Source organism: Elgaria multicarinata, chromosome 15 (assembly GCF_023053635.1).
Source record: "Elgaria multicarinata webbii isolate HBS135686 ecotype San Diego chromosome 15, rElgMul1.1.pri, whole genome shotgun sequence".
Lineage (NCBI taxonomy): Eukaryota > Metazoa > Chordata > Lepidosauria > Squamata > Anguidae > Elgaria > Elgaria multicarinata.
The window spans coordinates 2,635,148-3,211,863 of NC_086185.1; the positions used below are offsets into that span (position 1 = coordinate 2,635,148).

The 576,716-nt window shown below is 43.3% G+C and overlaps 3 protein-coding genes across 9 annotated transcripts; 1 reads left to right on the forward strand and 2 right to left on the reverse strand.

Moving 5' to 3' along the window:
- Nucleotides 1-12,060: 12,060 nt before the first annotated feature.
- On the reverse strand, nucleotides 12,061-404,520 carry AFF2 (ALF transcription elongation factor 2). Its single transcript, XM_063141604.1, has 21 exons — nucleotides 404,462-404,520; nucleotides 290,221-290,341; nucleotides 275,335-276,225; nucleotides 173,685-173,729; nucleotides 155,562-155,654; nucleotides 153,947-153,983; nucleotides 153,635-153,686; nucleotides 110,707-110,758; nucleotides 96,465-96,502; nucleotides 53,189-53,351; nucleotides 48,161-49,189; nucleotides 45,068-45,192; nucleotides 40,297-40,516; nucleotides 38,889-39,025; nucleotides 35,713-35,776; nucleotides 32,181-32,317; nucleotides 26,217-26,288; nucleotides 25,035-25,128; nucleotides 23,545-23,594; nucleotides 17,331-17,545; nucleotides 12,061-13,105 (listed from the first exon to the last, which is right to left on the reverse strand). The coding sequence occupies exons 1-21, from the start codon at nucleotides 404,506-404,508 to the stop codon at nucleotides 12,984-12,986; spliced, it is 3,804 nt and encodes a 1,267-aa protein (XP_062997674.1). The 5' UTR covers nucleotides 404,509-404,520; the 3' UTR covers nucleotides 12,061-12,983.
- A 14,072-nt stretch (nucleotides 404,521-418,592) lies between these two features.
- LOC134409335 (uncharacterized) lies at nucleotides 418,593-419,363 on the forward strand. Its single transcript, XM_063142045.1, has one exon. The coding sequence runs from the start codon at nucleotides 418,593-418,595 to the stop codon at nucleotides 419,361-419,363; it is 771 nt and encodes a 256-aa protein (XP_062998115.1).
- A 120,193-nt stretch (nucleotides 419,364-539,556) lies between these two features.
- Nucleotides 539,557-557,653, reverse strand: FMR1 (fragile X messenger ribonucleoprotein 1). Of its 7 annotated transcripts, none has more exons than XM_063141975.1 (16): nucleotides 557,545-557,653; nucleotides 553,758-553,810; nucleotides 552,940-553,033; nucleotides 551,221-551,292; nucleotides 550,797-550,945; nucleotides 550,122-550,215; nucleotides 549,919-550,035; nucleotides 549,019-549,189; nucleotides 548,839-548,917; nucleotides 547,833-547,942; nucleotides 545,723-545,785; nucleotides 544,977-545,063; nucleotides 544,063-544,258; nucleotides 543,007-543,150; nucleotides 542,149-542,231; nucleotides 539,557-541,438 (listed from the first exon to the last, which is right to left on the reverse strand). In XM_063141975.1, exons 1-16 carry the CDS (start codon nucleotides 557,596-557,598, stop codon nucleotides 541,328-541,330), a joined length of 1,677 nt encoding a protein of 558 aa, XP_062998045.1. In that variant the 5' UTR covers nucleotides 557,599-557,653; the 3' UTR covers nucleotides 539,557-541,327. The 7 variants fall into 7 exon arrangements, with proteins under 7 accessions (XP_062998045.1, XP_062998043.1, XP_062998042.1 ...); XM_063141973.1 differs by having other exon boundaries at nucleotides 539,557-541,489; XM_063141972.1 differs by having other exon boundaries at nucleotides 539,557-541,489; nucleotides 543,007-543,186.
- Between the last annotated feature and the right edge of the window lie 19,063 nt (nucleotides 557,654-576,716).

A 576,716-nucleotide genomic window follows, 5' to 3' on the forward strand; every position in this document is an offset into this window, starting at 1 on the left:
ATTGCATGGTTACCCCAGCCAATTAAATCAATAAATCTTGACTGTCAGGGAGGTTGGCCCCATGCCAGGAAGAAATGAAATGCACAGAATCGGTAAATAAAAGGTTTCTGACAACTCATTCCAGGAATTATTTAGCAGCAGAGTCCTTAAGTTGTTGATCTTTATTTTTCCTCCTTTTTTGCACCCCCCCACTTTTCCCTTACAAAAAGAAAAGAAAACGCACATTGCTGCTGTCTGCAGCATTTATTGACATTCTTTCAGAGGAGTGATTATGTTAACCAACACAGAGGAACTCATTAAAAAAGGGGAAAAGAATAGGGGAAAGCAGGAATTTTTCTAGCTGATACATTACTCACCTATGAACCTAGGATAACAGGGACTTTGATGGGTTGCTCTCTGCTTGTCTTGGGATCTGGAGGCAGTAAGCCCTTGGTCCAGACTCTAGAGATGGCGTGGAAGGCAGCAAAGATATTAATGTCAGGTCCATCACAGGGCCCAAATATATCCTTTCAGAATTGACGATTAGAAGGGTTCTAGTCAGGGCTAGCCAAGGCCATGAATCTAGACTGAGAATGCGTGTTCTCCAGGCCAAGATCCCTGAGAGCAGCTGTTGAGGCAGGGCCAGCCCTCTCAGTAGACAGAGTGAGGTGACTGCCTTAGGCAGCAGATGCTGTGGGGCAGCAGTGCTAGTCTACTGGCTGTTCCCTCTGAACTCCCTGGCTGTTTCCTTCTGTTGGAGGAAGAGCTGTGTAGGCCACACAACCTCTCCTGGCCTGGGATAGAATCCCTGTAGGATTCTATTCCATCCCCTTTCAGCTGCCAGTCCAGCTAGCTTCTGTATGTGGGATGAAAAGAGGGCACCATCTTGTCCACATGAGGTGAAAATATGACTTGGGCTGGTTCTGTTTGAGGCAAAAGCCAGACTTCAGAAGACACTCGTCTGTTGAACAGTCAAGGTCAGAAGAACAACTCCCTCAGTCCGCTGCAGCTCTGCTCCCATAAGAACATCAGAAGAGCCCTGATGCTGGATCAGACCGAGGGTCCATCTAGTCCAGCACTCTGTTCACACGGTGGTCGACCAGCTGTTGACCAGGGACCCACAAGCAGGAGATGATCCAAAAAGGTTGCCTGCCCCTAAGTGACAGGATCTCAAGTGGCAGGGCTGGGGAGCACCCTTTTCTGCTGGAAGTACTGCCAGAACCAGCCAGGTTGGACAATCATGGACTAGATGGCTCAATGGACTGGCTCAGTACCAAGGCAGTTCCTGGCCTGGAGATTCATTGATGGCTGAACCATCACATGGACGTTGCTGCCAAAGCAAGTTGGGAGGTAGCAAAAACAAAAGAAAATACATGGAGGAAAAAATGGGTTGTGGGCCCCTCCTTGCTCTTGGACATTAAACATCACAGTGCAATTGGCAAGGGCAGCCCTCAGCTCCCTCAGCAGCAGGCATGCAGCTCACCCAGAGGACCGCAAGCCTGGATTTTTCCACCCTCGTTCCACTGATTTGCATCCCTGGCTAAACCCATTCAGCTTTTATAACATTTGTTGGCAACTTCCACTGCAGATAGTTCCCTGTCAGCCCATCAAGAACACACGGGGTGATTACTGTGAAATTAATGGGTTGAAGCTCAGTAAGAGCCTTTTTATTGAGTTCTTGCTTGACAGGCAGGGAAGGCAACACTGCCAGCAAGGGGGGGCAGAATCTCCCCTCCGTTACAAATCCGCATGGCCCACAGCAATGGATTCTGCCAGAACCAAGGGTGTGGCGGGCCGGCCATTACTCCTTCAAGCGAGCATAGAACATCTCTTGTCAAAACAGCATTGGTTCATGCATTGGGTTTCATGGCTTAAAAAGTTAATTGGGCAGCAGGTTTATTATTTATTTTCCAATACTTGCAACTCTGTACCTAGGGAGTAAACCCCATTAAACTTCGTGGGGAATCACTTCTGAGTAGACATGCATAGGATCACATAATTAGTTATCTAGACAATTATATAATTTCAGTACCCCTACAAAACTTGCAGTTGGCAATAGCAACACCATTTTAATCCATCTAGATAACATTGCTTATTGGGTGGATCAAAATATAATAAATAAATAAGTAACATAAGCCCACAATCTTTGGCCCCATGCAAGAAAGGATGACTCTTTTAAGGTGGTGGCAGTAGAGAGACACCATGACCAGCATTAAAAAAGGAAAAGAAAAGAAGGAAGGTTGCCGTTGTTTTCAGATTGATTGGTTTTACTCAGATACAAATGTAGGCAAATGGACAATGCAATCTCAAGTTGGTGATTGGGGAGGTCCATGGTGGAGGAGCTGCCCTTTCTTCATGCCATGCCTCCTCTGGAGCACCTCTCTTTAGAGAATGACTCAGAGTCCTTCAAGACAAACATTGTGGTGGAGCTCCATGTATTTCCCTGATAAAATAGCTTTTCTTCGGAACTCCCAGTGTTTCGTCTTCTTGTGGACCTCTATCACGTCTCCCCTTACCCTTTTGCCAAGCTAAACAATCCCAGCTGTTGTAACCTTCCCTCCTAGGGGAGATGCTCCAGCTCCTTGATCATTTTACTTGATCTTCTCTGGAGTTTTTCCAGCTCTACAATATCTTTTTTAAGGTGTGGTGACCAGAACTGTACACAGTATTCCACAGCAGGTTCCCAGCTGCCACTTGGCTCCTCTTCTCTCAGAATTGCCTCCATCAGCAGCCATTCAGCCTGGTGCATCAGAGAGAGAGAGAGAGAGAGAGAGAGAGAGAGAGAGAGAGAGAGAGAGAGAGAGAGAGAGAGAGAGAGGAGGTCCCCTCCATCAGCTCCATGGCCATTTGGTTGCTTCCACACTTCCTAGAACTGTCTAGGGCAATGGCTGGGGCTTCTAACTTTGCTTATTTTTCTCTTCCTTCCAGTGTCATGTCTATTAAGCTGCAAGCCATTATTTTCATGTGTGAGCTGCCTTCAGAAAGCTATCAGAGAGGTGGGTATTAAAGGCGGTAAACAAACAAACAAATTGTCCACCTCCATTTGAGCAAGAAAACACGAGAACCAAGTGAAAAGCAGACTTACAATGCAATCTGATTCACAACTTCTCAGATGTACACCCTAATGAGTACAACAAGACTTACTCCAAGGATTATGCTGGTTGGGGTTGATGGGAGTTATAGTCCAACACACCTGTCAGCCCCAGGTTAGAGAAGGCCAGAGGACTGCAGCCAAAAGAGATCAGTAATTGTTCCAAGGGGTGGCTAACTATAATATAAATTCAGGACTACAAACTAGATACATTTTCATAAAAATTTTATTTTCCTTTTTTTTTTAAATAATTCAATGCGCTGGCAGTATAATTAATCCCTCTATGAGAGACACAAATGTACCAGTTCGACCAATATTATTTTATACAGAGACGATTGTGTTTAAAAACAACAAACAACATTGAAAATGTTTGTACAGAAAAGTCTTACATTTTTTTTAAAAAAAGGAAAAGAAAGAAGATGTAAACATAAATGCATAATTGTGCAAACACATTGGAAATACAAAGAAAACAAGCAGGATACATTTTTTAAAAACTTTACATAGAAAAAAGAAGAAAAGAAAGCAAAACTTTAGAACTATACAGCATTTCAGTAATTGCTGGACATGTTAACAGTTACTGTACCTTGATCTGTACAAAAAACATCTTAACTTATACTTAAAACTTTACAGGAATAACATGCTTGTTCCAAACAAAGACACCTTGTGGAATTTTAGAGATGATATAACTGATGGTTTCCACACACAAAAAGGGCTATTTTGGGTGGAATGCAAGCTAAACCAGGGGTCGGGGGGGGGGAGTGGTTCTCCCCACAGTCAATTATAATCTAATTTAAGTGGTTAGATAATTAAAAGTGGAAAACAAGTCTGACTTTGGTTCTTTGGAGGACCATGAGCTCATCACATCGCTTTTCTTTCCAGTAACCAGAACGTAGCACGTACAATTGATCCAGGTGGCTGAAGTTACTTCTACAGACATATCCGCACAAAATCAAAATAACCCTTCATCCAAAATGTGAGCCTTTTTGTTTGGGTTTTTTTGGCAGTCATAGGAAACAGGTGCAAGAGTCTCACATTTAGCCAGACAAATCCCAACACCTCTCGAGGAAAAACAGAACCACTCCAAAGAGGAAGCTTCCCTTTGGTTTGCCCATAATTGCTTTTCCTGTGCCTTTATATTTCAAGCCTAGTGAGGTTCCAGGCTCTGTGTCATTCAAACAGAACTGACCCCTGCTCCTAAAGTCAGCCAAGGGTGACATGCCCTCACTCTGGGCCTGCATAAATTCGGATGATTTCAACGTGAGCTGAATAAAATACATGTGGTACAGCCCTCTTACGTGATTATACCTCCTTTGAATTCACATTACAAACTTACACGAAGAAAACATGCCATTTTGTAGACCATTGTTTTGTGTGGCAATGCTTTCAAACAAGTCACCCCTGGCCTTTGTCATGTATTTTGAGGCCATACATGCTCTGTTAGGGAGTTCATTCAGGTACGTGTGTGTGTGTGTGTGTGTGCGTGAGAGAGAGAGAGAGAGAGAGAGAGAGAGAGGATTACACCCATTGGTCCAACTCCTAGACACCATGTCTTCAGGGGTCCTGTACATGGAGGATAGGGAGTGTGGTCAGCAAACATGATCCTATCACCCCCCCCCCCACCTTCACTTGCACCTGATTGAGTAGTTGAACCAAACTACACTAGCAAGAGAGGACTATACCATCAATATCAGTATTAACTCTAGGCTCTCTACATAAATAGATCATTACATGTTGAAGCAGTACCTGGACTATATAACTTCAGGCTACTGGGTAGAGAATCACGATTGTGTGTGTTTTACCATATGTATGCATGTCTGTGAATAAATTTGATGTCACTGAGAAGGGCTCTAACCTTGCCTTTACAGGATTTGTCCCCCCACCCACCCCATTGGGAAAGCAATCAATCACACAGTCTTACCCACCTGCCTGAAGTCTAAGTGGTACAGTCCAGTAACAATTCTGCCACGTGTCACCATGTTTCCTTAGAGAGCCTCTAACTAAATAAAAGATGGAAATGCAGGAGCACAGAGCCTGCATCTTTATTGCAGACTACAAATTATGGGCTTTGAGAATACACCTCCCACCTTGGTGGTCTTTCCAAACCAGAGCAAGGACTTGGATTGTAATGGGAGAACGTTTACAACAGATTGGAAATAATTTTGCCACTTTTCAATGCAATGCGATTCCCACGCTTAGAGCTGGCTGATGTTTGAAACACAAGGCAATCAAAGGTCAGGGGTCTTTTTTAGCTACTCAGAAACAAGCCAAGTGCACAGATAGACATTTCACCATGGTTCCTTTTAGCAGAGGTCACATGTGAATCTCTGAAGCATTAAGAGGCAGCTTGGGCCATTTCATCTAGAACAAGTCCAGGGTCAAGAAATCAAGGGTTTAAAATTCACAGAGAAACAAATAGCACTTACCAGGGATGGCCCCCCAAATTCTGGTTTATTTACAACTTCTAAAAATCTTTAGATTTGTAACTGGAATCATCAAATTCTTAATGTGTTTATTTTCCTGTGATATCAAGGGACCTAACTAGGAGATCACACCTGGAAACAGAAATTTGTAATGTTGTGTTAACATTCTGTTTGGTCATTTGCTTTGCCTATAGCATAATTGTCGGCTTCACTCAATTGTTGGAATATCGGTTTGCAAACCAAAGCAAAGCAGCCTTTGTCTCTACATCTGGATCGACCTCACACAAGCCCCAGGGAAATGAATGAAATTTGCATAGTAGCAGAAGCGGTGCCAAAGCGAAGTCACAGTGGGCTTCAGGGATGGTGAGGCTGAAATGCTAAGATTGCTTATTTGGAAGTAAGCCCCCTTGAAATGAATGGGGTTTACTTCTAAGTATTACAATTGAGCTTGTTTGGCTGCTTGCACCACTGGGGAAGCTTAAAGCTGTGCTTGCTATTCAAACAGTCTGTACGGTATTGACAGAAAATAACGGTGGGTTCGCACATGCGTGTTCACCATTTTGTTGACTAGGACATCAAGTACTGACCTGCATGTGAGAATCAAGGTACACATGGTATGGAAGCTCCATGTAGGGAATGCCTGATAAATTTTTCTTTCTCAAAAACAAAAACAAAACACCTGCAAGGACATCTGGGAAGGAAGGGCCGTATGTTGGTTTTTTAAAAGCTCTTTGCCCCATACAAATTCCCCAACTTGAATTGCCCCCTGAAGCAGTTCTTAGGGAAAACCCTACATGCTTCAGGATTTGGATTGGGGCTGTGGTATGAAAGCAAAGGATTAATCCCCTGCCCCCCATGCTGTGGCCCCATTCCAAATTGCCCTCCCCCAAGCAACTGTTTATGTGAAAGAAAAGGACACTGTGAGCTCTAAACATAAGAAGAGCCCACAGAAAGAGCTTTTATATCCCCTCAACCCCCCACTTCCCTCCTATGGAGGCAGCTGCTACATTCAGTTGGGAATTGCCAAGGGCTCAAGTCAATGTCATGATGAGACCTTGAGCAATGTGAATGCAGCAGTGAATCACTCCTGGAGATACCAGCTGGTCAGGTCAGACCTTTGGTTTGGACCTGCTTCTGTTTCTATATGCAGCAATATAGGCAAGCTTTTGCATTGCACACACAGACTTCTTCATTAAGCAAAAGCAGACTGAACAGTTCTGATGAATAATAGTCCTGTGCAAATTCCAAAGCTTGCAGACATATGTGCACCAACCAAAGCTGGCCTTAAAAAGATACTGTATTACACGTCCATCTCAGCTCACATCTTGAAGTCGTCATCATCCTATTCCAATTTTTCTAATGCTCCTTTCCAAAACCGTAAGGCTGAATGTAACTTTACACAGTACTTTGATGTCATTTTTTTGCCTGCACAGATTACTTCCTTACGAGGCCTCCCCAATTTCATTGACATGGTCTATAGGTAAACATTTTGCACACTAATAAAGCTTTGGACATTTACCATCAGTGAGACAGAGTTGGCAAGAAACGGAAACTGTGCAATTCTGGGCTGTTTTTCTCCCCCCCGAGGCATATATTGGCAGAGCTTCAGAGCAAGACCTATATACTGTGACTGATTTACACTTCCACAATTGACAGAAACTGCCATTCATTCAAAGAAAAAGGTATGGGGGTGAAATCCACTTGGTTTAATGGGCAATAATTCAAAGTTGTAACCTTGGTCAATATTCCCAATGAGGTTTGCAGTAAGGTGAATAGGAACTTTCACTGGAGTCAGGCTGGGTTACAAGGTTGCCAACTTTCTTTTTTTAATGGTCTCTTCTCTTCTCCAGGGTGCTCATTCTCCAGGGTGGTCGTGGAGAGGAGTTCAAAAGCTTTCAATTCTGATTTCAATTAACTGCAGTTTATCTTGCATTTGAACCTTAAACTGTGGTTAAGCTTAACTGTGATTTAGAGAAGCAAGCCAATTTAAAAAATGTTGGCTTGAGATTGGTTTATTTCAATAAGCCATAGTTTAACCAAAGTTTCTCCAGGTTAATGATAAACTGCAATTAGTTAAAAATGGAAGTCAAAGCTTCTGATCTCTTCTTCACAACCATAGAGGAGGAAGAGAGGTGACATTGAAGTGGCTGAATCCATGGCTTGCAATGCTAAACCATCATTTTAACATTACGTCTGAATGAGGCCAAAGATTCAGCTCAGACATCACACTGAACCATGGTTTAGAACCAAAACCTTGGTTCAGTCTCCCAAATCATGCAAGCCATGGTTTAGAGCTACTGGTCTGCTTTTGTTTCCCTTCTGCAACTCAGACATACTGCCAAATCATAGTCAGCACAACCCACAGTTGGCAAATGCAGTTCAAACCATGCTTTGTGTTTGTGGTTTGCCAAACAACTGCAAAGCAGGATTTGTCAATTCTGACATTGTGCCAAACCACAGTTAGGCTTCCTCAACTACAGGTTGTGTGCACGCGTGTGCACATGCACATATTGGCCTGCTGTTAAAGACACAGAAGGGCTGTAAATAAAGATGACATCCCCAGTGAATGTACACTGCCAGAGTCTCACTTGGTGACAACCACTGAAGATGCAACTCTCTTGGGACAAACAAGACGAGCAACTAAGTCCCAGTCAAGGCCTCCACCCACACAACTGGTGCCTCCAGGCAACCTCCTCATAGCCTGACACTGACAGCTCTTCCAAGGATCAGAGTAGAGGGAGATTCCAGTCTCTGAACATCACACCTTGTGGGATGTCATGGCTTTTGCCAGAAGAATGTGTCATTGTAGTTGCAGTTCTGAGCTGCAATAATGCACCAGTAGGCATCGTCTTGGCCACCATCACAGCTGATATGTGCAGCACTGGAAGCCCCCTCCCCCTTTCCAAAGAAGCAGAAAGACGGCTCAAAGGGCCAGGAAGCCCCGTTCACTATTGCTTTCCCAAACGCTCTGCCCCATCGCTGCTCCTGACCCTTAATTTACTCATACAGCACTCTTGACGTCCTTGAAGACACCTGGGGTTTATGGCCGGAAGAAAAGAGATTGACTTATAAACATGGTATCTAAACAAATCACACCTGACAGACGTCCCCTCCCCCTCGCTGGTGTTTATCAATGAAATGTATGGAAGCTTTTGGAGCATTGGTTTATGTAAAAGAAAGAGAAGAACGAGCCAAACCAGGGCAGCCTGTCCTTTTCTTGCTAACTCCTCGTTTCCCCTTGCAACGTTAAGGAACTGTGAGCACCACCATGGAGAAGAGACTCACCAGAAGTGAGGCTAGTGACTAGCAGACTATGGACACTGCACAGTGGGAATTGGTGGAATGCCAGGCGTCTGTCTAAGTTCCCTCTCAGGGCAATGGATGACCCTGAAATCTGGAAGTAAAAGGTGCTGAGGATTTGGAAGCAGGATCCTGGGGTGGCTTTCAGCTTCCTCAACTCTGGGAAAGGGTCTACGAAACCCCCTATTTTGTGCTGGGCCTCAAACCGATTGCTGGGTGTACACATGGGTCGACAACGGCAACATCACGTGGTCACCTCTTTCTATGAATGCCATTGTGGATGTAACACCTCAGGAAGAATGTTCCTATCACCTCAGAAAAATGTTTCTTCTTCCATTGAGTCACTTCACACCTTCAGCTGCCTGTCATCGGAAGGCTCTTCACACCTTACCTTGAATGGGAGTATAAGGGCAGCAGGTTGGTGGTTCTGCCTCTCCTCCACGTGTGTTCATCATCACCTGGGAAAGAGGTTATGCTCTTTCCAAAGTCAACATGCGTAGGCTGTGTGAGCACAACTCAGGGTCCTTGAATAGGCAGGGTCACCAAGAACATGTACAAAGCCTCTGCATGTATGCTTTGTATGGGCCTAAGTGCATTCCCAGGTCACAACGAATTCATGCAGGGCCGAAGCAGGTATGATCTGACCATGCCCACACATTCCATGGAACATGTGAAGTGTCCTCAGGTGTAGAGTAATCAAGTGTAGACCTATCAAGAGATGTATGTGCATGTGTGAAGCATCCTTAAGAAACTGGCTATTGAAAAATTAGATAAGACTCCACTAATCTACCTTGGTAACAGATACGTGAAAACGGCTAAATTTAGAGAGAGGCATCCATTTACTACACATTACTGGCAAGAAAACCAACACTCCGATGTCATGGAATGTTTACAGATAACCCTTTAAAAAATGTCTTCTCTTACGATAGTATTTCAAGTCGTAAGTATCCTTTGTCGAGTACACAGAGGTCTAGGATTTCCACTCATATTAAACCAACAAGGAAGAACAACACACTTAATTGGACCAAACAGGTCAGTCAAAGTCAATTGGCAAAGGTCTAACAAAGAGGATAGAAAATTCTGGTTACTTTGACCCCTTCGTATTACTTTATATATAACAGCAACAACAACAACAACAACGACAATGTCTGTGTCTTCAGAAAATAATGATCTCCCTTATCGGTACAAATCGTTCTTGTGATCAGCTAAATCTGTGATTCCAAGTCAAGATTACTGACCATCATAAAGAACAAACAAAGATATGCTGGCTAGTATATGCCATACTGGGATGACTTGGTCCCAATCCAGAGATACATGGCAATTCTTGCAAAGCCCCAGATGATCAGCAAGAAAGGGGAAGCGGCTTCCTATACCAACGTCAACCTCCAATATGGGGATAGAGGGAGGGAGGGAGGCACAAGCAAAGCAGCAGATCTCTGGATCAGGGCCAGAAACACACAAGGGACTGTGGCTCCCAGATGCACAGATTCCTCTGTCCCCCCCCCCCCCCATTACAGCCTGAGCATACAGTTGTCGGGAATCTAGTTGTGAAACCTCTTTCTGTACGCACAATCTCCCTCTTGGGATGCTGGTGTTCTGGCATCATAGACCAGGCTAATATTATGCAGCACACTTCCCATTTTTGGCTACAGTTCTACAACCTTGTGGAGTGAAATGTTCTAGGATGTGGTTTTTTTTAAAAAAACAACAACCCACCTCTTATTAACAGACGTCAATATAACTTAAAAAAAAAATGCAAGAGGACATTTACCTTTAAAATGGGATCTGGGATCACTGTTTTTTTTTTAAAAAAAGTTGTCACACAGATGCAAGGCTTCTTTCAAACCCTAGCAGTGTGAGCCTTTGATATGCTAGCTACCAAGCATAAGAGGATATAGGATTATATAACAGAATGTAGCTACAATTAACTCTCCTCTTAATTATCTAATACATATGGAATATTATTCCAGAGAAATGTGACACACATGATATTTACATTGTCGTGGGATCAGTGTTTTTCCTGTCCCCACCACCCTCAGGTGAAATTTACAGTTAAAATTGTTGAGTCGCGAGGACACTGCAGTGGAATGTTATAAAGTTTATTAGTATAACAAATTAGTTTTGTTTTCAGGACCTGTGCTTTGCAAAACAATAAATAAAAACTGATGTTCATTGAATTAAAAAATAAAATAAAGAAAATGAATTAATGTGGGATGGTTAATAGCACAATCCTATACATTCCTACTCAGAAGTAAGTCCCATTGGGTTCCATGGAAGTTTCTCCCAGGTTATCATGTACAGGATTGCAGCCTAAGTTACTCACTTTTGTTCTGAACTGTTATGGAATATTTTGGTCCAAATTTATGAGACTCTTGATCCTTGTTTACTTCCTAGAAAAAGATATTTCAGTGCTCAAATTTTGTCTGGGAACATTACTGTCTGGTCTTCAAGCCCTTACCCATAACGTGTAGGGATTCTAATGTGGGGACTCTAAGTTTTTAGTGGTAAAAGAAATGCACTCTGTACCTGCTCAGGGATACTTTCAATGCTTCTTACTTCCTATGTTCCAGGGTACAACTCTGAAATTAAAAACAGATGTCGGGGCAGAGCGCTGGTGAATCCTGGCACATATTAAGTCTTGCTTATGAACCATGGATAGAAATATTAATGACGGTAGCATCCAGCCAGGCAGGCCTATTTGCCGCGCTGTGGGTGGAAAGAGGTGGTGTTGGAGAGTCCCCTAATCTCACAGCCCTCCATCTGTCACGGCCAGCAGTAGGGTCTCTACGCAGGAACCTCTTGCTGCTGAAAATGCAGGACGGCAGCCTAAATTATTCACAAATTTATGAAACCTATGATCTGTGCTTCCTTTCTAGGAAAACATATTTCAGAGCTCAAGACCTGTCTGGAAACACCATCCTCGCCATGTTCTAAAGTATCCCTTTAAAAGCTTTTGTAGATGGAGGTATCCTAGGCGCTCCAGCTCACAAAGCAGGAAGTGAAACACCAATTCCCACAGCAGCAGTGAGCACAGGTACACAGCTGTGTCGGCTGCACTGAGAACGGGATGGAGTGTTTACCACATTCATGCCAGTGTATGCTGCTGGGTTGTGCGGAGCGCGTGAGGGGGGGAGTTACAGGCTGGACCTGCACACTAGCCTTAGAGACCAGCGTGGGACAGAAGCCACGATACGTTCCGTTCATGCTCGCCTTTAAAAGACCAGCATGTAGGTGCAGCATAGTGGAGTCTCCACTTCCCAGTGGCCTCTTTTCCATTACTGTTTTCCAGTAGCCCCATTAGTCGATGCACCTATACTGATCCTTGTCCACTATGTGGATGGATGGAGACCAATTTGGACAGAAATTCCCCACCAATCTAGAATGGATACCATACCACCAGCTCTTCCCTGACCTCTTGGGATTAGAGGCATTCAGAGGAATCCTAAAGCACAGGCAGCTGGATGCTCTTCTACTAAAAATATGATTGCACAGACTAGAAGGGAGCTGGAAGGGGCTTAAAAACAGCATCGCGCTGGTCATGTTAAATGCACGACATAGAATGAAATGGCAAAACACTGTTGCTTAGGCAACTACGTAAGAATCTCCCCAAATCTCCCAAGTGATCTCACACTATATGGCTGTGTGTGTGTCTGTAATTGCATAAATGATGTTCAGTGTCCAAAATTGTGACCTCTGTTGGGAAATGGATCCAGAGCGACGCTGTGTGAACCACATGGTTTTAATCCAATGCTGAGTTGGATGGATTGAACTTCGACACGTTGGTTTCCAGGGAAGGGGTTTTCTCAGACGCGTCCTCAAAGATTTAAGACATTTTCCCAAGAGTTGATATCTTCAACAAAGTGCAATACTGCAGGGAATCTACCATTCCATAAAGCACGTTATGGATGGCGAGCGTGGCGGGATCCGGGGAAAGCAAGGCAAAGAAGAGGATCCAGAATGATTCAACGGTATGAACACACGCCCTGCTCCGGGGCCGTGTTTTCCTCCCCCATTGATGGCGAGTTCCACTTCTAACAGATAAGATATTTTTGTTTTGTTTTAAAGAGGAAAAAGAAGGCAATAAAATTAAACTCTATGAATACAGTCCTGGAAAAGAGTGGCTTTCCATCAGTGATCACCTGTGCGCCGGCGGAGGTAAGAGGATGGAGTTGTGATAAACAGGATGGCCGTCACTACAACAAGTGCGCTTCAACGCGAAGCCAGTGGAGTCCTTGCCGAACATAATGGACTAGATTGGTCATACTGCTGTGTTGTGTTAATGGACCCATCACCAAGTCGAGGTCTACAAAGAACTCTGCAAAATAGGAAGTGGGGTTATTTTCCACCTTTTTCGAGGACCTCGGTGTACAAAGGCATTCACAAGGTATACTAATTTGCTTTAGCTTACTAATTTTCTAATTAGCTGCTTAACTATTTTTTTAAACTATAGCTCCAACTGGCTTACAACATTTCTTCTTCTTCTTCTTCTTCTTCTTCTTCTACTACTACTACTACTACTACTACTACTACTTCTACTACTACTACTACTACTACTACTAGACATCCAATAACATTATTAAAATCTCCACACACCATTTCCCTAGCTTGAGCAAGGAAATAAAGTGATGCAACATAATCCTATGCATATTGACTCAGAAGTTAGTCTTAGTTGGTTTAATAAGAGTTACTTTCAAGTAAGTATCCATAGGTTTGCTCTTCAGAAATGTAAAAATAGATATAAAAAATTATCCGTATTAAGATTATTGATAATCATTGTTTCCTAAAGCCTAAGGAACTAGTTTTATAGGTGAATAATAAATACTACTACTGTTACTACTACTGCTGTTACTAATTGAATATTTATTATTATTATTATTATTATTATTATTATTATTATTATTTATTTATATAGCACCATCAATGTACATGGTGCTGTACAGATAACACAGTAAATAGCAAGACCCTGCCGCGTATGGGCTTTGTCATTTTCTCTGAACCTTATGAAGTGACAGACTAACTCTGCAAAGTTTTTCCTTCATCAGCTGAGCCCTCCCCCCCCCCCCCCATTTTACAAATGTGCAATTGTGTTTTTTTGGGAATGGGAACTGGTAGGAGATGGCTGCCTTGTGGTTGGGGCGCTGTGTAAGGGTGAACCCCCTTTGCTGGGGGACCAAAACTGCCTTAAAATGGGGCAAAGATTTTCAAAGGGGTTTCTGAACGTTCCTGTTTGGAGATCATCCTTGTTACTGACAAAGGCAACTGTCAATAGGAAACGTAGTAAAATTTAAATTGTACAGTCTAAAGGTACATCTGTATTTGGCAACTAATGAAGGTTGAAAGAACGTTTGAAACAGAACGTTACTTCCAAAACATCCACATCTATTTCAAATATCAGTTGTGATTTGCAGAACTGGGTGGGTTGTACCCTTAAGGACTCACTAAGTAATTGGTTCCATAGAGCAGTACAACAATGGAACCAGTGACCTAGGGAGGTTGTGGGCTCTCGCACACTAGAGGCCTTCAAGAGGCAGCTGGACAAGCATCTGTCAGGGATGCTTTGAGGTGGATTCCTGCATTGAGCAGGGGGTTGGACTCGATGGCCTTGTAGGACCCTTCCAACTTGGCTATTCTATGATTCCATGACTCCTGAGACTAGGCTTATTTGAGCAACAAAAGAGACTATAATACTTTGCCAAAGAGAGAGAGAGAGGGAGAGAGAGGGAGGGAGGGAGAGAAATGCAAATGGGAATTTCAGCAGCTGATTCTCTCTGCACTTAGCTTTAGGAATAATAATAGCTGGGTTTGTTTTCTTTCTGCTGGTTGAGCACCTGAGCTACTTTGACTCAATTCCAGGCAGAACATTTAACAAATCCACAATCCACAGAACTAATCACAAGATTATCTCTGTATTTAGCCAAATGGCATCCATTTGTTTGTTTTGTTAAGAATGGATCACATGTCATGTAACCTCCTGTAAAATATGCGTTTTACTGGTCTAACTAATAGCTCTCTTCTATTATTCTTTTTCTCCTTTATTGTTTCTAATGAAAAAAACAAAACCTAGTTCATCAATGATATGAAATCTTATGCATTTAGAACTACTGCCATCTCTGATTTTTTGGGACATGAAATCTTATTCATGCTGTTTATCAAATAAACATGAAGAATTAAAGGAAGATGATCTCCATATTGTTTTCTGGCCAGACTGGCAGGGGTGAGATGTCCAAATACTTGAAAAATAGAATGCATTAATGGTGGGTGGGTGGGAGGAGAAATAAGGATACGTAAAGGTATGTTTTCTATCCTAGGTACCCATGCTGGGGAGCTTGGCCAATTGTAACCTGTGTAACATTTTAAAACTGATCCATCAAAAGCATGACGTTGCCGCTGCATGGCCTCCGTTTTTGGCCTTTGAACCATCTTGGATGTTTGTAGGTTTCAATTGGGATGGGGGTGGGGAATTGCTCTGGTGGGATTGAATAAGAACATTTTCATGAAGGTGACATGCAATCCTTATATTAGTAACGTTGAATGCAGCCTGATACCTAATACCTAGTCAGACCAGTGGCTCATCAAACTCAGCATTGTCTACCTTAGGCCCAGGGGGCAAATGCAGCCCTCAGGAGCCCCCCAGAGATCCATGACCCCTTCTTCTGACACTCCCCCCCAATCATTTGATGCATTCCTGTCTTTTGTGCAGTTCTTCCCCATTCTAAAAAGCCGAATGCTTAGTTTCTAGCTGTTAAAAGCTTTAAGCTATATTATGCTGGTATTTGTTTGTATTTTAGCTCCACCCACTTGCCATTGGCCCTGCCCACCACTGGGGCTGGCTCCCCAAGCGCTTCCATGGAATTGAATGTGGCCCTCGGGCTACAGAGGCTTCCGAAGCTTGGCCTACACTGATTAGCAGTGGCTCCTCAGGATTTCAGATAGGGGTCATTCCCAGCCCTAGCTGGAGATGCCAGGAATTGAACCTTTGACCTTCTGTATGAAAGAAAAAGGCTCTACCACTGAGCAATGGATACTCTTAATCCTAAATCAGAGCCATCTAGCTCTGTATTGTCTACACTGACCGGCAGCACCTCTGAAGTTTAAGAAAGCCCTATGATGGGATTGGACCTGTGCTCTTTTGCATGTACAGCATGTGCTGTACCACTGTGCTATGATCCCTCCCCTCAGAATTAAGGAAGAGTCCAGTCCTGAATGAAGGGCTGATTTAAATAGGAGCACACAAAGTTGACTTATGTTGTCTGACCATTGGTCTACCCAACCAGTAATGTCAAGACTGATTGGCAGCAGCTTTCCATGGTCTCAGACAGGAGTCTTCTCCAGTCCTACCTGGAGATGTCAGGGACTAATCCTGGGACCTCCTGTGCTCCATCACTGAGCTACAGTTATGCAACTGCTTTCAAAGAAGTATCATAAGAACATCAGAAGAGCCCTGAGGCTGGATCAGATCAAGGGTCCATTTAGTCCAGCATTCTGTTCACACACGTGTTTTTGATGGTTTTTAAATTTTGTATATTTTTAATGTTTACTGTTTTTAGCTTTTGTGAACCACCCAGAGAGCTTCGGCTGTGGGGCGGTATATAAGTGTAATTAATTAAATAAATAAATAATACAGTGGCCAACCAGCTGCCCATGGGAAACCCACAAGCAGGACACGGGTGCCACAGCGCCTATGTTTTGTTCACCTACATGTATCAGCATCAACAGTGCTGAAGAGTCAGCTTTGAACTGAAACCACGAGATGAGTCACAGACGTGAGTGCTTGCTTGCTTGCCATCTACATGTGGCAAACAGAAGGCCAGGATTTTCAACAGATTTGTAGTAAGTAACATCTCAACGTGAATGCCTGGATGATTGTAGATGTATTCCCCCCCACCCTCAGCTAACTTTTTAAAAAGTCAACTTTTATTGCAGCTGTTGAGTGAAAAAGCCCAAAGCTGGGATGTCACTCAGAGGCTAAAATGTGGGCCTCTTTTGTTCCACTCCCACCCTATGGTCCTCGTAACCCAGCTTAATTTTGTTTCTAAGACTCCTTTGTACACTGTTTTTTCCCAACTTGCTGCCTACGATTAAACACACATCACACGACTGTTTATGACTTCTAGGGCTGCAGCATTCGGTTGATTAGATCAATAGATTAAAAATGTTAGGAAGCAGATTTAATTTTTGTTTTTTTAGAAGTACTTGAGAGAAGCACTTAGAAAATCTCCAGATGGAAAGCATCATATAAGAAGCGGCATGCCTCCCTGTCTGAGATCAGAAACAGGAATGCCTCTTCTCAGTTTATATCTGCTGTCATCTAAAGGAAACTGACTTTCTGTGACTCCTGTTTCCGTGGGATCATGACTCGCACATTGAGAAAGAATGTAGAAACCAACAACCAATCAAGATGTACATCAATCAATCAATCAATCTATCAATCAGCATGTACTCTTTGCCTGCAAAGATTAGACTTCATGTCTGGCCATAACCGGACAGAGAGCAATTGAAATTCTCAGTCTTTAGAGCAGAGAAAGCATAAAAAAGGGTACCTTTGTTCTCTTTTGTCAGCTTGTCAGCCATATCCCAGTGCTCATAGCTTCGCAGAACGTTGTTGGTGATGTTGACGTGGCTGGCGGCCATGTGGTGAATGCGCTGGGGAATGGTTATGGTCCCTGCTGAGGAGGACCCTGCAGTGCCTGTGGTATTCCCAACTGAACTGATGGGTGATGGGCTCAGAGACATGGGGGATGGCGTTTCTGTGCTCCTGGGAAAAGGGGAAGAAGTTGAAGTTCCATATTGGGAGAACATGCTAATTGTTCATTCAGACATTGCACAGCTTGCGGTTGTAAAGCCTGGCATGACTTACAGCAGAGTTGCTTTATATAGAGAAAGTGCGGCAACACAGCATTTAGTATTGGAGGAAAGAAATGTGGATCATTCTAGGCACCACTACCAAACTACAATTCCCAGGATTTTTTTGGGAGAAGCCACACCAGTGAAATTGGGATACAAATCCTTGTAAGCATATAGTGTAGATATGCCCTTTGTTTCTCTGGACCTCTTTCAATGTAGCAAGGTCTATATAAGAACATAAGAAGAGCCGTGCTGGATCAGACCGAGGGTCCATCTAGTCCAGCGTTCTGTTCTCACAGTGGCCAACCAGCTGTCAGCCAGGGACCCACAAGCAGGATGTGTTGCAGTCTACGTTCTAAAATAGTCATTTTCACACCTGAATGAATGTCAGTTGTGCACATAGGAATGTATGGATCTGCCTTAGACTAATTAGGTCCACCTAGCTCAGTACTGTCTGTCAGTGGGGGCCAATGGCTAAAGGAGAGTTCTGAGTGGTTTTGACTGAAACCTGGATTCACGGCCCCACTGACATTAGAGCCAACAGCCTCCACTGGTGTCTACATAGGGTTTCAGGCAAAGTTCCAGAGAAAGAACAACCACCTGTCAGGGATGCTTTAAGGTGGATTCCTGCACTGAGCAGGGGGTTGGACTTGATGGCCTTGTAGGCCCCTTCCAGCTCTACGATTCTATGAACTTTGGTAACTGAGAATGACTGAAACTAATAATTAAAAAAAAAAACATTTTAATTTCCCCCTTCACACTGTGAACATTATTTTCAGACAACTAAATTAAAAAACACACAGCTATGCAATATATTCTCAGCTTCCAAGATTCCCAATGGAAACCCATCATGAGCCCCTAAGGCTGTGACTAATTTGCATATTTTATTAGCATCATTCCAGTGCTTGACAATTAATCTGCTGGATAATCCGTCAGCTATTTTCCCCACTCCAAATTGAGTAATTAGTGTTTCTACTGCTTGTGTTCAAAAATAATGAGCCTCCCCAAAGAAGCAGTCTACCCCTCAAGGTTGTTGTGAAACCTAATAGGATTAAAGCTATATTATTAATACATTCATTAATTGTTGAGCCTCGTGTGGCGCAGAGCGGTAAAGCAGCAGTTTCTGCAGCTGAAACTCTCCCCACGGCCTGAGTTCGATCCCAGCGGAAGCTGGGTCGACGACTCAGCCTACCATCCTCCCGAGGTCGGTAAAATGAGTACCCACTTAGCTGGGGGAAAGGTAATAACGGCCGGGGAAGGCAACGGCAAACCACCCAGCTATAAGGCCTGCCAAGAAAACATCAGCGAAAGCAGACGTTCCTCTAGGAGTCAGCAATGACTCAAGTGCTTTGCACGAGAGGTTCCTTTCCTTCCCCCCCCCCATTAATTTTTACACTAAGGGTCAAACTGCAAGTTACAATAGATATGTTGGGCACAGCTCCATATGTGTTGCTTGCTTACTCAGAAGTAAGCATGGGACTCCTGGTATGGATTGGGACTGCAACACAAAGGTTGAATGGGTTCCTTTTCCTATCATGACTCCCTGAATCTCCCCTGCGTAACAGTTAGAGATACCCCAAAAATCAAGCTTCCATTCATGCCAAAGGGAGGTGATTTTTTTGTTTTACTGTCTCTAACTGTTGTTTCTTGGAACTTGGAATTGTTGTAGATCGCAAGCTGAATATGAGCCAACAGTGCGATATGGCTGCAAGAAAGGCCAATGCTATTTTGGGCTGCATTAATAGAAGTATAGCTTCCAAATCACGTGAGGTACTGGTTCCTCTCTATTCGGCCCTGGTTAGGCCTCATCTAGAGTATTGCGTCCAGTTCTGGGCTCCACAATTCAAGAAGGACGCAGACAAGCTGGAGCGTGTTCAGAAGAGGGCAGCCAGGATGATCAGGGGTCTGGAAACAAAGCCCTATGAAGAGAGACTGAAAGAACTGGGCATGTTTAGCCTGGAGAAGAGAAGATGGAGGGCAGACATGATAGCACTCTTCAAATGCTTAAAAGGTTGTCACACAGAGGAGGGCTAGGATCTCTTCTCGATCCTCCCAGAGTGCAGGACACGGAATAATGGGCTCAAGTTAAAGGAAGCCGGATTCCAGCTGGACATCAGGAAAAACTTCCTGACTGTTAGAGCAGTACGACAATGGAATCAGTTACCTAGGGAGGTTGTGGGCTCTTCCACACTAGAGGCCTTCAAGAGGCAGCTGGACAGCCATCTGTCAGGGATGCTTTAGGGTGGATTCCTGCCTTGAGCAGGGGGTTGGACTCGATGGCCTTGTAGGCCCCTTCCAACTCTGCTATTCTATGATTCTATGTGTATGTGTGTTATGGCTGGGGAGGGAAGGGTTAAATCTCCACTCCCCATAGGCTATGGTCCCAACCTGAATCAGCCCCATACTGACCCCTAAGTAAAGCACACATACCCAGGGAGCTGTATGCAATGGTATTAAAAATAACATTTATTTATTTATTTATTTATTTATTATAGCACTTTTATCCTGCCCTTTAGCCAAAAAGGCTCTCAAGGCGGCTTACAAAAATATTTCTTAAGACAGTTCCTGCCTACAGGCTTACAATCTAAAAAAACATGACACAAAAGGAAAGGCGGTTGGGAGGGAGGAGGAAAACATGCAGCTGGACCTTAAGGCTGCAATGCAGCGCGCATAGCTTCCTGGGAGTAAGCCCTCTTGAATATAACAGACTCACTTCAGAGTAAATATGCATTAGAGCGCACTAGCCAAATCTATAACAATGGTGTAAGTGAAGGGCTCTGTAGTTGTTATTTACACACAATGGCAAATATTAATTGTTTCATTTCCGCAGGGACACGGAATAATGGGCTGAAGTTACAGGAAGCCGGATTCCAGCTGGACATCAGGAAAAACTTCCTGACTGTTAGAGCAGTACAACAATGGAACCAGTTACCTAGGGAGGTTGTGGGCTCTCCCACACTGGAGGCCTTCAAGAGGCAGCTGGACAACCATCTGTCAGGGATGCTTTAGGGTGGATTCCTGCATTGAGCAGGGGGTTGGACTCGATGGCCTTGTAGGCCCCTTCCAGCTCTGCTATTCTATGATTCTATGACCTGGCCAGTTATATATTCAGTTGAATCCAAAACAAGGAATGGACTTGCCTTTAGTTAAAGGGTGGAATTTGCAACCACAAGATGACATGCTTTGAAAAGGGAATTAGATGAATTTATGGAGGACAAGGGTTATCGATAAGTCTATCAGGAAGGATAAGGTTACATAATCATGATGGCTTTATACGATCAGCAGCAGGCCTACTGAATACCAGTTGCTTACAAACCACAGTGGGAGAGGTTGTATTATCTATTATCTTCTATCTGTCATCTATCTATCTATATCAATCAGCCATTTTGCAAGGGAACAATAGAAATAAATGCGTCTCATAGCTATAATGATTTTCCAACTAGCTGGGACGGAACACTCAGTGTGCATTATTGGCTTGCCTTTGGTGGAAAGAGCAATCACAACTTGCTCCCCAATCCAGCCCACCGCCCCTTATAAACGGTGCACTGCTCTTGAAGGCTCCCTGTGGGTTGATAGCGCACACAGGGGAGGATTATGAATACTCCTATAGAAGTCTTTAAGAACAGCCATTCAGGCTTGTTTCTATCTGGATCTAGTTCATCCAGGCAGTATTTGATAAGAAGCTGTTCTTTAAGTTACCTACTTAGCGCTGTGCTAATGCTCTCGTATGGATTTTCTTTTAATTCTAACACCAGCAATTATAAAACATCTGCTGGCTGAGAGCAGTTGCTGCAGAGCTGCCCATTGCTGTGTAATGCCTGGAAGGAGAAGTCGGGCAAATTCCAGTTTCTGGTAACATGATTAACTCCCTTGGCTAAAATACTGGGGGCTGATAGAGAATCACAAACATCAGTGTCATACTGACTTGAATTCAGCCATCCCGACCCTGTTATCGGTCAGATAGGCAGCTTTCTGGTACCGCTTCCTCCCAAAGAATCCTGGGAAGTGGAATTTGGTGTCAGGGTACTGAGATGTTTTGGTTAGAGATTTAACACTCCCAGCTATACACCCCAAGTTTCCCCAGGAAGAGGGAATCAGGGTTAAAAACGGAACTGAACTGTTAAACTGCAGAGAACCAGGGTTACAATGGGCATGTGCCCCCCTTTTTTTTATAGAGGACAGTCCTCTGTTTAAGGGTGATCTGGTGAAAAACAAAGCAGATCCACAAATCCGTGATCTAGCAGGTAGGGGTTTCCATCTACACTGGGAGGCCATTTTTGGCGACATTCTGTGGGCAAAACAAACAGTTTGTCTAGCTTTTATTTGCAGCTGCAGCCAGGTTCAGGCAGGTCACTATAATTGTGTGACTCATTGAGAAATTGTGTATCGAGGCTTGGAGTTGTGCAAACTCCACTATTTGTGCAAACTACAACTTTGCTGCACCTGGAGAAATCTCCAACAGCCGAGGAGAGCTGGGACATGGTGAGTTGGGACCTGGATGTGTTTTGAGGTATTCTTCTGGGATAGTTCAAGGCAGGCAATCCATTCATAAATTATGATGAACAGGATGGCTTCTGATATGGGAACAGTAGTTGCATGAATTGCGTGGCAATCAGAAGCATTATTTCTGACCTCCGGGGGAGAATCCAATGGAGTACTTATGCCCTGCCAATTCTGTTCCACCGCTTGCACAATGGCAATTTAGCACTTCTGGGACAGCCCCAAACTAGTGCAAACACTCATTTCTGGAAGGAGGCAGATCAGTGGAGCTCCCATAACGGATCTCCACTGAGCTGCCTCTTTGCAGAAACAAGCATTTCTGCTCATTTTGGTAATTCCCTTAGGAAGCAATAAATGGTGTGTCTCGCTCATGCAGTGGAACTGGCTGGACCCACCACTTGTGGAAGGGAACTGGTGGAGCACAAGGGAATCGGCAGGGCGTAAGACTCTGCCCCTGGAAATCCAGACACGCTGGGGCTTTAGCATTTGTAGCTTCACTGATGGACCCAAGAGTTGATCAAGACTAGTGTAAGACCGTTGACACTAATGAAATGCTCATGAGATCCCTGACATCTGAGTTGCACCACAATCCCTACAGTACAGTAGAAAAGGCAGAGTGACTTGCAAAGCCCTCCACATCAAGTTTAATGATGGAGGGCTTGACGTTAGATGGCCGAAGGGCCATCTTTGCCTTGCTCTATCCTGAAAAGTCGGGCTAAATCCCCGACTTTTAAGATGAGGGGTCTTCTCCGGAAAGCCCCGCGATGGTTTCAAGGCGGCTGCTGCATCGTATAATCGAAGCAGTTCCACCTCGGGGCTTCCAGAGCGTATGGGCCGCTGCCTGTTCAGCTTGGTAGATCCCAAGGTGTGCAGGGCTGGTCCACAGTTCACATGTGTGGAACATGCAGGAAGCTCTAGTAGGAAGCTAGGCATGATTGACACTCTGCTGTAGTTTTAGATTTGAGACAGTGCTGTTTTAGCATTGATATAAGGGCTCAGATAATTGGTTGACTAAGTGCCTTCATGTATTCACCACTATTACGCCTCCAGTTTTATTAAACAGCACTTACCATATATCAATGAAATATTCATTGGCCTTTCATTACTGAACAAATCATTGTGAAAAAAAATCATTGCCCAGGAGATTAACTTTACTTTGGCATCCTGGAACGACCCAGTCCTTTCTATCCAATTAACCACTGTTTTTATGGTCCTCGTTTGGCTTTGAGAATCAAACCGATGAAGAATTTGGGATCAATCAATCCACATGAGCCTTTTTTCTTGTTCTGCTTGTCAGACTGTAACTCATGGAACATTTAACCATAATATAACAACTTATCTTCATCAACAAAGAAGCCCTGCTCCCACCTCCCATTTAACTGCTCATTTCCATGGACAAGGAATACTTACTTTCCGTTGCCTCCCCAAGGGGATGGGGCCTGTGAAACTTTGGATGAATTCTGTAAGAAGAACCAAGATTGGGAATAAAGAGATCGCCCTTTGTTCACTCAGCAGCAGACACAAAGGAAGATTTAAATTGCATTAATATTGATCACTGCAAGACAAGGCATTTCCTATTTAAGTGGCAAAGCAGAACATTATATATAGAACCATGCCAGCATAATAATCCCTAAACTAAAAGGAGAAAAAAGAAACACAGGTTGGATAATTAGCGGGCTCTAACCAGGAGTATAAAAGTCAATGAAAGACGCAATATACCAGAACTCCAGAATAAATCAGGCACCTTTCATGAAGAAGTGGTTTAATTATCCTTATCTAAAATTCCTTCTGCAAAAGGTGCTTTTCACCGTGTGGGAGAATCAGCAAACTTTTCATCAGGACACAAAACCTGAGGATGATAACTTGAAATGAGGGGAAATTGCTCCTCATCATTGAAAATACTTGCACATTTGTACTGAAGGTTGTAGTGCATTTTGCTTATATTGGAAAAGCCTGGCTTTCTCAGTTTAAGATGCAAATGTCTGTGTTTGTGTATGTAGAGGTTACAGTGAATATCCAAGCCATAGATAATTTTAAAAATCTAGATGAAACTGATGCTCCAGGGGATTCAAGATATACTATGAGTATCGACAGTGGTTGCATCAGAACCAGACAGAATTCGCACCTTGGACAGCTCTTTTAGAATTCTGACTGGTTCTGATTGAAACCTGGATTCAGAGCCACCAGCCTCCACTGTACTGAGACACTGGATTTCTGCAATCAGGCTGGAAGTGGAATTAAAACGGCAGTTCTGCATGGCATAATATAGAACCATATTCCCCATAAAAACCTGCCAATGTTGTGCCCTTAGAAAAGATCGTACTATAATGATTATTCAGAAGGAAGTCTCATTCAGCCAAGGTCTCACAATTAACTAAAGAGGCAGAAGCCAAACATTTTAAAAGAAAGCAGCTGGGAGGGGCATCAATATTATTCGGTAGTCCAGACAAGATAGGCCAGTGAGGCAACTGAGTTTTCAGCAAAGGGCTTGGGGCCCACGGCAACTCAGGTGTGAAAAACCCCATCAAGGACGACATGGAAAATACTAGAATAAAAGGACTTGACAATGACAGCAGCCCATTTTGAATGTAACACTAAACCATACTTGAGCACTACATGGATTAGCACAAGTGACCTGCTGGCTTGCATTCCCTCTTCCTCTCTCTTCCTCTTCCACAGCCATGAGGGTGAAATCAGAACTATTGTGCTCTAAACTAACCTGAGTTTATTGTTACATTCCAACTGGGAGAGAATCCTTGTCAGCCTAAATTTTAGACTATAGTTTGTTGAAACAAGCCAAGATGAAATGGTGGTTTACGATTCAGGGGTGTTGTCTGGGTGGCATGTGGAGGAGGAGAATGCACATCATTCTACAGAGAAAAACATTCAAATGGTGGTACCTTAAAGTATTCCATCAGAGATCTGGAGTACTTCATAGCGTGGTCCTTCTTTAGTTTAAACATTCTCAGGTAGAGAAGGGATAAGCATCGGTAGCTATCATTCGGAGAAAAAGAACCACGTTACTTCTGCTTAATGAGATGGCAAACTGCTGGCACAATCCAGTCAACGTTAAGCACCATTTTCAATTGGCGGAGACCTAAAGTTCAGTGCTGTTTGTAAGCCATGATCAACTCCCCACAGAGATAGAAGTGCGCTGTGGAATCATGAGCTACTTTTCCATGGTCCTTCCCTTTCTGCAGCAAACTGCCAGCTACCTTTACCATGGCTGGCCAGTGCCTCAGCACAGACATTACCACGGCTCCCACTTAATCGTTGCAACCGGCTTCAAAATCATGGTTGAGAAGGCCTGAAAAGCCCTATGTGCACCAGCCTCATGGCCCATTGATTTCTGTGGGAAAGACTTAAGCACATGCTTAACTCTTTGAGTTAAATAAATGGCAATTAAAAACACATGACTTTGGCTGGATCATGTGCACTGCTTATTTCTTACGTTGCTAATATTTTTATATTTATTATAGAATTTATAAACTGCGCCACTCTGAGAGTTGTTTTGGAGGGGTGTACACTAGACTAAAACACAACATACACCGTGTTACAGTGAAGGCCTTGGAAGAGTCCTCCGGCTTTTATCTTCACAGCCACCTTGTTAGGTAGGTTAGGATGAGGGAGAGTAATTGGGTCACCCAGGGAGCTTCACAGCTAAATTCCAGTGTCCGATGATGCTGACCCCTGGATTATTTCTTCTTCTTCTTCTTCTTCTTCTTCTTCTTCTTCTTCTTCTTCTTATTAGCATTTATATACCGCCCCATAGCTGAAGCTCTCTGGGCGGTTTACAAAGATTAAAAGACTGGACATTAAAAACCAATATACAAAATTTAAAGCCATAAAAAATATAAGAACAGCTATCATTTAAAACAATTTTTAAACTCTCAGCCAGGCCAAAGACATGTGCTGTTAAATGCCTGGGAGCAAAGAAAAGTCTTGACCTAGCACTGAAAAGATAACAGTGCTGGCGCTAGGTGGGCCTTATCGGGGAGATCATTCCACAAGTGGGGGGCCACCACAGAGAAGGCCCTCTCCCTTGTTGCTTAAACCCTTTAGAATTGGGGAAGGCAACTCACCATAAAACTGCCAGTTTCTTGTCTCGTTCTGTGGCTGAAGAGCCGGTGAAGTTCTTGAGTCTCATTGCATACCTTCGGAGAGAGATGTAAAGGCAGAGGTGGAGAGAGGGAAAGATGGGCGTTAACAATGGCGTTTGAAGGAAAATTGGTAACATTTAAATATCACTGTGTCTTAACACATATACGATGGAATGAATTATCCTATTGTACTGTCTTTTATCCTTATGCAGTAGGCTGCTCTGAATACAATAGTAAAAATGTGGTACATAAAACAATGATTTAACAACAACGACAAACCTTGGGCAAAATGGCTTCCTTAGCGGTGCAATCGACAATTACAAACCGGGCAAATGCCACTGGGAATTATTTTTATATAAACATATTTATTTTATTATTTTAATTTTATTTGCAGCATTTGTATCCTGCCTTGCAGCATTTGGCTCCCAACGAAGTAAAAAGAAAACTAAAACAATTGATAAAATGTAATATCACATAAGACAAATAACAATAATGCCATCAACATTACGATAAAATTCTTAAAAGGTATCAGGGGCCGGTTCTAGGTTGTTATGGCTGTTTTCTCAAATCCTGGGCTGTTTCTTCTTTGGCATTATGCTGCATTTTGTTCTCTCAAGTACTTGTATTGTTCTTTTGTAACTGTTGGTAATCTGCCCAGAGGACATCAGTTATTGGGTGGATTAGAATGTAATAAATAAAATAATAGAATGAATAAAATAAATTGGACAGCACAGCCCTTCAAATAGAGGACATCTCCAACCAGAGCGTGGTCTGCTAGCAATCTTTCAAATAGCGGAGTGGCCTCTACAAAAGAGGACACCTGGCCAGCCTATGTGACCCTCCTTTGGTGACGAATATCTATTCATTTACGAAGCTTTATGAATACCCGAACCTGCCTTATATTGAGCCAGACAAAAGGACATAAGAGCCGTGCCGAAACGTCTGTCTAGTCCAGCATCCCGTTCCCACAGTGGCCAAGCACAGGCTCACGGGAAACCCACACGCAGGCCAGGAGCGCCGCTGCCACTGAGACGGGAGGTAGCACAGCGTCCGTCTTGCCCAGCCTTTTCTGCTGTGACCAGCGGTGGCTCTTTAGGGCCTCAGCAAAGACGTCTCCGAGACTTTCTCCCTGAGATCTTTTCAGTGGGAGGTGTTGGGGGCTGTGCCTGCAAACCTCTAGGCCCTAGGCATGTGTGTTCTCAAGCTTCTCCGGGCCATGCATGACCTCTGCCACTGTGCTACAGGCCTCTTTCTGTGCCAGCCTTCCTCTCCCTTCTGGATGATAAAAGAGTAGGACAATTCCCTTCCTTCTCTCCCCTCCATCGGCACTTCTCCGAGGAATGCGGCACCTCCCCGCCTCCACCTTCCACACATTTAGCCTTCTGAAAATCAAATCATTATATAAAAACCATTGTTCTGCACCTTAATACAATTTCACAGGTACTTGTGTTAGAATAAGTAATAGAGTTCAGTGTTGCGTAAGAAAGTTTTAAGGTATCCGGGCAACCTCATTTACAAGGGAGTAATGAAGTGCGGGAGGACTGCATTGCTCTTGCTACATCAGGGCATCGCCGCCCCTGTAATCATTGGCATTATGCGCTTTATATATGGGACCCTCTTAGTTCAGCGCCTCCCTCCTTCCCTCCCTTTCCCTCTCTCTCCCTCTCTCTCTCTCAAGCACTTGATGATTGCTCCTGTCATACTTGGTGGCTCAGGCCAAACAACAAAGATTTGTATCCGTCGAGGATGTGGAGTCTTAAAGGGAAGGGATTTAAAGATACAATTAGTCTAAACAGCGCTGGCAGCCATATTTCTGGCATCCTGAGTCACTGCGAGGCATCGCTCATTCTCACAAATCAATGTCATTTGCGTGCATCCAAGCTTCTGAAGAGCTATAATTAGCAAAACGGATAAAAACAAAGGCCTGCTAGAAGCGTGCACAACGAAAGGAGATAAGGGACACCACTCACTTGGGCGGCCTGGGCCAGCTCTGGGATAAACACAACATACAGAGCATGAGCCAGACAAAGAGTGAAATTAGCTGTGAAGGCAACTGGCCCCCATCTCCCTCTAAAACAGGGATGGGGAACCTCCAGGCCCCGGGCCGGATACGGGCTGCTTGAGGTCCCCACCCAGCTTGCTAGCTTCTTGGTTGGCTTGTCTCCAGTCAGATTCCCCTGACTCCTTCCCCTGCTGCAATGAGGCATGGTGAGCCTTTTCTGGGTGTAGGTGTGTCACTGCTGGGAGGGAAGGTTCAATGCTGTGCCCTTCCCCCATTGCATCAAGGCTTTTAAGAAGCCTCCATTGGTACCAATGGTTGTTTAAAATGTGGGCTGCCCCAATCATGCATAAAGTTGAGAAAGGGAAAAGAAGAAAACAGGGCCCTGGTTTCTAACCAAACATTCGCTTAAGAGAATGCCTGGCTTGAAATCTTAAGGGAACATTTGGTTCCCCCTTAATTTAAAGAAATGTGCCTGCCACTATCGTGGCTAGTTTGGCTCATTGTTAAGCAGATTTTAAATCCCATAGATGGGGGAGTGTAAGGGAACGCTCACATTTCTCCAGCAGGGATCAATGGGACAAAGGTGGTTACCCTCACCTGGACTGTGTACATTTTCTCAAAGGTACGGGACAGTCCGGAACCACGTTTCTCAAAAGATATCCACTGCATAACAGGCCCACATGAGGCATCGCTATTTTTCATGGCTGCCTCTGAATAGTAGCTAATGTGAGAGGAAGGTTTGTATACTCAGAGATCACCACTGCTGAACTGTCCCCTATACCTGAACTCCCTCCTACAGCATCCTCCTAGAACACCTACATTGTTCCTTGTGAGAGCCTAGCTCAAATCCTGCTTTTTCCATGAAGTGTCTGGCTTAACTCCTTTCATCCTAACCACCCTAAATAAAATGCAAGGGCAATAAAAGGAAGCAATTCAGATCTTTCATTACCCTCCCTGTGGTTTCCTCCAACTGGGTCTAAATTTATACTGCAAGCTGCATGGAGCAGAGACCTTGTCTTTTGCTTACGGCACTCTGTAAAGGCAGATGCACACTTAGGGTACTATAAAAATGATAAATTGCAACACCGTATAAGCAACAGTGTTAGAATTTAGGGCCACCAGAGTAAAGGGAAGGCTCCATGGTGCCATCAGATCTTGGCCTCATCCAACTGATAGGTCTGGTTTAGTTCTGCTTTAACGTTACATATGATTGTTCTGCTGCACGGCAACCATCCTTTGTAGTCTCTCCTTTCTGTTTAAACCAGAGCTGCATGCAAATACACATTCTGAAATATTTACAAGGCATATTATTTCCCCAAAGATAACAGCTTCTTTTCAAATCCGGTACATTTCTGCTATGTAAACAAATACTCATTCATAATGCAAAGCGTGTACTATTTCTTTATTGATGCATCTTGGTAGACTCCTGCACTGCATTCTTTCATGTTAAAAATCTATGTCGCTAAGGTAACATCCTGAACATTGTAGCAGTGGGTTCACACGGGGCGTGCTCCTTGCTCCATTTTGTAGATTTGTGCTGACACATGCATTTGATGGCTACAACATCAAGTCATAGCTTGCATGTGTGAATGGCCATCACAGGTATAATACCGTAAATAGAACTTCCTTACCAAGTCAAAGGTAATACTTCACAATGGGACCAGTTTTTGTATTCAGATGCCAGCAAGCAGGTAAAGAAATGGATCAGAGGGTTAAGAAACAACTCTGAACCCTCAGCGCTTTGCATGGCTAAAACATGCAGAGGGGACACATGATCCCTACTACCCTGGTTTGAGATGCAAAGGACTCATACATTCCCTATTACCCTGGTTTGTTGTTACTTCCAGATAGGTCAAATGATGGTACTGTGATGAAACCAACAAATGATGGTTTCCAAACTAGAACTGGAAATTCAGTTTATAGTCCTTTGCAAAGAGTCCACTTAAAATGTGGTGGCCCAGATAAATGGATTTCTAACCAAGCAATCAGTGTGTTCCTCCCTCTAGTGGTTTACCAGTGCACCCCTGGTAAGGTCCACCTGTTCTTAAAGGTCAGTGATGGGAAACCTACGGCCCTCCAGATGTTACTATGCTACACTATCCTATGAGCCCCAGCCAGTATCGCCAATGATCAGGGAAGAAAAGAGTTGTAGATAGCAACGTTTGGAGAGCCAAAAGTATCTCGGTACAGGTGAAGGGAGGGGAATTGGAGAGCTGGCAGCAGAAGCTCCTGCTTGACCATTCGTACTAGTGGTTATATTTTTTATATAGCTTATCATATATAACGGTTTCTAAATTATATTGTGAGCTGCCTTGAATGTTATAGAAAGGCGGGCTAGCAATATTTGAAATCAATCAATAGGTACATTAGTAAATGGATGACAAAGGCTTTATACCTTTCATGTTTCAGCTTTTATTAAGAAAGGTTGCGCATATGACATGAGTTCCGTTCCAGCAAAGCAAATTAAACTGAAAATGGCTCTAGGGCAGCGCCTATTAATAACTCCAGCAACGTCATGAATCTCTCATATTTACCAATCCTTAAATAGAGCTGGGAATAATGATCAATAGAACTATTTTTATCCGTCAAGTTTGAATTTAGACAAAGACTGTGGTTTCCATCCATTGGGAGAAAGGATTCTGCAAACTCTTCTTAAAATAAGGATATTTCTCTACAAGGTCTAGGATTCTGAATTTTGGCACGTGCCTGTGCAGATGGGCACACGCATGCACACACACACACACACACACACACACACACACAATCAAAACACTGTTTCCTAAAAAATCCTGAAAATAGGGCATTTTGAAAGTTTAGCTCAAAATGGAGAAAAGAACTGATCACTGTGAAGCAAGCAGAACCAGACATAAAAGCAAATACTAGGCTCTAGGAGTTTAGTTAATAGCCACATGTTCAAATGACCATCAGGTGATTTCTAGTAATGCTGAGCCAAAATGGTGGACTTATTATATAAATATTCCTTCCTCCACACCCAAATTTGTTCCTAATTATGCATGACTAGAGTAGTTCCACACACATTTTGCACTGCAGGCAATGTAACTACCAGTGCAACGTGTCAGGATAGGGAGCACGGACCTGTTTCTTTGGGCAACAGGGGTATTTTTTTCTTTTACCTCATTTGCTTTGTTTGTTACTGTGTCGATTACGATTGGCTACATGATGCTGTGGCGCCATCCCATTCACTATGTGATCCCTGATTGACTAGAAACATCAACACTGATTGCCTGGAATCACATGCTGAAGAAGCCCTTTCAAATAAGAAAAAGGCACCAAAAATGTACAAAAGAGTAGAAAGCCTCCCCTCCCAACCATTTTTCCTTCCATGAAACAGCAACTGTAAAAACTGAAACCTGTAGCAGCTAGAAAATACATAAATGTGGTAAGTAAACAGATGTGAGCCTAATGCTTGTAGAATGCAAGCTGAATTTACTTGTTTGTATTTTGTGGATATATATATGCAAAAATGGGTGCTCACAAGCTACAAATGTATGTGCCAAATTTCATCCTGGAACAATTTTTTACAGCCACACTATAAAGCTCTGGAAAACAGGATTTATAACTGAGATCTCAATGGAAAGATAAAACTATCCCTTTTAAAAGACAAGCGTCGTTGCCAAATGGCGAAATTACTATGCTTTACTTCCACCCACTACATTTCAATTTTAATTTTATGAATATTGCAAATTATATAACACACACATTATAACCTCTAACAGGGCTAATTTATAAGAGCAGTGTCCATCAATTATAAATTTTCTGTGACATTAAAAAAATGGCAAGAAGAACTAATTATGATGACTTCTGAGATGAAGATGCCTTGGACTGATCATTAATGAGGTCGAAATGATACTTTTAAAAAACGTAGCAAGTTCTAATTATGAGTGAAATGAGATTACAAAAATGATCACAGAAAAGACATTAACCTGATGAGTTCCACAGTCTCGGAGTACATGGTGTATGGAGATTTTGCTTCTAATGGATCGCGCTCCATAGCGTTCCCACACTCAATGAAGGAAAGGGCAGCATCAGCATAATTCACGGCTTTGCCAAACTTTTCCAGCTGAAGAAATAAAGAAGGAACAAATTCAAGATAATGCTCCAGTTTTGACTTAAAGATCAGTATACAGTCAAAGGGCCATTAATACTAGACCAATAAAACATTATAAAAGTACTAAGCTCGGCTGTTGTCAGGAGGTGCCCTTTTCCTGCATGTAACTCCTTTGCTGAGGGAACTGCACCGGCTGGCTATTAACTACCGAGGCAGGTTTAAAGTTCTAGTACTAGTGTACGAAGTCCTAAATATCATAGGACCAGGATATCTGAGAGAGCGCCTTTTCCCTGACCCTCCTGCTTGATCACTGAAGTCATTGGAGGGCCTGCTCCTGGTGGTTCCACATCGACCTATGGCCCGTTTGGAATCCACCAGGTGAAGAGCCTTTAGCGTGGTGGCCCCTTTTCTTTGGCATTCTCTGCCCCTGGAGTTCAGGCAGGTGCCAACACTGTGCTGCTTCTGGCACCTCCCGAAAACAGTCCTGTTCCAGGAAGCATTGCTTAACTGACCAACCATCACTGTTATTGATATTTTGTTTTAAAGTGAACTATTCTAATATGTTGTTTTAATCTTTTAATCTTCTTACTTTTTTATTTTTATGTTCACTGCTCCAGAATCTATTTTAGATACAGAGCAGTATACAAAAATAAATGTATAAAGCCAAGGACTGCCAGCTCTTGCAGTCTTACAATCCAATCCAGCAAAGGTTAACCATGTGTGCAGCTGATGTGGATCTACCTAGATGAACATCTGTATCCTCCCTATGCTAAGGACGACTTAAAAAAGCGGCTAAAATATGCTGGTATGTTTGGTAATTTGGCTCCTGCTCCTTTGCCTTTTAGCTCCACCTCTTTTGTCCCTGGCCCCGCCTACCACTGGAACGTGACCCCTGGGAGCTTCTCTGAAATGGAATTTAGCCCTGAGGCTAAAAAGGCTTGACACCCCTCACTTCAAATGTCTTTAAAGGGCAGCTTGTTGCTCCCTGAGCCCAGAACAAAAAAGTGCCTTTGAACCTCATCCGTGCGCCTGCCTCCTTCTCTGGTGCATCTTGGTACTAAGGGCCAAACCAGACAGGATGTAAAATGTGCCTTTGCATCTAAGATGTAGATTTTTTTCTCTTAAAACAACCAAAAACTAAGTTGTGGGATTTCCAGCCAACACAAATAGCAATGTCAGAAGAGCAGGGGAGAAAAAGGATCAATTTCAGCCCCTGATCCAATACTGTCAATTACCAGTCCCTTATTCCACCCACCAAAGCAATTTGTGCTGAAGAAAAGAATCCGTGCAGGTGCAAAGATGCACTGAACAAGCCATCTAGTTTGGCAGCGTGTGAGAAAAATGGCTGGGCAAACCCCCTTCTCTGCAAGGTCCTATAGCAGATGTAAGATAACAGGGGCAGGATCTACACCACTGCTTCAAAACGGTTCATAATGGTAGTGACAACTGTTGGGGCCCAGGACACGCGTCACGTACAGTTTTCAAACCATGTTCAAAGTGTCACATCCTGCTTAGTGTAGATCTGGCCAAAGTGTAGGCAAATCCAGGAGAAAGTGAGAGCACGTGACAAGGAATAATCCTGTGCAGGAATAATCAGAGATGGTGTAAAAACAGGGCCAAAATTAGGGATGTCCCTTGTAAAGAAGGATACAGAGGTGATCTGTTGCGGTCATACAATGCTGCGTCACATTGTCAAACAGCACCTGCCTCGGCCTTCTAGGAGAAGCACAGGGGGCATCAAACAACACGTGACAGGAAAAGCCTGCCTGCAGGCAGCGATGCGACGCGTGGTGCCTTTCTGCGTTAGTGCTGCCTGAGAAGCACCCTGAATTCTTCCAGGCACAGAAAAAGGTAACGAGATGGAAGACTCGTTGACATGTCAAGTGAATCAGGCAGTGGCGGGAGGAAGGGACGCGGGGTGGGTGGGGTGGGGAGACACGGCATGTGCCGCCAGCCGTGAGCCGGTGCCTGTAAATATTTGCCAGCAGAGAGTAGGCAGCGGAGCAGTGCCTTTATGATGTGCACATTCCTTTAAAGGTCAATCAGCCATGGGAGGTGTTGACAGCCTGCTTCTGCAAGCCGTCTCGATGGATAGCATCCGTAATGAGCGTGAGCTCTCCTGAGCCAGGCGTCCGCAATCAGCTCATGCCTCCATCTTGGATCAGGCACGTTAAGAGGGACGACTCCTAGTTCAGGGAGGGACGATCGCTCAGTGGTGGAGCACCTGCCCTGCATGCAGAAGGGCCCACGTTCAGTCCCTGGCACTTCTGGGTAAGACTCCCGCCTGGAGCCCTGGGGAGTGGCTGCCAGTCAAGTGTCAATGGTATTGGGCTAGAATGACAAAGTACTCTGGCCTGGAAGAAGGCAGTGTCCTCACTCATAAATGTAGGGATGTAGGAAGCTGCCTTATACAGAGTCAGACCATTGGTCCATCTGACTCAGTATTGCTGGCACTGACTGGCAGTGGCTCTCTAGGGTTTCGAAGACCTACCTGGAGATGCCAGGGATTGAAATTGGAGCCTTCAGCACGCAATGCAGACTCCCTGGAACCTGTAACTAGGGATAGTTTAATTTGTTTTTAGCTGTGTATATTTACCGTTTTATACTGTATGCTTTTATCTGTACGCTGCCCTGAGATCTGTTTGATATAGGGCGGGATATAAATGTTTTAAATAAATAAATAAATGAATAAATGTTGGAGAAATCCGCCAATGGATCAAATTTCAGATTTCTATGCATTTGACCCAAAGATTCTGCAGCAGAGTGGTGACTTTTCCTGAGTCACACAGACTGCTTGGACTTGCAGGCCATTTTTTTAAAACTTTCTGGAATTGTACGCAAATTTAGTTGTAGAAAAATAAGTAAAATTTAAAAACACCAAAAATTCACATTTCCCCCATAGCCTAAAGCATAACAATGCACATTTTTTGGGTGTGTGTTTACACATTTGGGGGAAGTTTGTGCATTTTCACAAGTCTGAATTTGCATTTAGTTACCTGTACCGAGTGCTGCTGGTCAGGCTAAATAGGCTATGATCCATGGCATGAAACCTGCCTTACCAAGCTCACGGGGTTGCAGGGGTCTAGGGGCCGTTTCTCCATTCTGCCTGTCCCAACAAATCAACATTTTGCTGGCTTGTGGGTAAATCCAACTTGGAACTTTCTGACTGTTGTCCCTTGGCCAGAAGACATATCTGGGAACACTCTGCATTACTGCAAACGATGTGCAGATCCTGCTAATTAATGGCGCTGCATGCCAATAATTAGTGTAATTAATTGCACACTTTAATAAGGCATGCAAATTAGAAGCGGCCCTCTGGCTTATCCTGATACCTTCTTGCAAGCTGCACCGCAGCGCTGAATAAACTGACCAAGCCAGGCACAGGAAAATGCAGCTTGGACACCTACCAGGGCATCTGCTTTGTGCTTTAGCTTTTTGGCCTCTTGCATGTAGTAATCTGCGTTGTGAAGCCTAAAGAAACAAGAGCAAGAACAATAAGAAGAAAGCAGGAGCGGCAACTGATGAGATTTTAGTTTCCTCATAACGCTTACCTTGGCTCGTTGCCTTCTTAGCCGTCGCTCCAGAAACCATTTTTTAACTTCCAGACCTTCTTCCAAGGAGCTCAGGCTAGTGTATATGGCTTTCCTCTCCTACTTTCTTCCCCAACAATGTGTGAGGTAGGTTAGGCTGGGGGCGGGTGACTGGCCAAAGATTACACAGCAAGGTTCATAGCTTTTTAGGGACTTAAACCTGGGTTTCCCTTATCCAAGTGTGATACTCTAACCACTACACCACACTGGTTCTTGATTAAGAATCCAAACGTACAGTGAAACCATGGTTTGGTGTCTTGAAGTAGGTCCTATCTCTCAGAGGGTTCATATGGGGAGACATCGATGGGACCCTGAGACATCAGAGAGACTCAAGACGTGATCGAATTCCAATTACCATAGCTTGCTCAGTGCAGATGTAAAGCTTAACCATGGTTAACACAAACTATGGTTTAGTCAATGATTCCCCTTTGTGGTTTGCCGCCAATTCTTAATCATGGTTCAGGTATTTAGGTGTAATGCTTAACCAATGCTAAGGAAGATAAACCATGGTTAATAATTATGTCTGCAAAGAGCCATGGTTTGTGAAATATCTGATTAAAAGCACTGAATGGATTCCAAGACAAACGACACCCATTTATTTGTGTTTTTTTGCTTCTTTCAGACTTATCAGTGCAAAGCTGCTGGCTGAAAAATGGCTCATGGTAGAATCCGGAAGCCCAAAGGGAACCTATCAAACTTTGCTGAGCCAGAGGAAAACAGAAGCAATTCAAAGTGCTTAACCAGAACAAGGACCCATTAGAAAACCTAAAATGTAAAATTATGCATCTATATATCTATATCTAGAAAAGAGAAACAGCCAGCAATGTTCATCTGAACACAACAGTCATCAACCAAATAAACCTGCTTGATTACCAATGATGAGAGAAAGAGAAAAAGGCCTGCCCAGTCCAAGATTAGGGCCAAGCTAAAACCTTAAATGCATGCATAACGGAGGGGAAAGGCCACGGCTCAGTGGCAGGGCCTGCATTTTAGGAAGCAGGCTGCTGCTTCCGTTAAAACAGGCGTGATGGACTTTTTCCTGTCCGAGGGCTGGACTGCATGTTGAAAAAGCTGTGATCGCTGTGGTGGGCGGGGCCAAAGGCAGGGCCCAAATGCCCCAAAGCTCTTCAGAGAGGCATCTCAGTCTTTTAGAATAAGGCAAAAACTGCACAGACGTTGGGAACCACATAAACACAGGCAGTCAGGGAAAAGGGGGTGGGGCCTTCGGGGAACTCCCTCTCCAGAGGCCGGATCTGGACCCCAGGTGGGGCACATTTGGTCTCCTGGCCTGAGATCGTGCAGCCCTTCATTAAAAGGTTCTCAAGTTGCTGGGCTGGGGAAGACCCCCGACCAAGGGACAGAGGAATTGCATGAATGCGATTAGCGAGTCTCAGTCTTCCAGCTGCTAGGAAAGGGGGGAAGGAGTTGGACCCTGGCACATGGGGAAGGGGTTTAACCTCTGCCCCCCCCCCCCAATGCTGTAGCCCTGATGAGAATGATTCCTTCCTGAAGCTGCTATTAACCCATGGAGGGAAGTTCTACTCACCCCAATTGGGGTGTTCCTCCGGGGGGATTTTCACTGGAATCTCAGAATGGGGGACGGGGCGGGAAGGATTAACCCTGTCCACTGCAGTCCTGATCTTATTTGCAACCCTAAAAACTCCCTTTGCAACTGTACAAACTCGGGCACCCTAAATACATTCTTGCAATTTGCACCATGCCTAGTTTGGCCTTGAGCCACCGTGGAGCCGCTGCCAGGCAGAAGAGACAACGCTGAGCGAGACGGACCAACCGAGGGGGCTCCACACGCTACGCGGCAGATGCGGCTTCCTGCAGTGCGGTTTCCTGCAGTAAAACTCCCCGTGACTGTAAGGTAGGTAGACACCCCTGGGGGGGCATGTGGCTGTTTAGAGAGGAATCTCTGCTTCAACTCGTGCAAAATGCAGCGGCCAGATTGATTTCGGGAACCAGAAGGTTTGACCATATAACACCTGCTCTGGTCCGCTTGCACTGGCTGCCTGTATGTTTCGAAGCCCAATTCAAGGTGCTGGTTTTGACCTATAAAGCCTTACACGGCTTGGGACCACAATACCTGACGGAACGCCTCTCCCAACGTGAATACACCCGGTCACTACGTTCAACATCTAAGGTCCTCCTCCGGGTGCCTACTCCGAGAGAGGCTCGGAGTGTGGCAATGAGGGACAGGGCCTTTTCGGTGGTGGCCCCCAGACTATGGAATGATCTCCCTGACAACGCTCACCTGGCACCAACGCTGCTATCTTTCTGGCGCCAGGTTAAGACTTTCCTCTTTGCCTAGGCATATGGCGGCATATCTTAATCACCCTCATGTTTAGTTTTTTTAAACGGTTTTTAATGCTTTATGTGTGTATGCTCTGTGTTTTAGAATTTTAAATTTTGTATACTCATTTTTATCTTAATTTTAGAATTTCTGTAAACCGCCCAGAGAGCCCTGGCTATGGGAGCGGTATAGAAGTGCAATCAATCAATCAATCAATCAATCAATCTGAGTCTGTGCTATGAAGTGTGGAGTGGCCTTGGATCTGACTCTGCCTAAGACAGCATTTCATTACCACTGGATTGGGCCAGAGATGGTTTGTGCAAGGCACTCTCAATGGCCCCCTCCTTAGCGAGTCTATTTTCTCTCCACCATTATCATAAGCGCCTGTTCCTCCCCCTCCTCCTCACTACCACAGTGAGCACGGAGGCAGAGGAGTCGCCTCTTCCTCCCCCTCCTCCTCTTCGGTGGGCCACAATAAATACATAGACCAGTAAACACGCAGGCTGCAAGGTTAGAGAGGTGCGGCATCTCCAAGAGACTCTTGTCCGTGGGCTGCTGTTGGCAGGTGTCCAGCCGAGCCCACCTTTGATGCCAGCCCTGAAAGCCCTTCTAATGAAATCCAGACAGCCACGGGGCCTCGGCAATTTAAAGCCTGAAGAGGAAACGGCCGTGTGTGTTTGGTCTTGCTACCTACATGTCATCAAACGTTATTTTCGGTCTCCTTGGCTCAGGATTCCCATTGGCGAAGGCAGGGGCGGTGGGCCAGATGTCGCTGTCGAGATGGCTGGTGTCGAGCAGTGAGTTCGGGGGGCGGCTGCGGGCTTCTTCCTCCTGCGGAAAGTGATTTTAATTAGCAGCTTCAGCTTTCAGGCTAATAATACCTTCATATGTCACATAAGGCAAGTCTGTGTGTCTTGAAATTAAAACCCAGGCACATATTTTGCATCTTGCGGACTTCATGTCATAAGTCAAGCTCAGCAGATTAATTAAGCACAAGCAGCTACATATTACCCACGCGCACGGCATCATTAACACCCACTTCCCCAAAGGTGTAATGTCAGCATGGGTGTCTTGTGGCATGGCTTGCTTATTAAAATAAAAATGTAAGACGGTGAACGGCAAGTGAAAATTCTCAGTTTCTGAAGATGAGGGCTGGCGCTGGGGGTGAATAGTGGGGCTGCCACCGAAACATAAATAGTGACCCCCCCCACCCCCACTTACACATACACACACACACACACACACACACACACATTAAATCATATCTGTGAAATCACTGATTAATTCTATTAAACTCTTAGTAGAATGTTACATGAAAGAAGTCATTAAGATCAAGTTGTTAATTAAAATACAGGGATCGTGGTATTTCAGGAAAGGGAATAATGGCTGTGTTTATCTTTCTGCAAGCCGCAATGACAGGGGAGGGGCTGCAGCTCAGTGGCGGAGCACCTGCTTTGCATTCCAAAGGTCTCAGGTTCAATCTCCAGCATGTGGGAAGACTGATCTCTCCCGGCAGGCCTACCCAGTCCAATTTTAAGATATTGGACTGTTATTTTAATATTGTATTAGTTTTATATGCTTTAATCAACTTTCCTCTTGCCATTTTTCCTGAAACCCCCCACCTTGGGGTGGGGATGTTAAGGAAAGGAAAATATCTCCATTGGCATCAACGGAGGATTGAAAAACACGTGGTGGGTTAGAAATTTGGGGAGAGGTGGTGGTGCTGGGGAAAGACTTAATTCAAATCAGTGCTACATCCACTTATACTAGAGCAAATAAAAAGTTAACCTTCCATTCCACACTACTGAGCAAGGGGAACAAAATCCTTGTTCATCTCCAAGAAAAACCACATTCCGTCAATGAGCAGGTGAAAGATGCCTGACCCTCCGCAATACACAAATGGAGTGGACGGAACAAAATCTGTACATCTCTCTGTGTAGTGTGGCTCTAACTATGCCTAGGCACTGGGCAGTGTTTAGCAGGCCTGGAGCAGAGAGTTCCAAGCCATGGCAGGTGAACGCCCTGCCCCCGTGCAAGGCTGCCAGAATTTGCTCTTTCGCTTTGTCTTGTTCACTTTCAGCAACCCCATTTGAGTGACTTACACAGATCCCCTTGGAGTTGGAAGAGGATTTGCTCTCGTTTTTCCGGTGCTTGGAGCAGGTGTTGGCCTGCAAGGGGTTCAGCAGGACGTTCTCTGGGCCGAAGGAGCTGTTCTCGCTGCTGCTGTTCCGCCGGGGTGCCGTCTCATCTAGCAGAGGAGATAATGGTGGTGGAAACAGCTTCTCTTCTCTTTTCTTCATCACCTTTTTAACAGGATTGTTGCTGCCGAGGACAGAAGAAGAGATCAGTTGTTATAACCAGAGCTGGCTCGACACCCATGTGAGCAAATCCAGGCCAGATTTGTGGACTCTGTCAGGCCTCCAGTTAAGTCTCAAGGGCTGATGCTTGGTGAGTACAGGTCCATCGGTTTCCCAAAAGGCCTGCACTGTGAGTGAGAAGGTGCATTTCTACCTGGCTCTCCAAGGTCAGTGGTCAGCGCTTTCTGGATGTGCATGCTCTATACAATCTAGTCACACCAGCAGCTTCCCCCAACCTGGTGCCCTCCAGATGTTTTGGACTACAATTCTCAGCACTACTGACTATTGGCCATGATCCTTTGGAGGGTAGCAGGTGCTGCTCTCTATCACAACTCCTTCAGCAATGGGCAAAGCAGTGTTCGAAATTGCCAGGATTCTCTGAACATTGCCTCACTGTGCCTGATTCTCGTTCTCATCCACGTTTGCAATCACTGCTCTCTCTGCAGAAGCAGGAAACTTACACAAATCAAGTCACAATCAAATGGGAGATTGGTGCAAATCTCCCCAAATTTGGGCTTATTTTCTCCATAGACTAAAGTGGGGCTGACTCATACTGAGAAAATCTGCACAAATTAGGAAATTTGCACAAATTCAACTGAGAATCAGGAACGAGATGAACACGAACAAGCACTCACCAATTTGCAAATATTTTTTGGTGGACACATGCTCTTGCTCACATGCGTCTTTGCATTTGGAGCTTTGAACTGGGGCCCCCTGCATGTTTTGAGAGCAAAAATGAAATCCTCACGCCTCCCTAGCTACATTGCCTGAGGATCCTTCGGCTGCTGGGATCCTCCATCTACTGCATGAACCTCTGTAGCTTCCACACAGTACTGGACCTTCCTTTGTTTAGGAAAAGAACAGGCAGCACAACTTGGTGCCTTGCAGGTGTTTTGGATTTCAGTTTCCATCAGCTCAAGGCAGGAATGCTGAAGTTGTAGTCCCAAACATCTGGAGGGTACCAGCATGGAGAAGGCTGATGTAGTAAATGTGACCCTGAGAAGGAAACGGTCACTGCACCAAAAACGCTCTCTCCTTCAGGGTGCTGCCCTTGAGTAACCTACTGCTAAGGTGGATGTCTTGGAAAACGTATTCCCCCTATCCCCCCAGAAACAGTGACTGCAGTGCAAATCTTTGGCTGTTGGGAAAAAAAACACTAAATAGACCCAGCTGACTTCTTAACATGTTAATTTGACCATGGATTTTTTTTAAAAAATATTTTAGTTACTGTCCTAGTGCAGTCAATGGAGATTACTTGAATTTTAATCTTTCCTTAGACAACTCATATTGCATTCCACAGCCATTTACTTTTCATGATTATTGACTCAAATTTTCAATAGCAAATTAAGTCAACAAGAATTTATGTCTCCCTCTTAGTCAATTTAAGTCAGTGTCAGGCATTTATAGATTTACAATACCTCAAAGCAACAAATCAAAGAGGAACAAGCAAAGCAAAGCAGTGTGATTTCTTGATCCGGGGGAGGGGGGAATTCAATAGCCTCACCTGGCGGTACGTTGCATCACTTCACCGGTTCTAATGAGAGCAGCATCTATTCCAGTTATTTCCTAATTGTGTCCGTTAGCAAATAAAAACCATTGCTGTCAAAATGGGGATTCCATTGCCATTCTCACTAATGCTATATCTATCGAGAACTTAGCGAAGGAGACAGACTCAAGATCATCAAGTGTGGAGCTTAGAGGGGCAGAAGGGGCTGTAGCCGGGCACAGGCTTCCTACGCACGAAGTCCCAAAGTCAGTCTCCAGCCTCTCCACCAACAGTTGGGAAAGACCCCTGACAGAAGCTCCGGATGATGACCGACTCACATTTTCAATAGCAAAGTAAGTCAACAACGGTAGAGATGGATGGATCAGGCGATTCCCAGTCCGTCCCATTTTTGCACGTCTTAATTCAGAAGCCCAGTTCCGCCCCTTTTCTGCATCAACATGCATTATTTTAAAATGCATTTCCCTACAAAATATGCATTTTGTACGCCTTTTAACCTAAAATATACATTTTTCTGGACATTTTAACTTAAGACACCTATTTTTATATGTGTTTTAAGTTAAAATGCATCCGTTTTTGAATACATTGGAAGATCCACCTATTAGTCCAGGAAGTGCAAATCAGACTGGTTCAGTATAAATGCAGACTGTATGAAATCCCTGGTCAGCAATGACAATACTGAACTAGATGGACCAATGGTCTGACTTGACTAGCTTACATATGATTTATTGTAAGTTAAGCACACCGCACCCCTTTAGATTTGAGTGGTGAACACATGGTAATACTCTGTTCTGCTAGGGTGTGTGTGTGTGTGTGTGGATTGCAAATCACTCCCACCTTCTGCCCCAGGCCAGGATGAGCCTGGGAAAACTTTGAATTAGGCAGTTCTTTGGGCAATAGTTTCTTCCTACCCCTTATCCCAATAGGATTCCTCTGTTGTTGCTGCTTTTAATTAACAGTTCTTCTTGCTCTGAAATTGCTATTTACAGCTCAAAAACCAAAGTGGAAGAATACTCAGTGCAGCCCTATTCATAATAACCCTTTCTGAAATCCCCTTTGCTTCCAGTCATTATCTACATCCTTTGGATCTGTGGCTTGTGTTTTTGACTCCCTGTTTTGCCCTTTCTAAGAAACTTACATTTCTGCCTTCTTCGGGTTTTATCTGAGTTATCAGAATGGATAGGGTTAAGTATGAACTGGGAGGATATTATTATTATTATTATTATTATTATTATTATTATAAAAACACACCCTGCAATGTGATCATGATCTCAATTAAACATAACAGATAAGAAAGCCTTCTTCTTCATTTTTTGCTTGGCAACCAGAAGCTTCTGGGACCAGGGGAATGGAGGGCTATCATAAGGGAAATAACTATTGATGAACACAATTATATTTTAACAGAGGATACCAATGGTTGCAGAGCTATAAGGAATCAAATTAATGACCTAGAAAACAAGCTCAAATTAAGAAACATCAGGTTGGGGGTTGGTCCCTAGGGCTTCATGTAGGCAGAATATATATATGTGATGTAAGTGTTGGAAAAAGATAAACGTCTGTTTGAAGGATTCACACAAAGGCAATTTGCATCATTCTTAAATGCATCTAACCCTACGCAAACTGTCTATGCATACTTTTTTAGACTTGAGAAATGGAGGGTAAATCTAGATAAATTTGTTTGCATTAAGGGGAGTTAGTAATTACGGAGGTATAAGAGGGATTAGGAACAGGATGGTTTTAGCTCACAATGGGTTTAAAAGCCATGGATTACACGTTAATTGCTGGATTACTTAATAAACATAAATATCACTGATCTGCTACAATATGGTGACTCTGAAGAACAGCAGTCAAAAGTAAATCCTTTAAAATTGAGAAAGTTAGAACTGGGGGCAAAACCCTGGTTCCTCCTGTATGATGACTGTAGAAATAATTATTATCAATATTGAGAATTTCCCAGATGAAGAAAGTTAGGGGTAATGGAATCTAAAGACCTCAAAACCACTTTTTTTTGGCCTGCTAGCTAGGGTTGGACAAATTGGTCTATTTCATTTTCTGTCTTTTACTTTTTTGAAGCACAATTTCATTCCACCCCATCTCCACATCAGTTTACGAATTTTGGTTAAAATGTCTACACGCAAATTCATACACATTTTTGTATGCATTTTCCCCCAATATATGCATTTTCCCTAGGCAATTTCCCCTTAATAGATGCATTTTTATTCACAGGTTTCCAATAATGTATGGGTTTTTTTTGGTATGCATTGTTTGATCAGAGAACTGGATCACAAAATTTGGAGCAGTGTCAAACCTGAAGGATCATCATGGTCCAGGTTTTGCATTAGTTTGGGAAGTGTGAATGAGGTCAGTTCATTTTAAAATTAGAGCGAAATGAACTTTGCTCCCATCCTTACTACTGTCCTTGGCTCACTAGTTGTAGACCCGAGAAGGATATCCTAAACAAAACATTAAAAGGATTTTCTGCCCCGTCTTTCCTACTGAAAATCGGGAGTTTGCTGAGACTCAAAATTGCCAAAGGTAGCATGTTCTGAAGCTAAATGTGGGCCCTTTGAGTCTCTGGAGCAGTTTGCCACCAAATTTCAGGAGCAAACTGCCTATTTTCTTTCATTGCTGTGGGCAGCAGGAATGTGCTCCTGGGGACTCCCTGAAGTTGTCTACTTTTGCCACACAAACTGTAACCCAATCCACAGGGATATTATTTCTATGAAATCTATACAGTCCTTTCCTTAGCATTCCAGGCAGAAAGACAAGTTCTGCTTGCACGAACAAAAGCACTTGTTACCTGTAAAGTATGCTAATTGCTTTCCATTAATGCAAAAGAGACTTCAGTCTCTCATGGCTGCAAAGAGATGATGTAATTCATAAAAGGGCCACAGTGTCCCTCTGAATAAAGGGAACTATTGATTGCACAGAGAGAGAGAGAGAGCGTCCTCATGACATTTGGCCTGAAAATCGTATTGCAAAGGATGATTTTAATACCAAGAAAAAACTTACTCTTTAGCACTGCTTATTCTGTGGTTGGGTATTGGAGAGATGCAGGGTGGAAGCAAGCATGTAGCTGAAGGCTCCTCCAAGCGCTGTTTCTTGTTTTCACCAAAGGTGTCCAGATTTTCAGATTGCTTCAATCACAACAACAGAAATCAAGGATTATGGCTTCATGAGCGCTACATCTCACCACACTAACTTTTACCAACCCTTGTAGAACACAGGAGATTGTAGTGTGTGTCCTTCCAAGGAATTGTAAGTAGGGTTGAGCCAAAACCATTGAGATACTTTTGGTTACTCTGAAAAAAAAGTCTGGTTTTGATACAATTTCTCCCCACAAGAAAATTCCCAATCAGTTTGTAAACTCAACGCACATTAAGCACAATGCTGAAAGAGTCCTGAGCGATGGCACATCAAATGTGTCTTTAAAGCCACAATCTGGGTCTGCAACAAGCTACTTGCATGATTACTTGGTCACAAGTTAGCATCTATGCAGCATTATGGCCCTGTGGTCTTGCGATACCCTGGATGAGATGCTCAGGGACTCGGGCTGCTTTCAAGTGACTTCCATGAGGCTCAAGGCAGTAAATAGCTGAGTCCAAATTTGAGTAGAACTGCACTCTATTTCTTTCTCTAGTTCACAAGGAGTGCAGCCCATCCTTGCTCACGCAGAGGCAGCCACAGCGATTGTGCATAACCAAATGGCAACTTTATATTAACTTCAAGAGGCTTACAGATGCAAAACTCTGCACCCAACTGGCTTTGGGCACCACTTGAACTGGAAACCTTAGTGCCTGTGAGCTGTTATGGCAAGTACACTGTAGCAGGGGAGAGGGTCCCTTTTCTGCTGAGGGCCACGTTCCCTTGGACTAACCTGTCAGAGGCTGTATGGTAGTGGTGAGTAGGGTTGGAGTCAAAAGTGGGCTCTCTTCTCCCCCTGACCCCTCCCCCCATTTTCTCTTGGTTTCTGCTACTTCTTTACACTCTTGTTTTTCTTATTCTGCCACCCCTTTCTGTCTCTGTTCCTGCTACCTCTTGTCTCTCCTGGGCCATAGCTAGCCCTAAGGATCGTCCAGGGGTCAAACCTGTTCATCTAGGTGACACACAGGGGATCTAGTGCTCAGGCAGGGGTGAACCCTGGATGATCCCAGGATAAACCTTAGGTCTAGCTGTGGCCCTGTTCTCTCTTTCTGCCACCCCTTTTTTCTCGGTTTCTGCTACGTCTTCTCTCTCATTCTCTCTCTTTCTCTCTGCCACCCTTCTTTCTCTCTTTCCCTCTTTCTGGCTAGACCCCCTTCTCTCTCTCTCTCTCTCTCTCTCTCTCTCTCTCTTTCTCTCTCTCTCTGCCACCCCCTTCCCTCTCTTTGCTTCCCCTCAGCTGCCCCTTCCTGTCCACCTCCCGCCTCTCCGCATTTCCCGTATCTAAATCAAGCTGCACAGATTGATTCAACCAGTAATGTCAGCACCACCATTTGATTCTGTGAAACAGGTCAGAGGCAGTTATTTGTAAACCTCCCACTCCTTCTCTGGCACAGGGATGAATGCAGGTCTCTTGTTTGCGTTCATTCTTTCCTTTCAGACAGCTCTGAAACTGGCATTTTTGGAAGGCAAACAGTTCTGATGGCTGATGTTGCATTTCTTGAGATTTACAATACCCTCCCCACCCCCATGCTTTTTTTTTAATGTCCTGAAACCATTTTTACTCTGTGAGACCAGAAGTAGAGCCATTTCAGGGAGGTTACAAAAAAAAGCCCCACTCAGCCAGCTGCAAATATTCATTTTTGATATAAACACCCATTTCCTTTCCAAGAAACACATTTCAGTTTGAAGCATGCTGTCATATCCCACATGATAGGATACCCATGGGCATAAATAACATAAAACACATGATAAAGCATTGTCTCTCAAGTCACAATAGATTCTGCTTTACAGGTAGTTGTTGCAAAGAAAGAGGACGGCTGCTTAAGTGAATGGCGTTTTGATAAATCACAGATGTTTATGTAACCAAATCCGTATTCTTCAATGTTCACTAAAGGCAGAACTCAGCAACCGCCGCAGCAAGTTGATTTTAATGGAGGCAAACCTATTTAAGTTGGAGCTAAATCTGGTCTTAAATGTTCCAGATATATCTATATCTATATATCTGTGACACAGATATCGTATCAGGCTATCATCTCCTTCTTCACACCTCCCTCATGTTAGGTTCCTCTGAGACATCCCAAAGTCTGTTAGAAAGGAGGAGGCACCCAGGTTTTCTAGACTTATGCTTTTGTGCACAGCTTGGAAGAATACTCCTAACACGGAGAAATACATTTCCTATCGGAATCATTATATCTTGTATAAGTCAAGTGGGGGAAGCTCCTTGCAGACGCCACTGGAGTCCAATTCCCCGCAAAGATGCTTTCAGCATTGGAGGACCCCTCCTCCTCCTCCATGGATGCTGAAAAGATTTTTGTTTGCTGGCCATGGGAGGCTGATCTTGGAGGAATGCACACTCCCTGGTGCACAACCTGCTCAGTGCCCCAAGGAATCCTTGGCCTTTTCTACACCTAACGATTATCCCAGGAAAATGGAGGGATCACCCCTGCCTGCTCCTGGGATCCCCTGTGTGTCATTTGGATGCACAAGGATGATCCTGGAATAAATGGCTGGTGTAGACATGCCCCTTGAACCTGCAAGTGCGAGAGGGCCTCCATTCATGGTTTAAAGATTACAGCAAGGGTGGAGTTAGCCTCGGAAGATGAACGTCGACCCAATTCCACCCTTGCCTGCATTGCCAATGAAATTTGCATAGGGTTTTCCTTGTTTTCTCAATGCACAATTCTTTAGCCAATCGCAGAGCATCATGGGTGGCGCCTCCATGAACCTTACATGGCTGCCACCATGCCCACATGGTCTTAGCCATGAAAGCAGCATGCACGTGTGAAGCTGAGTGAAATATTTTCCTCTACAGCGCGACTACATGCAAGGTTTATGGAGTCCATGTTTGTTACAGCGCCATTATGATGTTGAGTACCACGGACCCTCGGTCACCCCATGAAGCAAACTATTGGGAAACTATGAAAAGTGGCAAATAAATGGACCTCCAATAGAGGAATTTACCTTGTGCTTCCTTTTGGATTTCGTGGAGACCTTTTCAGCAGCTGGCGTCGGAGACTCTCGGGACTGCCGCCTGTGCTTCGCGTTGACCTCTCGGGGTTCTATTTTCCCCGGCATGCTCTCAAAAGCGTCTTGCCCGGGGACCCGAGAGAGCAAACTAAGGTCTATTTTCACCCAAAGGTATTTGAGCTCTTCAAACTCTTTCAGCGGGGAAAGGGGTTCATTCTGCACCATCGGGATGGGGGAGAAGAGCGGCTCCTCTAAGTCATTGCTGTTTTGGTCCAGAGAGGTGCTGCTGCTGCTGTTGCTCGTTAGGCTGCTGACGCTGAGGAGGCTCCCGCTGGAGTCCTTGGCTTTGAGGCCACTGTCAGGGCCACTGCAGGCCTGCAAAGTCTTGGCCTGCAGGCTTTCTTCCTGGTCCGTGTTTGAATCGGAGGTGGACGAATCCGTTTCCACGAACTCCCGAGACTTGGGGACGGTTTTGCTAGGGCCGCGGTACTTTTTCTTCTCGAGTGCCGGGCCCGTGGTCATTCTCGGCTCTTTCCGTGGAGCCGTCTTGCCAGCGGTTACCTTTGTGCGAACTTTGGGCTGCTCCGGGATTTCTTGCGTTTCCTTCTCTTTGGGTGTGCTGCTGGTGATATTTGGTTTGGGCCAATTGTAGTCTTCTGCACTGGAAGCCCTTTCTACCTTTTTGGGTTGCTTTTTCCCAGTAGTCCTTTGAGGGGTGGGCTCGTTGTGAGCTGGCGATTTCTGCTTAGAACTTTTTGCTTCCGCCGGGGCCTTCTGGGCGAGGCGGGGTTTGGCTTTCTCTCGGATGGGGCTACGGAGAGCCCTGTCTTTGGAATCGTTCGGGGGCAAGCTGCTGTTAAGCTTCCCTTTGTTTTGCCCTTCAATCTGTGAGGTGTTCTGAGACTGAGCGCCGTGATTCTCACCGTGATTCTCATGCTGGTTGATGATTATCGTCTTGTTGTGGGGATTGACTTTATTTAACCATTTATCCAACTGCCATTTGTTGGCTGAGGGGGGTTCAGGCTGAGAAGGCGAATGATGGAGAAGCAGTGGAAAAGGAAAAGTTTAGATGTAATTTATTTGCAAGTAAAGGGCCATTAACAAAACCCGGACAAAATGTGTAACAGGAATAAAACACTGGAGTAATTAAATGGATAAAAGGGAGCACAATGAACTAAAGTACATCTAGGCCTTTACACCAAAGAATCTTATTTATAGTTAACTGTGATGGCAGTTAGGGCATTAGCACTTTTTTTTTTGAGGCAGCTGAGGCAAAAAAGCTCAAGCTCATGGATCACTTGGCTATCTTGACCCAGCAGCAGGTAATATGCATTTCTTAAAACATGTTCAGCTTGAAACGCAGATATTTAACCATCAACGCAACTGCTTTTTGTTGGCTTCTATTCAGGCTGCAGAAGGACAAATGATGGAGAAGCAGTTAAAAGAAAAAGTTAAACAAATATCACATTTGCAACTCTGTCTTCTGTAAGACCTGTGCAAGGGGCAATGGGTTTACTTTTAACACTATTTGTTTAAACTTGTTTAATGTACTGTGGAATCATAGCATGGCATTTATTTATTTTTTGCCAATTTATTTTCTCACCAATCTGTACAAAAAGGAAAAGAAGAAATCTGAACACAAATCAAATCAACTTCCCAATAAAGAGAATGATTGTTACGGATGAATATCATCCTGGAAACAATACAGCTGAAGTCCTGGGTACTTGAGGATGAAACTTCTCTCATAATTTATTGGCAGCAAGCTCCTTCAGCGGGCAAACAGCAGCTTCTGGGGTGGAATTTTCAGTGGGGAAATAATGCAACGGAAAGGGTTAACCCCCTCCGCCACACTGCAGTCCTGATCTGGATCGGGCCCCCATGCCCAATCTGGATCAGGTATTGGTTTCTCTGGATCTAGTTAAGAAAAACGTGCCCTGCACTAAGCATGGCAGAAGAAACAAGCCGTTAGTGTAATATGCGGCTTGGCACATGACGAAACCAATATCAGCCTCATCAACCCTGACTCAAGAACATTAATGGGCTGGTTGAGATGATACCTTCAGGCTGATCCAGCCATTGACATGGAGTAGGGAGATGATGTGTTTGCCTTCCGCACCTTCACTGTAGTTGTTGGGATGGCAAATCCCAGGTCTGCCTATGCATGTAAAATCTTATGTGCATCAGCCTCAATGGCATAGTTGATTCCCCGGACAATATCCAGAAAACCAACCATGGGCTGCACACGTTAGCAGTTCTGTTGTGGTACAAGTGCAGATGCTCACCATGAAAGTCACCATGGACTCACCCCACAAGAAGAGTTCAAAAATTCAGGCAACTCTGTTGACCCATATCCACAAGCCAGTTCTAGCAGATTTGATTTCCACCAGGAGTAGGTCTTTTGTAATGCTAATGGATTTTAATTTCTCATTCAAGGCCAAACCACCAAAACAATTTGCATTACAACAAGGAGCAATGCATTGTGGGGGAGATAAATTTATCCCCTGCCCTTGGGTACTGGGAACATTATTATTATTATTATTATTATTATTATTTATTTATTTATTTATATAGCACCATCAATGTACATGGTGCTGTACAGAGTAAAACAGTAAATAGCAAGACCCTGCCGCATAGGCTTACATTCTAATAAAATCATAATAAAACAATAAGGAGGGGAAGAGAATGCAAACAGGCACAGGGTAGGGTAAAACTAACAGTATAAAGTCAGAACAAAATCAAGTTTTAAAAGCTATAGGAAAAAGAAAAGTTTTTAGCTGAGCTTTAAAAGCTGCGGTTGAACTTGTAGTTCTCAAATGTTTTGGAAGAGCGTTCCAGGCGTAAGGGGCAGCAGAAGAAAATGGACGAAGCTGAGCAAGGGAAGTAGAGACCCTTGGGCAGGCGAGAAACATGGCATCAGAGGAGCGAAGAGCATGAGCGGGGCAACAGTGTGAGATGAGAGAGGAGAGATAGGAAGGAGCTAGACAGTGAAAAGCTTTGTAGGTCAACAGGAGAAGTTTATATTGGATTCTGAAGTGAATTGGAAGCCAATGAAGAGATTTCAGCAGTGGAGTAACATGGTCAGAGCGGCGAGCCAAGAAGATGATCTTAGCAGCAGAGTGGTGAACAGAAACCAACGGACTGATGTGAGAAGAAGGAAGGCCAGTGAGAAGAAGGTTGCAGTAGTCCAACCGAGAAATAACCAATGCATGAACAAGAGTCTTGGCAGAAGAGACAGACAAAAATGATCGAATCCTGGCAATATTATACAGGAAAAAACGACAGGATTTAGCTACTGCCTCAATATGAGGAATAAAGGAGAGCGAGGAATCAAATATAAAGCCAAGACTACGAGCTTCCTTGACTGGAGTAAGTGTAACATCATTGACAGTAAGAGAGAATGAGAGATGAGGAGAAGGTTTAGGAGGAAAAACAAGCAATTCAGTCTTTGCCATATTAAGTTTCAAACGACGATGAAGCAACCAAGCTGAGATATCTGAAAGACATGCCGAGATACGATCGTGAACATCAGGAGAAAGATCCGGAGAAGAAAGATATAATTGTGTATCATCGGCATACAGATGATATTGGAGACCATGAGATTGAATAAGATTACCCAAGGGCAACATGTATAAAGAAAACAACAGCGGACTAAGCACCGAGCCTTGTGGAACCCCTACAGAAAGGGGAAAAGAAGAAGACGAGCTGCCATTAGCCAACACGCTGAAAGAGCGACCCGCTAGGTAGGAGGCAAACAGAGCCACAAAATCCAAGGTCATGAAGGGAATCTAAAAGAAGATCATGATCAACCGTGTCAAAGGCTGCAGTTAGATCAAGGAGAATAAGAACGGAATAATGGCCTTTAGACTTGGCAGTAAGAAGATCATTGGTAATCTTAGTAAGGGCTGTTTCAGTGGAATGCAAAGGACGGAATCCAGATTGAAAAGGATACAGAGCAGAGTTACTAGAAGGAAAATCAAGACAACGAGAGTAGACCACACGCTCCAGGATCTTTGAACATTGTAGCTAAACTCACAGACAATGGAGAACCCTGAGCAGGGCGGCAGATGATATCAACATCCCTGCTAATCCAAAAATGCTAGAGTTGCATCCCTGTGATCTGTGGCGACACCACACCACGGCACATTGGATATTATCAACATAGGCTTTGAATGTGCCATCTCCATATTTGTGGCCTTAACAGGAGTGATGTGCTAGGTGGGTGAGGAGGACAGACATGGCTTCACTCTGCTCCACACAATGGGGCAGGTTGACCCAAATATATTGTCTGAATGACTCCATTGTCTTGCCTTACAGTTGTTGGAAATTAATGAGTGGTTTGTGGATTCCTCAGACATCTTCTAAAAATGCTCCATAATGCAGACATTTTGAGATCATAACGTTGGATAAATGCTTGGGTCTGTGACTCCTAAATATCTTTTGTATGCATTTTAAGTCTATTTATGAGATGAACAGAAAAGGTATTAAATGTAGAGGGCCATCATGAGCAGACAGTGAAATTATTTTGCCAGAGATGAAATACTACCACCGTGATTATGAGCCATGAGATGTCATCTTTTATATATATATATAATATTGAAAATACTTTCACAAATAATGAACATTTAAGTGGATCTGGGGCATCCCTTCCTTTTTTCTCTTGAAGGAAAAAAATTAGGGTACCTGGGCAAAGTCCTCTGAGTAAAGGGCTAGAATTGGGGAATGACGTCCTGTTGCTTTGGACAGAGCACAGTGGAAAAACTATTTCTCTAAGATGTACAGTGAAAATAAATGCTTGCGGTGGGTTGGGAAAGTTTCTCTAGCAGCTGGGCTGAACAACAACACAGCCAGGTTGTTTTCCCTCCTCTCGTCGATGGACAACCGTAAATGTTGTTGCTGTTGTTATTAATCCAAAAGTATGGAGGTGTTACAGATACAAAGGGATGGGAATACTGATCTACAGAGGTCATTTCTAATCAGACGAATACATTTTGGAGAGTAAAGGTGTGAGACCGTAGCTTTTACCTCTGGAGTGCCGCTGCGTGACTCCTCGTTGCATTCGCTGTCACTGGAGCTGGTTTCACTGTCTGAATCGGACTCAGAGCTGCTCTCAGATTCACTGGAGCTCCCAGAGCCTCCACTGGAATGTATTAAGACTGTGTTGTGTGTTGTCGGCAATGCAAGGCCACTGCAAAGGGAGTGAGAACAGGAGAGAGAGAGAGAGAAAGAGAGAGATCTGGGTGTTTATTTCCAAAGATCCATCAGTTTATCCATACTTCCATTTTGTCTGATTTAACAAAAGAGAAAAACCTTCCATTGACTCCACAATGCGTGTGCATATTTGGGAAGGTTTATCCTGTCCCCATTCCTGGAGCACTATGGTCCCCATCCAAATTGTAGCCACACCTGCTTACACAAAAGTAAAGAAAACTATTATGCATAGTTACATGCTACAAGATTAGCATAACATATTGTTTGGCCTTTAGATGGCTTTAAAGGGGGATGAGAGAAATACAGGTGATTGGGCCACATTATCTCATTTCATCCCATTTGATTTCTTCTTTTTGGAGCAGAAAGGGCACATCGATGGCGAAGGCACAACTTGAGGAGGCCCATTTGAGTAGAAAGAGGGTTCCCAATTCCCAATTAACTGGGAATTCCTAATTCCCAATTCACCGAGTTCCCAACTCCCAATTCACTGGGATGAAGAGCTGCACTCTCTCATTTTTGAAGTGGTCTCTGAGGTTTTTAAAACTAAGCAGGATGCAAGGATTATGGTCAAATATCCCAATAAGATGTAATTTATTGTCACACATCCAAACCTGTTTGAATGTGGCTTGTGCAAACAAATAGCCCATCGTTTAAATAATTTACCGATTGAAATGTGCCGCTTCTTCTTTTTGTTTTTGGGTCAACACATTTATAATTTATACTCAAACGAAGGACATTAGGCAGCGCTAATATTTGGATGTAAACATTTTAAAAATTAATTTTAACGAATGCAACGGGTTATTCCTCCCCCCACTAACCCATAACTGTATACAAAGAGCTTTAGGCATGTTACGATTCTCTAGAGATGCCCTAGGGATTCTTTATTTGAAGCTAGTTTTTTCACTCATGCTTTTGCTAACGCAATACTAAAATAAAAACCCACGTGCAATAAAACGAACATTTCTACGATATCCAAACACAGTCCTTGTCCTGCCCCCATTCCACTACAGGTTATAGATAAAGGGCAAAGTCTAAATATTTGCATTTCTAGTGAAATAGACAAATCTTTCTGCACTGGCTCCCTGCTGACTCCCAGACAAGTTGCTGACACTGACTCTGAGGTAAAAATATCTATGTACCAAGTCAGGAGGAGTTTTCTGTCATGAGCCCCAGCCCTCAGCCCTCCCAGTGAGCAACAGAGGATTCAGATGATGATGAGCACAGGCTATTTACTCGAGGGAAGGACAATCAGTCCCATTCAGAGAACACAGATCTGCCGTTGTCCTATGGCTCAGTCCATGAGTCCCCAGCAGAAACTCCATCTCCCAAGCCTGCAGGAGTCTTAGCCTACAAAATAAGTTGAGGGCCCTTTAACAATCCAGTCATCTCTTCTAGGAGAAGTAGCGCTAACTGCATTACAGGACTTCTCAGACTGCATAAGCCTTCAGTTGGCTTTAGCTCACTGCTAAGACAACATGCACTTATTGTTCTAGTAGGCGAGGGTTCCAGCCAACAGGACCCACTTAGAGCTATCCAAGGTCCCATTTTCTTCCCCTGCTGATCTAACTGTCACCAGATTCCACCAGATAGCACACCAGCCTCCTTTGTGACTATCAAGGAACCACAGAATGGGACATTCTCTTCCTTTGGAAATTTGCCAAAGCTGGAACTTGTGTATCTTTTGAAAGCAGTGTAAGCCTGTGTGCACCAGTTGCTAGGGAACATGGGTGGGAGGGTGCTGTTGCACCATGTCCTGCTTTGTTGGTCCTTGGTCAACAGCTGGTGGGCCACTGTGTGAACAGAGGCCTGGATTAGATGGACCCTTGGTCTGATTCAGCAGGGCTCCTCTTATGTTCTTAATTTCATTCACACTGGCCTTTGGTGTCCAGTGATGGGAAGGGATAGAGTTGAACTATTAGAATATTGTTACCTGACCTAGTTACCTGATTAGAATATCGTTGCCTAGTGTGGGAAGGGGATGGAGTTCAAGTACATGATTGATTGATAAACAAGCAAGGCCTTGTTTCATTAAGTACTAGCAAAATGTTCATCGTTTAAAAGGAAGGGGCATGTCTGGAGGGACACACCCTTCACTACTGTAATGATTAGGGGTTTCTGCTTGCTCTGCCCTCCACCACTCAGTCTTCAGCCTTATAAGGATGTGCAAAGAAAGGTGCTCAGATTTTTGTCATTCACTTTCTGTATTCATTCACCTGAGGGAGGGGAGAGACAGGGAAAGGGAGAGTGCCTGATGACTGATTTTTAATTGATTTTTAATTTCGGAAGCTGACATGGCAAACTATTCTGTTAAAAGTGGGGCCTGCAGTGTGGAATGTTTCTGTTTCCAGGATATGCCTATTCACCACATTGACGTAATTTGTGCAAATTATGCCTGCAATTTGTGCAAATGGCTTTTAAAGCACTAACCCCCTCAAAACCAGATTTCAGGGAGAAGCCCCCAGCTCAGCTACCAAATGCAACCTGAGTTGGGGGAGCCATGGAACTGAAGCGAGCTCAAAAAGGGGCGGATGACTGGGTGATGGACACCCTTAATTCCATATCAACAAAGTAGCTCTTGCCACTTCCGTCTCCACTGGGAGGAGCTCATTTTTAAAGCTAATGGGTCTTTATTGCTCACTCCAGACCTTGCTAATCAAAAAGTCTTGTTGCTTTGGGCCTGCAAGCTCTGGCTCCACTTCAAGGACGGTCTTGGCCCGTTCCTGGATGAGTGTGGAAACAACAGCCAAGGCCTCAGCAACCCTGCTAGCGAAGGTGAGCGTAAAGAGAGCCACACCTTTAATTGCTTGACAAAGACAAGACCAAATAATAGAAATAGATCCGGCACGGCTTTCATTCCCTTCCTGGCAAACAGCAATGCAAAGACTATCTCCAGAAGCTATAATATAACATATACAACATACTGAAAAATCTACTTCTGAAGGATTGCTGGCTGGCTTGAAATGATGCTTTTTTGGTCCGTATGAAATATGATGAGGTCATGCTTGCCTTTCATCTTGGATAACAAAATTATGACTCTTGCTACATCTTGCAATTTCAGGCTGAAGGACTCACTGCCACCAACCAACATCCTTCTAAAACAGAGATATTTCCTTTTGGTCTCTTAGCTGCAGCATACAAGTAGCCCTGCAGTATAATCAGCCACAATGAGAAATTCTTTTCCTCAGAATTGTGCAAAAGGAAAAGGAAAGGGCACCGGGCACATGGGAAGGCTGATTCCAGAAAAAGGGAAAATGCACCGAATGAGGAGGAATGGGGAGTGGGAATCCTCAGGTTGAAAGAGACGGTCAGTTGAGAGAGATTGCAAGAGGGGTGTGAGTGTGTGTTTGCAGGTGGTGGGGGAAACTCCATCACAGTCAAAGCAAAGTACAAGTGGGGCGGAATCTTGGGGGTTAACTTTTGGCCATATTAAGTTCATTGGGACTTACTTCCAGGTGAGTGTGTATGGGATTGCAGGCAAAGCAATCTGCTTCCATGTCCAAGTCTCCACTGTTTGCTTCAAGCATTTCCTTAAGTCAGAGATTCATTTTCCAAGCATCCCTTAAATGATTACAGCGCGGTCATGTGCATGGCGTAGTTTTCTGCACCATCACTGAAGAGCGAATGTGCAATTTATGCATTACTTGTTTCTCTGTGCTCACCGCCAAGGCGGTTATTACATTATTTTCAACACATCATTTACTCTTAATATTTTAATAAACCACTTTAAAGGTGAAATGGAGTAGTTACAAATATCATGCATAGCTCTGACAATTATTAATCTCCAGAATGAACACAGTCCAAATGCTGCGTCGTAAATACATTTAGTAATCAAAGTCACTTGACACTGGGGCTACCATCCGGGTAAAGAGTTTTTTAGTTGATTTATTGGGTAAAAGGCAGATAATTAATCAAATAATCAAAGTATTAAATGTAAATATATTTGCATATTACTACAGCCTTGGTAATGTAGTACCTTTCTGAGATACTGGAGGAAGGGTAAGATAATTATAATTTAATAATAAAAAGCGAAACTAAAAAAGGCCAACTAAATTAATATGTCATTTTCATTCTCTATTATTCTGACACACCAGAACAAACAAAACAGCTTGCACAAATGAATCAAAAACTTAAGCTACAATCTTAAATGCTTTCTTTAAGAGTAAAGTTTCAATCCTGTACCAATTTACCCCAAGCAAGTCCAATTAACACAGTGGTGCTTACTTGTAAGTAGACATGTGTAGGGTTGCATTCTCCTGTTGAAGCAACAGGACTTCTTTCTCAGTAAAACTATTTTTAGGGTGACCATATGAAAAGGAGGACAGGGCTCCTGTATCTTTAACAGTTGCATAGAAAAGGGAATTTCAGCAGGTTTGTATGCATGTTGCACCTGGTGAAATTTCCTCTTCATCACAACAGTTAAAGCTGCAGGAGCTATACTGCAGCTATACTGTGACCAGATTTATAAGAGGGCAGGGCACCTGCAGCTTCAACTGGTGTGATGAAGAGGAAATTTCACCAGGTTCTCCACACATCCAAAGACACCTGCTGTAATTCCCTTTTCAATACAACTGTTAAAGATACAGGAAGTCTGTCCTCCTTTTCGTATGGTCACCCTAACATGCTTACAGTTGTGCTGTTAGTTGACCAATCTACTAATTAAATCAATCAAACTTTGAACAGCTGCTTGATAATAAAGTGATGAATCTTCAGCTGCCCAACTTAAACCAATCATTAAAATAAGGCCAAGAGTAGAATCTATAAAACAGACAGAACAGGACATTTTGCTCTTATCTTTTAGGTATTACATTTATATCCTGCCTTCTTTTGCTTCACAACAATCCTGTGAGGTAGGTTAAAGCAAACAAACAATCACATAAATAAAGTAACAATAATGCCCAAAGTCCCCCCCCCCCACCACAAAAAACCTTTGTTGAACAGGAAAACTTTGCCTTTTTGTCAAATGCAAGTGGAGAAAACAAACCTACAAATGGAAAAGCCTTTTAATTTAACCCGGCATTTGGATATTGGCTTCTGTTCACAATTTATTTCTGAGGTGCAAGAAGCTAACTTTCCAAGGGTGCAAGAAGCTGCCTAATTAGCAAACGATGGCATTTAATCTATTTTGGATTAAACCCAGTCTTGAAGGACTTGATGTTAGACAGAGCGACATCTCTCTCCCCCTTCCACCTCCACTCTGAATATCTGGTTAATTATGACATTCATAAAGCATTAAAAAAACAAGAGGGTGTTTCTGCTGAAAATAAATGGATTTGAAAATCCTTCTAAGCATTCTCTATAAATCAAAAAAGAACTACTAATAAACAGTTGTGGTGGGTGGAGAGGAAATGACAGCGATTACAAGAATCTGTGGCCGTGCTTTGTCTAATGTTATCTATGTCATGTTTAAAGCTGACATCTTAAATCTTCAGCATGAAAACCCTGGAAGCCAAAAAGCCTCCGTTCTCTTTAAAACAGAACTTCCAATGCTTGTTATTGTGAATGACAGTATAAGAAATAGCACAAATCCTCTACATCTATCTGACAGACAACCTTGCCTTCAGGCCCATCTCCCAATTTAGGGGAAGCACCGAGTGCTTTGCAGCTCATAGGTGCTGAGAAAGCCCCAATCGGCCGGTTCACACTAACATGCTGTGTCTATTTTCGTCCCTCAGAATGAGTGCTGTAAAAAAACAAAACAAAACCACCCTCTTTCTAAGCATGCCAAAAACAATTTATGGCTTTTAGAATTCTATTTTTGGTTTACGTTGGGCAGTTATGGCAGAAGAAATTAAATATTATATATCTATTTTCATTGGACGCATCAATTCCTGAGGAGCAGTGAGCTTCTCAAGGTTTCCATCTGCCATAACAAAGGAAGGACATAACTGGACCTCCAGTCTTTCAGGTCCGCAAGGAGGCCTCCTGCTCTTTTAATTGGACTTGCGGCCCTTTTCTTCCTCACCAATACATCTGGAATAGGGATGCAGGAGGACTTTGTTTGGTTCACGTTTTAATAAGGTGAACTTACCTAATTCCATACTTTTGAATGAATACACGAACCAAAACCATTATCCTTAGAAATTTGCACTTCTCCAAATTGTGCAATGGAGTTTTCCGATAATAAAAAAATGCACACAAAATGCACATGTGAGGGAAAATAATGTACAAAATGCAGAAGTTTAGTAAAATTGCTTGAAAAAAAGGTGTAGATTTGGCAAAAGGGAATACAACAACGAATGCACTGGGAGAAGTGCGTACAAAAAGGCATATGAATTTTCATGCCAAGTTTTAAAAAAAAAATTCTTAGGCTCTGGGATGAATGGAACATAAAACTGAAATTCCCAAATTCTCAAAGTTCAGGATAAACTGGACTTAAGACTGGAAAAAGTAGAAATTGAGAGAAATCAACACTGACAGATTCATCCACCCCCAAATATTCTGGAATTTCATTCCAGAACTCCTACAACACTCTCTCTTCCTGTTCAAACTTTTCTTCAAGACCTATTTAGGGGTGTAGCAGAGGGGAAATGCAGGTGATCGCTGCTCCCAAATGACTTTCCTAGCAGGAGCTGGGTGGCTGTAAAGCAGCCTTTGTCAACTGGGACCTTTCAAAACGTTTTGGATGACAATTCCCAACCTTTACCATTGGCCATGCTGATTGGGGCTGATTGAAGTTGAAGTCCAAAACACCTGGAGGGCATCAGGGTGGGGAAAACTGGCACAGAATACCCAAGGAGATCAGACCAGCCTCAAAGAAATCTTGTATTTCATGTCTTGCCTCTTCCAGGTTAAGGGGCCCACTGCTGTACTGTGCTCCAAAGTCCATTCATGGAAGATAAGGTTATCAATGGCTATGTGTCTTGACAGCGATAGGCAATCTCCAATACCAGAGGCTGTATGCCTACATACACCAATTGTTAGGGAACATGGGTGGGAAAGTGCTGTTACACTCAGGTCTGTTTGTGGTTTTCCATGGGCCACTGGTTGGCCACTATGTGAACAGAATGCTGGACTAGGTGGACCCGTGTGTTTTTATGACCCCCATCCCAAGTCTTGGAGCCAACTTGGGTCCCCCCCCCCCCCCGTAAGTCCTGGGGTGGGGCCAATGGGTTTCTGATGGGTCAGTGAGATGGAATCCAAAGTAAATATTGCCTATTCAATAAGGGTATTCAATAAGCCTTCTTTTTAAACCCAACAGGAAAACAGCCACATCCTCTTTGATTTTTGTGTGAGCTGCCCCCCCCCCCCCGCCTCCCTGGTTGATTCGTAGGCAGTGTTACTTCCAGGGGTACTTTTATTTCCACTTTTATAGCTGTTTTCATGCTGTATTGTAACCTGCTGTCAAGAACTCTTTGCAAAAGTGCACAGTGCGTGACTCATCTAAATCCTCCCTATGACTCATTATATGGGACAGAGCTCCTGAGGAGTTTTAACATTAAATAAAAAAGAAAGAAAGAAAGAAAAGGAAATTAAACACTGGCTCTGCAGGATAATGTTCTTCCAATGGCACGAATAATTATCAGGGTCATATAGAATTAACGTGGAAATTCAAAGGGATTTTCAGCACGTTTTGCTACAACATAACTATGTTTACAACTGATAAATAGCAAGTTGCCTCTATCCTTTGCTATGGAACTCACTGCCTCCCCATTACGGATTCCAAGCATTCCCCATCAGGAGAATAAGCAGCACGGGAAAAGGTAGTTATTTGGGAGAAAAACTTCCCACCAACTTAGGAAAACAGACCCCTCTGTTCCTTTGTGCACTTCAATTCAATGCATATTTATTTGGATGAAAGTGGCACTGAGTTTGCCCACCCCTAAGCAACCTCAAGGTTGCAATCTTGAGAACACTTACTTGGAAGTAAATCCCAGGGACGTCTGTAGGACTTACTTATGCATAAACCTTCTGTCAGGTATGCTTTAGGGTGGATTCCTGCATTTAGCGGGTGGCCTGGACTCGATGGCCTTATAGGCCCCTTCCAACTCTACTATTCTATGATTCTATGATTCTATGTATTGGCTAACACTGCATGCTACAGTCCTATACACACTTACTTGCCCCACTATAATAAATATTTATTATTTATGATTATATTCTATGTTCTGCCTTTTAGCATAAAAACCTCCTAAAGTAGCTTGCAAGGTAAAATAATTTTTTTAAAAAACCATTAAGGTAAAAATCTACAACCCCCAAGCCCCAAAACTAAAATACAGAAGTTAGCAGCATTTACTCTCTGGTAAGCATATATAGGATTGCAGGCTAAAAGAGTATAAAACTCTATTACCAAAAGCACTATGAAATAAATGTGTTTTCAGCTCATGTCTAAAAACTGGAAGATAGAATGAAGGACTTTGGGGAGGGAATTCTACATTCGGTGAGCCACCACTGAGGAGACCCCATCTTCAGTTCCTTCCAACCTGATCTTCACTAATAGCTAGGGTGACCCTATGGAAAGGAGGACAGGGCTCCTGTATCTTTAACAGTTGAATAGAGAAGGGAATTTCTGCCATTTCTCTACCCTGTAACATAGGAAGCCACCTTACACTGAGTCAGACCATTGGTCCATCTAGCCCAGTATTGTCGACACTGACTGGCAGCAGCGGCTCTCCAGGGTTTCAGAAAGGACTTTTTCCAGCCCTACCTGGAGACGCTGCTGGAGATTGAACCTGGACCTTCTGCATGCAACTCAGGGGCTCTATCACACTGAGCCACGGCCTCTCCCCAAAACCGCCTTCTGTGAAGTAGGACACACGGCCATCCTAGTCCCAATGCAGGTTGCAACAGAGTTAAGAATGAGTGCTTTTCAAATATTCAACAAACTTCCTTGGAAATGAGTCATTTGCCTCGAGCCTAGTCCAAATCAGCCTCGCGAGGCAAAGTGGTGGCGATGGCAAAGAACCACCACACACAAACTTTTGTTTGGTGATGTGATTAGGGTGATTTTTTATTATTATTTACAACCCCCCACCTGCTGCAACCAGTGTATTCATTGTGGCTTATTAATTTGTTGGTCCGGTGGTTTTTATAAGCTCTAATTCAGCACAGGCCTCCCTCCAGTATCATATTTTATACTGATACGGGAAATGAAATGGAAGGGATGATACAATTATTGCTTCATGATATGCAAGGAAATATGGTAAATACACCAACGGCCTAAAAGCTGCTTAGCAAAATGATTTTAATATACTAGGCAGTGTGAAAATGTAAAAAAGAATCCGTAATGACAACAAAGATTAGCCATTTGCTCTCTAACCTTATTTACAGAAGCAATCAGAGGTATTCAGGTCGAGTTAATGACCCTGTCTCCAATTAATTCAATTGTCTATACACAACATTGATGCAATGGCTATATCAGAGACAATTGCAGAGGGAATACGCACTACTCCATTAAAAGTGACAGTAATAATGCATTTATTACCAGAAAAAAACACGATTGTATCATAAATTCCGGATGTTAAATTATACTCCATGCCTTAACAGAAATTCAATTAGTGAAATAATAGTAACTACGGTGAAGGCCAGAGAGAGAAAGAGAGAGAGAGAGAGAGAGAGAGATGCAGGGAGAGGACTGGCTGTGTCCAAAATCCTCAAATTAAAATTTTGGCTGCTTAGTTACCACCAGTTGGCTGGTTCTGCCGTTTCTCCAGTGCAAAGTCTTTATTTTGAATCCATGCCAGATTCTCCCTCCCGCCCCGCACATTTTATGAACAAGTTGCAAAATGAAATCTGAAGCTTTTGAATCCAATTATGAAAGGCAGATTGGAATCCATCATTGGTTTAAAAAGCGCCTTTCTCGCCACTGCGTTCGGATTTGTATAGTAATTGAGGTAAGCACAGGTGCCGTTCATTATGGGCCATTGTGTACCATCTGAATTCTGGGAATGGCAGAATTAAGATGGTTGTTAAAAACTCTGTGTGAATAACAAATGAGCGTGATTTGGAGGTTGTTTGTACGATCCCGGACACAGCTCATCTGGGGCTCCTAAGACACCTGCTTTACCCTTTTGGAAACCAAAACACTCACGCTTGGTGTTCAGACTGTTTTCCCCGATGATAATTTTGCAGGAACTCTGCATTTCCTCCCTCCCCTCAGGCTGTAAGCGGCAGCAGAGCTACTGACAAAAAGCAAAACAAGGATATAACAATTATCCAATGTAACGGGAAGCTCTGAAAGCTTTAAAGCTGTACTCTTTGCTTGAGAGGATTGAGGCGCTGGCCGACGTATGAGCAAAGTCAGAAAATTGCTTCTCACTCGGGTTGTTATTTCTATCTTGGAATCGGCTCTGGAGGAGGACCATTGTGTAAAAGAGCTTATTTCTTCCCCCGCCACTTTCCTTGACCTTTGCATCGACGCCTCACATATACAGAACTAAATCCCACTTGTCGCGCTAAAAATCAGCAGGGATATGCAACTCTGTGAGCCAGGCTTGGAGGAACTCCTGTCTATGGAACAATTCCGTCACCTTGTCCCATCTTGCCTGGACGTTTTAAAGCCTCCCAACAGTCCCATTTAATTTGCTCACAGCCTGACCAGGTCCACCCCAGGTCTGGGCTTACTTGGGTGGGGTGGATGGGAAGGAGAAACAATCCTAAGAGATCAGCCCAAAGTAAGCATGGAGCAGGGCTGGCATCAAGGGCAAGCATATCACGGGACCTTCTGAGGGCCCACACACCAATGGGGGGGCACAGTTGTCAAGGCCTAGAACTGGCGTTCCTCAGAGGTTGAAGCCTACAGTGATGGTGATTCTGGGGAGGCATCAAAACCAGTTGCTGGCCCTTCTGAAGTGGGACAAGGGCCTCAGACCCCATGTCTTGTTCATGTAACCCCCAGGAGGTACCACTACCCTCTGACTCCAAGGAGTGGATTTTGAACTCCCCTGGGGAGCAGTCCCCAACTGGCTTCCTCCATCTCCAGCCTTATTTTCCTTGGAAAAGTCAGTGCTTGCAGGAAAAGGCTGCTGGGCCTTTTAACAGCCCGAAGCAGTACATGAAAAGGGTGTGTGTGTGTCAAGAGAGACTCTCCTGGCTTGACTATAAAAGCCTGCCATTTGCTCTCAGAGTCTGTTGGAATAGCTTGTCATTTCAATAGCTCCAAGGTTGCTGACCAAGGTCCTGAAACCTCACCATAGTTCCAGGTATGGCCCAGCCATCTTGACCACACCAAGCCTCCTTGCCTGAGTTGTGGCCCAGGACAGATCCCCTGAGGTGCTCCATCAGTACTGCGGTCCTGAGCTGTATAAGGCTTTATAGGTCAAAACTGCACTTTGAATTGGGCTCAGAAACATCTAGCTTTTCAACATGTCCTGATCAGTTCACGTTAATGTCAACAGGAATATTTCTGTATCTATCTATGGCTCAATGCTCTTCAGAACACACGTTGTGGCACAGCGGTGGCTGAATTTCACTGGGACTTGTGCTGGAAACTATCCAGATGATTTGGGCCAAAGAAAAGCATTTAATTATTGCTATTTCAATGAGAAGGTATTGTCCAACTGGACACATTCTAATGGAGAAGTCTACTGGTAAGCCTAATTATTACAGGCACTTCTACACCATGTAAAACAGAGAGTTACCCAACATGACAACTGCTAATGAAGCCAATAAAAACGGAAAATGGTCAAAGTTAAGTTCCTGTATGTCATGCATTAAATAAAACTAATGTTGTTTGACAGGGCTCCATGGAAGTGCATTGGACTCTCACTTTTTCCACATCATTATCATAGTAAGGGAAAGGTAAAACATGGCAGGAATATAAATAAATTGCAAAGGCTCGTAGACAATATTCTACTGTGGGCCTCATTTGCACTTTAAAAAAGATGCCCTACAGACCTTATGTACTTTTAAGATTCATCTGAAAGATACATGAAGAAGTCTTCCAGTCAAAAAATGTACATATTTAATGGAATTAGATATCTAGGCTAGAAAAATGTCAGAAGAAAAGGAGAAATATTAAAGTGAACGCAGGGCACACCTTTCTAGTGCTTCCTTGCTTTGATAAATATCTTTTGGGATGTCATTTGCTAGAAAGTCATGATTTAATGAAAAAAAAATAACACAACACAGCCTGCAGTATATAATGCGCTCGGCTTATCTCCAAAGTGAGTTGATGTTTTCATATTTGGCACCAGTCTTCTTTTGCCAGCCGGAGCTCCTAATATTTGCCTTTTTATACTGCCACCTCCCCAATCAACTCTAAATTATTCAAGTAAATTATGCTGATGGTAGAAATATTCCAGATTTGGGCAGAGGAACTGGACAGACATTGGTGTGGTGGAACCAGGAGTTTCTGATTATACACAGTGGTGTAGTGGAGTCAGGGCAAGGACCCTGATGTCATCTGCCATCTCAGAACATCAGAAGTGCCCTGATGCAGGATCAGACCAAGGGTCCATCTAGTCCAGCACTCTGTTCACACAGGGGCCAACCAGCTGTTGACCAGGGACCAACAAAGCAGGACATAGTGCAACAGCACCCTCCTACCCATGTTCCCCAGCAACTGCTGCACACAGGCTTACTGCCTCGAATACTGGAGATATCTGGTTGAGCTTTTATATTGTATTTTATGGTTTTATACTGTTGTTTTATATTTTGAATGTTTTTATTTTTTGTGAACCGCCCAGAGAGCTCCGGCTATTGGGTGGTATAGAAATATAATTAACTAATAATAAATATAAATAAATAGATAGCACACAACCATCAGGTCTAGTAGCCACTGATAGCCTTTGCCTCCAGGAATTTATCCAACCCCCTTTTAAAGCCATCCAAATTGGTGGCCATCAGTATATCCTGTGGTAGTGAGTTCCATAGTTTAACTCTGTGCTGTGTGAAGAAGTCCTTCCTTTTATTTGTCCTGAGTCTCCCACCAATCAGCTTCATGGGATGACCCCACTGGGTTCTAGTATTTTGAGAGAGGGAGAAAAATGTCTCGCTCTCCACAGTCTCCACAACATAGATTCCTATGTTGGGGACAGATTCCTTACAGCTATCCCCTCTTCTAGTCCTTCCCCAACCGGATAGTTCCTCGCGGCCATATCAGCTTGCTCCCGGGTCTGGTGCTGCTGCTGCTGAACGCCAGGTCAGTCCAGAATAAAATCTCCCTCATCCATGATCTGATTGTGGATGAGGGGGCTGACCTGGTATGCATCACTGAGACCTGGGTGGGTGAACTGGGGTGGGTTGCTCTCACCCAGCTCTGCCCTCCTGGGTACTCGGTGCAGCACCAGCACAGACTCGAAGGCCGGGGAGGGGGGGTTGCCGTGGTCTATAGGAATACAATCTCCCTCTCTAGGCTTCCTGTTCAGTCGAGTGCTGGTCTGGAGTGTCTGTACTGTGTGTTGGGTACTCGAGACAGATTAGGGATTCTGCTGGTGTACCGTCCACCCCGCTGCCCCACAGTCTCCCTGCCTGAGCTGACAGAGGTTGTCTCGGACCTGGTGTTGAGGACCCCCAGGATGGTGGTTCTGGGGGATCTCAACTTCCATGCCGAGGCTGCTGTATCCGGAGCGGCTCAGGACTTCATGGCTGCCATGACAACCATGGGGCTGTCTCAACATGTCATCGGCCCAACACACACAAAGGGACACACGCTTGATCTGGTTTTCTCGACTGGGCAGGAGGATGGTGATCTGGAAGTGGGGGAACTAACATCTACCCCCTTGTCATGGTTGGATCACTTCCTACTGAGGTTTAGACTCTCGGCGGCCTTTCCCCTCTGCAAGGGTGGGGGGCCTATTAAAATGGTCCGCCCCCGGAGGCTAATGGACTCCGTTGGATTCCAGAGGGCTCTGGGGGATTTTCCTGCTGATATGGCCGGTGCTCCTGTCGAAGCCCAGGTTGCTCTGTGGAATGCAGAGATGACTTGGGCGGTTGACACGATCGCGCCCAAGCGTCCTCTCCCTCTGAACAGAGCCTGGTCAGCTCCTTGGTATACACCTGAGCTGAGGGCAATGAAGCAAGAGGGGAGACGGCTAGAACGCAGGTGGAGGAAAACTCGTGCTGGGTCTGATCGAACACGGGCTAGAGCTCACTATCGAGCCTACTCTGTGGCGGTGAGGGTGGCAAAGAGGCAGTTCTTTTCCACCAGCCTTGCGTCTTCTCAGTGTCGTCCGGCGGAGCTTTTCCGGGTGGTTCGCGGCCTGTTACACTCTGGGCCAGGGTGAGAGATGGTGGAACCCTCGGTAGCACACTGTGACGAGTTTGCACGGCACTTTGAAGATAAAGTCGCTCAGATTCGTCATGAATTGGACACCACACTTAATGCAGCTCCACTAGTAGAGGCGTTCAGAGCGCCGTCCGGCTCAGTTTTATTGGATGAGTTTCAGTTATTGAGGCCCGAGGATGTGGACAAGGTGCTTGGCCAAGTCCGGTCGACCACCTGTGTGCTTGACCCTTGCCCTTCGTGGCTCATTACATCAAATAAGGAGGGGATCGCTGGCTGGGTCCAGGAGGTTGTAAATGCCTCCTTGAGAGAGGGAGTGGTGCCGGCCTCTTTAAAAGAGGCGGTAATTAGACCACTCCTGAAGAAGCCTAATCTGGACCCGGAGGACGTTAACAACTACAGGCCGGTGGCTAATATCCCTTTCCTGGGCAAGGTGCTTGAGCGGGTGGTTGCAGGACAACTCCAGGCACTCTTGAATGAAACGGATTATCTAGATCCATTTCAATCGGGTTTCAGGCCTGGTTTTGGAACAGAAACTGCCTTGGTTGCCCTGTGGGATGACCTCTGTCGGGAGAGAGACAGGGGGAGTGCGACCCTGTTGGTTTTCCTGGACTTCTGGATAGGTTGTCTGAGCTGGGAGTTGGAGGTACTGCGTTGCAGTGGTTCCGCTCCTACTTGGATGGCCGATTCCAGAAGGTGGTGCTGGGGGATAATTGCTCTGTGCCGTGGCTCCTAAGCCATGGGGTTCCGCAGGGCTCTATTTTATCCCCTATGCTGTTTAACATATACGTGAAGCCGCTGGGGGAGGTTATCCGGAGATGTGGACTGAGGTGTCATCAATATGCGGATGATACCCAGCTCTACCTTTCCTTTTCATCAAACCCAGGTGAGGCAGTGACAGTTCTGAACCAGTGCCTGGACACGGTAATGGACAGGATGAGGGCTAACAAACTGAGACTCAATCCAGACAAGACGGAGGTACTGTTAGCGGGTGGTTCATTTGTCCGCCGAGGTGATGTTTGCCCTGTCCTGGACGGGGTTGCACTCTCCCTAAACGATCGGGTCCGTAGTTTGGGGGTGCTCTTCGATCCAGAACTGTCACTTGAGGCACAGCTGAACTCAGTGGCAAAGAGCACCTTTTATCAGCTTAGGTTGATATACCAACTGCGCCCTTATCTGGACAGTGATAGCCTAGCTACAGTTATCCATGCTCTGATAACCTCTCGTTTGGATTACTGCAATGCGTTATACGTGGGGCTGCCTTTGAAAACGGTCCGGAAGCTTCAGCTGGTACAAAACAGGGCAGCCCGTTTACTAACAGGGACTGGCTGGCGAGATCACATCACGCCAATCCTTTTACAACTTCATTGGCTGCCAGTCCAGGTCCGGGCCCGATTCAAAGTGCTGGTATTGACATTTAAAGCCCTAAACGGTTTGGGGCCAGGTTATTTGAAGGAACGCCTCCTCCCATATGTACCTGCCCGGACCTTAAGATCATCTACAGGGGCCCTTCTCCGTGAGCCCCTGCCAAAGGAAGTGAGGCAGGTGGCTACTAGGAGGAGGGCTTTCTCCGCTGTGGCACCCCGGTTGTGGAATGAGCTCCCCAGAGAGGTCCGCCTGGCGCTACACTGTACTCCTTTCGTAGCCAGCTGAAGACCTTTTTATTCACTCAGTATTTTAACATTTAATTTTAACTTAAATTTAAATTATACTGTTTTAACTCTGTATTTTAACCTTATATCAATTTTGCTGCGTGGTTTTATCCTGGTTGTGCTTTTTATACTGTATTTTGTATTTGTGTTTTTAACTTGTTGGTTGTTTTATGATGGTTTTAATTTTTGTGAACCGCCCAGAGAGCTTCGGCTATTGGGCGGTATAAAAATGTAATAAATAAATAAATAAATAAATAAACAAACATACATAATTTTGTACACCTCTATCCAGCCCCTTAATCATTTTAGTTGCCATTTTCTGCACTTTTTCCAGCTGTAAGATATTCTTTTTTAAGGTGTGATGACCAGAACTCCTTTTCAGAATTCCCCTGTCCCTCTGAACTTATTTGCAATCCTTACAGTAGCTGGGGTGTGGTATGGGACCACAATACCTGACAGAACGCCTCTCCCGACGTGAATACACCCGGTCACTACGTTCAACATCTAAGGTCCTCCTCCAGGTGCCTACTCCGAGAGAGGCTCGGAGTGTGGCAATGAGGGACAGGGCCTTTTCGGTGGTGGCCCCCAGACTATGGAACGATCTCCTTGACGAGGCTCGCCTGGCACTAACGCTGCTATCTTTCCAGTGCCAGGTTAAGACTTTCCTCTTTGCCCAGGCATATGGCAGCACATCTTAATCACCCACATGTTTAGTTTTTTAACGGTTTTTAATGCTTTATGTTTGTATGTTCTGTGTTTTAGAATTTTAAATTTTGTATACTCGTTTTTATCTTAATTTTAGAATTTCTGTAAACCGCCCAGAGAGCCCTGGCTATGGGGGCGGTATATAAGTGTAATAAATAAATAAACAAATAAATAAATAAATAAAAGTTGGGGGGGGGGAGAATGGATTTCCCCCCAAACAACATATAATTCCCCGTTGTAATGCAAAGTCTTTTGGGGGTGTCTGGGGGCCTAATCTTGAAAAGGTAATTAAGTCCCATTTACTTCAGGGAAGATCTATTCCTAATGGAGATGGACACTGCTAGGACTCATTTCTGGATGTGGAACAATGAAGCTGCCTTCAGCCATTCAGAGGATACATACTTAGGTCCCCGAATCCAAAACTTGCTGCTAGCTGTATAGTTCCAGCCATCAAGTCACATTTTATATCTTTGAATTAGAAAGCAAAGCACCAGATTGCAATTTGCTTCCATCAGGTTATTCTCTAACATCCTCGGCACTTGGGAAAAAAAGAGTGAATTCATACAGTGATACTCCCCAGTGGGTCACAGGGTATTTGCTCTCTGCTTCCTCCCTCCATAACACATTGTGGCAGCGCCTTTCCCATGGCGCAAGTACTTTGGCGTTGCAAAAGGGCAAAGCCACGTCACGTCTGCAGCCACAACCTTAAAAGAATTCCGCAATATTGGTTCTCCTAATGGCATTAAAGCTGGCCATATTACTTTCATCTGTCCACAGACAACTGATTGAGTGTAGCACAGCCAGAATTTCATAGCTGAGATCTTTATGAAAGCAATGCCGTTCTTTGAAGAGAAACAGGAGGAGAAGAGAAACCAGATACACTGTTTTTATTACCTGCATTAAAACAACTAACTAAAAATAAAAACCCAGGGAGACAGACTTCCTAAGATCCCCAAATCAACTGTGGAGCATAAAGAATTGACTCAAAGGATTCCAGGATGCAAACCGGCAACCAGTTCTCATGGTGGCTTGATATGTTACGGAGAAGCAGATGTGGAAGTTTCAGCCATGATAGGTCAGTGGAACCTCCAGGAGCAGAAGCAGTATATCCTTGACGAATACTACTTGCTAGGACAAACAGCAGGGAAGGGGAATTCCCTTCATGCCTGTAGTGCCCAGAGGCATTTGTCTGGCCACATTGCTGCCATGCTAGATGGAGGTTGGCTCAGACTTGCAAGACAGTTCTTATATTCAGATATTGACCCTGTAATGCAGGGCTAGCAAAGTAAAATGGGGCACGGCTGGAAGGGAAGGCACTCCGTTTGGGGAGGGGAGGGGGCGAGGCCAGTGGAGGGAGCCCGAGGACCCATGAATGATGAAATGGGGATCCTCTACAGCAGCCTTCCTCAACCTGGGGCGCTCCAGATGTGTTGGACTACAACTTCCAGAATGCTGCAGTCCAACACATCTGGAGCGCCCCAGGTTGAGGAAGCCTGCTCTACAGGTTGCAGGTTCCCTGCCCATGTGGTGAGTGCGCTGCATGAACTCCAGGTCCTGGTACATCCCAGGCATCTCATAACAGGGAGACAAGGAAATTCTCTGCTCAGACATTACACCAAAACTGTGCATTTCCTGCTTCTCCATAATGTCTGTGGCTCAGTGATAGAGAACCTGTTTTGCATGCAGAAGGACCCAGGTTCAATATCCAGTGTCTCCAGATAAGGCTGGGAAGTTTCCTGCCTGGAACCCCGGAGAGCAGCTGCTGCCTGTCAGTGTTGACAAGACTGGGCTAGATGGACCAATGGATCTGGCTCAAAGGCTGCCTTCTGTGTTCCTATCTGAAGCTCTGCTGAGAGCTGTTCTATGTATTCAGAATGCAAAACAGTTCATTTAGGGGACTTTACTATTTCAACACGCTGGTGAAGGGTTACCTATCTGAAGGTTCTACTGTTTTAAAAAGGGAAAAAAATAACAAAACCCTGCATGTAGAAAACTAATACATAAGGAGAAAGCTAGCACCTTTCTCCTTGATGCACTAACTATCGAAGGACAGTTTTTGCATGGGAGGGGGGAAGTTTTGGACTTTAGACTCAGAAGATCTGAGTTCAAATCCCTGCTCAGTCATGAAGCTCAGTGGGTATCCCTGGATCAGTCACTCAGGGACTCCATTCATTTTATCTATTTTTTTTTTAAACTCGATATTTATAGGTTGCTTTTCAGGGATTAACCCTCCCAAATTGGCTCAAAATGTATTCAAAATGAAATGCATTTACAAGGTAAATTACAAGCTATAAAACCACAGCCTATAAAACATCTAAATATCTTATAATGGCAGCATTAAAATACTATCAGCAGAAAAAACTATAAATATAAAAACAAGCAGCAAAATATAAAGACCTTAAAAACAGCAGCAGTTAAATACAAAACAACTAAAATATCATTCATTTCTTTATTTACAGTCAACAGACCAATATAAAACAAGAAGATACACCGTTATATAAAGCAATACATAGTGGGGATAAGGAAAGACGAGGGAGTGTTACAAAACCACTAAAGATACTAGATCATTATTTTATGTTTTTGAGAAGGGAACAGAATTGGGTTACTAGGGCCTAGGATAGTGAAAAAAAGGAGGGATGTATAGAGAATAAAATTGCTAATCTGTGGATTTAAGCACAATCAGACATCCATAAGCGATCTGGTGCAGATGGCCAAATTCAGGAATTTGGCCACCTGCTCAGTGGTAGATTTACTGGAGCCCTGAAGTAAACTAATCAGAAGTGACTAGGGGGAGCATCCAGGGAAACGTTGCATAATAGGACATAATAGGTCTTTCCTTGCCTGTTGGTAAAAATTGCAATGGAAGAGCACATGTAGAATGGATTCCACCTCGATGTTATTTGGGCAGTATCTGTTTTTAGATGGAATTTTCTTATATCTGCCCTCCAGCAGCTTAGAAGGGAGGACGTTAAATCTTGCTAGAGTGAATGCCTTCCTGTATTTGGGAATGGTTAACCAACCCAGGTATGGCATTCTGCCTTTGCAAGAAGGGACTGGGAGACGCAATGATTGGGGGGAACATGGTCCCCAACCAGTTCCCCGAAGCTCCTGATGGTCTATATCCAGTAGCCTCTGTTTGGTGATCTGTTTAGCGCTAGAGATAGCAGGAAAAAAGGGGATAGCCCTATTGAGGTTACTTTTTGCACCACTGCCCTAGACCAGTGAGATTCGGAGGGTTCTAACAGGACTTTGGTAACCAAGGAGTTGGAAGTGAGCGTTAGGTGGCAGCGGAGCCAGTAATGTATGGTGAACATCCAAGCTTGGCATTTTAATGTACTTAGTCCAGCCTCCAAGTTGAGGGCAGCACCAGAAACACATCTAGGGACTCTGAATATAAGCCTGAGGTAGAGATATTGCACTCCTTCAAGAGAACTCTTGAAGTGTGGAAACCATATTGGAGCTCCAAACAGAGTTTGAGACACTATTTTGGCTTTATAAACCCGGATGGCTGCCGGTAGATATTTCCCACCTTTCGCAAAGAAGAATTGGGATAACGCACCAATAGTTTGTTCAGCTTTGGTCTTGGTGTGTTTGCTATGTGCCCTCCAGTTTTGAGCTTCGTGAAACCATACGCCCAGGTAATTGTATGCGTCAAGTTGGTTGATTCTGTTTCCCCTCATGGACCAGGGGAATTTTACCTTCCTCCTGGGAAAAACTACCACTTTGGTTTTTGAATAGTTGATTGTCAACATTTTTTTCTCACAATATTTGGCAAAACCATTTAGTAGTCTCTTGAGGCCCAGTCAGGTCTGGGAGATCAAAATGGCATCGTCAGCATAGAGAAGAACGAAAACTTTTGTTGAACTGATCTTGGATGCATGCGATGGTAACAACGCCAACCAGGCAGGGAGGTCTGCCAGATAAAGGTTGAACAAAATGGGGGGGAGAACACATCCTTGTCTGACACCAAGTGAAGTGACAATCTCATTTGTGAGACGTCCTTGTCTACTGCAATGAGACTGAGCAAATGTTTTATGACACAGAGAATGAATCAGGAACAGAAGCCTGCTTTCAAGAGAAAGCTGTTCCAGTTTGCTCCAGAGATGGGCTTGGCATATTTAACTGAAAGCAGGTTTGAGGTCAATAAAGGCGGTGAATAATTTGCCTCCACTGGGTGTAGAATATTTATGAACCAGGTGGGCCAGTACCAGGCAATGGTCAAGAGTAGAGTGGCCTGCTTTGAAGCTGATCTGTTCTTCTCCCAAGATATCGTTATCATGGATCCACGCTTTTAGTTTCAAGGCCAAGAAACTGGCATAGACCTTACCGATTACAGATAAAAGGCTAATAGGCCGGTAGTTGGATGGGTCATCTTTGGGGCCTTTTTTATATATTGGGATGACAATTGCGGGAATTAACCCGGTTTTATTTATTAAGGAGAAAAGAGGCGCTAACAGGGCAGTCCACCAGCTGATGTTTCAGCATCTCAGAGGGGATACCATCTGGTCCAGGAGCCTTACCTGACTTTGACTGTAGTATTAAGTCCTCTACTGTGCTGTTATCGACATTGGGCCAGTGGGGGGAGTCAGGTGGAACAGCCTCGGATCGGGATTTGATATGTGGCTGTCACTAAAGGCAATATGGAGGTGATTCTCCCGGGGTTAAGCCAGTATATGGCATTCCGTGCTGCCATTGCTGTTACCTAGGGCACCTGATACTATCTGCCAAAAGGTTTTACAGTTGTTGGAAATGGAGGCCCCTTTCAGTAATTGCCAAGTTTCCCTGGCCGCCTCGTTTTTTTTATGCTGCAGGACCTTCTTGTAATTTTTCTTTAGCTCGTAGTATGTGCGTGGTAGTTGGTGTTCATTGTTCTCATGGTAGGAGTGGTATGTAAAATATCAAGGAAAAGGTTGACATGGAAATCAGAGTCCTCATCAGGAGGGTTCCTCACCATGAAAAAAACCCTCAATTTTCATTAATTGCTCCAAATGCTCTTTCCTACCAAAACTGAAGGAAGGAACAGATTAACCGAAGCACCCTTTCCCAACTTGATACCCTACAGAGGTGTTGGACTACAACTCGCACCATTCCATGACCATGCTGGCTGGGACTGATGGGAGTTGAAATCCAAGACCTCTGCAGGGCAAGCACTGGTTGCAAAATTAACACAATCAACTCAAGCGGAGCTCAAACAAATTTAGGTAAACAATTTAAACCAATAACCCTAGTGGATCTGTGCAGATGTCCAGATAGTGTTCAAAAGCACTCTTAAAAGTTGTTAAAACTGCAGACATCCAATAATCTGAGTGTCACTCACGTTCCCACAATGCAAGTGGCTTAAAATCAGATGACGGTGTACAATTCACACCGCTGTGAACATCACAAATGTCACAAATTAGAAAACAAGCTAATGGACTGGAGCCTTGCATCTTCACTCATAAAAATAGTCCAGCCAATATTGCTAAGAATTCACTAAACAATTCTCCGATTACTGCTAACTAATACTGTTGGCCCTGCACCTTTCTGTTGGGTAATAAATGACCCTGTGAAGTACTAATTGTTTTGGAGGTACTTCTATTGACTTCCAATAGGTGCCATTTTCTTCTGCTGCCCTGACAATAGTGATCACTTGCTAGTTGAGGAATGTGAGATGGCAGAAGTTGCTGCCTTTAACAAGTTTTAAATCCCGGCAGAATTGTCGGCAGCAGCCATAACCACAAATTGGTTTGCAATTTTCCTCTCTCTCCCCCTTTGCGGCAAGTCCTGGATGGTTACATGATGAACACTGCATCAAACAAACCGCTTCTGACTTTTATGATCCTTTTGTGATCTAAATGGCTATCTCGTAAGTTATTCCATTGTAGCTTCTTTTTTCACCCAGTTGCTCTGGCTGTGAAATAGAATTCTGAAGATTTCTGGGGACCATTTCACATGCTTACAGAATTGATTTACTGAATCTGGTGAGAGATTTCTGCTTAATATACTTCCAGCTATAGGGAGAAGGTGAAGTAGTTCTTCTTCTTCTTCTTCTTCTTCTTCTTCTTCTTCTTCTTCTTCTTCTTCTTCTTCTTCTTCTTCTTCTTCTTCTTCTTCTTCTTCTTTATCCTTCAGATGCACTACTTCCAGAAGTCCTCTGGAGTTGGTTAATGTTTAACACACAGTAGAGTAATGGCAGATGTCTGGTCCAGGTCCAGTTTAAAGATAAAGAACAAAGCCCTATGAGGAGAGACTGAAAGAACTGGGCAAGTTTAGCCTGGAGAAGAGAAGATTGAGGGAAGACATGATAGCACTCTTCAAATACTTGGAAGGCTGTCACACAGAGGAGGGCCAGGATCTCTTCTTGATCCTCCCAGAGTGTAGGACATGGGATAATGGGCTCAAGTTACAGGAAAGAAAATTCCAGCTGGACATCAGGAAAAATGTCCTGACTGTTAGAGCAGTACGACAATGGAACCAATTCCTGAGGGAGATGGTGTGCTCTCCCACACTAGAGGTCTTCAAGAGGCAGCTGGACAACCATCTGTCAGGGATGCTTTAGGGTGGATTCCTGCATTGTGCAGGGGGTTGGACTTGATGGCCTTAGAGCCCCCTTCCAACTCTACTATTCTATGATTCTATGAACTGTATGGAGGGCCTTGGATCTGCCAATCAATGGTTAACAGCACTTGGACAGTGCACTGAGCAGGCATATTGCACAGGACACCTGGTCACAGTCTTCTCCACTATTGTGTGATGGGTTCTATTTCTGTCAATCACAGCCGTTATTTATAAATCTGCATATATACATATAAATTAGTACATGCAAATTGCATGCAATATCTGTCCCCTCTTTTGTTCTCTGTTTTGGGGAGGTGCAAATGGCCGCCCTGTATAAAACTCTGGCCCTCCTATGGTCTGCACAAGAGAGAAGGGGGGAGGAATAACAGCGTGGAAGCCAAGGTGCAACTTCCTTCCTCCCCTGCAGCCCATGAGGGCATCTGTACCCTTCGACTGCAGAGACCTGGTTCCTACAGAGACGTCTGCAGATCCAGCAGTCCAATTTCCTTCCTCCCACTGAAATGTGTAAAAGAAAGTTGACCAAATGAGCTGCTCAAACACACACAGGCCTCCATATTCATCTCCATTATCCCCGTGAATGAGAATGAGATGGCAATCGGCAAACGGCCCACTGCATGCGGAACGGCGGCAGTTCTGCGTTCAGCCATGCAAAAATGAGTGTGAAATTGCCTCCCTTTCCCCTGAACTGCCTGGCGGTCACATCTCTCCTCTCTAATCCCGACAAGATGCCAAGATCATCTCTCTCAGCTCTTGATCTGATAACGTCACTTCACCTCCAGTCGTTCCCATTTCAGTGACTCCAAGTCCAAGTTCTATGTTGCTGCAGTGACAACCGCCACATGGAGCCTTCCTCTCCTTGCAGGAGGCGGTTGCCTCGGGCTCACGAGGGCAAAGCGATGGGATAAAGCGCCTCTTAAGCTGGAGTCTTGGTTCATCTCGATTCGTGCAAACATCCCCCTGTTCCCAAGAGAAACATTGCCTGTATGCTCCCTGCTTCCTCCACCGAACTTGTAAAGGCACAGATCCTCCGAACTTGTAAAGGCACAGATCCTCCAAACTGCCGTGGCGCTTTTTGTTAATGATCGATAGCTGAGTGAGCATCGCATTAACGCATGCCGCATGCACACAATGATGTAAAGACAAATAAACTATTTTGTGTTTTCTCAGGATAGTTTGCAAACACTAGGGGTAAAATAAAGAAAGAGAGCGAGAGTGAGCGAGCACTTTTCCTTGAAGTATGCTTTAAAGGGGGGGTGTGCGTGTGTGCAGCACCTGAGGCCCACAGATCTCAGGTGCCGCACCTGGTCACCTGGTTTCTCCCAGCTGCCAATCGTTAGATGGTTTCCCAGTGCTTGCACATTCCTCTGCCCCCATTCTAAATGCCTTCCCTAAGGTTTAGTTACTGGCAGTAACAGCTTTAAGGAAAAATATGCTGCTGTGTTTGTGATTTGGGCCCCTTCCCTTTCACCTTTGTTCCCCCCCCCTAATTTTGCCTTTGGCCTCACCCACCGCTGCAATGTGGGGCCTGAGGGTTTCTCCAATTCTGAATTGAGCCCATGGGCTGAAAGACATTCAATGCCCCTCCATGCTTTAAAGGAACCCATGGAACACCTCTCTTAGAAGCGGAGTACAGACGTTTCAATCCCATGTGCGATGAACACATGGAAAGCGGAGGGGAAGCATGGTGGCCGGTCCCATCTTTGACTTCCAGGCCTTCAGGGGACTTTGTGCGCAGAGCTTCTGTGTGCACCCAAATAGACACACAGTCCTGGAGGCACAATTCTGGACCTGGGAAATGAAGGATCCAGCATTGTACATAGGCTCTGCACAAGCGACCTTAGATCTGTTGCCGTGATCCTGTCCCCCCCCCCCCCCCCAGACGCTTCCATCATACTTCGACTTCAAATGTTTGCACAGGGCTAGTATTTTGCATCTATGTCGCTCCCAACCTCTGTCCCATTCTTAGCCTACTACCTTCATATGCTCCATCTCTACATGCCTCATCCCTGCATGCCACACGCAGTTTAGAACACAGAGCCCAATAGGCTTTTCAGGATATGCTCTGTAAATAAAATAAGTAAATAAATAAATGCGTAAAGTTGAGTACTTCAAGGTTCCATCACAGACCTCAAGCATTCAAATGACATGTTTTCAGGTTGCTTTGGCCCTGCAAGGTCTTGCCTTTCTCCCTCTCCACTCTCTCTGAGTGGATCTACACAGCGTCGTGAAGGCGCTTGCATGCACCTCCAGTGCGCCCCGAAACTCATTGTGTAGATCCTGCCCTACATGGCCAGAAGAGGCGGAGGAGGAGGAGGCGGCCCCGCATCACCCCTCACGGGGACGGGGCGAAAAGTTTCCGGGCTCGGCGGCTTCGCTGGGGAGTCCTTGCCGCCGCCACCGCCCACCTCCCCACCGGCCTCCTGCTGCCGGCGAAAGAGCCACCCGGGTCGGAGAGCTCGGCGGACGAGGGCAGGGCGGCGGCTTCTTCCGCCAAGCTCTCTGACCTGGGTGGCTCTTTCGCCGGCAGCAGGAGGCCAGCGGGGAGGTGGGTGGCGGCGGCGGCGGCGGCAAGGACTCCCCAGCGAAGCCGCTGAGCCCGGAAACTTTTCGCCCCGTCCCCAGGTAGGGACGGATCTACACAATGAGTTTCGGGGTGCACTGGAGGCGCACGCAAGCGCCTTCATGACGCTGTGTAGATCTCCCCTCTGTCTCTGGCCCTTTCAACACCCCAAAGGGTTATCCCAGGCAAATGGAGGGGTCGTCCCTGCCTGCTCCTAGGATCCCCTGTGTGTCATTTGGATGCAGAGGAAAGGTCCAGGGATGATCCAGGGGAAAAAGGCAGGTGTAGAAATGGTCTCTATTTCTCTCTGTCGGACTGGACAATGAAACAGAGTTATTACTGGCCAAGAAAGGAGGGGAAACCCTTGTAAGATCCTTGATGAGAGGCCAGGAGTGAAAATCTGTGAATTGCAAAGTATTAAACATTTTTTAGTCATTTGATACTTTAGGAGTCAACTAAGGCCATGGCTAGACCAGGCCTATCTCCCGGGATCGTCCTGGGATCATCCCTGTACATCCAAATGACACACAGGGGATCCCAGGAGCAGGCAGGGACGACCCCTCCATTTGCCTGGGATAATCCTTAGGTCTAGCTACGGCCTCAGCTGCTATTCTCTGCGTATATGTGTGTGTTATTATATGGACTTGCTGAATTTAGTTATATGTGGGTGGGTTTTAGACCATCTGTGAGGATGCTGATGTGATTGTATATGACTGTTGAGTGAAGTCTAGACAAATTGCTTGTTGATATTAAATAAATGAAGAAATTCCTCCAGCCATATCTGGTCTTAGGGACAGACATGAAGTCACATCTGACCACAGACACACCTATTTTACCCACTCACTGTTACAAAAACATTGCCACCACTTTGGTTTTTGTTCAATATGTTTGCTTTTTGGTAGTTAATTTTAGCTTTTCATGAGTGCCCTCTCTTCTGATAATTACAGAAAGAGTGGGATAGATATTCCAGTTTTTTACTCAACAGGGGGTTGTGGTCCAAAAGGAACAAATCAACTATTCACAGTATGTATTTGGGAATGTTACTGATATGGTGTTGGCACATTGGCGCATGTGGGATGCAGGCTTGTATGTGTGAAAGCGAGCACCCACTAGCCTGCCATTAGTGCAAAGCAATTTAATGAGAATAAAGAAAACTAGTCCTTATGCACTTTGCTGGTCATAATCTTTAAATCAAGCTTCAGCAACAAGCATCCCCGTGTCTCAGATGTGGCCCTCCTGGCTGCTTTTGCAGCTCGCTTAGCCTCATTGCTGCTGAAAGGAGAATGATTCTGTTTCTAAGCAAGGTATGGGCTCCCTGCAAGCCTTGTTTTGTTGAAAAATTGGGTGGTTTTTTTTGCCTTAGCTCGTACGTTTTGGCAACATCACTAGTAAGCACAAGAGACACGTCTAACCAATAAGACTGTTTTTTTAAAGAGGAACAGGCACAGGATGCTGCAAATTTCAGTGGTAGGCTTGCAGCTGGCGAAGGAGATGTTTCACCCTTTTTTCTTTGGGCCATTTTTCAAAGTTACCCCCTTATTTTTTCCCCTGTGGGAGAAAAGATCTAAGAGCCACTTCACTTCAACAGTAGATCTGCATCACAGGGAGTCCGGTTATTTTCTGACCCAAGTGGGATCCTTGCTCTTAGCTCATTCTTTCATTAATGAAGTCTCCTTGCCAGTTTAAAAATCAGAAAGCGGCCCCCACAACAAGAAAGGGTCCCCCTGCCCTGGTTTAGGCAAATATAGTAGTGGCAGACCAGGCGATCCAAAATATATAAACCCTTTTTTGTGTGTGGCTATTCTGGATAAACTTGAAGCACACAAGGAAACCTACTTTTTAAATGCCGGTCTCAATATCAAAAGCCTGAAATATTTGAAAAAGCTTTTGGACCATCTGCACCTTCAATCAAGGCTTGACTTCTGCAATGCGCTCTACATAGGGCTACCATTGTACCTAGTTTGGAAATTTCAACTAGTTCAAAATATGGCAGCCAGGTTGGTCACCGGTACACCTAGGGGTGACCACATTACACCAACATTAAAATCACTCCACTGGCTGCCAATTAGTTTCCGGGCAAAGTACAAAGTGTTGGTCATCACCTTTAAAGCCCTAAATGGTTTGGGTCCAGGTTACCTGAGGGATCGCCTTCTCCCATATAATCCGCCCCGCACACTCAGGTCCTCTGGGGTGAACTTACTTCAGTCAGCTAAAACTAGGCTGACATCAGTTTCCCAGAGGACCTTTTCTTCTGTCGCCCCCAGATTGTGGAATGGCCTGCCGGAGGAGATTCGTAAAATTAACTCTCTGTGTGATTTTAAGGCAGCTTTAAAGACTAGCCTTTTCCGGCAGGCCTATCCAGATCAATGTTAAATCATGATTTTTTAAGATGTATTAATTCCTGTTCTAATGTTGTTCCCCGCCTCGATCCAAAGGGAGAGGCGGGTAAGAAATAAATTTTTTATTATTATTATTATTATTATTATTATTATTATTATTATTATTATTAATATTATGCAATCGACTGCCAAATTCCAAACTGCGGTTCCTTCCTTTCTAATTCCACATTTTCATGATAGATTAATGGACACCTTTCCTCCAGAATAAATAAATGTGCAGCGCCAACTCCCCCTTTTCCCTCTGAGTCCATTCCTGAGATTTCCAACTTACGAGTGAGCACATTAATTCAGGAATGAGTTCAGCGGCAATCCCATTTGATGAAGAAGGTCTGTCTGGATATGCAATTTTCTCCTTCATACTAAAAGCCCTCGAAATTGTTTTTTTCTGAAGTGAGAGAATTCTAAAGTGCAAACAGCCTATATAAATCTTAAAAGCTTAAAGGGCTTTTCTGCACCTCCCTTGATTTATACGTAACCTGCGTGGGGAAATGCATATTGATATTTTATCCATCCCAGTCATTCGTCACGGCATGTATTCATCTGCTTATTTCCTTGGAGAGTAGCTTTAGGTGCATATTGAGATTATTCACCTTGCTAATTTATGCCAGCTGACGTTTAAATTACAGGCTTTGAACAGGAGCTGAAGAAGCTAGTGTTTACACAGTGCTTGGAGCACAAATGTTGAATGTAAGTAGTCAGATTTTGCCACTTCCTCCTATGTACGCATCCGAGCAGTTCAGAATTATATAGACAAGGTAATGATGATAAGGAGGAGGAAGATGGAAAAACAAATATTTTGGCAGAAGGGATATGACTTTTCCTAGTTGTGCATTTCAGGCTTAGAATCAAGGACCGCAGGGCTCAGAGGGGTAGTCCGGCATCAGAGGCTGCTTCTCGCTCTGCTCTCTGTGCCATCAAGACTTGTGGCCAGAAAAGGGACTGCAGGTGTATCATACTGGGGCAATCCTCATGGGCCAGAAAATCATGTGACACCAGAAGGCCAATCCCATGCTGCTGAATGACAACATTTCCAGATCAACTCCCAGAGAGTGAACAAAAGAGAAAAGGAAAAGACATGAAGGAAAGGAAGAATACAAGTATCATCTGTGATTGGAATCTTTAGAGCCTCTTCCTATGCATGTTTTTACTCAATAGAAAGTCTTCCAGATTTCAGTGGAGCTTACTCTTTATACCACTATTGGGCGGTATAAAAATGTAATAAATAAATAAATAAATGTATGATTGAGCCCTATTCAGTCTCTAGGGCAAGAAGAGGGGTTCCAGATGAAGAAGAAATCCCACAGAAATATTTTGTTAAAAACAGCAGAGAAAACAAAGTTAAAATTTGCCAATGCTAGTTAATCCAAGATTTTATACTGAAAAGTATTTTGACATCTTTGAGCCAACACGTTTATAGTTGCTGCAATGAAATTTTTAATTTTGTGCTCTAATGAACACAAATCGATCCGTACTCCGTGTTGGCAAAACTTATGATGGCTGCATAATTGAGAGAACTCAGTTGCATTAAAAAACAAAGAAAGAAAAACACACCCCACAAAATGTAGCAAACTGCCAAGACATGAAAGTGTAGGATGGACAGCCAATGCGATGGAACTGCGTCCACTGCCACGCTTGGTTAAGAGGAGGCTTTGAAAATTCTCATGTACAAGCTTGCTGTCATTCTTTTCCCCAGTCTGGGTAATTGCAGGATTACAGATGGTTAATGGTTGTGAAGAGGGCTTCATCTTCTGTTTAGAAAAACACCCCCCCAAACACCAATATTTAAAATATTATAGAAGCTGCTGCAGTTTGTGTGGAGGGAAAAAAGTATGTATCTCTTTCTGGTCTGTCTTCTCATACAAGTAATTGTATCTGTTCCAACTTTCCCCATTCTGTCACCCTCCAGGCATGCTGACTACAATTCCTTTCCCTTAGTGCATCCGGGAAATGGCTTTGATTTCCACCCATCTCCAGGCTCACCTGTCTGAATCACCACTGTCAGAAGCTTCCTCAGGACCTGCTGCTCCATCATTAGGGATGGGAGACCTAGAGATGCTTGAGTCTCTCCAAACTCCACTTTGTAGCTCAGTTCATCGCACTCCTGTTCTCATATGTGTCCTGTTTTCCTTTTCATTCGAATGTGCATTTTCATTGGACACTTTCACCCCATTGATTAAAGCATGGAAATGTGTATTTTGTTAAAAAGAATGTACATTTTAAGGTGCACACTTTTCAAAATACAAATTTTTCAAATGTAATTGCAAGTTCTGGAATTTGCAAACTTTGTTGTTGTTTTGTTTGAAAAACACACACTCTCATTTGTATTTGGGATTGTGAGCAGGGAAAGTTTGAATAATTTGTGAACTGAACTGAAATTCTTGTACATCCCTATACATGGTGAGCAAAGTCAGAGATGCAGGAGGTACACACCATGTCTATTTTCTACCCAGCTGGAGGCAAAAGGAACTCTGTTTATAATGTGCTTACTTTCCTCTTGACATGGACCACTGGTAATCTACTTATTATTATTTTTTATTATTATTATTATTTATTTATATAGCACCATCAGGTCCCTTGGTTAATGCCCAGTGCTGTCAAGATAGCCAACTCCTGTAATTAAAAAGTTCACCAGCTGGATGAGACCTGATGGATGAGCCAATACCTGATAAGAATTACATTGGTAAGGTGAGAATTACATGACTCAACAAGACTTTGATGTGTGATGGGGAGTGGAGGCAGAGAGTGAAACAACAACAAGAAGAAAAGTGTCAAATTTCTCCACTCCTAATGCTTTCTTTTTCTTCTTCCTTGGCTCGTGCCAGTCATCTTGTTGAACTGTGGGTTATTGTGTTGTTTGACTGCAGCATGTTTTCTGCAGGGTGGATTGTTAACCATGCAGTGTGGCTTATTTTTCTTGAACAAGCCCATGGTTAGTTGTTGGGTTGTTCAGAGTGGTTACCAAGCCATACTGCATGGTTAACAAGCTATCCTGTGGGAAATGCACTATGTTCAGACAACACGATAACCTATGGTTCAACTACCGCCCACAGTTCAACAACAGACCCCACTCAGCCATTGTGGGTTCATGTGATGTGTGAACCCAGCCAATTAGTGCTGTGGGACTCCCCAGATCTGTGCTTCTTTGTCCCTTGCGGTGTGCTGCTCAAGATAAAGATCCCCAATTTTTCAGGGCAATGAAGTTCTTCCAAGCACCAGGATGACTCCACCTATCCAAGGAACACGTTAGTTTTTCCTGACCTGACAGTTACAAAAGCTTCCAGGTTATGGCTTTACCTGGGCAACAGGTGGTCTTGAGTGGTGGTGTAGTGGTGGATTTTGAGTGCAGGTGCTCATCATGACAGTCCCTCAAGGAAAGCCCTCCCCCAAATCAGGCAGCTGTGTTGATGCATATCAACATACCAGTTCTAGCACTTTGCTTCTCCACCCATTCAAGACCAAGACACCCCCAAGTACTTTGCATTACAATAGGGAATGATATATCGTTGCTGGGAAAATCTAGTCTTCCCCATCAATTGTGAGGATTATAACAGAGCTCAGGGGGAGGTTCGAATTTTTGGCAGCTGACCTCAGCATCAACAATTATGTTTATCAGCTCCTCACATTTGTATCTGCCTGTCCTCCAAGAAGCCCAGATGCATGAGGGAGAGTTCACTGGATCCTCACCACATCCCTGAGATGAAAGAGCTAGGCTGAGAAATTTGACTTGCAGACATGAGATGATATAAACACAGCTCTCTTTGGGTGCCTCCAAAGCTCTACCCATTTTGCCACACTGCTGATTGGTCCAAACTCCCAGGTGAAAATAAAATGTGCCCTTATACTTTCACTATTCATAGGACACAAAATGTAAACACTCTAGTCTGGAAGCTGACTTTGATCACTGAACTCTTATCTGAGAAGTTGGGGGTGGTGGTGGAATACAAACAATTCAGAAGCAAATGTTCCAAATATGGCTATTCTTCTACCCCACCAGAAGGGTTGCTAATGAATTTGTTGCATGAATGCACAGACAGATTGGGAACTAGAGGAATGCTGGCCAGCCCAACATATTCCTGGCACCAAAAAGCCTATTTGTACCCATACAACGTTTCCTCTAGAGTATGATTCTCATCCAGAGGTGATTTTCCAATAAAATCAGCCTCAATTATTGCTAGCACAGGAGCAACCCTGGAGGGAGGATAAGAGGCAATTCAATCGCTGGAAATGCTACACGAAGCAAAATTAACCTTGCCGTGCTATTATCCTATGAAACGTTTTGCTAGTTTCTCCTCTTTCTTTGATATTAATTGGCCCTAAATGGAGGAGGGGAGGAGGGAAATCTCCATACATGCCTAACTCCGTTTATAAAATAAAATAAAATAAAATAAAAGTTGTTTAATGTATAGATGCACACACAAAAAAGGGAGAAAGGCAGAGGAAATGAAACGGGCTAATCTTTTAAATACTCTGTTGTTAGTCTTTCTATTTTATATAGGAGAACAATATTGCCATTTCAGATGTGTTTCAATGTGCTCATAAAAAAGGGACAGAACTGAGGCACGGGGTAATGCTGTTTTCAATGTGAACTTGGTGTCTGCTTACCAAAACAGCAGCCACCTGTCTAGAATCATAGAATCATAGAATAGCAGAGCTGGAAGGGGCCTACAAGGCCATTGAGTCCAACCCCCTGCTCAATGCAGGAATCCACCCTAAAGCATCCCTGACAGATAGTTGTCCAGCTGCCTCTTGAAGGCCTCTAGTGTGGGAGAGCCCACAACCCCACTAGGTAACTAGTTCCATTGTCGTACTGCTCTAACTGTCAGGAAGTTTTTAGTTCCTAGTTCCTCTCACCAAAACATCTAGTAGAACTTACTCATAACCAGTATATCAGAGATGGGGAATGTGCGACGTTCATCTCCAACTTCCGTTGACCCTGAAAATTGGACATGTGGGCTGGGACTGAGGGGATGCTGTTGATCAACCACATCGGTAGGACGACAGGTTGCCCAGAGCAGCATTAGAGTGTGGGAAAGGGAGTGAAAAATATAAACATGGTGCACATAACCTTGGCCTTAATTCCCCTCCCACCTTCCAGGGTACTAAAGTGCTTAGATCAGGAAGTGCAGCAGCCTGGGAGGTTGAAGAGCAATGGAGAGATATGTACTAGAAAGAATCACACACAATGCCCTCAGCCAGCTCGCAGCAATCAAGGAAGCTCGAAAACACCACAAAAATAAATCATACCCTGAGAATGAGGCAGAACAATGGAAGCCTCTTTCATGGGGGAAGAAAACTTTTGAGAGAATTGGAGGTCAGATTTAGGCACAACACTAGCTCCACCTCTTTCCTGTAGGTAGACACAACACTGCCCCCACTCACACCTACACTGTGGTGGATACAAACTGGCAACACGGTTGATGCTTTTGCTATTTGCAGCGGCAACACAAAAACAAAACAAAAAGAAAAGCCCTTACAAGAAAAGGAAGCTGTGCTACACCTCCTGCCCATGGTCAGCCTTCCCTGTGAGCACCTGTTGAGAGGATTTCTCCTCCCCCTGGAGAACTTCAATGAAGACACCTCCCCCCACCCCACGCTGCCAATTTCTGGAGAACTGGAGAACTTCAATGAAGACACCTCCCCCCACCCCATGCTGCCAATTTCTCTGCCCACAAACAGGGTGGAGAATTTTGAGAGGCCCTTTGAACTCGGCTCTAGTTCAGACCCTACCAACAGTGACTGCTTTCCAAAGGTATGAGAAGAGGTTTACCATGGTTATCTTCCAGACTGATAAAAATGTACCTAGCAAAATATGCCAAGAGAATAATGCCCCCCTCCCAAATAAAGGCAAAGGAAGAAAAGAGGGAAGAAGAAGAAGAAGAAGAAGAAGAAGAAGAAGAAGAGAAATAGTTATTATCTTGTGCCTAAAGTAGTACATTTTTAAGTAGCTGTGATGGCCGTGGACTAAATCAGAAAGGAGCTGCAAGGAAGGGGGAAAGATCTAAAGAGACAATCAAGCTCAAATAAAGCCACATGCGGATGGCTGAATGGTAGGAGCTTTGCAAAAGTCAGAATTTACATTAAAAACTCCCCCCCCCCGGTATTGGGGAATTAGCGTGATATAATCAAAAGGGATTTAATATGTTTCTTGGCAAACAGTTTAAGAAACTGGTGTCTGGTAATTCCTTCCCAACACCAACCTTTACCTTGTCAGAGCAATTTTCAGCATTTGCCAGAGACAACAAAAAGAATGGAACGCAAGGTAACATACAGTACATGGGGCTCCGATGTGATCTCCCTGCCAGGCAATGACAACGCTCAGGCCTGCTTTGCTTCCTGAGACAGTGGTGAATCTATTATGTTGTGGGTACGCTGCAGTGAAGTCTCTGTGATGATATTAGTATGCACTCGTATGGAAAAGTTCTAATTTCAGGTACAGAACTGCAGTTATAAGTGGGGATGGACACATCTGTCATTTTTAGTATCTCCCACATTCTTTTTTTTTTTTAAAAAAAATCTCAAATACATCCTCTCCAAAACACAAAGAATTATGTGATTTTTAGCAGGGCTGTGCTCCGCTTCACATCGGAGCATAGGAGCAATAGCGAGGCGGCTTGATTCGCCTCCGACAAAGGCGGAGACGAAGTGGGTCAGGGGTGCTGCGGATTGAGGCGAAGAGGATCGAGACCAAGCGGATGCTTGGCCTCGATCCGGAGCTCCAAAAAAAAGGTAAGTGGGGGCTTACCTGGCGCTGCCGCAGTCCGTGCAGTGCCGGTGGCAGAGCCAGGTATGGGGTCAGAGGGAGGGGGGCTTACCTGCCTCTGTCGTAGTCTGGCGGCAGCTTCAACTGAGGCTGAGACTCAAACCGAAAGACCAGGCTGCAACCATGGCCTGCCCTTCTGCTTTGAGCCTCGGCCTCAGGTGAAGCTGCTGCCAGAACGCGACAGACACAGGTAAGGGGGGAGGAGGCCTTACCTGGTGCTGGCGCTACCACTGCAGTCTGTGTGGCGATGGCGGTGGAGCCAGGTAAGGGGACAGGGTCTTACCTGAGTCCATCATGTTCTGGCAGCTGCTTCACCTGAGCCTCAAACCTGAAGACCAGGCCGCAACCGTGGCCTGGTCTTCCTGTTTGAGTCCTCGGCCTCAGGTGAAGCTGCTGCCGGAACACGACGGACTCAGGTAAGGGGGGAGGAGGGAGGGGGCCTTACCTGGCGCCGCCGCTGCGGAGCTCCAATTCGCGGATCAGAGTGTGGAGCGGAGCGGGGCGGGGGTCTGTGCACAGCCCTAATTTTTAGTCAGTTCTTATCAGAAACTGAACTGAACTGAACTTCTCACCCATCTGTACCAGTCAAACTCAACTGATGCCATTCCCAGCATGGAGAAGACCATGTTGTATCTGCCTGCCATATTTTATTTATTTATTTATTTATTGCACTTATATACCGCTCCCATAGCTGTTAAAGTTGAGGTGCCTGTCATAAAAAAAGGCATAGCAACCCTAAATTAGGGTGAACACGGTTGAATACACAGGGATTCAAACCCAGACTTAAGAACTAAGCACTGAAAACACTGGACCTGGATTGATGAAACTCCAAGTATAGGTTCCTCCCACATTCTATGTTGCTGTGGGGTAGGATGAGGGATTTCAGTACAGGGCTGCCAGCTTGGGGAATAACCCTAACCCTAAACCTATTTTTTTTTGTAAAGTGTTTTTTCTCTCTTGGAATTTTACAGCCTCATCCCCCTCCTCCTCATAGAATCATAGAATAGCAGAGCTGGAAGGGCCTACAAGGCCATCGAGTCCAACCCCCTGCTCAATTCAGGAATCCACCCTAAAGCATCCCTGACAGATGGCTGTCCAGCTGCCTCTTGAAGGCCTCTAGGGTGGGAAAGCCCACAACCTCACCAGGCAACTGATTCCATTGTCATACTGCTCAAACAGTCAGGAAGTTTTTCCTGATGTCCAACTGGAATCTGGCTTCCTTTAACTTGAGCCCGTTATTCCGTGTACTGCACTCTGGGAGGATCGAGAAGAGATCCTGGCCCTCTTCTGTGTGACAACCTTTTAAGTATTTGAAGAGTGCTATCATGTCTCCCCTCCATCTTCTCTTCTCCAGGCTAAACATGCCCAGTTCTTTCAGTCTCTCTTCATAGGGCTTTGTTTCCAGACCCCTGATCATCCTGGTTGCCCTCCTCTGAACACGCTCCAGCTTGTCTGTGTCCTTGAACTGTGGAGCCCAGAACTGGACGCAATACTCTAGATGAGGCCTAACCAGGGCCGAATAGAGAGGAACCAGGACCTCACGTGATTTGGAAGCTATACTTCTATTAATGCAGCCCAAAATAGCATTGGCCTATCGCACTGTTGGCTCATATTCAACTTGCGATCTACAACAATTCTAAGATCCTTCTCGTTGGAATTGTTAGAGATTGCAAGTTGAATATGAGCCAACTCCTCCTCCTCCTCCTCCTCCTCCTCCTTCTCCTCCCATTGCTTAGCTCTCTTTAAATCCGTGAAGTACCATGAGCGCTGATGGTGCTGTAAAATTTATTTTAAAAGATTTAATGTAAATCAATTAATGACCAATGAACTGAATAAAAAACCACACAAATTATTATGGAGAATCACAGGCGTGTCGTCCTCTGAGGATGAGGCAGGAATGGGGAGGGGGACAAAGCTCAACTGATAAACTCTTATCGCCAGTTGCAATTTCCAATGCAAAAATGACTGTAGCTCCATGGCTGTGCATGTGCTTGGCGTAGAGCAGGTCTCAGGCTCAATCCCCGGCATCTCCAGGTAGGACTGAAGAAGTTACCTGAAAACCTGGAGAGCCACTGCCAGCCAGTGCCAACAATACTGGGCTAGATGGACCTAGGCCTGACTCAGTATTAGGCAGCTTCCTATATTCCTAATTCTTGTACTTCTGCTTATGAAGCTTATTAATGTCCTTCCTACAGTTGTGGAAATGTATGAAAATATGTTTTCCTTTAAAAAAAATACAGGAGAGATGTGGAACAGGAGGCACAAAGCTGCTGTCTTCTTCTTCTTCTTCTTCTTCTTCTTCTTCTTCTTCTTCATCATCATCATCATCAACAACAACATCATCATCATTTTTCTGACTTCAGTTCCAGCATAAAGGAGAAGATTATTTTTTACTCTTAACCTTCATTACCGTGACACAACGAAATGGAGAAAGGATATCTGTGAGTGCACTAAGTGCTCCCTGTCTGGCTAAAGTAGACAGAAGATGTTGCCTGTTCACCTCTCTTGGTTCCGTAGGGATATGAAGACCTATTTATATTTAACAGGAGATTTGAAATAGAAACATGTATTATACGAATTGCTCTGCTTGCCTGCCCTTTGGGCCACTGAATCATTGGGGGGGGGGATATCACCTTTTCTTAGTCCCCCTAAGACATCACACTTTCCATGGAAGGATCCAGCAAGGCTGAGCCACACGTGGGTTTACTTCTGCCTGGGCAAGTGATTTGTGAGTGGATCTCATTACAAGATCCGTGCTGGTTTATTGTATGCAATATTCAGTGACTGAAGCAAGTTAATGGCAATTTAAGGGGTTATTCCAGGATAGCTGGCTATGCCATCAAGGCTCATGTGTACTTTCCTGGTTGCGAAAATGAAAACATTTCTTTCTTTGCTTGAATGTTAAAGTGCAATTCAGTTCTGCAATGGAACCTGAAAGACAGCTTGAAATACTCATTAAAAATAGCCTACATACAAAAACAAATGGTAGAATCAATCAATCAAAACATAAAAACAGCAGAAACTTTAGACAACAGCACTAAGGGAAAAAATGTCCACCTGAAATTTACCATCCTATCCTGAGGTGGTGAAGTTGTTTGCGTGTGCGTAAGAGAGAGAGAAGTGGGGGCCTTCTCCAAGAGTTGGGTTTTTTTTAAAAAGAAATCTGTCTTCTGAGAAATTTTGGTTCAGTTAGTGCTGAATGAGACTCTGTTGCTAGTTCATACTGGGGGAGAAAGGAAGTGATTGGCTATGAAAGAAGCATCGCCCGGTCCAATCCTTCACTAGATAGAAAGGTATTGGAATGTGGGTTGATCCACAGTTATGACTGAAATTCTCCATTCTATTCACAGGCAATGAAATTGGAAGGGACATTTTGCCAACTGTTCTTTGGGGAAGGGATTCTTGAACAGTTATGGGGCAGGCTGAAAAAGGAAATCCCAACTTTTGCTCAGTTCTAAAATAATAATAATAGTAAGAATTAGACTTAATTAGTTTTAATGTGGGTTGAGGGTTTTAATGGAATTGTTTTATATGTTATTGTAAAGCGCCTCGATGCCAGAAATGGTGAGGCGGCGCTATAAAAATGCTTTAAATAAATAAATAATAAATAACTAGAAAGAGCAACCGTAGCATTCATGGGAACAATGAATTACCAAACCAATGACTGGAAAGCAAACCTAAACAAAAGTTGTTCTCAGTTAAAGGCATAGCAAGGAAGGGCCAACTGAACCTCTCGCGGTGCCAGTCCACTCTCCGCCACTTCTAAAAAGGGTCCATCTGGTGGTGGGACACAGAGCAGTCTTGTTCCCCTGACAAGGTCAAAGTGTGTGGGCAGGTGGGCAGGTTAAAAAATCAGCCTCATAAGGAAGTCAGAGAAGAGTACAGTTTTCAAGTCAATTCTTATTCCACGCTTTCAAAAAACTCCCTACATATACCTGGGGCTCTTCCACACGTCGTACTCAGGCCGCTTCCATGCGCCCCCAGTGCACCCCGAAAACGATCGTGTAGCTTGCCTGTAAAAGAGACGAGGAAGAGGCGTCCTTGCCGCCACCGCCACCCACCTCCCTCCTCGCCGGACAGTTCGGAGAGCGAGCTGTCCGTCCCGGCCGGCAAGGAGGGAGGTGGGTGGCAGTGGCGGCAAGGACGCCTCTTCCTCGTCTCTTTTACAGGCAAGCTACACGATCGTTTTCGGGGTGCACTGGGGGCGCATGGAAGCGGCCTGAGTACGACGTGTGGAAGAGCCCCTGGAAAGCATCCTACGTGCAAGATCAGAACTTCAAACCTAGTGTTAAACAATTCCGTAACACGGACTGAAATCTGATTCCAGCAGAGAGCCACAATGTCAGCAAAGTGCAAGAGTAGAGAATATTTTTACACTAATGACAACTGAGAACCTTTCTTTCATTCTCCCCCTTTTCATATTGTAACAGATGTCAACTGTAGTTAGGTTCAATTCAACTTATTAGCACGTGGCTTTCAGCCAACAGCCATTCACATTTGCAGAAGTATACTATCACATATGTCTTAATAAGAGAACCGTGTTTTTAAAAATGTATGTGATAAGTCACATATGCTATGAGGAATATGTGCATCTTTCACTTGGGATGACAATGGAAGCTACTAAACTTTGCTGAGTGCAGCTGAAGAACATTAACATTCAAGAGGAATTTCTGATGACATTTGAACACACAACAAAACTGACAGCATTAGCAAAAAAGCAAAAGCAAAACAAACTGAACTGTCATTTCTTTGCCATGTAAAACCGTCTTTTTAGTTTGTTTGTACAAAAAGATGTCTTCTACCACCACAGTTTTCTACCCACTTCCTGAAGCTTCAGGAAAACTATTCCGCAACATCTCATCTAAAGTGGAACCCCAGAGAATTCTGGGGCAAGCTCTAGATAGCAGTATTAGTTCTTTGAGGGCATTGTGTAGGCCTATTGGGACTCGTTGCCCGTGAGACCTGAGAGTGTGACTAAGAACAGGGTTGGGGAACCTCCAGTCTTGGGGCCTATTTCAAGGCAACACTAGTTTAAATCAAACAACTGGAAGTCAGAAATCCTTGCAGAGCTACTGAAAATCCCCCACAGATTTACCAGAAGATCTTAATTTGCCATCTGATCCTCTCTTCTTCAAGAAGTATTGGGTGGTAGGATCTCAAATCTTATTCTAATGAGCTACACAGTATCAGGAAAATTCCCCTTAGGTATAAAACAAGGCAAGGATGGTCAACTCAAAAAATGGTCCTCTTTTAGTTCCAAGGTCAGGTAAAACCATACAGTCCCACCAACTTTTTAGGCAAGCAAAACTAATTACCGTATTTCTTCGATTCTAAGATGCACTTCCCCCCCATATAAACATCTCTAAAACAGGGTGCGTCTTAGAATTGCAGGTGCGATTATTATTCTTAGAATCAAAGTTTTTTTTTGTTGGTGGTACTGAAATTAGTGTGTGTTTTACAATTGATGGTGTCTTACAATCAAAGAAATACAGTAATAAAAATACATGGCATAATACCCTGGGAAGCTCTCCTATGCAAGTCCTGTTGAAGCCAATGGGAGCAGTGTAAAAGTACTGTACTAGGCCGGCCCTACCATGAGGCAGAGTGAGCAACTGCCTCAGGCGGAAGATACGAGGGGGCAGTGGCCCAGTGACCATTCCTCCCAACCACTCCCTTGGAGGACAGAGCAGTGGGTGCAACATGTCCTGTCCTGCACCCCTAAAACTAGCCTGCTGCCTTCTGGTGTGGGGGTGGAGGCTATGCCATCGCTAGTGTATGATTATGATTTAAGTGCTATTCCTATCAGCTTCTATATGTGGAATGGACTGGGCACTTTCTTGTCTTTAGGAGGCAAAATGTTCTGAATCAGCCCTGTAAAGTCATTGCACAGGAGGATTTCCCTGTGGAGTATGCCCCCTGGACACCTGGGAACTGTCCCAGTACCAGTTCCATTGTCACAAGAAGTAAAGGAGCCCAGTGAAGAGTTACACACAAACGGGGCTAAGGAGAGAGGGGGGGGGAGAGAGAGAGAGAGATGCTTGTACCTCCTGCTGAAATGGCCTCATTATAAGAAGGCTTCGCTTCCACTCTAATAACTGTGGGCTTTAAGGGGAAAACCGTAACTTTGCACAGGTGGGTAAACTAATAAAATGTATCAAAAATGCCAAGCAGAATGTAATTAATATGCCTAATTTACTCCCATGGGAACTAATTGAAGCAAAATCCATGAGCACATTCAAAAAGCACTCAAACAGAAAGGCCACAGAGTATAAATTATACATGGAGTCTGGAGATCTAGTCTGGCTGGTTGGCTGGATGTCAGAGTAATCTTTCTTTCTGTCTGTCTCAGGCCTCATATACGTAGTCATAGCTTAACTGCAGGTACAACAGTAACCTGTTGGGTGCATTCACATGCTCAAGCTCATGGAGGTGAAGGCTATCCATGGCTACTAGTCCTGATGGCTCTATGCTACTTCTAGTACCAGAGGTAGCATGCCCATGTATGCCAGTTGCAGGGGAACATGGGTGGGGTGGGGGTTTAGATGCACTCATGTCCCACTTGTGGGTTTCCTGTGGGCAGCTGGTTGTGTGAACGGAATGCTAGACAAGATGGACCTGGTCTGATCCAGCAGGGCTCTTAAGCACAGCAGCAGTGGGGGGATGAATGCATCTATCCGCTTTGCCTTCCTTCAAATTTGATTTAAAAACAACAACAACAACAAAAACAACAACAACAAAACCCGCAAGTTCTTCCCATCCCATATAACTGTAATAATTCTTATCTGAAATGAACTGAAACCAATTCACATCCATCTGCACTTGCCAAATTCTGTAGGTACAGTTACTCCCATCATAGAGAAGACCATGTTTTACCTGCCTGCCCGCCATAAAGCTGTTAAAGACGAGGAGCCTGTCAGAAAAAGAGAGTTGGCAACTCCAATCCAGCACCAGAAACATGCTGAATAGACAGAGATTCAAACCCAAACTTTAGAGAGTCAGCAGAGGTTGGTGGCTCTGATTTTGGTGGGGCTGTGAATCCATTCTGGGTTTCAATAAGAACCTGCCAGAACTCCGAAGGAGCAATCCAAGGTGCTGAACCTATTTTGGAGATAAAGCTCAGCACCCCCGATAGCTCCTTTAGAGTTCTGGCTGGTTCTAAATGAAAACCAGAATCGATTTACAACTTTACTGAACTCGGGGTCATGAGCTCAAAGTCCTGGGCCTGGTTGGGTGAATGTTACTCTTGGGCCTTAGCTAGATCTAAGGTTTATCCCGGGATCATCCCGGGGTCATCCCTGTTCATGTAAATGACACACAGGATATCCCGGGAGCAGGCAGGGACGACCCCGGGATGATCTCGGGATAAACCTTAGGTCTAGCTAAGGCCTTGGTTTCTCCCACAGTTGATTTTCATCTGGATGGCAGCATATGGAGAAGTGGTTAGCTTTTCTACTCTGCATGCCATGGTCCTAGTCCTGAGAAGGCCTCCCTGTGGCTAATATGTTAAAACAATAGCAGATGTGTTAAATGTTGTCACACATTTAATGTAACACGTAGTTTGGCTGTTAGACTGTAAGCATTTTGAGGCAAAGACCTATCCTGGTTGCTTAATGTCACTCTGAGAAGTACCATGTCCTTTGAGGTTTGAGAGTCATCATCACCATCCAACCACCACCACCACCACCTATGACATCACAGAAAGCAGTTTAAAAAAATAAAGAGAACAACGTGAAATGCCTTTGAAAACTGGAGCCTGGCAGATTGCTTAACTTTTCTTGTAGAGCTCTTTTAAAACACGTGGAAATATTTTCCATATCTGCAAGCAGATTTCTGCAACAGGCTGGGAAGACCCTGGCACATTGGTGTAAAATACCATTCCTAGGCATCGAACATACCCTGCGTTATTTCCCCTCTGTCAGACCTTCCCAGAGATTGCAATTAAAAAACATAATCTTTTTAGCATGGGTGCTCTCCCCCTCAAGGCTTGGAGATCGCTGCACTGAATGTGATTATAATATCATTTAGCAGCTATTCATAGATGGCACATATTAATTTATGTAAACCAGAGACAACTTGGGGCATACAGTCATCAGGGAGCTATGAAAAAATCGAACGCCTATCCTTGCGGATCAGGGACTTAAAAAAAAAGAAAATGATATATCTACGGAGTAACCTGAGTCACAATTACTGTTTTTCTTGCCTTGGTGCGGACTTTTATTTGTGTTCATTTGCTTGTAATTCATTCAACTTGAATTTCCCCCACAATGGATACTAAAAAACAAACAAAAAACTTACTTTACAGGAATGTTTCGAGGCTTTGTCTTCTCTGCAGTCTATAAATAAAAAAAGAAAGCAAAAGAGCTGTTAGCTAACCCTTAGCAAGCATGACCTTTTAGAGAGGGGGGGGGGGGAGAACAACCCAAATGTGTTTTTTTTAAAAAAAAGGACGGCATATTTCTGAGAACTGAAAATGAACACAACTATGGAAGTTTCCATAATTAAGCAGGAAGCATCACAGGAGACACAACTCTTTTATCAATTTGGCCGGCGAGACCACATCACGCCAGCCCTTCATTGGCTGCCAGTCCAGGTCTGGGCCCGATTCAAAGTGGTGGTACTAACATTCAAAGTCCTAAACAGTTTGGGGCCAGGTTATTTGAAGGAATGCCTCCCCCCGTATGTGCCTACCTGGACCTTAAGATCCACAGGGGTCCTTCTCCGTGAGCCCTGCCAAAGGAAGTGAGGCAGGTGGCTACCAGGAGGAGGGCCTTCTCTGCTGTGGCACCCTGGCTGTGGAACGAGCTCCCCAGAGAGGTCCGCCTGGCGCCTACACTGTACTCTTTCCGTCGCCAGCTGAAGACCTTTTTATTTTCTCAGTATTTTAACATCTAAATTTAACTTAAATTTAAACCTTGTTTTAATTCCAAATTTTAACCTATATCAATTTCTGCTGTGTGGTTTTATCCTGGTTGTGCTTTTTATATTGTATTTTGTATTTGTGTTTTTAGATTGTTGGTTGTTTTTATGCTCTTTATGATTTTAATTTTTGTGAACTGCCCAGAGAGCTTCGGCTATTGGGCGGTATAAAAATGTAATAAATAAATAAATGTTAATGGCTTAGGGCTGACGTTTGTGAGGGGGGGGGAATGCAATACAACAGAACCTCAGAGATGCAGATGGTAAAGGCGTAATGCTGCCAAATTGGGGGGGGGCGGGGCTTCATAAGTTCACCATGGGCTCACTTTGTAGGTGCACCCAGCAGCAGGGAGCTGCATCTCTGGGGTGCAATCTCATGCTGCAGAGGAGTGTGCCTGAACAGCATGGCCACATGGATTTGAGGCCTCCCTCTAGGGGAGGGAATTCAGTGAAAGAGACGCTCATGGCTGTGCCCAGGCAGATGGCCGTGCTATTCAATGTAGTTCAAGGAACCATGTCATGCAGCTCCATGTAGGGACACCAGAGAAATCCATTTGGGGGTGAAGTTCAAGGAATTTTCGTAGACTCAGCTCCCCTGACTGCGGCACCTGACTTGACCTGCAGTAAGTTGGGCCACTTCATGGATTTTCCAGGAATTTTGTGCATCTTGTTGTTGTTGTTGTTGTCCTTTGGAAAGTTCTGCAAATTGCATGAATTTCTGAGCAATTAGCAAAATTAAGGCCGAATTTGCACAAATTATAGGCAAATTTGCATAATTTGTGCAAATTCAGGGTAATAATTTGCACAAACTTGGCTGTAATTTGCACAAATTGCCCAGAAATTTTTTGCAGATCCCCCCCCCCACATAATGCACAAAACATTCCCGCAGTTCAGCAGGGCTTGCAGCCGCAAAGCAAGTCGTATACAAGCAGAAAAAGAACTGGATTTTCCAGCGACGGCCGTCCTTAGTTCCATGCAGTTTGATGTGCTTGTGAAAGGGGCCAATCCCAAGCACTGAGCTAATTTGTGTCTACTAGACCAATCTCCAAGTCACGTTACATGCATGTTTTAATAAAAAGCTGTTGCAAGGCACACGGAGTTGAGTTTCTGGAGACCCATTTTTACAAATTTCCCAACTGAACAACATGTGGTATGTAGGACTGCATAATTCTGAGCCCAATTCAAGGTGCTGGTTTTAACCTATAAAGCCTTACACGACTTGGGACCACAATACCTGATGGAACGCCTCTCCTGACATGAACCTACCCATACACTGCGCTCAACATCTAAGGTCCTCCTCTGGGTGCCTATGCCAAGGGAAGCTCAGAGAGCGGCAACCAGGGAGAGGGCCTTTTCAGTGGTGGCCCCTCAATTATAGAATTATCTTCCTGACAAGGCTTGCCTGGCACCAACGTTGTTATCTTTTCGGTGCCAAGTCAAGACTTTTCTCTTCTCCCAGGCATTTAACAGCATTTAACAGCATTCGCTGAGTTTTTTAACCGACCCCAGAATAGTTGTTTTTAAATGGATATTGTCTGTTTTTGTTTGTATTTTATGCTTTTTATGGTTTTAAATTTTGTATATTTCTTTTTAATGTTCACTGTTTTTAACTTTTGTAAACCGCCCAGAGAGCTTCGGCTGTGGGGCGGTATATCATGTAATAATAATAATAATAATAATAATAATAATAATAATAATAATAGTGCTCTACCTACTGCCAGTGCCTTCACACACTCAGATAGGTAAATTCCTATGTGCCTATGCCTGAGAATGTGTTTAGATATTATGTTAAATTCACTGAAAAGAGGTGGGCCAGGTTCAGCTGCCCTGCTGTGCATTAATGGGTCTTGCTTGCAAGGGGTAGATGAAGAAGTGTGGTCAGTCTGTAGAATGGGGGAAAGTCAAAGTCATGACACTTCAGGGGGCTACTTGCTTTTATAACTTCAGAAATCAAGGTGATTATTGAGCGTTTGATGGGGACGAGTGTCAGCCTATGATTTCCGTCTGGCACTGACATGGGGATGGGCCTTCTCAGCAGTGACCCTATGGAATGAACTCCCCTCTGAAGTACATCAGGTCTCAACACTGGCATGTTTTAGGCATTTATTGAAAACATATCTGTGTACGTTGGCTCATCACCAGCCATGAGTTATCTTTGTACCAGCTTCATGGTACTGGTGTGCGCATGTGTGTGTGTGTGTGTGTGTGTGTGTGTGTGTGTTTTATTCTTCAGGGTTTGTTTCAAATGAAAAGTAGTATATGAATATTGTAAACCAATAAATAAGTAAAAATCACCCCAAATTAACAACCTTCCTTGAGTTGGTTTACATGCCCTAAAATTAGTACTCCACCATGTGAAGAATCAAGCATCATGGACCCACTTCTCCATTTGCCTTTGCTGAGTGTCTTATGTATGTGTGTGCATTTGTGTGTGTGTATGTGAGTGTGCACATGCATGTGTGTGAAAGATTGTGGTGATGAATGTCATGTATGTTCAAAAACAAGATGGTGGTGCATATTCTGAGTGTAATTCCGTGCTGGATAGATCATGTGGGAACGAGTTGAGTAAAACTCGTGCAAAATGCAGTGTCCAGATTGATTTCGGGAACCAGAAGGTTCGACCATATAACACCTGCTCTGGTCCGCTTGCACTTGCTGCCTGTAAGTTTCCGAGCCCAATTCAAGGTGCTGGTTTTGACCTATAAAGCCTTACACGGCTTGGGACCACAATACCTGACGGAACGCCTCTCCCGACGTGAATATACCCAGTCACTACGTTCAACATCTAAGGTCCTCCTCCAGGTGCCTACTCCGAGAGAGGCTCAGAGTGTGGCAATGAGGGACAGGGCCTTTTTGGTGGTGGCCCCCAGACTATGGAACGATCACCCTGATGAGGCTCACCTGGCACCAATGCTGCTATCTTTCCGGTGCCAGGTTAAGACTTTCCTCTTTGCCCAGGCATATGGCGGCACAACTTAATCACCCAGATGTTTAGTTTTTTAACGGTTTTTAATGCTTTATGCGTGTATGTTCTGTGTTTTAAAATTTTAAATTTTGTATGCTCATTTTTATCATAATTTTAGAATTTCTGTAAACCGCCCAGAGAACCCTGGCTATGGGGGCGGTATATAAGTGTAATAAATAAATACTAAAGATCACATCTGACACAAAAGTTTTAAAGAAATCCATCATCAGGGCTTAATTTGCTCTCTCTCTCTCTCTCTGTGTGTCTGTCTGTGCTTTGGAAATTCAGATAAACACATAGTTTTAGCATCTTAATGTCTCGAGGTACACTGTAATCCCATGCACAGTTACCTGGGAGAAAGCCTCATTGAACTCAGTGGCCTAGTTCAGACAACACGCTAAACCATGCTGCTTAACCACAAAATGGTTAAGGGAATGTATTAACCTTAATGCATCCCATTAATCATTTTGTGGTTAAGCAGCATGGTTTAGCGTGTTGTCTGAACCAGGCCACTGGGATTTACTTCCAAAGTAGATATGCACAGAATTTTATTTATTTATTTATTTATTTATTTATTTATTTATTTATTTATACATTTTGGTAAGCTCAAGGCAAACAAATTCATCAAGAAGGATTGCTGCAGCACTGAGAAATTAATGTTAACTTAACTATTGTCAGTCGTAAACAACAAGATGAGGGAAATGATATGTATCACGGCAGGGAGCGGACTCGTTCTCCAAAGAGCCATTTTTATTAGCCAACAACAGAAAAGGGCAAGGGATGACCAAATGTGCAGATCAATTTCCTCCTGTTAAACCTTTGAGAAAAACATTCCAAATCCTCTAAATGAGTAACTATCCAGGCCTCACAGCCCTGCACCACCTCAGATACAGAACCTGGTTCCAGTTTATTGCTGAATCCATTGATCTGTACACAGTCCATTTATCATTCATGAAAAGAGCTGGTGATCTTCACAGTATATTAGAAGAAACAACTCAGATCATCTGTCAACGGCCCTCTTATTTCTGTTTCCCGCTCCGCGGGGATTTCATCTCCTTCCATTCTTCTTGAATTAAAATGTTGCTAGGCAACACCGCTGGGGGCACGGATGGCAGAATGGCGAGAGTCTATCAAGCTGTTTAAGCGGCTGTAGATTTTCGTTGTGATGCTTTCATACACACACATACACACACACAGACACACACACACTTTGAAGGCATAATCTGCAGCAAACACATGCTGCTTCTAAATTTTCTACCTATATAATGTTCCACATGTCTCTCTCAGTGTCTTCTCCTGATCAACTGCTTTGTCAGCACAGATGGCAGGGAGACCATCAAGCAAACTGGCAGGGTGGCTGGCGAGGGTGGGAGGAAGGAAATAGCATGTTTTTTTGACACCTGTGACCTTTGGCGGAGAAATTGCCCCCTCCACCAAGACTATGTCTGTGACAACAGCAGCCAGTCCACAAATCCCTTCCCTCCGCCAAAGCATATCTGCATGATTACAGAACCCTTTACTTCTGACCAGGCCAGATCTACATCAAGCAGGATATGACACTTTGAAAATAGTATCTGTAATTTGTCCTGGGCCCGAACTGTTGTTAAAACTGTAATAAACCATTATAAAGCACTAATGTACCTCCTGCCCTGTAAAACTGGAACATAGGAAGGACATCAAAGAGGCAGCAGGCATCGGTTAGGAAGCCAAGGGGAGGGGGGGGGAGAGATGGAGAAAGTGGACATCGTTTTCGTGGGAAGCTGAGTTTGGAACTCACAATTTTACTAGTAAATACAAAACTTTTTCTCTTCAGCTGTCCCAATCTTGGAGCATTTACAAAAAATACCAATAAATACCTACATAAATACATATCTGACTGTCACAAAAGAAATGCTCCAATCAAAGCAGTGCTACATAAGAATCCATGTTATGCTTTGATGCAAAAATGCATTCTATGAAAACATGCTGTATGCAGCAGTTCTGTCAATTAGAGCTAATTATTATTCTCAGATCAGGAAGAGTACATTATTTCTTAGTCTCTTTCTCTTTTTGTAGCTAGGGATTCTTTGAAATATACATCTTTGCTATAACTTCATTATGAGAAAATACTATCTCCAAATTACACCCCCCCCCCCAGTTCTCTTCCCTGAGATGGTTAGCTATTGACTCAAATTGTCTGCATTGAGTAGTTCGCTCTGCTTTGATAATTAACTTTTGATCATTACTGACTTTAATGGCTCTAGTCTAATATTGTCATAGTCATCCTCCTCAATTACTTTAGCACTCATCACCTTTAATCTTTGAACAAAATGATCTCACTGAACCTCCATCAGCCTGACTACAGAATTAGTAATTTCTGTTTCTCATCTTCGTGGCTAAGTTTGATTTGTTTGAGACGTGATGTGAACTTTTGATTATTAATTTAAAAGATTTCAGATGGATTCCTCTCTTTCTCTTCCTCTCTGTCTTTTTAAAATGAGATATTTGTGCAACCCAGGCAAATGTAGGCTCTACAAGGATTTTTCTTTCTTTTTTTGGTTAAATTCATAATGATATGTGCCTCATTAGGGAGTTTAAATGATGCAGTAAAAAGTTCACCTGAATATTGTAGCATGTTTAAAGGCACAGATGGGCAAATCTGTCCAATTTGTTTTCTCTCATTTTTTCCCATTTTAAGTTTGGTTTATTCCATTTCCACATCACTTTGAAATTTATATATTCTTTTTTTTAGATTCATGCAGAAATACATACTGATCATTTTTGTTCACATTTCTCCAAATACACACCTTTTTGCATGAAATTTGGCCCAATATACTTTTTTTTTAAACAAACAATTTCATCTACTATAGCGCATTTCAAACATTATTTTCACTTATATGCATTTTTGGGCAGAATTTTCTGTAATATATGCATTTCTGATTGCATTTTAGAGGGCTTGGAGAACTCCATCCAAAATCTGGAGAAGTGTGAATTAACTGAATTTCTGCCTTTGAGTATATATTAGAAAGTGAAAATGCCAGTGACACAAATTTCTGCCGCATCTCTACTTAAAAGCCCACCTCCCACCAAGGTGGTAGAGCTGTGTGAGGGCTACACCACTCCAGCCTGCAGTTGGGGAATGGCAGGACTGGATACCGAACACTGGGAGGACAGAGTAAAAGCCTTCTCTGTTGCAGCTGTGTTTCCCTGTGGTGGGAATGGATTTGGTGCAGTCATGGGAGTGCCTGTCCCTAGACTGAAGTGGTGCAGCTCAGGGCCAGCATAACCACCTCAGAATGAGAACACAGCCTGGCTGGGAGATCATCCTGTGAAGGACAGCAATGGGATCGAACGCGCCCCAAGTGGCCTCTTGGGGCATTAAGAGGGTTACATCATGAGGCTGTTGCTAATTTTGAGTCTGAAAATGTACATTCAGATAATTAAAGGTAATTGGAAAATGGAGAGCAGATTGAGGCAGACAATTTTGCCACTCCACTTTACAATTTCCTTATGATTTTCTTTATGGCTATATCTCTGGAATACGCTGCGTGATTGAATTGTCACATGTATCAGCACATTAGATAGAACTTGCTGTGATTGTGAGACCTTTTGGCAATGTGGAATGTGCCCCTTGGAGATATATAGTCTTGCCCTTCCTACAAGGAGCTCAGGACAGCAAACATAGACCTCCTCCCCCTGCAACCCTGTGAGGTAGACTAAGCTGAGAGATGGCGATTAGCCTCTGGTCACCTGTCAAGTTTCATAGCAGAATGAAGGTTTGAACCTGGGTCCCCCTGATCCTAGTCTGACACTCTAGTCCTTTCACCCCACTGGCTCTCAACCTTCAACTTACTTAGCAACCTTGAGGGAGGCTGTGGTGCAACTCTTACTAAAGAAACCAAGGTTAGATTTGTTGGGATTAGACAACTACCAACCAATCTCAAGCCCTCCCTTTCAGGGCGAGGTGTCAGAGAAAGAGGTGGCCTTGCATGTTCAGGTTGTTTTGGGAGGAAACTGATTCATTTGTTCCATTTGAGATTCCAGCTTGGGTTTGGGCTGGGAATTGTATTGGGTGCTTTATTGGATGTCTGGCGCTGAGGACTAAATGGTAGGAGTGCAACCATCTTGCTTCTTCTGGACTTCTCAGTAGCATTCGACACCATTGATCCTGGGCCCAGGAGGCACAGCATTCTGAGGGTTATGGCCCTTTTTCAATAATCAGTTCCAGAATGAAGGGTTAGGTGATTTCTGTTCTGCACCATGGCCTTTCACTTGTGTGTGGACCACATGGCTGCATCTTATCCCCCATCTCCTTCAACATCTACATAAAGCCTCTTGGAGAAATCAGCTGGATTTCAGGCTTCAGTGTCACCAACATGCCAGTGGCATGCAGCTCTACTTCTCTTTTCCACCTACGAATCCAAAAGAGATGTGGGAACTCTTGAAAAAAATGTTTGGATGCAATACTTGGATGGATAAAAGAGAACATACTAAAACCTACTTGAGGAAAGACAGAGGTTATGTGGGTTGGGAAGTTGGCAGGTCTGTGAAGTTTGATGAAATTGGGGACTGCACTCCCCAGAAAGGACCAGGTGAAGAATTTGTAGATGCTGGACTTGGCATTGTTGGTGAGTCACAGGTAACAGTTGTGGGGCCTGGTATGGTTTCTACAAGCTCTGGCTTGTACACCCACTGGGCTCCTATCTGGAGAGGTCAGATGTGGCCTCTGCTACTCACGTACTGGGTAATGTCAAACCAGAGTACTGTGATGTGGCCTGGCAACATGTTGAGCCCTTAGGGTTTAGGGTGGGGACAGTTGATGGGTTCTTGGTCCACTGTCCACCGGGATGCTGCTCGGTTCCCTGTGGGCTTATCTCCTCCGTTCTGGCCTTCCCAACACTCTTTCCCCCTGTTCTTCCCTCTCATTCCCCTCCTTGCTCCCCTTCTTCTTGCAGCACCTCCATCATCACTTCCCTTCTTCTCTGCCTCATCATTCTCCTTCCTTCTGCCTTCTCTGGTTCTCCCCTTCTCAGGATGTCCATCTCTGCTTGCTGCTTGGTTCATCCTGGGCCTGTCTTCCACTGTTGGGTGTCCATGTATGACATCTCTTCCAGATGCTGACAGACGTAGCTATTCCTGATGGTGCAAGTGCTGGGTGGGGGGAATTTCAGCCTGTGGCTCCCAGCTGCACCAGTTCAACCAACCAATTCTTCTTGTTTTTCATCAAAAGATAATTGTAAATCACAGTTCAGCACTCACTTATGATGATCACCACACCTGCTTTGTGCCCTTCCTCAGTAAGAACATCAGAAGAGCCCTGAGGCTGGATCAGACCAAGAGTCCATCTAATCCAATATTCTGTTCACACAGTGGCTGACCAGCTGTTGACCAAAGCAGCAGGATATGGTTCAACAGCACCCTCCCACCCATGTTCCCCAGCAACTGGTGTACATAGGAGAGGCTATAGCTCAGTGTGATAGAGCACGTGCTTTGCATGCAGAAGGTCCAAGGTTCGATCCCTGGCTTCTTCAGGTAGCGCGAGGAAAGGAATCCTGCATGAAACCCTGGTGAGCTGCTGCCAGTCAGTGTTGACAATACTGGACTAGATGGACCAATGATCTGACTCAGTATAGGCAGCTTCCTATGTTCCTATAGGCTTTCTGCCTCTGATACTGGAGGTATCAATGAAGTTCAAGGTGGTATACACGGGCATTGTTACATTTGATCTTCACTGAAAGTGACTCGATAAGCTTCACAGGTGAGCAGAACATGAACGCAGGTCTGCCTAAGCCTAGTCCAGCACTCCTACCAATGTGCCACACTAGCATCACTGGCTTTGCTAACCTTTACAGGAACTCCACCAGGCAGTTTGCAGTTGAAACAAGGATAAACTGACCCTCGCGCCCTTTGACGTAGAGGGAAACTGGTCTAGCGCTATGACTGCACGTTGCTCCTGCAAGATGGGCCCCTCCAGCTCTGCGTGCTGTCTCCCGAGGAGCACTGCCAGGAGAATCTCAGCTTTCCCCCTAATTTCCTATGACACAAAGCTGGCAACTTTGCATTTGGGAGTCTGAGTGCCATGGTTTAGGTCAGCCTTACCCGGAGGGCGGTGCAAAGGCTGTTTATCAAAAGGCCACATCTGCAATGATGGCTCTCCTCTCCTGATGACATACCATGTCTCATATATTCTGCACTCATGCGAAGCCTATGTCTTTCTTCCAGAAGCTCTAATAGCGATGCATTTTTCTCTAGAAAAATGCACACAGGGTGAGCTTTGAATCTGTGGCTGAGCAGCTATCATCTGATTTATTCAACCACTGACTTGCCGTTCATCATTAGACTATAAAAACTGCCTTACTGGATCTCGCCAACGCCCATTTATTCCAGCATTCTCTCCAATAAGGAGCCTCTCTGTTCTTCTCAAAAAAGGCATGATGGCTTTCCCTTGTGGTTGGTCCACCGCATCCTGTATATGATCTCTGAACAATGTACGGAGGTGTGATTCAGCAAAACCTGAGCTCGTTAATATTCTCTGAATTCCACCTTGACACTCATTACGACTCGTGTCCATATCAGGTTGCAAGCTTGTTTTTTAAAAAAACAAACAAAAAGTGCACAAAAAGAAATCATGCATATTTTTTCTAATTGTACATACCAATTGTGCACATTTTTAAAATGACTACCCTTTTTTCTCCCACTGATTACCATAAGCTGTCTCATGTCCCCATTTTGCTCTCTGGTTCAGCTTTCCAAGATTGACATTTTGAGATCTCTTCTTTGCTAGGGTTTGGCCATTTTGTGGGGGAGGCATCCCAAGGTGAAGTAGAATCCATGTTGCAAATCATCTGTGGGGTTTAATACTGAATCCTTCCAGATAAGCAGCAGATCAGCCGGGCAACCTTCAGCAAGTCTCTTCAAATACAAAGCGACATCCCAGAGGGAATCTTCATACTCTTGTTGCTTGCTGTACTGGCTCCGGTTTGTATTGCTGTTACGATTGTGTGGAGGCAGATCCCCATATGGGTTAAAATCCCCTTTGCTTCAGCAAGAGACGTATCAGAAAAGACCTGCTCCTGGCCTCTCTTTACTTGCAGCTGTTGCCCTTAGATTCTCCTTTAAGATGAAGGTCTTCTTTATCGCGGTCCTCAGGGAATCTGTAGCAGCCCCATCTCTCTCCTTCTCTCAATCAATGAATAACTCTCCAGCGAGGAAAGGGCAAAAGCAAAGGATAACAGCAGAGGCAGCGCTGGGAGACAGGGATTCGAGGTCTTGCTGCCATTGTCATGCAGGGCTCAGTGATGGAGTTCATATGCAGGGTTGAGGAGTGTAAAAAGCAATTACATATTTATAATCCATTATAAGGAATTACTGAGGGATGGGGTGTAGATCTACTGGCCACTGATGTTTCTCTCTGATTTGTTAAGGCAGATTTCAGACGTACTTCACCCCAGTACAAAGTAAAAGAGAAGGTTTGCATGGACTCTATTAATGTATTAATCGTAAGGGTGCAACAGGCTTATTGTTTCGATAAGTAAACTTTTCAGTGAGAGTTCAGTTTTAACTGGTACTTTTGAGAGTTCACGTTTGTTTATTTTAGCCATTTTCCTTCTAGCCTTTAATCACAGCAGCGAATGAAAAAAAGAAATACTTAAAGATGGCCTTTCCCTTTAAAGATACATTTTGTGCCCACTTTCCCTCTTCTGGCTATCACCTATTCAAACCTAGACCACAGGAATTTAAATTTGCTTTAAGATCATCCTTGTTTTCAGTAGGGACCTGATGTACCACCACATTTAGCCTATACCCAAATTTGTTGGTCCCTACTTTGGTAAAATATCCAAAGAATTTTGAGGGATGGAAGGTGAATTTTTTGTAAGACCAGCAAAATTTCTCAGGCTAGTTCTAAAGATCTTGGCTGAATGCAGTTAAAGGGCTGTTATTAAAGGGGGCAAAAACATCCATATTTTCCTTTGAAATGCTGTAAGAAATTGTTCTTTTATTTGTCCTAGTAGCATCATTCTGCCTACGACATCAATGAAACTCAAAGCCAGGTAAACTGTTTACATTAAAACAACTCTAGCAGAGTTGTTTGTAGCTTGTGTCATCCTAATCCAGTGGTTCCCCCCTCCCATACCTTTGACAAGATGACCTTTGCTCTGCATGTGTGTTCAGTATTGGTGTCATTACGGAGAAATGGCGCCTCAGATTTTCTGCTGATAACAAAATAAATAGAAATGTGGGGGGTTTCTCTGGGAGGTGAACAACTTTTTCAGGGCCTATCTAAAAATGAGGGAGGGTCTATGCAGGATAGTGAAAGACTCGCAGCATTTATATCTCTTTGAAACAGCACTGGCTCTATCTTCTGAAGAGCAAAGTTTTAAGCAGGGTTAAAAGACAGAGAGACTGTCGATTACCAATGTTCCAGACTTTCAACATCTGTTGAAGGAAGGGAAAGCTCAGCCTAAGTTTTCAAGAGCTTCTGGGTAACCAAGTAATTCATTTTGTATGCAGTTAATTAATCTAAACACAGCAATGAAAGAAACAATAAATAAAACATTGCAGCAAGACCAGGAACGAGGATGAAGTAAGAGGTGGTTGTCCAATGTAGGGCTGTCTGAGATCTACACATGGAAAAGTTAATCACTTAAGCAAAATGGGAAGGAAGGGAGAATGGGAAGACAAAAACTCTACTGCAGTCATGCTGGCTGGGGAATGCTGGGAGTTGTAGGAGTTTCTGCTGTCTAAACAGGCATAGGACTGCACCTTTCTTGCCTGTAAATCTTACCGGGCAGCCCAATTTTGGACAGAATGGTACAGCAGCTGACTGCACTGGAAATTGAAACTTACTTCAACACTGGCAATGGGATAAAGCCCTCCACCACAATGGAGGCAGCAACCTGGTTTAAGGGACCCAGGACTGGTTTTGTCACATGCGCAGCTCTATCCTCTAACAGGGAAACAGCTTGAGAGTCCATGAGGATCATTGTCTGTCACTTGAGGCAGTCTCTCTTTCTAATGGTAGGGCCGGCCCTCAAATCTGAAATAAAGTTATGACCAACTTATAATTCCAGACTGGTGTCTGTCTGCTTCTTACTGACCAAAGCTGATCCCACTGCACTCCTATTCCCTGAGTCAGATCTTCATAAAGAAGCATGCGCAACGGATGCATTGCACCCTTCTGGGCCTTACAGAACTCTCTGTCTGTGGCTGGGATGCACATACCCATCAAAGCCATGACTTAGTGCCTGTAAGTAGTTGCACATTACTAGAGCTGGACTGTTCCCAATATCCTCACAAGTAGCATCCTAAGTGAGCTACAGTCTTCTAATAATACATCGGAAGGTCAACGTTGTGATTTGGCCATGAGAATGCTGTTTCTACACCACAGACAATTCAGTGATACATTTCCCCAGATTCCACACAGCCAGAGAACTGTAACATTTTAAAAAGCAGACATTACTTAAGCTCAGTTTAATGATACTACTTAATAAAACATTAAGCAGATGTTTACCTGCTGTTAAGAATTTGTGCCTTGTAGGCTGGCCAGCATGCATATATATATATATATATATATATATATATATATATATATATATCAATCATAGGAATGAGACCATATTGGTGGATAACTTCAAACAATTTGACAACACTTTTATAAAGCCATCAATGGAATTTTCTTTACTTAAAAAAAGCATTTGATACTGATTATGCAGCTCATAGTGAAAGAGAAACACAAGGTCTGTATCTTTAGATCTTTTAGTTAACTGAGAGCACAGCATCAATAACAGCTCCACAGCTGTAAATGAAAATTGATTCCAGGTCTAAGTCCTCATTTTCCATCTTCCTTTGCACCCAAAGAACTAACAACAAATGCAGAGCACACACCGGCCATGCAAGGTATGTCAAGGTGTCTCTGTGATTGAGACTCCACTCTCCACCTCTTCCAAAGAATTCTGACACAGTCAGCTGAGCAGAGTGAGGGCAACTTTTTCAATGGGAGCCATAACTGGCACTGCCTCAGTAATGGAAACCAACCTGCTTCCTTTGGTAAGATAGAAAGGGAGGAAAATCTTTGTATTCAACCAAAGGCTGGGGGGATGTTTGGGATTAGGAAAGGGCAGAAAGAAGTCTAGGGATGGGCGAACATGTAATGTCCAAATTAATTGAGTTTCTCCAAATTCTTTTTCAAAGCTAGTTTTGCTTTATTTGTGTTCCTGAACGTAAGCATCTTTTTTTCTGATTTTTCCTGACCAAAATTTTCCCCTGTAGGCGAAAGTATGAAAATGCGAATTTGTTGTGGGTGGGTCTGGACATGTCTACTCATGTGCAAATCTGCATAAATGGAGGTGCACATTTGCACAAATGAATGCAAGTTTGGGGAATTGTATTCCTGCTCATAATCACACTGGGGTTTGATTAAATTCTTGTAAATCTCTAGGAAAAACCAAGAAACTTTGAATACTTGCATCAGTATAAAATAGGCTCTGGAGCACCTGGGATGAAGGACAACACAAAAGTAATTGCAAAAATTATTAGGCTGCAGCTTGTTAGCTACCATAGTGGAAATCGCACCCAAGATCCTGGATGGGCACAGGCAAGGCGTTGTAAACATAACCAAACCTCACAATAGCTATATTTGTCATGAGAAAAAACATGTCTGGATGTCAAAAATGTTACCTGCTCATTGTCATCTTCATCACTGCTGAGTTTCAGATCATCTTCAAGCATTCTTTAGGGAAAAAGAGAGAGAGAGAATGCAAAATTATGTATGATGGACTCCTCGTGAGACCCTGTGGTTAATGGTTAAATCCTCAGGTCAATGGCTAAGTTTTCCACGTGTCCCAAACCACACCTGGATTAGGACCGCTAAGAGGGGAATTCTAGTGGATACATTCTACAGGATCTTACTAAAATTTTCCATATTATATCCTATTGCAGATATTGGTTCTTTTTTGGGGGGGATAACTTTTGGATGTCCTTAATATGCACATTGAAGTTAAATGCAGAACATTAAAAGAGGCAGTGGTAAGCAACTTTACATGACCTTGAACCTCATGTGATAGCTACAACTATTAAATGATAGCTGAGTTTTGTGAAACAACTGTTATGGGTAAGCTATCAAAGGCACAGCTTCTTCTTCTTCTTCTTCTTCTTCTTCTTCTTCTTCTTCTTCTTCTTCTTCTTCTTCTTCTTCTTTCTCCTCCTCCTCCTCCTCCATCTCAACACATGATTTGATCGCTTGATAACTGTTTCAAGTAATGGTTTCAAAGCTAGTATTTATTCAGGCTAATGGTCAGAATCCTATCAACACATTCAAATTTTCTTAGAATCATAGAATCACAGAATAGTAGAGTTGGAAGGGGCCTATAAGGAGTCTGTGTAAGACTGTAAGACTTATAGTCATATAACTTACACATGACTGTAAGAATTATGATGGGTATATTTAGGGGCTTTTCAGTGGTGGAACCAAAATTTCAGAACATCCTCCCTAAATAAGTGTGTCTTGGTCCTTTAGGAACCTCAGTAAAAACATGCTGTTCCAAAGGGCATTTGGGCTTCTTACTTGAAACTGTTGTTTGGGCCCTCAAAAACCTAGAGCCAGCACTGAGAAAAAAACCCCCCTTAATTCATCATCTCACTCCCCCCCCCTCTCATTCTCTCTTGGCATTATTAGAGAGTTGTGGGATTGGACCATGGAGTAGCAGCTCCCACATCCTTCCAATAATGGATGTCCAGGACTGGGTGTTGAAGTTGAATTACGTATAAACAATGCCGGTACCAGGATTTTGAGGGCCTTCTCAAGCAAGACACCCTCAGTGCCCCCCCTCTCAGTGAGTCTGCCTTCTCATTGCCATTACCACCAGCTGCTATTGCTCCTCTTCCTCTTCCTCATCATGGCTACTGCTTCCTTGCTTGGCAGGTGGAGAGGCAGTGAGCAGGTAGGCAGGCACATCTGCTCCTCCTCCTCCTCCTCACCCCCACCATGGTCTGGGCCAGGCTGACAGAGGCAGGGGAGCAAGCTGATTGCAATGGTAAGGAGGAGGAGCTCTTGTCAGAGGGGTTCTTGTCAGAGGGCCCATGGCAGGATGTGGGCCCCAGCAGGTGCCTATCATGAGGACCCTTGACACCAGCCATGATTGGAGAGAAAGAAAGAACACCAGTATCAAGAAGGGAGTCCATGCAGTGTCTTGATCTCATGATTCAAAGGATGGCAGGTGGGAACTTTGTCTGTGTGGTCAAACAAGGGAACTGCAGGCAGACCAAGGAAGCCTCCAATTGTTGAGAGTGGGTTGGCCGACATTTTGTATCTGTGATATTGGCAGCTTTATTTTTGATTCTATTTCTATTGATCCTCAACACGGAATTTGCCATTTTCACAGCCGCTGCACGCTGGTTTGATTTGCCATTGGTCTGCCCACCACAACCCCAAGATCCCTTTCTTTGTCAGGTCACTGTCAGCTCAGATCCCATCAGCGAATCTGTCAAGCTTTTTGTTCCAATGTGCATCATTTTACACTTATCTATTTTCATTTATTTACAATATTTTTATACTGCTCCACATCCAAATATTTTGGAGCAGTGAACAGCAGAATAAAAACAGCCATATTAAAATAGTAATTAACAATTGCTCATGTTGAACTGCATTTGACATTTAATGCCCAACACCTCTCCAGTTTGGAGATAACCTTCTGGAGCTATTTGCACACCCCCTCTTTTAACCTCCCTAAAATAATTTGGTGCCATCACAAAGCATGGTCACTTCACTGCTCACCCCTAACTCTAGGTCATTTATGAACAAGTTAAAAAGCACTGGACCCAACGCAGATCCTTTGGGGGCTTTTCTGTTCCCCCTGTTTCTGTTCTTTACTTTAACCAACTATTAATCCATCAGACTGCCTCTCTTTTTATTTCATGAGTGTTAAATTTGCTGGGCCATGGTTTTTTAGGGACATAGGAAGCTACGTTATATTTTGTCAGACTACTGGTCCATCTGGCTCAGTATTGTCAACACTGACTGGCAGCCAGGACTCTCCAGGGTTTCAGGCTCCTTCTTAGCCCTACCTGGAGATGTCAGGCATTGAACCTGGGACCTTGTGCATACAAAGAAGGGGCTCTACCACTGCCCTTCTTACTGGTCTGAATAACAAAGGTTTCTGGTTTTGGTGTCCACAGACCGGCCTTCATTGTTCCTGACTCCCTGTGTCTGTCCCATTCTGTCTTAACTGCATATAAGCCAGGTTTGACCAATATATGGTAGGCAATTGCTTTCCTGTGTTGAGAAAACCATATATAAAATTCACCTCAGGAGAAACAGAGCCAGGGCCAGATTTACATCTTGTGTCAAATCATTACGAATGTGGTATAAAAAGCAGGCTCTAACACTATGAAAGCGGTATATGGAATGTGTCAATGGCCCCAACAGTTATCAGTGCACTTCAATACCACTACAAAGCAGCAGTGTAGATCTAATCCAAGGTTGTTAATGAATTCAACTGAGGTGACTTGAAGGCCAGCCATAAAATGCAATGAACAGTCTACAACATTCCTCATTTGCTTTTGACTATTGCCATTTAAAATAACAATAATAATAAAGACAATGATGATGATAATAATAAGTATTCTAGCTCCCCTACTTTAAAAACACTCTGCTTACTTTTAAAAACTGCAAGAAAGCACGTTAACTGGTTTGTAAGTCATCTGTCTTTCCCTGACCTCTGTTGTCGGGCGGCTCAGCTGTTACAAAATATCTAGACCTGAAACTACTGATCATTAACCTCTTAATCAATGACAGATGCCTCTGTCAAGTGTAAACCCATAAATGTGTGACCGAGATTGGAGATCTTTTTTCTCCTAAAACAAGAAACCCTCAGCAAATATTAATCTTGAACCATTTGGATTTTGGGGTGAAGAATGGGTGCTGCTACTTGTTTATCTAACTGCCATCTTTGTTTTTACAATGGTATTAGTTGCCTGTGATGTTCATGACAACGGATCATGGAAGCTCTGTTTACCCTTGATTTTTATCAGCCTGGTACGTTACACTCTCCTCAAAGGGCCTTTAAGATAAGGTTACAAAAACAGCAACCAACTATCAGGCTACATCGCAATGACTATCAACATTAGCTTAATCCTAAATCCTACCTTTAAAACTTACATCTCTTTTCAGTATGTAAAACCTCTGCCTTTTAAAAGGAAACCTTTAAGCAATCTGTTCTACGCTATTAAAAAATATAAAGATCTGAGGAAGAAAATGATTTTTTAAGAATTGGGCCTGAAGGATTTTCTTTCTTCATTCAGCACACATTTTATTTTTATTCTCTTACATGTTAAACATCCTTACTTGACACACTCTGGTAGAAATAAACAGAGAGGATAAAGGAAATTGGAGATCAGACAAATGGAAAGAAGAAAGGGGGGAAAAAGGGAGAGTAAAAGATGATAAAACTGAGTAGAGTGACTAAACTAAGCAGAGTCATAGCTGATGAAGAGCTTCTCTTAGACCACCCCTCAAAGCTCTGCAGACACAGTTCTAATGGCTCCAGTAAGCAAAAGACATGTTTACTGACAAGGAAAGAGATCACAAGTAAATAAAAGATGTTTAGCAAGAAGGACAACTGTTGGAACCACACCAACAAACTAAATGTGCAGGATTTATGTGGCAAAAGGCCTAATGGATGTTTATGAGAGAAAGAGAGGAGGGAAAATGAATTTGGTTTTTGTGATCTGCTTATAATTTAAAGCATATAAAGGACAAACTACATGATATGCTGGTGGCAGGTCCACTACCTCATCCAAGGCAGAAGGTGTGTGTGTATGTATGTGTGTGCTTTGCTTTTATACCTGTTCCATGCTAGCATGTCCTTACATACATTTCACTAAAAAAAGAATGTACACTCATGGTCCCAGGTTCATATGCTGGTATCTCCAAGGACCTGTAGCAGCAAAGATGGAAAAGATCTCTGCATGAAATCTACTGGAGTGCTCTTACTGTTGAGAGTAGACAATTCTTGTCTAGATGGACACATGGTCTGACACCCTGTTTTATGTTCAGCCAGTTAGAACAAAATAAATTTCAGCTGCAAAACATGGAGCCAAAAAAGCTCTGCATCACTAATCCTCATGAAAACTACCTGGATATGGTTTGAATAAGTTGCCAACATTTCTCCAGTGGGCGATAGGCCACCACAGTATTATTAAGCTTTGGATAACAATGTCCAAACTGAGGGTGGGGAACTTTTTGTTGTAGTTCCTTTTGTCAAGGCGCACTTCACAGGAACATAGGAAGCTGCCCGATACCGAGTCCATCTTTAGGTCCTTCCTAGCCCAGTAGTGTCAACACAGACTGGCAGCAGCTCTCCAGGGTTCCAGGAAGGTTTTTTTCAAGTCCTATCTGGAGATGCCAGGAATCAAACATGAACATAAGAGCCCCGATGCTGGAACAGACCAAGGGTCCATTTAGTCCAGTACTCTGTTCACACAGTGGCCAACCAGCTGTCAGCCAGGGGCCAACACAGCAGGTCATGGTGCAACATGGGGCCTTCTGCAGGCAAAGCAGGTGACCTACCACAGCCCCTTCCTCTCTGGGTACTCTGTCAGTAGCTCATGGTGGCGGAGGGCCCCCCCACACCCCAAGGTGGGTAGGGCCATTCCTTTTCTGTCTTTCTTGCTGCTACCCCATCTCTCTCTTTCTGCTACACCCTTTCCTCTCTCTCATGCTTTCTTCTATCCCTCTCTCTCCCTCCCTCCCTGCTGTGGGAAGGGACAGATTATTTTTGCCAGAGGTCTGAATTGAAATTAGGTTGCAGTCTGCTTGGGGCACTAAGGCTGCAGGTTGCCCACCTCTCTGCTAAATGATCTTGCAACTAATGTTTTTTGTCATGGCGTCAGCCCAGCCTTTCATAAAAGGCAATCAGTGGATATATTAAAGCAAAAGCAAATGCAGGCAGTGAGGCTAAATCAAAAAGAAAAACAGGCCGCCACACAGAGCGATCTCCAAGGATATTAGGAATTCACTTCATTTTCTATTCTTCTCTGACCTGGTTGACATTATTATTGAAAATACATGTACTTGTTTGTCTTTTCATCCATGGCTAATACACCAGATCACTTTAGGGAAACAAAGTGAGCTCAAGGAGGATTTTTGATCTCATTATTAGAGCAAAGCCATTTGCACCTGATAACGTATTCCTAGCCCGCTCCCTCCCACCTTTCCGAGTGAGGGTCGTCTGTCGATATAAGACAGTTTCTAAAATTCCTTTTGTCCTACTCAGAGCATGACAAAGAGACAGAATGCTAGAAGCTGACTGGTGAGTAATTCTAGGGGGCCAAAACAGGCATTACTTTACATGGGCATGTAGCAGCTAGGTCGTCTCTTCATTTTTACTCTAGAGTAGGCACAGCCCCCCCCCTCCCCATGGGAGTAAGTTCAGTGGAGCTTACTCCAAGGTCACTAGGTATAGGCTAACAGCCTAAAAAAAAAAACTGAATAAAAATGATCCCAGTAATTGGACAGTAGTTCTTTGATTATCATAGTTTTTAATACTAATAGAAACTGTGAGTGTTGAGCACCATCTTAAAAGAAGCATTTTTTTCGGGTGAAACAGAGAAGGGGATATTTATTTATTTATTACATTTATAGCCCACTGTTTTTCCTCCAAGAAACCCAAGGTAGTGTACATAATCCTCCTCCTCTGTATTTTAATCTCACACCAACAACCCTGTGAGGAAGGTTGGGCTGAGAGTCTGTGACTGGCCCAAAGTCACCCAGGGGGTTTCCATGGCCAAGTGGGGACTAGAACCCGGGTCTCCAGACTCCCAGTCCGACACTTTAGCCACTACGCCACACTGGCTCTTCTAAGATGGTACCTACTATGCCACATGTGTGCATCACGTAACAACAAAGAAATAATGCTTCTTGCTTTGGAATTATTGCTTTTAGCTACATGCAAATCTATGCAGATTTAATGGAATGGTTAATCAACTAAAATTGATATGATTAATTAACTTAGATCAATTTCATTGGGCAATAGCCCTGGATACCAAAACTAACACACTTTCTTTCATTACGAAACAACATTCGGTGGCAATTTAATTTAAGTTAACATAAAAAGGGTAGAAAATGGACTGCAGATGGGTTTTACAAAAACGTCAGACATGGTGAAGTCACATTTTAAAAGGATTTGTCAGATACAATTGTATGTGTTCGCATGTTCAGTGTAGGAAACCCTCCAACAACTGATTTCATAATACAGTTCTGGGGGAGGGCAAACTCCAGTCTTCGGAACTCAAAACAAATGGCAGAGCAATCTGGAGGAGAAAGAGGGGCCCTTTGTTTCAAAACATTCCCTCTATAAATATTGAAATTTGATAGTCACTCATTGGGCAAAATGTGCAAGTCATTTTTTAAACATTTCCTCTGAGATTTTCCAAGAGCTATGGTTAAAAAAAAATATCTCAGGAGAATAGAAAGAATTTACAAGCATCAATTTAGCTTGCTATTCAGGACCACTTATTTGGAGAGTATATACATATGCAACTGCATTTGATTACACTTCCATTTTTTTTAAAAAAAATGCTCCTCCTTTCCTTGTCTTACTTTGTTATTATTTCCCCCCAGGTTTAATTATCTTTCCATTTTGAGCCAGTCCGGTCCACATTTATTCAGCAAGGCCAATCTGCACACGGAGACAGGTTCCATGCATGAAAAGGGCCCCCGTGTATGCAATTCCAATTACAGGATTCAGCATGTTGGATTGCCCATGCATATTTAATTAATTAATTAATTAATCCATTTATTTAATTAATTAATCAATCTATTCGTTGGCCACCTTTCAAGACTGTAATCTTCCCAGGGTGGTTTGCAGCATAAAAGGAATACAATTCAACACCAAAAAGCACGCACAAAACAAAACAAAACAAAAACTCAGAAAATCACATTAAATATAAAAAGAGCTTTAATTATGATTTTATTAGAATGTAAGCCTATGCGGCAGGGTCTTGCTATTTACTGTTTTACTCTGTACAGCACCATGTACATTGATGGTGCTATATAAATAAATAAATAAATAATAATAATAAATAAGCCATTTATAATCAAATGCAATTTCAAACCACTCATCCCCAGCAGACAGCACAAAAACTTTCCAGTAAAAGATAAGTTTTTAGAACCCTCTCAAAAGAAGCCACAGATGGGGCTAGTGATAGATACATCTCTCAGGAGGGCATTTCTTAAGGTAGGGGCCCTCACAGAGAAGCCCGTCTCTAATGCCCACTAGCTTAAGGGCCTTGCTAGACGGAGGTGTAGCCCAGTGCTTGCCTCGGGCTCGCCCCTGTGTGTCTAGATGACGCACAGGGGATCCCGGGGTCAGGCAGGGGTGAAACCTCCCTGGACACGGGGTAAGTGAAACCCCATTTAGCCCGGCTCAGCCCAAGACTGCAGGTGTGTAATCCATTCCGTTGCTGTTCCCAACTACCGCACTTACACACGAATAGCCGGGAACAGCGGCGGACAGGCTGCAGCGCTCCCGCCACCGCTGATGTCCCCCGGCCTGGGGGACATAAGCGGCAGCCATCGCAGTCCGGGGGACATCGGCGGCGGGGGGAAATGGAGGCTAGGGATATGGGGGGACGTGATCAGCGGCCAGCGACATGGGGGGCAGGAAACGGCGGCCGGCGACATGGGGGGGGGCGGGAATTGGTGGCCAGGGGGGAATGGGAGATTGCGGGGGGATTTGCGGCCAGGGTGGGGAACTTGGGGGCAGCCCCCCCCGGAAACTCCATTTTTAAAAAACCCTTTACCTTTCCGGTGGTGTGCTCCTGCGCACGCAGCCCCTTTAACAACAACAACAACAACAACAACAAAAAAAAAATGGCAGATGCGACGGGGCTTCGTCGCGTCTGACGTGTAGATAGGCACGATGGCCCATGCTAATTGTAGCGCGGCCTCGCCGCGCCTGAAGCACTGATTTTCAGGTAGGCCTAGCAAGGCCCTTAGTGGGCCAATAAGCAAGGCCTCCAAACACTCTCTTAAAACATGAGCAGGTGCATACAGATATAGGTGGTACTACAAATAGCCTGGACCCAAACCATTTAGGGTTTTGAAAGTAAATGACAAAGATTTGCATTGCGCTTGGAAACATATCTGTAACCAATGCAGCGTATACAGGATTGGTGTAATATGTCGTGACTGTTTAGTCCCACCAAAGACTTGAGTGGCAGGATTCTGTACCAGTGAAAGTCTCTGGGTCATCTTGAAAGGCAGCCCTACAAGCAGCTCATTGCTCTAGTCCGGTTTAGGTGTAATGAGGGTGTACGTAAGTGAGACCAGGTCCACTTTCCCTAGTTTGGGACACAGCAGATGTACCCCAACTGAAGTTGATAAAAATGACTTCTAGCTACTGCTGCCACCTGTGTTCCTACAGACCGTGATGAGCCCAAGAAGTTCCTCATGCAGTGAACTTGGTCCTTCCTATGTAGTGCAACCATGTCTAATATCCTCTACCCGGATCAGAAGATCAGAACACCAAACTCACTTCCATCTTGTCTGGATTAAGCTTCCACTTGCCTGCCCTCATCCATTACAAAATCGCATCCAAGTGCCTCTTCAGAAGCTCGTCTGCCTCCTTGAGATTAGAAGCAGCTGAAGTTATAGTTATATGCACCTCTGGATGACTTCCCCCAGTGGTTTCAAACAGATGTAAAATACCATGGGAGACAAGGTGGTACCCCACAGGCTAAAAGCCAAAGGGCATAGTAGAAGGTCCTCAGCACCACCTTCTGAAACCAACCAGCTAGGTAGGATCAGAGCCAACATGACACTGTGCCCCGCCCCATAATTCCAACCCAGCTGGGTGATCCAGAAGGGTTCCATGTTCAACGGTATCGAACGTAACTAAAAGGTCCAGGAAAATTAACAGGGATGCAGGTGCCTTGGCCATTCTCTGGCATAAATCATCATCCAAGGCAATGAAGGTTGTTTCTGGCCCCAAAGTATTCCTGAACCCTGATTAGAATTGATCCAAACAATCAATATCTTCCAAGAATCCCTGCATTTGAAATGATACCACCCACTTCAGAACTTTGTTACAAATAGAAGATAAGCACACAAAGCAATAGTTATTACAGATTTTGGAGTCTACATTTGATTGTTTTTTCCCCAGGAGGTCCTTCCCTGGCTGACTTTAAACCAAAGGTTGGCAAGGACCTAGGAAACAGGTGGTAGACCTCAGTCCTGTAAGGCTGCAGTGAGCTTTCAAAGATTCTCTGCTGCCGACAGTGAAGGAGGCACCTCTCCATTTGAGATAGCACCGCTGGTCAGCACTTTGCAGACCCAATGATGGAGAAGTAAGACTTCTTCACTGCCAGTATCACCACAGAGAAGGCCGATATAATGGCTTTGAAGATGAAAACCAGCTCTTTGAATTGGGCCTAGAAACACACTGCCAACCAATGGTACATTTGGCCACTCTGACAGGCAGAGAAGGATATTTTCCCTCACCAGCTAGCTAACTGATGCTTTTAACTGCATCAGATCAGGGCCTTCTGTGTGCAGGCCCTGTGTTCTACCACTCAGGTAAGGTCCTTCCTGGGCTAAGGCTAAACACTGCTCTGATGAGTAGACCTTAATCATTAAGTAGGTGCACCGATGGAAGAAAAGCCATTTGCTTGCCCTTTAGTCTGAAAGATGGATTCTGAGCAAAGACACTCCAATCAAGTTTTAAGAAGTAGCAAAGAAATGAATGTTCTATACTGGGGAGGGTGCTCTGACACCTCCTAGCCTCGGGAAACTCATCCGCTGTCTTTTAAACTCCCCTTTCCTCAGTAAATTGATGTGGGGCGGGGGAAAGAGAAGATCTTGTGTTGCTAAGAAATACTCCATTTTGTGTTGTCACACTCAATCTGCCTTAGCACCATATCAGTAATTAGTGTAATTACAGCTGGAGAGAAGGAAAGTAACCCCTGTGGTTATCTATTAGGTAACTCACAATCAGAGAGTGCACTTCATTACTCATCTTTCCATATCATCTCCTAATTTCAAAAGGATTAAGCAAAATGAATTCTTTTAGCAGGAGAATGTCTTTATCTAGATGGCCATTAATCTCCACATGTAAAATGCTCTTCCAGGCAATCTCAAATATTATGTTGCTACTCTGTTCAGGGAAAGGGGTGAAATTAGTTTGGTTCACATTTTAATAAGAACTAGACTATTGAGCTGCTCCTGAATGAAAATGCGAACCGGAATGCAATTATTCTTCGGTTTTCACACTGCTCTGAATTTTGTACATAAGCTTAGTGCCTCCGATACTGAAGATAACATTTAGCCATCAGGACTAGTAGCCTTCGATACTAGGGCTGTGCTCCGCTTCTCTTCGGGTCAGAGAAGCAGAAGCGGATCGGGGTGCTTCGCCTCCCCTTAAGGTGGAGGCGAAGAGGATTGAGGGGGCAGCAGAGCATCATGGAGTGGATCGAGATGAAGGCAGATCCTTTGCCTCTATCTGGAGCTCCAAAAAAAAGGTAAGGGGGCCTTACCTGGCGCTGCCGCCATCTGTGCGGTGACGGTGGCAGAGCCAGGCAAGGGGGCAGAGGGGTCTCACCTGCTCTGTCGCGGCCCGTCACCAGCTTCACTTGAGCTCACGGCTCAACCCGGAAGTGTAGGCCCCCAAGTAGGGCCTACAGTTCCGGGTTGCGCCACAGGCTCAAGTGAAGCTGGCGACGGGCCACGACGGACCAGGTAAGTTGTGTGAGCGAGGGGGGGCTTACCTGGCCCCGCCGCCGCAGTTCGTGTGGCGATGGTGGCACAGCCAGGTAAGTCTATGGGTGGGTGGGTGAAACGGAGCTCCGATTCTGATCCGGAGCTCTGTAACAAAGCGGACCGGGCCACAGGCGGATTGTGGCAGGGCAGATTGTTCTGATCCGCAACTTCTGGATCGGGCCGCGAAGAGGATCAGGGGGTCTGTGCACAGCCCTACTCGATACCCTTCTCTTCCATGAAATTGTCTAACCCCCTTTTAAACCCATTCAAATTGGTTTAACTATGTGCTGTGTAAAGAAGTAAGTACTTCTTTTTATTTGTCCTGAACCTCCCACCAATCAGTGTCATTGGATGGTGAAATTCCTGGGATTATATTATTGGTGTTTTCAAACATGTTGGCTGTTCTTTAAAATTGTGGTGTGTGTGTGTGTGTGTGTGTTGTACCTGGACCCTGAATCCTTATCCTTAAACATCCTTTGAGGAGGCTCCAGAGTTAAGAGCTCAGGAAGAAGATTTAGTCACAAAAAGTCATCATGTGGTTTCCACCTCCCCAGGACATAGTTTCCCAGAATGATACTAGGGGTCAGAAGAGGTTGCCTTGCTGTCTTTGGACTCTGACAACCCTGTGGCCACTTTCATGCCACAGGGACTGCCATGTTGTGACAGCTAGTGTGGTGTAGTGGCTAAAGTGTCAGATTGGGAGCCAGGAGCTTCGGGTTCTAGTTCCCACTCAGCCATGGAAACCCACTGGGTGACTTTGGTCCAGTCACAGACTCAGCCCAACCCACCTCACAGGGTTGTTGTTGTGAGGATAGAATGGAGAGGAGGAGGATTATGTATGCAATAATAAATAAATAAATAAAAAATGTTGCCACAGCTTGAAAACAGGCCACCCCCCCCCACACACTTTAAGAGACAAAGCACTGTCTCCAGCCTTGGATCCAGGAATCCAAAATGTCCGATGGCTCTCTCCATTAGCATACGCATATTCTGTGCAAACTGGTGCCCCCCACCCCCACTTCTTTTTTGGGTGATGGATATTGTCTTTTTTGGTGATACTTAACTGTCCACCCAACATATTACTGATAATGCCAAAGAAAAAGGGCCCAAGTGGAGCACGCAGCACAGTCAACTAGAGAATAAGAAATAACTGCACGTAAAGCATCTCTCCCCATGTAATATGAAAAAAAAAGAAAGAAAATGAAAAAAAAAAAAGTTAAGTGAAAACATATTTGTTTCACTTCCAGGTTTTTGTGCTTGATTGTCATACTCGTTTCCCTTGGCAGGCTCCGTAAATGTAATATTGCTTGATAACCTGATTGAAAAATTTGATCCCATTGTTTTATAAGGGGCTCCAGTCTGTCTGTGCACATTTTACCCCTAAGAAACAGTACAAGGCTTGTATTTCCCTAGGCAGTTCAAATTTTCTTTTTCCTTTTTCTTTTTGGTTGTGGATATATTTGGCTGCAGCCCCATGATCGCGGAATCTAGGAGAATTTCCCTCAGCATGTTGAATTATGGCTCTGAAATAAATTCACAGTTCCTTCTGTGTAAGTTAACCATGTTTCATGATATATTTAGCTCTTGCAGAAAGTTTGTTTACCCCGCAAAATTATAGCACATGAGATCTGTTTTTTGTTCTTTGTTTTTTAAAAAAGAAAAATACCTCCACATTTTGGCTTAGGGTTTAGAATGGCAAATTATTTCCTATGTCTTTTCAAAGACTGTTTTCATAGACCTCTGAAGTCTATTTAGTTGTCTAGCTAAATACTTGGTTACCTGGAGAACACCGACGATGGAGAAACAGCAGTCGCTAATTAGAGAGGAATTCTAATGAAAGAAAACACTTCTGTGTAAAGGGGGAAAACCCCCTAAATGGATACTGCATCTTTTCTTCAAATAGCAACATGTAATTGTCAAGGAAGAAATCACATGGTGATCAGAAGAGACAAAACATAGACAATGCTCACACATCAGCACAGTACTTCCTAAAGCTTTCGATGGATCTGGTGCCCAACCATTTCTTATGCTGGTGTCAGCTAGTTTTTTTAGTTGCTAATATTGGTTCTTTCCTACCATGAAAAGAAAAATCTATACAAGTACTCTGTCAAACATTATCTCAGCCAGGTTGGCGCTCCTGCTCTTCTTTAATGATTATTTGGGGACCTCTTCCCTATTGTGGGCAAAATCAAATATAATATTCCTGCATTCTGTTTTCTTGCGATACAATCCTATGTATGTTAAAAATGACCTACAATTCCCAGCATTGAAAAGATAGAGTCTCCATTTAGATAAACCCCCCTATACATAGAAGTGTTTCCTTTTATTAGAATAGCAGGCTGGGGAATGCTGGGAGTTGTAGGACATTCTCTGAATAAACGTGCATAGGACTGTGCCTTTAAAATGCCTTCACCGACCAAAACAAAATGGCAGGTTATGCCCTACATGGACAGTGGAGCTGTGGTCAGTTTCCCAGCCAGTGGTGCAGCCAGGGCTGGAACGTAGGGCACAGGTCCAGGGGCTTGAGGTCCAGAGGGTCCCCAAAGGACCCCCTAAACTGGCAGCAGTGGCTCCACCCAGCTCAGCCCCAGTAGTGAAAAGAAGTGCCATGACAGCTAGCTGAGCCTGATAGAGAGGGTCCCTGGAGAAATATGTGACTCCGGTGATTTTCATCCCATTCACACAACCTTTTGGTCCCAAGCGGTTAAGCGTTGCTGTTTGCTGATCAGCAGTTACCTCCCTATAGTCCTCCGTAATCTTCAGGCCTAACCTTCAAATTCTTAGATAGGATGCAGTCTATAAGTGGCCAAGGCCATAAATTAAAAGCAAACCCAATGATTAAGCAGTTTCCTTGGTTGCGTTTTCGTTTCCTCTCTTACCGGAGCAAAGAGATCTCCATATGCTTGAACGTCGCATGCATTTCATTACACTTTATCATTTCCCCACCAAGGCAAAAAAGCCAAAACAAATAAATAAACCTCAGTCCCATTTCCACAAGTAAATAAATCATGCCATATTGATTGGGGCATATCTGGTTGCTCTTTCTACAAGCACGCTCAAACCACATTGGTTTCAGAGGGAGAATCTGCCCCCTCCACTTGTGGGGATTGCAAAGTAAATAGGTCCCCCACCCCACTCTGATTCCTCTTGCTTTTTGTTGTTTTTAATCGACCACCCATCAGGGCTGAATTGCCTTGTAACTGTCACCCCAGCATTCATTTGACAGAGATAGCTGCTATTGTTAACAGGAGCCTTCACTTCAGCCCATTTAACTTCCCTCTGGTTGACAGCTCCACAATAGCCACCTTCCCTCCATAGAAAACTGTGATTTAGTAGAAATGGGAATGTGGGACAATAGTCTCGTCCGTCACTCAGTCTCCTGTGAGTTCTCTGGCATCAAGTTCCCCCACAAAGCTGCGAGGATGAAATACGACATGAAAACAAGATGGCCGTTAACACGTGCATGGCGGCATACGCCAGGAGCATCTCAGAAGGGGAGTTGAAGAAACGCGTGTGAAAGAAAAGACAGGCCTTTCTGGTCAGTAAATTCTTCTTGATGGGGCAATGCAAAAAATGACAGTGATGGCCTTTTTGTGTTTCCATTTTCTTAAGAAGGCATATTGTCCCAAACCAAATAATTGGTTTTTATTTCTCTTAGTTATTCACTGCCTAATCGTTCCACAATTGACCTATCACAAGTCTGGGTGGAAGCTGTAAGTCATGAGTAATTAAGCCTTTAGGTGTGATACTCTTTCCTCATTTTCTATATGTGTTGACATGAAAATATATTGATAAATTAAGTATCTATATAACTTCCCTTGTGAACAATTAAAAGCTTCCAAATTACATTTGGCTAGGCATAAAACCTCACTACAAATCTCCCTGAGTGCTGTAGGTAAACTAGTGTGGATTTAAATGCTTTTAAATAAAAATGAGGACTTTTTCTTGTGAACATTCATCTATCATTAAGTTGGAGAAATCTAGGTAAATGAATCCATTCCATAGCGTAGCTGCCCAAGTCTTTTGATTTCAGCCAAGGTCTGTCCTGATTGTAAACATGGGAGGGACGATAACTCGGTGGCAGAGGCCCTGTTCTGCATGCAGAAAAACCCAGGTTTGATTCTCAACATCTCCAGGAAGGAGTATGAAATATTCCTGCCTGAAAACCTGAAGAGCTGCTGCCAGTCAGTGTTGACAATATTGGGTTAGATGGACCAGTCATCTGACTCAGTATAGGGCAGCTGCCTATGTTCACCTAGACAAAAACCTCACTATAGTTTCTATATTTATGAGCTTGTGGTGGCAACTGATGATCTTATTTCTGCTGAAGTCAATAGAACTAAAAGAGCTTCAACACGAAGTTGCTTCTATGCATGTGCTGGAACATTTCAGTCTCCTACGACCAACAACAGGCTTTCAGACTTCCCCAAAAGCAGCTCCTGAAGATTGGAGGCTCTACTCAGGCACCGCTTGACACAGCACAAGAGGCTGTAGCTAGAAATGAACATTAAGAACATACAAACATACATGGGAAGACTACAAGCAGGACATAACTCCCTCAGAACCCCCTTGCCCATGTTCCCCAGTACAGAGGCTCTGATACTGGACGTAGCATATAGCCATCAGGACTAGAAGCCATTGATAGACATCTTCCATGAAAAGCCATATGTATAAGCAGTTATACTCTAGGCCTTGGTCACAACCACCATCCAACTACTGGATACGTCTGTGGGAACCTATTGATTTCCCTGGGCTTCAGTGCAGTTAAACCTGTGTTGGATTGTGACCAGTCATTCAGATCACCTGACCCCACAGAGCCTCACATGCTTCAGACATGTCATGTGCTCGATGAAGCCTATGGTTCACGTGGTCAGTGTGCATTATGTACCCTCCTCCACCAAAGAGCTCAAAAGCTCCAGAAACTTTTTAATGTGTCTACTGAGGCAAGCTTTGGGAAGCTGGACTGGTTATGTTTGCTACAGGTAATTAAATGGGGCTGCCAGAAGGTGGCAGTGAAACAGATTTTGCTGCTGCTATTTTATTCTTTGCTATATGTAGTATGATTGCTAGATTGTTTATTATTGTTAAACTACCATTGTTAGATGATTTTATTATAAGCTGCCTTGAACAGTGTGCAGAGGCGGAATAAAAATATAGTGTGGAAACTTGTGGAGCTGTGAGCTGGCGTCTGAGGGATCCAAACTGGCGAAAGCCTGCCGAGCTCAATCTCCAAACCCAAATTCCGCCGACATCCCTTAGGCCTAACAGGAGCGAGAATGTTTGTTACCCATTGTTGTAGATGGAGGCCTTAGCTAGACCTAAGGTTTATCCCGGGATCATCCCGGGGTCATCTCTGTTCATGTAAATGACACACAGGGGATCCCGGGAGCAGGCAAGGACGACCCCGGGACGATCCCAGGTTAAACCTTAAGTCTAGCTAAGGCTGGATTACCATCCCAAAGTATCTCAGATGCATTTTTATAGAATCTTGGGCATTGCCTAATGGTGAAACTGAGATAGTATATTCATGAAAACGTTTAACATTGACTAATACCCGGACAGATGATTTTTCTGGACTGTTCTGTTTGGCTCTCCTCTCACATGCTACTTAATCCTTTTAACTGGGGATGCTGGGAATTGAACCGGGAAACGTCTGCATGCAACGAGCATGCTCTATCACTGGGATATAATATAATAAGGTTGGGCGATACTAAATGTGTTCATTGAAAAGTGGAGTATGTTTCTCTTTTCCCTGGAGTGACAGGGTCAGGATTCGGGTGAGGGGAAAGACCTGTGCCTGTAACTCTGGGCAGCTGCTGCCAGTCAAGGTAGACATGCTGGGTTATCTATTTATTTATTTTAGCATTTTTATCCTACCTTTTCACCAAAAAGCCTCTCAAGGCGGGTAACAAAAATATTTCTTAAGACAGTCCCTGCCTTACAATCTAAAAAAACCATGAAAGGGGTTTGAGAGGGAAGGGGGGGGGGGAGAAGCAAATTCAGGCACTAGATTCTTAGTTGGTACCTGGCTGCTGCTTCCTCCCCCACTGATGGTCTCTGCAGAGACCATTGGTCGCAGGAGGGAGGGGGCTCTCAGCTGGAGCTGGACCCAGGCATGATGGGTCAGACGGAGGAATAGTTTGACCTGATATAAGGCAGTTTCCTATGTAAAGAGTTCAATGCCCTTTCTCAAGAGGATGGCATTCAGAGCTCTGCTAAGAGCAATGAATGCACATGAGCACAATGTGCTGAGTTCATCCCAAAATGAGGCCAGGCAATTGGTAGACTCCAATCTACATGACATCTGATTTAGAGATTGTCTTGTGTGTCCTCGACTATTCATATGGATACTCTAGACTGGTAAATTCCAGAAAGTGCCATCATATCCATTATAAATGAGAAAGAAACTGGACAGGCCATGTTATAGTTAATAATGGCAAAACTCTCCTCCTCGCCATCTTTTTCTTAGAATGGTTTACATTAGAAATGACGATATTACATGAAAAGCTTCTATATTGTTTATATGGGGGGGGGGAACCTTTCACTCTCGAAGTAGCTAACACAAAGCTTTATCTGATTTATTCAGCAATCTATATAAATCTGCTTTTATGTTTTATTTGATTCCACCCATTAGCCTGTGCTAGGAAGTAATTCTAAAATATACATCATATCAGCAATTCAGCATACAATACCACATTACTCTACATAAATCTATACCTGTTTGCAGGGCCCTGTTTCGGGGGCTAACCCTCACAGCACAGAAAAGAGAGGGAGAGAGGGAGAGGGAGAGGGAGAGAGATTACAGTAATTCTGCTTGTGGGTTTTCTAGGAAAGTCGAGGTTTTTCCTTAGCCGTTGGCAGGAATACAAATGTTCTCAGCTTAAAAAAATGTTATGTTTAAATTAACTGCATCATCATTAACATGGTTTTATGTTTTCAATTTCAGAACGAGAAATTGCATATTACGGCTAGTATTTCCTCTGTATGATTGATTTTCAAGTTAGAGACTTGGAACGGGAAATCATTTGGAACAGAATACACAATTTAGAAACTGTGCTCCTTACAAAAGCTTAAGTCCCTCGTATTAACCAAAATAAAAAATAAAAAAATGGGGAAAAGTTAATTCCACTCTGAAAAGCTGAAGGAGACCAGCTGTCAATGTTGAAGCTTTGCTTTTTAAGAATAATTCTTTTGGGGTTTACAGTTACATTTGGAAATCAGTGCCAAAACTTTGCTCAGATTCTGTAACCAGATAATCCTATTTCTATTAATGGAATACACTACACAAATCGATGCAATACAGTTATTTATGTATTTATTTATTTACTTCATTAGTTATTTTTACTATGGAATCTGCTGTGTTAAGAACTACTTCTTAGCCTTTAGAAAGTGTGTCAAGAAGCATCTTTTCCATTTAGCCTTTTAAAAGATGTAGCTTCTAATGTTTTAATAGTTTTTACTGTTTTTAATGTTCTGGTTTTTATTGTTGAAAGGTTCTATTGTTTATATTATTGAACACTGCTTTGATGGCTTTTTTAGCAGATAAGATATATAAACGTTAATAATAAATAATAAAATAAACAAGAGAGTCCCTTCTGAAGTTTAGAATCTATAACACCCTAACTGGCCCAGTTCATAGATTTTTTAAAACACCACCTTCTCTCACACGAATCCTGAGGTAAGTTTCTGAGGCCAATACTCCGTGTGGCCCCCAACCTCTGAGGTTAAACTTGTGGCTACTGTGGAAAGGGTCTTTTCTATGGTGGCACAGAAACTGTGAAGCTTTCATAAGAATGGAAGCTCATAACATGAGCCCTACTGGATCAGAGCAAAGCGCTATCCATGCCAGTAACCTGTTCCACACAGTGGCCAACCAGATGCCTCTGGGAAACCCCAAAGGAGGATGTGAGGGCACAACCCTTACACGTAGGTGAAGAAACCCTTTCCACTTTCCCTCTCTCCCTCATGGCCTCCAGCATTTATGACTGACATGGATTGCTTTTCCTTGTGTGCCGTTAAAGCTTTCTTCCCACAGAGGTAGGATAAAAGATACACTGATAGCAGGAGCAGGCTTGGCCTGCTGTGAGAAATGTCTGTACTTATCATTACTTGTGATGACAGGCAATAACCTGGGAAACTTTCCTTACCTGCCTTGGATTCCAAGGTAGGTGGGGGCATTGGAGAAAAAGGGGCGCGGATGCTTCTGGGGCGGTTTACTGGCATTTTTTATAGTGCTGTTGCATTGAAAAGGCCTCTGTCATTATTTTCCGGGTGATATTTCAACTTCAGGTCACCAAGGTTCAGAGAACAGTCAATTAATCAACTGGTTACTAGGAGCATAAAGAACTCCTGGTAGCCCAGCCATTTCCTATTCAGCGTAACTGGTTAAAAGGGAAGGAGGGCATTGCTGACAGAAAGCTTGGATAGGTGTCTGGCCATTCCTCAGGAATCCTTCATTAGCTGCATTTAATTTGTGTAATTATGTCGTTTGTACCAATGCACTCAAGGCAGTTTGTAGTATAAAGTAATGGCCTGTGATTTAATAGACCTGAAAGGAAAGGGACAGTGAAGCAAAAGGAAACTAAGGACATTCAAATATCATGGGCACTGGAAACATGGCCACCTTGGGAGACATTTCTGGAAAGGGGATGGAGCCAAAGAGCAGTTAGTCTCAGCTAAGTCGACGGAGGAGGCCTTGCTGTCTCATGCTCTCACTCTTTGTCAGCCAGGTAGAATGGGGCAGATAGTGGCACTTCTAGGAAGGGAATAGCTGAACTAGACTTGGTCCACAACAGAGGAGACATTGTTCTCTGAGAACTCTTTCTGACACAGCCAAATAGACTGGCTGCAGATGGAGACTCATGCAACTTAATACTCAACTATTTCCTTTAATGAGCTACATCATGTACAAAACCACATGATGCATAAGGGGGTGCCATCTTTATTTGTCCACCTGTCAATGATAAGGAACAGAAGCTGCATGGGGATGCCATCCCACCTATGGAGCTCCCTGTTGAAGAGGAAAATTGGATCACTTTACTATCCTCTTTCTGGAAGCTACTAAAACCCACCACCCTCTTTAGGAGGGCTGTAACACAGCTTCTATTCTTTTTTTTTTGTAAGTGGGTTTTCTCGCACTGCCACTGCAAGTGACAACAACAGCAACTATGTTGGCAACCTGCCCCCCCATTTGCATTCTCCACAATACCCCATACTGAGCGTTGTTCTAGGGCATTGGGGGGGCGGTAAGGTGAAACTCACCAAAGGGTGATTGTGGCTACATCTTGGCCCAGTCTACACCTGCCATTTATTCTGGGTGGACTTGAGGTTGTCCCCATGCGTCCAATGACACACAGCTGATCCAGGGGTGAACCAGGAACGACCACTCAGTTCTCCCAGGACATCTGGGACTACTTTTGTCCTAGTTTTTTCTCTGGTCTCGGGACAATCCTGAGGTCTGCAGGCGGTATGGCCGTCCCTCCCAGGGACCTCCCTCTTCCCTGCAAATAGTGGGGCTCAAGAAATGGGCAAGGAGCTGTGTGGGGAGAGTCCGTGGGCAGCAGGGAAGAGGGAGAGAGCATTTTCGCCATGTTTATGATGGAGTTTGTTGGGTCATATCCTTATGCTGTTGCACAAATGTTTGTGCATCTAAAAAAGAAATGGCACCCCCAAACAGCCCTCCTTGACTTCCGGCGTGTGGCCCCTGAGGGATGATCCCGGAAGTGCAAAACCCCATAATCATCCCTCCCTGCTCCCAGAGGGCCTACAGGTGTAGATTAGGCCCTTGTGTCTAATGCAGGTGCAAAGAGATGATTGTGGAATGAAAGACAAGACACTCATGACACTCCTCAGGCACCTCATAAGTAATGTAATCACAGGAACCCAGAATCCAACCCATGAGAATTCCACTGAAAATTTATTCCACTTTGAATTTTTTTCAAAGGCCATTTATTTTCCATCAAATTGAATGAGAATGGTTGAAAAAAGATGTGGGAGAGACTTCCAGCACTTCTGGAAACACACAGAGCACGCTAGGAGCAAGTCTTTCCAACACTCCCTCACCCATACATGTCCTGTGTCAACCTACATATCAAGGTGGCATCCCAGTAACCCCAGTCCAAAAGGCTGCCCTGATTCAACCCAGAATCAGGGCGTTTGGGTTAGAGTAAGGGGGTTGCATTGCTAGGATAGGAAAAGAACAAAACTAAAACCCACCAGATTTCATAGAATCATAGAATCATAGAATAGCAGAGTTGGAAGGGGCCTACAAGGCCATCGAGTCCAACCCCCTGCTCAATGCAGGAATCCACCCTAAAGCATCCCTGACAGATGGTTGTCCAGCTGCCTCTTGAATGCCTCTAGTGTGGGAGAGCCCACAACCTCCCTAGGTAGCTGGGGAAGATCCCTAGGTAGATTGGAAGATTTACTTCCAATCACTGTAGATGAAAACTAACCATTAAAGAATAAGGGCTTTAAACACTGGGATTTTAAATTACACACACACACACACACACACACACACACACACCATTTGTCATAAAGAATAACTTGGTTAATATTAAATAATTTGAACAGTGCAGGCAACTGGCAAAGTAATCCATTAAGCCCTGGATCCTATAACATATTCGAATATGAATAAAAATCAAAGTATCTAAAAGAATTATAAAACATTTTCCATCACAGAGTATTATTAACACTATTCATTTGTAAATTAACATGGCTTAGTGGTCAGATTTGCACCATTGTTTAGGAAATATAGAAGAAAGATAACTGAAAAATAATTCAGAACGATGATTTAAAGAATTTAAATTGATGTAATGATTTAAATTGGCCTCCCTCCCACCCCTTGTTAGAAGCGTAGCAATCCACCGTGTTTCCAAGAAAACGTAGTTTGAACTGGGCTATTCGAAAGTTATAACGGAAATTGTCATAATATTCTCCAGGGTATAGTAAGCATTAATTTTATAGACAAATTCTTGGAACGGTGAGGGGACCAGTACATAAGATTAACCAACTGGTTTGTGATTTTCAGACCTGAGTCATTTTCTATGGAAAAAGGCTGCACCACCTGACTTTCAAAACCATCACACTTAGCAATTTCCTCTCCCCTGCCCCCCTCTGACATTGTACAAATGGGGATTGCAATTTGCTGTTAACAATTACAGCGGGGTCTAATAAAAGAAACACTTTATGCATCCATCTGCATTATTCAAATAGGTACAGTATGTTCTTATCTACCCAGAATATGGAGCTAGTATTAGAATTCTGTACCTCTTGTAGCCTGACTGCAGTGGGGGAGAGGACAATTCTAATGGGCTGTGCAATTAAACAGAACCTACAGTGTGAGGAACTGTGGCAAAGGCAAGCCAAATTTCTACTGTGGGAAGCCTGAACGTCACAGAGTTCGCACAATTTCAGAACACTGTCGATTGGCATGGAACTAACAGCCTAATGCTGTGGTGCTGCTTTTAAAGTCCATGGAACAAATGGGGCATTAAATCTCGGGTCCATGGGTCAAATTTGACCCTCCTCATGTCCCAATCGGGCCTTCCAGAGTTCCACAAATGTCCCCACCCCCTTTCCTCAACTGGTGATCATTTGGTGGTTTCCAAGCCTTTTCCTCCATTTTAAATGGTTGAAATGGTCAGTAAAGATGCTCCGTGTTCTCCCTTATGAAGCATCTAGCCTAACTGCTAGAAGAGGGCATTCAGTGTTTAATCCATTTTACCAGCTTTTGATTTAAGTGACAAACTGGCATGGCTCAACTCACAGGAGGATTCCTCTAGCAAAATAGTTGCCCCATGGGGTGTGTGCACTGAACCCATTATTATGGTTGGAGACAATTTTGGACCATGTGAATTGGCTTGAAAAGGTTCAACATCCCACTCGCAAATCAACGTGGATCCAATCCATGCACATGTGTTTTCAGCCTCTAGTGCTGGCTTTCAGAGTGAGACCAGTAGAACATTCAACAAGGCATGTAAATGCTTAGAAAAAGCCATGGTATTAATTGTTGGTAGCAGGAGTGGAAAAACCTGTTGGGTAAGGATTATAAACAGTCAACTACTCCGATTTACAGTAGTGTTTTTTTTAAATGCCTTTGGTTTTGATTGTGTCATAATTTTGTTTTAATTTCACCAGACTGTATCTCTTTAATACAGTTGCAAGGGGGAGAAAGGGGGCGGGATTATTGATCCAATAGATTGTAATAGCTCTTTGAGCTATTCATCAATCATTCAAATGCATATTCAATGAGTTTTAATCTGCAAATTTGTCACATTTGGAAGCCATTATGCTTTAATGGATTTATTGTGTTTGTTTTGTGGTTTTTTAAATATGATGCATGATCTCTGCTTTGCTCATGGCATGTTCAGTTATTTCTACTGATTTAAAAATCTGAGAATAAGGGGAAAATTACTGTTGGTAAACAAACAACTTGGTCTCTGGTGTGTTACAATTATTATTTTTCAAACGAGCAAGGATGTAATTCCATATTATTAAGGCATGATGTAAATAATTACAGCATATTGGGGGGAGGTGTTGAGTTGAATCTAATTTATAAGAATAACTTCAGATGTAGGCGGAACATGTGCTTAACCAGGGATCGAGAAACAAGCAAACAAACCAGGAATGCTGTTGATACTGACACGTGCATGTGTGTATGCTGGCAGTGAATTAACTCTCACATGGGTGCCATTTCCGCCAGCTAGTGCAGTGGTTCCCAAAGTGGGCAGTACTGCTCTCTTGGGGGCAGTGGGATTGCATAGGGGGGGTGTTAAGAGGCAAGGGGGCGCTAAGAGGCAAAGGGGCGGCAGGGGGGCACTCGAGGTGGTCTTTTCCGAGAAGCATCTCTCCAGAAGGTCTTAAAACCCAGGGATATTTTTATGGGAGAAGGTAGTTTTGTCCCAAGCCATATAGGGGAAGAATCCACACATGTATTAATACTGTTTAAGAAGAATCCTTTTAACGGTGAATTGAAATGTTTCAAAAGCACCAAAATGCTAATGAAGAGACATACCCTGCTTGGTGTGCCCTGCAAAATCACCACCCTAAACGTGGTGATTTAAGACTCATGTTAAGTGACTTTAAACCAGACATTGGGAAACTGGTATCACTTCATCAAGCCCATCGATCACATTAAGAATTTACAGAATAGTGAGATACTCTACCGCCGAGAGAGCTTTGGCTATGGGGCGGTATATAAATGCAATAAATCAAATCAAATCTACCCTAGTTACTAAATGTGATATCTAATATACTTGCTAAATGACTATCAGACTTTGAAAAGATATCATTGGATCAAGTTAATCAATTATGTTTAATTGAATAAACTAAAAAAATGTAATTGGATTTTGAATAAATATTCAATTAATTGTTACTGTTTTGAATTTTATTGTTATTATCTTCCTTAGTGGGTTGTTAAAAACCACTATTCTGAATAATGATTTTTATAGTGTAGGGTAGGGGGCACTGGGCTTGACTTTGTGGAACCAAGGGGGAGGTTACCTGAAAAAGTTTGGGAACCACTGAGCCAGTAGGTCTGGGGACTTCCTGACCTAATCAGGTTGTTGACAGTATCTAGCCTCTCCTTGGGAGGCCTTGACCCCCCCGTAGGTGCAACCCTTCTTCCATAAGTCAATTCAGGTAGGAATTCCCTTGTTGGGTGAATAGTGCTACCAATGGTTTCCAAGAGAGTCAGGCTGATGATCCAATGAGGCCTTCCTTTGAATCTTGACGTAAAACATTGCCAGCATGTAAGATGTCTGGGCTGTCTCATACCAGGATCCCCAGGAGCCTGGACACTAGTGCCTAACTTCTTGCCGTAGGTCTGGAATCAGTACCCCGCATTCTTGGACAGCTGTCTGGGCCTCAGCACCGCACAAGAGCCCACTGATTATGCCTTCTTTGCCCTTCTTTCAAAAAAGATTCCAGGCCAACATCAGAGTAGCACCAGTTGGCTGGGGCTACCAACATTTATATTTTCACACAAGGCATTATGGGAGATTTAAATTATAGGTAGAGCCAGTTGCCTGGCACAGCTTGGAGTGCTGCAGGTGCCTTATCAAAGGCCTACTCAAATGAGGAGACAGCACTGTCCTGCACTACCAGTGGGGTGTTCTACGACAAGACTTGGGGCCTGAGCCCAGTTCTGCGAGGTTGACAATTAACCTACACGAGGAGCCCTGAGACCAAAAATGAACCCCTATCCAGCTAGACCAGTGGTTGGCAATTTGTGTCCCTCCAGATGTTTTGGTCTACAACTCTCCATCAGCCCTAAGTGGTGGATGAGGAGAAGCTGTAGGCCAAAACATCTGGAGGGACACAAGTTGCCTGCAGCCCCTTGAACTACACAATATAAAGCCCCAGGAGAGGTCATTTTTAACAACGACGACATCATCAACAACAACAAAACAACAACAACAACAACAGCACCAGCAACCACTACCACACTGAATCAGCTTGTCAGATTTCTTGCTCTCTTCTACAGGCTCGGATTTTCACTTGAGTTTAGCCAATGCTTTCTCGGTTTTGCCAGGCCTGTTTTAGTGAGCTGTGAATTCTTCGTTAAATGCTACTATTTTCCACGGATAAAAAAAAGATTAGTCCCTTGGGCATAAAGTACAATAAGCTCTGACAAAAACAAATATTTTTAATGACACAGATCTCTTTTATGATTCCAGTTTCTTAACTCGGTGCTTATGGAGTTAGGGAAATGGCACCTTGGTGGTTTATCTTTCATAGTTCCTGCTATAATGTGTTTACAAAGTCACTGTTATGGCTATATACTTATATTTTTTGATAAACAGCACATGCCACAGAAGTGTTCCTTTGGAGAGTTCATACTTCTTCTTCTTCTTCTTTTTTAAAAAAGCCCTATTTGAATGGTTACTTAGCTTTCTTCCAGGCACAAAAACCCCTTCAAAGGCATCTACTCCTGAGGCTTGTAGGCAACAATTACAGCATTAAAGTCTAGGTGAGGGAAATGGTCACATTCAAACATGGCTAATTTTATTCTCTAGTAAATCTTAATGTGGGCTTTCTGTTCTTATCACATCATTTGCTGATGCTGCCTAGAGAAACGACCAACCTAAAACGAACTTGTTGCCACATGGCTATGCACGAATTGGCTCATGGTAACACAGGGCAATGCAGGAGCAGGGATGGTGTGTGGGCATCCAGCCGGCGCTCGAGGCCTGGTGAGAAATTGCTGACTTAGGGTTAGGGTTAGACGCCGGTCCACGGATTCCCGCGCATGCCTGACTCAGCACGTGCTGTGTCAGGCAAGTGCGTGGCCGCCCGATCCTTCGCTGAGCCACCACTTTGCATGAAAAGGGCAGTTTGGCCTTTTTTCCCCTTTTTGTAAAGGCCCATTTGCACAAATAGTGGCTGTAAAGGAGCCATTTCCTCAAGATTTCACTCACAAATGGCCTTGGGCCGGCTGGCCAGTGGGGCTCCAGCAAGTGTCACGTGACCCGGACTAGGGTGAGTTCATCCATCCCTATGCAGGAGCGCAGGAACTCAAATTCAAACGTGGCCCTCCAGGGTCCCCAGTCTGGCCCTCCCCAGTTCTCCAGATGTCCACCCCCCCTTTCCCTGGCCCCTCCCCACTTGCAGATCTTTTAGTGGCTTCCTGCTTCCTTGCAGTTTCCACCCTAAAAGACTGAAATGCCTGTCTTAGGGCTGAGTTTCCGGCAGTAAGAGCTTGATTTGGGTATTTTGCCACCACCGCTTTTGCTTATGGCCTTGTCGTTTTTTGCCTTTTGTACCACCCCATCACTGGAATGTGGCACTGGGGCACTTCCCCAAAACTGGATTTCGCCCTCGGGCCGAAAGGGTTTCCGCACCCCTGGACTGTGTCCTAAATGGCAGCCTGTCAATACCTGTATAAAAATGCCTATGGTGGTGCTAAATGAAGGTGTCCTTTTGAATAACACACACATACGAGGCTCAGTTTACTGTATGCACCGAATCTATGAGATTATATCCTGCCTTTCACTAACAAGTCTCAAGGTAGCTCTCAACAATAATATACTGTAATGTCAAAACCACATAATATTCTACTATAGTCTATGGTCTAAGCTTATGCCCTGCCCCACCCCAAAACATGAGAATTTTTTCTCTTTCTCCACAGTATTCTTCCTGTCCCGTGATAAACAAGATTAATCAAGAACAATCCAGTATAGAAAACATAGGAAAAGCAATTGTGAATAAGAACTCCCAGTCCCTTGAGGGTTAACATGTCTCTTAAACTCTTTCAGTTCCCCATTGCTCTCTTCTACCAAAGAACTCAGTATTTATTTATTTATTTTATTACATTTATATACCACCCCAAAGCCGAAGCAATCTGGGCGGTTTACAAAAGTAAGTTAAACCTGAAGTAAATATACATCTTGGCTTCAGGAGATGCTACAACACTCAAAGTCTCCTGTTTCTAATTCCTATTGATTTAAAATTGCTAGATACACAGATGGATGATTACCAACAATCCTATCTATTCAAAGCGGCTATATACTAGGATATGCCAAATAAAGACTTGCTAATAGGATAAAATGTGCACCAGGCATTGATCACCACTGGGGATGCTGAATGGGGTGGGAAATGCAGTTCTGGCTGAAACAGACAGCATGTCTGGGTAGCATACCCAGAATCCTTCTGGCTTGGAGAATCATGTGACTTCAAAAGGCCAATATGTGACACTGTGTGGAGTTTGAGAACTCTACCTTCCCTTCATCTGCACACCTCATCCACGAGTGAGGCTTCTAGGTCCTTCCACTGTGCTGTCTGCCTGACAGAGGCCTCATTCTTGCCCGCTTGCCCATAGTACTTGCCTCTTGTTTGGCCCGGGGTGTCCCCTGACACTAAGTTACTTCAACTTTTTCCCACAGTAGCACCAGAATTGTCTACTTGATCAGATCTTTGCAAATGTGGAAACAACTGTGGTGCACTAGAGCACAACTTTATCTTAAACAGTACTGAAAAACAAAGATAAATGAGATGAAGTCCTGTAAATGAGATAAAGTCCTGTAAAGTGGGATGTAGTGGTGATGGGGGACTTCAATTACCCTGATATCTGTTGGGAGACCATTACTGCCAAAAGCGGCCCTTCCAAGAAATTCCTGACATGTATGGGTGATAACTTTCTCCTACAGAAAGTGGTGGAAGGAACTAGAGGATCGGCAATCCTTGACTTGTTATTGACCAATAGGGATGACTTAGTGGATAAAGTGGCAGTTATGGGAACTCTGGGGGGAGAGTGACCACGTCATACTTGAATTCTTGATTATGAAGGAGACAAAAGTCGAGCGTAGCCATACACGTACTCTGGATTTTAGGAAAGCTGATTTTAATAAACTCAGAACTATAATAAGTAAGGTCCCGTGGCAAGGGAGCCTAATGAGAAAAGGAGTGCAGGATGGGTGGGAGTATTTAAAAAATGAAATTTTAAAGGCACAGTTACAAACAATTCCAACAAGGAGAAAAGATAGAAGACAACAGAGGAAACCAATGTGGCTCCACAAAAAGCTTAGAGATGACCTGAAAACAAAAAGGGATACATATAGGAAGTGGAAGGAAGGCCAGGCTACAAAAGAAGAGTACAGACAAGTGGCGCAGAAGTGCCGAAATGGCGTCAGGAAGGCTAAAGCTGTGAATGAGCTGAGATTAGCGAGGGATGCTTAAAGCAATAAAAAGGCTTTCTTCAGATACGTGAGTAGTAAAAGACAGAGGAAAGAAATGGTGGTTCAACTGCTTAATGAGGATGGCAAATTGATAACAGACGACAAAGAAAAGGCTGAAGTGCTCAATTCCTACTTTGCCTCGGTGTTCTCCCAAAAGCGGGTCTATGACCCCCCTGGAAAAAGTGAAGCAGAAGTTGAGGGGGTAGGATTGCAGTTTGAGATTGATAAACAAATGGTCAAGGAACACCTAATTTCCTTGAATGAGTTTAAATCTCCAGGGCCCGATGAACTGCATCCAAGAGTAATGAAGGAGCTAGCAGAAGAACTCTCAGAACTTTTGTCTATTATCTTTGCAAAATCATGGAAGACGGGTGAGGTGCCGGACGACTGGAGGAGGGCTAACGTTGTCCCTATCTTCAAAAAGGGCAAAAAGGAGGAACCTGGGAACTACAGACCAGTCAGTCTGACATCCATCCCTGGGAAAATTCTGGAGCAGATTATAAAGAAGTCAATCTGTAAACACCTTGAAATCAATGCAGTGATTACTAGAAGCCAACATGGATTTGTCAGGAACAAATCCTGTCAGACTAATTTGATCTCATTTTTTGATAGGATAACCTCCCTTGTGGACTGTGGGAATGCTGTGGACGTCATATATCTTGACTTCAGCAAAGCTTTTGACAAAGTACCACATGACATTCTGATTAACAAACTAGCTAAAAGTGGGCTAGATGGAACAACTATTAGGTGGATTCACAGTTGGCTACAGAATCGGACTCAAAGAGTACTTATCAATGGAACCTTCTCAAACTGGGGAGAGGCAACGAGTGGGGTGCCGCAGGGCTCAGTCCTGGGCCCAGTGCTCTTCAACATTTTTATTAATGATTTGGACAAGGAGGTGCAGGGAACGCTGATCAGATTTGCAGATGACACAAAATTGGGTGGGATAGCTAATACCCTGGAAGACAGAAACAAACTTCAAAGTGATCTTGATAGGCTGGAGTGCTGGGCTGAAAACAACAGAATTAAATTTAATAGGGATAAATGCCAAGTTCTACATTTAGGGAATAGAAACCAAATGCACAGTTACAAGATGGGGGACACTTGGCTCAGCAATACTACAAACGAGAAAGATCTTGGAATTGTTGTAGATCACAAGCTGAATATGAGCCAACAGTGCGATATGGCTGCAAGAAAGGCAAATGCTATTTTGGGCTGCATTAATAGAAATATAGCTTCCAAATCACGTGAGGTACTTGTTCCTCTCTATTCGGCCCTGGTTAGGCCTCATCTAGAGTATTGCGTCCAGTTCTGGGCTCCACAATTCAAGAAGGACGCAGACAAGCTGGAGCGTGTTCAGAGGAGGGCAACCAGGATGATCAGAGGTCTGGAAACAAAGCTCTATGAAGAGAGACTGAAAGAACTGGGCATGTTTAGCCTGGAGAAGAGAAGATTGAGGGGAGACATGATAGCACTCTTCAAATACTTGAAAGGTTGTCACACAGAGGAGGGCCAGGATCTCTTCTCGATCCTCCCAGAGTGCAGGACACGGAATAACGGGCTCAAGTTAAAGGAAGCCAGATTCCGGCTGGACATCAGGAAAAACTTCCTGACTGTTAGAGCAGTGCGACGGTGGAATCAGTTCCCTAGGGAGGTTGTGGGCTCTCCCACACTAGAGGCCTTCAAGAGGCTGCTGGACAACCATCTGTCAGGGATGCTTTAGGGTGGATTCCTGCATTGAGCAGGGGGTTGGACTCGATGGCCTTGTAGGCCCCTTCCAAGTCTGCTATTCTATGATTCTATGATTGTTTGTTGACTATTGATACCACTCAGAATCCCTGTAGCCAACAGTCTGCATAGTAGCTGCTGATGACACCTCTCTCTCTCTCTCTCTCTCTCTCTCTCTCTCTCTCTCTCCAATCCTTCGTTTTGAACATGAATGTGGATAATGTTGGGTCTCAATGAGCACTTTTGGCCACGAATCCGGTGGCACCCAATATTGGGCTAAAACAATTGAAATATATAATGGTGATCTTTGGGTTCAATATAGGCCCCCAATAATTGTAGGCTATAAGGGTGACCCAAACAATTGAAGGAAATGATGGCAAAACTTGCACATTATAATCTGACCTCAATCTCTCTAGTGAGGAATGTCTATGAATGTGCATACACACACTCAGACTACACATATATGGTAGCAATTGAAACGTTTTTCTTTAGAATTACTTACTTTTAGGATGCCTTCTCCCGTGGGCATTTTACAGACTACCTCTTTAAATTACAGAGACAACTCCTCCTCCTCCAGCTGATGACATCATAATAATCATAGAATCATAGACTAGCAGAGTTGGAAGGGGCCTATAAGGCCATCGAGTCTAACCCCCTGCTCAATGCAGGAATCCACCCTAAAGCATCCCTGACAGATGGTTGTCCAGCTGCCTCTTGAAGGCCTCCAGTGTGGGAGAGCCCACAACCTCCCTAGGTAACTGGTTCCATTGTCGTACTGCTCTAACAGTCAGGATGTTTTTCCTGATGTCCAGCTGGAATCTGACTTCCTGTAACTTGAGCCTGTTATTCCGTGTCCTGCACTCTGGGCGGATCGAGAAGAGATCCTGGCCCTCCTCTGTGTGACAATCTTTTAAGTATTTGAAGAAGTGTGACAAACTTTCAAGTATTTCTATCAGGATCTAATGTCAACAGCTGGCATTTTATAGAATGTCTACCTCTTGGTAGGTGGGTGATTTGTGGAGGGCTGTGTATACATCACAACCCTTAACGTCCCACACCCCTCAGATGGGCACGACCAACCCGTAAGTACCGTGGATAAAAATAGATGTGTTAATTGTGTGAGTGAATACAATTAACGTGCAGCTGCACTGAGACCATAGGAGTTGGGAAGAGGGAGTGTAAACTTTACCTCCTGCCATGGACCCCCAAATCACTCCCCCCCCCCCCGGAAGTCGCTAGTCGCATCAGGATGGAACCTGATTTGGAGACCAGTGTGTTAGACCTTTACAAATGTTAAGCCAAAATCCATCTTCACTGGCTGGTTGCCACCTCATCTAGTTCTCTTTACATCCCATAAATTGAGTGGAGGATGATTTGAATTTCATGCTGCAGAGAACTCTTTCTCTTGAATCACAACAGCTTTTTTCACTTAAAAATGAACCTTTCCAAGATATAATCTTTTGTTCTTCCATTTCTTTCTTTCTTCTTTTTAAGTAAGAAGGGAAAGCAGATTATTTCAATTAAGGACCTGTCTATGACAATTGTAAGCAACCTTTCTTCAGAGTTTAGAGCAGTACTTGCAGTTTTAAGTTTCTTTTAGGTATTTCTGTCAGGATCTAATTTTCAAGGCACTGTTGCCATGGTAGCCTCTTGGAATTTTAATCTAGTACTAAAGGTCAAAACAGGTCACCAGTTTCGGTTCCTCTTCAATATTAGAATAAAGACACACACACACACACACACACACACACACACACACACACACACACCAAGAAAACCTCAACCTTAAAGGAATCCGTAGGGGACTCCACAAGATTCTCAAATATATGATTCATATAAACCTTCAGATTTGTCAGGTGCTATGGAAATTGAAGCTAAATCAAATCTGGTGAATACTAGTTCATAGTCTCTGTCTCTCTCTCTCCCTCCCTCCTTGGGGAGACATTTCTCTTAAACCGAGTGAGGTTGGAGAACCCTTTTGGAAATACTACAGAAGTCGAACATATGTTCACGTCAGCTTACACATATTAGTTAGAGTGCACACCTAAATTAATATGTTCACCACCGAAGAAACAACTCCTTAAAAATTCAAAGGCAAGTTCAAATTTTATTTTATTGGTTTAAAGATGTGAATGAGAACTTAATAATATCATCTTTGCTGAATGACTTTTAAAGATTATTAACGTTTTCTCACTCTCCCACTGTTGAGTTCCAGTGTGTAGGCAGGAGGGAAAACATGAGTGCTGGCATTTATTCTGTCCGCCTCTCTTCCCCAACCTGGTGGCTTTCATGTTGCCTGGGGGAAGCTGGGAATTGTGCAACCTGGAGGGCCCCAGGTCCAGTGAAGCCAGTGACCTAGAGTTCTGAATACTAGGTATTCAGCAGGTATTGATAGTGCTTGTGTCTTGCCCAAGTATGGTAGCAGCAATATGCACTGTGGTCAGTGAGGACATGACCCACAGTTTCCTGCACCACTGGACTAGAGAGGCATAAGGACGCCACATACACCCACTCCCCTGGGACTCCTTCTGAGCTGGGTTTACAGCACCCTAGCTGTAGCACCCTATTCATGATCCTGTAGTGGCTCAATCATGGCCTGGGGCAGGAGCAGGCAACCTGGTGGCCTACATATGTTTTGGACTTCAGCTCCCATCAACCCCAGCCAGCATGGCCAATGTTCAGGGATTTTGGCAGCTGTAGCCAAAAACTTCTGGAGGCACTTTTAAAATTGCACATTTCAAAATATGCAAATTTTAAGAAATCCAGACTTTTAAAAATATAGACTTCAAAAATAATAATCCATATTTGGCTGCTTTAATGGAGGAAAAGTGTGCACTTTTGAAAAAAAATGCCCATTTCCCTCATTCAAAACATGCACTCCTCCCTTTGAAACAAACAAACAGGTTGCAAAAGGGAACGGGAGTGAGCTGAGCCATGCTTTGAAGTTTGGGTGTCATCATGTTCCCAGGCTCTGAGGTATCATGTCCCAAGCTCTGAGGCTCAGCAGCAAACAAGGAAGACTCAGAGTCCAATGAGTCTCCCACTTCAGGGATAACCCTCAGACCCCTCTCTGATACCTTCCAGGCCTGTGGAAGCAGCCTTCTTCAGACTCTGAAGAATCTCCCACATAGCTTCTCCTGGCCCTCAGCCATGTAGAAGCATATGGCTATGGAAATAGCAGTGGACTTTTTAAGGGCTACAGCTAGACTGCTGAAAGCTCCAGACCTGCCAGCCTTGTTAGGGCCTCAGTTGCCTGCAGCCTCTTGCTGCCATAACAACTCTCCCTGTGAGGAAACACACCAGTGAGCATCCCCTGAAGCGCACTGTCCAAGGTCCTGATGTTCTTCACTTTGCCGGGGACTCAGCTCTCCTTGACCTGACCTTGCTTAACTGGATGTGGCCTTGCTTACTGCACGTTACTTGCTTAATTGACTTGACCCCTCTCTACCTGACATGAAAGCAGCTGTGAGTGGGGTGTGCTATAATTTCTTCCCCTGGGCAGGAAGTAGCGTCCAGGCCAAAGCAGTCTCATTACAGTACTTTAGTTTCTGTGTTAACTAGGTGCCAAAATCAGTTTGCTCATCCAAAACAGGGAGCTAATGATCAGCTAAATTTCTGGACCCTTTCCCAATAGTATGTCATAGGCTCTGTGTCTGTCTATATCTTGGTTCTCTCTACCTGGCTGCCTGCTCCTGCCCCACTGAAAGCACAATTAGGCCTGAGATATGCATGTAAATAATTCAGCGCTGGATCATTAAAATATAACCAAATTAAATTCTTCTTGTCACGGAATCTTTTAAAGTAATTTATAAACATGTCGAGAGGAGACCATTTATTAGTCCAGGCTAGCAAATATTTTATTTTGACAGGGAGGTTAAAATGCATGTGAGCCATTTGAATAATGAAAACAAATTAAAAGACTCATTTGGAAATTATTTTGAAGAATGGCCTCATCTGCAGGGACACACTGATCTTAATTATTTGTCTGCATTAAATATCTAAATTGTTTATTATTAACATCACTGCACTGAATTCTTGCCTGTGAACATCTTCTCTGCAAAATGTATGCATCCAGGAGAGCCAAAATATTCACCCCTGTTCCGTCTACCTTTCCAAATGTTCATCTTTTTTCTCTCCACACATACAGGCAGCCCGGTCTTCTTTGTTAGCATCACTACCTCAGGCCAGTTTGATCATGGGCTTTTTAACCCCTTTCCTCCAGACATCTCTCTACTTTAAAATTTCCCTTCCCAAGTTGCTTTCTTACCTGCAAGAATGCCTTTGCACTGCGCCTCTACTTCTGATGCAGCCTCCCACCCCATAATTGGGAGGCTGTTTATGTACCTCCCACACGTTGTCTGGTTTGGCCCACAAATGCACTTCCACAAACACAATACTTTTCATCTTCAATCTGTGTTTATGATAATATTGGGCTCATGGTGCGGCATGACGGGTGCAAATTTGTAGCTGCGAATCAAGCGGTTTTAGGAAATGGCTTTACATCAGGTCAGACTACTTGTCCTTCTAGCTCAGTGTTGGATGTTCCAAGAAGGCAGTCGCTCTACTGGGCCACCTTCCCTAACATGGTATCCTCCAGATGTTCTTAGATTACAGCTCCAAGCATTCCTGACTAAGGCTGCTCCAGGATCTCAAGCAGAGAGGGGGCATTTACCTGCTGCCTTAAGCGGAGAAGCTGGGATTTGAATGTCTTCCACTCAAATTATTTGAATTAGAAAAGACGGACAGATTCCTCTTGGTTTAGCACCCTACAAATATAAGAAGTTTGCAAAAACTTTAGGGCTTGGTTGGGGTGGGATGTGTTGAAAGGGAATTCAAACACCACACTTGATAAATTGCATCGTTTAATGTTCCTTGTCAACTTTTAGACAACATGACTGCATTTTGATTTGAATGTTCTGAACGGCAATATTGATTGTTGTCACATTATCCAATATGAAAAGCTTGCCGTGAAAACCCTCTTGACGCCTGATTACTCTTCATAAGGGGCTCCTGTTGATTTGATTCAAAGAATGAATTACCTTTAATTCAAAGCATGAAGACGTTGCCATTTTTGTTTTGTTTTCTGTTCTCCCAGGTGGCTCCTTTTGACATGGCGGAGAGGTTCCAAAAAGTTAAGATGAAACACTCTTCAGCTAGATATCATGAAGCATGTTTCTGTTTTCAAAGAGACTTCCGACAAGTATACTCAAAGTCTTTGGGTTAGGAATCTAGTGTCAATTATCATTGAAAACTCTGCGTATAATGAGAGAACCTGCAACTCTAAACAAGCTCAGTAATAGGTCTTTGCTGATTTTTTTTTTTTTTTTAAAAAAAATGAGCTCTTTTAAGACGCCCTTTTGATTGGAATTTGTTAAAGTGTTGACACAGCTGAGCTGTGTTGAAGATTCTTGATGTGAGACCAAGGGGCTACTCAGGTGCAAAATGCAAGTGGCTTTATGCATTTCAGTACGCGCTGTCTGTCTATAATTCTACAAGTAGTATAAAAAGATCTTTGCGTATGTGGGCCCCGTGTTGCAGGTTGGAAGTCTCAGGTCTGGACTAATTGAAGACGCATGAACTAGACTAACAATGAATACAACCCAAACTCCTTCTCTTTTCCTGTTTGTATTGGACTTAGGGATGGACCTATATGCCAATTCCAATTTTGCTCAGTTTCTCATTTTCCCAACCCTACATTTATTCCATCCTGTTTCTGCATCAATTTATGAATTGAAAAAAAAATACCTCTTCATGAGAATTCATATACTTTTGTGCACATCCCTCCAAGTATACCCATTTCTGTATACACTTTCATAGATATATACATTTATGTGTGTGCATCTCTCCCCAATGTATGTATTTTTGTATGCATTTTTGATCAGAAGAACACTGGATTGCAAAATCTGGAAATGTATGAATATTCAAATGTAACTGCGTTTTGGTTTATGTATTGGCTCAGGAAGCATGGATGAGGTATGTTTGCATTAAAATGCAAACCAAACTAATTTCTCCTCCATCCCTAATCGAGCTACGTTGGACACCGCTGATTGCACCTCATCCAAAATCTTTATTATGCAACCAAAATAGGTTTTAGCCAACATCAACAACCTCATTATTATTCTAACACCTCATTATCATTGTCATACTCAGTGCATAGAGCTCCCCAGGGTGAGGTCTGTTCCTCTGTGTACGGCTTGCTGAGATCGGACCCTGGGAAGAGACCTCGCCTCCACCCTCGCCTTAAGAGCTTACGAACATCCGCTTCCTTTACTTGCAGTTCTCTCTTACCTGGCTTGGTGACCTGTCAATCTCACAATAAATTTCCCACAATGCATTTCTGCCAACCTCTGGACTTTTCATTGAACCATGGGATATTGTCAAGTCATTATCTGTAATGTGTGAACCTGTCTTAAAGAGGAACAGGTGAGCTCAATGAGAACCACCTGCTTTCAGTCAGATGGATGAATTTCTCTATTGCAAAGACACACGTCCACTGGTCAGGTTTGTCTTGACCCTTACATCTGCATTTTGCAACTGCTACTGAGCGCTTGAAACCATTAATTTTGTTTTTGTTTTGTTCTGTCTGGTTGTTAGCCCTTGGCCTGGATCCACCTGGAAGCCACCCAGGACCCTTTTAAACCAAGAACATCCTGTGCTGTTTGTCTCACTGCCGAGTACTCTTGAAGACTTCCCTTAAAAGCTCAGCTGAAATAAAAGAAGGATGTTAGAAGTCCTAATGGGATTCTTTCCTTGTCATCAAATAACTTTCTAAGTTTGCTCTATTAACACACTATTAAAAAGGTTATGCTCATGGGCTAAGGAAGCTACTGGAAATGATTGAGTACTTGGAACAGCAGTGTTTGAAGACTCAGGCCTAAAACTGGTTGCCTGTTCCTTCAAATGACGCCTCCCTTCCTCTGATCACTCTTTAGGCCTGGAACTACCTCCCAGAATGCCTCTGTGATTCCACCTCTCTTCAATTTACTTCTTAGGAGTCACCTTTTCTGCCAACCCTTTGGCATAGCACTTTAGTCCCCATTTCTGGATTCAGCTAAGCCTAAATTACATGTAACAACAAAGACCTCATATTCTTCCCCTGTTTTCTCCTTCCTTTGTTTCCTGCTCTGTGTCTCTTGTCTCCTTTGTATTTTTTTCTGGATTGGAAGCGGACTGGGGCACCGGCCTGACCTCTTAGTCTTTATAAAGCACCATGTTTGCGGATGATTCTATACTAATCACTCTTCTAAATACGTGAAGTGCCACGAGACATTTCCTTTCAGTGCATCTGATGCAACATTCCCTGGAAATGTTGTGAATGGCTGTATCTAAATACCACCCTGGAACATGTTTCTTCTTTTCTTTTCTTTTCTTTCCTTTCCTTTTCTTTTCTCCCTAATACAGGATTTCTGATGTCATTTTCTATTGCTAGAACTGAGTCAAGGCTAATCAACAAGAAAAACCACAGTTCACTTGGCTAAGTCTTTTAGACTGTAGGACAGCCTTCCTCAACCTGGGGCGCTCCAGATGTGTTGGACTGCATCTCCCAGAATGCCCCAGCCAGCAGAGCTGGGAGTTGTAGTCCAACACATATGGAGCGCCTTGAGGAAGGCTGCTGTAGGAGGAAGAATCTCATGTTTGAATGTTCTGTGCTCTCTCTCTCAGCGCACACGTGCATACACACACCTGTGAGCATAGAAAGCTAGCATATCAATGAGAAGGCTAGAACCTGTTTCCCTGACATGGTTGTTTTCTATGTGCAGGTTGTTTGTATCTTGTTTTTAATTTTGGGGAAGCGCTCTACATGTGGTGCCTGCTGACCGTGTAGCTCAAAATCATTATGACAATAGAAATCTGCCTATGATCACGTTCCATAAGAACACAAGCAGGGAAAAGTGAGGACATTTGAAAGGACCTTTCAGATGAATCCAGGTAGAATTTTGAGGCCAGTGGCTGCTGTGTAGTGATCATAGGGTGGGGAGGCTAACACCATGGAGCACTGGATAGTCTACCCCAGGGGTAGACAGAAGGTAGATCTCCAGATGTGTTGGACTTCAGCTCCCAGAAGCCCCTTCCAACATGGGCAATGATGAGGGATTCTGGGAGTTGAAATCTATAACATCAGGTGATCTACTTTCAGCCTACCCCTGGTCTGGGCTGCTGATGTCAACAAGGACACCTGTCCAGTCAACAACCACACACTTGTACCACACACTTGTATCCACATCTGCCTCCCAGTTATTAAAGGTAAGGGTGAGAATTTCCCCACTTCAGATACCACAAAGACCAGCAATGACTGGTCAACACTAAAGTGCATTCAGCCACAGTCAATACTTTCAGGGTGCGCCCTGCACCTGTTTGGACAGGGGGGGAAAGCACCCTACCACTCCCAGCATTCCCCAGCCAGGCATAGGATTGCACTCTACGACTCCAAGAAGAAGAAGAAGAAGAAGAAGAAGAAGAAGAAGAAGAAGAAGAAGAAGAAGAAGAAGCAGCAGCAGCAGCAGCAGCAGCAGCAGCAGCAGCAGTAGTGTGTACATACAACAGAGAAATAATTGGGAGAGATTAACACGTGGGATCACATCACCATACGGCAAGGAAGAGAAATCATCATCGGTCATATGAAGTAAGAGGAAAGTGCCATCCACAGACGGAGCTCCATCCCCCTCCCCATGGAAGCAATTTACATAGAGCAGAAAAATAGAACTTGACTCACTAACTATGTAGAATGCCTCCTAAGCCAAGGGTAGATAACCTTGTGCCCTCCAGACATTTAGGGCTTTAACACCCATTGTCCCCAGCCAGCATGGCCAATGGCCAGGGATTATGGAGTCTGTAGTCCAAAACACTGGGGGTGGTGGTACTGAGTTGCTACCCCCACCCTGTGCTATTGTTAACAAAATGCACCTAATCCCTCATGGGAGTTCTTGGAAGCTGCCTCGGCCGTGTATCTGTAGGGCAAAGGGGAAGCAATAGCAAAGGCTTAGCTGATCTTCATTTGGAAACTAAAAATAAAAGTAACTTTATATTGCGGCTTTGATCTGTCATGTGTAAAATCCATCACCTTCCCTAAGACGGCAGCTCATTCCTCCCAGGATCCTGATTGATAGTGCTGGAACCTTAGATCAAGCTGCAGAACACAGAGAGGCTGCTTCATAAAACGTACACTCCGTGTCTCTGGGTTTTATATCAGGGCTTCCCAGAGCGAGCTTTGGTCCCATTAAATGCACTATATACCACTGAGCTCAGAAGCATCCTCTTTTGCCACTCCAAAAGCCGGTGTATAACTATACGCCGTGAGTGACATGTCTATTACTCTTTGTAGCAAACTACTGGAACGCTGCCTTTTGTGATAAACCCATCTAAACTATTTTCCAAACCTGAGTCCTGACACATCTGCTTAAAGGAGCAAAACCCACATTTTTAACGGTGAAGATTTATTTATTTATTATTTATTTATTACATCTTTATCCTGCCCCGTAGCTGAAGCTCTCTGGGCGGCTTAGAATAGAAGATGCCAGTTACTTTATTGTAGAGACTCTACAAATTGGTGGAGGCTTTAAATAGCTCAGACTCATATATACACCAAACACCTTGTGCTTTCGATGCGCTGACCTCATCCCACAAAAGTAGGAAGTAGAGAGCGGCATGCGATCTGATCCCGGCTGAATAACTGCCGAGTGTCCTCCCCCACCCCAGCCCTCCAAAACAACTCCAACCCTCCCCCACCCCAGAAAATCACCGCTGTTTTGCAAACTACCCAAAAATAAAATGACAGGAGCCGTTTTGCTACTCTCCTATCAAAAGGCATTAACAAAGATGGACTGAGCATATCTGTTCAGGCCCAGAGTCCCTAAACATCCTATTGCCAGAAGCTAGAAATGATTGACACTGCAAGTCCAAGCTTCTGTTTCTCCCTGCTGACAAGCTGGAGAATTCTCCAGTACAATGCGGTTTAAGTTTTACCTGCTAAATAAAAGCTAACAGACAACTGCATAGGATGGGGGGGGGAGAGGGAGGAGGGATGCTGACCCCCAGGCAGTCCCAGCAGGCAAAATGCCTCGACAGCCTCCGAAACGGAGAAGAGGAGGAGGGGCTGGTGCTCATCTGCCCTGCAAGTGGATTCTTGACTTGGCCTCTTGCTTCAGGGTTTTGTTCCTCCTTGGCTAATCTTTTGCATCCTGCTGTGCCCAGTGTTCTCCAGTGCCTCACTGGTTTTCCCAGAGAGGCCTTTGTATGTCTGTAGTGTACCCAAGAGGGGTGCCAACAGTCCCGTACCCACCTATCCCCACCCATTCCTAGCTGGGGCAGATGTCTGGTTTACTCCAGTATATTAACTGTTGGAAGTCTCCAAATAATGTACCACCTTCTTCTCCCAGCACCTGCTCCATTCAGCCCAACCAATCAGCCACACTTTCAGTTTCCAAACCACATACTACCTTCTTCTCACAGCAGCTGCTCTGTTCAGCCCAAACAATTAGCCACCTTTTTAAGCCTCTGGGGGCTCCCTTCTCTGCTCACCTCCCCACTTTACAGAGAAACAATGTTATTAATTCAGGACAATCTGAATAAGTAATAGCATAACTGCATCTGTTAATCAAATGAGTTTCTCATACATGCCCCTCTCTCTCTCTCTCTCCCCCCAGTAGTGCTTAAGTTAATTAATTAACTAAGAGTAAATCATCTAAAACTCATTTATAGTATTAGAAACCATAGCACCAATCTATGATCTGTAACCACTGGTTTGCAGATTAAAACAGCCCTGCAGGCAACTTCCTGCTGTAATATAGCCAAGAGGAACAGTTATCCCTGTTCTGCTAACCAGAAAGCTCTAGTCCCTCCTTCATCCATTTGTCATCCAGCAAAAAGCAATGCTTACCAGTGGTGGCCAGTGAAATGGTTTACAGCTAACATCCCCATGACATTCTTGCAAGGCAATGGAAGCGGGAGGAAATTTCTCTCCTCAACATAAACTGACAGGAAGTAGGGGAGGAGCATCTCGGTCAACTCCAGGCAAGCATGTGGCTAGCTACCAATGTCAACAACCAATGGCCACGTGCATGCAGGGGTATTCGCAAGCCAGTGAGCGACCCTGTCCTTTTGAAGGCATCCTCTATTTGAAGGCCTGCCCAGTCCAAGTCTAGCTTAAAGAACCCCTAGAAGGGCGGGCGGGGTCTTGAGGTCACCTGCATACAGATAGCACCTGGACAGCAGATGGGACAGGGACACTGCTCATAGTTTGTCCCTCACTATGGAGATATCACTTATTTACAAGAGTTCTATCCCACGTTAGTCCTACGTAGAGTGGACTCACTGAAATCAACGTGACTTATGTTAGTCACGACTAACTTCTATTTGTTCTAATGGGTCTACTCTAAGTAGGACTAACATTGGATACAAGACCAAGGGCTTTGCTAGACCTGCCGGCTTATCCCGGCAGGGAGGCGGGGCCAAGGCGCGCTAACGTTAGCGCGCCTCGCCCAGGGTTCCACACGCCGGACGCGCAGGGACGACGCAAGCCCTGCAGCGTCCGGCATTTTTTTTTTTAGTTTAAAGGGGCCGCCTGCGGCCCGAAGACTCCGGTAAGGTAAGGGGTTTTTTTAAAACGGGGGGGGGGGGGGAAGGATGGCAAGGGGGGATGGCAAGGGGGGAGGGTGGGTGAGAGAGCGCCGTACGCCGCCGCCCGAGCAAGCAGGCGAGTGGCACTTGCCCGGGCAAGGCTTGGCATGGGGCGGCATTGCCCGGGCAAGGGCCGCTCGCCTGCTTCCTCGGGCGGCGGCGCGTGGCGCTCTCTCTGTCACCCGCCCTCCCCCCTTGACACCCCCCTGCCATCCTTCCTGCCCATCTCTTCCCACCCACCCCGGCCCGATGGGCACAGCGCTCGTATGAGCGCTGTGCCAGGTCCGTGGCTTTTCGCGGCTACTCGTGAGTAAGCGAGTAGCCGCAAAAAGCCACGGAAGTAGCTAGACTTCCCCCAGCCCCGGCCTGAGGCCGGAGCTGGGGAAAAGGCGCACCACAAGCGACTTTGCTTATGGCGCGTTGGAGGAGGCCTCACTGTGGCCTGCCGCCGGATTCCCCTGTGCGTCATCTGGACGCACAGCAGGGAAACTGGGTCTGAAGGCGCGCTAAGGCCTCGTCTAGGAAGGCCCCAAATTTGCATGACTAACTTCTATTCGTTCGAATGGGTCTACTCTAAGTAGGACTAACACTGGATACAAGACCAAATTCACACCTAGACATATTGATTAGCAAATGCACACCTACATACAGCCTATGTGTGCATCATATACAGCCCACGGTCCCGCTGGCTGGGAATCATGGCATTTGCAGTCAAACACATCTAGAGGACACCAATCTGGGGAAGGTTGCACTACGCCATGACGGAGAGACAGAAGTTCCTCCCTTTGGTTTATTGAAAAATGTATCAAGCTGGAATTTAAGAATTACTTACGATTTCTGTGGCACTGATTTGGTCGCCACTTTGCCAGGAGGCTCGCTCCATTCTGAAAAGAAAGGAACCATGTAAAAATAATTGCCCTGAATTTAGAGATGATCTGGTGGCAGCCATCTCTCAATGGTCAATGATGTCTTGACAGGCCACCGTGCATAATACGACAGAGCTAACAGATTTAGATGAGATAACAACAATTCAACACTGATCAATTTCCGCAACGTGGGAAATTAATTTTCTATCCTTTGTCTTAAAGACATTGAGTGGAGGGAGAAAAACTGTGGGTTGAGAGGAAGAGCAATGAAGACCTACTTTGTACATTGTATCCTGAGGTCAGATGCTGCGAATCCTACAATGGAAACAAACAAAATGGCAACGTCACTTAGGAGACTCAAGAAGGAAGATCTGTATTAATTCACAGATATTTGTTTTGGTGCAAATCATGATTTGTGCAAAATCGCAGCCCCAAATAGCACTATTTGCATAAAATCAAGGTTTCAAAAGGTCTAATTTACACAAATTAGACCATTTATGGCTGTGAATTTGCACAAATTGTGCTATTTAAAGCCACATTTTCGCACAAATCACCCCACAATTTCACACAACACTCCCCAAAAGTAAAATTCCCAGGTTTTGGGAACTGTCGCACAGCTTGGCTCGCAAATAAAAACTCAGCCGGGCCCATTGTGAGGATCCGTCGGTCCCCAAAAGGCCTGGATTTGCCCATGATGGCCAACTCCAGTTGCTTCTTTCTGCTTTCTAAAATTGTATTATTATTTTTTAGTAATGTCTATTGCTAACTGCCTTGATCATTCCAGTGATGGTATGGAAAGGCAAGGTAGACATATTTTAAATAAATGTTACTTGCTTTATCTGTGGTCTGGGGAAGTCATGGGTGCAAGCCATGCACATCCCTAGTGTGCAGAATGAGGGTGTGGCAGGACCCAAACCTTGGCCTCCTGCCTATTGCTCTGGCATGTGTAGGACATGGTGTGCGAACAGCAGGTGACGCGCATCCGTGCCCACCTGTCTGATTATTATGAATTCAATTGTAGTTTTAGAAGAAGTTCCCCTCTCCCAGTCCTTCACCCCACTCTTGTTTTCTTAACAATATCAGATCTATAGGATGCTGAAACCATTACAGCCTTTTCGGAACCTTCTCTTGGGGCATGATTAGTTCCTAATCTTCTGCCACACTGCCAGACAATCCCTTGTGAAGCAAATCATGCCGTAACGGTAAACATGGCACTTTATGTTTGAGTGTCGGAGGGGGAAATGAATTGTGAAAACGAACGCTCTCCATTCCTAATGCATTATTACACTTCTTCTGGGAATATTCAATTTAAAGGGGCCCTATAACAATAACAATGCATGTTTCCCATCACGGTTCCCACATTTTCAAGAGACATCCTGTGGAGAGCTTGCTACTGTTCTCAAGTGGCTTCATTCACTTGGGGGCGGGGAGTGTGAGTGTGTGTGTGTGTGTGTGTGTGTGGTGTACAGCACAACCCAGTCGAATTTAGCAATTTTAAGTCCCTCTTAATTTCCATGGAAGACAGAGCAAAGCAATTTCCCCATTAAGACATATGGAGCTTTTGGGTGTATCCATGCTGTTTTGTGAAGGAACTCATGTTACTATGCTTAAAGGAAACTAGCTCTGTCGTCCAAGGGGATTCTACATGTGCAGAAACAGGCTCTTGCACATATGTCCAAGGTGGATATTGGTGCTCATTGCTGATCTGTCTGGATGCAGCTTTTGATTTCGATGGGGAAGTGTGCCTGCCCTTTGCACACGACTAGTTGTTGTGCTGGACTGGATGTGTATGTTTAGGGCTGGACCAAAGCCAATGGATTCAATCCCATCATTTTATTCCCTTGAACAAATCCATGAGTTCAGTGTGCATTTGCAAGTCTGCTCTGAACTTACCTGCACTTTGCTTGGGATGGGAAACTTATTCTGTTCAGCCTTCCCAGGTGTGTGAATAGCAGTGAGAGGTGGAGGCCAGGAATGGGTCATCTCCTAGCAAGGAAAGAAAAACAAAGAAATACAGGAGTATATTTTTAATTATATCTCTATCCCATTTTCTATATCTCTGCTTGTTATTAGATGGATATTCAGAAAGACACTGTCTATTGATGCGATATAATATCCTTTAGGATTGCATTTTATTTTACTTCAACATTTGACAAAACAGAAGATCATTTGTGCCCACAAAGTAAACAAAAATAAATTTTATTTATTTATTTATTTATTTATTTATTACATTTCTATACTGCCCAATAGCCGAAGTTCTCTGGGAGGTTCAATAAAAATAAAAAGGGCACGATTTAAGTTGAGAAGATTCTGTTAAAGGAGCTAGGATGGTTATCATTTTAATGCTGATGAAGAGCCAGGATTTATGAAAATATGTCTCTTGAATGTGTGGAGTATGATTTCGAATAATCTATATTTGATGAATTATGAATGAAACCCAAACAGAAAACAAAATGAAAGAGATGAAAGAAGTACAAGAGCAGAAGCTTAATGAGACAGTGCCTTCCCTGGAACACGTGGTCTATATCTGTAGAGATTTTCGTTAGCTGGTTTCAGAAGCCGAGACATGATTGGGACAGTTAAGGCCAAAGATAAATACATTTTCCTTTTAAGAAATCCCAGAACTAAAAGAAAAATCTTGATGCTTATCATTGACCTGCAACTGATGACAGACAGATGGCTTAAAAGAGCATTGGCTGAACTGTTGGTGTGTTTGTACTTATACTCATTTCCATTCATCTGGGAGGGGTAAATATTTCTTCCTCTTCCTCCTCAAAAAATGGCACATTATTAAAGCTGTGCATTTTTGGAAGTGCACATTTTGAAATTGCGAATACAAGGTCAGAAATTTGCAAACATTTTCAGAGCACATGCACCCCCGTTTGCGTTTGGGGCTGTAAATGAGGCATTTGTGAGTGATTTGTGAACTGAAACAATTTTTCCACACATCCCTACAATCTCATTTCTCAGTTTTTCAAAGTGTGCGTGAAAAGTGTGTGCCACAGCTGCATCCCATGGCAAGGAGAAAGACTGAGGGGAGAAATGAAAGGACAGGAAAGGCAGACAGCGTTGCCACTGCTAACAATGAGTTGCTCCCCTGATCCTGAAGTTGAGTTTCTTATACCCGCTGAAAATCATGCAAAAATCACCGCCTCACTTTGGCTCAAATTTTTACTGACTCCCTCCAAATGTGGCCGAAAGTGCCCATAGGAGAACCTTTGGCTGAATCATCATATTATTTATTTATTTATTACAGCACTTTTATCCCGCCCTTTAGCCAAAGGGGAAAAAAAAAGGCTTTCAAGGTGGCTTACAAAATATTTTTAAGACAGTCCCTACCCACAGGCTTACAATCTAAAATAACAACCATGACACAAAAGGAAATTTTTGTGAACCACCCAGAGATTTTTGTGAACCGCCCAGAGAGCTTCGGCTATTGGGCGGTATAAAAATGTAATAAATAAATAAATAAATAAATAAAGGGGATTGGGAGGGAGGAGGGGGGAAAAAGTAGAAGCAAATTTAATATCGCTTGAAGGCTTCATAAATTCCTGGCCTGAAGTGGCCCTTTAGAATCTTCGCCTTTGTGGTGTTCTAGTCCTCATGTTTATAGGGATCTGTTTGAAAAGGGCAGACTCGGGGGGGGGGGGGCTGGGAAAGGGCAGGGTCGTGCAATGGGACCCCAAGCCTCGATGAGCTGAAGATTCCCCATCCCTGATTTAGGGGAAGAAAAAGAAAGAACACTGCAGAGGTTATTCCCATTGAATTCAATGCGGCTTTATTCAGAGCTGAGAAGTATTGGATTGCACTGATAATGCCTGGATTTGGAAGCTTTTAGAAATCTTTAGCGAGCCCCAGGAGTGTGTAACCGAAGCACCCTGGAACGGGATGCAATGCAAAGACATTTACCAAACCAAGCCATTTTTATTTTCTTCCCATGGTTAGGACTTGCACATTCATGGTGGCTGATGGAAGAGGACTAGAGTTCCCTTTGCAAGTGTGCATTTGGAGGTGGCTGGAATGGGAAAAGAAATAGCTCCAACAATGATGATTAATTGAGAATGGTTTTACTGGCTTCAGAGCTGCTTCACCTAATGGATGTATCTGCCTTTCAAGTATCCCTCCTTCCTGGGAAAAGAATTAAACATTGTTTTAATTGACTCCGTGTGTTTTATTATTAGGGCTAGCCAAATCTCCTCCTCCTCTTCCTTCTTCTTCTTGTTTTCTAAACTAGCTGTAGATGCCCTCAGGTAAGGAAACGAGAAGGATACATACAGAAGATGCTTGGGGGTGGGTGGAGGGAAAGAGAGGAAGAAGCGCCAGGCTGGAGGGCTGAAGAGGTAACGGCCCTCACAGCAGCCATAGGGCATGGAGAGAGTTAGCAGGAGCCTCACATAATTCTGCAAGGCAGGTCTGGGAAGCTGTTGTTGGGGTGGGGGAGGGTGGGGAGCACTAGGGCCTAAAAGTAAGAAAAGCCAAACGCTTTTTAAAAAGCAGCAGACTAAAACTGGAGTGTCAGGTGGCTTGCTCTCTTTTCAAAAGCTTTGAAAAGAGGGCCAAACAAATCCCTGAAGGATAGATTTGCCAAGAGCAACTATGCCAAGAGATCTCCCAAAAGCAACAGTGATACCTAAATAGAACCTGCATGACTAGGGTAATATATACCCCCCCCCCAGACGCACACACACAAACCAGTTCCTGGCAACATCAACCTGCAGAGGACTATTGCCTTTGGCCTCTTGTCCTGCCGGTGGACTTCCCAGAGGCATCTGCTTGGCCACTGTGGGGGACAGGATGATGGAGGAGATGGGTTGATCCAGCTGGTCTCATCTTATGTTTCTGTATTCTTATCCCTCTGTTCCATTCTTGCTTCCTACTACTATTATTAAACATTTATTAAGGGTGCAATCCTACAGTGGTTTAGTCAGAAAAAAGTCCTACAACTCTCAGCCAGCCCTAGCCAGCCCTGTCTAAACAAGCATAGGATCACACCCTTAGCCTCTATAGTTCGGTGGCCTTACTGCTAGATTTACAGAGGGACCATAGTACAATAATACAGTGCATGCTGTATGTGCAGAGGGCTCCAGGTTTAATCCCAGGATTTTCAGTTTAAAGGTTCTCTAATTGCTGGACTAGGAAAGACCTTAGAGAGCCATGGTGGGGAGTTGTAGGGTTTTTTTCTGTCTAAACCTACATAGGCTTGCACACCTAATGATTTTGACTTTCCAGAGTGCTTCATGGACATCATCTCAGCCTTCCATTCAGCAACCTAGGTGGGTAGGTTTGCCGCCTTCTCTAGTACAGATGGAGTGGGTAGCTGAGAATTCTTCTCTAGCTCAGATTTGGATCTCAGCTGGAGATGAACCTGAGGGCTTCAATGGCTCACCTCTCATTTGAGGTTGGCTTTGAGGAGCCCTCAAATCTTGTATCTTGCATGGCTTTGTTGGGCATATCTCCTTCAGGAGATGTTTTATTGAACCTGTTCCTATCCAGGTGTACCAGCAACACCCACTGCCTAAGCTACAAGCTGGTCATCCTGCTATCAAAATGTACAATTGCCACCCCTCAATGGAGCAGCATAGCATATTCAACATTGCAACAAAGGTTGAAAAATGGGGTTACACTCTGTTTAAAATTTATTAATAGGAAGTGACACACAATTTTATCTCTTTCAATTGTAAAACTTTGGCAGTGTTTAGAATCACAGAATCATAGAATAGTGGAGTTGGAAGGAGCCTATAAGGCCATCGAGTCCAACCCCCTGCTCAGTGCAGGAATCCACCTTAAAGCATCCCTGAAAGATGGTTGTCCAGCTGCCTCTTGAATGCCTCTAGTGTAGGAGAGCCCACCATCTCCCTAGGCAACTGGTTCCATTGTCGTACTGCTCTAACAGTCAGGAAGTTTTCTCAAGTAAACAAAGTAATGTGTATGTTTTTTAAAAAAACTGCTCAGCGCTGGTGGTTGTTCAAGGGGTGTGTGGTAATTTGTTCCATCCATCTAGAGAAGCACAAACAAACAAGCAAACAAACACAGAAACAGTGAAACAAAACAATGTCCAACCACATCGGCTTTCCTTAAGAACTGCCAGCATTTGGGCTTTGCCCCAAGAAAATAATGTAATTACAATTTACAATCATAGGACAGGGCTGTAAATAACCAAAGGCGCTTGGTATTTATATATGTACGCAGGTATGTTTAGATATTTCTCTGCTCTATTTCCATTACCAGAGGTAATCAATTCCAATTTCATATACAAAATTCAGCTGACAGTTACAAAACAGATTGATACACCAATGAGAGCAATGTTAATGCAAAGGTTTGGGGCATGAGCGGGTTCTACTTCCCAGAGTTGACCCTGCATTGTGCCCCTATCCTGAGTTGAGATTTGTATTGAGGTTCCAAAAATACCCCAAATGAGATCCCTGAAGAAGCACCAAAGATTTGTCAGCACCATGGTGCTAAGACCATGAAACCTAGACACCTGAAATTCGGCATGCATACTAAGGGATCCTAGGAGTGTGGGTCTAGTGGGTCTTTTTATATAAAAAAACAACCCCTAGGTTCTGCCTCGGGTGCCAACATGCATGACTTCATTCAGATGGCACAGGCACAATGCATCTGACAGCTCTGTAAATTTGCTTGAACCCTTGGCTGTATCAAACTAAGGGCTATTCCAACTTGTGCAAAACTGGGTCCATTTGCTAGTGAATAAATATTAGCTATGATAGCTAAATGGAACCTCCAATTTCAGAGCCAGTACACCTTTGAATATTTGATATTAGGGATAGAGACCATGAGAAGGGCTATTGCCTTCATACCCTGCTTCCCAGAAGTAGGAGGTCAGCCACAGCTGGAAAAAGGATACTGGACGAGATGGATCTTAGTTCTGATCCTTCTTCATAACTAATCTTCAACACCAGCAATGTGATGAGCCCTACAGCCCTGCCCAGGAGTTCTTGGAAGTGTGTTGTTTAAACGCATTACCCTGTACATGTGAATGATGACTGTCTGAAGAGAGGACCCACCACTATCCATGGCGGCTCTCCATGCGACTCACAACATAGACTGTCCAGCACAGGGCAATAGGTGGTTGGTGGAGCACTCCGCCTCCTTAGGAATTTAAATGACGTGCTTCCAGGAATGCCTGACTAGGGCAACGGAGTTCATCACATTGCAAGAGTCAGTGGTGTGAGCTTTTCACAGAGTGCCTTTAATTTCTGGAGTGCTTCCCCTGAAGCATTGGAAAGGAACTTCTTCAGTTTGACTGAGGGACAAAACTAAACTGTGTAACGGTGCCTGTTTGTGGAATTATTACTGAAACCATTTAGTTCTACCTTATGCACTAAGCTGTCCAAACCACTGTAGCCTGTCACTAATCTGCATCTCTGCAAAATGCCCAAGACGAGTCCAGCCAAAAATCCTAAAGGATTTAAACACATCAGGCCCCAGCCAGTGCACATTAGCACTCAATTTAGCATATAGGAGGATTCAGAAACTGAAACTCTCCATTTCCTCAGTCTAATTCTAACTTGCTTCCTCTAAACCATGACCCATTTCATTAAAACTGAATGATAACAAGGGCATTAAGCATATGTCCGGGATTTTGTTGTGGCGAAGAAAGCTATTGCAATGTTGTATGCAATTTATTTCCCCCGTGCAGAAGATGCTGCCAAATTTGCCTAACTTGCTTGACACAAAAATGGCGAACTGGAAGCTCTTTTCCCATATTCTGAGTGGCAATAGTCTTACTAAGAGATCTGGCGGGAAAGAGCTGCTTACCATAAGCTACTCTATACAGAACATCCTTATGATGTGAATATCGTGCCCATTCATATGCTGTGTTCATACTTTGGCCTTATCTAACCATACGTTTATCCTCCTCAACTGTTAGTGGTCTTGTGAAAGCGTTTGTTGTGCAGTGGGCTCTGGGCTATCACAGAATGGCATTAAAATTGACAACACATGATTGCCATTTTCATGGTAGTTCAGGATTCAAAATGTGCTGGACTCTTTTGATTAGTTCAATAATTCTCAATAGGGATGCATGCGAATCTTGTGTTTGGTCTCAAAACGTGTGAGCGGGCTCCATTCAAAGCCCCAAACGTGAGCGTGAACATGTGTTTGCTGAGAATTTTGGCAAACTGTTGAACATGTGCTCATGTTTGTCTCATTCCTGATTCCCAGTTTGATTTGCGCAAATTCCCTAGTTTGTGCAAATCTCCCCCCTTAGACTGGCTTGGCAGCTTGGCTGCTTCATCGTCGCTTGAAGCTTAACATGGCAAAGACTGAATTGCTTGTTTTTCCTCCTAAACCTTCTCCTCATCTCTCATTCTCTCTTACTGTCAATGATGTTACGCTTACTCCGGTCAAGGAAGCTCGTAGCCTTGGCTTTATCTTCGACTCCTCGCTCTCCTTTATTCCTCATATTGAGGCAGTAGCTAAATCTTGTCGATTTTTCCTGTATAATATTGCCAGGATTCGATCATTTTTGTCTGTCTCTTCTGCCAAGGCGCTTGTTCATGCACTGGTTATTTCACGGTTGGACTACTGCAACCTTCTTCTCTCTGGCCTTCCTTCTTCTCACATCAGTCCGTTGGTTTCTGTTCACCACTCTGCCGCAAAGATCATCTTCTTGGCTCGCCGCTCCGACCATGTTACTCCGCTTCTGAAATCTCTTCATTGGCTTCCAATTCACTTCAGAATCCAATATAAACTTCTCCTGTTAACCTTCAAAGCTTTTCACGGTCTAGCTCCTTCCTCTCTCTCCTCTCTCATCTCACACTATTGCCCCGCTCGTGCTCTTCGCTCCTCTGATGCCATGTTTCTCGCCTGCCCAAGGGCCTCTACTTCCCTTGCTCGGCTTTGTCCATTTTCGTCTGCTGCCCCTTACGTCTGGAACGCTCTTCCAGAACATTTGAGAACTACAAGTTCAACCACAGCTTTTAAAGCTCAACTAAAAACTTTTCTTTTTCCTAAAGCTTTTAAAACTTGATGTTGTGCAGACTTCTACTGTTACTTTCTACTGTTAGTTTTTCCCTACCCTGTGCCTGCTTACCCTACCCTGTACCTGTTTGCATTCTCTTCCCCTCCTTATTGTTTTACTATGATTTTATTAGATTGTAAGCCTATGCGGCAGGGTCTTGCTATTTACTGTTTTACTCTGTACAGCACCATGTACATTGATGGTGCTATATAAATAAATAATAATAATAATAATAATGAATCAGCCTTGCTTCTGTCTTTGGAGGAAATTTGCACAAATTTCAGGAGATCTGCAAAAAGTCTCCCATTTGATGGCTGCTCAATTTGTGCAAATCTCCCATTTGCGCATAGTGAGCAAAGATCGCCATCAAGAATGGGAATCATGCATGAGATGAGGGGAAAGATCATGTGATCTTGAACATCACCAAAAAAGAGGACAAAAGAGGACACAGTTTTAAATAAAATGTACATATGCTAGTTTATTTATGTTTGCATGCAAGTTTTAAAATAATTACTATAATTTAAATAGAAATACAACAAATCTCACCATAGTGGGGAAAGCTGTGAGCAGCTCAACTGAGTGCCTGTTCAGGCTGCCACCCAGGTGCAGCTAACTGTGGATGGGCAAAGCCAAGGTCTCTGCTGCTTTGCCTCCTTCTGGGTCTTTGATGGTAAACTAGACTTGGATTGGGCAGAACTTCAAGTAGAAGATACCCTCAAATTAAGGACTGACCACTGTAAAGTAGGCCACATGGCCACCCTACTTATTCTGCTTTGAGCTTCCTAGTCTCCCAGTATTTTAACACTTAATTTTAACTTAAATTTAAATTTTACTGTTTTAACTCTGTATTTTAATTTTATATCAATTTTGCTGCGTGGTTTTTATTCTGGTTGTGCTTTTTATATTGTATTGTGTATTTGTGCTTTTAACCTGTTGATTGTCCTGCTATGATTTTAATTTTTGTGAACCGCCCAGAGAGCTTCGGCTATTGGGCGGTATAGAAATGTAATAAATAAATAAATAAATAAATAAAGGAAGAAAGATGGCATATAGGTCTAATAAGCATATATTGTAAATAGACTCCATTTCTGAGCACCGGTTCATATCTCTGCCTCTTTCTTGTCTCCTCTCCACCCACCTTGAAGACAGAAAGTTTGAGAACTGCACCACCTGGTCATGCCCCACAGTTATTGTATTGCCAACTGGGGATGGTAAAACATGTGGCATTGGGGGAGATGATGAACATGTGGCACCACCTTACGCATGTACAAGCAGAAGGAGCTGGGCTTTCCAAAGCCAACTTTCAGCTTCTCAGTGACGTTATGAAATTCCAAAGCCCATGAAAGGGAACGTTTTTCAAGGTTCTCCTTGCGCTATTACCATGTGGATTTCTTAAAGCTAGCAACCCTCACAGAAGTGAGTCACCCAAGTACAATGTTTTCACTGTCATCTCTCAAGTGACATGAGTTGTTTTTCAGGTAGGACAAGCCAAGAGGGTGCAAAAAGCTACTGCACATTAACCCAAGAAGCTTTTGAGGACCATTTTTTTTCTTTCTTAAAGATCTTAATTATTACTCTGGCATTGTCTTTCTTGCATCCAGCTGGTCATCAAATGCTAGCAGGCTGTTCATTAGCAACAGTTTATCAGGGGGTCACGCAGAAAAGCTGGATAGACGCCCATGTAAAGACCACCCAAGACAGCCATGATTACGATGCTAGTTAGCCCTAAGCAGCGAATGTTATTCATAACTCCAGCAAGTGTCAAGCAGTGACAATTACCAGTTATCACACAAAGCGGAACTGGAGTAAACCTGCCAAAGAACGCTTCCCCCCCTCCCCAGTACAACATGCAATTTATTATCATGTTCCAGCAATTACCAAAGGGAGTTGTTGATCTCGCTTTGCTGGAGAGATACAAAGGCGAGACTTTGCAATGCCGCGTTCTCTCCCTTTCCTCCCTGACTCTCCCTCTTTACAAGGATAACTCATGTTCTAAGTGAGAGACGCCCCAAAATGACAACTCCGCTTGCAAGAGGAGACAGAATGATGCATTTAGCGAAATCCCCCCAGCCCGAGCCATTTCAAAGAGGAGCGTCGTGGCAGCCAGCAGAACCGCTTCCGAGGACGGCGCGCTCGCTTTTCAAACATGAGAGCTTTCTTGTAGTTTTCACTTATCACATTAAGAAAAATGGTAATGAGGGGATCGTGACAACTTCTTCTTTCAGAAGGCAACAAAGGCAGAATTGCTCAGGCAAAGAAGTAAGAAAGAATGATCAGTACTTCTCTTCGAAAAGGCCTCCAGTGAGCCACTCAAGACCGCTGTGCTGCTCTCTCATTCCTTTAAAGCTGGAAAAAAGGAAAGGAAAGCAGCAGACAGCGCCTCGACTACATCTGAGCAGCACACCTGGGTTTCCAGAGGTCTACACCGTTCTCCCCTCAGGGCTTCTCTCGATATTTATCTCTCACCTCTTAGGGCCTATTTGCACATTGGCTTTTAAGGTGTACACCCAAGATGTTTCAAATGTATGCCTAGAATGCAGCAAATACATGTTTCCAAGATGGGCGTCAGGCCTGGGCATCAGGGGCTAGCATTGTTGGGTGTGCCACTTGAGAAGACCCATGTCCAAGCAGGGTGAGGGAAGTGCCAACGCCCCAAGCCCCTGGTCTTGAACCTTCTCCTTGCCATCTCTGCCTCTTCACCTGCTCTCAAGGGTCTACGTGGGGCTGCCTTGGAAGACAGTTTGGGGACTTCAGCTGGTGCAGAATGGGCTGCCCGAGTTTTGGTGGGGGTGAGGCAATCTGATCACATAACGCCTACACTGCACCCAAATCACTGTGTGTTTCTGAGCCCAATTCAGAGTGCTGGTTTTGACCTTTAAAGGCCTAAATGGTTTGAGACCAAGCTACTTGAAGGACTGCCTTCACCCATATCAGCCTACCTGCACTTTAAGATCAAAAAGAGAGGCCCTTCTCACCTGCCCACCAGTGAGAGAAATTAGGTGGGTCTCCACATGGGAGAGGGCCTTTTCAGCGGTGGCCCCACACCTGTGGAACAAGCTCCCACTGACGATCCACCATACACCATCTTTACAGGCTCTTAAGAAGGCCTTAAAAATGTGCTATTTTACTATGGCTTCTCATAAATGAATACTGTTTTGCTGCTATTGCCCTTGCTGGTTTTATTGTTAGTTTCTAATGTTAGCTTTTATTGTTTTTAACTGATACTTTACTTTCTAACTTTTCATTGCTTTTAACATTTATACTGTTTTATGTGTGGTTGTAAGCCCCTTTGGTAGGGCTTCTGCCATGAAAGGCAGCTAATTAATGTTATAAATAAATAAATAAATAAATAAATCAGTGAGAAGACCTAGGAGAAAGACCAGCAGCTCTGTTGTCTCCTTCTGACCAGTGAAGTGATGTATTCTGTGTGGTTGTTTAGGTTGATTATAGAACTGTTTTGAAGTTGTTTGATTTATCTATATTGTGGTGAACTGGAAAAGCATTACATACTATATTTTTAAAATGCATATCTATATCAGGTTTGCAGCTGTCCTTTTTGACAACACAAAGACAATTTGCTCTCTTCAGCCAATTCCCTGCACACAGGCCTTTCAGGAAAACCATGTCAGAGACATTATTTACTCTCAATCTGGTTTTATGCTGTTTAATCTAATGGCAATTTTGCCTTGAGTTTTACCAACAAGTTTTGCAGGGTGTGTTCTGTTAATAACCCAATGCAAGAATGGAATGGAATCTACAATGATGAACAAATTATGTTGGTTATAAAAGTAAATCTTGCAAGCGCTGCCATGACTAGAAAATGCAAAACTAATGTGTCCCAAATCAGTCTGTTATACAAAACCAAGTATCCCTGACCAATCCCTGATTTCCTTGTACAATCCCCATCAACGAGAGACACAGAATCACAACTTCATTTAACTTTAAACATCTGCACTGCATGATGTGCAGACCACACATGCCTTTGCATTCAACATCCATCTTAAATGTTTCACTCCTTGTAAAATATCTTTTGCTTCTGGGCTTAGACTTTATATAGGAAGCATTGGCCAAAAGCTGGCTTTGGCAGAGCAGCTATAAAGAACAGAAAACAGAGGTCTCCAGTTGATTTATATTCCTTCTCACTGAGGTACTGTCAACCCAAAATCAAAGACTCCAAATGAATAGTAGTGCTCCCTTCTTCAGTGCTTCAGGCTGGAAGTATCTGATACGGAGAGTGAAGAACGTCTGCTGAAATGCACAGCTCAGTGGGAGAGCACATGCCTGGCATGCAGAAGGTCACAGGTTCAGTTCCTGGTGTTTCCAGTTAAAAAGATCTGGTAGGAAGGGTTCAGAAAGACTTTTCCCTGGAGAGCAGTTGTCAGTCAAAAATACAATACTCCAACCTGGATAGGAAAACAAACAGACTGGCCTACTATAGATTAGCCTCCTATGTCTTCTTCTCCACTTTTCTCCTGTAACTCTACAAAATGCATGACATGATGTCATCTCAATTGAAGTTCTGCCTTCACAAGCAGCAGTAAATGAAATGGTGTGGAGAAACATGGAGCCATGATACGCGGTGCCCGTTTTTCGGCAGGAGCTATTCATTCTCTTTGATGGGTGAGTTTGTGGCATTCCAGATGTTGTTGGGATGCAACTCCCATCAGTTGCATTCCAAAAAACATCTGGAGTCCCCCAGGTTGCCTAGCAGACCGACTTCTCTTATATATACCCAGACGACATTTATCCATGCTCTGATAACCTCTCGCTTGGATTACTGCAATGCGTTATACGTGGGGCTGCCTTTGAAAATGGTCCGGAAGCTTCAGCTAGTACAAAACAGGGCAGCCCGTATACTAACAGGGACTGGCTGGCGAGATCACATTACGCCAGTCGTTTTACAACTTCATTGGCTGCCAGTCCAGGTCCGGGCCCGATTCAAAGTGCTGGTATTAACATTTAAAGCCCTAAACGGTTTGGGGCCAGGTTATTTGAAGGAACGCCTCCTCCCATATGTACCTGCCTGGACCTTAAGATCATCTACAGGGGCCCTTCTCCGTGAGCCCCTGCCAAAGGAAGTGAGGCAGGTGGCTACTAGGAGGAGGGCTTTCTCTGCTGTGGCACCCCGGTTGTGGAACGAGCTCCCCAGAGAGGTCCGCATGGCGCCTACACTGTACTCCTTTCGTCGCCAGCTGAAGACCTTTTTATTCTCTCAGTATTTTAACACTTAATTTTAACTTAAATTTAAATTTTACTGTTTTAACTCTGTATTTTAATTTTATATCAATTTTGCTGCGTGGTTTTTATCCTGGTTGTGCTTTTTATACTGTATTTTGTATTTGTGCTTTTAAACTGTTGGTTGTTTTATTATGGTTTTAATTTCTGTGAACCTCCCAGAGAGCTTCAGCTATTGGGCGGTATAAAAATGTAATAAATAAATAAATAAATAAATAAGATCTTCGTTCATTCCAAAATAAACAGAATATCACTATGAAGAACCTCAGCGATGGGTCTTCTCTGTAGTGGCACCGACCCTCTGGAAAACCCTCCCTCATGCACTTTGGGGGGGGGGGGAGAGCGGGCGGAGGAAATGTTAACATCTTTTAAACACCTCCTGAGAACACACCTTTTCACACAGACTTACAGGCCTGGGCTGTAACTGCTGCTGGGTTTTAATACCCAGAATGCATCGGCTATTGGGCACTATAAAACATAATAATAAAATATAATAAATAAAATAAGTAAATAAGTAAAATAAGTTGCAAATCTTGCTCTTAATCCGTGACAAGCCAATTGGTATGTGAATTGGATCTCCGTACTAAGATATGTGTGTGTGTGTGTGTATATATATAATACAATTTCTCTCTTCCTTTCCTCTCTCTCCCAGACAGATAAGCTGAAGCAGTCTTTGCTGCGCATCCTACTAGCCTTTATATCTCAATTTCCATTGCTGATTTGTATAACATATTGGGGATATCAAAAATATTGCCATGCAAATGAAGCCAGGCCAGATTTATGACTGCTCACGGAGATCTACGTACGCAACCCTGGTGCACCATTGTCTTAGGCTCTGCGTCAACATCATCTCCAGACCTGTATGGACTAGGCTTCCATGCAGAATATAAATTCACTGGGACAGATTCCGCCTCCCTCCGATGTCTAATTTGTACACAGCTGGCGACACACAGAGCACATGTAAGCAGGAGGGGGAGATGTGGCTGAAGGCCAATGGTCCCGTGTCAGGGAATCCTGTAGCAGCAGAACTCAGCTGTCTTCCAGCCCCGGCCTCTCTGAGCTCATGCAGGAAGGTGGGAGGGAGCCCTTCCTTAGGCTGCAAGTCTATCCACGTTTCCCTGGGAGTATGTCCCATGGCATTCAATGGGGCTCACTCATGTGTGAGTAGACATGCATAGGATTTCACAGCAGCATCTCACAGCCCATGTCTACTGAAACTGTTGGGTCTAAAGTAGGGGTGTACTCCGCTCCGTTTCGGATCCCTGAATTCGAAGAGGAGTGGGCTGATCCAGACCTCCTAACAGATCGGGGGAGGTCTGGATCGACCTGAAGCGGTTCGGAACAGTCCGAAGTTTCGGAGCCCCTCCCCCTTACCTGGCTCTGCCGCAGTCCATGTGGCGGCGGACGGCGGAGCCAGGTAAGGGGGGGTTTATTCAGACCTATTTTGTTCCCCCTTCCCCACTTACCTGACTCCACCGTCCGCTCCGGAGGCAGGTAAGGGGGGAAGGGGGGGCAAAATAGCATCCGAATATCGATCCGGACCTCCGGAGCGTGCTCCCCGGATCAACCCAAACCAGTTCAGGCCCGATCCGGAAGGTCTGGATCAGGATCCAAAGTGGTTTGGAGGGGGCGTGTCCAGCCCTAGTCTAAAGCGCCTACCTAAATGCCAGGTGGATCTTCCCAAGGAGGGCCATTTGACACTCTGGGTGCCATCATGGAAAATGTCCCGTTTCTCATGCCATCCAACCACAAGGAATCTAACAGCGATGTGGGCACAGAGCTGTTGCTTTGCTCCTTGCCTGGAGCGGCCTTGGTTCTCCTTTGTCTTACATCATCATGTCTCTGCCCTGCCTAACTTTTCCTCATTCCCAAGACTTTGCCTCCTAACTTGGCAGGGGTTTTGTTGGGGCCACCTCCAGGTGTGCAGGGCCTTTGGTGTGCTACCCTCTTGCCAGCCTCCTCCCCCATCAGTGCCAAACCCCCCCCCCCATATATGATACTAGTAGCCATCCTTACCAGGTGGTGAGTAGCAGTGGGAGTGGGGGGTGCTCCTAAAACCACCAAGGGCTTGGAGTTGCCATGGAAATGTCTTACAATATCCTGTGAATGCTTTGACCAGTGTTGCTTGGGGGCAGGGCAGGGATAACCTAATAGTCTCCAGATATGTGGGACGATTACTTCAAGAAACCCTGGTTGTTGGCTATGCTGGCTGGGGCTGATGGAAGTTGCAGTCCAAAACTTCTGAAGGGCACTAAGGCCCTTTCTACACCTAAGGCTTATCCCAGGAAAATGGAGGGATTGTCCCTGCTTGCTCCTGGGATCCCCCGTGTGGCATTTGGATGCACAGGAACGATCCCAGGATATAGGGCTGGGGTAGACATGCTCTAAGTTGCCTATCCCTGCTTCAGGGCATTTTGGGGAATTTACATGTCAGCCACAAGGTGCCCTGGCACAGGGCAGGCACCAGAAATGGGCCCTTGGCAGCCGCCCAAACATGCCAGGTTCTGATGCGAGCTCCAAGCTACGTCAGATCATACCATTTGCCAAAGAGCGATTCTTATGGCAGTTCTGTGTTTGAGGCAGCCACAGAGTGAGCAACCAGGAGTAGTGAAGACTGCTGTTGGCCAGGCGAAGCCCCAACCTGACCTCCAGGTCTTTCCAGTCCTTTCCAGTCTAGTGAAGCCAATGGGATATCGCAGCTCAGGGAACCTTCTGGATTGTCCAACAACGGGCAGCAGTGCAAAGATCTGAAGGTTCATCTTCCCAGCTCTTGTTCCAGCTGCTCTTGACAGAAGGCTTGATTCATTTACTCTTCTGTTGAAAAGTGCTGGTTGTTACTCATTCTTCAGACAGCAAAGGGCTAGGTTGCTAAGTTACTGATATTTGACATCATATCCTTCCCAAGGTGTTCCCACATTTGACAGACTCGCATGATTTACTAGGCCGGGCAGCTTGCTGTTTGCCGGCCCAATGACGTCCGTAAAACCATTTGAAATTCAGATCATGTCCTCTTTCCCCCACCCAAACCTCCCTGACCTCTTCCCGGCAAAGCCTCAAGATGCCACCTGAAAACACTGAAAGTGCTCGTGGGCTTCTGGACACATTTACACCCGCACTCGATGCAGCACTGGTATTTTTCAAAATGTTGTTCTCATCCCAAGATTCTGTGCTGTTCCACAGCATCCTTTGATATATCGGAAGAGGAAGCAATTAATGGGGTGGCGTGGAGGGTGGAAATGGTGGGATAAACCTATTAGTGGGCTAATTTTGCTTTGTGAACAAGTCACCTCAGCTATGGCTGCTTTGTATTAAGTCGATTAGTGTTTTTGCAGATGGTACGAGAAAGGTAATACCGCATATAATTTACTCAGTCAAGGGCATTTTCACCTGCTGATCAATTTACATATTCTCCAATGTCATTAGATTGAAGCTAGTCATCAGAAGGAGAGAGGAGAGAATAAATTATAGACTTTTGTTCATTTAACTCTAGTCATTTTATTCTAATTGTAGGCAGGTTTTGTTTTGCTCGGGACTATGAAGTTTTTAATTAATATCGCACCTGTCCAGCTATTTGTTCAGAATGATGGAGCTGGACTATAAGGAAGGCTGAGCGAAGGAAGATAGAGGCTTTTGAACTGTGGTGTTGGAGGAAAATTCTGAGAGTGCCTTGGACTGCAAGAAGATCAAACCAGTCCATACTCCAGGGAATAAAGCCAGACTGCTCACTTGAGGGAATGATACTAAAGGCAAAAGTGAAGTACTTTGGCCACATAATGAGAAGACAGGATACCCTGGAGAAGAGGCTGATGCTAGGGAAAGTGGAAGGCAAAAGGAAGAGGGCCGACCAAGGGCAAGATGGGGGGATGATATTCTGGAGGTGACAGACTTGACCTTGGGGGAGCTGGGGGTGGCGACAGCCGACAGAAAGCTCTGGCGTGGGCTGGTCCATGAAGCCACGAAGAGTCGGAAGCGACTGAACGAATAAACAAAGAAGTAGAACTCTACTGTTCTTGGAGTAGGCATCTATTGAGACTCTCAGAGCTGACTTGCTAATTCCATCCACCACCACCACCTAGAGGCTGCTTCTGCCCATTGGGGTGCAAACATCATGCTTACCACATTCATCTTCTGCATTGCACAGAAACTCTGTCTGCAGGGGTTTCCAGCACTGATATTGATGTGGCAGTAGCCAATGAGGTGCTTCCACCCGTTGATGCTTTCCTGCTGATTCCGTTGTGCAAGCGGCAGGTCCCGCTGACTGCGTCATGATAGGAGGACCCGCCATTTAAGCAACGGCCACTTAGCGCTTCCTGAAACAAGCAGAAGTGCTTGTTTCTGGAAGGAGGCAGGTTGGCGGAGCTCCCTGATGCAAACTCCACTGACCTGCCTCCTTCCAGAGAGGAGCATTTCCGCTCATTTTGGGGTTGTATCGTAAGTGCCAAAACACTCTTGAACACAGCGCATAGTTACATTATGGAACCCACTACCACAAGATGTAGTGATGGCCACCAATTTGGATGGCTTTAAAAGGGGGTTAGATAAACTCCTGGAGGAGAAGGCTATCCAGGGCTAATAGCTCTGATGGTTGTGTGCTATCTCCAGTATTTGAGGCAGTAAGCCTGTGTGCACCAGTTGCTGGGGAGCATGGATGGGAGGGTGCTGTTGCACCCTGTCCTCCTTTGTTGGTCCCTTGTTGACGGCTGGTTGGCTCCTGTGTGAACAGAGTGCTGGACTAGATGGACCCTTGGTCTGATCCAGCATCAGGGCACTTCTGATGTTCGTAAGTGGCCCTTTCCATGTAGCGTTCAATGGCCCTGTGTGTTTGTGATTTATTTATACATTTACTTATTTATTTAGAGTATCTACCGATTTCAAAGCAGTGTATGCAAATCATAAAAACATACAAAAAAATATGAACACCAACACATTGAATATATTGTATCTACATATCCATAAATACCACAGAGAAGGCTGGCATAAACAGACGTCTTCAGCATAAACAGACGTCTTCAGCATGCACTTAAAAATAATAAAGAAAAGTGTTGGCCCCACTATGCTAAAGGACATGCTCTAAGCAACTGTGGAGCTGACCTTGGGAGCATGAGAGCCAGTGTGGTGTAGTGGCTAGAGTGTTGGACTGGGAGTCGGGAGATCCGGGTTCTAGTCCCCACTTGGTCATGGAAACCCACTGGGTGACTTTGAGCCAGTCACAGACTCTCAGCCCAACCTACCTCACAGGGTTGTTGTGAGGATAAAATGGAGAGAAGGAGGAGGAGGATTATGTACGCTGCTTTGGGTTCCTTGGAAGAAAAAAGGCGGGATATAAATGTAATAGATAAATAAATATGTGGCAACCTCCACATGGAGGAGGTATTGTACAGAAGCATTTTTCAGAAGCTTCTATGCAGGAGCTGTATAGTATAACTTGGTCCCCCTAGGTCCAATTTGTAAAAAAAAAAAAAAAGTTATGTCTTGGTTTGGGCTGCTTTTTTGTACCCCACCTTAGGGCCCTCCCCTCTAAAGATGTTTTGTTCTTCTGCAAACCTTGAGGTTCTCTCTTGTGCACGGGTGGTACATCTTTGGCTACATAAGGATCTACACTCAGAGAATGGCTTCACTATTAGTATACAGGATTTATTCCATTTTCATGCCACCCTTCCTCCATAGAGCTCAGGCTGAGATACATTTCCACCTCTCCCTGTGTTATATTAGGCTGGGGCAGAAGGATTGGCTTAACATCACCTAGCAAACGCCACGTAGGCTCTCCAGAATCATCAGATGGGAACAGTTCTACTTACCCGTAATATCTCCTCCACACAGTTGGAGTCATTGGGAAGGCTGACCTACAAGAGGAGAAAATGAAACAGGCAGTCAATCCGACAGTAAACAAACTTTACCGATAACATTAAAATTAGAAGCCATAGAGCAGGGATGTCAAACCTCTTCCAGCCTGAAGACAGAGGCCGGATCCACACTACTGCTTTAAAGCGCTTTATAACAGTTATAAAGCCCTTTAACTGCTTTAAAGCGCTATAAAACTGTTATAAAGCGCTTTAAAGCAATGAAGAAGCTCTTGTTGCTGCATATCAGTGGTGGCTAAAATACCCAAAACGGCAGCGTACTGCAGTTCAAAGTTCTTCTTTCCAGTAACTAAACCTTAGGGGAGGCATTTCCATCTTTCAGACTGGCAGTCTTGGGAAATGATTGGCAGTCATGGCCATTTGAGGAACTCTGGAGGGCCGGATGGAGGCAGCAGGTGAGCCATATTTGGCCCATGGAGCTGAGGTTCAACACTCCAGGCATAGAGGATCATTACGTCATAGTTAACGAACACTTGCATTGTACACACCACAAAGCATCACTTTTCAGTATATTCCTAAAGAACATTACTTAAGTAACAAATCAGTGTTCTGACATTACGCATTTCAAGAACTGTTTTTAGTGCTTTTAGATTATTGCACTTTTATTGCTGCCGGTTTTATTTTGGTTTTATGTACTGTAATGTTTTTACTCTTTGCTGCTGATTTAAACTTGGTTTTATTATGTGCTGTTCTCATTCACTGTTTTATTGTTTGTATTTTAGGTTTTTAATGTATGGCACACCACCCAGAGAGCTTAGGTTACTGGGCAATTTAAAAGTATATGGAATAAATAATCAATGAATAGTTTCCAATCAAAATCAAACACGTTACATAATCAGAGAGAAAATGTTCCCCAGTAATTCATGTTTACTACTATCTTCTAACTTTAAAAAGTCTATTGGCTTATTTGTCTATGTTAATTTGCATAAATTTAAATGCGCCCATTGAGCTGAGGCTTTGACATACTTGAAGGCAAAACATGTATAAAGAACGATTTTTAAAAAGTTATACAAACTGAAGTAATATCTTTCTTGAACAAACTTATTTCCCACTTCCAAATCTATATATATGGAAGCAGTGTGTGAGAAAAATCACATTACGATGATTGCTGTGGGGGTAGAGGTGGTGGTGAGGTTATTAATTGTCCAAGGCTGAGGCTGCAAAATGAGTTCAAGTCCTTTTTGCTACAATGCATAACTTAAAAAGCCAAAAGAAGTCTGGGTTTCAACTGGATTTCTTTTACTACCCCCTTTAGTTGCATTTCTAATTAAACCACTTTGATCTATTGATGGCAACAGACAATGCTAAACCTATTCACTGTTTAGGTCTCTGGCCTTCCCTGAGATTTGGAAATCTCTTAGATCTGCATGCGCTTAAACATCATACTTCTTAACTGCTCACTAAAATGTAAAGGAAAGAAACAGAGGGCCTTGCTAGACAAGGCCTTAGCGCGCTTTGAGACCCGGTTTCCCTGCTGTGCGTCCAGATGACGCACAGGGGAATCATAGAATCATAGAATAGCAGAGTTGGAAGGGGCCTACAAGGCCATCGAGTCCAACCCCCTGCTCAATGCAGGAATCCACCCTAAAGCATCCCTGACAGATGGTTGTCCAGCTGCCTCTTGAAGGCCTCTAGTCTGGGAGAGCCCACAACCTCCCTAGGTAACTGATTCCACCGTCGCACTGGGCCCAGGCCGCACTGAGGCCTCCTCTAACGCGCCATAAGCAAAGTCGCTTATGGTGCGCCTTTTTCGGAGCCCCGGCCTCAGGCCGGGGCTGCGAAACGTCTAGGAAGATCCGTGGCTTTTTGTGGCTACTCGTGAGTAGCCACAAAAAGCCACGGACCTGGCACAGTGCTCATACGAGCGCTGTGCCCATCGGCCCAGGGGGAGGGGAAAGAGAGGGGGAGGGGGAAGGCCGGACCCAGCAGGACGGGGGGGGGAGAGCAGGCATCGGGGATGGCAAGGGGGGATGGCGGGTGAGAGAGAGAGCGCCGGGCGCCGCCGCCCAGACAGGCAGGCGAGCGGCGCTGCCAGGGCAAGGCCTGGCATCGGGGGGACGCATCGCCCGGGCAAGCACCGGGCGCCGCCGCCCAAACAGGCAAGCGAGCAGCGCTGCCAGGGCAAGGCCGTGGACAGGGAGGGGGGGGCTTCATTTTTTTAAAAAAAACGGACTTACCTGGTCCGGAGTCTTCGGGCTGCACGTGGCCCCTTTAAACTTAAAAAAAAATGGCGGACGCTGCAGGGATCCCAAAGTCCCTGCGCGTCCCGCGTCTAGAAGCCGGGGCGGCGTGCGCTAACGTCAGTGCGCCGTCGCCCCGCCTCCCTGCCGGCTTATCCCAGCAGGTCTAGCAAGGCCCAGAGTTCCTAAAATAACTCAGTTCCATTTGATTTATAAATCACATTAATTACATCCTACATTTCTAGCAGTGTTCAGCCCAAGTTGTAATGCAAGATCTAATTAAAGAAAAGTGGAGAGTTTAAAAACACACGCACTCACCGTCCCTCCTCCATGCACACACAGACACAAAACAAACTGCTGGAATTGTAACACAGAAGTAACTGTTTAGCCTCAAATTAATGAGGCGCTCTGCTAAGCAAGAATGTCCATAAATCCCTAATGAGGATTTTAAACACATTAAAACTTCCTAATACAAAGTGTTTGCTTTTGTTTTTTTATCCAATAACAAATAAGCCAATAATTTTATGCCTCTAAATGACACTATTAACTGTCATGGCATGTTTTATTTGACAATCACTCCATTCAAATACAGTAAAAACCAATTAATTTGCCTGCTGTGAAATGTTTCTTGATAGCTTTTATGTGGGCTTCACCCCCGCCCCCTGGAAACGTTATGTAGGACATCGATAGAAGAGCTGGGTTTTACTTTAAAATACACTGCAATAAGCTGTGGAATTTCTATTCAGCTTACATTTCAAATGAATGGTAAGATAACCTCAATTTTTTGGAGGTTCATCTGTCACATAATGTCACCCTGATAAGTAAAGAATTCTAGGATAATCATTTTATGACTAGTTAAACAGTCCAATGTTTGAGATGTGATCATTGCAAAATAACCATTTTGTTCTCTCTTTAAACAGAGGCCAGAAATTGAACACTTCACCTCCCCTGCTTTGTTAACAGCCTCAATAACCACTTCCCACCCTCCGAAACACAGGAGCATAAAAATTTTCCTTGCAAATTAGTTTTTAAAGTAGTACCTATCCACCTAGGAATGGGTGAAGATTTCGCTTCAGTTCTGTTTTAACAAGAATTTGCCAACATTTCCGGAGTTCTCCATATATGGGACAAAAAGAACTCAAGATTTAAAACCAAGCCCTGATCCTTCCAGACTCAGAGCTGTGAGTGCTTCGCTCGTAAAAAAAATCTGGGTTTGAATTCCCGTGTGTTCAGCCGTGTTGGTAGTGCTGAATTTAGGTTGCCACTATTTTTTTCAGATGGGTTCCTCATCTTTAATAGCTCTATGGCAGGCAGCCACATCCTCTTCCTCTCCATGTTGGGAAGAGCTAAATTTATTGAATTGGGAGTGTGCAGAGTTCATCCCAGACGTAAACACCGGAGAAACTACATCCACACCTTATCCATTGTACTAAGGGCTCATCTGAACCGCCCAGAGAGCTTCGGCTATTGGGCGGTATAAAAATGTAATAAATAAATAAATAATCTACACCAAGCAGGATATTCCACTATGAAAGTGGTATATAAAACGCAGGAGCCACACTACTACTTTATAGCAGTATTGAAGTGCACTGAAAACTGTTGGGGCTCATTGACACATACCAATACCATATACCACTTTCATACCGCTATATCCTGCTTGGTGTGGCTCCTGCCTTTAATATACCACTTTCATAGTGGAATATCCTGCTTGGTGTAGATGAGCCCTAAGTTACCCCTGAGTTGTTGAGAAATGGAGAGAGGTGAAGAGTCTTGAAAGGACCCCTAGGCTATTGCACAAACATCACAATCCTATGTATCATTAATCTGAAGTAAGATCCACTGTGTTTAATGGGGCTTACTCTCATGAAAATATGTGTATGATTACAGACAAAAGCACTGATTCTCAAATTTTAGTTTTTATGGACCATTTGAAAATTGTTGTGGGTTTCTGGATAACACTTTTTTATTCATGAACTATTTTACTCTACAAATCAAAGCACATATGTAGCTCATATTTTAATAATAAAAATCAGCACCATCATCCCTTCTTATGAAAACCATAGTAATATTTTTGAGGAAAAATTAATTGACTGCACCAGCACTGAAAAATCACAAGTCTTAGGCTGCGGTCTCAATTAGGTATGGATTTCCAATCCATGTTGGTTTCACAGGTCTCAGACATAACTGTTCCATCCAATTTCCACATCTGTTTGTGACTTTAAAAAGAACAAACACATAGTATGAATGTATTTTCATGTGCCGTTTTCCCCTCACCATTTTGCATTTTGTACCCAATTGCCCCCGACACATGCCTTTCTGTACACAATTTGTGAGCCAAAAACTTCATGTAAAACTTCTGAGAACTGCAAATCCCAAAGGATAACTGTGTTCTGATCCACGTATAAATTTGAGAAACGTGAATTAGGTTGGTTCACTTAAAAATGCAGGGGGGATGATATTTGTTAATGGTGTGACCAAATTTCTGGGTCATTTTACCACCTATCCATAAAGGAAGCTGGCAGATTTCTTCAGTGATACTGCATCCCTCTGCCTGTGCATAATTGTTGCTGGGCCAGCCAAAGAAGACCAGCAGTCCTTTCCAAAATCTATCGAGGACAGACAGAGCGCCAAGTAGTTCTTTTTTTTTTTTTTGGCACAGACAAGGCATGTTCACCAGACGTGTGACTGTGACAAATCTAAGATCGTAAAAGCTCTTTGCAACTCTATTAGAACGCTTTCCAACTGATGGACTATCCAGAGACAGATCGGTTTTTAAGTGGAAATCCCAATTTATATCAAAAGAGGCTTCAGCTGGCAACATCTCTCTTTTTGCTAGAAAACTTTGAAAAATAGGCTGCAAAATGCAAACCAGAGAATGCTCCAGAGAATGTCTCTGTGCAGCTGAAGACTAATAAAAAGGCCAGGGAGTGTGCTTCTATTCATTTAATGCAGCTTAAATTGACAGCCAATGTCATTTGAAATCCTTCTGATGGGGGAATAATTGAGATAACTGATCTGATTTAAACAAACAGTTACGCCCTTTCTGTAAATATATCAGTTATGAAACACATTGATGCATTTCCAGCGGGGCAGTCATATTAGCCTGTTGCAGCCAAATCAAGAAAGAGAATTGTGGCGCACTACAGACTAACATTCATCATGGCATAAGCTTAAGTGAGCTACACTCCACTTGATCAAATGCAAGTTATGTTGAGTTACAAGTATATATACAAACATGAGGGGAGCTGTGTAAACAATGAGCTCAGAGAGGAATGAAATGCAGGGACAACGATAATTACCTTATTAACAGTGGCTCTTCACATAAAAGTTGTTGGGTGAGAACACATGGATCCTTTCACTGGTGAGCTAATTAACACATAATTAACAACCCCTCCCCCCACAACTGATGTTCTTATTCAAGCCATTCTACATATCTTAATTTATCTTCATTTTACTATTTGTTTTAAGACATAATCCTATGCTTGTGTTGTAGGACTTTTCTGTCTAAGCAGGCATTGGGTTGTACTCTTAATAACTGTTTGTGTATAACAATAACTGTGGACTAAATACTTGGTTTGGTATTCAGTTCATAGGAGAAAAGAGTTGAACAGATGAATTGTATCTTGATGAATTGCAGTTCAGCCATTTTGTGTTGAAATTTATTTTTGAAGTTCTTTTGGTTCTAGAATAATTACTGTAACATCAGTGACAGCGTGTCCTGAGAGGTTGAAAGGTTGCCTTACTAGGGATAGGAAAGGAAGTTTTTGGATCACATTTTAATATGAACTGACCCAATTTGCACTGCCTGACCTAATGTGTGAACTGGAATACAATTATGCTACAGTTTTCATTCTTAATGCAGTACTCCAACAAGAATACATGTAAAAAAATGTACATTGGGGAAAATGTGTATAAAATATGCACATTAGGGAAAATAGCATATAACAAGGCACATATTGGGGGGAAATTGGCTTGCAAAATGTGTTGATTAGGGAAAATACATAAAAATGCGTATTTTTTATGTATACTCAAATGCAGGTGTATTTTTATGAGGACTTTAAAACCATTCAGAAAGTGATTCAAATATGGTCTGGAATAGATTCGAGCTTAAATAAAGTAAACAAGATAGAAAGTAAAAGGCATTTTCTTCCTACCTTGACAAAATAGCTATTTTATTACACATATGCTGTAGCACTCTGCTTTGATGGTATAATCCAATCCTCCTACCTTGATTACTCTTTTGTCCAAGTAACAAATTATTTGTTCAGGGGTGCCATTGTCTGCCAACAGGTGGATCAGCAGTGTTCAGGATCCAAGTCTAGCTGTACATAGAGGCAGTTTGGGATTGTGTTTTCCTTGTTGTGCTCCCACCCATCTCATTTTCATAGAATCATAGAATAGTAGAGTTGGAAGGGGCTTCTAAGGCCATCAAGTCCAACCCCCTGCTCAATGCAGGAATCCACCTTAGAGCATCCCTGACAGATGGTCAGTGATGCTTTAAGGTGGAGCATCAGGTTGCAAGCTAGCACAACGATTTCTGAAGAGGTTTTCTCATGGGCAAGAGTGCCTATCCAGGAGCAAACTTGGCTCCTTCAGGTTGCAAGGTTGAAGGGGACATTGTTTGCACCTCTTTAATGAGGTATTGATTTTCATGGCACAAAAATTATGCATGGTATGGAGAATGTGGATAGGGAGACATTTTTCTCCCTCTCTCAAAATACTAGAACCTGGGGTCATCCCATGTAGATGATTGGTGGGAGATCCAGGACAAATAAAAGGAACTACTTCTTCACACAGCACATAGTTAAATTATGGAACTTACTACCACCAGATGTAGTGATGGCCACCAATTTGGATGGCTTTAAAAGGGGGTTGGATAAATTCCTGGAGGCCAAGGCTATCAATGGCTACTAGCCCTGATGGTTTTGCGCTATCTCCAGTAATCGAGGCAGTAAGCCTGTGTGCACCAGTTGCTGGGGACCATGGGTGGAGGGTACTGTTGCACCATGTCCTGCTTGTTTATCCCTGGCCAAACAGAGTGCTGGACTAGATGGACCCTTGGTCTAATCAGCATGGCACTTCTTATGTTCTTAAAACTTGAGTGTTCATACCTGGATAGGGACAGCAACTGGGTGCGGCCAGATTATATCAGCCATATATTTCTGCAAAAGGTAAAAGTAGTGCGGGCTGGGACAGCAGTCTTTGGTATGGAAATTGGGACCAGCATGTCTGAAATACCATCTGTGGCATGTTGTAGGACATTCCATTTCTACTGGGTTTGCAGCTGTAGGACAGATTCTTCCCATTGGGCTCACTAGCTTGGCTGCTGGGGGATATGTCATTGAGGGCCATTTCTCATCTTTGAGTCAGAAAAACCTGTTGCCCCACTGTATACAAAATGTGGCTGGTTCTCCATCAAGAGAACTGGCCCTGGGTTTTGCTTCATACATCCTTGGAATCAGGTGACAGTAGAAAGAGCTATCTCTCGCAAACACGGACCAAAGGGAAGACATAGCAGCAATGCCATTCAAATGGTTAGCATTCCAAATGTGTAAATCTGCCTCACTGCCAGAATCATGACCCCTTATATTGATCATGGAGACCAAACTTAAGCATATGTGGAAGCTCATCCTATTTGTTACTTATTCTCCTTAATCTCTCTTTAATCAAAGTCAAAATGTAGGCAAGAGAAATCTGAATTCTGTTTGATCCCTAGCATCTAAATTAGAAAAGGTATTTGAAAGTGCTTAAAGGAAATTCCAGCTGATACATCAGAATGTTTGGGGTTAAGCTTTCCTTTTTCCTTTCTTCTTCTTCTTCTTCTTCTTCTTCTTTTTTCTTTACATTTATCACCTAATCCAGTTTTTTTTTTTTTTAAGATTGGGCTAACATCACCTGACATTGCTTCACTGGTGACCTTTCTCATCTGTCAAAACAGACAGATTTTATCCTGCAAGATTCAACCCAAAGCCTCAAAAGGTGCTGAAACCAAGCATTAATCCATTCCACTGGACAGTCATTGAAATTATAATTCAAAGTTCAACTTCCTTTAGCATTTCCTGCTGAAATATTTCTGGCATCCCAGGGCAGAAAGTTGAAATCTGGTTTCCTACGGAGACCCTCTCTAGCCCTTTCTATAAACGTTGGCTGTGAAAATTCCTTATTGTCAGAGAGAGAGAGAGAGATCTCCCATTAATTTTCTTTCCCGGCTGCTGCTCACTTTGAGAAACCTTTCTTTTACCTTAGGATGTTGACCTGCTGCTGGACCCCATCAAGAACAGACAAGAAGAGACACTGATATATTAGGCAGCTGGGAATACTTCAGGGAAATTCCCAATAGCGGCCTTGGCAGACTTTTCTATTTCCATTCATTTTGACTCATGCCATAAACAGAATAAAGTAAGATTTGTAGGAGAACCACAGAATTGGAATCTGCTTAGGCTGCAGAGGAAAACTGGCCAATGTATATACTTCTCCAACTTTGCAAATAAGTACACAAAAGTTACTAGCCCAGAACAGTGTAGTAGCTAGCTAGCCGGCCTGGTTACCATGCATGTTTATGTTTGTTTCTTGTAGGCTACAAATGATGAAGGCCTTTCTCCCCTTTTGCTTCTCTGCCTAGTCACATAGAGGAGATTCTTATTCAACACAGGTAACCAGGCAAATGGCTCTTTTCAACTCAGTTCTGCACTATCATAGAATCATAGAATAGCAGAGTTGGAAGGGGCCTACAAGGCCATCGAGTCCAACCCCCTGCTCAATGCAGGAATCCACCCTAAAGCATCCCTGACAGATGGTTGTCCAGCTGCCTCTTGAATGCCTCTAGTGTGGGAGAGCCCACAACCTCCCTAGGTAGCTGATTCCACCGTCGCACTGCTCTAACAGTCAGGAAGTTTTTCCTGATGTCCAGCCGGAATCTGGCTTCCTTTAACTTGAGCCCGTTATTCCGTGTCCTGCACTCTGGGAGGATCGAGAAGAGATCCTGGCCCTCCTCTGTGTGACAACCTTTTAAGTATTTGAAGAGTGCTATCATGTCTCCCCTCAATCTTCTCTTCTCCAGGCTAAACATGCCCAGTTCTTTCAGTCTCTCTTCATAGGGCTTTGTTTCTAGACCTCTGATCATCCTGGTTGCCCTCTTCTGAACACGCTCCAGCTTGTCTGCATCCTTCTTGAATTGTGGAGCCCAGAACTGGACGCAATACTCTAGATGAGGCCTAACCAGGGCCGAATAGAGAGGAACCAGTACTTCACGTGATTTCGAAGCTATACTTCTATTAATGCAGCCCAAAATAGCATTTGCCTTTCTTGCAGCCATAGCGCACTGTTGGCTCATATTCAGCTTGTGATCTACAACAATTCCAAGATCTTTCTCGTTTGTAGTATTGCTGAGCCAAGTGTCCCCCATCTTGTAACTGTGCATTTGGTTTCTATTCCCTAAATGTAGAACTTGGCATTTATCCCTATTAAATTTCATTCTGTTGTTTTCAGCCCAGCATTGAAGTCCCCCATCACTACTACATCACACTTCCTTGAAACACTGGCAATTTGTTTCTCAAAAGTTTCGTCCTCGTCTTCTCCTTGATTGGGTGGTCGGTAGTAGACTCCGATTATCATATTCTTTTTATTCCTAGCGCCATTTATTTTAATCCAGACGCTCTCGACGGGGCTCCCAATCTCATCCACCTGTATTTCTGTGCAGGGATAGGTATTTTTAACGTATAGTGCAACTCCACCTCCCTTTCTATTTCTTCTGTTCTTTTTGAACAAGTTATATCCTTCAATTGTTATATTCCAGTCATGGGAGTCATCCCACCAAGTTTCAGTTATACCTATCAAGTCATATTTGCCTTCATGTAATAAGAGTTCAAGTTCATTCTGTTTGTTTCCCATGCTCTGGGCATGGGAAACAAAAGTTATTCATAATCCACAGGGGTGGTTGTGGGTGGGGTTTTCTTTTTTCTTTTTATAAAATCACTAGCTGTACCCGGCCACGCGTTGCTGTGGCTCAGTCTGGTTAAATTGAAAAGAAAGAAAAGACAAAGCGGATGTTTCTAATATGTTTAATTTCACAATGCTTGTGGATATACAATATTTTTAGTTGTTCCATTGTCTGTGTAGATATAGAGATTGTCTGGTTTGCCGACTCTAGAACACGCAACATATAATTGTCCATGTGAGAAGCAATCTGTGTCTAGATCTAAACCGCACAATTCTAAAGATTGGCCCTGAGCTTTGTTGAAGGTGATTGCAAACGCCAATCGAATTGGGAATTGCAATCTCTTAAATTGAAATGGCATATCTGTTGGAATCATAGGAATGCGAGGAATGAGGACATCTTCACCTTTGAAAGGTCCTGTCAAGATTGATCTCCGACTATATAACAATTGCCACTTCGTCTATAGTTGGAGCATTGAATCTTCGCACATGTTCTCCAGCAGGCGTTTTGTCAGCATGAATAACAATCTTGTGTGTATCAGATGGCATCATGTCAATTGCTGTTTTGAACAAATGTACTAAATTGTTTTTTCGTGAAGTAGCTGTTGCAGTTTTGAAACGACGGACCTTTTTATGCCGGTATAAATTCCGCAGCGTGCATTCAATTCATCATTGCCATCACCAATGAAATACATTTGTAGGAATTTATGTTGACTATCTTGAAACAGAAGGAAGGAGCCAGCTTTATTTGTCCTTTGACTTTGAAAGTTGGCATAAATGGAGCTGTGATGATTTCTGCACCGAATGACATCATTTGGAAGCATGAGTTGTATTTCCTGATGTTAGATAGGAAATGCTTTGATTCTGCGGTATATCCGGCAAGCAAAGTTTGTAATGGCTCTGGTGGTTCTCCAAGTTGAGGCAGTTTAATTTTTCCAGCAGCACAACACATTCCTTTTGTTTCTCCATTAAATTTAGGAGCCTTGCAATAAGGACACACTTCAGTCATAGTGCCAATGAGAACATGCCGCCTCAAACTATCATCATCAGCTGGGTTGTACCGGAATGCAAGGCGATTGTAATCGTGTGATTGTTTACCACGGAGTCGTGTTTGACGCTGATGTGCTGTTTCTCGTTGACGTCTTTCAGCCACTCTCAGCCTGTCGCATTCATTCTGTTGAGAACAAAGCAGATCTGAAGCTGTAGAACGCGATTGCCGTGCTCGCAATCGTGCATCCTCAAGTCTGGCTGAACGTTGCTTGCCTGGTTCCTTGGCACATATTTGAGGTATTCTTTTTCTTTTTTTCTCGTTTGCTGATGCCCGTTCCTCCTCAGTCTGATTTGCAATTTCTCGTCGCAGTGCTTCCGCTCTGCGAGTACGACAACCTAAGTGTGATCTTCTGCGAGGCATTATTTGGATGAAGTAAAGCAGATTGTTTGGTTTTTTAAAAAGGATGTTTTTATGGTGAGAGGGTTAGCGGAAACTCCTGGCAGTTACCTTTCTTCAGAACGTGTAACTGTCACAGGTGTGACATCTATATTCACTCAGCCAATTGTGAGAAAACATGCAAATAGGAGAGGAGGCAGAGGCAGTGGATTGGCCTACTGGTTGGCGATGTCACAATGATCAGCAGGACTGGTTTTGAGGAGGCCTATTTCTTCGATTTTAAGACAAACCTTTGACCCCATATAGAACATAGTTACATAACAACGCTCGCATATTCGAATGCAACATTGTGTCAAAATTTCAAAGCAATCGGTGAAGAACTTTCGGAGATATAACGTCAGTTTCGAACGGACATTTACATTTTTATTTATATAAGATTATTCTAAAATGGAAACGGAAGGATACAGCAGAAATGAAGAGGGTTTTTTCAGCCACAGCTGATTAAAGGACAGACAGCAATGTGTTTAAATTGCAGGAGGATCAATTTAGGTCAGCTATTCCCACCGCACCAGCAAAAGCAACCCTCCCACTTTTTAGACCAGGGTGGCAGCTGTGGATTGAACCCAACCCAACTGGTGATGCCATGTCTGCCCTGGAGGGATCCTTGTTGGAGGATGAAGTAGGGTTCCCTGAGCTGAACGTTCCAGAGGAGCAGAGTGGTTCTGGAAGTGCCAGGGGTGATCAGGGGTGCCTACGCCATCAGGAGTGACAATAGTAGACCCACCTCTTCAGAGAGATCCTCTTCTGATTCAGAGATGGAAGCTTTGCCCCCACCTAGTTCTAGGGAACATAAGTGCTTGAGGGGCCATGCTCACCTGGCTGCCAGGTGAAGAACTGCCCATCTAAGAATCAGAACGCCTTATGAGTAAAGGGCTACTCATGGGCAAGGTATTTAATGAGTAACTTTCCAAGGCATCTCTGACTACCTGCAGTAGAACCCTGAGTAGGACTCTTAAGAGCACAGCTCAAAAGCCCTCAGTTCTCATCAGAACATTGCTGGGACCACACCTGTTCTCCAGTTCTCAGACTTCTGTCTGGCATTTCCCTTGCTGCCTCAGTCTTCTTTGGACACGGCGTGCTTTGGCCGTGAATCTCTTTCAGACCTTGCCTTTGAGAAATACCCAAGCTAGCACTGATCCCTCATGGCCGGCTCCTAGCTCCCCAACCCCAGTGCGCTGTATCGCAGCAGAACCTGAAACACTCAGGCCTTAGCTAGACCCAAGGTTTATCCCGGGATCGTCCCGGGGTCATCCCTGTTCATGTAAATGAAACACAGGATATCCTGGGAGCAGGCAGGGGGGACCCCGGGATGATCCTGGGATAAACCTTAGGTCTAGCTAAGGCCTCAGTTAGCACCAAAGATTGACTGATTGCTTGCTGACTGAAGGAGGACAGTATGATGGCGGAAAACCATGCCATCACCAGGAAGGCGCATTTGTATACACATGTAGGCACCAGTTCAAGTGCATCCTGGAAGCTGTTGTGAAAGGTGCAATTTACCTAGTGTTTGAGTACACAGATATAAAATCCTTTCATTCCATGGTGTCTTGTCTAGTTCAAAGTCAGCTCCATTTCTACCACCCTTATTTCAGAAGTTTAATATTCACTGCATCGTTGACTGAAACTTTCTTTTGATTGTAAACACACACACACACACACACACACACACACACATGCAAAAGCACACATACACACACTGACTGCAATGTTGGGAGAAATTAGAGGAAGAAAAGTCTAGACATTATTATGACCTTTCTGTGACAGAAAGGGTTAATTTTTTCTTTCTTTCATAACTCTAAATTCTGCAGCTCAGAGATTTGTCTCCAGGGTAAATAAAATAATGTTTGTGCATTATTGGTAAACTTCTTAAAAAGGAAATGAAGAGCAGGTTGATAAAAACAAAACAAGAGTATACACAGAGAGTAAGAAAGGAGAGAGGAGAATGAGTTAATATTTAATAGGAGGAAAGAGGAAAAAATATTTGTCATGTCATGAATGCCTGACAAGCAGAAATGTTGGCATAAATGACTCCTTCCCAACTGATGAGGTTCCAAGACTTAATTCCATGTGTCATGGCAAGATAACACACTGTTATATGCATATGATTCCATCAGTGTTCGCGGAGACAAGGCATTTTCTGGCAATAATTTGGAGATTTATTCTATAGAGTTTGCAAACGTACTGGACAAAATCCATCTAAGATCAAGTGCACGCGCACAAACACACACACGCACACAAGTTAAAGAGACATCCACGTTTTAACTGCCTTTAACAGTGGTGCCATATAACAATAAGAGACCAAATTAGTCCCACTATTTGGTGAAATGTTTATTATTATGTGTTATCGGCACAACGCAAAGTTATTTACACAGACACATGGGGGATCATATTGGAGAAGGCCCTGGAATATTTAGGTTCATGCTGTAAACAGCTGATTAGCGCCAATGAGCTGATTAATGGCTTGGGCATAAAGCAGATCTGGAGCTGAGACAGATCTGTACATGTTTGATACTAGCCTTCCCAAACCTGGTTTGGTCTTCAACTTTCATCCGTTCCAGCCAGCATGGCCAGTGGAAGGCTGTATTAGATACTTATCACTAAATGTAGAATTGTACATTTATCAATCTTCCAAGCACTCTTGAATGTATTTATAATGGAATGTGTTTCAGAAGGAACCCGTTGCACATTGGACCATATTTTTTTTAAAAAAGCAAGTTATTTATTTTATGTTGCTTGCATGAAACCTGTTGGCTGTAGGCTAGATAGACCTTATCAGAGTACTTGAATTCTTTTGATTTTGACTACCCCGTGAGAGCAATCATTATTACATATTAGGGAAAACATGATTGTTTTGAGTCTATCCTATGTATGGATTCAGGGACATTCTATATGACTTTAATATCACTTGAGCAGTGATATTAAAGGCAAAAGAGGTGATTTTTGTGCGTGGGGGAAAAGAGCTTCATAGTCATAGAATCATAGAATAACAGAGTTGGAAGGGGCCTACAAGGCCATCGAGTCCAACCCCTGCTCAATGCAGGAATCCACCCTAAAACATCAAGGCCAGATGGTTGTCCAGCTGCCTCTTGAAGGCCTCTAGTGTGAGAGAGCCCACAACCTCCCTAGGTAACTGATTCCATTGTCATACTGCTCTAACAGTCAGGAAGTTTTTCCTGATGTCCAGCTGGAATCTGGCTTCCTTTAACTTGAGCCCGTTATTCCGTGTCCTGCACTCTGGGAGGATCGAGAAGAGATCCTGGCCCTCCTCTGTGTGACAACCTTTTAAGCATTTGAAGAGTGCTATCATGTCTCCCCTCAATCTTCTCTTCTCCAGGCTAAACATGCCCAGTTCTTTCAGTCTCTCTTCATAGGGCTTTGTTTCCAGACCCCTGATCATCCTGGTTGCCCTCCTCTGAACACGCTCCAGCTTGTCTGTGTCCTTCTTGAATTGTGGAGCCCAGAACTGGACGCAATACTCTATATGACTTAACCTTTTCGTGTCAACTGCCTGTTCACCGCTGCTTCTTTCCACAGTCTGCAGCTTTGGTACATTTCTTTAATAAAAAAGGGCTACTCCCTTAGGTGATCCCAGCCAATCAGAGATCCTACAGGCAATGTGATGTCATCATGAAGCCAATCAGATTTAGTTAAGCGATACAATCAAGAAGCCTGGTTACAGTGAAGGCAGGAAGCAAGTCCCTCTTTCCGAATAGGTGTTCTGACAGTGCCATGTAGCCAATTAGCTAAATAATAATAATAATGCCACAAAGCCAAAAGCAAGTAAGGACAGTGCCTCCACACTGAATAACTGAACATGTTGGCGGGGGGGGATTTTGTATGTGTGAAACACGCTGTTCTGTTTTGTATTAGCTCTATTAGAAGCCCTATTTTTCCGTTTCATGCTCTGCTCTCAGTTTCTCTCAGAATTTGTCCCTGGTAAATGCATGTCAAAGAGCTGCAAATCCACCAAAGTGCAGGATAGATGGGTAGGAATCTGTTACTTCGAAGATACACCACGGACATTGTAATGTATGAACTGGCCCACATAATCCTGTCAATGTGGGCGAACAGCATTACTCCTCGGGATAGAGAGAGGGTAAACAGCATAATACGGGATATGCAAACTAGCAATTTTCCTCCCTTCTGTTTCTCTAAGTAATCGTTGAATTGTTTAGACCTGGAGGAGAAACTCCCACTTTGCCAGTGTTGCAGCAATAGCCTCAAGTACTGAACATACTGCAGGAAGCCACGGCAAACAGCTCGGGAGATGAAACAAAGGGAACCCTAATTGCCATGCAAAGCACAGCATCTCTCAGATGTGATGAGAAACGTGACTGGTCCCGGGGAAATTTCAAAATATGACCACCCAAGCATAACAGAGAAGAATGGTGAAAACCAAGCAAACGGCAGCAAGAAAGGATGGCAATTTCTACCTTAGTTCATTTAAACAAATACCTCCATAGTGTGACTTTCTCTCCCACTCCTTGTTTAAAAATACATTTGTCTGTGCTAATAAGGCTGATGGGTCTGTATGGCTCTGTGTAATCTGCAGAGACTGTTCAGGGGGAAAAATGAAAACTTAACACTTCATTCTGGGAAGCATATTGTTTTAGCTGGCCTCAATTATTCAACATTATTTTTGTGCCAATAATTTTATGTCATTAAATAGAAAGAGCACACCCTGAGATTTTCCTCCGTACGAAAAAAACAAGAACAAAACAGAAATTGGGGCATTTGGATGTTATCTGTGAATTGGGAAGATACCTAGTACAGTTTCTGCTCATTTCAAGGGGGATTGTGAGGGTTGCTTAAGCAAGCCTGATCATCAGTCCAAACCTAAGTGCACGTTCCCTTTGAAGTAAATCACATTGATTTCAACTGGACTAACACCCCAGTAATAGTGCACAGAGTTATGGAGAAATGAATGGAGGCCATCATGCTCTTGGTGGATGGTAGTCATTTGGCTACAGTCCAATAACGGAATGGAAGGGGCTTTCTGCATGTAGGTTCATAGAATCATAGAATAGTAAGAGTTGGAAGGGGCCTACAAGGCCATCAAGTCCAACCCCCTGCTCAATGCAGGAATCCACCCTAAAGCATTCCTGACACTTAATTTTAACTTAAATTTAAATTTTACTGTTTTAACTCGGTATTTTAATCTTATAATCAACTTTGCTGTGTGGTTTTATCCTGGTTGCGCTTTTTATACTGTATTTCGTAATTGTGTTTTTAACCTGTTGGATGTTTTTTGTGGTTTGAATTTTTGTGAACCGCCCAGAGAGCTTCGGCTATTGGGCGGTATAAAAATGTAATAAATAAATAAATAAATAATAAATAGTTGTCCAGCTGCCTCTTGAATGCCTCTAGTGTGGGAGAGCCCACCACCTCCCTAGGTAACTGGTTCCATTGTCGTACTGCTCTGACAGTCAGGAAGTTTTTCTTGATGTCCAGCCGGAATCTGGCTTCCCGTAACTTGAGCCCATTATTCCATGTCCTGGGCTGGGAACTGAAGGCACAGAGTGGAGGTAGATATGCCTCTAGGTGCAAAGGAGTCAGTGGAATCCACGTTGATGCTGCAGATCATGGATAGGGAATATATAGATGCTCTCGCAGGCTACTCATTGGGTACAACACAAAGCTGTGTGGGATTGTCTCTGCATCAGTGCTAATGCGTTTCATTCACCATGGCAGCAGCAAGAAGACTGGAAATAACGCAACCTGTTGGATTATAAGTGCAAGTTTATCTTTCTACAGTACTTCGGCATTTTGCATGGTTTAATTAATTGTCATTATTTTGCAGCTCCCAAAGTTGTCAAACCAATTGTAAAATCTGGGGTTGTTTTCCTGAATTATTACACTTCCAGTTTGTGTATGCATACTGAGGTTATCTAATTATTGACATCATCACTTTCACCTGCCTGCTGCTGTTGGATACAGGGCAGAGGAGAAGGAACAGGGATGATAAGATATCACAAGTGATGTGCCTTCATTTCCTTGTGTTTGCCCAACGTTGACAAACAAGTTGAGACAAGAGCCCCCTGACCATTCAGGGGCTCATTCCCCTACATTTAACGGGCTTCATTTTTCAACTTGCTTTTTTTGTTAGGTAAATAATATTAAAGTGTTCATTCAGGGTTTGTGGGAATGGGTCTTCTACACAGATGGATTTTTGTTGTTGTTTAGTTGTTCAGTCGTTTCCGACTCTTCGTGACTTCATGGACCAGCCCACACCAGAGCTTTCTGTCGGCCGTTGCCACCCCTAGCTCCCCCAAGGTCAAGTCTGTCACCTTCAGAATATCATCCCCCCATCTTGCCCCTGGTCAGCCCCTCTTCCTTTTGCCTTCCACTTTCCCTAGCATCAGCCTCTTCTCCAGGGTATCCTGTCTTCTCATTATGTGGCCAAAGTACTTCAGTTTTGCCTTTAATACAATTCCCTCAAGTGAGCAGTCTGGCTTTATTTCCTGGAGTATGGACTGGTTTGATCTTCTTGCAGTCCAAGGCACTCTCAGAATTTTCCTCAAACACCACAGTTCAAAAGCATCTATCTTCCTTCGCTCAGCTTTCCTTATGGTCCAGCTCTCGCAGCCATAGGTTACTATGGGGAATACCATTGCTTTAACTATGCGGACCTTTGTTGTCAGTGTGGTGTCTCTGCTCTTAACTATTTTATCAAGATTTGTCATTGCTCTCCTCCCAAGAAGTAAATGTCTTCTGATTTCCTGGCTGCAGTCAGCATCTGCAGTAATCTTTGTGCCCAGAAATACAAAGTCTGTCACTGCCTCCATGTTTTCTCCCTCTATTTGCCAGTTATCAATCAAGCTGGTTGCCATAATCTTGGTTTTTTTGAGGTTTAACTGCAACCCAGCTTTTTCACTTTCTTCTTTCACCTTTGACAAAGTACTTTATATGGCGCCCCAGTGGAACAAGTGGGACAAGTTGGCTCCATATAAATTCTACCTTTCCGATCGGTTGTAACAGAGGACAAAAGGCCAGATCACTTTTCCATCCAGGTGTCACTTCAGTGGCCTCACAATCTCCTGAGAACCACTAAAATCAACTTTTAATCTTCCTGAGGAGTGAAGGTTGGGATGTGGGAGAAACCTGCAACAGATTCAAATGAGTTTGATTTCTGTGGATCCAACCTGTGGATTGCACAGCGGCTTGGCTTTCTCAGAGTCTTGTGGATCCTGCATACTTGCAGAGAGCTTTTTCACTTTGGGGAGGGATTTGTGGAAATTTGCATTCATGCTCATGCAAATTAGAGCAAGCAGAATGAAATTCTGGTAAAAAATAATAATAATGAAATTGGATTACATCAGTAAGATGCCTGACAACCTGTGAAACACAGATGGAACATAGAATCATAGAATATTTGAGTTGGAAGGGGGCTATAAGGCCATCGAGTCCAACCCCCTGCTCAATGCAGGAATCCACTTTAAAGCATCTCTGAATGATGGCTGTCCACCTGCCTCTTGAAAGCCTCTAGTACGGGAGAGCCCATGACCTCCCTACATCATTGGTTCCATTGTCGTACCACTCTAACAATCAGGAGGTTTTTCCTGATGCCCAGCTGGAATTGGGCTTCCTGTAACTTGAGCCCATTATTCCATGTCCTGCACTCTGGGAGGATCGAGAAGAGATCCTGGCCCTCCTCTGTGGGACAACCTTTCAAGTATTTGAAGATTGCTATCATGTCTCCCCTCAGTCTTCTCTTCTCAAGGCTAAACATGCCCAGTTCTTTCAGATCAACTAAATCTGTACATCCCTAATTGAAGGTGTGTGTTTACTTCAGAACAAAAATATCAGAGTTACTGACTTACTTGGAGGCTGATGGAACTCATAGTAGAACTGGCAAGTTGAATAAAGTGGGTGACATGGGATAGCCAATTATCAAGCACAGCTTGGTGGAAGGAATGAGCAACATTTGAATGGAATATGTGGTTTGCAATACTAAAAAAAGAGAGAGATTAAAAAAGGAGAGAGAGAGAGAGAGAGAGAGAGAGAGAGAAGGTTCTGAGTGTTTTCAACACAATTATTCACTGTGAATCTGAAGAAAAAAATAAATGACAACAAAGCTAATACTGAACGACTTCCACTTCTGGAAACCACTTAACCACATCGTTTATTTACTTTCATCCGCAGAATGAATGTCATCCGGTAGTCCAAACAACCTTGCTGACTCCACCAATGGACCGTTGTGTTATGGGCAGGCTTTTTAGTTTGCTATTGCTTCCGCAGAGAGATTTTATTTATAACCTTCCAACCCCCAGATGCCACAAACTGCTCGTGGATTCCGACATCCACTCTTGCTGTCATCTGCATTCTCTATTGTCAAGAGGCAATCGTGCCTCCGGGCGAAGATTCAGGGAACCTGCTATGCTGCGCTCTGCCTCCTTCTCAGTGCAGAGCAGGACACCTCTGCCTGCACTCGCCAACGACAAACGCACATTGTCATCGCAGTCAAAAGAATACATCATCATTGCTGGATACTGTTACTCCTAATTACAGCATTATGGAGGTATTTACCCAGCAGGGTTTCCTTTACTACTATTCTTTCTTTCTTTGGGAGGAGATATTTATCCAGGGTGTTATATAGTAGCTTAGAGGGTAGAATCATACATTTTTAGAGCACATGAGTAAGTAGCTTAGGTGTGCTGTTTGGGGGGGGGCATCTAGTGGGTCCAACATTGGTGGGGCTGGGTTTCAGTCAGAACCAGCCACAACTCTAAAGGTACTGCCCAAGGTACTGAACCCATTTTGGGGATAGGGGTCAACGTCTTGGATGGCCACCACGTTGTTTCAGGCAGTTTTGCAAGTGTTGGGAAGCAAGATAAAGGAAATGAGGGGCTCCATGAGAACAGAGTGGTCAGGATTTGATTTTGGTTTACCGGTTAACTATAGCAATTGTGCTGCACCTCATAGAATCCTAGAATAGTAGAGTTGGTAGGGGACTCTAAGGCCATCAAGTCCAATCCCCTGCTTGATGCAGGAATCCACCTTAAAGCATACCAGACAGATGGCTGTCCAGCTGCCTCTAGAATGCTTCCAGTGTAGGAGAGCCCACATCCTCCCTAGGGAATTGGCTCCATTGTTGTACTGCTCCAACAGTCAGGAAGTTCTTCCTGATATCTAGCCAGAATCTGGCTTCCTGTAACTTGAGCCCATTATTCCGTGTCCTGCACTCTTGGAGGATCAAGAAGAGATCCTGGCCCTTCTCTGTGTGACAACCTTTCAAGTATTTGAAGAGTGCTATCATGTCTCCCCTCAGCCTTCTCTTCTTCAGGTTAATGTGTCCAGTTCTTTTAGTGTCTCCTCATAGGGCTTTGTTTCCAGATCCCTGATCATCCTGGTTGCCCTCTTCTGAACACGCTCCAGCTTGTCTGCATCCTTCTTGAAGTGTGGTGCCCCAAACTGGACACAATACTCAAGATGCGGCCTAACCAGTGCTGAATAGAGGGGAAACAGTACTTTGGGCAATTTGGAAGCTATACTTCTATTAATGCAGCCCAAAATAGCATTTGGTGTTTTTGCAGACACAGTACACTGTTGGCTCATATTCAGTTTGTGATTTACAACAATTCCAAGATCCTTCTTGCTTGCAGTATTGCTGAGCCAAGTGTCCCCCATCTTCTAACTGTGCATTTGGTTTCTTTTTCTTAGGTGTAGAACTTGGCATTTATTTCTATTAAATTTCATCTGCACAATGAATGTCATCCCGTAGTGAAGGCTAAAATCCATTCTGGAGAACCTCTCAGGGACTGCATTCCAGCAGTGAGCAGAATTGAAGGCAAAATGGGAAGGACCAAAATATAAAAATAAAAATAATACCAGCAATAACTGGTCTGAAAACCTCACAGGTACTTATTCCCTTGGAGTATGTAACTAAAGAAGAATATAGCAAAACCTCTGCAAGCAATCAGGCTAATTGCTACACAGCTGTTTTTTGTTTTTTTAAGCATGGACACAACACTAGGACGCCTTTAGTTTTAGATTTGGCCATGCAAAGATAAAGGAGCAAGATGAATCACACTTCTAGGCTTGGTGATCTCATCCTTTTTAAGTAGCACTGAGAATATGCACTCGGCATTACCAGCCTTATCGCTCTTGTTCAATGAGATTAAACTTGTAAATCTCCGATATCTTTTTGCTTTGATTCCAGGCTTCTTCAACACGGAGTTTACAGGAAAATAAAAAATGGGACCCTTGATCGAGACAAGAGCACCCGGGCGCTGTAAAACCTTTCAATCTTCTTCATGTGTAAAAGCAGGTTCCCATGAGATGACTTCCATTCTTCAAAGTCAAGGCAGCAGACAAAATATACAAAACCAAGCAAGTAGAGGCCTCAACAATGGGCTTTCCCATTTTGGACCCTTCAACATACCATTACACAATGCTAAATTCATAGACTTGCCAGCAAATTTTTGCCAGTTCACTTGGGGGAAATTTTGAAGGTTCTGTTTGGGGGAAAACATCAGTAGAAATTTCATGGGGAACAGAAACGGTTTTTTAAATCCAGTTAGTGCAACAGCTTACGGGGACAGAAAAAGTGCCTCTACTTGAATTTTATAGCCTGAGGATGAGAGGAATGTATTTGGCTTCCGAGACAGAAGGAATCAACATCCCAATTTATCATCTATTGTTTTTGGACCACCCTTCTGGTCCATCCATCCACCCACTGTGACTCTGACAAAATGCAAGCATTTGTGCTGGGTTTGCATAATCATGGAGGTCAAAGATGCCACCTTGGCTTCTGCTGATGCCCCACCCCTATGCTGCATGCATGACCTGTATTTGCATAATTACCTGAAGTGTTGTCTGAGACCATTGTGTGGTGTGGAGGGGGTTGCTGCATGCCATGGGTTGTAGGGTGGGTATGAAGCCACCCCCATGCTGTATGGTGGGTTCAGGAAACACGTCAACCCCCACTGCATCATGGGTAATTATGTGAGTGCTGGTTGTGTGCACAGCATATGTGGAGGGCAGGGGAGAAGCCGCAGTGTCTTCTTTTACTCCCGCGATCATTCAAACCCAGTCTTGATTTCTATCTATTTACAGAAAATACATGGATGTTTAAAATTCCAAGAATACGTTAATAGTTCCATCATGTACCCTAATATGATCCGTAGCCACCACAATGTTGTGACATCATCCCATTCATTACATGTTCCCTGATTGGCTGGGATCATATATTTCTGTTCCAGGTAAGAGGAAGAAGTTAGAATCAAAATGAGAAAAAATAGCACTGAAACAGCAGCCACCAAGGCAAAGAACGGCACCAAAAGGTTTTTTTTTTTTTAAAAAAAAAAAAGATGTATATATTTGCACAATATAGTTTTTTTCAGGAACAATTCTACACCAACAAATGCACTGTTTTCGACCTGAAAATCAAAACGGGACACTATCCAAAGTATACACAGCCCTGGGACTAAAAGGAGAGTCCTGGGTCTGGAATCTCCCCTATGCCCCACTATTGCCTTAAGTTACTAAAATCCTCAGGTTTAGCCCATAACCAACATTTTAATATGTTTCATGTGAGTTGCCCTTTGAAGTCAAGTTTTAATTTTTTTTTGCTCATCTTGCACACCACTGAGATCAAATCAATTACTTTTCAGACGATCCATTTGAACCAAACCAATTCTAATGGGTTAGAAGTTAAGAGAAAGAGAGAAAGAGAAAACAAGAGAGAGAGAGAGAGAACATATTTTCCCACTCTCATCAGTTCTCCCAATGTTCTCAACATGGACTGAAGGCTGGACTAAGGCTCGTTCTTAATGATTCCACTTTATTTAAGGCTAAAAACATTAATTCCCCACTTTTGTCTTTATTTCCAAGATATATGAGATGAAAGATGAACTCTGCAAGCCTTTGAAATGAGAGCACTCAGAAGAAATCTTTTCTCCCTGATAGTAATATCTGAGAAAACTATTATTTTGGAACATGATTACATTTCCCCCCTCTACCTCACTACCATTTTTTACTGTTCAACTGCATGAAAAATTACCTAACCTGTTGGAATGGATTTCTTGACCCACGCACTGCTACATTAAAGGGTATAATTTAATGCAATCTAACTAAATTAGCATCAATTAGACAGGCTAAATTAAAGGGCATGTCACTAATAAATTTTATGCTAAACATATTCCTGATAATAAGCTCACTAAAAAAAAAAGCATAATGAAATAAGACACTTTTAAATACTGTTGAAGTTCTAAATATGAATCTATAAAAATAATGAAATCTAGTAAGCGAATTCCATAGCTGCCTTTCATGATTGCATCACAGCATCATTACAACATGGTGATTAATGTGGAGTTTAAAGTAATGGGCCGTATCCTGCAGTTAAGCAAGGAACCAGGGGAATACTTTGCTGGGAGCCCACAATCATGTACATCAACTGATCTCAAGATGCAGGCTTGCCGGAAATGGATTATATCGCAGTCATGTGTTCTGGATGTGTGTGTGGCAATCCTGAGGTTTTGTAGAAGCTGATCAGAGATTCCTCCATTAGAAGATCAGGTCACTCATTACTTCAGATATTCTGCTGGAAAGTACATAGGGTAGGGTGACCCTATGGAAAGGAGGACAGGGCTCCTGTATCTTTAACGGTTGCATAGAAAAGGGAATTTCAGCAGGTGTCATTTGTATATATGGAGAACCTGGTGAAATTCTCTCTTCATCACAGCAGTTAAAGCTGCAGGAGCTATACTAGACTGACCAGATTTAAAAGAGGGCAGGGCACCTGCACCTTTAACTGTTGTGATGAAGAGGAAATTTCACCAGGTTCCCCATATATACAAATAACACCTGCTGAAATTTCCTTTTCAATACAACTCTTAAAGACACAAGAGCCCTGTCCTCCTTTTCATAGGGTCACCTTAACATAGGGAATATACCAGATCAGAATACCTGTTTGTCAAGAAACCCAAACAAGGGCCGCCATGCTGCCCTGAGGATGACTGCAGTGAGGAAGAGATACAGGCTGCTCCACTGGGGAGGGAGGGGAATTGAACTGGGAATGAGACAAACAAGAGCACCCAAGTTTGGTAATTAATATTTTCAGGGGTCACATGCTTGCACTAGCATTCAGAGCTTCAGATGTTTTGTGAGCAAAACTAAACTCTCATGCATCCGTACTCTAAACATGGTTTTTAGAGATCCAGTGTTATGCTTCCTTATACCTGCTTGGGGGGTGGGGGGTATAGAGGGACTAATTTTGTACCTGTCTTCTCCCTCCCCTCTCACTCCACTGAATGTATTAGCAGCTGAAAGAGAAGATTCTAGTTGGAAAATGGGGCATGTAAGAAAGGAATGCCATTTCCAGCTCCATGGCACTAGTCCAATTTCAGCCGATCATGGATCTCCCGTGTCTCCTCTACTGGTCCTAGAACTGATGAAGTACGGTGCATTGGCATGTATCCATTGACAGATGGACTCCTTTTTAAGAAGTCAGGTGCTTTGAGAGTACATCGTAATGCTGGGCTGAAGTTGAAATCTTGGAAAAGTAACTAATTAGCTGACTTCACTTAGAGCACCCAAGGAGTGAAGTCTGAATCCACTCCTTCAATTTGTAAACCAAACCAAACCAAACCAAACCATGAACGATACAGTTTTATTTTGGCTGCCTGAAAAAGCTTAAAAACTCTCCATCAGTTTGGTTCATTAACCTATAACTGTACAAAAGCAGGAGTCAATTACATTGCCACATCAGATGTGTGTAAAGATAATTACCCTGCAAAGAAGATGTAAGGATGTCCATAAAGGCAGTGAAATGTGACCTATTAAATCAAGCTGAAGCCTATTATGGGTCAAAAAACTCATTTGTGGGGCCAATAACCTCATGGCTCTAGGCAATCTAGCATGAATTCTGCAGGCGTCTTTTTCAGATAAACTTGAAATCTTTGCTTTCTGTTGTGGTTTCAAGGCTCTTGCTAACTAATGGAGATCGACACTGTAACTCTTTATGCTCCCACACCTCTGATCCCCTCGGGCATTGTTCAAGATGCTTGTTTTGGCCGTGAATAGCAATTTTGGGTCCAGAGTATGAATGGTACCAGCTTCTTCAACATTTCCCATCATAGTCTTTAAAGACTGATTGAGAACGTCCTTGGAAGTTAGTTGCTCGAACCTGGACCCACCTTTAGCCCAAACCTGCATTTTGGGATGCACTTCTTGACTTTTTACCAAATGTGGCCCCATATATGCGGAATGCCTTTCCAAGGGATTAGTGCCGGCTCCATGGTTTTGAAGACCCTTCAGCATGAGATCCTTCTCAACTGCCATTGTCACAAACTGGATTCGTGCATTGAGCAGGGAGGTGGACTCGAGGGCCTTATAGGCCCCTTCCAACTCTACAATTCTATGATTCTATGCTATTACTATTATGAGTCTATGCTATTACTATGCTTTAGGGTGGATTCCTGCATTGAGCAGGGGGTTGGACTCGATGGCCTTGTAGGCTCCTTCTAACTCTGCTATTATAGGATTCTATGCTGTTTCTCCTCATTGCTACCACTTGCTCACTTGACAGACAGAGAGCAAGTAGCCAATGGCATCTACTTGTCCCCCTTCTCACCACCACTCCTGTTGTCTGGGCAAGTGGGAGGCAAGGAGACAATCAGGTTGCAATGGTGGAGGGACATCTTGACCACAGATCCTTGCAGGGGCTGGGGGGTGGCACTCTTGGCAACGGCCTGCCCATGCCTGCCCTTGACATTGCTCATGCAAGGGATATGCATCTGGCTCAACTGGATTTTTGTTTTCAACGAGTCCGTAAAGCACATCTGTTTCAAGCTGCTTTTACTTGAGATGTTGGGCTGAATTCTATATTATTTAATACGTTGTCCCTGCTTTTTATTTTTATTCTTCTTATTAGTCTAACTCCCCCTCCCATTAGTTTCCTGTGAGTATTGTGATGGGCCATGAAATGGATTCTAAACTGATGTTTTGCAGGGCAATCCTATGCAAGTTTTCTTAGATGTAAGATCCCCCTGGCTTCAGTGGGGCTTACCTGAGTGCCTAGGATTGCAGCCTTAATGGTTTAGTTTTATTGGATGAAGATGTTTTGTCCTGTAAGGTGGCAGAGATAAAAAATGATTTAAAAAATCACATCTGTACGGTGCTAGTGCTGCTGGTTAGACCTCCCTTATGTCAGTCTGCAACTCAGGAAGGGGTCCTGACCCACCGGCTGATTACCAGTGCTTGAGATTAGTGGCCTTGAACCTCTTTTAGCCTGAGAGCGGACTTCCATTCTGGAGGAGCTCTTTCGTCCCAGGAGTGTGGGGGCCCAAGGGAAACGGGACATGACTAACGTCGTTTGTCTTAATGCTTTTACTGCCAGTAAATGAGCCTTAAGAGAAACATTTCAACCTTTTATGATGGGGAAAAGATCCTGCACAATACCTGGGAAACCACCAAGCTTGGGGAAAAGAGGGCGGGCCAGGGGTAGAGGGTGTGACCCTCTGGGGAATCTCAGGTTGTGATGCCAGGCAGGCCAAATTTGGCTCCTGGGACTGAAAGCAAGTACACTTCGAGGGATTTGGAGAGCTTTGGATCTCCATATTCAGAAATACCATGTCTGGGAGGAAGCTCCTTGAAAACCACCCACTCTGAGATGCTAGCTTTCTTCTAGCAGGGGATGATTTTTTAAAAAAGCAACCTGGGGATCATTCAGTCATCTGTACTCTGAAGTGCTACAATCCCAGGACCAAGACACATTTATTTTGCTGAAACATTTAAGATTTCTCTTCCAAAGGAAAATCTACAGCCGGTATTATCCACTGGTTCCTACAGAACAATGCCAGTTCATGCCAGGATAGGATCTGGTTGTATTTTTGTTTTAAAGTCTCCCTTTTTAGAGGGCAGATGGAATTTCACATCTTCCCTTCATAAAGCCCTGCTGTGGCCCTTAGGGAGGCTAACTCTAAGCAAAAGATGTGTCAGCTCATTCTAAAATCTATTAACATAAGAGTCTTTAATTTGATTTGCAAAATACTGTAACGAAGTCCCATCTAATGTTGCCTTAAGGGATACAATCAGGGTTGCCAGAGATTAAATTAACCTAACTGATATTTGTCCTGTATTGCAGGTTGCCCAAGCAAAAAAACAAAATGTCGGTGCATTAACCCCGGTGTTCGTTCCAGTGCAATGCACCCTCGAATTGAGCAAGAATGTTAACTTTCCCCCCCAAAAAAAGAGAAAAGAAAAGAAACAAAAGGCTATGAGGAAACCAGTGGTTGGAAAACTACATCCTTCTTTGCTCCAAATTTTTTAACCTCACACCTTAAATAGAGGTCATTGGCCTTCAAGAGGCAGCTGGTTCAAGAGGCCTTCAAGAGGCAGCTGGACAACCATCTGTCAGGGATGCTTTAGGGTGGATTCCTGCATTGAGCAGGGGGTTGGACTCGATGGCCTTGTAGGCCCCTTCCAACTCTGCTATTCTATGATTCTATGATCTTTATTCTGAAGTACAGACAGCTTCTAGACTTTTATGGATGTCAAAGGGGCGTCATTCCACCCCACAAAGCTTTATGTTAATAAGAACCACTTGCGTTTGTTGGGTGCAAGTAGGCGGAGGGGTCCTACGTTCTATTATGTCACGGATCTTGCCTTGGACATCTTGTAAGATGCAACCAGAGTGGCATCTTGATCTGGAGGTTTCGGCAATCAGGCTACAGAGATTTATCTCCTCTGCCTCTTGTGCTGAACTCAATGGCTCTAGGGTGCCATACAGGCTGCAGTACCAGTCTGCCTGAGTATTGTCAGCTGATCCCCAAGGGCCAATCCTTTCCCACCAGGCCTTATAAAAGTTCAAGCTTCAGAGATGCTCTTCAGTCTGAACAATTTGCCTCTGTTAAGATAATGCTGCCAAAGCGTCTGGTTATTTTTCCTGATTACTGCTCTTAGAATCCCCAGTCTGTACCAACCCGGATGTATATATGGAATGAAAGTCTTCCTAGAATATGCCTTATTGGGAACAGTAGGTAACCGGTTCTGCCTTTTGCATCAGCCTCCACCCATCTCCCACTCCTTATTTTGTAGGTGACTTCAGTTGGTGGATCTCAGAGTTCTTGTAAACACCACGACCAAATTAGATCCTGGAAGCTTGACCTCTGTCGTGTCCTAGAACATGCACCAGGGTCCTCTGGACCTCAGTGCTAGATGATTAGGGGTTCCTCAGTTGAGGAGGAATGTGGAAAATTTGGGAGGATTGGATGTTGGAACTCTATGGTGGTATAGAAGAGCTTTCCAGCCTAGTCACTTCAAGGTGATTCTCACTTGCCACAAGCAACCAGCAAGTACAAATCTTAACAAAAATAGGACTTCTGTCACAGTACTGCTTTCTTCACACACGAATGTGCGAGATATTGGGTCCAAATGCTCAGCTTTGGGAACACTTATATATCTGCATGGGTTTGCTTCCTTTAACACTACGACTGGTGGCACGCATGTGTAAAACTAACCATAAACCTGCCTAACAGCCTGGGCCATTACAAGTATTTTAGCTCTATCTTGGCTGCAAATCCTGCTTGATGCTCTGGCGTTTTACCTGGAATTGCATATATGCATTCATAAAGAGGGTGTATTTCGTTTTCTCATTAAAATGGGATGTTCCCATGAAAGGTGCTCTTTAAATCACACTTGGTGCGCTCTTCCATGATGCGATTTGTCTCGACTAAATTTGCTTTTCTTTAAGCAGGTAATAAATATAGAATGCTTTCCCCATCTGTATATCTTTTAATCGACTGCAGTCATTTAACCTAGACCCTCTAACCAGATTAATAATAGAAAACGTGTCATAACAATTCCTTACCACCGGATGAATTATCATTATTGTTTTGGCATTGAAAATCCTCTCTGTTACCTCAAATTACCCTCCTTTTCAACTGTGCACAATACATGAATCATTTCCCTAATCGTACTTGGTAGTAAAAATCACATCCCAGTACAATAGAAGCATCTGACAAGCTCTCTTCTGACAGCATGCTAAGCTATCATAGTGGTGTATTCCCAAGACCCCGCTACATCACTTGCCTTTTTTTCCTTTGTAAAAGTTGTAAGTTTGGGACAACATGGCTAGCGGTAGAAGCAAGAGCAAGTGAGCATCTATGAACTGGGAAGTCTGATTTCTCTTCTCTTAACCTTTCACATTATGAAAACCTTGGCTCCAAAGAGATGTGATATGGAATTCCTTGAATTCATTATGGTCTAAAAAGGTCATCTTCTGAAGGGTAGATGATTTGAGTGTTCTAATTGAGCACTTGAAGTATCTTGATTTGTGTGTGTGTGTGTGTGTCTTCACTGAAGACACAAACAAACCTATTCAGGGTTCCTATTATTAACAGCTCCATTCAGGGCCTCTCCTTGGCAGTGTTGAGCAGTTGGGGCTCACTGGTCTTGTAAGTAAGATGGGCCTCACTTACTGGACCCTAGCTCTACACTCTTGGCCATGGTGTCTCTGGCTGCAAATGATGGTGGTGGGGCACAAGCCCAAATTTGAGTCAGGGCAAGCTGAAACGAAGCTTGACTGAACCTGAATTTGGGCTGCCTTATTTGAGGGAGGGGGAAGTTTGCATTTTGAGCCCCTCCTTGAACACCCTGTCCCTAGTTTTGGGTTTTATGTTTTTAATAATGCTTTATAACATCCTTATGGAATTAGTCTGTAAGCTCCTGGCGGCAGGGACCGGTCTATCTTGGTTTAGATTACATGGCACGTTCCCATGTCCATAATTGCAGCAAAATACACCACCAGCACCACCAGATTTGGGGCAACAAGGATAGTGTGGAACTTCCTAGATTCCCAATGCCTGGAAAGCAAAGGTCACTTAAAATACACACACCTAATAAAGGCAGGCGCTGTTAGTATGTTGACATTAAACACCAATTCTAGCCTCATTGGGCACAAAAGAAAAGAATGTGTTAATTTGGACAACCAAACTAACACCCAGGCATTTAACAGCATTTAACAGGATATGCTGAGTTTCTTAACTGACCCCAGAATAGTTGTTTTTAAATGGATATTGTCTGTTTTTGTTTGTATGGTTTTATGGTTTTAAATTTTGTATATTTCTTTTTAATGTTCACTGTTTTTAACTTTTGTAAACCGCCCAGAGAGCTATATAACAACAACTCCAGAGGTACCGAATGAGCTAAGATGCAATTATTATAGCCTGACCAAGTGCTGTTCCTTTCACATTTGAAAGCATGAACTACATGTAAGTGACCAAGTTACAAAGTCCTTTTATACCTGCAAACTCAGGTTGCCATTTTAAAGAGTTGCTGATGTTTATATTGGTCTGCCAAGTGAAATAATCTCCTGGTCTATGGAGGCATGTGGTAACATAAAAATAAGAAGATTCTCCAGGTGGCAAACTTTCTTGTAAAGCTGCATCATTCTGGCCCTCTCCTAACCATTTCTTCATATAGATGTTTAAACCATAAGCACAGGAACATGATACCAGAAGCACCCCCTACTGGTACTTTCATGCTGCAATGTGTGACCCAGATTCAGCCAACCTAAGTCACAACAGCCTGAGGGCGCTCCAGCCCCCTCAGCCCTCCCCCTGAGCATGAGTTAATTGAGCAGAAAACAGGGCAGCTTACCCACTGCGCCTCCTAGTCACTGAAGGCAACCGGATCATGACAATGTTACCTTTGGACTGACCTGGTGCACAACAGGGGTCAACCAGAGCTCTTCTGCTCAATTAAATGATGCACTGGGGAAGCACAGTGTTTATGGAAACACAGGAGACACACACACACACACACACACACACACACACACACACAGGTGTCCAAATGAGGTTGTGACCCTGGTTATACCTGAGCAATGCGAAAGAAAAGTAGGATGAAATGAAGATGGCCCAGCTGGTGGTGGTCACTCACATCCTTATTCAGCAGGAAGCAGATCAAAGAAGAAGGGAGGCAGCAGGTTCCATGGAAAGTTGGAAGGGGCTGTAGCTCAATGGTGGAGCAGATGTTTTGCATGCAGAAGGCTACAGGTTCGATCCCCGTCTTCTCCAGGTAGGGCTGGAAAAAAATCCTGGCTGAAACCTTGGAGAGCCACTATCAATCGTTATTGACAATACTTGGTTAGATGGACCAGTGGTTAGACTCAGTATAACACAGGTGAATACTGGGAGGTAAATTAAGCCATGTCTACAGAGCTCTGGGTAGTCCGTCAACTTCTGTCTTGATATTAGTTTTTTGAAAGGGGTCTTCATTATGGAGTTAAGGCCCTAGAGAGAAAGGTACCCTATTTCTGTCTCTCACTTAAGACTAGAACTCAAGGTCTATTTGCGGATAAAGTTTGTTGTGAGCTGTTTAAGAAATTCCAATAGAAAAGTGGCATATCAATATTTTAAAGAACTACATGAAATGAAATAACTGAAGTAACTTCTCTCTGCATCGCTCTATGGCAAAATGGCATTCACCAAAGGTAGGACATTGCCACACAAATTTAGGCTTCATCAAATGCCGTTGAGAGTCGCATGATGCTGACTGACACACGGGAGGCGGCAATGGCCTCACCTGCTTCTCATGTCTGATTTGGCCTGACTTTGCACTAACTGATATAAATGCAAATATTCCTGTCCATTGAAGATTAATTTGATTTATGTCCTCTTTGTTCTAATGATATATTCCATTTCTGCTGGCGTTGTTATGATAAAATACAACTGTATTTTATCATAACAATGGAGCATTTCTGCAGCACTGAGGGGGGGGGGGAAGGGAACTTGAGCAGGGTTTCTGCAGGGCTCGTCAGTAGACAGCCTGCCCTGCTCCAAATGAATTAATATTTCAGCCTACTAATCTACAGGTTATGCAACTGCCAGTCAAATGTTAAAATTGGCGAACTTCTTGAAAAACAGAGTGAGCAGGCAAAACCTGTTGCTCTAATTGATCCCGAGGAAGTGTGAACTTTGCATGCCTCAAAACTGAGTGAATTGAAAAGGGAGGATGATATTACCCCATAGGTAGAAGAGCAGCTGAAACGTCAAAGGGAGAGCTAATGATGTTCAAAACAAACCTGAAACGCAATAACCATCTCTCTTGCTCAAACCTTCCCTGACTCTGTAGAAGCCCAGCTATTACGACTGAGAGAATGCATTTATTTATTGGTTACTTGATGAAGGGATGGATTGAGAGTCTTTTTAAAAAGGCTGATTCGGTTAAATGGTGGTTCAAACTCAGCGACTGCTCCGTTTCCAGAATGCTGCTCTGTTTCAAGAATGCAACAAAATGCCTGATGAAATGTGAAACTTCCCAACAAGAATTGACAAATACTACCTGGGGCTGGATGGGGGTGATCCCATATAGCACAACTAAAGCTAAGCGCAAATGAAAATGGGGAGACTGTGTGGGCAGACTGGCCCCCATTTTGCATTCTCCAGAATACAGAACCCACCAAAGCATGAGGAAGAAAATGTGGGTAAATTCTGCTAAGTGGCCTGTTATTACTACTGTTGTAAGAAAAGAAAGTTCGCAAGATATTTTGTGAGAAAAATGTCTTCCGACTAATTTTGGCTGAACTCTAGTTGTCATACATTAGGGTTCAGCACCTTCTCCAAGATGTTCCAAATTAATCATATTTCTGAGGGGTGATTGTGGATACAGCTTGTCTCAAACAATGAAAGACAGGGCAGTCATATACATTCCTCGGCCACCTCATAAGTAAGGTAAGCACAAAGACCCTGAACAGAACTCGTGAGAATTTCTCTGAAAAAAAAATCTCCTTTGAATTTCTTTTTAGGAGCCATTTATTTTTTCTAAAGCTGAATGAGTTAGTGAGACAGGATTTATCTTTGAAGAAGCCATGTTGATAATTTTCCCCTAGCAGGGCTTGTCTTTATGCTTAGTAATGTTATCTTTACCCAGAACAGATGTTAAGGTAACTGGCCTGTAATTTCCTAGATCCTCCTGGCTTCCTTTTTAAATTTATTTATTTATTATTAATTACATTTCTATACCGCCCAATAGCCAGAACTCTCTGGGCGGTTCACAAAATATTGGTGTTAGATTGGCTATTCTCCATTCCTGTGGTACAGAGGTTGATCTTAACAACATGTTGTTAATCAGCTATTTCACACTTGAGTTCTTTAAGAACTCTACGATTGATACCATCCGGGCCTGGTGATTCATTATCTTTAAATTTGAAGTTAAGTTTGAGAACTTCATATTTTGTCATCACTATTTTCCTCAGATCCTCAGACTCCCTGGTGAAAACATCAGTTTAGGCATAGGTATTTCTTCAGTGTAGACAAACTAAAAGGATTCATTCATCTTCTCTGCAATGTCTTCATCCAACTTTAGTACTCCTTTAACTCTGTTGTTATCCAACTGCCTCCTTAGCTGATTTCCTACTTCTGGTGTAAATAACTTATGTTGTAGTAATATGCTCCTCAAGAAGCTTTTTTGCATCTCCTATTGTCTGCTTGCATTTCCTTTGTGCATGTTTGTGATCCTTTTTGTTCTCCTCATTTGGGCAAGACTTCCATTTTGTGAAAGAAGCCTTCTATTCTTCTATAGCTTTCTTGACTATGCTCATTAACCATGGTGGTGACCTCTAGGTTCTGGTGTTACTTTTCCTAAACTGTGGTATGTATTCCAGTTGAGCTTCTATTATTGTGGTTTTGAGTAACCTCCACATATTTTGCAGCGATTTAACCCAACTTCCGTTTTTCCAATTCCCTCATTTTAGAGAAGCTTTCTCTTTTTAAGTTAAAGGTGAATGTGTCGGACTTTCCTGGCAAATATATATAGAATCTGATATCACCTTGGCCACCATTTCAACAACACTCATATCTCTCACTAGGTCGTGGGTGGCACAGTTTAGGATTAAATCCAGAGTCACCACCCTTCCTACAGCACAGTCATTTAGTGGATCGAGAAATTTAACCTCTTTGTCATGACTGGGGGGGAATTGAAGTCACATGTTAATGTGTAGCCTGCAGGTGATTCTCCATATGGTGGCAGAGCATAGTTAAAACTGGGGCCTTAGCTAGACCTAAGGTTTATCCCGGGATTGTCCCGGGGTCATCCCTGTTCATGTAAATGACACACAGGATATCCCAGGAGCAGGCAGGGATGACTCCGGGACCATCCCGGGATAAACCTTAGGTCTAGGTAAGGCCTGGGACATATCCTGGCACTCAAATCTTATTTTGCATGAGACAAGAACCATTTAAATGGGACTTAAATTCAAATGTACACATCTGCCTTTAACCAATCAATCAGTTGACTGGACTGGATACACAATTAATGCTTTTCAAACATAGCATCTGGTTTTTATTTTAAAACAGTTTTTAAAATATTTTCATTAGTTTTCTTGTTCAGGTTCATAGTATAATTATCATGAATGACAAAACATAACAATCAAAGCAAAGGAATTCAATAAGCATATATTATCAAGGTTTGAGACAGTCCATCTGAGAGCTAGGTCTCAATTCCGTAGGTTTATTTGATCTTACTATGTAGAGCTATGAACAAAAGTATATCTCCAGGCAGTTTCACTTGCCAAATAAAAGAAACACACACACACACACACACACACACACACACACACACACACACTTCTTGTCCAATATTACTGTGATCTCAGTTCACTGGTTCTGGACACACAAAATGACCTCCTGTAGCCTTTATATGGAAGAATTTGGCCCAGGGAGGCAGAAATCAAACTCTGTTGCAGAACCTGCCACCTCTCATCAACTTGTGATTTAGAGTAACCTGAGCAGAGACAGCCCTGTTGTGCTTTGTAAGAAGCAAGATGACAGTAGCCAGAGCTTGGAGGTCACTGGTTTAAATCTCGACTAATCCACTATGTCAGTCCAAAGGCTGCGATGGGGGAACTTTCAGCAACCGGAAACATTCCCTTGAAGTTTAAAATCATAATTAGCCATTGGCACAGCACACAACTGCTTTAAAAGGGGTGGAGGGGAGAAGAAGTAGTAATATGCTCGTAACAACTCGAGATAATTGGCTAAGTATGTTGCTGTTGGAATTGTCTGGAACTCCGACTAATGTGAATAGAGATCAGCGTTCTTTTGACAACAGCAAATTAGACGGCAATTAATAAACTTTAGTCATCATCATGATCAGATTAACCGGTCAATCTGGGAAGTGATCCTTCCAATTAATCTGTGTGCCTGTAACAATAAGTAGTGCACTCTGCTCACCAGCCAACCAAGGTTATGCATCAAAGAAGAAGAGGCACACTACACATTGACCCCACAAGGCATTAGAACAGAAGAAGAGCCCTGCTGGATGAGAATAAGACTTTCCATAGTCCGGCATCCCTAGTCCAAGAGTGGACCACACTAGATGCTTCTGGGAAGTTCACCACTAGGACAGGAAGGCTTGTTCTTTCAAGACCTTGTTTTCAGGATCTAGTTTGCCTCTGAACATAGAAGATCCATTGAGACATTACAATTAATAGCCATTGACAAATCTATCACTCATGGATTTGTGTTTAAAAAACCATTTAAGGTACAGGCCATCACCCAGTCTTGTGGTTTTGAGTTCCATAAAAGTATTGTGTAAAGCAGCACTTCATTTCCCCCGTTTTAAATTTACTGCTAAGAATTTTCATTAGAAGATCCCCAAATTCTAATATTATGTGAGATCTCAAATAATTTCTTTCTATTCAATTCTTCCCCATGGTTCATTTATATTAATTATTTTATTAACATGATCTTAAAAAGACATATACAACAGTTAGATTCATTCCAATTTGGCCATTTAGAATGTTATAAAGCAGTAGTTATTTTTTTATGAACTAAAGAAGTCTGAAACTCTTTAGCATTTCTTTGTAGGACAAGGGATCCAAGTGTTTGATCCAAGGCATCTGGAGGGCACCAGGTCAGGGAAGGCTGAAGTACAGTGAATCCATCTTCACGGACAAGCCTTGCTCATCCATAGGGCAAATGGAGCATTTGTCCCAGGCACCCGTCTGGCATGGAATAACCCTTAGCCAGAATTTCTTAGTTGTCTGCATTTCAAGACCCAGCCTGACTGTTCTGTCAGAGCCATGTGAAGGGAGAAAAGACTATGTCGTGGGAACAGTTGTAGTACAATGCAGGCAAGGAAGGAAGAATGGATTTAAATGCTGCCAAAAATTATGATCTCGTCCAATATAGTGGAGATGACTAAAAGTCCTTTATTCAATTAAAAGGAATTGCTGACACATTCTTGGCAGGATGTCAAAAGTCCATTCAGGAAGACAATTAAAACAGCAAAATATGAGCACTATAATTAGAACCGTATCTGGTCAAGGGCTCAAATGTGTTCCTTCCAAACTGTTAAAAAGGATTGCCCCATGAATTGTATCCATAAAGGCATTGGGCAATAGGAAAATGGTTATTTACTAAAGGAGAGGTTTGAGAACAGTTACAAATATTCCAGAAATGATGTACTTTGGTATCCCACAAATTTATACTAGAAGATTGCACTGAGACTTGGGTCTTAACAGATTTGTTGGCAGGATTTCCACCTCTATCATCTTATTACTGGCCTTCTTGGGCAAAACTCCAACTCCCATTTGTAGCTTGGGCAAACAAGTTGTGTCAGTTTCCATATCTCACAACAAGCTTTCTCAAACTCAAAGGTAGGAAGAAACCCTTTGAGCTTCCTCTTAGCACATTCCACTTCTGCGCTGTGCCTTCTGATTTATGGTATACAAGTAACAGTACCCACTGCATAAGTGTCTGAAGTTCTCAGTTTGATATACAAAACCTAAGAAGAACGAAGATCAACACACGGCTGCATATGAATAATCTGCAGTTGGAGGAAACATGGCTCAATGAGAGAGCACATGTTTGAATGTGGACGGTCCAGGTTCAATCACTGAAACACTATTTCTGGCAGAGGTTTGGCAAGTGTGAGGCCATCTATCCCTAAATAACACCCTCAAACTCTGAGGCCAAAGGGGTACCATCATGCCACAGCCACTCCCACATCATCACAGCTTGAAATTGCTTAAGCATGCCAATCCCCTTCAAAAGACCAACTCTCAGTCAATACAGAGATGGGACCAATCAGCCTAAATTTAGCTACACTCTTATTTAAGTCTCAGCCCTGCTCTGCTCTTTGTTGGAGCAACATACAGACAAGCCTGTCTCACTTGCAGCCCCAGCACCACAGAGCTTCCCATGGTGCTATTCTATTCCTGTTCCTGAAACCTGATGCTGTCATGATTCCAGCCCTCCAGCTGCGATGTAAGACAATAAAGAGGTCTGCTAAGCAATCCACAAAACTTTATTCAGCAAATAAACATCTCTTTGCACCTGAAGGAGGTGTGAACACTAGGAGCTTTTCTTTAGGCTAGAACTTGGCTGAATAAACTAGGCAATTTTCCTTCCAACAAAAGGGAAAGTTCCCCCCCCACCCCCCCCGAGCCACTTTTGCTTCAGGGAGGATTCTTCTGAAAAAATCTTTGGCAAGAAGCTAACAAAGCGGATTGCTTCTCTGCTTCTTGCCTTCTTTTAGCTCCACCCATTTAAGCCTGTGGCGGACTCTCAGACTGGTCCATTCTGAAGTCCCTTTTCCCTCTGAGGAAAGCTGAGTTCCCATAGACTCTGAGTTGTTAGCATTCTCTCTGATAAAGTTCAGTGAAGATTCATCCTCCCCCGCCTCCTCTGTTGGCTGGTAAATTTGTAGTCCTGTTTCAGAATCTGATTCCGAATGATAGCCTGAAACAGGTCTGATCCTGACAGATGCTGACCATTCCTGAAAGTTGACCCTACTACAGAAAAACTCCAAACATGATTCATAAGTGAACTCTGGAGCCCAGGCTTCACTAGCACTAAGGTGATGCTAAAAAACCCTCTCAGCAGCAGAAGAGAATACCTTGACTTAAGTGCATATGAGGTTATAAGGGCATCATTGATTCATTTGTATTTTGAAATTTAGATATGTTACCAGTCTTTGCTAGTGATCCAGGGATAGGGAACCGTGGTTGCCATTTTCATGGGATTCGTACCCTGTACAGATTTACAGGAGTGAGGTGGGGGTTTTTTGTTTAAAAAAAACCCCAAATTCACTAATGTACCAATAATCATAATATTCAGCTATGTGATTATAAAGCGATTCAGTTAAGTTCCAACAGTGAAAGCTTCTACTTCCTAAATTAATCTGCTTGAAAAAAGGGGAAGGAGGAGAGGGCAGGAGGGAGAGAAACAGTTCAGCTGTAGCCATGCTGGGATTTCATTTCCCCTCCCCTTCCCCATCTCATGCCTCTGTGTGAAATTAATGAACAGCCTCCCCAGATCACACCTCCAAAAATAAGCACAGCAATCCTGCAACACTATATAAGAAGTGAATATTGGACAGCACGTAAGTTGTAATAGTTGCATGGCAGAAATGTCACTGCTAATTGGTAAGGTGCTAGTTAAGCAGAGATGAAATATGACTGAACGAGCATACAAAAATTACCTTTGAGGGAGTGGGAAAGTAAGAGGAACATATGAGAAAAGGAGGAGAAGCTGGAATATAGGTATGTGTACATGGCCACAGAGGATCAATCAGGAAAAACCTCCTGACTGTTAGAGCAGTATGACAATGGAACCAGTTCCCTAGGGAGGTTGTGGGCTCTCCTACACTAGAGGCATTCAAGAGGCAGCTGGACAACCATCTGTCAGGGATGCTTTAGGGTGGATTCCTGCATTGAGCAGGGGGTTGGACTCGATGGACTTTTAGGCCCCTTCCAACTCTACTATTCTATGATCCTATGATCATACTAAGGCCACAGCTAGACCTAAGGTTTATCCTGGGATCATCCAGGGTTCGCCCCTGCCTGAGCACTGGATCCCCTGTGTGTCACCTAGATGAACAGGTTTGACCCCTGGACAATCCATGGATAAACCTTAGGTCTAGCTATGGCCTTAGTATTTATATAGCACTTTCCCCAAGCCAGTGCTTTTCAAACTGTGTTCAAGGGAAACTCTTAGAACCTTATCATGAATTCCTCAATGAGAAGAGTAACAATGGGAGTGAAGAGTTCTGCTATGAATGGCCCCCTCTAAAGCACAGCTGCAGGGAGCAATGAGTGTGTTCTAGATTTCACACTCAATTCACGCAAAACAACAGTGAGATGGCCAGGGCCAGGGCCCTGATGAATGGAATGCACGTCCTAGAACATCCCCCAGAATCCTTTGCAACATGCCTACCTTCCATAATAAACTCTCTAGGGTTCTTCAGCAGATGATATGACACCCCCTTTCTTTTAATGTTATTGTACTAAACATCCTATCACTCTTTTCCCCTACTGAGTGGTGCTCAGAGCCATTAATAAGATACAAAACCACATCAAAAGTAAAAACAACACTCACCCAATCATTAAATGAACAGAATAAATAACATTACAACAACAGACTAGAAACAGCATTAACATCCCCCCTACTCGTAATAACCTTGAATATCATCTGGGGAGGCAAAGGGGGCACAGTTCTTCCTCCCCATTCCGTGTTTCAGACCATTATGATTATTATTCAGAAATACATATTCCTCTGGTTATGAATTAACCACAACAAATACGCTTTACATACGCCACATTTCCCCCCCAATTTCTTGAACATATCTAACAACCAAGCCTTTGAACAATGTGCATCTCTCCTCGCACTCTGCCTTGGTGGATCCCTGCTCCCGATGGCTAAAGAGGATGCTCAGTCATTTTGGCTGAAAACTTGAGTTTGCGTTATAAGAACCGAAGTGGCAGCTAAAGTGTTGGAGGTGTGATAAAGTTAAAGGTAACTTGCTTTATATTTGTTGTCTCTTTCCCCTGAGTTAAAAGCAAAGCAAAACAATCTGGTATGAAATCCATGAGATGATCCAGAAAACATTTGGAATTATTATACTCCTGGACCCAGTGCTGGTCTTGAAAGAGTTGGAAAACAGTTTGTAAGCAGAAGAATTATATTGTTTACCAGTGATATCTAAACTTCTGATTGTCAAAAATTGGTTTCAGAGAAGCCTCTTTCGCAAGTAGCTGCAGCGTCATGGGAACTGCTTTTTCATAGTGTGATTGCACGAGGCTGCAGGCACTGTATGAGTGATGATGCGTTGCAGGATTCGTCTTGGAGACCCAGAGATCTCTGCAAGCATACCTATATATCAAAAGTGACCCCTGAAGAGGGCCAAAATGCGTAGGGCTATTTCTTGGAATAAAATCACAGATATATAGTTTTTAAACATCCTGGGACTTCATCTCTTTATTCCACGGGATGTTTTCTAGTTTTGTTTTACCCTGATCACTCACAAACATCCCCTGAGGTCTCAATTTGTAGGGGATCGAAGATCCACCCACCTGATTTATCTTTGGCTCACCAGAGTTTAGGAGGTGTTCATATTGCAACTGGAATAGTGGGCTTACTTTATTGGGAAGAGGTTTTCAAGTTTGGGATTACTGGTCAGACTGCATTATGTTTCTCTATTTCATAATGCATATAGACACACTGAGAGATTATAAGAAGATTGCTTTTCAAACTGTGTTTCAGATCATGCTGGGTTACTTGGAAATTCTTCGGGAGGTCCTTCTCAATGAGAAGATTAGTAATGGTGGATAAGCTTCCCTGAAAGATGCCTTGCCCACAGCTACAGCTCTTCTACAATGCATAGTCACAGGAGAGTATTGGGCAGGTTGTACGGCAGCTTCCTCCAACCTAGTTCCCTCCAGACATGTTGGACTACAGCTCCCACAATCACCAGCCAGCATGAACATGATGGGGGTTGTAAACCAGCACATCTGGAAGGTGCCAGGTTGGAGGACATGATCTAAGTTCATAAGTGTCAATGGTGAGGTGTAATGGAATTAGGCCAATATCCTGCGTGAACTGAATGGGCACTTTAGAACATAACTGAGAATCTTTAAAATTACACAGAGGTTCTGCGATAGGGATCCTTTTGCAGACAAGTCAGTGCAAAGTTTGAAAAAACAAACAAACCCAAGGACGTAAGGCTAGATGGAGGCTCAGTTGTGCTTAGTTCCAATTGAAATAAATGGACCTTGAGTCATGACTAACTTGTGCCATTGATACCTCGGTGCTCTAAGTTCTACTAACTTACAGAACAATCCTACAATGGAAATGATGATGGTGAGATTCTTTTGCAGAGGGGCCAGTATCTCCTAAGCTTTGCTGTGGTCAGGGCAGGAGGTGTACATAGAACAGCACAGTCTCTGCCCATGGTTTTCTTCTTCTATTTCCCCTTGCTTTGACACCAAAGGGAGGAAAAAGAAGTACAACAGCTCCACTAGTCTGGACTAGTGAGTAGTTTGTGGACTTGTTTGGTGGGCACGATGCCCTACTTTAAAGAAGACAGTCCTTTATTTAATGGTCCCCTCTATTTGAAAGGTTATCTACTCCACATTTGTTTCAAAGAGAGAGAGAGAAAATAAGAAGAGCCGGAGACTTAGATTTATTGGTCAACAGCAGCTGGACAGCAGGACCACAGGTCACCTGGTCACAGACAATGGTATTGCATTTCTTTTTAAATTGTAGCAGTTCATTCTAAATTTGTATATTAGCATATGTTTATTGGTGTCCTTGATTATTCTCTTTCCTGGTGATCTTCTTTTTTGGCCCAACTACCAATGAGATGGAAAATAAGTACAAGTAGGTTGGTGGACCAGTTTGGGGGGCCTTCCACACACACCTATGGAAATTCCTGTTGCAGCCCCTTCCACTAGCACTAAATCTACATCCATAGAGCTTGCTGCAGGGTGTAATGGTTCCTTGCTTGGCCTTTGGCACACTTTGGGGTTGCTCTGTCCATCTGGATCCAACTCAAAGCCTTTTCCTTGTGTGTGAGGTGGGTTTGTCTGGGATGTGGGCACACTGAAAAACAACTGGGAGGTTTAGAGCACCAAGAATGGTGCCCAGGGGCGCACTGGTGCCCATGGGTACCCCATCGCTTACTCCTGCATTTATTGTGAAAGTATGCATTAGGACTCTACACTTTATTTCCCCTCCCCTCTCTCTCTTTTTTTTACAACGTTTTTAAGGAGAAGGAAAACGTAACAAAATAAAATAAACAGCGGATGACCCCAAAGACGTCTCCCCCATTTGAACACCTTAAACCAGCAAAAAAATAAAAGAAAAAGAGAGGACTGAGATCTCGTAAGCAGAGCAATTCTTAACCTTGAGGGAGAAAAGCAGCCAGTATTTTCCCCTCCCCTCTCCCTCCCCCCCCCCGAAGTACTCAGAACTCTCTTGTAAACCATATTCGTATCCCTCAACTTTGGCACTAATTTACATACTTAATTTCTGACAGGTTGACAATCTGCGCCCTTCTCTCCTTGCGGTGTGAAGTGAGAAGTCAATTGTTATTCCGTGTATCAGTTACAGTGGTAAAGCCCCTAACTGTATTTTATATAATGTGCTATCTGCAGAAAGGCAGATAAGAATTTGATTTAACATCCAATTAAAAGCCGTCATTGAAAAATTACTTCAAATAAACCTTTTATTTTCTTTAATCAGTCTTCAATTCAAGCCTTCCTCGGACCTAGTGAACCAAGTGCAGGGACTCATGAATTTTGATTAAAAAATTCGAGCCTATTTCTAACTTAAGCAGATTTTTTTTTGTTGCACAGTTTGATAGAAATTTAATAAATCTATGAATCCTCACCAGCGTCATTTATCATCTTTTTTTCCACAAGGCTGGCCCATTATGCCTAGGCAGTAAATTACGAGGGAGCCAGCAAACCAAAACTTTTCAGTCTGATACTGAAGAAGAGATATAATCACTTGCATTGAACCATATAATTATAGTAGAATATGAAACTCTGAAACATTAGGTCCCTGTTTTGAATATATAATGGCCAGCCTTTGAGAGCCTGCAAAGATTTCTAGCTGATCTAATATAGTTCAGTTTAGCATCATATTGAACAATTTGCCGTTAATGAAAATGACAGCAAAGCGCTATAAACAGGCAGGGAACCTTTGTCAGAATTATTAGCGAAATTTCCCTCGAGTGAGGATAAACAAATCACAAAGCCAAGTAATCACCCCTAAGACTTTCGATTTGGTGGCTGTTTGTTTTAAAACAACCCGGGTAATTCAGCTTTTACTATCCCTGCTTTGCTGCTTTGTTTAAGACTAGAACTGTGGCCCACAATGAATGAACCAAGGCAGCCCACAAAACTGGGATGCGGCAGCCAGATGGTTGGCGGAGAAACTATCCGCACCCAGGTGGTCAACTAAGCTAGGGGAGGTTTATGAGGGAGGGGCAGAGAGCAGGGTTGTGTCAGGACTACATCCCCCATGGTTCCTTGCGCTCCAGTATGCTGTGAGCCTGCATGATGGAGAGGCGGGAGAGAGGAACAAACCCCATCTCACACTTCCCCAACCTGGTGCCTAACCGTCCCAGACAACGTAGTCAATAGTCAGGAACTTCTCTTTCCCCTGTGCACATCTGTTGTTGCTGCTGCAGCACAGCTTCAAGGAAAAGAAAGAGAAGGTGGGCGGGACAGGGGATACTGAGGTGGTGGTGGTGGCAGACGACATTAGTGTCCCTGCTAATAAAAAGATGTCAGCGCTGCAAGGCCCGGCTCCACTACACCACTGGACAGCGCCCTATTCAAAACATCAACATGTGTTGGGAAGAAACTGTTGATTTGAATCTACCTCCAGTGATGGGTAGATCACGGGGTGTGTTGTAGCCCTTCCCTAACCCGGCATTAACTCAGTTTCTGGAAGAAGGGGTCTTCCAAATGCGTTCAGATGAACTGTTTCTGTGAAAGCAGCCCATGATGTACAGGCTCCTGAAGATCTAGTTCAACCTTCCCCAGCCTGGTGCCCTCCAGATGTTTTGGGCTTCAACTCCCATCAGCACCAGCCAGCATGGCCAATGATCAGGGATGATGGGAATTGTAGTCCAAAACATCTGGAGGGCACTTAATTGGGGAAGGCTGAGAAACTTAATATTAAAACAAATACGATAACATTGGTTCAAAAGTCAATCTCCTGCCTTTTCCTTCATTGTCACAGAGTGAATTACTGCATAAAACATTAATTTGTTCTCCCCTCTCCCTCAACTTCTCTGTGATTTAAAACAGTAAAGTAAGAAAAGAGCAATTCTGAAGCCTTTGGTTTTGGTTAATGGAGGAGAGATGCTGCTTTTTTTAACCACATTCTATGAAAAGTTTGTATTATACTTAGTTTTATCCTAGAACAAAAAGACTGTATCATCTGATATTCAATGGGATATGAATTGCATATATGTACAGTCTTAAGTTGCCATGGGTATATAACTAATTATCTGAGCATTAAATATAAAAACTGCCTGTTTGGAACAGAGGCAATGGTGCTTTCTGTCTTGATTTTGATGTGCTCTACACAAATTCACCCTACTGACCCTATTTTTCAGCAACTTCATGATCTGAGTTTGCTGTTGAATACCTCAGCAGGGTGCAGAAGTACGATTCACAGACATAAGAGTCTGCAGGAAACTCTGTAGATTTTTCTCCTGAAGAGCACCTGGGCCAAATACAACCGCAACATCTTCTCTACTTACATCTACTCTTTACATTGCTCAAGACAAGGAGTTTGCAGCTGCTACAGCCCAGTGAATCGTGTGTGTGTGTGTGTGTGTGTGTGTACAAATACACACACACACACTTAATCTACTGTCCCCACAATGATTTTTAAGGGCTCCGAAAACTTCCATTATTCAAAACAGAACAACATCTGTTTGACAAATGCCATTGTTCCCTGGAACACACCTTGTCCCTTTTATGACATTATGGATCAACACATTTCCCCCCAACGAGGTTCACAGACACATTACTGTGAGGGCCATCAGCTAAAGAAAAAAAGCAAAAGGTATTTGAAAAAGAGGGGTAGATTCTCCCCCCCCCCCAATCATGGGACAAGAAGGTAAAAACACAGATTATATAGATCAGTAAGGCAGTGCAGGGAAAGAGTAAACTCTTCCAGAAAGGCCAGGAAATATGTCATAGGGAGGTGTGTAGAAGAGTCAAAGGGAAAAGAGCAGATAGACATGAGGTCAGAAGCATGGAATGAAAGTGAAAAGACAGTATGTTGAGTCCTCGTTTGAAAAGGAAGGAAGAACAAAGTGTAACAAAAGTGCTGTCTTCTTGGACAGTGATATGAATCAACCAACATGATTTCATAAATGCAGCTCTGGTTATATTTTATTCCAGTTGTTGGCTGGCCTTTATATAAAGCTTCTTTGACCACAGTAAAGGAATTAAGAGAGAGAGTGCATGACCCAGATCCACTGATTTCAACCGGGGGCCGTTAAGCATATGTGTTATTTCTAGAAGTCTACTGGTATCATTTGATTAGCTCTCCCATTGAAGTCAATGGATCTAAAAGACCTTAACTTTGTCTGGATTGTGCTCACAATTTATAAAACAAGAAATTGTCTTGCTTGCATTGGATTCCAAACATTGCTTTTTAAGAAAGAAGATTTCCTCTAAAATCAAGTTCAGTCAGTTTTCAAAGACTGCAAAAGTAAAAAATAATGAAAGGCACGAGAAATATTTCTGGACAGTATTATCATCATCAGTTCAAAATTAAGATTTTTAGATGTGTAAAAACTGTCCTGTGCAACTGGATTCAACATCCCAATCCTATGCATGATTACTCAAAAGTAAGACCTACTCTTGCACTTACTCCTAAGGAGAGATGAATTTGGTCATTCAATTAAAGGCACTTGCAAATATGAGTTTCCATGATTGATTGTTTGAAAGCAGGTTTTGGGTGAACAGTTATGCTAGCTGGGGAATGCTGGGGGTTGTAGGGCTGTTTCTATATAAACATGCAGACGACTGCACCGTCAATCAGGCAACTTGGTGGATCTCAATGAATGGTTTTGAATGTCAGAGACTGTGACAGCAGTGAGATAAAGCTTAACACAAGGCTGCACTGGGGGAACTGGAATTAAATAGTTGTTAAACATAACTGAGAGCCAAATGCAAGGAGGGGTTGTGTCTGGACATATTTTTCCACCGTTGCCTTTATGGTCAAGTCAACATTATTTTATGACAGTAGAGAGCAGGATGTGCAGGGAATGAATGACTAGGAAATGGATGGCGTGTTTTATGGTTCAAAAGTGATGCAAGGGTTAAGTTTGTCATAGATGTTGAAGGGTGGATTCAGATGCCCCATTAAATGCTCACTCATGTGGGGAGAAGTGGAAATGTCCTGCCCAGGTGACAGGCTGTTCTTGTCCACATTGCAAAGCCCAGAACAGAGACAGAGAACATGAGACAGACATTATACTGGGCAAAGCTGTCCAAAGATGTTGTAAACAACAACACTTTCTTTAAAAACAGAAGGAGCAACTTCTATTAATTAGCAACGTCAGGGCAGATACGTGACGACATTCTGTACAAATAGCAAACTCATTTGTACAAATAGCAAACTCATTCTCCAAGTGTGGATCCTGAAGTACATAACAAGAGCCCTGCTGGATCAAACCAATGGTCCATCTAGTCCAGCATTCTGGTCACACAATGGCCAACTAAATGTCCACAGGAATTCACAAGCAGGACAGGAGTGCAACAGCACCCTGCCACCCATGTCCCCAGCAAGTGGGGTACAGAGGCTCACTGCCTCTGATAGTGGAGGTTGCATACAGCCATCAGGACTAGCCTTCTCCTCTAGGAATTTATCCAATCCCGTTTTAAACCTTCTGAATTGGTGGCCATCACTACACCTTGTGGAAGTGATTTCCATTGTTTGACTATGCACTGTGTGAGGAAGTGCTTCTTTTTATTTGTCCTGAATCTCCCACCAAACAGCTTCATGGGATGAATGTCTCCACAACATGCATAATTTTACACACCTCTATCATGTAGACAAAACAGCACTACCCAGGAACAAGAGGGAGGTACGTACAAGGCTTGGGACTTTGCAGTCCACACTGCAGGTATTGGAGCAGGCCCCCCTTGGTCTGCTTAAAGGTTTCTCCCCCAGCCTAACCTCACTGGAGTTGCCTGCCTAGTAGGCCGAGAATCCTGGATCCTGATGAATATCTCCTCTGAGAACCTCTCTGTATTTGCTCACCAGAGCTCCCCTGCCGCTTAAAGAACTGTCACACTGAGGCAAAGAACAAGAAATAACAACACTCAAGTTGATTTCCCCTCCACTGGGATATCATAACTTTTTCACCTTCTGCATTGTATTTTCAAGCTCTGCCACCACCATCAACCACTGTGCCCAAACTGTTTTGAACACAGAGGAGGAAACCCCGGTGGCAGAGCCAGAAATACTGTTGTCCTTCTTCACTAGTGAACCCTCTTCCCATGGGGAAAACGCATTTCAGCCAAGCTCAATCTTTGGTGGAATGAAAGGCAGGACAGCACACAGACTACGTCCGAATAGACGATGGGAGTCAGCTCGGAGATTTGGCTTCCCATTTGTATGTTTTGAACCAACACTGCTTCAGGACAAACTCCGAAGAGAGACGTCTGCATCATGTTCCCTGACAAACTGCTGCTATAATGTGGATCTCTCTGTGCAGAACAATTTGTAAATGTCTCATTAAAATGTACTTTTTGTTCCTTTCTTCTTTTTCACCTCAAACCAGGCTCATCTGCTTCCTGGCTATTTTCGTTTTCCAGGGAGAAAATGTCACATTCCACTGTCAGACAATATAAATAACCTTTAAAATTCTCTCTCTCTCCCTCTGCCCAGCCTGCTTCCTGCTTTATCTTGCAGTAAGAAGAAAATTTGTATCTAGATAATAGGTATCTTTTTAAAAAAATTGTTTGGGTAATTGGTATCTTTGGATAATAGGTATCTTGTAGAAGAAAAATAAGAAGCTAACAGCTTAACAACTGAAAATTCATGATCTATATCTACATGTAGCGCACTAAAAATTCTCCCAGGAGAAATTTTGGCACTTGGAATTTGGGAGAAGGGACCTGGACTGTGCCCTCAATTGACCCTTCCAACTCACCTTTCCAGTCACCACCAGTTGTTGTTGGTGCACAACTGTAGATGACCACTATGTTTTCCCCAGAGGTCCAATAACATCATCTCAAGAGTACTTCTTGGGGGTGGCTAACCACTCTTCAGAGGAATACCACTTGCCAAGAAGGCTGCTGTTTCTCCCACTTTTGCCCCAGTTTTGCTGCCTCTGAAAAACTGTCAAAATGCCCTCAAATTTGCTATCTTTGACTGGCAGAGAAGAGAATCTCAGGGCCAAAAGGACACTTCTGTAAATCCGTGTCTAGAACCTATGTCTTTCTTTCAGTTTTAGTCTAGAGTAGACAGACCTTGAAAGCCCCCACCCTCATGCTAGCCTCCTGATCTAGGTACCCCCCCTGCACCAACTCTAGATTAAAAATGGAGGGGGGGAGTCATAGCTGCTAGGTGGAGATTTTAAATCATGTCTGTTTTCAACCTCCATGCAGCCTTTCTACAATGAACAGGGAATTTGGTGGTGGAGGAGAGGGACCATCTGCTCCTCATAACTTACTCAATCCCCTCCTTCCCCCAACCTACACCCTCATGCACAGACACATACAATTGATACATGCACTCATATACATCGGCATTCGTGCTTCCAGTCAGTCACCCCCACGTGGGAATCAGAATGATATAATGGGAAAGGAACTGAATGGGTTGAAACCAATAAAGATCCAGTCTCAACCCCAGACTGCACCTATTTGTAATCAAAAGTCTTTGTTGATTTTTTTTTAAAAAAGAAATGTAAACATCTGCTTCATGTATCCAATCACCTCCACATATGAAATTGTAGCTCTCTTTCTCATTTCCCTCTCTAGCGTCTTATCTTTTGTATGTCCTACCACTGGTACTAATAATGCATGCATTAGCTTGATCTACAAATAAAAGATCTAACAAGAAACAATGGGTTGCTGTGTCAAATGCATTTCTGAATGCAGAACATAAATTCTGGTTACATGAGCCTCCTTATGGATGACTCATAATAAATTTAAAATGGAGCAAGCTTGCCTTGAGCCAACTGGTTGGATGTTTCTCCTGTTCTTCGTGCCTCATCACACATGGATCCACTCCCCCTTCCCAAATAACCTCCAACGTTTCACAGACGAAAGTAGGGACATGCTTGTAACGCCGCTGTTCTTATAACAAAGGCCACTTTGTTATAAAGGCCACTTTGTCTCCTCCACTGCGACACGTCATAGGATGAACTACTCCTTATCTCTGCTACAGCGCATCTTCCATGGATTTAAATAACATTTTATTATACTAGAAAATCACCGAGGGCCAGAGCAAGCCATTTTGCTGCTTGACATGAAGGACAAGATGGTGCCCTGTCCCATTCCACATATAGAAACCAACTGGACTTGCCGTGGAATATTCCTTCGAGATTGGCAACAGGACAGCATACTCCGTCACACCTGAGGGCAGGAGGCTCTCCGGGGGAACATGGGTCTGGCTGTGTAGCACACACAGATCTCTTCCAACACCTCGTTGCTGCTCCTTGTTGCCACCATCTAAGAACATCAGAGTATAAGAAGAGTCCTGCTGGATCAGGCCAAAGGCCTATCCGGGCCAGTGTTCTGTACAGTGGTCATGCCAATGCTGATGGGAAGCCCACGACCATGTGTGTTCCCCCAGCAACTCTTATCTAGGCACATGGTAGTTCGACAGACACTTTAGCCTGTTTTAAGGTAGGAAGAACATTGATTTCAGTTGCCTGGAACCATAATTTTACTATCAAATGGCATCTCATTGGCCAAAGACTTCACACAGCCTTTGGTGCTCAGGAGAAGGATATCTCCAGGGAAGCTGAGCAGTGTAACAAACGTTATCTCTAGGGAAGAGGCCAGGTCACATGGGGACTTGTCTGACTGCGAGAGCGAACTGTTGTACCAGGGAGATTACAGCTTTGAAACTCCCTTGAGCTTTCTCTGTAGCTTGTGCTCCCAGAGGTGATGAGGGAACCGCTCGTTCAGCCCCTGCAGGTAAATCCTGATGTTCTTTTTTTTTTTTAATGCCAAATTTAATGGATTTTTCTTAAAACTGACATACAATTTCGGTATTCGTTTCTAGTACATCTCAGTGTAAAAGAAAAGAAAAGCTGGGGACAAGTATGTCTCTTGCTATCTGAACAAGCCCAGGAGGGCTGCTGTGATTCTGCCATGTACAACTTTGCTAACCGTATGTGCCTTCACATAGGCTCTCTCCCTCCCTCCCATGAGCTACCAACTGCCATCACTGTGGACTTCAGAGGGAGAAAATGTAACAGCCCTTCCATTTGTTTACATCTTCTCTCTGACCTGCTGAATTGCTACCTGCTGAACCTCATAACAAGAGATCTAATGCCCAAGTTTTCTTTTTTCCTCCACTCACCCAATCCCGTTTCCTTTTGTGTCATGATTTTTACTGGTCTTTGAAATGTGCAGTGAGAGCCTTTTTTGGCTGAAAAAGGGAGTTAAACATGTTTTGAATGAATGAATGGATTTATTGGGGGGGGGCATGGAGATAATCTTAGGCTGCAGTCCCAAACAGATGTACTAAGGAGTAAAGCCCCAATGAAGACAGTGGGACTTACTTTTGCATGCTTTTGTACAGAATTGTTCTGTTAGTACAGCACTTTTCTTTTCAGATTGTAAATGTATATAATCCTAGCTCAATATTTATACATACTTGGAAGCTAGAGAGAGAGAGAGACAGAGAGACAGAAAAAGAGAAACTTGGCTTGGTTATTAGCTGCTGTTGTGAGGCCTCAGCATTTCACAACAGGAACAACATTTTTCTGGACTAGAGTCATTAAAATATGCACTAACATGACTGTAAGATTTTTAAATAGCTGGCATGTGATATTGAAAATAATAATAATTAGTTTTCAATAAAACTTGCTTGCTTTTTTTTATTATCCAAGCAAAGTTCTCCAGTGACTTTTAAGGGTCTGCCAAGTGAAATTGAAAAATGAAAACAGAGTCTCTTGCGCTGGCAGTGAGCCAAGGTGAACGAAACCCGAACCCACCGGCCAATGCCAAGTCTTAGGCATGCTGTGCTGAGGCAAAGTGATGAAGCTGATCCGCAGGTTTAACATTACACAAACCACCACCCAAAAGAAAGCCTTCTATTTGGAGAAATGGGGGTGCAGCCTCCCACGTGTCTCCCCCCCTCCCCTCTCGTCTCCTAGTGACCAGGAAATTAAAAATAATCCAGCCAACAATAGAAGGCTTCACATTTGAGGGGGGGAGGGGAGAAATTCCTCACCCTTCCCAGGTAATGTGTAATCACAGTCCATCATAAAACAGTGGTTTCCAAATAGTGTTCCAAGAGGATTCCTCAATATAAGATGGCTAGCGATGCGCGAATCAGCAAAATTCAACCTCACCACAATGAATTCCAGCTCGAAGCTCATTCTGACGCGAATCCATATCAGATGGCAAGAGTTCCCCCGTCTTGCATGAAAATCCATGCATACTTTCCCAAATGTACACATCGATTGTGCACAACTTTTAAACGTACACATTCTTCTCCCTTTGATTTAAGCATATTTGTGGCATTCTTCAGAAGTACGTATTTTTCATTCCCATTTCTCAAATGTATGCATGCTGTCAAACACATTGTTTCTTTGGTCCTGGAATCACATTGCAAGCTTGGAAATGTATGGGCTCTGACTGCAGATTGAGCATGAGTCCATGTTGGGCCTGGAAGGTGTGAACTGGGTAGATCCTGATCAGAAACAAACTCAGATATGCAAGCGATGTGATGGGCATGATACAGCACTCCGAGAATGAAACAAACAACCACAAGTAGCACATTCAGTATATATTGTAGATTTATATAAAAATATATAAACTGGACGCAACAACACACTGAAACAAAATTCTCATACATCCCTAGAGATGACCACTAATGGCAGCCAAGTTTCCCTGAAAGTTACCACTGCCATAGCTGTGAACACAGAAGCTCTCAAATCGGATCCTCAGCATCTGGAGTTAAAAGGACCAGGCTGGGGCATGTCAGGCATTGTAGGACTTTTTCCTGTCTAAACATCCTTAGGATTGCACCCTTAACTTCTTAGAATAGATCCTCTTTTATGAAGGAAAACACACACACCACAATTACATTTCACGGATGCCTAGACGAACCCTTTAAATATCAAAGAGGCAGAAGATGATGTGAAAAAGTTTTTTTTTTTTAATGCTCTAAATTGAATTGCTCAAGGAAGGGTTAAAAAAAAATAAGAACAATATAAGGGTAGTAAAACAAACAGGAATGGGTCCAAATGGCGGAAAGAAGACAGAAGGCTCCTGTTTACAACACAAAGATGGACAATTCTCAATCAAAATGCCTGCAGGTTGTTGCTGATATTATTCATCAGAGACGTCTCCAATTGGTGTCACAGATGGAATGGTCTTTGATCCAGGCTTCTTCCAGCAATGGAATGAGGAGGGGGAAAAATTTGGTGCTTTCCCCTCACCGCTGCGGTGCCTCCCCTTCAATCAGTATGGGAAGTGGGGTGAAGGGCTGTGGGGCTGGGAGTATTGCTAAATACCACGTCCTTCCTGGTTCTGCTGATGGAAGCCTCCTCTGGACCAAAGAACATTCTATCAGTAGAGTGATGTCAATTGGATACTACACTCAGTGTGCAGGTGGTTTGACAGAGGGGCTTCAGCAAACAAGGTAGGTCTTTGCCCTCAAGGAGCTTACATAGACACTGCATGCATCTCTGAGGGAGAGAGGGATGGAGGACCGTGAAAGAGGACAGTCGTGAGAGGTGAGGGTATCAGAATGGGTAGATTCTGAAGAGGGGGTTTTAGGGAGAGGGAGAGAGTTGGTGCTGTTTAGGGCAGTATGCAATGCTGGAGATAGTACCAATGCTGGCAACTTGCCAGCTCTAAACACGTTGTGCTCACAGGAACCACTGGTTACACAACAGCAAAGAGCTCCACTAACATGTCCAATTCTGGAAGTGGTTGTTTTGGCTAATTTCCGGTTGTGCAAACCAGCACAAGCTTCCCATTGTACTAGTGGCCATTTCTGTTAGTGCAGCAGCAGCACTGGATACTGTCTGGGGAAGGAGTTCCAAAATTAAGAGCCGGCAAGGAGGCAAAACCGCATTCTGATGACGGCCACGAAACACAGGACAAATAGCTCCTGCTGATCTCTTTGCCCTTTATTCTTAGCCTTATTTTTCCACCAATCTTTTATTTCTATTCTCTTCTTCTCTGACAAATGCACGCACGCACAGCAAACACAAGGGAAAGCAAAAGCATCTTTTCAGCTCACATGCCCATCCCTTAGCTTTGTGGTGCAATGAACATCAATACACAAAGAGATGTGATTAAAAATACTTTTGTTGTAATTTCTCTCCCTCTTACCCCCCCCCCCTTTCTCCGGTCCCCACCCCACCCCCGTTCCGCAGTGTAGCCATATAGGGCAGGTGACAAGCCCAGCTGGAGAGCTGCTCTCTCATTTCTCTGCGGCCACAAATCAGACATCTTGGGCTCGCAGCAGGACAGGCTCTACTGGCAGTAATTGGTACCATCTGTAGCTGTCAGAGCTCTGCCTGGCATTCCGGCATTTCATCTTCCCAGCCCAAGCATTCATCACCAGTCCAAAAAACCAGCCAGCTGACACTGAAAGATTAACTTGAATTGATTTGCTTGGATAAACTCGCCTGTGTATGCGACGGGCGGCTCGCTTGGTGAAGAGCATTGCTGTTTAATAGCTGTCCCGGTCCCCCAGATGTTGACGAGGCAATCGTCTGCTTTAGCTGTGATCTCGCTTTCCAACAACCCCCCCCCCATGGCATCTCACCCCTAATGTGTTCTCAATGATTATAATTTGGAAGGGAGTGAATTAAAGAGAAAGAGAAATGAACTTGAGAGTCATCAGGGTACCAGACAGAATGGCGAAAGGTAACAAACATTATGGGCAGATGTATGAACTCATTCCATGAGAGGAAAGGATGACGTGGTCAGATTTAAACTGGTCAAAGATGCTGTATTGCACTGTTGGGGCCATTTCACACACGACACAGAGGCATTATGCACATCCGTGGTAGCACCCACCTTATGGAAGGCTCCTCCCACTGGTATCTGGGAGTATCGTGCTTGAGGTGCCGAGAAAGTTCCATTTTAAAGGAACGGCCTTCCCTGAGTGAGTGTGCTGCCCCGTTCGTTTTCACATCATTGTGATGTTGTGTTGGTTTTTAATTGGTTTTAATGTTTTATTCAAGTTTTATATACATGTTTTCAAAATTATGTATTTTAATTGTATTTTGACGTATATTGCAATGTATTTTAATGTATTTAAATTCTCTTGTTAACTGCTTAGGGAGGTTTTTAAATATGGTAACTGGTATATAAATCTAATAAATAAATAATGCAGAGGTAAGTGGTCTCAGACTGAAAGGCGATGCATGAATTTAGAAATAAATCAATAGGTTTGCCACTAGGTATGTGCTCCTGAATGTTATATACCTAAAAACAAAAGAGTTTGTGAAGCAGCCTACAGATATTTACTGCAGTGAATAGAACATTTTTTCCAGTGCTCACGTTATATCACAGCATCAAGTGCTGACTTGACTGGCATGTGTGAATGAACCACCATCAATTCCTCAATCAATCACCACAGATCGGAACAGAAGAATTTGCCTTATACCAGCTGCAGCAATTTCACCATATCGCTCAGCATTGTCTATGCAAGGGGTGACAGAGAAAGCCACAACAGAACCAAAAAAAGTTCAGATTTTCTATGAATCTGATCCACAGATTCATCAACGGAGTGATTTTTCTGGACAAGTGGACAGACAAGTTTTTTCTATTTTCTGGAATTTTACAGAAATTTAGTCGAAGAAAAATATAACAACAACAGCTGAAAATACACATTTCTCCCAGAGCTAAAGCATGAAAATGGGAATTATTCAGGTGATTCGTGCATTTTCACAAATGCAAATTGAAATTGGGAAGTTGAATGCTGGTTGCTGGTCTTAAACCAGCCTACAGACCAGTCAGTCTGACATCCATCCCTGGGAAAATTCTGGAGCAGATTATAAAGAAGTCAATCTGTAAACACCTTGAAATCAATGCAGTGATTACTAGAAGCCAACATGGATTTGTTAGGAACAAATCCTGTCAGACTAATTTGATCTCATTTTTTGATAGGATAACCTCCCTTGTGGACTGTGGAAATGCTGTGGACGTCATATATCTTGACTTCAGCAAAGCTTTTGACAAAGTACCACATGACATTCTGATTAACAAACTAGCTAAAAGTGGGCTAGATGGAACAACTATTAGGTGGATTCACAGTTGGCTACAGAATCGGACTCAAAGAGTACTTATCAACGGAGCCTTCTCAAACTGGGGAGAGGCAACGAGTGGGGTGCCGCAGGGCTCAGTCCTGGGCCCAGTGCTCTTCAACATTTTTATTAATGATTTGGACGAGGAGGTGCAGGGAACGCTGATCAAATTTGCAGATGACACAAAATTGGGTGGGATAGCTAATACCCTGGAAGACAAACAAACTTCAAAGTGATCTTGATAGGCTAGAGTGCTGGGCTGAAAACAACAGAATGAAATTTAATAGGGATAAATGCCAAGTTCTACATTTAGGGAATAGAAACCAAATGCACAGTTACAAGATGGGGGACACTTGGCTCAGCAATACTACAAACGAGAAAGATCTTGGAATTGTTGTAGATCGCAAGCTGAATAGGAGCCAACAGTGCGATATGGCTGCAAGAAAGGCAAATGCTATTTTGGGCTGCATTAATAGAAGTATAGCTTCCAAATCACGTGAGGTACTGGTTCCTCTCTATTCGGCCCTGGTTAGGCCTCATCTAGAGTATTGCATCCAGTTCTGGGCTCCACAATTCAAGAAGGACGCAGACAAGCTGGAGCGTGTTCAGAAGAGGGCAACCAGGATGATCAGAGGTCTAGAAACAAAGCCCTATGAAGAGAGACTGAAAGAACTGGGCATGTTTAGCCTGGAGAAGAGAAGATTGAAGGGAGACATGATAGCACTCTTCAAATACTTAAAAGGTTGTCACACAGAGGAGGGCCAGGATCTCTTCTCGATCCTCCCAGAGTGCAGGACACGGAATAATGGGCTCAAGTTAAAGGAAGCCAGATTCCGGCTGGACATCAGGAAAAACTTCCTGACTGTTAGAGCAGTGCGACGGTGGAATCAGTTCCCTAGGGAGGTTGTGGGCTCTCCCACACTAGAGGCCTTCAAGAGGCTGCTGGACAACCATCTGTCAGGGATGCTTTAGGGTGGATTCCTGCATTGAGCAGGGGGTTGGACTAGATGGCCTTGTAGGCCCCTTCCAACTCTGCTATTCTATGATTCTAGGAAGGAGATGCTAGTGTCATCTGTGGGCTCCTGGTTTTGAGGCTTTTTGCTACATAGCTGCCTGAGATGGTGGGAAGCCTTGGAAGCAAAGCATTTGCCAGAACAGGCGTCACAACATCTCTGGCTCAGTCACGAATGCTGCAAAGGCCGGCATGGAACCCAAGCAGAGGAAGATTCCAGCAACCCTTTAGGAGAGGACGCGAAGGCCTGCCAGGACCTTATATGCAAGGTCAGGAGGCATCTGCAGCCTCGTAATCTCTTGCTTTATCAACTTGGAAATCTCCCAGCCGGCCCTCCCAGGCACAAGGCAGATAAAGCTGCGTGGCTCATATTTTTTGAAATGCCCAAGAGCTGCACTCAGGAGCAAAGCTTTCCCTTGACAATGAGTCAGAGTTATGTGGACCGCTGGTTTAATATTTCCAGAAGCGGAAAAAAAATGCAGGGTGGATGGCCGGGGATCAGGGAGACAGTGAAGTACGTATTGCGAGTGTAATGCATGGGGAAGGAGACTCTTTAGGCTCCAAACCTGGGAGCGTTTCTTCTTGTAAAGGGGGAAAGGCCTTCTCTATTCCTTTCTCTTTGTCATTACGGTTGCCAACGTGTTTGCCGGCCCTGTTCCTCTGCATGTAATCCAACTCTGACACACAGAAATTAAGGCTATTTCTCACTCTCTCACTCTCCTGGCATGGAGGCAATGCAATGGGGAAAGATTCAGCTGTTTTAAAGTTTTGTTTGTATGGTAGACGTTGTTAAAGGCACAGGAGCAAGGTCATTAAAAAAGCTTGCAAACCTATGATTCTGTGTGTGCATATTTCTTTCATGGTGTTTCCCCCATGCATCTACCATGTTTTATGTCTGAAATTATGAATCACCAGCAACAATTTCTGTTCACTATTAAAGTGCTTGATCCTTAGGGAATGGGGGTCACTCCACAGGCTGCTAGAAGCCTCACACAGGTTTCCTCTGGTTTCTAAGTTATTTGCAAAAAGTTGTCCACAATGGCAGTCAAGTAGATTCCTAGACTTACTGCCCATAGGGTTGGCGTGGGGCAGGGAATGACCCAAAAGGTGGGAAAATAAGATGTGGTGTGTTCCCCTACCCCCATTTTGCATAAGGCTTAAAAGGGAGTCTGGCCTTATACAGAGACTTTGGACCTTGCTAGACCTACCTTTAAATCCGGCCTTCAGGCGCGGTGAGCCCATGCTACAATTAGCACAGGCTGTCGCGCCTATCCAGATGTCAGACGCGACAGGGAAAGGAAAGCCCTGCCGTGTCCTCCATTTTTAAAAAACAGTTAAAGGGGCCATGTGCGCAGGAGCACACCAACGAAAAGATAAGTGGTTTTATTAAAAATAAAGGGTTCCCCGCTCCCCCCTGCCCCTGATTTCCCCCCCACAATGTCTGATGCCCCCCTACTTGCCTGCTTGCTTGCCCCCCTGCTCACTCGCCCCCTCACTCGCCCGTCTGCTCGCCCCCCCCGCTCGCCCCTCTCGCTCGCCCGCTCGCCATGTCCGATGCCCCCTCCACCACCACCCCGGCCGCGATCTCCCCACCCTGGCTCCGCTCTTCTCCTCCCATCTCTCCTGCCAGGTCCGCTCTTCCCCCTCCTGGCCCCCATCACTCCCCCCCACAATTCCCTCGCCCCCAGCCCAATGCGAGTAAGCGAGCAGCCAGGAAAAGCTGCAGAACCAGCTAGACTTTCCGTAGCCCCGGGTTCAGCCCAGGGCTGCGGAAAAAACGGGCCACAAGTGGATCTGGTTATCCCGGGTCAAGGGAGGGTTTAGCCCAGCCTGATCCTGGGATCCCATGTGCGTCATCTGCATGCACAGCAGGGAGCCCGGGCCTCGCACTGGGCTAAACCCTCGTCTAGGAAGGCCCAAAGTCATCTGGAAGAGAATTTGCTCCTATGTGGTTTTGAAGCTTCACCATTTATTCCGTTTTATGATTAGCAATCCCCTTTTTTTGCAAAAGACAAACTCTTACACACCTTTCTGGTAAACAGAAGCCAGATAAATGTTGTGTTGAAACAACTTGCCAACAAAGTCAGCTCAGCTAAACTGTAGCAAACCATCTGAAGCAAACGCAGTGTCTATATGGTTTGCCTCTCTCATAAACAACAATGGCAACAGAAATCTAAAAGTATAAACAAACAAGCTCTAGGATTGCCAACTTCTTTACCAGCCTCTGCTCCTGCACCTTTAAGAGCAAAGTGATCTACAGAGATTACTGGGTGGTAGTGTAACGTTTCCATGCCATGAAAGCAACTGCCTATGGATTTCAGCAGAAGAAGATGCTGTTAAAAAGCACAGAAGCAGACCAACTAATTGCTTTATTTCCTGGTCATTTGGCAACCCCAGGACTCCACAGGCTTTACGGATTTTCTTTTGAAATCATCAGGCTGGCTCTAAATACTGTTTTAGGGAGGGGAACCCCCCACCACCACCTGTTTCTATATTTTCCCTCCCCCCCTCTCCATTCCTTCTGCCATTGCACTTTATCATAGGTTTACATATTTCTTAAAAGCAGATAGAAGTCATCTGCAGAGTGGAGTTAAATGCATCACAGATATAGAATGCTCTAGCAGGGGCTTTCATTAAGTCTAACATGATTTACGGGACATAAGACACATTGCTTCAAGATTTTTATATCACCGCAGTAAGTACTCCAGGGATATTTCGACCCACTTGAAATTGTTTTAGCTACGCTATTACCAGGGTCAAAACGGATGGCAGCATATATCAATTAGATTGGAGCAATTTTAAAAACCTGCTTCTGGACACTTCAAAATTCACATCCTAAGATTTTTTTTTCTCTCTCTACCACGTCAAAAGGGATCTGGAAATGGAAAAATAATATTGACCAAAGCTGCAATCCTAGGCAACACAAACTTGGGAGGAAGTCAATTGAACACAGTGGGACTTCTGAGTAATGATGTACAGGCCTGAGACACTTGGGTGGAACTTGAGATATTTTGTGAACTGCCCAGAAATCTTCCGCTATTGGGTGGTATAGAAGTATAATAAATAAATAAAAGTATTTTGGGGAAGCCATTTCCACCTTCAGCAGTTTAGTTGCACCCTCCGTCACCTGCAAGGAAAGATCCAAGCAGATTGCTCCTCAGGCCACATGGGTCTGATGTTCACCAGTGATGTTCACTGTCCAGAAGACCTTCCGTCAAGGGCTGAGGGAAATCCGTCTCATTTAGACGAAACCACCTGCAGTTTTGCAGTGGTCCTTTTCCAGCATGAATTTCAGAATACATCTACTAGAAAATTCATTATATGAAACATTTATCCCGTGAATAAATTAGGGACTCTGCAATACAGTGCAATAACTCTTTTTTTCCCCTGCTGGAAGGATTTTTATGGGTAAAATAATGTGAAAATTAGTAATATTAAATACGATTCTCCTTAACTCAGAATAGTCCCGCATACCATTGTTATGACATGCACCAGCATTTTGGCAGAACTGAAAGGCTAGTCGCAAAATGGAATTGGAACTATTTAGCTCAGAGTTCTGGGGGCCATGGACTGGTAGCTGGGCAGGCAAAGACAGATTTTCCTTTGGGGTTAACAGGAAGATCCTTATCGATCTGTGAGTAAATGATATCTCTTCACCCTACACATGCTATCTCAAAGTGTTTAATTAACGTAAACCTCAACAGCTTTAGATGCTACTACCCACATTGAACCAAGACAACATCCCAGCACTTGAATGAAGAAAATAAAAATGCTGGATGAGGGGAATCCACAGCTATGGGGCTAAAGCACATTACAGTCACAAGACAATATATGAAGCAGAATAATACCAAGTTAGGCCAATGGTGTGCAACCACATTAGTGCTGAGTTAAGGGTTGCCACCTCTCTTCTTTCTAACAGGCTCCTCATCTTTAACAGCTGGATGGCTGGGAGGTGCATCAAGGTCCTCTCCATGCTGGGAAGAACTGCATCTATGGGGCTGGTGACAAATCCTCAGTGAGAATTTGGTTTCAGTTTGGTTTCCATAAGGATTTACCAAAATTCACACATTCTGTATATTCAGGACAAAAAAAGTTGAGATTAGGTTAGATCTCTACTATTGTTTCTAGCGGTGTTGAAGTGCACTGATAACGGTTGGGGCACAAGGTACATTCCAAATACCACTTTCATAGTGTCATATCCTGCTTTTTATTCCACGTTTGTAATGATTTGGCACAAGGTGTAGAAAAAAATGAATGCAGGAGAAAGTCAAATGGACAGATTCACACCACCCCTGTGTCCAGCATTCTGGCCCATGTCTACTCAGACAAACGGCATCTCTCCAAGATCACAAGGTCCTCCCAATCCAGCCACCCGCGAATCTGAGATGACAGAGTTGTATCTGGTGCTCCGTACAGACCAAGCATGTGTTGCAGCGTGGAGCTATGTCTTCTACTGCTGAGTTATAGAATGGTTCTTTTGAGCCATTCCAATAAGCTGTGTGCCCTCGACTGGAAATGCCAAAGGATGCCACAGGTAGTGGCCTCTCTGTAGGTGGACAGCAGAACCACTTTCACACAAATTCCACCTCGGAGAAGCTTTGGGAGACACATTCCAGGGGTGGCCTGGGCTGACGGCAAAGCGGTGGTGACAAAACACAAAAACAGACCAGCACGTTTTGGGTTAAAGGTCTTACTGCCGACATCTAAGCCTTAGGAGAAGCATGTTAGAATGGGGAGAAAACCACACAAAAGTTGGGAAGCCATCAGCATCGATGGCGTGGGGGAAAAGCCAGTGAGCCATGGGCTGGATTTGACCTCTGTAGGGCTGGGATTGGCCCCTGAGTCTGAGGGTCTGGACTCTTATCTGTAGCAAACTACATCCCAGCAATAAAACCTGCGAGTCTCTGGACATGACTTGCCTCAGCCAAGTTGAGAGGCTTCACTTCTCTGCATTCTCAGGAAGCCGTCAGAACAGACATGGATACTCCCCAGTGTGATTGGGGGTGGCGGGGAGGCAAACTTGCAAATGTTACTCCCAGGATGGGAAACACCACTGAAACCCGTTGTAAAGGGTCCTCCAGCCTTTACATATCATCTTCTCATGAGTGCAATGGATAAACTGTCCCCCTAACGCAGCATTTGAAACAAAACCCTAATTGGTCCCTAACACAGAACTAGCAATCAGATTATGGGGAGAGCATCTATCCCAGATCAGAAATATTTATGGGGAAAAACTCTGTGTGAGAAATCAGGGAAAGGGTGAAATGGAGAAGAGGTTCCAGTAAGAGAGAAGAGGGGAGAGGAGGGGGGGAGTTGAACTAAATGCACAGTGCTTAATAAATTTAAAGCGTCTGGAAAAGGTTACGAATTGAATTATTATGCGGTGTAGAGACTTACACATGGAGTTCCAAGAGTACTTTCACATGTCTGCATCCCGGGAGGGCTGTAGATAGTTCTTAAGCCATCCTTCACACTCCACCTTTCATGCCTGTAATGTCCCCATATTTTTACTGCCCCTCCTCACATTGGGGCTTTAATTTCCCCCCAGACCAATATTTCTGTCACCTTCTCCCACCCAGCCTTTTTCCTCCTCCCTGTCCCTGTTCCACCCCCTTTCCAAATCAAATACGACCTCACATCCTCCATCCAACTGAACAGAAACTCCAGTCAAGTTCCATACAAATGCGCACAGGCACCCTGGGTGTACCCCAAATCAGAAAAAAGCACCTCCAGAAAAGAAAAAAAGCAAGCAAGCAAGCAAGGCAGCTGGGAAGCAGAAGAGCCCGTTCAAGACAACAGCATCAGTCACTTCATGCCAGCTAAGTCAACACAGGCAGCAGCGGGGTGCGAACAGATGCCGCAATATCAGAGTTAATTTGCTATATGCCTAATACCTCTTCATACACTCAATGCAAAAATACAGTCATTTGCGTAATGGGTAATTAAAAGTGCTAGAGAAGTTTGGAAATCTATGTGCTTTCAGTTTATCGTAATTAGTCGTTAAGTAGTGTGGGTATTTAGAAACATTTACTGCATTATTTTTTATTTTTTTTAAAAAAAAGATCTCCTTGCTTTGCATATAAATGGAAAGGTTTATTTTGATCTAGGACTTCATCACACAGTCCCATGGCCAAGTCTACTAGAAAAACAACAAAAGAGTCTTGTGGCACCTTAAAGGCTAGTAAAGTTGTGGTGCACAGCAGAAAAATAATATCTCTTTTAAAGATTAATGTCTGTGCTGCATAGACCGTTGAGTCAGGTGGAGATGCAGCAGTGTTGAGGAGAAGGACCCAGGTGGTCTATTGCATCTAATATGGCCCAGGAGGACACTTCTACCACCAACAATTTAATCATTATTTATTAGTATTTATTTGTTCAATTTATGAATCGCCCTATAGCCAAAAATGTTGAGGGTGAAATCCATAATAAAAAACAAATACAACAAAACCAATGGTGAAGAATTTTAAAAAGTTTTAAAAAGTAGCAAGCATAATTTCTAATAATGTTCAAATGAGAGACAAATATTCCCAAGCAGTTAAAGCATGGGAAAAGAGGGTTTTAAAACACAGCACTAAACATGTCATTAAAAATAAAACAAGCAGACGTTAAACATTGTTTTAAAAGGCCTGGGAGAATAGAAAGGCACTGAAAAGTCAACAAATTAAGTTCACCTCTCTAGGGTGGGCATTCCACAATTTGGGGGCCACCACAGAAAAGTAACCTCCAAACAGCGTTTGCTATAAATCTTTGTGGAAGAAAACTATACTGGTCCACATGAACTAGTTTCTCCCACATGACCTTTCAGGCAGTTTGTTAATACCAAGTGAAAAGTTTATCATCATTATTTAATATCAAAATTGGTCTCTAAGAGTCCATCTCCAGTCTTAAAATCTCTTCACTGGCTGCCAATTAGTTTCCGGGTGAAGTATAAAGTGTTGGTTATCACCTTTAAAGCCCTACATGGTTTGGGTCCAGGCTACCTGCGGGATCGCCTTCTCCCGTACAATCCGCTCTGCACACTCAGGTCCTCTGGGGAGAATTTACTCCAGCCAACAAAAACAAGGCTGACAACTATTAACCAGAGGACTTTTTCTTCTGCCGCTCCCAGTTTGTGGAATGGCTTGCCGGGAGAGATTCGTCAACTTAACAGTCTTCCAGAATTTAAGAAAGCCATAAAGACTGATCTCTTCCGGCAGGCCTACCCAGCTGAATTTTAAGATGCCTTTTTTAATGGTGTGCTGCTTTTAATGATGCACTGGTTTTAAATGTTTGAATTAGTTTTATGTATTTTATGGTCTTTTTATTTGTGTTGTACCCCACCTTGATCCAGAGGGAGAGGCGGGTAACAAATAAATAAATTATTATTATTATTATTATTATTATTATTATTATTAATCTTCAATGGATTCTTTTCCTCTTCTAATAATACAACAATTTTGGAGCAGGTCCATGTCGGTGGGCACCCTCCAAAATTCCATTGAAAATGAAGATGAGGGAATAGTATTTCCTTGAAGTGTTTATAAAATTACCCGGTTAAACCCATCTGGGCCCAGGGATTTATTTTACTTAAGACAAGGGGCCACACCGTCTACCTCTTCCAACATAATGGGTCTATCAAAGAACCATTGGATGCTTGGTGGACTCAGGTTTGGAAGATGGCTTTAACAGAAAAATTATTTTATTTATTATTGCATTTATATCCTGCCTTTTTTCCTCCAAGGAACCGAAGGCAGCGTACATAATCCTCCACCTCTCCATTTTATCCTCACAACAACAACTCTGTGAGGTGGGTTGGGCTGAGAGTCTGTGACTGGCCCAAAGTCACCCAGTGGGTCTCCATGGCCAAGTGGGCACTAGAACCCGGATCTCCCGACTCCCAGTCCGACACTCTAGCCACTACACCACACTGGCTCTCAAATTGGCAAATGAGTTATGACTGGCAAAAGGAAGTTGGAATCAAGACACATTTTCTGTGGGCTGGTATCAATTTATTATATATGTTGGTAGCATATTGGTCTCTCTCGTTTATGTGAACAATGTGTTATGTATTTTTCTGCCTTGATTTCTTATAATTGTTGATATGCCTGGATGGGTGAGGGTGTTGTTCTTTTGTTTGTTTAGTTTTGTTGAAACTCACAATAAAAAAAAGGGGGGGGAAAGAAGTACTTCTTCCTACATACTGCAGAGTTAAACTATGGAATTCGCCACTACAAGATGTCATACTGGCCACTAGATTGGATGACTTTTAAAGGAGATTAGACAGATTAATGGGGGACACGGTTATCAATGGCTGCTAGCCATCACGGCTATATATTACAGTACCTCCAGGATCAAAACCAGTTATTGGGGAATACAAATTACTGGATTTACAATTTACAATTGCAAGTTACTGGGTGTTAAATTGGGCTCATGTCCTGCCTGTGTCCTTCTGATAGGCATCTGGTTGGCCAATGTGCCTGGACAGCACTTTGGTCTGATCCTGCCCTTATGTTTTACAATCTGCTCTCAGTCAGATGTGTTGCAATCTCACAGCTCAGCCTAACTTCACAGGGTTGTTGAGAAGAAAACCAGGTGGACTGAGAAGCATGTATACTAGGGGTGTTCTGTCTGCATTTTGCAGAATGCCAGGGCATCTCTCATTCCATTGTCCACTCATTGACACAATCAGATTGCTTTAGGGATGCAAAACGATTTTGTTCACTTGTACTAATGCACACTTGTGCTAAGGCCATTAGCACAAATGCAAATTTATACCTCTCCCCCCTCCAAAAAAGTAAAAAAAGCTGGTCCACAAGTCTGTAGAATTGGTGTCACTTGGAAAAAGCTGGGCCGCTGCAAGATTGGCTGGTCAGATTCATAGAAATCCCAGCTCATTTGAATCCATTGTGGATTTCTCCAATTTCCTTAATGTAGACAGTCCTACGATGGGATAAGCATGTATTTAATGTAGGACTGAGCCAAGCCCCCCTCCATTTAGTGGGCAGTGTGTGTGTGTGTGTTGTTTTGGTGATTTTGAAGCAGGAGGGGGCAAAAGCCGGCTGAACTTCTAACTTGGGATTGATGGTGCTTCTCACAGTCTAGGCAGCCACTTTTCTCACTCCGGATGGGCTTCATGACAATGTCATGTGATCCTGCAGCCAATCAGAACGCAATTATTTCCTGCCCTCATTCTCGGAAGCGGGAGGAGGAAGGAGTGCTAGGACTGTGTGGCGACCCTTTGCTGGTTGCATGGGGGGAGGTCGAAGCAAGCACTGAACTCCCCCAACCCTGGATGCTCCCATGTCTGAACCAAGCACTGCCTTCTGAGAACTTTCCGCTTAGCTTTAATGTAATAAATATTAATATTAGAACTGATAATGGTCCATTTACCGGCAAATTAAATCCAAACATTATCAGATCAGTGGCTGGTTATGCATTAGCAACAGTGACAAATTTGGGGGATGCTCAAGTTACTGATTGCAGATAGGATTTTTTTTTTTTAAAAAAAAACCTTCTTTCTGACATTTTATTAAAGATGATTTGTTTGGGGTCTTTGTGCGTTGTTGCCATTTTTTATTTAGACAGTGAAACATGTATATTTGCACAGTTGCATTTGTTACAGCCCTTGGCCAATACAAAATACACTTACTTCCCCTCTATACTCATATTTGAAGTGAGAAAACGTTGTACTAGGGACCGCACAACCTTAATGGGCTCCAGAAATTGGTGGGGAAAAGGTGATACTGCACAAGAGAACTTCATCCCTCGTGCTCACACATTGCTGCTTGTGCGAAGCCAAGGATGTCCGGGGCGAAACAGTGAGAAACTGAGATTGTTTGTATTGCAGAAATAACATTGTTGCTGGTAGGAGGTGTTGGTGGTGGTGTTTTTTTAAAAAATTAAAGCATAATTGGATTTGGTTAGTGTATATTATTAATTAAGTCATCACACTACTGCTTTGCAGTGTGAAATGTGCTAATTTTTAAAACATAATTCAGCTTACCTACCCTTCAGTGAAGGCACTGAATGAATCATTTGCATCTCATTATGTGATAATGTAGTGTAGTTGCTAAGCTTGTTACAGTACAAACCAATATACGAAGTAACTTCCATTGAGTTCAAAGGGGTCTACTCCAAGTTAAGGGAGGATAGGATCAATATATTGCTATTGGGGTAATCCATTTGCCCCCAGCTACTGTGAGGACTGCAGCTAAGCTCAGAGGGAACAAAGAATTCTGAGGGGGCGGGGAAAGATGACATTGGTGCAAATAAAAAAGTGTTGGTGTTATGTCCCTGTATCCCTACCACGGTGCAAGCTAGGTTAGACAGGGGGATACTAAGTTGCCCCAGGTCATCCAGGGGGCTTTGATGAGATGCAATACAAAGACACCCTAACCGCTACACCACACTGCCCCTCTAAAAACAAATATAAGCCTAGCAAATGCTCTTTAAGTATTTTGCTTTGCTTTCGCAATTTCAGCTTGATGATAGCAACTCTTTAACGTCTGCTGTCAATCTATCCCTTTACTGAAATCTCTTTCTCCCTCCCCCACAAACCTGAAATGGCACCTCCAAAGAACCCCATCGCTTCTGCTGGCCTAGCCTCAAATTCAGTACTGCTTGAAAATTGCAGTCATAAGGGCTTCGATGTTTAATTGATGGATTGGTTCAATGAAATGATTACAAAAAACTTTTGATTGAATCAAAATTCTACAGCTCAGTTAATTGGTCATCAGATTTAAAAACCAAACATTATTTTGAATATTTATGAAAACTGCAGATGTCAAAGCACCCTCTCAAATAGGGAATTTCCATCTTTTCTCTCTCACAGGAAGGAAATGCCTCTTCAGATATGTTGTGAGGATGGCTGAGTACCAAGGAAGTGGGTGTCTTGCTTTAGATCTATCGACTTTCCTCTAGGGATGCAGAAGAAATTTGTTCAGTTTGCATTTTAATAGGAACCTGCAATCCATGAAGCAAAATACAGTAATACTTCAATATTCACGCTTTTCCAAATTTTGCAATGCAGTTCTCCAATATAGAATGATCCATTATCCCACCCCATGAAACAAAATATTTACAGCAAGTAATTTAAAGACAAAGAGCGAAAAGTTTTATTTGACCTGGAATTTGCCTTCTGTTATTCTTGTTAGGTGACATCTCTCTCTCTCTCTCTCTCTCTGTGTTTTTTTAAACCCATCCTGCAACTCTGAATGGTACGAAACTTATTTCATTCTGTCCATATGCCATTGGTCTCCATTTGCAGTAATGAGATATTATAGTTTCCATGTGTAGGGAAGAAGCATGAAAGCTACATTTGTCTAATGGCTCAATGCAGTGGGGAGAATGGGTTCAGAAAGGAGGTTATAAACAATAACCGTTACATTAGCCACATTCCCTTGAAAACATTTCAACAAACACTCTCTCCTTCTCACCCTCCCCTCCTCCTTCTCCTCCTCCTCGCCCATTGATCCTAACATTTGGTGAAATGAAAGCAAGTAAGGAGGAACTCATCATTCGGGTCCGTTTGCAAACACCAGAATGATCGAACAGCGGCTGAGAACTGGAGGCTGAGAACTCGCCTTCATTTCACCAATAATATATCCCCATCAGTTTGCAGAGGTAGGAACACCATGCTGCTTCTCAGCCTTCACAATGCTCAGGCTAATTAGGAATGCTACGCTGGAGGGGGGGAAAATAACACAGCACAGCCCTCTTAATCCTCCGCAAGAATCTGACACCTTTAACCCTGCTATAAACCACACTGACTGGCAATGTCTCCCTGGAGGCCAACTTCCAGATGTGTACAATCAGAATGCAGCAGTACTTTGTTCAAATCCCATGCCACCTGCCTGGTGGGAGAGAACGGTGGCCCATATGAAGGGCTGCAAGTTGTCCACCCATGTGTTTAGCAATATAAGCTGATGAAACACAACCACTGAAGGTAAGAACAAAGAGAGGTGTGAGGTGATCGTCAGTCAGGGCCGGTCCTACCATTAGATGGAGTGTGGTAGTTGCGTCCGGTGGCAGTTGCCAGGAGATGGCAGTAAGATGTTGGAGGACAGAGCTGTGTGCCATGTATTCTGCTCTGTGCCCCCTAAGCAATCCTGCTGCCTTCAAGGGCAGTGAAGGGTGCTCTCCCATCACCAGAGTTGAAGACAGGCTCAACTCCCACTCCAGTTGGCTTCTGTACATGGAATGGGAGGTGTGTGTGTGTGTTGTCCTTTGCCTCAGGCAGCAGAATGGCTTGGGCCAGCCCCAGCACCTCTCTCTGTGTGTGTGGGGTTTACATTCCTTCTGTTAATGAAATCCAAAGGCACTGCCCTATCATGCTCATTTTGCAAAGGCATAGTTTATGGCCAAACAATCATGGGTGGCATCTCTGTCTTTCTAGGACCAGTCACAGCTCGTAGAGCTGAAAACTACTGCTGCAATTCCTGGCTTCCACACCTCAGTACCCCACCCTGGATCTCCGAGAGGGGATTTTAACTCTGACTCCGAGGGCCCATGAGGTATCTGCTGGACAGAATGCCTGCTCCATCTAATGCACCCTCTTTCGAGGGCTTTTCAAGGAAGTGCTTTTTAGGAATGCCAACTGAGGTTAGAGCTTGTGAAAGCCTGCATGCAACAGCTGTAAAGATGGGTCATCAGTGGTGCTAAAGTGCCACACAGTTTCCCTTTAATTGCTTTGGCATGCTGGTCTTCTGTGCCAGGTTCAGAGGGCCATTTGTCTTTTCCCTGGCTCCATTCCCCCTGACCCACCCCTACCCCTCCACACACACTTCTAAAGTGAATCAAATGCTGTATATAAATATTGGCTGTTCTAATGCTTGCTTTTTATCTTAACTCTAATAGGCAAAGAGCTGCAGTGAGTTGAAGAACTCTTCCAAGCAAGCCTAGAGGGGCCTGTTTAGAGATTGCATCTTTGGCAAACAGTTTGCTGCAGCTCTTCAAACAAAGCTGAAATTACGACCTTATGTTATTATTTCTCAACAACTCCGGACTTTCTGATGTAAACTCCTGTTGCCCTTTTCCAGTGCGGATTTGACATCTTGCCACTTTTGTTTAAAATGCCCTATGAAAATTCATCACCAGTCTCAACTGGAGAAGGCTGCTTCGCTGGATTATAGACACTGAATAATAAATAACATACGTGTTGATTTATTCTCCGCAGTCTCTGGATTTAGAACACCAAATGTGATACTGACTGTGAAAGGCAATGTCATGGAAGATCATGGCGAGTCCCTGGGGGGTTGAAGGACACCAACAGGATACAGGTTTCTGTATCGGAGTCACACCTGGACCATTTACGGCCATGGCTACTGTTGCACAATATGTGCAAAGCACACAAACATACCATCAGTTCACAATTGTCTATAGGCACACAAAAGAGAGTAGCAGCACCATCAATCCAAGGGGAAGAAAGAAATGTTCAAATGGGGACATCAAATGAAGATCCTAACACCGCCCTGTTTCCCAAAGATAGTGAGGACGTTACAAGACCCTGGATAACCTTAGTGAGTCTTTGGGAACAAACGGGACAAAAAAGTACTAGTAGTAATACTGCTATTGAGAATGTCAGCCTTTTGAAATGTGCTGGAACTTTTGTTGTGGCTAACAAACCATTTTTGGAATCCATTTGAACATTTATTTGTTCAGCCGCATATTTTTACCCAGACTGTTACAAACATTCATAAAGTGGTGGTCATACATTTTTGTTTCCTTTCCTTTTTTTAAAGGGTGATTTAGGGTGCAATCTTATGCATATTATTTAGACAGAAAAAATGTCATACAACTCCCAGCTTCCCCAGTTAGCATAGCTGTTTGGGAAATGCTGGGAGTTATAGGCATCCCCCCCTGTGTAAACATGCATAGGATTGCCCTCTTTTAACTCTGTTCTTTTAAACCTGTATTTTAAATCTCTGCCTTGGTGCTCATTTTTATTCTGTTTGTACTGTTATATTGTGGTTTCAAGCTTCCATATTTTATAGTTTATGGTGTATCTTGTGGTTTTAATATTTGTGACCTGCCCAGAGAGTTTTGGCTATTGGGCGGTATAGAAATGAAATGAAATGAATAAGGAATGTCCTTCCACCATCAGACTGCTGGTCTATTCAGTAGTCCATTACTGTCAATCACGATTAGCCATGGCAGTTCTATGGCACCTCCAGCCATGTCTGCACCAGCCCTATATCCCAGGATTTTCCCGGGATCATCCCTGTGCATCCAAATGACACACAGGGGATCCCGGGAGCAGGCAGGGACGACCCCTCCATTTGCCTGGGATAATCCTTAGGTCTAGCTAAGGCCTCCGTGACCAAAGACAGTGTGCCACTGGGCAGCAACAGCAAGACAGGGCACATCTGCTTGGCCACTTTGATCCAATCTGCCATGGACTTATCAATGGCGGTGGTGCTCCAAGGAGCTCAGTTCTTTCCCAACCTGACTGCCTGAGATTCCTGAAGTCAGTCTTCCCCCACCAGCATGGGCTATGCTAGCTGGGGTTGATAGGAGTTGTAGTCCAAAAACAGATGGGGACATAGGAACATAGGACACTGCCTTATACTGCAACAGACCATTGGCCCAACTAGTCCAGTACTTATTTATTATTTATTTTATTTTTTATAAATAAACATATTTATAAAGTATAAATAAACATTTATTCTTTTATTTAAAAGAATAAAATAGAATATAATGCAAACATTTTGTGAACTGCCCAGAGAGCTCTGGCTATTGGGCGGTATAGAATTGTAATAAATAAATAATAAATAAATAAAAGAATAAACAGCACAGGAAACAATACAATAGATATAATAACCTAGAACTATATCTCTAAAATGCCTGAGAAAAGAAAGGTCTTTGTCTGGCACTTTAAAGACAACAACATAGGTGTTAGGGGAAGCTCTTTGGGGTTTTATTCCATAAGTGGGGTGCCACCACTGAGAAGACCCTCTCTCTGGTTGCCACCCACCTAGTTTCTTTTGCTTGGGGCACCTGGGGGAGAGCTTCTTGTTGGCAGCTGCTCTCTGGGGTTTCAGAGAGGATTCCTCCCTAGCCCTACTTGGAGATGCCAGGGATTGAACTTTGGACCTTCCACATGAAAAACATGACATCTATCACTGAGGGCATTACTAGACGAGGCTCTAGCGCGCGTTACCTTCCGCAGTCACGTCGAGGCTTCCAGATGACGTTCACGAGGATCCGCCGTTATCCCGCGGTGAAGCCTCTTTCTCCCGACTTTAAAAAAGTGAGTTTTAGGACGCCTTTTCCTGCTGTCCCGCGGTAATTCGGAGTACGTGTGGGAGGATGTGAGGTCACTGCGGTCCGCACTGGGCAGGAAAAGGCGTGCTAAGGGGGAGTGGTCAGCGGCTTCGGTCAAGCCGCCTCCGCCATTTGCGCGCAGTCCGCCAGCTGGGGCAGCGCGGCGGAGCGGCTTTTTTTTTTTATTTCCCCAGTGACAGTTTGCGCAGGAACGGAGGACCGGAAAAGTGGCTGGTGACTCCTTGCGGTGGGCAGCTACCGTGGCCGCATAATGGCGGTGCTGTACGCTGCCTGTTAGTGTGGGTACCAGGCTGGCAGAGGGCAGAGCTGTTTGTGGGCTGCTGCCATGGCTACGGCCAGATGTGGGTTGGCTCCTTGGGATGGGGCACAGGGCACAGAGGCGATCATCGCCGCCGACACCTCAGAGGCATGATGGGAGATGTAGGCACAGAGTGGCCATGCAGACGATTGACCTCGGGTCATATGACACCCGCCACGACCCCCATCAGGAAGTGAGCGCATCAATGTTGACCCTCAACAGCACCAGCAGCACTTCGGCTGGCACTGGCACTGCCGCCGCTGCCGCCGCCAGGGCCGGCGGCGGCATCGCTGACGGCTGCGCAAGTTTGCGGTCTTTCGGACGTGCGCAAACCATGCAGCGAGCGAAAAAAAAGCCGCGGCAATCAGGCCGGTGTGGCTGCGCAACCGTTCTCGCGGCGGGCAGCAGCACAACCGGCACAAACTTCCGCCACAAATCAAAGGCAGGTGTGGATGATGAGGCGTCACGGCTGAACGGGAAAAGCCGCTTTCACCGCTCCTCAACGACGGAACACCCGGTACGTCTAGCAACGCCCTGAGCTACAGTCCCAAGAGATTGAGGAAGACTATTTTAAGTGAAAGTGCCAGGTATTGAAACTGAGACTTTCTACATCAAGGAAAGGGAATGTTCAGGCCTCCAGATTTTGTAGGAGACAGTGCAACTTTCATCAGCCCTAGCTAGCATAATCAATGGTAGGGAAGCTGGTAGTTGCAGTCCACCAACATCTGGAGGACCAAACATCACCCACCCCTGATCTACATGCACTGAGCATGCACTCTTTACCATGCCATGGGACTTCCTCATAATATTCAGATCTCCATATATTTGACTTAAATTAAAATATGCCGTTGAGTGAGAGCTTTTGGTTTGGGAATGAGGATGGATTTACTTTGCCAAGATGGCAAGAGTAGTGTGGCAGTAAGCACATGCTTATCTAGGACTTAGTCATGAGCTTAAACTTGAGCAGGTGCCTAAATTCTTTGAAGGATTAGGCTGGATTGCTGATCCCAAACCAGTTCAAGTCAGTGGAAGTATCCACAGCGGAACTATCATTCCAATTTATTACAGCTGGATTTCAAGGTTGCTCTTCAGTTTTGATGTGAAATCTCACCGGATTTCAATTTCGAGAACTGTCCTAGGCAAATATGACAGGCAGTTTGCATTTTCTAAAGGTCAGGTTGCTATAACTCAGTCGTTGCTTTTCTAAAAACAAGGAACAAAAACCCATACACACAAATCCAGAAAATCTTGCTTTAGAAAAATATCCTGAGAGCCACGTTTCAGATGAAATGTGGGTGAAACATCTCAAGCAAGTGACATAAGACGATGGAGGAGTTGGAGAAGAGAGGTGCATGCTTTTGGCCAATGTGAACTTTGGGAGAAGTCCCAAGGGAGGAATGTTTGAAGAGTACAAAATCTACAGACATTCAGACAAAATAAAATCCACAGGCATTGTTTGACAAAACAATTCCCTGGCAAATTGCAGCGGACATCCACAAAGTTAACTTTACAAACACTGTATATCCATCCATCTTCTTTTATTTTAGTTTTTTTTTTTTTTTAGAGTCTACCTCCTTCTCCAAGCCACATCAGTTAAGATCCTAAGATCAATTAAGAACATTACTGCTACCACTTGTATACCAATCACAGACATCAAAGCTGAAAATCATTCTCTATCCGGCCTGAGCATCTAGGACAGGAGTAGACAACTTGGTGCCCTCCAGGTGCTTTGGACTAAAACTCCAATCAACCTCAGTCAGCATGGCTGATGGTAAAACATGATGGAAGTTGTAGTCCAAAACATCTGTAAGGCACCAGATGGCTTACCCCTGCTCTAGGATAGTCACATGTCCTACTTTATAGAGGACAGTCCTCTGTTTGAAGAATTGTCTAGTACAATGCTGGATTAAAGATAAAGAATATCAGAAGGAAGAGGATGAAGATGGTGAGAGCAAATGAGAGCACGCATTCAGGATGGTGTACCCATTGTGCTGATCTGCATTCTAGCCCTCAAAGAGCCTCATAGAGGCAACTGGTGTCCAGATCTGTCTGGGAGGTATTATCATAGGCTTTGGCCCATTGACATGTTGACTATGGCCAACCAAACTGTATTATCATAATGTCTCCCCCTGGTTTACAACAGGGATAAGAATTATTCTCCTACTTATTCTGAAGTGACGTTTTGCGTTTTTTAATGTTCTATCTGCATGGTGGAAGTTTTATATCTGAGACATGTTCATTGAAAGAATTTTTGTGTGTGGAGATATATATATATATATATATATATATATATAATAACCTTTACGTTCAGTCCATTAACTAGTGCTAAATTAAATTGGAATTGAAACAGTATTATAGGGGAATATGTATTAATAGGGGACATATGACAACCACGTGGATGTCACATTAATCCATTATCATAAGTACGTTTCCAGTAAAAGCAAATTAATTCCTGGTGACCCCAACACTTAAAAGAAAGTGAAACCTATGAATATCAATGACAAAGCAGTGGAAGACTTTTTTTTAAAAAAAACAACCTTATCACACCACCTTTTGCTGGTTCAAAAGGAACCAGTGCTCCTGGTTCAAAAGGGGGGATTATACTAAGACACACTTGCAGAGACTATCAATCAATGGTGGCTGTATGCAAATCGAGAGGACCAAAATGTCAAATTCCACAGGTCGGTCATGGCAAAAATGGGAGATTTCTCAGTGAGACACAGATTAAATAACAGGAACCTTCCCCACAAACACGCAATTGCAAACAATGGCATTTCAGTTGATGTGCCTTCACTCTTGATCAAGTAAGGGCAATCCACACATGCGTGACACAGGTCACAGTCTTTCTGCATGAATGCATCTTATGCTGTGGTTAGTTCTAGCTTCATCACTACCTTGGAGATGTTAATGGCAGAGTAGTGGATCTAAATCCCAGAATTGTCTGTTCACTGGAATAAGCCCCTGTGGTCTATGCTACCATGCAACTGAAACTACCATTGTATGTTGCAAGTACCCAACTGGCAATCAATACCATCCGCCGATAATTATAGAGTTGGAAGGGACCTTAAATGTCATCTAGTCCAACCTCTTGCCACATGTAAAGCATTGTAATGGTGCAAGTCCTACAACTCGCAGCATTCCCCAGCCAGCATGCATAAGATTGAGCCCTAAACGTGCATAGGATTGCACCCTAAAGCATCTTTCTTTTTAGTCAATTGAGGCTGCAATACTATACCACTTACCCAGCAGTAAGTCACATTAAATTTAGTCAGTCTGACTTCTGAGTAGGCATCTATAGGATTGCAGTATACATGAGAACATGTACTGTCAGCACAACATTATGCATGGAGGTAGTGCAAAAACACACAAGGCATTCCAGGAACTTTTTTGGCTGAGGAGCAGGATGACTTTAAATAACAACCACCACCACCACCAAGATGGGAGAATCTGTTCAATTACTTTGAATTCGTCAAGGACCTGATCCAGTGGCCAAGAGAAATACATCTAACAGAAATATCCAGAGTTGAATACGGGCAAGTTTCTGTTATACTCTGCCCTTGCATATTATAGATGACAGTGATCACTATCCCTTAAATACGCCAGTCAACTGAGCCTTTGGTGGGTTTGGACAGAGTATGAAAGGAATAAAGGACAGGGTGTGTAGAAATCACACCTACTTTATCGAGAACATTAAAGATTAATTTGCAGGTCTCGGACCTAAGTAACAAAAATGGCAGCACGCACGTGTGGTTCTATTGTAAACACAGCTACAGCTTCCCCCTACTTTCTTCCAGTATCGTTGCCAAAAAAAAATACCTTGCAAAACATGTACAACTGTAGCAGATGTTAGACTAACAGGGTGAGAAACATAATAAAATACGCTGTTGGCGGGAATCCGCTTCCCAATATGGCTACACCATTTCTTTAAAAAAGGGTGTTGCTGCAATATCATTTCATTCCATCTTTGCAACTTCAATGGGGTACAAGATAGCCAGGGTCAACAGCTCACTGCCCATAGCTCATGACCAGCCAGGACTGGCCAGAGGCTGCCCTTTGGCTCAACTGGAATTTGTCTGCAAATGCCTGTGATATTTTTTTTTAAAAAAGGTGTTCCTTAACTTTTGCAACAAGTGCAAAGGTCAATCAGGACATAATTATTTCATCTCCCAGTCCAGCAATCAGGCTTCCATCATGATGGATCTCAGCCGGTAAGCCAAGTGCTAGTGATGCTTCCAAATGAGAGTAGTGTGCCAACAGTGTTATGGACGATACTTAAATCCTACATCTCCTCTTCCATGTTATCTTTATTAATGGCCATTTAGTAGTTCTAGTAATTATTTAAAAGGAATGGATTTCAAATCAAGGGATGATGGTGATGATGTCAAGCAGAACTCTGAGTAGTATTTAATGGGAAAGAAGCTTAGAGAGAACTAAATAAAGCAATGCACCATTTACAGAAAAACAATTCAGTTGCTTTTTGAGAACGACCAAATCTGAATGTTTCTTTTAGCAGAATTTGCAGTTGTGGAGGACACCCACCGAGAGTTTTTTGGGATGCTTCATAGAATCAGAGAATAGTAGAGTTGGAAGGGGCCTACAAGGCCATCGAGTCCAACCCCCTGCTCAATGCAGGAATCTACCCTGAAGCATCCCTGACAGATGGCTGTCCAGCTGCCTCTTGAATGCCTCTAGGGTGGGGGAACCCATGACCTCCCTGTATATGGAGTGTGTCCTGGGCACCAACAGTTGTCACTACTGTTATATTTTAGTTGCATCCAATTAGCACTTTTTTTAGTTGCATCCGATTAGCACTATATTTTAAATCAGTAGTGTAGATCCTGCCATAGTCTCCCAATCTCAGAGGGGAGAGCTGAAGAAACCTATTTAATTTTGAATTTGTTTCTGTCTGCGTTTGTTATGGACCATAGGAGGCACTATGAAAAGCTGCCTAGGACTGATTTTTTAGGGAACTCTACAAACCATGGGCCATTGAGTATATAATCAAGAATTAGTACCTGGATTTCCTTGCTTTCCTATTCTGTTTTCATAAGAATGTTGTAAGAACATTCCAAGGATCCATCTAGTCCAGCATTCTGTTCACACAGTGGCCAACCAGCTGTTGACCAGGACTCCATAAGAAGAACATGGTGCAACAGCACTCCACCCCCCACCCATGTTCTCCAGCAACTAGTGTATATAGGCTTACTGCCTCTTCCTCAGGTATCAAAGGATGTATGCCTGTGTACATGTATCATGAGTTTCTAATCTTTGTATAGTGCTTAGTAAATTTTAAACATTTTATTAGTGAATATGATGATGACGACGATAACAACAGCAGCAACAACAACAACATAATAGCTGCAGTGGTAGTAGACACTTCAGAGAAGTGACAAAGGAATGAGTAATGTCTCTGATGTATGACCAATATTGGGAAGTTCCCTCATTCATTAGAGGTAACAATTCAGCAGTGTCCCTGTGTTCAAAGTTCAGAGTTCTAGCCAGCCAGCCAGCCAGCCATGTTGTCTTTCAGGATATACCATCCTGCCCCCCCCACTCCCCAATTTCTGTTGTTTCTCCCCTCCCCCAAAAAAAGGCCCTCTGCCTACTTTGTCATCTTTGGGCTATTTTTGAGGCCTCCCCCTCAAGGTTCACCACAGCCTGACGACAGGGAGAGGCAAATAAGCAATGTTCGCATTCACCCAGATTCTCCGAACATCAGCTTGATTTTTCTCTCTCTCCTCAATTTCTGTGAGTGTTTACAATCTTGGTTTGTTTTGCACAAATACAGAAATAGTGCTAATCGGATGCAACTGAACAGGAAAATTGCACGCACAACTTTCCCTCATGGATGAGAGAAAGACCACCTTCTCACATACGAGCCTGCCCTGTCCGTAAGCTCTTCTGGAGAGGCCCTTGTTTTGAGACCATCACCACCATCAGAGGCATGTTTGGTGGCAACGCAAGAGAACTCCCCAGACACACACTTCTGCTGTGGGCAGTGCCTTGTGAGCTGACCTCTGCTCAGAGAAAGCTTCCACCAATGTGAGCAGAGTCAGGGCCCAAGTCAAAAGCAAGATCCGCCAGTATTCAGACTATCAACACAGAGTCCCTGGCATCTGTGGACTCCAGGAATGGAAAGCGTGGTGGAGCAGTGCTAGCAGAAATTCTGTACAGAATATCCAATTAATTGAGTCAGTCAAGATTTCAGAAACTTAAGTCCTTTTGGGTGTTTGGGTGTGTGTGTGTGTGTGTGTATAATATACATTTTTATGTTATGGTAAACAGATGGAATGCACCTGAACAATTGTTATTTATTTGTTGCTGTCAGTTGAATTTATGCCTCTCATTTTATCATGAACCGCAAGACTTCATAAAAGTGTATCTTATTTCACTGATCTTTAATAACCTGGAAACCTGTAACACAAACCCGTAATGAAGCACCCTATATACTCCAAATTAAAAATAAATAAGTGACCTCAAAGAGGTTTTCCCTTCAAAGGCGCTTTCATTTTAGTGGTTTGGTTTATATACATATAAACAAGGCGATACACCGGTAAATATTTCCAGCATCTGAGACTATATAATGCAAAGGAACTCGCTGAACAGCTATTTATTCCCAGCACACGATTTAGCATTTGTTTATGCAAACCATATAATTGGAAACTCTGTCCATTTTTCTGCTTGTGCTAAATATTCTGTGTATAAATACTTTTTCATAGTAGATAAATAGGGTTTTTATTTAGGTCTTATCACCTTCATATTACATATTCATTGATTTCTAAACTGCTTTAAACAGCTCAGTAGATGCGAAACATTATGAATTCCATTTTGGCACCTTGGTATTAAATTTGCATATCAGGTCACGCACTGCTTGACATACATGCAAAATTGCACTGCGGCTATTTTATTACGACTCACAAAAGATATTCAGGAACTGCACATGAGGCATCAAAAATAAATTAAAAGGGATAAAAGACCCAATGGTGGGTCACTTTTCATTGTTCAGGGGTGTCTAAAACAGTTTATTTGGGCCCATCCATAAGTAAGCATTGAGAATAAGGCGTCTTTCACTAGGTCTTTGTTCCTTGCTGGATTTTAATTGTTTTGGGTAAAATCTTCCTCATCTGCAAATTCTGAAGATGAGGAAATTCTGTATCCCATTTTGATTCTAAAGTTTTTCATTCCATTAATTGACAAATGTTGGAAACAGAAAAGTGGCATGTAACACTGAGGCACACATAATGTCAGACATACCTGCTTGATTTCTGGTGCAGATAAAACGTTGGCTTTCAAATGCCGGGGGGGGGGGGGAAGAACCACGTTCAAATCCCCACTCTCAGGCATGAAGCTCATTGGGTAACACTGGACCAATTAGTATTTCTCAGCCAAACCTACCATACAGGGTTGTTGTGCTGATTAAGTACGGGAGATCTCATTACGCCACCTGTGCTTTTGGGAGGAAGGGGCAGGATATAAATGGGACATTGTTTTTTCAGAGGGGAAAAGCACATGTATCTGGGATCGCTCCATGTAATAATGCTGCCCTGACTTTTTAGTTGTTAAAATAATGACACTCTAACTTTCCATCAAAAATATCCCCCAAATGGCGACCAACACAGAAACAAACTATTGCAAACAACTGAAAACAAAGCTAAAGTAAAAGTGTAAAGCCTCTGCCTCCCCTGAGTACTGGAAACTCAGAGGACACAGGCGAAGCTGAGAGCAACAGCCCTCTGCCTTCTGGTGCACCGGAAGCCGCCAGAAGCACAGGTGAAGAGACCAGCATCACGATATCTGACAGAAACCACAGCAGAAAGAACTACTTGCGGTGTGTCAATCTATAATCACCCCATGCACAGTAACACTAAACAATATATTCAGTCTCCGTGCAGACACAACGCCCTACAACGCAGCCAATTCTCACCCACTGCTCGAAGCAAAGCAATGATGAGGCCAGGCAGGCTTCTCTTGGTGAGCATTTCATAGCTTAGCACTTACATAGCTCTTCTGAGTGTGCAACGTGCTTCACATATTTTATCGCAGTAATCCTTAGACCAACGGTGGGCAACTTGTGGCTGTCCAGATGTTCTAGCCTACAATTCCCATCAGCTCTAGTCAAGTTATCCAATGGTGAGGAATGATAGGACCTATAGCTTTACCATTAAGGATATTGTGGGAGAAGATGGCAGCCCAGGTGGCTTCCAGCTACAACTGCTTAGTGGTGCTTGAAGTGTCCAAGAAAATCTAAAGGGGCAACCTGACTCTGAAACAGCCCAGAGAGTTCCGGCTATTGGGCGGTATAGAAAGGAAAGGAACCTCTCGTGCAAGCACTGAGTCATTACTGACTCTTGGAGGGACGCCAGCTTTCGCTGACGTTTTCTTGGCAGGCCTTATAGCGGGGTGGTTTGCCGTTGCCTTCCCCAGCCGTTATTACCTTTCCCCCAGCTAACTGGGTACTCATTTTACCAACCTCGGGAGGATGGAGGGCTGAGTTGACCTGAGCCGGCTACCTGAAACCAGCTTCCACTGGGATCGAACTCAGGCCGTGGGGAGAGTTTCGGCTGCAGTAACTGCTGCTTTACTGCTCTGTGCCACACAAGGCAGTATAGAAATGAAATAAATAAATAAATAAATAAACTTGAGAAACTTTCGTCTGCTCTCCAAGTTTAGTTTTCTCCTTTGCCTTTTGCTCACTCCCCCCTCTCCACTCCCCCCTCACCCAAATTGCTAAAAGAGTTCTAAGTGAAAACTTCAGAACAGCATTAGAATATTGCAGATGGGCTAACCTAAGGTCTCCTAATCATTATCTTAAGTTTCTCAACTCAACCTCTTTGCCACTATATGAATGATTATGTTACAGTTGATGTACCATAATCAATCTGTGATTGATTATGGTACATAGTCCCAATCCCAATCAATCTGGGATGATCTCTTCTCGGTCATCCCAGAGTGCAGGACACGGAATAATGGGCTCAAGGTACAGGAAGCCAGATTCCAGCTGGACATCAGGAAAAACTTCCTGACTGTTAGAGCAGTACAACAATAGAATCAGTTAGGGATGTTCGGATGTTGTGGGCTCTCCCACACTAGAGGCCTTCAAGAGGCTGCTGGACAACCATCTGTCAGGGATGCTTTAGGGTGGATTCCTGCATTGAGCAGGGGGTTGGACTTGATGGCCTTATAGGCCCCTTCCAATTCTACTATTCTATGATTCCAATTCTCAGAAGCGCACGCATTGGAGACCACTCTGCGAAGTCAGGGACTGCTCTGCATTGGCAGCCCGATGCCGTGAAATAACCATGTCCTCAATTCTACCTCCTGTTGGCAAAAAGGTGTTCTGTGCATTTTAGTGTCCCTCCACATATTTCCCAGAACCAGAGGATTGTGGGAAAGATGTCCAGTGTGCCAAGAGCCCACTGGGAGCAGTATGGGACTTGAATGGGTCATTCGGCTGGTGAATCAAATTCAATTTGCATAATGCATGTTAATAGCTTTGACCTTATTTGCAGATTATCTGCAGATAATAGATCCAGCATCATTGGTGATGACAGACAAGTGCTCACCAGACGTAAAAATTCATTGACTATGTACCTTTTCATAGCTAGTAAAGTCATCATCATCATCATCATCATCATCATCATCATCATCCTTGGTTGGGTTCTGAGACCATCCACCATGAGATAACTAAGTAACCATTTAGACCACTAACAATTTCAATGTATCCTACTATTTTTATCTTAATCTTAGTTGGAGGTGTTAATCTTTTTTCTCTCTCTTTTCAATATTGTATTTTACACTGAATAAAAGTTATGAAGTTTAATATGGCATTCTTGTACCCTAAGTCACTGAGAGACTTTTTGTTGTTGTTGAAAAGCAGCTGATCAATGTATTAAACAAAGAACAAATAAGTAATTATGATTGTCTGGAATGTGCAGCAAATTGTTGCAACATTGGATCAATTATCATCCTCAACTCACTGCAGATGGGGATTAGAACCCACAATGTTCAACTTGTAGCAAATGGACCATGCCTGTATTCCAAAAATGATTTAAAACTAATTTCCCAAGAAACCCAGAGAGGTGTCATCTCTGTGGACTATGCCTACTTGGGGGGGGGGGGGAACCCACCCACGCCCACATATGTCAAACATTATAAAGTGTTACTTTACTGCAAGACACCATTCTAAACCCTCACATTCTTAGCACTTTGTAAAAAACGTTTAATTTATGTTTATGTATTCTTATTCAAAATGTTAGTTAACAGCCTGTAGGGACCTGGTAATGGGATCTTTTTCCCTTTCTTTTTTTTAAATGTTTATTAGCTACATTAATGACTGTTTCTGCAATTCTGCTACAAAGACTCATGCTAATGAATGCCAATTAATTCCAAAATGATTTTAAACAAAGGGTGATGAGAATAACCAATCAACCATGGCCGTGTAAAGAGCAAACAAGTCACTCTGGCCTATTTTTCTTTTCCTTCCATGTTGCTTTTCTGTTGACAGCTGGCATTGCTATTTTTCCAGTCTACCTATACAGTTCTGGTGTATACCACACAACTTTCAGCATTCTCTCTCTCTCTCTCTCTCTCTCTCTCTCTCTCTCTCTCTCACACACACACACACACACACACACACACACACACACAGAGATCAGCCTGACAACCATTTTCAGAAAAGAATATTTTGAGAAATACTCTGAGAATTTTCTTTTGGGTGGGGGATCCTACCAAACCACTGGATAATCACTTGGAGAGGCTGGGGGGGACAGGCTGGAGAACATTTAGTAAAGAATCCCTTCCCCAGTTTCCCCACCAGCAAACCAGGTGGAAACAGCGTATTCAATACCATAGAAGGAAACAGGCGCCTTGATCCAAGCTCCTTCAAATCTTCCTCTCTAGGCCCATCGCTTCTTTCACCCACTAGTCTGAAATAGCAATTTTGTTTGCTTCAGTACAAGCAGATTTTTGCCATCATTTCTGACAATTTTCTCTTTGGAGAATTATTTGTCTCTAGATTCATGTTTGCCAGAACGTCCCCAAATCCAATTTTTCTGTCCCTCAAATGAAGTGGAATATTTAGGGATGCCGTCTTTGCTCTGCTCTACCCGCTGGATCTTTTCATTGCATGTTTCAGTAACTAGGTGGTCAAATCCCTTTATATATCTACTGCAATACACAAAGTGGAATCTAAGTAATGTCAGAATAAACGTTAGCGTTTAAGGTGAGACCCATGGTAGAAGCAAGGAACACAAATACAATACAGACAATGAAGGATATTGGGAGGTCAGGCTCGTCTATGAGAAACCTGGGGACAAATCACTTCTGAATGGATTCATCCAGGAATGGCCCACGACATTTTGCTGCTTGAGGTGAAAGACATGATGATGCCCCCCTACCGTTCCATATAAAGCTGACTGAAGAGGAAGTTGGATTTTACTTCAATACTGGCAATGGTACTGCATCCTCCACCATATCTGAAGGCAGCAGGCTAGTTTAGTTTAGGGGGCCCAGTGCAGGCAGCATGACTCCCCCAGCTCTCTCCCCCAACACCTTGCTGCCCCCTCCCATCACTTTCTCCCCAAGATGACTACTTCACTCTGCCTAATGGTAGGGCTGGCTTGAGCCCATCCGATGTATTCATCAGATCTTGGGCTCAGGTTTGCACCATCCCAATGTAGACACTGCAGTGTCCTCTCCCATGATGTTTTTGTGAGGTCAAAAAGATGCAACATATTGCATCAACACTTGATTGCAAGAGTAACCCAGACTCTGGTTTTTTTCCATTGCTATACTTTTGGGACTGCTACCTGCCACCAAAATACAAACGGAGGACAAAATGACAAAGTGAAAATGGACTCGCCACCCTTTGGCCACATTTAGCACTCAACAAGGAGAGCGCAGCTCATTTTAAGTGCCACCATTACATCCACCCTTTATTCTCTCTTCCCCACCCCCCACCCCGGCCGCCGAAGTTTCACAAAGGTTCCTAAGGCTGGCTGAGCATTGTACACCTGGTGGAAGGAGAAAATAAAAGTTTCCTTTTAAACAATGCAAGAGCGAACGAATGCAAAAACCTAATAATTAAATTACATTTAGCTGCTGGCTATTATTATTCTGCACTGCTCTCCCACCGAGGCAGCCACGGGGATACGATTTAAGCAGCAATCTAGCAGAACACTTTTCATCGCCCATGATTGTTGGGCCGAGTAAATTGGCTCGCATCCTCTTTGACTCTAATTTGGGTTTTTAGAACAGTTAATTTGAACTTAAGCACCTATGGAAATGCCATTATCGGGAGGTGCCTACGCTGGAATCCTCTTTCTAGCGGCGCTGTTTAAAACGGGTTGAGCAATGATCGCTCCCGTATAGTTTCCCTACGCTTTCAAAGGCACCAGTTAACAGGGATTTATCAGACAATGTCAAAGGAAAAGAGCCTTTCCACACACAGCAGCTTTCCGCAACATAAATGTCATGGAGAAGCGAAGATGCATTTATTTCATTTTTTAACTTTGGCCCCAGTCCTGTGAGAGTACAGGTCTATGTTAAATAAAGCTGGGTGCATCAAACAATTACTAGCCCTGATTAATCGATGCATTAAGAACAGATTATTAGCATGGACTGTGATCGAAATTTCCCCTTGGAAGAGGCTGATCACATGGTTGTGAAACCCTACAGAGCCTCTTTTGAGTCTAGGAACTGGGAAGATACGGCAGGGCAGGGCAGGGCAGGGCTACCTAGCAGGGCACCTCATTGTCTCCAGATCATCCATCTCATTTAAAAGTCAATGTCTGGGTTCACATGGCATAACAACCCCCACTGAAGATTGAGTATGGGTTGAGTGTGGGTTGTTGTTGAACCATGGATTGTTGCATTCTGTGAACCCAGCCATGCTAACAAGCCATGGTTTGTTAACCACAAACAACCCACAAAGAGAACCCATGGTTTGTTTTTGAGTTGTGAACTGTGGGATGTTTGTAATTAACAAACCATTGTTTGTTAGTGTGTCTCAATTCACAGAACACAAGAACACATGGTTCAACAACAACCCATGGCTCAGCAACAACCCACACTCAACCCATTCTCAACCTTGAGTATAGGCTGTCATGTTATCTGAACTCAGTCATCGTTTACAAGCAGAATAAATGCTTATGGACAATGGCTGGGTTCATACAACATGATATGCCACCATCCATGCTTCTGTTTAGTACCCAACAGATGCACGCAATGCTGGAAGATCCATCCTGGAGCATCCATCTCACCCCACCAAGGCAAATCTTCAAAACTTCAAACACATTGGCTTGTAACCTCTCATTACATGAAACAAAAATGTCAGGGGCATGCAAAACGACTGAGGAAACATCCGGCTCAAATCGGACTCTGGCAGTAAGCAGGGCAGCTTTGAGTTTGTTTCTGAAGCCCCAGCTAGCTGGCAGAGAGAGGCGGTTGGAAACGGTGCACTGAATTAAAAATGAGCATATCTCTTAACAGACACAGGACGGAGTGTCACTTTTCCTCGTCGAGAGATGAAAGCCATGGATTTAACCATATCTTATGTCCGGAATGTTAACTGTATCAGGTTGTGACATAAATGGCCCACATCAAAGGACCAAGAATGAAATCAGAGAATCGTTTAGTGGAATGGATGGGGTGGGGGCGGTAAAGAGGAAATGCTTGTGGGGTGTTGTGGTTTTTTATAAAAGCAACACAGCAACAGAAGTAATGTTGTTCTCTTTTAGTTGGAAGAAATTAGTTTGGCTGATGAGACAACTTATAAAGAACTTTGCTTCTCAGCAGCTAGTGGACACCTCTTTGAATCTGATCTACCTTTAAAGCCCAGCAGCAAACGAAACCCTGGGTGCAAGAGTGTGACCAGCTTTCCATATCCCTTCCATACAACTTGTAACTTGCATGTTTACAAAGCAGTCCAGACATTGCCTATCGAAGGCTGCATGCCGACGTGGTGCTTGGCTTCTAATATCAGGGGATATACGCAACAGTTTGATCAATTTGAATTGTGTCAGAGTCCAGCTGGGCCAGAGGCAACGAGGAGGCAGCCAAGGGTGGCCATTTATGGAAAGAAGAAACACATCATCATAACCCCCCCCAAAAGAAGGACAAAAGAGGACACAACTTTGCATAAACTTCGCATATGATAACTTATATGAATAGATGCAAATTTGGAAACAATTATGACAATTTAAATTGAAATACCATTGCGCAAGAGACTGTGAAAAGGTGACCTGTGTGCCTTCCCATTCAGTCTGCTGCCCTATGTTCTTTATCTTTGAAGTGGAATTAGACAGGCCAGGCCTGCAAAAAAAAGACTGTCCTCTGTAAAGAGGACACCTGGGTACCCTAGAGGCAGCTTCGATTCGGGATGGTGATGTATGGAAGAGGGGAAGGAGTTTTTAACCTTTCCTCCTGTGCTTTTTCCATTGAAAATCTCCTCTCTCCCACCGAAAAGCTAATTTCCCCAAGGTGGTAATAATAGTAAAAAAAAAAAAAAAAAAAAAAAAAAGGACCTAGGCACGGGCATATTAAGCAGGAAAACAGTGCAGGACGAAAGAAAAGGTTGATCACCATCCCATAGTGCCAGTCTGAATCTCTCCTCCATTCCCTAGATAATCTATCTATCTATCTATCTATCTATCTGAGATAGATTCCAAGTCAGAACACATTTAGTTGACCCTGGCTAACATATGACTATCTCCCCTCCACCCAGTGAGTTCTGATTCATATTCATGAAAGGTTTGCCCCTATTTAATCCTAACAACAACCCTGTGAGGCAGATTAGGCGGAGTTAGAGCGACTGGCCCAAGGCCATTGAGCAAGCTTCATGGCTCAACAGGGAACCGAACGCAGAACTCTTTGATCCAAGACTTAAAATTCTATTCACTCCAGATGACTTTAAGTCCCATCATCCACAGCCAGTACGGCCAGTGGGCAGGAGTGTTGGGAGTTCTAGTCCAAAATATCTAGAGGGCATCCGCTATTTGGGGAAGGCTGCACTATGTTACATTGGCTCTACGGAGTGGGTGGCACTGAAGGTAAAGGCATATGTTCAAATATATGCAAGAAGTATCAGCGTGCTTTAGCCTAAAGCTGCTACTGTTACTAACTAAGGCCTTAGGGAAAGCATTTCATTGGGGGAAAGACAGCACAAAAGTTGGGAAATCTCCTTTCAATTGATAGTTGGGGAAAGGGGGATGGACCAGGGCTTCTGGGGAACCCTGGGGGGTAAGATTTTGCCCCCAAGCCTGACGTTCAGGAACCCTGATTTAAGTTTAAAGCATTTCCTTGGCTCTTCCATAACTTCTGATGCCTTCTGGCTGCTGTGTCCTCCTCTTTCTCCTCCTCCTCCACCACCGCCACCAGCAGCACATATTTTAAATATTTTAACACAGAGTGTCAAAAATTTCATTTTGTGAACGAAATGGGCTTGCTTCTATTCCCCCACCCCACCCCGCATGGATGTTTTAAAACCAAACATGATCAACGTGCAGACAGATGCATTGTTTATTTACGACCCCTGTGACAATCACCGTGGCGTATGTGCCTACAATGTTTGACAGATAAAAAGAGTTATTTACAGAAGCTGTGTTTATTATGTATGAAGATGGAAGCAGCTCTAGTGTTTGTTAAGCCCTCCATTCATGCCCCCCACCGCCCCACCCAGAGCAGGCTTCTGGGACAGTTGAAGAACTGTGCAAGAGGAGCGTTATAAATGCTCACTCCGATCTAGCAGGGACATCGTTTTAATCTCCTGAGTGTTAATTCTGGAATGCGTCTTAGCTAGGTCATTTTCACATGGATTGGTTTCTGAAAACTTTGGAGAAAGTGGATCCCTTTCTGCTTAGTTTGACTCAAAGAACGTATTTAATTGCATTTATTTAATTACAATATTTGCCTATTTCCTATTCAAACATTTAGAGTGATTGTCTCATATATATATATATATATATATATATATATATATATATATATCTTTATAAAATAATATAAACACAACAAAAATAGATTACAAAATAGCATGGACAAGAGCAAAAGTCTAAGGCCTAATCTATACCAAGCAGGATATTGCACTATGAAAGCAGTATCTAAAAGGCAGGAGCCACACCAAGCAGGATATAGCAGTATGAAAGCGGTATATGGTATGTGTCAATGGGCCCCAATGGTTGTCAGGGCACTTCAATACTGCTATAAAGCAGTCGTGTGGCTCCTACCTTTTATATACCGCTTTTATACCGCTTTAATAGTGCAATATCCTGCTTGGTGTAGATTAGGCCTAAGATTGGTGGTTGGTGGTTTGAAGAACAGACCAATAAAAGGTTTAGGTACTGATTGCCTACACAAAAGCATATGAAGAATAAAAAGGTCTCAGCATGTTGTTTGAATGATAAAAGCATTGGTGTGCCTGCAGAGTATGTCTGGGGACTGTATTCCATTATCGGGGGGCCACCACTGAAAAGGTCCTCTCTCTGATCACCACGTGCCTAATCCTTGAATGTAGGACACTTCAAGGAGGACCTCCAAATCATGTGTGTATGTGTGTGTGTGTGTGTGTGTGTGTGTTTGGATAAAAATGATGTGGATTTGGGACTTTAGTCGGGGAAGTAACAGAGTGCATTCCTCCACACATTTAGGACAGTAGTAGATAGGACACAAGAGATATAACTGAGGCAAGATAGGGACTGTCAGGGAGAGGCTTTATTTTCCCTTATTGATATTGATATGCGACCAGATTTTATTGGTGACGTGGTCTTGTGGTGTCATCATATTCACTACATGAACCCTGATTGGCTGGGATTAGACAGTGAAGAAGACCTGTCATGTGCAGACAAATGGCACCCAACAGGCCTGAGAATGGGAGCAATAAGAAAAAAGTGTGAAGAAATGGGATAGGAAAACTTTTAGAGGCATGCCCAAAAGGCAACTTGCACAGTGAAAAATCAAACCTCACGAAAATTCAGGGCAGTATTGATAGTTATGCTTGAAATCTTGTTCTTTGCAATATGGACTATAGTTGAGGGAGGGAGATGGTAGCAGGGAGTTTAATTTAGAAGGACACGGTTCTGAAAAAGCCGCGGACTGCTCATAAACTACAGCAACAAAGCTATATCTCAGCAGCAACTGGGAGTAAGAGGCAAAAATAAAATAAAATTATCGAACATAAGTCTTCATATTTCAAAGATATGCCCTCCTCCTCCCCTCCCAGGAAGCCAGCCCTACTTATGCATTGAGGCAGATGGACATGGACCATCTCCATCTGGGTTTCAAAGTCCTCAACCCAGAAGCGCTGTGCAACCACTACTTTAAATGAAAAGAAACAAACAGTTGGGGAAATTCACCAATTCCATTAAGAAGACATCATGCTGGTTTTATTAAGAAAACCCTACTTTACATATTAAGGAAAATAACGATCGCAGTGTTTACATTTGAAAACAGAGGCATATGTAAATTGAAGTCGCTAACAGCAGATATGACTACTTATTTGTCCAATGGCTTGAAGTGTCACTCCCTGCGCATCTATGATGGGTTTACACATCTGGGGAACATAATCGCATGGACTTATTTCGAGGAACTGGAGCAGGGAGAACAGCAGGAGGTGCCATTACTAAAATACATTTGGGCTGACCTTATTTATGAGTATCAGCAGGAGAGCCTAGAGAAATACAGGCTGCAGAAGAGCCATAGAAGGGGAAGCAAGTTTGGTGTCAGTCACCTAGGAGAGCAGGTGGGCGGCAAGGAAGGAGCAGCAACTGGAGGCAGGGAGGGCTAACTTTGGGAAGCTGTCCACCATTTTGATTATTTTCCCAATATGCTGGAGTAATGTCATGTGACTTTCCCCTCCCAATATGGAAGCTTTTTGAAGCAGACACTGGCTGTGTTTCTGCTGGTACGTGTTCTGTATATACAATGTGAAGATGTTGGAAGACAGAAATGAAAGAATCAGTTTTTTAAGTCCAAGGATGGAGTTGGATGAGGCCCAGTAAGCTGTTGGTGGGCATGGGCACAGTTAGCAAATGAAAGCACCAAGCAATGGAATATTTGCCATGGCAAATAAGTATACTGAATTTGCATGTATTATGCAAAATGCAACTGCAATTTGTACAAATTTATATTTAAAACACACACACACCAAAAATCTGTGAGCTGTCCTGATTCTATGCAGATTTTATTAGACTAGCTGGTGGAAAAGTGAACCAAAGTCTTGGGGGGGGGGGCAAGCTGCTGAAAGCTCAGCCAGGTCTACCCTCCCCCTAATGCATTCCTGCGGCAGCCCTAGTATAATGAAGTCACCTGCACATGTGTTGCCAAAGAGAAATTCAGGTCTGATTCAGATGATATTGTATGTCTGCTTCTGATGACAAGGGTTCCAGCATGCTAGTGACAGAAATAAGGGGACAGATTTTGCTTTAGATGGATGTAAGTTGATAAGACATGTAATGTGGTCGTCTCTGGCTCTTCTAGACTTCCTGGAGCAGTACGACAATGGAATCAGTTACCTAGGGAGGTTGTGGTCTCTCCCACCCTAGAAGCCTTCAAGAGGCAGCTGGACAACCATCTGTCAGGGATGCTTTAGGGTAGGGTGACCATATGAAAAGGAGGACAGGGCTCCTGTGCCTTTAACAGTTGCATAGAAAAGAGAATTTCAGCAGGTGTCATTTGTATATATGGGGAACCTCATGAAATTCCCTCTTCATCACAACAGTGAAAGTGCAGGAGCTATACTAGAGTGACCAGATTTAAAAGAGGGCAGGGCACCTGCAGCTTTAACTGGTGTGATGAAGAGGAAATTTCACCAGGTTCCCCTTATATACAAATGACACCTGCTGAAATTCCCTTTTCTATGCAACTGTTAAAGATACAGGAGCCCTGTCCTCCTTTTCATATGGTCACCCTACTTTAGGGTGGATTCCTGCATTGAGCAGGGGGTTGGACTCGATGGCCTTTTAGACCCCTTCCAACTCTACTATTCTATGATTCTAATATAGTTGTATGTTGTGGCGGGGGTGGGGGTGGCCTTGAAGAATGTCAGGACCGTGTCCTCTGGCATCAGGGCCCCAAAGGAGCCAATTTCTACCCCTGGAGAAGTCCCCTGTGCCTTGTCCTCATCAGAATCTCTAGCTGCATACTGGAAGGTCTGAGGGCTGGGAATTATGACACTGGCACAACTCCTGACTCTCGATTCCTGATTCCTGGTTCCTCTGAATATTGCCTGTCGCTCAGCCCTGACAACTGGGTCCATTCGGGCCTGGGTGGTGCTACCTAGAGGCCTGAGCCCATGAAATGGGACTCAGCCAAGCAGCGCTACACAAAGGGAGTTCCATCTGCAGCAAGAGGTCTCTTGCTGATGAGCCCTGTCATATGGCCTTCATTAAGAAGTATTGCAAAAGCAATACTTCTCACAGTATTTACAAATACAAACCACATGGCCAAGCCTTGTAACACGGCTTGAACAACCAAGCCCTGGGTTTGGTTTTGGCTTAGTTGTTTTCTTTTATTTGAAATATGAACCGGGAGAAGGGATTTCAGCCTAATGCTTGTTCCACTCCATTATTCTTTTCCTCTGAAGTTTTTAAAAGCAAAGGGGAGGCTTAAATATGGAATGAAAGATCCACCCGCAAACAGAGGACATAATGTAATGTTATTTGGCAAATCAACGTAAAATGAGGAATTAGTTAACTCAGTCTTCCCCCCCCCAACCCGTTTGTCCCTCCATTCAATTAAAAAAATACAAACCTCTTGAACTGACCGTGCCTGTAAAATTTTATAAGTCATATACAAAGCTCCTAGCATTTACTGCTCGGGTTGAATCAATATGGTTATCTACCTGTCAATTTTTCGTGCTCTTTAATCCAGAAAGAGTGCAGGTCCTTTTTTTTTATAGCTTGCTGAGGAAGTACTAAGCTAATCAATATATCCTGTGATAAGGGGATGATTTGAAACGCATATAACAAAAGCTTATCATTTCACTGTACACTGAACCTGTCAAAATATTTTCTTAGACGGAATGTCAAGAGAAGCCTCCATCTTTCATTGCTTAAGTGGGTGGTGACAGAAGCATTATGGGACTTTTAGCTTTGCACATTTCGCTGGATGTTCAGTGTCTGATTGCTTCCTATATATTATGAAGTATAATGATCTACACTCACTTGATGCTGCTCCCAGAGATAAGGAGGCAGACCTGACAAAAAGGATTGTGAAGGTCCAAGGGGATTCATAAGACCATCTTTGAGCAATAAGTAAACCAGTGAGGTGCTGAAAATTTCTTTCACATTTTTTATTCATTCATTCATTCATTATATTTCTGCACTACCCCCTGGGAGTGCCCAAGGAGTGGTATAATTCTATACTGCTCCCTGGGCAGTTCACAAAAATTAAAAACAATTAAAATACATCATACAATGTACAAAAAGCCATTTATGTAAAAACAGATAAACAGAGAGCACGCACATGCACACGCACACAACATATGTTTAAATTATTAGCCAAAGACAATCTGTAGCTTATAATTACATAGTTCAGACAGACTAGTGGACAAGCTCAAGACTGTGACTTAGAATATACCCATTTTAAAGATCTAGGGCATTATTTACCCTGTCAGCTTGCCCTTTAAACCAGACAGAGCGGGGTCTCCAGGTAAATAAAGCAACAGCACCCCCTGCTGACAGTTTTAAACATTAACCACAGCATGTGCTCTGATGCGCTCTAATGATGTCCAACTGATTCTAACACATTCCCTGGGCCTGTGCATTGCAGGGGAAGATAAGTATTGCACGGGCAAGCGATCTTTTAAGTAAGCCATTTACCATTACTGATCTTCTAAATGAGAAATCGCATAGGAAGCTTCAAAGGAACCCCAAGGTGCCCTGGAGCACAATGTGAGAGCCACTGTCGAAGATAAACAATCTTACATCTTGCCTTTAAAGCGGCGGAGGGGGGGACGGGGATGGCCCTGATCCTTGTGTTCAAAAATACTTGTCTGAAACTCATGTGCTTCTTCAAAGAATTCAATATTGGAATATTTCCAAGGCTAGCGTGTGTATGTGTTTTCCTGCTGAATAGCTCCAGAGTTCCTACAGACCAGATAAATCTTTTTCTTTAATCAGTGTGCTTCATAATTTTCACTCAGCGGCCAAGTGGAATGTGCAAGAGACACCCTGCTGAGTTAGTGTATCCGAAATAATCTGTAAGCATCTGATCCCTGAAAGGCTTAAATGCACCAAAGCATATCAAGATTGTGGATTTAAGCCCAGCGGCCGGTGGATCAGAAGCCAGAGTGGTCTCTAAACCTCTTGTGTGTTCAAGGATATGCGTTAGATGTAGTGGCGTAACTCCGAATGAAGATTGAAGATGCAACCGAGTGCATCTTGCCTCTGCTGAAAGATCCACGGCGCTCTCTAGCAATTTGTTTCTGGGCAACATTCAAAGTGCTAGTTTTGGTCTTCACCTCCCTAAACAATGTGGGCCCAGGTGATTCAAGGGGCTGCCTTTCCCCATACGAGTCTTATCATTAAATTCTTATTTATTTTTATTTATTTATTACATTTATATCCCGCCTTTTTTCCTTCAGGGAACCCTAGGTGGTGTACATAATCCTCTTCCTCTCCATGTTATCCTCACAACAACAACCCTGTGAGGTAAGTTGGGCTGAGAGTCTGTGACTGGCCCAAAGTCACCCAGTGGGCTTCCATGGCCGGGTGGGGACTAGAACCCGGATCTCCCGACTCCCAGTCCAACACCTTAGCCACTACACCACACTGGCTCTTGTGCAGTGGGTGGGGATATGAAGCGGGGCTTTTTCAGCGATGGCCCCTTGTCTCTGGAACTCCCTTCCCCTGCTCATCCAACAGGCATCACTCCAAAGGTGTTTTATTGACAAGCAAAGATGTTCTTATTCTCTCTAGCACTGTGCGGTGTCTCATTTTGTTGCCTACCAAGTCTGCTTTAGTGGCCAGGGCTGGTGTCACAGGTAGGCAGCCTTGGGCACCTGCCTAGGGCTCAACTCCCCGCCCCCCAAGCTGGGACCCGCTGAAAGAAGTCCTCTGGAGCTGCTCCTTCTCCTTCTCACCATTGCAAATTGCTTGCTGATCCACGTCTTGCTCTGCCTCGGACAATGGTAGTGGTGACAAGAACCACCAGCGGATGCCGCTCCCTGACTCTCAGGCTGCCTGTCTGCCAAGCAAGCGGATGGCAGCAAAGACAAGAAACGGAGGAACAATATCAGCCAGCGGCAACGGTGGTGAGTAAGTAAGCTCAGTGAGGGAAGGGACCACCAAAGGTGCCCTGTCCAAGGGCCCTGAAAACCCTGGGGCCAGCACCGGTACTGCCAGACGGTTCTGTTTGTCTTAACATTGTGGGGTGTGATTTTAGCAGGCTTGCTGTTTTAAAGTGCTCTTAGCCCCAAGCAAGAGATGGGATAGAAAGATTTTTGTAATGAACATACATTCTGACAGGTAAAGAGCATAACTTCTGCATGGACATCTAAGCTTTGCCAAATGGAAATAGAACTGCTTCCTTTTTCCTTTACTTTCAACCTTTTTTTTTTAGTGGGTGGTGTTTATAAGGACCACAGTGTGTGTGTGTGTGTGTGTGTGTGAGAGAGAGAGAGAGAGAGAGAGAGAGAGAGAGAGAGAGAGAGAGAATATGTGTGTGTGTGGATTTAAAAAACAACATCACCTATGCTGCCATCTCCACCTTGATCTACCACCACTATCTGAGGCCCAAATCAAGGGTTTAACATAGCATGTCACTGGGCCCTAACTTTTGGTGCACCTTCCCACGCAAGAGACTTTCCCACGAGATCATTTATTGACCTCTATCCTGAAATATGTGGCTTTGATCCAAAGATGCCCTTCTGCTAGCGCAAAGCGTCGACTTAGTGGAAGAATGGTGCACGAGAAAAATCAACTCCCAATTCCAGATCAGTTCTCCCATTTGTTAAAGGCTCTTTTCAATACATTTTATGGCTCACCACAGCTTATATGCTACAGTTGGTGAACATATATTTCTTATTGACCAAACTTCTCATGTTGTCATGCTACCCACCACACACTGCTATGCTGTACTGTGAGACATTTTCTACTGCCATTTGGACAAAGTTCATGGCCTAATAGTAATATATCATAGCCTTGTCCTGAAAGAAGCCTTCCTCTAGTGCAGCCTTCCTCAATCTGGGGTGCTCCAGATGTGTTGGACTACAACTCCCAGAATGCCCCAGCCAGGCTAGGGCATTCTGGGAGATGCTGTCCAACACATCTGGAGCGCCCCAGGTTGAGGAAGGCTGCTCTAGTGCTTCTGCAAGAGTGTTGATGGTCCAGCCAGCACTAATACACTGCAAGGAAATGTCCTCCAGTGCTTGCACAATGTTCACGGGCCAGCACTGATTCCTGGTAGTGCTGGACTGTGACTCTAGTGCAGGGGAGGGGAACCCCATTCAGCCAGAGAGAAACTCTTGGGGACCACAACCCAGTGATGGGCAGGACCAAAGACAAAGAGGGTTGGCAAAAATAACAACAACAACAACAACAACAACAACAACAACAACAGGTTATTGTAGCTTGAAGATCTTACAGCTAATAATTGAGCCATAATAGAGATACTTCAATCTTAGAGAATGGGAAAAAAACACGAAGAAGCCAGAGAATACCAAATAATTGGCAGTCGTGGGAAAAGGATATGGGGAATCCCAGACGACTGAGACCCCCAAATGACCAGATTCAACCCCCGGGCTACCTCTGTTCTAGAACTTGCACAAGCATTCATGGACCAGTACTAAGAAAGTGTAGTGCTGTTCTGTAAGAAGCTGTTCTCTACTGCCTGTCCAAAGTTCCAAGACCAGCAATAATGCATTTTTTCCTTCTGCTCACACTTGTTTAGACCCAAGCCCTTAAGTTCTCACTAACCCACATTTACACCACCCTGTAAACACCATTCAAAGTTCTGCTGCATTCTGACTTAAATCTCCTCATTCAAATTTGTTAATGGATTTGTTTTAGTTTTTAATAGACAGGGAGAGAGTGAACACATTTATTTGCCTTTGCAACCTCATTATTTTCTTTGCATGCAATTATTTCCTTGCCAAACAATACTGGTGACAAATTGCAACAGACTACTCCAGCAGATTTTTAACCCAAGGTAAAAATAAACAGAAACATCTGTAAAGCAATCTTGTACAAAGCTACGTTTATTAACAAATACATTTTTCTAATAAAACACCATCTGCAAGTAACCCCCAGCTTCCACTCGATATAAATAGGCCTTTTTACGGTTTTCAGATGCTGTTCCCAGAAAATTATTCCAGGCTCTCCTGCAAAACACATCAGTCTTTGTTGCCCTCTGGAATGTTAATAAATAATGGCAAGGGATTTCTTCTTCTTCTTCTTCTTCTTCTTCTTTAAAGCAGTCAAGCAAATTATTGGCTCTAAACAATTATTCCCCTCCCTCCACTAAAAAAAAGGGGGGGTGGGGAAGAAGCTGACCTTTTGCAATAAAGTACCCTAAAAATGTATGATTCCGTATTCTTGATATTACCAGCTATGAAATAGATACTTTGGGAACTCTGATAGGCAAGTCCTGTTATTTCAATCTACTTGGAGATATGTGTTAGGTACGGACCGCCTTACTGAGAACCTCTTCTAAGGAAAAAATAATGGCACCAGGTTTATGCCAGATGGATTTACTTTGGAGAGCTGTTCATATTCAAGACCAAGCATACACAATACTAGACAAAGCCAGATTTGACATGAGAGTAATCAAGCCTCTGCAGGAAAACCCCATTATGCAATCTCAATATATTATGTTTACTTTGCGGAATATATTCCATTTCTGAGAGCCCTGGAGAGGCAGAAGGGTTGAGTGCTGTCTCCAGCACTTAATCATTGAGGCTACCTGAGCAACCACCTCCTGGCTTCTGAGATTTGGCCTGCATGTTTTAAAGCTTACATGCACAGCCATGAGAACTAGAGGCATACGTTTACAAAATGAGAAAAATGCAGTGTTTTCCAAACTATTGAGGCACACTCCACTTGCCCTCATAGGAAGTACACTACACTCTTACAATGAACTTTTAAGGACATCTTTAAAAGGTGGATTTTTATTATTATTATTATTTATTTATTTATATAGCACCATCTATGTACATGGTGCTGTACAGACTATGTAGGAGAACGACCCATCTTCCTTCAGAGAAGCTCACCCACTGTGTTTCTGGCCAGGTATCCTACTTTACAAAGGAAAGTCCACTATTTTGGAGAGCTGTCAGAAGACAGTCCTCTATTTGAAAATGTCCTCTTTTCGAAGAGGAATCCAGTCCCAATCTGATTGAACATCAAAGAGCCATAAGGAAGTGAAGCAGGGAGTTTGAAGTTACCCATCAACAGTTAGCAGCATCAGGACAGCAGACTGAGTAAGGGACGCTGCTCACCAATGCTTTAGAACAGAAGAGCCCTCCTGGATCAGACCAAGGGTCCATCAAGTCCAACATTCCGTTCACACAGTGGCCAGGCAGCTGTCGACCAGGGACTTCAAAGCAGGACACGAGCAGGAATTCTACTCCACTAAGGAGAGCCGGTTTGTATTTCTATTTAAAATACAGTTAGTACTTCTGAATGTTCCCCTAAACCTATAAATTTGCATATCCAAATATTATTCAAATTGGTGTCCTCTTTTATGGTGATATATTTCCTCTCTTTTTCCCCTTTTCTTTTTTGGTGATGCCTCAATGGCCACCCTAGCGCAAGCGCGGCTCTGTTCTGGGCTTGCCTCCTCTGAGGACAGGTATAACTGTGCTTGGCCTCACTGGAGTGACTGAAGGCATCAGTGGTCCCTTGATGCAGACATGCAGCAGAACTGCCCATCCCAAGAAAAGGTCAAGTGGAAGGAGACAAAGGCCACAGCAATGAATCCTGCAGGCACAGCAAGCAACCTCATCTGGATGGGTGGGTACATTTGTCTCACATGAGAGCTTTCAGCAATGTAACATATTTATTCCTTCCAGCACACCATTCGTCCCCTCTTGGCACATCAGTGTGCTCTGGCTCACAGTCTGGGAACCACTGAGGAACTGAACAGAACGAATGCAGCCAGAGCCGAAGTAAATCCCATAACCTCCCAAGTGTTTTCCAGACTAAATCGGGGCCATGCTTGTAACACCGCTATTCTAAGGATGAAGCTAAAAGCTCTTCAACTGCCTGCTGAATGGTACTCATTTACCCTGCAACAACCATTTAAACATGGTTGAAATGCATCCTTATTAAAATTCCCCCCTTTTCAAAATGCAAGTTTGCAGAAGTTTGCATTTTCACACTTTACTCAATGGGGGGGAAGTACGCACTTTTTTTAAAAAAATGTGCACTTCCCCCCCTTTTCAATGAACGAAAAAATCCGGTCGCACACAAGGACAGGAGCAAGCCAAATCAAGATTCAAAGCGGAGTTCAGAGAATTTCAGAGAGCTCAAGCATACCTAGATTTCCTTTCCTACCCAAAATTATATACGGTTGTACACCATTTTCTTTAGCAACAAGAAATAAGAAAAATGAGTTCATTCAACAATATTAGAACCAATTAGCCATCACAGATGTTACAACAAGAAGTAACTTTCACTGGAGTCTTAGATGTTTCTAAACAGAAGCAAGACCCAATGAGTGGGACTTGCTACCAGTGATTTGGATTGCAGCTTTGGGGACCAAACACATGATGCTGGAGAGTCATGATCAGATCTCCATAGGGGTTCATGCAAAACAGCCCCCCCAATATTTAAAGCAGCTGCAAAGAACTGTGGAGTAGATTAGAGGAGTAGCCTTTTGTCCCCACGTTGTTCCCCTAGACAAAACAGCTGTCTAACCACTAAAGATGCTATTAGCTGCATGCTGTAGGAGGAAGACCTGTATTATGTCTGCATTTTACTGTCAATTACAAAAACAAGAAGAGCCCTGTCAGATCAGACCAAAAGTCCATCTAGTCCTGCATTCTGTTCCCACAGTGACCAAGCAGATGCCCAAGGGAAGCCCATACGCAGGACATGAATGAGTGCAATAGCACCCTCCCAATCATGTTCTCTAGCAACTGGCATATGCATGCAGGCAAACTGCCTCTGGTCCTTTAGGTAGACCAAGCCATCCTTAGTAGCCATCGATAGCCTTATCTTCTATGAATTTGTCCAATCCCCTTTTAAAGCTGTTCTTAGTTGGTGGTGGCCATCACTACATTTTAACTCTGCACTGTGTGAAAAAGTCCTTCCTTTTATCTGTCCTGAATCTCCCACCATTCAGCTTCCTGGGATGACCTCGGGTTCTAGTATTATGAGAGAGGAGGGGAACCCTCCTCTCTACACCATACATAACATTACACACCTCTCTCATGTCCCCCATTACTCACCCTTTTTCCAAGCCAAAACTCTCCAAACAGGAAAATGGTGCAGGGAAATGGGTCAACCATTTGCTAAGGCTGTGCACAGTCCCCCAACTTACTTCATAGGCTGATTCATGAGCTTCTGAGTTAGCTCGGGGCACTTCAGCAGACCTGCTTCAGATTTGGTTCTGAGGATGGGAGGGAGGAGAGGGAGGGGGAGTGACTCCCGGTCAGCCTTGTGGCATATGGGGCACAGTGGCTCACTACTGCTCCAAATTGGACCCACGTGCCACAAAGTGCTTCAGACCTGTTCCGATCAGCGTTGGGGTGCCTCAGCCCCATCTGGTACCACTCTGGCTTGGATTCGGGGTTTGGCCTTTCCCAGGGCTGCTGCTCCAATCAGACTTGGAACACACACAACCTCTGTGCATTAAAGAAACAACAGAACCCAACATTTTGTTGTTTGTTTGATGTAAGATGCCCTGATAATGTGATTGAAGGGCATAGTATAAATCTTAGTCATAGCTGGTATGCTTCTGTAGACCTGTTGCTGAGGATCATGAGCAGGAGGGTGCTATTGCATTCATATCCTGCTTGTGGGTTTCCCATGGGCAACTGGTCGACTGCAGTGGCCTGGTTCAGACAACATGCTAAACCATGCTGCTTAACCACAAAATGGTTAAGGGAATGCAATGCAGCATGGTTTAGTGTGTTGTCTGAACCAGGCCAGTGAGAACAGAATGCTGGACTAAATAGGCCTTTGGTCTGATCCAGTTCTTATAAACAAATAAAAATAAATATTTCTCTTAAAATTTACATGTCACTTTCTAGCAAAAACAAAACAAAAGCAAGCAAACAGACAAGCAATAAACAAGCCACTAAGGCAGCTTTACCTAACACCCAAGTCATTTATTTATTTATTACATTTCTATACCGCCCAATAGCCGGAGCAATCTGGGCGGTTCACAAGTCATCTGTTTTGGCCCTTGCTACTAGCCATTTTCTAAGGGTACTAGCCTTTTTGTGCCCCCTTGTCAGAAATAAAAGTGGAGATTTGCCATTTCCCACCTGGAAAAGGAAAGGGTTTCTAGGCACAGAGCAATCACAAGCAAATACAGAATTAATTGCACTTAAGCCCAATGAGTTTCAAATATGGGTGCAAAATGTTTTGGCAAAACTCAGAAGTGTGGTTGTATGAGAAATATGTTTCAGTTCAGGGTTTTTTACAATCAGGATTTATCCAGTTTGCACCTCCTGGACTAGACTCAGACGCAAAGTCAGAGGAAGCTGCAGTACATCTAGTAGTAGTAGCAGTAGTAGCAGTAGTGTGAGGAAGAGGAGGAACCCACCTCCTGTTCTCTTCTGCAACCCAGCTGCCAATGGCCAATCCCAGTTTTTGGAGCTATGGGGTCCCTGTAGCCTGAATCTTAAGCATGCCTCCCTCTTTTGTCACATTGTGACCACTGTCTTCTGGGTAGGGATGTGGAAAAACAGCAAGACTCAAGCTCATTTAGGTTTTCTGTGTACCACCTCAAAACATGGTTTGACTCGTGTCCATATCAGATTGGGAGATGTTTTCTTTTCATGTGAAAATCCCAAAGCACTTGGGTGCATACTTGGTTGCACATTCCAAAGTGTGCAATCTTCTCCCATTGGTTAAATTGTGTCTGTGCACACTTTTAAGAGAAGCACACATTTGGGTTCGGGAGGAGCAAACAGGGTAAATTCTGGCCATAAATGAATCGAAGCGAATTTCTTATACATCTGTACTTGGGCGAGAGTTTGAAAATGTAGAAATATAGTAGGATTAAGAGGATGACAATTTAACAGGAATTTTAAGAAGAATGACATCCTGAAACATTGTAATGGGAAAAAATATCTGACTTACTTCACTAACTTGAGGAATGGTAAGCTTTGGTAATTTATTCTTTGAGCCGGGTCCGGCGGTCTTTCCTTCCAGCAGAGTTCCGAAGGACTGGTTTCCATATACACCTTCGATTTCTATTGGCGGCTTCAGTTCAGGTGAGTCATTTGGAACTTGGTCCTGGCCATCCATTGGCCGAACATAAGCCGTAGGTTTTTGCTGGGTCATGCTACTCTTACAGTGAAGTCCTGGAGGGAAGTTCGGAGTTGAAAGACTGTTGTTTGCTGACAATAAGGATGTGGAAGGCAGTGGAGATCCAGGTCCATGGCCCAGAAACTCCAGATCCACTGGAGACTTTGAATGGTTGCTTTCTTTATAAGAATGTTCCACGACCGTTGATTTTGAATGATTATGCCTTCTCGAGTGTGAAGACGATGGCGTTGTGTTAGCTTCTTCGCCTCCTCCAGTTTTATGCTGATCACCCTGACAGGGGTAGAGGTCATCGTATCTGCTTTGTGGTGGCTCATGAGAAGAACTATGTTTTGTCCTACTTTGCTGGCTACCAGCTTGACTTGGCTGACCAGTGCTAGAGCCATGGTTGCCACGGCTCCAGTCAGTTCTGGCTTTCCTGCTGCTCTGGTGACCATGCAGTAGACTCGAATTGGATGACATGGAAGTAGGGGGAGGCATGGATACCGAGGCGTGCCCACTGACCTGGTGGGGTGGTACCATGCGGTTTCTTTGTTCGGGGAAAAAGCTCTGTTCAGTTTTATCTACTGGGGTCTGTGGCACTGAATTCTTTGGGATGCCTACAAGGTGACTCTGGTTAGAATGGTTGGTCAGCAAGTCCTTCATCTCATCGTAATTCCCCAACGTATTCTGGACACGGTTGGCAAGAGCATCACCTTTGTTAGTCTGAAATATAAAGAGACAACAATGTTAAGAGAGAAATTATCCCAACGCTCAACATGGCTATTTAAAAGGAGATGGCAGGTGTAAGTAGAAGCGCAGATGAAGACAATGCTGTGCTTGGAATACGAGTTTTCTCAACTCATAATGTCCAGATATATTCAGAGGACAGCGCAATTGCCTTAAGTTTTTTCCCCTTTGTTCTGAATTTAAATTGTGAAACCAATGAGAACATGCACCAATTTTGCACCGACATGGCCTGCCTTTGTCATTCGAGGTGCTCAAGGTTGGCAGCCATGCTCAGTGCATGCTCAGAAGTTGATTACTTTTAACCCCTCACTCTTGATGAAACCATGGTTTATGGAGGAGCATTTTTAAAAAGATGCTGAACCTATCTTGGGGTTGGTCTCAGCAACTTGGAGAACTCCTTTAGAGTTCTGACTGAAACCAGGAGGGGGTTCACAGCTCCACTGAGATCGGAGCCACCAGCCTCCACTGGAAATACCTCTGCGTTCAGAGATACAGGTGGGCCCTTGAGCAGTCCACTTAGAAGTAAGAGAAGTGTGTGGAAGAGGGCTGAAGAACCTCAGGCATGGGAGCCGAACCCAGCCCTCCTGGGGCCCAAATACGGCACTCCAGCGTCCCCCAGAAGACCAGGCCTCTGTCCGTCAGCCGCTTGTCATTTGGGAGGTTCCCAACTTTTATACACCCCCGCTCCTGTTCTAAAAGGTTGAAGTGCCTCTCCCATGGCTTAGTTACTGGCAGTAATAGCTTTAAGCTAAAACAGGCTGGGATTTTGGCCCTGCCAATGTTGCCTTTGATCCCACCCACCACTGGAAGGCAGCTCCCGAGAGCTTCTCCAAAAGAGGATTCAACTCTTGGGCTGAAAGAGGTTCTGCACCCCTGGTGTAGCAGAACTTTTGGCAGCAGGACTCTCAGGCAGCTGATTCTGTAAGAAGGTGGAGACAAAACTAACAGTTGACTGCTGCGTTGCCTTGTGAGGGCATTTCTTCCTTTCTTTTTTTAGCTGCCATCAACTGCTATAATGTGGTTTTGTGAGGTCTTCAGCCTTAGGCCAGCCTGGTTGTTTGACAACTTTCTTCTTAAGGAGCATTTAGAAGATCTTTTCTTTCTTTTTTTTTATCAAACAAACATATAAATACAGTTGTCGGCTATATTTGTAAGGCCTGCTCTACTCCGCTTTCTGGAACTGCACAGCATGTGTTTTGCAAATCAATGATTCACAGTTATTTGCTGTAAAGTGCAGCAATTATTAAGCAAATTCTGACTCATTGTTGGCATTATGTTTTCATCTTCCGTGTTTTTCTACTCTACATCTTAGACTGTATCCGCTCCTCCCCCCCACCCTTGTCCAAATGTGCATTTAAAAGTTTGAGAGTTTGTATACAGATAAACTTTTAATATGAGGTTAATGCTCAATTTATGGACAAGCTGACATCTGAGCAATAGCTAGAAGCAATTCCCTAAAGAGAGGTGAGAAGTCATTGGGGGAAACCTCAGACTATGTGTAAAAAGGAGCGTTGGAGAAGGTGGGGATCGCCTGGAGGAACCTAATGATGATATAATCTCTATAATAAATACATTTTCCAGCTGTGATTATTATGAGGGTCATTGACTTTTTATTTTTTAAAAATAATAATAAAAAAGACATTAAGCATTATTCCAACAACCTTTCAGTTTGTGCTCCCACCAATCAGCACTGATATGAAATAAAAAATTCCATTATTGCCAAACTAAGATCAGCCATGCTGGATCAGGCCAAGGTTGTCCTGACTGAGGCCCAGGGGAAGTAGACTGTTACACAAAGCCCAGAGCCTGTTCTGAGTCATGTCAGGCCAGGCAAGAGTCACATCAGGACCTTGGATAGCAACCTGCAGGACATCTCCCAGAAGGAGCTGTTGTCCCAGCAAAATGCTACAGTCAACTAAAGAAGGCTGGTGGATCCTGGTCTTTCAGTTGTATAGTTCTTTTAGGGCTGGTGTTTTTTTCTGCAATCTCATGTTCCTTCATGTCTGAGGGACAGGAGAAGCTACAGGGGAGTAATTATCAGAGTCATATAATGGAAGAGTTACATTCTCAGGCTTGGGACCACAATACCTGTCGGAACGCCTCTCCCGACGTGAATATACCCGGTCACGACATTCACCATCAAAGGTCCTCCTCTGGGTGCCTACTCCGAGAGAGGCTCGGAGTGTGGCAATGAGGGACAGGGCCTTTTCGGTGGTGGCCCCCAGACTATGGAACGATCTCCCTGACGAGGCTCACCTGGCGCTAACGCTGCTATCTTTCCAGCGCCAGGTTAAGACTTTCCTCTTTGCCAGGCATATGGCAGCACATCTTAATCACCCACATGTTTATTTTAACGGTTTTCAATGCTTCATGTATGTATGTTCTGTGTTTTAGAATTTTCAATTTTGTATACTTGTTTTTATCTCATTTTAGAATTTCTGTAAACTGCCCAGAGAGCTCTAGCTATGGGGGCGGTATATAAATGTAATAAATAAATAAATAGAAGGGGGTGTTAAGGTCTCATTCTGAAGTAACTACTCTGAATCCCAGTAGTCCTTGGTGTAATGAAAACCCTCAGAACCAGGAGACATTTCGGGGGCGGAGCTGGCCGCCTGAGCAATGGCGGGTTTCTTCTGAGGCTCTAAGCGGCGTTTGCCGGAAAAAGCAATTATCTCTCTTCTAATGGGCATAAATCTTTGAGCAAACGACAGAAAATGATTATAAAAGTCACAGGAGCTGGAAAAGCAGAGAGATTTGAAGAAGGGAGGTGAGATGATTGATATTTAATACAATGTCTGTGTAAACGGCAACACTATCAAAACCGAAAGTAACACTGACGCAGTTTAAAAAGAAGGAATTTATGCTTGCTGGACATTGATTTGTGTTATAACCTTTCATTCTTATCTCACATGGGAAAGATTGAAATGCTGGCTTTGTAAGGTGGAAGTTGTTGATTGGATTTATTGGCGTGGTGAGAAGGGGGGGAGAGAAGGTGGAAGAAGCTGCATTCGGCATTCGGTGAGGGAGATGTGGGAAGCTGAGAGGCTGCGAATGATTAAACTGATCCCCTCTAGTGAATGCTGTTGTGAACTGGATATTCCCCCCCCCCTCATGAAGAAGGAAAAAGTGTTTGATATATAACAGAGAAGCCAGCATAAGTTGCTAAGGAAGTGAGTTACACTCTAAGATTTATGCCCTACCCAGAAGAGTCCCATGCCTAACGTTAAAAGAAAGATCAAAAGTTGGGCAAAGCTCAATATACAAAAAAAGAAAAAGAAAAAAAAAAAAGAAAAAAAGAAGAAAAAAAAAAAGAGAAAAAAAAATAAGAAACCTTCAAATCATAAAAAAAGGAACTTTCAAATCATAATTTGGCATACCTCTCCCTCCTGGAAAGGACAGCCCCTGGAGTTGAGCAAGAGGAGGAAGATAAAGACCCAGTCCCTTTGGATACAATACCAAATAAAGAAAAAAATATGACTGAAGGAGGAGAAAGTGGTAGTAACCCTCCCTCGTTGATGGAGATCAGGCCCATTATAGCTGAAAATAACATTGTTATAATTTAAAAAAATGGATCAGCATATGAGTGAATTTAGACATCAATTGTGTATTTAGCGGATAAAAAGGCGGAAAATTCGGATAAGATCAAAAAGATAGAGGCTAAAGCGGATTTGGACCAGAAGAAATAAGAGGCTTTTGAGAAATCAACTAATATACAATTTAAAGAATGGGTACTGTGATCGATTGCCTTGGAAGATTAATCTAGTAGATCTAATTTTTGAAAAGCAGCTAAAGGAGTCGCAGGGAGAAGATCTTAGAGAAATCATCGTGAACTGGTTCAAGGAGCTGATGCCTGATATATCAATAAACGGATTGGATCCGGATCGAGTCCATCGTGTGGGGGGGCAAAACCACAAAGGGGCAAGAGACATTTTGGTGAAATTTGGTAATTATTATAAAAAAGAGCAAATTATGAAAGAATTGAGATTTAAGAATCAGATATAATATAAAGGCAAACCAGTGCAAATTTACAATGATCTTTCTCAACGTACATTAGATTGGAGATGTAGTCTTAAACCAATAACGGAAACATTAATGAAGAATAAAATTCCTTATGCATGGGGTTACCCGGTTTTTTTAAGATTTACATATGGGAGGAGGGAACATAGAGTAACCTCATTGGATCAAGGTAAAGATTTGCTGAAGAGGCTGGGTCTGGATGGGGAAGCAGATGGGGCTGGAGTGGGTGGGGGAGGGAATGAGGCTGGGACATCTGGAGAGTAAGAGAATTGTTAATTATGTTTGGAGATAATTGCAAATAAAAATGCTAATATAGAAACCTGCCGGCCAGGCACAGCACTGCCTCCCCCCTCCCCCTTTAAAGTAGATGGCTGGAGTACTAGACTCACGGGGATATGGGGGGGGTTTAGAGTGGGGGGGTGGGGAGGGGGGGAAGGTAGGGGAGGAGGGATTGGGGTAGGAGGGTGGGGGTTTTATGTATGGAGTTTGTGTTTTTATGTAAGCAAGTTTGAACTGCTGAGCACAAGGGATCGGAAGAGATTTCAAAAGGGTGATTATGGATAAAAAGATAAAGGTATCAACACTCAATGTTAAAGGTTTAGGGGCAGTCGTGAAAAGGAAGAGAATAGAACAAATGCTTAATAAAGAGGGATCAGATATTATAATGATCCAAGAGACACACCAAGGCTCCGAGAATTCGAATATGATAAAATTAAAGTGGCTAGCCTATTATGAAAAGTCATTAGGGACATCAAAAAAAAATGGAGTGGCCACTTTGATTTCAAAAAAAAGTGGGTTTACATTAGAAGAGGTAAAAAAGGATGATAAGGGTAGATATCTTATGTTAAAAGGTAAAATTGAGGGAAAGGTCTATACTTTGATTAATGTTTATGCCCCAAATGAGAGGCATAGAGAGTTTTTTATAAAGTTGTTTAAAGAAATAGAAGAATTTAAGGAGGGGTATGCTATATTAGCTGGGGATTTTAATATGGTTATGGATAATAAAAGAGACAGGTCAAATCCCACTAATGCTGAAAAGAGGAACAATATGACTATATTGAATAAATTAGTAAAAGAAAATGATTATTTAGATTCGTGGCGCTTACTTAACGGGAATAGGCCTGGATTCTCATACTTTTCCCCAGTTCATCATACATACTCCAGGATAGATCATATATTTGTTTCAAAAGACTTTGCAACGAGGATTTGTAAAATGGAAATGGGGGTAATAAAAGTAACTGATCATGCCTTGTTAAGTTTAGAATTTACAGTTAAGAAAGATTATAAAGAGGCATATAGATGGAAGTTGAACACAAAGATATTGAAATACAATAAAATAGTAGATAAAATTCGGAAGGAACTGTCGGAGTCATGGGAAATTAATGAAAAAGGAGGAACAGCTGGGTCAGTCATTTGGGACACCATGAAGGCTGTAGCAAGAGGAATCTGTATTAGAGAAACATGTAGTTTAAAAAGACAACAACGTGCAGAACAGGAAAAGTTAGAGATAGAAATTAAAAACTTGGAGGAAAGATATTGGCGAAGTAAAGATAAATATAAATTAGTGGAAATACAAGCTAAGAAGAAACAATTAGAAAATTTAAATATAGAAGAGATTCAAAAGAATTTAATGTATATGAAAAGGGAATATTTTGAAAACAGTGATAAGAACTCGAGGTTGCTTGCCAAGCTCACACAAAAAGAAAAAGGGAGGAATGGGATAGAAACGTTGAAAGATAGCCGAGGGAATTATTGTCATGCAATGAAAGCTAAAATAAAAAATTTTCAGGAATTTTATCAGGAATTGTACAAGGGTAAAGAAATTCAACAAGAAAAGGTGGAGGAGTATATTGGAAGGTTTATAAAGAAGGAAATAAAATCAGAATATAAGGAGTTAATGGAGTCAGTAATAACTCAAAGAGAAGTTGAAGAGGTTATTGATAAGTTAAAAGTGGGTAAATCACCAGGAGCAGATGGTTTGGGTCCAGAATATTATAAGGTCTTCAAAGATTGTTTAGTTCCAAAATTAATGGAACTTTATAATAGGATATTATCAGGAGAGAAGATACCCGAATCATGGGAACATTCAGTGATAATTCTGATCCCAAAACCAGATAAAGATTTGACTAATCCCGATTCTTATAGACCTATTTCTTTAATAAATCAGGATGCTAAAATTTTTACATCTATTATGGCCAAACGACTAAATAAATTTTTGGCAGAATATATAGGAGCAGATCAATGTGGGTTTGTGGTAGGAAGACATATGCATAATTTAGTGGGTAGAGTTTTAAATGTAATAAATGTAATAAAAAAAGCAAATATTAAGGCAGGTATTATGGCATTAGATATTTTTAAAGCTTTTGATTGTGTGAGCTGGCAGGCACTAAAGAGTATTATAGATAAATTGGGATTTGGAAATAAATTTAAAAATGTAATAGAACAGCTATATTCCCAAAATACGGCGGTAGTGGTGGTAAATGACGGACTTACTGAAAAGATACGACTAGCCAGAGGAACAAGACAAGGATGTCCGCTCTCGCCGGTCCTTTTTGTAATGGTTATGGAAGTTTTGGCGAAGGCACTAAGGGAGGATAAAGAATTAGAAGGAATTGGAGAGGTAAGGGAAATAAAGCTAAACATGTTTGCGGATGATACTTTATTGACCATTAAGAATCCATTAAGAAAATTAGAAAGAATTAAATATCAGTTGAGGGAATTTGAGGAAATTACAGGGTTAAAAATAAATTGGTCTAAATCAGAGATGATGTTGTTTAACTATACTAAGAAGGAAGAAAAGGATTGGGAATTTAAGGGAATGGAATTGAAAGTTAAGAACGAGATTAAATATTTGGGAATTAAAATTACAAAAAATCTAGAGAATTTAGAAAGGGAAAATTTAACGAGGTTAAAGAAGGAGGTACTAGAGAAATTGGAAAAATATAAAAGATTAAATTTATCTTGGTTTGGGAGAATAGCTTTGATAAAAATGAAGATATTAGCTAAAATTAATTTTGTATTTAGGATGTTACCTATAAAAATATCAGAAACCGAGATAAAAAGTTGGCAAAATATTATTAATAAATATTGTAATGGAGAAAAGAGAGCAAGAGTGAATAAAAATAATTGGTACCTAAGCCAAAAAAAGGGGGGAATGGGTCTCCCAAACATAAAATTATACTACGTAGCAAATAGATTAAGACATGTTGTAGAAGCAATTATGGGAGTAGGAGATTTATATTGGATGGAAGAAAAAATCATAAGTAAGGTAGAGATGAATCTGGAGAATGTTTTTTTTAAAGATGGAGGAAGAAAGTGGGTTGGAAGTATAGATAATCCACTCCTGAGGACTCAATGGGAAATTTGGAGTAAATTTAAAGGGAAGCTGCTTCCGAGCAACTCTCCCTTAGCACCGATAATAATGTTAAAGAATTTCCCAGAGGATCTAAAGGGTAGATTATGTAAAATATTAAAAGAGAAAAATAAAATAAAATTAAAGGATTGGGTAAGAGATATTAAAACAAGAGAAGATATGGAAAATTTGTTAAAGGAGAAGAAGCTATCTTGGCTAGAATATGGTCAATTAGAACAATGGAATAAAAAGTGGATTAAAGATAATAGAATGTGCAGAAAGATGACGAGGTTTGAAGAATTAGTAGTAAGTAAGGAGAAAGGAAAAGGAAGTAGTATAGTTTCAAAAGGATTAATGAGTGAAATATATAAAATATTGTTAGAGAAGGAGTTTAGAGAGAATACAGAGAAAATGATTTGGGAATCAGATTTGAAGATACAAATAGGGCGACAGAGCTGGGAGGGACTATGGAAACAAAGAGTGTTGAGAAGTTTATCAGTAAGAATAAAGGAGAATTATTTTAAAATTTTATGGAGGTGGTACCTAACCCCGGTTAGATTGAATAAGATAAGTGATCAACATTCAGCAAATTGTTGGAGAGGATGTGGGGAAAAAGGAACGTATTTACATATGTGGTGGCAATGCAAATATGTACAAAGATTATGGAAGATGGTGTTTTCAGAAATTGAAGAAATAGTGGGAATGAAAATAGAACAAACACCAAAAATAGCATTGCTGTCACTATTTGAAGATATAAAGTGTGGAAAAGGAACTATAGAGCTGATATCGAGTTTGTTGGTTGCAGCACGATTGATGATAGCTAGGAACTGGAAGATTCAAGGGGAATATTCTATTGAAGAATGGTACAAAGAAGTATGGGACATAGCCATTAATGATAAACTGACATGCAATATTAAGTGGAGAAAAGGCGTAACTAAAATAAATGAGTTCGAAGGAATCTGGAAACAGTTCCTAGTGTTTGTGTTTACTAAGGGAAGTGGGAAACCACCAGCAGAAGAAATGATTAGATTTTGGACTCAAGAATGATCCCGAGGTGGGGGGTGCACATTTATGTTAAGAATGAAGATGTTGTAGTGTGATAAGGCATATGTAATAATTTTTGATATTTGTACTCAACAATTATTCAATATGTATGCAGCAGATATTTGATGTATTTTTTTTCTTATTGTGTTAGTTTCAGTTATATTTTGGAAATGTTTATCTATGTTTATATAGTGTTGAAAATGAATAAAAATTATTATAAAAAAAAAAAAAAAAAGAACCAGGAGACATTTCAAAGGGGATATTTCAAAGCATCCATCCAGTTCAACATCCTATTTCTCACACTGGCTACCCTAATGCTTCTGGAAGCCCACCAGCAAGCTATGAAGGCAATAGATGTTCCTTGCCACTGACCTCTAGCAATGAGCATTTAGTAGCATACTGCCTCTGAACATGGAAGTTCCATTTAATTTATGCCAGGAATGGATAAGGAAAATCCACACCTCTTGGAGAGTGAAGTGTACCTCCAATTTTAATCCTGAGGGAAAGGGAGTTTTGCAGCAGTGTTTCCCCATCGAAGGACTATACTTGATCCCTGTTTCCTTCCCATTATGATTATTAGTGGTGATTAAATTAGTGGGTGGGGAGCAGTTGTCAGCATTTCTATCAATGTAGTTGCAATTGACAAGGCGGAGCCAAAAAAAATCAATAGTTTCTATATCTCAGTAAATTCCACAAAAACAAAAAAACCCTTTTCTGCTAAACAACTCGCCAGGAAGTACTGGTCTCTCAGGAATCTGAAGGACTGATTTCCCTTGAACCATGTAAACTAGAACTCTGAAAATTTACGTTACCAGTTGGGGTGTCTATATTTGAAATACCTCTGGATGGGTCTGCCTGAATCACTTGTTCTGTTCTGAGGTGAAGGAAGACCTTGCAGAGTACATGAGAGGATGTGGTTTGTCATGCATGGTTTGGAGGGAGTATAGATGGACAGGAGAAGCTACTGTAACTCCCATTCATTTCAATGGGTCTACTCTATGTAGGAGTAACACTGGATACTCCCCAGGGTAGGCAGAACATCCCCAGGATATTCCCACAATGGAAAAGTGGGAGGGGGGATAAAATATATGCATTTTTTCCTTTTTGTTTCCTTTGACGGATTGTAATCAAGGAGCTGTGTACTGAAGTAAATATTTAGAAAGTTAATCAATCGTATAAGTTTACAAATCATCCTGTATGCAAGAAACAGTGTTATGTGTTTGTTTGTTTGTTTGTTTGTTTAAAAAAAGAACTTCAGTCGGTCATTTTTAGTGGCAAAAAAAGTGCATTCCATTTATGCCCAGAATAAGCTCTTTGTGCCTGACACGCCTCCTTCAACCAGATCCGTACAATGAACCATTTGGGCAGCAGCCAAAGCTAGCCTCGGCTCGGCCCCCCAAATTTAAAACAAGAAGATTCCTTTGTGCTTAAGGGACCGGGAGGAATTACGAGGCAAATGCCAAACACTTGCTCACTTGTTCTTTTTCTTCTCTCCCGTCCTCCCTGCAGGATTGGTGAGGCAGCACTTGTGCAAAGGGAGCCGGCTAGATTGCAGACACTTAAGACAATTCTCATCTAAAGGGTCGAGTTAGGCTTTGCAGTTTTTCACTTCACTGGAGTGTCTGCAAAGGAGAGGAAATGGGAACAACCAATTGTCCAGTAACATCCCAATATTATGGCTGAAGAGGATGGAGGTCAGGGAGGACTTTGTTTTTATTTATGGAGTGCAGTCAATATAAGGCTTTCATTCATTTTGTCACAGTTGTTTCCTGCCCTTCCTCCAAGGAGTTCAAAAGAAGATAGGTCCCACCATGGTCCCACTGTTAATCGTCTCAACAACCTTTTGGAGTAGGGGAGCAGAGAGATGTTGAATAGCCAAAGGCTACCCAGTGAGCTTCATCTGGCACTATAAACTAGACTCCTTTTAAGGATAAAATCCAAAATGGGAATTCAGATAAACGCGATTAGGATCAGAAGGTGGCATGAGTTTTAATTTATATTTATATTTCTGACATTTTGCATTCTAAAGTGTTGCAGTCCACCCTTAGTCCCTAGGGTGGGGCAGGATGACAAAAATACATACACAAATGGTGACGTCCAGAGGCGCATCTAATTTACTATTAATGTACAGGACTTTGTGGAGCCACCTGTAGTGAAGATATGTCAACACTAGCCAGAGAAGCTTTTGCATTTGGTAAACTAGGAGAAGCCATTGCTCTAGTCCAACCTTCTCCAACCTGGTGCCCTCCAGATGTTTTGTATTACAGCTCCCATCAGCCCCAGTCAGCATGGCTAATGTTCAGGAATGCTGGGAGTTGTGATCAAAAACATCTGGATGGAATCAGGTTGGCAAATGCTGCTGCATAATTGCACAAATCTGGCTGTAATTTGCACAAATTACTCAGAAATTTGCACAAATTGCTGGACCTTCCCCCACCTCTGGCTGCAAATACACAAAAAGGTTCCAGGAGTTCAGGGATGTACATCCCTAATAGGAAGCAGATTTTACCGAGTCAGACCATTAGTTCAGTGCTGCCAACACTGGCTGGTGGCAGCTCTCTTGAGCCTTCTTCAGCCCTACCTGGAGATGCTAGAGAATGAAACTGGGCCCCCCTGCATGCAAAGCAAGAAGCCTTCCGTCCAGTGCTCTGAACCTTTCCTCCCAAAATTTAACCCACCCTCCCTTCCTATTTTCCTTTCTTTTCCTATGACTTCTGAACAACAAGTTGAATCTCTGACTCAATCTCTGCTATTTTCTGAAGAATTGGGAAATGTAATTTCTGAAGAATTCCCTGCCTTAAATTATAAGTTTGTTTTCTGACTCACTGCTTGCATACTTCACACTCTTCAGAGGTCAAGCTCATTTGGAAAATGTGCGCCTCCCTGCTTTTTGGCCCTGTTCCTTAAAAAATAAATAAAAGTCAACTACCAGAATCCTTTTTCTTGGTCAAATTCAGATTGCCAGTTGGCTCTGATTATTTGTGTCTTCCCCGTTAGATGTCAAGGCCCCGTTCACAAGTGATACTTCAGCTGACGTCAGCTGGGGAGGTTGTGTTCACTGTGCCTTTGAGGGGAAGGGTCTTCTGCAGAAGAGGAGTTCTTGTTTCAAACAAGGAAGTGTTCGAGAAAGAGACGTGCCTTGTAAAAAAAAGAGCTCTGCATAATTCTTTCCACAACAAACTGGCCATATTCCACACCATCTGGGACCCTTTTTTAAGCCAACTGGCTTAAAAGCCGATGCAGAAAGTCCAATTGGCCAATTAAAATGCTGGGGATACAGGTGATTCTAATCAACTTGGTTAGAGTTATATAAATGGGTCTCTACAGAAATGTACTCGTATGTATACAAATTATTTTTAATATATTCCCTTTCCACTTTTCGGTATCTTTCTCTCTTTTCTTTTCTTCCCTTTGTAGTCCCCTCCCCCTTCTTTCTATTTGGTGCTCCTTCCTTTCTTCTCTCTCATCCTCTCAGTGGTCCATAAAGTGTTCTCTGCATTGTGAAGTGACCGGGTTCAACTTCTCAGCTTGAGAAGCCCACAGCCCGTGCTGGTGTCAACATGAAAGCATTTTAACCGAATTTATTAAATTGAGCTGAAGGACATTCCAACAATCAAAAGTCCCCATGAAGAAGAAAGCATTTACTCAGGATAACCGTGACACAGAGCTGTCTCATAGAATCTCAGAGAACTTGGATAACTGGATGATTAGGATAAATGAGGATCAGGCCATCCGATTTCTACTCTAACGGCCAAATTATGACAAAAATAGCCATGCATAAGCTAGCAAAGCTCCAGTGTGCAACATGGAAGTTACGAGTGAGGGCAAGGACATTCAGAAGTGAGGATCCATTCAGGACTGAAATGATATTAAGGACGGTATATGAAACTAGGGGAAATAAATAGCAGAGCACATGGTTTACATGCAGAAAGTCGCTGCCTCAATCCCCACCATCCCCAGTTGAAGTAGGGCGGGTGGGTGGGTTGGAACCTCTTTCAACGTCTGGGACAAATTCCACTTCAGAGAAGTTCTTGGGGCCAGATTCCAGGGGTGAGCAGGACTTCAGGCAAAAGGGGTGAGGCCAGAAGACCAGCATATTTTAACTTAAACTTTTGGTGCCAGATGCTAAGCCTGAGGAGAGTCATTCCAACCTTTTTAGAATATGGAACAACTGCACAAAAGACAAGAAACCACCAAACAATTAACTGTTTCAGGATCACAGGTGGCCGAGCGAGGAAAGACTGGCGCCTGACGTCCTGGAGAGACATAGCCAGCCAGAATTGACAATGGCCGACCGATGGGCTGAGTCGCTGTAAGGAAGCATCATACGTGCACAGATTAATAAACAAAGGCTCACTATCAACCTCCACCTCTGACAAAATGATACACCATTTCCAGGGTAAAATAACAAGATACTAAACATCTTTCGTTCATGGAACATGCTTCCAAAGATCCGGGGAGACGGGGAGCTTCCAGATGTTGTAAGATTGCAACTTCTATCAGTCCTAGCCAGCATAGATAATAGTGAGGGGAAATGGGACTTGCAGTCCAACAACATCTGGAGGGCTACATATTACCTGAAGGAAACCATAATTTGATAAAGAGCAAGAAAAGTGAGCCACACAGGGGAAGGATAATCATGGTGGAACCCAATCCAGAGATAGACAGTATATATCTATGCATGAATTAAGAGGCTATTTCTGATCAAGATGGCTCAATACTGCTCAGTTATTGTTCAGATATCTATATTTCAGGTGCTTTTTGCAGGTGGGTGGGAGTTTCTTTTCATTTTAAATTTAGTTTTGATGGAAAGAAAGACAGAAAGGCGAACAGAAATCCCCCTTCTCTCGAAAGATTCTGCTGGGATAATAATGGACTCTGACATTTTGATAAATGTTTCTGGGTGAAGTGGAACTTTAAAATCCAGGACAGAACCTGCCAGAGGTGTATTCTGTAAGCATCCCTAGTAAATCTATTTTGGGGCTGTTCCACTTCAGACTGCAGGCAGGGGGAGCTCATATAATTGAATGCTCCACCAAAATATTCCAAAAAAGAGGTCTTGGGACATAAAAAAATGCTAGTATTCTGTGTTTGGAAAATACCTTCTTTTAATTAAGCAGGATTTAGTCATGAGGATCCCCACTTGCAGACTCAAGTAGTACAACCCAGATCCAGGTTGACAACTTTGGTGAGTATAAGGCCTCAATGGTTGACTTGCATGTCTCTTTTGCAGTGATTTCATATTTCATAAATCAATATGGAATCGGATTAGAAGGCCCCATTCTGGGAATTGCTCCTGAATTGTTCCACTGTGCTAGTATGACTAGTGCTGGTTGGTTGCAAAGTGGAAGAACACCATGGTAGCCCAGAGGGCTGTCACTTGCCAAAGATAGTTAAACTAATCAATACACAGTTATGCGGAAGCTGATTTTGCAGTGTGTGAAACTGAGACGATGCGCTCTGTGAGGGCCTGAGGCCTGTTTAATGCTTTGGAACATAGGAGTGGAGGTGGTGTCAAATGCAACGAACGCCAAATATAGCTTCAGGTTTGTATTTACCTTGTAGGGTTCTCCAAAGAGATTAAAGCCGGACGCAAAAAGATCATCATCCTGCTGGACTTCTTGATTTCTCCGTTCCCATTCTTTTCTCTTAAGTGCATTCCGGTCTTGTTCATAGTGACTGGAATTTTTCAAAAAAGAGACAACCTGTTATTCTTCTGAAGTCCATGAAAGCTTATGCCACAATCAATTTGGTAGTCTTTAAGGTCCCACAAGAGTCTTGGTTGTTTTTGCTGCAACAGAGCAACCTTATTCATGCAAAATATGTGTTTTACCATTGACCAAGATGGCCCCTTTCCTAAACAACAACAACATGCCACTACAGCTACAGCAGTTTAAATTGTACTGAGTATATCTATCTATAGAAGCAGGGGTGTTGGCTGCGTGTGTGGAAGACATTTTAATAAGAGAAATTTATGCATCCAGAATATTTTAGCAGGAGTTTTGTTTTAATAATAAAAAAGCCACTTTTATTGCTGTTTTGCGTGTTTAATTAAATCCCACCATCCTAATCCAGTCTGACATAAATCATTACTAAAACATAATTATATAGTAAATAAGCAATATAGCATTTACTATTTTCTAGTAGGTTAAAAAAAGGATTAATAAAAATCAAACTCTATAATTGCTCAAATCAATGTGCATAATTATAGCCTGGCCTTCTAGGTAGCACAGAGATGTAATAAATGGGATCCAGAGGCCGTAACTCTAAATCAGCATTTTTTTTAATGGTTGTGTCGACAAGTCTCAGCACTCCTTTGTTTAGAAGAGAAAGCAAATGGAAAACTTGGTTTTAATATTTCGTTTCTACACATCCGGGCTTCCTGCTTCATGGTTAAATCAGGATATATCAGGATTCCCTTTAAATTGCAGATCTGCATCCTAAATATTTGTGCCAGTACATCTGCTTCAGTGAAACCATCACAATGTGTCTTCAATCCTATTGCAACATCTTGTTTTATGGGAAGCAGAAGATGTGGGGAAACCACCTTAGAGATGTTCTTGAATAAATGTCTCATTTCATTCTGAATACATAAACTGCCTTATTTATTACACCGATACCCCCATCTTTCTCCTTTCCCAAGGAGCTCAAGAAGCACACCATGGTTCTCTACTCCAATAACCCTGTGAGGTAGGTTAGGCTGACAGATGGCACAAGTTCACAGAGAATTTTATGGGAAGATGAGTAGGGGTTTTAACCCAAGCTTCCAGGCCTAGTCCAACATTCTAAATACAAACGCTGGAGAGACGGGCCACTAATTTATCTAGCCAAGCATGCCTTAGCTCTAGCAGCAAGTTCAGCTAGTCAGTGCCACCACGACTGTAGTCAAAACAAGGCTACTGAGAAATCAGAAGAAGGTATCAACAGGAACAGGGAATCACTGAGCTTTGCAAAAGCATCCCACAGGGGCAACAACCATCCTCAAAAACCCTGAGGACTGGTCATACTTTATATCTGCAGAATGCAGCATGATAGTTGAAAAATAAAATGGAACATGTGAGTGGAGAACTGCTGGCAGGAACCCAGAATAGGAGCTCTCATTTTAGGAGGAATAATAAACTGCAACATTTTGTTGCACGTTCCTCTTGTATTTTCTACTCTCAGTTGTAGTGGGTCGCCAACACTTTAAGCAGATGACTTTCCTCCCCTACTATCTAAAGTCTCTTTTCATTGCAGAAGTCAATAATTTAATCTGGGATCTAAAGGATGTGCTCTACCATTGAATTACGCTCCTTTCTTCAATGTGTAATCATCTACCAGGATCTGCTATGAAGCTACATTGGTCACATGAATGGACAACTCACATTCTCCACAATGGACCAGACCTCATGTCATTCTGGGGCATTGTGGGGTAAAATGATAACTGCCACACACAAAAAAGATGGCCACAATTTACCAGCTGTCAAGTTCCACTACCATACTTTCTGCTCAGCCATGCTTCTAATTTTCTTACCTCCACGTTTGGCAGCTGGTAGGAGGGCAGATGGCATTATTTATATGGTGGATTTAGTCCACAGCTTCCAGTTTCTACCCCCTAGTTTAATCCTTTAAATTTTACACCCAACACATTCATTTTTTAAAAAAATATTTTGTTTGGAGACATTGAAGCTGATGAACAGCATGTACCGGATCAAGCTCTTGACTTCTGCATTTTAACAAACAATAGGAGTCTTCCATCCACTGGACTCCTATCTATTTTGATCCAAGCCTGTGGAGCCAATGGAAAGTTGCTCTTCTGAGCTTGCAAAAGCGGGGCAGTTCAAAATGCATCGAGGTAGAACATAAAGCCAGCTTCCCAATCTGAACCGCCCCTTTGAAGGCTTGGTCCGGAAGCTTCAGCTGGTACAAAACAGGGCAGCCCGTTTACTAACAGGAACTGGCTGGCGAGATCACATAACGCCAGTCTTTTTACAACTTCATTGGCTGCCAGTCCAGGTCCGGGCCCAATTCAAAGTGCTGGTATTGACATTTAAAGCCCTAAACGGTTTGGGGCCAGGTTATTTGAAGGAACGCCTCCTTCCATATGTACCTGCCTGGACCTTAAGATCATCTACGGGGCCCTTCACCGTGAGCCCCTGCCAAAGGAAGTGAGGCAGGTGGCTATTAGGAGGAAGGCTTTCTCCGCTGTGGCACCCCGGTTGTGGAACGAGCTCCCCAGAGAGGTCCGCCTGGCGCCTACACTGTACTCTTTTCGTCGCCAGCTGAAGACCTTTTTATTCTCTCAGTATTTTAACACTTAATTTTAACTTAAATTTAAATTTTGCTGTTCTAACGCTGCATTTTAATCTTATATCAATTTTGCTGCGTGGTTTTAACCTGGTTGTGCTTTTTATACTGTATTTTGTATTTGTGCTTTTAACCTGTTGGTTGTTTTATTATGGTTTTAATTTTTGTGAACCGCCCAGAGAGCTTCAGCTATTGGGCGGTATAAAAATGTAATAAATAAATAAATAAATAAATGCCTGCTTAGACTGTTGAGATCTACGAGTGGAGCATTAAATTCCAAACATATGTTCACTGTGATGCCACAAAGCACATTACAGATGTGAAATCAGATAGTACCACTGGCTGGGCAGGGGGAACCTAAACATGTGTTGTGACATCATAGTGTCATAAGGGCACCATGTGCTTTGCAGCCAGGGACTTGGGTGTCCAAATCCGACTATTATGGAGAAGGATTAATTACGCTGTAGTAATGCTCTCTGACACTGTGCTGCTCATGACAACAGAACATGCATTAGCAAGTAGTCACCTGTCAGCAGCCATTCATAATGTACAGAACTGCTCTCCACCAAAGGTCACTGATGCACTGCCACCTAAAATCTGTTTGCTAGAAGATGGTGAGTTTCAAACTCCGGACCTCAAAGACAGAAAACATGTATGCTGCTCACTGATACTACTCTTAACACAGAATGTGTATTGTACCACCCCCTGGTATGTGAATTTTTATTACATTTCTATATATTCCCTAGACATTTCTAGGGTTATGCTGGACAAGGATTAGATAGCAAAGAGCAAAAAAAGAAAGAGAGAGACCCTCACAATAAAAATGAGAGCAAAAGAAGGACCTAATAGGTGGCTAAAGAACATGAATGTAATCACTTTCAGAGGATGCAGTTGTGGGACAAGGATTAGATGACACCGTGGATCAATAGACAAACGTTGCACTTTTTCCAACTGCATGTGCCAACTTCAGTCCACTTAATTTATCTCACATTGGGTCTTTGGGGAACTGTCCAACCCCTCCTCCATGTTCCCCAGCCTTGATTCCCCCTTCTGGCTTAGCGGAGGACTTGGGGGAAGGGACGCTTCATCCAGTAACCCATCACCTGCTAATCTGCGGCTGTCCAGGCCAGAGAACATGGCTTTACCAGTTTCCTCAGACTCAGAGGGCATACCTCCAATTCAGTCCTCACCATCTCCACATTGTAGGAGCCAGAAACTGGAGAATTGGACAATGGGTCTTTAATAAGTTGACAGAGGGGACAGAGCTAAGAGCTGATTCAGATCTACCAGCCTTCAGGAGGCCTTTGCATGTTGCTGAGACAACAGATTTCCTTAAGTACATTGCAACCCATACCGGCTGTAGTGACCTATGCAGGGTCCTGACGTACCCTACCTAGTATTACCTTGCTGTGTCATCCAGCTTTATCGAACCTGTCTCTGCCTCACTCTTCTAGTAGGTGCAACTACTTCTAATCAGCTGCCTTGGGAAACTTGAGCTGAGCTAGACAAGACACTGCCTTTGCAAAGCGCCCACCTTGAGTTCTATTGCTTGCTTTGATTTTATGCACACACCCACACACACACACCCACAGAGAGAGAGAGAGAGAGAGAGAGAGAGAGAGAGAGAATGAGAATTCACCTTCTAGACATAGTCTAGAAGAACAATATAGCAAAGAACGATATATTCTCAAATCTCTGCTGGAGATGAATTTAATCTCCATCCAGGCTTTCTGCACCAGGAAGATAACCAAATATCGACAACGTTTGCCTTTTCTGCTCAGCATGCCAATGTACTGAAAGATTCACACAGCGAGATATAATGAGGTATGAGCTGCGCTGTGATGGGGTTGTTACAGTGTATAAAGTCACTGATTTCTCACTGAAGCCACAATTACTAATTCGAAGCGCTGTCTAATTAAAACCACAGCTATGTATTTAGCCTCTTGTTATACCTACTGCAGTTTTATAATTACACAGACCTCTTTATCTACTCAATTAAAGTTCTCTGGATGCAGACAGGTTGTGTTTGAACCCACCAGCCCGACAGAGACAGGAGGCAACCAACCACCTCCGGAGGCGACAACGTATGCAATCTTGTTTTCACGTGGAAACAAATAGAGCAAACAAAGCCACAAAGAGTGCTCAGTTCAGGGATAAGGTAATTGAAACCATTCAAGTTTAAGCTTAAGCTAAGGCAAGGCTTAGTATTTGTAAATTTAGTTTTTTGGGGGGTCAAAACTAGCCATTTCTGTTGGGTGGACAACCTCTCCTGAAAAATGACTTGCACATAACATTCACCCCTGGTGTAATGTCTGGTGACATGGCTTTCCCTGGCTTTTGCTACTTCCTCTCTTCTGAATTAGTCACCTGGGTGATCCCACCCCATCAGTAATCACACAGTGAACCAGGTGGCACAATGATGTTACATCACCAGCTAATCAATTCTGACTACATAATGATGTCACTGAGGGCAAAACAGGGGATTTATGAGTGAGGGCAAGTGAGGGCAATGTAAATCTATAATAATCATCATCATCATCATCATCATCATCATCATCATCGATAATTTCTGTCTATCCTGTCCATCAGTGCCACAGGGCCAAAACCGTGAAAAATTAGATACCTGAAACTTGGCTTCCATACTAAAGGGATGTTAGGGATGTGTGTCTATGGGTTATTTTGTTCTTAAAATACAGCCATTTATTTTAATTAATTTAAATATGTCCATGTGGTCGAAACCTGTAGTAACATCTTTAGCCATGAGGGGGCAAACTTCCCTAACCACCACATAGCTTTTCAGTCCATACAGTTTGAAGCTGGGGAAGGTTAGTCGGATGACGGACACTAGTATACACCAATGGCCAGTATACAGCCTCCTCACTGCTGTGGGGCAGCCTCCCCTCAGGAGAACAGAGTGCTCTTCAACATTTTTATTAATGATTTGGACAAGGAGGTGCAGGGAACGCTGATCAAATTTGCAGATGACACAAAATTGGGTGGGATAGCTAATACCCTGGAAGACAGAAACAAACTTCAAAGTGATCTTGATAGGCTGGAGTGCTGGGCTGAAAACAACAGAATGAAATTTAATAGGGATAAATGCCAAGTTCTACATTTAGGGAATAGAAACCAAATGCACAGTTACAAGATGGGGGACACTTGGCTCAGCAATACTACAAACGAGAAAGATCTTGGAATTGTTGTAGATCACAAGCTGAATATGAGCCAACAGTGCGATATGGCTGCAAGAAAGGCAAATGCTATTTTGGGCTGCATTAATAGAAGTATAGCTTCCAAATCTCGTGAGGTACTGGTTCCTCTCTATTCGGCCCTGGTTAGGCCTCATCTAGAGTATTGCGTCCAGTTCTGGGCTCCACAATTCAAGAAGGACGCAGACAAGCTGGAGCGTGTTCAGAAGAGGGCAACCAGGATGATCAGAGGTCTAGAAACAAAGCCCTATGAAGAGAGACTGAAAGAACTGGGCATGTTTAGCCTGGAGAAGAGAAGATTGAGGGGAGACATGATAGCAGTCTTCAAATACTTAAAAGGTTGTCACACAGAGGAGGGCCAGGATCTCTTCTCGATCCTCCCAGAGTGCAGGACACGGAATAACGGGCTCAAGTTAAAGGAAGCCAGATTCCGGCTGGACATCAGGAAAAACTTCCTGACTGTTAGAGCAGTGCGACAATGGAATCAGCTACCTAGGGAGGTTGTGGGCTCTCCCACACTAGAGGCCTTCAAGAGGCAGCTGGACAACCATCTGTCAGGGATGCTTTAGGGTGGATTCCTGCATTGAGCAGGGGGTTGGACTCGATGGCCTTGTAGGCCCCTTCCAACTCTGCTATTCTATGATTCTATGATTCTATGATTGGACCCCACCCACAGGGGGCTATAGGGGTGTATATGGCAGAGTTGTATCTAGGGTGCCAGCAGGCATGGCTTCACTCCCAAACGGCAGGCCCAATTTGTCCAACTATATCAGCTCTGTAAGTTTGCTTGAAGGCCTAACTGTCTCAAAGGAAGGGCTTTTCCAACCCATGGAAAGCCAAGTGCTGGTATTGACATTTAAAGCCCTAAACGGTTTGGGGCCAGGTTATTTGAAGGAACGCCTCCTCCCATATGTACCTGCTGTGGGGCAGCCTCCCCTCAGGAGAATAGAGTGATTGGATCCCACCCACAGGGGGCTATAGGGGTGTATATGGCAGAGTCATATCTAGGGTGCCAGCAGGCATGGCTTCACTCCCAAACGGCAGGCCCAATTTGTCCAACTATATCAGCTCTGTAAGTTTGCTTGAAGGCCTAGCTGTCTCAAAGGAAGGGCTTTTCCAACCCATGGAAAGCCAGGTCCATTCACCAGCGAATAAGAAGCACACAATGGGGGGGGGGGGGAATACTGAAATGGGGAAGCTTTTTCAGCAATGCAGAACACTTTCATGAAGAATGGAAAATAGTTTCAGTATGCCCCCTGGTTAGGCTTGTTTGGACGTTGCAGCTTTAAGTTTACTTTATACCATTTACACAATCTACTATCCTAAGATAAACTCTGACTTGTTTACATATTCTAAGACTGAACCAAAGTCTGAAGATGGTAGAAAGAATACCAACCGACCCCTAGAAAATTCCAATAGTCCTGGCTCATGTCTTGTTCATGTCTTAGATACATGATCCTGGTATGCAGACACAGCCAGAGTGCCAAATCCAGAGTTCCCGAAAGACACAGGGTGACTTTTGAGTGACCTGAGGTAGTGGGATGGGGGTGAGGCTGAATTCTTTCTCTCTTCTTTCAAGGCAGCAATCTAGGCATAATGCCATTGAAATAAGCTCTTGATAGTCCTCGTTCAAATATTCAAATATGCCTTTCTTCGGATAGTAGAGTCCTCCCATATGCCCACTGACCCTCAAAATCCATACTGGGGATTGTTTTCTGGAAAGTGGTCCTGCATTAAATCCCCTCCTCCTCCTCCTCCTCCTCCTCCTCCTCCTCTCAGATTTCTTAACTCTGCAGTCCTCAGAAACCCACATAGACCAGATGCATTTTGCGTCCGAAAATCTGTACATTTCAGGATTTGCAATGCGTTCTGCGGAACAACCCCCCACTCATGTCTAATGAAGCCCAGACTTCTGAAAAGTGTGTAAAGAAAAAATGCTTTCATTTTAAAATGATCATAAACACACTGTTGTCAGTAGGTGGATGCATACAGTTTGAAAAATACACACAAAAATGTGCACTTGTTTTAAAAAGGGATTCTTTCCTAACAGCACCTGGAGTTGCCAGGGATTGAACCTGGGATGTTCTGCATGCAAAGCAGGGATTCTTCCATTGAGCTACGGTCCTTCCCAGCTATGGTTCCTCCCCAAAGCCCTGAACAGGAGCAATCCGTACTGATGGCTTTGGGGCAGGTAAGGCAGTCCAGAAATGTTAATGATAAATAAGTAAACACTGATAAATAAGTAAATAATGATAAATAAGTAAATACTGTTGCAGGTTCTACTTCCTTTAAACTCAAATCAAGTTTCTAATTGTCATGACTGGACCAAGGCAACCATGCACTGCTAAGAAATTTTACAACAAAGCCCTCGGGAAACTATTGCTCCTGCTGGCTCCAGTTCTATTGTTGAGCAACGTCAGCACTTCAGACAGTTGAATCAGATTAATCACAGTCCAGGATGTTCATTAGCAAAATGGTAAGCAATGCACATATTTTATCTGTACATATTTATCCATCTCCATTTCCCCCCCCGTCCCGCAAAATGAATACTGACATGAATAGTAGATACGTATCACTGAGCTTCAAAATCAATCATGTCTAGTGATGCTGCCAAATTTTGTAATTCGTCTGCTCACCATTCCTAACGCTCCCTTCTTTAACAGGCCTGGACTGATGGTTGACAAACACACAATTACGTTTGGAATTGATTGTGAGCTGCTGAGCGTGCGCAGCCCATATCTAAAGCATGCCGTTTCTGCGCATGCACTGCCCTGGTTCAGATTGAGCCTTTCCTTGCCTTAATCTGGTGCTTTTTCTCCCCTTGCCGCCGCTCTGGCTGCCCGTTTTTAGCCATCCTACCATCTCCTTAGTAGATTCACTCATCTTTGCCATCAGAGGCACAGCAATGGCTCTGAGGAGGCACTATGCGATTTCAAACTACAGCTCCCAAGATGCACTTCGATATTTGAAATTTCTGCATGTGCAAAAGCTTGTTTTCATGAAACAAGAGTTCACTTTGAGGGAGAACTATTGTCTGAACCTCCATGACTGAGGCTCACCTGTGTAAGTTCATTCATCAATAATTATATTTTGGCTATAAAATACAGATGCTTCTTATTTGATGTTCAAACTTATGTACCATACCCCTCAACATGATCCTTTTAAAATAATAATAATAACCTACACTAAAATGTTAAATCAGCTGAAGATTTGCATAGTGCAGGGCCACAGACAGCAGCATTAATAAAGCATTAATAACTTTAATGAAGATTAAAGTATTTGTACAAAAACACCCACAGTAGGTCCCACAGGCAGTTTATGGAAAATGTAGTTGTAGAGTCAAAATCAGGGGTGTCTATTCATATCTTTCTTTCTCTTGTGCAAAATCCTTTCAAATCAGTTTTTCTACTGTCAAAAATGTGCGAGGTCAATCTTGTCTCACTGTCAGTTTGGAACGAAATTCTGGAAACATCATCTCAGGAGGGAATGGATGTCAAGATCTGATATGTTGCCAGTATCTTTTGCAACGTTGGGCAGGCAACCTCTGGACAAGCAACCCAAAATGAGGGGGGAGGATTCCAAGGAATGGTCTGTGAGCACATGCTGCATGTTCGTCTGCAACATCAGGTGACAATTTGCATGTGTGAATGGATCATCACAGACAAAATTTTCATAATGATCAGTGATCTGGTTACCTTGGGGAGAACCTCAGGAATTTCTTTTTTTTTTTTAATAATTTTTATTTGTTTTCTACACTATATAAACATACATTACAATAATAATAATAAAAAAAGAAACATCAAACAACTGCTACATACATATTGAATAAATGTTGAGTACATATATGTTGAATAAGTATTACCTATACATTATCATACTACATTATCATTACTGCCAAAAGCGGCCCTTCCAAGAAATTCCTGACATGTATGGGTGATAACTTTCTCCTACAGAAAGTGGTGGAAGGAACTAGAGGGTCAGCAATCCTTGACTTGTTATTGACCAATAGGGATGACTTAGTGGATAAAGTGGCAGTTACGGGAACTCTGGGGGAAAGTGACCACGTCATACTTGAATTCTTGATTATGAAGGAGACAAAAGTCGAGCGTAGCCATACACGTACTCTGGATTTTAGGAAAGCTGATTTTAATAAACTCAGAACTATAATAAGTAAGGTCCCGTGGCAAGGGAGCCTAAAAAGAAAAGGAGTGCAGGATGGGTGGGAGTATCTAAAAAATGAAATTTTAAAGGCACAGTTACAAACAATTCCAACAAGGAGAAAAGATAGAAGACAACAGAGGAAACCAATGTGGCTCCACAAAAAGCTTATTGATGAACTGAAAACAAAAAGGGATACATATAGGAAGTGGAAGGAAGGCCAGGCTACAAAAGAAGAGTACAGACAAGTGGCGCAGAAGTGCCGAAATGGCGTCAGGAAGGCTAAAGCTGTGAATGAGCTGAGATTAGCGAGGGATGCTAAAAGCAATAAAAAGGCTTTCTTCAGATACGTGAGTAGTAAAAGACAGAGGAAAGAAATGGTGGTTCAACTGCTTAATGAGGATGGCAAATTGATAACAGACGACAAACAAAAGGCTGAAGTGCTCAATTCCTACTTTGCCTCGGTCTTCTCCCAAAAGCGGATCTATGACCCCCCTGGAAAAAGTGAAGCAGAAGTTGAGGGGGCAGGATTGCAGTTTGAGATTGATAAACAAATGGTCAAAGAACACCTAATTTCCTTGAATGAGTTCAAATCCCCAGGGCCCGATGAACTGCATCCAAGAGTAATGAAGGAGCTAGCGGAAGAACTCTCAGAACCTTTGTCTATTATCTTTGCAAAATCATGGAAGACGGGTGAGGTGCCGGACGACTGGAGGAGGGCTAACGTTGTCCCTATCTTCAAAAAGGGCAAAAAGGAGGAACCTGGGAACTACAGACCAGTCAGCCTGACATCCATCCCTGGGAAAATTCTGGAGCAGATTATAAAGAAGTCAATCTGTAAACACCTTGAAATCAATGCAGTGATTACTAGAAGCCAACATGGATTTGTCAGGAACAAATCCTGTCAGACTAATTTGATCTCATTTTTTGATAGGATAACCTCCCTTGTGGACTGTGGGAATGCTGTGGATGTCATATATCTTGACTTCAGCAAAGCTTTTGACAAAGTACCACATGACATTCTGATTAACAAACTAGCTAAAAGTGGGCTAGATGGAACAACTATTAGGTGGATCCACAGTTGGCTACAGAATCGGACTCAAAGAGTACTTATCAATGGAACCTTCTCAAACTGGGGAGAGGCAACGAGTGGGGTGCCGCAGGGCTCAGTCCTGGGCCCAGTGCTCTTCAACATTTTTATTAATGATTTGGACGAGGAGGTGCAGGGAACGCTGATCAAATTTGCAGATGACACCAAATTGGGTGGGATAGCTAATACCCTGGAAGACAGAAACAAACTTCAAAGTGATCTTGATAGGCTGGAGTGCTGGGCTGAAAACAACAGAATGAAATTTAATAGGGATAAATGCCAAGTTCTACATTTAGGGAATAGAAACCAAATGCACAGTTACAAGATGGGGGACACTTGGCTCAGCAATACTACAAATGAGAAAGATCTTGGAATTGTTGTAGATCACAAGCTGAATAGGAGCCAACAGTGCGATATGGCTGCAAGAAAGGCAAATGCTATTTTGGGCTGCATTAATAGAAGTATAGCTTCCAAATCACGTGAGGTACTGGTTCCTCTCTATTCGGCCCTGGTTAGGCCTCATCTAGAGTATTGCGTCCAGTTCTGGGCTCCACAATTCAAGAAGGACGCAGACAAGCTGGAGCGTGTTCAGAAGAGGGCAACGAGGATGATCAGAGGTCTAGAAACAAAGCCCTATGAAGAGAGACTGAAAGAACTGGGCATGTTTAGCCTGGAGAAGAGAAGATTGAGGGGAGACATGATAGCACTCTTCAAATACTTAAAAGGTTGTCACACAGAGGAGGGCCAGGATCTCTTCTCGATTCTCCCAGAGTGCAGGACACGGAATAACGGGCTCAAGTTAAAGGAAGCCAGATTCCGGCTGGACATCAGGAAAAACTTCCTGACTGTTAGAGCAGTGCGACAGTGGAATCAGCTACCTAGGGAGGTTGTGGGCTCTCCCACACTAGAGGCATTCAAGAGGCAGCTGGACAACCATCTGTCAGGGATGCTTTAGGGTGGATTCCTGCATTGAGCAGGGGGTTGGACTCGATGGCCTTGTAGGCCCCTTCCAACTCTGCTATTCTATGATTCTATGATTCTATACAACATAATCATTCTTAACATAAAAGTGCACCCCCCACCTCGGGATCTATTCCTGAGTCCAAAATCTGATCGTTTCTTCTGCTGGCGGTTTCCCACTTCCCTTAGTAAACACAAATATTAGGAACTGTTTCCAGATTCCTTCAAACTCATTTATTTTAGTTACGCCTTTTCTCCACTTAATATTACATGTCAGTTTATCATTAATGGCTATATCCCATACTTCTTTGTACCATTCTTCAATAGAATATTCCCCTTGAATCTTCCAGTTCCTAGCTACCATCAATCGTGCTGCAACCAGCAAACTCGATATCAGCTCTATAGTTTCTTTTCCACACTTTATATCTTCAAATAGTGACAGCAATGCAATCTTTGGTGTTTGTTCTATTTTCATTCCCACTATTTCTTCAATTTCTGAAAACACCATCTTCCATAATCTTTGTACATATTTGCATTGCCACCACATATGTAAATACGTTCCTTTTTCCCCACAACCTCTCCAACAATTTGCTGAATGCTGATCATTTATCTTATTCAATCTAATCGGGGTTAGGTACCACCTCCATAAAATTTTAAAATAGTTCTCCTTTATTCTCACTGATAAACTTCTCAACACTCTTTGTTTCCATAGTCCCTCCCATCTCTGTCGCCCTATTTGTACCTTCAAATCTGACTCCCATACCATTTTCTCTGAGTTCTCTCTAAACTCCTTTTCTAACAATATTTTATATATTTCACTCATTAACCCTTTTAAAACTATACTACCTCCTTTCCCTTTTTCCTTATTTACTATTAACTCTTCAAACTTCGTCATCTTTCTACAAACACTATTATCTTTAATCCACTTTTTATTCCATTGTTCTAATTGCCCATATTCTAACCAAGATAATTTTTTCTCCTTTAACAATTTTTCCATATCCTCTCTTGTTTTTATATCTCTTAACCAATCCTTTAGTTTCATTTTGCTTTTCTCTTTTAATATTTTACATAATCTACCCTTCAGATCCTCTGGGAAATTCTTTAACATTATTATCGGTGCTAAGGGAGAGTTGCTCGGAAGCAGCTTCCCTTTAAATTTACTCCAAATTTCCCATTGAGTCCTCAGGAGTGGATTATCTATACTTCCAACCCACTTTCTCCCTCCATCTTTAAAAAAGACATTGTCCAAGCTCATCTCTACGTTACTTATAATTTTTTCTTCCATCCAATATAAATCTCCTACTCCTATAATTGCTTCTACAATATGTCTTAATCTATTTGCTACGTAGTATAATTTTATATTTGGGAGACCCAATCCACCCTTTTTTTGGCTTAGATACCAATTATTTTTATTCACTCTTGCTCTCTTTTCTCCGTTACAATATTTATTAATAATATTTTGCCAACTTTTTATCTCAGTTTCTGATATTTTTATTGGTAACATCCTAAACACAAAATTAATTTTAGCTAATATCTTCATTTTTATTAAGGCTATTCTTCCAAACCAAGATAAATTTAATCTTTTATATTTCTCCAATTTCTCTAATACCTCTTTCTTTAACCTCGTTAAATTTTCCTTTTCAAGATTCTCTAAATTTTTTGTAATTTTAATTCCCAAATATTTAATCTCCTCCTTAACTTTCATTTCTATTCCCTTATGTTCCCAATCCTTTTCTTCCTTCTTAGTATAATTAAACAACATCATCTCTGATTTAGACCAATTTATTCTTAACCCTGTAATTTCTTCAAATTCCCTCAACTGATATTTAATTCTTTCTAATTTTCTTATTGGGTTCTTAATGGTCAATAAAGTATCATCCGCAAACATGTTTAACTTTATTTCCCTTACCTCTCCAATTCCTTCTAACTCTTCATCCTCCCTTAGTGCCTTCGCCAATACTTCCATAACCATTACAAACAGGACCGGCGAGAGCGGACATCCTTGTCTTGTTCCTCTGGCTAGTCGTATCTTTTCAGTGAGTCCATCATTTACCACCACTACAGCTGTATTTTGGGAATATAACTGTTCTATTATGTTTTTAAATTTATTTCCAAATCCCAATTTATCTACAATAATCTTTAATGTCTGCCAGCTCACACAATCAAAGGCCTTAAAAATATCCAATGCCATAATTCCTGCCTTGATATTTGATTTTTTTTATTACATTTATTACATTTAAAACTCTTCCCACTAGATTATGCATCTGCCTTCCTGCCACAAACCCATATTGATCTTCTCCTATATATTCTGATATAAATTTATTTAACCGTTTAGCCATAATAGATGAGAAAATTTTGGCATCCTGATTTATTAACGAGATAGGTCTGTAAGAATCAGGACTAGTCAGGTCTTTATCTGGTTTTGGGATCAGAATTATCAATGAGTGTTCCCATGATTCAGGTATCTTCTCTCCTAATAATATCCTATTATAAAGTTCCAGTAGCTTTGGAACTAAAAATTCTTTGAAGACCTTATAATATTCTGGTCCTAAACCATCTGCTCCCGGTGATTTACCAACTTTTAAATTATCAATGACATCTTCAACTTCTCTTTGAGTTATTACCTTCTCCATTAACTCTTTATATTCTGGTTTTATTCCATTCTTTATAAACCTTCCAATATACTCCTCCACCTTTTCTTGTTGAGTTTCTTTACCCTTATATAGTTCCTGATAAAATTCCTGGAAAATTTTTATTTTATCTTTCATTATATGACAATAATTCCCTCGATTATCCTTCAATGCTTCTATCCCATTCCTCCCTTTTTCTTTTTGTGTGAGTCTGGCAAGCAACCTAGAATTCTTATTACTGTTTTCAAAATATTCCCTTTTCATGTAAAGTAAATTCTTTTGAACCTCCTCTATATTTAAATTTTCTAATTGTTTCTTCTTAGCTTGTATTTCTACTAATTTATATTTATCTTTACCTCGCCAATATTCTTCCTCCAGATTTCTAATTTCTATCTCTAACTTTTCCTGCTCTGCACGTTGTTGTCTTTTTAAGCTACACGTCTCTCTAATACAGATTCCTCTTACTACAGCCTTCATGGTGTCCCAAACGACTGACCCAGCTGTTCCTCCCTTTTCATTAATTTCCCATGACTCCGACAATTCCTTCTGAATTTTCTCTACCACTTTATTATATTTCAATATTTTTGTATTCAACTTCCATCTATATGCCTCTTTATAATTCTTCTTGACTGTAAATTCTAAACTTAACAAGGCATGATCAGTTACTTTTATTACCCCCATTTCCATTTTACAAATCTTCGTTGCAAAGTCTTTTGAGACAAATATATAATCTATCCTGGAGTATGTATGATGAACTGGGGAAAAGTATGAGAATCCAGGCTTAATCCCATTGAGTAAACGCCACGAATCTGAATAATCATTTTCTTTTACTAGTTTATTCAATATAGTTATATTATTCCTCTTTTCAACATTAGTGGGATTTGACCTGTCCCATCTATTATCCATAACCATATTAAAGTCCCCAGCTAATATGACATACCCCTCCTTGAATTCTTCTATTTCTTTAAATAACTTTATAAAAAACTCTCTATGTCTCTCATTTGGGGCATACACATTAATTAGCGTATATACCTTTCCTTCAATTTTACCTTTTAACATAAGATATCTGCCATTATCATCCTTTTTTGTTTCTTCTAATATAAACCCACTTTTTTTTGAGATCAAAGTGGCCACTCCATTTTTTTTGATGTCCCTAATGACTTTTCATAATAGGCTAACCACTTTAATTTTATCATATTCGAATTCTCGGAGCCTTGGTGTGTTTCTTGGACCATTATAATATCCGATCCTTCTTTATTAAACATTTGTTCTATTCTCCTCCTTTTCACGACTGCCCCCAAACCTTTAACATTGAGTGTTGATACTTTTATCTTTTTATCCATATTCACCCTTTTGAAGTCTCTTCCGATCCCTTGTGCTCTGCAACTCAAATTTACTTACATAAAAACACAAACTCCATACAACACACCCCCACCCTCTTACCCCAACCCCTTCCCTCCTACCTTCCCCCCTCCCCACCCCACCCCACTCTGATCCCCCCCACATCCCCGTGAGTCTAATACTCCAGCCATCTACTTTAAAGGGAGGGGGGGAGGCAGTGCTGCGCCTGGCCGGCAAAGTTTCTATGTTTAGCATTTCTATCTGCAATTATCTCAAAACATAATTAACAGTTCTATTACTCCCCAGATGTCCCAGCCTCATTCCCCCCCACCCACTCCAGTCCCACTTGCTTCCCCATACAGACCCAGCCTCTTCAGCAACTCTTTACCTTGATCCAGTGAGGTTACTCTGTGTTCCCCCCTCCCATATGTAAATCTTAGAAAAACAGGATAACCCCACAAATAAGTGATTTTGTTCTTCATTAGTGTTTCAGTTATTGGTTTAATACTACGTCTCCAATTTAGTGTGTGTTGAGAGAGGTCATTATAAATTTGCACTGCTTTGCCTTTGTACTGCAACTGGGCCATAGATCTCAATTCTTTCATAACTTGCTCTTTTTTGTAGTAATTACCAAATTTCACCAAAATGTCTCTAGTCCCTTTGTAGTTTTGCCCCCCCACACGGTGAACTCGATCTAAATCCGATCCATCTATTGGTAGATCAGGCATCAGCTCTTTGAACCAATTCAGAATGATTTCTCTTAGATCTTCTCCTTGTATCTGCTTCAGCTGTTTTATTCAAATAGATGATCGACGAGATTGATCCTCCAAGGCTATCAGTCTTAATTCATAATCTTTAAATTGAATATTTGTTGATTTTTCAAAAGCCTCTTGCTTCTTCTGGTTCAAATCAGCTTTCGCCTCCAAATCTTTGATCTTTTTTGAGTTATCAGCTGTCTTATCAGCCAGGACACGCATTTGTTGTCTAAAAACATCCATTTGCTGATCCATTTTTTTTAAAATAACCGTATTATTCTCCGCTATTGCAGCTTTAATTTCCACTAAAGAGGGTGGCTGACTGCCAATTGCTTCTCCCCCTTCAGCCATGTTTTTTTCTTTTTTTGGTACTGTGTCTAAGAAAACTGGGCCTGTATCTTCGTCCTCCTGTTCTGCTTCAGGGACTGTATTTTCCAGGTAGGAGAGGTTATGATTAGATGGTTTCTTTTTTTGTGTATTTAACCTTTTCCACTCCTTCCTAATTCTCCTTTTAATGTTAGACATAGGACACTTCTGGACAGGGCATAAATCTTAGAGTCCAGCTCACTTTCTTGGCAGATTTTACTAGCTTATCTTCTGTGTGTTAAACACTCTTCCTTCTTCCCAAGGGGGGGGGATATATCAGATTCACAACAGCATTCACTAGAGGGGACCAGAACTAATCATTCACAGTCTATCAATGTCTCACTTCGTCCCCTCACCGAACGCTGCTTTTCCTCCATCACCGCGCACCCCCCCTTCTCGCCAGCCGACGATAACTACAACAAACAGCTTCCACTTTATAAAGCCAGTATTTCAGTCTTTTCCACTTTGAGATAGAAGATAAGAGGTGAGAATCGCTATAAATCAGGTCAGCATCTAACAAAAACAAACTCTCTCTGCACAAACTGCGCCACAGCAGCAGGCAGGCCAGTTTAGTTTAGTTTCGTTTTCCAACCGATTCTTATAAAAACATTCCGTTCTGTCTCACCTTATCTTTTCAGCTTTTTCCAACACCGGCAGCATTCATAGTCCTTTTCCATCATTTGCTCAAAGATTTATGCCCGTTAAAAAGGAGATAATTGCTTTTCCCGGCAAAGCCGGTTAGAGTCTCAGAAGAAACTCGCCGCCTCCATGGCTGCCAAGCTCCGCCCCCAACCTCAGGAATTTCTGTTCCTGCCAGGGTGCGTGGGAATTGCAGTTCCCCATGTCTCCCAATTCAATGTATTGGGCTGCGGGGTGGCATAGGAAACAACCCCCATTGCATTTCACCCCTGAAATGGAACCTGAAGTAAGAAGAAGATGAACTCCTGTCATCGCTGCTACCCTTGCTTCTGGATGGACACATTACTTCTCAGTCATAGCTACATCAGCATCCAGGTTTTCTCAACAATCGCTTGACTTAACAGGAAAGACCAATACATAAATAAATGAATAAATAAATACCTGGAAGTCTCTTCTTAGGAGGACTAACATAGGATGCAACCCTTGTTTCCCCCCCCCCAAAAAAAACAAACAACAACACCCAACACTCTGGTAGCCTTCTTGTTCTAAGGTCATGTACCTCTGCTCAGGAGCAGCCTAAGACATTTTGCTGCCTGAGGTGGAACAACAAATCTCCCCCTCCCTCAAGTTATGCTGTATAGTACACAAGGCTGTACTATTTTCACACTTAAAGGAGAATATCATACAAATGCTTTTTCCTCTCCCTGGAAGCAAAAACGCAACAGTAATAAATTAAACAACTCACAATAACAGCTGCTTTTTTGGGACACCCAAATTCAGCTCCCCTCACTGTGCAGGGCCAATCCTGCAATGAAGCTTAGTCTGCAATAAATGTGTTCACTTCTAAGGTGCCCTAAAACTCCTCCTTGTTTTTTTTTCTGCAGTGGGCTGACACAGCCATCCCCCCACCCTTGGAATCTGTTACCCCAGGATTACAGGAGCCGACTTCCCTCCACCTTAAAAGGGCTTCCGGATCCTTCTGCCAATTTTCAGGCACCTTCAGACATCCCAAGGCTATTTGAATGCACAGTTATTAGGCAGGGGAGCAGTATCCCTGCTCCATAGAACTGATATCCCAAAATGTCACCTGGAGCAGATGTCATAACACCGACCTATTCCCAGTTTTTCGAAGTCCCACAATCCGGCACAGAGATCCATAGTTCCCCATTGAGCTTTGCGCTCTCTCTCTCTCTCTCTCTCTGTGTGTTCAATAATAAAAAAAAGTTCATTTCAAACATCCCTGATTTTCTTTTACTTAGAAGATTCCAGTCCTCCATAATAAGATACAGAGGTGGAGAAAGGTAACTACAGGTATGAGAAAAGCTATGATTATTAACAACAACAACAAAAACAACCCATTTTGTTCATCTTTTAAAAGCAGGGAAATTCAGGACCTACGCTGAAATTCCATCCTTCCTCCTCCTCCTCCGCATGGCATTCAGATTCTCCTTACAGTCACAGCAGGGTACCTATCTAACACAGCCTCCTAATCCACATCCTTTATCCTGGATGTAATTTATCTGGTGCCAAGGCTTCCTAATGAATTTCACACATGTGTACTTAAATTTGTTACAGCTTACCAGTTCAGTGTGATAAGCAATAACTAGAATGCAGGATTTCAAGCTTCTCCCACCAGATATATGAAGGGCTCAACTAACGTTAGAATATTTATCAGTTTGGGGGAGGAAAAGAGAAGGCAAACTCTGGCAGTTTCATTAGATGTGTTAAATTGCAAATCCAGCTAAATATAGAAATTTGGGGAATGGATTTTGTTGTTGTTGAGATAAATTCATTGCACCATTGAATGGTGTTTGTTTATTATAACTGTTGTAGTTTTGAATTCACCATCTCTGATTTCATTATTCAGTTTGCCTAACATGAAATGCAAGTTGACAAGGAGGGATTTTAATAGCTGACCAAACATACTATAAATACACATTATTACCAACATTTACACCATGGGGGTTATTTACATGAGTCATCTTTCAAGAGATGAACAGACACATCTAGAAGAGTCTCTTCCAAGCTTTTTTATATTTTATCTTTTTAATTTTAGAAAGAAGAAAGGAAGAGATGGATAGATATTTGGAGAAAGAACAGGGATCTGTTGTTGCATCGCCACCTCGCCCTACGATGTGCATGTAAATACATTTCTAGCAGTGTCCCTCTCAAATAAAATTGTGGTTGTTGACACCAATCATTATGTCGTTTAATAAATAAGTATTAATGGTGACTCCATTCATTTCCCCCTTGCTCTCACGCAATGCTGTTGAACAATCATATCTTCAGTGGGACCATTCTGATTACAAAGTGATTGGACTCTGATTTACGCATCAATTACCCACATTCATGGAGGTTTTTCTGGCTCCCAAGGTTGACATGAATGCCGCATAACCACATAAACACTTTATTTCAGACCAGTTCTTCATAACGCAGGCTGATAACTAATCATTTCAAGAAACAATATGCTGTGAGACAGGGAACAATTGCATTCACAGCTCTGCTGTATGGTTTTCCTTTCCCATGATTAGACCTCTATTGTCAGATGCATGAAATCGTGGACTTTTACACAGAGATTCTCATGGTGAAGCTTCCCAGATTTGGGCCCAGAGATGAGTACTGGTACCTCAAAAAGCCCCGCATTATGAGGCCCCTGAATTTTTCTCTAGCTTGCATTTAGATCTGAACTGGCTTCTGACTTCTTAAAAAAGACTGCTGTTATATCCTATTATTAGATTGTGATTTATTTTTAAAGTGGTTTAAAATTAAAGCATTTTTTTAAAAAAAATCACAATTAAAATTCAATTCTAACAATACATCTAAAAACAATAAGCAAAAAGTGTTAACCCAATCAAAACAGGTGAGAATACGTTTTGATGGTCTGCCATGCTGTCTCTGAGGTTTTGTTGTTTTTGTTAATTATTTCAAATATTTGCTGACTTACTTATTGATTAATTAGTTGCTGACTAATTTAATTATTGACTAATAATAATTAATAAATAATAATAATAATAATAATAATGCATTATGTTTGGAAAATTGCTTGCAAAAAATGCATACAAAAATGGTGTATCTGTGCACAAAAATGTGTACAGATTTTTATGCGAACTTAAAAAAAAATCTCAAAGTTCAGGACAAACTGAACTTAAGGTTGGAAAAATGAGAAGCAGAGTGACAGAGTTGTTCATCCCTATCACACCCCAACACACACACACACACACACACACACTGCTTGGCACGTGCCACCAGTAATTCACATTATGGCTTTCACTGGCTCCATGTTTTGCATGTGCATGCATCACCATTCTTGGTTTTCAGCCTGCCTGGGATCCATAAACCATGCTCATGTTTAGACTTGAGCAACTCAGAGCAAGTTTGACTGCAGTCAATGTCATTTACTTTTAAGCCAAAAATCTTTCAGTTGTAGCCTGTCCCACTAATTTTGTTGGAAGTGTTCCCCACGTGTCTGATTCTCTCCCATGGAAATCCACGGGACTTGTACAAGTGCTTACAGATTGTGTCATAACTGGATGCTGTTGGCCTAGGAATTGGCAATGTCAAATGACAAGGCTTTTTATTGCAGAATAGCACTTCTACTGCTCTGTGAAGCAAGTCTATTTACTAACAAGTTACTCTCTCCAGTCGAGAGGGTGCACTCACGCAGCGGGATGGCCCTGTGCCCAAGCATTGTTAATATACAACTCTTCGAAGGCAATAATGCAGGTAAAGCGAACAGTTTAATAGGATAACTCCTGAATTTGCTCATCAATTATAGATTGAAGGAGAAATGTACATATTGCCTTTGTAAGCTGCGGATGGATTCCCATTGATTCACCGGACCCAATATCTAGACAAACGGGCACTGGACGTTCCAATATATATTAATTAATTGGTTATACAAGAAACTTCTGGGCTAGATTAATTACTTCCCAATAAATTATTTCTATCTCTGTAGAAGCCTTCCTTAATTGCCTCCACTTAGCATCGTAACATCTGCTACAAAATAACATTTCTAAAAAGCTGATAGGAATGTGAGACACCTTGCATTTGAAATGGCAAAAGTCTGCTTCCCCTCTTCCGTCAACCTACTTGGAACTGGACAGCTGCAATTCTAACAGCAATTTGGTAGATTGAAAAGCATCATCCACGCTCTCCTACTCGAACACTCTGCTTTTATTGCATGAGCCGAAAGCTGTGGGCACAGAATTACACTTGCAACAAACACTGACATGCTCCGGAGAAACATTTCCCTGTTTCCTAGAGAGGGGATCTCCTGATGTCACAGTGGCCCCTGAACTTGGTGTGTGAAGGATGTCAGGCATGGGTGCAGTCTATACCCCATTGCCAAGCTATGGTCAAAGCAGAGAACTACAGATTGAGTGACTAGCAAAGAGACCTCTTGGGGGCACCACTGCGTGCAGAGAGCCAGATCTATGCCTCCTGTCATATCAATAAGATCCTGTCCTGGTGACACCATATCGCTCTAACGTATTGATACCTCGTAGCACACACAAAGCCATCTGTTGTGGTATTCTGGATAATACTGAATAAAAAGTGGGAAAAAACACTAGAAAAGAGGAATGTGGAATGTGCCCCCAAAGTTATCCTTGCACTTCAATACCGATAAAAATCACGAGTGTAGATGGTTGGGAGCATGTGAACGAGCTTTCGCCTGCAGCGCTCACAAACCACAGAAAGTGTTTCTCTAAGAAGGACAATGAGCCTTCAACTCTCTTGACTTTTGAAAAGAGTATGAAGACACATATTTTTAATTTAGCCTTTTAACTTATGTAGTTTTAATGTCTTGCTGTTCTGAATGTTATTTTTTAAATTGTTTTAAGGTTTTGTTGCTTTTAATTGTTGCACACCACCTTACTGCCTTTTTAGCAAATAAGGCACTACATACATACATTATTATTATTATTATTATTATTATTATTATTAATGGGCAGCAGCATGCCAAAGCAGAGTGTGCAGTAACGTACTCTCTAGTTAAATACCTGACAGAACGCCTCTCCTGACATGAACCTACCTGTACACTGCGCTCAATATCTAAGGTCCTCCTCCGAATGCCTACTCCAAGGGAAGCTCGGAGGATGGCAACAAGGGAGAGGGCCTTTTCGGTGGTGGCCCCCCGACTGTGGAATGATCTCCCCGATGAGGCTCGCCTGGCACCAACACTGTTATCTTTTAGGTGCCAGGTCAAGACTTTTCTCTTCTCCCAGGCATTTAACACCATTTAACAATGCTAAGTTTGTTTTTTAACGAACCTCCAGAACTGTTGTTTTTAAATGGATACTATTGTTTTCATACTGTTGATTTTATATTTTTGATGGTTTTAAATTTTGTATACTTTTTAATGTTCACTGTTTTTAACTTTTGTAAACCGCCCAGAGAGGTTCGGCTATGGGGCAGTATGTAAATGAAATAAATAAATTAAAGCAATGAGAAGACTTTGGTTCCAATATTCATGGTCATCTTATGTGCCTGGATGCATTTTTCACAGGATAATTGCCACAGTCTTCGTGATCATTGTCCAGACTACCATAGAAGCATCCATGAAGACCATGTCAACAATACTGGGTAAAGTACACGTACAAATATAAAAATCTGCCTTATGCAGCAGGTTGGTCTCTGTGTGAACAGAATGCTGAACTAGCTGGACCCGTGCTCTGATCCAACAGGGCTCTTCTAATGTTCTTATTTATTTTTAATTGTGTTTTAATGCAATTGTTTTATTACTGTTTTAATCAAGTTTCATTTATGGTTGTAAGCTGCCCAGAGTGCTATTTTTCTTGTGGGAAGTTGGGATACAAAACAAATCAAATAAATAAATAAATAACCCACTATCGTCTGTTCTAACTTTCATTAGCTCTGCAGGGTCTCAGCACAGGTGTCTTTCACATCACCTGCTGCCTGATTCTTTCCTCCCCTTTTAACCTGGAGATGGCAGGAATGAACCCGGCACTTTCTTTGTCCCCTAAGCTGTGGTCTCTCCCTATGTATGAAAACATTCTTGGTCTTTATTGCCTGAATTTACTCTCTCCCATGTATCCGTGTCTCAGTATAACCCTTTATAAATGATGCATCCATATATTCAGACATATAATTATCTGAATCAATTTTGGGGATGTCCTTCAGGCCTTCTGGATGAATGGAATAATGCTGCAATGTAATTATACATATTTAAGACCCATCTACCCTTTGAACTTGGGATGGGGCTAAATAATATATCATTATGGATTTTACTAACTGAAAGTTTACCAGATCTGTTTTCTTTTACTACTGCAATTACACTGCACCCACGTGCACACCATGTGTGTGGAATGCTGGTTTCATCATATACAGAGTGGTGGTGGTGGGGATCCTAATGTTTTCTTTTTCTTAGAAATACATAGGGTTGAAAGAGTCAGAGTTTCTTCTTAAAATAATCCACAAAGTACCATCTGGGAATTAATTCTGAGAAGAGTTAATTAAGTTAATTCAGCTGATACAAACTGACGGATTTCAGGTAACTTACTAAATATTTATGCCTTTCCCCCTTCACAGAAGTTTCAATTCATTATAGCAAATTAATCATTTTTTTTCCACTTGAAAGTGTTGAAGTGCTGACACCTAAAGCCTGGAGATGTGCTTATTATTGAATTTCTGCTTTGAAAGGGAACGTGCTTCAATAGGATAAAACCAGAGTGCTAACTGCTACCATTTATAATAATAATTATAACAGTTGAATGTTTTGGCTTTTATTTGTGCAGAAATGCAGGGGAGCGATGAAGCTTTGTTTTCTCATCTGCAAATCTGCACCGCTTCTGTCTGCTCAATTGTCCCTTCTGCTGATAGGTTTGGCGAGTGCTTGCGAATCCATGGATCTAGAGGGTGAAGGGCTCTCCACTGGAGAGGCGGAAAGGAGGACAATCTCTGAGTCACCCCAAATATCTCGATTAGACGTCCCAAGGATGAAGAGCACATTCCATAGTGCTGTTAATTGACAGGAGAATATTTAGCTTACAGTGGTGGCGAAAGTCATCTCAAGTAAAAAGAGGGAGGAGAGGGAAGGATCACAACTTTCCCCAGTAAGCCACCTCTTCCTGGACTTTCCCACCCACCACAAAAATTCACCACCCTCCAAATTTATCACCCCAATCCTCCAAATGAGGTGGTGAATTTCAGGGGACACGTTTCAGCTCAGCACTCTGACGGTTGCCCTGTGTCTGCAAGATTGAGGGGAAGCCATCTTTGCTACGGTTCAGAAGCAAAAGGGCTGTTGGGAGGCTGTGTCTCTTCTATCCCAGGTAAAACGCCATGCCAAAGGAAGGTGAGCCTGGCCCCAACTGATTGCTAGAAAATAAGCAGCCGTGGGCAGCTTGCTCTCTTCTCCCTGCTGGGAGGAACTCTCTGCTCAAATTGCCAGTTGCCCAGGGACTTCAGAAGCAAGGAGAAGGTCCCTCTTGCCTCTGCCATTGCCATGGTGTTCTGTGTTTTGAGGTTGCAGTCAAAGGCATGATCTACACTACTGCTTTATAATGGTATTGAGGTGCACAAACAACTGTTGGGGCCCAGGTCACGTGCCACATAACATTTTCAAACCACTTTAAAAGTGTTATATCCCGCTTGGTGTAGATCTTGCCTTAGACACTTTTTCCAGAGAGTAAGCTGCATTGAGCACAGTGGGGCTTACTTCTGAGCAGATGTGCATAGGATTGCGCTATTCATCTTTTGTATGTCAACTTGGAGATAATTTGGTTGTTGGAAAGATGCACAACTTTTCAATAAGTTCATAAATTATGCTATCTGGTTGTTGTTGTTTTTCTGAATATGCAAACTGAACAATTCCTTGTTGCCCAGAACTTTGTCTCCTCACTCACTTCAGCCAGCCCAAAGATGACCCTTCACCATAAAAACAAAACAAAAAAAACCCAGAAAGACTGTTGGGACGGGTGGGATGGAAACAGGAAGCAACACTGGAAAAATGTGTGTTCACAAAACGGCTCAGAATGAAAAAACTAGTCCATTCATCAGCTTTATAAAGCCAAGTGGGATCCTATTGGTTCCTTGTATCATCTGATCACTGTTGGGCTGGAAGCTGCAGTACCACTCTCTGGCCATGTGCAATGGAGGTGCTGCAGCACAGTGGAAATCAAGGTAACAACTTTGAAAACTTGCAAGCTGTCTTGGAGGCACAGAGAGTAAAGTGTTTGGGCACAACTTCTAGAGTTCTCAGTTCATTATAAGGACTTTTAGAGTATAGGTCCTCTACGCATTTCGACAATTTATTGTAAAGAAAAGTACAATAATCCTACTGTCTCAGATTATCTACCCAGACTGAAATTAGCTTTCTACACAATGTAGCTGCTATCACATCCAAGACAAGGGGAAAGCATCACTGGCTGAGAGTAACTCACTGCTGTTATAGCAATTTTCATTTCATTATCTTCTACTCTTGCAGAGTCACGTTTTGCATCCACCATTTCCCTATTTTAACGATTCCAACATTTTAATTCATGATTTCTGTTCATGTCAAGTCACGAGGTCAGTATCGGGTGAAACTCTCCAGTGGCAAAACAGATGCTGAACGCATTATGATGAAATAGGATATAGAATGGTGCCAAATTAACCTATAAAGGAGGCAGGAAGAATAGATGAAGCTGTAAAAATGCACTAGATGACTCGTGGGGGGGGGAATTTCCTCCCCTCCCATAGAACATGCCAGCAAGGAAGGTTTAAAGTGGGGCTGTCCTGAAAATTGCTCCCACATTTTTGACCATTTTCATTCAGCTTGATAGGGAAGAAATTGCTCACAAAAATAAATTCAAAGGAGAAGATTGTTTTTGAGGGGGAAAGGGGTGAAATTCTCATAGTTTGGGTTTGGGGTTCTTGTGCTTACCTTGGACCTTGTATACTCATCTCTCCCACAGCCTGTAGCCTCCTTGGATACCCACATTTCAATTAAAGCTGAGGGGTAATTCCTCCCACATTTTTTTTCAGATCAGGAAGCACAGGTAGCCTGGGAGGCTGTAGAGCAATGCAGAGATGTGTAATAGAAAGAGAGAGAGAGAGAGAGAGAGAGAGAGAGAGAGAGAGAGAGAGAGAGCACCCTCACAATGATTAAGCTTAAAAAGTCACCCTAAATTCAAAACCTAGCCACTTCCGAAATCATGTTATAGGTATTGATTTACTCAAATTACTGGTTCTTCTTTTCACTCTCCACCAAAATGCTGCATAATTTGATTTCATTCATTCTTTATCTCATCCATTGTGCCCAAAATTTTTAAAAGAGCTTTTTTAAAAAAGAAAAAAAGAAAGAAAAGTTTAGAAGACTAAAATAACTGGAATGAATTCCAAGAGTGCAAAGGTTCCTAAACTTTGTAACCCACAGCTTTCTAGCTGTAAAGAAAAACACACATTCCTTTTCAGATTTATGGTTCTATTCCAATGCATTAATGAACAGGAGAAACTCAGATATATGGAAGCTGACGCCATATTGTTTCCATGGGCCTACAACGGTGTTTGGCACGGATTGTATTCTCTGAAGTTTTCCTTTGTTCTTCAGATTTATTTTATGCAGGTCAAAGATCACGCTACCTGCCTGTATCTGTCACAGATGGCTAAGAGCAGTACAACTTACAACTCAGTTTGGAAGCAAGGCGAGGTGAGGCAAAGGGCGCAGAAATGAGCAGCCCAGCCTCCAGCCTCATTCCCTGTGCTTCGAACTCACGCCGCTCGATGCTGGAAGGCTAAAAAATTCAGAGCTAATGGCAGCGGCCAGCTTCTGTATTTTTCTTTCAGAGGCACCAGGTTAGAGCTCCGTCTTCTTTTGTACAGCCTCTCCCAACGGATACATGAAACACGTCAGCAGAACTCATTATCACCAATGGCCCAGCAAGCGCATACAGAACCCTGCTGGCAAACAGCGGGGCTTGATGAAAGCATGCAAAAAGACGCCTTCCCTCAGCAAGAAGGGCTTCTCGGAGAAAAGATGGAAAGCGGCCGGCTGCCTGAGCAGGTGGCTTATCATCTTAATTTCTGTGAACTGGGAATGCTCATCTTACTTAGACAAGAGAACAAATGTAGGATATTCTGCACCATAACTACTCTGCCCTTGATGTTACAAGAATGTCACATTTATTATGGCGCTGTGGGGAGGGGAGCAGGGAACCACAGCGCTTCATTTATCAAAAGGAGAGAGCAAGACCCTGGACAGAACTGCAAACTCTCCAGGGAGCCAGTAGGAGGGATGGAAACCGAAATTCTCCAAACTTCACTTCAAAGCTTGGTTTGGCTTATTCCCATATTCTTTGCAACCTGTTCTCTCCCCGCCCCTCATTCATTTGAACAGGAAGAGTGCACATTTTGAACAAGAAAACTGAGCGTTTTTCAAAAGCATGCACTTTTTCTCCATCAGAAAAGTTTAGAAATTCAATTTTTTAAAGTATACATTTTTTTAAAGCTCACTTCCCCCCACCCCCCGCCGAACCTTAATGCAAGTTTGGGAATTTGTGAACATTTTTGGAGGATGTTGCACTCATGGCTGTGAACGGCACATTTTTGAGTGATTTGTGAACCGAAGCAAAATTCTTACACAACCCTGGATAGAAGTTGAGAGAGGAAAAAACAGAATTCACAGCTTTCATTTTCGAACTTTCCATATTTGACATCTCAAATCCTATCTAGTCCACACCAGTTAAGATCCTAAACAGTAACTCCATTCGGCTTCTATCTTAAGCCAGTACCATATATAGGTAGATGACAGATAGATAGATATATATAGTAATATATAGGGCAACATCTCCTTTGGAAAAGATTTAGGGAATACTGAATGGGATTCCACATGCTACACGTGTGGAGATTCAGAGTCCCCTCCCCCTTTCAGGGGAGGACCTGAAGCTGTCTCCCCCAAAGGCCCAGGCTCCTCCTGGTCTGGTCCCAGTGCCTGATGTGGTGTCTCCCTGGTTCCTTGAGGCTCTACTTCCTCCTCTGAGGAGGATTCCTTTAGTGAGGGTATGACAATAAGAGACACACCACATTCCAGACAGTAGTATCATGAGGGGCAAGTTTATCCAAAAGTGCTGCCTCCTCCCATGTAAAAATGGATATCTGTCATTCACTCCTGTGTTTCCCCTCCCTCCCCAAGTACTGGGCTTGGGTATAACGCCGGAGTGGAAGCAAAACCTGCTTTTACTGACATGGACCTGGTAGGAAGAACAACACACATCTATGTGCAGAATGAAGAGAAACACAGAATGAGGCAGTGCGGTGTAGTGGTCATCATGTCAGGCTAAAACTGGGAGAGGCTCCAGTTCAATGAATTTGGGCCAGTTGTTATTTCTCCGCCTAATCTATCTTGCAGGGTTGTTGTGAAGATAAAATGGCAGGAGTCACGTGCGTTGCCTTGAGTTCCTTCAAGGAAAGGTGAGATACAAATGTAATGAGTAACTGCTTCTGGCCCATCTGCCTGTCTGGGGTTTCTGTAATATATAACCCCCTTCATACCTGTCCTATCCATCATATTGACAAACATTTGGCTAGTACCTTGATATTAGCCACGAAGTATAAACGTAGAGCTGGGGAAATATCACTGACTGCATAGCGCGGCTCGTAGCGTGTCCCATTCCCATTGAAAATGGGTATTATGCAGTGCACGGTTTTATCACCGCAGAATGTCACTTAATACTTTCTAATACAAAACAAGACTTTAAAGCCCCATATCATAATTCAGTGGAACATCCCTTATCTCTCTTGATAGTGGATCTCGAGTAGCAACTACATGTTATTGTGTTTAAGGGATTGACATTTTGTGTGAACATGCTGATTTTCTCTTCAAGGCATAGACAATTGGCATTTTATACCAAGGAACACTTAAGCCAACAATGGCTCCTATCAGTCTGAGATATTGCTGAAATTGCTGATGTGAATTTCATTCCACCACCACCTTTCATCTTACGACATCAATAGCAAGTAGGCTTTTCTAAAAAAAAATACAAATAAAATACCAATGAGTCGGCTTCTTTCTCCTGCCTTTGACTGTGCAAAAGATTGAGGAACTGAGTCAAAACAAAGATGCGTAATGACATGAGAAGGAACAAAAAGCTCCATATTCAAACGAGAGAAGCAGAAGCATGAAGATACTGCATCTTTGAAGGTTTATTGTTGAGACATTGAAATGGAGGTACACCTTCCCACTTCCCATTGTGACTTGTAAAGGACTGTACAGTGATGTATCTAAAGCAGGTACGAGGCAGAGGGCAGGGCTGACTCCAGAAGTACTTCAGTTCCCATCATTTTCAGAGGCCGGCTTGGCCTCCTCAGCAAACAGGCCCATCCCAATTGCTACCCCAGAGCTGTGAATAAGGTGGCCCACTTACTCATGGCTCAAAGAAGAGGAAACACAATACATCTCAACCTTATGAGGAAGACCGCCCAGGTGACTTGTGTACCTCCAGCTGTGAACTCTTGATGGACTACTTCAAGGCCCCTGCTCTCCTTTATCTTAATTGCTTACTTATTACATTTATATCCTGCCTTTTCCTCTCTTTCCCCCCCACTTATATCCTGCCTCCCAAGACACTTTGTCACTGGCCATAAGAACATAAGAATCAGACCAAAGGTCAATCTAGTCCAGCATTCTGTTCACCCAGCTGTCAACCAGGAGTCCACAAGCAGGACACTGGTGCATCAGCACCCCCACCAACCCACCCATGTTCCCCACCAACTGGTGTATATAGGCTTACTGCCTCTGATAATGCACACAGCCATCAGGACTAGTAAAGTGGCCATTATGGAGCAAAGCAACTTCAAAGGGAGATTAGAGTGGGAAAGTGAGGAATTAGAATTCACCAAAAGGTTTAATTCTATTGTCAGATGTTTGAATCAGGATAAAGGTTTTTGTTTTGTTTTTATCACTACTATGCCAGGATGTATGTGTTCTCATCAACAGCGACTGCACTGCAAATGATCACTGTTAATAACGTGATTGTCACTGAATATACTTTCTGCATTTAACTTTCTTCTGTTTACAATTCTCCCCCTTTGGCCCACCACCTTATGTACTATACGTAAACCTGAAAATCTACATAATACTCTATGGGTCTGATGAAGTGGGCTACAGTTCATGAAAGCTTATGCCAGAATAAATTTGTCAGCTTTTAAAGTGCTGCAAAACGTGCTGTTCTTTTTACTTAAAGAGGTCCTCCTGGCCCCTAATTTACAATCTTTTTTGCACCATGTTAAAACCTGTCTTTTTATCCAGGCATTTCAATTTGTATAACCTCTCAGTCTGCCTTTGCAAGTGAAGCCATAACTGATTTTTATTGCTATCTTCTATTATGACTTATAGATATTAAGTTTATGGTATTGTATAAGGCCTTTAGATAATTCAGTATTTAGATCAGGGGAGGACAACATGGTACCCACCAGGTATTTTGTACTACAACTCCCGAACCCGTTGCCATGCTGGCTGGGGCTGATGGGCATTGAAGTCCAACTGGAGGGTGCCAGGTGTGTTGCCCTTGAATCCTATGTGATGAAGGACAGCATGGAGATGCTACATATAAATCAATAAATCAATAAATACTGGCATTTAGACATATAAATCAATAAATGTTGGCATTCCCCAAATGGGCTATAAGGCCATTTTGTTTCAATCTGCTTTCAATTGCAACTTGTTGCCATTGTGCCTTGGCATCAGTTTTCTCTTTTGTTCGAGTGTTTTTGTTTTCTTTTACATGAATAGTTTTAAATTGTTTTATTGTTGTCTCCGAGTTCCTTTATTATTAATACTTTGAAATCTTTGGGTGAAAGGCAGTCTGAACATTTGCAAATATGGAAATCAATCAATACTTAAGTAAATAAATTAGAACATGCTCAGTTATTTAGAATATGCACCCTCAATCATGTCCAGCATAATGGTACCCATATTTATGTTAGATCGGGGTGGGCAGAAGGTAGCTATAGATCTACAGGTAAATCTCAGAGTGATTTGTAGTAGATCAGCAAGAGTTTAAGACTCCCAATTGTTTAACAAGAGCAACAAAAAAGTGACTCATAACACCTAAATTAGGGTGCTGAAATGAAATTAAGGGTGGATTTCTGCGTGAAAGTTCTGTGAGCTCAGTTCAGCTCTAGTACTGATGACAAATTCCTAGGTGTAGGTTCAGAATTTGCTCAGAGGACAAGTGCATGTCTTTTACACCTTGCTCTACTTGGGGTTCTATTTAAAACAACAACCCCAAAACAAAGTAGATCCAACAAACCTGAAGTCTGCCTGCATGGTCCAGTCATCACAACTGCCATGGCCACGTCATAGTACTCCCCTTGAAGAGAGACTGGCAGGCCCTTCGAACCAGCTACAAGGAAACTCTTAGCAGGCGCTCTTAGCTCCCAGCGAAGAAGTCAAGAGAAGCTCCTTCCTATCTCTCCTCTCTCATCTCACACTATTGCCCCGCTCGTGCTCTTCGCTCCTCTGATGCCATGTTTCTCACCTGCCCAAGGGTCTCTACTTCCCTTGCTCGGCTTCGTCCATTTTCTTCCGCTGCCCCTTACGCCTGGAACGCTCTTCCAGAACATTTGAGAACTACAAGTTCAATCGCAGCTTTTAAAGCTCAGCTAAAAATCTTTCTTTTTCCTAAAGCTTTTAAAACTTGATTTTGCTCTGACTTTATACTGTTAGTTTTACCCTACCCTTTATTATTATTATTATTATTATTATTATTATTATTATTTATTTATTTATATAGCACCATCAATGTACAGAGTTTGGTGCATTCTCTTCCCCTCCTTGTTTTATTGTGATTTTATTAGAATGTAAGCCTATGCGGCAGGGTCTTGCTATTTACTGTTTTACTCTGTACAGCACCATGTACATTGATGGTGCTATATAAATAATAATAATAATAATAATAATAATAATAATAATAATAATAACAACTACGGGAAACCAACTACTTATTACTTTCCCTTATATAAACTCCGATGCCTGTTGCTCTTCTCCAATTTGTCCAACATGGTCAGGGGAAGGTGCTCAACTCCTACTTATTGCTTGCCAAGCTGCCCCAAATCCTGGCTTTTTAATCTGCCCAAACCTTCTCTTTGAGTTGTCCCGGGTTGCCCTGTGTTGGCATCCCCCACCTTGTCCCTACATCTATTTCTTTGGTCTGGGCAGTGCCGGCTCCCGGTTTTCGAAGGCCCATGGGCAAGACCTCCTTAATAGGCCTCCTCCCTTAGCGAGCCTCCCTTCTCACGGCCACTGTCACAGCTACTATGGCTCCTTATCCTCTTTCTTATCATTGCTACCACGTACTTGCTTTGCAGGCAGACAGCCAGTGAGCAAGGAGGCCGTGGCATCTACCGCTCCTCCTTCTGACCACCATTGTTCTTGGGGCCACAGCAAGAGGCAGATGAACAAAGAGGTTGCAATGATGGAAGAAGGGAGCAACTCCAGAGGGTTCTGGTCAGAGGCCCCCTGCTGGAGTGTCAGTTCTTGGCAAGGGCCTGACCACACTTACCCTTCACACCAACCCTGCCCACAGGTCCTTATTCACCTTTGCCACTAAAGCTCTCTACTGCTGCCAGGACCTAGTCTAGACAAGTCCTACATCTTCCAACATCCAATAGACGCAAAGGGCTGTGCCTCCACACAGCATTATGAACACAGCCCACAAGGTACTTTGTTTATTGCGACTCTTTTCCCTCCATCCAGAAGAAATAAATTGCAGTTTGGTAAATGTGCCGGCACCTCCATGAATCTTATAAATCAGACACGGAATAAACAACAACAAACCCACTATTTGTATACGGCAACATTTCCAGTGCTTGGGAGAAGATCAGCAGGCAAATGCAGCACGTTCAGTATTCAGGGAACATTCCAACACGTTTTCAGCAGTAGATATTTTTAACCCTCCCTCCGTACGTAAAATGAACAAATACACAAAAGGATGTCTTAATTGGCCCGTTTTATGTACCAAGGAATAATGGTCTTAAATGGGTTGAAGAGAATGCCACATTTATCTCTCCAGTGAGGGAAAGACATGATGATTCAGAAACTGAGAAGCCAGGAGGATTGAGTCACGAGTGGAATATATATTGCTCCTTTTCAATATATTATGTATTCCATTCCTACTACAGCCCCCTAAACGCACAAGTAGAAAAAAAAAAGAGATAGGCAAAATCTAAATGTTTCATTTCTGCTGAACATAAGTCATCTCCAGCTCTGCCCGCCCCTTCCGTTTGGATTCTTTTTAAATCTTTTTTTTCCCCCTGGGACTTCCGAACACAGGCCTTCCAGATGGTTGTTTTAGCAAATGTTGTAAACTTTCAACTATCAAAGTAACCTTAAATACTCCTCTTCCTGCTCAAGAAGGTGGCCCAAGGCTTGCTCTCATTCACAAACAGAGAGTCGAGGGAGTACTTTCTGCAATCAAAATACTTTTTGGTGTGCCCCTATTGAGTAGGAAAGGATGAAACAGCCTGTTTGCAGGATGTGTCTCTTTGGCATGCCCTTCACCCATAAGATCACTCCATCCTGTTTCCACATTAATCTGCACTTTTTAAACAAAAAAATGCACGAAAACTCAAATTTTAAACGCCTTTTCTCTTGCTCAAAGCACACATTTCTGAAGGTATTTTCTCTATATAATATCTTTTAAAATGTGTTTGGAAACTTTTTTTTTTTGAGTCAAGAACTGCACTGGAACATTTGAAATGGGTGGCAGATAACTAAGTTCTGATATGAACAATGATATGAGTAAAAACGTTCCTGGAGTTGAGGGAACGGTCCGCAGCTTGGCTCACAGATGCAAAGCATAACTCCATCAAGCCGAATCAGAACTGGATTTCCCAGCATGGATATCCCTAATCTTTAGCCAGAAAAAGTCTTACAGCTCCCAGCATTCCCCAGACAGCATGCTGGGTGTTGCAGGATGTGTGTTTTTGGGTAGGACTGTGCCTTTAGATACCTTTCTCAAAATAGACTCAGGGCAACTTGCAATAGAAAATAATTCCCAGTATCTCTAGGAGCATCATCACACAGAGGAAAATCACGTTTGTCCCTTATTACTTCCTCTTTTGAAAGAGGAAGTAAACAACGTGCACGTGGCCCATTCAGTGGGCTGTTTTGACCGTGCTGCTTCTCCTGCACACAGTAGGAGATAGCAACAACTTCTGTCTTTAAAATAAATCAGACTTAATGGCGTTGGTTTTTTTTTTTTTTTTGATGCGCAAAGAAGGCTAGAAGGGGCGGGAGGCAGACGTCGTCATGAGAGGGACCTGCGAAAACCTGTGAGTGCCCAGTAACGAGTGTGCAATAAAATGCTCATCTGATGGAGCTCTCTATAATCTGAAAATACTGGGCAAAAAACCACCCATATCTCTTTTTCCTATATCTGTTCAGATGTATTCGCTTGAGAAAATGAAACAGCCCTTAATTCGTCCTTCCCCATGAAAACAGAAAATCTCCAACAAAAATATGGGGAGGGGATGCCCGAGTGCTTGGGAATGTTTTTTCTGCCGATCCCGGAAAGTGTTTTCCCCCACCCCTTCCTCCTCCTCCTCCCAAGGGCCATTCAGTCGGCTTTGACTGGTGAATTTACACTAGCAGAAACTAGACTTCTAGGTATTCTGCCTGACAAACAAGGCACTGTGGATGAGGCCAGCTTGTGCATTGGGGAAAGCAAGCAAGCAAGCGCGCACACACACACACACTCACTCATTTCTATTCAGCAGGCTCATAGCTTGAGTTTTAGAGATGATATTAGCAGAAACGCTGCCCCCACCGCGCCCGCGCGCGCACGCAGACACACACACTGAAAATTCATTTCCTTGCATTAACTTGAGGTTGATGGAGAAAGAAAGATGGGGAAAAAAGAGAGGGGGGAGAAAAACGGGGGTAGGGAGAGAAGAAAAATCAGCAGGTAATATTTCCTTCTCTTTCAAGAGACAAGCAAAGCTTCATGAAGTGAACAGGGTTTGGTTATTCCCAAAGCAATCTTTTGTTACTGACAGTTCCGTGTGCAGCGCTATGGTTTGTGGGTCTGCTTTGCCCATGGCAAGTCAGGTAAGAGCCTGCAGCATCTGTAATTTAAAATTCAGTTATGCTCCATCAGGTCGCCTTACGCCGGGATGGCATGCGTTTCTGTTTTTCTTATTTTACTGTTTTTCTTATACACACACACACACACACACACACTACCTTCTCAAGAAAATACTTTTCTCCCCCGACCTGGCCACTGTGAGTTAACTGAAGCTCTCGCCTGTGTCAGGGCCCAGCTGTGAAATTACGTGCAGGGAGGAGGAAAACGTGGAAAATCTGATTTCCATTCACCAGGCTCATAGGTTCCGTTGCCGACATGACAATAGCAAAAGCCCTATCTTTGCCTGCCCCACCTCACCTCACCTTTTGAGTGAAAATTCAGTCCCTTGCATTAACTTGAGCTTGATGGCGCAAATAAAGATAGTGACCTTTCTTCATGTGATCACACTAGGGGGCAGGGAAGCCACAGTGGCTTATTTCCCTTCACCACGCATGCTAGTTGCTGGGGAACATGGGTGGGAGGGTGCTGTTGCACTCATGTCCTGCTGATGGGTTTCCCATGGGCAGCTGGTTGGCCACTGTGTGAATGGAATGCTGGACCTAGATGGACCCTTGGTCTGATCCAACAGGGCTCTTCTGATGTTCTTAAGTCACACGTATGCTTTTCACATTTGCTGTGCCATAAATGAATTTTGTTTCCTAGTATCTTACATATACAGGCCTTTCTTCAAGTGATCATACTAGTGGAACTGTCCCTCTGGATCTTTGGGATTTAAGGGGTTCATCGTTGTCCATATCTTCTAAGAACTCAGCCCCAAATGCAAGTTCTGACTCCTGTGTTGCTCTCACCATTGAAGATGAGCCATCACACAAGTGTGTGCAACGAACAAGCAACGGACAGAGATTTTAATTCTACTTCTGGTATCTTGCTGGCAGGCTTCTTTACAAAGTAAATATTTAGCATTGAGAGAAACCACTTGACAACAATTTACAAGAGTTTCCAAGTATTGCAGATTACACTTTACCTTAAACAGTTTGACAGAATCAAGTTGACACTTCTGACTGTTAAGCTTCTCTGGAGAGGGCTGTACCAAGCTCCCACTAACACTACCGTCCAATTTCAGCCTTCGCTTACACGGGTGCCAGCTTCATCAATGTTGAGGAATAGGCATGGCTGCAACACACTACAATTTCGGCACAGCACGCACTGCATTTAATGCTGAGCCCAGAATTGGCTCTCCTGTTTCTCTTCAACTGGCTAGAGCAACAAGAACTCTTGCTTCACAGTGATTCCCTAAATTCCTTTTGATCTGATTTCTCATTGTTCCTTAAAGATTGGAATTCAGTAATATCCTTGGGTAAGCCAGCTAAATGAAAACTCTACAATGATGTTCTGGCTCAACACAGTGTACAAGGTGTTTACAAGGGTTGAAGTCCAGTGATGTTAGGGTATGTCCTATGTAGAAATCCCTATGAGGCATCCAGTGGAAATTGAACTAAAGTGCTTCAAAGCAAATGCTGTTACACTCCAACAGTTTCAGTACATATAATTTAAAACAACAACAATGGCATAACCTCCATGTACACCAAACATATTCATTGCACTCGTGTTTATTTAGCTGTGGATAAGCAGACTAGGATGCTGTGGCTGGCTGTCCCTTCTGAAGATGTGTATATTCACCAAAATAATATGAACGCTTTATCCATGATGGCATTTTGACAACATTATGGCTGGGTTCACATATAAAAAAACAAAACACAATAGGGGTGCTTGGCACTCAACCACAAAAACTCACATATGAAGTGAAAAATAAGCAAATTGTATTACTAATGTGGGTGATATTTACAACAATCCTACATATGCTGTTTGTAATCAAGCATACAAAAAGATATAATTCTTCTTGCTGATATAAAGCCTATAATGCCTCAAAAGAAATCCAACAGGGCTAGAAGCCTCCAATATATATATATATATATATATATATATATATATATAAGAATTTTTACAAGAATAATATACAATTGTATCAGCAATTAATGATCAATAACAGAATTTTACAAAACAGCATGTGGATTTTTTTTTAGTTAAAGCACAATCTTGTACCACCCAACACATTCACTGTTCTAGGCATCAGATAAAAAACGGGTGTCCGGTACAGTGTCCGTTTCGCAATGTCTTCATTAGTTGGATGCTTATTCATAGAAGGAGCCGTGGCTGTAAGTTTGGGGTGGAGCCCTCCCAACGACTCTAATCTTGTAGTTCTCCTGTTTGAATCAGCCACATAATGCTCTCAACTGGTTCACATACATACATCACTTGATGGCTTTAGATTTGATGAGTGGTTCCTGAAGATGCGAACTGATTCTATGGACAGTTCTATCGGTCATGTTCTATCTGTGATGGCTCAGTCACTTATTCAAGTCACTTATTCCCCGGACCTTAAGATCATCTACAGGGGGCCTTCTCCATGAGCCCCTGCCAAAGGAAGTGAGGCAGGTGGCTACTAGGAGGAGGGCTTTCTCCGCTGTGGCACCCCGGTTGTGGAACGAGCTCCCCAGAGAGGTCCGCTTGGCGCCTACACTGTACTGCTTTCGTCGCCAGCTGAAGACCTTTTTATTCACTCAGTATTTTAACACTTAATTTTAACTTAAATTTAAATTTTACTGTTTTAACTCTGTATTTTAATCCTATATCAACTTTGCTGTGTGGTTTTATCCTGGTTGCGCTTTTTATACTGTATTTCGTAATTGTGTTTTAAACTGTTGGGTGTTTTACTGTGGTTTTAATTTTTGTGAACCGCCCAGAGAGCTTCGGCTATTGGGCGGTATAAAAATGTAATAAATAAATAAATAAATAAATAAATAAATAAATCACCTGATATTGTATCAACATGCATGCGTGGAGCGGTCCTTCGTCTTGCACTGAAGTGAATATGAAGGAAAATGTTGTGTGAAACTGCTATTAATTTTCTCTAGTTAGCAGTTAGAACCTGTATATAATGGGACTGGTTGAGAACCTGCTTATATCTCACATGGAAATGAATTTGGATGGACTGGATCCCTTTGCTTGCTGTTTGGTTCATGGATTTCTACAACACTGTAGTCTGATCCAAATGCAAAGAGAAGCAACACAGCAAAAACTTCAGGTGGTAGGTTAAGCCTGCACACGTTCAGATTGCATATGAGCAATGTCACCTTTAATGCCCTCCATGTAAAACAATAACAGCAGCAGCAACAAGTAACACCTCCCAGGGCCAGAGACAACTGTCCACAATGTGGCAAGAGCCAGGGGACAGGGTTAGGGCAAGGGAACAAGAACATAAGAAGAGCCATGCTGGATCAGACATGGCGCCCATCTAGTCCATCACTCTGTTCACACAGTGGCCAACCACGTGTCGACCACAAAACCACAAGCAGGACACAGGTACAACAGCACTCCCCTGCCCAGGTTCCTCTGCAAATGGATTATATAGGCTTACTGCCTATGATATTGGAGGTAGCACATCATAGCTATCAGAATTAGTAGCCGTTGAATGTTGAAGAACTAGGAAGGCCTTGTTCTAAAGAAGAACCTGGTTCTAGAGCTATCCAAGATGCTGAACCCCATCCCCAAAATCGGTTTAGCACCTTTGATAGCTGACTGAAACCCAGAGCAGATTCACAGCCGCACAGACATTGGGTCCACTAGACTCCATCATGGCATCTAACTATCCCAGCCTTGCTCCTTGTGGTAGTTTCTACATGTAGGGAATATACTTTCCCACATTCAAAATATGGCATCCCATGCGTGCACTCTGAAGTGGGGCAGTACGTTCTATCACTTCAGGATTCTACCACCTTGTTCTGCTGAACCTGACTTAAACCAACCCTGAGGAAGTCTTGCATTGTGACTCTTCCATGATTGGCCACATAACCCACCACCACCACTTTCCATCTCTATTTCTCATTCATCACAATATTTTATTGCATGAATACCACAATGCTTTTCTTCCTCTTTTACTAAATTTCCTGGCCCTTTGACATTATGAAAGCAACGAACTACAGTATACATGCTGGGATATAAGAGCGCCACTTGACACAGTGGACAGCCTTCTTCCTTAGGAACACGTCGTGAAAATTCTGATTTTAAAAAAGTTGGGAGGAGTAAGTCAGATCAAAAGGGGAAGTCAAAAGAGTAACTACCCAACTGGAGGAAAACCAACAGCAGGGAGGAAGACAGTTGGAGTTAGGTTATGAGATTACTGGCTTGTCAGTCCCAACACTGCCAGGAAAGTGTGATACTAATTGTTATTAAACATTGGTCGAGAACAATCAGGCTAGAGTTAAATACTATTAAGGCCTTTTGTAATTCTAATTTTGCACTCAGGATAGCCATTTATAGATCACCCCAAAAGAGGAAATGCATCACAAAAAAAGGCAGCAAAAGTTTGGACAAATTTGCATAAAATTTGCATATGCTAATTTATATTTATAGATGCATATTTAGAAAACATTAATATAATTTAAACAGAAATGCAGCAGATCTCACCACAATGCTGAGGACTGTGCCTAGGTCACCCATGTGTCTGCCCGCTCAGACTGCTGTCCAAATGCTAACTGTTGATGAGCTACAGTTTCTTTAGTTCTTTATTAAGTTAGAATGGGAAAGGACTGCCCTTCAAATCAAGGACTATCCTCTGTAGAAGAGGACACATGGCTACCATATGATGTATGGTTAGGAACCTAGGAAGCTTATACCAGTCATACTATTGGTCTGTCTCTGGCAGTATTCTTCCAAGCTCTGCTACCAGAAAGACATTTAACTGAAGATGTCTGCACCTGTCCTTAATCAAACAGGTAAGGAAAACGACTGCATGCAACTCCTGAACAGAAACAATTCCATGGTGAGGCCCACCAATAGCACGGACTAATGACTGGGAGTAGGTTCATGGTATGCCAAAGGAAGTACTTGATACAATAATTCATAGAATCATAGAATAGCAGAGTTGGAAGGGGCCTACAAGGCCATCGAGTCCAACCCCCTGCTCAATGCAGGAATCCACCCTAAAGCATCCCTGACAGATGCTTGTCCAGCTGCCTCTTGAAGGCCTCTAGCGTGGGAGAGCCCACAACCTCCCTAGGTAACTGATTCCATTGTCGTACTGCTCTAACAGTCAGGAAGTTTTTTCTAATGTCCAGCCGGAATCTGGCTTCCTTTAACTTGAGCCCATTATTCCGTGTCCTGCACTCTGGGAGGATTGAGAAGAGATCCTGGCCCTCCTCTGAGTGACAACCTTTTAAGTATTTGAAGAGTGCTATCATGTCTCCCCTCAATCTTCTCTTCTCCAGGCTAAACATGCCCAGTTCTTTCAGTCTCTCTTCATAGGGCTTTGTTTCCAGACCCCTGATCATCCTGGTTGCCCTCCTCTGAACACGCTCCAGCTTGTCTGCGTCCTTCTTGAATTGTGAAGCCCAGAACTGGACGCAATACTCTAGATGAGGCCTAACCAGGGCCGAATAGAGAGGAACCAGTACCTCATGTGACTTGGAAGCTATACTTCTATTAATGCAGCCCAAAATAGCATTGGCCTTTCTTGCAGCCATATCACACCGTTGGCTCATATTCAGCTTGCGATCTACAACAATTCCAAGATCATTCTCGTTTGTAGTATTGCTGAGCCAAGTGTCCCCCATCTTGTAACTGTGCCTTAGGTTTCTATTTCCTAAATGTAGAACTTGGCATTTATCCCTATTAAATTTCATTCTGCTGTTTTCAGCCTATCAAGATCACTTTGAAGTTTGTTTCTGTCTTCCAGGGTATTAGCTATCCCACCCAATTTGGTGTCATCTGCAAATTTGATCAGCGTTCCCTGCACCTCCTCGTCCAAATCATTAATAAAAATGTTGAAGAGCACTGGGCCCAGGACTGAGCCCTGTGGTACCCCACTCGTTGCCTCTCCCCAGTTTGAGAAGGTTCCATTGATAAGTACTCTTTGAGTCCGATTCTGTAGCCAACTGTGAATCCACCTAATAGTTGTTCCATCTAGCCCACTTTTAGCTAGTTTGTTAATCAGAATATCATGGGGCACTTTGTCAAAAGCTTTGCTGAAGTCAAGATACATTACGTCCACAGCATTCCCACAGTCCACAAAGGGAGGTTACCCGATCAAAAAATGAGATCAAATTAGTCTGATAGGATTTGTTCCTGACAAATCCATGTTGGCTTCTAGTAATCACTGCATTGATTTCAAGGTGATTACAGATTGACTTCTTTATAATCTGCTCCAGAATTTTCCCAGGGATGGATGTCATGGTATTCGTTGCTGTAAGACGTGAAGATGGCCGCTAATTTCTATGGCTTTTAAACGTACACAAATTCAGGGAAGGTAGAACTATTAGTTCCTATCAAGGGCAGTAAATCTCCAAGATACGAGAGAGAGAAATAATGGTGTTCTTCTAGAGGATTTTAATGCATGTTGGTTCCAAGGCAAAGTCCTAGGGAATATTGCACCAGTTGCAAGGAAAGGTGAATCACTGGCAAACTTTCCCCCATCTGATACCTTCCGTATGGTGAGGTTGTGCTTCTAATAAAGAAGCAGCTGCCAGCCACTGGCTGAATGATTAATCAATACCAGTAAGCTGACATCTTAAGAACTTGCTGAACTAAAGCATCCCTTTTCTTACCCATTCTGCATTTACAAATAAAGTGCTCAACTATTTGACTAAAGCCTGTCAACTTGACTGGGGGAAAAATATCGGAGTCCTATTTAAATGACATTTACAAAGAATGAGATTTTATCCCAGCCGCTGTGCCTTATTGCTAATAATAACATCAGATTAGTGGATTTAGGCCAGACAAGTAGCAGCAATGTCTTTTTACCCCTGTGAGCCCTTCTTAAAATGGCTCTTTCCATCTGTCTAGCCAGCCCGTCCTCTTCTTGCATAGGCTGATAATTAGGTATTAAATGGAGCTTCAGTGGATACCATGTGGGGCAGCTCAACAAAGACTCCTTGTTACAAAGACAGCAGAAAACCTTCAGCAAGACCTATTGCTTCTCTTTTAAGATCAAAACACTTGGGGACTTTTTCTCCTCCTCCTCCTCTTAATGATAATAATAATAACAACAATCACGATAATTATACAGAGCCATTTTATACCACTAAGCCCGTTTTAGGACTTAGGACTAGATCTTTTTTCTTTTATTGACCATGATTAGACACCAAACGGAAGTTTATTTCATTGGCATTTAACTTGCTTTGATGGAAAAAGTAGAATCCAGGTGTCCTTAAAGCTATAATGGTACCACAATGAATGTAGCACTGGTTTGATGTTGGGCAAAACCTCCCTATATTAAATGAACCTGTTGCAAATACAGAGAGTAAATTAGTCAAAAACAAAGTCTTCAAATTGGTCATGTTCACAACTGTAAAACTGGAGTCTCCCACATTCCATACCTTCTTTGGCTTTCAATGTCCTGCAACTGTGCACTTTGCACAAATATTCATGAGCCATGGATTGCAGCCAACTAGGTGTTTCACACCTCCTCCATCCACATTTTTGTGGTGAGGTCATTAACAAAAACTGGAGAATGATCAAGCCCAGCATTGGCCACCACCAGACCAGTCTGAGTAGTTGCTTTTTTCTTTGTGGGTCTCAAGTTCGCTTCATGGGTGTCCCATAGTCAGTCCTATAATCAAGCTTTATCATTGCATTTCTGTGCACAATTAGACAGAAAAAAGTCTTACATCTCCCAGCATGCTGGCTGGGGGATGCTGGTACTTGTAGGACCTCTTCTGCCTAAATATGTGTAGGATAGCCCCCTAAGTGTTTTTAAAATGCACAGGCAAATATAATTTGTGACTGGAACCAGGAGAGGGCATAAGAACTCCAGATGCTTTGGACCACAACTCGTACCATTGCTGGCCACTGGCAATTCTGGCAGGAGTTTCTGGGAGTTGGTCCCAAACATCTGGAGATCTACCTTCTGCCCAGTCCTACCTTAAACATTTGAGAGGTATTACCAGTTGCAGAACTGGGGTGCCTAATCTCCACCTGCCACCTCACTTCTGCAGGTGAGGGGCATGCAAAGAGGTAACCACGTGCAGCATCACAACCAGCTTATCTGTATTACCATAGCACACCATCACCACCACCTCATAACTGTGCAACCTTATAAGGTCTACTCACAAATACATTCTATTGGGTACAATGGGACTTACTCCCAGGTAAGTGTTTATAGGCATCGAGATCTCTTGGCTCAGTTGTCCCTCAATCGTCCACTCAGGCTCCCAAATTTGCAAAGGCCAGCTTTTCTCACAACTCTTGACACAAAAGACCACAGGCAAGGGCAGGCAGGAAGGAGCTTCTTATGTCCCCAGAGAGGTGTTCCTATTTCCTGTGGCAAATGTCGACATCTCGCCCGGGGAGATTTGCCCACTTCCACCGTAGGTCAGTTTTGTCTTGTTAACTTAACTTGTTCTTCAGATACTTCCCTCACTGGTACTCCCTTCCAAGACATTGAAGGGCACCATGTGCAAACAACCACTGCATTAAGATGATAGCAAAGGATTATTATAATTACAGCTCTGACTGTTTTAATTAATGGCTCGTCTTTAAATGCAAAAAGAAAGGATGACAGTATAAATGCCAAATCCTCTTAAGTAGCAGTTCTGTAGTACATTTTGGAATTTATCGGAGTTTCAATGCCTGCCTTCTACTTTTGGTTTTAGAGTCCTTTTTGCCTTCTCAGCTCCACCACTTAATGGTAATTTAGCTAATAACTGACACTTCCCCCTCTGTGGTACAAAACTACACTGCAGATTTAAAGCAGTTTTAAGTGTTGTGGCTTCCTGCAAACAACCCTGGGGATTGAATCTTTGCAAAGCTGCTATGAATTATTTGTAAGAGATTCCTAGTCCTACAAAGAGAGCAATTGACACAGGAGCCAAGGTGGCTGACTTATACCAGTCAGAGTGGGTTGTCCATCTACCCCAGTATCTTCTACAAGGACTGGTACTTCAGGTTCTCAGAAGAAGGTTTTTCCCAGTAACTGATACCTGGTCCTTTTAGATGGAGATGCTGTATAAGGGAGCGTCTTCTGTTCCTAGTTCAATCCCCCAAAATCCCTGACCATTGTGACAGTTAAACATTTCCAGTGTAGGCAGATATTTCAGCTGCTTTCAGACAGAGGTGTGTTTTTTTTTTGGGGGGGGGTCCCACTTTTGCTGATTTGGGGACCCACATTACCCCCCAACCACACAAGGCCCTGGCTGATCCCCAATTTTCTAAACTGGCACACCAGCCAGTGTCTGGATCAGCAGGCTTGGGGCAGCCTGGCACATGAAGACACCCACGCCGAGAGGGACATCTTTGCTTTGGTCTCCTGCCACTCCTCTTCCTTCCCAGTATTTTAAATAAAACATTCCTCAGGAGAGGCTGCCACCTGGACAGGTCTTCAGCAGATACTACAAGCTTGACAGCAGCTGCACACCCAAGATAAGACAAGCAGTTCTCATGAAACAACAGTCTTCGTACGTCATGCAAATCTCTTTAACTGCTGGGCTAGTTTTGTTTTTAGCAAGCTGCTGGCCAAGCCTAACCACATCCCCAAAAAATCCGTTACTTAACGTCAGTGAAAACTCTATTTATGTTTTGAAGAGCCTGGCTTTAACCCAGCGATGGTAAGGATATAAAATCCACGGTCGCATTTGTAGCAGTTAAAACCCATGATTTGGTTTTTGGGGGTTTTTGTGATCAAATGACAGGCTCTTTACCTCTCTATAAATCGGAAAGTGTTTCCGGTAATTAAAAAGCAATGCACCTAAGGCTGCGTACCCCAGCTGTCCCCCATCTGGTGCCAGATGTTTTGGACTATAGATCCCAGCATCGCTGGCCACTGGCCAAGATGGCTGGGACTGATGGCTATTGAAGTCCAAAACTTCTGCAAGGCACCAGACTGTGGAAGGCTGATCTAGCCTAACTTGAGTCACCACCATTTGATTTATTAAAACTCTCTCTCCCTTGGGTGGCAAGAAAAGTCAAAGGAGGACAGAGCCCAGTGGGTAAAGCCAGTACAGAATCGGTCTAGTTTTCATTTTTTTCAATATTGTAAGGCTACAATCCTATAGCCACATTGATGGGATTGCACATTAAGTCCACACTCCTGTGCATATATAAATTAGTATATGCAAATCTTATCCAAATTGGTGTCCTCTTTTGTATCCCTTTTGGTGGGATACAAGTAGCCACGCTAACCCTCTGCTAGAAGTGAGGCAGCAGTGACGGGAACAGGGCCTGCTCAGTGATGGCACCTCATTTAGGAATTTTCTCCCCAGGGAAGCTCACTTTTCTATCTTTTCAGCAACCAACAAAGACCTTTTAAAATTATTTCCTCCATACTTTTAATTACTAAACTGATCGTTTTTATTGCTGTTTTTAAAATGCTTTTTAACAATGTTTTTATCTTGTTATATTTGTTTCTGTGTTATTATGAACAAATATTTATATCGAAGGGCACTATAAACATGATTTAAATAAATAAATAACACCCCACACCCCAAATTGTACTTCCTTTCATTGGCATCTCCTCAGAGGTAGGGTTACCTCATGATAGCTACAGAAAACGCCCCCCCCCACCTGCCCACCAGAGAATCTCACTGTATCTTATTGCTTAATTAGCCACCGGATGAAACACTCGTTCTATTTCCATCAACTTAGCGTAATTGCCCAGACTTGCATTTCAATGAAAGGAAAAGTGGGAAAATATAAATGGGTGAGTTAGAAAAAATAATAATGACTGCATACATCTATTTTGTTTGATTAATCATGAAAAAAAATCTGTCATTAAGGGATTAAAGCAAAGCCATTTTACTCCTGCTGATCATGTTCAGCAATTTTAAAATATTTTTATGATCCTGATCAATGTAATTAATGAGAATGACTGTTAATTAGTTACACTAGCAGGTGGGCTATGAAAATACTATAGAATAACATGCAATGTAGGGTTTGTTTGGGTTTCTTTCTCTCTCTTTTTGGTTTTTCAGAAACACTTCACAGCTACTTCTGGCTCATGTTCTTTTGCACAGGAAAACATTTAATGCTAACTATTCAGAGAGGGAAAGAAAGTATTATAATTTTATTTTTATCTTAAAGGAAAATCCCTGCCCTGGCTCTCAGGCTCAAATCTTTGATCAGGAAACAAGGGCTGTTATTCCTAAGTAATGGAGGCTTCACAAACAACATCTTGTTAATTTAGGCAATCTCAGCTGGCCCTTTCTAGTTTTCCTGGCCCCTCGGGAGAAAGGCTTTTGAAGAGAAAACACCCCTCGAGAGTCAACTTGAGATAGACACTAAAAGTGTTAACTGCTTTCTGCTGTTGTGTACCTAATTAGCAACGCTGAGAATTTAATAGCGGTTATCAATGTCATGGGGTTGACGTCTTACCCTAAGGGACCAGGGTAGATACATGGTGAGCAAGATCTTATGGGTATGGATACCCAGGAAGACAAAAAAAGACAGCGTAACAGCCATTGGAGGGGGGCGCATATGTACCAATTACTTTTGCATCAACAACAAGTTCATGCCCTTATTTCAAAACTCTCCAACACCATGCCCCACATCTTCTACATTGATCCCCCCTTGTACCCATTCTCACCTGCTCTGGACTGCGCAACTTTTGTGATGCCCCATACATAAGGGCACAAGAAGAGCCTTGATAAGGCCAAACACCATCTCATCCATAAGAACATCAGAAGAGCCCTGCTGGATCAGACCAAGGGTCCATCCCAGCATTCTGTTCATACAGTGGCCAACCAGCTGTCAACAAGGGGCCAACAAAGGAGGACATGGCGCAACAGCACCTTCTCACCCATGCACACAGGCTTACTGCCTCAGATACTGGAGGTGGCACACAACCATCAGGGCTAGTAGCCATGGATAGCCTTATCCCCCAGGAATTTATCCAACACCCATTTAAAGCCATCCAAATTGGTGGCCATATCAACATCTTGTGGTAGTGAGTTCCATAATTTAACTATGTGCTGTGTGAAGAAGTCCTTCCTTTTATTTATCCTGAATCTCCCACCAATCAGCTTCCTGGGTTGACCCCGGGTTCTAGTATTTTGAGAGAGGGAGAAAAAGGTCTCCCTATCCACATTCTCCATACCCTGGATAATTTTGTACACCTCTGTCATGTCTCCCCTCAGCCTCCTTTTTTCTAAGCTAAAGAATCCTAGTTGATGTAACCTTCTCTCATAGGGGAGATGCTCCAGCCCCCTTCATCATTTTAGTTTCCTCCCACAATGACCAACCACATGCATCTGGAAAGCCCCCAAGCAGGGCGTGAAGGCAGCAACCCTCTCCTTCTCCTCCAAACATCATTCCCAGGGCTGAGGCCTGCCCAACTGCGGACCCAGACTAAACACAACCAAGCAGTGAACACCTCTTGGCCTCCTGGGGTTCCTCCATTAGCAAATACAGAGTTTCTCATTACTGGGAGAAGCTGTTCTTCTCAGTGCGCGTCGAGTCCCATGCTGCCCACAATCCCAATGTTATCTCCAGTTGGATGAATTCCTGCTGTTATCTCCCATCTGAAGGAGGAGAAGATATTATCATCAATTGGGAGAAGAAGAATCCCCACTGCTACTCTGACTGAAGATAACTGCAGGGATTCATCCAGGGGACGGAGCTTGGAAGCCTGCAGTCCATTTGAAGTCCCCTTGGAGCAGAGCTTTTAGTGCATATTCTCTCTCTCTCTCTCTCCAGCCTCATCTACACTAAGCAAGATATTGCACTATGAAAGTGGTATATAAAAGGCAGGAGCCACACCAAGCAGGCTATAGTGGTATGAAAGCGGTATACGGTATGTGCCCATGGGGCTCAACAGTTGTCAGTGCACTTCAAGCAGTAGTGCAATATCCTGCTTGGTGTAGATGAGGCCTCTGTGGGACTCCCTGCCAGTTGGTATCAGGCACCAACATTGTTTCATTGCCAAAGGCATTTTAATGAAACAAGACTTTCTTGACAAACCAGCCACAGTTTTATTGTTACAATCGGATTTGAAAGTTTTTTTAATCTGTATTATTATTGTTGTTGTTATTCCCTTTTTATTGTTCACCGCTCAGATATGTTATTAGATGTAGAGTGGTATATAAATATGAATGAATGAATGAATGAAGCTAAAGAAACATAAGAAAGGAGAGCAGCGACTCTGAAGGTGCCCATCAAGAGTCTTTCCCTTTGTAGTGAGATTAATTGCATTTCTATTTAAATTATAACTATTTAAATAATATATATCATCCTTGGTCCTCTGTTTGATGATGCATTTTCTCTATTATTTTGCTGATGTGTAAGTAGCCACCTCACCTTTGGCGTGGTTGGTCAGGCCAGTATTTTTTTTGGCAAGGCTCAGTTGTTCCGGTGAAAGCTGTTTCAGGGGTGTTTATGGAAAATCCTGCCTTTCACCCTTTTGTGCATTTTTTGCACACCTGTTCGCAGCTGCTGCTCCCCTAATTTGCTGCCTCTTCAAGGGGAGGTGGAAGGGAAGAGGAAACTCATTCCTGTTGCCAAGGCAACTGGGTCAACATTCCTCACATTGGGATGCACGTCCAAATGTACAATCCATTGAAAGTCACGCTATGCAGCTGAATGGCAATTCGCGTTCAGATATGGATTGCCAGGGGAGGTGTGACTGGATGAGCATCTCACCTTCAGGAACATCAGCCTGCCTGCCTCACCTCACAGGGTGACCACTCACGCGGCCCAAAAAGCAGAAATAAATCACCAAGAAAGAGTACACAGATTTGCATAGGTCAATTTCTACATGCAGATACACATTTAGAAAGAATTTCCTACAATGTTGTGTGGAAATACAGTGCATCTCACCATAGTGAGGTAGTCCGTGATCAGGTGACCTTTGTGTTTGCTGCATAGCCTGTTATCCCGGTGCTGTTGATGGACAAAGTCATGGCCACCGTCTTCCCTACTTATGGGTGTTTTGTTTTGGTCTTTAAACTGGACTTGGATGGAAAAAGCCTTTGAATAGGGGGCACCTTCAAACAGAGGACTGTCCTCTGTAAAGTAGGACACATGGCCATCTTATTGCCTCAGAACGTTGTTTGTGTTCCCTCTTTTCCTGACACCTGCCCTCTTGAAAACTGGAAAGTGACAAGTTGCTAGGGTCTCATTGAACAGTGGGGATGGCAATGTTCATGAAACAGATGCACATCTCACTTTAAGTACATAAGAACATTAGAAGAGCCACTTTGGATCACACCAAGGTGTGTCAAGTCCAGCACTTGGTTCACACAGTGGCCAATCAGCTGTTGACTAGGAAGTCAACAGTCATGTCAGCTGTTGACATGAGTGCAACAGCACCCTCCCACCCATGTTCCCCAGCAACTGGTGCACACAGGCTTACTGCCTCTAATGCTGGAGGTAGTACATAGCCATCAGAACTAGTAGCCATGGATAGCCTTCTCCTCCAGGAATTTATCCAACCCCCTTTTAAAGCCCTCCAAGTTGGTGCCCATCGCTACATCTTGTGGTGGTGAAATCCATAGCGAATTCCACACTGGTAGCATTCACAATGACACACATACCGTATGCCAGGGTGGTAATTCTCTTTCAATTCAAGTTTGGAGATGCCATCATGAGCCCCATTTCCAATGCTGGATGGCGCTGAAGACAAAGAAGACAGAGCCAATGGCGTGGAGCCCAAAACACCAACGTATTGTAGCTTAAAGCTCTTACTAGTGATACCCACGCCTTAGGAGAAACAGTTCAGCCTTTTAGAATGGAGGGGTGGGGAACTGTACAAAAGCCAGAAAACGTAAGTTCCCCACCACCATTGTCTGCCACTGAAGAAGGACCAAAATGCCTAAGGAAGCCCCTTACGCTGCTCAAGATCGAATTCTAGCTCTTCCGACTTTGCGCGGAACCGGTTATCAGAACTTCACTGCCCTATTGAGCCACAGGCATGTAGGGTGTGAGAGAAAGCATTCAGTCCCAGGTTAAACAAGCAAACATTGGCCCACACCGTTCTGTCAAACGTACCAGAAGCAAACATGGCAAAATCACTCCTGTTTGTTGTCAGTAAAGAGCCTCCTGCTGAGGCCGTGCGAGCGATCAATTTCCAGACATGGCAGGTCAACCTTGAGGTTCTGAACTACATTGTTTGCAGAAGATTTCTAGTTATTAGAGCAAGCAGGGAGGTAAGAGAGAGAGAGAACTCCCTTCCCCTTCGGAAATGGCCAAGTTATTAGCAAGTATGGAGGCAGGCAAAAAGGAGGGACTTTAACCTGATCTAGTCAAATGGTTCATTTCCAGCAGGGATCAGCTTTACTGACATGCTAGAAGCAGTTCTATAAGTAAGTCCACAACAGCTTACTCAACCACAGATACAGATCTACTTTAGCCCATGTACTCGTACATATCTATGCTGGGTCTAAAAGGAAAAAGAACATATTTTTTCAATGCATGGTCACCTAGAAGTAATACATTACTCACCAAAGGCTACCAGCTGAGCGATTATTGGCAAACCTGGCTCAACGTTTACAGCCAACTAGTGGCCAAAGAGGGAAGAATTAAATTTCAGGCAAAGAGTTCTAGATTTGGAGCAAAGCATTTCACATGCCTTCATCGTAGAGCTCAAAATACCAGACATATATTATTTGGGGAGAAGGCATAACTCAGAGGTATTATTATTATTATCATCATCATCATCATCATCTGTATACCACCCCATAGCCGAAGCTCTCTGGGCGGTTTACATAAGATAAAAACACTTTAAAATATACAAAAATTTAAAAGCATGTTTTACATGAAATAGCTGTAATAATAGCTAACCTCTGATAGGAGAGGGCACCTTAAGAAGAAACGTTGGATACACAGTCATCAAGGCTAGTAGCCATTGATAGCCTTGTCTTCCAGGATTTTATCCAACCTCCTATTATTTATTTATTTATTTATTTATATAGCACCATCTATGTACATGGTGCTGTACAGAGTAAAACAGTAAATAGCAAGACCCTGCCGCATAGGCTTACATTCTATTAAAATCATAGTAAAGCAATAAGGAGGGGATGACAATGCAAACAGGCACTGGGTAGGGTAGACAGGCACAGGGTAGGGTAAAACTAACAGTATAAAGTCCAAACAGCATCAAGTTTTAAAAGCTTTAGGAAAAAGAAAAGTTTTTAGCTGAGCTTTAAAAGCTGCGATTGAACTTGTGGATCTCAGATGTTCTGGAAGAGCGTTCCAGGCGTAAGGGGCAGCAGAAGAAAATGGACGAAGCAGAGCAAGGGAAGTAGAGACCCTTGGGCAGGCGAGAAACATGGCGTCAGAGGAGCGGAGAGCACGAGTGGGGCAATAGTGTGAGATGAGAGAGGAGAGATAGGAAGAAGCTAGACCGTGAAAAGCTTTGAAGGTCAACAGGAGAAGTTTATATTGGATTCTGAAGTGAATTGGAAGCCAGTGAAGAGATTTCAGAAGTGGAGTAACATGGTCAGAGCGGCGAGCCAAGAAGATGATCTTAGCGGCAGAGTGGTGGACAGAAACCAACGGACTGATGTGAGAAGAAGGAGGCCAGTGAGAAGAAGGTTGCAGTAGTCCAACCGAGAAATGACCAGTGCATGAACAAGCATCTTGGCAGAAGAGACAGACAAAAATGATCGAATCCTGGCAATATTATACAGGAAAAAACGACAGGATTTAGCTACTGCCTCAATATGAGGACTAAAGGAGAGCGAGGAATCAAATATAAAGCCAAGACTACGAGCTTCCTTGACCAGAGTAAGTGTAACATCATTGACAGTAAGAGAGAATGAGAGATGAGGAGAAGGTTTAGGAGGAAAAACAAGCAGTTCAGTCTTTGCCATATTAAGTTTCAAACGACGATGAAGCAGCCAAGCTGAGATATCTGAAAGACATGCCGAGATACGATCGTGAACATCAGGAGAAAGATCCGGAGAAGAAAGATATAATTGTGTATCATCGGCATACAGATGGCATTGGAGGCCATGAGATTTAAGCTTACCCAAGGGCAACATGTATAAAGAAAACAACAATGGGCCAAGCACCGAGCCTTGCGGAACCCCTACTGAAAGGGGAAAGGAGAAAGATGAGCTGCCATTAGCCAACACGCTGAAAGAGCGACCCGCTAGATAGGAGGCAAACCAGTTATACACAGAGCCACAAAGTCCAAGGTCATGAAGGGAATCCAAGAGAAGATCATGATCAACCGTGTCAAAGGCTGCAGTTAGATCAAGGAGAATAAGAACGGAATAAAGGCCTTTAGACTTGGCAGTAAGGAGATCATTGGTGGTCTTAGTAAGGGCTGTTTCAGTGGAATGCAAAGGACGGAATCCAGATTGAAAAGGATCCAGAGCAGAGTTACTAGAAAGAAAGTCAAGACAATGAGAGTAGACCACACGCTCCAGGATCTTTGAAACAAAAGGCAACAAAGAGACAGGTCGGTAGTTAGACAGAGATAGCCTATCAAGAGTAGGTTTCTTGAGGATGGGAGAGACTGCAGCATGTTTAAAAGCAGAAGGAAATGAACCAGAGGACAGAGAAAAATTAATAATATGAAGCAAGGAAGGGAGGATAGTGGGAATAAGATTTATAAAGACGCGAGAAGGAATCGGATCACGAGAACAAGTGGAAGGCTTCGAAGAGTGCAGTACTGTAGACAGTTCATCAGCTGAGACCGAAGGAAACGCAGAGAAATTTGCAGGAGGAACTGACAGAAGAGGAACAGGAACTGGAAGAGGAGCAGAGCTGGCCAGATCAGAGCGAATAGTTTGGATTTTAGTAGTGAAAAAAGAGGCAAAGTTATTAGCAGACAGAGAGGCGGGGAGAGATGGTGGATTAGGCTTCAGAAGAGAATTGAAGGACGCAAAGAGCCGCTGAGGATGCCTAGCATTTGACTGGATCAACGTTGAGTAACACTGCTGTTTGGCCAGTGAAATGGCAGAAGAGAAAGAGGAGAGTACAAATTTGTAATGGACAAAGTCCGCCCAGTCCCTGGTCTTACGCCAAAGGCGTTCAGCTGCCCGGGAACAAGAGCAAAGGTAGCGGAGGAAAGAGGTGAGCCACGGTTGAGGTTGAGAAGGGCGAACTATTCGAGTTGTAGATGGAGCAAGATTATCGAGAGTTGAAGATAAGGAGGAATTAAAGGAGGAGACAGCTGAGTCCAAGGAGACAGCGGATAAGACAGAAGGAAGAGAGGAGGCTAGAGACTGAGCAAAAGCCTAATAATTGATAGATTGCAAGTCACGACAAGAGCGAGAAGCAGGACGTGAAGGAGGAGGATTATGAGTAATATTGAAAGAAACTAGATGATGATCTGACAAAGGAAAGTCAGCAGTAGAAAAGTCCAAAACAGAGCAATTCCGAGTGAGAACAAGATCCAGACAGTGTCCAAGGGAATGTGTGGGTACATCAGACCAAAGCTTAATATCATAAGAGGAAGATAAGGAGAGAAATCGTAGAGCTGCAGCATCTTGAGGGTCATCCACATGGATATTGAAGTCACCCAAGATAAGAGTAGGGCAGTTATCAGAGAGGAAAAAGGACAGCCACGAATCAAAATCAGAGAGGAATTTTGAGGATGAGCCTTCTAAAGCTATCCAAATAGGAGGCCATCACTACATCTTGTGGTAGTGAGTACCATAGTTTGTGGTAGTGAGTTCCATGTGCTACCTATGACCAAAGGGGCAGGGGGGAGGGCAGCAGCAGTTGCAGAATGAAGTCACTTGTTTATAGGATGCACAACAATGACTCCGAGTGCAGTTGTTTTTAAATGAGGAACTTGATGCATAGTCAAGCCAACTGCTGATAATAATTTGCATGCCAGGTGCACCAATGATTGGGCTCCGTACTGCAAAAATCACATCTCTACTTTGGCAAATAAATGTCCTGTAGGTGCGATGCCAGTGGAGGAAGACAGAAATATCCACAGAAGTAAAGGGACAGGTTTCATCTCTCGCTTTCTCTTTAAGTGGAGCAGAGGCAAGAGTTACAATGGAAGAGGGAAAGGCTTTCACAATAATTGTATCCATGTTTCTCTGTAACAGCTTAATGCTAATCCCAGTGGCCCGCATCCAGATCCCAGGAAGCGAGCCCTCACAATCTCACCTGCTGACTCTGGCACTAAATATTCCTCATACACAAGCGCTGATTTGAGCCAAGGGTACGTCGGCCTCTTTGGATGAAAGGAAATTGGTGTCAGCGGTCTCCTGAGCACATTTTAATAATCAGGCTGATCATGGGTGTACGGCAGCTGCTCTATTGATGGTGTTAGACAGCAAATAAAAGGGAGATGCCAGCAGTGCCCTCAGATCTGACATAACGAGGGAAACATCAGTCATTTGGCTAAAAGGCTCATAAAGGTTCCATCAGCTGCGATGCGGAGGAATCCATCCTGTGTGAATCTAATGAGGAAATGTGGCAGCGTTAGCAGTCTCTTCAGACAGTAACAAGTTGCGAGGGAGCTGCATTTCTGACAGGGAAAAAAAATTGAGATTGGAAAAGCAGCAGCAGCAAAGAGGGAGAAATCCGCCCCCCACCCCCGGCTGTCAAGTGATTCAGGATTTTTTTAGCTGATTATCTTCTGCCTTTTAATGAGTTTTGACAAATTGATTAATTCAGTGGCTTCCAAACTGTCTTCTGAGGGAACCTTGGGGATCATCAGCAAGGTTGGTCTTCTCCTACCATCAGCAGGCTTCAGAGCACTGTGGGGAATTTAAAATGGTAGATGACTCCCAGACCTCCAGGTGGATGCCGAGGGAAGGGTCCGCATCAGCGGTGGGTCCTGCCGGAGTACAGGGCTGCCCAAGGATGTTTCCAATAAATTAGGATTGGGCGACTTATTTATTTATTATTTATGTATTTAAAATATTTATATCCCGCCCTATGTCACTAAGATCTCAGGGCGGTGTACAGATACAAACATACAGTATAAAACAATAAATATACAGTTAAAAACAAATTAAACCATAATCCAAGTTAAAACAATATATAATTTAAAAGCAATAGATGCAGTTAAAACAGTTAAAACAATGTGCCAGTGAGTTTAACCATCAAAGTCTTTGTTAAAAAGCCATGTTTTTACTTGGCGTCGAAATGCAATCAATGTTGGCACCAATTGGGCCTCCAAGGGGAGGGCATTCCACAGTCGGGGGGCCACCACAGAGAAAGCCCTCTCCCTTGTCCCATCATAATGTATATGTTGCATTGGTGGGATGCGGAGAAGGGCTCCTCCAACAGATCTAAGGTCTCGGGCAGGCATATATAAGGAGAGGCGCTCTCTCAAATATTGAGGTCCCAAGCCGTTTAGGGCTTTAAACGTCATTACCAACACCTTGAATTCCGACCGGAAGCGTATAGGCAGCCAGTGCAGTTCCTTTAAATCCGGTGTTATGTGGGCTCTGTAAGATGTACCTGCCAGCAGTCTAGCTGCTGCATTTTGCACTAGCTGCAATTTCCACATCGTCTTCAAGGGCAGCCCCATGTAGAGTGCATTGCAGTAGTCTAATCAGGAAGTTACCAGTGCATGCACTACTGTGGCTAGGTTGTCTTTGTCCAGGAAAGGCCGTAGCTGGTGGATCAGCCGAAGCTGACCCCAAGTACTCCGTGCCACAGAGTCCACCTGGGCCTCCAGTGACAATGATGGGTCTAGGAGTACTCCCAAGCTACGTACCTGCTTCTTCAGAGGGACTTGTGGCTCTCCAGATGTCTTGTCCTAGAACTCCCATCAGAGCTAGCTATGATATGCAGTGCCAAGGAATGATGGGAATTGTAGGCCAAAATGTTTGGAGGGACACAAGTTACCCACCCCTGCAATAAATAAATAAGCTGATGAAATCAGCAGTCCTGAGCATTTTCATCTTGCAAAAAAGTGGAAATGGAGAATCCCTGTCTTTATTTGCTATACTGCTCATTTTAAAATTAGATGAAATTATGTATAAGCATATTTATTCGTGGTTGTGATTATCTAATTTGAATCTTTATTGTGGATTGATTTTGGGTTTCCCCTTTATTCTCTCCTGTTTTGCAATGACTTTTGGTTTTAAGCAAATAAAGACTGACTGACTGATCTTGCACTACGATATCCCTTTCCCGTTCTCCACCTCTGCATTTTATGGAGTGTGTGTGTGTGTGTGTGTGTGTGTGTGTTTGCTTAACATTCAGCCTGATGAAGAGTTCTGATGAACTCAGAAGCTTGCTCACTTCTTTTTGGTTTTTTCCAATGGTCCTCCAAATAACATTACCCCAATACTTCTGTTATTTCTATGTGTGTGTCTCAATTTGCTTGGTAATAGAATTTCGTCAAGATACACTAATATAAGTTAAGGATCATTGAATTGGGATGCATCCTCTCCACCTCAGCCTATTTATATCTCACAGCTGTGCTATGTTAATGTATTTTTCTCAGTTTACTTCCTGCTTTCCATGTAGTGTTAACAATATTGGTAGCTAGGAGAACATACCGGGTTGAGTCTGTGCCTCTGTGTTTGTCACCAGCAAGAAGAATCTGGGGAAATTCTCTTGAAAAATAAATGCATGCCCTGGAGCCTTTACTTCACTTTCTCTTCTTCTTCCTCCTCCTCCTCTTTTTTTTTTTTTTTTTTACAAAATAAATGCTAAACAATCCCAATGCTTACATTAAGCCACATGTTAACAGCTGCCTGCATTACAGGCCAACCTGCTGCACACTCACACAGCGCTACCTGTACCGGAATGTATTTAGCACCATATTTCAAAGCTTTGTAACATGCCAACATGCAAATTAAATTCTTCGCTCCAAATGTCAACAGCAGGGTGATTTCCTGCCATCCCGAGTATCATTTTCCTGAAGCAGTAAAAGTTACACAGTCAACCTTATCTTATCTCCTTCCTTTCAAAGCACGCACGCATGCACATCATCCCCACAAATGCACCAGCTCCCGACCACACAGACATTGCTTCCCACAGGGTCCCCGGGAGTTTGTGATTCATATTCCAAAAGCTATATATGCTGGAGCCCTTTGAGTGGGTGGGGAGATGTATATTAATGGCGACATTTTTCTCATGCCAAATCTGCCTGTTTAGCTGGAGAAACGCAAGTTCCCATTAGAAAGCAGGTTTAAAACTAGCACAAGGAACCTTGCCGGAATTAACCTTCGCCTCTCCACCATCATTAAAAAAAAGTCACATTCGTTTCTGTTGTACACTAGTAATGTAAGAATATAAGAAGAGCTTTGTTGGATCAGACCAAGGATCCATCTTGTCCAAGCAGCTGCCCACAGGAAGCCCCAAAGCAGGACATGAGTGAAAAACCACCCTCCCACCCATCTTCCCCAGCAATTGAGATACATAGACTTACTGCCTCCTTTACTGGAGAAAGTATATTGCCATCAGGACACTTTTCTTAATTTTGCTAGGGTGGCCATTTAAGTATCACCAAAAAAGACAAGAAAAGAAAAAAAGAGAGGCCATGCATCACCAAAAAGGGGGACAAAAGTTGACACCAGTTTACATGAAATATATATGTCTACAGGCAAATCGAGAAATAACGGGTATTATTTTAACAGAAATGCAATACGTTCCCTTTATACCAGTTGTGGACTGTGCAGCTCTTCAAATAGTGGAAGCCTTCCAATAGAGGACTATCCCCTCACATCCTTTCAAATAGAGGACTATCTTCTGTAAAATGGGCCAACCAAGTGGTTGCAGTTTGCATCTCCTCAGTGTAAAGAACTGGATGAATTACAGCTGCATCAACACTGACAAATGGTACATTCCAACTGAACTGCGTCATTGGGTCCCTCCAACCAAGAGACCTGGGGCCATTGCTCCCATGCCTGACCCCCCCCCCCAAAAAAAAGACCTGCTTGGTAGATTTCTTGAAAAAGTTTGAAAAACACTGCTCAGCCCTTTACAACAGTCCAGCTGATCACGGCGGCTGTCTGATGGAATCAAGATCTAAAACATATTGCAGATTTCCGTCTGACAATGCATTTAGAGGCAGACCAGCTGTACCTCAAACCACTTTAATCTCACTTCACACTAGCCCCATTTAAACAATTTTAGATGGATGATGAAAACAGACGGTGAATGCCGGATTGCCCCAAACAAGCGTCCCTCCTGTTAACCAGGGAGAAATATGGTTGAGTTTTCTTAGTTTTTCAGTCACTTAAAATGTAAACTTTAGAAAAAGAAGCTGTACAGCTCAATTTCTAGCTGTCTGGAGTCAAGACTCTAGCAGTTTTCAAACTGGGGACCTCAGGGATTTGGAGGTGTGGCATATCACCTGTAAATGCCACATCCTACTCTGGCCAAAGGGAGGACCTGAAGGGAGACTAGCCCACTCAAGCCAAAGGGATTTTCTTGCCTGGACAGCTGATGCTAGCTGACCCTAAGGATGGGTGAGAATTTCAATTGACATCTTTTTATTTATTTTTATAAGAATTTACCAAAATGTGCACATTTTGTCATAAATGGGATGGAAAGAACTTTAGTTCTGCAAATCCAGATTAAGGGGAAAAAGCAAAACCGAGAGCTTTATCCATCAAAGCAGAAGTCTTTGTTTGCCTAGCTCAGGACTGGAGACTCAATTTGTCCACAGAAGCTTGGATTTCCTCTGAGGGGCCCCTTCTCCATCACCTCCCCCAAACCCACCCACTGGAGGCTACCGGGGGATTGTGGAGGAGGCAGGGAGAGTAATCCCCACTGTTATCTCCAGTCCCAAATCAGTGGTAATGGGCGGGGGGGGGGGAATTCCCCTTAATTCAGCGCTCCTCTTTGTACACTAAGTGCTTTGCCTGTCCTGCATCCATCCCAATGGGAGAAGGTGCCCTGACTGAAGTGTGGGGTTGAGGATTGTTCCTCCACCCAGTGTTTTGGTTGGAGTGGCTTCAACGAATGAAGGCTTTCCCTGACTGATTTTCCAGGTTGCTATATTCCATGGGGAACGTACACAAGTGGAAAAGGCTCCCTCTTTCAGAAGCGATCCCTTACAATTCATGGAGGAGGATGGGTATGGTGACAGAGGGCGGCCTTAGCATGCTTTCCCCTCTTGTGTGTTGATGCTATATGGAAAAAGAATGACCGCACAGGTTTTCTCTCGACCCAACTATCTCTCTGTTGCCCACGTCCATTAAACAAGTCTTATTCAAGTCCATATGCCGAGAGCTTGTGTGTGTGTGTGTGTGTGTGTGTGTGTGTGTGTGTATAAATGGCATGAATGCAACCAGGACCAGTAAAGGCCAAGGCCTCCCTTAACTACTTACACTCACTTTGATTTGATCTTTTGAGTGAAAAATGGCGCTTGTATATAAAACCCCCAAAATGACTAATAGGAGATATTTCAAAAGACATCTGAAGAACACACATAATATGCTGCTGTGAATGAAATCAGAGGCAGTCTTTAACATTTATTCCTTTTCATGTTATCAATCCCTGCAGAAATTATGTTTATTGAGCTCTCTGATCCCTCCCTCCCCAGCCCTGGATCAATCAATTTAATCTCCCTCCCACTTTCTTGCTGCTTATCCACAAAGAAGACCAGGCTATAATCATGCCTTCTCTGCTTGCTACAAATACCCTATGAGATATCATCGGTTGTCCTGTGAGTGTTTTAGGATATTGCAGCATTTTCTCAGGCATCCCTAGAATGCCCTCTCCTTTTTTTAAATTCCCATGAATCCTATGTGCTAGGATTGCTAACCAGCTAGATTGGTCTGGCCAGTAAAATGATGTGCACACAGATAACCATAATTATACTCTGACGAGCTAAGAAACACACAATTCTGCAAGGCTTGAGTCATAACCCACCAGATTCTATGGGACTCCACCTATTTATAACCTGCCAGTTTTTGCTCTGGCTCTTGAATTGCCAAAGTCTGACCCAAGCAGTTGGATTCAATTCCATTTCTGTCCCTGATTGGTTGGATTGTATCTTTGCTGAGTCTACTCTGGCTTCACACAGTTGACTGGAACTTTTTGAAATGCTTCTGATTTCTTCCTTGATGCTAAACTGAATGCACAATCCTCTGAATGGGCCATTTCATGCCTTCTAAAAGGCTATGTAAGTACTGACCCTGCTGATAGTATCTCCGCTAGTTTCATCTTCAACAGGATTTCTTGATCCCATCCAATTAGGGATCAGGGGCTGAATGTGATGACATCACAACAGGAAACAGATGATCAGATTTGGCGCTGTGACAATGTCACTGAGGGCAGGTATAGCCAATTCAGGGTAATGCTTCCTTCATTAACTTGCCCTCTGGCTGGGCAGAGGAAGGAATGTATAGCGGAGGAGTGGAAGGGGTATATAATAGCTCTTGAGGGTGCTCCTGCCTAAGAAAGATGGATGAAATTTAGCATCCTGAGCTTCCAAATACTATCCTTCACACACACACTGAATTTCAAGATCACAAAGTAGCAAAATGGCAAGAAAGCTGGCATTGTCAAAATATGTTTGGTTTGAGGATGTATATTATTATTAAACACACACCAATTAATGAGGTACAGGTTAAAAATGATTATTATTTTAGAAAGGAATTTAGATGAGCACAGATGGAAGAGTAGAGTGGCTAAAGAGAATGAGAACGGGGCGGTGGGGGGGGGAATTAAAGAAAGAACCAGGTTCATTGAGACAAGTGGCTCTTTTTATGTTAATAAATTGCTACTTTACTCTCTGATTAATTTCCCCGTTCAAACAGCCGGGAAATCAAAAGGAGAGATTTTAGAGCACTCGATGAACTCTGTGGAGATACTGGAGACTTGGACAAATAATAGCATAAAATGGTTTATGAAACCAGAGGGTTTATGGTCTATAAATAACTTCCATGTAGTTTTTATTCTTTACACGTACAGTATTACAGAGGACTGGATGATAGCTTTTCACTGCAGCCCGGGTGAGTTCCTCCACATACACACACACAAGGTAATGACAATATTGATCCCAGAGAGACCTGTTTTTGAGGCAGATGGACGCACACACGCACACACACACACACACACTTACCTATTCAACAAGGCCTAAAATGATTGGAAGTAGCAACTGATTTTTTTTTAAGGTCCCTTTACGTGCCTGTCACTTGCCTATGTAGTTTTGTAATACCAGCTCAAATCTAATACATTAGAGACATTTTATCATGTATAGCTTTCTCTCTCTCTCTCTCTCTCTCTCTCTCTCTCTCTCTCTCTCTCTCTCTGTGCATCAACTTGCTTCAAGGATGTGAGTTTCCCAAAATCACCTCTTATTTTATTTATTTTATGACTCACCTTTTATTTGGTCAGTCTGATGTCTTGCAGGTGTCTCAGAGAAAGCCAGAGAAATTCTCTCTTCCTCCCAGGACTTAAAAATCTTCCCTTTTGGGTGAGTTTTGAGATTTTCCGTGGGCCGAAATCCAGAGCCATGCCACGACTTGGGTTTCCATGGCTACTGCTCCAAGAAACCAGATTAATTATTCAAGAGGCTCATGCCATTCTCCCGGCGTTCCTTATGGAACGCCAGGAGAAGCTCCTTCCCTTTATAGCAGAAAAACAGTTATTTAAAGGACTTCAGGCCGGGCTCTAAATATCACCGATATTTCCTCGCAGCATTATGGCATCTTTAAGACAAGGCTCATAAATATTATTTAAACACCCCACAGTGCATGAGTAAAGCAGAATATTCCCCTCCGTATCTCTCCCCACCCCACCCCCAACCAGCTGCCTTCCTTCCCATCTTTCGCCTCACCATTCCCCCCCACCCCACTATCTCCACAATATACTTTAATTACAGCAAACAGGTATCATCCAACTGTAAACCTAAGAGAAACAAAGTTGGTTGCTTTGTATGCGGGGGAGAGTGATTCTGACACCCACGTTTCACAGAGGATGTTGTTCCAAAATTATATATATATATGAAAAAAACACCCTTGCATAAAAGCCAGATTTTCACATAAAGTTGTGACTAAGCTCATCTGTTGCTCTCTGAATATTTTAATAACCATAATCAGTATCAATATACACAGCCGTCTTCCTAGATAATATCATCAAATACAACACTGTAGCCAATGCTACATACAATACACATTCATGAGTACATGTAATCCCAGGAGACAAAGTCGAGATTCTGTCTCTAGCACCGTCTTGTGGTGTCGTATCAAGAAATGGAACCCCGGAGAGGCCCAGGTAAATGAAGGTGTGGAGCTATGGAGCATACATACAGTTCTTTAATGTGTCTTAGCAAACTGCCATTATGCACATACACAGAATAAAACACAGAATAAAACACTATACTATTTAAAAATCCACCAACAAACCATTAAGAGTTGAACAGTTTTCCATACAGTTTTTAGACATCGTGGCACATAGGTGTAGAGCATTGACAAGGAATTTGGAAGTTCTAAAGGATACATACTTCTTAGCATCAGATGAGCTATGGAGCATGTATTTTAACAATTCACAGTTAAAATAGGGATATTCTTGATCTAGGGCTGAACAAAATATCCTCCTCCCATTCTTGTGGACCTATTCTCTGTGAAATAGGGTCTGTTTCAGGATAGGCAGGGTGATTTTTAGGGGGCAGTTTAAACTTCCTGGAGGTGTTCAACATTCCTTCGGAATGATAGATACCATCTTAGAGTTCCCGGAAAACCAAGTTCTGAGGGGCACTTTGGAGGGTCGGAGGGAGTGAATGGTACATACTATAAAAAAATATGGTAGCCTCTACTTATTGGAACTGCAATTCCCCCCTCTCCCCCAAATTTCCCTCAGAATGGGACATTCTGGGAAATCTAACATGGCTTGGAGGAGCTTTGGAGTGTTCCAAAATACAGAAATGCTGTTTTTCTTCTGTGTGCCCCCTTTTCCCCGCCTACACTTCTCTCATGTTTGGTCCATTTATGTGATCTGTACTCACCCTCCATGTGAGCTTTACAAGGGACGTGGCCCAATATATATTACCCAATTCCCTACATCCTCTCTGTATTCCGCTCATAAGAGAAGTACCTTTTTCATCTGCAAAAGAAAGGCCCTTCTCTGTGGCCCGTCCTTACTTGAAGCCCTGGAAAGTTTCTGTTGCCGGTCAGTGTCAACAATACTTGCCTAGATGGACCAATGGCCTCACTCAATATAAGGCAGTTTCTTAGGATACTATGTCCCAATGCAAGAAGACCTTATCAGTGGTGGCACCAACACTGTGGGATGTGTACTGGCCAAGGATGTGTTGTTCTAGCATGCTTTTGAATTTGGATCATATCTGGTGTGGATTAATATTACTTGCTGTAGATGGTTGTTGTTGATAAACTGCTGTTGATTTTGATATATTGTGGGTTTTTATATTATGCTTTAATGTTTGTTAACTGGCTTGAGAGGTTGTTGTTGTGGTGGAAGAGCAGAAACAAGTGTTTAAATGAAGACAAAGTTGCTGTAAGCTGCCTTGAGTTAGGGTGGGATATACATCCAATGAATGAATGAATGACGATGTCAACGCATTGAAAAAATGCACCCTACAATATTGTAGTGTGGGAATCGTCCCATTGCACTTGACATTGTGGTTCAGCCGCCCCTGTCAGGGACTCCAGGGGTAGAGTGCAACGACTCTGTGTGATGTGCAAGCACTCAAAGACACATGGCACCCACACCAGGTGTCCATGCTCTGTTACAAGCCTCCAGTGCAGACGTAGACATGATTCCACCCATCATAACGATGGGCATTTTGCTAATATAAGATAAACAGCATGTGCCATGTGGGAAAGTGTCAACGGTGCTTTCAAAACAGCGCACTTTCCGCCTTCGCCTTTAGGCTGTCAACATTTGTCATTTTGTGACATTTCGCTATGACTCGGAATGCATTTCTGCTCTTTCCCCCTACTCTGATGGGTACAAGCTACAGAAACAATAGAGGGAATCTGAGAAAGGGGGTTTGATGCATTGCCTATTGAACTAAATTAATGGGCTTTGATTCACTGCCTGACTAACAAATTCCCTCACTTAAAAGAATGGCACAACCAAGTGTCCCTCAGCCCGGTCACAAACACAGATTAAGAAGCAAAGTGGAAAACGATATTTTCCTGTGATCTTTACTTTTTCTTTTTTTCTTAGCGCAGCAGCACATCAAAATATATTCAGACCAAAGGGCAGTTTCCAGTGAAGTCTCTCTCTCTCTTTACAGGGCTAGACTATTCTCCTACTGTTTTATTCATGCAATAAGGCAGTGGCTCTATAGAACATTCTAGCACACTGTGGTAACCAGTGGCCATGATTCTGCTTTCTCTGCATGTGCACAGCAAATCATGTGAGGTATCTAGTACAAATTCCTCTCCCCAGGCTTGGGCACCCCAAATGAGCACCAGTTGGCCTGCCAGTGTATATGGGGGAAGTTTAATTTCCCATATGATGCCACACTGACACTATATTGGGGGCAATGTTGGAAATTGGTCCACTGGAAATTTTCCAGTGTTCTCACCTGGCCCATTCACCTGGGAGTCGCCTGGCGCTTACCTGGATTTGACACTATTGGTGGAAGCAATGGCGATCGCTGTAGCCAGGAGTGTCTTTTACCAACTTCATTTGGTAGGTTTGCTGTGACTAGCAATATATGAGATATTTGTTTCAGTTCATTGCTGATCAGGATTTATCCACTGACCCGAAAAGGTTGGGGACACTTGTGCTAGGGCCACAATAGGTGCCTAGGAGTGCTAGATGCTTGAAGGAACGCCTCCTCCCATATGTGCCTGCCCGGACCTTAAGATCATCTTCAGGTGTCCTTCTCCGTGAGCCCCTGTCGAAGGAAGTGAGGCAGGTGGCTACTAGGAGCAGGGCTTTCTCCGCTGTGGCACCCTGGCTGTGGAACGAGCTCCCCAGAGAGGTTTTCCTGGCGCCTACACTGTACTCCTTTCGTCGCCAGCTGAAGACCTTTTTATTTTCTCAGTATTTTAACACTTAATTTAACTTAAATTTAAACCTTGTTTTAATTCCGTATTTTAACCTATATCAATTTTTGCTGTGTGCTTTTATCCTGGTTGTGGTTTTTATACTGTATTTTGTATTTGTGTTTTTAGATTGTTATTGTTTTTATGCTCTTCATGGTTTTAATTTTTGTGAACAGCCCAAAGAGCTTCGGCTATTGGGTGGTATAAAAATGTAATAAATAGGTGTTGGTGTCAAACCTGCCCCTATTCAGGTGCCTTGAACAGTACCAGAAATTCATTCAGTGACTTTTCCCCATCACTTTATTTCCAATTAAATTTTTTAAAAAAGCCTCACATGTTCATTTTTCTCATGTCCATCTTCTGATTAAGTTGGTTGATAACATACTCACCACCCAAACACAGTGCTCCACTGATCAAGACCAGAGATAAACCATAATTTTCTTGACAGCAAAGCATGAGTTGAGCATATTTAACTCTGCACCATTTCATAAACTGTATGATGTTGCAATAAAAACTGCAAAAATTTTTTGAATGTGATTAAAGATTATACTGCATGAGGAGAGCAAGGTGATGGAGGAAGTTAAAATGCAGTTTCCCGATCTCAATTATATGCTCAGCAAATAAAATAAACATGCTATTTGCTAATTAAAGTGCACTCTAATGTATCCTGGAACTGCCATAAATTATACCAACATTTAATTTTTTGACTGTTTAACAACGGTTTATGACTCTGCCTTACCAAATTAAAGGCGGGAGAAAGAGGAGCAACATTTTGCATGGATATATTGCTTCTTCCCTCTTTATTTTCTTGGGATTAATTGCAGTTGATCACTGCTGCTTCTGTTATTTTTTTTCCAGATAAACCAAACCCCATAATAAATAACTGCCAAGGTATTTATTACTGCTGGACTATGTACTTTTATCTGTACATTTCAAAGGTGTAATATCTTCCTTCTTAAACATTCACTTGATCAAGAAATAGGAATTTTAGTATCGACCCTGTTTTAGGGTTGCCGGCTTTTGAGAAGCACTGCTCCTGAACACACAAGGATGCCTTCTCATCAGTCCAGCAGCTCATCTGGCCCAGAACGGTCTGTCCCTCCAAATGACCAAGGCTCCTCAAGTTCTCAGGTAGAGAGAAGTCTTTCTCAGACCTCTACCTTGTCCAGATTGTGTGAAGCCTGTTAAGTGGTTGTTAATAGGGATGCTAGGAATTCTTCTATTCTATTTTCCTTTGTTCCCCATCTGAGACTGAAAAACACGAAGCATCCTGCAGCCCATAACACATGGTTTGAGGGCCGTTTGGGGCATGGTGGATTCCAAAATTGTTTAGACCTTTAGCACACAGAAGCAAAGGAGGTGAAACTTTCTCTATCACTTTTTCTCCATGCAAGAAAAATCTTCACCTTCATAATTTTTGAAGAAAAGAATCATAAGATCAAACCATTAATCACACCCCCCCCAAACAAACCACGGAAACTCTTATTCCCACCAGTGGGAAGTTATCTTTTCAATTTATGCAGGATGTCCCACTCCGACACACTTTTGACTTACAAGTATATCCAACTGAACTCAGCCAGACTTACTCTCCAAATATGTGTGCATGCTGGATTCCATCCTCTATGAGCCATTTCAGGATTCATAGAGTAAAACATCCCAAAGTATCTAAAGGAACCTGCTGAGGGAGATTATGGCTCAACCCACAAACTACATTAATGAGCTTAGCCCCACTGAAGTCAGTCAGCCTATGCCAACTTTTGCTAAGGCAATAGGAAAATCAATTGGACTAAGCAGGCTTAGAAGGAGATACATTGGCTTGAATGGTTTACAGATGCCCATAGGCTGTAAATCATAGAACTACAGAGCTGGAAGTGACTTCAAAGGCCTTCTTCAACTCTTTGTAATTACACAGGAGTCACTGGGCCGATCTGCCCTCATACAGAGGTTCCAAGTGCAAAGAAAGAAAAAGAAAAAAAGAATGCTGGAAAATAGCTATTTTAATTTCAGATTTTAAGAGGGGAAATCTTAATATCAGCACCAGGTGGAAGCAATTCTATTAATGCTGTTTCTACACAAAAGGGTGAATCTGGTTTTGTTGACACAAGTTCACTCAAAGCAATTCTAGTTTTGCAAAGTGACTTGTTTGGTACCTCCTAGGGTCAATTTGCTCGTAACATTGACCATATCTTGGAATCCTGCACTTGGATTCTTAAACTAACAGAAGCCAAAGAGACAAGGGGCCTGACCCAGACTGGCACCACAGCACCTGAGAGTTTCCTGCCTTCCTACAGAAAATTGCACTCACGGGCACACACATACATAGAGATACTATTTAGTTCATCTGTAAAAACAATAACAGCAGAAGCAGCAGTGATCAACTGCAATTAATCCCAAGAGCAATATATCCATGCAAAATGATGCTCCTCTTCCTTCCGCCTTTAATTTGGTATGACAGAGTCATAACCTGTCGTTAAACAGTCCAAAAATTAAATGTTGATATAATTTATGGCAGGGCCAAAGGGGCAGGGTCAAAATACGAGCACATTTGAGCTTAAAGCTCTTACTGCCGATAACAAACCATCAGGAGAGAAAAGTTTCAACCTTTTATAATGGGGGGGGGGGAACTGCTCAAGAGTGAGAATACCAGCAAACAATTGGTGGTACAGGGAAAGAGGGGGCTAAGGATCAATCAATCAATCAATCACTTTATTACGGTCCAAGACCAGCACAACATTAGTTCAGCAACAACAACCATACAAAGTAGTACAGAGCCTTAGTTCCCATCTCCCAGAGATTTAACAGTCCTCTGAGGTTAATAGGTTATGACGTGTCCTCATAGCCAAGTGGCAGAATTTAGCAACCTTATAGGTAACTGAGGGGTTTCTATCGGCAAGGAGGAACTTGGTATAAAATTCTTCGGTGTTACCTGGAAAGTCCTGTAGCAGAGGATGGATTAAGCCTGACCGGGCCTCTGAGTAGAACGAGCAGTGTAAAAGCACATGAGAGGATGTCTCTATCTCACCAGAATCACATGGGCATAACCTTTGGGAGACTGGAATTCCCTGATATCTGCCTTCTGTGAACTTGGAAGGGAGAACATTATAGCGAGCCCTAGTGAACGCCCACCTGTATTTATAATATGTAAGGCAGCTCAGATAGGCCGCAGGGCCACCTCCCTGTATATCTTGAGGAGAACGGTAAATATATAGGATTTGGCTTAGATCGTTCTGCAGTTCAATATCCCAAATACGCTGCTTAACAAGGTCTTTGGCTTTTTCTAAGCCTATGGCTAGTAGATGTTCTGTAGAGAGTCCATATGTGCATAATTTCTCTTTGATAATATTCCACCATTTCATCTGATAATTGTCTTGTAAAATTAGGGGAAGCAGCCCCGCTGGGGTCAGCTTAAGTCTAAGCCAGGTAAATATAGTAATTTGCCACACATGAGCTTCAATTCTAATTAATCCACTCTCCATTCGTAATGTCGCATTGGAGACACTTCTTGGTGTCAGAAATAATGACCTTAAGAAGCCCGATTGTATTTTCTCATATATGGCTAAGTTGGAAAATGGTCCCAATTGTGCTCCATACAAGAGCTGCGCTCTCGATTTTGCCACAAACAGTTTAATTGCAGCTGGAATAAAATTTCCTCCTCGTGTACGAAAGAACCTCAGAATGGCTGCTGAACTTTTCTTGGCAAGTGAGGAGATATAATTGATCTGTGCTCTTTTCCTTCTAGAAGCTTGGAAAACGACACCTAGATATTTAAAACAAGAGACTTGTTGTATCCCATTGTTATCTATATACCATCTGTGGATCTTGTTGCTATTGGCAAACATCATAATCTTTGATTTAGAGAAATTGATTTGTAATCGGTCCTCCTTACAATGTCGGGCAAGGGCCTTTAAGGCTCTTCTTAGGCCTATCTGAGACAAGGAGAGAATGACCGCATCGTCTGCATACAGCAGTATGGGTAGTCTTTTGGTTGCTATTTTTGGGGCGTGTATATCTAAAGCTTGGAGCCGTTGGATCAAGGAGTTTATATATATGTTAAACAGATGTGGGGCCAGAACACATTCTTGCTTGACCCCCCCCTATTTGCTGTAATTGGGTTGGAGAGCTGACCTTCTCTGTTAAATCTTACTCTAAGGCTTGTGTTACTATACAATTTAGCCATCAACCGTAGTAAGCATTGTGGTGTTTTTAAAACATTGTGGTGTTTTTAAGTTTTTCCCATAAATTGGATCTTGGGATTGAGTCGAACGCCACTTTAAAATCTACAAAGGCTGCACATAGCAGGGAGCTACTGCTACGGGTGTATTTTTCTGCCAAATGTTGCAGAATTAGGCAGTGATCTAAAGTAGATCTGCCTGTCCTAAATCCTGCTTGTTCATCCTCAAGTATGCTTTCTTCCTCCATCCAGTCGCACAGTTTTGTACACAGATGTCTTGCGTATAATTTACTAATGGTATTCAGAAGACTAATGGGTCTATAGTTTGCTGGGTCATTCCTAGCTCCTTTTTTATAGATTGGAATTATAATTGCCTCTGCCCAGTCTTTGGGGATGTATGTTGTTCTATCTATGTAAGTAAACAGTGATGCTAGTATGGTGGACCACCATTCTGGGTTGGCCTTAATTAGCTCCCCCGGGATAGAGTCATTCCCTGGGGCCTTACCCGTTTTTAGCTGTTCTATAAGTTGTTTGGTTTCTGTTACAGAGACTGGGGGCCAATACTCTAGCTGGTCATCAAATAACTCTAATGAGGAGGGATATCCATCCAGATCTGTGTAAATTGAGAGAAAATAGGTCTCCCAGGCCGTCACGGGGACACAGCAGGTTAACCGCGAAAGGCCTGGATCCGGATAACTGGCAGTAATTCGCCAAAATACTGACGTGTCTTTGGCTTGGGCGGCCTTAATCAGTTGTTGCCAGGTCTGAGCTATTGCCACTCGTTTCTTCTTCCTCAGAAGGGTTTTGTATTCCCTTTTGGTTTGTAGCATAGTTTGCCTAGTAATAGTTGAAGGGTTCTCCCTATATTTGTTATAAGAGTCCATTAATATCTCCTTGGCCCTTTTACAGTCTTGGTCAAACCAGTTTTTAGATGGAGGACCTGATGAAGGGGAGCTGGAATGCTTCTTTACAACAAACCCCTGTAGGTTATGGATGAGTAGTTTGTATAGAGACATTGTTTCTTGTGTGTCAGAATCTGAGTCCATGTTTATCTCGGAGATTGCTCTGGTTAACTGTTTACAATCTGGTGAATTATACCAATTAGAAACTCTTTCACTCACTTGACCATTCCATTTGATCCTTCGAGGCCCGTTGGCCACCAAGGATACTGGGGGGCGCCTACTTTCTGCCTTTAAGGGTCCCGTAGGAAGACTACAGGAAAGTAGTAAGGTTAAGTGGTCACTTTCTGGTCTTGGTATAATTTTAAACCATGGGCTTATAATAGCCAGGCTATAAGAAATCATAATATAATCTATTGTAGATAGCCTTTGACCTGACCAAAAAGAGTATTGGCCTGGGTAATCGTCTTGAGTGGCACCATTCATGATTGACAGATTTTGTCTATATGTCATCTGTGCTAGACACAAGCCTGCTATATTGCACCTGTCATCTACAGAGCTCCTAATAAGCAGAGGTGAGGCAGCTCCTATATCTGGTGGATATTGGTGAAACTGGGCATATAAAGTCTTATCATTGGGGCCCATTCTAGCGTTTAAATCTCCTCCCATGATGACATGGGCATGGGGATAAAGATCCAAACAATGCTCTACAAATTGTTCCAATTCTAACCATAATTGTTTGATTTGTACATGCAGACGCTGTGGGGGTATATAAACATTAATACATAGTAAGGCACTCTGTTGAAAACATAATACCACCGCCATAACCCACTCCTTGTATGAAGGTATCAGCTGGATGTTAGCCTGAAGTTTCGTGGAAGTGAACAGGCCCAGACCCCCACTGGGTCTGCCACCTCTCTGACTTAATTGTGTATGAGTGAATGAGCCATTTATATGAAAGTCTCCCACCATCCAGGTCTCTTGTAAGAACAAAATATCATATTTGGTGAGAAACTCAATGAATGTCCGATCCATATTCTTGGCACCCCAGCCTGCGATGTTCCACGATAGGAGGGATAGCCTGCAACCTGCGTGTAATTGTCAGTCACCAGGCGTCATATTGGGTAGCCCTTCCTTTGCCCCAATATTTATGTTAACGGAATCATCTAACGTGGAGTTACTGGATGTCTTTATTGGGCCAGTAGTCTCCACATGTGTCCCTGAGCTTAGATGCAATTTAGATTGCGAATAATCCATCCAGTTGAGATTGGCTTGTGCAAAAGTTTCTCTCTGGAAGGCTGTTTGTAGTTCTTGAGCCAAGGATGACAGATGTGATGAGTTTGAGTCATACGGGATATTGCATGCAGAGCGCAAATCTATTTCATAGTCTAGGCAACCATCGGGCCGTATTCGGTTAGGTGTAGTTGGCTCTACCAAGCTGAGCTGCGTGGGTGCTGGGCAATGAGGAAGGGAGTCCCCGGTGTCCATCTGCCTATCGTCCTGTGTTGGTATATTTGGTTGTTCCTGCTCATCAGGCCACTTTGTGGCAGAGTGTCTATCCACAAGGGGTCTAGCTTCGCCATTAGGGCTTACCGGGGACCCAGCTCTCTCTTTTTGCATCGATGTAAGGTTTACAGGTTCTTCAGTCATGTTAATTGCCTTTAACTGACTGCTCTCAGTAATAGGCAGTAATGTAAGTAATGATTCTGCAGAAGAGTAGACATCTGTAAGCATTCCTTTCAGTGCATCTAGCTTAGCAGTGGGATCAGCCTGAGAGCCGAATCCAGGGAAAATAGTATTCTGCTCTTCAGCGTCGGCATTGTACATCTCGGTATCTGAAGCCAGAGATGATTCATCACGTTGAAGATGCCTGTGGACGATGAATTGTGATTTATCTTCCAGGTGCTCGGAGATAACACGGCTTTGCATGACAGCAGCTGGTTTGGTTTTCTTTGTAATTAGATAATGAGGGATTGGATCGTAAAAAACTCTGGTTAAAAATATTTGAAAGAAGGCTAATGAGTCTTTCATTTTTAACAGCATACTCAGGATGTTATATTTTTTAAAGTTAAGCAACACTCTCTTATGAGGGTGTGTGCAGGGTAGCCATTCTACTTTAGCTAGGTCGATGTATTTGGGGCGGGTTCGTAATAGCAGACTCAAGGAGTGAGTTATAGCCCCAAATGACCTCCACCGCCCCATGTTTAGCTTATTTCCAGTTATTTGAAGTACGACTTGGGTTGTTTGAAGAATTCTACTGTGATGCTCTCCTCTGTCTTTGACTATACTCCTTCGGGTTTTTAAGGTTTGCCCCAGAGTCTTCCCACAATTGTCTCCATTGGTTTTAATTTCCTTATCCCTCCCTGGAATAGAGAGGGACGTCTGGGTCGTAGGGCTGGAAGAATCAACCAGGTGTTCCATTGAAGGGGCTCTGAGAGAATGCCTAAGTTGAGTGAGTTCATTTCAATTTTAATTAAATGGTCAAAAATAGCTATCATTGTCTTTGCAGTCAGCAGACAATGATTAGTGACAAAATCCAGAGAAGATTCTCGGAGAGGGTGGGGCAAATTCCCTTTGCCGGCATGGGAAAAGTCTCTTACAGGGGAGTCACTCATCTCCGGGAGGTTATCTCCCTGAAAAGAATCTGTTCCCAAAGAAGGAGATTCCAGGCTGTCTGGGTCCAGGACTGAAAAGTTATTCGAGGTAAGAATTGGGCTTCTGTTACTCACGCTTCCTTTGCGAGACAGCATATCGTCAATCCTGGGTTGTTTGGAAGCTTTCGTCTGTTGATGAGCTGCCGGGCTGGTCCTGGATCTAGTGCGTTTTTTGCCCATCCCGTGTTGCAGGTCTTATCCAAGCCAATACGCAAAAAAGGGATTCCAGCTAAGCAACAATGGATAAAAGTTTAAAAGCCAGGAAGGATTAAAATCTGAAGGCGATTCACATATCGCTGTTAAAAAACCCTTTGCATGCACCCAGCTCACAGCTGCCATGACCACTTGCAAGAATGGAGGTGTGGGAGTAGATAAGGGTCTAAATAAAATAAACCATAAAAAGAGCTGTCTCTCAGAATAAAATTTAGTGCAGGCAGCCCCAGAGCTAAAACAAACACTAGTGTTCACGACGCCATCTTGGAAGCCCAATCAGGGAGCTAAGGAAAGGCGACATTTGGGGAACCCTGGAGGGCCAGAAAGGGACTCAGGTGAACACATTGGGCCTTGGGTACTGTGGTTCTGCACACCTCATTTAATGTCATGCTGTGCCAAAAATTCCGACTAGAACTTTTTCAATAACCTTTGTTGAGGTGTGTGCATTGGGGCGGTGGGAGTGACAAAGTTAGTCAACCTGTACAGGTGAAGTCCTATGCAAACTTCGACAGAAAAAACTCCTACAACTCGAAGTAGGGCTTTTCTTTCTATCTAAAGAGGCACAGGGCTGGGCTGAAAGAGTGTCTGCAGAGCTGAGCTGCTGCTCTTGAAGATTTGTTAGTTACCATGTCCGATCCGTTGTAAGTTGCAGCATTTACAACCCCATAGGTTACTAAATCTGTTAGGAACATTTCAAAAGTCGCATCGCTTAATCCTCTAATCCTTTTCTTTTATGTTTTCCTTGATGTCTCCTAGATCTGACGAGGCCTTTACATCTCGCAAACTGATTCCTTCTGCTCGAACAACTGTGGAGCAAGATTGCGGCAAATGTCGCCCTGTCATTGAGAGGATGTATTTATAAAAACAGAAAGCCAGAGACCGTCGAATATTCAAAACCACGAATTGGACTGCTACCAGCTCATTCCACTTTGATGCCAATAGACACGGGCTTCTGCTGCTTCCATTCAAAATAAATGTCAAAGCAAAGGTGGCTCCTTTCCAGCTTTCTAGATATTCTTTGGGGAAATGTATGCCCGTTGTGCTACAGACATTGGCAAACACGAAAGTTGGACGTTATGTGGCGCCTGAACTATAATTACAGAAACGGGGAAGGGTTTGCAAGCTGCAGGACTATCTATTCTAGTCAACAACATTGTATGGACCTTGATTTCAAAGGCTGACTCAAAGTGGCCTCATACTGATTTCACCACGGTTTGTTTTAGGGACATCAGAAAACAAACCACCAGATCAAACCAAGCCTTCCTCTATTCCAGCATCCTGTTTCCAACAAAAAGCCAGTTAGAAAGTAACCAGGTCTGAAAACCACACAATCATTCTTAACCATGGTTAAGTGTCAAACTGGAATAAGAACTGGCTCAAAACCAGAGTGTAACAACATGTCGAAATGAATTTGCATTTATGATGTTCTACAATAACCACAGTTATGTTTTACATCTGCTTCAGCCCCAATATTAAGCTATGGTGTGGGTTGTTGAAATCCGGCTTTATGAACCCATCCCCACAAAGAAACAATGGTTTGTTATCAGCTATAAAACAACATATAGAATAATTGGTTTGTTGTGGTCTTACGAAGTTTGAAGGTTGGCAAATGAGTGAGAGAGAAACAAACCAGAAATAGGGAAAACAAACCATAGTCTGTTTGTTCATCTGCAATACAATTTATGGCTAAAGCAACAAACCACGGTTAACATACCTAATGGCTTAACGTTACAAACTGAGCCCTAGACTGAGCAAACCACAGTTAAGGCAGTTTCCACATCTGTATCGCTTGCAGTCTAAAACTCGACACAGTGGGATTTGGTTCCCACTTTTCTTCTCTCCAGCTCAATCTCTGGGACATGAAGATCGGTTCTTAGCTTATTGGTGCCTTGTTTTGTTTCTGGTCCTCTGCTGAGCTAGCCTTCCTAAATTGTACACTCGAAAGAAACCCTCTTCCCTTCTCATTACTACCCTGTTTCTATAGAAACAAGAAGGAATCTCTGCTCTTCTCTTAATTCCCCACCCCCACCCCTGGTAATGCATTTGGGGAGTTTTTCACAGTGCCATACCAAACAATTCTTTTATGCCTGCAGATAACTCCATTCCTAGCATCATTTCAACAACTGAAGGCAAGGCTGGGTAAAAAGGGCAGGCAAACTCCATTTGCAGGCTGCATCAGCTTCCATACGCATGTAACAGTGGTCAACTGATTTTCACCCCTACACCCCAACGGTCATTTTGATGCCCCAAGCATTTGAAAATGAAATATCTCACGCAACACTGCATTGCATGAGTTAAAAGCAGTCAAAGGAATACTTCTTAAACCACCAGTTGAGCTTTAAAGTTAGCAATACCTTTGCACTGGCAGCGTGTAAACAAAACCTCCCTCATCAGTGTCACCGTCAATTATTCTCGAAAACAACAGCAACCATAATCACGTCAGGAGCCCCCTCTGCCCAGATGGCTGCTCTCGCCGTCCTTCGATAGCTATTATGCTCGCTTGTTTTGATATTGTGGTTCTTCTTGAGAAGCAGGATTTGCACAGGAATTACCAGGGCTTGTAAATATTGTATCTGCCTTCATATAATCGCTAGGCAAACATAGTGCTGACTTAGAAAAGAGTTTTCTAACGAAGGCTGATTTATTTATTTATTTAAAAAAAGCAACATAAGAATCGAAAGAAGAATGATTCCAGAGCAAATGATATATATCTCACGGTGTATTTGCCAATGGGCGAGATTAGGCAATAGCTTTACTCCTAAACATCAAGGCTGAGAACCACAGGCTCAAGGGCAAAATCCAGTGCTCTGGGGTTCCCCAGATGACCGCCCCCACTTCCTCCAGACTGCACCACTGAAATGAACCCCCCTTCCCTACAGAGTTTCTCCAAAATGGAAGTCAGCTCTCAGGTTGAAAGAGGTTCAACACCCCTCCCCAGAGAGTGTGACTGCCCCCCCCCCGCCTTCCCTGCTCGCCATCCACCCAGAGCTCTTGTTCTGCCTCCACCGCTGAGTTCGTGCATTGGTGGTATGTTCTTAAAAGCGTAAACGTGTCAAATCTAACATGTGTCAGCACAGGGCCTTTTGGCTGAAATCCAGATAAAATCTAGGAAACTTGGCAGCAAACCGCTACGGAACAGTAAGTAGGTCAAATTTAGCTTCCTCTCGAGCTAAATTTGACCTATTGACCACTCTGTAGTAGTATATGACAGGGCAGATTTTTGCCACCACCATGAATTTCAGCAGTGCAGTAGCACTGGGGGCCATGAGGTTTGGTTGGAGGAAGATCCGGGAAGTGACAGGGACCAAATGCATCCTGTGGGGCCCTGTGCTCCCCATCCCTGAGGTAAATAAACTGCCACCTGCCTAATGACAAGGAACAGGCTCCCAAGGAGCTGGAAAGGTAGCTTACATAAACTGAAGGAGAATGATAGACGATTTCTTTCCAGGTTGTCACAGGTTACACTAGCATCACTGGACTTGCAGAGTAGCAGTTTTGATGTGTGTGCGCGTGTAGGCAAGTACATCATTGTGGACATATTTGCAAATAACATTGATAATAAGAATAAGAACATCAAGAATAACAACAATAAAGAAAAAATAATTAAATAATCTAGTCCTCACAATAAAATAGTTATGATTTCCAATAATTGCAGCAACAACAACAACAACAAAGATTTTTTTTTTCAAAGACTGCATATGATTTGAATATTTTGGTTGAAGAATATGACATATATACCTCAGTTATTTACAAGCTATACATCAGCACTCATTTAGTAAGAACATAAGAGGAGCCCTGAGGCTGGATCACACCAAGGGTCCATCTAGTCCAGCACTCTGTTCACACAATGACCCACCAGCTGTCGACCAGGGACTAACAAAGCAGGACATGGTGCAACAGCATCCTCCCAGTATTTAGCTGGCACAGTCAATCTTAAGAGAAATTCTACAGTCCACAATATGGTAATAACTTCATTATGCTCGGCCTCCCTGTTCACAAGACACGGAGCGAGTGTTTGAGCTCTCCGGAACTCTTCCCTACAGGAATTCTTGTGAAACCCACAAGTAGGCTGTAAAGTGAGAATCCTGTAGGGAGATGCATGGACCAACAGCGATTGGCTGTGGCTTTCTAAGACATTACAGTCTATACATGGGCTTCATGGCAATTCTTTCTCCAAATAAGAATTACCTTGGGTGCAGGAATTATGTAGTACATGAAGAGTCCCTGGGGAACACTTCAAACAAGAAAAACAAATGCCTGCACATATTACATTTCTATGATTATCGCACACTGCAATCAATACGTGGTTTACACAAAGTGCTATCCATGCAGGAAATTCAGCACACTTGACATTCAGTATTTGAGGGGGGGAGATAGATAATGTGTGCAGACACAACTTTCAAGCTATTAGCTCTGGAACCTCTGAGTCTAGAGGCAGTATTCCTGTGTTGGGGGCAAACAACAGGAACATGTTACTTTTTTTAATGCCCTCCTGCCAACCTTCCTTGTAAGCTTCCTAGAAGCACGATTATCGTCCTGGAGCCACAGAACCACAGGCAGCAGAAGAAAATATCTTTGCACGCTTCTGTTAACTCTGTGGCGCCCTAATGTGTGAAAAGAAATAAAGCTGGACTAATCAGCCTGAGAAATAGATAAATGGGCCACAAATTATATATATATATATATATATATATATATATATATATATATATGGTCTATACAAACGTTTATACAAGGACTTCTGGAAGAAATGGAAGGACCTCTCTGGGTTTGTGATTGTCTTTCTCACACAAGACTCCTCCATATGGGTGGAAAAACAAGTGTTCTAGAGTGGTAGAGGTATATCATCTTTTTTTTTTCTTCCCTGCAAAGTCCCCAAGGGCTCATGCAGTGGCTTACAACATCAAGACGATATAAATCAACATAAAATGTGAGACAGCATAAATGCAAGCAGCATCAAGGAGTATTTATTCTATTTATTTATTTATTCATTACATTTCTATACCATCTAATAGCCAAAGCTCTCTGGGCGGTTCACAACAATGACAACCATAAAATGCAATATGATACAATGCAATATAAAAGCTTAAAACTACCTTATAATAGAACGAAATAGAAACTAGCAGCAATACAAAGATTTAAAATCTAATAACAGATATAAAACAGAAACTGAAAAACTAAAATGTTTGCGAAAATAAAAAGGTCTTCGCTTGGCACCATAGGCACCAAGCAAGCCTCTACTGGAAACTGAAAGTGGGCCATGGTTTGATCCAGCTGGGTTCTTCCTAGTGGGAGAACACATGATTTGTGCGCAGGAAGTTCCAGGTTTAATCTCCGACCTGCCCAGTTCAAAGGAGTGCCTTTTCTCACCAAGCAGGTGATGGGTAAGACTGATGGGAAATGGACAGATAGATAAGATGGTGCCTGAGACTGATATAAGGCAGGTTCCTCCTATGATCCTTAGCAATTATCTACAACGATATGCAAGCCAGGTAGGATACAGGATGCAACTTTTAAAAGTTAGACTAATTAACTCCTGACAAATTCTGCTTTGCCTCATTTCAGTCATCCTATCTGACTTTATCTGTTCTGCAACACCATCTCCAGCTCTGTCATCAAATGAAACGGAATTGCTGCATGCTTGCTTTTGTGTGTGTGTTCACGATTATGTAGCAAAACCTAGAATATCCCATTGTCGGCCATTGATTTATCTATAAAACAGTAACTGTAAAAATGATGAAAGGGGTTCTGTACTGGCTGGCCTTGTGAGGTAGTTTATTATTTCAGCATTAATGACCTCCTTAGAGGTCCTTACTGGTCAGGTAATGACCAGCTAAAGAAGTGAAGGGCCTGAAGCAAAACACGGCCATAAAATCTTGCATACCGGATGGTCCCAGCACCTTGTGATTCTATTAAGAAAGCAGAGTGCAAAGGGTCATGAAATATATTTCCAAGAGGCATCTTGCTTCAGCCCTTGGTGCTTTATGTTCAGCGCAGTGTCTATGGCCTGATTCCAACTGCACAAATCATCCCTTGTTTGCACTAATGCCTAGCACTGAGCAGGAAGAAATGGCTGCTGTGGGGAAATGACTGGTGGTGGTATTAAGAATGCTTTGTGCTGCTGGCAAGACGGGTCACTGGTGAGGGAACTAGGTTCTGGTTAGGGATAGGTGAAGCCCATCCTCCAAAGGCTGCTCTTGTTGGAAATCAACGGCAATCAAAGGAGGAGAGAAATCCCCCCCCCCCATCACTCCACCCGTGGAATTTTTGCCACTTTTGCAGGACATGATGAAGGGCAAATTGCTGCCACCGACTCCCGAAAAACACGACATGGTGTCGTCATGTGCAGCATTTCCCTGCCTCTACTCCTGTTCTTGGGCTGCTGTATGATGGGGGAGAGGGAATTCTGGATGTGACATTATGCCCCAAACTCTGGATGTCACATCATGTCTTCCTTTTATTAGAGCTCAACAGGGGCACTGGTTTTGACAGCAGCCACATGGCCCCCAACGTCGTCTATGCCTGGGCTGGATGTTTGAATATTCAAAAGTTCATCTCAGATTTTGTTGGGGCCCAAGGTAAGGGAGGGGGTAAAACTGCTTCCCCGCTTTCGCATGACAGAGCAGGGCAGCTTTCAAGGGGGAGAACAAAACTTACAAACATTCCCCCCTTCTCCTGCAACAAATAATCTATACCAATGCCCCCCACCCCACAAAAAACCCATGCTTATTCACCAATCCATTCCCTGCTTCAGCTACTAGCAGCTTGATAGCAATAATTCATGATCCAGGTAAGGCAGTGGTATATTGCACCATAAAAGAGCAGACAAGGTTTGGAACTGTACCCCGGACGGTCTCTGGCTCTCGCTCTCGGAGGCAGGGAAGACACGAGAGCCCTCGTAATGGCTTCCCGGTCTTACAACCCCATAACAACATTGATTTGGGTCCTGATTTATGGCATCATTTGTCCTTGGTAAGAGCCACTCACCAAGACTCCTCAAGGGAGAAAAAAGTAAAATAGTGCCTAGCAGTGAAAACCGTTTTTTAAAAAAAAGAAAAAGAGGGATAAAGGAGAAGTTCAAATTGTGTAGGAAAATCAAGACTGAACTTTCCCCCCCCCCCCCCAATTTGTCCTTTTTGGCTTGCCTCAAATCAGCTTGATAAAAATGTATCCATTTCCCCTTGATTAACTTGTGTTTAAAACACACACACAGAGTTGACTCACATAATTCAAAATAAAAGCCTGGATCCTAAGGAACTAGTGTTATAAAACTAGATTTTACTTGAACCACACATAAACAGGGAAAGCCAACTTCTATATTGGAGGAAGGGGGATGTTCCATTCTCCAGCAACTAGTCTTGGGGCAGAAGAGTGTTCGACATATCATCTGACCCCTACACAGATGGTCTGGCTGTATAAGTTGGTATGGCCTAGCAGTAACGTCTCCACAGCCTTGGCGCTCAGATGGTACAACGTCACTGATGTGCAGTGGGTGGAGGCTGAGGAAAGAAGCGCTTCTTAAGAGATCCCTTGAAGTAGAGTCATGGCTCTGTAGTACAGCATGGGCTTTGGGTGCAGAAGATTCCCCATCCAATCCCTAGCAACTCCAGTTAAAAGAAGGGTCATGAAAGAAACCTCTGACCAAACCCTGGAGAGCCACCATCAGACATAGTAGACAATTCTGGGTCAGATGGACAAATGGTCCAATTCAGGATAAAGCCATTTCAAAGGTTCTGGTTATGTCAGGTGCCGGGGTGGGGGGCTTGAACAGGACTCTTGAACCTCTTTCAGCCCAAGGGCCAAACTCAATTTCAGAGGAGCTCTTAGTAGGAGGCACCAAAGTGGAGATCATATTTTAGCTCCATATGGAAATTAAGACTTAGGAGAGGCATTTTAGAATTGTGTGTGTGGAAGGAGGCAACTATGCAAAAGCTAGGTAACCACCAAAAATCAGTGGTGGAAGAAAGGGTGGGCTGGTGGAAGGGATGAAGGCACCTCTGTAAACGCCCAGAGGTTCAACACCCCTGGGCTAGAATTAGGATCTCACTGCTCAATGTATGGCTCCCCTGCTGGGCGAGTGACCAGGACTTCAATTTAGATGATCCTCTTGGCAATGAAGAATCCGTGGGCCCACACCGGCTGGTTGTTGGGTTCTCCTAGACAGGAAGGGCTAGAAAGGGTTATCTGTTTGGGTCAAGACTTTGCCTGAGCTATTAACAATCTTCCTGGGTCTGTGGTATTTGGGCGTCAACTTTCATCCCTGGCATAGCAACTCTCTGTCAGCTGAGTGTGGTAGCTGTTGGAGGGACCCTGGAAACCAGGAGATGAAGAGTTTTCACACCAGTTCACAGCATTTCCCAGCAAGCATGAGATAGCAACACAATTAAACATCCATGAACTACTCTGAGCAAAGCAGTGTTATCACACCTTGATCTGAAATCGGGTAAGGCCAGTGGGTTCAGGGGTTCGGGGGGGTGCCCGTTGGTCACTCCTGACATAAAACAATAACTAAATTATAAACTTTGCCATTGGAGGGTTAATAGGGAAAAAATAACCTGCTGACCTTGCCAAACTATGAAATAGTTCTTGCCAGCCTCCCTACAATTAATCTAAGTATGGTGCCATTACGGTGAACATTGCTTTCATGGATAATTCCCAAACGAAGACGTCCTTTGTTTGGCTTTTCTTCTTTCTGTAAAGAGCTGCACTCAAATGCAGTTCGTTGCTGGCCGTGCACACAAAAGCAGAGGTTGCATAAGAGGGGGATTAGGTCTGGAAGCAATATCTTAATCAAATCCAAATTTCTTCCGTAAAACAAATCTTTGGGCTTTTGCAGAATTAGTAGCATCTAATGCCTTTGGAGAGAGGCGCGAAACTGTGAGCTAAAATAACGTGCAGCGGGAGATCACACACAACCATCTTACCTTCAGCTGTTTGCAAGGGCATCTATCTAACCTCCCACCTACACATTATATGGCCATAAACCACCGAGGCGATGTCTAAATTATACTCTGGAAACGCCAGGTTAGAAACGGGGCAGCAAAAAGACCCACCTCATGCAGCTTACTCATTTCTGCAGAAACAGAAGGTTCTGATCCCTGTCTTGGAGGCAACTCATTTTAAACAGAGCGCCAGAACAAGCTAGCATCAATTAAGGCGTTACTGGGATTTATGCAATGACGTGCAAAAGAGAAAAAAATGAACAAACAAACAAGAAAGGTGTTGGGGAGAAGAGGGACCCCCCCCCTTTACAAGGAAAAGAATGGTGATGGTGGGGAGAGTTGGAAAGTGATAGCAAGAGCAGAAGGAGTTTGGGGGAATGGCAAGAGGGAAACGGGAATTAGGCTCCGGGGGCAAGAGCTGAGAGTTGTGTTAGAGAGTAAAAGTTGAAGAACCCACCAAAACCCACCAGTGCACATTAATGCTCTTATAAGAGATATGAGAAATCAATTTCAGTTCAAGCAGAATAAAATTGAAACAAAGAAATGCATCTACTTTCCAAAGTCAGTATCCAGTAAGGTTGGATAAATTCCTGGAGGAGAAGGCTATCAATGGCTACTGGCCCTGATGGCTGTGTGCTACCTCCAGTATCCGAGGCAGTAAGCCTGTGTGCACCAGTTGCTGGGGAACATGGGCGGGAGGGTGCTGTTGCACCATGTCCTGCTTGTTCATCCCTGGCCGATGGCTGGTTGGCCACTGTGTGAACAGAGTGCTGGACTAGATGGACCCTTGGTCTGATCCAGCATCAGGGCTCTTCTTATGTTCTTATGACACGGTGTGTGCTATAGATCCAACCCTGCCTCAAGCAACATGGAGTGTGTCAGGCCAGGTTCCAGCCAGGCTGTGAGGAGAGAGGGGGCCCAGTCACCCAGCAACAGCAAGAATCCAACATAATATTCTACTTTTTAAAAAAACTGGTTGCTCACATACGTTAACTCCTGGGGTTGAGGAGTTCATTTCACTCATTGTTGTTCTCTTCTGATACCAGGTCGAGGCTCTGGTATTTCAGAGAACATTTTGGGGTCTCAGAGGTTGTCAGTTTTGCTGGTTCTCTTTCGGGCACAATGAGAGGTTCCCAAGATGGGCAAAGTGACCACCATGCCAACAAAGCCACCATTCCCCACTTTGATGGTGACCTTGCTCAAAGCACTCTTTCTGCCATCTTGGAACAAACAGTGCCGTTGTGTTCCTGGTAAAGGTGGACACAACCATTTCGGCACTGTCATCATTTGGATTTGTTCCGCTTACATTCTGACGAGAAAAGTAGGATGAAGTCTATGCCGGCTGCGCCGTCAGGTCAGCTGCTCCTTCCCAACCAACATAAATGACCCCAAAGGCACGATTTGGCCCTTTATTGTGTGCACGTTGCTTCAGGGGGTGGGGGATGGGACGCAGCTTGATTCATTAGAAAAACAAACAAAAAAGACTCGAGACTTGGCTTGAGAGCCTCTTCATTAGCTAAAAGTGTGCGAAATTGTGGGCTTATACATTCCACCCAATCAATTTCTAATTATTGTTTAATTGATTTTAAAATGTACAATGGGACTTTCCCTGAAGGAAAAGAATTAAGAGCAGGTTTGAATCAAGAGCAAAGTGACACTTTTGTATCCAAGAAAAAATAACTAACTGAGCATTCTTCTTAGGAGGAATCAATTTATGGCAATGCACCAGAGTTTTCCAAATTGTGTATCAGGGCTATGTGTATCGGTGTGGTATTGGAGACACGTGCATTCCATATTCTGCCTTCCACTCCACGACAATTCCTTTCCCTTGTCTCACTCTCTTCCACGACCCTCTGCTTTCCTTGGTTGTCTTCACCACCAGCAACATTTCAGTTGGAAATGTTTCAGGGACAGAGACCTGGTCTTTTCTCTCAGGAAACCATGTGACACCTTTGGAACCTTTTCCTCCAAGGAGCTCAGGGCAGCATACACGGTTCTATCTCTCCACTTAATCCTCACAACAACCCTGTGAGGTAGATTAGGCCAAGAAATAGTAGCTGGCCCAAGACCTCCCATTGAACGTCTTGTCTGAGTGGGGATTTGAACCTGGATCTCCTCAGTACTAACCTGACTCTTTAACCACTATGCAACACGGCTTCCGCACATCCACTAAACTTGGCTGGTGAGAGATCCCAATGGGCTTTGAGCACCTAAGCACTGGTCCTATTTCCTGATCAAGGACAGCTGGATAATGTCTGAGGCTCTGGGAAACGTCTGGCTGGAAAGAGTAGATTCCAGCTGGACATCAGGAAAAACTTCCTGACTGTTAGAGCAGTACGACAATGGAATCAGTTGCCTGGTGAGGTTGTGGCCTCTCCCACACTAGAGGCCTTCAAGAGGCAGCTGGACAACCATCTGTCAGAGATGCTTTAGGGTGGATTCCTGCATTGGATTCCTGCGTTGTACTCAATGGCCTTGTAGGCCCCTTCCAACTCTGCTATTCTATGCTTCTATGATTCACAGAGCCAAGGGAGAGTGTTGTTGTTTTGGTTCTTGATCATAGCCTTGGAGGCTTTCAGTCAAATCTGAATATATAAATCAATGATCTGAGAAATCCTTACAACTCACCCTGTAAGGCCTGCCAATATCATGATCATCATTGGTCGGATGGCGTGAGGAACTCCCCTGGCTCAATATACCAGGTCTGTACACCAGCACCGGCATCACTAAAGCAACCTCTTTTGAGTCGTCAAACATGGCCAGGTATTGCAGAACAAGCAACAGTCCAGACTCCGGGGGCTTCTCTTTCTTATCAAGTAGTGAGAAGCTACACAGAGGCTGAGAAGCAGAGATGGTTTTGCAAGATTTACAGGCACTATTTGAAATCAAAGGTTATTCTATGTGCCGCCATTAAGGACTGTTAATGGTACTTGATAATATTGATGTCAGTCTTTATGTAAAGCAATATAATTAGTAATGCTATTACTCTTATACGTCCTTTGTTGCTCTAATTGCATCACCGTAAACATAATTTACTCTGGAGGAAGAGAAAAGGCGGTAGGGTGTGTGTGCGTTTTTGTCCCCCTGTTCCTTCCTCTCCCCCCCCCCCAGTCCGCTGGAAGACACCAAACTGAGATGCAAAAGGCTACTGATGCTTTTTCAGCGCCAATGATACAAGCAACTTCGAGGTTTCTTGACCTAAGGAACAAACTCAACACGGAAGGCAATACATCAAACTGACAGTATCACCGTGAAAGGCGCACGGGAGATGGAGGAATGGAAGAGAGGCTCAAAGTGTGAGCGTTGCAGTCACCCACGGTGTTCGTCTAGAGCCACTGATTGATTACCCACCCAGAATCAGCAGAGAAATCCACAAGGTTGAATTCCAAGATTGGAACGTGCACTCCGATTCTGGGGGATGGGGGCAAGTTCCATTCCACCAAAGACGTTATTGGGCAGAGATTTTGCAGCAGGAAACAATCACTCGGTAGGTGCCCTGAGCGTGAAGATGGAGGCCAAGTGTTGGGACATTAGGAAGTTGACCGGACAGATGCGGTCAGTCAACTGCAGTCAATTATGCCATGAAGTCAAGGCGGCTGTTGTGTCAGTGTCAGTCCAATTTCCTTTTTTCACTGCAATGATGTGGCACAGAGCTCTTGGGGGCTGCATTCCAGCAGTGGGCGGGGCTGAAGGCAAAAGGGGGTGTGGTCAAAACACCACCATATTGTAGCTTAAAGCCCTTACTGTCAGTAACTAAGCCTTACCAGAGACTTTCAACCCTTTTTAGAAGGGGTGAAAAGACTGTACAATAACCTGGAAGCCACCAAACGATTGGGGGAAAGGGGATGTGACTAGCTAGGAAACCCTAGAGGGCCAGACTAGGACCATGGAAGAGCCTGATTTTAACCCCGGGCTTGAGTTCCCAACCCCTGCCCTAGGGCCTGCTACTCTTCCCCAAATGCTTACACTCCCTCCCCTCCCAATTCATCCATGGGTTCTTACCCTACTCTATACTGCACACACAACAGAACAGGAAGAGAGTCGTGATATTCAGCAGGAAGCCAACAAACACACAGTGACCTAGTTCTCATGAAGGTGGCACACCTGAGTCTTGGCTGTACCGGTACAAGTGAGGGCTCACACAGTGAAATGCTCCTCCGGATGAAACACATCCTTCCCCACAGAAAATGATCCCAGTAGTGGGGAGATAAGCAGCATTGTTTTATTTATTTATTTATTACATTTATATACTGCCCCATAGCCGAAGCTCTCTGGGCGGTTGTCTTCTCCCTGATATGCTAGCTTTTTACGTGCAAGGATTTGTGTGTGGGGTGAAGCAGCTTTCAGTGCTAGGAGAGTCCACCGACTGCCTGACACGGTCAGTGCAGTTCTGACACAGGCATCTCAGCTGAATGCTCAAAATTCAGGATTTGCCACAAAGTCTGTTTCATTTGTGATCCTGCATTAGGACAGGGCTGGGCTAAAGCTATGAAGCTGTTGCATGCCGGCTCAAACCATTAGTATGCCCTACATTAAGCAGCACTGACTCAGTACTGAACCTCTTTCAGCCCAATGGGGAAATTCCATTTCGGAGAAGCTTTTGCACAACACATCCCAGTAGCAGGTGGGCCCAAAGGCAATGGAGTGCCCCCCCAAAACATAAGCCTATGGTAGCTTAAAGGTCCTGCTCCAAGTAACTGAGCCTTCAGAGATACATTTCAATCCTTTACAATGGCGTAGTGGCTAAAGTGTTGGACTGGGAGTCGGGAGATTCAGGTTCTAGTCCCTACTCAGCCATGGAAGCCCACTGGGTGACCTTGGGCCAGACACAGGCTCTCAGCCCAACCTCCCTCACAGGGTTGTTATTGTGAGGATAAAATAGAGAGGTGGGGGATTATACATACTGCCTTGGGTTCCTTGGAGGAGTAAAGGTGGGAAATAATTGCAATAAATAAATAAATAAATAAGGTTCGGGGGAAATGGAAGGAGGCAGGGACATCTGGGGATCTCTGGAGGTAGGGCATCAGATCCCAGGAGGGCCAAATTTTGGAAGTCAGACAGCAGTTTCTCCCACTGCTACCAGGAAACACAAGAGATTGAATTTACAACCTTAAGAACATAAGAAGAGCCCTGATGCTGGATCTGACCAAGGGTCCATGTAGTCCAGCATTCTGTACACACAGTAGCCAACCAGCTGTTGACCAGGGACCAACAAAGCAGGACATGGTGCAACAGTACCCTCCCACCCATGCTCCCCAGCAACTGGTGCACACAGGCTTACTACCTTGGATACTGGAGGTAGCACATAACCATCAGGGCTAAAAGCCATTCATAGTCTTATCCCCCATGAATATACCCAACCCCTTTTTAAAGCCATTCAAATTGGTGGCCATCACTACATCTTGTGGTAGTGAATTCCGTAATGCAACTATGTGCGCTGTGAAGAAATCCTTTCTTTTATTTGTCCTGGATCTTCCACCAATCAGCTTCATGGGAGGACACCATTGGGTTCTAGTATTTTGAGAGAGGAAGAAAAGGGTCTCCCTATCCACATTCTCCACACCATGCATAGTTTTGTACACCTCTATCACCTTTTTGCTTTCTTGAAATCTTCTAAAATACAATGGTTTGGGAGTTATCATAATGTTCTTTATTACTATTTGAATCTGACTATTATTTGACTGGTCAGTTGGCCAAGTGGTTGTGGTGGAGATGTTAAACCTTCAGCCACCATATGGAGCAATTTAAAGTAGCCTCCACAAAGCACCCATACTTATGCCAACCCTAAATCAGGCACGTAAGGGGGGGGAAATACCATTAACGCAGTGCGTCGGTATTCACATTTGCTGGCAAGAATGTAAATTTGAACAACAGACTTCACAACGCTAGCCCTGAATTGTAATTCAATTTATCCATGAAACCAATTTCTGTCCTCGGCGTTTTATGTTTTATGGTATGAAACAGAATATTATTTGCTGTAATGTAGTTTATTTAACCTTAACCTGATGCCGTCCAACAGCGGAGGCTGATACGTTCAAAATGTTAATAATACGACATGCCACGCTGATTAAAATTTCAATTGTGTTTCCCCTCATCTCCTTTGGAAAGTTAATGAATTAATGAATCTTTAAAGGACAGTCGGGGAGGCCTTCAAAAGAAGATGCCTTTTTGAGTAAGGAGAGAAAGTGGCAGATTACAACTTAATGGCTTCGGAATAATGGTAATTTCCCTATTTTTCTCCACTCGCCTTAGCTCAGCTAATGGCTTCATTAGCTACACTCTCCATCGAATAATGGAAGACCATGTCACATCCATCTTAGTCACATCACAATAAAACCAGTTAAATACAATTCAGCTACCTGCCGGCCGCCTGGCGATGTTGGAAGGCAGAATTAGCAACACAATCAATACAAATTTAAGTGCATTCTTTTCCCTCCCAAAATAATAATAAAAAATGAATATTGAGTGTACAGCTAAAAAGATATCTGATGTTTCCATGTTGATTAAATAACTCTAGGCCAGGAGGTTTCTAAATATGCGGAAGAGCTACGTAGGTCGATGCAGCCATTTGAAAGAGAGGGCCTTAAATAGGAACTGCAACTGAAATTCAAAGTTCTCGCTACTCAGGCTGCTGCCTTTTCATCGGCTCTTGCTCAAAAGCCCTGCTAGCTGTGGTTGCACAATGTCACAGGCCTCCAGCCTCCTCCTGTCACTCCAGTCTTCTCCTATCACGAGGAGAAGATGAAAGGATGAAAAGGGCTACTGTTCAGTGGCAGAGCACACATTTTTCATGCAGACATGAGCCCAGGTTCAGTCTGTGGCATCTGCAGCTCAGGTAGGAAGAGGAAGACGTCTGGAGATGGTGGAGAACCACTCCCAGAGTAGGCAATACGCAATACAAGGCATGTCTATTGGTTGTAGGCACAGAGCAAGTGAGAAGCTCCAATAGTCCTATTCTGCCAAAAAATGCTGCCAGTAGAGTCTGGTGGTTTTAATTTTGGTGGGGCTGTGAATTCATTCTGGGTTTCAGACCAAATCAGCCAGAATTCTCAAGCAGCTATCCAACCAACCAACACCCTCAAAGATAGGTCCAGCACCTCAGATAGCTCTTCTAGTATTTTGAATGGTTCTGACTAAAACCCAGAATGGATTCACTGCCCCACCATGATTACAGGCACCAGCCTCTACTTCCTGCTGCCCTTGTAAACACTTATCATCATGTCTAGTTTGGCATTAACTAGGGTTGGCACACCGCTCAACTGACTGGCCAACATCCATGAAGGCAAAATGTCCTTGTGTAGATGGTAGCTAAGGGCAAGAGGACAGCTCACCGCGAAACTCTTCAGAAGTCAGGGGCAAATTGAGCAGCAGGGTAAAGCTCCTCCTATTGGCCACGCCTATAACTGCAGGTGTAACCAAACAGGAACACAAGCAGTTCTCAGTGGCAAAGGGCCACCTACAACTCCATCCTGCTTCCTAAAGTCGCCAGGGCGTACCATTTCCAGGCAACCTCGCTATCTACGCAGTAGAGCATCTGTGACAGAGTAAACTTGGTTCTAGAAGAGGAGTCGGTAATTCAGGAGGTCGGGGAGCCATTTACACACACACAAACCGGACTCCCCCGCCATGAGCCACACTCCTACCACTGCCATCACTGTATAGAATTCTCGGGGGGGGGGGGATTTGCAGGCAATTTTCAATTGCAAACTGTTATAGAATGCCACAGTAGCCAAATTTAGTTTGAAAACAAGCTGAATTTGACCACTGTAGCATAGCATGTCCTTCCGAGTTTCTGCAGCAAAAAAAGCATCTTTTTTTCTTTTCTTTCTTTTTTGCCACCAGTGCAAATTTTGGAAGCACAACAGTAGTGACACGGGGCTGCAGAGGCCACACCAGGGAGGGACACTGGCCGCATGTGTCTCGTGTGCTGTGTGTTGCCCTCCCCTACTCTAGAAGAACTGTTGCTGTTGAAAGAAATGAAGATATTGGTCAAAATATAGCACACAGGACCCTGCCATGAGTGAGATTTTGCATTACAGAGAATTTAGGAAGTCAAACACACACACACACACACACACACACACACACACACACACACACACACTCTTTGCATCTGCGTGTATGCTTTAAACCTAACAATGATTTGCCATTTCTTGAGCAGCGTTTGACTAGTCAAACCAAACCTATTTTGGACTTGTCAAATGGCTCTCCTTACCCTTAAGAGTCATACCAGATAGACTTTGCTTTCATAATGATCCTGTAGTCTCTCCAGTATGGTTTAATCTATCGAGATTCCTCCATTCCCTCCTCCCTCAAACCACCCCGCCAAAAACATGAATAAGAAAGTCTTCACTGACAAGAAGCATGATGCTCAGGGACCTGCATGGAGCATTGCGTTTCCTTTGTTTTATTCCAAGCTACACAAATCTTAATGCAGGCTGAATGTTTTACACAGTATCCAGTAATAAGAAGTCAGTCTCTATCTGTACATGGTACAGTAACTTGTAGGTTTATAGTGTGAGGGGCAGGGAGGGAAGAGAGAGAAAGAATTGCCTGGAGGTCATCTCTTCACTCAGATAGTCCTACTGATACTGCCACTCTGGGCACCTGTTAAGTGACGGCCTGCTCCTTTCTCTTTGCTGACTCTTTCAGGGAGGCTGGGCAGGGGGCAATCTTGTTACCTTGGCATGCCAGAAAGAAGAGGGAAGCATTGTCGGTGCCCCAAGGAGAACCAGCAGAGCAGAAGGTAAGTTACCTGCCATTTAGCTGGAAATCCATGAAGCTAACGTCAGGGGAAGTTGGAAAGGGAACACAACGCAATTCCCTTACGATATGCAATGTAGGTATAAGCACATACAGGGTACAAGTAATAAAGGTCGTACTTGGAGGGGGAAAGAGAAAAGAAACTAGTCGTTAACAATAGGGGGAAATTATGCTCTTTGAGTTGCATCCTCTCAGAAATGTGCAGCTTTGGCTTAAAAGTGAAAGAACCGATCTTTGCCATCCAATTATGCCCTGTCCCAGTAGCTGGTATGGAGCTCAAATAATGTTCAAGTAGGACTAGTCCTACAAATAGACAGCTCCTTAGAGGGGGCAGAGTTTACAGCAGGTCCAGACCCACCAGTCTTCAGAAGGCCTCTCTGTGTTGCTGAGACAATAGCTCTTCTTGCTTGATTTCCAGCCAGCATAGATCTGTCCAGGGTCCTGAAAAACCCTGACCACCTCCATAGCTGGACTTCTTTTAAGTGCAACTGATTCAGATCAGCTCCACTGGGAACCTTAAGCCAAGCTGGTCAGGACAAGGACTGAAAAATAAAAAGTTTGGCAAGCAGCCAAAGAGCTGCAAGATATGGCTAGTGGGTCATTGTGTTATTCAGGCCTGTGACAGACCACTGAATTTACAGAGATATAGTCCCACGCAGCCATGAAGCACAATGGGCCATTCTTTCAACCTAATGTTATTTCTTTAGTTAATTTATTTGTTACATTTATATCCCAACTTTTTTCCTCTTGCAAGGAAAAGGAAATCCTAGTTGTATACTCTACATCATGTCACCTCTCATTCATTATGTGTTACCGACAGATGTTGGCCAGCTTTCTGCAGAACTTTATGCATTTTGAAGCTTTTACAGAAGATTGCATCGGTACTTTTCACTGAAACCCGTTTTGCTGTGGCACATCTCTGCTAACTGAATCCTGTCTTCTAGACACCCCATCCCTTTTTCCAGCTAGCAGTTTCCAGATCGGAAATGTTGTTCCTTGGCAGACAGATTGTTTCTTTTGGGAAGACACATATCCTTTTCCTTCTTGGCTTAAATTACATAGCAGCTAGATTTACATACAATGTAGGTTCCCATCAGAATTGCCCCCCTAGGTATGTGAGTGCAACCGCAGGCTTAAATTCTACTTTTCCTATTAAAGTTTTGTGTTTAATTAAAATTGTCTTTAATTAAAATGCAAATATTCCAGGACTCCAACAATAAATTGTTTACACTAGACTGAGAAACAGCTCTCAAAGGCTTTGGAGAGAGCATACCCAGTGTCGGCTGTACATTCAGACTTCACTCTTCAGTGGAAATGGGTAGAGATTTTCTGTTCTCTCTGCAGATTGGCTTAATGTGTTCTAAACAAATGAAACCTATCCCAGTCTGTATCAAAGATTCATGTACAGAATGTGAAACAATTCCCAATGTTATCTGCCATTGAGCAAGTACTTGGAATACTTCAAGCGCCTTTGTTATTTCAAACAATTGTTTCGGCCCATTTGGCTAAAAACCAACATTAATAAATTGAGTCTAAACGAAAGAAATTTGGGACGTACATTTACATGTTTCCTTTTCACTCAGCCGTTTCGATCTTTGCACTCAATTTATTCTAAACTGGCTTTTGCACTCGTTCTTTCCCAACTAGGGATGGACAAGAATTCCATGCCTGTTCGCAAACCATGAATGCCAAGGCAAGCAGGAATGCAATTCTTGTGAAAGTTTCACATTCGCAAGTGTGTACTTGTGCAAGCACACACTTCCAAAAATGTGCACATGCCCAATTCCCCCATCCTCAGTCTATGGGTTGGGGGAATGCACATGTTCTATTGAGGAAAAAAGCATCTTTTTTTCAATTGGGGGGAACAGTCGATTTTAAAATACACATTTTGTTTTCCTGATCAAAAATTTACATTTTTCGCAATAGGGGTGGGGGTGGGGAGACACTCGTGTTCAGGAACGCAAACAAAGAAAAAGAAGCTTAATAGAAAAAGTTGGGGAAGCTCAACAAGCTTGAACATTACATGTTCACCCAACCCGATCCTCAACCTGGTGCCCTTCTAAGCCTCTAAGTAGGCTTAGACTACTAGCCCCAGCATCCCTGACCATTGACCATCCTGAATGGGGCTGAATGGAGTTGAAATCCAAAATATCTGGAGGGCACCCATTTGGGGGATGTTGTTCTAAATAATTTGCTGTATCTAATCTTCATTTATCACTCCTCTCCCCTGCAATATAGCTTGCAGATGTGTCTAGACTATTGCCTTCTCCTACATGAAGCTGAAGAGGTCATCATCAGAGGCTCTGCTCTGGGTGCTTTTCTTTAGGGGGCAGATGGGTGGCTGGTGGTGCCATCAACAGAATGAGCAGGAGGGCCCACATGCATGGCAGGCCTGGCTTTCCACATTTTGAAGCAAGCAAAGTAATGCACTAAACCATTTAAAGAGTGACCGTAGGGCCATGAAGTCCACTATCTAAAATCACCTCACTGAATCTCTCTGGGTAGCCAACAGGAAGGGACCTTTTCTGTGGTGGTGCCTGTGGCATTACCCCATAATTGATTATCTTGCATATGTCTGGATTAGTGTGTCTGGTAAGTATGGAATGTGAGAACTGAGTGGGTGGGGTTTATGATGTCATAGGTGGGGGGAGGAGTATATAAGGAGAATGTTGGGAGTTTGGCAGGGTTTGAGTGAGAGAGGAGTTGTTTATTTGTAGAGTAAGAAGAGTTCGGATTCTAGGGACTTAGGATGGGTGTAAAGAGAGTGAGGTGGTTGGTGTGTGGAGAGTTTAGATTAGGCAGGATTGAAAGTATTATATTTTGATTTAAAGCTTTTAAATTACAATAAACGTATTATTATTTTGTTAGCTACCAAATACCACATATCAGCTTGGCATCATTTACCTGCTTTACAGTTATTAAACACCCACACCAGATTATGCCTGCAGTATATTTAGAGCAGATCCTATATTAAACCTGTTTCCCTCATAGCTAGGGGAAAGGTCTTAATTAACCCTCCCTCGGGTTTTCAAGTAGTGGCGATTGGCCTGAGAAGGGTATATGTGACAGGCCAAGTGTAAGGGTCTTTACGTCACAGTGCCCTGGCTGTGGAGTGCTCTGACTGGAAACACTATTTAAAGTGTTGTTATTGGCCTTTAAAGCTCTAAGTGGCGTGGGTGCTGGTGATTTGAGGGATTGCTTCCCTACACACCAACCTGCCTGTACTTTGAGATGAGCATCAGAAGCCTTACTTGTGTGCTCACCTGTAAGAGCAATTGGGCTGGTGGGTGTAAGGGACAGGGCCTTCTTGGTAGCGCCCCCCTTGTGGAGCTCTGTTCCAATGGATGTCCACAAGGCCCCATCATGGCAGGTCTTCAAGCGAGCCCTAAACACTTGTTATTCTTGTTATTGTTTTTCAGTTTTGTTGAATTCTGCCTTGGGACAGCTAAGCCTAAAAGGCAACTTATAAACTTTTTAAATAAATAATCACATTTAAAGAAAGTATAGCTCGTGAGGCAAGTCAATTGGGAATCCACTTGCCACTCAGTTCCTGAGTTCTCCCAGGCAACATTTGCCTGAGAAGTACTTGCTGGATTGATCCCACCCAGAAGGTGCTGTGCCTTTAAACATTACCATTGGATGAAGTCACAGAAAAGCAGTTTCCACACCACGCCTTGAAGAGAGAGAGAGAGAGAACACCTCAGTCTCGCTCATTCCAGCAAGAGACAGATCCCATGCAAATCCATGTACACTGATGGTGCTATATAAATAAATAATAATAAAAAATAATAAAAATAATAATAATAATAAATCCGGACCATAGTCATGGGTGAAAAAGCATACAAAACATTGAATTTTATGTATATCTGTCTCAATAAGCTATAATTAGTTCCTTTTGTGGGGAGGGGGGAGTTAAAGTGATACAGCCCTCCAAGATTGCAGAGACCCATCTTTGTAAGCCCCGAGAAACCTCAAAACACAATTACAAGAAAGTAAACAGCCGTAATCGTACACTAAATGCCTTTTTAAAGAGCCAAACGGTGTGTTTATAAGCTTTAACTCCCACTTGCTGTGACTCTAGAACAAACAGTACGTTAGTGAACACAAAAACAAGGGGGGAGGAAAGACAAAAAACTACCACTCTTCTTCCACACCAGGAGTGCCTACAATTTCGCTTACAACTATATATGTGAGATGTAGACAGACAGACAGATAGATGACACCCACGTAGCTATAGATGAGAAACTTGGTGAGCTTAATATGTGATTGTATCTTCATAAAACATATGCCTAGCATTAAAAAAAAGGAAAAGAAAAGGAAAACAGGGGAAACCGATCTTGTAATCCTGTGGAAATGAATACGGCATTCTAAACTCTATTCACCCATAAGGGAAAAAGAAGTGGAATATGGGAACCAAAAGGGTAAAGACCTATAGAAAACCAAACACTCTGTATGTCCCCCTCCATCCCTCCCCACCCCCAGACACCTTTAATCTAAATGTATCTTGTCTCTAGAGGTTCAGACTCGCTGTGCAAGTTTGGACCAGAGGCCCAGCTGTGCACAGTGCTGATAGGTTGGTCTATGACTGGGACAGATGGATTCGTCAACTTCAGTTTCTCACTATTTCTCTCTTCTTCTTTTTTTCAATTTAAAAGCTGGTTCATCCTGAACTTTGAGGTCGTTTTTTAAAAAAGTTTGCATGAAAATTCATACACACTTTTGTGCACGTTTTTCTAAATACGTGCATTTATATATTTTTTGCAATTTAGCCTACACCCCTTCCCACCCCTGATATAATACATTAATACATTTTTTGTATGCAGTTTCCACTAATCCACTGAGAGATTTTATTATGTTCAGCAGAAAACAAATGCCACAAATAAATTAATAACGAAGTCTATACATTTTTGGATGTATTTTATTTTAAATGGAGAACTCCATCGTGAAATTCAGAGAGGGGCAAATTTTGGACGGTAACAGAGTTTCAGTTCACATGTTGGTTTGGAAACCAAACAAGTTTCTCTCTATCCCTATTGCCCCCACCAATGTCAACAAGAAAACCTGCCCCACCCCATTTCTGGAGCATCTTTGTTTTTAAAAATGCTTCCTTTAATTATTATTATTATTATTATTGATGATGATGATGACATTAACAATAATTTAATAAAATGAATAATAATTGCTGGGCTGTTATTATTATTCATAATAACATTATTATTCATAATGAATATTATTATTCATAAGATGAATAATAATTGCTGGGCTAATTTCAAAGCCCTGTTTGCTACAAAGTATTTTATTTATTTATTTATTTATTTATTTATTACATTTTTATACCGCCCAATAGCCGAAGCTCTCTGGGTGGTTCACAAAATTTAAAACCATGAAGAGCATGAAAACAACCAACAATCTAAAAACACACAATATAAAAAGCACAACCAGGATAAAACCACACAGCAAAAATGGATAAAGGTTAAAATATGGAATTAAAATGGCAAAGTTTAAATTTAAGTTAAATTAGGTGTTAAAACACTGGGAAAATAAAAAGGTCTTCAGATGGTGACGGAAGGAGTACAGTGTAGGCGCCAGGTGGACCTCTCTGGGGAGCTCGTTCTTCAGCCGGGGGACCACAGCAGAGAAAACCCTTCTCCTAGTAGACACCTACTACTAGGGGGCTCTTCAGTTATTTTGTGGGATAATTGAGGGGGGGGAATGGTTGCCATTTTAGATTTAATAGAACGGCCCATTCTGAAAGACATTGATGGGAAGGGAGATTGCGCCCCAATCTCCCAAAAATGCAAAACTGGGAGACTATTTCATCCCCTCATTTGTCTTCCTGTCCCCCAAATCTGGGCCAAACTTTTTTGGCATTTCAAAAATTTGGGGCAGTACTTTTAAAAAGAAAAAGGGAGGGGGGCAGTGATTTGAACTGCACGGGTGCGTACGGCTGCCTTTTCAGTTGCACTGCATGGCAGACGCCCAGCTCATTCCACTACTAAGGGCCGCACTGGAAACGCTCCTTTCACATCACGCCTGCCTTCACCCAAGCACTTTGCACCTGTGGTTTGCACTTGCAAGGGAACAACAGCAAGGTTTCACATCTGTTTTAAACTACTCTGGCTTCCTCTTTCCTCTGGGACAGGTGGCCAGGGGGCCATGAGAGCCATAAAGGGCAAAGCTATTTTCGTTACGTGTTCATTTTTTGCAAGGCTTGAGCAAGCGTCAGCGCACGTCGCGTCAGCCACATCCCGAAGATCAAAGCAACTTGATCAAAACCCCAGAGCTCCTCCACAATCAGCGAGATGAACAAATGAGATTTGTACAAAGTCAGCTGCAAGTCAATTAAAACTTGAATTCACAAAATGAGATAAGGACACCGTTCAATCTACTGTTCTGTCCAACGATGTGATGCAACTGAGATGGTGCCCTGTAGTGGTGAAGGGCATGAGCCGTGAGCTGCCCTCAACTGAAATCAAGCCATTGGCCTCAAGCAAGGCTCAGCTTGTACCCCACTCCAAAATATGGGGCTATTAATACCGGCCTACCTTTTAGGTGGTTGTTGAGGCGTTACAGTACTAGGGTGACCCTATGAAAAGGAGGACAGGGCTCCTGTATCTTTAACAGTTGCATAGAAAAGGAAATTTCAGCAGGTGTTGTTTGTATATATGGGAAACCTGGTGAATTTCCTCTTCATCACAGCAGTTAAAGCAGCAGGTGCCCTGCCCTCTTTTAAATTTGGTCACTCTAGTATAGCTCCTGCACTTTAACTTTTGTGATGAAGAGGGTATTTCACCAGGTTCTCCATATATACAAATGACACCTGCTGAAATTCCCTCTTCTAGTCAAGTGTTAAAGATACAGGAGCCCTGTCCTCCTTTTCATAGGGTCACCCTATACAGTACAAACCTGTGCAATTTTATTCAGAAGTACACCCTGCTGTGTTCATTGGGGCTTACTCATTAGTAAGTGAGTTTAGGACTGCAGCCTTAACTTTTAACATAGCTTAGAACACCCAAACATATGCTAACATAAACGTAAACAAATAGAATTTATAATTAGCAAGCTCATTCCCATTAGATATAATTAGTGTTTTCATGCAAAATTACTTCCCTATTTATCCCTTCCTCTACTTCCTTTCCCTTTCTCTGTCAAACATTCACTTGTAAGCTCTGTGGGGCAGGGACTTGTCTTGTGATACTTTGTGAGGCCTCATAGCAAACTGATGGTGCTATAAATAAATGAGCTCAGCTTCAGGTCATCAGTAGGTTTAAGCAGCACTATTTCCTTGGAGAGGTCTTAGCGTCAGGCTCAAAACGATTGACAACTTCCATAAATTTTTGCTTTTTATACTGTATTTTGTAATTGTGCTTTTAATATGTTGGTTGTTTTATGATGGTTTTAACTTTTGTGAACCGCCCAGAGAGCTTCGGCTATTGGGCGGTATAGAAATGTAATAAATAAATAAATAAATAAATATGGAGATGAGGAATCACTATTAAGAACAATGTGCCCTACGCACCAGACTGAATTGGCTCCGCTCTAATCTGGGGAGGACAGTTGTACAAATGAGAAAATCTGTGCCAATCTCCCTTCTGATTGCTGCTTGTTTTGGACAATTTTCCCATTTGCATGGAGTGAGCAGTGACTGCAAATGCAAACAGGGTTTAGGCACTGGTCCAGCAGCGAGGCGATGTGTGGAGAATCCTGCCATCTTGAACATGCTCATTTGCCCATTCCTACTCTCGAAACTCCTGTCTGAAAACCTGAAGAGCTGGCCCCAGGCAGAATAAACTGTACAGGGCTAAAGGGGCAAAGTGTCTGATCCAGTGGTGGGTGCTGGCTCTAGTTTTGGTGGGAGTGTGAATCCATTCTGAATTTCAGTCTGAACCAGCTAGAACTCTAAAAGAAATATCCAAGGTGCTGAACTCCTGAACCCAATTAGGTTCAGCATCATGGACAGCTCCTTTAGAGTTCTGTCTGGTTCTCACTGAAACCCAGATTCACAGCCCCATTGAAATCAGCGCCACCAGCCTCCACTGGTCTGACCTTATAGCTTCCTATCTAACTATGTTTGAAGAAGACGGATACTATGGTAGAAATGACTCAAGACGTTGAACATATAATGTGGCCTGGCATGGACTCAGTATTTCCCTAGGGTCTCAGGCAGAGAGAAAAAACTTTCCTACCTGATCCTTTTAACTGGAGATGGCCGGGATCGAACCAGGGACCACCTGCACGCAAAGCCTGTGCTCTGCAACTGAGTTACAGTCAGTGAAGTTCAACAGGTCTGGCTAGTCCTTTGCATGGAAAAAAAAAATTTCCGAGTTGCTGCTAGCCACCCTTCCACAACCTGGGGCGCTCCAGATGTGTTGGACTACAACTCCCAGAATGCCCCAGCCAGCTGGGGCATTCTGGAAGATGCAGTCCAACACATCTGGAGTGCCCCAGGTTGAGGAAGGCTGTGCTAGTCAGAGAAAACTACTGGATTGATACACAAATAATCCAACCTGATGGAAGGCAGGGCCCCACCTTACTAGGGATGCACGAGAATTTCATTTTCTCGTGCATCCCTGTTCGTGCATGCCCTGTTCGCAACTTCAAATGCGAGCGTGAGCACCTGGCTGTAGAAAATGTTTGCAAGCTGCTGAACACATCCTTGCATTTGATTTGCTTAAATTTCCTAAATGTACGCAAACTTCGTAGATCGATCGAATCAGTCCTACTTTACTCTATGGAGAAATTTAGGAGATTTGTGGAAATTTAGAAAAAGTGAGCAAATCAAACAGGGGGATGTTGCACAAATTTTACCTTCCGTCGCTGCTCCATTTGCACAATTTCCCCACTGGCACAGAGTGCACAGGAACATGAGCAGTGGCGGTGATGTTCAGAGAAGTCTGCCAATCTTGAATATGGCTCATTCACCCATCCATAGGTATCATAGAACAGTAGAGTTGGAAGGGGCCTATAAGGCCATCGAGTCCACCCACCCATCGAGTCCACCCACCTATAAGGCCATCCCTCTGTCCACCCACACTCTTTGTCAAGAGTAAGGACAGAGGAGTGACCAGGGTAGATCTCTCTTAAAGGACAGAACCACTGCTAGTCTTTGCTAGTTGTCTCTCGTATGAGTTAGCCTAGAAAAAAATGCGATACCTCTGAGCTGCCTGCGGTTCTGCATAATTCCTTGAAAATTAGCCTGATCCAGAAAGCGGGGTTTTTGCTGCTGCTTCAGAACTATTGGTTTTGTGCACAGGTGGATATATGCATATTTACATGCGGCAATCAAAATGTCTGCAAGTGAATCGGTCATGCAGCTCACGCCTTTGAGATGTGTTTAACGTCTGCCCTACTCAGAACCAAAGAATATCGGTAACCATTCAAACACACACTCCAACGACAATGGCTATTAATGGGACATGTTGACTCTCTTACGAAGAAGGCCAACCCAATGCCTCCCCAGACTATTAAACTGAACCCTACCTTGTTTAACTGGAAATTACATTCTGCTCAGACAAATAATATAAGCCTTATCAGGCTCTCCATAATAAGCTCCCTTATTAAGCGAGATAGCAAGAACCGTGTCACCCAGGAGCACGGCTGCTTGCTGAACTGGGCTTATCATCCCCAGGGACTTCAGCCTGATCTTTCTTAGTGATCTACTCCTCCTCCGATTGCTGTGCACAGCCACTTTAGCCAGGCCATTTACCGAGACAAGAAGCAGACTTACCATGCAGCCTCCATCCACAGATCACTTTAAGGACTTTATAGGTCATGCACTGATAGACTTCTCGCCGTGCCTGTTCAGGTTGGGTGTTTTTTTAGCCTCTGCTAAACAGTTTTCCCTAAAGCCACAAACAAGGAATGCTTTGTCTCTGTGTTCAATATTAAAACACACCCATACATACACAACTACAAAAATCTGAGCTACTTGGGCCAAAACAATTAAAGGGATGCTCTTTGGGGTGTGTGTCTGTGTCTGTGTGTGTATTAAAAGCTCTCCTGCCATATACATAGATGCCATTGCAAACCCAGATGCTTCGTGTGGACTTTACAAAATACACCACAGAAAAGAGGGGCATAAAAATAGCATTGCTGTGTTGGGCGTGTGTTAAGATCACTAACTGCCGTGAGGCTTTTGCGAACTGGACAGATTTGTAGTCTCTGATTAAAACGACTATGGACAGGATCCCATTTTAGGCATGCGCATTCGGGCCAGCAGCAGCGGACATCCACACTGCCTCCTCCTCCCCACGGCCATCTGTCCAACCCCCTGAAAATGTGCACAAGGGATCAGGGACCTTGCTGAATGGGATGAGCTGTGGTGAAGGGAGGGAAAGGGGATCCCACAATGGCTGAGGCACCTTGAATGGAAGGCAGATCCTAGATCCAATCCTATGATCAGTATGGAGAAAATGAACACACAGATATATTTCCCCCCTCCCTTCTCTCCTAATTCACCCAATGAGTAAGATCACTCAATGAAACCAATTGGCAGCGGACGCAGGACAAGCAAAACGCAGCATTTTACACAGCACATCATAAGTAACTTGTGGCCTTCTCGGATTCAAAATGTCGGGATGGCCACTAGTTTAGTTGACATTTTAAAGGGATTAGGCATATCCATGACTATTTCCCATGACAATACAAATGGAACTTCCATGAATGGAGGCCTGCTAAGTGAAGAGGAAAATCCTCTCGCTTCCCAGCTCTCTGAATTTCTGATCAGGTGTAGAAGTGCTCTTAGATGTCTCTACACCATTGGCAGGAGCATACAGGCAAGCTAGGTTACATGTATTCCACAGTAAGTTATTGGCAAATGTCATCTGTGTTCATCCAACATTGCTAAGCAAAGAATGGATTTCTAGATTTAATCTTTTTTATTGTTTCCAAACACCAATAAATAAAAGACACTACAGAACAAAATATAATACATATAGACAAACACACCCACAAAAATCGAACAAAGCAAAAGCAAACAAAAAACACAAAAATAAAATGCTCTTCCAATATTCTCCGCAGCAAAAATGTGTAACAATGTTGTTGTTTCTTATTCTATCGCTGTCAAATCCAAATCTCTCATTTCTCGCTTAACATTTTCTACATTATTGGTTGAATCCACAGATATACAAGTAATCTTTTTCTCGTCCCTTCATAAATTTTAAAAAAGGTTCCCATTCAGTTATAAATCTTAAAGTTGATTTCTCTCTCATTATTGCCGTGAGTTTCACCATCTCTGCTAGCTCAAACATCTTCAGTAGCCATTTCTCTATTGTGGGCATAAAGAACGGATTTCTATGGGATGATGATGATGATTGTACCGGCCATAATGGAATGTATTGCCATATTTTCTTTATTTCATGCTAGAAAAAACTGTGAAATTGAGCAACTGAGGTGTTGGTGGCAGGCAAGAATAGGTAGGCCCATTTCAGCTTCCGCCATATCTTTTGGCAAACAAGAACAAACTAAGAATACAAGAATGTAAGAAGAGCCCTGCTGGGACACCCCAAAAGCCCTTCTGGTTTTATTTATTTATTTATTTATTACATTTATATACCGCCCCACAGCCGATGCTCTCTGGGCAGTTTACAACAGTTAAAAATAGTAAACATTTAAAAGTATACAAGATTGATTTAAAAAACCATCAGAAACATAAAAACAACAGTATAAAAACAACAGTATCCATTTAAAAATAACAGTTCTGGGGTCCATTAAAAACAAACTTAACATTGTTAAATGCTGTTAAAATGCTGTTAAAATGTTAAAAAGCCTGGGAGAAGAGAAAAGTCTTGACCTGGCGCCAAAAAGATAATAATGTTGGCACCAGGCGAGCCTCATCGGGGAGATCATTCCACAGTCAGGGGGCCACCACCGAGAAGGCCCTCTCCCTTGTTGCCATCCTCCGAGCTTCCCTCAGAGTAGGCACTCAGAGGAGGACCTTAGATATTGAGCACAGGGTGCAGGATCCTGTTGCCGCGATGGCTAGTCAGATCCATCCAGGAAGCCAAGAAGTAGAGAATGAAGGCAAAGCATCTCTTGCCTCACTTTCATACATCTATAGCCAGATGTTGCTTTAACTTGATGATTAATCCTGCCCTTAATCTAGCACACAAATATAGAGAGGAGCAAAAATCTATCCTCACAAATGCCAGGAGTTGGAAAAAATGCATTATAAAGAAATGAAGGGCTTTGCATTACTGTCTTTCCTAATGAGATCGAAAGTGGCAGATGTAAAAGATTTCATTCAGCCAACAATCTCTTTTTATGATATGAATAAACTACTCAAACAGATTTAATCCTTTGCTAAATCAGATTATGAGAGGCAGACAAAATCACAACTTTATTCAATATGCCATTTCATCCGGTGTGACTAATGCATTATTTGTATGAAGTTAAAGTGGAGCATTAGAAGAAGGAGAAGAATACCCTATGAAATAAATCAAACACTCTTTTATATAATCTTAACAGACAGATCCCATTAGGATTCTGCTATACATAGCTGTTGGTTAAAATCATTGACCAGTATCCTTATAAATTAATCAACTGAGGTAAGGCAGGCTCAGCTGTCAACGTTTGCTCCTAATCTACATTTAAAATTCACTCGGGTTTCCTAAGACCCCTGGAATAAGTTTATCACCTGCTCCTTTGCAGAAGTTTCACAACAAACAGTTAAACACCTAGAGAAACACACCTTAGCAGATCCATGTCTATTTCCCCCTCTGTACCCAGGAGCACAGCAATTGATGACATCTATTCAAATCATTTGAGGCAGTGCTCTCATAACCCAATTGGCCAGAAGGTCCCAGGACCAATGGCCACACTGCATTTGGAAGATACTAATCAGGGATGAGAGGAACTCTCAGTTCCACGGTCTCCTGCATTTGATTTTTTAAAAATCTCAGGTTCTCTCTCTCTCTTGAATATGAAGAACTTTGCAACTTTGGGAAAGTTCTTCTTAAAAACAAAATTAGCTGAACGAAATTCTCATCCATCTGTACTGGCCAAATGGAATAGGTACAGCTATTCCAAGTATGGAAAGGAGCTTGATGTACCTGCCTGCCACAGAGCTGCAAAAGATGAGGAGCTTGTCAGAAAAAAACGAGGAGCCTGTCAGAAATCCAACACTATTGTACTTGAATATACGGAGATCCAAACCCAGACTTTTAAGACCCAAACTCTCAAAAGTTTTGGGCCTGGATGGAGGGGTCATTTAGTTTAGATTGCTCCCACATTTCATCTCTCATCTCAAGTTATTTTTCCTCCAAAGGTGAGAAATTTGAGAATATTGGTAAATTCTTATCAAAACCAAATTGAAACGAAATCCTCACCCATCCATAACATCCGTACTGTTTTGGGAGCTGTTGCAGTACCTTAGGCATTCATGAGCATGTCATATTGGAACAGGGGCTAGCTGAGCATCTTTGTCAAGATGAAGCTGGGAGGGCCCAGGAGGAACAGGCTCTTCTGTGGGACCTGGCATGTTCCCAGAGCTCAACTACAGCACCTACTTTGCATCTCATGAGAATAGCCCAGTTGGATCAAACCAAGGTGAGTCCATCCAGTCCAGCATCCTGCTTCTCACAGTTAGCCAACCACATGCTTCCAGGAAGCCTACAACCAGGCCATGAAGGCCAAAGTCAACTGCAGCTTCCTAGCAACCACTGTTGATTGACATACTGGCCCTAAATCTTGAGGTTCGATATAACCATCATAACTAACAGGGTCTTGAAAGACCTACCTTCTATGATTTTGCCAAATTTCCTCACTGGTGAGCATTCCCCCCTTTCTCTTGTTGCTAATCTGGAACCCAATTCCATCTTTTCCTTCGGGCTTCCTGTTTTGCTGCAGCCGGCCATGTGTCTGCATGGCAACAGCCTTCGTTTTTGAAAAAAGAAATCTTGGCCTTGGGACAGGGAGGTCCCCTTCACTGACTGACACGATAGCTTGTCTCCTTTGCCCCTGAGAGCAGCAGAGAGGCTGGGAGTGTTGTGTTAGCTTCAGTCAGTACAAGCAAACTTTTCCTTAAAAATAGCTACCATTTCCAGTGTCCAGAAGGGGATTTTAAAAAGAAAAGAAAAAAGCACAACAACTTGAAAGCTTTTACTTTTCAAAGACGCTGGCTAATGGTGCTTAGTAATCAAAAGAGTTGTTTAAATTGTTCTAGTGTCTCTTGGCCCCGAACTCTCTGACCCTAATTATCTACAGACTAATGGAGATATCTAGAGATAAAAGGATGACATAAAAAAGAGAAGGGGGAAGAGAAAAACAAATTCCTTTTCAGCAGGGACTTCAAGTTGACTTCAGTCAACTTCTAATGATACGACCAGCGTTCAGTTGAGAGATACATTTAAAGGAAGCTGGCCAACCGAGAAACTCACAGTACAATCTTCAGCAGAGGCAAGGCCCATTCAGATCAATAAAGTGCATCCCCCAACTATGAATGCTTAGCAAGTCTGGGGATCTTGTTCTAGAAACAATTATTTTGGGGCCCTGGTCAAGCAAACACCTGACAACATACCTATGACTTCTATGAGCTGCCCACTTCAGTGGGATCCCTGCGTGCTCCCCGAGAGAGGGCTTCTAGTACCACCACGCCAAAGACACGGTGCTGCCATGCTGTCCAAGTCCCCGGAATTGTTTTTGTGGTAAGAATTAGTAGGAAAACAAAGAAGGGTTACAAATGGCAGGTGATGATTTCTGGACTCTACCAGAAAATTCTGTGAATGAGGCACAACAAACGCCTCATCTGGAAGCATGCCAAGAGCCTACACATATTCAGAAAGAAGCAAACAGAGATATGATACAGCCTTCCTGGGACTGTACCACTTCACAATGCAGGAGGAGCAGGCATATAAGTAAATAGCCCTTGTTTGGTCACCTATATAGTAAGCCCCGCTTCCAGGTAATCAGGAATGGAAACTCTGTGTGTGTGTGTATTACATGGTAATTCAGCCTTCCCCAACCTGTTTTGGACTACAGCTCCTAGAATTCCTGACCACTGACCATGCTGATTGGGACTGATGGGAGTCGGAGTCCAAAACATCTGAAAGGATCCAGGTAGTGAAAGGACGATGTACATCATGTTTTTATCATGATCCTAATTAGTAATAAGTACCGCAACTAATAATAATGCATTCTCCAAGTGCAGATCCTTATATGTTCAAAATGGCATCCAGGTGTGGGTATCAGCAAGTTGCAAGGAATCCCAAACAACCTTACTGGTGGGCGGGGGGAGGACAACAAAAATGCCTAATGAGGTCTGAGCATGACTGACTGCTGAGGGAGGGTGGAATGGAGCAATCTGGAAGAGACTGTGGTAGGCTGGCTGGCAAGAACTCAGCACTCCACGTACTGAACATTGTGTTGCAGGTGGCGTTGTTGTTGTTATTTACAATTACACCGCCCCATCAACATGCATGGCACCATTGCAGAGGCAAGAAAGACAGATGTCTGTCTCCAGGGTGCTTAAAATCTCAGATGGAAATGATAGATGGAGAGATAAGGAAGGCGGGGGAAGAAAGGTGATTAGAACTACTGGTTACAGTTGGGAATGAAGATGAAGGGTGGAACCCTCTACATGTTAAGGCAGAAAGAAGGCCTACAACTCCCAGCATTCCCCAGCCAGTTATAGGCCATGAAAAGTGGGTTTTGGGACAGAGAAGAGTGTCACAATAGCTCCCAGGCAATGGACCACCTTATCACTTCTGCCTAAGGTGCCTTAATGCAGGGATGCTGAATTTGGCAAGGAATGGCTTGATTATGCTTGCACCCCAGTGTCTTTAAGGAATTATTCATAGCTAGAACTGACTTTATTACAGAGCCTGTGGCCCTCGGGAGGTGTTGGGGTTGAATAACAAAATACTCTTCCAGCCCCCAGACCACTATCTGGGGAGGGAGGGAGGGAGCGAGGGAGAGCGCACCACGAATACAGGTACTGGCAAATCCTGACCTAACATATTAAAATTCAGCATAGCAGAGGATAAATTATATGTGAAGTGGCCTTATACTGAGTCAGACCATTGTTCCATCTAAACCAGGGAGGGTCTAGAGTGCATATTTTCTGCATGAGAGCACATGAAGCCCTCCCCTGCAATCCTACACTCATGTCCATACATTTAACTCCTGTTGATTTCCGTGGGGATTTATACATGCATAACACAGCCAATATCTACATTAACCTGACCAAAAATTCTGGATTCTTCCTCTTCTCTCAACTCTGCAACACGCCAGTTCTCGACAGCTTGGCCTTTTGCACAAGGCTTGCTTTCTGTCCTTTGGGATTTCTCTATTTTTAAGTCATAACATTCTTGGATTACTCATTAGCAAAACAATGCGGTGTTCACTGCACTGACTTCATCAGTTTGACCCATCAGCTTCGCGCATGGCCGTCTGTTTACAAAACACTGGGTTCCACTCTGGTTTAACATTCTTTGCAATCCCATGTAAGACCAGGAAGAATTTAGTATGTTATGGTGTAATCAATTGTGGGGTTTGTCCCACCCTAACCCCCTTCCCAATCCTCAACTCGGACTGTATTTTTCACTCTGTCTTGGTTGCTTATTGTGACAGCTCCTAATCCGTCTACCACATACCAGAAGCTTGGAACATCATTTCTTTATGTTGCCAAAAAGATAATAATAATAATAATAATAATAATAATAATAATAATAATAATAATAATCCAGAAGGAAACTGAAAATGCTCCTAAATAATTACTTTGGGGATATGTCCATAATACAAAGTCCCCAAATAAACACACTTTAACTTTCTGAAAGACAACAGAAGGGAACCGCCCAGAGAGCTCCGGCTATTGGGCGATAGAGAAATGTAATAAATAAATAAAGGAGACAGGATTCTCTCTCTCTTTTCCATTCAGCATGTCAATTTCCTCCCACTCTTCCCACAAGAAAGGGGGTCTATCTACTCCATTTCACATGTACGCATCAAAACCATCACCCTGTTCCAGCTTTCAGGGTCAGACATTTATGTAACAAGCAATTTAAGACTTCGGGGTAATAAAGCTGAGGAACTGAAAAGGTGTCCCACAGCAGCGCTGTGCAGATGGCGTGCAGAGGAACACCCCAGAAATGGGCAGAAGCTGCAACTGAAACAGTTCACCTTTGTCTGAGACGTGAAGCAGGATTCTCTAGTCCCAGTTGAGGAAAGATATTTGATTGCACCCCCCTAGGGTGCGCAGGCAGTGTGGTTTGCATTCATGTAGGAGACACACACACAGAGACAGAGAGAGACGGAGAGAGAGAGATGGAGAGAGAGAGAGAGAGAGAGACCTGGCCTACAGATGGCCCGTTCTCAGCTCCGACAGCCACCAGGCAACCTTTGACCTTTCTATTTATGTAACCATTTAGTGAGTTTAAGCTTCTTGTATAAATGGCCGTTTTCTCGGTTTGATGTAATTGGGCTACTGTAAATCACCCCTTCACTCTCTTCTCATGACTCTGAAGCTTGCTTGCTTGCTTCAAGATATAGCTTGCTTCATTTTAACACTAAGAGGGGCACCCTCCAAACAACTTGCCCGATAATTTACTGTACACAACTACCCATGCTTTAGCAGCACTACTTATGCTAGAATCCTAGGTACACTGTTACCTGGGAGTAATGGCCATTGAACACGGTAGGATGTATTCCCAAGTTAACATGCCTAAGGATTGTGGTGTAACACACAATTAGATAACAGATGTTGGGCTTGGCAAACCATATGACAGCATTTATATATCTATAATATAGTATACTACAGGCGCAGAGCTGTGGCGAGGCATTAGTGGCTTGGCTAAGGCAACTCTGAGCCACGTACACACTATAATTTGAACCCAGAATCTCCCAACTCATGCTTAACCACCGTGCTGCAGCCAATCTCTTCATCCGTCCTTCCACATTCCCCGCCCGCCCGCCCCCTCCCTCCCTCTAAACAATAAGGCAGCAAAAGCTATGATGTTTAATGTGCCTAGTTGATAATATGTCCACCTGGGCTAGGATTTTGGCATCTCAATATACGCCCCTGGATTTCTCAAGCTTTCACTGACTTTGTTTTCACAGGAAATTTGGAGGGATGGGGGTGGCTTGAAAGAGAAGAATTTTTTGTTTTGTTTTGTTTTTAGAAGTGCCCAGTCCTTTCCGTGGTGAAATGGTAGTGCCAGAGTAGTACCACGGTTCAACTCCTATAGTCATGACTGTCGTCCAGTCAGTCTCTCAGTTTAGCCCACCTCAGAAGGTTGTTGTGAGAATAAAGTGGAGGGGAGAGACTGATTTGTTACTGGTCCCGGAGTTATTTAGAGGAAGGGTAAAAATGCAATACATACATGCATAGAGCAGGGATCTCCCTTCCCCAGTTGTATCATATTAGTTATGCGTCAAAGGAACTTAATTATTTAACTCTGTCTTTTCATCGAAACCTATTACAATAGACATTACACATAGAGGCAAACCTAGGTTTGCCACAATTGTCCATTGGACGGGGAAGGATGACTCTCAAATTGTACCTGTATCATCTCATCTTTTCTTCATTCACATGCAATGTTTCTAGGTGTATGCCTAAAATGTGACACACTGTATCAATGAACATATCCCAATTAATTTCTGCCTTGGAATTTCAGTCCTCCAACTCTAACGCCTATAACCACCTAAAGTCTTCTGAGCCTTTATGGAATTCACTACCACAAAATGTAGTGATGGCCAACTATCTGTCAGGGGTGCTTTAGGGTGGATTTCTGCATTGAGCAGGGGGTTGGACTCAATGGCCTTGTAGGCCCCTTCCAACTCTGCTATTCTATGATTCTATGATTTGGATGGCTTTAAAAGTGGGGGTTGGATCAATTCCTGGAGGAGAAGGCTGTCAATGGCTACTAGACCTGATGTGCTACCTCCAGCCTCAGAGGCAGTAGGCCTATATACACCACTTTCTGGGGAACATGGGTGGGAGTGTGCTGTTGCACCATGTCCTGCTTGTGAGTTCCTGCCTGACAGCTGGTTGGCCACTGTGCTGGACTAGATGGACCCATGGTCTGATCCAGCATTAGGCCTCTCTTAAATGTTTCTGCCTATTCTCCCTTTCTGCCCTTTACACCTGGAATGTCTTTCCTGAATGCCTGCATGGTGCCACCTCCCTCCCTCCCTCCCTCTCACCCCCACCTCAAAGCCCATCTCTTTTGTATAGTTTTTGGTTGACCCTCCCTGTCTCCAAATCGTTACCTCCAACCATAATAAAAATGCCACCTTGTAAGCGTCTTTAGACAGGATTCCACTTGGCTAATACTGTAAAGTATCACATACATTCCATAAAAAACAAGTAGTCAAAATAAATAAGTTGATGAAATCCTGAATTAATAAAGGGCCTTGTTGCCATTCACATCTGTCATTTTCTAGCAGTGCCAAAGCGTTGCAGTCATGGACAGAGTGTTGAACTTGGCCATGATGTCACCAGATGGCTGTGGGCCGTCATGAACTCTGAGCCTCACTGTACCAAAGTATTGGGATATAGTGAGGATAAAACAGGATGCCAACCTGAGTTCCTTGGTTAGGAACAAATAAATACATAAAACAGGGTTTTACTTTGGGGATCATTTGCTGTTAGCAGGAAAACCCAGAGATGGAAATGAATTACTCTGCGGAAGATACAAAGGCACCAATTGTATAGCTGTTGATCTTCTACTCCAAATGCTATTGTTATTATTTTACTGACACAACATCAATATGCCCGTCACTTTCCAGCCTAAAAAAAAGCAACAAGCAAACACACCCCAAATTCTAGCAATCTGCCCCAAGCAGGCTACAATCTAAATTTCCAACAACACACATCTTTATAGTCTCAGGTAAATCCTCATATCATCTTCCCGTCTTCTTTTTATATTTGTGTACATGTGTTGGATGCAAAGCCGAAATTGAACACATTCATTCAGGCCAGGGTCATTCGTTTTTATTCCAGAAACCTCTTCTCTCATATCGCACGCAGTGCTCTAAAATGCAGGAAGAGGTCATTTACCAGGGATATGCACAAACCTGTTAAGGGTGTAACGGTTAGCGTAGTGCTTGAGGCTACCTAGATATAAATAAAATCACAATAGCATTGCATGCAATCCTCTGTATGTTTACTTGGGAGTAAGGCCCACTGTAGCCCTGTGGGACACATTGCCCTCAGGTTTAAAAAGCAGGACTACTCTTTATACAATTTTCTTCTGACTGTGGAACATAAACATGTTCTTTCTGCAGATAAAAAATCACAAGAAACAGGCAGAGGCATACAAAAATGTATAGCATACAAAAATAAGGTGTTGGTTTTTTTCTTTAAAAAAAGGTTTAATAGTATACATTAAATTATATAAGTGTATGGCTTAGGTGGAGATTGGATGAGACAGTACGTACACATGCAGGCAAATTCTTCTTTCCCGTAGAAGTAGTGATTTCAAGGATAAAAACACAAATTCACGCAGCCCCACTGCGTGTGTGTACACAGTGACAGAGACCCCAATCCACTGAATCTGTGTTTGCTTATTAGCAGCACACAAACCAAGGAATTTATGGAGATACCCCATACTGAGAAAAGCATACAATTGGAAGGGACAAAAGTCCCCCCCCCCCCCGCAAATCTCCTCCAACCAAAAGGCACTAGATTCCCTTTTAAAACAATAACATTTTGAGAAAAGAAGCTAATGGTGATCATAGAACAAGAGGAAACGTTTGTGCACCCCACAAAACAAAACAAAACCAACAGAGAGAGAGAGAACCTTCCCTTTTCTTGGAATACATAATTTCAACAATTGCTATCCTGAACAGCTAAAAATACAACATCACAACCAATATTGGACTCTGTAAACATTGCAACATGCTTCGTTTTTCAAATGACACCTTCACGCTCACTTGTAACAGCTTCTATTAAATTAATGATGTTACCCACACCATAAATTAGGCAAATTGTATGCAAATACTGTTTGAGTAGCAATACAGCGGTTATCAGCTGTCTGCAAAAATAAATTAGTTTGGCAGGGTAAAGATACTGTAGAGCAGCATATTTAATTGAGCACTAATTTTATTGTGATTATTACTTTTAAGTAACAACGGCGTGGTTATTAAGCGACATAATGCGATGGTTTACACAGAGCTGATAAAACACTTCACGAGATCTGCAATGCCTGCTTGCAGATTAATAGTGATACTGGGTAATTTATGGTCCCAAGGACTGATTCTCAATTGCTGTAAAATAAAATAAATAAAATGTGACAGGCATTTGGGACTTCCAACCCAGGCAGCTATGGTATGCCTGGTAAATTGACATTGATTAGCTTAATATCCTATTATTATTATTATTATTATTATTATTATTATTATTATTATTACAACTCGCACTGCTTAACATGGCAACAAACTAAACTCCCTCTGCAAAACATGCCATATTTTGCCTACATCTTCAAGGCATCTGGAGATCAAGCTTGCAAAATACGATTTATTTGTTTTAACTTTGCTTGCCTTGTTAGCAAACTGCAGCCCACCGCAAGTGAACCTAATCCAGTTACTGTTTATTATTATCTCACCCCCACCCCCAATTCTACAGCAAACTACAAATTGCAACTCACTCATTAGCTTGGCAAAGCAAAACACAAATTCATTCCAGACACTGGCAAATCATATTCCAAATACTGATGGTAACAAAGCATCCCAGTTTCCCAAGTTAAATACAGAATCAAGACTCAACTTCTGTGTTACTCATGCTCCACTAGCACCAACATTTCAAAAAAAAAATAAATCTCCCCCCCAAACTCAAGTTTGATTAGGGGTGAGGGGAGTGTTGCAGCAAGTTCACAATTTTTGCCAGAGCACCTTCTCCTTCCAAAACAGGTAGCGCTCATACTAACAATAATAATGCATTGGGAATTGAAGGAGAACTGTGGAAACCCTTCCGTGCCACGTCCAAGACTTTGAAGTTCAAATAAAAGCATCTACACCAAGCAGGATGTAACACTTTGAAAACGGTTTGAAAACTGCCTGTGGCGCGTGTGTCCAGGGCCCAAACAGTTGTCACTACATTTATAAACCGTTTTAAAGCAGTAGTGTGGACAACAGCACAGAAAAAACGCACTGCTCAGTTGCGAAGTGGGGGTGGGGTGAAGAGAGAGAGAAGAGAGAGAGAATTGCAGGCAGTTTTCGAAATAATGTTGAGACAGAATTCTGGCCTCTCTGACACTATGAAATTGCAAGCCGAAAAAGCTGAAATGAAGGGGAGGCGTGTGTGGAGGAAAGGGGGGGAGGGGGAGAGGGGGTTCTTGGATAATTTCTCTTTCACCTTCCCCCCCTCCTGATTTTTTTTTTTGTTATTGTTGTGGTTGCCCAAGCACACGCTCCCCCACGCCACTTAACGAAGGGGTTTAATGAAAGCACGAGTGTCGATGGGGGTCATCCGGGGGCGGGGGAGGGAGAGAATCGGATCCAAAGGTTCCTGGACAAACTCCCATCAGGGGTGGAGGGGGGTCGGACTGGGTTGGGGGGAGGGCGGGCAGGGAGAGGGGCAGAGGCGAGCCCGGCTGCCGCCCGCGTTGCAGATGGACCACTTCCAAGTTGGAGCATCCTCCGAAAAGGGACGCGCATCGCGTGCATCGCCGGGCACCGCGCGCCCCGCCGGGGCAGCCTGGCGGCGGCTTTCAAAGCGGGATGGAAATAACGGCAAGCCCCTTAGAAGAGAGAGAAAGGGGGGGGCAGAGAGAGGTAACAAAAGGCTTCGTAAATATCCCCCCCCTTTTAAACCCCACCCTCCCAGCTCTCCATAAAAAGGGAAAGGCGGTGGGGGGGGGGGCGAGGGGCGCGCGCGCTCACCACGGCTGGTCCAGGTCCCAGTCCCTGAAGAAGTCGAATAGATCCATAACGCTGGCGGAGGGTCGGCCGGCGGGCTGGCTGGCTCGGCCGCCCGCCCTCCCCGGGTCCGCCTCCCCCCGGCCCGGCCAGGAGAAGCCGCCGGGGCAGGGCAGGCTGGAAGCGCGTCGGGAGGACGAGCCGGGCTCTCGCCGCCTTCCGCAGCCGGCTGCTCGGCTTGTGCGCCAGACGCCGGCGCTGGAGAGCCGGGAGGGGGCAGCCGAGGAGGAGGAGGAGGAGGAGGCGGAGGCGGCTGGCGGCTCCTCCCGCTCGCTCCTGCTCGCTCAAGCCGTGGCCGCCGCCGCCGGGAGCCCGCCCGCCTGGGAGAGGTAGCCGCCGCCGCGGCAGCTTCGACACCCACCACAATGGGAGGAGCGAGCAGAAGCCACGACTCGGCGGCGCGAGCCAGAACGCACGAGCGCCTCCCAAGCCTCCCCGGCACGGCGACGCGCTCACACGTACAGCAGACACGGGTCCTGGCGGAGGCTGCCCAGCTCTCCTCTGCCTCCTCCTCCTCCTCTATGGGGTGCCTGCAAAGGCCAAGCCCGGAGGAACCGCCTCCAAGCGCGCCGCCCTCAGGTTCGCCGTCCACACGCGCGCTGGCTTTCGTGCCCGTTCCAGCAACAAACAAAGGGCGAGGAGACTTGCGGGAGAGCGCGAGCGCCTCCCCAGCTCCCCTGCACGCCGACGCGCTCACACGTACAGTAGACACGAGTCCTGGCGGAGGCTGCCCGGCTCTCGTCCTCCTCTAGGGGGTGCCAGCAAAGGCCAGCAGCCGCGTCGTGCCGGCCCCAACAACAAACAAAGGGCGAGGAGGCTTGAGAGCCCTAGTAAAGACTCCGATGTTTGTCCTACTTAGAGTAGACCCATGGAAAGGCATGGGGCATAGGTTAGGCTAACACTGCGCACAAGCCAGTGCTTCTAAGCTTGCAATCCTTACCTGGGAGTAAATTCCATTGAAGTCAACGGGCTTGATTCTGAGTAGACCTCTGTGAGTGCTGTAAATCCGCAACCCTAAAGGAAGCACCACGGGATGCAGTGAGCATGCAGGAGATCAGGTTGCAGCAAAGCAGGTCCCTGGAGGTTTTCAGGCCACGTTTCCAAGGCTGCAACCAAAAGCATCCTGGCTAGGGAGTAAACCCCACCGATGCGCCTTCCTTCCCTCTGAGTAAACAGGCGCAGGGTCACACTGTATGGCTGCCATTTTGACAACACGTAGGTTAGAGTAAGCCCTATTGAAGCGGGTGGATTTGCTTCAGGGTGCGTAGAAGGCACCGGATCGTGCTGTGAAAGGTTTAGGGTTCAACCCTATGCATGTTTTGTCAGAAAAAACTCCTACAGCTCCAAGCAGCGCTGGCTGGGTACGGCTGCTGAGTCTGAGCCCTAGAAACACAATCCCATCCGGGTCTCTTTGAAAGTGAGTCCCATTGAGTTCAATGAAGCTTTCTTCTTCATAAGTGGGTTCAGGAGTGCAACTTGAATATCGCAGAAGTTCCCTTCCTCAAATGATGTGGTTGTATGTCAACTTGAGCCTTTTCTGAGAAAGGTGTAAGAAATTAAGAGGTTATATATATGAAGTAGCAACTGATAGAAGTTAGTACTGTTGTTTTTATGTTTCTGATGGTTTTTAAATTTTGTATACTTTTTAATGTTTACTGTTTTAACTTTTGTGAACAGCTCAGAAAGCTTCAGCTGTGGGGTGGTATATAAATGTAATAAGTAAATAAACTTGGCAAATACACTTGCAAACATGGATGTGCAGGAGGGAATGGCTGAGATCTGACCACATGCTAATCAAGGGTTGTTTCCCATTCTGTTTCTATTACCCCCCCCCCTTGATTAGCGTGTGGTCCGAACTCAGCCTATGAAATACAAAATGTAGCAGGAGATCTGTGCCATTTCTATGCACAGCTGAAATGTATATACAAGATAATTACAGGGACCCTTCTCAACAGCAGTAATTGGCAGCAATACATGCTTTGGCTATGCTAATTTGACAGCTGTCATTGATAGAGGAAGAACCTTGGTCTCAGCTGAGTCCTAAACTAACAGAAATCAAATTAACTGATACATTCTCGTTCATCAATTCCCATTTCAAAATGCTGAACCCGGAAATGCTGAAGGTGACCCTCCTAACGTGCAGGGACATGTTTATTTATTTATTTATGATTATATCTCACTTTTACCCTCTCTTGTGAGGAATCCACAACAACCCTGCAAGGTAGGTGAGGCTGAGAGTCAGTGACTGCTCCAAAGTCACTCAGGCCTTAGCTAGACCTAAGATTTATCCCAGGATTGTCCTGGGGTCATCCCTGTTCATGTAAATGACACACAGGATATCCTGGGATAAACCTTAGGTCTAGCTAATGTCTCAGTGAACTTCATGGCTGAGTGAGGACTAGAACGCAGATCTCTCGAGTCCCGGTCCAAGTTTCTAACTGCACTGAGTCTCCCAGTTTAGGCCCAGATGTAGGTTTGTCACTTGCGGGCCTCTTGGTTCAAGATGCTTTTCAAGGTGAGCACCTAGGCTTTTTTTAAAGTGTGAATGTGATGAACTAGGGTGACCCTATGAAAAGGAGGACAGGGCTCCTATATCTTTAACAGTTGCATAGAAAAAGGAGTTTCAGCAGGTGTCATTTGTATATATGGGGAACTTGGTGAAATTCCCTCTTCATCACAATAGTTAAAGGTGCAGGAGCTATACTAGAGTGACCAGATTTAAAAGAGGGCAGGGCACCTGCACCTTTAACTGTTGTGATGAAGAGGAAATTTCACCACGTTCCCCATATATACAAATGACACCTGCTGAAATTTCCTTTTCAGTACAACTGTTAAAGATACAGGAGCCCTGTCCTCCTTTTCATAGGGTCACCCTATTGATGAACAGGTGTTTGAATACTCTTGTACATCCTTCAGAGAGTTAGGACTGGCAGCAGGCCTCAAATGCATGTGGAATGCATTCAGTAGCAAACCCAGGTTTGCTTCTGCGTAATGTGTGAAATGGTAGGCTGGTTGGATGAAGTCAGTACTTGCGTGCATAATATAGCCATGAGGCTGTATTCACGCTATCTTCAGGGCCAGTGATTTCTCTTAACAGAGCATGGCCTTTTATTTGTGAAGATTCACTGGGACAAGATTTTATTCCCTTCCCTGCCCCCCACCCCCGCCCTGTCAATTTCTTGTCTCACTCTCTTCATTTGTGAAGCAGCTTGCAGAAAAATATTTATATACTTACAGGTGAGTTGTTGTTGTTGTTTTAACGTCTAAAATAAATTAAATAGAGATGAGGGATGTTTGCAGCTCAGTGCTAGCTCATCTGATTTGCATGCAACAGATTATAGGTCCATCCCCAGCGACACCAGATATTGAAACCCAGCCTGAAATCCTGGACCGCTTCTTTCAGTCCATGTAAACAATGCACTTGAGGGCCACTTCCTATGAAGCCAGAGTTCTATTCCCCCAATATTCAGCTCAAAGTAATGTTAAAGTAATGTAAGGTTCTAATGTTTGTATTAGGGCATCAAAATGACTTGATCTGGTGCTGTGAGATGTCCATAAAAATAATTAAAAAACCGAACACCAAACACCTCCCATTCTGTTCTACCTGAAGCTAGATCCCCATGACAAGTTAAGTCTGCCATGGTGTGACTTTTACCTGTCATTTTCACAGGGTGAGCATTTCTTCTGGATGTGCCCCCCTGTGGCGAGATTTGAGATTGACCTCATTCTGGAGAACATGAATCTTCTGGTGGCAAAAGTCATCCTCTGGACTCCTTAGACCACACAGACGTTTCCTCCTTCAGTGCACTTTTGGGAATGGCTCCTGGAAGGGAGGGAGAGGTGTGGAAATGGTTGCGTTGGAACTGAAAAACCATGTGGGTTGACAAGGGAGTCATACTGCTACTGGGAATGGAGCAAGTAATGCGTGGACATCAAACCGGAGAGGAGACCCCCCAGATCAATCAAAGCTGTATGAGAAGATGAGGCCAAGGGGCAATGATCTGAACACACAGCTTCCTACGTGCTTAATGAAAATCTTGAGACACACACATATATATATCTTTACAATATTCTTTAATTCTAAAAACAAAAACCAAACCCAAAAACCTACTGCAGTCTATACTGATTTCCCCTCCCTCCCCCAATTTCATGTAATACCCCCCCACACACACTCACCACTGTGTAAACAAGAAAGTAAATCTTATGTAATGCGTAACACATGATTTAATCCACGGTTTAGTAATGTAAATGTTAAGATGAGCCTGATGTTAAACACTAGTTGACTCAACCCTACTGCCTGAGAAAGAGCTCAGTGTAAGGCCAATGTAAAATTAAACTGTGGTTTAGGAAAGAATGCACACAACTGGACCATTGATCCCGCAAAGGTGCCATCGCGTCAGCCCTCCTTGGGTGGGACTCCTATTGAGAAACCGACATGCGTTTCAAATTGCAGATGGTATATTTAAGACAGACTTCGACACACAAACACATGCACACACACACACACACACACACACACACACACACACTCATGCACAGTCTTTCTGCCATTTTATCTGTCTCCGTGCGGCTTGCCAAGTCTCATAATTTCCTCTAACAGCACTTATATTTCCTTGCAAAGTGGGACACACTCAGTATTAGTGTTTCACTCTTTTGGATTCCCTTGGCTGTTTTATAAAAACACAGAGGGGGGAAAGTCTTGAGGAAAGAAGGCTTACATTGTGGAGTTGCCGTTCCAGCCATGCCACTCCAAGGAGACAGGCCTGTCCAGAAGAGAAATCCTCCAAATAAATTAAAATAAAATGGTTAGTTAACATCATGTGACACTATATTTTTATTATTTTATTTTTCATTTTATTTATTCATTTAAAACATCTCTTGGCTGCCTTTCAGGGCAGAAACCCTCACAAGGCGGCTTCCAATAATAAAATACATTTTACGAATCCTGCCGCACTGGATAGTTTTTTTTGGGGTTTTTTTTTTAAACCCTTTTAATTGTTTTTTGTGTTTGCATTTGACAAATTCTGTACAATAAATGAAGAACGCTGAGATCAAGATGGCTTCCCTCACTCCAGTTTAAGGGGGTGGAAAGGAGAAGGTGGACATTTTGGAATTACCCCAAAGAGGAAATGTATCACCCAAAATGGAGGACAGAAATTGGAGCAAATTTGCATATGCTAGTTTAGAAATGTTTATCATCTTTTAAATTGAAATGCCGTGAATCTCACCATAGTGCAGAAGATGGTGTCCAGGTGACTTGGGTAGCTGCATGTTCAACCAGCTATCCAGGTGTTGCTATTTATTTATTGCATTTTTATACCGCCCAATAGCTGAAGCTCACTGGGCGGTTCACAAAAACTGTTACTGTCAATGGGCCACAGTTTTTATGGTTCTTTATCTTTAAACCGGAATTGAACAGGGCAGTCCTTCAAATAGAGGAAGGTGCTATGTCAAGGAGGACACACGGCCACCCTGGGAGATGTTCCAGCCATTCACAAGTGCATGCAAATCCAGGGAGAGTGTAAAAGACTCTCTTAACGTTGCTTGTCTTTGGTCTCTTTTAATCACAAAATATTTCCAGGCAACCCGAAATGGCCTCCTCCTAGTGTGGGGTCCTTATTTTCTACAATAAACACACACACACACACACACACACACACACACACACACACACACACACCAACTCAGATACATTTTGCAGTGATTACCACTCAATTGCTATCTCATCTCCAGTGAGGTCTGTAATGATATTCACTAATGCCTTTTGCAGAAATGCAAGCCTCCGCAAATCTTTTTCTTCCTTCCTTCCTTCCTTCCTTTTTTTTTAAATGAAGGAATGGGTATGAATAGTCTATGTCTAGCATATGAATGAGATCAGGATGTTGTTGCAGCCAACTGATCATGGCGGTGGCGAGTGATAATAAAATGGGAGCTTTCTTTGGCTGACTATCACATATTTTGGGATGGCTGCTCATTGGCTTCAGTTTCATCACCCTAAGTAAGCCTTCCTCGGCTTGGTGCCTTCCAGATGCATTGGGCTACAACTCCCATAATCCATCCCGTATAGCCATGTGGAGGCCACGAAGTTGGAGGAGGTGGTTGTAAGTTATTACCCACCTATCTTCCAAAGCCTGGGCAGGAAATACGTGTTGTAGCCCTCTGCAGATGACATTGGAATTGGAGTGGGTTTGGCTCTTCATGGTGTTTTTGGTGGGTTTTTTGTGCTCAAAGACATCTACATTACAGGGTGGGTATGGACCCAATTCGAGAGGGGACCATACTAGTAGCAGAATAGCTACTAAGGCAAAATCAATTGGCTAGATGGACACATACTGTGTAATGAGTTACTTTTAGCATAACCTGACTCTGAGGTCCCCATTCAGATGGTTTGTGAACCACTGAAAATCTCTCTGGTATTCAGTCTCCCTGGCAGGATCTACACTACTGCTTTATAGTGGTACTGAAGTGTACTAACAACTGTTGGGGCCCATGACACATCTACACCAAGCAGGATATAACGCTATGAACATGGTATGGTATGTGTCAATGGCCCCTAGGAGTTGTCAGGGCACTTCAATACCGCTATAAAGCAGTAGTGTGGCTCCTGCCTTTTATATACCACTTTGATACCACTTTCATAGTGGAATATCCTGCTTGGTGTAGATGAACCCTCTCTCTCTCTCTTCTGGTGATTCCTTGTCTTTAAAGAGATAAACTTTCTGGCATGTTTTATTTCATACATAGATGGAGAAGTAGGATCCCGAAGAAATAGCTGGAATGAGCATTATCCATCCGCCTTCCTGGCAACCGGTTTCAATGACCCCTGTCTTGCTTTTCTGGGAAGTCTGCCAGAGACCTTTGAAAGGATTGAGAAAGCTGATGGCCACGTCTGGAGAAATTGTTGCACGCATTAAGCAGAGGCCTGTTAAAAGAATCAAGCAAAGAAGGCACACCTGGGACTTTCCCTCTGGCCAAAGGCAGGTTTGGGGCAGAGGGACAGCAGAGGTAGAACGTTTAGGGTACTGGTGGAGGAGGTGGTAGAGGGAGAACACTTAAAAGCCCCCCTTCTGCTAATCTGCAAGATCAGAAGAGGCCTACACTATTTCTGAGTGTGACCCACCACACCTAACACAGCCCAACACTTATGTATGGGGGCCCCACGGGGTGAGTGCATGCTGGGTTAGGAAGCCAGTTTTGATGTCTGCCCATCTGTCTGTCAGTCATTACCATGGTTCTGAGACTCTGCAACCTCGGCACCTGAAACTTGGTGTGCATATAAGGGGATCCTCTGGGTGTGCACCTTGGGGCTATTTTCTTTTTTAAAATGCTTTAATCTCACTTTAATAATGCAAGACCACATCATGCCAGTCCTTTTCTAGCTTCATTGGCTGCCAGTCCAGGTCCGGGCCCGATTCAAAGTGCTGATATTAACATTTAAAGCCCTAAACGGCTTGGGGCCAGGCTATCAGAAGGAACGCCTCCTCCCCAGGGCCGGTGCCAGACTATTTTGTGCCCTAGGCAGGCGCGCTGTTCTGAAGCTGCCCCCCCCAACCCCAGCATCCTGGCTTCGAAGCCAGGAGCGGCTTCTGGCTGGGCGCTGGCTTCAAAGCCAAGAAGCTGGGGTTGGGGGGGGAGTGGCTTCGTTCGGCGCCCTCCTTTGCTTGGCGCCCTAGGCTGCCGCCTGAGCTGCCTCTACGGCAGCGCCGGCCCTGCTCCTCCCATATGTACCTGCCCGGACCCAAGATCATCCTCAGGGGTCCTTCTCCACGAGCCCCTGCCAAAGGAAGTGAGGCAGGTGGCTACCAGGAGGAGGGCCTTCTTTGCTGTGGCACCCCGGCTGTGGAATGAGCTCCCTAAGGAGGTTCGCTTGGTACCTACATTATATTCTTTTAGACGCCAGGTGAAGACCTTTTTATTCTCCCAGCATTTTAACAGTCTATAAATAATTTTTAACTTGAAGTTTTAAATTTGTAATTTTGCATTGCTGCTGTTTTTATCTGGTTGAGCTTTTATATTGTATTTTATATTATGGTTTTATACTGTTGTTTTATACTTTGAATGTTTTTAATTTTTGTGAACTGCCCAGAGAGCTCCGGCTATTGGGCAGTATAGAAATGAAATAAATAAATAAATAAAATAAAAGTATTCCGGTGCTTGAAGCTTGCTGTAACATTTTCAGTCACTGGGGCAGGCTTCCCTACCCACCAGTGCATAGCTTTGCAGCTAATACCGTTTGAAGCTGGGGAGATCAGGCAGTCAAGGGACAGAGTTAGATGCCTGCCCCTCCCCCTTGTTGTGGGGCAGCCCTCCCTAGGGGAATGGAGTGGACAGACCCCACCCTTAGAAGGTGCACTATGGCAGGGTCCATGCCGAGGGGTCCAGCTGGCATTCCTACACCCAGGCAGGGTGGGCACAAAAGGTTCAACTCTGGCAGCCAGTAAGTTGCTTGGAGGCTGCACTGTATCAAACAAAAGGCTACTTCTAACCCCCCGTAAAGTTGTGTCTCTTCACTAGCTTGCTATAAATGAATTCTCTTAGGTTAAGGGGGTGAAGAGAGATAGCTTGTCCCATCACTACTCAGCCCCTCCAGCTGCCCAGTATCATCTCCCCACCTTCAGTATTCCCTCTGTATCCATACTTGTGGTTCCTGAGTCCACTCCGTATATTGGTGTATTTGTTGGGGAGGGGAAATGGGGCACTTATGACTGATGGTATTTGGCCAGTCACACTTAGCCCATTTATAGGCCCAATTCAGAGTGCTGGTCTTGACCTTCAAAGCCCTTCACAGCTTGGGGGTATGGTACTTGAAAGATTGCCTCTCCCAACATACACTTGCCTATAGTCTGAAATCCCTGTCAGAGGTCCTTCTCTGGGTTCCCCCATCATCGGAATTGTGGTGTGTGGCTACCAGGGAGAGGGCCTTTTCAGTGGTAGCCCCCTGGCTTTGGAATACTCTCCCTGAGGAGGGTCTCCAGGTGGTCGCTCAAAGACTGTCCAGGTGTTTTTGTGGATCTATTTCCCTTGGATTATAGTTATGCTTCTTTCATAAATTTGCTCTTTTTACATTACTCGGATGTATTTATGGTTTTTTGTTTTTGTTTTTTTGGTGTTTTAAATATTTTATTGCATGCCATCTGAATAATCTATTGAAAGGGTGGGGTATAAATCTAAATAATGCATAAATGTGCTCCGGCTGCACAGGTGCTCATAGCCACACAAGGGGAACCATCTCACACAATTCTTGTTACATCTGTGGGTAATGATTCCAATGTTATATCTTTGCGGGGGAGAAAAGGAAAGATGGTGGCGGTACAATGAATCTTGGTGCCACTCATTTGCCCATGTACAGGACATGATTACTCATTACTCATCAACGATATAGATAAAAGTAACGTCTCACTAAAAATATTGATATTACTCAAATATTGATCTTAATAAGTAGGGGCATATCATTCATCAGGGAAATATTTGGCCTCCATAAAATGATAAATGCTTATATCATTAGCCCAGTTATTTTTATTGGAGTCTTTCATCATTACTTAATGACTCAGAAGGGTTTCCAGTGAGAAGGGCAAGTCGCTGGCCCCAGCAGATTTTGGTGGAGGATCCTCTCCTGCCAAAGAGGAAGAAATGTGTCACCAAAAAAGGAGGAGAAAAGATGGCGTAACGCTGCATGCAGAATGCACATCTATAAGTAGAGATGCAAATTGGGAAATAATTACTATAGTTTCAATAGAAATGCAACACCTCTCTTCCCTAATGGGTGAAGACGGTGACCAGGGGCTTCCCCTCCCATCTGACAGTTCTGTATATTTTAGACCAGACTTGGACCATATTAGGCATGAATGAGAATTTTGTTTCAGTTCACTGATCTTCAGGACTTGTCCCATGCACAATGCTGAATGCAAACAGAAATGCAGCCCCCTCCCAAGAAAGCTCACAGATTCCTGTAAATGTAATCAGATTTTTCTTTTTAAAAAGTGTGTGCGTGCGCACGCGTTTTAAATGCACACCTTAAAATCTTTTGAAAAATCGGCAGGGAAATGTACACTTTGCCCCATGCGACCGCGTAACGAAGAACAGATCTCAAACCAAACTGGGAGTGAGGCAAACTGAGCTTCAAAGTGGAGTTCAGAGGACATTCACAAACTCCAGCAACCCTGGTTCTCCCATGCCTAGACCAGACGGGCCTTCAAATAGAGGACTCTCCTCTGTAATGGAGGAGACAGGGCCACCCTAGGACAGAAGGACATGCACAGGATGAGCAAGAAGGTGATGAATGGAGGATGGGGTGGTGGCGGACGTAAATTGGAATGGGCTCTTGTAAGGCGCCACAGCAAGGGCAGTGGTTTGGTCTGGTTATAGTGAGGAGACAACCAACTGAAAGGATAAGACAGGGCTGTTGATATTCTTTCCTCTTCAGGGCTAAGTTCCATGTAGGAGACGCTCCCAGGAGCTGTATCCCAGTGGTGGGCAGGAACTAATGCAAAAGGGGTTGGAGCAAAATACCAAAATTTTTAGCATATATTAGCTTAAAGCTCTGGCTGCCAAGTAACAGCCTTGGGAGAGATTTTTCAAGCCTTCAGAATGGGGAGGTGGTGGCAAACTGCCCCAAAGCTGGGAGGCCATGAAATGTTTGGCCATCAGGGGAGCAGTGGAGCTGCCAGGGGAAGGAGCATGACCATTGGTGGCACCCCAGGTGGGCCAGATTTGACCCATAGGTCTGAAGTACAACAGCCCTGGGCTGAAACCCTAAGAAGGGGGACCCATTGTGATATGTCAGAGTAGGAGAAGGAAGCCCAGGTTCACACCGCTGCCTCCATGAAATTCACGGCATGACCTTGGCCAGTACCTCTCTCTCAGCCTAACTTATTTCACAGTGTTTTTGTTGGACATGTAGGCTAATTTGAACCTCCTTGAGGAAAAGTCGAATAGCAATGTAATAAATAAGAACAGCCCTGCCCAGGCCTTGGGAATGACAAATGCACAAGACCAAAAAAGTTCTGGGCACTACAGTGGTATCTTCCACACTGTTGTAAACACAGCTTACCTGCTAAATTTATAAGCGTTTAATGGAACTGTTCTGCTCTCATTCTACATTTTTACAATGGCATCAAAATATTATACAGTGGGAGCTGCAATTAAACTCACTCCAATCTCTTAGCATAATTTCCCCTTGAATTAATCCTTAGCAAACCAAGTTATGGGTGCAATATTCCTCTTGGTACTGGTTTTCATAAAGTGAACGATGGTGACGCATCACGGTAATAAAGAACATTTTCACTTAAGAGAGTGCAGCATTTTTATTCTTATTTTTCTTTTATAAAAAGCACATTATGTTGCTGGAGGTTTTAATTGCAGAGGGGAAGGGAAAAGAGAACATGGCATTTGTCCCTTTAAATTACAGTTTGCATGTTTCCGTGCACCCTCACTTAATCTCTCTAAACAGGTAATTTACTAGCTTTCGGAAAAGCACCCATGTGCAAGGAAATGTTAGTGTACTCCAGGGATGAATTCAAGATTGATTGAAGTCTAACTCTATGCACCATGCTCTGTTTTACGTGCAACTAAATCTACAATGATTTCCAGACAAATAGGAAGAAAGGAGAGGGTTTCACTCTGCATAATTTTAGACCTGGGTCTAGTCATGCATGGAAGAGGATGGGGGTGGAGGAGAGATAATATTTAAAACTGTTATCTCTACCAGCAATCTGAAGTGGAACACTCCATTTTCCCACCACAGGACTCTCTTTTTTTTTTTTTTTAATTTTTTATTAAACAACATATAACAACAACAAAACATCAAATAAAAAAACTTGTTACATATACATAAAATTACCTTAATATCAAATATTCAAATTTTGCCTATTAAACATATTTATGCTAAACATAACAGTGCTCCCCCCCCCTCGGGATCTCATTCCTGTTTCCAAAAACTCATAGTTTCTTCTGTTGGTGGTTTCCCACTGCCTTTAGAAAATACAAACTCCAGGAACTTTTTCCATATACCCTCAAAATCATTTGTTTTTGCTATACCTTTTTTCATTTTAATATTACATGTCAATTTATCATTTATAGCAATGTCCCACACTTCTTTATACCATTCTTCAATACAATAGTCTCCTTGCATCTTCCAGTTCCTGGCTACAATCAGTCTCACAGCCGTCAACAGATTCGTTATTAGCTCTTTCGTTTCTTTATTACATTTAAGTTCTTCTTGCGGTGAAAGTAGTGCAATCCTTGGTGTGACTTCTACTTTAAATCCCACTATCTGCTCAATCTCATAAAAAACCATCTTCCACAACTTTTGCACATGTTTACAGTCCCACTACATATGTAAATACATTCCTTTTTCACCACATCCCCTCCAACAATCTGCTGAAAGCTGATTATTAATCTTATTTAATCTGACCGGAGTTAAATACCACCTCCATACCAGTTTGTAGTAATTCTCCTTTATTCTTACTGACATATTTCTCAACACTCTCTGTCTCCATAATCCCTCCCATCTCTGCTGTCCTATCTGTATCTTCAAATCAGTCTCCTCACCACAGGACTCTCAACAACTCATTCGGATGCTTGTATAGGTTAGAGATGTATGAATCAGCAAAACCGAGGTTGTCTGACTTCTGGGAATTCCACTTCGAAGCTCATTCTGAGTTGAGTCCATATTGGATTGAGTTTGTATTGTTTTTTTGTGGGGGAGTTTGCATGAAAAGGCATGTGTATTTGTGTGCATATTTCTCCACATACGCACATCAATTGAGCACGTTTTTGAAATGTATGCATTTTCTCCCATTGATTGGAGCACGTTCGCATGCTTTTTTTGAAAAGCACACATTTTTCATGCACATTTTTCAAATGTACACATTTCTGAATACATGTTTCTGTTCCATGAATCAAAGAAGTGAGCTTGGAAATGTACAGGCCTTGAGTGCTGGTGCTGGGTTCATTTGGTCTATGTTCAGTTCTATGAGGTGCAAACTGGTCAAATTCCAGTTAAAAACAATGGAAACTAGGTGTGGATGCATGGAGGGTAAGTTGTAAGCAAACACAATTTGTGGCATTGCACAACATCATGGGGCACATCAGAAAAGAATCATAGAATCATAGAATAGTAGAGTTGGAAGGGGCCTACAAGGAGCCTGCCCCTGTGTTGTTTGAATGGGGACTTCAGTTGTCTGCCATTTTGTTTTGGAGTGCCAGCAGAAACTGTGGTTTGCTACTTCAGATGCAACAGTGAACTATGGTTCTTCTTCGTGGTCTCTGTGCATCACACAAAATGGGCTCTGCGCCTGCGCGGAGTCTCGATCGGGAAAAACTTCTATAGCTGAGGCGTTTTTGGCAGGAACCCCTCCCCCATGCACTGAGTATGCATGCGCAAGCTGAGGGGTTCCCGCCCTGAAGCTCAGTTCTCTTTCGACCGCCATTGTGGTGACCTCGTTGGGAAATTCTCTGTAGGAAATAAATTGTAAGAGGCGTTTTATTCTTCTTCTTCTTCTTCTTTCTATCCTTCTCATATTTCTTCTTTATTATTATTATTCTTATTTTACAATTTTTTCTTTTCCTAATTTTCGCGAAAAAGTGAAAACGCCCGAAAGGGCGCATGGCCCTCAAGGCCCCGTTCAGGAAGTGTACCAAGTGTGGAAGTAAACTTCCCCCCTCAGACGGACACTCATTGTGCCTTTTGTGTTTGGGTGAAGCACATATTGTCGAGACCTGTCGTTTTTGCCAAGCCTTTTCCAAGCAAACACGACGACACAGGTCAGATAGGCTAAAAGCCCTCCTTTGGAGCAAAGCCTTACAATCAGTTGAAAAACCCTCGACATCGACTTCCAGCACTATGGAGCCTGTTGAAACCTCCCCAAAATCTCCTTTATTGGCTCAGGAACAGCAACAGCCAGAGATACCTGTGACGCCTGGGAGAAGTGTTACGCTTTCTATTGCCAAACGATTAGCAAAGAAAGCAAAGAAGGCAAAGCATACTGCCTCAAATCCGGAGGAGCACAGGAAAAAGAGAAATAAAAAATCTCTTAAAAAGAGTGTGCCGAACCCTACTCGGCCGTCTTCTCCTCCTCCAATGACTAATATACCGATGCTGACGGTCGATACCGTACAATCTCCCTCGGCATCGAGGAATGATCCTTTGCCGCAGACTTCGGCGGCCGAGCCTTCGGCATCGATGCCGACACCGGCACAGCCTTTACCACCGCCGCCGCCGCTATTGCTGTCGCCTATACCAGCACTAAGGCCACAGTCGGCACGGGGCCCGAGGCTGACGTCAACGTCTGAAGGGGAGATAAGAGATGTATCTCCAGCCCCCATACCGCCTGGACAGGTGCGAACTGAGGACAGACGTTATAGACATGACTCCCCAGACTCCATGTTTTCGGGTCGCTCAGGGAGAGACTACTACTACTATGATAGACCACCACTGCCGAGAGACAGGTCCCGTTCACCACACCATGAGAGATGGGAACGGCATTCTTACAGAGACCAATATTATGGTCGTGATATGTATTACCAAAGACCTTATGAAGGACAATGGGGATATTCTCCCCAAACCTATTACACCCGACTGCCATATTCTACGGGACACCCACAGGCTGAGCCTGTAGCTAGACCTTCAGCTACAATGCCTAACCCTCATTCCAGTCTTATCGATGCCAGCACACAACCAATGCAACCGCCTTCATCGCTACCTCTCAGTCTACAGGCATCCCAACCACAGCAACCAGAACCACTCATTCACGTGCCAATTCCTAGAGTGAATTCTCCGTCATCCCCCCATGACGATTATGAATCTGATTCTTCTTCTTCGTCATCAGCACGACCATCTATTGCCTCCCCAGGGCCATTTCTCTGACCAAATTATTAGAATGGCTCAGGCATTGGGTCTCCAAGTTGAACAAGCCACGTCCACTGTACAGGACCCGGTCTTCGATTCCATCACGTCTGACACCTCTAAACCAGTGGCCATTCCAATGTTACCAGCCTTGCTGGAAACTATTAAACAGTCTTGGAAGTCACCTTCAACTGCTCCACCGACTTCAAAAAGATTGGAGGGGATGTACAAGATCCAAAACGCAGATGTACAGTTCCTCTTTGAGCATCCGCCTCCGAACTCCATCGTCGTCGAGGCAGCCCAGAGCAAAAGTAGGCACCAGCATTCCTCACCTGTAGACAAAGAGGGACGTCGTCTAGACCTTCTTGCTCGCAGGTTATACACCTCCTCCTCCTTGGGGTTAAAGATCACAAATTACCAAGCAGCAATGTCGGGTTACCAATTACTACTCTGGGACAAGATGGGAAAATTAATGGAACACTTACCTGAAGATAAAAAGCATTTGGCCAGACTCTTCCATTCCGAAGCATCACAGCTGTCTCGTCAACAAATACATACTTCAAAACACCAAGTTGACTGCATAGCAAAAACTCTCACGGGAACCATAGCGCTCCGTCGACATGCTTGGCTCCGCTCGGCCGGCCTTTCTCAAGAAGCTCGCTCTAGAATAGAGGACTTACCATTCGACGGTATCGGGCTTTTCAATGCCGACACCGACAACTCGCTCGATACCGTGCAAAAGGCGAGAACTACAGCCCGCCGTATGGGGTTCAACCAACCCCACCAACAACAATTCCAACGTCGATGGGTCCGCCCGCGTTCCTCATATTATGCCAATAGGCAACAATACCAACAATTCCAACCTCGCCAGCAACCACAACAACAACAACAAGCGTCCCAGCCACGTAAGCAATTCTCAAATTACAGAGGCAGAATCACCTCTCGGAGGAATGACGCAGGTTTTAAACGGCGTCTTTGATTTTTTACCCACACCAGTAAATGATTTCCCCATTTTCTTTGATGATAGGCTCTCCCACTATTTCCATCAATGGGAGACTATCATTACCGACACCTGGGTCCTCTCTATAATACAGAGAGGATACCGTATAGAATTTAAAACCCTCCCTCTTCTCGGTAACATAAACGTTACACCACCTACAACACCCTTACTCCAGGAAGTCCATATGCTCCTTGGTAAAGGTGCCATCGAATCTGTTCCATGGAGTTACCTTAATAGGGGTTTCTACTCAAGGTACTTTACCGTACCAAAAAGAGATGGAGGACTTCGCCCTATTTTGGATTTACGTTTGTTAAATTTACATATTGCAACCAGAAAGTTTAGAATGGTTTCCTTGGCTTCTATTATCCCATTATTATTGAGTGGACAATGGTTCGCTTCTATTGACTTTCGCGATGCCTATTTCCACATCGCAATGGAGGGCACATACCGAAGATATTTACGTTTTACAATTGGCCATAACATCTACCAATACAGAACTCTCCCTTTTGGCCTATCCGTGGCCCCAAGAGTTTTTTCAAAATGTATGTCTACAGTCTGTGCCCACCTTCGTCTCAAGGGAGTAGAAGTCTATCCTTACCTTGATGATTGGCTTTTGGTAGCACCAACAAAACAACAACTACAAAATTCGATTCAAATTACTTGCAGTTTATTATGTAAATTAGGCCTTTATATCAACTATGAAAAATCCCAATTAAACCCCTCACAGGTCATCGAGTTTATTGGGGGAATCCTCGATGCCGTAGCCGGCCGAGCATTCTTACCGGCCACACGATGCGCACACATCATCCATCTTGCTCAGACTTTTCGGCATCGATCCCATATATCGGCGTTCAAGGTGCAACAGTTATTAGGCCTTATGGCCTCTACCACTGCAGTGGTTCAATATGCCCGTCTAAAAATGCAACCGCTTCAATCCTGGCTGCTGAAGCACTTCAACCCTCAAAAAGCCTCAAAAAATCTCTTGTTGTACCCACCAGCATCAGTAAAGGACTCCCTTATATGGTGGACAATCGTATCTCGGCATGTCTTTCAGATATCTCAGCTTGGCTGCTTCATCGTCGTTTGAAACTCAACATGGCAAAGACTGAATTGCTAGTTTTTCCTCCTAAACCTTCTCCTCATCTCTCATTCTCTCTTACTGTCAATGATGTTACGCTTACTCCGGTCAAGGAAGCTCGTAGCCTTGGCTTTATATTTGACTCCTCGCTCTCCTTTATTCCTCATATTGAGGCAGTAGCTAAATCTTGTCGATTTTTCCTGTATAATATTGCCAGGATTCGATCATTTTTGTCTGTCTCTTCCGCCAAGACGCTTGTTCATGCACTGGTTATTTCACGGTTGGACTACTGCAACCTTCTTCTCTCTGGCCTTCCTTCTTCTCACATCAGTCCGTTGGTTTCTGTTCACCACTCTGCCGCAAAGATCATCTTCTTGGCTCGCCGCTCTGACCACGTTACTCCGCTTCTGAAATCTCTTCATTGGCTTCCAATTCACTTCAGAATCCAATATAAACTTCTCCTGTTAACCTTCAAAGCTTTTCACGGTCTAGCTCCTTCCTATCTCTCCTCTCTCATTTCACACTATTGCCCCACTCGTGCTCTTCGCTCCTCTGATGCCATGTTTCTCGCCTGCCCAAGGGCCTCTACTTCCCTTGCTCGGCTCCGTCCATTTTCTTCTTCTGCCCCTTACGCCTGGAACGCTCTTCCAGAACATTTGAGAACTACAACTTCAATCGCAGCTTTTAAAGCTCAACTAAAAACTTTTCTTTTTCCTAAAGCTTTTAAAACTTGATGTTGTGCAGACTTTATACTGTTAGTTTTACCCTACCCTGTGCCTGCTTACCCTACCCTGTGTCTGTTTGCATTCTCTTCCCCTCCTTATTGTTTTACTATGATTTTATTAGATTGTAAGCCTATGCGGCAGAGTCTTGCTATTTACTGTTTTACTCTGTACAGCACCATGTACACTGATGGTGCTATATAAATAAATAAATAAATAAATAAATAATAATAATAATAATAATAATGGACAATAGCCGATCACTTGACGCGGGGAATTCCTTTCAGCCAGGAACAACCAACAAAGATATTAACCACTGACGCTTCAATGCGAGGTTGGGGTGCACATTTAAGCTACCTATCTGTCCAGGGCATATGGTCCAAAAAAGAAGCCAGACAACATATAAATCTTCTCGAACTGAGAGCAGTTCAAAGAGCCCTGGTTGCGTTCGAAGCCCAGGTTGCGGGACACTTTATACAGATAACCACAGACAATACTACAGTGGTTTCCTACTTGAACAAGGAGGGTGGCACCAAATCGGAGCGTCTGCTAAATTTGACAATCAAAATTTTCGACTGGTGTATCCCAAGGCATGTAACTTTTACCGCCATCCATATCGCCGGTACTGAAAACACTCTGGCCGATTTCCTAAGTCGATCCCATCATCTCGCACATGAATGGCAGCTCAACAGGTTTGTGGCCAAAGTAATTTTCCAAATGTGGAACATACCAGACATCGATCTTTTCGCCACACGGACAAACAGGATCGTCCACAGTTTTTGCAGTCGAGCAGGTCTAGGCAGGACCTCCCTGGGCGATGCCTTCACCTTGCAATGGACAAACGCCCTTTTTTACGCGTTTCCCCCATTTCCCATCATACCGAGGGTAATCACCAAGATAATTGCCGACAAGACCAATTGCATCTTGATCACTCCCTGGTGACTGAGGCAAACTTGGTTCACCTCACTTCTACGGTTGTCGAACGGCCAATACCGCCGGCTTCCACTATCACCAACATTACTGACACAACAACAGGGCAAAATCAGACACCCCAGTCTTCAAACCCTGAGGTTAACAGCATGGTACATCCAGTTCGCCAATCCGACGTAATCTCCACTAGATTACAGGACATCCTAGATGCAGCTAGGAAACCATCCACTCGAAAATCGTATACACAGAAGTGGACTATCTTTGAGAAATTTGCCAAAGATAATAATTTCAACCCTTTGTCTTCCACCATAGATCAAATTCTTACGTTTCTTCTATCTCTCTCAGACAAGGGTTTATCTACATCCTCCATACGCGTGTATCTCTCAGCAATCTCAGCAGTCCATCCTAGTATAGAAAGTTCAACTGTATTTTCACATCATCTGTCAAAACGTTTTTTGAAGGGACTTAATAATTTAACCCCACCAATCCGTTCCCATATACCATCCTGGAGCATTTCAGTGGTACTCAATTCATTAACCTCAAAACCCTTCGAACCACTGGCCACAACGGACCTCCGGTTACTCTCCTTTAAGACAGCCTTTTTAATAGCAATTACTACTGCTCGGAGATCGAGTGAGCTTGCGGCTCTCCGTATAGATCCTCCGTATCTAACTTTTCATAGGGATAAGGCAATATTAAGACCTGACATAACTTTTCTGCCCAAGGTGGTTTCAGAATTCCATCTGAATCAAGATATTATTCTTCCTGCGTTTTTTCCTTCTCCATCATCACAGATGGAGATTACTCTTCATACATTGGATGTACGAAGGACCTTAGCTTTTTATAAACAGCGTACAGAACCTTTTCGCAAGTCACCCCGTTTATTTGTCTCCTACTCTGGTCAACATAAGGGCATGCCTATTTCGTCGCAACGACTTGCACGATGGATCGTTGAGACTATCAAGCTGGCATACCAACTTGCCAAACTCCCTCTGGACTCAAATGTCCAAGCTCATTCTACGAGAGCGATGGCCACTTCGACAGCCTTTGGCAAGGGCATTTCCATCCCTGAACTTTGCCGCGCTGCGACTTGGTCAAAACCATCGACTTTCGTGAAGCACTATCACTTGGACACGAGAGCGAGAGCCAACTGTTCCTTCGGGAGAGCTGTCCTTTCATCGATACTGACATAACAACACCGACCCACCTCCGGTAAGTCAGCTCGCTAATCTCCCATTTTGTGTGATGCACAGAGACCACGAAGAAGAAATGCAGGTTGCTTACCTGTAACCGTAGTTCTTCGAGTGGTCATCTGTGCAGTCACACAACCCACCCTTCCATCCCCACTTCGGTGTGTTATGTATAGTAACTTTGTTTACTTTCTTAATGATGTTGCTATATAAGTGTAGCTACAATTGGGGCTACATCGATATTGAGTTATTGAAGCTTTTTGTTCGGTATCCATACCAACACATAGTATTATGTAACAGCACTTGTTTTTCGGTATCGATGTCTCCATCAATACTGACAGTTTTTATTACTCTCGGTCCCGAGGCCACAATGTCGGTCTCAAGGAACTGAGCTTCAGGGCGGGAACCCCTCAGCTTGCACATGCGCACTCAGTGCATGGGGGAGGGGTTCCCGCCAAAAACGCCTCAGCTATAGAAGTTTTTTCCCGATCGAGACTCCGCGCAGGCGCAGAGCCCATTTTGTGTGACTGCACAGATGACCACTCGAAGAACTACGGTTACAGGTAAGCAACCTGCATTTTGCCCAACTTTGCCATGAGGAGGAGAAAACTGGGGAGGAGGGAGGAGAAAGGAGGAACGTGCGAGCCAGAGGTTGCTCATGTAATGTGAAACCATAGTGTTAGGTATGAACCAAGAAGTAGTCTGTTCCTGGCCTCTCGCGCTCTGCTTTATGAAGGTGCCTTTCCTGTCCAGAGCAGCAAAGCAGCTCAAGGAGAAAAGGTGGAGAAAGAAGGTCAATGTGTGAACACATGGGGACAGAAGATGCAGTATGGAGAGAAGGCATGAAGAACCCGCAAAACTACATCTGAGTATTAGCTTACAGTCTCAAAAAGGATTGCCATAGGAGTCAAGAGTAAAAGGCACAGCAAACCAATTTCTCTCATGACCTGGGGGAATGAGAGGCTAGAAAGAGGAGAAATTGATGGGTTTTTAAACTCAAGTAACTGAAGCTCTGTTGCTTATTTCAATGGAGATTTCAAAGGCAAGGAGCATGATCCGCCTGCAGTTGGGTGGTTTTTATTCTTGTTGATTTCAATGGGAAATGGTGCAGCATAGGGCCAAAGTGTGGCTGGATCATGCCAAACCCAACACATTTTGAATCTAGATTTATTATGTTTTTATACTTCTAGCTCTAACCCCATTAAGATTTCCCTCTTTAATATCTAGCATTAACTTTAATTTAATGTTGTGGGTGGTTTTTTATTTTTTCTAAAATTAAAAATGGCATGGTAAGTATAAATGCAACTCTAATGAAATAATAACCCTAAATCAAGAGATCACACACACACTGTTACGATAAGGAATTAGAATGTTAAAGCACTCTATGTGAGACATCTAAAGTTCAGCACCTTAGAGAGTTAATTAAGACTTAAGTTAATTGGCAAAGATCTTATCATTGGATGGGAGACACAACTGATGATAAACAGAATAACCGAGGTCATTACAAGACTTCTTGCTGCATTATTGACCAAATTTATAATTTCGTAATTAATTTTGATTGACTTTCAAAGTATCTTGCTGGTTGACTTTTAATTCTCTGACTTCTTATCGCATAGGAGGGGGGAAGGGAATACTGAAATCTGCTCCCATTGTGGAGCTGCATTTATGGTCCTCACTGACAATTTCCTGGTGTTAAGAATTCCATTGTATTCATTAATCAACTCTGGCTCCTATCGCTGATATACTGATCTCCTGCTGTATTCATAATCACGCTCACCTTTTGCCTTCACCAGAGATAGAGTGATGCTTACAAGGAAACCTATGAAATAATTACTATTTGTTGGAGGAACAGTAATGGGCCTCTTATCGTGTGAGTTATTATCAGTCGTGTTATTCGGTAATATTCTTTTTCTTCCAGTTAAGTGCAATCCTAATATTGTTGTCCAGAAGAAGAAGGAGGAGGAGGAGGAGGAGGTGGTGGTGGTGGTGGTCAGGACTATTTTGCGCTCTAGGCAAGGCAAGCTCTGGGTGCAGGAAGGGAGGGGGGCTACCTCATGGTGGTGTGTGTGAGGGGGTGTCACTTGCACTGTCCAGACTTCGGCTGTCCTTAGGCCTGATTCTCTTTCATCTCCTCTACATCATCTCCAAGGGTTTTGCAACAAGCCACACACACACACACACACGGACAGCAGAAATGAGCAGCGTCTCTCTGGGGCTTCTGATTGCAGCTACAGGAAAAGGCTGGCCATGCAGGGGCACATGCAAGCCAAGCCCCCACCCTCCAAAACCTCTGTACCACAGGAGTGGGGAGAGGGGGCAGTCTGCGCCCTTCTGATGTCTACGTCCTAGGTGGCTGTCTAGTTGGCCTTAATGGTAGCGCCAGCCCTGGTGGTGGTGGTGGTGAAGATGAAGCAGCAGCAGCAGAGACAGTATAAGCAATGGTGGGTGGGTGGGTGTCCTGTTTCTCACTGATATTTCCTTGTCACCAGGCCACATTACTTCCTTATGATCAGTACACGCTAAGTCTTGCTGGTGCTTCTCTGACTTACGGTCGTATAGTTTCATGATACATAATATAAAGGAGTACCATCCACAGCAACATAAAACAGCATTTAGTTTGCTGTTAAATCAACACCAAGGAAAATATCAGGCTCTTTTAAATTTAGTTTTGTTTTCAATCCCAAGAGCCAGTGGTCAGAAAATGTAATGTAGGCACATATTCGTATATAGAAAATGAAAAGAATGTGCATTTATCAGATAATCCCCGGAACAGATGTATTCAGATGGCAAGTCCTATCGAATGGAGCTCCTGTCTCTGCTCAAAAGCTCATCCGGTATAGTGATGGAGGTACGGGAAGATTCGGACAATGAATATAAAAATTTCAAACTAGTCTTGTCCCAATAATAATAATAATAATAATAATAATAATAATAATAATAATAATTTATTTCTTACCCGCCTCTCCACTTTGATCGAGGCGGGGAGCAACAATAAATAATAAAATACTCAATTAAAACTCAATTAAAACATAATATACATGAAATATGTAGAAGGACTAACATAGGAAGCTGCCTATACTGAGTCGGATCATGCATCAATCTAGCCCAGTATTGTCGACACAGACTGGCAGCAGCGGCGCTCCAGGTTTTCAGGCAGGAATTTGTGTAGCCCGACCTGGAAATGCCAGGGGTTGAACCTGAGACTTTCTGCATGTAAAGTAGTTGCTCTACCCACTGAGCCATGGGCCCTCATACTGAGTCAGTGTCAGACCTAGTTATATTGACTGGCATTGGCTTCTCAGGGTTTTAGACAGAGATCCTTCTCAGCCCTACTTCTTCACACAGCACATAGTGAAATTATGGAATTCACCCTTAAGATATTCTGGTCACAGACATTTAGGAATTTAAAGGTCTGAACCAAAATTGGGCTCCAAAAACTAGCTGTGTGCTAGTGCAATTCGGTAAAATATTGAGTGTTCTATATAACCACAAACTCTTTTTTATTATCTCTGTTCTGGCACCCAAACTGGTCCTATCTTGTTACATTCTCTTGCTTCTGTCTTTGAGTATTTGAAATAAAATTCAAATGAGATTGAGCACTTGTAATTAGGTTTTAATTCATGCTATTGTGAAGTATTTTTTTATCTCTATTTAGTTTTACATTTATAACATCATAAGCTGTCTCAAGCACCAAAGAGAGAGGAGGAGGGGACACTAATTCAGTGTTTATAGAGTGGAAATTAGTATAATGAGTTTGAGACAGAAACTGAGGGTCCCTTTCCCACATTTATCTGTAACACTGCCGCAGCAGAAAGCTCTTGTGATGGTTGGATGCATTGCAGCCGAGACTGGTGGGTCCAATGTCAGTGGGGTGGTGAATCTGTTCCAGGTTTCCATCAGAACCAGTTAGAACTCCAAAGGAACTATTCAAGGTATGGAAGCTGGTTCTCACTGGGGTGCATTGTGGTGCATTGGAGTTGTACCAAATCAGAAGTCTAGGGCAGAACTCTTCTGTTTGTCATTGTGTATTTTTCAACATTCAGAGATGAAAAACAAATAAATCTGGGGGGACCATTGCATGTTCAAGCATGTGACTCTTCGTCTGTAGTCTGTAGTCTAAAATGGTACAATCCATGGAAGGTTGTACCATGTGATTTCTCCACCCATGTAGATTGACCCTAAGAAGCGCTCCAGAAAAATAGCACAAGGTTTTGCATGCACAAACTATGTACCAACACAGCCAATACTATGAGAAACATTATTATTATTATTATTATTATTATTATTATTAATTGCATTTTTATACCGCCCAACAGCCGAAGCTCCCTAGGCGGTTCACAAAAACTAAAACCATTCAAATAAAACAAACTGTATAAAAACATGATATAAAATACACATTAAAAAGTGATTAAAAACATACCACACTTGATTGAAACATCTTTAAAACATCCTTAAAACATTCTAAAATTTCACTGGATAGGCCTGCTGGAATAGATCAGTCTTTATTGCTTTTTTAAACTATAAAAGACTGTCAAGTTGATGAATCTCCTCCGGCAGGTCATTCCACAATCTGGGGGCAGCAGAAGAAAAGGTCCTCTGGGTAACAGTTGTTAATCTAGTTTTTGCTAGCTGAAGTAGATTCTTCCCAGAGGACCTGAGTGTGCGGGGTGGATTGTATGGGAGAAGGCGATCCCGCAGGTAGCCTGGACCCAAACCATGTAGGGCTTTAAAGGTAATAACCAACACTTTGTATTTCGCCCGGAAACTAATCGGCAGCCAGTGAAGAGATTTTAAAACTGATGTAATGTGGTCACCTCTAGGTGTACCAGTGACCAGCCTGGCTGCCATATTTTGGACTAATTGAAGTTTCTGGACTAGGCACAGAGGTAGCCCCATGTAGAGCGCATTGCAAAAACTAAGCCTTGAAGTTTCCAGTGCGTGCACTACCATCTTTAGGCTACTGTATACCACCTAATAGCCAAAGTTTCTTATATCCCACCTTTTACTCCAGACCTCACAAGGCAGCTTATAAAACAGTAGACAGAGAGAGAGAGAGAGAGAGAGCAGCACAATACTGACACAATGACTCCTGCTGGTACGAATGTTGGGAAACCATCAAGCAGTCAGTGGGGGTTGGCACAAGGGAATCCCACAGGGTTGGATTTGGATTCCAGGTGGGCCAGATTTAGCCCACAGGACTGAATTTTTGCATGCCTGGTTTAGAGAGACTTCAAGGCAAATACATAGGCACCACTGGATGCCTCCTTATGGTGGTAAACCTGACATTCAGGCAGGTGAGAGATGTCACAATGTTGGCTAAGTAGGTCTAGGTCTGACTGGTGCCTCTACAGTAGACTTCCTGAGAACTGTAAATACACCACCTTAAGGAAAGGTGTAAACAAAATCAATACAAATAGTAAGAAAATCATATCTTTAGGTAACCCTACAGCATCCCATTGAGAGGTGAAGTTCCAGAAATGGTTTTGTAATACTGGGTACTGGAGCATTAACCAAATTATGGTTTTAAAATGTTCTTCTCTGGAATACTAATTGCTATCCTAATGCAGCTCCTGTCGCCACCGACGAAACAGCTTCTGTTCCCGTTCCTACAGGATCTAATTGTTAGCTTTCCCAGAGCTCTTAAATGGTTTCACAACTGCCGGTTCTGCTTGGACACTGTTGCTACGCCTGGGATCTCTGGCCCCTGTGGATCGGAAGCTTTCAAATGCTTGACTTTGCTTTTATTGAATAGTTGATACGAGTGCATCCTGTGACCATAAGTATAAGGGAAGGCTTGTTGATGTGCTTTCATGCTCTGTCATCTCAAGTAGACTTATGGGCTAGATTCCCATAATAACTAGATTTGCCCTGCTCGGTAAAGGTATACTCGTAGGCCGTAGCTAGACCTAAGGTTTATCCCAGGATTGTCCTGGAGTCAAACCTGTTCATCTAGGTGACACACAGGGGATCCAGTGCTCAGGCAGGGGTGAACCCTGGATGATCCCAGGATAAACCTTAGGTCTAGCTGTGGCCTTAGAGACAAACTTCTTGGTACCCTATGACAGCTCTCATATCTTAGATGCTCATTCACAAAAATGGAGTATTCCTTGGACAGATGAAGTTTTAACAGAGAAAAAAAGAAGTTAAGCCTTCAACCTGGAGTGTTGGTTCAGGCATTCATCCAATTCTCTTTGCATGCTGGAGAATTAGATGTGTGCTCTTCCCTTCCAGCACACACCCAAGAGCCTGGCTACATGTTACACTTATCACGTGAAAAGCAGCCAGGCTCTGAATGTTGATACTTCTGTAAGTTTCCCCTGAGACAGGCAGAGATAGCTGGAGGGGATCATACAACTGTTTCCAATCTACACCTGCCTGATAAAACATGACAGTACATCTTATTAAAAGTAATCACAGTTTAGCAATGGAACTAATTGCTTAGGTTGGTGATGGTGGGAGGCTTCCCCTCACTAGAAGGCTTCAAGCCGCATCGTGTGCCACTGGGTCTTGAGGCTAGTTGTGAATCCTCCCAAAGTGCAGGACACGGAATAATGGGCTCAAGTTTAAGGAAGCCAGATTCCAGCTGGACATCAGGAAAAACTTCCTGACTGTTAGGGCCTTGCTAGACCAGCCCAGCTGAGCCAGCCTGGAGGCAGGGCAACGGCGCGCTAACTTTAATGCGCGCCGCCCAGCCTCCTAGACAGCCGACGTGTAGGGACGACGGAAGCCCTGCAGCGTCGGCCATTTTTTTGTTTTAAAGGGGCCACGTGTGCCCTGAAGACTGCAGACAAGGTAAGCAGTTTTTAAAAAAAATTAAGCCCCCTGCCCCCTCTTTCCCCACCCTCCCTCCCCCTCATCGCCTTGTGCTAGCTCTCCCTCCCCCTCGTCACCTTGTGCCAGCTCTCCCTCCCCCTCGTCGCCTTGTGCCACCTCTCCCTCCCCCTCGTCGCCTTGTGCCAGCTCCCCCTCCCCCTCGTCGCCTTGTGCCAGCTCTCCCTCTCCCGTGTCGCCCCCTGGGTTCCCCCCCCCCGGCCTGATGGGCACAGCGCTCAGCGCTGTGCTCAGTCCATGGCTTTTTGCAGCTACTTGTGAGTAAGCGAGTAGCCGCAAAAAGCCACGGAAGTCTCTAGATGTTCCGCAGCCCCGGCCTCAGGCCGGAGCTGTGGAAAAGGCGCGCCATAAGCGACTTCGCTTATGGCGCATTAGAGGAGACTTCAGTGTGGCCTGGGGCCGGATTCCTCTGTGCGTCATGTGGACGCACAGCAGGGAAACCAGCTCTCAAAGCGCGCTAAGGCCTCGTCTAGCAACGCCCTTAGAGCAGTGCGACAATGGAATCAGCTACCTAGGGAGGTTGTGGGCTCTCCCACACTAGAGGCATTCAAGAGGCAGATGGACAACCCTCTGTCAGGGATGCTTTAGGGTGGATTCCTGCATTGAGCAGGGGGTTGGACTCGATGGCCTTGTAGGCCCCTTCCAACTCTGTTATTCTATGATTCTATGAATGTGGAAAGGGCCAAGTCTTTTCTTGGCTGGTAAACTCAGGCAACCTCTTTAAGTCAGGACCACGGACAGTGCCACTCCACACCATCAGAGCCTGAGGTTCAACATTCCTGTTCAAGGTTCCAGGCCCTTCTAGATATTTTGAGGTATCCACTAATTTTCCTGCAGGACACAGGACGGAAGGCCTGTTTATCATGCAGAAGCTCCCAGGTTCAATCCTCCAGTCTCCCAAGTTTAAAAGGATCAGATAGAAAATGTGTGGAAAGACCCCAGTCACACAAACGCTCCTGAAAAGCAAGCCTCCACCCCATCCTTGGCTTGGCTGCTACAGTTTCCAGTTTGTTCCACATCCAAATTTGCTGACCTGGAGTGAAGTTGAAACCCCATCAGCGCATGTCTTAGTAAGCAGGGGATGAGACGCTCCCATGCACAAATGCATCTTGCTCCATGCCTTGGTGATAAGAGCATGGGTTGCATGCAGAACATCCCAGGTTCCATTTAGCAGGGGCTGGTGGCTCCAATTTGGGTGGGGCTCTGGATCCATTCCAGGTCTCAGTCAAAACCTGCCGGAATTCTAAAGGAGCTCTTCAAGGTATGGAAGTTGTTTGCGGGGTGGTGATATGGTTCAGCACCTTGGATAGCTCCTTTCAACTTCTGTCTGGTTTTGACTGAAACCCGGAATGGACTCGCAGCCCCACAGAAATCAAAGCCACCAGCCAACACTGGTTCAATTCCTAGTAGTTTAAAATAGTGGCAGAGTTGAGCGAGACCTTTTTCTGCCCAAAAGTCCTGGAGAGCTACTAACAGGCAGCATACACAATACTGGGCTTGGTGGACCAAGGTTTTGACCTTTATAAGGCAACTTCCTATATTTAACTGGACACCTGAAATGAGTGTGGAAACCCCAGCCCTCTGAATTCACAAGAATTTGCTTTAACTCAAGGTTGCCAGCAACCCTAGCAGCTGGACTAAATTGGTAGATACATATTTACTAGGGCTGTGAACCCCCTACTCGAACCACTTCGGAACCCAATCCGGACCTTCTGGTTCGGGTCGATCCAAACCTCCCCCGATCTGCTCCGGAACTGGATCCGGAGTGAGATCCAGAGGTCCAGATCGATATTCGGCCCCCATTTCGCCCCCCTTCCCCATTTACTTGCCTCTGCAGCAGACGGCGGAGGCAGGTAAGTGGGGATGGGGGACAAAATGGGGGCCAAATAAGCCCCCCTCCCCTTACCTGGTTCTGCTGCCGTCACCGCACAGACCGCGGTGGCGACAGACGGGGGAGCCAGGTAAGCTCCCCTCCCCACTTACCTGGCTCCAAAGCTTCGGAATGGTCCGAATCGCTTCAGGCCATTCCAAACCACTTTGAGCCGATCTGGACCTCCCCTGCTCCGCTCCGGAAGCAGACTTCGGAGGTCTGGATCGGCCCGCTCCGCTTCGGATCCAGGGACCCGTAACAGAGCAGAGCACACCCCTAATATTTACACATCCACACCACACATGCACAAAACTACACACAATGACTGACACATGACATTGCCTGCCAGCAGAAGTAGCAAGAATAATGGTCAATGTGAGGACAATAAGGAAAGACTAAATAGTCTGAAACAGCCTTACAGCTCCTCAAAACACTGAACTGTTGGTGTCGGAGTGGGGAGAATCATGTTCTACTGGTGCCTGACTTCCAACTGAGCTTCCCATCTGGGTACCGTTAGACTGGATTGTACTGGCTGGATTATTCAGATTCAGCAAGTCTGTATTTATGTTCATTTGAAGAAGGGAGCAGATATTTTACTCCCCCTTAATCTTGAAGCCAATACATCTGAGCCTACACAGGTTACATTTGTTTTAAAATTAAAGGTGGAAATTAAATAAACTAGTTAGTTCCGTCTATATTCATGCTCTCTCTCTCTCTCTCTCTCTCTCTCTCTCTCTCTCTCTCTCTCTCTCTCTCTCTCTCTCTCTCTCTCTCAAAATGACCTCATTAATTCTCCTGCACTGTTAAGAGGGGGTATTCTGAGAGAAGACATAATTTCCTCCTTATACATGACTATCGTATATATATTATATATATATATGGTTACCTTTAAATGATGTGCAAATGGAATTGTGCAATTATGTCTGATTTAATATTCTAAAATAATCCTGCGTGATTACACAAAAAGTCTCGGGTTATCTTACGAAGTGATATTTTGGATTTATTACGAAGGCGGTATTGGAAGAAGGAGACCTTTAGGGAGCCAATTAGAGTATCCTGGTCAGCCTCTGCTTAGCTGTCTTATAATGCTTCAAAACTTAGTATCAAAAAACAACGATCAATTTCTTACCTAAATGGGAGAGAGGACAAACCTTCAGCTCTTATGACAGGAGGATCCAAAGAATTAAGGGCAGGACTTTTTTAAAACACACACACACACACACACACAAAATACCCCCAAACAAGCACATATTAAATTTACTGTTGTTGCCAATTTGTTGAGATGTGCTTCTGTTCTGTAAAAAGAATCCCATTGTGGGTTCTCTATTTATTGGCTCTCTGGGAGCCCAGAACAAAACCGGCCCTGAACACAAGTCAAAGATGTTATTTCCCCCGCCTTAACATGCCTCTTCTGGCAATTCAGTCCTCTTTCTGACGAGTCTAACTGAGTTCCTTCATTACTCATGAGCCACAACCAACAATAAAGATCCTGCAGCCCAAATTATGCCCTCACCTTACACCTGTGCAATCCCATTTCTCCAAATTACATCTTTGAACACAACAAACGCGCCCCTCCGAGCTTTCAAGTGTGCAACTTGGGAGAATAATTTGGCTTGTGAGCACTTTTGAACTGGTGATGATAGGGAGGGGGAGGTTTGAGAGAAAGAGAGGGGGGGAGGGAGGGAGAGAAGCCATCTTGACAGCCAGGTACCAAGTTGTGTGGGGGGGGAGTGGGAAGGAGAGAAAGGTTGGCAGTTAAGAAAGAATACCTTTCACTTGTAAATGGAGCAAAATCAATCTGGACTCCGCAAAAAGGAGATGGAGGGGAAACCCCACCAAGGCACTGTTACAGAGTGGTGTTTAAGACCAGACCTCCATTTTAAGAGGGAATTATTGTAATCTTTATTGCTGTGCTTTGGATCATAAGAGAAATTGATTTTTCTTTTTTTACAGCTAGATGCAACACAATTGCTTACCTGTAAGGGACTGTTGTCTTTGGAATGTCTGCAGTGCAGTTTCACAATGGAGAAAGAGCAGGCATAGGCTTGCATGTGAAAAGATTCCAGAGTCCTGACATCCTCCTCCTCCTCCTCATTATCACCACCACAGCAGAAACAGTAGCTAAGAGGGAGTGGGTCCGTTGAGGGCATCTTTTCCAAGCTTCAGGCAACCTTCTTGACTGAATATATGACAGCTGTGAATTAAAAATATATATTAAAATATAAATTCCATTTTAGGAATCATTAGAAAAGAGGTTTAGAAAAACCTGCTGATTTTTAAAAGGCCATTATACAAATCTAAAAGTGTGACCAATCTTGGAATACTGTGTACAGTTCTGCTTGCTATATCTCAAAAAGAATATTGTAGAGCTGGAAAAAGACCCAACACTTAGAGAAGGGAGATTGAGTGCTTCCTAAGGGATGCCCTGAAACAAGCAGACGTGTTTGCTCCCTTATGTGAGTTCCGCTGACCTGCCTCCTTCCAGAAATGAGTGTTTCTCCTCATTTTGGGTTACCACGGAAGCTCTAAAGTGACGTTGTGCAAGTGGTGGAGCCTGTTTCCACAACAGAATTGGTGGGGCATAAGCGCCATGTTGGATATTGCCCAGAGAATTGTCCTCTGTGAATCGGGACACTTGGCCAACCTGCCCATGAGGGAAGGTGACCGGTCAAGGGAGCTTCATGGCTGAAAGAGGATTTGAACTTGGGTGTGTCTGGTCATAGTCCAACACTTGAGATATGTATATAACAATAGAGGCAAACTGCAGCTCATTGATTGTGGACTTGGGATTTGTGTGTCTGCATTTTCAGCTTGGAAGCAAATGCTACATGTTCCTCAAACTCCTGGTGATCAACCAGACATGGGAGGTGGACTGTTTTTGACTCAGTGATTCAGATGTTCTGAGGCTCCGTAACAATTCTAATAGTGGAGTGCCTAGAAAGGAGAAGACAACCAGCAACCAAAATGTCCTCACATAAGCGAGCAAAGGGGAACCCAACCCAAACCAGACAGAACGAGCAAATTGCACGACGTCTGCCAAGAAGTATTTTGTTTTAGCAAGCTGTCTCTGCCAAGCTGTAACCATTCCCTTGTGGTTTCTGATAAGGACACATGGAAATCACAGTGGACGCCCGTGGGTTTAGTTTAGTGTGTAATTTTTATTTTTTATTTTTTTGTTTGGGGGGGGGAAGAAAGTAAGCATCAAGAGCATGTGGGGCTTTCTGACTGCTTGCCGAGCGCACGGTGGACGGTGCATTATATCATATTATATGCAGGGCTGGAGCAGATTCCAGCTAAATATCCACACCTTTGCATTTCACAGCTGTTCCCTTGCCTTGGCAGACTCTCTGGGCTTCTTTCCAACCTAGCTCAGCAAAAACTGCTACTCCCAATGCCTCACGGCAGACCTCTTTTATTTATTTAGATTTATAGCCATACTTAAGAAGCTCTTCTTTTTTCCACCTGCTTTGTTCTAGCCATGTCCTCCGCATCTCTGCCTCCCATATCTTATCCATCTGGCTTTTCTCCCTGGGATTGGCAAACAATCCCTGGGTGCTGCACATGAGAACGGAGATCTGTTTCACTGGAATGCATTCCAGAAAGGAAGATCACTTCGGCTCTCCTTGCTGGGCACTGTGGGCCTGGGTTTCAGGACTACTGAACGGACCCTAGAGCACGGCCACGCAGGTACGAAGCGTATTCTGTGTGAGAACAATGGCTCACAAGAACAGACCCTAGTTGGATACAGCTGGGCCTTGTACACACATTCTCCCTCCCCGCTGCCAAGACCAGAAATCAAGGAAGAGATCTATATTGCAGGAACACGTGGAGTGAAGTATGAGAAGAGGACAGCAGGAGTAGTAGATTGACATTACGGCCATGTCTTGACGGTGGCGCATTGGTGCCGCGTGCCCTCAAATCCCCACGTTTGCACTCCTTCATGTTGTCCTCATGTGAAGGAGAGAGTGGGGGGGTTGTAATGAGGAGGGGAGGGCACATTGGATGGGCACAGCTTTGCCTTGGTGCGTCCCTCCCCAGTTGAGTATTCTCCAGCTCCCAGCGTATATCTAAGAGGCACGGTCCCCCCAGCCAGTTTCCCCCCTTTACCTTGGACCTATTTTTTTTAAAAAAATCCTCCAATCAGGAGTGCTCTACCTCTCATGCCTTTCTGGCTTCAGGGGAGCTGAGCGTGTGTGTGTGTGATTATACTTGGTGAAAGGGTCGCTCTCTTTGAGGACGTGGCTCTCCCCAGAGGATGCGCAAAGATAGGGAGGCGTCCCAGCAGCCATTTGGCTCTCTGGCTCACCCCCTGCCCCTTTCCAGCCATTGTGACCAATCAGGGGTCAGCATCAGCTGGGGCATGCCTCCTACGCAGCTCTGAAGCAAGGCAGCAGATAGCAGTTGCCGTCATCACCTTGCCCCAAGTGAAAAAAGTTGGGGGTAAGTCCCCAAACTTTTTAATTCAGAGCTTCAGGGGTAAGCCCTGGGATGGCTCCAGAATGGCTGCTGCATCCTATAAATGACCTAGAGCCAGTCCAGATCCACCCTGGGGCTCTCCTCTTTGTCAAGACAAGCCCTACATTTTGACAGATCTCCACCCACACAGCAGTTGTGATAGGAGTTGGCCTTAGGGAATTCTCTGTCCAAGCCACGGCCCATCATGCAAAAGCCAAAAAGCCATATAAGTCAATTCATGGGTTGTCAAGTAGAAGCCAGGAGCCTTGGTGAGATGGGCATGCACAAAATGGTCAGTTAGGCCAACCCCAAGGACTATTATTATTATTATTATTATTATTATTATTATTATTATTATTATTATTATTATTTAAACATTTGTAACCCATCCTCTATCACTGAGATCTCAGGGCAGTGTATAGATAAAATCAATTCAACAGTATAAAACAATAAATAATATACACAGCTAAAAACATATTAAACCATTAATCAAGCTAAAACCAGGAGAAAATTTAAAAGCAATAAAAACAATTAAAACTAGCTTTAGGCAAATTTAGCTCTCAAAGGCTTTCATAAAAAGCCACATTTTAACTTGGTGCCAAAACAAAGCCAGAATCAGTGCCAACATCGGACAGTGACATTCAGCTTTAAAATGTGTTACACCAAGAACTAATGCTGAAAAATGACTATCCATGCTTCAGGATGGACAGCCACCTTGTCATTTGATAGCAGTGGTGCCTTATTTAATTTCACTTAAACCCAATAATTAATTTTATCAATGGCCAATTTAGTGCAGGCAAACCACGATTAACCAACATGTTAATTTGGACCTCAGCGTTATCCTCCTACGCCTAGAAAGGGCTTTGCTGTCAGCTCCGCTGACCTCCGCCTTGCCCGCCTGCCTTACAATAATTATGAAAATGATTAACTGATCTTGCACATTGAATTCTAATTCTGAAAGGCCCCTTATACTGACATTTTAATTCATTAGATTTTCCCCCTCTCAGATTGAATTTTATTCATGTAGCTTGGCTTTTAATTCATTGCCATTTTAACATCGCTGTTTGCATCAATTCATTGCTGAGTCACACTCTCATTCATCAATGACCTAATTAACTGCCACCTCTTGGTACACGTGGAATAACTAGGTCAATCATCGATAGCATTTGTAAATGTCTAGGTCCAATGTGACATTTTGAAAATAGAACAAGGTTCCCATATGTTGCTCCTGTGCGAACACGTAGCAAGACAAGCAGGAGCGTAGAACCATGTTCAGACCCAGGGCTGGATTCCATTTGGGAGAAGACGTCAGCGGCCACATTCCAGAGGTGGGCAGGGCCAATGGCAAAGTGGGCTGGGCCAAAGAAAAATGGGCGGGGTCAGAAATACCAGTGTACTTTAGCTTAAAGCTCTTACTACCAGTAATTGAGCTTTAGGAGATGTATCTCCAGGCCCTCCCGCTGTCATGCAAGACAATAAAGAGTAATCCACAGAGCTTTATTCAGCCAATAAACACTCCTCATGCCTGAAGAGAGGTTAAACACTAGCAACTTTCCTCTAGACTACACTTGGCTAACTAAGAGAGACGATTGTCCTTTCAACAAAAAGGAAGGTCTTTTCCCTGAGTCCCTTTAAGTTCAGGAAGGATTCCTCTGAAGAAGCCTTTGGCGAGAAGCTAGCTGAGCTGATTGCCTCTCGTCTATTTTTAGCTCTGCCCATTTGAACCTGCAGCAGACTCTGGGATCAGCCAACTCTGAAGTCCCATCCCCTCTGAGTATTCCTGAGTTCCCACAGACTCTAAGTTGTTAACATTTTCACTGATAAGGTCTGCTGAAGATTCATCCCTGGTGGGTGAAGAGCCTGGGAGAATCACCTCCCACGCTTCCTGTGTAGGCTGGCACGTTTCTAGTCCTGTTTCTTCAGCTTCAGAAATTGATAATAACCTGATTGATAACCTGAAACTCCTCCCTCCACACCAAGGGCAACAGGCCTGATCTTGACAGGAGAGGCACATTTCAACCTTTAAGAATGGGGTGAAAACTGCACAAAAGCTTGAAACCATTAATGATTGATGGCTAGAGGGAAAGGGGTGGAGACAAAGGCCTGAAGGGGTGTGGCCACTTGGGGAACCCGAAAGGGACATATTTAGACTCCAAGTAGGTCAGATTTGGCTCTTGAGCCTGAGGCTCTAGATCCTTGACTTAATGGATCACTTCCTCTCCTATGAACTTTCCCACCCAAATGAATTATTATTTTTATTCATTACATTTATATCTCAAATTTTCTCTAAGGAGCTCAACACATTGATGGCTCTCCCCTTAATTTTATTCACACAATAATCCTGTAAGGAGGATTAGATAGCTAGAAACACAGCCCAAGATCTCCTAGGGAGCTTCATGGCTGAGAAGGCATTTGATCCAGCATCTCGCCAATCCTAGGCAGGTGGGCTTCCTAAAGACTCTGGCCATGGCTAGACCAGGCCTATATCCCGGGATTGTCCCAGATCATCCCTGTGCATCCAAATGACACACAGGGGATCCCAGGAGCAGGCAGGGACAACCCCTCCATTTGCCTGGGATAATCCTTAGGTCTAGCTAAGGCCTTAGCCACATTAGCTGTTAAGAAGGAGGCTAGCAAAGACACCTGGCACTTTTTTTTGGTGGTGGGACCCAAATCATGGAGCTCCATCTCTAGTGGTGCCTTGTGTACTGTTTTCTATATGCTGGGCAAAGGCTGACTTCCTTATACAGCTTTTAATAGATGCTAAACTGGTATTTCCACTGAGTTATGTTTTGCCATTTGCAGGGGGAGGGGTGAAAATAGAAAGTCCCTGAAGATGAGGAAGCGAGTGGATTTGTTGTTGTTGTGGTGGTGGTGGTGGGGAGGTTGGGCTTTCATTATTTATATGACTGGAAAGGTTCTCCTCTTCCCATTTAAAATTCTGAAAGAAGCCTCACAGCCACCTGGAACAAATGCAAAGCACGCTTGAACATGGCCGTATTTCCTTCTGGGGGCAGGCTAGAACGCCCATGGGAATGACACGTCATAATTCCACCACTTGAAGAATCCCCTTCTGTAACCCTGTAGCCTCAAGTATACAAAGATAGCTTGGAAGTTGCTGTAAAACCATGAGGATTAAAAGTGGGAATTAAAATTGTCCAAGCCACATTGGATAAGCAACAATATATTTAATTTGTTGTGTTTTTTCTACAGAACAGTAACATCTTTATATCCTTCTGCACAAAGTCAATCAAGCTAAGTAGATAGTCAAAACAAAATAGATAAAACACTGTCTCATATTTATGGTAGCTAATGTCCTTGTGTTACTTTCTCCCTAAATTATGAGACAGAAACTTTATAGTTTGTGTGAGTGTGTGTGTGTGTGTACATGTATATGACTGTAAGACCGTACTCCCCCTTTTGCCTCCCTATGGCTTCTCCCTTGTCCTTCAACCTCCAACTTCCAGCTGACCCCTAACCCATTCTCCACCTCTCTCCAATTGCCTCCAGCCGGGGATGTATGAGAATTTTATTTCGGCTCACAAAACATGTCCTGTTCACAACTCCCAATGCAAGCGCAAGCAGGAGAACGTGTTCTCCAAAATGTTTTGCCAATTCTTGAACATGCACTTGCATTTGGAAAAAAATACACAAATTTTGATGAGAAATACTGTCTCAATTGCACATCGCAAAAAAAAGCCACCATTTCACCTTTAGTTCATGGGGGAAATTTGGGCAAGTTTAGACATTTATGCAAATTTGAGGGGAAAGTGATGTTGAAGGACAGACTGGGAGGAGAGTTCAGCTACCCTGACCTTTGTACCCACTTTTGATCTTTCCTGCAGAAAGAATCTCCAGTGATCTCTTTCCAAAGGAGATTGAACCCAGGAAAGTCCTACATCCCTGAAACATCTCTCCACTCAGAGAAGTAGAGCGAGTATAACACTCTATTCAGTTACCGCAGTAGGGCAAAATGGTACTGTGGAGCAGGTAGTGACAACGGTTGGGGCCCAGGACTCACACACCATAGACAGTTTTCAAACCATTTCCAAAGCGACATATCCTATTTCTTCAATTCTAAGATGCACTTTTTTCCCCATATAAACATCTCTAAAAATGGAGTGCATCTTAGAATCGCAGGTGTGTCTTAGGGTTTTTTTTTTTTCTGTTGGTGGTACTGAAATTAGTGTGAGTCTTACAATCGATGGCGTCTTACAATCGAAGAAATATGGTATCCTACTTGGAGTAGATGTGGCCTGGGATTGCTGGAGGTGACATTGTGTGCACCATAGGTCACACAACCATGGTGGCACCTGGAGAAATTCTGCCTTTATTCAAAATGGTCCACATTGCTTCTGAGAAATGCCTGGAGGAATTCAGAACACAGGGGAAAGCAGATTTATAAGCTAATGGCTTGTGGAACTTTTTTTTTTTTTTTTTTTTTTTTTGAGTGAAGAGAATAGGGAGGATTTAGGATAGAATAAAGCGTTTGTGAAGGCCTCCATAATTTGATTTTATTTTTAGTGCTGCCTTTTGGATCAGAGGAAAATTCAGTCTTTATTTCAAAGGAAAATTGTTATCTCTCCATGCATGCAGCTAGAGCAGTGACCGTGATTTGATTGTTCTTTGGTTAGCCTTTCCTAACCCCCTTATGACTCATCTTGAAAACTGACCCATCCTTTAAAAGTCTCTGTTGCCTTGGGGTGGGCATGTGGGAAATGTTTCGTTAAAAGCCTCGGATTGGAACATTGTTTCCTTCTAAAGCTTGAGACAGACTTTACGAGGCGCAATAAGTTAAGGTTTCTGCCTTGGTTTATAATATCCAACACCCTGATCCGAGGCCTTCCACCAGCACCCAGATGTGTGTGTGGGGGGGGGAAGGGAGGGATGCATTTTTGTATGTGGGGTGTCTGTGAATCACATTGCAATCTCAGAAATGGATGGACCTCAACCACCATTTGCACCTGAGTCCATGTTCAATCAAAATGAGAGGCAGAGCGTTTTGAGTTGTAGGCTTACCTGGGCTGGAAGAAGCTTGGAGACCAGAGGAGGTCCATGCAATTGTTCTCTGGGTATCTGAGGCAGGACCAGTAGCATTGCTGCCTGCTGTAGGAAACACCACAGTGGTGGAGCACATGCTTTGCGTACTGATGGACTCCAAGGTGCGGACCCTGACATCTCAAGTTTAAAGGCATTGTGTCATCAGTCATGAGAAAAACCTCTGCTGGAGACCATGGAAAGCCACTGCAAGTCCATCGGAAATGCTGAGCTTGACGGAGAAATAATCTGCCTGCTAGAAGGCAGCGTCCTACGTTACTAACATTTGCTTCCAGAAAGCTTTGCATATGTACAAAGAAGGTATTGGTTTCTCCTGTTCTCAATCTCTCATGCAATAGGTGCTAAATCCAGTAGCGTTACCACTGGGCTTTTCACTACTTAAGTGTGCAGTGGTTTGTTTTTTAACAATAATATCCTGGTGTTGTGAATGGCTTGATGTGTTCAGCTGAACCACGTTCAGAAGGTCTTCCACTCTGTTGACCCAAATACTGTGAGTCAAAGTAATAAAGAACCAGGCTTCCATGCTGTCTTTTTAAACTATCATGTAACTATGCTTTAAAAGTCAGCAAGCTTGCACAGAAACACGCTAGTCCTCATTGTTATTCCACCTTAACTCAATCAAGCCTCTGTGTGATCTGACCTTACTTAGAATAACAAAAACGTCCTTTAAACAAATTGCATTAAGAACTTCGAAAGCCAGGCAGGGCCAGATCACCTGAGAGACCCATTGGTGGTTCGCTTTTCCAAATTTGCATCCCAAGAACAACCTTCACCTTTCCATTTCAGGTACACCATCATAATCACACCATAAGCAACAACTACAAAGAGTGAAGTGTTCTTTACAGGACTTTTACAAACTTGCTTTTGGTGTTAGACTTGTAGGACAATTTATACACAAGAGAGTTGATGACAAAGGGAAGAAAATCAAAACAACAACAGCAACCTTAACAACAACCATGCAGCTTAGCCATTAATATTCCAATTTTTCTATGTGTAGGCATTTTAAAAAAATAGAATACAGGGAATGATGTGCGTGTCTTCATCCCCTCCTTCCCTGACCAACATTTTGAAGTGATACAGTCCAGGAGCAATTTCCTCACTTCATTTACTGTGTGTATCAAATACTAGGCCACTGTGTCATAGCATAGTATTGCTCTAACAGTCAGGGAGTTTTTCCTGATGTCCAGCCGGAATCTGGCTTCCTGTCACTTGAGCCCGTTATTCCGTGTCCTGCGCTCTGGGAGGATCGAGAAGAGATCCTTGCCCTCCTCTGTGTGACAACCTTTCAAGTACTTGAAGAGTGCTCTCATGTCTCCCCTCAATCTTCTCTTCTCCAGGCTAAACATGCCCAGTTCTTGCAGTCTCTCCTCATAGGGCTTTGTTTCCAGACCCCTGACCAGCCTCGTGGCCCTCCTCTGAACCCCCTCTGGCTTGTCTTCATCCTCCTTGAACTGTGGTGTCCAGAACTGGTCACAATACTCAAGATGAGGCTTAACCAGAGCTGAATAGAGGGGAACCAGTACTTTGCACCATTTGGAAGCTATACTTCTATTAATGCATGTTTTGTGTAAGAAGGAATCCTTTGATTTATTTCTTATTTTCAACGACAACTCTTCTTTCTTTGCTGAAGTGTGATTAACACATTATCTTTTTTCGTTTTCAAATAACCAAAAGACAATTTTCCTCCCTCTCTCTTCTACTCTGTCTTACTCACCGGGTCTGGAAAAGGGAGCAGCTCTTATTCCCCCCTCCCTCAGTCATTTGTATTGTTTCTACCTCCTTCCTTAAAATGCAAAGTCAGCTGTGATGCCCCTATCTTAATTGTTGCAGCGAACAAACATCCCACCAGGCAAAACCCTGCTCCATGGAATGTAAAATGTAATTAGAGGAAGACACAAGAAGGACAGGTTGACATAATGAACCCAACAGCAGGCATATGAGTTGCATCCACTCTTGGCAAAACATACTTTATGATTTGCTATTAAAATGACACTTTAAACTAACGGGGAGACTTAAATGGAAAGGATAAATTCTTGCATGGCATTATTAACTCACCCCCTAGGCACTGGCTTGACACCTCTCTCAGAGGTCAAGAGGGCTATTGCATTTTCCCCCTGTATCTTAATTTATTTAAAACATATGGAGATGCAACATGGTTCATTACCCTGCTAACTACACCATTCAATTGACTTTGTAACATCTGAGAACATCAAGCACTCTGTGAGCCTATTGACACAACAAACTTGAATTAGTTTTTGATGGTTGTGGTTTCTCCCAAAGAATTCTGGGAGTTGAGAAAGGTTAATTCTCCTCTGTACTGTAGAGATGCCCTCCTTTTCTTTCCATGCAAAGTCTGCCAGACTCATGGAATGGGTAGAGTGTTGGACTTTGATTAGGCAGATCTGAACGCAAATCTCCAATGAGCCATAAAGTGACCATGGGCTACATCCTGGTTTAACTGCAATTTGACCATGGGCTATATCTTGGTTTAACTGACCTCACAAGGTTGCCATCAGCATGAAAAGGGAAGAAGCATGTATGCTACCCAAGTTCCTTAAAAGACAGGTAGGACTAAACAAATGTACTAAATAACATCAAAACCTCCACATGACTTCTTTAAGCAGAGCAATAAGTATTCACACCAATGGGATTTTGAATAGGAAGTTGTGGTGTGTGTGTGTGTGTGTGTGTGTGTGTGTGTGAGAGAGAGAGAGAGAGAGAGAGAGAGAGAGAGAGAGAGAGAGAGAGAGAGAGAGAGAGAGAGAGAGAGAGAGAGAGAGAGATTTCAATTGGGAGTGGGGCAGAGGGTTAAATCCTCCTCTGCCTATTGCCACTTTTCCAAACTGTCCCCCAACTCTGCACTAGCTATTTGTTAAAAATAATAGTCAGACACTCAAGTTCAAACCACGAAAACAGTGTCACATGTGGTTTGGCCTTTGCTTACTTTATTTTAGTTTGTAAGCTGCCTTGCAGTCTTTGTGGAATATAAGTTTCCTGTGGGCACTTGCTTGGCCACTGTGTGAACTGAATGAGGGAGTAGATGGACCCTTGGTCTGATCCAGCATCAGGGCTCTTCTGATGTTCTTAAATGTTCCAAATACATTACACACACACACACACACACACACACACACTTCATATACGTCTATGCCGCTTGCCATAATAATGGGTTGCATCCAAAGATTTCCTTCCTCTGAAGGAGCTTCCTCTAGAGTAAAGGAATCTCTGGCTATAATGCAACGGGCATTTCATGTTGCTGTCCAAAAAATAGAATATGTCCAGGTGTAGAGCTGACCACTGTCTATTGAATTTTTGAATGCTTAGATCTTTACCCTACATGCACATAACTACAAAGGAAACTATGTTTGTAAGCATGGGACACTTTAATGAAGTTTAGTGGAACGAGCTCATTAGTGCAGCAGCTTTCCAAAGAGTTTGCATTTCAGACATCACGAGATTTGATTTTATGGCCTCTGCGATTCCGACAGCGCTCTGCCAAAAATTGCAGAATGGATGCAGGAACTCCAGAAGTCCCACTAATTGCCTGTAATACGCAATTGCCACCTTCTCACTTTTGTCAGATGGGGCTACAATTGACATTTTCCCTAACTGCGCAACCACTGATTTCATGCATTGCTCCCAATTCCATTTGCCTGTTTTTCAGGCTATAGCAATAAATGCCAACTTAAAATAAACAGATAATTAAAAATAGCAACAACAACAACAACAAGGAATAGTTTAGAAGACTCTGATTAGCTAACGGAGCAATGTACATTGCCTCTTTTCTTTTTTATTGAAATGTAAAATAAACAAACAAATAAATAAATAAATACACGAACCGCTTTTGCATGTTCCGTCCCATTCTAAAAGGTTGCAATGTCTCTCCTAAGGATTAGTTACTGCCAGGAAGAGCTTTAAACCAAGATAAGCTGGTATGTTCTCCTCACCCTCGTGCCTTTCTCCTCACCTGCCACCAGAATGTCCCTTCCTCCAAAAGCTTCTCTCAAATTGAGTTTCACTCTCTGCTTGAGAGAGGTTCATAAAATAGTAAAGTTCAAAGGGGCCTCTAAGGCCATCAAGTCCAACCCCCTGCTCAATGCAGGAATCCACCCTAAAGCATCCCTGACAGATGGCTGTCCAGCTGCCTCTTGAAGGTGTCTAGTGTGGAAGAGCCCATTCCATCTACAATTTGGCTTCCTGTCACTTAAGCCCATTATTCTGTGTCCTGCACTCTGGGAGGATCGAGAAGAGATCTTGGCCCTCCTCTATGTGATAACCTTTCAAGTTCAAGATCCCTGGCTTAGATAGTGGCTCTTTTTCTGAGGTGGCCATCCTAGGCACACTTGCCTGAAAGAAACATTCAATTGAATCCAGTGGGACTTCCCTTTAAGTAAGCACAGGTAGGAGCAGGTACTGGAGCAGGTGTTCCCCACAATTTTAGCTTCCTGGGCCGTTTCAGCCAGCCCGGATAAAACCAGCCTACATAATGCACTGTCCTCTAAGAAGATGTCTGATCTGAACATTTTTTTCTCTCTCTCTTCTCCCTCCCTCATTAAAATACCAAGGAGCTGACTTACTTGCTTACAGATACAAAAAAGCATTCTCCTGACCTAGACAGAATGGAGACAAATTGTTCTGATCCCGCTCACACAACTCAGGTGATTGGGAAGTTGCTATTAACTGAGCCGGCACGGCACATTTTAATAATGAATCGTACCACGTTGTCGTTGGTCCAGGTATGTGTGCCATATTTTATTTTCAGCATCCACCCTCCCCTCCAAAGTAATTAAATTGCTCACAAAAGGCCGCCTAGCTGCACTTCCAACAGGCAGAGACAGAAAGCCATTCAGGTCATGGCTCTGTCTGTTGTATCATGCGAACGCATCGTGACAAAGTTGTGTTATGCAGCACGTGTGGCAGGGGTGGAATTCAGAAACAAAGGTAAGGAATGAATCTAAAGAAGGGCTTCCTGTTTTCTAGCCAAGACAAGTAGTAGATGTGGGGGAATGCCAAAAGAACTTTTGGTTTTAGCAAGTGTAAGCTTTTTATTCCCCCCCTTATTCCCTCCATGTGTCCGCTGAATGCATAGAGGAAGGAGCAGGGACAGACCTTGTGGCCCCTCCCCTCCGTCCACGAGTGATGTGCAAATCAGCACATCAGAACTGTCACTTGAGGCACAGGTGGACTCAGTGGCAAAGGGCACCTTTATCAGCTTAGGCTGATATACCAACTGCGCCCTTATCTGGACAGAGATAGCCTAGCTACAGTAATCTTTGTAAACTGCAAGACAGCTTCAGCTATGGGGCGGTATATAAATGTAATAAATACTACTACTACTACTACTAGTAGTAGTAGTAGTAATAAAATCCACGCTCTGATAACCTCTCAACTGGATTACTGCAATGCGTTATACGTGGGGCTGCCTTTGAAAACGGTCTGGAAAATTCAGCTGGTACAAAACAGGGCAGCCTGTTTACTAACAGGGACTGGCCGGCGAGATCACATCACGCCAGTCCTTCTACAACTTCATTGGCTGCCAGTCCAGGTCTGGGTCTGATTCAAAGTGTTGGTATTAACATTCAAAGCCCTAAACAGCTTGGGGCCAGACTATCTGAAGGAACGCCTCCTTCCGTACCTGCCTGGACCCTAAGGTCATCCTCAGGGGTCCTTCTCTGCGAGCCCCTGCCAAAGGAAGTGAGGCAGGTGGCTACCAGGAGGAGGGCCTTCTCTGCTGTGGCACCCTGGCTCTGGAATGAACTCCCTAGAGAGGTTCACCTGGCATGTATGTTTTACTCTTTTTGACACTCTTCTTATTCTCCCAATATTTTAACAGTTTATCATCTTAGTCTTTTAACCTTGCTGTTTTAAATCAGTATTTTAAATTAGTATAAATCTCTCTATTGCAATCTAACTACCCAAAAGACAGATGGTGTCTGCTATCTTATGTACACTTAGAACTGAACTTGGTGGAACTTACCTCTGATTAAAATTCATAGGAAGAGAAAGGCAGGAGCCACACTACTGCTTTATAGCGGTATTGAAGTGCACTGACAACTGTTGGGGCCCATTGACACATCTACACAAAGCAGGATATAACACTATGGAAGTGGTAAGAAAGCACTATATGGCGTGGGCCCCAACAGTTTCCACTATAAAGCAGTAGTGTGTAGACCCTGCCTCCATACACCACTTTCATACCACTTTCATAGTGCTATAACCTGTTTGGTGTAGTTCTAGCCAATGTCCACCCTAGAGCAATTTCCTGGGCATTCGCAGAACTCTTCTAAGAATACTTGTGAGTGTCTGGAGTTTGGTTTTTGCAGGGCTTCTTTAAAAAAAAGGTGGGGGTGGGGAAAAAAGCCAATGACTCAAATAGGGAAAGCATAAAGGGGAGAGACACAGCTGTGTAAATAAAAATGCACCTCCCCTCCACTAAAAAGAAAAACAGCCTGTGTGAATTTTCAAGCTCTAGTGGTAATTTCTAACTAAACATTAATCACGTGTAAAAATATACTCATGATTGTTACCAAATTAAACAGAACTGGACAACTTGATCGCTTGTCTCCAACGGACCACACTAGAAGAAAATGTCGTCTTGGGGAAGAGACATCTTAGGCCCTTTCCAAGTCTTGGGATTAACCTTCTCCTGTTTTAATCAACAGAAGAACATTTGCAGATTTCTACCCACAACATTACACCAAACTAGCTTCTGAGTCAGCCTTCCCAGCCTGGTGGCCTCCAGATGGGTTGGGCTGCAATGCCCATCATTATTCCCATCACTGGGGATGATGGGAGTTCCAGTCCATCACATCTGGAAAGTACCAGGTTGGGAGAGGCTTTTCTAAGGCCTTTGCAGAAAACTCTTTTGCAATGAGCAAAAATGAAGCTGCCAATATTAGGAAAATTGCAACTATTCACAGTCACCTAAGCCAATTATTGGGGCATACACATTTTATTCTCAAATACAATGATACAATCGTACAGTACATACTTTGCATGCAGAAGATCGTGTGTACAAATCCTGGCAATTCAAGTTTTGTTTTGTTTCTTAAGGGCCTCTGGTAGGAGATACTTGAATATTTCTTCATATTCGGGATGGAACTCTGAGACCCAGTGACTGGCTCAAAGTCACCCAGTGAGTTTCTTGGACAAGTGGGGACAAGAATCCGGGTCTTCCATGTCATAATCTAACACTCTAACCACTACACAACACTGGCTTCTTGATATAATGCTGATAATAACTGATGGAACTCCTGGGCACAGATGTGGCTGGAGCATGGCTTGCTGGGGATGTAGCCTAAACATCTGGAGAGCCCCAGGTGGGAGAGAAGGCTGACCTAGAGGCTTCGCTAATACCCCCAAATGTTTTCTGAGCTTTGATGGGACCATGGAGGTGGATTCTCCAGTCAGGCCACCAGTCTTGCTAAGGAATATTGATCACACTGCGCAGTAATGACAACAAGACTGATTACCTCTCAGGCTGGATGTAATGCTACATTTCAGGGCCAAGGAGGTGCATAACTGCTTTTCTTCCATTATATCTCCTTTTTGTACTTGATGTATTCTAGTCAAAGGCAGTGTCATTTTCCAAGAAGGTTCAGTAAGAGGCCCTCCAAACGACTCTCTGCCTACCCTTCTCATCTTCTCAACAGAATTGAAAGTGGCTGTGAACTTTGCAGAACCTTTCTCTTTTTATTCCTGTGTATTTGACAGACAGACAGAGAGAGGGAAACACACAGAGAGAAAAGGAAAGAAGGAAGGAAGGAAGGAAGGAAGACACAATCCTAGACATACTTACCAGGGTATAAGCCCCTTTCAACATATTAGGACTAATGTCTGAGCAGTGATGCATAGGACTGCTCAGTAAAAGAATCTGATTTTCAGTTTTGGACTCTGCACTTGTTCATTCATTCATTTAAATTGTATCCCTTTCAGTAAACAACATCCAAGATCCCTAACAACTTTAGATAGATAGATATAGATAGATAGATAGATAGATAGATAGATAGATAGATAGATAAGTAGATAGAGGCTTCCTCAGATGAGCGTTTTATCACACACTCACTTTTGCCCACTCACGGTTTTCCGCGCATCCTTTAGACTCTGCCGTCTGCCTCCTGGGCACCTCCCAATCCTTGTTGCCTTTTTTCTGTTACAAAATGAACCCCTTTTATTCCGACCTTTCCTTTTTTGGGGGGGGGGGATGGAATGTGGGGCCATTTCCTGCTGTGTGCAGGAAAAGCGGCGTAATAAAAACGACCCCTGAATGGTCCATGTGGTCTTTGTTTACTTTCTTTTCTGGGAAGAAAGAGGAAGTACTGTGGGACAGGAGCAGTGGGGGGGAGGCAATGGTAGGGAACTGCGATCCCCCCTCCCACCTGATGATGCTCAGAGCTGCACAGATGGATGGATGGATGGACAGATAGATGAAGTAGGGAGAACATTAGCATAAATATGCCATTTAATTGGCAACACGTGATGCCCAAGTGCACATAAAAGTGGCATCAATGTTTGACTAGTTGCAGTAGAACATGGATAGGGATCTATCTGAAAGTGGTGCATTTCAGACGGACATCTGCAAATGAGTTATGCCTGTAGTTCTTGATCCAGTAAATGGTAGGCATTACCCATGCATGGTTCCCCTTATCTGGATTGGGGCAGCCATGGCTTGGTACTAAAAGGTAGCAAGTTTCTGGCTGATTCTGGCTTCCTTCAAGAAGTGCTCCCCCCCGCCCCCGGACCCACCCCTCCTACCCTTCTCACTCCTAATTTGACTGAGCTCTACCACCTTAAAGCATCAATCTTCTTAATTCTCTTGCCACTACATAAGAAATTGAAGCAATAAACCACAACCTGCTTGTAGTGGTGTTAACATTATTATGTATGATGCTGCCTGACAGGAGGAGCGTTTTCCATTAAAGTTCACCAAAGATACGAGCGCATAATCTTGCATGCATCTCCCCCTTACACTTGCTTAAAAACCACACACACACACACACACACACACACTGATGACTCATTCAAAAAGCTGACCTTAAATTCACCCCATGCAATGTTGAGTTTGCATAGAAGAGGAAAAAAATACATCCATGTTGTATCTTCATTTCTGCTGGTTTTTAAAAGGCTTTTGGCTTAGATCCCTCGTTGCGGCTGGGGGCTGACAGGACCTCATTTTCCTATAACACCCAATTAAAAATAAAGATCTTGAACTATTAGATTCACAAATGAATCCATACAGGCAAGTGTAGCTTAACCGCAGAATATTTATGCACACAGTTATTCAATTTTGTGTTTCATGCTATGTAGTTACAGTTATTGTCAATGCACCCACACAGATGTATGGACAAAACTTGGACGTGTCCAGTAGTAAATATGTACTAACCACTAAATAAAAGCTAAGGCCAGTTTTCATTTGCAGAATGCATGGTTTAAATTAAATCCCACATATGAGGAGCAAATGTGTTCTCTGAGTGCTGATACTTATGCAGCCAAAATGGCATCATCCATATACAAGGGGAAAGTATCAGCAGGCTTGGGGTAAAGCCCAGGTTTTGAAGAAGTACAGAACATCCTGAGGAGAAAAGAAAACCCTCAAGGGGGCAACTTCCCACCAAAAACAGCTCAATGAAGACTGAGGATACTCATTGGCTACAGATGCTTGCACGGTGGTGGTGGTGGAATAGAGTATCCTGGAAAAGGGCATGGCTGGTTAGCAACCTGAACAGAAGCCATCCCCACTGCAACATTGTATTGCTGGCCAGTGTGGGTGTGGTGGACTAGGCATTAGACTTGAACCAGGAAGACCCGGGTTCAAATTCCCACTCCATCATGAAACTCAGTGGTTGATCTTGGGTCAGTCACCCACTTCTCAGCCTAACCTCTCTCCAGGATTGTTGCTGTTCGTGTGTTGGGGATGGGATAGGGTTGTGGGTTGGAATGGGTCATAGTGATCTAAATCCAAGTGGAAGCCTAGAATGAAAATATAACAGCATCTCACACCTATATTTATTTATTTCTATTGATTTGTTACATTTATATCCCACTTTGCCTCCAAAGAGCCCAAGGCGGACTACATGGTCCTCCCCCCTCTATTTTATCCTCACAACAACCCTGAGAGGCAGGTTAGGCTGAGTGACTTGGCCAAAGTCCCCCAGAGAGCTTCATAGACAAGTGGAAGCTAGAACCTGGACCTGCTGCGTCCCAGGCCAATGCTCTAACCACTAAACCACACCATCTCATTTAGTCTGTGGTCAACTTAAATAAGGGATGGGATGGTTTCCGAACTCAACACTAACGCTCTGCTTCGCTTTAACTACTTTGCTCCTGCAATTATTGCTAAATGAACTTTGGCCGGGCCCTGTTCGGGGCAACAGCTTCTATAATTCCAAAATATACCTGCGTTCCAGGTTAACACATCCCCAGGCACTTCAGTCTCTCTACAAACATAAAAAATTACATCTTGGTTGCAGTTTGCTTTGTCCAATATTGATTTCGTATATGTTGGGACATATGTTTTATACATTATAGAGAGAAATAACCACTTTTGTATCTATACTCCAGTTCCCTTGATATCGTCGATTCTTGGTGAAGTGTCCCTGTACACATGGAGGGAGAAAAGGTTAAGCAATTACAAATGCATTAATTTTAAAAGCAAAACGATGAGGCGCATGGGAAAGAGAGGGGGGAAAATAGACGGATGACCCACAGGAAATAATATACTAAGCACACTGGATGGCAATCGAACAGACACCGTTTTGTTTGGGAACTGGCCCAGCAATAATGACCAAATGAGGGACGTATTTTGAGGAAAGAAAGAAAGGCATATGAAGCAAAATAAATGTGCAAAACAGCGACGGGATTTCCTTCACTGCAGCTGCGAGCTATTACCAGCGCCAGTAAATCATTCAAGGGTTGCTTTTAAAAGTGCAAACTGACAGTCTGCTGGGAATAAGTTTGGGAATTTTTGCAATTCATCATCTTTGCTTGGAAGTCTGCAAGAGCTTCCATGCAGAAACTAAAAGGCGCTTTGTAATTCCCGAGTCTGCTTCCCCCTCCCCAAAAAATGATTAAGAAACACACATTGTGTTTAATCTGAAGAAACTCTGTGGATCCTCTTGGGTCTTCTTTTCCATTCGAAAGCAATTGCTTTGTCATGAGAACCCAGAGCCCTTCCACACGCCATACTGAAGGCGCATGCATGCACCCCAAGTACAACCACAAAACGATAGTGTGCACTACAGCCAGAAGAGACGGAAAAGGAGGCGGCTGGGGAATCCGGGCGCGTCCTTGCTGCCGCCCCGCCGGCCTCCTGCTGCCTGGGTAAGAGCGACCCGGGTCGGAGAGCTCGGTGGAGGTAGAAGCCGAGCTCTCCGACCCGGGTCGCTCTTACCCCAGCAGCAGGAGGCCGGCAGGGAGGCGGCGGTGGCAAGGACGCACCCAGATTCCCCAGCCGCCGCCGCCTCCCCGCCGGCCTCCTGCTGCCGGGGTAAGAGCGACCCGGGTCGGAGAGCTCGGCGGAGGCAGAAGCCGAGCTCTCTGACCCGGGTCGCTCTTACCCCGGCAGCAGGAGGCCGGCGGGGAGGCGGCGGCGGCAAGGACGTGCCCAGATTCCCCAGCCGTCGCCGCTTCTGTCTCTTCTGGCTGTAGTGCACACTATCGTTTTGGGGTCATACTTGGGGCGCATGCATTCGCCTTCAGTACGGCGTGTGGAAGGGCCCCCAGGCCTAAATACAGGGATGGATGGATCTGGCGATTTCACTTTCTCCTGTATTTGATTTTATGATAATAATAATAATAATAATAATAACAACAACAACAACAACAATCTCAAGTTCTTTCCATCCTGTGTATGAAGGAATTTGTGGATTTTGGTAAATTCTTATTGACAGTTCACAAAATCAGCATCCAACCCTACGCCCAAACTATTTATTACATGCAATGTGTGTCTATCACAGAGGTTTGATGACCTGTTTAAATGAAAAATAGAGCATTCCCTTGAGATCCACTGCTTCACGGGATAGGTTCAGGGCCAAAACAGGCCTCTGGTGGGCCTCCACCTCTTTCAGTGGGCGCTGGGGCTTAGCACAGACACTCATGAATCGTCAAAACAGAGGATATACATCCTCAAAAAGGAAGACAATAGAGGATACTTATTTGCATGACATTTGCGGATGCTAATTCATGTGTGGACCTTTTCAGGCTGCTGGGGCCCTGGCAGTTGCCCAAGTATCCCAGGCGCTGAGGCTTCCCCAAGAATGGCTTCATGTTGCTTCGTGGTAAAGCCGGCCCTTCCATTTGGGCTGCAGCTCAGTGACGTAGTGCAAGCTGTATATAAAAAAATGGGAAGTTCAGTCCCTGGTAGGGACGGGCAGGCATTATGTTTTAGTTAGTTTTGATACATATTTCCCCAAATTTGAAAAGTCTGGAACATGGATGTCCATATGTGTATTGATGTACCTTAAGGTAAATACATAGGGTAGCATCCAATGTAAGTCCTACTTAGAGTAGACCCATTGTTATGAATGAAATTTCCATTAGACAAGCCTAAGTCCCATTCATTTCAATGGGTCTACTGTAATTTGGGCAGGATCTACACTACTGCTTTATAACCGTTTATAATGGTTTTGATAATTGTTCAGGCTCAGGACACATTACATGTACTGTTTTCAAAATGTTTTCCAAATGTTATATCCTGCTTGATGTAGACCTGGCCCGGACTAACATTGGATACTACACACATTTTCCAGGTTATACTGTAGCTAAGGGCAGTGTTGCCCCCACTGCAAGAAAAGACAAAACAGCCAAGCAAGGAACCATAACTATGGCCATGGCTAGACCAGGCCTGTATCCCAGGATTGTCCCGGATCATCCCTGTGCATCCAAATGACACACAGGGGATCCCGGGAGCAGGCAGGGACGACCCCTCCATTTGCCTGGGATAATCCTTAGGTGTAGCTAAGGCCAAATTCTACCTGTGGGTTGGATCCAATGTTAGTCCAATTTAAAGTAGACTCATTGAAATGAATGGGACCTATGTTAGAGTAACCTGTTAGAGTAGAGTAACCCCCATTGGATACAATCCAGTATTTCCTTTTAACATAGGGGAGAAACACTTGGCCATGTTGAGGAAGATTTAGCATTTGTAAAAGCAAAACAAAACAAACAAAAACATCTCATAGTATTGTTCCTAAAAATCATTGGTGTTCTCCATATTATCCTACCAGTTTCTCTCTCTCTCTCTCTCTCTCTCTCTCTCTCTCTTTCTGCAATCAGTGATCCCTTTGATAATTATTGCCTAATCACTGTAATTATTGTATTAAGCTTGAATGGTGTGAGTATACTCGTTTTTATTTTTCTGCAGTGTCTTGAATTTAAATGCTGGTAATGACACTTACCCTTGCCTAAAATAAATATTATTGCCCTTTTGATCATTCCTCTTTTGCAGCATAGTAATTCTCGGAAATGAGGCGAAGGTACAGAACTCTGGGCCAAAGGGAAACCCAAGAGCAAAGCAAACTCCCTGCTCCTAAAGGTGTGGAAATGTATGTTAATAGAATGATGGCACTCAAAGCTGATGATGGAGAGATACTTCTGGATGTCGGAGGGAAGGCATTTTTTGATCGCCAATAAGCTTATCATTAGTAGCCATCATTTGTAAGTTGCCAGTCATAAAAACAACTGGGATAAAGTGTCTTCTTAGCATTTTTCAATTTCAAGTCACTGAGGCCTTAGCTAGACCTAAGGTTTATCCTGGGATTGTCCCGGGGTCATCCTTGTTCATGTAAATAACACACAGGATATCCCGGGAGCAGGCAGGGAATTTCCTGGGATAAACCTTAGGTCTAGCTAAAGCCCAAGTCAGCTGGCCCCAGGTTGGGGGGGGGGCACTTGGGCAAAGGCACCCTCAATGGGGCCCCTCCCTCAGTGAGCCCCCCTTCTCACTTCCAGTGCCATCAGCTGCTTTTGCTCCCCATCCGCTCTCTCATTTGTTTTAAATGGATATTGTTGTTTTTATGCTTTTGTTGGTTTTAAATTTTTGTATATTTGTTTTTAATGCTCACTGTTTTTAACCTTTGTAAACCACCCAGAGAGCTTCAGCTATGGGGCGGTATATAAATGTAATAAATAAATAATAATAAATAAATATAATCTTTGCTCCCACTTGCTGGCCTGATATGCTGAGAGGCAGTAAGCAAGTCGGCAGTGCAGTCTCCTCCTCCTCCTCCTCCTCCTCCTCCTCCTCCTCCTCCTCCCCCCCTGGACCAGAGCATCAGGCGGGTGAACAAGCAGGTTGCAATGGTGAGGAGGAGGAAGGGCTGCTCCAATGGGCCCCTGCTCGGACGTGGGTCCTCAGCAGGTAGCAGGTGTGCTGCTACACCAGCCCTTGATGTCAACCCTGCACTGAATGCAAGGAAATGCTTTCCCTTCTTCGGAATAAAAGGGAAAATGCTGTGAATGCAAAACACTCAGTTCATCCCTGAATTTTGGCACGAGTGCGTGCTTGCTGCAGGTTTGGGGGTGGCCTTCGGGCAAGACACACCCTTAGCAGGGCCCTCTCTTGCATCCTGCAGTGGTTCCTTTGCGCTCACTCGCTCTTGCTCCCTGCCCAATCCCTGCCACTGTCCAGAGAGCAAGGCCAGACACTGTGTGGATCTATACTTCTGCTTATATCGATTTTTTGAGTCTTTGTACCGTTGTAACTTGTATCGCTACCTTGTATACCGTTGCTCAGTAGCGTTACTTACCTTTTCTTGTAACGTTGTTGCGGAACACACTGTTCGTTGCCCTGTTGTCTGTGTTGTTTCTTCTTCTCGTTTCTGTGATCCTTGCAATTCCCAGACTGACTTTTCTCTGCACCTCCCACTTCCTTGTTTTTGTATTTTCCGTGCCTCTCTAGTTGTGGTGGGAGTTTTTCAGAGAGAGTGGTTTGTGGATTGTCGGAGTTGTCTGTCTCTTGAGGAAAGTGTAGGAATGCCTGGTGAACGGAATGTGTTTAATCTTTCTCATTTTTTAAACATTATTTCCGTGGTATTACATGCAACCTACCTCGGGTAAAAACTTTTTTTTAAAAAAAATTATTATTAAAGGATTATTATTATTATTATTATTATTATTATTTATATAGCACCATCAATGTACATGGTGCTGTACATGCGCATATGTGGATCCTTAATTTATTTTTTTTAAAAATAAATTAAATTAGAAATTGGCTACGTGCATATGTGCATCCTTTAATAAAAATTTTTTTTTAAAAAAATGTTTTTACCCGAGGTAGGTTGCACGTAATGCCACGGAAATAATGTTTTAAAAATGAGAAAGATTAAACATATTCCATTCACCAGTTCTAACAACCGTTACTGAAGGCACGTAGAGGAAGTTACGTCAGACAGGAAGCCCGGTGAGGGATCATGTGACATTAGTTTCGTAGTGCGACACAGAAGTCATCGTAACAACGGAGCACACTGAAAGAAGTCTAACGATGCAGAAGTGTTACAACGAAAGGTGAAGTGGTATAAAACCTTTCTGTATAACGTTATAAGCAACACATCACATGATCACTGACATCATCCAGAGCTATCTATAATGTTACAGCTACAGTAATGTAGATTCGGCCAATGAGTGTCTAGGCAATTGGAACTGCTCTTCCTTCTGCTCGCTACCATTGCTTGTTGGGTTTTTCAACCTCTGGACCAGAGGAGCACAGTGGCTGTCAAGGCTAAGAGATGCAGCAATAGGCTCAGGGACCTCTGGTGATCAGGGAGCTCCAGCTGGGGAAACCATGAATGCTCCATTTCTTTTCCTTTCTCCCTGCTCCACTTTGCTGCACAACAGGGCCAGAACCCCATTTGGGTTTATTTTTCCTAAAAAGAACCCCGTGAGACCGAGAGAAAGACCAGAGAGAAGTGCACATTAAATGTACTATTAAAATTAGTGGTGTACTGGGCAAATCATCTTTTTTTTGCTGTTGATGATGGTTCTGCTCTTCCTATAAAATTTCATTGTGATTTTTTAATGCAGTTTTCACCTCCCTCCTAGATTAATAAAGCTGCTGCTCCTTTCATTCAAATATTATTCCTAATTATGCATGATAGGGGGCGGAGCTGGATGCCATGAGGGGTAAGACTTCTCTTTGAAAGACTCCCAGACGGGGGGGATCTGAGAACTCAATTATCTCATTTAAAAAGGCATGGATCTCTAATGAAAATTAATGGAAATGACTATGACTTTTAAGTGAGGGTGAAAATGTTATTCTTGGAAGCATAATCAGTATAAGGAGTGAGGAAATTAGCCCGGTGTTCAAGCTTGTAAATCAGTCAGGTGGAATGGAGAGGAGAGCAGTGAAAACGAAAGTGGAGAGTTGTTATTGCTGGAGCTCTTTCATCTCCTAGTCTGATAAATTACTGTGAAATATACTCCTTATCTGGAAAGAATGACTAATTGGCAATAAATTCACCCTTTAGAAAGCATCAAAGGAGGAAAGTGGTTTATATGCGTGGAAAGAGAGACGGTGTTGATTGTTATTTGGGACATTAAGCAATAGTCATAAATAGATCTATGCCGAACGCTAGAAAATAAAAAAAAACCTCCTGGAAAAGCTACTTGGCAGTGAATACACCCCTCTAATCATAATCTTGCCCATCTTGAAAAGGTGCCCACAGAAGAAGTTATACAAAGTAGCGAGAGTGGGAGTGGGAGCGAGAGCGAAAATGGGTCTGACAAGATGGCGGAGAAAGCTGGCACGGTGCCAACTTCTATGGAGGAACTTAAGAGTTTGATATTGGATAGCAATGCAACTCTGATTAAAAAGATGGATGAACACTCGAAGAAGGCAGATAAGAGGATGGGGGTGCTGGCTGACAAGATTGCCCAGAATGACAGAGCTATAAAGATGCTAGATGTTGAAGTAAAATCATTGGAGAAAAGGCAGGATGTCTTTGAAAAAAGCTGTGATGTGAAGTTCCACGATCAAGAATTAAAGCTGATCCAGTTGCAAGATCAAGATCGAAGATCTAATGTACAAATTAAAAACTTTATTGAAGAACCAGGAGAGGATTTGAGAAAAATAATTTTGAAGTGGTTTAAAGATATGATGCCTGATCTGGAATTAAAAGACTGTGAGCTGGAAAGGATTCATAGAGTGGGAGGAGCAAATTACAGAGGAGCAATCAAAGACATCCTTGTGAAATTTAGCAGTTACTACAAAAAAGAGCAACTTATGAAGAAATTGAGGTCTATGGCTATGATAAAATACAAAGGCAGAGCAGTGCAAATCTTCAACGATCTTTGTCAGCAAACACTCCAATGGAGACACAGCGTTAAGCAATTAACTGAAACTTTAACAAGGAGCGCAATAAAGTATGCTTGGGGTTACCCTGTTTTTCTAAGGTTTTCACATGGTGGGAGGCAATACAGAGTAACTTCTTTGGATCAGGGCAAGGAGTTGCTGAAGAGTTTGGGTTTATCTAAGGATGCAAGTCTGGAAGCTGAAGTTGGGAATGGAGCTGAAGCTGGGGCGTCTGGGATGTAATAATTTGATAAATGGTTTATGAGATAATAATACATAAAAGTTGTTAAATATAGAGGTCTTGCCGCTCAGGCGGAGCCCCGCCTCCCCCCCTCCCTTAAAGGTAGATAATGGCCGGAGAGGTAGACTTACAGGGATCTGGGGGGTGGGAAGAGGTGGGGGGTGGAATGGGGGGTGGGGGTTTAATAGGGTGGGAGGGAGGGATTTGAAGGGTGGTTTAGGGTTTTTGTGTTTTGTTGTATGTGTTTATGAGTTGCAGAGCACACGGGATCAGAAGGAGTATCAAAAGATTAAATATGGATAAAAAAATTAAAGTATCAACGCTCAATGTCAAAGGTCTGGGGGCAGTCGTGAAAAGGAGGAGAATTGAACAAATGTTAAATAGAGAAAGATCTGATATTATTATGTTGCAAGAAACGCACCAAAGGTTCGATGGCGTAAACAAAATACGCACAAAATGGTCAGTTTATTATGAAAAGTCACTGGGGACAACAACAAAAAATGGAGTGGCTATTTTGATTTTAAAAAAAGTGGATTTACATTAAAAACTATAAAAAAGGATGATAATGGTAGATATCTTATGATAAAGGGACAAATTGAAAGTGAAGCATATACATTAGTTAATGTCTATGCCCCCAATGAGAGACATAGAGAGTTTTATATGGAATTATTTAAAGAAATAGAGGAGTTTAGGGAGGGGTATCTTATTTTAGCTGGGGATTTTAATAAGGTAATGGATAATAGATTGGATAGGTCAAACCCCACTAATGCGGAAAAGAGAAATAATATTACTATATTGAATAAATCAGTAAAAGAAAAAGATTATGTGGATTGTTGGCGTTTACTGAGTGGGGCGAACCCTGGCTTTTCTTATTACTCTTCAGTTCATCATACATACTCTAGGATATATTATATATTTGTTTCAAAAGAGTTTGCAAATAAGGTATGTAAAATGGAAATGGGGGTAATAAAGGTAACAGATCACGCATTGCTAAGTTTAGAGTTCACAGTTAGAAAGAATTATAAAGAAGCGTTTAGGTGGAAATTAAATACAAAACTTTTGAAGTATAATAAAGTGGTAGAAAAAATGCAAAGGGAACTGTCAGAGACTTGGGAAATTAATGAGAAGGGAGGAACGACAAGGGCAGTAGTTTGGGATACCATGAAGGCAGTAGCAAGAGGGATATGTATTAGAGAAATGTGTAATTTAAGGAGGCAACAATTAGCAGAGCAGGAAAAGTTGGAGGAAGAGATTAAGAAATTGGAGAAAGATTATTGGCAATTTAAAAATAAATATAAATTAATAGAAATACAAGCGAAGAAAAAGCAATTAGAAAATTTAAATTTAGAGGAAGTTCAGAAAAATTTAATATATATGAAAAGGGAGTATTTTGAAAATAGCAATAGAAATTCTAGATTGCTTGCCAGACTCACACAAAAGGAAAAAGCCAGGAACGGGATAGGGATATTGAAGGACAAACAAGGGAATTATTGTCATATAATGAAGGGTAAAATAAAAAAAATTCAAGAATTTTATCAAGAATTGTGTAAGGGAAAGGATACTCAAAAAAAGAAGTTGGAAGCTTATATAGAAAAGTATATAAAGAAGGGAATAAAAATAGAACATAAAGAGTTAATGGAGAAGGTAATAACTCAAAGAGAAATAGAAGAAGTAATTGAGAATTTGAAAGTGGGTAAATCACCTGGGGTAGATGGTTTAGGATCAGAATATTATAAGGTTTTTAAAACTTTTTTACTACCGAAATTATTGAAGCTGTACAACTCCATATTGGAAGGAGAAAGGACACCAGAATCATGGGAACATTCATTAATAATTTTAATATCAAAACCAGATAAAGATTTGACTGTCCCTGATTCATATAGACCTATTTCATTAATAAATCAAGATGCTAAATTTTTTTCAACTATTTTAGCAAGGCGGTTGAATAAATTTATAGGTGAATATATAGGGAAAGATCAATGTGGATTTGTAGCAGGTAGACAAATGCACAACAGTGGGAAGAGTTTTGAATGCAATACAGGTGATAAAAAAGTCTAAGATTAAAGCGGGAATTCTGGCATTGGATATCTTCAAGGCTTTTGATTGTGTGAGCTGGCAAGCTCTAAAGATGGTTTTAAATAAAATGGGATTTGGAAACAAATTTAAAGCTATAATAGAACAGTTGTACTCTCAAAATACAGCCGTAGTGGTAGTGAATGATGCAGTTACGGATAAGATACCAGAGGGACAAGGCAAGGATGTCCACTCTCTCCGGTCCTGTTTGTAATGGTAATGGAATTATTGGCGAATGCAATAAGAGATGATGAGGAAATTGAAGGAATAGGTAGTATGAAAAAAATAAAACTGAATATGTTTGCAGATGATACTTTGCTAACCATTAAAAATCCAATAGGAAAGATGGGAAAAATTAAACAGCAACTGAGAGAATTTGAGGATATTACTGGGTTAAGAATAAATTGGTCCAAATCAGAGATGATGTTATTTAATTATACTAAAAAGGAAGAGAAGGACTGGGAAGAAAAGGGAAGAGAAATGAGAGTTAAGGAACAGATTAGATATTTGGGAATTAAAATTACACAGAATTTAGAGAGCTTAGAGAAAGAGAATTTAAATACTTAAAAAAGAGAGGTTTTAGTAAAATTGGAAAAATATAAAAGATTAAGTTTATCCTGGTTTGGAAGAATAGCATTAATAAAAATGAAGATTTTAGCAAAGATCAATTTTGTGTTTAGGATGTTACCAATAAAAATTTCAGAATTAGAGATAAAAAGTTGGCAAAATATCATAAATAATTATTGTAATAGAGATAAGAAAGTGAGGGTAAATAAGAGTAAATAGTATTTAAGTCAAAAAAAGGGAGGATTGGGTCTCCCAAATATTAAACTATATTATGTAGCTAATAGGCTAAGACATATTGTGGAGGCAATTATAGGAATAGGAGAATTAGATTGGATGGAGGATAAAACTACAAGTAATATAGAGATCAATCTGGAAAATGTATTTTTTAGGGAAGGAAAAAAAATGGGTGGAAAGTATAGGTAACCCGCTCTTAAGGTTTCACTGGGAAATTTGGAGTAAATATAAAGGGGAGCTGCCTCCGAGCAGCTCCCCTTTGTCACCGGTAATAATGTTAAAAAAAATCCCGAATTAAAGAGTAGATTAAGTAAAGTTTTAATAGAAAAAAATAAAATGAAATTAAGGGAATGGTTAAGAGAAATGAATACAAGAGAGGATATGGAAGAGGTTCTAAAAGATAAAAAATTAACTTGGTTAAATTATTGGCAATTAGAACAGTGGACTAAAAAGTGGGTAAGAGAAAATGGAGATTGTAGAGAATTGACGAAGTTTGAGGAATTAATAGTTAAGAAAGAAAATGATAGGGGAAAAAGAACAGCGTCAAAAGGGTTAATGAGTGAAATATATAGAATATTGGTGGAGAAAGGGTTGATGGATACTTCAGGTAAAATGGTTTGGGAGACAGATTTGAATGTACAAATAGGACAACAGAGCTGGGAGGGACTATGGAAACAAAGAGCGTTGAGAAATATGTCAGTAAGAATAAAAGAGAATTATTTTAAAATTATATGGAGGTGGTATCTAACCCCGGTTAGATTAAACAAGATAAATAATCAGCAATCAGCAAATTGTTGGAGAGGATGTGGGGGAAAAGGAACGTATTTACATATGTGGTGGGAATGCAACTATGTACACAAATTTTGGAAGATGGTGTTTTTGGAGATTGAAGAAATTGTGGGAATGAAGATAGAACGAACACCAAAAGTTGCATTACTGTCACTATTTGAAGATTTAAAATGTAAAAAAGAAATTAAGGAATTGATAACGAATTTGCTGACTGCAGCAAGATTGATTGTAGCTAGGAACTGGAAGATTCAAGGGGAATATTCTATTGAAGAATGGTATAAAGAAGTATGGGATATTGCTAGGATGACGAACTGTCAGGATTTCCCCGGATTTGTCCTGGTTTTTGTTCTTTCTATGGCGTCAGGGGGGATTTTCTATAATTTTCAATAATGTCCTGGAATGACACACCTTCCCCTTTAAGGCTGCCATTAGCATGGCAGGAGGGAATGACATGCTTTCTTGAGGCACATCATTCCCCCACCCCGAGCTCCAATTGAGGTCTTAAAGGGGAAAGTGGGTCATTCGTGGACATTATAGAAAAGGCCCCAATTGGAGTGGATGGTGGTGGTGCAGAATGAAATCCTTTCCCCTCCTCCACTCCAATCAGGTTCTTTAAGGTGGCGGGGGAATAACGTACTTTCTGCAGGACTCAGAAAGCTGCTTCCCCACACACACACTAGGTGTCCTCCTTTTTGGTTTCCCAAATATGGTCACCCTAGCTATTAATGATAAATTGACTTGTAATATTAAATGGAGAAGAGGTATAACTAAAACAAATGATTTTGAAGGAATTTGGAAACAGTTCCTAATATTTGTGTTTTCTAAGGGAAGTGGGAAACCGCCAGCAGAAGAAAGTATGAGATTTTGGAATCAGGAATGAGATCCCGAGGTGGGGGGTGCACTTATATGTTAAGTTTGATTATGTTATTTAGATATGATATTATGTAGTCAACATTTATTCAACATTATGTAGTATGTTGTTTTCTTTAATTGTAATGCTGTATGTTCACGTATTGTAGATTTTTTTTTAAAAAAAAAACTAATTATGCATGATAGGCAAATGTGATCACAAATTATAAAAGGAGAGATTTAGTGCTTAATGAATTGGCATGAAAACTGAACTTTAAAGGGTGGATAATGATGCAAATCAAACCTGCCAATTATGTTTAGGGCCCAAACAATTAGAGTCTGCTTGATGCTGAATTTTTCAGAACTTGATTGTCTTTAAGTGATACGAAGCCTCTGTTGTTGTCACAAAGCAAGGAACTGCACTTGGTCCAATTTGTCCTTTGTAACCTGCGTCTCTTCTTTTCTTCTGGGCAAGATCTACACTACTGCTTTAAAACAGTTTATAACAGTAGTGACAATTGCTGGGACCCAGGACACACTCCAGATACATTTTTCAAACTGTTTTCAAAGTGTCATATCCTGCTTGGTGTAGATCTGGCCCTGATCTCTCAGGGACCTGTGTGCGTGCATCTCTGTGTTTCTGTTATATGCCGTCAGGTCCTGAAATGTGGAAGAACCTCATCGGAGGAAGGGGCTTGTGGCTCCTGCAGGAAGGCCTTGCTTGCCTGAAGGTTCTATTTAGCCATCCAACTTGCTTGGTCACCTCACCTGGAGCCCCGGAGGAGCGCTCCTATGCAACACCTCAGTTCCCGATTCTTGCCTCTTCACCCTCCGTACTCCAGGCGCTAAGATGACGGTGGGCCCAGTGGGAGATACTGAATCATCATTAGAGAGGCCACTTAAACATCCCTCCTCCCAAAGAGAGAGAAAGAGAGAGAGAGAGAGAGAGAGAGAGAGGGTGAGGGAGGACTCCAATCTGCATAACATTTGAATATGCTAATTCATATTCATAGAATCATAGAATAGCAGAGTTGGAAGGGGCCTACAAGGCCATCGAGTCCAACCCCCTGCTCAATGCAGGGATCCACCCTAAAGCATCCCTGGCAGATGGCTGTCCAGCTGCCTCTTGGATGCCTCTAGTGTGGGAGAGCCCACAACCTCCCTAGGTAACTAGTTCCATTGTCATACTGCTCTAACAGTCAGGAAGTTTTTTCTGATGTCCAGCTGGAATCTGGCTTCCTGTCACTTCATTGTTCCAGGAAGCCTTCTCTTAATGACCAGCCACAGTTTATTTTGTACTTTTAAAAATGCGCTTTTAATGTGTTTTTATTCTATTTTATTTTATCCACCACTCTGAAATTCTGAATTGGGTGTGGCATATAAATATTGTAAATAAATAAATAAATAAATATGTATTGGTGCTAACTTATAAATCAAATCAAATAGTTTTATTATGGTCATAGACCAGCAGAGCTAACTTAGAAAGAATTATTATTATTATTATTATTATTATTATTATTATTATTATTATTAAAACAGAAATACAGTGCATCTCACAGTAGTGTGGAAGACCATGATCACTTGACCTGCATGCATGCCCATTCACCCTGCTGACCACATGCTCAATGTTGAAGGGTAACCATTGGTATGGTTCTTTATCTTTAAACATGAATTGGACTGGGCAGATCTTCAAATAGTTGACTATCCACTGTCCTCCTTTGGGAACACTTGGTGAATAGAAAGTTTGATCTCGCTTTCAGTCTGAATCATTTAAACAATTATTGCAATCCACAAGAAGCTATCACATGTCCTGGTTATGTTTTTGGTACTTGTTGCTTGAGTTTTCTGTTCCTTCCACTAAAGTATGTGATTTGGCTCACTTGCTCGAGACCTGGAATGATCCACACACCTTTCTATGACACAACTGATCTGTGCTTGTAACACACTTACTTAATGTGCTACAACATGCCAGCCTTTCCATGTGAAATTACTTATTCAGCAATATGTATTATACACCACATAAATGATAAAATATGTCAGATCCTCTCCTGTACACCACATCCTTGCCTCGATTTCTGCTTCTAATTCACTGTGATCTAACCTGTGCAGGTGGACTCCTTTTTGATCGCTGGGCTTGAGCAGGTGGCTTTTGCTCTTTTTCCAATCTGGAAATTCCCTGGCCTTCAGCTTTCAGACTCATTTAACATCCTGCTCCTGCTTAGAAGCAAATCTAGAAACGTTCACGTATATTCGCCTTACCGGGGATAAATGGAGTGGCGCCCATATCTGCAGCCACCAATTAGTTGGCTTTGGACAGGACTACATCTCATGTCAGCGTTATGAATACTGATCATATGGGAAAGCCAAAAGCCCTTCTTCCAAAAGGAAATGTTTCCGTATTACCCCATCAATTTTAAAGGCGCTATTATTACAGAACATCAGGGAAGATCCTTTATGAAAAACTCATCTTGAGCCTTCCACATAATAACAACATCAAATAGATGGATTTTTAAAGTGTGTGCATGTAGTATCAAAGGAATCTAGCTTCCCATGTCTCAGAAAATACTATTTTCTGTAGGATGGGGGAATGAATAGGGTAGGAGTCTCACTATTTGTGGAGAAGATCTGAAATATTCTATAATTTATATGATATGTACATACCGCTGAGTAAGAGGAATTCTTTGGCATGAAAAAGTCAGCACGGAGCAGCTCATTAAGCAGGACCTAGGCTTAATCTAATGTTGAACAATTTTTTTTTTAAGAAGAAAAAGAAAGCAAGAAAGAGAAAAAGTAAGCTTGTGTGAAGCTCTCCTGCCTAGGGGTTTAATCTCAAAGTATTTGAGTATAATGAATGAGTGAATTTAGGGCAAGTGATTAACTACAAAAAAGAGATCACTTTTTTTAAAAAAATAACAATAAAAAAAATAATGTCGGAGATAGCATCTTATTTTATTAGTCAATAGAAGAGGGCTTTACTGCCATGTTTTCACTGTTTTAATATTTCAGAGGAAAAATTTGTTAGATGGCATTGTGAGTTGGATTCCACAAATTTCAGTTCAAGTCTATCACGGGTGGCCTAAATCTAAATAAAATGTTTTTATCCCACTAGATGTGTTAGTTTAACAATGCCAAGGTGTTTATAACACAAAGTACTGCTTTCTTAATTGGTCACTATAATGATTTGCCCGATCCCCTCCCAGCTGGCACAGCTTGGGGGGAGTCCTGGCTTTTGCAAGAGGGAGGGAGCCGGAAGTAAAAGGAATAGGCGCATACGTGTGCTCCGCATGCATACAGCCTCATGCAGTGTTGTGGAGCCAAGGGCATAAAAGGCTCGCCCCATGCGACTCAAGTTAAAGGAAGCCAGATTCCATCTGGACATCAGGAAAAACTTCCTGACTGTTAGAGCAGTGTGACAATGGAATCAGTTACCTAGGGAGGTTGTGGGCTCTCCCACACTAGAGGCCTTCAAGAGGCAGCTGGACAAGCATCTGTCAGGGATGCTTTAGGGTGGATTCCTGCATTGAGCAGGGGGTTGGACTCGATGGCCTTGTAGGCCCCTTCCAACTCTGCTATTCTATGATTCTATGCGGCTCTCAGCCTCTATGATTTTCAGCCCCACCCTCCGTCCCTATCAACCAGTATGAGAATAACCAGTCATTGTAGGTGAGCTGAGTAGGAATTTCCCCTGTCATTTAGTAATGTACACGTTTTTGCCTACTCCATACTGGAGCTAATCTTTAGTAGCGGAGGATAAATAGGTTAATTATAAGCGGCAGGGTTGTGAGGGAATGTTGGGAAGCGAGAATAGGGACAGTGAGCCCTCTGACACCTTGATGGTGACTGGCAATCCAGAGGTCCTGCTACTCGGGGGCTTTGCAGCTTTCGTGTCAGGATATGGTTTGCCTTTGGGGACGTTCTTGTCTCATCTACTCGGCTATGCTGCCTTGAGTGGGGATGACGCAGGTTGGTCTCACCAAACACGCAAGTGAAGTTGGAAAAGGGGTCCGGGTCACCCGACCCCTGTTTTCAACTGAGTGGTTCACGGGGCAGGCTAGTTGCCTGAAGATAAATGAGCTAGATCCCTGTGCGTTCATGCACAGATCCAAAGAGGGGAGAAATTTCCTTATGTGAATAAAAAGGCCCTAGTTTATCCCAAGCTCTGGTGTCTGTGTTTTATTTCTAGGACTTCCTTCTCCACTCACAATAGGCTTTTATATAATTGTCACAGTCTGAATTTTAATTTTAATTTCCCTCTGACCTTACTCTTCACCACCCACACCCCACAGCCACATATACCTGCCAACTGAGGACAACAGTTCATGCATCTGGTGAAGTGAACTCTAACCCATAATAGCTTATGCCATAATAAAGCTCTTAGATTTGAAGGTAACTTGGTTTTTTGTAAGTCACTAACATGACAACCCCATAGAAAATGTTACAAATGTCAATAGAATGTCATGATTTTAAAATATGGAGGGGGCGAGGCGGACAGTTATCACCTGGCTGAAAATTTCGATAGGTGTGGCAAAGATTTCTGACTATCTATCTCCTTGATCAACATTGTTTAGTCACATCGGTCCTAATACCTTCCTTTTTGTGAAGGAAAAATCAGATTGGGGAGTGATTTTGAGTGAAATTGTCTAGAGGGAGAAGAGGTTGAATGTTTTCTCCCTGACAGCCTTCCTTCATTCTGTCTTGCAGCTTTGATAATCTCGTTTTGGTTATGTGTTGTTGTTTTTTAAAATGGAATTCTGTATAATGTGTAGCTTCAGCCTGAGAAACAAATATTACTTTGCAGATCAGGTGATGATCAGTTGACCTGGATGCAACAATGCTTAAGGCCCATTGAAGAGACACTCTTTGAATATTTTGTGCTGCCTTTCAGGAGAGCCAGGCACCACACGCTAATCCGAAAAATGCAGATAAACACTCCCAATTTCAAACATAAGCATCCATCAAAAGGACTCACCAACTTTGGAGAGGATTGCAATGAATTTGTAACTTGCCATTTCTGCATCAAGATAAAGAAAATAGGATAAACGTGGCTGTTGATAGCATAAACAGATGCTATCCCATATAATGAAGCACATGGGCATAATTTGGAGTTGTTATCCATCAGGAGGGCTGTCTGTGGAGCGTCTCACTAAATCTATGCTGCATTGGCACCTATGTCCTGCTGAATTTGGCATCACACCTTGCAAGTGGGCATGTAGCCACTCTAACAGATGGCATCGGAGTAGATGTACCAATGAACGAAGGCACATGCGTGCCAACGGAAGCCAGAAACCCCTAAAACAAACAGAAAAGCAAAAAGAAGAGTCCAGATCTCTTGATGTGAATTCTATTGATTCTCCAGCTCACATCCACCTGAAGATTCTAAAACACGTGCTTTCCCAAGTGATATATTGAACGCAGATTAATCTTTCACTGTGTTGGTGAGGAGGTTGTTTTTATTGTTGTTGTTGTTGTGTGATGTGTTTTTTTACAAAAAACCAAAACAAAAGTAAAAGGAAACCTGCAACTTGTACAGTTGGTTAGCATAAGATACTTAAAGAAGGAAACAGTCATTTAAAAGTTAGGACTAGGATTTATTTTATTTATTTATTTATTTATTTATTTATTTATTTATTTATTCAATTTATATACCGCCCCATAGCTGAAGCTCTCTGGGCAGTTTACAGATCCCCCCTTTGGGGGGTGGGGGATCTTGCCCACCTGGAGTTTCCCAGAAGTCTATGTGCCCCCTCCCCCTTTCTCCACCCCCCTTCCACCAATCACTTTGTGATTTCCCAGCTTTTGTATAGTTTTATCGCCATTGAAATGCTCTTCCTAAGACTTTCAACACCGCTATCCTGCAGGTTGAAAACAAAATGGCCACCATAACATCTGACCTAAGATTTACTCACAGCAAAATCTCCGGCATGTCTGTTCAGAAGTAACTGAAACTTAATGGGATTTATTTGCCACGTAAGCATGTACAGGATTGCAACCTTCATGCAGCATTCTGTTTCCAGCTGTGGCCAGTCAGATGGCTGGGAGAAACATATAAGCAGGGCGTGAATTCTCCAGCCTTATGCCCCCCGCATCAATTTAGCCTAGATGCCCATGTATGTGTCTAAGAGTATTTTTTTAAAAAAAACATAAACAGCAATGGACATTGCTACATATTTGGAGGAGGAGGAGGAGGTTGTTCCTTGTCTTTCTTGGACAGGAAGCCAGTATAGTGTAGTGGCTAGAGTCTCAGACTGTGATTGGGGTGAACCAGGTTCAAGTCCCCACTCAGCCAAGAAGCTCAATTAGTGACTTTGGGCCACACCTTTTCTCTCAGCCTAAGAAGCAGCAACTAGGGAGACCGCAGCAGGCAGAGAACATCAGGGCCTGCTTCAGTTGGACCTCCCCCACCCCACAGGGCTAACGGTCATCTTGACCCTGTGGCAAGGAAGAAGGAGCTGTTGGTCTGCCCCTCCATTGGGAGATGAGGGGGGAAAAGGGCCTTCCTTTCAGTCCTGCTAAACAGTCTCCTTAATTTCTTTCCCTTTCCCCCCTCCTTCCTCCCCATCCTCTCTTCCTCAGGTATCGTGCCTTATTTTAGAATGTAAGCCTGAGGGCAGGGACTGTCTTCTTCACTGATTTATTGTAAGCAGCTCTGGGAGCCTTTTTGGCTGAGGTGCGGGATAAAAATACTCTAAATAAATAAATAATCTACTTCACAGGGTTGTTGTAAGTCTAAGGATGGTGGGAAGAGAATGCGGACCTGAATTCCTTGCAGGATCAAAAATATAATGAGTAGAAAGGACAGGCCAAGTTAAAAACAACAACAACTCATCACTAAATAATACAAGTCAAATGGCACAGAAAACGTGGATTATTGGAGTTTTTAGTTTCATGCAGAGTGCCAGAGAGGCAGTTTGTTGTTGTTTATTCGTTCAGTCGTTTCCGACTCTTCGTGACTTCATGGACCAGCCCACGCCAGAGCTTTCTGTCGGCCGTCGCCACCTCCAGCTCCCCCAAGGTCAAGTCTGTCACCTCCAGAATATCCTCCATCCATCTTGCCCTTGGTCGGCCCCTCTTCCTTTTGCCTTCCACTTTCCCTAGCATCAGCCTCTTCTCCAGGGTATCCTGACTTCTCATTATGTGGCCAAAGTACTTCAGTTTTGCCTTTAATACCATTCCCTCAAGTGAGCAGTCTGGCTTTATTCCCTGGAGTATGGACTGGTTTGATCTTCTTGCAGTCCAAGGCACTCTCAGAATTTTCCTCCAACCCCACAGTTCAAAAGCATCTATCTTCTTTCGCTCAGCCTTCCTTATGGTCCAGCTCTCGCAGCCATAGGTTACTACGGGGAATACCATTGCTTTAACTATGCGGACCTTTGTTGTCAGTGTGGTGTCTCTGCTCTTAACTATTTTATCAAGATTTGTCATTGCTCTCCTCCCAAGAAGTAAACGTCTTCTGATTTCCTGGCTGCAGTCAGCGTCTGCAGTAATCTTTGCGCCCAGAAATACAAAGTCTGCCACTGCCTCCACGTTTTCTCCCTCTATTTGCCAGTTATCAATCAAGCTGGTTGCCATAATCTTGGTTTTTTTGAGGTTTAACTGCAACCCAGCTTTTGCACTTTCTTAGAACCTCAGAAAAGAATGTAAGAGCCACACATTGCATCGGTTGGAGCACTTAGAATGCTCACATGGCTATTTGCATGCTATCCAGTGTCTTAAGGCTGAAAACACCATTATCCTCTCTGCTCTAAAACTAACAAGCCAATTTGTTCTAACCGGCACTAATAAAAAGTATCGTTAGCAAACACAGGTCAGGAGAAACTTGACTGGAGTGAACATGTGGTGGGTGGGAGACCCCACACAAAGTGTGCGTGGAAAAGGATTAGAGCTCCTTAAAACTGCTAGGGTACAAATGGCCACCGTTATATTAATATGAAGTTATTCTCTAAAGAGGTTACAGATGTTGGAATTGTACATTATGTTAAAGCAGGGAACTTAGCTGTTTGTGGTAATGTACAATATCACACACAGAGTAAGAGTTTTATTTGCAATGGCAGCTCACTCCAATGAAGCCCAAATACAAGAAGAGCCCTGCTGTATCATAAGAACATAAGAAGAGCCCTGCTGGATCAGAACAAAGGTCCATCTAGTCCAGCATTCTGTTTACACAGTGGCCAACCAAGTACCCCAACAAGAAACACACAAGCAGGACATGCGTCCAACAGGACCATCCCACCCATGTTCCCCAGCAACTGGTGCACACAGGCTTACTGCCTCGAATACTGGAGGCAGCACATAGCCATCAGGACTCGATGGCCTTGTAGGCCCCTTCCAACTCTGCTATTCTATGATTCTATGATTCTATGACTAGAAGCCATTGATAGCCTTCTCTTCCATTCATTTATCTAACCCCCTTCTAAAGCCATTGAACTTGGTGGCCATGACAACAACTTGTAACAATGTATTGTGTGAAGAAGTCCTGAATCACCCACAATTAACTTCATGGGATCACTCCAATGGGTTCTAGCATTATTATGAGAACAAGGGTCCATCAAGGCAAGGATCCCTGCTCCCTACAGAGGTCCAAAGTCCCAGGATGTGCACTAAAAGGGCCCACAGGCAATATCCATCTCTCGCTGTAGGCCCTGAGAAACTGGCATTCAGACATACACATCAGACTGCAAGTGGGAATTCTATTTATTAATCTCTCCAAACTTTTAAAAACTAACACTACAGGTAAATAAATAAACACATTGCAATCATGTAGAAAGATTTTAGCTGAGACCACTGCCTTCTGCCCTAATCCTAAAATGCAGGGATTTTTTTTTGGAGGGGGAGGGGTACGTTGGAGGAGCATTCATAGATGTGATTCTCTCAAGTCTGAAGTTGTACAAACCATTCTGCCACTTCAGGACTATACCATGTCCTTTCACTGGATTGCAGACCAGGCGTCATTTGAAGTTCGTGGGTGGGGTGCGGTGGTGCAATTCAGTCTCCTGGTCTCACGCCCTGTCGGGCTTTATATGTCAAAAACATCGCTTTGAATTTTGCCAAAAAAACCCTGCGACATGAGTTTCTAGGTGCATTGGGCGTGTTGAACTTCTTTTGGCTCCAGGCCTGAATTCAATTTTGGAGACACTCTGAGGCAAGCTTTGTTTAAAGACCTAGGTCTTATACCTAATAGTAGGGGTGTGCACGGACACCCCGATCCACCCCGCGGGCCGATCCGCCCATAGTCCGCTCCTCTTCACTGCGGAGCTCCGGCTCTGAATCGGAGCTCCACAGTGTAGGGGAGTGGTGCCAGGTAAGGGCCCCCCCTCCTCTCCCTTACCTGCAGAGACCAAGGGGCAGGGGGGCCTTACCTGTGTCTGTCCGCGGTCCCTCGGCTTCTTCAATTGAGCCTGTGCAGCCTAGACTTCCTGGGTTTTTTTTTTTTACATTTCTATACCGCCCAATAGCCGGAGCTCTCTGGGCAGTTCACAAACCGGTTGAGCCGCGGGCTCAATTGAAGAAGCCGAGGGACCGCGGATGGACGCAGGTAAGGGAGAGGAGGGAGGGTTTTTTTACCGGGCCCTGCCGCTGTCGACGCATGGGCGACAGCGACAGCGGCAGGGCCCAGTAAACCCCACTTACCTTTCTGGCGGAGCTCCGGATCGAGGCGAAGGATCCGCCTTCACCTCAATCCTCTTCGCAACGCTCCGCTGGCCCCCCAATCCTCTTCGCCTCCGCCTTAAGGGTAGGCGAAGCCCCCCGCTCCACTCCTGCTTCTCCGGTTCGAGGAGAAGCGGAGCACATCCCTACCTAATAGGTCTCATTCATATTTGATTAAATTTTTATTGGTGGATACTACTCCATCCATTTCTGAAAAAGTAGCCTGTTTTGCTTTTAAAGCATCAATTTTAAGGAGGAAGTTGTCTAATGATGATGATCAGGTTTTAAGTTGCGACTGAATAGAGTCTATAGAATGATGCTTTTGGATGATTTTAGTCTTGTAATGTAATCTTATATATTTGTAATATATCTGATTATTCTGTTTTATTTGATTGTATATATGCTTGTAATGGCTTTGGCTACACAAATAAACTTCTCTTTACTTACTTAAACTCAGAGGATCCACAGCCCACATTTTGCTGAAGGCCAAATCTCTTACTGCTATTAACTAAGCCTTAAGAGAGGCATTTATCCTTTCAGAAGGTGGGGGGGATAAAAGCCATGAAACCACCAAATGGCCATTTTGGAAATGGGGTTCAGCACCTTGGAGAGGTCCTTCAGCATTCTGGCTGATTCTGCCTAAAACCCGGATGAACCGCCCAGAGAGCTCCAGCTATTGGGCGGTATAGAAATGTAATAAATAAATAAATAAATAAATAAATAATAAAATTCACAGCTCTGCTGAAACCAGAGCCACCAAACTCCACTGGTGGCCACCTAGGAACCCCAGATTGGGATCTCAGGTGTCCAGATTGGGCCTGCAGGCCTGAGGTACCACCACAGCCCTGTGTTATGGCATATAATCTTGTTATCAGACTTAATTTAAGGGGTGAACAGGGCCAGAGCCAGACTATTTTGCACCCTAGGCAAGGCAAGGTACTTGCACTCCCCCCTACAAAAAATTGCCAACTTCGATTCAGCTTTTCAAGAAGAGTTTCTGAACTATGATATTTTCCTTTTATTATGTTTTTTCTTAAAACAGCTAATTTGTATAAAACTGTGACCCTTAAAGGTCAGTACTGCACCCCTCTGAGGTCTGCGCCCTAGGCGGCTGCCTAGTTGGCCTAATAGTAGCGCCGGCCCTGGGGGTGAAGTTGCAAATGTGACCTGGAGGACTGTGGAAGTAGCATGGGGAGAGACACAACACAGCAGCAAACCCGCCCCCCTTCCATGGCTCCTCCATGAGGTGGGCCTCCAAAGGCATGAAATGAAATGAAAGTCAAACTCTTGACCATTGCTAGTAGTTCAGAAGCATAATACCAGGACGACCATCAAATTAGCCACATTTCACCACCACCCCGTCTCGTTGTTTCTCTCAGCGATAAAATCGCGTAAGGAGCACACCCCACACAAGCTGCACACAACAAGCACTGCTTCCAGGAAGGCACAGAGCGGTAGTAAAAAAAATTAAAGGGAGGGGTGAAATAAAGAGAAAAACGCCCCCAAACCTTAAAGCGTGGACCTTTGTGTGACATCTGCTGCGGCATTGTTATCCAACACCATCCATTTTTTGTGTCACAAATCTATAATAGTCTCAACTTTTATTTGTGAAATATCGGTTCGTCGGCAGCATTTCCAAGCTGGCAGGCAAAGACTGACAGATGCTGCGATTTCGCCCTCGTCTTCGGCTTAATGTGCCGCTCTCATTACACCAGCTAGAGCTGGGGAAATTATTCCTTCACTTTGGAAAGCCGACATGCAGCCATCTGTCTCTGCGTGGTTATCAAAACTAATATGGCAATGTGGAAAAAAGATGGAGGTCTGAAAGGATACTTGGAATTTACAGAAGATGGCTTTAGGACAAAGGGATTCTCAAACTTTGGAGAGCTGAGCCTCCCTCGGTCAAGGGCGTCAGGGCATGAGCCTCCCCCCCCAATTTAAATAAAAGTGAAAAGAAGGAAGGGTTGCTTTGCCAGTCCCAGTGCACATTTCCTCCTGATTAACAGCCAATCTCTCTCTCTCTCTCTCTCTCTCTCTCTCTCTCTCAAGAACCCTGGGAACTGTAGTTCTGGAAGGATGGAAGAGGGCTAAGAGAGAATTTTAAGCACTCTCAAACAACAATTTCCAAAGGGTGGCCTTCTGTCCCACATTATGAAAGACAGTCCTCTGTTTTAATTAGTGCTGTGCCCAAAATTTCTCGCTCCCAACCCCATTCCCATTCAATCTGATAGAAAAGAAATTTATTTTGAAAAAACAAACAAAGAAGAAGTACATTTCAGAGAAATTCTCACAGTCTGGCCAAGGAGCGTGTATGAGTTAGGGGTGTGCACGGACCCCCCGCTCCGCTTCACTTGCAGATCCGCGATTTTCGGAGCGGGCTGCTTTGCCCCGCCCCTGCCCCGCCCACTTCCGCTCCGCTCCGCTCGGAGCTCCGGATCCGGATCGGAGCTCCGTTTTTTACCCCCCATAAGCTTGCACTGAAAGCTAAAAAATTATACAACTTTTTTTCTGTGAAAGTTAGAAACCTCATGTTTGGCACCATGACATCTCATGGGGGTATACACACGCACGCCAAGTTACAAAGCAATCCCATCATCCCCTGATTTTTGGGGAATTTATGAAAATCGGGCACCCCATTAACACCCCTTTCCATAGCTCCGTCAATTTGCACGTTAGAAACCTCAAACTCTCCACCATGAAAGCTTATCCAGGGATACATACACACGCTGAGACTCAAGGCAGTCCCATCATCCCCTGATTTTTGGGGAATTTATGAAAATCCAACACCCCATTCACACCCCTTTCCATAGCTCCGTCAATTTGCACGTTAGAAACCTCAAACTCGCCACCATGAAAGCTTATCCAGGGATACATACACACGCCGAGACTCAAGGCAGTCCCATCATCCCCTGATTTTTGGGGAATTTATGAAAATCCAACACCCCTTTCCCTAGCTCCGTCAATTTTGCACGTTAAAAAAAACCCTCAAACTCAGCACCATGACAGCTTATCCAGGGATACATACGCCGCACGCCGAGACTCAAGACAGTCCCATCATCCCCTGTTTTTTGGCGGGGCTTAAACCTGCAAAATTTGGAACTTCCAAAACTCCAAGTGAGCGCAGCAAGGACTTCTCCCCTGAGTCAAAGCCACACACACACAACATCCCTGCGAGGTGGGCAGGGGAGGAGAGAGGGAAGGCAGGCAGGCAGGCAGCAGACATTTCTGGGGGCATAAGGAAGTGAGCCAAGGATATAAGCCAGTAATGCATATAAAATGGAATAAATAAACAAATAAACGAAGGAGGGGTGGAATTAAAAGCAGCAGTGTTGCTGAATAAACAACAAGAAGAACTTTTTAAAAAAGGTTATATCTGTCTTTTACCAGTAAGAGGGGGACGTGCCCGGGGGAGAGGGAAGCAGCTGCCAGTTCAACTCAAGACAGCCATTGCTTCACCAAGAGCTCTGAGGTAAATGCTCACTTCAACTCATAATAGGCATCACTCCACCACTAAGAAGTAAACGCTCACTTCGACTCATGATAGGCATTGCTCCACCGTTTTACTCTCTTTGGAAGGCTCTAATGGCCTTCCAGTGCAGGAGAGAGTGGGGGCACGTCCACAATGAGATGCCCTAGGGGAGCTCATCCCCTTGCACCACATCTTTTCAGTTGTTCCCCAAAGTTAGGGTGGGTAGCAGTGCTGTGTTTCTATCTCTTATTCTTGGCTTAGTATATGATTTCAGGTTGTGTTTGTGCATTTGGTGGGGCTACTGTGTTAAAAAACACTGGGAAAAGTCCGTTCAGATGAAGAAAGAGAAGTTTCCCAGAATCCCAAGTTACCCGTTTTGCCTATGCCCTCCTCTAACTTTGGGATCATGTGATCATGACCGGGAGCTGACTCTGCCCCTCAGCCCTTTGAAAAAGGTATTTTTCCCGCCGTTTTTTAAAAAAATTCTAGCGCGCCACCCGCACCACGCAGAGAGGTGAGAGTAGTCTCAAAATGACCCCCATCCACGACTGTCTAAGCACAAGAATTTTCAGAACGATAGCTTAACCACCACCCCAGTTATCCCCGATTGTTTTCCGCAATGCAATCCTATGGGCGAAAACCGCCGTTTGACCCGCGCTGTCCCTGTTTGTAATGTTTGTTGACCCGATTTTTAAAAAAATATAGCACGCGACCCGCACCACGCAGAGAGGTGAGAGTAGTCTCAAAATGACCCCCATCCACGACTGTCTAAGCACAAGAATTTTCAGAACGATAGCTTAAAAAACAACCCAGTTATCCCCGATTGTTTTCCGCAATGCAATCCTATGGGCGAAAACCTCCGTTTGACCCGCGCTGTCCCTGTTTGTAATGTTTGTTGACCCAATTTTTAAAAAAATATAGCACGCAACCCGCACGACGCAGAGAGGTGAGAGTAGTCTCAAAATGACCCCCATCCACGACTCTCTGTGCACAAGAATTTCCAGAACAATAGCTTCAAAAACAACCTAGTTATGCGCGATTATTTCCCGCAATGCAATCCTATGGCGAAATGTTTTCAAGATGGCGACCGGAGCGCTCCGCCTGAACTAGGAGCTCCGAAAAATGGTCGCTTCTCTTCGCCTTGCTTCTAGGGGTCCGCGGTCCGCTTCTACTCCGCCTCTGGGTAAGGCGGAGCAGGCCAATCCGCTACTGCTTCTCCGCTCCTAATCGGAGCAGAGCACATGCCTAGTATGAGTGTCCTTTCTTTCATTGCACAATCCTCTTTCCGGCAGCCTGTAGCCTCTTTGGGTTCCTACACTCCAGTCAAAGCCCAGGAAAGACTGGTCATACTTTGATATGATGGTTTTATACTGCGGTTTGAATTTTATACTTAAAATTGTGTTTTATGGTTTTAATTTTTGTGAACTGCCCAGAGAGCTTCTGCTATTTCAGGGGAGGGGGTATAGAAGAGCAGTAAATAATTAAATAAGACATCAGGGCCTTTTTCAGAACAGAAAATGCAGGCAGCGGGGGTGGCTACAGAGCCATGGATAGATGTGTACCGTTAATAGGAGCCAATGTGGTGTAGTGGCTAAGATGTTGGACTGGGAATCGGGAGATCCGGGTTCTAGTCCCCACTCAGCCATGGAGACCCACTTGGTGACTTTGGGCCAGTCACAGATTCTCAGCCCAACCTACCTCACAGGGTTGTTGTTGTGAGGATAAAATGGAGAGGAGGAGGATTATGTATACCGCCTTGGTTCCTTGGAGGAAAAAAGGCTGGATATAAATTAGGCATGTGCTCCGCTTCGATTAGAAGCGCAGAAGCAGGAGCGAATTGGCCTGCTCCGCCTTGCCCAGAGGCGGAGTAGAAGCGGACCGCGGACCCCTAGAAGCAAGGCAAAGAGAAGCGCCCATTTTCGGAGCGCTTCTCTTTCTGCGGAGCGCTCCGATCGCCATCTTGAAAACATTTTGCCCATAGATAACTGGGTTGTTTTTGAAGCTATCGTTCTGAAAATTCTTGTGCTTAGACAGTCGTGGATGGGGGTCATTTTGAGACTACTCTCACCTCTCTGCATCGTGCGGGTCGCGTGCTATATTTTTTTAAAAATCGGGTAAACGAACATTACAAACAGGGACAGCGCGGGTCAAATGGCGGTTTTCGCCCATAGGATTGTATTGCAGAAACGAATCGGGGATAACTGGGTTGTTTTTTAAGCTATCATTCTGAAAATTCTTGTGCTCAGAGAGTCGTGGATGGGGGTCATTTTGAGACTACTCTCAGCTCTCTGTGTGGTGCTGGTCGCGCGCTAGAATTTTTAAAAAAGTAGGGTAAAGGCGGGAAAAAGATTACCTTTTCGATTGCTGAGGGGCAGAGAGCTTCGGCTATTGGGCGGTATAGAAATGTAATAAATAAATAATAAATAAATAAATAAGGGGCAGAGTCAACTCCCGGTCATGATCACATGATCCCAAAGTTGGAGGAGGGGATAGGCAAAACGGGTAACTTGGGATTCTGGGAAACTTCTCTTTCTTAATCTGAACGGACTGTTCCCAGTGTTTTTTAAAACAGTAGCCCCACCAAATGCACAAACACAACCTGAAATCATATACTAAGCCTTTAATAAGAGATAGAAACACATCACTGCTACCCACCCTAACTTTGGGGAACAACTGAAAAGATGTGGTGCAAGGGGATGAGCTCCCCTAGGGCATCTCATTGTGGACATGCCCCCACTCTCTCCTGTACTTGGAAGGCCATCAGAGCCTTCCAAAGAGAGTAACCCGGTGGAGCAATGCCTATCATGAGTTGAAGTGACAGTTCTATTTCTCTTAGTGGTGGAGCGATGTCTATCATGAGTTGAAGTGAGCGTTTTACTTCTTAGTAGTGAAGCAATGTCTTTCATGAGTTGAACTGACAGCGTTGCTTCTTAAAAGACTGTTCACTACTAGGACCAGTCAAATTGGCAGCTGCTTCCCCTTCCCCCGGGCACGTCCCCCTCTTACTGGTAAAAGACAGATATAACTTTTTTAAAAAAGTTCTTCTTGTTGTTTATTCAGCAACACTGCTGCTTTTAATATCACCCCTCCTTCGTTTATTTATTTATTTATTTATTTATTCCATTTTATATGCATTACTGGCTTATCCTTGGCTCACTTCCTTATGCCCCCAGAAATGTCTGCTGCCTGCCTGCCTGCCTTCCCTCTCTCCTCCCCTGCCTGCCTTGCAGGGATGTTGTGTGTGTCTGGCTTTGACTCAGGGAAGAAGTCCTTCCTGCGCTCACTTGGAGTTTTGGAAGTTCCAAATCCATTTTTTAAGTGTGGAAGAAGATTCATACTCCCCAATTCATGGCATGTTGGGATTTCCTTTGAAATGGCCCCATTGAGAGGTCTGCAGGTTTAAGCCCCACCAAAAAACAGGGGATGATGGGACTGCCTTGAGTCTCGGCGTGTGTATGTATCCTGGATAAGCTGTCATGGTGGTGAGTTTGAGGGGTTTTTTTAACGTGCAAATTGACGGAGCTAATGGAAAGGGGTGTGAATGGGTGTTGGATTTTCATAAATTCCCCCAAAATCAGGGGATGATGGTCGCCTTGAGTCTCGGCGTGTGTATGTATCCCTGGATAAGCTTTCATTGTGGCGAGTTTGAGGTTTCTAACGTGCAAATTGACGGAGCTATCGAAAGGGATGTGAATGGGGTGCCCGATTTTCAAAAATTCCCCAAGGATCAGGGGATGATGGGATTTCCTTGAAATCTGGCGTCCATGTGGACACGTGGATAAGCTATCATGGTGCTGAGTTTGAGGTTTCTAACGTGCAAATTGACGGAGCTATCGAAAGGGCTGTGACTTAGGGTTATGGGTGGTGCGTTAGAGGTTAGAGCCCCGCCAAAAATCAGGGGATGATGGGACTGCCTTGAGTCTGGGCGTCCATGTGGACACATGGATAAGCTGTCATGGTGGTGAGTTTGAGGTTTCTAACATGCAAATTGACGGAGCTATGGAAAGGGGTCTGAATGGGGTGCCCGATTTTCATAAATTCCCCAAAAATCAGGGAATGATGGGATTGGCTTGAAACTTGGCGTCCATGTGTATACGTCCATGAGGTGTCATGGTGCCAAACGTGAGCTTTCTAACTTGAACAGAAAAAAAGTTGTTTACTTTTTTAGCTTTCAATGCAACCCTATGGGGGGGAAACGGAGCTCCGATCCGGATCCGGAGCTCCGAGCGGAGCGGAGCGGAAATGGGCGGAGCGGGGGCGGGGCGAAGTGGCCCGATCCAAAAATCGCGGATCTGGAAGTGAAGCGGAGCGGGGGGTCCATGCACACCCCTAATACAAATGCAATCAATCAATCAATCACACACACACACACAGCAGCCTCATCCACCTCACAGTGATGAATACACCACCAAAATAAATTATCAAATGTCCTGAAAAATGGAAACTTCTTTCATGGGAGAAGATAACGTTCAGGAAATTGGAGGATGGATTTTGGAACAGCAGTAGCTCTGCCTCATCCCTGGAGCTGGGCACAATCCTGCCCCACTCTCACCTGCTACAGGGCTTTCAGGGAAGTATTTGTATTAATCATCTGCACTGGAGACAAAATGTATCGCTTCAGGAAGGTTACGTGTGAAAGACCCTAGGGAAGGTCCTACACCCTGAACAATGGCAACCAGAATTGAGCCATTCCAGAAGACATTTTCTCAGAAGGGTTCTGAGACTTTTCTTGTCTTACACACCTAGACATAACAGGTCAGGATTTTCTCCAAATTTTCCTCACCTTTTTTGGTTGTATGGGGTGGCCGCTCTCTCTTCTACTCCCTACAATTCCCCTAAATGAGCTGGTATTTTTGATATCTTGATCCCGCCCCTTTGGGTTTGGTCTCCGCCCATCGCTGGAACGCCGTCCTCGGAGCTGTTCTGGAATGGAATTTGGCACTTGGGCCAAAAGAGGTTCAAAGCTCCTTTTGTGCCCCCTAAAGAGCATATTTACTTCTTGCATTTATATGCCACCCCATAGCCGAAGCTCTCTGGGCGGTTTACAAAGGTGAAAAACAGTGAACCTTAAAAAAAATATACAAAAATTTAAAACCATCAAAAGCATACAAACAACAACATCCACTTAAAAAAACTATTCTGGGGTCAGTTAAAAACTCAGCATACGTTGTTAACTGCCTGGGAGAAGAGAAAAGTCTTGACCTGGCGCCGAAAAGATAACCACGTTGGCGCCAGGCGAGCCTCGCCAGGCGCCATATTAACATAGTTGCAAATTAATAACCTGAAGAATTGTGGGTTGTTGAGGGGAGGGTTAGATTATGGCTTTGTTTTCAATGAGGAAAAAGAGAATGTGAGAAAACACATGATTAATGCATGTTCTTCCCAAGCCTGTGCTTCCACCAACATACACACTCTGGCTTTCAGAGCGCACTGTAGTACATGGCTGTCAGATTCCTGATCTCCATGGAAACGATGGGGTTCTCATTAAAATACTTTGGCCATCACTTTTTTTTCCCTGCACGAGATTTTTGTTGTTGTTATACTGTATAAATACCTCCCTCTCCCCACCCCGCCAAAAAAGACAACCCAGGGAATCAAAGAATGATTTGGCTTTTGGCTTTCAGACTTTTGTCATTGAGCATTCTGTTCCTCTTATTCTAGATTTGCTCATATCCTTCAGCAAGATCCTTGTAGTATTTGTGAGTGGTTTTTTTTCTTCTTCCTCCGTTGCCTTCCTCCTGCCATCGCTGCCAATCATTCCACAAGTTCGAACTCTTACAAAATAAGCACAGCCATAAACGGTCGAGGAGATGGGGCACTCCATCAGAGGTACGTAAATATGAGTTGCGGGGTCATACATTTTTGTTGCGCTTTGCAACAACGCGCAAATCGTCACCTAAAGCCCTTTCGCAATGGAGGAGGGATGATTGTGATGGTTCCCAGCTTCTGCAATTGGTGCTCATGGGGCCCACGCCACCGATATTTCCCACAAGTGAAGAAGAGCTGTTGCAGGAGAACGTGTGATGGTGGTTCCGAATGTGTATCGGCAGAAGTGGGTGGGACTAGGCAGATGGGTATGGAATAATTTTTTTATAAAATCTCCTGAGAAGTGTGCACCAATGCAGACACGCAACAACACAAGGGGGGGGGGGTTGGTACTGTGTCAAAAATGTGCTGCTGTGCAGAGATAAATTTGTTTTTTTTTTTTAAAAAAAAAAAAACACTCAGCGATGAAAACTGTCGATGCCCAGGCACGTGCCCCTGACAGCGGGTTGGCTGTTCACTGAGCCAGGAGCTCACACCGAAGAGCAACAGCTTTGCAAAGGGGGGGGGCACACTGGTTGCGGACTTCGGGATTGTAGCGAGAGAGTTGAAAAAACCATGACAAAAGCAGTCAGTGATATTCCTGAATAACTGAGGGGTCGACCCGAGATCACTGCAGGATCAGCTGTGCGTCATATGGCCTGGTAGGGACAACTTTGATATTATCCTGGAATATTTATTTATTTATTTCATTTCATTTCATTTCTATACCGCCCAATAGCCGGAGCTCTCTCCAATAAACGGTTGGTGTAGACACGGCTAAGGATATGGAATTTTGGAACCACAGCTATGCAGAGAACAGGCAGTTCTATTCTCGTGGCTCCCTTGAAGTCCTATGGAACAACATAAATGGACTACCCAGTGCCCAAGACAGTGGTGTCAAAGATTCCTGAACGTAGGGAGCTATGACTTCTACTGAGTCAGAACCATTAGCTCCATATTGCCTACACTGGGGTTGTTGAACTTCAGGCGTGTGGGCAAAATCTGGACCACCTTTCAGATGGCCCCACCCTCTCTCCTGCAACTGCTGGTTGTTCAGTGCTTTTCCACTTTTTTCATCATTTCCCCCATTTTAAAAAAGTCAAAATAACTCTCTTAATGCTTTGTTCTTGGCAGTAGCTCTAAGCTAAAATGTGAGTCATTTTCAGCTCTGCCCCTTTTGCCTTCATCTCCTCCCACCCCTGGAATATGGCGCTTAAGAGTTTCTGAAAAATGGAACTGGGCCCTCAGGCTGAAAGTGGTTCAACATCCCTGCCTTTGGACAAGCCAGTTGTCAAAACCGAAGAACAAGCCAAGTCCAAAGGGCCAGCCAGGCGGCAAGCTTGAAGGATAAGCAAGGGTAGAGGAACACACTCAGAAAGTCATTGTTGCTCAAGCCAAGGCCAAGTGGAGCCAGATCCAATGGCTACTTGGGTGGGTGGAGTCAGAAAGCTCTTCAGTGAGAAGCCTGCCACCTGCAGTTCAGTGGTTCGCCACATGGGGCAGGAGCTGCAGACACCCCAGAAGTCCAGTGAAAACATCAATCTTAGATGCACCAGGTTCTCAACATGATCCCTCCTGGAGCTGGCAGTGGCCTAGCCCTCACTTCTCTGCCTTATAAGTAGGCAAACCTCCTCTTCCTCTCAAGCCTTTCAATGTTGAGTGATTAAACAAGAATCTTGGCTTCTGCTGGATATATTTTTTAATGAATATATTTGAATACCATCATTCAAAATGTTTTGCTTTGATTTACTAACTTTTATCTTCCCAAAGATCACCTAGAATAAGGTCACTGGAACCTGCTATTTGGGCATTGGGAACTTTGGCCCGAGCAAAAGATCATCCCGAACGGCAAAACCTCAAGAGATGTTTGAAAGGTTAGATACACCAAAGACATCTCTGGCCGGGAATAAAAGAAAATCCCACAACTCAGCTTTGATTAAGGGTTCCAATCAAGGTGTGCTGTACAAAGTCTCTGCTACAAGGCAAAGAAACGGAGAGATTTTTTGGGGGTTGTATCACTTATAGAGTGTTAGTTAAAAGGCTTTTCGTAGGAATTAAATGGACTGTTTTGGGAAAGGACTGTTCAAACTGCCATGGGCTGGATCATACCAATTAAAATAATAATCCTTATATGCAAGAGAGGGATGCAAATACTGCCAATAAGCGCTTGATGAAATGGGAGATGCAAAATGTGTGGACTGAAAGCTGCATGGATGTTGAGGCCTTTTTAAATAGGCCTTTTGCACAAAGCCTTTGCTTTCAGAGGGAAGGCGCCTTTTCAGTGGTCTCTCTCTGGAATGTTTGTGTGGCACTGCAATGATTCCACACAGGGCTGGCCCAAGACATTTTGCTCATTGAAGCAAAGGACAAGATGGCACCTCCTCCTTTCATGTTACTGAAGTTTATGGGTCAGGCAATTGGATCTTATTTTGGCATGAGAAGAGGGGCAGTGGCCTCCTGAGGGAAGAACTATCCTAAGTGGGGCACAGGACAGGCTGGGTGACCCACACAGCTCTGCATCCACCGCCCAGCAGCTCACCATCACCATCCAACCTCCACCACCTGAGGTGGCTATTGCACTCTACCTAATGGCAGTGCTGGTGTCCTATTACCCCCCCCCCCGGTGCTCAGGCAGGGCTGGGGGGCTGGCCAATTAGGGACTGAAGGCACAAGAGACAGGCAAGCAGAGCCAGAATCTTCAAATGGTCAGATCCAGATTAACAAACATTAAGCCAAACGGTACAGATAAAAGAGGCCAGATTAAAAAGAGTAGTCAAATCCAGGCCAAGGTCAGCTGCAGAGAGGGGGTTGAAGCAGAAGGCAGGCTGGATATAGTTTCCAACAGCTCCTGTAGACTTCTGCTGGGCTTTTTATCCTGGAGCTGCCAGAGCCCCACCCAAGCCCCAGCTGCAGTCAGCCACTTTGATTGCAGAAAGACCTCTTCATGAGGAAGGCTCCTACTCATGACAAGCTTCTCTCCTCCCAAGTAGACTTCTGCTGATGCTTGGCCTCTAATTGTTGTTCTCTGAGTTGGGCCTGAGTCCTCTGGAGCCAACACTAGGGTGACCTATGAAAAGGAGAACAGGGCTCCTGTGTCTTTAACAGCTGCATAGAAAAAGGAATTTCAGCAGGTGTCATTTGTATATATGGAGAACCTGGTGAAATTCCCTCTTCATCACAACAGTTAAAGTGCAGGAGCTATACTAGAGTGACTAGATTTAAAAGAGGGCAGGGCTCCTGCAGCTTTAACTGCTGTGATGAAGAGGGAATTTCACCAGGTTCTCCATATATACAAATGACTCCTGCTGAAATTCCCTTTTCTATGCAACTGTTAAAGATACAGGAGCCCGGTCCTCCTTTTCATATGGTCACCCTAGCCAACACTGCCTTGGACCCAGGGGTGCTCTGCCTCCTCTTCTGACTGTCCCTCTTCCCAAGATGCTGGGACCTCAATGGGCAGAGCCTGGGCATTATCCTCTGTTGATGCTTCTAACACTTCCTCCTCAGAGGAGTCTTCTGATGGAGTCATGACAGCTAGCCCTGATTCCACATCAGTAATCCCTGCATCGAGCATCATATTCCATCCCTGATGTCTGACGCAGTAAGCAAAATTGCTCCCATGTTCCACAGAGTTGTAAGGAGTGCAAATTCATTAGCACGTCTAATGGGATTCACTGGCAAAGCCTTTCTCGAAAGGTGCGACAGAAGTAATGACTTCTTGTTTTAATTAAGAGTTTGCCATGTAACAACTGCTCTGTTTCCTGAGCAATGTGTGACTAACATATTTGGAAGTGGGATCTGACAGATGTGGGGGAAGCTGGATGTTCTTAATTGCTGTGACTTTCCAAGAATTTTAGAACTGCTGTATTAGGTCCAATGAATCACCGTTATTAAATGGTGAGACTTTGCTAATCCAACCCAAATGAGAGATCACCACTGAAAATGGTTTAGCAGCATTATGGGTAAAATTCCCAGTGAGATGTAGTGATGGCCACCAATTTGGATGGCTTTCAAAGGGGGTTGGATCAATTCCTGGAGGCCAAGGCTATCAATGGCTACTAGCTCTGATGGTTGTGTGCTATCTCCAGTATTCGAGGCAGTAAGCCTGTGTGCACCAGTTGCTGGGGAACATGGGTGGGAGGGTGCTGTTGCACCATGTCCTGCTTTCCTCGTCCCTGGTTGACGGCTGTTTGGCCGCTGTGTGAACAGAGTGACGGACTAGATGGACCTTTGGTCTGATCCAGCATGGCTCTTCTTATGTTCTTATGCCCCTTGCACTATACAGATGGGAGAGGGATTCATTGCACCTCTGTTGCATTTGCCATTCTCACCAAAGGACAGCTCCCTGTGTCATGGCTGGATATCGCAACTCTAAGAACATAAGACTTCCCTTCCTGCATCAGACTGAGGTCCATCTAGTTCAAGGGTGGGCAACATGTGGCCCTCCAGATGTTTTGGCTGACAAGTTGCCTATCCCTGATTGAGTCCAACCATTCTGTTTCTATAGGAGACATATCTCTACATGCATCTGGAAGCTCACAAGCAAGTTATGACCATGCCTCATAGTTTACTCATAGCACATAAACACAGCAATATACAATGATCTCTGCAGGATCAAACCACAGGCGTATCCAGGCCAACATCCTATTTCCCATAGTGGTCAACCCAACACTGCTTGGAAAAGAAGGAAAGGAAAGGAACCTCTCGTGCCAGCACTTGAGTCATTGCTGACTCCTAGAGGGACGCCTGCTTTCGCTGACGTTTTCTTGGCAGACTTTGTAGCGGGGTGGTTTGCCATTGCCTTCCCTGGCTGTTATTACCTTTCCCCCAGCTAGCTGGGTACTCATTTTACCGACCTCGGGAGGATGGAAGGCTGAGTCGACCTGAGCCAGCTGCCTGAAACCAGCTTCTGCTGGGATCGAACTCAGGCCGTGGGGAGAGTTGCAGCTGCAGAAACTGCTGCTTTACCATGCATGAAATAGTAGCCTTCTCCCATAGTTATTCCTCAGCAACTGGTACTGAACTGAGAGGCATATAGCAATCAAGACTAGTAGCCACTGATGGACTTTTCCTCTATGAGGAAACCATGCCAGAAATATGGAACAATGTGATCTTTGGTAGGAGTCCAGTTGAAACATATCCCATGAACATCCCATCTGAGGAGGAGCTGTCAACTTATGGGATTTTTCATATCCCCCTCAGATGCAGTGCTTTTTCCACAGAGCGTTACCCCCCTTTAACAGCAGAATGTGGTGGTAGGCTGGGCTGTACCATGTCCTAATGTAGGTGTGGAATATCACATTTGAATTCTAAAATCCCTGCAAATAGAAAATTGGCACACCAGGAATAAAGCTGCTGGATCACCTACAAATCATAAGCAAATGTGTGTCCTTTTGGGGGTGTGTGTGTGATTTTTGATTGGTTGGTTGATTGCATTTATATCCTGCCTTTTTTCCTCCAAGGAACCCAGGGTGGCATACATAATCCTCCTCCTCTCTGTTTTATCCTCACAACAACAACCCTGTGAGGTGGGTTGGGCTGACTGACCCAAAGTCACCCAGTGGGTTTTCATGGCTGAGTGGGGACTAGAACCTGGGTCTTCCGACTCCCAGTCCAACACTTTAGCCACTACGCCACACTGGCTCTCACTGGCGATGCATTTCCTCTTCGTAAGTGGCCATCACTATTAACTAGCAGTGGCTCTCTACGATTTCAGACCGTCTTTCCTGGCCCTGCCTGACCAAGGACAGCACCTGAGACCGTTGTGCATGCAAACCATGAGCTACAGGAGATCAGTTCAAGTTCAGAACACTGCATGTGTAGCATCGCGGAAGAGAACCAGGGCAACATACAGCACTAAGTTGGAGTGAGTACAAGATGCACCAAGACGATAAAAAAAAGAAAAAAGAAAAAAGGAGGCACTGGTGATTTTTGTTTTAGTCCTTTTTTGCCTGACTTTTCTGGTTATTGTATCCAGGATACATGTCCTGATACCTTAAGAGAGCAAATCATTGTTCTCCCAAAGGTTTCTGCATAGAGCAGTTGGGCGGTGAGCAGGTTTGCCTCTGAAGAGGGAGTAGGAGAGGCCGGCTTCCTCGCCAACATAAAGGCATCTCACATTTCAAAGGAGTCTACTTAACTGATTCAGATAAACTTCTCTCACTTGGAACAGAGACACGGACAGCCCACTTCGTTTCTGGGTTCAGCAGGGGAGTCGCAACTCGGCTGCCCTTCCACGCTTTCATAACCAGAGGTGCTGTGCGCAGAAGTCAAGGTGGGAGGAGGCGATGAACCACGTTTCGGAGAACGGAGGAGAGGAGAGGGGGGTAATCTACTGACAATGGCTTCACCAGGATCATTTCAGGCATTCCAGGCCTCACCAATAAAGAGAGAAGTGTTAAAAAGTAACCATATTATGAATGGCTAGAAAAATAAAAAAACATGAACAAGAATGGCAAACTCTTGATATCTCACGATCGAATTTTGGAAGCCTGCATGGGCGTTTAAATGCGACCTCTCATAGCTTGCAGGGAATCTCTTGATAGGTGGACCCTACCTCGTTATTATTGTCATCATCCTTTCTTTAAACTTGTGCCCTGACTTCATATCAGATGACACTCAGGGTGGAGCAACGGTAAAACTCAAAATATAAGATGAAATGACGATCAAAGCATAAAAAATGGGGAACAATATACCTCATTAAAATCAATAGATAGAGCACATGTCTCAACCTATGATGACTCCAGGTAGGACTTGGAAAGGGGCCCCCTTCCTTGAAGTCCTACCTTTTCAGGCATATTTGGATTTGTGGGGGGGGGGGGGACCCATGGGCACATTTGTCATTTGGGCCTGTGGGCATTTGCTTTCAGGATTCCCACATTTCTTGCCCCCTTCTTCTGCCATCGATCACCCCTTCCGTTCCCACTCCCCCCACCGCCTGCAAGAGCTCTTTTTTATGCCCCCCACCCTAAGACAGTGGTAGAACACATGCGTGCCAAAATTCCCTGGTTAGAGAGCCACTACCAGGCCGTGTTGACAGTACTGAGCTAAACGAACCAAGGGGCTGAGTCAGCCCTATCATCATCATCATCATCATCATCATCATCATCATTGCTGTTTCCTAGGTTCTTAAGCTGCTGCCTGCCTGCCACCAAGGGCTCATTGACACCTGCAGTCCATTGCGGAGTGGGGAGGGGTCAGAGTGGGGAGACGATCTGGGATCGTCTTTCAGGGGCCACACCCCAGCGAGTTCTCTCGGAAGTAAAGAGGGATGTCCGGGGTGACATTTTAAAAAGTAAATAAGAGGAGGCATTTGCGCAATTTCACGGGCGCGATCTTGTGCGAAGGTGAGATTTTTAAACACACACACATACACACACACACACACACACACACACACCAAACTTGGTGGTGGAAGGTGCTGAGCACCATCCCAAAGATGGTGAAAATGCTCCCTCCCCCTCCCCCCCAATGCCCACGGACTCCCCCCGCACAGTTCCATGCCCATTTCCTGAGCCCCGCTACTCATGGGGAAGAGGGAGGATCTCAGGAGGAAGAGCCACACCATCTGCAGAGTTCGGGATGGTACTGAGATGGCAGGAAAACTGGGAAAAATACAGTCCCAGCTATCCCGGGAGAATGGAGAGCTCATCCCTGGTTCACACTGTGTGTCTGGATGCTCAGGGATGGACTCGTGACCACCTTAGGATAAATGGCAGGTGTAGATTAGGCCCAAGTGGTGAGGAGAGCGTTATCATTCCTATCTTCGGATTTCTCATCACTTACAGAAGGCCTCCCTCGTTCTCCTCATTATCTTCACTGTTTTCTGGGACTGTTCATATCACCATAGCAACAGGGAAAAGTCACCACAAGGTGACTTTCCTTTGTTGCTTTCCATGGAGACATCAGCCCAATGGGGCAGCAACGTCACCTCCATTCCACCTGAGAACCTTGAAAATGTACACAGAGCCGTCTCAGGGAGCTTCCTTTTGTGAGAATTGGACCCTGCTTGCATTTCAGTGACAACGGTGCAATTAGGGGTGGAGTCAAAAACGGTTTGGTTTGCATTTTAATGAGGACTTTGAACCAGTACATGAACCGAAACTCAGTAATCCTCACTTCTCCAAAGGTTGCAACAGACATCTCCCCAAATGCATATAATAGGCTGAAATGCATATGGGAATGTGTTTATTAGTGAAAATGATGTTTAAAATGGCATTATAGTAGGGAAACTGTGTATATTAGGCAAGCTTGTGTATAAAAATGCATGTATTAGGAATAATTTGCACGTCTTTGTGCAAATGCAAAACCAAAAGAAAAACCTTTAAAGGACTAGCGCTGGATACTACCCATGGTATCCTGTTTTGCCTCCTCCCCGCCGCCCCCGCCGCCCCCCTGCCGGCTCATTGAGTGCATCCATTTACTTTCACCCGTAGATGTGATTCATGCCTCTGGGAATCCATTGGATGTGGTGGGGGGCAGGAGCAGGGCTCTCTGTGACTGACAGACAAACCACACGGTTTTATCAGCAGGATCCCAGGGGAGGAAACACAGGCAGACCAAGGCCTAACAACTTTGGAGAAGGGCACCCCACAGAAAATGACCATTATTTATACAGCTTTCTTTGTACCAATAACAGTAACAATGTAAGATAAGCCTATTAAAGAAAGAAGCTGTAATTTTCTGGTTACATTTTTAAACGCCTATGAAAATGCCGTGTTCTTTCCCGTACTTATACGGAGAAAAAAGTAGTCAGGAGCTGATTTCAAAGACTCCCATCATTTTATCGGTCTGCCCTGACACACTTTGAATTGACCCACCAGGGCCCACCAATTTGCATGTGCTCCAGCTGACAGAGATGCAAGCAGATTATATATATATATATATATATATATATATATATATATATATAGACTCCAGCAAAGGAGATCGTTACCTTGTCGTGGTGCTGGAGCTTGAGCACCTCAAGGATGCCATGAGCTAAACCGTGAAGGGACACCCAAGACGGGAAGGTCATGGTAGAAAGGTCAGACTAAATACGATCCCTGGGGAAGGTAATGGCAACCCACCCCAGTATTCTTGCCATGAAAACTAAATGGATCAGTACAACCAGAGATATGTCGGTATACCATCGGAAGATAGGACCCCCAGGTCGGAAGATGGTCAAAATGCTACTGGGGAGGAACAGAGGATAAGTTCAACTAGCCCCAGACGTGATGACGCAGCTAGCTCAAAGCCAAAAGGACGGCTAGCAGCCGATGGTGCTGGTGGTGAACGACGAATCCGATGTTCTAAAGATCAACACACCATAGGAACCTGGAATGTAAGATCTATGAGCCAGGGCAAATTGGACGTGGTTATTGGCGAGATGTCAAGATTAAATATAGATATATTGGGTGTCAGTGAACTGAAATGGACCGGAATGGGCCACTTCACATCAGATCAGCGCCAGATCTACAACTGTGGACAAGAGGATCACAGAAGAAATGGAGTAGCCTTCATAATTAATAATAAAGTGGCTAAAGCAGTGCTTGGATACAATCCAAAAAATGATAGAATGATCTCAATTCGAATTCAGGGTAAGCCATTTAACATCACAGTGATCCAAATATATGCCCCAACCACAGATGCTGAAGAAGCAGAAGTAGATCAGTTCTATGAGGATCTGCAGCAGCTACTGGATAATACACCAAAAAGAGATGTTATTTTCGTTACGGGAGACTGGAACGCTAAGGTGGGCAGTCAAATGACATCTGGAATTACAGGTAAGCATGATCTAGGAGAACAAAATGAAGCGGGATATAGGCTGATAGAATTCTGCCAGGACAACTCACTGTGCATAACAAACACTCTCTTCCAACAACCAAAAAGACGGCTTTATACATGGACTTCACCAGATGGCCGACACCAAAATCAGATTGACTACATCCTTTGCAGCCAAAGGTGGCGGACATCTATACAGACAGTAAAAACAAGACCTGGAGCTGACTGTAGTTCAGATCACGAACTTCTTATTGCACAATTTAGAATCAAACTAAAGAGAATAGGGAAGACCCACAGATCAGTTAGATATGAGCTCACTAATATTCCTAATGAATATGCGGTGGAAGTGAAGAACAGATTTAAGGGACTAGATTTAGTAGATAGGGTCCCGGAAGAACTATGGACAGAAGTTTATTTATTTATTTATTTATTTATTACATTTCTATACCGCCCAATAGCCGGAGCTCTCTGGGCGGTTCACAAAAATTAAAACCATTCAAAGTATAAAACAACAGTATACAACAGTATAAAACCATAATATAAAATACAATATAAAAGCTCAACCAGATAAAACAGCAGCAATGCAAAATTACAAATTTAAACCATGTTATTTAAAATTTATAGATTGTTAAAATGTTGGGAGAATAAAAAGGTCTTCACCTGGCGTCTAAAAGCATATAATGTAGGTGCCAAGCGAACCTCCTTAGGGAGCTCATTCCACAGCCGGGGTGCCACAGCAGAGAAGGCCCTCCTCCTGGTAGCCACCTGCCTCACTTCCTTTGCCAGGGGCTCACAGAGAAGGACCCCTGAAGATGACCTTAGGGTCCGGGCAGGTACATATGGGAGGAGGCGTTCCTTCAGATAACCTGGCCCCAAGCCGTTTAGGGCTTTAAATGTTAATACCAGCACTTTGAATCGGGCCCGGACCTGGACTGGCAGCCAATGAAGCTGGAAAAGGACTGGCGTAATGTGGTCTCGTCACAACATTGTCCAAGAGGTGGCAACAAAAAACGTCCCAAAGAAAAAGAAAACCAAGAAGGCAAGATGGCTGTCTGCTGAGACACTGGAAGTAGCCCAAGAAAGAAGGAAAGCAAAAAGCAACAGTGATAGGGGGAGATATGCGCAATTAAATGCAAAATTCCAGAGGTTTGCCAGAAGAGATAAGGAATTATTTTTAAACAAGCAATGTGCGGAAGTGGAAGAAGACAATAGAATAGGAAGGACAAGAGACCTCTTCCAGAAAATTAGAAACATCGGAGGTAAATTCCAGGCAAAAATGGGTATGATCAAAAACAAAGATGGCAAGGACCTAACAGAAACAGAAGAGATCAAGAAAAGGTGGCAAGAATATACGGAAGATCTGTATAGGAAGGATAATAATATCGGGGATAGCTCAGACGGTGTGGTCATTGAGTTAGAGCCAGACATCCTGAAGAGTGAGGTTGAATGGGCCTTAAGAAGCATTGCCAATAACAAGGCAGCAGGAGACGACGGTATCCCAGCTGAACTGTTTAAAATATTGCAAGATGATGCTGTCAAGGTGATGCATGCCATATGCCAGCAAATTTGGAAAACACAAGAATGGCCATCAGACTGGAAAAAATCAACTTATATCCCCATACCAAAAAAGGGAAACACTAAAGAATGTTCAAACTATCGGACAGTGGCACTTATTTCACATGCCAGCAAGGTAATGCTCAAGATCGTGCAAGGTAGACTCCAGCAATTCATGGAGCGAGAATTGCCAGATGTACAAGCTGGGTTTAGAAAAGGCAGAGGAACTAGAGACCAAATTGCCAATATCCGCTGGATAATGGAGAAAGCCAGGGAGTTCCAGAAAAACATCTATTTCTGTTTTATTGACTATTCTAAAGCTTTTGACTGTGTGGATCATAACGAACTGTGGCAAGTTCTTGGTGGTATGGGGATACCAAGTCATCTTGTCTGCCTCCTGAGGAATCTGTATAACGAACAAGTAGCAACGGTAAGAACAGACCACGGAACAACGGACTGGTTTAAGATTGGGAAAGGAGTATGGCAGGGTTGTATACTCTCACCTTATCTATTCAACTTGTATGCAGAACACATCATGCGACGTGCTGGGCTTGACGAATCCAAGGCTGGAGCTAAAATTGCAGGAAGAAACATTAACAATCTCAGATATGCAGATGACACCACTTTGATGGCTGAAAGCGAGGAGGAGCTGAGGAGCCTTATGACAAAGGTGAAAGAAGAAAGTGCAAAAGCCGGATTGCAGTTAAACCTCAAAAAAACCAAGATTATGGCAACTAGCTTGATTGATAACTGGCAAATAGAGGGAGAAAACGTGGAGGCAGTGACAGACTTTGTATTTCTGGGCGCAAAGATTACTGCAGACGCTGACTGCAGCCAGGAAATCAGAAGACGTTTACTTCTTGGGAGGAGAGCAATGACAAATCTTGATAAAATAGTTAAGAGCAGAGACACCACACTGACAACAAAGGTCCGCATAGTTAAAGCAATGGTATTCCCCGTAGTAACCTATTGCTGCAAGAGCTGGACCATAAGGAAGGCTGAGCGAAGGAAGATAGATGCTTTTGAACTGTGGGGTTGGAGGAAAATTCTGAGAGTGCCTTGGACTGCAAGAAGATCAAACCAGTCCATACTCCAGGAAATAAAGCCAGACTGCTCACTTGAGGGAATGATATTAAAGGCAAAACTGAAGTACTTTGGCCACATAATGAGAAGACAGGATATCCTGGAGAAGAGGCTGATGCTAGGGAAAGTGGAAGGCAAAAGGAAGAGGGGCCGACCAAGGGCAAGATGGATGGATGATATTCTGGAGGTGACAGACTTGACCTTGGGGGAGCTGGGGGTGGCGACAGCCGACAGAAAGCTCTGGCGTGGGCTGGTCCATGAAGTCACGAAGAGTCGGAAACAACTGAACGAATAAACAACAACAACATATATTTAGAGCAGTATTTTTAAAAATGTTTTTTCTCTAGACCCTTGCTACATTATATACGTTTAAACATGTAAATACACATCTCTGTTGTCCTTCTGCCAGCAAGCCTTTGGCATTGAAGTGGGTCCATTGGATTGGGATGTGTGTGTGTGTGTGTTTAATTGTCTTTTATTGCATTTGTTTTATTGTTTTAAAGCAAATTTTATTTGGAATTGTAAGCTGTCTGGAGCTCCGGGCTTTCCCAACCCTAACCTAAGGCTTAAGCCTAACCCTCACTTACCCCTGAAAGAAAACCACAGCCTTAGAGAGAGAGAGAGAGAGAGAGAGAGAGAGAGAGAGAGAGAGAGAGAGAAGGCAAGCCATCCAGGTGGCCCACTCAGTCCGTGTGACCCATCTAGGCTCTACCAAAGCACCCGTTATTCCCCAGGGAGCCAGCCCCCCAACCCCAAATGTGAGGCTTAACCCTAACCCTCACCTCCAAAACATCTCCCATTCCCTCATAGACCATGTGCAAGCCATCTGGGTAGCTCACTGAGTCTGTCTGACCTTTACTGAGGTACCGGTTAATGCCCGGGCCTCTGGGCCTCCCCACCCTAACCTCATCTTGAGGCTTAACCCTAATCCTCACTTATCACTGAAATACCTTCCAGCCAGTCAAAGCCTATAGGCAAGCCATCCATGTGGCCCACTGGTCCTCCTAGGCTGTGCTGAGTCACCTTGTCTGGGTTCGGTTGTGCAGCTACTTTGTCAGGGCAAGGTAAAATGTCACACTGGAAATCATCCACTACTACAGCAACTGAAGACACCCTTCTTCCTTCAAACTCACTTCAAAACTACAAATGTTGACCTGATCTGAGCTTACCTTTCAGGCTAGCTCACTCCTCATTGCTTGATCTAATAATGTAGCAACTAAAATATTGCCTGAAAGCATCGCATATATGGTTGAATCCAAGTGCGATGCTAAAACGACTTGAACGGAAGCACTTACTACAGGTAGAGGTTTTCATTTCAAACAAAACACAGGCTTGACCAGTCTAACCCTCCAAATGTTTTGGACTGCAATTCCCATCATTCCCAGCCACTGTTGCCAGTGTTCAGGGATGCTGGGAGTTGTAGTCCAAAACATTTGGCGAGCAACAACATACTGGGAAAGGCTGGACGAAACCCTGGCGTGTAGAGCCCAGAGATTGCTCCTTCTACAGCTTCTCGTTTCACTCAGCAGCAGGAAAGAATTGATTAATCGTCTCCTTCTGCAAATAAAAACTTAGAACCACCAGTACTCTTTTCTGATAGCAAAGATGTATTTTATAATTAAGTTTCCCCCCCCCCACTCCCACACCACCCCTCAACTAGACTCATTTCTATGATGGATCCTGCAGTGAGATTATTATAAGATTATAACCTGTGTCACTCAAAATGATCAATTTGAGTCTGACAAAGCTCAACATTTTGGCAACGCTGAACGAGGGCGCCGGGTGGGGAAGTGTGTGTGGGGGGGAGACAGACTCACAAAAGAATGACAAGAGGTTGTCAGTTCTTGGTGTGGATTAATTGGCACAGAGGAGAAGGAAGATTAGGAAAAGCAAATGCAAAAGACTGTGATGGTAAGATCTGGCTTTTCAAGCCTCTTCCTAAAGAGGAGGAGTGATTCCTTTGATAATGACTATGAGTACAAAACCACAATATTTTTTGTTTATTGGAGACTTTGGCTGGATTCAATTGAATCCATTTGCTTCAAGTTTGCTGAGTGCCATTATGAAGGTGACTTAAGGTGCCATCCTATGCATGGCTGGCTTGGGAATGCTGGGAATGGATGGATTTTTTTCTCTCTGTCTAAACATGTGTAGGATTACAGCCTTAGGTAGAACATGATCGCTAGGAGGAATACCATGGGGCATTCAGTGGCGACGCCCTCCTCTGACTTGAACAGCCAGAAGTAAGAACAGATTTGCTGGAAGGGTGGTGGTGCAGATGGAATGTAAAAGTGGCAATGGCCTGAGACAGACATCCGCTGCATTGAAGCACTACAAAGAAAGCAGTGGGGGGCCTGGATGGAGCAAAAGTGCCAGCAGTATGCAGGCAAGTGGATTTACTTAGGGTGACCATATTTGGGAAACCAAAAGAGAGGACACCTAGTGTGTGTGTGGGGAAGCAGCTTTCTGAGTCCTGCAGAAAGTACGTTATTCCCCCACCACCTTAAAGAACCTGATTGGAGTGGAGGAGGGGAAAGGATTTCATTCTGCACTACCACCATCCACTCCAATTGGGGCCTTTTCTATAATGTCCACAAATGACCCACTTTTCCCTTTAAGACCTCAATTGGAGCTCGGGGTGGGGGAATGATGTGCCTCAAGAAAGCATGTCATTCCCTCCTGCCATGCTAATGGCAGCCTTAAAGGGGAAGGTGTGTCATTCCAGGACATTATTAAAAATTATAGAAAATCCCCCCTGACACCATGGGAAGAACAAAAACCAGGACAAATCCAGGGAAATCCTGACAGTTGGTCACCCTAATTTACTGAGGCACGCCAAAGGGGGTGGGGAGAATGCCCTCTGCAAGATTCTAGTCCATTGCAAGGAGCAGCACTTGCCTCATAGTCACCAAAGTTGAACAGTGAGTGGGCCAGCAGCCAGAACACATGTCTAGATCTAAGCCTGGGATTTCCAACATGGCACCCGTGAACACCAATACGCTGCAGACGTGTCTCTTGGCCTCCACTGGGCTCCCATCCCCTTATTTCTTGAGAAAATAATAATAATAATAATAATAATAATAATAAAAATAATAATAATAATAATAATATAAAGCCTTACCTGATTTTGGTCCAGGCTACCTGCGGGATCGCCTTCTCCCAAACAATCCGCCCCGCACACTCAGGTCATAGAATCATAGAATCATAGAATAGCAGAGTTGGAAGGGGCCTACAAGGCCATCGAGTCCAACCCCCTGCTCAATGCAGGAATCCACCCTAAAGCATCCCTGACAGATGCTTGTCCAGCTGCAGATCCTCTGGGAAGAATCTACTTCAGATAGCAAAGACTAGTCTGACTACCATCACCCAGAGGACCTTTTCTTCTGCCACTCCCAGACTTGCCAGGAGAGATTCGCCAACTTAACAGTGTTTCTGAATTTAAAAAAGCTATAAATATTGCTCTCTTCTGGCAAGCCTACCCAGTAGAGTTTTAAGATGTCTGACTGTTATTTTAATAATGTACTTTATATGTTTTAATCAGTTTTATGTATGTTATAATATTTTTATATTCTATGTTGTTCCCTGCCTCGATCCAGAGGGAGGGGCAGGTAAGAAATAATAATAATAATAATAATAATAATAATAATAATAATAATAATAATAATAATTGTGAGGCTGGCATACTGTAAAGCAAAATGACTCCCTTCAGAGCCAGGTCCTAAAACATAGCTTGCACTACACTGTAATCTACGGAGATCCCAGGGTTAACTGTAGTAACTCCAACCCTGTCCCCTTCTGGTAACCCTTGAAATGCTATTACCTTTTCAACCTGAGGTAAAGGCCTTTAATATCTATCTATCTATCTATCTATCTATCTATCTATCTATCTATCTATCTATCTATCCCCAGAGCTATTAAATTTGTTCTAGCTTCAAACCCTGTTTTAGCCTTATTGTTTTATTCTCTGCTCTTTGTGTTTAGGCTGGTTTATTATTGTTTTTATTGTTACTTTTTATTTTACCTTCAATGATTTGTAGCTTGGTTTATTTTACATTCCAAGCCAGCTGGAGAACGTTTTGTTAGAGGGCGGCCTCTAAGCACTAAAAGTACATAAGCAAATATTCCTACTTTGGAATTTTCCAGTCTCAGTTTGTGGAGTTATTTCCCAGTCGAGCCAAAGAGAGTCCATCCATCACTACTTACGACCCATCAAGCAGAAGGCCGCTCACTAGCCATTCATGGTAGTTCAGCAGGGTCTTGACAAACCTTCTGATTTTGCTGCTTTCCTAGACTGGCAGAAACCTCGAGGTGTCGTCAAGCGCTCTGTGAGGCCAAGTCCGCGGCTGGCCGTCTTTGGATTGCTTGGCCAGTTATCCAAGATGAACAGGCCTGTCTTAAGGGTTGCTACTGACACATGTTGCAGACTGTTTAACATATGCCTTTTAACATACAGTTTCCCCCCTCCCTCCCCTGTCTGTTACTGTGATTTTAGATTGTAAGCCATATGGCAGAGTGTCTTGTCTTGCTTTATTCTGTACAGCGCCATGAACATTGATGGCACTTTATAAATATTAATAATAATAACAGTAATTTTCTAACAGTAATAAACATTCACTAATTTAAAAAGGGAAAAACCCCACGCTATTCTCCAAATTATTGGTACTAGATGATTTCAAGTAAACCATAAAAGGGGAAAAATACAGTAAACATCACTGCATCCAACCCGTTTTTTTAAAATTGACAGCTGCAATTCACAGACTGTTTACTTCGGAGCAGTCCCATGGTCTAGAACGGGAATCTCATATGTGAGCAACCTATCAATCACAACCTGTTCTACCCACGACTAATAATATTGATTTTGTTTTGGTTTAAATTGTACATTAAAATGCAGCGTTGATGTTAAATGCTTGCTCCCGATGGGATCAATGGACAGAAATAACCTACTTGTACAAGTGCATAAATCCACCTATCTTACTCTAGCTGTGGATTCTGACGGTAGATTTTCTCAAACTTTCCTAGCTGTAAACACGGCTTTTCAATGGGAGATTGGGAGTTGTTTTAAACATGGCAGAGGCGTGCATTTTGAATTTCCCAGCTGATGTAGTATTACTTTGCAGTATATCCTTGCAAACTCTTTTAGCTTCCACGTGCAGGAAAACCCAGCAACGTGGAACCGAAATTCAAAACTTCTGGAATTCTCCCGTGAGATTAGTGCAGCATGGGAAATGATACCATTGTTGGGAAAACTGAACCCAATTTCAGACAAACAAGAGGTTTATTTCTGCTATCGAGCAAAGTAGCCCCGGCTGGCAAATTTGCATCCCAGTTGCTGTTTAGGCCAATTCTTGGGAAGAGCCAGCAATATTTTCTCCTCCGTCTTTCATTTCAGGGTTGGCATTTCAAAGGGCTTGAAACAGCTGCCAGACAGTTTGGCAAGTCTCTAATTGACTATTTTAGGGCAGTAAATTAGCATGGTGCGGGGTTTTTTCCCCCTACCTCTCTCCCTCTGTGTTGTTTTTCTACTTAATTTTATCAGACGTACTGCTGCCTGGCAAAGAAGAAGAAGAAGAAGAAGTGAGCCATATTGTCCATTGTGTGAAATGTGGAAAGAAAAAGAACGAGGGAGAGAGAGAAAGAAACACTCTATATTGAAATATAACTTACATTGCAGAACAACAACAACAACTGTAGTTACACAATGGAACATACCAAATCAATGTGCAAGCACCGGGCACTGAGAGATGTTCTGTTCCAACTTCAGTGGTGCCAGCCGCTTGGCATTAAAATATGCACCAGCTGCGAGAGTTTGGATCACGATAAGTCAGAGTGGGCTGGAAGGGTGACAAGACACTGCTGCGAAATCTCTCACAGCCCCCCCCCCCCACATCTCTTCCCTGTAGTTTCTTCCCATATATTTTGCTGCCCACGTTGGTGTATAATGTATGAAGAAATAATAAATGCAGCAGCCCGGGAAGAGGTGTAACACAATGACACGGAGTATTTAAGGGCTTGTAAGATCATTCACAACGGAAGGGTTTCTTGGGGCTGGGGCTGGCGAGGATTCCAGCTCGATGAGCTCTTTATGAATTCCTCGTTGACTTTTCACGACAAAGAATCACAAGCTGGGAGAAGGAAAACTGAGTAGACCAGGGGAGGAGTGCTTTTGCAGATCTACAAAGGATATTGCACAGTGGTTTCACCAAACATTGGACACAGCATTCATGGCTGTAAAAGGGGAGTGGACAAATTCATGGATGAGAGGTTGATTAGCCATGATGGATCTATGGCTGGTGTCTCCAATGTGGGCATGTCCACAGATACCTCTCTTGGTACCTGCAAGGGTCCCCACCCTTTCTTAAATTTATTTTATTTCTTAAGACTTTTTAAATGCTACTGCTGCTGCTGCTCGCACAAGTACTGCTAAAAGTAAGTAAAGAAATAACAGGAAGCTAGTAAGCTGCAAAGGGAAGTGCTGCCCTCCAGCAGGACTTTTCTTTGGTTTCAAAAGAGTGGCTTTGTTTTTGGGAGTTCAGCCTCCATCTCTGCCATGTACTTAGGTTCTTGGCCAAGTTACTTTACTTTTAGTCTCATCAACTTGTCTTCTTGGTACTGAATGTATTGCAAGCAGCCCTGCCTGCCATAGCAGCCATTTTGTGATTGGGCAAGTCCCCATGGCGGCTATTTTGTGAGAGTGCCCATGACACTCTCACAAAATATTGAATGTGTCCATTCACCCGAAAAGGTTGGAGACTTTTTCTCCATGGAATTGCCACGCCGGGAAGAACAGCATGTTGCTTCAAGCCCTGACTATGGGCTTCCTGAAGATCAGGCCAGTCACCATGGGAAGCATGGCGATGGACTAGATCAGAGCTTTCCAAAATTTTCATGTTGGTGACACACTTTTTAGACATGCATCATTTCGCGACACAGTAATTCAGTGTTACTAGCAAACCGGAGGTTAAACTAACCCCTTATTAGAGATACGGACACATACATAAATTGTAATAACGAAATGTATGGGGACACAACATATCTCATGAAAACCTTTCATTTATATTTTTAAAAATATATGATTTGCAAGATAATATCATACATTTCCAAGACTTTTCACATTGAACCAATTTTGTTGAGCTGCGATCAAGCGGCAGTTGAGACGGTGTTCTATCAAAAAACTGGACCCATGGAATTTCTCGAATGCGTCACTTCAGGTGCAGCCGCATCACCGGAAGTGACGCAGAATCAGCTGTTTCGACCCGATTATGCATACTGTGCATGCGCAGTCCCTGTATAATCCCTCGACCGCGGTGTACATACACGGATACGACGGAAGGGGAATATACTAGTGCACCATACTAATTGGCACCTTTGTTGCATAAAAATGCATGCAAATTGGTATTTCTTATTTCACATAGACTCAGAGGTTTCTCGTTACGTTCGCGTGACACACCTACACACTGCAGCTAACACACTAACGTGTCGCGACACACAGTTTGGAAAGCTCTGGACTAGATGATGGTGAGAAAGTGGTGGGCAGCAGCATGAGCTGAGCTGGAACCAGTCCAGGAACCATGGGACAAATCAGACATCAGGGCCAAAGAACAAGATGGGACTGAAGTGTGAAGCTGGGGGGGGGGGATCTACACTACTGCTTTAAAGCGCTTTATAACAGTTTTGACAACTGTTGGGGCCCAGGACACACTGCATATACAGGTTTCAAAACATTTTCAAAGTGCTTTAAAGCACTTTAAAAGCAGTAGTGTAGATCCCCCCCTGGACACAGGCTCAAGGGACAAGCCAGAAGTTCTTCGGCTATTGGGCGGTATAGAAATGAAATGAAATGAAATGAAATAAATAAATAAATAAATAAATAAAATAAAGTTAGGACTAAAGGATCACTGAGGTTGTAGGGTCATATCACTGCTCAGGAACAACATGTTTCTCAAGCAAATCAAAGCTGAACCAGGGAGCCCAGTTATACCCCTTCTTGTCCAGAAGGATCCAGAGGCCAGCTTATATCCCATGGCCAGCCTGGAGGAGTCTTTACTATAAAGGCTGCCGCTTGCAGTTCAGGGGTTCAACACATGGGGCAGCCTCACAGAGATCAGCAACTCCTGACAGGGGGACACATTTTGCCCTGAGTTAAAATGGGAGGCACACTATTAGCACAGATACTTCAGCCTCTTAGGAGGGGGGGGGAGATGCACAAAAGCTGGGGAATCCCCAAATGATCAGTGGTGCTTTAAGCACTTTCAGTACTTTAAGTCTTAAAGTACTAATGGTCCCTTTCCATCACACTTTGGGGTCACGGGAACCTGTTGTTGTTGTTATGTTCTTGCATTGTGCCAGCATGTGCACCTGCTCACAATTTTGGAATTGCTGCTGAGCAGCAAAGTCTTCTGCAGGAACTCGTTAGCATCAAAGAATAAATAAAAATTTGTGTCATTTCCCCCCATGTTGCCATGGGGGAAAAAAAAAACCATTTCCACAACCTCTGTCTCAACCAAAACATCTTGCTATTATTATTATACCCATATTTAACATTGTACACAAGGATTCAACTTCTCCTGAGGAGGAGAGAAAAGATGGACTGTTTCCTTCTGTTCTTCTGCATCAACAAGATGTTCAGCTCTTTTACCTGCCCTTACAGGAGATCCCCCCCCCCTTTCCCATGGGAAATGGCCCTTCCTATAAAGACAAACAAGAAGTCCTACTAACACACCTAAACTTCTTATCCCCCCCCCCCCCCCGGAATAAGGCATTGCTTTTTCAAGTCCCTGGGAGATGGAGGCCATGGCTAGACCAGGCCTATATCCCGGGATTGTCCCAGGATCATCCCTTTGCATCCAAATGATACACAGGGGGTCCTGGGAGCAGGCAGGGATGACCCCTCCATTTGCCTGGGATAATCCTTAGGTCTAGCTAAGGCTGGAGTGTAGCTCAGTGGCAGAGAACAGATACTTTTCAGTTGTACATCCTGGGTCCCGTCCTTGACATCTATCATTTGAAAAATATCAGGTAACAGATGATTTTCCTGAGCAGGTCATATATCCCTTTCCTTGACCACATTTCTCTTTCCTCCAAATTCTGATTGCTTGGTGGTTTCCCAACTTCAGTGTCCCCTCCCCTTTTTTAAAAAAGGTTGAAACTCTTCTCCTAAGACTCAGGCCACAGCTAGACTTAAGGTTTATCCTGTGATCATCCAGGGTTCACCCCTGCCTGAGCACTGGATCCCCTGTGTGTCACCTAGATGAACAGGTTTGACCCCTGGATGATCCAGGGATAAACCTTAGGTCTAGCTATGGCCTTAGTTACTAGTAAGGAAGCTAGAGAAATCCAAGATGGACTAAAATGATATCGGATTTCTAAGTATCCGGCCTGTGGAATCCATGGCAGACTGGCCTCCCGGAGTCCATTGACTTTTGGATCTCCCCCCCCCCCATTTTTTTCCCCTTCCCTGAAATTTACACAAATGTTTTCGTAGGATAATTTGCAAGTTCCTCCTGAGACCTATGACTTACGGGAAAATATGCATGGGGGAAAGTTGAATGGAATGTGGGACAATATGCTCAATGTTATGTACTAAATAGTTGAAAACCCTCTTATGGAATTATCTGTACATTTTGGGGCATACCAGGGGTGGGGTGGGGTGGAATCAAATCTGCCTGTGAAAAGATGCCGGAATGAATGACATTGCACAATCCACAACACACACACGGGATTTCACAAAATCCAGACATCGCCAGTGACTGGCAGTAATTACAGCTTTAATGATAAGATATGCTGGTATTTTTCTTCCTGACCTTTTTGAGGTAAATTAAGGAGAGGTGAGCTGAAAGACTACAATCAATGGCAGCTGGAAAAGAGAGGTGAGATGGGTTTACTGTGATGGAGGGGGTCTTTTTGTAGAACAGCCTTCCTAGGGTGCTTTGCATCGTGTCATCTTTGTGTTCTTTCGGGCACCAGGTGAAGACTTCTCTTTTCACCTAAGCCTTTATCAAACGCCTCTCCGTTTTAAAATTGGTGTGTTTAACTGGGGGTGAGGGGATACGTTGTTTTGTGGTCTTATTGTGTATTGTTTTTCATTGATTGGTTTTATTTTGTATTTGATCATTTTTATGTTCGTTTATTTTATGCAACCCAGAGAACTTTGTTATGGGGCAGCACAGAAACGTCATAAATGAACCAACCAATAGGTAAATATTTCCCCTACTTACGATGCTGCCGTCAGTCCGACTCAGGTGCCAGTTCTCCAACTGCTCGATGGAGTCCTGCTTGCCAACCTAGTTCTTGACAGGTGTGCCAGGGTTACAGATGTTCCGATCAGCAAAACTTGAGCTCACCAAAGTGCTCCAAATTTCATCTCAAAGCTCATTTCAAATTGAGTCCGCATCAAATTGCGAGCTTTGGTTTCTATCCTTTCCTTTTCGAATGAAAATACATAGATGTATTTTTCCAAATGTACACACTGATTGTGCATGCCTTTGAAATGTATGCATTCTTCTCCCATTGATTAAAGCCTATTTGTGCACATTTTTTAAATGCATGCATTTTCTCCTGCATGTTTTTTTTTTTTTTTTACATGTAGCGTGCTGTAGAACACAATGTTTTGGTGTGCTAATTACATTGTAAATTTGGAAATGTATGGACTTGGACTGCAGGTTGTGTTTGAGTCCATTTATTTATTTATTGCATTTCTATACCGCCCAATAGCCGAAGCTCTCTGGGCAGTTTACATAATTAAGACAATTCAAAGTATAAAACAATAGTATAAAACCATAATACAAAATACAATATAAAAGCACAACCAAGATAAAAACAGCAGCAATGCTAAAATACAAATTTAAAATTCATGTTATGGAATGTGAGAATTAGGTAAATCCTGATAAAAAAGAAGGGTCAAGGAGCTCAGGGGAGTGGCAGTGCCCCCCCCCCTCGCCGCTGCTTAGATGCGGACCATGGAAGATCCATCATCATCATCATCATCATCATCATCATAATATATTTATTTATTTGTTACCTGCCTCTCCCTCTGGATCAACAAGGCCGACCTCCCTAATGCCAGTCCTTAACAAAGGCCTCAATAAACCTCCTTGCAGTTAATGCCCAGCTTAGACTGCAAAAGCATCTAGCAGGTGAGCTGTGTCTGCAGGCCAGATGATGCTACAACCTCTTCCCGTGGTAATTTGCAAGGGTATGCCTAGAGGAGATGTAGCATGCTCTCCCCCACCAACACCTATTTTTCCCATCTGTTTGGAAGGGCAATTCCATTAAACTAACAGCTGTGCACACCAGAGGGAATTTGCTTGTCTCTTGACTTTATTTGCTAGTGTTTTTATCGGCTTACCTTTATTGAATATGTTTGCTTCATGCCCATTCCAGTTTCCTTCTCTTTCCAGGATGAATGGAATCCCCAAGTGCTCCAGTGCGCTAGTGTTAGTGTGGTTGTGCTCGCTCTCTCTCTCTCTCTCTCTCTCTCTCTCTCTCTCTCTCTCTCTCTCAGATGTTCCTTTAGATTTCCTGGCTATAAATCAAACAAAGGGTGCTCTTCTAAAGACACAAAAGATTTCCAAGTTAATACAGGCTAGTTTGCAGTACTAACAGTGGCTTTGATGGAATAATTGATTCATACAAAGCAATTGCACTAAGGAAACACCATGACACATGAAAGCAACATTTGGCTGAGTGAGCAGCGGCCATCAGTTGAAATTACAGAGGGAAGAAACTGGTTCATGAGGCTTATTTTACTCCATGCTTAGGGTTACAGATGTAACATTTCTCCAATAAGGACATATGGTGGTAGAGACTCTCACATGTGAAGGTTATGCAGGTGTCTGTTTTGTCAAGAGTACACTCAGAAATCTAGTGTGGATTCCCAAATGAAAATTCCAAAGGGTGCATCCAGCAAAATAGATACATATATGATGGACGGATACCCAATGGCATGCGTCAATTTATTTATTTATTTATTGAATTTATATACTGCCCCATAGCTGAAGCTCTCTGGGCAGTTTACAAAAGTTAAAAACAGTGAACATTAAAAAGTATACAAAATTTAAAAACATCAAAAATATAAAAACAACAGTTCTGGGGTCCATTAAAAAACAAACAAACTCAGCATATGTTGTTAAATGCCTGGGAGAAGAGAAAGGTCTTGACCTGGCACCGAAAAGATAACAATGTTGGCACCAGGCGAGCCTCATCGGGGAGATCATTCCACAATTGGGAGGCCACCACTGAAAAGGCCCTCTCCCTTGTCACACACTGCTTGGTTGGTCCTTGCTGTTGTGAGACTCTGGGAAGAAAGTCCTCATCATTAGGCAGGGTCACCCTATAGCCTGGCTCATGAGCTTAAAGCAGAGGTAGGCCAATTGGGTGCTGGCAAGGGGAAGGCCTCCCTGCAAAAATGGACAGGGAGGACCACCTGTGGCTTGCAAGCGACGCAATGCCAATCCCTAGTCTAGAACTTTAGAAAGTAAGAAAATAAGTTATGCTAGGTTAGACTAGTGGTGTGTTTAGTCCAGTATCATCTACTCCCACCTTCCCCATCCTGGCACCTTCCAGATGTGATGGACTACAATTCCCATTATCCCCAGCCAATATTGGTGGGCACCCGGTTGGGGAAGCCTGATATTCTCTAATGAGCTCTCCAGGGTCTCAGGCAGACAACCTTTCAGCTCTGCTCTCACCTCGGCCTTTTAGCTGGAGATGCTGGGGATTGAACCGGAGGCCTTCTGCATGCAAGGCAGGTGCTCTGCCATTGTGCTACGGTCTGTCCATCCAGCAGCAGGAAGCTGGTTGACTAAGACCCTCTTCAGCCAATGGCCGTGCCAGCCCCACCACATCCCATTTGGCTGCCACAGGTACTGCAGCGTTTGGTGGAACTTCTTTTGTTGAGTTTCCAAAACAGGGCTGTACATCTCACAGAATACTGACCACCTGTTTTAGAAAGGTGCAGCAATTGGCTTTGATTAAAAATGCTCAAACAGGTGATTACAGCACTGAATGCAACAAACAAACAAACAAAGAAGCTGTAGGTCACCACCAGCCCATCCAAACTGGTGGTGTCCCATACTGTCCCATATTTGACATTGTAAAGATTCTTACAGAAGAAGAGAAATATCCTTCTTCCTCTACAGGCAGAAAATAGATACAAAGTAGAACATCATGAAAGCTTTTAAAGTTGTACCAGCTCTTGCCTACGATGTCCAAGAAGAATTGTTCGAGCATCAGGAAGCTCACATTTTTGTTGTAAATACTCACATCCCCTGCATGGATACCAAGAATCTGAGGGTGACTGTTATTGTGTATTCTTTCTACCTGAACATCTTGCTTTTCACTAAAAAGTTTCCAGGCACAAGCAATCTCGACATCTGTTTCAAGGATCTCGGCTGGAAATGCAGTTCTACGCAGCCAAATTGCTTGTGCCTCTATGTAGGAAATGGCTATTTATTTTATGCCGCCATCTGGGCCCTAAATAGTATCTTTTGTCATTTGTGGCCTTGGGTTTGAGTTTTTGTTTCTTTCCGCCAGAGATAAAATGATGAGATGCCATCCAAATTAAGTGTGTGGTATACATCACAAACTTGAAAACTAAAAAGGTGCTGGTCCTATAATTACTTGGGGAGAGTGAGTCCATCTACACACACTTAAATATCTGGGTTCTGCCAAAAAGGGCTTGCTGAATTCCTACTGTATTATATGTCTGAGGGTCTTAATTTTCAGATTATTTTGAGGTTTCTCAAGAATTAGGGTTAGGAATAAGGAAATATGATACCCCCCAAGTGTATTCAGAGATGGCCCATCCCAAAATATGGGGGTGAGCGATATAAAACAGATGGAGGTCCATCTTCTTTCCCAATTAATTGCTAAGGTCTCTTTTGTGTGTTCCATCAGGTCTATTGACAGCTCAGGCTAGAGCAGAACATGGATTAATGCCATTTGGAATGCATATCTACCTGGCTTTCATCATCTTTTGAGTTAAATTAGAACAGATGGACACTAGTAGATTACCAAACAAATGTTACTTAGAGCAGCCAAAAGACAGTAATGTTAACAGCTAACCATCTAAATGCAACCGTAAACTACAGTTTTTGGGGGCTGGATCTGCAAAACCTAATCACGATAGATTTAAGATGCACACAGGAAACCATTAACAGTAAATTAAGGGTTTATTATTTTCAGCAGGACATGGAACAGATCCAGACTCCAGTTTTTTCTCCCTTTCTGTGGCAAGTTAAAGAGGTGCAGGTTTTGGAAGATTATTTCCATGGCTCAGCCTTTGGATGCTTGGAAAGCACCTCCATGGCTCCATATTCTCGATCAATGCCAACTCAGTACTTGATGGGACTTCACCAAAATACACCCGTAGGCCATTTTGAATCTGTGTGCTGGAAAGCATGGAAGATCTAAGCCATGTTCTTTTGTATCGCTCCATATATGCTTTATGTAGGAGAAAATTCTGGTATGATAGAGCCATAATATAGTGGTAGCGCATATGCTTTGCAAGTATAAGGTCTTGCATTCAATCCCTAGCATCTTAGATGAAAATGACAGGTTGTTAGAAAGAGCTCCGCCTGAAAGATGCTGCAAGTCAGAGAGCAAACACTGTTGAATCGATGGACCAGTGGTCTGACTTGATATGACGCAACTCTAAGGCTCAGCTGAGCAATGCCAAAATACCTGACTGTGCAGATGTGTAACAAAACCTTAATGCAGCAGCCCTAAAGCTAAGGGGTGTATGGGAAAGTTATTTCAGTTTGGTTTTGATCAGGGTTTACTCAGTTCACACCTTTTGGTTTGAATACTGACTCGGGTTTTCTTATGTTTTTATGAGAACACAGATCCTGCTGCCACATTATAGCCTTTCCTTGTTCGCACTGGGCTGTGTTCCAGTCCACTTGAATGTTGGTTTAACTACAAGAATTTCTACAGTCATTTTGGACATTGGGTCCTGGGCGGCTTTCTGTGCTTCCTGCTCATTTGCAGGGTCACACACACACCCCTTTTCCAACGAACTCAAATGCATTGAAAAACAGTGAAAAACAGCAACGTATACAGGAAAATTATGAATAGGGGCACTGGGTGGAATTGGGGAGACACAAATGAATGAAAAGAATCAAAAAGTACAGGACACCGCTAATGCAACTATCTTTAAAAACAAACAAACTGAACCAAAACCCAGGAAAATGGAGAAATCTGAATGCCCCATGGCTGCTTAAGAAACAAGAGCAGGATTTTTTTTTTTTTGTCCAGGGGGAAAAATTAAGGAAGGGGAATAATAGAAGCATCCCTAAACATCTCAGATAATCCATTGGACACTCCAGATAATTGTGCAAAGTAAAAATGGCTTCCTACTGCTGCCATGTAAACCCAAAAGCCAGGAGCTCAACACGGTTTTGAACACTGGTGAGGCCCCAGGAGTGCGGAGTACTGACAGGGGGCTCAGCCATCCATGCTCAACTTTTCTTTCTATGATAAAAAAAGCTAAAAACTTGAGACAATACCTTCCCTCAAAAGCCACCTTTACACAATGATTTTTTTTTAAATGCTCCCAATTTGATAACAAGGCATGCTGAAATCATTTCGGGAGGGGAAGAATATCACCATAATAAAGTAACGCCAAATGCTGCCGATGCCGATTTTTAAGAGGATGTTTATGAAGCTTTTAGAAACTATGAAGGGCAAAGAGTTTGTGTGATCCATGCATTCTATTTATTTCCTGAAATCACGCTGCCGTGCCTTCAGGAGGCCAGATAACCCGTCTGGCTGGGAATTTTCCAGAGTCTTTTATAGTTGAGTAAAAATGAGTAAATCGTATATCCAGCTCATATGAAACAACTAATGACTCACAGGGAAGCAATATTACCAGCAAGTCTACCTGTGAGTGAGTGCCTAGCTTCATATAGAGATAAAATTAAACTACAAAAGACTCCATTAAAGTAACAGTAAGAGTCCTGGCAGAAGCCCATAAAATAAGGGAAATTCAAAGAGTTATGGATGAAACTACCTGTATACCCCTTAACTATAGTTTTAAATTACAGCAGATGGTAGGGGGGGATCCTTTGTATCCTCGGTGTTGCAAAAGCTTTGGCACTTCATGGTCGGAGTGTAAGCTGTAGACTTAACTCTGTATTTCCTGGCCTGGGTAGGGCTTTGTAGCTGTTACATCCACATGGACAATTTCCTTTTAAAAACATCATGTTGTTTGAAAGTTGGATCAAACCCTACTTGAAGCAAATAACCATGTTGCCTCTTGAAGCAAGCCAATAATCAAGTGAACAGTTAAAGCACCCAGCAGTTTATTTTCAAGGTTGCAGAAGACTTGACTAGCATAATCTCAAAGAGGGCTGCCATTACAGGCCTCCAAGCAAGATGGATATTTTGTTCTGTTCTATTGTTCTGTTTGTTTTTTACATTTCTATACCACCAAATAACCAAAGCTCTTTTTAGTCAAGGGTGGGCAGAAGGTGGACCTGGATCTCCTGGTAGACCTCTGGTGGATCAGCAGTACATTGGCAAGGATTTCTTCAGCAAAACGACCCTAAATTATACTGCTGAAATGAAGAAAGCTTGGGGTAACTGAGAATGAAGTTTTGTTTAGAAGGACTGTGCAGGGCCCGGCAAAGCTGGTAATAGGCCTGGGTCAGATGGGAAATGTAGGCCCCATTTCAAACTGCTCATTAAGCATTTTTTAAATCAGTTCTAAATACATATGAACTAGAACAATTTATAAAAACGGTAATGGCAAGCACTTTTATTCAAGATGTATAGAAGACATCACTTTTTCACATTCAGAAATGCTTTACGTGCTTTTCTTTGGGCAAATTCATAATCAACAACAGAAAAATCAAGCAAATTTGCCCAGGGTGACTCAGAGTAGGCCCCCTCAAAATCGTAGGCCCATGCCAACTGGCCCCACTGCCCCCCCCCTTCCGCCCAGCTCTGGGACTGCGAGCTCCATTCAGTTTTGGTACTGTACTTGAAATGAATTCTTGTGCCCAGAGTTCTTTCATTGTAATTGTATGTCTTCTGGATTTGGCTGTCACTGGTGGGTCTTGGGATTCTAACAAAAAGGAAAGTCGATTCCATAAACACAGGTCTGCCCACAATTGCTTTAGGGTCAATGTTTAGACTTATCTATACTATTCTTTAAGAGTCAAGTCTCTGTTCTTTAAGAACCAAGTTTCTGTCTTGGGTGATTTACACAGGGGAGGCTCTCCTGATAACTGAGCTAGATAGGTCATTCGTCTAACTAGGCACAGAGTAGCTTCCTATGTATTATGGGAAGGGCTCAACCTAAGTTTTAAAAGTTTATACTTAGCATGCAAAATGTCCCAGGTTCAATTTATTTATTTATTTATTTATTATTGCATTTCTATACCACCCAATAGCTGAAGCTCTCTGGGCGGTTTACAAATTTAAGACAATTCAAAACAAAGCAATAGTATAAAACCATAATATAAAATACAATATAAAAGCACAACCAAGATAAAAACAGCAAGATAAAAACACCATGATAGCAGCAATGCAAAAACACAAATTTAAAATGCAAATTTAAAACAGCAGAGTTAAAATTATTTTATAGACTGTTAAAATACTGGGAGAATAAAAAGGTCTTCATGTGGCGTCTAAAAGAATATAATGTAGGCGCCAAGCGAACCTCCTTAGGGAGCTCATTCCACAGCCGGGGTGCCACAGCAGAGAAGGCCCTCCTCCTGGTAGCCACCTGCCTCACAATCCCTGGCATCTCCAGGTAGGAGTGGAAAAGAACCTAGTTTGAATCTTTGGAGCACTGCTGCCAGTCAGTGTAGGCAATATTGAACTAGGTGAAACCATGGATCTGACTTAGTACAAGGCAGTTTCCTATATTCCTGCTATCTTAGAAGAGGCATCCCTCCTTCAGAGTCACCCAAGAGGGAATGTCTCTTCTAACTTGGTGCCTGGAATGACACATGTGTTCAGCATCTCAAAAACCAACGAAGAAAACAGGCCGTTGGCTTCAGAAATACTATTTTACTCATATGCAAATATAATTGACAGATTGATTAATCAGCTGAAACTAATATGATTAATAGAGTCAAATGTCTTTCAACAAATGGCAGCTGTAGTAATAATACAAGCTGCCCACCCCAGCAAACAGTTAATTTGTAAGAACATAAACAACGTGTTTCAGTTTCACCCTATCTTGTTTGGAAGTTTAGAGAAATGAGATACATATATTCTACTGATGTGTTTTGTCTGGAGAAAGATCCCCCCTCACTCTCAGTGGGAAAATCCTTTTTCTCTTCTTCCTCCCATTTTCCTTGCGCCATAAGCTAGCTATAGGGCCTCTTAAAAAAAATGTACACAACCAAAAAACCCCCACAGACGATTTCCGAAGTTCCTTCCAGCCCGCTCGCCATGCTGTTTTGCTTCTACGTTCCTGTGGTGCCAACAGATGAAGCTGTAAGCCTGCTCATCTCTGTGCATCTAATCTTGATATAGCTCAGCAGCAGGGAGGGTGGGCAAATCGTTGCTAGGAGTTGCTGGCAAAGAACAGACAAGGCAGCGGGATCGAAACTGGATGACACCACAGCCTCGCTCAAGCTGCCATTTCAAAAGCTCTCTCCTCCTGAGCTAGGAGGATTTCATTATTATTATTTTTAGTTAGAGACAAAGAACTTTGCTTTTAACTTCAATATTTCTTTGGTACTTTTCCATGTGGTTCATGTCCTTCGGCTTTGTGGTGTGTGTGTGTGTGTGTGTGTGTGTGTGTGTGTAATGATTATTAGAACAGCCACGATGAAGGACATGCATGAAGGTATAGATGTCACGTAGGTTGGGGTTTACTCTTCAGACATACAACTTCCAGAAAAGAGCTGTGTGTTGTTGTTTCTGCTTGTGTGTGGCCGGTCAGGGGGCTGTTCTCCTTTGGTTGGTGTCCAAGACTGCCTGCTGAGGCCTCGGCAGAGAGTGGAGAGGGTTTCTTCAGCCGTATTTCTCCTCCTCTCTCCTGTCAAGGGGCAGCAATGTTTGTTTGTTGCTGGCTAAGCTGCAAGGCTGACTGTTATTAACCTTTATAGACTAGGGTGACCAACTGTCAGGATTTCCCCGGATTTGTCCTGGTTTTTGTTCTTTCCATGGTGTCAGGGAGGATTTTCTATAATTTTCAATAATGTCCTGGAATGACACACCTTCCCCTTTAAGGCTGCCATTAGCATGGCAGGAGGGAATGACATGTGTTCTTGAGGCACATCATTCCCCCACCCCGAGCTCCAATTGAGGTCTTAAAGGGAAAAGTGGGTCATTTTGGACATTATAGAAAAGGCCCCAATTGGAGTGGATGGTGGTAGTGCAGAATGAAATCCTTTCCCCTCCTCCACTCCAATCAGGTTCTTTAAGGTGGTGGGGGAATAACGTACTTTCTGCAGGACTCAGAAAGCTGCTTCCCCACACACACACTAGGTGTCCTCTTTTTTGGTTTCCCAAATATGGTCACCCTATTATAGACTCCCTTACCTGCAAAAAAAAAAAAAAAAAAAAAGCCATCAAGGCGGGATCCAGCCATGTAATCAATAAAACTTTAAACCTTTAAAAACTGGAGCATTCAAACAGTAAAGTAATTAAAACCACATATTTTGAATGGCCAAACTGAAAAGATGAGTCTTTACCCCTTCCCCATTCCAAAGGCCAAGAGAGTGGGGGCGGGGCCAATTGTAATCCTTGAGGAAGCACATTTCATGGTTTGGCAGCAACGCAGGAGAAAGCCACTTCACGTGTGTCTGTGAAACAGGCCTCTGCGGGTCATGGTACCCTCAAGCAGCCTCTCCTGCAGGTCTTCATATTTGGGCAGGTCCATAGCAAGACAGACAGCCCCTTAGATAGCCAGGCCCTAAGCTGTTCAGGGCTTTGAAGCTGAAGACTAACCCCCTTGAATGGCACCTGGAAAGCAATTGGCAACTAGTACAGTTCTTTCAGGACAGGTATAATATGGTCCTGATGCTGTGCATTGGTTAGCAACCTTAGCTGCTGCATTTTGTACCAATGGAAGCTTCCAGACACTCCTCAGGGGTAGCCTCACATACACATACAGCACATTTTGCAATAGTCTAAATGTGATGTAACCAAGGCATGGATAACTGTTGCCAAGTCAGGCCAATTCAGGGCGGGCCGCAGCTGGTGCACCAAGCGTGATTGCACAAACATACTCCTTGCCACCGCTGTCACCTGAAGATCTAGGGACAGCATAGGATCAAGGAACACTCCCAAGCTACAGATCTGATTCTTCAGGCAGAGTACAAATGCCTTCCAGAAGACGATGGACCTCAACCTTTGTCAGGCTTTCTACTGACCAACAACACCTCTATCTTGTCTGGGTACCCTAGTGACATGTGAGTGAATCCTACGGAGGTCCTTCAGTTATCCAGGCATCACTTTTATTGTGGATCTTATCAGGCAGGGGAAAAGGGCTTCAAAAGCAAATATCCCTCTCTCAGGTTTTGCAGAAGGAACCGGGTGCATAGCAGTGTGCTCATCCACACTTAAATCAGGACTATAACAATGTAGCAATTTGCCTGACACCATATCAGACTATTTGTTGATGCAACCCAGGTATGGTCTATTCTAAGTATTAATGGCTGGCCTGGGTTCCGGGCAGAGGTCTTTCCCATCACCAGCTACCTGAATGCTTTTGAACTGGAGAAGTCAGGGATTGAACCTGGGATCTTCTGCATGCAAGACATATTTTCTACTATTCACGTAAAGTCCCTTCCCATCTATGGAGGCTGGTGATCTGATTTATGTGGGGCTAGGAAGCCATTCCGGGTTTCATAGTGCTGAACCAAAATGCAAACTAAAATAAAAGAAACATGAAATGCATGTATAACATATCCTTGTTTCATAGCAAAATGAACTCTCGACCGAAAGCCTAGCTTGCCAAACCTCTACCACAGGGAGACACAGATGACCTTTCCAAGAATCCAGACAAGAGACAAGAATATTATACAGTTACAAGTCAAAGAGGTATTCTTGAACGGAATGCCAAATGGATCGTCATGGCTCTCCCACGCTGCAATTAACAACGTTCCTTGTGGTTGTGGGTCACCTATTTATCAGGCTGAGTGACGTGGTTAAGTAGCGCAAAGCTGCCTTGCTTCGTAATCAGCCATAATCACAAAGTCACAAGAGAGACGTAATCACAAGGTCATGAAAGGGCTGACCTAGGACAATTCAACCCCATTGTGTTCCCCCACTCCTCTCCAAGGCGCTCAGAACAGCATTTGTAGCATCACACTGAAGCCGTAAGGTAGGTTAGAGCGAAACAGTCACTTATCCACAGCTGCCCAGGTGAGGTTCACAGATGAGTAGCTGTTTCAGGGCAAATGTTATTGAAACAAAGTATGTAAAATTGCTTTGAACACTCTTAAGTCTGCAATCCTATATGCATACATACCTGGGAGTAAGTGCCAGGAAACACTTCTGAATAGACATGAAACAGTTTGTGCAGTAAAGAATATAGATCTATAAGACGGCCTCCAAAGATTGGACAAAGACAACCTTTGGATCCAAACTAACGTTTGTGTGTGTGCGTGTGTGCACACATTTGTGCATTAATTAGGATAGCCAGTTATGGTCACCAAAAAGAGGACAAGGGAGGTTGCCTTAAATAAAATTAGAATTTATAGGTATATATCCATATTTAGAATTGATTATAATTGAAGTAGAAATAGGGTGCATTTCGCCATAGTATGGTAGACTACGTAGTAGAGTTGGAAGGGGCCTATAAGGCCATCGAGTCCAACCCCCTGCTCAATGCAGGGATCCACCCTAAAGCATCCCTGACAGATGCTTGTCCAGCTGCCTCTTGAAGGCCTCTAGTGTGGGAGACCCCACAACCTCCCTAGGTAACCGATTCCATTGTCATACTGCTCTAACAGTCAGGAAGTTTTTCCTGATGTCCAGCTGGAATCTGGCTTCCTTTAACTTCAGCCCGTTATTCCGTGTCCTGCACTCTCAGAGGATCGAGAAGAGATCCTGGCCCTCCTCTGTGTGACAACCTTTTAAGTATTTGAAGAGTGCCATCATGTCTCCCCTCAATCTTCTCTTCTCCAGGCTAAACATGCCCAGTTCTTTCAGTCTCTCTTCATAGGGCTTTATTTCCAGAACCCTGATCAACCTGGTTGCCCTCCTCTGAACACGCTCCAGCTTGTCTGCGTCCTTCTTGAAGTGTGGTGCCCACAATTGGACGCAATACTCTAGATGAGGCCTAACCAGGGCCAAATAGAGAGGAACCAGTACCTCACGCGATTTGGAAGCTACACTTCTATAAATGCACCCCAAAATAGCATTTGCCTTTCTTGCAGCCATATCGCACTGTTGGCTCATATTCAGCTTGTGATCTACAACAACTCCAAGATCCTTCTCTTTTGTAGTATTGCTGAGCCAAGTATCCCCCATCTTGTAACTGTGCCTTTGGTTTCTATTTTCTAGATGTAGAACTTGGCATTTATCTCTATTAAATTTCATTCTGTTGTTTTCAGCCCAGCACTCCAGTCTATCAAGATCACTTTGAAGTTTGTTTCTGTCTTCCAGGGTATTAGCTATCCCACCCAAATTTGTGTCATCTGCAAAATTGATAAGCATTCCCTGCACCTCCTTGTCCAAATCATTAATAAAAATGTTTGTGTGTGTGTCCAGGTGACCAGTTCAATCTGCTTGTCCAGATCCTAATTGTTGAGCAAGAGTTCTTATGGTTCTTCATCTTTGAACTGGAAATGGACAGGACAAACCCACAAATGGAACCTTCTCAAACTGGGGAGAGGCAACGAGTGGGGTGCCGCAGGGCTCAGTCCTGGGCCCAGTGCTCTTCAACATTTTTATTAATGATTTGGACGAGGAGGTGCAGGGAACGCTGATCAAATTTGCAGATGACACCAAATTGGGTGGGATAGCTAATACCCTGGAAGACAGAAACAAACTTCAAAGTGATCTTGATAGGCTGGAGTGCTGGGCTGAAAACAACAGAATGAAATTTAATAGGGATAAATGCCAAGTTCTACATTTAGGGAATAGAAACCAAATGCACAGTTACAAGATGGGGGACACTTGGCTCAGCAATACTACAAACGAGAAAGATCTTGGAATTGTTGTAGATCACAAGCTGAATATGAGCCAACAGTGCGATATGGCTGCAAGAAAGGCCAATGCTATTTTGGGCTGCATTAATAGAAGTATAGCTTCCAAATCACGTGAGGTACTGGTTCCTCTCTATTCGGCCCTGGTTAGGCCTCATCTAGAGTATTGCGTCCAGTTCTGGGCTCCACAATTCAAGAAGGACGCAGACAAGCTGGAGCGTGTTCAGAAGAGGGCAACCAGGATGATCAGAGGTCTAGAAACAAAGCCCTATGAAGAGAGACTGAAAGAACTGGGCATGTTTAGCCTGGAGAAGAGAAGATTGAGGGGAGACATGATAGCAGTCTTCAAATACTTAAAAGGTTGTCACACAGAGGAGGGCCAGGATCTCTTCTCGATCCTCCCAGAGTGCAGGACACGGAATAACGGGCTCAAGTTAAAGGAAGCCAGATTCCGGCTGGACATCAGGAAAAACTTCCTGACTGTTAGAGCAGTGCGACAATGGAATCAGCTACCTAGGGAGGTTGTGGGCTCTCCCACACTAGAGGCATTCAAGAGGCAGCTGGACAACCATCTGTCAGGGATGCTTTAGGGTGGATTCCTGCATTGAGCAGGGGGTTGGACTCGATGGCCTTGTAGGCCCCTTCCAACTCTGCTATTCTATGATTCTATGAAATAGGGGACACATACAGAAATATATATCTAATATGCACACACACATGCACACACACACCGCTGCTGTCGATGTTTGTTGTTTATTCGTTCAGTCGTTTCCGACTCTTCGTGACTTCATGGACCAGCCCACGCCAGAGCTTTCTGTCGGCCGTCGCCACCCCTAGCTCCCCCAAGGTCAAGTCTGTCACCTCCAGAATATCATCCATCCATCTTGCCCTTGGTCGGCCCCTCTTCCTTTTGCCTTCCACTTTCCCTAGCATCAGCCTCTTCTCCAGGATATCCTGTCTTCTCATTATGTGGCCAAAGTACTTCAGTTTTGCCTTTAATACCATTCCCTCAAGTGAGCAGTCTGGCTTTATTTCCTGGAGTATGGACTGGTTTGATCTTCTTGCAGTCCGAGGCACTCTCAGAATTTTCCTCCAACACCACAGTTCAAAAGCATCTATCTTCCTTCGCTCAGCCTTCCTTATGGTCCAGCTCTCGCAGCCATAGGTTACTATGGGGAATACCATTGCTTTAACTATGCAGACCTTTGTTGTCAGTGTGGTGTCTCTGCTCTTAACTATTTTATCGAGATTTGTCATTGCTCTCCTCCCAAGAAGTAAACGTCTTCTGATTTCCTGGCTGCAGTCAGCGTCTGCAGTAATCTTTGCGCACAGAAATACAAAGTCTGTCACTGCCTCCACGTTTTCTCCCTCTATTTGCCAGTTATCAATCAAACTGGTTGCCGTAATCTTGGTTTTTTTGAGGTTTAACTGCAACTCAGCTTTTTCACTTTCTTCTTTCACCTTTGTCATAAGGCTCCTCAGCTCCTCCTCGCTTTCAGCCATCAAAGTGGTGTCATCTGCATATCTGAGGTTGTTAATGTTTCTTCCTGCGATTTTAACTCCAGCCTTGGATTCGTCAAGCCCAGCACGTCGCATGATGTGTTCTGCATACAAGTTGAATAGGTAAGGTGAGAGTATACAACCCTGCCGTACTCCTTTCCCAATCTTAAACCAGTCCATTGTGAAACATCTTAAACATCTTAAATCTTAAACATCGTCCGTTGTCAATGTTTACATATTTTAAAACACTACTTTGAATTGCTAAAATATGCTTTGGAATTAAATTGTTATTTTAGGGTGCAATCCTGTGGCCCCCTAGACATAGACCATAGGATAGAGGGATACTGCTCGGATCTTCACTCCTGCTCTCTTCCCAACTGCTGCAGAAAACTATGTGGTGGCTTCTCTTCTGATGTGTCAGGACCTTGGACAGGAGTAGGGAGAGGAGAAAGAGGTTGTGATTGCATATCCTGAGGCTTGCTATATGCTGAGGCCTCTTTCGCCCTTAGCCAGCCCTGCCAGTACAGCTCCACTAGGTGAAGTCAGAGGACCATCTAGTGGAAATCTGAAAGGGACAGAGAGGCAGAAATCACCTCTGTTGTTCCTCCTGCCCTGTTATGGGCCCTCACCTGGAGGCCAACCATACCAACACTTGACACCAGTCTTGGTACACACACACACACACACACACACACACACACACACACACACACACACACCACTCTCAAACCATTTCAGCTGAAGGGCAATCTAAAAATGAGAATAAATTATAATGTTTATGTGGAGCTGCAATCTCCCATCACAGCAAATGACCCAGGCTGTGGGTCAGCGGCTCCTTAGCTTCATGGTTGTTATAGAATTTGGTGCTCCTAGGTCTGGTGGCACTGATAGCACTCTTCAAATACTTGAAAGGTTGTCACACAGAGGTGGGCCAGGATCTCTTCTCAATCATCGCAGAGGGCAGAACATGGAATAATGGGTTCAAGTTACAGGAAGCCCAATTCCGGCTGGACATCAGGAAAAACTTCCTGACTGTTAGAGCAGTACCACAATAGAACCAACAACCTAGGGAAGTGGTGGGCTCCCTCACCCTAGAGGCATTCAAGAGGCAGCTGGACAGCCATCGGTCAGGGATGCTTGAAGGTGGATTCCTGCATTGAGCAGGGGGTTGGACTCAATGGCCTTGTGGGCTCCTTCCAACTCTACTATTCTATGGTCCACTGGGCATAAGCTTAGAATCAAGTGCCACCATTAGATTACTATTCACTTTGCTTTCAAGAAGTTCGGCAGCTGGCCACACATGCTTTCTTTTATCTGATGCTTTTGAAGAGCTATAAAAGCAGAGGGTCGTGCTGACCCATTTCTCAGAGTCAGAAGCAGAGGCTACCCAGAATGCCCTTGTACAACTCCATAGGCTTTGTTGTCATTACCCATCATGTACAGTCTTTCTTACTGAGTGACCCTGAGCCACGTTACGGTCCAGGATCTGCGTTTCTAAGGACTGATAAGCCACGGATAAAGAGTAAAAATCATTTTTTTAAAAAATAAAATAAAAAAGTTTCACAAAGGAGTCACCAACTGCTCGAGACAGCATCTTACAGAGGAAAAGGAAAACCTTGAAGATGGTTTGCTTATACCACCATCTTGTGGCTATTCGTTTAAAAGACATCTAAGACCTTTTCCCAAAGAGTTCAAAGAAAAGTTCTCATCTCTTGCTAATATACAAGAACGAGTCATGTGGAAGAGCACTTTGAAGACACTTAGCCATGACTACCCGAAGCTGTCTTATGCCAAGTCGGACTGCTGGTCCCAACCAGAGTGCTGTCCACTCTGACTGGCAGTATTCTCTCCAGACTGTCAGGTAATGGTCTTCTCTTGAGATCCTTTTAAATGGGACATTTCAAGGATTGGATTTGAGACCTTCTGTATGCAAAATATGTACTTGGATTAGCCATGGTCCCTCCCTTGGTCATACATCTAACACAGGAACATAGGAAGCTGCCATATACTGACTCAGATCCTTGGTCCATCTAGCCCAGTACTGTCAACACTGAATGGCAGCAACAGCTCTCCAGGGTTTCAGGTGGGATTCTTTTCCTGGCCCTACCTGGATAAACTGCTGATCGAAATAAATAAATAAATAATAATAATAATAATAATAATAATAATAATAATAATAGGTTTATATTGGGGCACAATTGGCAGACCATAAGGTACACAAGGAGAGGACACCTTCAAAATAGAGGACAATAGTCTGGCAGCCATTCAAATAGAGAACTGCCCTTTATGGAAAGGGGCACACAACCACCCTGATGTTAAGAAGGCAACTCTGAAAGGCAAAATGAGAGCTGAGACAAGGTTCCAGAAAATAGGGAGAGTTGGAGCATTCAAAGGTCTTTGCGGTCAACCTGTACTGCAAGTGTTTAAGAGGGCAATTAAACAATTAATCTACCAGTAGTCAGTAACTTAGGGGTGAGTTTAAAAAATAATAACTATCAGATGTGCACAGAGCAGTGATTAGGGTCATTGATTTGCAGTTTCCCAAAGCAGGTAGGGATGTGAAGCAGAGGCTCCCATACATAGGTCCAGGACTGTTACTGCAAGCTACTGGAATCTGTTTGGGTGGCCTTAGAGAAGTGCTTGGACGTCAACCAGTCCAAAATATGGCAGCACATTTACTGACCCAGACCCATGACACTGAGCAGATTGCACCAATCCTGAAATGCTACATTTGTTGCCTGTTTGTTGGCCCACTTCAAAGTGTTGACAATGACTTTCAAATTGGTTTGAGATCAAGGTATCTAAAGCAGGGACGGGAAGAAACCCCCAGAAGCTGCTGCCAACATAGTCCATGGTCAGTAATGCTGGGAGTTGAAACCCCAAACATCTGGAAATCTACTTTTTGCCCACCCCCTGCTCTGAAGGACTGTCTTCTCCCATAGGAACTTACCTGTTCACTGAGACATCAATGGAGGCTCTGCTCCGTTGGTCCCACATCTTTTCAGGACCTCCCCCCAACACACACACACACCTGACTGCAACCAAGGAATTGGGTTAACTCTCTATTTTCTCCTGGACATTTCTCCTAGGCGATTTTTGCTCCCTACTTTAGTTTTGGTGATTGTCTCTGTTGCTGAGGTTGGCTTTTATAACTTTGGCATTCAAAAACATCCATTATAATTTTATGTTGAGCACTGAAAAATGGAAAGGCAGAATCTAAATGTTGACAACTAGTAACAAGCCAACCAACGATAAATAAATAACTCCGAAGGAATTCAGCAAGTACTAACAAGTGGTTTAGTTGCCCCCATTTCTTCTTGCTCTTACGTTTCTCAACATCGCCTTGAACTAAATCCACAGGCTAGCTATCGCTGCTTTCATCACTCTCTTCTTCTGAATCCTCTTCTTTGAGGGCTCTCCGCAAAGGATTGGCACATGGGCTGCAGCACCATTAAAGGGAGAGAGAGAGAACATGTTGTTTTTCCTGGAAAACTCCTGAGGCCGTACATGGCTGTTGTGGGGGGTTAAGAATCTACCTCCTATTAGTGTCAGACTACTCCACTCTGGCTGTGGAATGAACTCCCTAGAGAGGTTCGCCTGGCACCTATGTTCGACACCAGGTGAAGTCCTTTTTATTTTCTCAGTATTTTATCTGTCATCTTAGTGTCCTGCTTCCTCGCCCTCCCACCAAAGTGCGAGGCAATTAAGAGGTCTGCTAAGTAACCCATAAAGCTTTATTCAGCAAATAAACATCTCTTTGCACTTCAATAGAGTTTAAACTCTAGGAACTTAATTCTAGGGTGACATTTGGCTAAACTAAGCGAGACAATAGTCTTTTCAATAAAAGGGAAAGCCTTTTCCTAAGCCCCCTTTAACTTCAAGGAGGATTCCTGTGACAAAGCTTTTGGCGAGAAGCTAGACGAGACGATCGCTTCTCGGCTTCTTTTACCTCTGCCTGTTTAAGTCTGTGGAGGACTCTAGGATCAGCCCATTCTGAAGTCCCTTTCCCCATCTGGAGATTGCTGATTTCCCACAGACTGTGAGTTGTTAACATTTTAATTGATAAGATCCAGCGCAGGTTCATCCCCAGCTGTTGAAGAGCCTGGGAGAATCACCTCGCCCACTTCCTGTGTAGGCTGGAACATTTCTGCCTCTGTGTTTTCTGCTTCAGAAACTGAGGCCATAGCTAGACCTAAGGATTATCCCAGGCAAATGGAGGGGTCGTCCCTGCCTGCTCCCGGGATCCCCTGTGTGTCATTTGGATGCACAGGGATGATCCCAGGATGATCCCGGGATATAGGCCTGATCTAGCCATGGCCTGATTCCGATTGATAGCCTGAAACTCTTTCCACCCCCACTGTGTTTTTATACTGTTGTTTGTTTTATACTTTGAATTGTTTTCATGTTTTTCATTTTTGTGAACCACCCAGAGAGCTTTGGCTATTGGGTGGTATAGAAATGCAATAAAAAAATGAAATTGCCCATTGAAGCCCAGTAGCTTTAACTTTTTGATGCTTTGTACTGTTTCTTTTTAATGCTCTTGGTTTTATTCTTGTTTAAATTTTATTATTATTATTATTATTATTATTATTATTATTATTATTATTATATTTATTTGTATCCCGCCTTTTGCCCAATGCTGGGCCTCACCACCTTTGTACACCACCTTGATGATGCTTTAGAATATATGGTGGTATATAAATGTGAATAATACATAAAATCACCTGAGATTTGAACCCATGGTTTGGGTCCAGGCTACCTGTGGGATTGCCTTCTCCCATACAATCCGCCCTGCACACTCAGGTCCTTTGGGAAAAATCTACTTCAGCTAGCAAGAACTAGATTAACAACTGTTACCCAGAGGACCTTCTCTTCTGCGGCTCCCAGACTGTGGAATGGCCTGCTGGAGGAGACTTGTTAACTTGACGGTCTCCTAGCATTCAAGAAAGCTGTAAAGACTGATTTCTTCCGGGAGGCCTATCCAGTGGAATTTTAAGATGTTTTTAGGATTTTTTTAGGATGTTTTTAACAATGTATATTATGTTTTAATTGAGTATTACATATTTTATCATTTATTGTTGTTCCCTGCCTCGATCAAAATGGAGAGGCGGGCAAGAAATATTATTGTTGTTGTTGTTGTTGTTGTTGTTGTTGTTGTTATTATTATTATTATTATTAGTTTATTCTGACTAAGGGTTTCCCCCTGTTGAATTGGAGTCCAGAGAGGGGGAGGTGCAAACTCAGCATGCAAAGTGGGGCATGCGGGGGGGAGGGGCAGGGGGAAAGAGTGGTTGTGCATGTGTTAATGCATGCATGCGCATGCAGACTGTGTTTGTGTCCATCCGTCCACGAATGTAAGGTAATAAGCAAACAGCAGCATATTTCCTTAGCTTGCATAATGCATGCATGGTTGTAAAGTTCTATTTTCAGTACACCTCCTACACAGGCTTGATTACAATTGGGATAAATAGTTTAACCTACTTCCTAATAATGATTTGCTGAATTATGATGGATTTTACAGCCAGCCATAAAGCTCAGCCTTCTCACTGGTAGTTTCAAAACTGTGGGATTCCTTTCCTGTTGACTTGTGTATCTCGCTCACCCTTTTTGTCCAGGCCTGAAAGCAAGCCTTGGAGATTTCTTTCTTCTATGCTGACTTTAACTGAGGTTCAGGAATGTGCACTGATTCGCATTATCTAATGCACATCAGTGCATCTGCACAAGTGCAAAAGTTTTCATGAGTGCAAATACAAATTAGCGCAAAGTGAAAAACCAGTCCACAAGTCCGTAGAATCCGTGTGACTTGGAAAAGGCTGGTGAATCCACAGGTTGGTTTTGTAGAAATCCAAATTCATTTAAATCCATTGCAGATTACTCTAACTTTCCGTGTTGAACCCTCACCCGTCGTTATCTGATCTCCCCTCAGTCTACTGCTCTAGGCGCTTTTCCCTATTCCCAGCTCAGTTCTAGCAACCCCAGACTTCTGCTTTATATCTGAACAGGGCAGGTAACATCAATCTGTCACATCCAATTCAACTTTCAGAAATACTAAGACAGATGTGGAATTCTTCACTTGTGCGTGACACCTGCAAGTGGGGAAAACACAATAAAAATGCATACAGTTGTCATAATTACCCAATAAATATCATCCCTTGAAGATGTGCTGAAAGAAAGTACGGGAACCCTATACTGAAACAGGCACCGTCTTGAAACTAGAAAAACCAGCACCATCTTTCCTTTTTCACTTCTTTTGATCTATTCATACATTTCAAATAGGATATGCTAGAAGTTAAAATGATTTCTCATCAAGTTAATTCTAGCATATATTTTTTTAAACGCCTTTTAAACATTCAGTAGTATCCTTGTAATAGTAACTATCCAACCACTTTCCTCACCACCCAGTCACTTCAGCATTGATATGATTCCTCTCCAAATTTGTTTTCTGGGACTCATCTTAGCAGACAATTCCTTGCTAATTCTTGGCTGCAGATTGGAGACTTGCCAACAGCTCTGCTTGGCTATCCACAGTTTAAACATTGGGTGCCGTGAGCAGATAAAGTTGTAAATGCGAAGATTGGCGTGGCAGGAGGCCCATGTGTGGAAACATTCAAGAAATAACCATCTGGCAAGCCAAGTTAAAGAATGAGCCGAGGTGTAGTTCCATATGTACAAGCTGGGCAATTTCCTTTCATGGTAAACGATTTGATAGCCTAGGAACTTTGTGCTAAAAGTTTGTATCGGAACGGAGATTCTGCCTTAGCCCTGATTAGTCTGTTCAGACTAGGATTGTCTTAGGGTGTTCCCTTACGAATGACCAAAAAAAAAAAAAAAAAAAGGACAAGAGAGGACACCCAGTCTGCATAAAAAGTACATATGCGAATTTATACACAGAGATGCAACTTTGGAGATAATTATTATAACTTAAATAGAAATACAGTACATCTCACCATAGACTGTGACCCTGTCTGTTCAATCTACTGTCCTGGTGCTCACCGGTGATTGGCAACAGTCCTTAATGTATCTCTAAACTGGAGGACAGGCCCTCAAATAGACAATAGTCTACTGGCAGCCTTTCAAATTGCAGACTGTTCTCTGTAAATTGGACACATGGCCAATCTGGATTGTCTAACCTATCTGGCAGGTGCTCCCAGGGAGAGAAATGTCTTTCCCTAATATCTTCTACATGATCCTCTGTAACTGTAGATGCCCAGATTTGGATTTGGGGCCTTCAACATACACAGCATGTGCTGTACACACGTCCTGAGACTTGTGGCCTGCCAGAGGAGACTCGTCAACAGTCTATCAGCATTTAAGAAAGCTATTAAAACTGATCTCTTCCAGAAGGCCTATCCAGTGTGATTTTAGAATGTTTTAAAATGATTTTAGGATGTTTTAACAATGTATATTATGTTCTAATTCAGTTTTATGTATTTTATATTTACTGTTGTTCCCCGCCTCAATCAGAATGGATAGGCGGGTAAGAAATATTATTATTATTATTATTATTATTATTATTATTATTATTATTATTGGGGTCCTACTCACATTCACATTCGGGGTTGGAATAGAGCATGTTTGCATGCTTTACAAACAGGAAGAAAATTCCCGTACAACTCCCTAGAAAATCAGTCAATGAGCGAACGATGGAACAAAGGAAGCCTGACCATCCGCAAAACACAACACAATCTGTACTTCCCCACTGCAGCCATTTTCAGCCCAATGGCGGAGATACATTTTTGCATGGGAAAACCCATTTCTTACCTCATCTCTACTATAAAACAGCAAAACGGAAGAACAGCCATGATCATTATTCCTCCAATTCCGACGCCAAACATCCGCAGGATCTGTTGAGGGCCTGTTATTGACAGATCAACATAAGCGTGGCTTGTATCTGACCTACATCGTAAATAGTGAGTTTGGCTTTATGGACACATCAGAAAAAGGTCACTGCCAGGACACTCACCAAGCAATCCTATGGCACATTTTACAGCAGGGAAAGGGCCTCCAGGCAGAGTGGGAAGTGAGCTGGACGCTTTTTCTTCTGCCCTACCATTGATTACCATGAGGGAATTAACGATAGCAGCCCCAGGCATGGCTTAGGGTTGTGCCGCTTCTGTGGCCACATCAGGGAAACAAAGGCACTTTGGATGCCCAGGTTCCCCCAGCTTTGCCTGCAGAACTCCTATGCTGGCAGAGGTTTCTGCCAGAGTTCAGGAGAACTTGTAGCGTCATAGGAGGCCATACCAGTAGTGTGCCTCTATCTCCACTGGTGGAGCAGAACTTACAACCTTTTTATCAGGACAGATCAAAGGAAGGACTTCTTCACACAGCACAGAGTTAAACTATGGAATTCATTGCCAAAAGATGTAGTGAAGGCCACCAATTTGGGTGGCTTTAAAAGGGATCAGACAAATTCATGGAGAAGATTATCAATGGCTACTAAGTCCTGGTGGCTGAATGCTATCTCCAGGATCAGAGGCAGAATTTCTAAATATACCAATTACTGGGAAATATGGGTAGGAAAGTGCTGTTGCACTCATTTCATGCTTGTGGGTTCCCCGTAGGCAGCTGGTTGTCCACTGTGTGAACAGAATGCTGGTCTAGCTGCACCTTTCAGCATGGCTTGTCTTAATTCTTATCCTTCCTGATGCTCGTCAGCCAGCATTTTTGTGGAACTTTGATTGCACCCATGTATATGTATGTGTGTGTATATCTACCTATATCAAATAAAGCCTGGTGGGAATGAGGTAGTAGAGTCCTAAGCTTGTAGAATGCACTTTCTACTATTCAGACTCTAGGTCAGGTGTCATATTTTCATGCCACCCTGAGATCCTTGAGATATAAGGCAGGATATAAATGTTTTAATAAATAGATAGATAAATAGATAAATAATAAGGGTCTGCAAGTAGCATGGCAGTGAGAGAGCTGACAGGTTCTCACCTCCCCCCTTGTGAGAGTTTTGCTTTTAGGTTGCTTTTGTTTTAATGAGGGGGAGGATTCAAAATTGATGATCCGTCATCTATAGACTGAAGTGGTAGAGTCCACTCTACCATCCCAGGACTCTACCACCTTGATCCACTGCATGCGGGACCATACATAGGTTCTGTAACATCAGTTATTGCTGCAGATGGAGAAACGTCCCCTCCCTTCACCCCCCTGGAATTCAACTCTGATTTCAAACTTTTCAGATGTAAACCAGTCATTCCCTTCCTTTGTATTTAGAAACTCAGGACCACTTTAAAGAGAATGGCTATGAATTGCAAAAGCAGTTTTCAAGAATTAAAAACAACTTTTAAAACACAGTCCTGCTCTGCTCCTTGTTGGAGCAACTTACAGACAACACTTCCAGTCCCGGCACCACTTGGAGCTTTCCATGGTGCTGAACACTTTCTATCTTGCTTCCCTAAAAAAACTGACTCCTGGTCAAGATCTGATTCATTGTGGAACCCTATAACCCAGGGTACAGCACAAGGCCTAAACAGAACCGACAACCTGAAAATGGCACACTTTGCTGCAAATTTAACTGTGACCTCAATCAAGATGGAAAACCAAAAGAGCAGCCCTGCTGGACCAGTCCTAAGTTCCATCTAGCCCATCACCTTCCTTCCCACAGAGTCCAACCAGATTGATCCAGGAAGCCCACCATCATGGCCTGTAGGCAACAGCCCTTCTTTGCTGCTGTCTGAAGTGGAAGAGCAAACTTCAGTGAAGTTAAGAACCTACCAACTGAACAGGGCAATCAAATTGCTCGTTACCCCCTTGCAGGAGATAACCAGAGGCTGTCCTAGGAAAACGCGAGAACCCTGCATCTCAGCTGCCTGCAAAGCATTTGCTTTTTGTCAACAGAATGTGCGCAGTGGGTGCTCGGTGGGCCATAAGCACATGTTGTCTACTGACATATGTTGCACATCGTGAAGCATTTGAGTGCTGTTGTGAAGCGTTTTGAGTACCTAATTGCTCTACAAACAGATAACTTGACGGAAAAGAAGCTGTAGCAAAGAATACAAAACTAGCATCTTTATTTTTAATCAATGATTTAAAGATGCTTTCAAGACAGGAGGGGAGTTGTAGTATTCATATGTATTGACATAAAACAAAACTGACCAATAGTAGTTGAGTACTATTCACTGTGACTGACAAGGGTACTCCAGGTTCTCAGACTTTAGTCTTTCCCAGTACAGCCAGCTGAGATGCGCCTAACATTAACTGCCCCTAACATTAAATGGCAATGTTAGGGGCAAGCAAATTTTAAGAACTTTGGGGTGGATTGGGTGTAAGGTGACCCTTTTCTTCTTCTTTAAACAGAAAAAAGTGTTACTGCTTAAAGTAGTGGCTTGGCTGTCCTCAGCAGCCTGGAGGCATCCTGTTCATCATTTGGATACAACACCCAACCAGAAAGACGGTACGTCATGAAATAATCCCAAATTACAAAGTAATGTGGGGGGGGGGGGAGGGAACAAGTTCTAATAGCATACTGACCGTCCATATTGCTATACTGCACTACCTGATAAAAGCAACGTCAAAGTCTTGGCTGAAGATAGTAGCTCCAAAGGTAAAGAGGCACATGAAAGAATATGTATCCCTATGTAGACAGATGATGCAAGGCGCCAAGAGGCTGAACACCACTTACGGTCTTCGAGTGGAGTGTAGCAGTCCAATTGAACATGTTTTTTGGAAGACGCACAACACTTATGTTTCAGGCACAACGTCTCGTTGTTGATATACTCTCCAGCTTGGCAAGGTACCACTGCTTGATTTCCTTTGGGTCGACATGCTTTGGGAAATGAAGCAAACAAAACAAAACAAAGACGTAGGATTTCCAAGATGGATTTTCAGCACACACACATACAATGCTGCTCAAGGCAACACTTGAGGTCTTGGATGGTATGCAAAGCCCTTCACGACGACTGCTGCCCTGGTGCTCCTATTTGTCTTGACATCTCCTGACAGCACCTTCTCGCTTAGGCATCAACACTATGCAGAGGGGAAAAGGTGGCAGAACAGGAATGTCCAGGGAGGATCAAGCATCAAGCTGCTGATTCTGAAAATACATTTTCAATTGACCTGTGGGAATTGGAAGTTCCAGAATAAGACACAGGGAAGACCCTTTGCCCTTGAGCAAGACACATGGTTGAAAGATGTATATATACACACACAAACACACAGTAAATGACTATTTCCAAGTGTGAGGTTGAGGTTTGCCTCAAATGTTGCTCTTCTCATCAACTCTGTGGTCAGGGACCAGAGGAACCATGTGATGATCTGTGCCATTAATAGGGTTTTGCAGTGCCATTGGTCACCTGAAGATCAGCCCTCCACCATGTACCGCAAATGTGAACCGCCCAGGGAGCTTCAGCTATTGGGCAGTATAAAAATGCAATAAATAAATAAATTGACATGGGGGAGAGAGAGATAATCCCACTGGGAATGCAAAAACCATTGAGAGCACCTAAATCTCTTCTCTGGGTCAATGGTGTGACAGGTGGCTATTTGGGAGAGACTTTGCTATAGGGGCCCCTGCCCATAGAATGCCCTTCCTAGGGAACACCACCTGCCTTCATTGTATACATTGAAGGTTACCTGTGGGATCGCCTTCCCACGTATAATCCACCCAGCACACTCAGGTCCTCTGGGAAGTATTTACTCCAGTCAGCCAAAACTAGGCTGACCACCATTACCCAGGGGACCTTCTCTTCTCTCGCTCTCAGACTGTGGAATGGCCTGCCAGGAGAGATTCGCCAACTTAATAGTCTTTCCAAAAAAAAAAAAAAAAAAAAAGCCATGAAGACTGATCTCTTCTGGCAGGCCCACCCAGTCAAATTTAAGATGTCTGGCTCTTATTTTAATAATGTATTTGTTTTGTATGTTTTTAATCAGTTTTATGTATTTTATAGTATTTTTGTATTCAGTGTTGCTCCTCGCCTTGGTCTAGAGGGAGAGACAGGTAAGAAATATGTTGTTGTTGTTGTTGTTATTATTATTTAGACTCCAAGTTCAGACCTTACTCCTCCAATAGTTTTAATTTCTATTCTGATGCTCTCAGAATAGTATTTTGATATTTTCATTGTTGTATTTATTACTTTGCTTGTTATTTTACTGTTGCTTAGAGGGGGTGCTGATGATGTTCGTAAATCATCCTTTCTGTTGGCCTGCCTGCCTGAACCCTGGTTGTCCTTGACCTCCATCAGCAGTCAGCCACAGTGCAGGAGCAAAGATGAAAAGAGCAAAGCTCCTTGTTCTGGCCTGCCTTGGCCAATTAGAGCGGCCTTCTCCCTGTCGCCCGGCCAACTGAGCTTTCAGTGGAGTTCTGCAGTAGTAAGTCCAGCGTTTCAAACCTATCGACCAGTGGGGGGGGGGGGGAATGAAAGATAATGCCGCAGTAGCACTTACTCACTGGGTTGAAGAAGTTCACCACCTTTTCAGATACCCCTTCTATCTTGGTCCTCTGCTCGCTGCGAGCCACGTCAATTCTGTTGGAAACATCTCGAGTTGGCCTTCCAAAACCTGAAAGGCTCAGTCCAATTAAAATGGTTTTTTTTTTATAGTTCAACAAAGCAGCTAAAATTATTGGAACACTCTTGACCAGTTCTGGACCAAGCAGAAACCCATGGGACGTGGTACCAGGCAGCAAGTGTCAGGGCAGCACAGAATTGAGGCAAAGCAGGAGGAAAGTTAGAGCACCCAAGAGAGGTCCTCATGAACCACAAGGTCTGAGAGCAAACTGAAGCCTTTTATGCTACAGCCTTGAACTATTCCATTTGTCTTTTACTCTGCTACCAACATTGCTCACTGTCGTATGTTTATTTATTTATTTATTTATTTATTTATTAAATTTATATACCGCCCCATAGCCGAAGCTCTCTGGGCAGTTTACAAACAGCGCTTTCTTTGCAATACTCACTTGGGCTGATAGCATGACACAACACATACAAGCATTTTGCTAAAATTCGTGTCACAGATATTGTCATGTGTACCATTCCTGCAACAACAAAAAAACACCAACAACCTATATATCTGTCCGTTAGGGAGGGGACTGCTCTTTTTGCATGACTTTTGCTTGCAACAGCAAAGAAATTCAGGCACAGAAGAATCACAGTCCAGTCATCATTGTGATCTGAGCCTAGCAAACTTCTCAACTTCCTAAAGTTCAAAATAACTTCCTTGCACATCATGAACTGTTCTTTGGATGAGGACTGGATGGTGGTGAATGAGTGCAGCGGTTAGAGGAACCTTCCAGACCAACCAGGTGCCCTCCAGATTTTGGATTACAACTCCCATCAGCCCCTACTAGCACAGTCAATGTACATGAATGATGGAGGTTGTACTTCAAAACATCTGAAGGGTGGGAAGGATGAGGATGGTAGTTGGTCCAGAACATCTGATGGGCGCCAGACTGAAGAAGGCTGTTGCACTTTCATCTCACCACAGCGGCCCTGACACTGCTTTCAGCAGCCAGCTTTTGACTGTTTATGATCACAGCTTTAATCAATGTTTAATTGATTAATCTGATTAAATGGACAAAAACAGGGCAGCTCTATATTTAACCAGAGAACCTTGGTTGACCTTTAGGCAGCCAGAAAAGTAGCATTTCAGCTCATTACTGCAGAAACGCATAGTACAACGCTTAACATTCTGGAGAACAGAATAATTCTTGCTTACATTGGGCTGGGGGAATCTCAGTATTAATGAGTTAAAACATTGTAATTCATTTGAACTAGAATAGGGTGACCAACTGTCAGGATTTCCCCGGATTTGTCCTGGTTTTTGTTCTTTCCATGGCGTCAGGGGGGATTTTCTATAATTTTCAATAATGTCCTGGAATGACACCTTCCTCTTTAAGGCTGCCATTAGCATGGCAGGAGGGAATGACATGTGTTCTTGAGGCACATCATTCCCCCACCCTGAGCTCCAATTGAGGTCTTAAAGGGAAAAGTGGGTCATTTGTGGACATTATAGAAAAGGCCCCAATTGGAGTGGATGGTGGTAGTGCAGAATGAAATCCTTTCCCCTCCTCCACTCCAATCAGGTTCTTTAAGGTGGTGGGGGAATAACGTACTTTCTGCAGGACTCAGAAAGCTGCTTCCCCACACACACACTAGGTGTCCTCTTTTTTGGTTTCCCAAATATGGTCACCCTAAACTAGAAGACATGAATGGGGAAGAAGGAAAACATACCTTAATACCGGGTTCTGAGGAATAAGGAAATAATAAAAAACCTACAATAAGATAAAATTTACTTTCCTCTCTTTTAGTTTCAATCAATTCTGTTGTGTCCAGAGTTTCTAGTCTTTAGATACACTCAAGAGTTTGTCCCAACTCAAGTAAGTACACCTCTATATTTGCAGTCATTGTAAACCACCCGGTATATAAGGTCACTCAAGCAAGGAAGCTGTGTAATATTCATCACTATAGGAATCTCCATTGTGACTTATGTATTTGGTAATGACTTCCAGAGGAGTGGGCTGTTTCAGCAATAAGTCTTGTGACACGTTAGAGACTAACAGATTTATGATTGATTACATTTATGCTACAATAAATGCCAATCTTTAACATGTGCTTAAGGACTCTCATTTAGTAATAAGACATCACAATGCATCAACATGAAATCAAGAAAAGGCCACACACACATAGAGCAAAGTAGCCAGGGATATGTGAGAGAAATAAAGCAGTAGAAGCCCTCTTGCTGACAATTAGCTAGAAAAAAGGTGTATCATGACCCATCAACACACAGCTATCTCCATTAAAAGAAAAGAAGGAAGGTCTCCTCCTTACGGCAAGAGATTATTAGGAAGCACAAAGGGTGTTCATGAAAGCTGTTTCCTCTCCCCCACCCCTCAAAGCAGAGTTAGGAAAATAAGCTGACCATTTTACAATGTGCAGCTTTTATACAGCTGGTGGGTCACTGTGTGAACAGGGCGCTGGACTAGATGGACCTTGGTGTGATCCAGCATGGCTCTTCTTATGTACTTATGAGCATCCATCAAGGGCACCTTAAGTTCTTCTACAATTCTGTGTTAGAGTAATACCTTCCTGCCACATTGGAATCCTTCCTACTTTGGAGATGGGTATTGCATTCAGCTTTAACCTGTTTTTCCAAAGTTGAAGGGACAGGGACCTACGGTTAGCTGACTTTAGCTCTGGAAACAAGTAATCTCTTCTAGGAGGAAGCCTAGCTAGTTCTTGAGTGAAGGAAGGAACATTTAAAGACACCATAGCTTTGGAGAGGATAGGAAGCCATCCTTATTAAATGACCTAACATGGGAAGGTTCTTCCGCTGAACCCAGATCAAGGCCATTCCCCTTAGAACTGTATTGCTGCATCTAACAGGGAGAATCTTGAAAGACACCTTATGACAATTCAGAGCATTGGTCCATCCAGCCCAGGATTATCTACACCGAGTGGCAGCAGCTTTCCAGGGGGGCAGGCAGAGAAGGGTCTTTCTCAGCCCTACTTGGAGGCACCACTAATTGAACATGGGACCTTTCGCTTGCAAAGCATGTGCTCTGCACCACTGAGCTATGGTCCTTCCCCTGATCTTGAGTGGGCGGATGGGTTTGCTTAGCTTTGCTTTATCTGACGGCTTGAATACGTGAAAATGATATGGTGGTAAGCCTTGTGAGTCTTTAGTATATTTTTGTATAATCAACTTAGGTTTTGGATAGTTTATAAATTATAATTACAAGTTTCACGATTTCTTCTTTAGATAAACCTTGGAGGGTTCCACTCTAAATGTATAGCCGCGGCTCCTTTTGTGAACCAGTTGGTGAGGCCAATATACCGTTTTCTTGTATTGAATGTAGTATATGACAACGTATGTGATTGGTTAAAAATGCTGAGTAAGTTGTTTTTGTATCATTCTACAGCGTCCTACTGATGAAGAATTCTCAAAACAGGACTTGTACCGGACTACTGTTTATTAGATGCTTTATGAAATTATTTATTAGACGCATACATTGTGAGATTATTGATTCTTATCATGAATGTTTAATGGATGCCAACTTATTGTAGGTTTCATTATGAATGTTTGATGAACATCTTGTAAATGTTATCTATATGCCTGACTTTTGTACATTAGTGGTATCTTCTGAACTATTCATCTATAAATATTTCTTAGTACCTTTGTGGTTGAGTGTTATCACTCTTATTGTACCATTGCCTTGAGGAAGAGGCATGGTTATCAGAGGGGGTCTGCTGTACCTGTTTCTCTCCCAGAGTTGGCTGAATATGCTTGAGAATGCAAGTGGGAAAATAGAAGCGGTTTTTGGAGGGAAACCGACAGGCCACCCACTTTTGAGGGTGCCCAGAATTGCTTATGTGCTCTGGTGAAGACCTCTGGGTTGATGTCTGGATCGGTCTCAGGTAAGGTGGAAAATAAGGGGTAGGAGGCACACAATACTGCATCTTCCTGCTCCTGGGAGGGGAGATGCCATAATTGGCCTCCATATGCTGCATTGTGCAAGGGTTGGTTACTGTAAAGGTGCCGGATGCCACAGGCTGCGATAGAATCCTTGGTGAGGCATCGGCTTTTGCCTGGACACAGGTCCCCGGATAGTCCCTCATGGTCTGAAGATGCGGTGACCAACAGCTCTTCTAATTCAACTGGGGGAGGTGCTTTATGAGCAGCAGCTTGGGTCTGGACAACTCTAATTTAAGTTACTGCCCTTTCTTTTCCAGATTTGGAGCTTTTGTTTGTTGGAGCCATCTTATAGCAAAATAAGAAAAAAGCCAAGATAATGAAAAATAAAATGGTAGCTCTCGTTTTTTAAAGATGAGAACAGAAAAATTGGAAAAGGACAGAAAGCAAACTTGTAGATACAAAAATCAGATAAATAAGAGGCCTGATTACAGAATTTGTTGAAAGAGAAACTAGAAGAGGCGGTGGCCTTTTCTACACCTAAGGATTATCCCAGGCAAATGGAGGGATCGTCTCTGCCTGCTCCCAGGATCCCCAGTGTGTCATTTGGATGCACAGGGATGATCCCAGGAAAAAGGCAGGTGTAGAAGGCCTCTGTCTTGGGTAGAGACAAAGAGCAAACTGGCTGGGAAGAGCCACAGAGGCCAGGACCAAGGCAAAAAGCCTGGTCCTGTGCAGTGGGAGGAGTTAACCCAGGACGGATGTCTTCTTACACAGGAAGTGAACCGATTTTCTTTGGTAGCAAGTCTGACAGCCAGGAATCAAGACAATATTTGTTTGCAAACTTTTTCGCCCATATATAAAACTGTTTTGCAATCTCCCAGCAAATGGCTATGGTTGGACATGCCTAACACAGGATACCACAACATTGCTGGAGAAGGACACCGTGGTGGTTCTATTCTAGTACGTTGTAAAATACATGCCCTACTAAAAGCCAAAGTGGCACCTAGACATGCATTAGACATTTTTACAAATCAGTGTCAACAGGGTCTAAATTATACTTTTTAACACTGGATTTCAAAGGTGCTGGAAGGGTAAAACCTGCTTCTCTCAATCTAATTCTCCTTCAGTACAGTTTCTACAATCGTATCGGATTCCTGTTTTGGGGAATTGGAAACTTGAAGTAGCAGCTCTTCAGGAAATGGCTAATTCTGGATGAAGATAAGAATTACTCTTCAATTGGCCAACAAAATCAAGAGAACCATGGTCAAGGCATTATCTAATGAAAGAAGAAAGCACAGACTTTGGTAAAGAGAACGGTTTGGGGAAGGCCTTACACACTGACCCTATAGACAAAAAGCAATTCTGAAGTAAACCTGTCTTCAGAGAAACATGGATGTAAGAACCACATTGAGTGCATCCAAAATAAATTGCAATGATCTGTCACACCACCACTTAGTAGCAGATTCATAGGGAGTGTGAGCAGTTTGAATCTTAGGCCGTTTCTACACTTGTCTTTTTCCCAGGGATCATCCCTGTGCATCCAAATGACACACATGAGATCCCGGGAGCATGAAGAGACGACCCCTCCATTTTCCTGAGATAATCCTTAGGTGTAGAAAGGGCCTTAGTCTCTTATCCATCTCAACCCAGGACTGAAACTACCTTAATAAGCAGAGCAGGTAAGTACAGGAGTAGCATTAAGGAGAAACTTGTCTACAGTTAGGAAGCTGGACAACCATCTGTCAGGGATGCTTTAGGGTGGATTCCTGCATCGAGCGGGGGGGTTGGACTCGATGGCCTGATAGGCCCCTTCCAACTCTACTATTCTATGATTCAAAGTATAAGATTTTTTTCAGTTCGCAAACTACTTTTTCCTAAGGATTCCATAGGAATTTTTTTTTATTAAATCCAATGGGAAAGAATCATTATGAGGGGGAAGGTACAAACTTGTGAATGGTATATTTACCAAGAAAATAAATGTAGGTAATCCATGATCATGCTCCCACCTTGGATATACTGGCATTAAGGTATTAGGTTTTAGCCATTTCAGAAAAAGCCTTGTCTGTGGAAACTTAAGCTCCCATTTTGCCCTTCCTTTTATTAAAACAACACTAGGGGGAGGAAAATCCTAAACCTAATTATTCTTGCATTTTTAAGTTCAAGGTGGAGTTGTCTAACCATATTGTATGTGAACTTTGTGGCCATTCACAGATAGCTTTCACTCTTTAAAAAAACTTTATTTTTTTTTCAAAATAATTGTAATTTATTAGACCATATGTGAAGTTACCAATAAGGAAGTGAACCCAGACATCAGACATTTGCTGCACTTTCAACCTTTGTAACACGCATGATTCTCAAAATGAGTCTTACATTTTGATTTACAGTTTTTTTTAAATGTACGAATACTTAAAAACAGTGGATTTTTGAATTGAAAGGGATACACATTTAAAGCACAAAAATACTGCAAAATGTCATTCGAAAATGTGATTAACCTATTACAGTTTTAGTTAAGTCAATCTAGTTAGCACCTTACTGAAGTCAGCCTTGAGTGTAAAATTAGTGCATATAATTGCTAAACATGTACGTTTTGACCAGTAACGGCACATTACCAGCCAAATTCTTGAAACTGAAAATGTTTCAGCTTTCACACATCTGGAGTAAACAACGTTTCCAATTTAACACAGAAAAAATAGGTTCTTGCTCCTTTTTAAGTTGATTTGTTTAAAGCAATCATTTATAAAGATTGCATCAACATCCATCAGCAGAGGAAGATCCAACTTTATTGAAACTGCTTGCATACAAAATATATTGCACTATAACCAAACAAATGTCAACATAAAATCCAATCTGTTGTAGCTAATATGTACAGAAAATATTGCCCAAGAGCAGTTACATTACAAGGTCGTTCTACCTTGGTTAATTATCTACAGTATTTTAAACCAAACAGCTTACAGATGATGTGTGCAAGGTACCAATTTCAGTTTTGAAATACTATACATTCCCCCAAAAATAAATAACTAGAAATCAACACTTAATGTTTGGCAATATTTAAGACTTTTTTTTTAATATTTGTTAAGTTGTGTGCAGCTCGTTGCCATTTTTATATGCTTGCTTGTATGCAAGGAAAAAAATAAAATGAGAAAAGCAGAGAAACAAAAAACGCACCACACAGACAGGGGCCAAGTTTGTACAACTCTGTACATAATCAGCAACACTCCTACTGGAGCAAATTTAATAAAAATAGAATAGCTTAAAAAGAAGGTCTACTGCACTTTTTTTTTTTTTTTTTGCAAGTAAATTTCGTTCATGATCAGGAATAGAAAGCATCCACCATCCCCTGGTTCTGGGCAACTAAACTTTACACCAACTTCAGTTACATGTTTTGAATCTACTTGTGAATGAGACCTTATATAAAGACTGTTCTATTTCCAATGCTGTCAAACTACACTATCCCTGAATTTTACTAGGAGTCATATACATTTGCCTATCTCATCGGAGATAAGTTCCGAATTTAAATACCAAAAACTGTAGGGGAACTGAAAAGAAAGCTATTCTTTTAAATTGGTCCTCTGGCCAAACAGCAGGCACACACTATTAGCTTATGAACAAGTTACAATTTGTTCCCTCGGTAACCATGAATTGTTTTAGTTTATCACAAATGGAAATATGCATTAAAAAACTTTTGTCCTGTCTAAAAAGGAAAACAAAACAAAAAACACCATCTCAGTAACACAATCTGCCATTATCTTCAGTGCAAAGTAAGTTTCCTATTCTTATAAACTGCCTAAGTTGATGTTTATGCAAGGAAAAAATTATGGAAAGCATGCATTCTTCTAATAAAGTACTAATTGTTGGAGAAGGTTTGCTACATATATTGTACATTTAGTGTTTCCAACTCATCTTCCCTGATTTCTGCATCCAAATATAGTATTCCTACCTGCCAAGATATAAAAAAGGCACAGATCATACAACTTTTTGCTAATGAAAATGACAATTTAGTTACATTACACATATATCCAGGTTCACTAAAATACTGAAAAAGTGAACCAAAATGTGAACTGACACAGGACATAAAACGTAGCTTCTCAATTTTTAAAAAGAGGAACTTTTAATAGATTGAAAACAGAAGCCCAATTTGATTACCGCAAACACTATTTATTCTGAAAATTGAAATTTAGCAGTGATTTTGACCAGATGCGTTAAAATGGTACAACTGAACAGAAATACCAATGCACAGTTCAGTATTTTTAAAACAATCAAAAGGACTCTCTCATTGTTTGAAGTGCAATATGTACTTGAAAGCATTTTTTTCAGAAGTTCAAGATATTTAATGCAAGTATAACGTCTTATTTTGGAAAAAAAAAAACCCTGCATACTGCTGATGTTAAAAAAGGCTAACAGAACTTTTCATATTCATTTCATGCCCTGCGCCATCTTGCCTATTTGTCTTTGGCCTAACAAGTTTCTCTAATGTGGAATAAGATTTACTGAAACAGTTTAGGAAAAAATGACTTCTCAAACTATGCCGCTTAGGGTACTCCATTCACCAAGGGTTGCTGACCATCTCCGCTGTCCGGCTTCTCTTTCTTCTGGTTGCGATCTTTACCCGTGCGCATCCTGTTACCTTCGCTGGAGGTATTCTGTAACGTTTTAGTGTGGACACTCCTTTCATTATTGCAGTCAATTCTGATCTGAAACAAGTTACAGTTATATAAAGCATACCCCTTTGATAATAGAAGAGGGAAACAGCCACGGGGGGGGGGGGGGGGGGGGGGAGGAATGGCTTCTCCTTTTCCAAATGAAATACATTCTAAAGGTAATGTACACTTAAGAGAAACTATCACCTCAGGTTATTTTTAATACGGTGTTCAGGCATGAAGACTTGTATAAAGGCAAATACTATCTTCAACATGAAATTGCATATAATTTATCCCATGTATTATTTTGCAGAATTCCTTTCCTTTATAAATTTAACAAATCCTGAACAGTGTCTCTCAAACAGGATGTAAGCCACTATTATATGGGCAAGCATTTAGTAGCTGTGGTTAAGTAAGATCTGTGGGTGTGGTTTTTTGGGTTAAAAATCATTTAATTTACGGTTTTTAAAAATTAACTGTTCTAAAGCATTACTTTACTTGACCTTTTCAAAATGAGGTAGTTTAAAATTCCAAGTAATATAATTAATGAAGCTTACTTGCGGCTGACATCAGCACAAGCGGCTGCAGGGATAAAACTAATTTAGGTGCACGCAGGTGTGGCATAGAAGCTGCATCACACCATGGTGCGAAGGGCCAGGCCACAAGCGCGGAGGTTTAATAGTACATAGATGAAACAAACAGACAACAATTACCTGAAGTGACCCATCCGCTGTTCTCCCTTTAGTATCTCTTGAATTACGTTGACGGTTATCAGTCCTCGACTGTTCATCGTTTCCTGCACATCAAATTTGGATGTTAAGATCATGTATTTAATAAAAAAAATATGCATGTGTCACACTCTCAGGGATACTGGCAAATTTGTTTTTTTTTAATTAACTGTAAGAGCGATATCCTACTGGGCAAACTTTTGTAGGCAGAAAAAATAATGCAAGAGTAATTAACCAGAGAATTTATTTATTTATTACACTTCTATACCGCCCCCATAGCCAGAGCTATAATAATAATAACAATAATAATATATGTATTTATTTCCATGGTTTATAAACCTACTTTAAACTTTTGAGCGCTTTTGAAAACTGTCCCAAGAACTTAATTATTGGGTGGCACATATATAATACAATTACTCAAAAACCGGTATTGGTGACTTACAATGGCTGCCTTTCATTCATATTTTAAAGCTCAAGTCAACAACTCTCAGCTTGGCTGCCATAAAGGATGGAAACGTTATATTATGGCATACCTGGTACTTATTACTTTAGGGTGGATCAAATTATTAAAACCTGTTGACATTTGCCACTAGCATGGCCATCCTTCCTTGAAGAGCACATAATGTTATTTAATTGTTTTGTCTTTTGGGGGCTTCTTTGTGAGTAGACGACTCGCCCTGGCTGGTTTGTGTTTCCCCTCAATGTTCTTCCCCCTTCTGGGAATGCCAGTTGCCACCTTGACTCTACTGATGGTTACTCAGAGGTTTGCATTCCTCAGTACGTATGAAGTATAGTTTCGGCTTCTGGTTCAGTTTGTGTTACAGGTATTATCATACAGCTCACCTTTGAAACCTCCCCGACCTCTTCCTCCTTGACCACGTGAACCTCCGCCTCGCCTTCGCCCATCTCCTCTGCGAAGGTAGCTGTCACGTTCTTCTTCTGCCGGGGCTAACGACCAGTCGCTAAGCTCATCTCTGTGATCGGACTCTGTTTCAGAAGCATTTGATGCTTCAGAGTTAGTTCCTATCAAGAGTTTAAAAAAACCAAGACATACCACAGTCTATTTTCATGATATTTTAGAAAAACCAACCAACTGAAAGAACTACCAGTTTAGTCTTTCTAAAGAGTGAATTTCTGATTCCTGCTGTAGTACATCTTCATGAGTAGGGTGTAGTAAAATTTGACTGGATCCTTGTTTGCATTACTTTGAGCAGTTTATCTGCTTCAGAAAAGTTTATCTGCTTCAGAAAAGTTATCAGCTCTACTCACATTAGAAATGCAAGTTGCTTACCTGTAACTGTAGTTCTTCGAGTGGTCATCTGTGCAGTCACACATATAGGTGTCAGTGCCGAGCCCATATGTGTGACTGCACAGATGAACACGAAGAAGAAATGCAAGTTGCTTACCTGTAACTGTAGTTCTTTGAGTGGTCATCTGTGCAGTCACACATATGGGCTCTGCACTGACACCTATATGTGTGATGCACAGAGACCACGAAGAAGAACAAAACATTCTATGATCTGGTTTTCCAAAGTTGCATGGAACTGCAAATCAAGACATTTGCCTGCAGTCAATGACTTGATTACATTTTAAGCGCATGGTGGCTGCTCCACAATGGCGGTACAGTACAGAATGAAGTGTCTGCCAGGTGGATGGATCCTTCCACAGCAGCCACCTTGTGGAATTACAAGTGACTTCCATGTGATGACACAATGTACAGACTGAACTATGTTAACAACAGTTTGAAGCCACAGACTAATAGAGCTCATGCATCAATACCACAAGTTTCTTTGTACATATACTGATTCGTGTGACTGCCTGTTGAGCATATAGCATCATCAGAGAAGCCTGCCCACTTAGCACATCAGAGTTGAAGTCAGAACATTCCAAGTTACCTACCCGAAGCATAGCCTGGACCACGCCTACTGTGCCCTCTGTTTCTGTAGGGTCGGCTGCCTCTTCCAAGGCCTGGGCCATCATCAGTCATATATCCTTTTTCTTTATCTGTGCGGTTTGGTAGTGGTCTAGAAGTGGCCCCGATCTGTCGAAGCTGTTCATCAATTTGCAATCTCTCCAAACGTAGTTGATCCACTTCCTATGGAAAGAGAAATGAGTTACAGTAAGTTGTTGCAGCCATGAGGATGAGGATGGGTCTGGAAACAAAGCTCTATGAGGAAAGACTGAAAGAACTGGGCCTGTTTACCCTTGAGAAGAAAAGACTGAGGGGAGACATGACAACACTCCTCAAGTCCTTGAAAGGTTGTCACACAGAGGAGGGCCAGGATCTCTTCTCGATCCTTCCAGAGTGCAGGACACGGAAGAATGGGCTCAAGTTATAGGAAGCCCAATTCCAGCTGGACATCAGGAAAAACTTCCTGTTAAAGCAGTATGACAATAGAACCAATGACCTAGGGAGGTTGTGGACTCTCCCACACTAAGGGCCTTCAAGAGGGAGCTGGACAGCCATCGGTTAGGGATGCTTTAACATGGATTCCTGCATTGAGCAGGGGATTGGAGTCGATGGCCTTATAGGCCCCATGCCAATTCTATGATTGTATTTTGACCAATCTTGCTTAGTATCTTGGTAAGGTATGCATCCTGAACAGCTTGACTAAAAACTATTTCCTCCCACAAAACTGGTTTAAGAAATAGGCTGGTATCAGATAGTCAGCATTGAGTTAAGAATTGCATATGTAGAGATCTAAATTGCAGAACTGGAAATGAATTTGAAAATGCTGAAAAAAATTGTTGTAAAATTTATCTTTCAGTCTGAACTGCCCTTCTCCCAAAAAGCAATTCAATATGATTCTCACCTTTAAATAATTGAGGTGATAGTCCAAAAGAACAGTTGCGTTGGTGATGCTGTCCTTGGTTCCCACAAAGACAAACGGGACCATTCCCTAGAAAGCCGTTTTAGAATTAGTGGTCTTCAGTGATATATCTAATGCAACCATTTGTAATTCCATTGGTCAAACAATTAAGAGAAAAGATTTTAAGAACTATATCTGCAATCCTCTAGATCATACAATAGCAACAGCTGACCTTTCCTTAAGATCTATCTTTGTTACATGTCCCTGTGACTACAAAAAAGTGACTTTTCAGGTATCAACTTGAAATATGGAAATGATCCTGATATACAGCTAAGAAAACACAATGTTGTTGCATGTTGGTGAGGTCCAAAACCTATTTAAAGAAAGGTTTGAACAGTTTGGCACAGAGATTGATCCCCATCATACCAGCCACCATGCAGAGGCTATTGAAGTAGCTTTCATGCAGTAAGGATAGTATGTTTGCAGGGTCAAACTAATGCAACTCATGTGACAATTATCAGTTTTAGGATTAAGCTTAAACCCTCTCTTGGAACACTTGCTTCTTCTACTTGTGGCTGGTTTTAGAGCACACTACATAAAATAAGAAACCTGTCACCTCGGTATGGATAGTGGCAAATATTTACCTGGTTCACCTAATCACAAATACCACGTTGATTATAGTCAATCAAGTTCTCCTAAAGGCATATATAGCTTTAAAAGAAAAGTTAAGGAAAGTAAACGTTTCTTACCTGCCAAGTTTTGAGTTCAGGTTTTTGCTTTCTCCCTGCTACGGTTGATGACACAACTAACGCCTGCAGCGTAAGGAATGCGCGTGTTAGTGATGTCATTAAACATACACAGGAGTTAACACAGAACCTTCAACTCAAGACTTGACAAGGCCAAAAGCACCCAACCCACCTTTTAAAGTTGCATTTGGAAACTGTAAATAAGCATAGGCCGAATTTACAGGTTATATGGGTGGCACAGCTGTGATCCTGGAGTACATGGGCACCTCTCTGTGGCAGTTCCTTTCTGGTTTTCTAGACATGGTCACCTTGTGGGCACCATTCAAACAGGCAATTGCACAGGAGGCACCCATGGAATTCTGGAGCATAGCCATGCTGCCAACGTAAAAGACGATTCATTTTCAGTGTCAAATGGAGTAGAAACCTGGCCTCCACAACTTCCGACCCAGCCTACCACCCACATGCTTGACACCCCACCCACCCTATCACCTTCTAATAGTCCCAGATAGCAAAAGCAGGTGGCATATTGAACTTCTGATAGGCTGTCATACAGGCTGCACACAGCTCAGAGAGCAGCCATAGCTCCAAAGAGATTCTATATTGATCTAATGTGTCTAGCTCACTTGAACAGAACAGATGTTCCACAGTAACTAAAAACAAATTCACATGCTTGCTAAGAGAAGACAAAGAGTAAACGGCAAGGAGGTTGTCACTGGGACTAGTGCTGCTCTTTCAGAATAGGCCAGAGTTCCAGAGATACCCCTCACTATACCCAGAACTGAGCTCTACTCTTCACCCAGCCGCAGACTATATTCAACGAATAAGCATTTAGCGTGTGGCTTCCTGCAAAAAGCACTGCCCTTTGGATTTGTTTACTGTGCAATCTGGGTATCTGGTGTGTGTGTTTTTTAAATGGATTGCTTACATCAGGGATGCAGAACCTCTATCACCCCAAGGACTGAATTCCATTTTGGAGATGTTCTTGGGGGCTGCATATGTGGTGGGTGTGGATGAAGGCAAAAGCGGCAGGGCAAAAAAAGCAGAAATACAGCACATTTTAGCTTAAGTCTCTTCCTGCCAGTAACTAAGCCTCAGGAGAGGCATTATAACCTTTTGGGCCCCTGGACCTGAGGTTTTGCACTTCTGTTTTACATGATCATTTATTTCCTTAGGACTGTGAGACCCTTTAAAACAAAATTATTGACATTTAGGAGAAAAAATGCTGCAAAAAGCCTTGAGCCCATGTGATAGAGCAGGATATACATCCAACAGACCAAACTAACTTCAAAACTGAAACAAACTGCTTAGGTCTTTCAAATGGAAACACAACTCTTACATTTATGCTTTCGCTAGCTACCTACTTTCATAAATTTAGAAGAAACTATTCTGAATTATGACGCTTTGAATGAGGCTACCCTTAGATGTTACAAGTGGGACCTGCAATGAAGTGTTGCAGTATGGAATGATCCTATTCAGGGAGCCAGCCAGCTTCTTCCAAGGTAATGCCTTCGCTCCCCACCCACCCCATTCCAGGCCCACTGAATATGTTCAGTTCTCAGTGAGCTGCTATGGAGTTTTTCCCCCTACGAAGATACTTTTATTATTATATTTCTGCAAATCTTGGATGGTGTCATTTTAGCTTTGTAAGGATCCACAATCAGAGAATTAGCTCATGGTTAGTATATATACTGCTGAAACTCAACATGGTATGCCAACTGCTTTGGATTCTTATCATGCAATGTGGTCGAATGGCTAGTTTTGGACCTGGACCTGGGGATTGTTCCTGGCTCTGCTATGGACTCGCTGTGTAGCCTTGGGAAAAACCCTCTCTCAATTTCAGTTCTCCTACTCTAAAATGAAAATAGTGGCCTACTTCATGAGGATTATAACAAACCATACAGTTACTATGAAACAATGTAGAAAGACAGGCTGTTTGAAGCGCTGTACTCATTTACAAATCACTGAACACACTTAGATAGGATTACAGTAAATCCAAAACAAACACCTGGAATCTAGAGTTTATAAACGAAATATACAATGATCAACAAAAATGCATTTTTCCTGCTAAATATGAAACATTAGCATTCAGTAAAGTCTTATTTATTTCACATACCTCTTCCTGTGGAATATTTTTATCATTTTCAGCCTCAATTCTCACTCTCACAACGCCTGATTTATCCACGATCTCCTGAATGAGTTTTCCATTTTTTCCTATAACTTTTCCTATAAAAAAAACATACAAAATATCCAATATTTAGGACTTCACTCAAGTAAGTGGAAGCTTAAGAACAAAAGGAAGTTACCTAGGGAGGTTGTCAGTTACCTAGGGAGGTTGTGGGCTCTCCCACACTAGAGGCCTTCAAGAGGCAGCTGGACAGCCATCTGTCAGGGATGCTTTAGGGTGGATTCCTGCCTTGAGCAGGGGGTTGGACTTGATGGCCTTGTAGGCCCCTTCCAACTCTGCTATTCTATGATTCTAAGTCAGTCTGCAACCATTTGAAAGTTTCATCTATACACTGGACTCTTATCTGTTCTTTCACCTCATGGTCCTTTAAATGCACCTTTGGAATAGATTTTTAGGCTGCCCAGAATTTTACAGTATCTATTCCTAGATGGAAAGGCAAAATTTGTACTTGTCAGGACCAAGTATTTAATAAATTTAGTTGAAAACTCTGGCACTAATATAGTAAGGGGTAATCTGCACAAAGCTAGTGTTAGGTATTTGACTTGTCAAAAAAAAAAGGGGGGGGATTATAAATATTTTTAACACTATGAGAACAAAAACTCCTCCTACACCTCCTGCACCCTGGGATCCAGTAAGAGAGTCACAAATAATAAATACAATGTGTGACTTCTTATGTAATTTATAATGCTTAATCTCATTAGACAGGTATTCCCCCCATGTTCTTTTAACTTAGAAAAGCAGTCTTTACCTCAAATCTGTTTGATATATAGTCATGACTCAGTTTTAAAAGGCAAACTTTTACGTTAAGTGTAAACTTTAAAATGTTAGTATTTAGCTAGGTTATCCATACTGAAAAGGTGCCTTTTGCTATACGGTTCTAAGGAAATAAACATAAGTGAATCAAGATTCAAAATCATACCCCAAACTGACATACCTACTAAGTTTCTTGGGACTTGGATGACATCTTCAGCAAATTCAAGGTAACTTCTTGCCTTTTTCACTGCATCTTGATCCTTCAGAATAAAATAAAATAAATTAAAACGGCTAATAAAATGTTGCGGTGTCACAGCATTAGAGAAGTCTTATGAATTGCAACAATGCAGATGTAACTCACCTCCCCATAAATATGGAATGTACAAGTGTCTTCATCAAGGTCGATAGCTGTCACACCTGGCACTTTCCTGGCTTGCTGAATATTAGCACCATGAGTACCAATGGCCAGACCCATTAGATCTTCACGTACAACAAACTGTTCATGAAATCGTGAAGCAAGCTGCCTTGAACTCTGCAAAAACAGTCTTGGTTAGAAATAGAACTTGATTACGAGTACATAATCAGTGGTGGGAGTGTAAATTGTTGACAAATTACTCACTCTTGCACATTTGAAAATCCCTTAAATGTACAAAATTTCCCCCCATTAACCTAGGAATGTAGTCAAATGTATATAATCTGTTTCCATATTAGGATATTCTCCACTCAGTGAATGCTTTTCGTTGACAGTTTATTCCAAATGTGGAGGCTGGATTCAAATTATATAGACTCAATGGTTATCCTTGGGCAAGTCAACCAATATCAATTCCCAATCAGTATAATGGAAACAACTAATTCAATATATAAGTGTTAGTGCTTTGAGAGAGTGATCCAATAAGCTAAAATGAGTAAAATGGCTGTATTGCTTTCAGATTCATTCTCTAATGTCTCTGTCATGGGTCGTTTCTTTGTAGCTAAGGAGAAATCATTCAACAAAACCCTTAACCAAAAAGTGAACCCATAGAGATTATTAGTAGAATACAATACAATACAGTTTTCTAGATTTGGACAATTAATACATTTGGTTCCTCTACCTAAAATAGGACCTTGCAGCACTTTAAAGACTATCAAACTGCATTGCACGAAAGGTTACGTCACAATCAATTGTTGGTTCTTAAGATGCTGCAAAACTTTCGTTGCTGTTTTTCTTTTTGCTCCAATGGACTACAGAGCTACCCTTGTGCATTGTTTTAACGTGAAGTACCTCTAGCTGTTTGCTTGCTTCTTCATTTCTCATTATCAACGATAACTTGGTGCGAAGACTTCGAAAGTGCATATCAATGAGCATATTTGCACGTTTTGTTGTTACTTCATTGATTGACTAGATAATTGGGTGGAAAAAGATCTTTGATCAGTTTCATATCCAGTACAGACTGTTGAATAATTTCTAATGCAAAAAGTACTTACCAAAATGATAAGCTGATGGGCTTCAGAATCATACGTTACAGAGAATGCCCCAACTGCCTTTTTGAAGTCCTTGTGTGCAGATTCTTTAGCACACCTTAAACAGAAATTACTTTTAGTATTTATGAAATATTTCACATACATGAATCAGCCATAACATGTCCTGTTGAAAGTGCATGTATTGCCCAGCTGTTTCTCAGCTGACCAAGCTTCAGCAGTAAACAATGAAATACCACACGGTCTACCACGTAGGGCTCAAAATCATGTCAGCACCACTTGTGCTGTGACGCTTTTCAAAGTAACACTGAAAGAGTTCAGTTATATTTATGTTTATATATTTTCATCTGGTTTTAACTAGGTCATTATCGACTTTGTCCATGTATAGGCCATTAAACAGTAGCAGACACACAATTTAGCATCTTAACTGTACAAATCCATGATTACCTTGACATAAATAAAATGCTTTAATTAAATGTCATGTTGCTATACACAATGGCTTATAGGACTTTCATAAAACACTGAAGTTACAATACATTTGAAAGCAATTGTGTACAGGTCATGCATACTGTACAGAAAAATGCAACACCTATGATGTGAAGCAAATTATCTTCAATAGTCTTAGGTTTAAAAAACAGATCACAATTTTTTATTTTTTATGAAAAACAGCTCTGTACTCACATTTGCCTTAAATCTTCTGGCACATCAAGTTTGATCTTATGAAAAGTATCCTTTGTTGCAGGTTTGTTGGGATTCACAGATCTTAAACGTTCAATTGTGACAATTTCATTGTAGGTAGCGTCACAAGCCGCATATTCTATTACATAAAACTAATAAAAAAAGAACAAAATCATCCAAGACACTATTTCACTGAAAAGTGATAATATGCTAAGACTATATTCTACCTTACATTTGAAGGGGCTTGTTCTTTACTTTTAGGAGAAAGAACATTTTTTTTTTGGCTTCAAAATGCAATATATTTAGATTCTATTTAAAAATGTCCGCTAGATAAGCAGTAATTGAAAAGGGAGGCACAGAAGAATTTAAAATCAGGAGCTACACCTATCACTTAGAAGGCAGAAAATCAAAATATATTTATTCCTACCTCACCCTTTATCATTCTCACTTTCGCCAGCCACCAGCAACAGGGTTCCTTTTCATTAGCCCTGGAATAAACCTAAACAATACAATAGTCATCAGTGAAGAGAAATTACTCAATGAGAACACTACTACTATACTGGAACTTAGTTTACAGGTTTTATTATTCACATACCTCCATCCTACTGACTCTCAGTACCACACCCACTCTGATGTATTAAATGTGCAAGGCCTGGCACAACCTCCTAAAACTACTGATACTTTCATTAAACACTACCAAGTATTTATTCCAGAATCCTTGTTTCTTGTGTAATAACTTGCATGGTTTAACTATCTGCCAAGAACCCTCAAGAAGCATTTTGTCAAATTTATGTAATGCTACATGGTAGCTACTACATAAGAAGCATAGGCATCAAAAATGCACACAAGGGACCTGATTCTCTAAGTTTTAGCTGCATCCAACACAGCCAGGCAGTTCATGCTAAACAGAGGCCAACCTGCACTTCATCTGGGAGCAACCATGCCAGGAATGTGGGGAGGACAATTTTCTGAAATGGACATTTTACCCACTGTTCTCTATTTCCATGGAAAGCTTTCCATTTCTAAAAGAAATGTAAACATTTTCATGTAAAATTAGTAACAATGAATGCAATACTAGTTAAATTTAGAAGTTTCAAGGTTATAAGTAACTTTCCCCAGTTGACTACAGCTCTCTATTTTCCAGTGTTAAGTAATTACAATCGATGTATATTGTAGACCAATACTCCTTCAAAAGTATAACATTTTAGGTTAGATTATCTCTCGTTAAAAGAGCTGGAAACAGTTTAGAAATGGTATTGTTGCTCATGCTGTGTACCATCATTCCAGATCTGTTTGCATTGTTTCACCTGTTTCTGTATAACGCCAACTATGGAGAGGAGATTGTTTGTAAGACCAAACAAAAAACAACCCCCGCCCCCCCAAAAAATATCCTTTTGTTTACTGCAAACAAAGTGGCTTGTTTTAAAAACTATTTTCTGCACCGGGGAAAAACAAAGTTTGTTTGGTATCTTAGGTGCAGCAGAGGAGCTGTTCCCCCCGCCCCCAGGCCATTAACTCCTAAGGGAAGGAAATAAACTAAGCCAGCTCCAGGGCAGGGGTAGCTCCCCCTTATCTTAAGGATGTGTCGGGGGAATGGGAAGGTTTTGAACCCACAGCCTTTCCTGCCACACCTCCTTTACACCCTCTCTCCAACGCTGGAGGAGCATCAACTTTGGACCTCCAGGCAACCTCACAGGGGCTTTCAAGACTGACTCTCCTTCCGAGGGTGGACCTCACTATTTCCCCTTGGAGAGGGAGATCCAAAAAACAGGAGCCACAGGATTGCCACTGTAAGCTAGTAAGTTTTGAAATGATCAGAAAACAAGGATTCCATATATTTCAATTTCTTCTGAAAATAACGTATCATTCCCCCCCACCCCCATGGCTTGATAATTTCTAGAAGTTTTACTTCTCTAGGAATGTGAGAAGAAGATTTCGGTGTTCTAAAGTTAGTTTGTTAATATTTTTCAGTGCCTTTGTTTTTCTTCTTAAAGTATGATTTTATGCTGTTCAAGAATTTTTGGGAAAATCAAGAAGAGCACCCAAAATGCTATTGCAGGCATTTTTCTCAAAAAAGCCAACCTTATTACTGTTTCTCCTCCACTTAAAAACATGACTTAAAAACATGGCTTAAAACAGTTCTTACCTCGACTTCATCACTTTCATTTATATCTTTATTGTACCCCGTAGGTGGAGGAAACCTGACATCATGGAATGGAATCTGTCTCTCTGGCTGCCAGCTAAAATACACAATAAAAACCTAAGCTATTAAAACATAACTGAGGTCAGGGAGACACAAAGTAGGTCACTACAGGAAAGGTGGCCAGTGATTAGTTACCTGGAACCTAACCATACGAAGTGGGATAAGCTGAACAGATGCTCTGTCCTGGTTCACGCAACACAACAGCCCATGGGTTAAACCCATGGTTTGTTCTTGGGTTAACCGGTGGGTTGTTTACCACCTCCCCACCCCCGAAAAACCCAGCAGGCTGGGTTCACACATGCTGTCCAGCAACCTATGAAGAGTTGATAGTGAGTTACCAAAGAAAATTGAAGTGGTGGTAGCACTGCAGGCAGTGTGTCTGCCCTCTCACGCTTGCCCCCAACAGCCCATGGTTTGCTTAAGTGAGTGGGTAAGATAATGGAGGAGGGATGGGACACTGTGTATGTAGCACCTCATTGTTGCCCTATGTTTAACAACCATAGTGTCAGTGTGCAAGTGAGAAATTACACCATGCATTTGGGACCCACACTGCCTATAACCAGGTGCATCCACATCACAAAGAAAATATCAGCAGTGTCAGTTAGTATAAGCAGCTGCAAGGCTACAAGAAGGTAATCAAAATGAAGTTTTAAATATTAGGGTACCGAAGTTCATCCAGCACCTACACACTACATTTTTACATTATATGCAATTCATAAACACATCCATCACAATTTTGTCAGTATTCGGACCATACGTACTTATTCTCAAACGCAACAGTTATTGAATCTTCATGTACATCCTTCACAAATGCCTGCAAAAGAGAAGTGAGACTTAACAGCAAGTAGTGCATTAAAGTATTAGTAGTCTACAGAGTTAGATTACATGGTAATTTCTCAATCTAAATAAAATACTCTTCTGAGTAAATACTCTTCTCCAACCTGGTGCCCTCCATATGTTTTGGACTACAACTCTAACCTGCCCTAGCCAGAATGGTCATAGGTGAAGGGTAGTGGAAGCTGTAGTTAAAAACATCTGGAGGGCACTAGCTCAAGGAATCGTGCAGTAGAGAAAGCATTTTTCGTGGATTTACAATATCCACTAAAAAGGATTAGAATGATTGCCATACTTGGAGCTGCGTAGTGTGTGCATGTGCCTAATCCTGCAGGGAAACGAACCGAGGGGCTTTGGCTTCCCTGATGAGAGTTATAGCATGGGACAAAAAAACTTCTGGAGTACCTTCCTGAAAAAGCAATACATGATCGGGTGGGAAAGTATTCTAGTCAGAGGCTTTTACATAAGTCTTTGGATTGAAATTCATTTGCTGACTGCTCCAAGATAAAGAGAGTTAAACGAATTTAATGCCAGATATCGCAGCTAAAGAACAATAATGTATGAGAAGCACAAAACACAGGGGAACATAGGAAGCTGCCTTATACTGAGCCAGACCATTGGTCCATCTAGCCAAGTACTGTCAACCCTGACTGGCAGCAAGGGCTCCCCAGGGTTTCAGGCAGGATTCTTTCTTTGCCCTACCTGGAGAAGCCGGGGATTAAACTGGGGACTTTCTGCATGCAAAGCAGGTGCTCTATAACACTGAGCTACAGCTCCTCAAAAGCACCCATATTAAAAGAACCACTGGGAAAAAGAGTGAAGAATATTATAAATACTCAAATTAGTCTAGGTCAAATTAATTCTTACTTGTGTTTTCTTTTAGTAGTCATAATTTTCAGGCTTTATTACTGTAGAATTAATGGCTTTTCAAATTAATCGGCTTTTCCAAGGCCTTGAATGAGTGTAACATAGTGAACGGGATCTTAGGTCATGTTGTATGCAGCAGGTAACAAGTAGCTTCATCAAGGCCTGATGTTAAACACACTAACTTGGAAGTTTCACTGAAATCAATGGGATGAACTTTCACAGAATAGTAATAATGGTGTATTTAAAAATGATAGAAATATGAGAAGGAACACTGCTTTTTCTACAAAAAGAAGTTGTATCAGCAATTTCTACTGATAGCTAATGGCAACTGTCTAATACCATGACATAAACAGCTCGATGTTTGTAAACTGACTTGTTTGGAAACACCAAGAAGCTAATTTCTGCAGAAATCAACTGAGTTCTCTTTCTTGTTTCATCCTTTAGATGGAAAATTCCATCAGGTATTTGTGCCAGTCAGCTTCCATCTTAGGTCTGGCCAGTTTCATTGGGTTTATAGTCTTAAGAGGTCATTTTGGAGGCTAGGTATTAAGTTTTCTGGTCAAGGTTTGAAAGCAACAGAAGTTGCTCAAGACGCTATTTAAGAACAAAGAGAAAGCAAGTGAGTGATGCAATGCCCAAGTAATGACTATCTATTTTACAGCAATGTGAACAGTAACAGTGGCAAACTAGTTTAAGCAATGGGATTTGGTCTTCTGAAAATCTAGGTAGGCCTACCAACTTGAAAGTTAGGATTACTAGTATAATTTTCACCAAGGCATCTGTAGAATTAAGTACATATAAGTCTTGTTTTCTTGAAAACTTAGGTTAAAAAGACTAAAAACCCCATTGTATTTAATTATCTGCAACTTATATTGAATTTACAATAAATAGTGCCCATTTCATATAAATTAAGCCAATTCCTCTCCTATCAAACAGGCTGCATCAAAAGAACCACTACCACCACAGATCTCACAATATATCCCATATTAAGGGGGGATTTTATTAATAACTTGTGAAAGCTAATATAAAAGAACCTCCAGGAAAAGGGTCTGCAAACTAGAATGTTGTTGCAGAAAGTTAACAGCTTCAAGTGAACTACCAGGTGCCTCAGCAGAAGCCAAGCTAGGCCCAGTGTAAATCTATAGCTTAAAGCAGAGATGCAAGTGATAGTGTTATTTTACAGTACTCAATTCATGTGCTCAGTGACCCTATTTCAAAAGAACAATAGTCTTGAAAATTATTGGATGCATTTTGATGCAGAGAGAAATGCAGATATACCACTTCACAATTTAAAGCCAAACTCGCAGCAGTTTAGAATCCTGTTCTCCAATTTTGTTTCCCGGGGTGATGAAGCAGGACAGGCCTTCAACCTGCACCTTTACTACAGGTCTTTTAAAAAGTTACTCTACTCCTCCCGTTTCTCCTCCAGGTGGACAGCCATCTGTCAGGGGTGCTTTAAGGATTCCTGCATTGAGTAGGGGTTTGGACTCGATGGCCTTACAGGCCCCCTTCCAACTCTACTATACTATGTCATTTTTCAGAAAAGCAAACTCTCTTTTAGCATTCCCTGGCCATGAATCTTGATAGTCAAATAAAAGACCCACCCTACTCCTGGCATGGGCAGCTTGGGGCCTTCGAGGAGTGTTGCCCTACAACTCCCATCCACCTTAGCCAGCATAGCCAATGGTGAGAGCGATCCCAGGAATGGTTGCCCACCCCTGTGATGTCCCCCATCACTCTTCAGAGGCCTTCCCCCTCGCTACAACCTGATTCCAATAATGATTCCCTAATTCGGTTATTTTCTGAGTCCTCAACCCCTTCCAAGAGTGGTCCCCACAGCGTCCCTGCCAGGCAAGGTGAGAGAGGAGATGACAATGATGATCAATATTACATTTAAACAGAGCACATTCTGGCCTGATGGCCTATGTAGGCATCTATAGTTATTAGACATCTACATCTCTATGTCCATGTGGACAATGGGAATGGCGCTTGGATTGTGGAAACACCGGGTCATATCCAGACTGAGTCGTATTTAGAGAAGGCCCACTGAAATCAAAATTACATGCGTCAGTCATGGCTAAAGTCCCACCAATTTCAGCGTGTTTCCCCTAAACAGTTGCGTGATATGAGGCACCCCACAACCGCCCCCTCTGAGTGTGTGTGTGTGTGTGTGTATGAGAGAGAATCTTCTCAAACCCTATTCGAATCCGATTTGTGTCTCCTCTAAACACGTGTGTGTGATATGAGGCACCCCACAAACTCCCCTATTCTGTGTATGTTTGTGTGTGTGTGTGAGAGAGGAGCCTTCTCAAACCCTATCCAAATCCTATTTGTGTCTCCTCTAACACTGTGTGTGTGTGTATACATTACTTATTCCGTTCCTATTCCGCCTTACAAGAACACCTGTACCCTCCGCCCCATCTCGCACCCCATAAACCGCGGGGCTCGGCAGGGTCTCTGCTCGGGCCCCATCCTAGCTGCGATGCCGGAGGCGTCCCGTGATGAGGAGCAACCAGGCTGCCGGGGCCGCCTCCGCCCTCGCCCCTTTCCACGCGCCACGACTTAGATGCCCGGCGGTTGGAGGCGAGCAGGAGGCCGCGAGACGGAGGCTGCCTCTGCGCGTGCAGAGGGGTGTGTGTGTGCGTGCTTCCACCGAGACCCCCTCCCGGCCCCTGGAGCGAAAGCAGGGAGAGGCAGGAGGAAGACGACGAGGAAGGGGGGCGGGTCTGTCGGTCCTCTGGGCCCCGCGGCCGGCCTGGCCTGGCCTGGCCTTGCCGTCCCCGGGGGTGAGGGCAGGGGGAAGGTGCGTGAGGCGAGGCGAGGCCCCGCCGCCGCCGCCGCCTTTACCTTGTAGAAGGCCCCGTTGGAGCCGCGCACCTCTACCACCAACTGCTCCTCCATGTCGGCGGCCGTGGCGGCGGCGGCCGAGGCGGCGGCGGCGGCGCTGCTGCTCCCCCCGGCGCGCCCCAGTCGCCCCGCGGCGGCGCTGCCGCCTTTCTTGTGCCCGGCCTCGGCGTCCCTCAGCGGCGCGTGGCGGCGGCGGGGGGGCTGGTAGCTCAGGCCGAGAGGGGGGCGAGGCGGCTCCTCCTTCGCCTCCTCCTCACGGCTGGTCGTCGCCGCCGCCGCCGTCGTCGTCGCTGCTGCTGCTGCCGTGGCCCGTCGCCGCCCGGAAACGAAAGCGAAACGGCCGCCGGGCGGCGGTGGAGGCCGCTGAGGAAAGGGCGGCGCGGGAGGGGAAGGCCGCTGCCGCCGCGGATGAGGAGGATGGAGGACGACGACGACGAGGAAGAAGAGCAGCGGCCGGGCGTGGGGGAGGGGCGCCGCCGCGGGCCGCCCGCTTCAAATGTAAACATTAAAAACCTGGCGCCGTCACGTGACGCGGCGGGGCCCCGAGGCGGCGGCGGCGGCGGCGGAGGAGGGAAGGCGACGAACGGGTGTGGGAGGGGTCGGAGAAAGGGAGAGCGGGGAAGCGCCCGTGCGCCTGCGCAGGCAAGCACGCATGCGCTCTTGCCCTCCCCGCCGCCTCCTTTTCCTCCTCTCGCTCGCGCGCTCTCGTATTCGCGCGAGAGCGCCCAAGCACGCGACGCTGGCCCTTCCTTCAAGCCGCCCCAACGGCCGCCCGTCTACCTATTTCCGTCCATCGGGGCGGGGGGGACGTGATCTCGCGCGACTGAGCGAGAAGACTCCGGGCGCGCTTTGCTTTAGCCAGCCAAGCTCTTTCACGCAAGCGCACACCGTGCCTTGCCTAGTGGTGGACGTCGCCGCCGCCTCTGCTGCTTCTTTTTTGGACACTGTTGTGAGTGACGGCTGCTCCGCCCAATGAAACGTTGAGAGCGAAAGCCCCCCCTACTGGTATAAAAGGCGAGCAGGCGGAGATAGGAGGTGGGGAGGAGTTTCTGGGTTTAAAAAAAGCTGCTCGAAATGGCGGGCTGAGGGATAGTGACCGTTGGGGCTGCGGGAGAGAGGGGGCGAGTTACCTCATGTTAGGAGAAGGGTAGAAAACAGCTTCACCTCAGAAACAAAAAACTGGGGAGAAATGTTTTAAATATATGAATAACGAAGTTAATAATTAACTAAAATATTTGTGAGGATTTTTTTTTAATAAAAATTCTTTCACTTTCAAAATGAGAAGTTTGGAAATCTCAATAAAGAAAAACTGAAGAGAAATATTTTAAATATATGAATATTGAAGTTAATTATTTAACTAAAATATTTGTGAGGATTTTTTAAATAAATTCTTTCACTTTCAAATGAGAAGTTTGGAAATCTCAATAAAGAAAAACTGAAGAGAAATATTTTAAATATATGAATATTGAAGTTAATTATTTAACTAAAATATTTGTGAGGATTTTTTAAATAAATTCTTTCACTTTCAAATGAGAAGTTTGGAAATCTCAATAAAGAAAAACTGAAGAGAAATATTTTAAATATATGAATATTGAAGTTAATAATTATTTAACTAAAATATTTGAGGATTTTTATATATATATAATAATTCTTTCACTTTCAAATGAGAGGTTTCCTTGGAAATCTCAAAGAAAAACGAGAGAAATATTTTAAATATATGAATATTGAAGTTAATTATTTAAAATATTTGTGAGGATTTTTTTATATATATAAAAATTCACTTTCAAATGAGAGGTTTCTTTGGAAATCTCAATAAATAAAAACGGGAGAAATATTTTAAATATATGAATATTGAAGTTAATTATTTAACTAAAATATTTGAGGATTAATTTTATAAAAATTCACTTTCAAATGAGAGATTTCTTTCAAAATCTCAAGAAAAATGGGAGAAATATTTTAAATGTATGAATACTGAAGTTAATTAACTAAAATGTTTATGAGGATATTTTTTTTTAAAAAAAAGTAGTTCTTTCACTTTCAAATTAGAGATTTCTTTGGAAAACAGTCCCTGAGGCCGCTTCTAAGACATTAAACTGTTTTTAAGGAATGCAATTCTTTATAAGTCTCAAGCACAAAAGCTGCCAATGCTATAGCAGCAGCTCTTATTTATTTACAATACTGCTTCTTAACAAGATGTTTCTTGAAGAAGTTTACTTAGTACAAAATGTTTTGTACACAAATTTGGATAACGTTGGTTTGTTTATTAATCAGGTTTATATGATCAAGGAAAGAAAACATTACTTAGAATGCAAAAAGTCTCAGGAAACAGCAAAGCAGTAACCTGGTTTTTTTTCTGGTTTAAAAATAGTTGCAACATATATATGTAAGGATTACATACACATATATGTCCTCCCTGTGGCTTGAGGTGACTTACAAGTTTATTTAACTCCATTAGCAGTAAAATGGTTGAATAAAATGTAAACACAAAAACCACATAGTTACAAATAGCAGCAATTCTCACTTATTAAGACAAAGGGCCAATAATTTTCTTCCTTTCATGTGGTGCATTTTTTTAGGTAGGATCAGAGCGACCTATTTTTTCAACATTAAAACATAGCTTTGTTTCATTTAGTGTAAAGGGTTTTAAAACTTGTTTCTCTATGGCTCCTGGCAGCCATCTTTGGTATAAGAAGAGCTTTGGCTATTGGGCGGTATAAAAATGCAATAAATAATAAATTATGTAGTGGCTCAGGGCTCATCTACACCAAGCAGGATATTCCACTATGAAATCAGTATGGAAGTGGTATATAAAAGGCAGGAGTCACACTACTGCTTTATAGTGGTACTGAAGTGCTCTGCAGGATCTACACTATTGCTTTATAGTGGTACTAAAGTACACTAACAACTGTTGTGGCCCATGACACATCTACACCAAGCAGGATATAACACTGTGAAAGTGGTATGAAAGCGGTATATGGTATGTGTCTTGGGCCCCAACAGTTGTCAGTGCACTTCCATACCGCAAAAAGCAGTAGTGTGGCTCCTGCCTTTTATGTACTGCTTTCATAGTGGAATATCCTGCTCTTTGTAGATGAGCCCTCAGTGTATTTTCTGAGCAAGGTTACTTTCTAGTTAAAATACATTATTTTTCCCTTCCCTCTAATTCACCCACATGGACACTATGGCTGACTTCGGACGACACACTAATAAACTGGGTGGGTGGTGTGGTTTAATAGGGACAGAATGGGAAACAACCGTTGATTAACGTGTCGTCCGAACTCAGCCTATGCCTCCTCACCTTGGACTTTTTCCCTCACAGGCAGTGGCCTTAAACTGAGATGAGAACGAAATGAATGAATTGGAGCTAAATGATTTTTCATTTCTCAGTCGAAAGTCCACGACCCTAATTAATTTGCAAGTTAACCTCCTTTGAAATAATTAAATCCTGCGGTTGTTCTGGTGTCATGGAAATTCATTCAGTTAGGTGATTAGCAACTTTCCAGTCACTGCATAAAAAGATTAACAATGCAATGCTACGCGAGTCTTAAGCAGACGTAAAGTTATTGAGTTCACAGGAGCATGCTCCTAAGTAAGTGTATAGGATTGCAGACGAAATAGTAAGCACCTTTCCTGAGCTGATCAATATGAACCAAGAGAACATAAGAAGTGCCCTGATGCTGGATCAGACCAAGGGTCCATCTACCATCACTCCGTTCACACAGTGGCCAACCAGCCATCGGCCAGGGACCAACGAGCAGGACATGGTGCAATAGCACCCTCCCCCCATGTTCCCCAGCAACTGGTGCACACAGGCTTATGGCCTCGAATAGTGGAGATAGCACACTACCATCAAGGCTAGTGCCCATTGATAGCCTTCAATGGCTACTAGTGGTTTCCATAGTTTTACAATGTGCTGTGTGAAGAAGCCCTTCCACTTATTTGTCCTGGAACTCCCACCAATCAGCTTCATGGGATAACCCTGGGTTCTAGTATTTTGAGAGAGGGAGAAAAATGTCTCCCTGTCCACGTGCTCCATACCATACCAGAGCAAGGATATGGTTTCATGCTGTACCATTTGCTTTCACGGTTGTTCAGGAGACGATCCAGATATGCTGTATACATGGGTGGCTCAATGGGATCTAAAAATCATGGTGTATAAAGCAAATGCCTCCTTACCTAAGCATTCCTGATGGATTGATCTATATAGCAGAAGAATGTAGACTGCATGATTGCGGCCAGAGAAATAAACTATGGCGTCTTATTCCACCGTACGTGCTGGGAGGTGGATTAATATAATTACTCTTGGTAGCATGGGTTGTTGTATTGTGTGAACCTGGCTAAGCTGGCTTGTTGCTGTAGGTAACGAGACACCCAGAATCCATGGGATGCTGTTGGGTTCTAGATGGCTTGTTACTCATGACATGCTACCCTGGCCAGATTCACATGACATGCTACACTACTGATGGTAGTTGTGCCAATCCCCCTGGCATATGCAATGTGTTTAACAAGCCACTGTGGCTTATTAACCGCACCATGATCGTGCAAACCAGGTCTATGTTTACTCAAATTATTACTCAGTGCACTATAGAGGCAGAGTGGCCACTTTGGATTCTTGCTCTTTCAAGTTGGAATTAGAAACATGGAATTATACATGCATTACTCCCAACTCTATGGCAAATCCGTGAAGACCATCCAATGCAGTATTTAAGTTTTACCGCAAGATGGCTCCCCAATATAAATGGTTGCTTTAATGTTTCCTTAATGATAGTATTAACTTTATTAAAATGAAATATGAGAAGGCAAGTCAATATACATTTGGCTTTTGAATGTTAATATTTTCCCCACATCCTTTAATTATTTTCTAAAATAGCTATTATAAGTTTTACAGTAATTTAGAAGGCACACTAAAATGAATAGCTGCTGACAATGGCTGAGGGAAAATAATGAGATTAATCCGTCATCACCCCCTGTTCTCCAATAATACTGCCACGGGCCTGCGTGACTAACTCATGCAAACCAATTGTATCTCAAGGCTTTCCACTATATAGTTCACTTTACACAAAGTAAATAATGGCAGTGCGTCCCCAGCTCCCATAAGTGCTTAAAAATGCTTAAATAAATAAATGAATGAAGTGAGATTCTATTCTGGGCTCAAGCTCACCTATGATGAAAGGAGTCTTTCAGAGATCTTTGGGGGTTCAGAAGTGGGAGGGAACATTTACCTCCTAAAATTTAGGAGGCGGAAACAAGAAAAGGACGCCGTCACCTGTCCACCTGAAACTTTCTCCTACTGTGCTATATAGCGCTAAAGAGCTTGTCTGTCAGCCTTTAACCTAAATATCTGTATTGCTATATAGCTGAGCAGAAGAGAGTTTTTATATCCCATGCTGAGCAGATGAGAGTTTTTAAATATCCCACTTCCAGGATATTATAAGTTTTTAGTGGCTCAGACAGGTCAGTTCCCTCATGCCCTCTCCCATTTCTGCTTTTCTAAAAGGATACTTCCACCATTCCATGGTGCAACTATCCTCAACCATAGCTTTAGGGCTCAACCCTATTCATGTTCTTCCACCTCCTCCTTTTTTATTTTTAAGATCGTGTGTTTTTCTTGGGCTACCCTGACAAATACTATTATCCTTTTGTTTCTCAGTGGCTGGAATTTTGGCTACAATGCTGTCAGCACTCATCTGAATTTACTATTAGGAGAGATAGCTAAGCGATGCTTACTCCTGGCTGCAGTACTGGCAGCTGTTTGATTCTACCTCCAGTCCTCCAGAGCATTCCTTTAAGGGACCATCTTAGAAACATCACTGCTAGGTCTTTGTGACATTTTGTAAGAAAATTTTAGTTGATTTGACAGCATTGGCCCACCTTTGGTTTTATTCAGAGCCCTTACACAGAGAGGATCTTCAGATGTAAGGGACCAAAAAGCAATTCCATATGCCGTCATTTTTCATTTAAGCTCTAAAGGAAACTTTCTGCTGCAGAGAGAATGGAGGAGACCTCTTTATTGAATCTGTAGTATGCGGGCAGAGTTGGTGCTGCTGGAGAATCAATTGCAGCACATCACTTGATTAAGAACCAGATCACCTGGAAGTGGAAAGAAAATTAGCAGGGTCAGCAGGTCCTCTGATGCTGACATCAAACACGCTGGAAGGTATTGACAAAGGGCAGTAAGGTACACAGAAGAGTGAGCAAGAAGTGCTTAAGAAAAATGAAATCATTCACCACTGAAGGCACGCAACTGCAGGCGAAACGTCTACTAGCTCTGTTTAGGAACATAGGAAGCTGCCTTATACTGAGTCAGACCATTGGTTCATCTAGCCCAGTAGCGTTGACACTGACTGGCAGCGGCTCACCAGGGGTTTCAGGCAGGTTTCTTTCCTTGCCCTACCTGGAGAAGCCCGGGATCGAATTGGGGACCTTCTGCAATGGCTCTATCACACTGAGTTACAGCCTCTCCTCTGAGTAATAGTAGCACAGGCAGCAAACCTTGGGTCCAAACCAAAAGATCATAAGAAGAGCCCGACTTGATCAGACCAAATCCAGCATTCTGTTCCCACACACTGGCCAACCAGATGCCCATGGGAACTCCCTGCTGCTGTTTCCCAGCAATGGGTATTTTTGTTTTAACTGTTTTATTCTGTTTTTATTTTCATTTTACCTTGTACACCGCTCCGAAATTTTTTCAATGAGGAGAGGTATATAAATATTCTAAATAAATAAATAAATAAATAAATAATGGGTATAAAGAGGCATACTGCCTCTGGTTCCGGAGGTAACATGTAGCCATTGTGACTAGCAGCTCTTGATAGCTTTATTCTCCATGAACTTTTTTATTCCACCTTTAAAGCTGTGCAAGTTGGCAGCCAGCCAGCCATTTTGCGGTAGTGGATTGCATGTTTGAACTACATGCTGTGTGAAGAAGTGCTTCCTTTATCTGTCCTGACTCTTCCCCCACCCTTGATTCAGCTACATTGGATGATCCCTGGTTCTAGTTTTATGACAGAGGAGAAACCCCTCCACCTTTTTGTGTCCCCTCCCCCCAATGATGACTCTGAGCATCTTGTCTGGTCCTTCACTGCTCTGTGCCCTGGATGAGGAAGAAGAATCAGGAACCGCAGCAGGGCTTAGAATGGCGTTGAAGGGCTCTTTGGCACCTCAGGTGAGGCGTCCCTGCAATGGGACTGCTCAAGTTACCCCGTGTCTTCTGTGGGAGTAGCGTTTTCTGATGAATGCAATCCTCTTCTTCCAAAGAGTGTCGCCTGGGAATCTGACAGTCGGAGGGGGAAATAGAATCTGTTCTGCAGTCTCCCAGGGACCATAAGATTGCATCCAAAACTAAGTAAGCCATGGTGTTCCATAAGAAAAAGAATCCCAAATCCGTGGTCAGGGAATAACTTCATTAAGACCAAAGGATTTTGGACACTCCCATCCTTATAGTCTAAAAACACCCTGTGTACTTTAAGTATCAACTTTGCCAATTAAAATTCTCCCACGTTGAAAAATCAACTAAAGCTTTAGTTGAATGATCTACCAATTTAAATCTTGCACCCCTTGTTCTTAATGAAACCAAAGTGCACCATCCAATCACTTCATTAGAGTGTCAGACTGCATTCAGAGCCTGCAGACAAGAGACATATCCCTCAAAAAGAACTGCAGGTATGAAATTGTACATACAGATTATCATATGAAAAACCAAAACCTCTCCCTCTTTCAGAAGCTATTTTATGAGTAAGAGATTTTCTCTGATGTAGGGAAAGTCTTCCTTTTATTGTAAGACAGATCAAGGAAAGAGTTATTTAACTACTTGCATATCCTTGATTTAAGCTGAAAAAATGGAAAGGAGTTTAATGCAATTGGCTAAGAAGGACAAGATGTGAAAATAGACACATCAATAGAATTCCCTTGCCTGTCAGTCTAATTTCATAAGTCGCTTTCATTCCTAATGTATATCCCTGGCTTTATTGTCAGCATTTCCCCCCTTCCTTTTCTTATGTTCTGGGGCTTCTTTATAGAACAACATTGAACTCAGAGCCTGCTTTTTATTCCTGCAGGCAATTATTCCCTACATAGAGGTTCATAAATTAGAGTAGCTGTTGACCCATTAGCCTGAGATTCTGCGCACCTTAGATTTCAGCCACACACCTGGGTCCTGCTTTACTAGTAATGTCTATATCTATCTAATGATGTCATCAGAAACAGTGTGGGTTCACGGTCTCATCAGTCTGGAAAGACCATGGCCTGGTTCACATGATCACTACGGCTTAAGCAAGGCTTTTAAGCCACCGCATGTGGTTTGTGTCGTTCAAACCCAGGCGGTACGGCTCGTTTCAGTGCGAAACAACCCTCAAATTACCCATCTGTTGTAGATGTTACATTGTATGCAGGGTGATGGGAGAACTCATGCCCTACCCCGCAATGAATGTGGGTTGGTTGAGATTGGTGTGTGTGATTTCCAGATGGCTAAGTGTGTGAAACTGGCCCAGGGGAAGCGGGGCAAGTTTTATTTATTTATTTATTACATTTTTATACTGCCCATCAGTTGCAGTGCACAATTAAAACCATAAAATACAACAAGTATAGATACATTTAAAACATTAACAGTTAAAAAGGCAATATAAAACCAGCTAAGTTAAAATCCAGGGAAAGCCTGTGTGAAAAAATACATTTTCAGGATGTTACGTTTTCCGCCTCCCGGACTGCAAGAGGGAGGGGTTTCCAGAGGGTGGGTGCCTGACATCATTCTTAGCATTCTACCAACATTGGCTGGCATTATACAACTCCCGGTAAGTGTTCTGCTGCATTCTTGCTGTTGCTAAAGCTCTGCCCTAAGACCCAAACCTTCGTGGTCACAAATGAAGCTTGAAGGACCTTCTAGAAGTCGTTCTAAGCAATTATGGTGATGCAGTTCAAGAACATCAGGAAGTATTTTAAATGCGTATCCTAGGTCGTGTTTTAGAGCTACTGTTCTGGATTGTATTTGCAGCAGTAAGGTTGGAGACTGGAATCCTGAACATTTGGAATTGCCACTTGAAAGTGCAGGTCACCTACATAACACTATGCTGGTAGGAACGCGTGTTGGTATCATATACTGGAAGATACTCATGCAATTCTCCTGTTATTTATACACAATATTGCCATTCTTAAGGGCTGAGATCTTTTTTCATGGTGAACCAATGAATGGTGGCAGCAACTCTATGGTCATGAATATCTTTTAAGCCATGTTGAAGATGATATGAGTCATAAAATCAGCTTATTCCAGTAAATGGTAGTTTTGGCTTCTATAGCAGAAGCTGCAGCAGCAATAACATGGCAGATAATTGAGTATTGCATCATCTGCAGCAAATGTAATAAAAGAACTACCAGAGGAGACGTGTCTGGAATGATCCTATTAAACATCATATTTGAGATTAGAAAGAATAACATCTTGTCTCCATTGGTAAAAATACACTAATAAAGATGGCAATAACATTAATGACTTTATGGTCGACATTTCTCTCTATTGCCCGAGTAGAAACCTGTAAAAGGAAACATAATAAGCATGAATTTCTTTGGAGTCAACCTCTTGTTAATTTTTCTCAATAAGTTTCAGGTTTTTTTTGCCTCCTCTACCCTTACTGCACAGATATTTATTAGGCTATTGGCTTGGTTTGAAGTAATTTGTGCCAAACAACTTAATACTGTCTATTAGGAGAGCCTGTTTTTTGACCTTAAGAAGAAATTTAAGTGTACTGATTTCCATGAATGCACTTAATTTAAATTAATATTACAGATATGCAAAACTTCCATGAGGAAACTTAATAAGAGTTTTTCTCCCCTACCCAGCCATAGATTTCTTCAGACAGTACTAGGGGGGATCTACACTACTGCTTTTAAAGCGCTTTAAAGCACTTTGAAAACGTTTTGAAAACTGTATATGCAGTGTGCCCTGGGCCCCAACAGTTGTCAAAACTGTTATAAAGCGCTTTAAAGCAGTCGTGTAGTGGCTTTGGCAAACTTTTCTCAAGTCCTTTAGATGTTATTAAAGTGAAGATACATTTGAAGCCATTTCACTTGCACCAAAATGGGCTGTTTACATTAGTGTGCTACTAATACCTCTGGACAAAATCTAGAGGGTGGAGATTTGCACTTTTGGTGTGTGTGTGTGTGTGTGTGTGTGTGTGTGTGTGTGTGTTTGCATTTTTGCAAGTACAAATTTACACAAATGCGAATTTGTGCAAATTCAGTAAATGGGAAAAATCTGATTCTGTCGATGAGTTGATGATGGAATGAAAGGTACCTGACAATCCAGTAAATGCAGACTGAATAGATTTTATAAATTCCATTCATCCCTACATGGGTATAATTATGCATCCTGTGTGGAAACTGGATAGTAATATGTTTTTGTCTCTCATAACACTAGAACATTGGGATATCCAATGGAGCTGAATTGTCAGAGGTTCAGGGCAAACGAAAGCCAGTCTTTCATTCAACGCATCTTACAGAATTCACTGCCCTATGATGTGCTGATGGCCAACAAATTAGATCACTTTAAAAGAGGGTTAGGCAAATTCATGCAGGATGAGGATATTGAAGGCTAGGATCCGAGACAACGTGCCTCTTTATACTGGTTGACAGGGAGCAACAGCAGGAGAGCTATTGTTTTTGTACTGTCTTTACTGGCTTCCCATATGAATCTGGTTAGCCAGTGGGAGAAAGAGGACGCTGCTGGCTTATACAGGTTTTTGATCTGATTCAGCAGAGCTTTCCTATATTCTTATCAAGGTTCATTTGTCCAGCATTTTCTGCAAGACTACCAGGTAGGGCTAAGTGATTCACCAGAAATAAGCCAGTGATCCACTAGAGGAATACAATCTATCCTCATCCCACTGCTTGCACCAACCTTTAATCTCCTTTTGAATAACAATAACAAAGGAGATTGAAGGTTAGTGCTGAAGTGGGCTGAAGACTTTTCAGAGCTGTCTTTATATGGAGCATGGAAGCAGTATAATTAGTTAATTTCATGCTTAATTTCTTTCATCCAGGAAGGTGCAAACTTTATTTATTTATTTTATTTATTTAAGGATTTTTATGCTGCCATTCAGCCAAAAAAGGCTCTCACGGTGGCTTACAAAAGTATTTCTTGACAGTCCCTGCCCACAGGCTTACAATCTAAAAGACATGACACAAAAGGAAAGGGGATTGGGAGGGAGGAGGAGGAGGAGGAGGAGGAGGAGGGAGAAAAGGAAAGCAAATTCAGGCTCTACAATCTTAGTTGCAAAGTTCAGCAGTTACAATTGACAGCAGGAGGGAGGGGGCTCTGAGCTGGAGCTGGACCCAGGCACGGTGGAGAAGTGCCTGGCTGCTGCTTCCTCCCTCACTGGTGGCCTCTGCAGAGACAGTTGGTAGCAGGAGGGAGGGGGCTCTGAGCTGGAGCTGGACCCAGGCACGGTGGAGAGGTGCCTGGCTGTTGCTTCCTCCCTCACTGGTGGCCTCTCCAGAGACAGTTGGTAGCAGGAGGGAGGGGGCTCTCAGCTGGAGCTGGACCCAGGCACGGTGGAGAGGTGCCAGGCTGCTGCTTCCTCCCTCACTGGTGGCCTCTGCAGAGACAGAGGATTTGTTGTAGTGCAAGAATCTTAAGACACCAGAGACATCTTCTTAAACACTCCTTTATTCTCGGCCTAGACTGCAACTGCAACTTTAACAAACACACTCCAATCTTCCTGACTCCACCCTTTTACTTCCTCTTCCTCTCAGCTCCCCTCCATGCCTCTCCTACAACTCCCAACATGCAATTCACCTACCACAATACTACATATCCCCTTTATTTAAACACAATAACTTTTCCTCACCCTAGTACATAACAGATTAGCACATCCCTGCAACTTCAGGGTCATGAGCTAAATCCAGTCCTTATGAGTACCCAGACTGTTCCCCTGGGGTTTTCCAGATGCCCACACACTCCTTCTCTCTGTCACCAATCATTTGGTGGTACCCCATTTTTGCACATCCCCCATTTCTAGAAGGACAAAATGACCCTGCAACAGCTTAGTTTCTGGCAGTAAGAGCTTGATGCTGATATGTGCTGGTATTTTGGCCCTGCTGCTTTTGCTTTCAGTCCTTTCCACCACTGTAATGCAGCCCCCGAGAGCTGCATTTAAATGGATACTTTTTAAAATGGATACTGATGTTTTTATACTGTTGTTTTTTATGTCTCTGATGGTTTTTAAATTTTGTATACTTTTTAATGTTTACTGTTTTAACTTTTGTGAACCGCCCAGAGAGCTTCGGCTGTGGAGCAGTATAATAATGTAATAAATAAATAAATAAATAAATTTCTCTGAAATGGAATTCACAGGTCTAGCACCTCTGCTCAAAACTGCCATGGTTAAACCTTAATTGGGTGTTAATAGGTTTCTTAATTGTTCTACAGTGCTTTTCATGTTTGGCTTTTGTAAAAAGAAAATACTCTGAAATTCAAGATCGCCAATCTGAAATAATTCTCCTATTAGATACTATATATTCGATTGTTTTTTTCTAAGAGGGTTTTTCAGCCAATATCCGTTTCCAGTTCATCAGTGAACCACATGGGGGTGCTGTCCCACTTTAAATAAACCTTTTAATTTCCCTTTATAGCAACTATGCACCCGGGCATATAATAGAAGGCTCCGTTTCCTGCCAAAATTTCCCTTAGGTTATGTTGCTTGATTTCCTACAGGAGCTGCTGTTTCCATTAACACCCACACAAAAACACTTTTTTTCTGAAGTAATACAATTCTGTTAACTTCAAATTTTTCAGCAAACCCTAACTTGCCAGACATGGAAACTGTACTATACTGGGCAAGCATTGAACTACTCATTTACTTATCTTGGCCCAGGTGGAGTTATGAAACAGCTAGCAGCTGCTTTATCAATGGAGTGCTTGCCTGCCTTCCTTCCTTCCTTCCTTCCTTCCTTCCTTCCTTTCTTTCTGAAAACCTAAATATCTGAAAACACTTAGCATATCCCTATTAATCATTCCTCTAAACTGGTTGTCTTCAACCTTTTCAGATCTGGTACCCACCTAAGACTCCAGCTTGCAATGGTGGACTTTTTCTTCTTATCCTGCTCCTCCTTTCTTCTTACACACACACACACACACACTCGCACAGCAAGACAATGTTGCAGTGCAGGGTGCTCTTGTTCAGATTCCAGCCAGCCATGTTGTTATCCAGAGTACTCCGTTCCATGTCCCCAGTTTTCCACTTCCCTCGCTCCAACAAGCAGCCAGTATTCTGTGCCTGCTGAACTTGGCCAGTCTTCAGTGGTGTGTGTTCAAGTGTCTCTCTCCCCTTTGGGTTTTCCCCATATATACTTCTGCAAACTTCAAGGTTCCACTGACTTTCTGGCAGCTCCATCTTTTGCATGGGTGGTGCCATTTTGGTTCTGGATTTACACCAATGGAATGGTTTTTGTCCACCCCACCCCCAAATAGTGCAGGCTATTTCCATATTCTCTGTTACTTCTTGATATTTTACAATTGTTTATAATCACACAGTGGCACTAACTGGAATGTATATCAAATTGAGATATTTCCCCACATTTCTCTAAAAGAACCTTGCCGGTGCAATCCGACTCAGAAGTAAGTCTTATTGCAACCTGCTTGCTGTTAAGTATAGACATTTCTGATGACAGTCCTGGGAAATTTCTTCATGCAGAGTAAAGCATACTGTATATGTGATGTTCACATAATTTTGTGATCTGGTTCACTAATCTGATTTAGTTGTCCAAGGCTGCTGCTTCCCTGTTCTCCTTCTGCTCCAAAATAAATTCTCAATCATTTACCATCCCTCCTTTTTTGTATTGCGAGGAAGATAGAACTGTATTATCTAGATCCCCAGGTTTTTGCCCCGCTTTTCATCCTCCTGAAAGATTGGAGCATTTCAGTCAAGGATTATATTTAATTACCTGAAACTAGAAAGGCCTCTGCTGGGAAGTGTTTGACGTTTGAACCATTTGCAGCAAACTCCGGCGAGAGGAGGCAATCACATCTGGGAGGATAAGAGAAGCTGCTTGAGTTTGCAGTTTGGGGAAGAAATGAATATACATAGTGAGTCAAATCTCTAGTTCCTCCGAGTTATTTTTGACTCTGCACTTGCTTTTGCTGAGCATATGGCTACTGCCCTTGGTCAGCATTTTACCACTTAAGAAGCGAAGCCAGCAAAAATAAAGAATTCACTTTGAAAAATAACTAATTTTTCACCCCTTGCCCAAGTTTTTGCAAAAGGTGAACATCTGTAGGTTCGCTCACGAAGCAGCCTGTGATCCTCAGAGCAGGGATGTCAGAGAAATCCCCTGGGGTATAGAGGTGTGTGTGTGTGTGTGTGGGTGGGTGAGTGGGTGGGTGGAGTTCAACAGGTTTTCCTAGGTCTGGCCCCCTGACAATGTTTCAGTTCCTGACTCAATCTGCAGTGAGTTGTGCCAATTTGTAGATTTTCTGGGAATTCAGCATATATGGAATTTCTGAGCAATTTGCACAAAAATATTTTTTATTTTGAATTATTACATTTCTATACCACATAGCCAAAGCTCTCTGGGCAGTTGACATAAGAGTAAATCAATTAAAAATGACGTAGAACATTTAAATCCAAAAAACACAGTATACACAAGAACATACATTTAAAAACCACTATAAACAACTATAAGCTAACAGCCAAACCTAAAAACAGATCCAGGATTGGTTGAGCTCATCACATATTGCTAGATGCATGAGAAAAAAGAAAAATCTTGACCTGGTTCCAAAAAGATAGCAATGTTGGCACCAGGCGGGCTGCGTCGGGGAGATCATCCCATAACATGCACAAATTCAGCAGTCACTTACACAAACGGCAGAACCTTTAAAAATGTGCCCCCCAAAAGTTCCTGGAGTTCAGAGAACAGTCCGCAGTTTAGCTCACAAATGCAAAGCGAGTCGAACATGCCGTGGAACTTGAGCAAAAAAAGAACTGGAATTCTCAGTTATGGATATCCCTAGTTCAGAGGCTTCCTGGTGAGTGTAGCAACTGCTATCAAAGCAACAGCTACAGGCGCCCACAGGTGCAGTCTTCCAGCCTTTTTCGTTCTGCTGGCCTACTCTTTCTTCTCTCTCACTCAGTTTCCAGCAGTACTAGGTTTGTCCTAGCATGAAAGAGGAACAAGGAAGTCACTACTAAGGGTGCTGCTGGAAAATCCATGTTCCTCTCTAGTTTCATACTCTAGTGTCACACTAAGAATCCTAGAGTAGTGGAATTGGAAGGGGGCTATAAGGCCATTGAGTCGAAACCACTGCTCAATGCAACTTGGGGGTGGGGGGCGGGGGGATATGCAGATAGTTCTTGGAAATTTCCATTGAGTTCTGTAAATATCTGCAGACTGGAACATGGTTGAAACCTGGCCCTTATTCCAGTCATTGGCATGAGGGGCAAGTTTAGCCTCCTCTCTAGTGAGGGCCCTTGTGACATTAGACATCTGTACATTCTGAATTTATGTTTATAAATGTCTATTCTTTTTTTTAGGTCTATGGTTTGCTAAGTATCTCTAGGATGAGGATGGTGGATTTGCAGGTGTGAGTTGATTGGCTGAGAGAGTGAGAAGGGGGTGAAGTGTTTGTAAAGACCGTATTCTCCCATATGAGCCTGCCCGTGTTCTGAGACCTTCTGGGGAGACCTTTCTCTCAGTCCCACCAACATCCCAGGCATGCCTTATGTGTACATGGGACAGGGCCTTCTTGGTGGCTGCTCCAAGGCTCTGGAACTCTTTTCTCAGGGAGGCTAGGCTGGCTCCCTCTGTGCTACAGTTCTGGAGGCAGGCAAAAACTTTTTTGTTTCACCAGGCTTTTGGAACTATACTGGACCTGTGTTAACCTGTTACAGTTATTAAAGTTTTTAACATGTTTTTAATCTTACTGTAGGTTTAATTCTATTTAAACTTTTGTAATTTATATTTATGTTTTAATTGTACATGTTTTAATCTTGTAAACAGCCTTGAGTCCCAGTACTGGGAAAAAGGCAGGAAATTAATGATGATGATGATAATGATGATGATAATTTGTATGCCTGTGTGAGGTGGTCAGAGACAGGGATGAGTTAAGATGAGACAAGACAGGGTCAAGCCTGGAGAAGAGAAGATTGAGGGGAGACATGAAGATAGCACTCTTCAAATACTTAAAAGGTTGTCGCACAGAGGAGGGCCAGGATCTCTTCTCGATCCTCCCAGAGAGCAGGACAAGGAATAACGGGCTCAAGTTAAAGGAAGCCAGATTCCAGCTGGACGTCAGGAAAAACTTCCTGACTGTTAGAGCAGTACGACAATGGAACCAGTTACCTAGGGAGGTTGTGGGCTCTCCCACACTAGAGGCCTTCAAGAGGCAGCTGGACAACCATCTGTCAGGGATGCTTTAGGGTGGATTCCTGCATTGAGCAGGGGGTTGGACTCGATGGCCTTGTAGGCCCCTTCCAACTCTGCTATTCTATGATTCTATAAGATGAAATTGGGTCTAGATCAGAGTTAGGATTTTAGGATAGAGAGAGAGAGAGTGTTAAGGATTCAGTGAAGGTCTGTGGTGATTGTGCAAGGATTGTTTGGGAGAGTGATTTTGAAGTATTATGTATGAAGGAACCTATATTGATAGAGCCATTTAAGAGTTACTTGTTTATTATTCAGCACTGCATTATTGTATTTAATAAAGATTTCTTTGGTTATAAAATCCTACACCTTCTGCTCTTGGAAAGCCCTTTGCAAACCCTTCCTCCTACCCATCTTACTGGCATGCATCTTTTGCGTATAAGCAATAAAAATAGTTACACCATTGCAACTGTGATTGTATTCCACTTTGCAACTAATGTGATCGAACAATCATTTCTTACCAATAAGAAGGCCAATGTAGTGTGCAGAATGTGGTGAATAATTGGAATAATTTGTTCCCCAGCTGTTTCCAGTGCTGGGATCCTGCTTCTTTGCTCACCATACCTCTGCTCATTATGTCATGTAAACATAGCCAGGCACTCACCACCCCAACAGCCACATGCCTAGGCTGTCAAATAGCATTTGATGGACCAGATGATAAGTTTCGCCAGAAGTGCCATGTTGCTCATTGAAATGAAGGGCATGTCAAACACAATCCCTTTCTCTCGGCAGGTAGTGTCATTCTTTCCTAGCCATCTGGCATGGGGATAATACTCGTCAAAGGTAGCGGGTTCCCCCTTTCATTTGGAACATCTGTTTGTAGATCACCAGTTAGATGAGCAAGCCAAAATCCAACTTACAGTAACAGCATATTGAGACAGCTGGGTAGGAAGATTGATACATAATTTAGAATCAAAATGGACTGTTGTGGGATAGAGCTGCCATCGGATTTTTGCCAGGAATGAAATCTGAGGTGAATTTAGAGCAGTGAGCTCTTTCCCTCCTCCAGATCTAATCACATGGGAAGTGAATGTCTGATAAGGACTTGTGAGGCTCCCATATCATGACAGCTATTTCTATTTTTGCCTTCCTCCTGATGAAGATTCCTGAAGGACTCTGTACAGCACCACATACATTGATGGTGCTATATAATTAATTAATTAATAATAATAATAATAATAATAATAATAATAATAATAATAATAAGAAAGGTATCTTCCCAGTGAGGGTCTTGGAACCAACCCTATATATCTCCCATTCACTATGGAATGGTTTCCATCAATGGCTCTTTGTCCTGGCAGTTGAATTCAGATAACTGGAATGACGATCTCTATCATTGCTATTGCTGGAGATTCTTCAAATCTGGCTCGCTTGCCCTACAGCTCTGACAGTGCCAGAACATATCAAATGCCTGGAATTATTCTTTGTTGTTGTTTTAAATATGCTATTCTTGCTGGAAGGTACATCTGTTCCTTTTCCGGAGCAGGTTGGGATGGTGGATTCCCCAGAGGGGAGTTCTCAGGTTTGATGTTGTGTGTTGCTTTCATTTACATTGGCATGTGATTTCATATCTTTTGCAAACGCATCTTGAGAGGCTTGATGGACACTTTGAATAAATCCGTCAAAAAGAAATAAAAAATGGGAGGTTGTGAACTGCTTGAATTATTAAGTGGTGTTGATAAAGGAACGTGTCTGGTGTTTCTTTTCCTCTAGTTGCCGTGTAAAACTAAAGATGAAAATGAGTGCAATTGTATTCTTGCTCTGGAGACGTTCTGGGATTTCAGATTTTCTGTTTAATTCTGAATAAAGATGTGGCAGGAATGTTGTGATGAATCAAATCAGGACAAGAAAGCATAATGGCAGCTATTACAGGCTTTGCACCAATATTAGGGATGGGAGAATTTTATTTTGTTCTATTTTAATGTGAGCTTATCTAATTTCATACTGTTGAACCAATATCCTTAGAAATGTTGCCCCTATTGGTGGTTGCCCTTTTTAACATAAATGTTCTGCTTATGGGGTTGGAGTTGGGTCAGAGGATGTTCTAACACAGAGACACAAGTAGTCCGGGGTCAAGCCAGCAGAGTTCTCACCAAGAGCACAGCACCTAATAAGGATGAGTAGAAATGTGAAGTCACAGAGCAATCCAAGATCTAGGCTAGTAAAGTTCAAGCAAAGAGCATAGCAACAGGTAAGGGAGAGTCCAATCATGAAGCCACTGTGCAATCCAGGATCTACTCACAAGAGGTCCAGTGTCAGTAGTCAGTGGCAAGGAGATCAGAATTAGAGGGAAAATGTTGTTCCCAGTGGGGGGATTATAAACTGGAGCTTCCAGAGTCCCATAGGAGCTATCTGCAGAAGTTGGAAGAAGTTATTCTTGCTTGCAAGGAGCCCTGTACTCACAAGGGGCCTTTCTCTGCAACTGGGCACTCATAGCCATTGTTCCTATCTGTCTCTTGAGATGCCACCATGCTTGTGGTGGTAGTGGTTAGGTGATTGATCAACCTCCATGTCAGATATGAAACTCCCTCTTTTTTTTTTGTGGGGTTGGAGAGAAAGTCATTGTATTATTATTATTATTATTATTATTATTATTATTATTATTTATATAGCACCATCAATGTACATGGTGCTGTACAGATTACACAGTAAATAGCAAGACCCTGCCGCATAGGCTTACAATCTAATAAAGTTGTAGTAAACAATAAGGAGGGAAAGAGAATGCAAACAGGCACAGGGAAGTGTAAACAGGCACCGGGTAGGGTGAG

Excerpts from the sequence above, each read along its gene's own strand:
- AFF2 (XM_063141604.1), bottom strand. The coding sequence starts at position 404,508 with ATGGATCTATTCGACTTCTTCAGGGACTGGGACCTGGACCAGCCGTG. Across the intron at positions 35,777-38,888 it reads AAAATAACGTTTGATGACAT|GCTTCACAACGCAGATTACT; the intron begins GTAGGTAGCAAG and ends TTGTTTCTTTAG. Across the intron at positions 25,129-26,216 it reads AAGAAACTGGCAGTTTTATG|CTACCGATGCTTATCCCTTC; the intron begins GTGAGTTGCCTT and ends TCCGAATGATAG.
- LOC134409335 (XM_063142045.1), top strand. The coding sequence starts at position 418,593 with ATGCTGACGGTCGATACCGTACAATCTCCCTCGGCATCGAGGAATGAT.
- FMR1 (XM_063141972.1), bottom strand. The coding sequence starts at position 557,598 with ATGGAGGAGCAGTTGGTGGTAGAGGTGCGCGGCTCCAACGGGGCCTTC. Across the intron at positions 551,293-552,939 it reads ATGAAAGTGATGAAGTCGAG|GTTTATTCCAGGGCTAATGA; the intron begins GTAAGAACTGTT and ends TGTATTGTTTAG. Across the intron at positions 545,064-545,722 it reads CTGAACTCAAAACTTGGCAG|GGAATGGTCCCGTTTGTCTT; the intron begins GTAAGAAACGTT and ends ACGGCTTTCTAG.